The sequence below is a fragment of the Eubalaena glacialis genome, chromosome 5 (genome assembly GCF_028564815.1).
Source record: "Eubalaena glacialis isolate mEubGla1 chromosome 5, mEubGla1.1.hap2.+ XY, whole genome shotgun sequence".
NCBI lineage: Eukaryota > Metazoa > Chordata > Mammalia > Artiodactyla > Balaenidae > Eubalaena > Eubalaena glacialis.
The window spans coordinates 124,407,476-124,895,594 of NC_083720.1; the positions used below are offsets into that span (position 1 = coordinate 124,407,476).

Consider the following 488,119-nt stretch of genomic DNA (forward strand, 5'->3'; position numbering starts at 1 on the left):
TTCATATTTTGGAATGGGTAATCTGATATGGAAAAAGCCATCTTTTGCAACCATCACCTTCATGCTTCTATAGAGAGGAAGTTGATTTGCTAAGAATATTTAGGACTAAGATAGCCCATCCTCATTGCTTGCATTCCCTGAATGTTGAGGACTACCTTGCCGTAGTGCAGATGGGAGATGGGGTGGAGAGATAGCAGGTAGTTTCTTTTCTTATACAACTTTCTGTTTTGTGTGTAATTTAAAACTGCTTAATTTTCAACATCCCTGTTATGTAATTGTTTTTGTGTGTGTGCCTATAATTCTCTTCCTCAATCTTCCAAGAGAAGTGTAAAACTTTTTCTAAGACCGTCTAACAGTATAAACTGGAAATTCCAGCTAAGTCACAGCAAAATACTATGTATGAAATGCCAAAGGGAAGTGTCAAACCAAAATGCAGATTTTTAAAAGAGATACCAGAGAAAAATTCGGGCTGTTCTAAAACCACAGGAGAATATAAAAAGGGTCAAGAGATTGGAGATGATGATATGATTTACGAAGAGATATGCGTGTGTGTGCGTGCATGCTTCAGATGCTAGGCTGTGAATTTCACCTTCTCCAAGGTGACAGGGTGGGATGCTACCCTTTGCCAAAAGGGGTTCACTGGGATAACTTAGGGAGATCAAGCTTTGTTCCTTAGAATCTGACAGCTTTAATGAAAGACAAGAGGGGTAGCTGTTGAGCTGTCTGGGCAACGAAGTAAATTTTTGGTGGAGGAGATGCAGACCTCAGGGAGAGAGCTAGCCTAGAGCCATTTTTAGCCCTGACCAAGAGGACTTTCGGTAAGGGGCAATGAACTTCTAACAGGAAGAGACAGTAGAAAGTGGTTCCCTAAACTCAGGGGTGAGTAGACAAGCTGAAGAGGCATGCCTGCACTGTAGGCGTTGTGCCAGATGAGCCCAGCAGGTGGCACCCCTGCGGAACCGCCAAAGCAGCCTGGAGAGAAAAATTGGCTCCAGACATCTGCCCATTTTACAAGGAATCAGGGCTAGTATGAAATTCTCTGCCCCCTTTCCCCTTCCTCGCATGGAACTCCATTCCCATAACCCACAGCATCAGTAATAACAGCTTGAAAACGGCAGATAAGTGGGCAGAAAGTGTAGCAAAAACACTGGCCCCTCTCTGACCTCTGAAAGCAGCTGGTCTGCCCCAGGTACGGGATGGAGATTGGATGTTAAACCAAATGCAGAGTCTTAGTTATAGTCTGGGAACAAATACTCCAGTTTACATACTGAGAGTATATTTGAAGTTGCAAGTCCCAAATTCAAGGGCTGAAATTTTTGGTCTTTCTCTAATCCCTTTCATTTCTGCTTTCAAATCCCCAATTCTTTCCCGAGTTCATCTCTTTCTAGTAAGACTTTGCTGAAAGCACATGGTGATGCCCATCCTTCTGACGTTTTCCAAACCCTTCCCCAAAGGTATAAGCTAGTAGAAACATGGTCTACCTTGCAAGTCTCCAGAGGACAGTTTTGTTAAATGTTTGGCTATAGCATGACAATGGAAGTTTATTTTTTGATCACTTGAGATATCTGTTCTTGATTGGCAGGTGGCTCTGCTCCAAGTACCAAGCAAAGAGATCCAGTCTCTTTCCACTTTCTGGCTCCACCATCATCAACATGTGGCTTCCTGGGCCACCAGGTTCATTTCTACATGAGTCTGCTAGAAGGGGAAAGAACACAAAGTTTCTTACGTTGGGAATTTTTATGAGCCAGTCCCTAAAGTGTCATGAATCACTTCCTTTTACATTCCTTTGGCCAGAACCCATTCATCTGACCTCTCTGCAAGAGAGGCTGGGACATGAGATCTATCTTTGCGCAAAAAGAAAAGTGGTTCACAGGCTTGGTGAACAACAAACTTGTTACTGCCTCCAGAGCTTTTTATTTTCTTTTTTTTTTTTTGAATTTTTGAATTTTATTTTATTTATTTTTTCATACAGCAGGTTCGTATTAGTTATCCATTTTATACATATTAGTGTATATACATCAATCCCAATCTCCCAATTCATCACACCACCACCCCCCCCCACCAAGCTTTTTATTTTCTAAGAGTGAGCCAATTAGCAATGTGGACTTCTGAGAATTTATCCAGAAGAACGGAGGGAAAACCAACCACTGAAAAAATTGTAAAGGGACAACGGAAGACAAAAATATTATTTTGATTACATCCCTGACTTGCACTTGTTGTAAGCATAATCTTCATCTGTCAAAGGCACAGCTGGTAATATATCAGTTCTGTTTTTACTTTGGAAGCCTACCTCTTGAAGGCCTCTGGGCTAATTTTTTTTCTGAACTTACTGTTCTCATGCTGGGACTTCCTTTCACCATCACCTAGCTGGGCCCTTCATCTCACTTCTGTTTTGTAGCCCTTTTAGTCAGATCCATGGGCTTCCTCCTTTTCTGTTTGACCCCTCTTTTTATTTCTTTCTAATTTATTGAGATATAATTGACACACAGCACTGTACAAGTTTCAGATGCACAGCATAATGATTTGACTTACATACATCATGAAACGATGACCATAATAAGTTTAGTGAACATCCATCCTCTCATATAGATAGAAAGTAAAAGAAATAGAAAAAATTTTTTTCCTTGTGATGAGAACACTTAAGATTAACCACTTTCATATATAACATACTGCTGATTCCTCTTTCTATTGGAGCACGCTCTCTGAGAAGTGTCCTGAGAGACAGTACACATTTTTTGAGATCCCACACACCTAAAACTATTATTCTACATTCACAGCTGATGGATAATTTGGCAGAGTATGGAATTCTAGGTTGCAATTCATTTCTCCGTAGGATTTTGAAGGGACTGCCCCATTGTCTGATGACTGTCTTTCAAGTGTGACCTGTAAGTTCTCTCTGGCTGCTTTTAGGTTCCTCTTTGGAGGCTTCAGGTTCTGAAATGTCATGATGTTATGTGTTGATGTTCATTTTTTTACCATTCATTTCTGAAGACTCATAGGACTCTTTCGACCTAGAAATTCATAGCTTTAAATACTTAGAAATCTTCTCATATTTTTTCTTTAAGGTTTTTCCTCCCTTTCTTTGCTTTTTTTGTTCTCTTTCTCAAAGGCCTAAGAGTTGAATGTTTTGCCTTTGATTGTTCCACTAATTAAAAATTTTTTTTCCTAGTTGCTTTATCTTTCACTTGTTCTAATTTTTTGGAAGAGTCCTCACTTTATCTTTTATACTTCTATTAAACTTTTTACTTCTTCTAAAAATATTTTTACTTCTTATGACTTTCTTATTCTCTGAATTTTTTATAAATTCCTGTTATTGCTTCAAAGATAAAATATATTCCTTGAGTCCCTAAGAATATTAATGATTCTTTATCTTATTTTTTCCATCTGCTTCTACATTGACTTTATTTCTTCTGAGTTCCTTTCATCTTGTTCTCATCTCTAACTTTCATATGAGATACTTTCTTCATCTATCTAGTGGTCCTTGGTTATCTAGTCACATTGATAACTCTGTCTGAGTGGCAGACCATCCCAACTGGTGGGCTTCATTGCTTTTCTGAACCAGAAATGTCAAAAAATGTAGATTTTTTTTCTCTTCAGCCAATCAAGTTCTTCAGAAAGAAATCTGCCAATATATTACCTATTGGATCTAAACCACTACAGCCCACATTCTGCATGTTGAGGTGGGGAGAAGGCCAAAGGGTTTATCATTACATAATATTTAGATGTTCACTTAAGTCCTCTTTTATTGATGTACCATCACATCTTTTATTCTACTGTTTCTGATGTCCCCAAATCCAAACTTTCTAGGTTCAGTTTTTCCAGGAAGCAAACCTCTTCTCTTTTACAGGGGCTGAGGGAAGGAGTAGTTGATAGGCTCACCTGCATTGCGGGCAGTGTCACAAGGAATGAAATGCTGTTTATATAAAACTTTCATCAAGCCTTTTAGCTTTATCTCCACTCCTACTTTTCCTTCAGTGGTCCTTGGTGCCTTCTGGAGCTCTGTGACCTGCTTCTTGCTGCCCCCCATCTGTAGGCAGTTACCTTTTAGCTCCTTCCACTCTGTTCTTCCATCTACCAATATTTTGGTGACTTTTAAAAAATCTCGTGTTCTTCTTGTCTTTTGGATCAAGCACCTTTTTACTGTTTTAATATTGTTTTAATTGGGATTTGGTAGAAAGGGAAGGTAGAGTGTGTGTGTTTAATCCACAACATTTAACTGCAAGTCTAATAACATTTTCAGATACCTTTTTCCCTTCCCAAACACATCACTGTATCCCAGCATGCTTAAATTTCTAAGAGATGTGTGTACACATGTATAATAAAGCAGAGTCATTTCTATATTTTATATCCTTTAAAAAGACGAGTCATAGAATAAAGAAATCTATAGATCTTTTTTTTGTTATTTTAGCTTCAATGGCTATCCTCTAATAAAAACATACGTTGTACTACAAAACCAAAGATTATTAAAATTGTATTATGCAACAGAATTGCCTGCAAGCTAAGTAGAAAAGGCCATCTCCCCAATATAGATGATTTTTTTTGGCTTATAAATATTATGAAGCAGTAATGATGTATCTGCATGCCATCACCTGCATTTTTCTTTCATTAACTTTGTTAAATTCTGTTTTCAAAGAGCCATGTTTGTCCTTAAACTTTAAGGACAAATTCAACTCCTTAAGAAGCCAGCTTCAGGCGATGTCTTTCCCAGTGGCCTGCTGTATTGATTCTGATGAGACATGAAACAGAGACATCTAAAGGAATTTTTAGGAACTGAAACATGGATATATACTATCCTTTCTGATTGAGTCCCTTGGAAATACAGTGTTTAGTTTATTATGAAGCTAGGAAACATCACTTTGTAAAATTAAATCCAAAGCCAAGATAACATGCCTTTTGAGCAAGTCAAGAGATGGTTAAATTCATCAACAGTTTGGAATGAAGAGTTACTGTTACAAAAAATATCAAAATTCACTTATTTGTCCTAAAATTATTGGAAGGAAATTGACTTAAATTAAGCTATTTCTAGTCATATTAAATTTTGCTTTTATTGTATTTGTCTATAGTGCTGTGTATGATATAGATGCCTAAGAAATAAAAGTCAATAAGTAAATTATTGAGTCAGCGTTAATTTATTGAATTATATTCTGAAGAAATATAAATTCATTTATTTTTCAGATTGATTCTTCTTTGAGGAATAATTCCCAGTTCTCAACCTTTGTCTTGATTGGTGGGGGAGGGGGGGGAGCTTACAGAAGGTATGACAGAATTGTTTGTTCAAATTTAAAATAAGATACACAATAATGGCATTTCTCCCATGAACTTTATTTTCCCAAATGGACGAGGAATAATAATAAAATTAAAATCTTATTTTTAAAGCCATTTAGATAATGTCTTCTTGTTTGACAGGCTCTGAATTGTTAAAAGCCTTTCTCTAAGCCATTTAATTGCCATAAAATAGCCCTATCTGAGTTACTTTTTCCTGGAAAGCCAGCACCTAGCTCCAAGGTCACAGGAATGTCAGCTTCTTTAATGTGAAGTTTAAAAATGAATATAAGCAACAATTACAATCCATATAACAGATTTCTTTAAAGCATATGTGCTTCATCTATTTCTGTGAATATATTTTTTCCTTATTCCCTTTAAGTCAATAAGTAGATTCTCTCTTATTTTAAGAAAGAGAAAAAGAAATAAGGGAATAACAAGAACGGAAGGAAGAATGTCCAAGCTCTCTGTGGTGCCCACAATTTTGAGTGATAAAGTCTTAATTATTAGAACACAAGTCAGAGGTCAGAGGTGCTTTGAAAACCAACCAGAGTTTTACCATTCTTTTAAATTAGACTAAGTTTAATTAACTCATGAAGCCATGATATAAATCCAACTGTCACCTGGAAAAAGTAAAGGGAACAAACCCCACATGACTGCCAACGTCTAACTCAGAGCACCTTTGTTGGTCTATACATTTTCATACACCTAACTTTTCAGTTGATTTTAAGAATAAAAATCTATTTGTCTTTATATTTTGAAGACCACTGCTGGAAATCTTTAAATGTTTCAAAATAAAGTTAGGAGGAAAAATACAGGATAGAAACCTGGCTATGCCACATGATCAAAATGTTGCCTTAAAATATCAAAATATAGAGAGAAAGAGAGAGACTCAATCAACTTAGATAACTTATGCAGTAATAACAAAGGAACCCATAGTCTTAGGAGCTTACAACAACAAAAGTTTAATTCTTGATCATGTTACATATCCTTCACAGCTCATGATCCAATCTATTACAGGTCTTTTTGTCCTGGAACATAAACTGATGAAGAAACTATTTTCTGACATGGGGTGGAGAGGGGAGGAAGAACCATGAATAGCTTCCTGTTTCTACTCATATTTCCTTGTCCAAAGCAAGTAACATGACCAAGCCTGATGCCGAAGGAATGGGGAGGCATAGTTCTCTCCCAAAGAGGCAATGAATATTTGAGGACAATAATACAATCAGCCACAGTTCTCCCTTTTGGTCCCAAATGTGTATTTCCTTCCTTCTACATGCAAAACACATTCATCTCCTCTCTCAAGAGAGACAAACCAATATGACATCAAGGTTAAAGTCTAAATCTCGTGAATATCTCCACATGTGTACAGATGTGGGTCCTCTTGATCTAGAAGCCTAGGAACTAAATTATATGTTACCTGACCCACACATAGTCAATGTACAGTGGGTGGAATTCAGACAGAATAATGGCCATAAATGGTCCCATGGGAAAAAAGAGAATAATAGGAAGAAGGCAGCAGACACTGGTTCATAGCAACTTTGAAATCCTTCTAGGTGTATGTTGTGAGGGCTCCATACTCTGGAACTGGTGACTTCTCCTTGGTTGGGTGTCAGTCTAAGCCCTAAGAATAGTGCCTAAGTCCATTGTCCATTGTGTTCCATTGCTCTTGCCTTTACTCTGGGCTGTCCTTCCTTTTCTATTATCTTCTTGATCACATCTGAAGAGACCATTGGGAAAATGCCCTCCTTAGGGTAAGAGCAGATTTCTCAGTGTGCTTCCATCTTGTAAAAGATCAGGGACCCAACAATCATTTCACATCTTGACCAGTTAGAGTTTTGTTTATTGGTCTGCTTGTTTTGTTGTTGTTGTTGTTTGTTTTTTAACATCTTTATTGGAGTATAATTGCTTTACAATGGTGTGTTAGTTTCTGCTGTATAACAAAGTGAATCAGCTATACATATACGTATATCCCCATATCTCCTCCCTCTTGCGTCTCCCTCCCACCCTCCCTATCCCACCCCTCTAGGTGTTCACAAAGCACTGAGTTGATCTCCCTGTGCTATGCGGCTGCTTCCCACTAGCTATCTATTTTACATTTGGTAGTATATATAAGTCCATGTCACTCTCTCACTTCGTCCCAGCTTACCCTTCCCCCTCCCCGTGTCCTCAAGTCCATTCTCTACGTCTGCGTCTTTATTCCTGTCCTGCCCTTAAGTTCTTCAGAACCATTTTTTTCTTTTTTTTTTTAGATTCCATATATATGTGTTAGCATACAGTATTTGTTTTTCTCTTTCTGACTTACTTCACTCTGTATGACAGATTCTAGGTCCATCCACCTCACTACAAATAACTCAATTTTGTTTCATTTTTTTCGTTCGTATTTTTTGTTTTTTAGTCCAGATTTCCAACTCTTTGGAGCCAGAATAGCTGTCTTATCTGTTTGTGATCTTGGAGAGTGCAGGGGACAAGGGCAGAATAATCCAACTTCCTACTAATTATCTTGTCAATTTACCTCAAACATCGAAAGATAATGTATTCTTTGGATGCACACACACACACACACACACACACACACACAATATTATGAGAAGGAAATGTTAACAGTTGTTACCATTAGATGGTATCATTCATCTTTACTTCTTTTATTGTCCTATATTTTTAAATTTTCTACAATGAACATGTATTACTATTCAGAAAAATGCTATTTTATTAGACAAAAATGAATCCTTTAAGTAGCTACCCCACATGGAGGATTAAATCATTCAAGAACAGTTTTCACCCAAGAAGAGCAAAGTTTCTGGATCTGAAAGACAGTAGGTTATGATTGTTTTATATGAACACATTCAGAGCCAATTCAAGACTCATTCATTTTTTCACGTTTCTTTTTCCCCTGCTCAGGTCATAATTTTAAAAGAATTGGTGTGATTATATGCAGTATGGAAGATTTAGAAGATTACATATAGGTGTAGGAAATCCATAACATCTAAGCTTCACCTTATCACTTTTAGTGTAAATCTAAACTGAGATAACTGTGCTATTAGCTGAACTTGAAAATCAGGAAGCGTTGACACTTTGATAAGTAAAATAATTGCCATCAAATGCGCAAACTCTGAAGTTGGCTACATGGTTAGGGAGCCTCTTCTGCCCATGCAGAAGGACATTTTTTTCTCCTTTCAAGGTGTCCTTACCCTTTTCAAGGTAAGTACCCCACACCACTTTTCTACGAATATAAAGTACTTAATATGATTCACAAAAAACTTGTTGAGAGTTTACTGTTACCATCCTATACCTAATCCTACTAGCCTTGGAATATAAGAAATTTAAAGAAATTGCCTCTCATTTTGGAATGGCAAATAGCAACACTTTTGAGTAGGAAAGAACTTTTAGAAAGCATTCTTTCCATTATCCTTAAAAATATACCTTATAGAGGATTGCCATATCTGCCCTTCTTTGAGAGACCTCAAATACCTGATTCAACTTTCAGATTCAATGCCCTGCTTTATCATAGCCCCCATAAAGCAGTTTACATGACTATATAGGAGCCAAGGGCTCAAGCTTATATTTTGCTTCTCCTACTATGGAAGTAACTCCTTGAATTTCTCCTCCTCCAGAATCTCTGCCCAGATGGTTTGGTAGACAATTAAAGTGTTGATATCCTATTGCCACATTCTATATTATTCTCTGTATTTCTAAGTTACCTTACACTTTCATAAAGTATAATTACATATTTCTTAAGGCCCTCTTTAATTCAGATCAAGTTTATCCAAAATTGTCTTTAATGGATTGGACAAATTTAGTGTTTACAAAATTATGATTTTAAAATATTACTTAGAAAAACATTACATATGAAGATTAATATTCATTATAAATAATTTAGCTGTTAATTAAAACAAAACCTCTTCTGTGTAACATTAACCTAGGGCACTTAGTTCTATATAAACTTGAAGGCCATAAAACTTCATTTCTTTTAAAATGTTTTGTAACTCAGAATGTCTACTATTTTAATCTGACTTTTTTCCCAATAATTATTTTTTTTAATCAATGAGATTTTACAACCTTTGTTCAGTGCATATTTATATATGATTTCCTATTTACATTAAGAACTCTTGAAGGATGTGTTTAGGTCTATTTAACTTACTCTTTATATTGACTAATTGAACTGTAGCTTAATATATGTTCTGGATAACAATTAGAGTGAGTATAAGAGATTAAAATGACTTAAGTTACCCACATAGATATGTAATAAATCCTCAATCTTATGAATATTTGTTTTCTTTTTTAAATAAATTTATTTACTTATTTTTGGCTGCGTTGGGTCTTTTTGCTGTGTGCTGGCTTTCTGTAGTTGTGGCGAGCGGGGGCTACTCTTCGTTGTGGTGCACAGGCTTTTCATTGCGGTGGCTTCTCTTGTTGCCTAGGCACACGGGCTTCAGTAGCTGTGGCTCGCAGGCTCTAGAGCGCAGACTCAGTAGTTGTGGTGCACAGGCTTAGTTGCTCTGCGGCATGTGGGATCTTCCCGGACCAGGGCTTGAACCCGTGTCCCCTGCATTGGCAGGCGGTTTCTTAACCACTGTGCCACCAGGGAAGTCCAATATTTGTTTTCTTAATGTCTCTCACATCCATTCCTTGGCATTTCCTCTTTCATGCCCCTGATTAAGGCTCCTGTCAGTTCTGCAGACTTCATACTAGATCCCCTTGTATAAACCTTCCTGCACATCACTCTAGGATCAACCTAAATCTATACTGTATAATTGTCCTTCCACTAATTATTCCACTTTGTCATAATCTTCAGTGGCCCCTCTAACCTACAGGATAAACTCAGGCTCCTGAGTCTGGCATCTGCGGTCTTCAATGATTGATGCCCCAATCTACCTACGTAACTTTATCCTCATACTCACAGTTAAGACTTCCCTAACTCCTCTTTTTCTGGCTGAGTCTGTATATTCCACTATCCCCCAAACAAATCACCAACGTGACTCAGTAGGTTCCTGGGTTACAATACTTTATGGATCAAATAGATCAAGAGCACTGCCTACAAAATGACCGGACATCAGCTCTTCTTCCTACTTGGGTCTTTATGAATGTCTCCGATTTTTTTTTTTGGTTCAAAGAGGAGGAAGAAACGTAGAATTGCCTCACCTGTAACTTGCACTGCTACCTGCATCTCTGTCATCCCCGTGTGCTTAGATGTTGCATTCATTATCTTTCTAGATTGTACTCCACAATCACTCACCTCTTCCATGGTGAAACTTTCCAAACCAGCACACCATGTTGCTGGTCAAGCCCATGGCCAACTTTCTGGGCTGGCTCCCCACACCTGGGACTGAGCTGCTCTTGACCACCAATAATGCTGTGGCATCAGGTCTCCCCTACAGCTTCCTGGAGCTTAATATCCCCTGCATTTGTGTCTCTGATAAGGAGAAAAACCCCTAACCTTCCATGTGCTCCACCCTTTTTTTGGCAAGCAAAGAGGAAGGAACTCCCAGCAGAATTATTTGATGATACATTTTGTTTAGTTTTACATTACTATCCAGAGAACATAGATGCTCCAGGGGTCAGTGTCAGGATAGGATCAAGTACAAACTCATGTTACACCCTGAATAACTGTGCCGGGCTCCTTTCTTACGATGATCATTTTTTCTCTCATAAACCACATAGTTCTTCCCTGCTGTCCAGCTGGCTTCCTCTTGTGTTCACCAGCCCATACAACACTTCCATCATTAATTCAATAAATTGTTAACTCATGCATTTCTAATCTAAAATGGTATGACAATATGCAAAAAGAAAATCAAACACATTCCTCAATCCTATTATATAATAAATTAGAACACCCAACACAGTTCTGTAGATGTTTTCTTTGTTTGCTTTCTTTTCATGTTCTTCAGTTTTATAGATGCAAGGAACAGAAATTCACCCAAACATCAATAAACCAGAACCCAAGAAAAAGTAGGATAAGATGGTTTGGGACTCAAGGTGGCCCTAAGGGCTTCAGCAACGGCTACTCACATGAATCTTCATTAACACTCAGCCCCATGAATATGACTCTGTGCTTCTGCAGGTGGTTCCTTTTTCCTGTACCACGACCCACTGCTTCTAACACAGTGCTTGTCAAACTCTCTGTGGTTAGGAAACGCCTCCCACCCATGACTCCCCAATCCGTCATGGACCAATACTTCAATAAAACACAAAATTGTACATTTGGATGTAGCAGTAATGTTAAATTGCTTTACATTCTAAAAGTTACCTCTCTTTCTCTTTGCTTATCCCAGAGTGGTAAATAACAGCACACAGACTAGTATCGGTGGTCATACCACACTTTCAACAGCATGCATCTGCTTTCTCTTAGTTCCTGATCCACTAATATCATCGGGTTGCAAGAGACCCATCACAATCTCCCCACCTTTTCTTACATTCCAACCTTCAAATTCTGCTCCTCCCCTACCTGTAAACTGCCCTCCCCCAACCCTTAGGTGATGTTCTAGGGAAAGGAAATTGTATTGGCTTGTGTCATCTTTCCTGCTGTGCCTATGGCTGCTCTGGGTTCCCTTGCCAAACCTTACCCTATAACCTCTGAGTGGTTAAGTGGTATCACATGGTATGACACATGGATGATTAAGGAGCACCCCTTCCGAGACCACAGATGTGGTGTGGATAACTCTGATTGCCACATCATTTTCAGAGTTTTCAAAATTAGTTCAGTTTTTTTATAAGAAGACAATAAACAGTGATATAAAAGATCTGCATTACCAGATTGAGTCCTAGTTAAGTAATAAATGGGATTTTCTCTCATTCGAAAGAGCCAACAGTTAGGTGCCTTCCCTGGGCAAACCGGAGGTGCTGGGATGCTGTGGCTAGTGACTGGCTGAGCAATTTCACATGCAATTCCTAGTACTAACCTTAATTGGATGTGCCATTAATCTCTGTTCATTAATACGACCTGAATTCAGGAATGAGTAAACACACTCTTCCCAGTGGGCACAATCATTTTTAATCTACTTTCTCTGTGGTAGGTCATGGTTCCAGAGAGACTGCTTGAGAATTACGTTTCTCTTAAAAGAAAAATAAACAAAACTGGCCTGAAGACTTTTCCTTCTGATCTGTAGAGTCACAGGAAGGAAAGAGAAAGGGTAGCAAGAGAGCTCAGAAAAAGCAGTGGATAATGCCAACTACGGAAAAAACACAGATACCCAGAATTTAGATACTCACTCATAGTCAACTACTGGTTTCAGAATGTAAAAGACATGAGGCCCCATTGGACACAGTGCAGAAGACTTCAAGGAGATGCTAGTCAGTGGTTCACAAGCAAGTGCTCATGGGAATCACCTGGTGAGCTTCTGAAACCCCACCCCCCACCCCAGACCAATCAAGTTAGAATTTCTAGGAATGTGTAGGGAGAAAGTACATGCCAGTTTCCCTGGGGAAAGTCTCATTTGATACCTTTTATAGAACAATTGATGCCTGTTAATTATTTTTAGCTTCCCCTTTTACGCTTTAAGCATCCTACTTTGGATGGATGACAAAAAGGTACAATGTATTAGAATTCAGCAGAACAGCCCATGCTGACCTTAGTAACTTAGATGAAGATGGTGCTTGGCCTACTCTTCATGATGAATGTTGAGTGGCAAAAAAACATCTAACATCACAGAAAGAACTATTGTGAAGAAAATGCAAACCTTAAATTGAGACAGATTAACAGGAGAAAATCAAACAAAAGTTTAGTGACATGCATACTTTTGGGATGACATGCATCCCATTTTTCACGGGAGAAACCCAAGAAAACTGAGTAACTTACTGAAATGGCCCAAATCCTCACCTTAAATACCATCTCCAGCTAAAGACAAAAGAGGATATTGGGGATAGTGGTTTGGGACTTCAACGGGGAGGAAGGCAAATGTTTGGTAAGTAAACATTTGCTGGATCCTGTAGAGACAATTGGAGGCAGAGTGGGCTCTGATTGCTAGGCCCTGCTGAGTTTTCCACACCACACCTAGCACATATTTTTTGCAGATGCGATGGTTCTATTTCAGAACAGGCCCTCTATGTCAATTATTTTAGGCAGTCAAGAGGAAGGTCAAAGTTTCTTCCTAAGTCTTTTAGGCCTTGATTGTTTTCAGCTCAAAATAATCGTCATGCCAAAGAGACATTTTGGGGTGATGAATTTTGTTCCCCTACAAAGATATCAGTCAGGACCTAGTCCATTATTCAGGCTTCAATTATGTAAACACTTCCAATAACAGGCATTGGAGAATCTTAATTTTTTCCTCTCAGGAGACTCCTAGGTCAATGCCAACATGCCTGCTTCTTACCCTGTTACCTTCTCTGCATACCAAGGAGGTCTTGAGAAGTGTGAGTGGCCTCTGACAAGCCACCAAAAATATTCCTGTGAAACTCTGTGCCCAGGATGCTGGGTGTAGCCTCCCTTTTCTTTACATTTGATTATCTAAAGGGGGCCAATCAAACATCACTGTGTAAATATCTAGAGAGAAACTCTGGCAACCTTTCAATGGTAGCTTCCTCCACTAAAGTTTGGACTAGAAAAGGGCTGCCAGATAAATACAGTTAAACTTGAAAAGCAGATAAACAACATTTTTTTTTCTTTTTAGTATATGTATGTCCCAATGCAATATTTGGGACATACTCATACTAAAGGGAGGATTCATTGTTTCTCTGAAATTCACATTGAATCAGATATCATGTATTTTTGTTTGCTAAATCTGGCAATCATAAACTAGCTGATATCTCTAGCACCACATACATTTCTCTGCCCCACCCATTCATTCTGGTTCAAGTCACACCCCAAAGGAGGAATAGAACCGGAATCTGAACACACTCAAGGTCAGAAAACAAAGATGTTTTACTCTGACTTCTGGATTAGTGGATGAAAACTTTTGTTATGAATAATATGATGTTGGGCTGTACCCTGAAGGCCTACAAGGCTTGTCTGTACTTGCCCAGCTTCCAGACCAAAGAAAGAGCCTGGAGTCAGTGACAGAGACATCACTGGTTTAATGGATGGGGGAGCTTACTCATCTGAAGCAAGGTCCTGGAGCGACATCTCACCGTGTGCGGCGGACATGGCAGCAAATTCCCTCCCAAGGGGAGGGGGAGGTTACCAGTTAGTTACAGGGGGAATTGACATCAGGTTGGCTCATCAGTTACCAGGGAAACCAGCAGAGGACCATGCCCCTCACCACCCCTCTGATAAGCTCTCATGGTGGAGATGTTCTGATCTAAAGTTAGAACAGTCACTAGTTGGGGCCAGAGCAAGTATTTAGGAAGATCAGTCATGTGAATAGGGTGTAGGTACAGCAGGCACTTGTCGAGCAGGGGAGGTACAGAGAGCAAGAGAACAGCCATCTTGGGTGGCCTGACCATACATATGAAGAGGACGATGTAGGGGTAAGAAGTGGGTATCACTTAGTTTTGCCTGGGCAAGTCAGCACTCCCCAAATTCATGCTATTTCCGACTCCTACCCTTGGCTTCCCCACATCAAGTTCCCATTGAAATCTTCCCCTCTCTGGGATATCCTCCACTAAAGAATTGCTTTATACAGCAGCCTACTACCAACCTCTATATAGGCAACAGCAACAGCAAAAAAAAAATCAGGCTCAATGAACCTGGTCTTATACTTCATAAACCTCAATTACAAATTTTTTAAGAATGTCTTTTTTAAGAGATGTAAAACCTTCTGAAGGAACATCTGAGATAAATCATTAATAGTTATGACATTTGACAATTTAAGTTAAACAGTGCAGCTTTATGTTATTCTCTGTTCTTGTATGAAGACACACGTGTGCACACCCACATAAACATGTAATTGCTGTTACCGATCTTTGTAGCCCTGAAACCAGATCTTCAGGTGTCACTTGAATGGAGAATCTCACCAAGCCTTGCTCAGTGAGTATAAAGTGGCAAAATCAGGACTTGAATTCATTTAGAGCATGTGCACAGATAGCATATGAAGAGCATAGACTTACTGCCTGCTGTTACTCAGGATTATCCTGGATCACATCCCAGACCCCAGCCTTCTCCTTGATGGATGCTCTGGTTCTCACAGCACAACATCTCCAATCTCTGATCCATTTCACAAACTCATCACATTCATGTGTTCTTAGGTACCTGTTGAATATCAGGTAAGGTATTCAGGCTTGTATTCCTGGAATTTGTTATAACCCAAACCCTTCTAATTAGAGATATAGGACTTGTTAATAAGCACTTCTATATTACATTTATCATTATTTACAAAGTAATACACTATTTTATAATCTTAGTGGAGAGGAGCTCATACACTGAGCAGAATATTGCTCACGTTTTTGAACGTACCAATTCTTCTATGGCATGAGAAGCCTCTCTCTCTCTCCCTATATACATTATGTGTATATATTTCTATTTTATATATGTATAATATAACATTCTATTCTATAATAGAATAATGTTCTATTATTATAATATGAATATGTATATTACACATATTATACGTGTATATATATATTTCTATTATTAAATAACATGGAAGTAGCACTTACCACCTGTGCTAAGCCTTTCAGTTCACCACAGAATACCTGTCGAAAATCTGGGCAAAAATAGGTGTGCAGAAACTCCCAGGATTAGAGGGGCTGAGGACAGAGGACCAATGGCTGGTGATCCATACCTAAAGCTACTGTCTTCTCCTCATTGCACAGGTTTGCTGCGCTGCAAGTGCCTCCCTTCCTATAGCACATACTCCTTCTATAACCTTGACATTCTCACTTCCAGGCAGAAGGAGCTGGGCGTGTAAACGTCACGATTTTCATCAGCTGAGCATCGACTGCACGTTCCCAAAGCATCCAAACAATTTCCGATAATTTCCTGTTCCTGTAAATGTTTCTTAACTGTGACCCGAATGACAACTATCCTCCTTTCATCCTCTTTAAGCTCTTTCTGATCAATGAACCTACTCAATTTCTATGAAATCAATAACCCAGGCAGAGACTCTAGAGTACCAGAGCCTGAGAGCTAGATAAGGGCAAGAACGTGTCTGTTTTGCTGCCACTGTTTCATTAGCATCTAGAATATGTGCTCCAGGCATACTCCAGAGAAAAAGAAGAAATATATGTTTGGACCCTACGCACATACATTCAAGTAAAACCAATGACCTCATCTGTTCAAACAACTGTTACTATACTCTTCATAATCTTCAGTAATTCAGCGGTCTAGGAAGGCATTCTGATATCAATAATTCTGCAAAGTTTATGGTAAGAGTTTGCTTTTTTTCTTCAATCTCTCATTCTCCCTCCTTTACTTTCTATATTCTGTTATATATTTAATATTTATTGAGCGTTTACTATGTGTAAGAAAATCTGTACTAGGTGCTGTAGATGCCTAAAGTTATTAAATTTCCTGAACAATCCAGTAAACGTTCTTTGTTGTTTTTGAGTAAACATATTTATCTACCCCTAAGAAGTAAGTCAATAATATTTACACAGTTTTAAACTTTTCAGCTGCCAAGTGCAAAATATTTCTAAGCTATGAAATTCTTTTTCTACAGTAGAAGATAATTTTTCCCAATTATAAGAAATTTAAGATATTTTAGGGGAGACACTGTAAAGATATACTTTATATCAAGGAAAGCTATGTTTTCCATTTTGGTGGATGTTCTATCTTTTGGCCATATTCTTGGGCAGAATAAAGAAGTGATATGATAATAAGGTTCTAGGACATATTCCCCAAAGAGTCTTACATAGAAGTTCATCGGGTCCTAACTACAACCCTATCAAGTAGGTAGGTGGTATCAATAGATCATTGGGTGTATAGAAACCATGATACAGACATTTTAAATAGTTTCCTCACCATCAACAGACAAGTAATGACACAGCTTTTTTGGAAGGCAGCCCAGTACAATGGAATAAGAATGGATTTGAGGGGACTTCCCTTGTGGCACAGTGGTTAAGAGTCCACCTGCCAATGCAGGAGGGGACACAGGTTCGAGCCCTGGTCCAGGAAGATTCCACATGCCGCAGAGCAACTAAGCCCGTGTGCCACAACTACTGAGCCTGCGCTGTAGAGCCTGCAAGCCACAATTACTGAGCCCACATGCCACAACTACTGAAGCCCGTGAGCCTAGAGCCCGTGCTCTGCAACAAAGAGAAGCCACCGCAATGAGAAGCCCGTGCACTGCAATGAAGAGTAGGCCCCGCTCGCTGCAGCTAGAGAAAGCCTGCGCATAGCAACGAAGACCCAGCACAGCCAAAAATTAATTAATTAATTAATTTTTAAAAAAGAATGGATTTGAGAGTCATAACACCTGGGTTTAAAACTGTATGATTTGGGAAAATTACTTAATGTCTCTGCACATCAGCTTTTTTCCTCCATCAAAAGAAAAATGTTAGGTTGAACCACTTGAAATTGCCAATATGCAATCATTTTTTACCTACAAAAGTGGCGATTTCATTTGGTTAAACCACATAATAATGTTAACTTGAAACTTAAAAGAGTTGTTCTAAGTATTAAATGCTCTATTCTGTTTAAAGTACCAGCATAGAGCCTGGAATGTTAGACAAGTGTTGGTTCTATTTGCCTTTCTAGTGTCAGGCCATCAGAACAATTTTTCACTCACATAACAGCCATTCACTTAATCATATGAATGACTATGATTATTTTTTTTTAATATCTTTATTGGAGTATAATTGCTTTACAATGGTGTGTTAGTTTCTGCTTTATAACAAAGTGAATCAGTTATACATATACATATGTCCCCATATCTCTTCCCTCTTGTGTCTCACTCCCTCCCACCCTCCCTATCCCACCCCCCTAGGTGGTCACAAAGCACCGAGCTGATCTCCCTGTGCTATGCGGCTGCTTCACACGAGCTATCTATTTTACGTTTCGTAGTGTATATGTGTCCATGCCACTCTCTCACTTTGTCCCAGCTTACCCTTCCCCCTCCCCGTATCCTCAAGTCCATTCTCTAGTAGGTCTGCATCTTTATTCCCGTCTTGCCCCTAGGTACTTCATGACCTTTTTTTTTTTTTTTAGATTCCATATATATGTGTTAGCATACAGTATTTGTTTTTCTCTTTCTGACTTACCTCACTCTGTATGAAAGACTCTAGGTCCATCCACCTCACTACAAATAACTCAATTTCATTTCTTTTAGGGCTGAGTAATATTCCACTGTATATATGTGCCATATCTACTTTATCCATTCATCTGTTGATGGACACTTAGGATGCTTCCATGTCCTGGCTATTGTAAATAGAGCTGCAATGAACATTTTGGTACATGACTCTTTTTGAATTATGGTTTTCTCAGGGTATATGCCCAGTAGTGGGGTTGCTGGGTCTTATGGTAGCTCTATTTTTAGTTTTTTAAGGAACCTCCATAATGTTCTCCATAGTGGCTGTATCAATTTACATTCCCACCAACAGTGCAAGAGGGTTCCCTTTTCTCCACACCCTCTCAGCATTTATTGTTTGTAGATTTTTCAAAGATGGCCATTCTGACCGGTGTGAGATGATATCTCATTGTAGTTCTGATTTGCATTTCTCTAATGATTAATGATGTTGAGCATTCTTTCATGTGTTTGTTGGCAATCTGTATATCTTCTTTGGAGAAATGTCTATTTAGGTCTTCTGCCCATTTTTGGATTGGGTTGTTTGTTTTTTTGATATTGAGCTGCATGAGCTGCTTGTAAATTTTGGAGATGAATCCTTTGTCAGTGGCTTCATTTGCAAATATTTTCTCCCATTCTGAGGGTTGTCTTTTCATCTTGTTTATGGTTTCCTTTGCTGTGCAAAAGCCTGTAAGTTTCATTAGGTCCCATTTGTTTATTTTTGTTTTTATTTCCATTTCTCTAGGAGGTGGGTCAAAAAGGATCTTGTTGTGATTTATGTCATAGAGTGTTCTGCCTATGTTTTCCTCTAAGAGTTTGATAGTGTCTGGCCTTACATTTAGGTCTCTAATCCATTTTGAGTTTATTTTTGTGTATGGTGTTAGGAAGTGTTCTAATTTCATTCTTTTACATGTAGCTGTCCAGTTTTCCCAGCACCACTTATTGAAGAGGTTGTCTTCTCCACTGTATATTCTTGCCTCCTTTATCAAAAATGAGGTGACCATATGGGCGTGGGTTTATCTCTGGGCTTTCTATCCTGTTCCATTGATCTATATTTCTGTTTTTGTGCCAGTACCATACTGTCTTGATTAAAGTAGCTTTGTAGTATAGTCTGAAGTCAGTGAGCCTGATTCCTCCAGCTCCGTTTTTCTTTCTCAAGATTGCTTTGGCTATTCGGGGTCTTTTGTGTTTCTATACAAATTGTGAAATTTTTTGTTCTAGTTCTGTGACAAATGCCAGTGGTAGTTTGATAGGGATTGCATTGAATCTGTAGATTGCTTTGGGTAGTAGAGTCATTTTCACAATGTTGATTCTTCCAATCCAAAAACATGCTATATCTCTCCATCTATTTGTATCATCTTTAATTTCTTTCATCAGTGTCATAATTTTCTGCATACAGGTCTTTTGTCTCCTTAGGTAGGTTTGTTCCTGGATATTTTATTCTTTTTGTTGCAATGGTAAACGGGAGTGTTTTCTTAATTTCACTGTCAGATTTTTCATCATTAGTGTATACGAATGCAAGAGATTTCAGTGCATTAATTTTGTATCCTGCTACTTTACCAGATTCATTCATTAGCTCTAGTAGTTTTCTGGTAGCATCTTTAGGATTCTCTATGTATAGTATCATGTCATCTGCAAACTGACAGCTTTACTTCTTCTTTTGCTTCTTTGATTGCTGTGGCTAAAACTTCTAAAACTATGTGGAATAATAGTGGTGAGAGTGTGCAACCTTGTCTTATTCCTGATCTTAGTGGAAAAGGTTTCAGTTTTTCACCATTGAGGATGCTGTTGGCTGTGGGTTTGTCATATATGGCCCTTATTATGTTGAGGAAAGTTTCCTCTATGCCTACTTTCTGGAGGGTATTTATCATAAATGGGTGTTGAATTTTGTCGAAAGCTTTCTCTGCATCTATTGAGATGATCATATGGTTTTTGTTCTTCAATTTTTTAATATGGTGTATCACATTGATTGATTGCGTATATTGAAGAATCCTTGCATCCCTGGGAAATACCCCACTTGATCATGGTGTATGATCCTTTTAATGTGCTGTTGGATTCTGTTTGCTAGTATTTTGTTGACTATTTTTGCATCTATGTTCATCAGTGATATTGACCTGTAGTTTTCGTCCCTTGTGACATCTTTATCTAGTTTTGGTATCAGGGTGATGGTCACCTCATAGATTGAGTTTGGGAGTGTTCCTCCCTCTGCTATATTTTGGAAGAGTTTGAGAAGGATAGGTGTTAGCTCTTCTCTAAATGTTTGATAGAATTCGCCTGTCAAGCCATCTGGTCCTGGGCTTTTGTTTGTTGGAAGATTTTTAATTTTTAAAATTTTTAAATTTTCAATTTCAGTGCTTGTGATTGGTCTGTTTATATTTTCTATTTATTCCTGGTTCAGTCTTGGAAGGTTGTGCTTTTCTAAGAATTTGTCCTTTTCTTCCAGGTTGTCCATTTTATTGGCATATAGTTGCTTGTAGTAATCTCTCAAGATCCTTTGTATTTCTGCAGTGTCAGTTGTTACTTCTCCTTTCTCACTTCTAATTCTACTGATTTGAGTCTTCTCCCTTTTTTTCTTGATGAGTCTGGCTAATAGTTGATCAATTTGTTTATCTTCTCAAAGAACCAGCTTTTAGTTTTATTGATCTTTGCTATCATTTCCTTCATTTCTTTTTCATTTATTTCTGATCTGATCTTTATGATTTCTTTCTTTCTGCTAATTTTGGGGTTTATTTGTTCTTCTTTCTCTAATTGCTTTAGGTGTAAGGTTTGGTTGTTTATTTGAGATGTTTCTTGTTTCTTAAGGTAGGATTATATTGCTATAAACTTCCCTCTTAGAACTGCTTTTGCTGCATCCCATAGGTTTTGGGTCGTTGTGTTTTCATTGTCATTTGTTTCTAGGTATTTTTTGATTTCCTCTTTGATTTCTTCAGTGATCTCTTGGTTATTAAGTAGTGTATTGTTTAGCCTCCATGTGTTTGTATTTTTTTACAGATTTTTCCTGTAATTGATGTCTAGTCTCATAGCGTTGTGGTCAGAAAAGATACTTGATATGATTTCCATTTTCTTAAATTTACCAAGGCTTGATTCGTGACCCAAGATATGGTCTATCCTGGAGAATGTTCCATGAGCACTTGAGAAGAATGTGTATTCTGTTGTTTTTGGATGGAATGTCCTATGAATATCAATTAAGTCCATCTTATTTAATGTATCATTTAAAGCTTATGTTTCCTTATTTATTTTCATTTTGGATGATCTGTCCAGTTGTGAAAGTGGGGTGTTAAAGTCTCCTACTATGATTGTGTTATTGTCGATTTCCCCTTTTATGGCTGTTAGTATTTGCCTTACGTATTGAGGTGCTCCTATGTTGGGTGCATAAATATTTACAATTGTTATATCTTCTTCCTGGATTGATCCCTTGATCATTATGTAGTGTCCTTCTTTGTCTCTTGTAATAGTCTTTGTTTTAAAGTCTATTTTGTCTGATATGAGAATTGCTACTACAGCTTTCTTCTCAAGTGCGCATGGAACATTCTCCAGGATAGATCACATCTTGGGTCACAAATCAAGCCTCAGTAAATTTAAGAAAATTGACATCATATCAAGCATCTTTTCTGAACCACAACGCTATGATATTAGAAATCAATTACAGGGAAAAAAATGTAAAAAACACAAACACATGGAGGCTAAACAATACGTTACTAAATAACCAAGAGATCACTGAGGAAATCAAAGAGGAAATCAAAAAATACCTAGAGACAAATGACAATGAACACACGATGATCCAAAACCTATGGGATGCAGCAAAAGCAGTTCTAAGAGGGAAGTTTATAGCTATACAAGCCTACCTAAAGAAACAAGAAAAATCTCAAGTAAACAATCTAACCTTACACCTAAAGCAACTAGAGAAAGACGAACAAACAAAACCCAAAGTTAGCAGAAGGAAAGAAATCATAAAGATCAGAGCGGAAATAAATGAAATAGAAACAAAGAAAACAATAGCAAAGATCAATAAAACTAAAAGTTGGTTCTTTGAGAAGGTAAACAATATTGATAAGCCATTAGCCAGACTCATCAAGAAAAAGAGGGAGAGGACTCAAATCAATAAAATCAGAAATGAAAAAGGAGAAGTTACAACAGACACCGCAGAAATACAAAGCATCCTAAGAGACTACTACAAGCAACTCTATGCCAATAAAATGGACAACCTGGAAGAAACGGACAAATTCTTAGAAAGGTATAACCTTCCAAGACTGAACCAGGAAGAAACAGAAAATATGAACAGACCAATCACAAGTAATGAAATTGAAACTGTGATTAAAAATCTTCCAACAAACAAAAGTCCAGGACCAGATGGCTTCACAGGTGAATTCTACCAAACATTTAGAGAAGAGCTAACACCCATCCTTCTCAAACTCTTCCAAAATATTGCAGAGAAAGGAACACTCCCAAACTCATTCTATGAGGCCACCATCACCCTGACACCAAAACCAGACAAAGATACTACAAAAAAAGAAAATTACAGACCAATATCACTGATGAATATAGATGCAAAAATGCTCAACAAAATACTAGCAAACAGAATCCAACAACACATTAAAAGCATCATACACCACGGTCAAGTGGGATTTATCCCAGGGATGCAAGGATTCTTCAATATACACAAATCAGTCAATGTGATACACCATATTAACAAATTGAAGAATAAAAACCGTATGATTATCTCAATAGATGCAGAAAAAGCTTTTGACAAAATTCAACACCCATTTATGATAAAAACTCTCCAGAAAGTGGGCATAGAGGGAACTAACCTCAACATAATAAAGGCCATATACGACAAACCCACAGCAAACACCATTCTCAGTGGTGAAAAACTGAAAGCATTTCCTCTAAGATCAGGAACGAGACAAGGATGTCCACTCTCACCACTATTATCCAACATAGTTTTGGAAGTCCTAGCCATGGCAATCAGAGAAGAAAAAGAAATAAAAGGAATACAAATTGGAAAAGAAGAAGTAAAACTGTCACTGTTTGCAGATGCCATGATGCTATACATAGAGAATCCTAAAACTGCCACCAGAAAACTACTAGAGCTAATTAATGAATTTGGTAAAGTTGTAGGATACAAAATTAATGCACAGAAATCTCTTGCATTCCTATACACTACTGATGAAAAATCTAAAAGAGAAATTATGGAAACACTCCTATTTACCATTGCAACAAAAAGAATAAAATACCTAGGAATAAACATACCTAGGGAGACAAAAGACCTGTATGCAGAAAACTATAAGACACTGATGAAAGAAATTAAAGATGATACCAACAGATGGAGAGATATAGCATGTTCTTGGATTGGAAGAATCAACATTGTGAAAATGACTATACTACCCAAAGCAATCTACAGATTCAATGCAATCCCTATCAAATTACCAATGGCATTTTTTACGGAACTAGAACAAATCATCTTAAGATTTGTATGGAGACACAAAAGACCCCGAATAGCCAAAGCAGTCTTCAGGGAAAAAACGGAGCTGGAGGAATCAGACTCCCTGACTTCAGACTATACTACAAAGCTACAGTAATCAAGACAATATGGTACTGGCACAAAAACAGAAACATAGATCAATGGAACAAGATAGAAAGCCCAGAGATAAATCCACAAACCTATGGTCAACTAATCTGTGACAAAGGAGGCAAAGATATACAATGGAGAAAAGACAGTCTCTTCAATAAGTGGTGCTGGGAAAACTGGACAGCTACATGTAAAAGAATGAAATTAGAACACTCCTTAACACCATACACAAAAATAAACTCAAAATGGATTAAAGACCTAAATGTAAGACTGGACACTATAAAGCTCTTAGAGGAAAACATAGGAAGAACACTCTTTGACATAAATCACAGCAAGATCTTTTTTGATCCACCTCCTAGAGTAATGGTAATAAAAACAAAAATAAACAAATGGGACCTAATGAAACTTCAAAGCTTTTGCGCAGCAAAGGAAACCATAAACAAGACGAAAATACAACCCTCAGAATGGGAGAAAATATTTGCAAATGAATCAACGGACAAAGGATTAATCTCCAAAATATATAAACAGCTCATGCAGCTCAATATTTTAAAAAAAACAACCCAATCAAAAAGTGGGCAGAAGACCTAAATAGACGTTTCTCCAAAGAAGACATACAGATGGCCAAGAGGCACATGAAAAGCCGCTCAACATCACTACTTATTAGAGAAATGCAAATCAAAACTTCAATGAGGTATCACCTCACACTGGTCAGAATGGGCATCATCATAAAATCTACAAACAACAAATGCTGGAGAGGGTGTGGAGAAAAGGGAACCCTCTTGCACTGTTGGTGGGAATGTAAATTGATACAGCCACTATGGAGAACAATATGGAGGTTCCTTAAAAAACTAAAAATAGAATTACCATATGATCCAGCAATCCCACTACTGGGCATATAGCCAGAGAAAACCATAATTCAAAAAGATACATGCACCCCAATGTTCATTGCAGCACTATTTACAATAGCCAGGTCATGGAAGCAACCTAAATGCCCATCGACAGACGAATGGATAAAGAAGTTGTGGTACATATATACAATGGAATATTACTCAGCCATAAAAAGGAACGAAATTGAGTCATTTGTTGAGACGTGGATAGATCTAGAGACTGTCATACAGAGTAAAGTAAGTCAGAAAGAGAAAAACAAATATCGTATATTAACGCATGTATGTGGAACCTAGAAAAATGGTACAGATGAACCGGGTTGCAGGGCAGAAGTTGAGACACAGATGTAGAGAACAAATGTATGGACACCAAGGGGGGAAAACTGCGGTGGGGTGGGGATGGTGGTGTGCTGAATTGGGCGATTGGGATTGACATGTATACAGTGATGTGTATAAAATTGAGGACTGATTAAAAAATAAATTAATTAATTAAATAAAGTCTATTTTGTCTGATATGAGAATTGCTACTCCAGCTTTCTTTTGATTTCCACTTGCATGGAATATCTTTTTCCATCCCCTCACTTTAAGTCTGTATGTGTCCCTAGGTCTGAAGTGGGTGTCTTGTAGACAGCATATATATGGGTCTTGTTTTTATATCCATTCAGCCAGTTTATGTCTTTTGGTTGGAGCATTTAATCCATTTACATTTAAGGTAATTATCGATATGTATGTTCCTATTACCATTTTCTTAATTGTTTTGGGTTTGTTATTGTAGGTCTTTTCCTTCTCTTGTGTTTCCTGCCTAGAGAAGTTCCTTTAGCATTTGTTGTAAAGCTGGTTTGGTGGTGCTGAATTCTCTTAGCTTTTGCTTGTCTGTAAAGATTTTAATTTCTCCCTCAAATCTGAATGAGATCCTTGCTGGGTAGAGTAATCTTGGTTGTAGGTTTTTCTCCTTCATCACTTTAAATATGTCCTGCCACTCCCTTCTGGCTTGGAGAGTTTCTGCTGAAAGATCAGCTGTTAATCTTATGGGGATTCCCTTGTGTGTTATTTGTTGTTTTTCCCTTGATGCTTTTGATATATTTTCTTTGTATTTAATTTTTGATAGTTTGATTAATATGTGTCTTGGCGTGTTTCTCCTTGGATTTATCCTGTATGGGACTCTCTGTGCTTCCTGGACTTGACTAACTATTTCCTTTCACATATTAGGGAAGTTTTCAATTATAATCTCTTCAAATATTTTCTCAGTCCCTTTCTTTTTCTCTTCTTCTTCTGGCACCCCTATAATTCGAATGTTGGTGTGTTTAATGTTGTCCCAGAGGTTCTCTGACTGTCCTCAAGTCTTTTCATTCTTTTTTCTTTATTCTGCTCGGCAGTAGTTATTTCCACTAGTTTATCTTCCAGGTCACTTATCCATTCTTCTGCCTCAGTTATTCTGCTATTGATCCCTTCTAGAGAATTTTTAATTTCATGTATTGTGTTGTTCATCTCTGTTTGTTTGCTCCTTAATTCTTCTAGGTCCTTGTTAAACGTTTCTTCTATTTTCTCCATTATATTTCCAAGATTTTGGATCATCTTTACTATCATTATTCTGAATTCTTTTTCAGGTAGACTGCCTATTTCCTCTTCATTTGTTAGGTCTGGTGGGTGTTTGCCTTGCTCCTTCAACTGCTGTGTGTTTCTCTGTCTTCTCATTTTGCTTAACTTACTGTATTTGGGGTCTCCTTTTCACAGGTTGCAGGTTCATAGTTCCCGTTGTTTTTGATGTCTGTCCCTAGTGGCTAAGGTTGGTTCAGTGGGTTGTGTAGGCTTCCTGGTGGAGGGGACTAGTGCCTGTGTTCTGGTGGATGAGGCTGGATCTTGTCTTTCTGGTGGGCACGTCCACGTCTGGTGGTGTCTGTGGCCTTATTATGATTTTAGGCAGCCTCTCTGCTAATGGATGGGGCTGTGTTCCTGTCTTGCTAGTTGTTTGGCATAGGGTGTCCAGCACTGTAGCTTGCTGGTCGTTGAGTGGAGCTGGGTCTTGGCGTTGAGATGGAGATCTCTGAGAGATTTTCGCCATTTGATATTACGTGGAGCTGGGAGGTCTCTTGTGGACCAATGTCCTGAACTTGGCTCTCCCACTTCAGAGGCACAGCCCTGACGCCTGGCTGGAGCACCAAGAGCCTGTCATCCACTCGGCTCAGAATAAAAGGGAGAAACAAAAGAAAGAAGGAAAGAAGAAGATAAAATAAAATAAAATAAAGTAAAATAAAATAAAGTTATTAAAATAAAAAATAATTATTAAGAAAAAAATTTTTTTCTGTAGAACAAAACTTTTTTAAGTAATAAAAATTAAAAAACGGACAGACAGAACCCCAGGACACATGGTAAAAGCAAAGCTATACAGACAAAATCACACACATTAGCATACACATACACACTCACAAAAAGAGAAAAAGGGGAAAATACATATATATCGTTGCTCCCAAAGTCCACCTCCTCAATTTGGGATGATTCGTTGTCTGTTCTGGTATTCCACAGATGCAGGTACATCACGTTGATTGTGGACCTTTAACCCACTGCTTCTGAGGCTGCTGGGAGAAATTTCCCTTTCTCTTCTTTGTTCACACAGCTCCCGGGGTTCAGCTTTGGATTTGGACCCGCCTCTGTGTGTAGGCCGCCTGAGAGCGTCTGTTCTTCGCTCAGACAGGATGGGGTTAAAGGAGCAGCTGCTTCGGGGGCTCTGGCTCAATCAGGCCGGGGGGAGGGAGGGGTACGGATGCGGGGCGAGCCTCCAGCGGCAGAGGCCGGCATGACGTTGCACGAGCCTGAGGTGCGCCGTGCGTTCTGCCGGGGAAGTTGTCCCTGGATCACGGGACCCTGGCCGTGGCGGGCTGCACAGGCTCCTGGGAGGGGCGGTGTAGAGAGTGACCTGTGCTCGCACACAGGCTTCTTGTTGGCGGCAGCAGCAGCCTTAGCGTCTCATGCCCGTCTCCGGGGTCCGCGCTCATAGCCGCAGCTCGCGCCCGTCTCTGGGGCTCCTTTAAGTGGCGCTCTGAATCCCCTCTCCTTGCGCGCCGCGAAACAAAGAGGCAAGAAAAAGTCTCTTGCCTCTTCGGCAGCTGCAGACCTTTTCCCGGACTCCCTCCCGGCTAGCTGTGGCGCACTAGCCCCCTCAGGCTGTGTTCACGCCGCCAACCCCAGTCCTCTCCCTGCGATCCGACCGAAGCCCGCGCCTCAGCTCCCAGCCCCCGCCCGCCCCGGCGGGTGAGCAGACAAGCCTCTCGGGCTGGTGAGTGCTGCTCGGCGCCGATCCTCTGTGTGGGAATCTCTCCGCTTTGCCCTCCGCACCCCTGTTGCTGCGCTCTCCTCCGTGGCTCCGAAGCTTCCCCCCTCCACCCCCCGCAGTCTCCACCCGCGAAGGGGCTCCTAGTGTGTGGAAACCTCTCCTCCTTCACAGCTCCCTCCCACTGGTGCAGGGCCCGTCCCTATTCTTTGTCTCTGTTTTTTCTTTTTTCTTTTGCCCTGCCCAGGTACCTGGGGAGTTTCTTGCCTTTTGGGAGGTCTGAGGTCTTCTGCCAGCATTCAGTAGGTGTTCTGTAGGAGTTGTTCCACATGTAGATGCAGTTCTGATGTATTTGTGGGGAGGAAGGTGATCTCTGCGTCTTACTCTTCCGCCATCTTGAAGCTCCTCTGAATGGCTATGATTAAATGAATGGTTATTATATGAGTTATGTTATAGATATATAGAGCGAGATATGTAGATATGTATAATTTTTCAGATTATTTTCCATTATAGTTTTTTAAAACATATTGAATATAGTACCTATACTATACAGTAGGCCTTTGTTGTTTATCTATTTTATATATAGTAATGTGTATCTGTCAATCCCAAACTCCTAATTTATCCCTCCTTCCCCCTCTTTCCCCTTTGGTAGCCATAAGTTTGTTTTCTATGTCTGTGATTCTGTTTCTGTTTTGTAAATCCCTTTTAGATTTTAGATGATGTAAAATACATTATCTGAATGTATCTTATAATACATTAGCTAAAATGTTAACACATTTTCAAATTTCAAAAGGTGAGATTAAAAACTAACAGGATTGTAATCACCATTGATTTTCCAGTTTAATTCAGCAGCATAAAGGTTGCCCTTTCTGCTTCCAAGAAGATGTTTTATGGTCAGACAGACCTGTCTATGCAGGGCCACAACGGTCTTGAACTTACATGTTCACTCCTGTCAACAATGACATATAAACCAGGAGATCCTAGGTTTGCCTTGGATTACAATTTAATATCATTGTAGATTGATAGCCAAACATTTGTTTGAAATATTTGATAAGAACTAGGCAATATTGACATGGTCTCTGGGTCATCCAATAAACTGACAATTTTAGTCTGGGTCATCCAATAAACTGACAATTTTAGAAAAGCTGCAAAGCGGGACAGGGAATAAGGCAATATAAAGAAGAAAGTGTAAAATCAATCTGATGCAGACATGGACAAACCCAACACTCCTACTTTCTCCCTACCTGCACCCTTAGAGTCTTAAGAGAGACACTCACTAAACGATCCAAAGAAAGAAGGACCCTAGAACAAGGAATGTTCTACTCTGTCTGATAAGAACACATTTTCATCTGTGAGTTCAGCTTCCAGAGGGTATTTAGATCAATGACAAAAAAAAGGGACTATCGAGGGAAATCAACCAAATCAATCCTGATGATCATTAGGGTGACAAACACTCTAGCCATTCATATCCATAAGAGTGATTAGGAGTCCTGAGCATTCGGATATGTCACAGTGTTTTTTAAGGAATGTACAAGAATTTCCATATTAATTCATCTAAAGCAAAGACCTCATTTTTATTTGAATTATTTTCAGTCTTCTTTTAATTTTTATCTTCTTTCTCAATGACCATTCATTTCTATGACTTTCTACAGTGTAGTAATCTCAGAGCCAATCAATCACTGAATAACTTTTTATTGAGTGTTTAACATGTACTCAGCACTATACCAGAGGCCAGATGAACATTAGAGAAAGCTTTTCTAATGCTTCCTGAAGTCTTATTTTTTTTGTTATTTAAAAAAGAATCTCAACACTTTATAATCTTGCAATGTCCTCTAACAACTCTTGCATAATCATCTGTTGCTAAATCAAAGCTCGATGAAACTACAGTCAGGCTGTGATTATCTTTCCCTCAGCAGAGGTTTCATATTGTATCATATTTGAAGAGGAAATAGACAGCAGGATTTTACAGGAAGTCCATGCTCCACTCAAGCTTTGTTCCTAATGCTTAGACTATGTGATCCTCAAGGTCTTCTCGCCTACTGCTACAGTTCACACAGCCAAGGGATGTCTTCTTCTTACATAAGAGTAGCGAGCAGAGCTATCTTTGGAGACTGTGTGAAGCCAATTAATTAGGAAAGGCTCAACTATAGGGAGCCATAGTTTTAAGCCTGCCTCTCAACTATTAGCTGCTCAGGATCTAGAAGAATAAGACTCAAAGTGTGTATTTTTGAATTGCACTAGTCGGAGCTGACTTTGTACCGGTACGTGTTCTGTACTCCGCAGCTGCTCACTTAAGCAGTGGGAAGTGGGGAGCAGAGAGCATATAGAGAGTAAAACCACCTAATTCTGTAAAAGGAGATAGTGGCAAGACCACGCTTTCAAAGAGATCATCAGTGAGTAATGGATTTGTTTTCCCTGCGTACAGTTCCCATCCATGCAAAGGACAGCAGGGTCCTATTGTTTGACAAACCATTTACTCAGGATCATTGGTATAGACTTATAGTGAGTCAACAAGGCTGGAGAACTCACAGGCTTCCCCTTCTCTCAATAGAAAATGCTGTTTCCTTGGCAACTGAAAGTGGTTGGTTGGGCTTTCACTTTTCTTTCCACTTACAAAATACAAACATAGAGGGAGTCTTGCCACCTGGAACTTGGTTTAGAAACAGATTTCTCTACTTCACGTGGCTGAAATAACCCATTTGGTGCCTGAACATCACTCTGTGCTTCATTAGATTTATATTGTATCTTTATGGTCAAGTCTCAGGCAAATAATAAAGGGTAATTGAAATAGAGAATGTAGGGGTTTAAAATTTTTTTTTAATTGAAGTATAGTTGATTTACAATGTTGTGTTAGTTTCTGGTGTACAGCAAAGTGGTTCATATATATTTATGATATATATATTATATATTATTTTTCATATACTTTTCCATTATGGTTTATTACAGGATATTGAATACAATTCCCTGTGCTATACCGTAGGACTTTGTTGTTTATCTCTTTTATATATAGTAATTTGTATCTGCTAATCCCCAACTCCTAACTTATTCCTCCCCCTCCATTTCCCCTTTGGTAACCATAAGTTTGTTTTCTATATCTGTGAGTCTGTTCCTGTTTAATAAATAACTTCATCTGTATTATATTTTTAGATTCCACATATAAGTGATATCATATGATATTTGTTTTTCTTTGTCTGACTTACTTCACTTAGTTCGATAATCTCTAGGTCCATCCATGTTGCCGCAAATGGCATTATTTCAGAAAATGTAGTTTTTAATGCCAGAACTATTATTTCCTCACCAGGAGGCTTCTGAAATTCAAGTGACTAAGAAGTTCTTACTCTTAGCCAGTCAACAATATACTTTATTTTTCAAATAGAATCAACTTATTTCTGTAAAGGAGACAACTGAGTTAATACTTTTTCCCTACTAGGTAGAGTGTTCTCAGCAGCTCTGGAGCTTTGAAAAGAGCTCTAAGCTCAAGCAAGGAGCTTAAAGGAGATTGTAGGATTCAATCTCCTTTTCTACATTGGCATGGGTGATTAGAGGAGGTCAGGATGAGAGGAAAATGACTAAGCTGCCAATCATGAATGTCTACCTTTGTTTTGTTTTGTTTTAAATTATTTATTTATTTATTTATGGCTGTGTTGGGTCTTCGTTTCTGTGCGAGGGCTTTCTCTAGTTGCGGCAAGTGGGGGCCACTCTTCATCGCGGTGCGCGGGCCTCTCACTATCGCGGCCTCCCTTGTTGCGGAGCACAAGCTCCAGACGCGCAGGCTCAGTAATTGTGGCTCACGGGCCTAGTTGCTCCGCGGCATGTGGGATCTTCCCAGACCAGGGCTTGAACCCGTGTCCCCTGCATTGGCAGGCAGATTCTCAACCACTGCGCCACCAGGGAAGCCCCTACCTTTGTTTTTAAGATTTTTTTTTTTTGATGTGGACCATTTTTAAAGTCTTTATTGAATTTGTTACAGTATTGCTTGTGTTGTTTCTATGTTTTGGTTTTTTGGCCGTGAGGCCTGTGGGATCTTAACTCCCTGGGCAGGGATCGAACCAGCACCCCCTGCATTGAAAGGTGAAGTCTTAACCACTGGACCACCAGGGAAGTCCCTGAATGTCTACTTTTTGGAGATAGAATGCCAAGTGCTAGTCTCCACACTCTCCTCACCACTATGTTCTCTCTCACTCCATTACACTACCACCTCCCAATTCAGGTCCATGGGAGAGCTGAAGATGAGGCTTCCTCTCCCAGAAGAAAGACAAATACAGTTCTTGACCTGGGCTATGAATGGAGAGAAGTTGCTTCAACCAGAAGTACTTGGAAAGGCACTATTCAAACCAATATTCCAACCATTTCAGTTTCCTCGTATATTTGGTACAGAGCAGCTCCTACTTTCTAAATCCTCTCCTGCATCAGGACCTAACCTTTCACTTTTATACTCTAAGAAACAAATGGGCTTTTTGTGAGACTGAATGTCCTTTCTTTTGTAGTATGTCTCTTGATCCTTTCCCCATTCATCCCTAATTATAACCCAGATCTGGAGTTATCTCAGAATCAAGCCTTGGAGTTACATTGAGTAGTTGGTTGTACAGAGAGGACAAAGCATGGTTTATAATCTTCTTTCACTGGTACACTCAAAAATACCAAAACTTATATGCTCCTTATTCCTGAGGGGTTCAATCGCTACACACTAACTGCTGCAATCCCTACTGTACTAGGTTGAATAGTGTCCCCTCAAACTCACTTTTACTCAGAATGCCAGAATGTGACCTTATTTGGAAATAGGGTCTTTGAAGATGCAATTAGTTAAGTAAAGATGAGGTTATACTGGGTTAGGGTTGACTAATAAGGACCTTACAAGAGGAGAGGACACACAGAAGAAGACCATGTGAAGACAGAGTTTGAGTGATGAATGCTAAAAAACAGAAATATGTGTATATTCCAGAATAAGGCACATCCCAAGAAATTACAGAGACTTTTACACTTGGCAGTATGACAGAGAATAAAGAAAATGATCTATGAAATAAGATGTCATAGAGGAGATAAAATAATATAATAAAAAATATTAAAGGGAGGGGTTAAAAAAAAAAGCAGAAGACCATAGACAGCTAAGAATTAATAAATAAATCTGAAACAAGAAGAAATGAAATTGATAGAAAAATAACTGTGTGATGTGGGGGACAGTTTTGAGAAAACCATACCAAATACAGGAGAAGCAGAGATAGGAAAGTAATTGGAACAAAAATGGGAACAGAAAGGCAAGTACTTTTTTTTTTTTAAGGAACCTCTATACTGTTCTCCATAGTGTCTGTATCAATTTACATTCCCACCAACAGTGCAAGAGGGTTCCCTTTTCTCCACACCCTCTCCAGCATTTATTGTTTGTAGATTTTTTGATGATGGCCATTCTGACCGGTGTGAGATGATATCTCATTGTAGTTCTGATATGCATTTCTCTAATGATTAATGATGTTGAGCATCCTTTCATGTGTTTGTTGACAATCTGTATATCTTCTTTGGAGAAATGCCTATTTAGGTCTTCTGCCCATTTTGGATTGGGTGGTTTCTTTTTTTTTTTTTTGATATTGAGCTGCTTGTAAATTTTGGAGATGAATCCTTTGTCAGTTGCTTCATTTGCAAATATTTTCTCCCATTCTGAGGGTTTTCTTTTCATCTTATTTATGGTTTCCTTTGCTGTGCAAAAGCTTTTAAGTTTCATTAGGTCCCATTTGTTTATTTTGTTTTTATTTCCATTTCTTTAGGAGGTGGGTCACAAAGGATCTTGCTGTGATTTATGTCATAGAGTGTTCTGCCTATGTTTTCCTCTAAGAGTTTGATAGTGTCTGGCCTTACATTTAGGTCTTTAATCCATTTTGAGTTTATTTTTGTGAATGGTGTTAGGGAATGTTCTAATTTCATTATTTTACATGTAGCTGTCCAGTTTTCCCAGCACCACTTATTGAAGAGGCTGTCTTTTCTCCATTGTATATTCTTGCCTCCTTTATCAAAGATAAGGTGACCATATGTGCATGGGTTTATCTCTGGGCTGTCTATTCTGTTCCATTGATCTATATTTCTGTTTTTGTGCCAGTACCATACTGTCTTGATTACTGTAGCTTTGTAGTATAGTCTGAAGTCAGGGAGCTTGATTCCTCCAGCTCTGTTTTTCTTTCTTAAGATTGTTTTGGCTATTCGGTGTCTTTTGTGTTTCTATACATATTTTGAAATTTTTTGTTCTAGTTCTGTGAAAAATGCCAGTGGTAGTTTGATAGGGATTGCCTGAGAAAACCATAATTCAAAAAGAGTCATGTACCACAATGTTCACTGCAGCTCTATTTACAATAGCCAGGACATGGAAGCAACCTAAGGGTCCATCAACAGATGAATGGGTAAAGAAGATGTGGCACATATATACAATGGAATATTACTCAGCCATAAAAAGAAACGAAATTGAGTTATTTGTAGTGAGGTGGATGGATCTAGAGTCTGTCATACAAAGTGAAGTAAGTCAGAAAGAGAAAAACAAATACCGTATGCTAACACATATATATGGAATCTAAAAAAAAGAAAAAAAATGGCCATGAAGAACCTAGGGGCAAGAACCTAGGGAAGTAAAGACGCAGACCTACTAGAGAATGGACTTGAGGATTCAGGGAGGGGAAGGGTAAGCTGGCACAAAGTGAGAGAGTGGCATGGACATATATATACTACCAAATGTAAAATAGGTAGCTAGTGGGAAGCAGCCGCATAGCACAGGGAGACCAGCTCGGTGCTTTGTGACCACCTAGAGGGGTGGGATAGGAAGGGTGGGAGGGAGGGAGATGCAAGAGGGAAGAGATATGGGGATATATGTATATGTATAGCTGATTCACTTTGTTATAAAGCAGAAACTAACACACCATTGTAAAGCAATTATACTCCAATAAAGATGTTTAAAAAAAAAAAAAAAAGAAAGGCAATTACTGGCAATTCAACCAACAGCTAAACAATGACCCTGAAATATGAAATAGAATAAATAAATGGAAAAGGCATTAAAAAATATTACAGAAGACAACTTTCACCAACTGAAGATAAAACCAAATTTGTGAGTCAAAAAGATGCAATATGTTATAAGAAATATTAATATAAAGCCACATAACTAATGTGCATATCCTGAGAAAGATTTTATATTAAAATTAAAAACTTTTCTCTGAGTATTCAGGAGGGAAAAACAAGCAAACAACAAACAAATAAAAAGTCACCTACGAGCAGCCAGAATATTTTTGTTAAATCATTGTCAGACCTTGTCATTCCTCTGTTCATATCCATCTAGTGTTTTTACATCTCAATCTGATGTAAGCCAAGTTCTTAAAATAATCTACAAGACCCAACTTGATCTTAACCTTAGTTAGTGTTCTGACCTCATCTCTATTCTTTACCTCACTTCCTCTGCTCCAGTGAAACAGGCCTCTTCGCTATTCTTCAAGTATGCCAGACATGCTCACCTCAGGGCCTTTGCACTTGCTGTTCACCCTACCTGGAATATTCTTGACCCAAATACCTGCAATTCTTGTTCATTCATCCTCAAATATCACCTCCTCATGGGCTCTTTTCCTGACTAACCCCATTTAAAGCTAAGTCTCACTCTGGCACTCCATATCCCCCTTTTCTTGTTTTACTTATATTTACTTATTTATCTATATGATAAAGGTAATCATTTACATATTCATTTTGTTTATTGTCTATAGCTGCCCTACAATTTAAGTTCCAGGTCAACAGAAATATTTGTGTGTATGTTTTTTATTTCTATATTCTCCGGACCTGGAACAGTGCCTGTCACATGGTAGAAGCTCCATAAATATGTGTTAAATGAATGAATGAGGAAAAAATACCATCTATCTCAAAGCTCTCTATAGAAATATTCAATTCCAGATGATAGTAGATAAATAAGGGGAAATATGTGACCCAATAATTTATCTTCAGCTTACTCATGTATAAAAGCAAAAAAAAAGGGATTGTTAGATGTCAATGATCTTAGAATATATAAAACTCATGACCATGTCTTGCAAACCTACCTAATAAAATTTCATCCAACTAAGACAGTTCAAAATTACATGCTTAGGAATGTGAAAGCTGCTTTATTAAAAGACTAACTGAAAACATTAATTCCCTTTTAATTATGTCTAAGGTGAAAAAGAACTACTAAAGGTGCTTTAATAAAAGTTATAAAAAAGAATGTAAATGTTATAAATCTCTAAGAAAAAATTATACAGTAGAAAAAACAATAACCATAATGAACCCAGTCAGTGGTCCTAGAACATAATAGCAGAAATCAAAAGGAAGGGGAAAAGTTCATGAAAATAAAATTGTGCTATGCTCCTAATCTTTCAATGTAGGAAACAATTTTGTTGCCAAAATCATCTTTACACCACTCGTAGTGGTGAAAATTAGTTAAATCCTGTGGGAGGGCCACTTGGCAGTATCTGTAAACTTTTTTAATATGTGTGGAAAGTGATTGCAAAAATGATCCCAATTTTTCCTACCTTTGCTAATGCCCTCCCACACATACTCTGGACTCAGCCATGTAGCTTGCTTTGGCCAATGGGATAGTAGCAAACTTGACACAAGAGACTCAAAAACATGTTTTCATGTTTACACTTCTTCTCATTGACTTCTGTCTTGCCATGAAAACCAGCCTAGGCTTCTAGGAGAAGTGCTGAGATTATCTAGACCAGCCAACAGCTAATCAGCCACCAGACATGTTGGAGAACCCCACCAATATCAGCAAGACTGCTTGCCAACCCACAGCTGACTGCAGACACATGACTCAATCTAGCCAAGAAGAACAGCTAAACCAATATGTCATCTTGTGAATAAATGCTAGTCTTAAACTGCTATTCAAAAATAGCTAACTGATACATGGAATTACCCTTTGAAAGCAATTTTTCCTTTAGGAATTTATATTAAAGACACACATACCTTCTCGAAAAAGAATCATAACAATTCTTTTCTTATTGCAAACAATGCCACAGGAATACTTATTGTAGCATGTCTGTTCACAAGAATATTGTAGCACTGTTTACAGTATGAAAGCAATTGGAAACTACATGAACGATCATCAGTGTGGAGGGGAGTAAAAATCTTTTAGGCTAAAAAAAAGTATATGGCAATTAAAAAGCATGGCTTGATTTATATGTTTTATAATACCACAACATGTATTACTAGGTGATAAAAATGAGTTGCAAAATAATATTTAGACCTTTATATCTTATAAATATACATATTTATATATGGAAAGAAAAATGTCTGCAAGTATACACAAATCAATGAGTTTTTACTACCAGGGAGTCAGAAAGAGGGTGATAATGAGAGTGACTTTCATATTTTCTTTTATATACTTGTGTGTGTTCTAAATTTACGATTATATGTAGGGCTTTGGTCCTTTAAAAAATAAGAATGACTTTTTAAACATAAGGAAGGAATTGTCTATGGAACCATAAATTACTCAATATATATGCAACGTGTATGAGTCACCAAGTATAAGACAGATCCATTGACACACTTGCATCTGCATACAACTGTCTACTTAGCGAGTGCTCGCCCTAACGTGAACTCATTTCTCCTACTTTGCTAGGACTGAGGAAACATCATCACGATTTCTATAAAATTGGGCTTATTAAGTGCATCCATATTGTTCGTGAGTCATAGAAAACATGTTCATTTTCCTAGCTGTGTTAAAAGCTGCTTGGGGAACTGATGAAGCATTGCATAGAAAATGTCCTGGAATTCAGATGAAGACGTATTAGGATAAATCATTACTAGTTATTATATACTTATACATACTTAGAGAATAAAGACCAGAAACTGATTAAATGCACAATCTCTTATTTGATGTTTCTGTAGCAGCACCCAGCCCAAAACCTCCTGAGAGCTTGGCAGGGAAACTAAGAGAAGATTTGCTCCTTCTCTTGCTGATGCAATCTTGTGATACAGCAGGGGCTGGCCCAGAAGGTAAGTCTGTTAGCAGCAGTGCTTACAGAGGGACTAAGAAGAACTAGGAGGTACAGACCTTTGTGTTAGGTGCTATGGGAAAGAAGAAAAGACCTGAGCCATAAGAAGTCCTTAACCTAAGGGAATGGCTGTTGGCAATTATGCTGCTCTGTTATAGCCTGTGCTGCCCCAGGTTTACTTCATGGTGCATCCTTGCTTTCTTTGCCATACCTTTCATGAGACTTCCACTTACTACAGGATATTCCCCCCTTTTGGTAAATATAAATTCTGAACAGGGCAGCGAAGACATACAGGGGAACTATCTGCATATTGTGATTGCGCATGCATCATTCCAGAGCTCCATGCTGCTAGCTGAGCTCTGAACAAGGAAACAGAAAAAGGGAGGGGAATTAACCTGTCTGCTCTGCGGTACAAAATACTGCAAATTCTATGTCTCTCTGTGATTGACAGAGCAGTTGTAACATCTGATATGCTACAGTTCTTGGCTTGGTATCCAGAATAAATCTGAACTTTTAATTAAAAACTGTTTCCCTTCTTGTTTCCAAATTTCTAGTTATAGCAGCAAACTTATCAGCTGGAAAGTTGTTTCCCACATTAGCATTTTCAGGTACATCAAGTATATTGTTTTTCAAGTCACTTATTTCTTGGAGTCTCAACTTTGTTTGAAAAATGAATTCTAGAATCATAGAGTTGGCATTAACCTTAAGGGACAACTTGTTCTTTTGTCTTTCTAGAGGTTTTCTACATGATCTCAAATGTTTCTCTAAACTATGGTTTTCTGGAATTCCATTATTCTTAGAAGGAACACAGAGAAGGACACAGAAAGTGGAAGTGACTGAATTCACTCCCCACCTCAACAGCTGGCACTTATCACATCCCTTAGGGACCACTTCGAGCTTCAAGCTGTCCTCAGAGTTCAGGAAGGTGCTGTCAAATCAGTGGCATGTGTCTGTCTCTCCCTCCGTGCCAAGTTCTGACATGAGAGAAGAGAAAGGTGCCAGGCAGAGGACTAGCCGACATCAGGGGTTACCATACTGCTCTACACACAAGTTGCCACTGTTAGATCTTCCTTTCTCCATCTTCCTGTAAGCTCCTCTCTAGCTTCCCAAATCCTGCTGTTTTTATATCAACAGTAGAAAAAAATTGACCAGGATCATCCTTCAAACACCCTTATCAGACTGATTGAATTCACCAAAGCAGGTGCCTAAGGAACTATCCAATTAAGAGACGAAGCCCAATTAAAAGCAGTAGAGGGAGGGGCAAGATGGCGGAAGAGTAAGACGCGGAGATCACCTTCCTCCCCACAGATACATGAGAAATACATCTACACGTGGAACTGCTCCTACAGAACACACACTGAACGCTGGCAGAAGACGTCAGACCTCCCAAAAGGCAAGAAAATCCCCACGAACTTGGGTAGGGCAAAAGAAAAAAGAAAAAAGAAATAACAGAGACAAAAGAATAGGGACAGGACCTGCACCAGTGGGAGGGAGCTGTGAAGGAGGAAAGGTTTCCACACACTAGGAAGCCCCTTCGTGGGCAGAGACTGCGGGTAGCAGAGGGGGGAAGCTTCAGAGCCACGGAGGAGAGCGCAGCCACAGTGGTGCGGAAGGCAAAGCGGAGAGATTCCCGCACAGAGGAGCGGTGCCGACCAGCACTCACCAGCCCGAGAGGCTTGTCTGCTCAGCCGCCGGGGCGGGCGGGGCCTGGGAGCTGGGGCTCGGGCTTCGGTGCTAGCCGGGAGGGAGTCCGGGAAAAAGACTGCAGCTGCCGAAGAGGCAAGAGACTTTTTCTTGCCTCTTTGTTTCGCGGCGCGCAAGGAGAGGGGATTCAGAGCGCCGCCTAAACGAGCTCGAGAGACGGGCGCGAGCCGCGGCTATCAGCGCGGATCCCACAGCAACAGGGACACAGAGGGAAAAACGGAGAGATTCCCGCACAGAGGCTCGGCGCCGAGCAGCACTCACCAGCCTGAGAGGCTTGTCTGCTCACCCGCTGGGGCGGGCGGGGGCTGGGAGCTGAGGCGCGGGCTTCGGTCGGATCCCAGGGAGAGGACTGGGGTTGGCGGCGTGAACACAGCCTGAAGGGGCTAGCGCACCACAACTAGCCGGGAGGGTGCCCGAGAAAAAGTCTGCAGCTGCCGAAGAGGCAGGAGACATTTTCTTGCCTCTTTGTTTCGCGGCGTGCAAGGAGAGGGGATTCAGAACGCCACTTAAACGAACTCCAGAGACGGGCGCGAGCCGCGACTATCAGCGCGGACCCCAGAGACGGGCTTGAGACGCTAAGGCTGCTGCTGCCGCCACCAAAAAGCCTGTGGGCGAGCACAGGTCATTCTCCACACCGCCCCTCCCGGGAGCCTGTGCAGCCCGCCACGGCCAGGCTCCCGTAATCTGGGGACAACTTCCCCGGGAGAACGCACGGCGCGCCTCAGGCTGCTGCAACGTCACGCCGGCTTCTGCCGCCGCAGGCTCGCCCCGCCTCCTCCGTACCGCTCCCTCCCCCCGGCCTGACTGAGCCAGAGCCCCCGAATCAGCTGCTCCTTTAACCCCGTTTTGTCTGGGCGGGGAACAGACGCCCTCAGGGGACCTACATGCAGAGGCGGGTCCAAATCCAAAGCTGAACCCCGGGAGCTGTACGAACAAAGAAGAGAAAGGGAAATCTCTCCCAGCAGCCTCAGAAGCAGCGGATTAAAGCTCCATAAACAACTTGATGTGCCTGCATCTGTTGAATACCTGAATAGACAACGAATCATCCCAAATTTAGGAGGTGGACTTTGGGAGCAGGATATGTTAACTTTTCCCCTTTTCCTTTTTTTGTGAGTGTATATGTGTATGCTTCTTGGTGAGATTTTGTCTGTATAGCTTTGCTCTCACCGTTAGTCTTAGGGTTAGGTCCGTCCGTTTGTTTTTTTTTTTTTTTTTTGCTTAAAAAAAATTTTTTTTTCCCTAATAAATGTTTTCTTAATAATTTTTTCCTTATTTTCTATTTTTAAAAAATTAAAAAAAATTTTTTAATAAGTTTTTTTGTATTTTTTATTTTAAAAAATTAAAAAAAAATTTTTTTTCTTAATAATTTTTTTCTTATTTTTAGTATAAAAAATTAATAAATCTATTTTTAAAAATTAAAAAAAATTTTTTCTTAATAAATTTATTCTTAATAATTTTTTTCTTATTTTTTATTATAATTGCTTTTTTTTATTTTATTTTATCCTCTTTTTTTCTTTCTTTCCATTTTTTCTCCCTTTTATTCTGAGCCGTGTGGATGAAAGGCTCTTGGTGCTCCAGCCAGGCATCAGGGCTGTGCCTCTGAGGTGGGAGAGCCAACTTCAGGACACTGGTCCACAAGAGACCTCCCAGCTCCACGTAATACCAAACGGCGAAAATCTCTCAGAGATCTCCATCTCAACATCAAGACCCAGCTTCACTCAACGACCAGCAAGCTACAGTGCTGGACACCCTATGCCAAACAACTAGCAAGACAGGAACACAGCCCCATCCATTAGCAGAGAGGCTGCCTAAAATCATAATAAGGCCACAGACACCCCAAAACACACCACCAGACGTGGACGAGCCTACCAGAAAGACAACATCCAGCCTCATCCACCAGAACACAGGCACTAGTTCCCTCCACCAGGAAACCTACACAACCCACTGAACCAACCTTAGCCACTGGGGACAGATACCAAAAACAACGGGAACTACGAACCTGCAGCCTGTGAAAAGGAGACCCCAAACACAGTAAGATAAGCAAAATGAGAAGACAGAAAAACACACAGCAGATGAAGGAGCAGGGTCAAAACACACCAGACCTAACAAATGAAGAGGAAATAGGTAGTCTACCTGAAAAAGAATTCAGAATAATGATAGTAAGGATGATCCAAAATCTTGGAAATAGAATAGACAAAATGCAAGAAACATTTAACAAGGACGTAGAAGAACTAAAGAGGAACCAAGCAACGATGAAAAGCACAATAAATGAAATTAAAAATACTCTAGATGGGATCAATAGCAGAATAACTGAGGCAGAAGAACGGATAAGTGACCTGGAAGATAAAATGGTGGAAATAACTACTGCAGAGCAGAATAAAGAAAAAAGAATGAAAAGACTTGAGGACAGTCAGAGAGACCTCTGGGACAACATTAAACGCACCAACATTCGAATTATAGGGGTCCCAGAAGAAGAAGAGAAAAAGAAAGGGACTGAGAAAATATTTGAAGAGATTATAGTTGAAAACTTCCCTAATATGGGAAAGGAAATAGTTAATCAAGTCCTGGAAGCACAGAGAGTCCCATACAGGATAAATCCAAGGAGAAACACACCAAGACACATATTAATCAAACTATCAAAAATTAAATATAAAGAAAACATATTAAAAGCAGCAAGGGAAAAACAACAAATAACACACAAGGGCATCCCCATAAGGTTAACAGCTGATCTTTCAGCAGAAACGCTGCAAGCCAGAAGGGAGTGGCAGGATATACTTAAAGTGATGAAGGAGAAAAACCTACAACCAAGATTACTCTACCCAGCAAGGATCTCATTCAGATTTGATGGAGAAATTAAAACCTTTACAGACAAGCAAAAGCTGAGAGAGTTCAGCACCACCAAACCAGCTTTACAACAAATGCTAAAGGAACTTCTCTAGGCAAGAAACACAAGAGAAGGAAAACACCTACAATAACAAACCCAAAACATTTAAGAAAATGGGAATAGGAACATACATATCGATAATTACCTTAAATGTAAATGGATTAAATGCTCCCACCAAAAGACACAGACTGGCTGAATGGATACAAAAACAAGACCCATATATATGCTGCCTACAAGAGACCCACTTCAGACCTAGAGACACATACAGACTGAAAGTGAGGGGATGGAAAAAGATATTCCATGCAAATGGAAATCAAAAGAAAGCTGGAGTAGCAATTCTCATATCAGACAAAATAGACTTTAAAATAAAGACTATTACAAGAGACAAAGAAGGACACTATATAATGATCAAGGGATCGATCCAAGAGGAAGGTATAACAATTGTAAATATTTATGCACCCAACATAGGAGCACCTCAATACATAAGGCAAATACTAACAGCCATAAAAGGGGAAATCGACTGTAACACAATCATAGTAGGGGACTTTAACACCCCACTTTCACCAATGGACAGATCATCCAAAATGAAAATAAATAAGGAAACACAAGCTTTAAATGATACATTAAACAAGATGGACTTAATTGATATTTATAGGACATTCCACCCAAAAACAACAGAATACACATTTTTCTCAAGTGCTCATGGAACATTCTCCAGGATAGATCATATCTTGGGTCACAAATCAAGCCTTGGTAAATTTAAAAAAATTGAAATCGTATCAAGTATCTTTTCCGACCACAACGCTATGAGACTAGATATCAATTACAGGAAAAGATCTGTAAAAAATACAAACACATGGAGGCTACACAATACACTACTTAATAACGAAGTGATCACTGAAGAAATCAAAGGGGAAATCAAAAAATACCTAGAAACAAATGACAATGGAGACACAACGATCCAAAACCTATGGGATGCAGCAAAAGCAGTTCTAAGAGGGAAGTTTATAGCAATACAAGCCTACCTCAAGAAACAAGAAACATCTCGAATAAACAACCTAACCTTGCACCTAAAGCAATTAGAGAAAGAAGAACAAAAAAACCCCAAAGCTAGCAGAAGGAAAGAAATCATAAAGATCAGATCAGAAATAAATGAAAAAGAAATGAAGGAAACAATAGCAAAAATCAATGAAACTAAAAGCTGGTTCTTTGAGAAGATAAACAAAATTGATAAACCATTAGCCAGACTCATCAAGAGAAAAAGGGAGAAGACTCAAATTAATAGAATTAGAAATGAAAAAGGAGAAGTAACCACTGACAATGCAGAAATACAAACGATCATGAGAGATTACTACAAGCAACTCTATGCCAATAAAATGGACAACCTGGAAGAAATGGACAGATTCTTAGAAATGCACAACCTGCCAAGACTGAACCAGGAAGAAATAGAAAATATGAACAGACCAATCACAAGCACTGAAATTGAAACTGTGATTAAAAATCTTCCAACACACAAAAGCCCAGGACCAGATGGCTTCACAGGCAAATTCTATCAAACATTTAGAGAAGAGCTAACACCTATCCTTCTCAAACTCTTCCAAAATATTGCAGAGGGAGGAACACTCCCAAACTCATTCTACGAGGCCACCATCACCCTGATACCAAAACCAGACAAAGATGTCACAAAGAAAGAAAACTACAGGCCAATATCACTGATGAACATAGATGCAAAAATCCTCAACAAAATACTAGCAAACAGAATCCAACAGCACATTAAAAGGATTATACACCATGATCAAGTGGGGTTTATTCCAGGAATGCAAGGATTCTTCAATATACGCAAATCAATCAACGTGATACATCATATTAACAAATTGAAGGAGAAAAACCATATGATCATCTCAATAGATGCAGAGAAAGCTTTCGACAAAATTCAACACCCATTTTTGATAAAAGTCCTGCAGAAAGTAGGCATAGAGGGAACTTTCCTCAACATAATAAAGGCCGTATATGACAAACCCACAGCCAACATTGTCCTCAATGGTGAAAAACTGAAACCATTTCCACTAAGATCAGGAACAAGACAAGGTTGCCCACTCTCACCACTATTATTCAACATAGTTTTGGAAGTGTTAGCAATCAGAGAAGAAAAAGAAATAAAAGGAATCCAACTCGGAAAAGAAGAAGTAAAGCTGTCACTGTTTGCAGATGACATGATACTATACATAGAGAATCCAAAAGATGCTACCAGAAAACTACTAGAGCTAATCAATGAATTTGGTAAAGTAGCAGGATACAAAATTAATGCACAGAAATCTCTTGCATTTCTATACACTAATGACGAAAAATCTGAAAGTGAAATTAAGAAAACACTCCCGTTTACCATTGCAACAAAAAGAATAAAATATCTAGGAATAAACCTACCTAAGGAGACAAAAGACCTGTATGCAGAAAATTATAGGACACTGATGAAAGAAATTAAAGATGATACAAATAGATGGAGAGATATACCATGTTCTTGGATTGGAAGAATCAACATTGTGAAAATGACTCTGCTACCCAAAGCAATCTACAGATTCAATGCAATCCCTATCAAACTACCACTGGCATTTTTCACAGAACTAGAACAAAAAATTTCACAATTTGTGTGGAAACACAAAAGACCCCGAATAGCCAAAGCAATCTTGAGAACGAAAAATGGAGCTGGAAGAATCAGGCTCCCTGACTTCAGACTATATTACAAAGCTACAGTAATCAAGACAGTTTGGTACTGGCACAAAAACAGAAATATAGATCAATGGAACAGGATAGAAACCCCAGAGATAAGCCCACGCACATATGGTCACCTTATCTTTGATAAAGGAGGCAAACATATACAGTGGAGAAAAGACAGCCTCTTCAATAAGTGGTGCTGGGAAAATTGGACAGGTACATGTAAAAGTATGAAATTAGAACACTCCCTGACACCATACACAAAAATAAACTCAAAATGGATTAAAGACCTAAGTGTAAGGCCAGACACTATCAAACTCTTAGAGGAAAACATAGGCAGAACACTCTATGACATAAATCACAGCAAGATCCTTTTTGACCCAGGTCCTAGAGAAATGGAAATAAAAGCACAAATAAACAAATGGGACCTAATGAAACTTAAAAGCTTTTGCACAGCAAAGGAAACCATAAACAAGACCAAAAGACAACCCTCAGAATGGGAGAAAATATTTGCAAATGAAGCAACGGACAAAGGATTAATCTCCAAGATTTACAAGCAGCTCATGCAGCTCAATAACAAAAAAACAAACAACCCAATCCAAAAATGGGCAGAAGACCTAAATAGACATTTCTCCAAAGAAGATATACAGATTGCCAATAGACACATGAAAGAATGCTCAACATCATTAATCATTAGAGAAATGCAAATCAAAACTACAATGAGGTATCATCTCACACCGGTCAGAATGGCCATCATCAAAAAATCTAGAAACAATAAATGCTGGAGAGGGCGTGGAGAAAAGGGAACCCTCTTGCACTGTTGGTGGGAATGTCAATTGATACAGCCACTATGGAGAACAGTATGGAGGTTCCTTAAAAAACTAAAAATAGAACTACCATACGACCCAGCAATCCCACTACTGGGCATATACCCTGAGAAAACCATAATTCAGAAAGAGTCATGTACCAAAATATTCATTGCAGCTCTATTTACAATAGCCAGGACATGGAAGCAACCTAGGTGTCCATCATCGGATGAATGGATAAAGAAGATGTGGCACATATATACAATGGAATATTACTCAGCCATAAAAAGAAATGAAATGGAGGTGTTTGTAATGAGGTGGATGGAGTTAGAGTCTGTCATACAGAGTGAAGTAAGTCAGAAAGAGAAAAAGAAATACAGTATGCTAACACATATATATGGAATCTAAGGGAAAAAAAAAAAGGTCATGAAGAACCTAGTGGCAAGATGGGAATAAAGACACAGACCTACTAGAGAGTGGACTTGGGGATATGGGGAGGGGGAGGGGTGAGATGTGACAGGGTGAGAGAGTGTCATGGACATATATACACTACCAAATGTAAAATAGATAACTGGTGGGAGGCAGCCGCATAGCACAGGGAGATCAGCTTGGTGCTTTGTGACCACCTAGAGGGGTGGGATGGGGAGGGTGGGAGGGAGGGAGATGCAAGAGGGAAGAGATATGGGAACATATGTGTATGTATAGCTGATTCACTTTGTTGTAGAGCAGGGGCTAACACACCATTGTAAAGCAATTATACTTCAATAAAGATGTTTAAAAAAAAAAAAAAGGCAGTAAAAAGGTTAAGATGATTGATGAGAGTGAACAAAAAGAATGCAGGAAAAAAAAGAGAAAAGCACCTTTAGATAATGAAAACAAACAAAAATAAAATTAGGCTTTGTCTATGTACTACTTCATTCCATCACTTCTGTAAAATAATAAAATCAGACTAGTGTTCAAAATTCTCTCTAACTGAAAACTTCCACTGATGATTAGAATGCAAAGTAATGTGAAAGACCTTCAATCTCATAGTTAACATAGAGGTATATACATTTACCAATACGCATCAAATTATATACTTAGGAAATGTACATTTTACAATATTTTCATATTTTACAATATGAAAATAAAAAATATTTTACAATATTTTCATATTTCATATTTTACAATATGAAAATAAAAAACAGTAGGCATGAAAAAATTGTCTTTAATTTTGTCTTCATCTAAAGTTTCAACTTAAAGAGCTGATTATCTAGTAAAATCTTCTCCAAGGCCAGTTAACCAATCTCCTCAAATAGACATACCTTTAGATAATGCTAATGTAAATCTCAATTTAAGATCATTTTATAAGGCTTAGTTAAGCATGCCCACCGCTGCTTCAGAATAGAAGATGGTAAAACCTTTCAATCATACACAACCTTGGCAATCATTTGTTGTATCACAATCCAGACTTTCTGCATCTGGGCTTCCTTTTATGAGAGGCGATATAGTGTGGACTCTGCCAACACCACTTACTTTCTCCATGATGGTGGACAACTTAGCTGACTTCTCTGTGCCTCAGTTTCTTCCTCTTTAAAATGGGTACTATTATGGGTTGAATAGATGCTGAAGTCTATCCAAATAGATGCTGAAGTCCTAACCTCCAGTACCTGTGAATGTGACCGTATTTAGAAATAAGGCCTCTGCAGATGATCAGTTAAGATGAGATGAGTCCTAACCCAATATGACTAGTGTCCTTATAAAAATGAGAAATTTGGACATGGAGTTAGGCACATACAGAGGGAAGATAGTATGACATAGGGAGAAAGCCATCTACAAGTCAAGGAATGTCTAAGGCTACCAGAAGTTAGGGGAGAGGCCCAGAACAGATTCTCCTTCATAGCCCTCAGAAGGAACCAACCCTACTCACACCTTGATTTTGGACTGCTACCTGCCATACTGTGAGACAATACATTTCTGTTTTTTAAGCCACCCAGTTGGCAGTACTTTTTTATGACAGCCCTAGGAAACTAATACAGGGGCCAATAACAGCATCTTCTTCATGGAATTGTTATGAGGATCAAATGAGTTAATACATGTAAAACACTTAGAACACTGCCTAGGGTATGGTAAGTAGTCAATAAATACTAATATCGGTCCTTCACTGGATCCTATTCACTACAACTGCAATATATATTCATGTCTAATACCAAAGGCCGGACCTATAAAATGGAACAGTTCACTCAAAGAGCTTTTCAATGTTTTCCCAATTGGCATTCCTTGCACCTGATTCTGTAACTGAGAGTTTTCTCAACTTTGTCTTAAACCATATCTTATTCCCAAGTCTGGAAATTTAATAACATACACTTACTTCACATGAAAGTGTCTCCTCTGTTCCCACCACCCTCTCCTCTCACTTACACACCAAGTCTAGGATCCAAACCCTTCAGATCTCTCTCTGTTCCCAAATCAAAACTTCCTCAGAAAGATCTAAAACACTTTTGCCTGAGGTCTTTTTTAATCACCAGTTTTTTAAAGCATTATTATTTTCAAGGAGAGTACAATTTGAACAAGAATCAAAGTCTTAGGCTTAAGAATGGGCTCTACTATTGGAGAATTTTAACCATGAGACCGTGGTTAATAGAATTTTCAAGGGCTGAGGGTAGGGATGGCAGACATCAAGGTTTCCTTAGACCTCTGAAGGCACCCCTTATTTCACAGGTCTAGACCAACGCTGTCTCAATTTTGTGGCTTTGTCAATCAAGGGTGGTAACAATCCAGTCAAAACACAATGATTAAAAAAAAAAAAAAAAAAAAAAAAAAAAAAAAACACAATGATTTGCCTTTACTATAACTTTTACAGAGGAGGGGCAGAACAGTTATCTGTCTCCAAACAGAAATCCACTTGATAGAACTCAGAATCAAAGAATGCAGTTGAGTCACCAATTATTTAAATACCAACTTGAGCAAATTGAATGTAAATTTCTGGTGCCACCATTATTGACTCTGCCATCTTGTTCCTAAAGCAATTCCCTCGTCTATCAATGGCTTAAAAATTGCTAAGTTCTGTCAGCAGAGTTTTGTGAACCTTAAATAAAAATTGATTTACAAAATCTCAAAGGACGTTATAAATCAGGTAAACTGAGAATCTTTCTAGTTATATATCCCTCGTGGTCCCAAGAGAAAACAGATGGCATGCTAAAATTGGGCCATTTAAGGAGAGTTTAATTAAATAACTATTTACAAAGATGTGGGCAGAGTATAGGGAAACCACAAGGGATGATGTAGAACCAGGGGTTAATAACTGTGAAGTGCCTCTACTACCCATAGCCTGGGAAGCAAAAAAGAGGGAATAGTTATTAGAACCCAGAGAGGGAGAATTGTGTGGAGAGGGTTCCTTGACAGTTCAAGGATGCTGCCACCTTGTAGCAAGTCCACAGGGAAGGAACAAGTAGGATAAATACCCTGACGTCACTCTCCTCCCTGCTTTCTGATCTCTGGGCAGTGTTCCCCATAGTCCAATCTCAACCGGAAGCCAGAATACTAGAAATGTTATTGATACAATGTCCCTACAGGTCAGCATCCAAGGATACAGAGCAGAGTGAAGAATGTGGAGAGCGGATCAAAGTGGAGGTTATCTAGCATAACACTTGACCTTGCATACGTCGCTGGGTCTCCCCGAGCTTACATTTCTTTCATGTTTGAATCCCAGCAGCCAGCCCAGTGCTGACATGGAGTCAGTAAGTTCTTATTGATTGGAATTAACTCTATAAAATGATATATATAAGATAGATGAGCTCCATAGCTCCTTCCAATTCTAACATTCTGTAATTACTAATTTGTTCATTGTCCTCAAATATTATTCAATAATTGTGGCCTGGCCATAATGAAGAGGTCACCATTGCTAAAGATGAATTCCACATCCCAATCTGTAACTCTGTATTCTATTATCTCTTCCACATAAAAATACAAAACTGAATTGATCAGATGTTACTCAATGAGGTGTCTGAAGAGAAGAAAGACCAAAATATTTAGGTGGAGACATGAATGCATGATAATAAAGGAGGAAAATCACTTTGATTGAAAAATTAGGTCCAATGAGGATCTGAAGCTTATAAAAGAATAACCTGTGATTTACCATAATAATGGGAGACGGGGCATATTTCTGGAAATATTCCTTAAATTTTCAGTGCTTTATTTCAGTAAATATTTGGAGTACTGCTCTTGGTACTCAAATTAATACTCATAGTAGGTGCTCACAAGTGTTTATCAAATTGCAAATCACTGCCAATATTTTATCAGAAATATGTGATTTTGTGTTTAGGTATAAATTTGAAAAAGTTTGCTACTTATTTTATTTTCCACCAACATTTAACTTAAAATTTTGCAATACCTCCTTTAATAGAGATTTTATTTTTCCAGCAGTAATTTCATTTATCAATAATTGTTACACACATAGGTACAAATTGAATTGCTTAGAGTTGTTAGCAAAAATTAAGCCAAGAAGAGTCCTGTATTTCCTTCCAGATATTTATTTCACAATTACTTTCTATTCCTAAAGCTCCTTTATTGGTAGAAAAAGCAACACAACAATATTTTGTGAGTCATCTGCCTCATTTTCCAATCAGCTCTTCCAACCCTATAACGCCTAAGTAAGGGCTTGCTAATTTGTCCCTAAGGACTTATCCTTGGGACTTCTGTTCCTAAATTAACACACTATAATCTTGTCCTCTTTTCCTCAGTGAGTCCAACCCACCTGCTCTTTTGAGTTGTTTTACCCTTGTTGAGTGTTTGTATTTGGGGGAAAAAATCCTCCCTGAAAATCTCTCCAATTACATCTCTAATTGTGTCTACTTTTCTGCTCTCTTATACCCCTTTCCTACTCCTCATTCCATTCTTTTTCTTATTCTTTATATAAACTTTCTCTCTACAGGTCTTCAGTGATGTACCTGATAATAAAGGGTCATAGAACTAACTGGTAAAGTTGTCAGAATTTAACAAAGTTCTTCCAAAATTGTCTTCCACTGAGCGCTCTTCTCTCCCTCACTGTTTAAACTCTCTTTCCCAAGGACTCTTTTCCAATAGGAAAATAATGTTCCAAGAAACCTAAAATGACTTTATCTGGCTCTCACTGCTATTTCAATGACACAGATGGGACTAGATCCCTGGAGCTCTTATTTGCAATCAGGCAATTTAACTTCTGTTCTAACCCTTGTAATAAATAGCAAACAAGACCTGTATTTCAGTTAAATACTATAATTTGAAAAGAATAACATACCTGATACGCTTTCCTTGCAACACTTGGTTTATAAAGACATGGAAAGGATATTCTATTCTGAGTGAGTATGTCAGCTGCTCAGAGAAGAGAGCTGATAAATTATCCTCTGAAATCATTAAAAATGCTGTCTGAAAAGTATGTTTGACATCTTAATAGGAAGATGACAAAATAAAATGTCAGCATCCCTCCTTCCCTACCTAAGGCTCTCTTAGATGCACTCTAAATGTTGGTGACTAACACCTGCTGTCAGGCATCGTCTTCGCAGGCTATAAAAATAACTCCTCTAAATATCCTAAAGAAAGTTAGAAGTGTGTGTGTCAGCCATCTGTCTGCTTTAATTGGCTTTTCATTAGAATCCTACCAGTTCTTGAGCTATGTTCCAGTTTTGTCTATTTCCTTAAACTGACCTCTAGGTAAGTGGGGAGGACCAGCCACATAAACACGTGTAGGGCACTGGTAGCATTTGAGGCAGGGCCCCTGCCAAACCCAAAGTTAGTGCCCCTTCCGTGCGCATGTGTGGAGTCCCCATGTGCAGCCTCGCACACATCGTCTATGCTTTCCCAGAGTTCTGTGGGAGACCCGGTGAGAGTTAGACTCGACTAGCACCTGTTGGGCTCTAACCAAGCATCAGGTCCTTCCTCTGCATGGTGTTTCCCGTGGGTTGCCATCACCGGCAGCATAAATGGAAAGCGGAAGTCGAGGAGCAGAGCCCTGAGCCACTGTAGCCGGGGGACCATAGTGGCAACTCATAGGAAGCATCACGTGGCTGTGCAAATGTGACCTGGATTTTCCATGTCTATTCCTGGCTTGCCAAAAGTGCTTTCAAAACTCTCTCCTCCTTAGAGTACAAAAAAATCAATAGATACTCTAGTACAAAAGATCCCTGGAAAGTAAAAACAGATGCAAGAGAAAGGATACAGTGAACAATCGGAAACTTAAAACTATCCATGTTCAGTTATAAGGTCCCTAAAGTAAAACCATATCGCATGCGACAAGAACAGTGCGAAACGTCATCAGGGTTCACACCAGCTAAAAAGTAGGTCCTAAGGCACACTGTTGAAGGACATGTTATCACCAGCTAAGACATGCGTAAGAATCAGAAACCGATATCTCAACCTACTGTGTTTCCTTTGTCATTTGTATGTATAAGTGCACAAAATATGCATAGTTCTTTTGAAAAAGTGTGATTCTAACGTGCTCAGTAAATCCTTTAGTGGTCCTTGTAAAGTCCATTAAGAACCAGCCCTCTAGTATCATTGTCTACAGATTCTTGATATTGGTGACTCTTACTGAATATCTGATCTGAGTAGAAGACATGAGTCAGGTGTCGAGCCTGGACCACATCAGATGAGCAGACTACAAACCGTCTAGGCACACCCCATGTTATGGCCCTCTACTCCAGGAGAAACGGGTAGAACCAGGCTCCTCTGTCTTGACAGTGTCTCCTCTCTAGTTCCGAAGGGAGGAAACCATCATCACATCTGTAGTTGCCTGACCACGTCACCGTATTATGTACCTCCCTCCTTCTGACCAAGACCTTATGGTAAGATGGGACAATGATGAAGGGAGAGAAAGGAAAGAGAAAGCTGAAGGGATCTAAAAGTGAGCAGTCTGGTCAATGAGCAACAGCTGAAGATAGTGAAAATGTTCTGTTTATGAAAAGGGAGATGAGAAACATTATAAGCTTTCCAGTGGTTGAAGTTAAAGGAAAGGTATTTGAGAGACACCAGGGGTGGAGGTCCTCCAAGTACATCGCAAACGTAAGAGTCTGTGATGCTCTGGGAGAAATTTCAGACTGGCTAGGAAGATAGAACTCACCCCCATAAAGGAATATTTGAAATACGTTATATTTTAAAGCATCTTATCAAAGCCTACAAACCAAGTATGAAATTGGCATGAGTAGAAAAGTAGCCAGATGAAAAGGAGATAGATTTTGATTTGAGTTTTAATGACAGTGAGGGGTCTTGAAAATGATCTATGCCAATACATCAAATATATTTTTCCTCCTGCATCATAAAAAAGCGGGTAACATTCATCTACTGAAGTGCGGTGGAGGTGTAAAGAGCTAGACAGGGCTGGAGTCAAAAAAGACTTCATCAGCTTTTAGCCATAAGATATTGGACAGGTCACTTATCACCTGTAAATAAAGATATTTACCTTCTGGAGAGGATGAAAGCAAATAATATATATGGTGGCCCATAGCACCATGCCCAGACATGGTATAGTTCAATAAATGTTTGTCCCTTCCTTTAAATCTCAGAAATTCTTGAAAAAACATTGACCAAGGAATGGGTAGTGGCTTACATTTCTGTAAACTTCAATACTCTAAGTATTTACTGAGCTCTCGGGAGATGCCAAGCTAGAAGACTCTGGGACTAAAGAGAAATAAGTATAACAGGTATGACTCTCTTCACCATCTTGGGTTACAAATAAGGTTGGCTTGACCCTATATAACCATATTGGTAGGAAGCCCAGTAACTCCCTCTGGAGAATTCTCCCCAGCCCCATCACAAGTTGTACAAAGATGCTGTAGGCTCACTGATTTCAAAAAGGGTTAGTCCCTCTTCCAAACACCCAGCAGAGAGAGACACTGAGGTGCCTGGTCAGACCACTGCCTTCTGATCACTGACCCTACACAAGCCAGCATGGGCATCTAATGCTTTGATCATGCCATTGTCAGCAAACCCCTGCGGAGCCCATAAGGTTGGTTACCCCACAACTAGACCCCAGGTTATGGTTCTCTCTCATACATGAACACTGGCTAATGTTTCTCAAAGCACAACACCGCTTCCTGTGTGTGGGAATAAGTCCCTCCCCCACCAATGGAACCCTCAGACTATCTTCTATCTTGGGAATCGAGGATTAGAGCAATGGTTGACAAACTACAGCTAGGCCCATTCTGGCCCACTGTCTACATCCACATGACCCACAAGCTAAAAGTGATTTTTACATTTTTAAGTGATTAAAAAATATATATCAAAAAAAAGAATATTTTGTGACACGAGAAGATTATATGAATTTCAAATTTCAGATCCCTAAATAAAGTCAGATTGGAAGATAGCCGTGCAAATTCACTTAAGTATTGTTTATAGCTGCTTTGGCATTACAACAGCAAGGTTGTTTCTTGAGTTACTGTGACAGAGACCATATGGCCTGCAAATCCAAAATACTATCTGGCCCTTTACAGAAAATGTTTGCTGACCTCTAGGTTAAAGATTCAGTCCCTTCCCTTTCAAAAGGCTCCTGGGTCCCTTATCCAAATTAGTCCATCACTCCCTTCCAAAGAGTTCTCCAAACATAGAGAAGACAGAGATTTTGCTAGGCATAAACATTGCAAAGGGAATGTTACACTCTTTGCCCAAGGCAATAGTACCAACCCATCTCGTGTTGTCATGACAAAGAGGGCCAACAAGCCAGTTTGGACTATAGAAGTGCTTCAAGGAGACTTACAGTCTCTGCTTACTTAAAGAAGGAGATGAGTTGCTTAAAAAAAAAAAACATTTTTTAAGTTAAAAAAAAGGTTCCCGTTATATTAGCTCCTTGTCACTTCTCATACCAAAAACATAATAACACATAGATTAATGATACCAGAAAGAGCCCTGAGCCCACCCAAAGAGAAAAGTTGAGCTAGCCAGCAGAAGAACCCTTGAAGATTGTTTCATTTAATATAATCCTAAGTAGAAAAAAAAAAGGTGTATAGGAAAATATATCAGTTATAAAGTTTGTCACTAAGTCCTGTTAGTGAAGCCCTGCTTAGTAAATCTCTGTTGACATTAATAGGACTCAGTCATCATTTCACTCATTTCTCCATTCTTTCATTCATTTCTTCAGCAAATATACTTGAGGAACTACTGTGTGTCAGATACTTTTCTAGATTAGATAGCTGTTAGCAGTTACCCCAACCGACTGAAAAGAAGAAAAAAAATCACTGTCCTCAGAGCTTACATTCAAGTTGAGGAACATAAACAATTTTTCTAAAAAGGTAAAATATAAAGTACGTCGAATGGTGATCAATGCTGAGAGGAACAATAGGGCAAGGAAAGGGATGAGAAGTGAGAAGAATGGATACAGCTGGCGACAAAGCCAGAGCCTCACTGAGAGGGAGGGGACCTAGCAGCCTCGAGAACTGGGGACACTGTTGAATTAAGGAAAGGAGCAGAGCAGCCCCAGAGCTGCTGAAAGGTGTCTTAAAATGTATTCATTACAACTCACAGGAGAGACCCCTGGGTCATCACTCAGGACTTCACTTTTATTTTAAATTCGATTATCAAACTTCGTGACCCCACTTCCAGCATGTGCCTGATCAGAAGTTAGCAGGAGCCTATGAGAAGCACGTACAAGGAGGACAGCTAGAAGCAACTGAGAAAAATGAGTTGGATGTAGGTTAAATAGTGCTGAAGACTAAAGTCTGGACTTCCTAGTGCTTAGCCTGTTTCTCTAACCCATGGATGACCCTCCCACCTTATTGTGCAGGTAGTAAGAATGTGTCATCCCATCTGGGCTAGCCTGAACCATGGGTCTGTTAGGGTTTGTTCAAACTACTATTTTGTTCAACAGGTATTTAGAAGAAGGACTGAGTACTTAGTGGGGAAGGTGCTGGAGAAATGTTCAGCCTCTCCTCAAGGATCCAAGAAGTTCCGCTCCAGCCCCAGGTTTGCACACTCCGCCCAGGACCACTGAAGCTCTGCAGTAAACTCTCTCCCTCTAGAGGTGGTTCAGTGACCACTGAATGTTACTAGAACATGATCGTTAAATAGGATGACAATGTGATTTAGCTTCCAGCCTGGGATACTTTGAGATTGAACTATTACATCACACATCAACTGAGACTGTCTCAGGCAAAGAAAAGTCCATGGTCTCACTCATCCACACCCACACTTCTCCACTCCACTCCCATTCTAGGCAGCTTATGAAAGAACATCTCCCCACCACATAGGATACTCCCTGAGATGACTTCTTGTAACCATGATTTTCCCTTAGAACATTTCCAGAAATATTTTAGCACTGCTTATAGATTTGAGATCCCATGAAACTTACTGAATCAGCCATTCTTTAATCTCTGGCTATGGTTCAGTGAGTATCTGCTGTATCCCAGGAGTCAGGGACATTGATTTATAGAAGGTCCTCAGTACTGGTTGAATGCACACTTAAATGTGTTAATTCACTCAGTCCTCACAAACCCCACAGGGAGTTAACCCTCCTTGATGGATGAATTCACTGATGCTCAGAGAGGTTATGGAACTTGGCTAAATTCACACAGCGAGTAAGTGGCAGCACCAGGATTTTATTTCACAATGTCCTGGCCTCGAAGCCTATTCCTTTTTCCCTGGGCTACTTGGAGGAGGAAGATGATGAAAGAAAAATGATGAAAGATTCATGAAAGACAGGAAGGGAGTTCACACTCCATGAGATGTTGGAGCCCACTCGAGAGACTAAGATTCTTCCTCTTTCTTATTTCCCTAACTAATCATTTCAACATTCAGCCAGATGAAGAAAACTTTGCGAAAATTCTCCATGTGACCACCCCCCACCCTACCCCACTCAAAATACAGAAAGCACCCCCAAAGCCTCCTAAAATGACTTAAAATATTCACTGAGGAATCTTTCAGATGGCTCCGCAGGCAGCTAGCCCTGAGAAAACAGCCCGCAGCCACTAACACTTCTTTTTAACAGCTAGTAGTTTGTTCCCTAATTGAGGACTTCTCTCTCCCCACTGTGGGTTTTATACTTAGTCTAAAGTCTCATTATCAGCTGGCATTTGCCAGTGCTGCCCAAACTGGGCTGGGCATCAGAACTACACAGGAACACTTCTTAACATATTGCTGTCGCCAGAAAGGCTGGTTTTAGAGGTCTAGGGTTAGGCCAAGGAATCGATATTTTTAACAAGCTCCCAAAATGATTCTGATGCAGTCCGTCCAAATGCTTGGTTTTGGGAATCAATAAACACCATAAGGGAGAAGGTTTATATGAAAAAAAAAAAATCACAAGTGAGGCTCTTCCCTTTTCTACTAAGGTGCAATTTTCTCCAAGTTTCTTCCTCTTGGTACTAAAGCAAGACAGCCAAACACAACCAAAACTTTCTGCAGTGTTCCTGAATGCCAGTGGTATCCAAATCAACTGGATCTATATCAGTAAATTAGAGTATATCTCATCATAAATGTCATCGAGAGCTCATCACATTGCGGCATATTTATAAAAATCCTCATGCATTTTTCAACTTTAACAACTTGAAGTCCTTCTCATAACACAACTCAATGTCAGACACAATTTACATTCTTGTTTGTAATAAGCCCTTAACTACCAATTGATGGATCGACTGATTGGTCGATATAAATATTTAAAGAGTATCTTTTCTAGAGTTAGGAAACAGACTGCACAAAAGATTTTAAAAGTTTAAAATTTACTTCTAAATCTGTAATTTGTAAATCAGTTCTTGATGAAGTTCAAGGATGATAAAGGCCCTGAAATTAACACATAAATAGAAGCATTTCTAGTATAAAGGACGGTCTCTTGATTGTGATCAAAATGCACCTTTATTTTCGTCTCTCACTGTTTGGTTGACCATTGAAATCACAGGAGGAACTTTACAGATTCTGGTGCCTGGGCCCCACCCTGAAATATCCTACTTTACTTTGTCTTGGGCAAGCCCTGAGCCTTGGGATTTTTGAAAGCTCCTCTGGTGACCCTACTGTGCCACCAAGATTGGCAGCCATGCTTTCTACACTCTGCAGTGGGAGTCCTCTGCGTCTGAATGAAGGTTTGGGTAAGTCCCTGACTTCTGGCAACTTTCAGATGGTAGAGCCTTTTGCTTACTTTTGTATAAAACACAGTCTCAGTTCGGTAAATTGACTTTCCAATCTCATAGATACCAAGCATCTGAATTTCTCTATTTATCTTACTTAATCTCCTCACTTCTCATAGCTCACGTGGCCGGGGGCGGTAGAAGGGTGGCTGGTGGGTCCAGCCCTCCTGCTCTCTACCCCCTCTGCCTGATTCTGGCATTGGAATGCCTAGAAGAAGGACCTTGGTCCTTGTCTTCTTCGAAGAAAGAATTCAGCAAAGAGACTAAGATTGTAAAATAGTAAGCAGCGTTTACTAGAAGCAAAGTATGTGTGGGCAAACTTGGAGTAGTTGGGCTTAATGGGGGGGGCTTAGCTTACTTACATGGGGGCAGTTTTCTGGGTTGCCTCTGGCCAATCATCTCACTTGTGCACATATTTGGTCTGGCTCAGGGTCCTTCCTGGTGTGCACGCACATCTCTCAGCCAAGATGAACTTCAGCACGCAGTTTTCTGGGAGGTTAGCAGGACATATTATGGGCTGGTGTCTCCTTGGCAGCAGGAAACCAGTTGCAGCTGCTCAGCCTGGAGCCTATCTCTTACCTCATGCCCACCTGCTCCCACACTTCATTCTGCTTGCACAGAGGCTGGGGTGGGAGATAAACAGAAGGGTGAGGTGAGGAGAGATGAGTAGCTAACACAGTTCTGATCTGACTGGGAGGCTTCTTTGGACTTTGTGGGCCTGGAAGATGCTTAAAGTGAAGTCCCTGCTGGGTCAGCAGATGCCGAGCCATCTCTTTCCTAAATGATGTTCTTTCATGGCCTCAGAGATTTCCATGCTGGGACACCTCTCCCCCGAAGTATTCCTGGTTTTGAATTCCTTCCACAGTTACTCTGCAGTCCACCCTGGCCTCTTTCATCAGAGGTTGCCTTGCCTCAGTGTAAGTGCCAAAATGAAATCTCTCCCTTCCAGCCCACTTCTGGTGCAGGGCAATGCCGGCACATTCCCTGAAGTGTGCTCTCCAGGCTTGACCACAGGAGCACTTAGCAGTCCTTTTATTGTTCTTTCAAATTCCTGGCCCCAGTCAGACTCTGTGCAGTGGCTCTTAACTTTATCAGGCCACCCAAGGCAGAGAGCACATTTCAGGGCATCTACTCCTGGGCGTCTACTTGAAGCCCCCCTCAGCTTTGCGTGTTTAGGGCCAGAACGAGGCCAGTGTGAGTGGAGCAGGGAGAACCAAGAGGTAGAGTAGGAGATGAAGTCACAGGGTCAGAAGTCAGAGTATAGAAGGGCTTAATAGGCAGGGGGACCCACTGGAAAGCTTTAAGCAGAGGAGTAACATGATGAAATCTCTGGTTTAACAGAGTGGATGATAGAGGAACAAGAGTAGAAATAGGGGCTGGATCAGTTACAAAGCATCTCTGGGAAGACATGCTCTCCTGTCTTCTCCTTCTCCATGGCCCACCCGAGTGTGTAGAGTGTTCCACACTACCCTGCCTTTTCCTACAGGTCAAGAAGGCACTAAGCTCCTTCCTTTATCCTAATTCTCTGCCCAGACCTGAGAAAAAGACAACAGAGAGCTATTGCAGTGAACAAAGTCTTCATGCCAGCCTCAAGAACCTCATTTAGGAAAGAGTTTATAATGATCTAATTGGAGTGAAGCAAATGCAGCTGTGCAAATCTATCAGCCCACTCAAGTTTTGGCCTACAAAATTCTTTCAAGACTTTTTTCTGCTTAGTTCTGTCAAACAGTCTGAAGACTACACAGATCAATAGCTATAAGTTATATTCTCCCTCATGAAGGGTAATTTGACCACATATAATAAAATTTTAAATGCACATAAACTTTGACCCGGCAATTTTTACATCTAGCATTCATCCTACAGAAACACCTAAGTCTGTGCACAAAGTTATATATACAAGAACATTCACTCTGCATTACTTGTAAGAGTGAAAACTGAAAACATCATACATGTCTCTCACTAGTATAATGGTTAATTAATTCATGATCATTCATATTACAGATTGTTATGCAGAATAATGTAGACCTATCTGGACTCTTAGGGAACCAGTGGTAAGTCTTACAGTTAAGTGAAAAAAGTAACTAGTTTCAGAATGATATGTATGGTAAGAACGCAATTTGGGGGGAAAAAGATAGGTGGGTAATGAACCCATACATGTTCACAAAATCATCAAACTATTATCAGTGGTGGTCTTTGCGGAAGGGAGTGAGTGGAATGAGGAGGCAAAAGGGAACTTTAAGGATTGCTGAGCTCTCTATGTTATGATTTAACCTTTTGCAACAATAACGCATTTGTACATTTCCTATGTGGCTTTTCTAAAGGGGAAAAAAGAGATGCAGAAATATGATTGGCCTGAAAATCTCGGGTAGTGCTTCCTACTTTTCACAAAAATGTCCTTACACTCCCCGTCTCCTTGCTATTTCAGCCTCTTAAATTCCTGGCTTTCGCTGCTCATCAAGCCCTAATTAAGCTCTTGGCTTCCAGGAGTCTTGCAGTGGGGAGGGCTGGTGCCTTTTGGGGGAAACTCACACTCCATCCAGCAAAGACGCCTGCCTGGGTGCCAAGTCCTTGGTGTAGGCAATGTAAATGCCCAAATGGTCTCTATCCAGGCAGCTGGAACTCTAGAGAGTTCAGTAAATAATAGCAGAGTGAATGCTTAACAGATTTCCTTAGGTATGGCTGGAGCTGCGGCCCCAACGCAGAGGTCATCAGTCCCTCACGTGACGGGCCATGGATTTCCCTCCCTAAATGGGTCAGACAGGTTTTTCCGCCTTGGGACGAGCAAACAGCGCCCTCTTCTGCCCAGAAGCTGAACTTCTCTACAAAGCAACTGCCTCGTGAAGTAACTGAAACTTTCCTTCCGTCAGGATGTGTCTTGCAAAATGGGCCGAAAAGACTGAAAAATAACGCTGATGAGCCAGGAAGCCATTTGTAGGAAAGCTGTCCCTCTGACTCTGCCCTAAATTCATGTTCCAGCCCTGAATTCATGTACCAATTTATAAGTACCCTATTTTAACTGCAGAAAATATGATGAAAATATTTAAATAATGGGGTAAGTCCTATCCATTAAACTGGCACACAAAAAAATTAAAGTGCTTAAATTTTATATTGCTATGATGAAGTGGAAACGTTATTCTTGGCATAGCATGGAATACCAGTTCAAGTTTTCTGAGAAATGATCTGGCAATAAGTTACAATTTTTAAAAATCTCTTATTATATGTTAGTCCAGTAATCATTACATTTGGGAACATTTACTAAGAAAATAGCCTCAAAGAAAATAAAGTGATTTATATAAAGATGTTTAGAGCAGTGTCATATTTCATTGTTATGTAGCATAAAACTGGGAAAACTTACATACAAATGGCAAGCTGCAAAGAAATGGTTACATGAACAGCATAGTATAGCAAAGCTTTATTATAAAACCATTAAGAATTGTACTTTCAGAGAGTAACAATATATATACACTGTGGAAAAACACAGAATACAGAATGATGTTCATACTCTGACTGCAATGCAAGTGTGTACAATGGCAAAAGATTTCAGAGTGAATAGTGAGAGTGTAATATTTGTTCTTATCTACAAAAATGATTAAGTATGAGCAGTAAAGAAAGGTAGGAGAGGGGGAGGAAGCAAGATGGAAAAAACTGTTAGCTATAATTTCATGCTTTATTCCTCCCTGCCTCATTTCAAAGCATTATTTTCTGTTTTGGAAGCCAAGGAAATCTATTTTATTACATTAATAGTTTGTTAATAGAGATATTCACTTATTGATATACAAAAAAGCAAAATAGCCTTAGAAAGCTATGCCAAATCTCCTTTCTCATCTCTTAAACATACAGCTTCTCCCAATTCATCCCTTTGTTCTCTACATCTGTGTCTCTATTTCTGCTTTGTAAATAAGATCGTCTATACCAATTTTTTCAGATTCCATATATACGCGTTAATATACGATATTTGTTTTTCTCTTTCTGACTTACTTCACTCTGTATGACAGTCTCTAGGTCCATCCATGTCTCTACAAATGACCCAATTTCGTTCCTTTTTATGGCTGAGTAATATTCCATTGTATATATGTACCACATCTTCTTTATCCATTCCTCCGGTGATGGACATTTAGGTTGCTTCCATGTCCTGGTTATTGTAAGTAGTGCTGCAATGAACATTGTGGAACTTGGGATTGACCTATATACACTATTGATACTATGTATAAAATAGATAACTAATGAGAACCTACTGTATAGCACAGGGAACTCTACTCAATGCTCTGTGGTGACCTAAATGGGAAGGAAATACAAAAAAGAGGGGATATATGTATACATATAGCTGATTCACTTTGCTGTACAGTATAAACTAACACAATATTGTAAAGCAACTATACCCCAATTTAAAAAAAAAATACAGCTTCACACTTTTGGCTCATATAGACACAAGTTTAAGAAAATTCTCGGTCCATCTGTTAGTATTCATAATCTCGAATCTAAGGTTAAGAATCAAGTTTACCCAGAAGGTTCAGGAATATGAAAATCAATCTAAAAATAACAAAGTTTCATGAAACCCCTGATAAGGCTGAAATATGACAGCTTGCTGGAGGCATCCCGTATTGAGCATTCAGGCAAAAACAGTGAGCTTTTACAATTCTTACTCTTAAGCTCACAATGTGTTCTCAATTCTGGCCTGCAGGGATTTAAAGTGTGTGCTCGAAATGCCTAATGAGACACAAGCCTTCGCAAAGCTCAACTGTCTCTTTTTTTGTGACCAGGCCATGGCTCAAAAGCTATCCTGCATGTAAATCACATGAGGAGTTGTTAAAATCTCATATTCCTGGGTCTCCTCTGCCAGAGATTCCATGGAGGTTGGGGGCAAGGCTGGAAAATCTTCTGTTTAACAAAAGCCCCAGGGGTTCCGATGTAGGCTGACCCACATTGCACTTGGATGAATGCTAGAGTAGCAGAGAGTAGGGTTCCTTCAGTTAACCTCCTTGAAAATGTATAAGTCTCCTTGGAGCTGGGATTCCAGACCCTATGTTAGAGAACACAGAATCTAACCAATTCTTAGTATCCCCCATTACCCAAACCCTACTGGAAGCTTCCACCATCTCTCATCTGGGCTTTGGTACTGGCCTCCTCAAGGGTCACCTGCTCCTACACAGCAATCAGAGTGACTCTTTTGAAGCCCAAGTCAGATCATGTTACCCCTCTCCTCAGCGCCCTCCCAGTTCCTGACCATGACCTACAAGGCCCTACATAAACCTGTTCCTAGCTCCCTCCCTAACCTTACCACCTCTTCCCATGCCCCTCTCCCTAATATACAAAGGTGAGCCCACCCTCAGGGCCTTTGTGCTTTCTGGTCCCTTTGGCTGCAATGCTCCTCCACCAAAACCCCTCCTACCTTCACTTTAATTTCATTGTCACCTTAAAGAGAGGCTTCCTTTCTTGATATTGTGCTGAAGAACCTAGGGGCAGGAGAGGAATAAAGACGCAGACCTACTAGAGAATGGACTTGAGGACACAGAGACGGGGAAGGGTAAGCTGGGATGAAGTGAGAGAGTGGCATGGACATATATACACTACCAAATGTAAAATAGATAGCTAGTGGGAAGCAGCCGCCTAGCACAGGGAGATCAGCTCGGTGCTTTGTGACCACCTAGAGGGGTGGGATAGGGAGGGTGGGAGGGAGATGCAAGAGAGAGGGGATATGGGGATATATGTATACGTATAGCTGATTTACTTTGTTATACAGCAGAAACTAACAAAACATTGTAAAGCAATTATACTCCAATAAAGATGTTAAAAAAAAAGAGAGAGGCTTTGCTTGATTCCCCTAGACCCTGTCATCTTTTGTTCTCTATTTTGCCTTTTGGCACTCATCACATGACAGGTAGTAGATTTGTGTCTTGTGGGAGTAATGGCTTTATCCATCCGTTGTCTGCATTACTGCGTCCCAGCACCGGAGAGCAGAGTGTGGCAGATAAAGGATGCCCAATAAATACCAGATGAATGAGTAAATGCGGAGATTTCACATATGGGGTCCATGGGAAATAAGATATTTAGAACCCGTGGGAGTCTATTTGGAGAGTTCAAGTTTATATGTGAAGGGGAAGTTCTACTGCCTGGTGGGCTACATTCCTGGATGCAGAGTGGGATATTCATTTTAAAAAAGGTAAGGCAGTCCAAAAAAGAGGGGATACATGTGTGCATATAGCTGATTCACTTCGCTGTACAGCAGAAATTAGCACAACATTGTAAAGCAACTATAAAATAAAAAATTAATTAAATAAAAATTAATTTAAAAAAAAAAAAAGGAAGGGGTAGGGAATTCCCTGGCATTCCAGTGGTTAAGGCTCTGTGCTTCCACTGCAGGGGGCATGGATTCGATCCCTGGTCGGGGACCTAATATCCCACATGCCGCGAGGTGTGGCCAAAAAAAAAAAAAGGGGGTTATTATTCTTGGCTGTAGTAATCAACATTCCCACACTCCTACTCCTGCCCTGAATCTCCTGAATTGTGCTGGAGACTAGGAGACAGTGAAAGGAAGAAAAGTTGTCCAGTCTCTTCAGTTTACACCTTTACCCTTCAGGTTTAAGACAGACGAATGCAGAAAGAATTCCAAACGTGATGTTTTTTGAATGTTTAGCACATTCCTTGGTGCTTCTGGTGTCTTTTACAGTTTCCTTAATGGCTTTTTAAACCAGGTGGAGGCAGAGGCACCAGGAAGCCAGGGAAGGTGAGACTCCACAGAGCTTCTCATTGCGGGGGGTGGGGGGGGTCGGGGGGTGGCCGTGGGAGCTGGGAATCCCTGGAGCTGTGGAATGTTCCAGATGACGAGGGGAAGCCCGGCTGCACTCAGGAAGCATGTCTAAGCAAGGGATTTTGGTAAATTGCCCAGAAAGTTCTCAGAAGAAATGCACCCCAGTCTCCAAGTTTCCAGTAATTTATCACAATTTTCTTTTCTGGTTGTAAGGACTCAAAGTTTGGTTCCCAGTTCTGCATCTGTAGTCTTTTATTCGTTTTCCTAAAACGCAGACCTGTGTTGTACAGAATCTTTTTGTGTATGTTGGTCTTGACTTCTCAGTTAAGTTGGTAACTCCTTTGGAACTGGGATTGTGTTTTATACTTTCTCTATTTCCCATGCACCTGGGATAGACCAGAGCTCACAGGGGAAGCGGAGCTAGTGCCCTGCCCCTCAGCTTCCTGCCTGGGTCAAACTTGGCTGGGGGGTTTGTAAAGGTTTGAGGGAACTTACTTGTTCCTTTGTGGTACTTCACTCGAGAAGCTAGGGCGTCATTCCTAAATTACAGCTTCAAACCCCAAAGAAGATTCTTTAACAGTCCATATTGACATTATGATATTTATTTTAAAAGATAATACATTTTTACTTCAATTAAAAATTTAAACATTATGGCTCTCTGGTTCCATATGCCTTTGTTTTGAGTGAAAAACATATCTATGAAGTAATTATAGAAAAACATAGGGGAAGATGATTTTTTGTTGTTAAGAATTGAGAAAAAGTTAGAAATATTTTATGAAGATCCAATTCAGACTTAGCTATTTATAATGGGGGCTCACTGACTTGTATTTCTTATTTCATGTAATTTTATTTATCAGTAATGGAACTCAATGACAGAAAATTCTCCACGTGTATAGGAATTTTTGTTTCTTTGTTTTAAAAATTGAATTGCTTTTAGTTAATCAAAAAAAAAAAAAGACTGCTCTCCAATTTTCATATTGGGCAGAAAGAAAAAATTAATCACTAATTACAAGGAATACTTTGACCAGGCCCAATATTAGTACAGAAATACAAGCTCCTGTATTTCTTTCCACAAATATATTCTCTAGAAAAATGAGGAAAATGTAATACAAAACACCCCAAACTAAAATTTTTAAATAAGGGAATTTTTTTTTTAATATACTGCAATTTTATTTCAATCGCACAAATGAAATTAGCATGTAGGAAATTTAAATGAAACAGTACAATAAAAATAGCAGAGAACCAAAAACTCTAATAAGGAAGTACACCTAAAGCATGAAAATTAAACATTCATTAGTGTTTCATCTTTACTTTTGATTGACACTTGATGCTTGCAAATTTTGAAACAAACTTTGAGATCATGATGACTATTCTGAAGAGATTTCAGCACCAGCACTAAGATTTGTACATTCAGTTGGTTTGCAATTGACTTGTTAGCCGTTTACATAGTGTATAGTACAGATTTGTCATAGGTCAGATCACAGTGTTGAAGGAAAAAAGTACCTTCCTGTAATTAGAAAGGATCCCCTAAACTGCACTCAGCTTAAGACATCCAATGTACAAGAGCACAAAAACCATCCTAATATTGTGGCTCCAAGGAACATAGTTTTGATAAGGAAAATAACCTAAGCTTCTGTTCCCCTTTTTAATTACTGAAATCTCTAACAATGACAAAACTGTCATATAGGACAGTAAATGTATACAGTAATTCAATCAAACTTCTTGGAAAGAATGCATTTAGCAATCTGGGATAATGCAGAATGACAGGAAATAAAACGTCAGTCAACACTGGTTCTTTTTGTCATTTTACACAGACATCATGTTAATACTAGACGAAGGCACAAAACGTTTAGTGCATAAACCAGTTTCTTTTTTAAGATCTAGCATTTTTACCATAGTCTTTTATCTTACTTTGGACCACTTGCACCTAGTACTCTATCCTACTATAGACTGTTTAACTTAATCAACAAAATCAAAAGTGATTTCTGACCAGATTTATAGGGGACATAAACATTTGTATCATCAAAGTGTTTGCATAACCAAAAGTACAATAATAAAGATGAAAATGCCTCTTATTTCTTTTAGAAAGTAGTACTTCATAAGCTTGCTGCATTTTTAATGTCTTAACTATTGGATGACAATGAATAGAAAAAAAGGACTGTATACTTGAATTATGATAGCTCATCCATCACAGATCTAAAAATAAAGTTTCTACAGAAACAGGAACTATTTTAACAAGGGAAAAAAATTCCCTCATTCAAACCTCTTTGAAGTGGTAATGGCTGCATACTTGCAGCACTTAGAAAACTATGCTATCAACAAGTTCTGTCTTATGAACTTAGATTAAGAAATCTAGAAAGCAGATGAAAGTGGATTATTTCTTCAAAATTTTAGTAAAACTACTGAAAATCAAAGGTTTCAAAGGAAATACGGCACATAACAACTCAAGCATAAATCAAGATGGAGAGCCTGGAGAATTCTGATTTCCTAAAATTTCAAAAAATTCTATCATTGCAACATACAGGATTTCTCCCCTATTTTAATCTCAGAAGTTTCAAAGAAAAGGGAGTGGATAACATACACACACGTGAGTGCCCACACAAACACGCACGCACGCACGCACACACATGGTGGTAAGTAGAGTATCTAGTTCCTTCTTCCCACCACCTAAGTCTCACTTTATTTATTAAAAGAAAATTAGGCAGGACCCCCCTCATTGTTTTCCTTTTATCTAATGATTTCTGTGACCTTAATTGCTACCATCATTGTTACTTTTCTAGTATTTCAGCATAACAAGATTCAAAGGCAGCTTTGTAGTCAGGAATGTGTACCTGAACACCTGTATAACTGCAGGGCGCCTAGGTAATAACAACTGCCAAAGTCAGGGATGGAAATTTTGAGTTCCACTGTAAGATGTAATTCACGTGAAGCTCAGAATCATGTTTCAGACCATTGAACTTACTCAAGTTAAAATACAAATAGCTGAAGACTTGATGTAAAAGATTAGGTACTTGGTGCTGTAAACATATTTACCAATTAAAGTCACAAAAAATATTCCTCGTTATTATTCATGCAGATAACTGAGAACGAAGATAGTGCAGAAATTAACTTTAAATAAAACATTATTCCTTCCCTTCCTCCCACTCCCCTATACTCTACAAAATGTTTTCCCTGGGACTAGGCCTTGAAAAGGCCACTACATATTAGTCTGACATGCATACTGTCTGCAATTAAAAAAGCTAATTTTGTGGTGGTTATAATTACATTATAAAAATGTCCACATGCATAAATCTAAAAAAGGTTGAAAACCTACAGTAAGTCTACAATATATTGTTTTACATTTGACCACTGGTTTGTGTTATGTAAGAGTCACAGATTTGGTAAAGCATTGTAACAATTTAGGAAGACATCTAAATCTTTAAATTCTGAACGAATTTTATGTTTGAATCTACAAAATTGCATGAAAGCTAAACTCGAGAGACTTCCTATCATTCTAAAATTCCTCACTCCGAACAAACCATTTTTAGGACACTTTCTTATAATATCACCCTTTGAAAGCACATACAATTCCATTTGTTCCACATTTTATGATCTTAACCTACATAGGGCTGAACTCAATTATTCATGGAATATCAAATATGATAGGAAGCCAAACCTGAGAGAAACATTTACAATACAATAGCATAACTTGCTAAATTCCTCATCACCATTCTCTGAAAAAAAACTTCTCAAGCCTTTCTCCTCTTTATTTTAGCACTGGATTGTGGAAAATGTGCGATTTTCTCTTGACATGAAGATACTTCAATGCACAGTGATCTTGCCTGACGGATTCAGTATTTTCTGCATAACTGATACAGGAACTCCTATACGACTCTCTTCCATCCTGTTGTAAAGGTCAGAAAAAAGCAGCAAACTGGGAGGGAAATAGCTTATCGCCATAGTAATGTCTGAAGGCTTTCAAAGTATGTTGGTTTTTCCCTCTATCTGTTTGTCTCCATTTTCTTCTTACAGCTCACAAAATGTAAGGGTTTTGTTGTTGTTAACACAGTTGTTCTTTGTAGGTTTTTTTTTTTTCCTTTCTCCAGATTAAAGTCCTATCTCTCCTTAGTTTGATTCTCTATGCAGTATTTGACTTGCTCAGTTCCTGCTTGATTGCATCAATGAGCTCTTCTTTTAGTTAATTCTTTTCTCATTTGATCTAAAATGTCCTTCTTCAGCCTGTCCTAGCCCAGACCCTCCATCTGGACTCCACTGGCACTGGGCTGTGACGAGGGCGCAGTAAACAAGGGAATTTTAAATAAACTTGTTTATAGCTATTAAGGCAGAAAACTGTGAATAAAATCAGTAATAACACCAACTAGTCAATAACTTAGACCAGTAGCTAATAGCAATAGCCTAATTGCACCCTAATTTTTATATGTGTTTAATAGACCATTACTAAACCAGAATTGATTATCTTTTATCACTTAAATATAGAATTAGAGAAAAATAACCATAATAGTTTAAAATTATGATAATTCAATCCATCAGGACAAAATTTAAAATTTCAATCAAATACTAAACCTGGTTAGTAAATTTTCTCCTGACAGAGAAAGCAATGTGATTGATGGACTTCATAAGCTGGCCAGCAATTCAGGCAATATAAAGCTGATGGATAAAAACAAAGTATATTCTGGACTATATATATTCCAAAAATCATGATTCAAACTCTAAAACAGTTTATGTCAATTGCATTGTTTCCAGACTTTGTAGTGCATTAGAAAGACAGGTTGAATCTTAAGTCCTTTATGGTTGGGGATAAATCAAACCATGCCATCTATATAGAAGACAATAAAATATTTATATTTTAATTCTATATAGCAGGGGACATGAATCCAACTGAACCCAAAGCAAGTCATTTAGAATCAAATTTGGAAGAAAAGGATACTAAACCCATCTCTGATCCATCATGAAAGGTTCGGGCCTGATCTTAACTAGCAGTTAAGATGCAGTTTCTGGAGAAGCAGTAGTAACTCAGGTTCAATTAGAAGTTCATGGAGCTTAGACCGTAATGTCCGCTGCCCACAAAGTCAGTCTCTGTAAATTATCGATAAATGTTGCAATCTTCTGTCACTCTTGCTAGTTTTCTCCCCAAAGTCATAAGGTGCAGAGCAATGGTCAATGATAGTGAAATAACTGTGACTAAAATTCTTTAGACTTATGTAAACTACCAGGCTAAAAAACACATACTTGCAATTTCTCAAGGAAGAAATTAGCATAAATTGTAGGTTGAAAACATAAAAATTAATGAATCGATAAACAGGGATATCTCTTTAAAATCTTGAGATAGATTGCACAGATTCCATCCAGATGGAACCATACATACCACGGTGCTGATGAGAGTAAACACATCTATAAGAATTAGAAAACTCCCATCATCGACGTAATGGCATAAACTGGTTGTATAGTGAGTTTCAGTGCTTTAATCAGCTGTTCCATAGAAGAGCACATTACTAGGAGATAATTTGAGTAGGCTTGGATCAAAAAGTTTGGGGCAGTTGCTGTTGGTTTATTGCATTTTGAAACAAGAACCTCTCTGGGGACCATTAAAATTTGGGTTCATAACCTCAGTATTATGTTCAAGTAATGGTGCTTTTGACCCACAGTTTGCCCTTGTTACTTTTTCTTTTACCAGGACCTCCCATAAGGTTTTATTTTATGGAGGGTTTGGAGAAGCAATAACAAGCTAGAAATACCATTTGTATTTCATAAACTACCTGGTGCCCTCTGTATTTGCACCTGGCATCTACCTCTATAACCTGGCCAAGGCATTTTCACCTAGTTGTCTTTTCAAACAAGGAATTATAAAAGCAGTGCCTGTATTTGTTTAAAACACAGCTGAAAAAATTAGCTTTCACTTGTCAGCTGTCCACTGATATGAGATGAGAAGTGGTGTGTGTGTGTATGTGTGTGTGTACATGCACACTTGTGTTTTAGTATGCACACATGCACGCACACACACACACGCTTCTCAGGAACAAAGTAACTAATGGAATTCGACCACTCCCATTCCATGTCACTCTTTCCAATTACACTAAAACATTAGCCAAGTTATAAAGACAAGAGAGCACTAGAGCAGTTATGTCAAAGATTAAAGCGAAGGTGAAAAATTATTGTTTTACCCAGTTCGAAATATTCTCCCTGAAATTGCTAGTGGGTAGCAGAGGCTAAATGACACAGTATATTATCGTAGAGGTTGCTCTGAATCAAAACTATAACCTGAGAGGCCCTATAACAAAATGAGGGAAGTTGTATTTTTGAGATGAGGAGCTTCCTCAAATTATGCGCTGGAGTGATCCGAGATTGGCTCTTTCTGGCGATCTTCAGCTCACCACTATATGTAACTGGTTATTTCCCTCCACTTTCTCTCATCTTTCTCCTTCTCTCACCTCTCTTCTTTCCCTGACTCACTTTCCGTTCCCCTCCGTCTTAGCGCTCACACTGTCAACCACGCCTCAAACTGGCCTCTAGCGTTCTAGCTTCTGGCCTGGCTGGATAATTCATTTTCAATCTTTTTCTATCCCAAGACACATGAAGGATGGAGCAGGCACTCCCATCAGTATTCATGGTTCTTTTCAGCACTGATTTTAGGAGGTGGAGAAAGGCAAACGAGATTCTTCCTGGAAAAGGAAAACTCGGCCCAATGAACATGTTTCCCCACATTCTCTCCCTACCATATTGGGCATCTCTACTCTGGAGCTTGCTACCCAAAGTGGTAGTCCACAGGCCAGCGATACCGGTGTCACCTGGGAGCTTGTTGGAAATGCAGGGTCTCAAGCTTGTTGGAAATGCAGGATCTAAGACCTCCTGAATCAATCTTCATTTTAACTAGATTCTCATGCTAAAGTCTAAGAAGCACTGCTCTTTCATGATAAGAATATGGTGAAACACAACATACCTAATAGTATAGATGTCATTCAACTATCAGTAACAACTTATGTAATAGAATATTATGATCTTTGGAGGAAAGCAAGCTGTTTTATTTCTAACATTTAATAACTCTAAATCTTTAGCAAATTACTTAACCTTCTGGAACCTCAATTAACTCTTGTATAAAATGGAGATAATAATACCTATCTTGCAGAGATAACACATATGTAATTCTTAGCACAGTGCCAGGCATAGATTAGGTATAAAATAAATGGTTTTTTTTGTATTTAATTGTTAAAATTATTATTGATATCATTATTATTGTCATTATTTAATCCATCCTGGCTTAATATGTTATTAAAAATTATTTAGATCAAGTTACACAGACATGCTGTTCATCTTCCCAAAGCTTCAACAAAAAGTGGGCAATAACTATATGGGCAATTGCACAAAAACAGTAATGCAATGACAAGATAACACATTCAAATCTGTTTATGCTGAGATTTTAGTGAGCATGACCTTGGGTTTATTACTCTGACCCACTGATTAAATAGCATTATCTGAGTCATAAACTATAAAAGCAGGAAACCACTAAGAAATGCTGAAATTAAAACATTCACCAGATTAAAAATATATCAAAGAAGAGTGGAAAATTTAATAACAGAGAAGATTTTATTCTGTTAGATAAACTTTTTTATCATAATGTCAGCAATAATCTCTAATGGAATTTTTAATGATCTATTACAATCTGAACTGACTAAAATAAATAGAAATTCCTTATAAGCTCAAGCCAAACATTTAATTAAATATACCAAACATAAATGGGATACTTTTTAATCCATCCCCCAAGCAAAAAGGCTTCTTACTCTTTGTTAATTGAAAAATAAATAGATCTCCAGGAGAACAGAGCCACCTCTTTTCAACAGTCTACCCACCATGCATTTGTACTATTTACATCTGTTCTAGGTATGAGTGCTTGCCACTGCTGAGCCTGAAATTAGGAGCAGAAATAAATTTTTAAAAACAGTATTTTTAAGTTATTTCAAGCTCTCTCTTTAGTACTTTGCGTTTAACTCCCAATCCCCAATATACCTTCATTATGTTTAAAAATATAATTTTAATAAGAGATTATTTATATTGCTTTCACACAACCAAATGTCCCTTTGTAGTTGCTTTTCCAGTAATTGAGATATAACTGAGTCTTTTCCTAAAGACTACACATTAGTTGAACTTAGATGACTAAATAATCAAAACTCATTTCCAATGGGCTTTTACCAAGACCACGTCTCTGCTTTTCCAAGTTATATTTAAATTACTAACATCATTTACCTCTTTATTAATGTTTGAATATTCATAAATTTTATTAATTTAGCTAAGCCAAAGAACATTCTGATTTATAAAAATTCATTTGAAATGTATATTAGAAAATAATAAATCGTTTGAGACTTAGAACAGATTTCAGCAGAAATTCAGTTGGAAATTCCCAGTACAGTAAGTCCCCTATACACAAGCCTTCAAGTTGTGAACTTTCAAAGATGCACACATGCCCCTGTATGCCAGCTGTTGTACTGTACTACTGTATTTTTCAAGGTACTGTACTGTAAGATTAAAAACATTTTCTTCATTTTTTGTTTTGTTTGTTTTTTATGTATTATTTGCGTGAAAAGTATTATAAACCTATTACAGTACAGTACTACATAGCCGATTGTGTTAGCTGGGTACCTAGGCTAACTTTGTTGGACTTATGAACAAATTGGACTTACGAATGCACTCTTGGAATGGAACTCGTTCGTATGTAGGGGATTTACTTTATATAGAACAGAAAAATGTTAAGCTTTGGAGTTTTCAATACAGACATTCCTTTACCCATTATTCATTTAGGACAGGATTTCCAGACCACAAGTATCTATAGATAACTTGAAAAAACAAGGATTAGCTGGAAACCCAGTCATGGGTAGAACTCCAAGTTTGATTTAATTTATAAAGTAGGATACGATCCATTTTGAGGTATCAAACAAACACCCTTTACTTAGTTTCCTCTTTGCCTGTGTTTTTGCTTTGTTTGGGTTTGTTTTTAACTCAACTTTCAGTCTAGAAATTGGAGGCATGTTCTCAGCCAGCTTAGTAGATTTCAAGAGACTAGAAGTAGAACAGACAATAGAAAGGGCTTCCATTCAGCCATCCTTTCATTCATTCATTCATCAAGGTTAATATGTGTTATTTGCTTCTAATCTCTGGAAACTGGGGGAAAAAAGTCACTGTTCAGCTGTTAAAATGGTTAAGTGAAATATCTTTTCTTTAATAAAAGGAAGAAGATGTTAACCAATGACTATTTAAAATCATGGTCTCCGGGATTTGATTAACAACTATTTATTTAGAAGCCATCATGTGCACTGGCATGTGATGAATAAGAAAGTAGAACCCCTGTCCTCAGAGATCGTAAAGTCTAGTGAAGCAGAAAGAAGTTAAGATGGCAAAAAGAAGGTGGCAATCCAAGTACAGAGTTCTATGAGAAGATACAAGAGGGGGCCAGAATGAAGGGGTCAGAAACTCTTTCCAGGAAAAAGAAAGATATCTAAGTTGAAATCTGCAGAGTATTGACACATATTTATTGCCATTAATGATCAAAGAAATAAAAAATAAAACAATAACATCATACAACTTGTTCATATGTTATTACAGTTGACCTTTGAACAACATGAGTTTGAACTACACAGGTCCACTTATAAGTGGATTTTTTTTTCACTAACCAGGTACCTCAGTACCACACAATCCAAGTTTGGTTGAATTGGGGGATTCAGAACCGTGGATATGGTCAGCCAACTGTAAAGTTATACTTGAACTTTCAACTATGGAGAGGGTTGGTGCCCCTAGCCCCTATGTTGTTCAAGGCCCAACTGTATTTGCAATGATTTTTTTAAAAAAATCATATCTTGTATTAGTGAAGATTTGGGAGTAGAGGAAGCAGCCTGAGAGAGCAGTGATAAGAATGGAAGAATTGGTATTATCACTCTCAGTACAACGTGACAATATAATACACCAAAAATATAAAAACATGTATACTTTTTGACCTAAAATACCAATTCTAGACACTTACTCTAAAGAAACATTAAAGATATGGGAAAAATATTTACAATACCATCTAAATGTCTAAGTATATGGTGATGATTAAATAAACAATAGTGTATTCATATAATGGAAAACGATTAAGTCATTAAAACATTGTTATACATTTCTTTGACCTAAATGTATCTTAAGTAATTGAAATTGATATTTGATAGTTCACAAATATGTGATAGTACATACTTTTGATTGATGCGAGATGCTTATATTTGAAAACATAAAAACATGTTATTAATCATAATTTTATCTTTCACGGCACCTTGCAAATTGTTTTGTACATATAGTTGTGGAATTATTACTCTAGGTATTTACTTAATGGGGTTTTATGGCGTATTCTTATTACTGCATAGCGTTTAGTCTATATCTCATCAATCAAATAAAACCAATGCAGGGTAACATCACTCCCGTGGACTATGTGTGGTCTGGGGCTCTACATAGAGTAATCATTTTTAAGGTTGAGATAAAAATATGGGCTACAAATTTTGATATTCCCATCCTGTTTTCACTTTGGTGTGAAATCCATGTGTGGTATTAGAAAAGTCGCATTCCCTCTCTGGTCTTCCGTTTGCCCAATAATACTTATGTGGAATAAGTTATAGAATAGGTTTTCTCCTCCAGCCTATAACTCATAATTTGTTTACTTTAATGTTTACGTAGAAAGGACAAGTTTTTGAGAAATGCCGTTTCCCTATTCAAGGGTTAGCATGATGAAATTGATTTTAATGATTAAATTTTAACTGTATAATGCATAATGTATCAACATCTTTCATGTAATTGCAAATAAATTGTCACTTACAGTATCTAAAATTATATATTTTGTTATTTAAAATGACTATTGTTTCCACTATATTTTTGAGCAATTTGAGCTAAAATAAATCAAATTAAATCCTTTAAAAAATTGTTATAAAGAAATATTTATTGACATGGATTCAGTCATGATATAATATTAAGTGAAATAAGAAGATTTCAAGTATAAGCTTAGGAGGCACCCAGTTTTTTTTTAAAAGATACACACACACAAAAGTTCTGGAAAGATACAAAAAGTGTGTTAAAGTTATCTCTGGGTGGGAAGATTATGAATTTTTTTTTTTTTTTTTTTTGCTTTTTGTGTGTCTCTATTTTCTAATGTTTTACATTGAAGATATGCTGCTTTTATAATTAGAAAAACAAAAATTATGAGACCAGGACAAAACATATTAAATTCTAAATATTTATAATTCTTCTCCTGCTTCCTAAGGAGAGTAGATACTGAGAAAAATGCTTCGTTTTGCTGCACAAAGGTAGGGGTGAGGACAAATTGAAAAGGTGAGAGAAAGTTGGATTTCTCTATATGGACCCTACATAGTGCCACCCAGAAGAGAAAAATAAAAAACATGTGATCCTGGAAGGAGACACAGGGAGAGAGACTGGAAGACGGAGAGCCAAAGGAAGAGAAATGAGGGAAAAGCAGAAATACAGAGATGAGTACTAAGCAGCTACTATAATTAGAGTTCTAATTACTATAATTAGAACTCTGGAGAAGGAATTTTCAAGAAGTTTTGATATATGTGGCGGCTTCTCCTTTTTGAGGGTTCACAAGAAAATCTTTAGCAAAGGTTTTAGAGGAGACACCGGTGGAAACGGCCACTTTCCTGTTAAAATGAACACACTATCCCAGAAGTCAAAAAATAATTAACTTTTATAATGATGTGACTGAGAACAACAACCAAAAAAGGTTGGAAAGGAGAAGATGACAGAAGATTTTGTTTTTCATGTTCTCAAATCCACAGGCACATGTGTGGGAGTCTCAGAGATGGAGTAGCTATTCTTAGAGCTGGCGATGCCTTGTATGGCTGAAAACAATGTACCACGCGGGAAAAGAACCTAGAGCAGCCCACCCTCAGGAGCAAAGCTAGGAGTCAGACAAGTGGAGGGCCCAGGGCAGAGCAGATCACCAAAGGCTTGGCAAGCCTCGGAATAGGAGGAATCTTGAACTGAGAAGAGTCATAAATACCCCAAGTCTTTGACATCAAGGAAAGCGCTGGTTACAGAGGAGCAACATAACAAAAGAGTGCAAAGAATTATATTCAATATCTTGTAATAACCTATAATGGAAAAGAATCCAAAAGAGAATACGTATTTTACATATATAACTGAATCACTTTGCTGTACACCTAAAAGTAACACAATATTGTAAATCAACTATAGTTCAATAAAAAAAGCTAAGGTGATGAAGCAGAATATATTGACCATTCGTAAAAACAAGACTGTTTAGAAAAGTTTCACGTGGCAACATTTGCATGCGTTAAGTTTGAGAGCGGAGGGATTTCTCCTCTTTTTTTTCTCTCCTTCAACCTCTTTTCTGAAAATAAGTGCTTTCTCTATTGCACAACATGGTAGAGTTCGCAACAGCCCAGTTCCCACCATTATTTTTTTTCTTTTACTGTTACTTTGAAGATGTTGTCTAATCTTAAGTTACGATGGCTTCACACAGCTCAGCAAAAATGGGAAGAGATAGTAAATTCCCAGGTTCAACAGCTTGTAGCACCTTTTAGAATCATTTTAAATTCATTAAAATAAAGCAAAACACGGATCTATAAAGCCAGAATTGTTAGAGGAATTACTGTACAAGAAACTATGATTTTATGAGCAAACCATACATACATAAAATACTCTCTGTATTCCTAAACCAAAGTAACCCCATGTTAAAAAAAAAAAACTGATAAATTTTACATATATTTCATGTTCATCTTCCTCTATCTTTGTCACTCAATCTAAGAAGATAACATTTTTTTCTTACCCTCAGAATTTGAGGAAATATTACATCGTGAAGCATGTGCATTTCAGAGTTACTGCTTGATCAATGAACAATTAAATCTGTTTAATATGTCACAATGATCTTCACATTAATTTGCCTGGAGTAAAAACAAGAGCTCCGCACAAGATTGATCAAATGACTTTTAAGCTCCCAGTTGCTATATGGTTCCAGAATACAAATGGAAGTGCATTATACCCACATGAGCACTCAGTGAATTCCTAATGAGCAGGTGTCATCAGGCTGATTGCAATATATAGTGATATCACTCTCAGATTAAAGGGTGCCCAGCACTCTGCATTTGAGACCTGGCACTGCAACTACATTCTTTGCTGGATCAATTCAAGCCTCATTTAGGCTGTAAATGAATGTTCTCTGGATGAGTGTATTTTCTAAATGGATTAAATGTATTTTATAAATGGATTTTTTTTTCAGAATTCTCAAACATCCCTGATTTTTCCATCAGAAATTATCCTTTCTCTGGCTGGGGAATGGCAGACTAAGATTTCTAAAGACCTGATAAGAATTCAAGTTAAATGAACTATGGTGTTCCCTCCTCCTCCATAAAATATCTTGAATTCTTCCTTCCAGAGGCCACTATTGTACAAAGATTATAATGGCATAAAAGAATTGCCAAGAGAAAAAGAATTTTTAAAAAGTCTCCACCTCAAAATGAGTACTTCTTCACTGGTTTATTCAAGAGCAGGGATTTCTAAAGAAGAGAGAATGTCAAATCTTCAGTCATTTTTATCAAAGTTAGATAAGCATGCTGTTTCCCAATGACTTTCCGTTTTTTCAGCAGTTCCAAAGTCCTTTTCTGCTATCTAGTTGGCGTCTCATTCCCTGTTTTTGTAGTGTACTATGTTCACCCATAAAATCAAACCAATGGGAAAATGTCCTCCTGTGATGCTTGAAAAAATTCTCAAGTTGGAGCCAGCACAAATGGATTAGGAATCATTGTACCCAGACACTATGTCTAATACTTTTCATTTAAGAAGGTACAAGTAAAAAGGCAGAAAAGCTCCAAAGCTTTACACTCCTTAGAAAAAAAGACAATTGGTTATCAAAAATCAGTAAAAGATAGGTATCAGAGGAAAATTTCAGTGACTGCCAGTTAAGGTACAACCTAATTAAAAATAAAAATGGGATCCATGTACATCAGTCAGGACTGGCTAGTTTATGCCGTGGTGACTGAAAACACCGAAATACCAAGGGTTTAGCACAACAAAAGTGTTTCTTACTCACCCAAAGTCCTCTGCTGTCTGTCCTGGAGGCTTAGTCTCGACTTTGCTGGCTGCCTTGGTCTCATTGTTAAGGAGATCATCGAGAGGACTTGACCGTGGGTTGACCCATGAGCTGGACCCTGGCAAACAGAGACTCTTCCCGCCCCGTCCTCAGGATGTGCACTTACCCACCATTCACACAGCGGGAGCCGCGTTCAAGGACACGGCTTTCAGAGAGCAATGTGTCATTGAGACCATCTGGACAGTATACATGACTGAACCCAGCTAAGGCTTCTAACAAACTTTTAAGATTCTGGTGGGCGGGTGTGGAGATCACTCATCTCGCAGCCTATGAGACATGCCTCCTATGTAAGTTTCCTTGTTTATTAACTCTGCCGCCTACCAATCTGGAGTGGTCTGCTTCTTTTTTTTCAGCCGCTCCTTGCCTCCATGTATGGGGGCACCACTTCACTAATAAAATAAAAATACAATAGTAATATTATATACCTATTAAACTAATCATAAAAACTTTTTATTAACTAAGTACTTAATAAGAGCTAGATATCTTGTTTCATTTACTATTTATAATAACCCTACAAGATGTTATCACCATCCCACACTTTACTGATGAGAAAATGGAGGCTCAGAAAGGTTATGTGAAACTTTCTCAGTCATATAACTAGACAACCGCATGGGTAAAAACCTGAACCTACTCGTCCAACTCCAAAGATCTTTTCCTTTTCCTCACCCTATGCTATGAGTAAAACACAAATCACAGAACTATAATAAAGCAATGCTTAAGCCCAAATTTGGTAAAGTCATGGGGGAAATTGTACTCATAAATTGTTATGGGCATTATTAATGTGTTATATCTTTCTAGTGGAAAATCTTATAATATATAAAGAGCTACGAGATAGTCATATTCTGCAGTATAATCATTCCTAGTATACCCCCAAAGAAATAAGCCAAATCGGGGAAAGGGGGGTGGGGCACGTATCCATAAGGAGAAACTGTAATGGAAAAAAACTATAAACAACTGAAATGTCGAATAGAGCCTACTTCAACATTTCAATAAAATAGATTAGTAGAGTATCCCACATCCTCAACATTTTTATTATTGGTCAATAGACGGGAATGTATATGAAATAGTCTTAAATGAAAAAAAGGAATACAACTTACACTGCTTATAACCATTTTAAAAATATACATATACAATGAGAAAAATAAGACAAATTTAAAGTGACATAGCCTATTTTTCTCTAAAGCTACTTAACTTCATAACAAATTATTTTAAGTTTGAGCATATATATGACTATGTCATATAACATTTTAAAATTTATGCTAGTATATTGCATTAATGACCTCATAATTGATGAGACCTTTGTTCCCTGATGTTATGGACTGAACTGTGTGACCCTAAAGTTCGTATGTTGAAGCCCTCGGCCCCAGTGTGACACATTGGGGTGTGGTGAAGGAAAGTGCAGCATTTATTGTAAGGTGCCCGACAAGGAGTCTGGGACAAATAAATGCTCAAAAAAGCCTGAACTCCCCAATGGGTTTCAGAAAAGGATTTTTAAATGCAAGATGAAGGAAGGGAGTCGCAGGGTATGTGATCAGCTCCTGCACAATTCTCTGATTTGTTGATGGTGAGGTAACAGGGCAGTGTCACATTATCAATCCTCAGGCTCTGATGCTCTGGGGGTTATGTGTTCATGGTCATCAAGCAGTTAACTTCTTCCATTTGCTGGGGGTTTTAGCATCTGTAAATCAACTCAGAAATGTGCGTCAGATACTGTTATCTATGTATTTCAGGGAGAAACTAAAGATTCTGTGACTGATATATGGCTGATTTACTGTTTAAATTCTTACCAGTTCTATGAGGTATCACCTCACTCCAGTTAGAATGGGCATCATCAGAAAATCTACAAATGACAAATGCTGGAGAGGGTGTGGAGAAAAGGGAACCCTCTTGCACTGTTGGTGGGAATGTAAATTGATACAGCCACTATGGAGAACAGTATGGAGGTTTCTTAGAAAACTAAAAATAGAATTACCATATGACCCAGCAATCCCACTACTGGGCATGTACCCTGAAAAAACCATAATTCAAAAAGACACATGCACCCCAATGTTCATTGCAGCACTATTTATCATAGCCAGGTCATGGAAACAACCTAAAGGCCCATAGACAGACGAATGGATAAAGAAGAAGTGGTACATATATACAATGGAATATTACTCAGCCATAAAAAGGAACGAAATTGGGTCATTTGTAGAGATGTTGACGAATCTAGAGACTGTCATACAGAGTGAAGTAAGTCAGAAAGAGAAAAACAAATATCGTATATTAACACATATATGTGGAACCTAGAAAAATGGTACAGATGAACCAGTTTGCAGGGCAGAAATTGAGACACAGATGTAGATAACAAACTTATGGACACCAAGGGGGGAAAGCGGCAGGGGAGGGTGGTGGTGTGATGAATTGGGCGACTTGCCAGCCAAATGAGTGAGATATCTTTGATGTAGCTCCTTCAGTCCCAGTCAAGCCTTCAGATGACTGCTGCCTCACCTGATATCTGACTGCAAATTCATGAGGAACACTCAGTTAAAACCACACAAGGGAGTCACTCCTGGATCCCTGACTCACAGAAACTGAGAGATACTAAATGTTTATAGTTTTACGACACTAGTTTGGGGACAATTTGTTATGCAGCAATAGATAACTAATATAGTCATTCTCTCCATTGTAATCCTGTAGCTTCAGAGTTAACTCCTAGGGGCAAGAAAAAAGCTCAGTCAGTACTTAACTTCATACCACTACAGTTGATGATGTCATAACTTTTTTTTTTTTTGGCTGCATTGGGTCTTTGTTGCCGCACCCAGGCTTTCTCTAGTTACAGTGAGTGAGGGCTACTCTTTGTTGTGGTGCACAGGCTTCTCACTGCAGTGGCTTCTCTTGTTGAGGAGCACGGGCTCTAGGCACGTGGACTTCGGTAGTTGTGGCACGTGGGCTCAGTAGTTGTGGCTCACGGGCTCTAGAGCACAGGCTCAGTAGTTGTGGCGCACGGGCTTAGTTGCTCCGCGGTATGTGGGATCTTCCCAGACCAGGGCTCGAACCCGTGTCCCCTGCACTGGCAGGCAGATTCTTAACCACCAGGGAAGTCCCCGCCATAACATTTTTTTAAACTTCTTATTTTAGATAAATTTTAGGTTTACAATAAACCTGAGAGGAAGGTACGGAGATTTCCCATATGCTCCTTGCCCCCTCACTTGCATAGCCTCCCCCATTATCAACAGCACTCACTAGAATGGTATGTTTGTTACCAAGGATGAAACTTCACTGACCCATTATAATCACTCAAAGTCCGTAGGTTACCTAAGGGTTTATGCTTGATGTTGTACATTCAGTGGGTTTAGATAAACATGTTATATAATGATATATCCATCATTATAATATCATACAGAGCATATGGAATATTTTCACTGTCCTAAAACTCATCTGTATTCTGCCTATTTATCTCTCCCCTCCCCTGAGCCCTGTTGGCAACCCCTGACCTTTTTACTATCTCTATAGTTTTGCCTTTTCCAGAATGTCATACAGTTGGAATCATATAGTATGTAGCCTCCTCAGACTAGCTTCTTTTGCTTAGTAATATGGATTTCAATTTCCTCCATAAGCATTTTGATCAACTTTTTATACTGTCTGCTCAGCCACCTCCATCTTTCTAACCAAATAAAAAAGAGCTACTCTGATACATATTCTTTACTCACTCTTTGCTATACTCAGAGGTGAAGAAGCACTGGCCCTTGGAACCAGTGAACTTGTCCCCTTGCCAGTATATAAGCAACTCTATCAGATTTCAGAGGCCTGGAGGGCTTATTTGTTGGAGATTTGCAGGTCTTCACAGCCTGCAAGGTCAAGCAGCCAGTACTCCCTACCATCTTCATACTCTTAAGTGGAGACCCAGGAAATTGGCTTTCTACAGAATGAGAAGATGGGGTAGAAAGACTCAGTGCTATAGCCCTTCCCTTCATCTCTGCAAGTTTGAGGCTGTGTTCTTTCTAATACAGGGGTCAGCTAAGAAGGTCAGTTAAACCATTGATTTATGATTTCTCAAAGCAGGGAAGGGCACTATTGGTATGTGGTGTGGGGTAATTCTTTATTACATGAGACCGCTGTGTTCACTGCAGGATGGTAAACATAGCTGACACTACATCGTAAATATCAGGATCTAAGACACACACACACACGCACACACATTTCCAAACTTGAGAACTATTGATAAAAGATATTTCTTGCTACCCAAGATTCCTAAGCTGAGTGATACATTCATTTATTCAATAAATATTTATTATGTGCCAGGCACTCTGCTAGGCAGACAATAGAAATAATTTGATACGCAAAACAGATAGACCCCTTTTACTGAGTTTATATGTAGAGATGAAGATAGACACTAAATAAGAAATAATCAAGATTGAGAACCAGTATAAATGCGTTGAAGGAGGATATATACGGTTTTATTAGAGGGTTTAATAGGTAGATTTGAACTAATTTTGAAGGTCAAGAAAAGGTAGCTGAGGAAGACACACAAGAGTTAAGGGAAGAACATTTCAGGAAAAGAAAACAGCCTGGGCGGAGGCCCCAGGGTGTAAAGGAACATGGCCTAGATAAGAAATGAAAAACAAGTCATGTAGCTGGAACAGAAAAATCGAAGGAGGACATAGTGCAAGACAAGAAGTATGAGGGCCAAGCCATATCATGGATTTAGGGTGCTGCCCTAAGAGCAAAAATATAGAAGTAAAGCTAGGAGATGTGGGGTCATAAAAAAATAAGAAAGAGAAAGTTCCCTATGGAAGCAGAGTTAATGCATCAGTGCTGCTAAGGAGTCAAGGCAAAAGGTGTGGTGGCCAGTCTCAGTGACTCACTTGCACAGGGGTGCAGTGGAAGTGATGCTGCATGACTTCTAGCAGTCGCTCAGAAAAGAGGATCCAGCTTTTGCCTTGCACTTTCTTGGCCTGCCTGCCCAAGACATCATGCTGTGTGGAAGCCAAGCAACCACGTGGGGAGGCCACGTGTTGGGGTTCCAGCAACAGTCCCACTGAGGTCCCAGCCAGCACCCAGCGCCAGCCTGCAGATGAGTGAGGGAGCGCATCTTTGGGTGAGTCCAGCCCTCAGCCTTGTAGCTACTGCAGCGGATGCTGGGTGGAACAGAGAAAAACTGCATCTATAAATCTCTTTCCAAATTTCAGACCCAAGAACAAAATGAATATTGACATCGTTTTTGTTTTGTTTTGTTTATCTTCAGCTCTTCCCACTATATCCTTTTGACTTTTTAAAAAAATTTTATTTTATATTAGAATATATTTGATTTACAATGTTAGTTTCAGGTGTACAGCAAAGTGAGTTATTTATACATATACATATATCTATTCTTTTTCAGATTCTTTTCCCATATAGGTTAGTATAGAGTACTGAGTGGAGTTTTAAGACACTAAAGTTTTGAGTCATTTCTTCTGCAGCAGTGAATAACTAGAACAGTTACATATTCCATATGGCGTAGCTAGAAGATGGAAGGGGCCAGTCTGATGTACAGCATCAGACTGTACATGATTAAGAAAGCATAACATTTATTATGTTATGCTACTGATGTTAAGGGGTGTATCTGTTGTCCGAGTTTCCAATAACTTTGTTGACTAGTACAGATGGGAATGAAAAACATCAGCAGGGCTTAGCGAGAATGTCGTCATGGGTGATCTCCGGTGGAGAGATGGATGCATGAGAAAGCCAGATACGAGAGAGCTGAGTATGAGGACATTGAGACAGAATTATAGACAACTATTTCCAGTCATTTGGTTCTGAAGAGCAGAGAAGAGGGAAAAAGGGTGGAGCTGGAGAGGGATCGGGAATCCTGTGAAGCTTCCATTTGTATTTGGAATGTGTAAATAGGGAAAGATTGGGCTGCTGGAAGTCAATGGGAAGAATCCACCTGAGAGTGAGGTTGAAAGAAAAAGAGAGAAAAGGGATTTATTTATGTAGGGATTGGGGGTGGAGAGGGGAGGAAATTGGATCTAAAGCAGGGAGAGGAATTAGTCTTAGAAGAGACAACTTTTCTATTTCCATGAGAAAAGGGAGGAGCAGATAGGTACATATATAGGTAGGTTTGTACATTTCACATTAAAATCTAAGACTGCTTGTTCTCTTTAGAGTAGGGGCAAACTTATCTGCTGAGAGGGAAATGGAAGAAAAGAGCCCAAAACTGGAGGAGTAGAGACAAGGAAGAGAGACGGTGCAGGCTCCTACATCGATGATTGTGACAATTTTCCTCCTTGGCACCCCTTTAAAACCAGGGCACCTCTCTGAGCTTTCTCTCTCTGAAAGGCTCATTCCTTCCAATGGGAGAAATGTTGCTCCTTCATTCACACTCCTATCCCAGCCGCAAATTACCTAAGACTCTTCTGTCAAGATCCTTCACAGGCCCCCCATCGTTTCCAAATAAGTACCTGAAGTATCTGACAGCCAGGAAACACCCTTATATTATTTACATATATATCTACCTCTTCATTAGGTAATAATATTTTAGAAGAATGAACATCATGCCTTTTTCATTTCGTATCTCCCACAATGCCCAGTAATTAGTAGATACACAGTTGTCTACCTGATTATGTTTGTTAACTGTTTTAAATTTGAAGTGATTAGCCACTTAGGGTATTAAGATCGATCCCTCTCATAATTCGTTGAAATGTTACAACTATTTTTCATGCTCTTTGTCGCCGAGCACAGTGGTAAGGCCCCGTAAGAATCACGGGATTGGAAATGGACAAAACAGCCAATGTCCAATTCACGAATCACTGGTTTATTGCTCCTAATCAGCACACAGCGCTGGTTAGTTTGAGTAGGGAAAATAGGAAAAGGGGTAATGAACCACTTCAAGAAAAGTCCGGGATGGATGCATCTCAGCAGGAGCAGTGGTCTCCGGGCTGGCAAATGGGTCTCCCAACAGGTGTGAGTAGGAAGTCGCCTTCTGCTCCTACAGAGCCTGGGTCCATCACCGGGAAGGGCTCTCAGCAGCACAGAGTCAGTGCTCCAGCGAAGAGCCCTTAAGTAGCTTGGAACATTGGTCTCACCTTAAGGCGACCGCCAGTAGGGTGTACCGGTGGTGGTTATCCCCCAGGAGGTCTTGTCTCCTTTTGTTCCAATGAAGTCTTTCGCAGATGTTGGCAGATTCCTTATTTAAAGGAACACTCGTAGTTTATCACTCTAAGACACCTGCTGTCTATACCCCAGGTTTCAAAACAACTAATATGGAAGTTCACACTGGCTACTGTGATTCCTTTTTGAACTGCTTAACAGAGCTTAAATCCTATGAGTTTCACACAGATGAAACAGTGGGAATCACAACACAAAAGAAATCACATCATAACGCATTCCCAACAAAAGTACTGAGGAAGTAGAAGAGACATTAATAACAAATTATCTACAAAGACCATTCATGGTCTGCTCATAAACGGAGATGCAATTTCTTTTCTGTCTGTGTAGTCCAAGCCTGGCCAGCTGTGTGCAAAAATAGATAAAAACAAGGACTCTGAAATCAGAGACCCCTAAGTGGAAGTCTCAGATTCAAAATGACTAGCTGTTTCTTCAAATATACCATCCTCCATTTTCTAATCTATAAATGGGAGAAATGACTACATACATTTCAGGGTTACTGTGAGGATAACAGAAAAACAAAACAAAAAACAAAACAAAACATGTACAAAATACCCAGCACTTAGTAGGGACCTAATAATTCATAGCTATTAGTATTCATTCAACAAACATCTAATTGAAAATCAGTATGGCTGGAGGTGATATGCAGACTATTAATAAGGAAATGATTCTCATCTCGGTATTTATATTTGCTTCAAAGACATAACAGCTGTGTAAAAAATGAGAAGTTAAATTTCTTTCACATGAGAAATTTGATTTCTTTAAACCAAATTTATTTCGTAAAAACCATTTGAATGATGAAATAATTGTGGAAAGAATTAATTCTGTCATTTTTGTTTGTATCTACACAGTGATAAATCAAACACTTGCTCTCTTTTGCACTGTATGTGTTTGCTTAGTTCAAATTTATATCAGGTTCTTACTGAGGAAGCATTGCCCTTGAGGCTTCCAGAAAACAATTTGCTCAGGACCACAGCTCTGCAAGTTTTAAGACAGCCTCTGAAATAACACTGGGCTGTTATTCATTAAATTCATTTTGATCTTGATAGCTTCTGACCTGCACAGGTTGATAATGACCATGAAGATAGATGTCTATGGCATGGAGTTACTAAATGCATTCATATTTTAGAAGTAGATAAAAATGAAGTAAAATTTTTCTACCCATTCTTAGTTAACTAAAAAAATTTAGGGTAGAGGAAAATAGTTGATCCCAATTCTCCTAACCCTATCCACTTGGGCTAAAAGAGTGAGTACTCTTAGGACTTGGCTCTTCAAAAAATAGAGGGCTCTTCAGCCAGAATGATCTTTCCAGTAGCAGTGATCATCCCTGGCACCTAAGTTGTGGTTTTCAAATATAATTTCTCATTAGAAGAATGTTTCTTGGAGACCTGGGTATTTTACATGCAGGGCAGGAAATGTACTCAATAAGCCTGGAACATCTTATCATTCCACATAGCAAAAAAAAAAACTACCAAAGAAAACTAGAATCATATCCAAAGGACTCAGGAACCAAGTTGAAGAGGTCCTCCCTGGCCAAAAATAGGTTACTTTGAGCTCCAACAAGAATAAGTAACACAGTAGGCTGAAACCTGTAACATGTTTAAATCCCAAAATTCACAATGATATTCTAAGGAAAAATAATAATTGATGAGTTTCAAAGGACACCAGGGAATCCACTATTTGTTTTGAAAACTAGAAAATAAAAGGAAGGAATCAAGCATTATTATGCATTTCTTACAGGAACCATACCACTGAATAGCCTATTGTAGAGGAGGGAATTGCCTCTTTATGAAAGTATCCCAGTAAATAAAAGAAAAAGAATTGCAGCTTCGAATGAACTCGTGGATCTAGGCTATGTATACACATATCCATATGCAATGGCTGCTGACTTCTCCAAAAGAGAGACAACCAGATGGCATGTGTTACCTGGTGAGAGTACATGAAGCCACCTACAGTCTTGCCACAGAGATCAAACATGAGTCTGATCAAGCCTTTGTATCCAAGTGCCAATTTCAGGAATTATCAAGGACACAAAAATACATGGAGCCTCACCAAAAGTAGAAAATTAGAAAAATCCAGACTGTGTAAGACTCTACCTGTCACATGACCTGAATTCTTCAACAGAGAAGTTACCAGCAAATGCAAAGGATAGAACAGGGGCCTATAGATTAAAAGGCATTTAAGAGATATATCTAAGTTTTTCTTAATTGTCAAAGCTAAAATATAATGCCTAGGTATACATCTTGGGATAATACAATTACTTTTTAAAACAGAAGTGATTACCTAAAAGTGATGACCTACTTTTAAGGGTGGGAGCAAGTCGTGATGAGGCTGGGATACATGGAAGTGTTTTCTGGCATAACTAGAAAAATTCTACTTCTTGACAGTGTTGCTTGGTTTATAATAATTAATCTACATATTTGATTTGTGTGGTTTCTGAATCTAGGTTTTATTTTTAAATAAAAATGTTTTGTTTTTTTTTATAAAGAGGCCTTTTGAACGGATATGAATGATAAAGAAGAAAGTAGTCTCCCAGGCTTAGTCTTTGTGTTAAATACACGGCTTCCATAAGGATGTTGCAGACTACATATTGATGGTTCAAATGAGAGATTTAGACTCAACCCAACACCTTGGCTGAAGATGAAGATGAACTTTTCGAACTATCAAGCTATAAAGATAATCCCTAAGAGTGGCTTGGTGACCAAACACATTCAATCTGAAAGATGGCCATCTTTCATTCACTCATTTAGTTATGTATTTATTAACTCACCTAGTAAAAATAAATTTTAGAATACCTAATTTGTTCTATGCACTGGAGATACAGGGATAAAAATTCAACGAATTTGAAGAGATGGACAACAAAATCATGAATTACAACACTATAATTAATACTAAAATATATAAATTCGTAAGGGTGTATATAAGCATAGAAAAGTTGTAATTAATCCCAAATGAGGAGTCAGGTCACAGAAGACAGCTTAGAGAAAGCGGTGCTTGAGTTAAACTTTGAGAAATGAGTTCAAGGTAGTGCAGTGGCTGAGGAAGGAAAGGAATTCCAGACAGAAGCAAAACTAACACGGTATGAGAGTCATAGAAATTTTGAGGAATGTACATAGATCATTTGTAGGTCATAGGTCATTTGTAGAGGGGGTGATGGAGAGAATAGGGGAGTGGAAAAACTTAAAGATAAATAAGGTTTTACAGATAGAAATAGGAGAGAGATAATGGAATGCCCAGCTGTGAGTAGGAACTATTTGTTTGGTGGATAGAGGATGGAGGGAGAATGAACGGATTATGAATGAATGGATGAGAATGCCATGTTAAGAAGTTTAAACTTAATCCTGGAGGTTACCTACAACCATGAAAAGATTTTATTTTATTTTATTTTTTTATTTTTTTACAGTAGGTCCTTGATGGTCATCTATTTTAGATATAGCAGTGAGTACACGTCAATCCCGAACTCCCAATCTATCTCTACCCCCCACCATTCACCCCTGGTAACCATAAGTTCATTCTCTAAGTCTGTGAGTCTGTTTCTGTTTTGTAAATAAGTTCATTTGTATTGGGTTTTTTTAGATTCCACATATAAGCGATATCATATGATATTTGTCTTTCTCTGTCTGACTTACTTCATTTAGTATGATCATCTCCATGAAAAGATTTAAACAGAATGATATGAGCAGATTTGCATTTAAGAAAAATCACTTTGACAAATGTGTGCAATACCAAGAAGGTTGGATAGTTGTGGAGAAGAACAAGAGTCCAAGTGAGAAAAAAAAAATCACAAAACTAAGGCAATGGCAGTGAGAATGAGAAGGATGGAATGAATTTGAGATCAATGATAGAATCAAGAGAGGTGACAATTTTGATATGGGGAAGGTTGATGAAAAAGGCAGATGTACTGATGTTTTCAGGTTTTAGCCTTGGGGTGATGTCATTAACATGATCTTGAAATTGTAAAAAGAGAGTGAGAAAAATATTTTAAATGATATGCAGAACCCAATCAGATGACAATTAAATACCTTAGAAGGCAAAGAAAGAAAAATCCAATTCACGCAGAGAAAAAAATGAGCTGCAAATCTTGTGAGGGTTTTGCAGATTCATCCGATGTGAGAACTAGGGACTGTGTAACTGGAATCCAATGAACAGACTTCAAGTCCACCCCATCTGCATTTACATCACAGTTTGAAAGCTTGGGCAGACAGGTGGTGGCATAAAAACAAAAAGTTCACCTTGCATATTTGCCCTGTAAGACCTCACTTTCAGCCCAAACTGCTCATGGCTATGCAACCTCAGTCAGATGAAAAGCCAACCCTGCAAATCGCTTGGGGTGGTAACCTCAAAATTGTATGAGATGATAACATGATTACATTCTCAACCCCAGGAAGAGTTGCATTAAGTATCAAAATTATTAAGTAAATAAAATCTATAATAGTAATATTTTGTGGCAAGGAAAAAATCTGCACATATTAGATATTTTAGGTTTAAGAGAATTTTTCTTATTGGATTAATTTTATAATTCTAATCTAAAATGTATAAATGATAGTTGACTTAGACTTGGGGTCTTAAATTGCAATTCTACTAGTTCATAAACAATATTGGAACATTTCAGAGAATGTAAGATTAGGCATAGGTATAAATTTCATTTACTAACAAATATCGTATATTAACGCATATATGTGGAATCTAGAAAAATGGTATAGATGATTTTACTTGCAAAGCAGAAATAGAGACACAGACGTAGAGAACAAATGTATGGATACCAAGGGGGAAAGGTGGGGGTGGGATTAATTTGGAGATTGGGATTGACATATATACACTATTGATATGATGCATAAAACAGATAACTAATGAGAACCTACTGTATAGCACAGGGAACTCTACTCAATGCTCTGTGGTGACCTAAATGGGAAGGAAAGCCAAACAAGAGGGGATATATGTATACATATAGCTGATTCACTTTACTGTACAGTAGAAACTAACATAACATTATAAGGCAACTATACTCCAATAAAATCTTTTTTAAAAAACAAATTAAACAAATAAATTTAGTTTACTAGATTTATAAGAATTGATTATTGATTAAGCACTTGGAAAGGTTTTATTTTTGTTTTTTAGTGACTCAAATGAAGTACTTTTAAAAGAAATCTAATATCGATATTTAAATGTAGTTTAGAATGTTTAGAGAAAAGGAAGTAAATGGTTAAAACAAACATAAGTGATTAAAATTGCCAATTAATAAATATAATAATAATTAAATTTGTAGGTTAGACTAAAAATAAAATATTAAAGAAGATGTAGCTCTGATCTTTTCTGGGCCCCTAAGCCATCCATAAGGGCATCAAAAAAAGTAACATTGACAGGTGATTCAGGGGCTACAGGAGAAAGGGCAATTATGGAGTTAAATGATGTGGTGCCTATGGGATATGCATATGAGATATGGATTATATTCTGAACGTTTATTCTTTTAAAAATATAGGCTGAGTGCCTATCAAATCCCATATGCCCTGGCAATATAGTAATGAACAAAATAAACATGATCTGCATATATTATTGGAGAAGAAAAATGGTGAACATGGACCTGGAGATTATCATGCAAAGTGAAGTAAGTCAGACAGAGAAAGACAAATATATGATATCGCTTATATGTGGACTCTAAAAAAAAAAAAATACAAATGAACTTATTTACAGAACAGAAACAGACTCGCAGACTTAGAGAATGAACTTATGATTACCAAGGGGGAAGGATGGGGGGAGGGATATATTGGGAGTTTGGGATTGACATGTACACACTGCTATATTTAAAATAGATAACTCACAAGGACATACTGTAAAAAAATTAAAAATAAGTTAAAATGTTTTAAAATGTAAGTCTTGATAAGTGCAGTAGACAGAATTAAAATAGTGGAAAATGACAGAGAGTGTCTAAGGGCTACTTTAGATTAGGTGGGCAGGAGGTATTTATCTATGGAAGTAAAATTTACAACAAAATTCTAATTATCCAAAAAGAGTCAATGTTCCTACAATAAGAGGAAATGGATTTCTGTTCAGAGGGGTTGGGGCAAAGGCCCTGTGGCAGAAATAAGTTCAGCAAGTTTAAGGAAAATAGAAGCTCTTCGTCTGGTGTCTAGCAGGTAAGGAAAAGGCTAGGAGATGAGGTCAAAGACTCTGCAAAGGTCCTATTTTGTAAGACAAAGTGAGGAGTTTGGATTTTATTCTAAGGGTGGTAAGAAAATTTTAGAGAATTTCGGGCAGAGGAGAAAGATCTAATTTCAATTTTAACAAAATCACTGCATTAAGAATGGATGATAGGGCTTCCCTGGTGGCGCAGTGGTTAAGAATCCGCCTGCCAATGCAGGGGACACGGGTTCGAGCCCTGGTCCGGGAAGATCCCACAGGTCATGGAGCAACTAAGCCCGTGCGCCACAACTACTGAGCCTGAGCTCTAGAGCCCGCGAGCCACAACTACTGAAGCCCGCGCGCCTAGAGCCCGTGCTCGGCAACAAGAGAAGCCACAGCAACGACAAGCCCGCGCACCGCAACGAAGAGTAACCCCTGCTCGCCACAACTAGAGAAAGCTCCTGCGCAGCAACGAAGACCCAACGCAGCCAGAAATAAATAAATTTATGTATATAAAAAAAAATAATGGATGACAGAGAGACAAGACCAGTTACCAGATATTGAGATCACCCTGTTGAGACATGATGGTGACTTGGATAAGGGTGATTTCGGATCTGCCTTATAGGTGGAGGAAACAGAACTTGATGATGGGGTGGGTGGGGGGGTGGGGGGGTGGGGGGGTGGGGGGGTGGGGGGGTGGGGGGGTGGGAGAAATGGAAAAGTGAAAAAGAGGAGTCAGGAATAACTCGTAAATTTTAGGTCTGAGCATATGGATGAATGTTGGTGCTTTTGTACTGACATAAGAAAGACACAGAGAGGAAGAAATTGAAGATGTGGGGTACAAAATTCAATGGTTTGATTTTGTCCGTGATCGCTTGAGATATTTATTATCATTTAAGTGGAAATGTCTAGTACCTGGTTGGAAATACAACTCTACAATTCAGTAAAGTGATTAGGTTAGACATAGATGGGAGGTTATTTGTATGTACCACAATGTACCTAAATATAACATGGTTTGTTTTCTTCCAAAAAATGATCGCTCAGAAGAGGAGCTCCTATACTTGAATGTCTCACAGGATGGGGCATAATAACAATTATATCAGTAGACTGATCTTATGAGTTGTTATCAGAAGTCAGACAAAGCCATGAGAAATATGTAGAATTCAATTACTAGACATAGCCATAAGAGAGTTTGAGAATTCTGAGACTATCTATAAGAACAAAGGATTAAATCAAATTCAAAGATTTTTAGAATTCAAGAGAAAAGGTATTTCTATTCCTTATGACCCCCAAAAGCCAAAGAAATGAAAAATCCAGACAAGTGACCAGTCTCAGTAGGACATGCTAATTTCTATGGGTACAATAAAGAGTTAGGCAGTATATATACTAAGAATCCAAATAAGAAGTCTATGTGTCTATTTTGATTTATAGAGTCATAGCAACTATAAATAAAGTTCTATGTATTCCACCATAGTGACTGACAGGAATCCAGTGTGTTTCATGCCTAGAATCTCTGGTTGTATGTAAACTTAGTTAACTAGGATGTTAATTCTCTACCTTAATGAGTACGCATCTTTCACCAGTGTGTTTATATTTGTAATTTATTTAAAATTGTTGAATATAACCAGTGGTAAAATTTTATGTTAGTTTGTTCCAGTCTACATCTAAGGAAGGCCAGTTTCCGAAAGCAGGAATTCACATTTCAGGTAGAGATAGCTAGCATTTGATTGGAAAGTTCACATTCTTTGCGTGGCTAATAAATGCACGTCAATTATGTTTAGTTCTTAGCAAAGCTGGGACTTTGATAATTTGCATGACGCATGGCTTCTCATTGACAAAAATTAGTAATGTTCAGTGTTGTTTAAGATATTGTTTAGAATATTATAGAGACATTCCCCCACATTTGGATGAACCAAAATCTAGAGTCCTGTAAACTACACATTTAGGTACAGCACCCAAGGCTGGATCCCTAAATGATCTCACGTTCAGCTGCTGGTTCTGAAGATTTTTGGTTGCCTGTCTCCAATACATGATCAGCCAAATCCTGACACAAGAATATTGCTGAATTTGCCTTCGGTAAGTCTTTCATATAAGAGGCTGTTTATCACCAAAAAGAACAGAGAGCTGTGACTTCAGTAGACTTACAGAACAGGTTACATTACTGTGATGTGACAGTGATTGCTCACTAAAAGGCATTTGTGTGGCAGGCAGAATCTAGGCTGACACTTGTCTGCATAATTTCCAGTTGTGAAGAGGAGCTAACTTTCACCTATTTATTAGTTATAAGTGACAATAAACATTTACCAAAAATAACAAATTGGTTCCAGCCAGTTTACAAACCCAGGTAAGAATGTGTATTAAATAACCTCAGTAGCTGTCTTTCTAAATAAATATGATTTTTCAATCCCAGTAATATCTAAAACTAATTTTAAGAAGATTAGAAAATCAAGACCAGAATATAGCTATCAATAATTTTGTGTTAAGAAGGAATCTGTGCACAACTCTGTAAATCAACTATACTTCAATAAAAATTTTTTAAATAAAAATAATTTTTAAAAAGAAGTAATCTGTGCATATTTGGTGATATATGTCATTGTAATGATTAAGAGAATTTGGCCTATTTAAGTGACAACTTAAAATCCATATCTGAGGGGCTTCCCTGGTGGCGCAGTGGTTGGGAGTCCGCCTGCCAGTGCAGGGGATGTGGGTTTGAGCCCTGGTCTGGGGGGATCCCACATGCCGCGGAGCAGCTGGGCCCGTGTGCCACAGCTGCTGGGCCTGCACTCTAGAGCCCGCGGGCCGCAGCTGCTGAGCCCGCGTGCCACAACTGCTGAAGCCTGCGCGCCTGGAGCCCGTGCCCTGCAGCAAGAGAGGCCACCGCACTGAGAGGCCCGCACACCGCGGTGAGGGGTGGCCCCTGCTCGCCACAACTAGAGGGGGCCTGTGAGCAGCAGTGGAGACCCAACTCAGCCAAAAATGAAATAGGTTAATTTAAAAAAAAAAAAAATCCATATCTGAGTAATTTATGCTTTGGGATTTGGAGTTTACATCTTACTACATTATAGTATTGAAACATTTACAATAACTTGAGTTTCACCATATATATAAGTTTATTTTGTTAGATTTATACAATTTTTTTAGTATTTGGGAATGTTTATCCTTTAAAGCCAGGTAATTGAAGTAGTTCAAAATGAAATCAAATAGGTTAAATTTATAAATGTAGTTTAAAATATTTGAAGATGTTTTATTAACTAAGCTTATAAACAGAAACAAACATTTTTCAAAAGCCCTTTTAAACACATTGTTAACATTTGCTATATTTATAAATAGAATGTAGAGATTTATAACCTCTACTTTAAGGAACAAAAGGCATTATAAGATGATAACTCAATATATTATTACATTTTAAAACCAGAAATCAACTCTATTTCTGTGCAAAAGACAACAAACAAATCTCAAGGGCACCAAAAACTCAGATTAGCAGTTAACTCTATTTGAAAATCAAAGTAATATTTAGGGAAAACTCAGGCACAGAGGACTTCAATTAAGTTGTTTTTTTTAAATTTATTTTATTGAAGTATAGTTGATTTACAATGTTGTGTTAGTTTCTGATGTACAACAAAGTAATTCATATATAATATATATATGAATATATATTTTTTTCATATTCTTTTACATTATGGTTTATTACATGATATTGAATATAGTTCCCTTTGCTATACAATAGGACCTTGTTGTTAATCCACTCTGTATATAATAGTTTGCAGTTAATTCTAGTTTTAGATGCTGATGGAAGCCACCTTTCATAAAATGGAGGCAACTAAATAAAACATAGATTTAACTATCATGGAAGGTACGACCCCACAATTTTAAGTGTTAGGTGTCCTTATAAGCAAATCTACTGAAATTACTTAAAGAAAGAGAGTGATTACTTTGTGGAGATCATAGATGCATCTACAAGACAAATGAAAAAATGGCTGTCCTAATGTTGCACAAATAATGTTGTACAAATACCCCTAATGGGATAAAATGTCCAATGACAATATCATACAAAATTCCTAAAGGGCCAAAATACAACAAACTAGTGAATAAAACAAACAAACAAAAAAAGCAGACTTGGGCGTCCCTGGTGGCGCAGTGGTTGAGAATCTGCCTGCTAATGCAGGGGACACGGGTTCGAGCCCTGGTCTGGGAAGATCCCACATACCGCGGAGCAACTAGGCCCGTGAGCCACAACTACTGAGCCTGCACGTCTGGAGCCTGTGCTCCACAACAAGAGAGGCCACGATAGTGAGAGGCCCCTGCACCGCGATGAAGAGTGGCCCCCGCTTGCTGCAACTAGGGAAAGCCCTAGCACAGAAACGAAGACCCAACATAGCAATCAATCAATCAATCAATCAATCAATCTTTAAAAAAAAAAGCAGACTCACAGATATAGACAAAAAACTGGTGGTTACCAGGGTTGGTGGGAGGGCAAAATAGGGGTGAGGGAGTGGGAGGTAAAACTACCGGGTGTAACATAGGCTCAAGGATTTATTGTACAACATAGGAAATATAGACAGTATTTTGTAATAACTGTAAATGGAGTATATGCTTTAAAAATTATATTAAAATATTTTTAAAATTATATATTTTAAAAATTCCAAAAGGGCTAACACTTAAATGGAAGTGAAGATGAACATATTCTGGAAAACTGTCTTTAATGACTTGAAAGTGGCTCCAATGATGACAGAGACTGATGCCCAAGGCCACAGTGAAGATTCTGCATGTATTTATTTCATGGAATGTAAGAATGGAAAAAGTAATATCTCTACATTAATATATTATTTTATATAATATGTGATTGTTAATATGTGCAATCAAATTAACAAGTAAGCATATATTTAGCTAGTGTCTCTATATCCCTAAAAGTGTATATATTTCAGCTGTTAAAATACAATTTTAAACCCTTTTCTTTTGATCTTCTCACTGGGAAAACTGAAAAACACTTTGTGTTTGAAGTCACCTAATATTCAGAACATAAAATTAAAGCCTTGGGACTGGATGAGATTATGTAGGTAGAATGTGTATGGTTACATGTTTAGTTACAACACTTAGATACAACATTTAAAGCAGAGAAAGAAGGTGAGGCCAGCAAGGGAGAGAAGGAAGGGTCAGTAAGGTAAGAGGAAAACTGGAAGGGCGTGATACAGTGGAAACCAAAGGAAAAATGTTTGAAGGGAAAGATAGCAGCCATCTTTGAAAACCTTGAGGAAAGGCTAAGTAAGATAACAGGGAGGTGACCCCTGGATGTAGGGTATGGAGATTACTGGTGCACTCCATGAAAACAGTCTCTGAAAAATGGCTGGTGGGGTTTGGGTAGAAGCCAGATTGGCATTAAGAAGAATGGATGAGGGGGTGACATTACAGACCAAAATCCTCTTTTTATTATTTGCCCCCCTTCTACCAAAATCTGCATGGGTGGCTGCAGCTCCATCAATCACTTCTTCAAGGTTCACCCAGCAGCCCTCCAACTGGACCAGGGAGCCCTGTGGGGATGCAGGTCTTCCTTTTCTTGTGGGTGGCAGGCCCTTCTCACTCTCTGCCACAGTCATGTTGGTTTTTCTTATTTTCCTGTAACTGTTAAGAACAATACTCTCTTTAGTTATCCTTAAAATAGTGTCTCTATGGCATAGTTTGATAATTTAGCAGTATGCTCGATTGATGCTATCATGTCTATTTCTAGGTTTAGCTCATGGTTGAAATATAAATGAAGGTCATGGCAGTCTTGCAGTCTGGTATTAGAAGACATCCACGTGCTGAGGAGTCAGGAATCCTCTGAAAGCCAGCCAAAAGGAGCGTCTTTTTAAAATGAAAAGTGAGTAAATGACAAATGCCAGAGGGAATAAATATCTGATTTTATCACTGAATGCCTTATTATTTGAGATATAGTGTAAAATTATGCAAATGCATTTATTTGAACTACATATGATTATATTCTTACTTATTAATGGCTCTCTTAGCAGCAAATACATTCTTCCTAATAGTAATGGGCTTTCTGCCACAGCAGAAGCTGATGGATGTTTGATCTAAAATCAGAATATTCTTACTTCCATTTTTTGTCAGCAAAAATTAAGGCAACAGCAGAGGCCTCCTACTGAAGACTAAACACTTGAGTCAGAGAAGATCATTTAGAAAAAGGATTGGGTTACCCTTGTTATTCTATGTAGACTCATGAGACATATTTTGATAAATTATAGTTCTTTCTTGTACTGTTCTCTATTGTGATCTTTTGGTCTCTATTTTGGCTCCTCTTCACCCCCATGTACACACTCTACTTTCATGAAAGAGAGACACAGAGTGGGCATTTCAGGCTGGTAGCACTTAGGGAAGAGTTTTTCATGGGGTTCTGTTTAGGATTAAAGCAAAAGCCCCACCTGACACTAAAGTATAACTTTGCCCTTTTCTCTGCATATTTATTTCATCCAATGAAAGGTAGCTGTTATGGGGCTGGAATCTGGTATTCTTTTGTTACTTGACCAAGTAATGTCCTTGGGCAACAAGTTATGTTTTCTTGTCCCAATAAGAGCATACTTTTTTTTTTGAATCCATGAATCTCTTTTAAGTTTTTTAAATATCAACCACAGAACTTGATCACACTGGCTATGTCAGTTAATCTTTCATTGAACATTAACTATTGCCATGCAGAAGGGCCTCAAGAAATACTTGTTGAATGGAATGAAATGTTACCTTCGAGAATTTTTATTTTTTAAAGCCTCTAAGTGAAGAAGGTAAATCCAACACCTCCTACTATTATTTCCAAACTATAGAATGAATAAGATTTTAATGAGCAATATTTTTGGACTGCAAACCTGGTGTCGTAGATGCTTAGGGAACGTTCGAAGGTTAAGCAAAAAAGACTGGTACCTTACCCCCAAGAGCTTTACATTTCTAAAACACATTGACAAGCACACATAAGACAAAAAGGGGATTTCAAAGAAGAAGGACATTTTGTCAAGTTGAAAGACAAAGAAGATCAAACGTTTTCTTTAGACTCAAGCTCAAAGCTGGGTGGAGAGGCCTGGGTGGCATTCCAGACTGAAATTCAGAGGAAAAATATTTTCTTTAAACTTTCCTTTTATCCAACAAAAAGAGTTTCCAGCCGAATAAAGCTTCAGTGACACTACTCCTTTTTTCCCCATGATTGTCTGGCAGCATTAAGTATATTTCTTTTTAAAAATAGAGATACCATCAGCAAAGGAAGATAATTTGATGAGCTCATCGGGTATATTATACACTCATGGGCTTAGACAGTAGTTTGCACCAGAGACTTAAAGGTCAAAACTATGTAGACTATGGGAACCCTACTTTCATTGTTTTTTTTAAACAGTTTTTTTTTTTTTCTTTTGGAAGCTAAGAAAAACTTGATATCTAAGATTAGATTCAAGTAAATAAAGGATGCTTTGTACTAAACCTACAAAATATGAGGAATATACAAGCTTACAGAGATGTTACACAGGTAGCATGTAAATCTCAAACTTTAAAATAGTGTGTGTGTGTGTGTGTGTACGTGAGCCCTGCATATTTATAACTGTGGTTCTCCTATACAGTCGGTAGTCATTTCCTGGAATTAACCATGTAAAAAATTTTTTGGCTTCACAGTTGCATGAGCTTTCAGAGAGTCTACTGCTATTTGTACTCTGAACTTTATACCTGTGTTTAGCTCATAGATTTTGGACAAAAACAGCTATGACCTCGTAACTGCTTCATCCCATGGACTCGTGGGAGTCCGCAGTTACATTCTCAGGGCTGTGCAAGGTCTCAGATATGAAATTCAGTCACAGACCATTTCTTTTCTCTCTGTACATTTTCTTATATTAACTCCAGTGTGGAATTTTCAACATACATCTAGCCCAGGGAAGTTGTACTGTAGTGAAACCTTGCTTCTCCAATGTTTAGAATGAGTTTGTTTTGAAATTTCATTAATGATTTAGTCCTCATTGGCCTACAAAAACCTCATAGGCAGTACTGAATAAAGAACTCCAGAGACCAAATATGACAGCCATGATGACTGCCAGTATCAATAATTTAGCATCTTTGGTTTTCATTGCAGCCTGGTGACAGTATCCCAAAGAGTATAGTTTCATGAGTCAGTTTTAGATTTCTTCATTAATGTAAACACTACCAGACAATGTGCTGATATTGTGGAAGATGTTTTCTACCCTTTACTTTCTCTTTTTGGGGAATTGTATCACTATAAATTTCTGCACCTCACTTGTAGTTTACCTAATAATCACTTCACAGTAAACTGAGAGCATTTAAATTTTGTTTGGAAATACTAATCACTCTACGTGAAAACATTTGATTCTATAGTTACAGAAACAGTAACAAAGTGTTAACAGGCCAAAGCAGTAACACTTTCATTTAAGGTTTTAGAAATAACTAAGTCTGTTTGTTTCCTATGGCTATCGTAACAAATTACCACAAATTTAGTAGCTTGAAACAATGTGAATGTATTATCTTGCAGTTCTGTAGGTTAGGTGTCTGACACAGGTCTCACTGGACTGAACTGAAGGTGTTAGTGTGGCTGCATTCCTTTTGAAGACTCCAGGGGAGAATCCAATTCCCTTCCTTTTCCATTTCTAGAGGTTTCCCATTCCTTGGCTTGTGGTCTCCTTCCTCAAAGCAATCAAGGGAGACCTGAGGTGTTTTTTTCCCATTATATCGCTGTGACCTTTTCTTCTGCCCCCTCCTCAAGTTTAAGAATCTTTGTGATTACATTAGGCCCATCCAAGTAATCCAAAATAATCTCCCTGTTTTAAAATCAGGGGATTAGCAAACCTAACTCCATCTGTTATTTTAATTCTTCTTTGCAATATAACATAACATATTCACAGTTTCCTGGGATTAAGATGTGGACCTCTTCGGGAAGCCATTATTCTGCCTACTGCACAAAGATAGATTTTTAATGATGTCAAAAATCTATGCATGAGTCAGTATCCCATGATCCTATCTATTTAAGCCTCAGGTACATAAGTTAACAAACTTTATTCTGTATGATAATATTCATTTCCTGTTAAGCTATAGACGCAACTCTATGCAGTTCTTAAATTAAAAAAAAAGAAAAAAGAAAAAAGCACAGTATTGAAATAGTTGGGATAAACTTAGCAATCTTCAGAAGACTCCAGAATAGGGTTGTAGGCTGGGAAACTAAACTAGATGACACTTAGGGTTCTTTCTAACTTTGTAAATCTGCTACAGATCTGCGGAGCACTGCTCTTCTATTTATCCCTTCCTCTCCATCACCATGGAGACATAGATGCTTAACTTTTCAGGGTATAGAAATTAATGACAAAATGTCCCCCCTAGAAACTACAGAATTCTCACCAAGTTAGCCTTAGGACTTTTTTTCTGTGAATATAAAAATGTAACTTAAAAAAATTTTTTTAATAAAAATAACAATCACTGGTTGCCGTGACAAGTAAAAACACATACTTATGTTAAACCTTCAATAAATATAATTTTTAAAACTTATATCGCCTAAATATAATGTTGGTAGTAAGAATTTTTCTTATTTTACTGATAGAAAACCACTGACAAGATTTTTTTTAAGACGAGATTACTAATAGAACTAAGTTAACAGAGTTAGGAGTAGATACGCACAGTGCTGCAAGGAGATTTTTTTCATCCCTTTGTTCTTTGATGGATTAAAAATACTAACAGAATCCTTACAAATGTGGATGGAAAAATATGTCAAAGAAGAGTCAGCTCTGCAGAACTAGTTTCTATGTAGTAAAATATATGTTGATTATGACTGCACTTCAGCCATATTGGAGTAGCAGGGACCAGATTTACTCTCCCATCTGGAACAAGAAGGGACAAAATATATGAAATAACTATTTTCAAGACACAGGACATCAGGTAATGAAGGTGAAAATGATCCCTAAGAGATGAGAAACTAACAAGATGAAACTTACAGTTGCCCCAACTTACTTCCTTAAGAGATTTTGCAAGTTGCCGCACAGGCAAGGTGGAGCCCAGCAGATGCCCTGAGAGGAGGAGAAAGAGGTGAGAGTCTGGATAGGCTTGCACCTAAACCTCTCAAGGTAGTTTGGGAAATTTTAGCAAATTGCACTTAGCACATTCTTTTGCCTTCCTCCAAAGATTCTTTTTCAGAAACCCTCTGACCTTTATATATGTTGTGTTTTAACTGATTCATTATTAAGAACGCTTCAATATGTCTGACTTATCATTGTACTATCTATGTCTGATCCCACAAAATATGATTAAGAATATATTAAGCTGCATCCTTTGAATTGTTGCCATTAGTCAAATAAGTTGCCGGGGTCATTCTGTAAAGCACAGGGGTGCATGCTATATGGTCTATTCACGTCCTGAAATGGATTAATACGTTCTGCATGAGCAGAAGCTCGTAGGTGACTGATAAAAGTCACCCTCACACACATCAATACAATATTCCAGCAAAGAACTTGCCAACCCATGACCAAAATGCAGACGAGGAAATTATATTTACCCCACGTTGTTAAGTGTCAGCTACTAGATTTTGTATAGGGATATTAACTTAATAGCTACTTGTCATGGTTGAGGCATGTTGAGCCAAAATAGCCAAATCAGTCTCTCAGTCACCAGATTTATGCTGTGCCCCGGGAAGGGCTTGACCCAGCTGAGGCAGCTCTGCAGCTGAGGCCGACCCAGAAACAGACTGACTGCTACTTCCTCTGCTGGTTTCAGTGGCTTACCTGGGGCATGACCCAGACCATCATCCTCCAGGGATCTTGTCACCATGCCCTTCACGGGCTGGGGTACTTGGTCATGTCTATTTACCATCACAAGTGGGCCAAGGAACACCCAGAAAATTCAAGTGAATCCCCTGGATTCCACCCAAATTCCTCTCTGTCCCCATCATATAAAAGCAGCCATACCTCCTCCAGATGAAGAGAGTCATTTATCTATACCAAGATGGTGATTTATCTTCTTGCCTCTTGGTCCCTGGACATAAAAAGCCAAGTTGGCAGGCATAGTTTATAGTTCAATGGAGTGTTTATATTGGGTACCCTGAGGAAAGGTGTCCCCCTTGAGGACATAGAATTGTAATGAGCAGATCCCAGAGTCAGTTGCAGAGATGGGAAGCACGATGTTCCCCAGTGAATCTGGGAGAGATGACAACTCCTGCTTCCATGTTTAGTCCCCATGGTGTTTACCCAGGGCTGTCGTAACAAATTACCACAAACTTGGTGGCTTAAAACAACAGAAATGTACTCTCCCACAGTTCAGGAGGCCAGAAGCCTAAAATCAAGTGTTGGCAGAGTATGTTCCTTCTGGAGCCTCTCAGGGAGAATCTGTCCCAAGTTTCTCTCCTAGCTTCTGGTGGTTGCCAGCAATCCTCGGCATTCCTTAGCTTGCAGCTGTATCACCCCAATCTCTGCCTCCGTCTTCACGTGGCCTTCTTCCTTGTGTGTCTGTGTGTGTCCTCTCCTGTCTTATAAGGACACTAGTCTTCAATTTAGGGCCTACCCTAAACCTAGCATGACCTCATCTTAAATTAACTCATTACATCTACCAATGTCCTATTTCCACAAAAGGTCATATTCTGAGGTTCTGGGTAGACATGAATTTGGGGGGCACGGTATTAATTATAGACTGAATTCTGTCCTCTCAAAATTCACATGTTGAAGTCCTGACCCCCCAGTACCTTAGAATGTGACTGTATTTGGAGATAGGGCCTCTAAAGAAGTAACTAAGGTTAAATGAGGTCATATGGATGGGCCTCAATCCAGTATGACTGGTGTCCTTATAAGAAGAGGACGAGGCATTAGGGGTATGTGTATATAGAGAAAAGGCCATGTGAGGTCACAGTGAAAAAGTGGCCATCTGCAAACCAAAGAGAAGGGCCTTAGGAGAAACCAAACCTGCCAATACCTTGACCTTGGACTTCTCGACTCCACAACTGTGAGAAAATAATTTTCTATTGTTTAAGCTACTCAGTCTGTAGTATTTTGTTATGGCAGCCCAAGAAGACAAATACACTGTTTAACTACCACCCCACCTCACACACACACATGGATTCTCTGTTGGGAACACAATGGCATAGAAGTATCTTTGATTGAATGCGTTATCTGTGACTTGAAGGATGAGGTCAAATCCTGGCAGAGTACTGCCTCTGAGGTGCTGCTTGAGTCTTCAGCAACCATTGCAACATATCCTGGGGCAGGAAGTTTCTGGGTGGCATAGAGTGTGATACCAGTGGATCGCATGGTCACAGGCCTATTCCTGCACATTCTTAGCTTTAAAGATGGTCCCCTGAGCTGACACAACGTTATGTGGTTTCTCCTGCCAGTGAATCAAAGCCTTCAGGTGCTGATGCTGGATGAGGCCCTACAAAAAGGAAAGGCAAACCTATTCCACTGAGAACGGACCACCGGCCTTTCTAGGCTGACTGCTCCGACCTGCCTCATAAAGCAGTGATGCCCTATCAGAGGCCCAGCATTCTTTTCTGCCGCTGATAGGTTTGACATTTTGCAGTGGTGGTAACTCTGGTAGCTTTGATCGATAAGTTGGAGGCCATGCTGGCCCAGGAGGTGTCTAAGTCTCTACATGCAGAGGGCGTGGCCCTTTCTCTAGAATCTTAGGTGGCTGCTTTGTGGTTCTCTTACTGCAGCTCGCCACACACTCCACCAAACACCTTTCTCCGCCACTGTGATCTCCAGTACAATAGCACCTATCCTATGGCCCAGAAAGCAGGGCTGCTTCCCCTGCAACCCAGACCCACTGCAGAGCTCCTTCCGGCTGTGGGTCCCATGCAGAACAGGCAGCCTTAGCATCACCTGGTATATGGCCCAGAACATTATCCTAAGGTATGAAATATGCTGCCTCCAGAACCCAGGAGGCTCACCGGGCATCGTGCTGCCTTCCTCATGGCAGGAGGTGTATGTAGCGATTTTTTACTGTGGAGGTGATGCACTAGCCTGTCCCTGACCACTGGGCCCCTAAAAATTTTATGGATGTGGCATATTGTTCATAAGGTTTATCCCCTACTCTGTAATACATCTTACTAAGGCCTCATTGTTTTAGCTACTTTTCTTTTTTTTTTGAATTTTATTTTTTTATACAGCATGTTCTTATTATCTATTTTATACATATTACTGTATATATGTCAATCCCAATCTCCCAATTCATCTCACCACCACCACCCCCCACTCCCCACTCCTCCATCCCCCGTTTTCCCCCCTTGGTGTGCGTACGTTTGTTCTCTACATCTGTGTCTCTATTTCTGCCTTGTGTTCTAGCTACTTCTTGCTCATCCATCCTCAGCATACTATCATTGATGAAGCAGGTGCATATTCTTTAGGATAAAGTGGCAGAGTTAATAAAGCCCTGGGACGAAACTATTGAAGTATAGTGTCCATTCCATGTGAATGCAAACTGTTTCTGATCCCCTTTTTCGATGGAGAGAAATCATTTGCAAAATCCAAGACTACATTCCTTGGACTTGGGCTACATATAACTGCTCCAACAAAGAGGCCACATCCGGCATGGCATTTGCAATCAAGGTGACTACTTGACTGAACTTGAAGTTGCCTATAGGCATCTTCCACGATCCATGCAGTTTCAGCAGGGGAAAGACTGGTGAATTAATACAGATGGGATGGGATTTTCATCTCTGCATTTTTTAGATCCCTAAGGATGCCACTAATTTCTGCCATCATTCCAGGCTATACCATTGGTTTTTTGCTCACTATCTTGGCTGGGGTAAGGAGGAGGTAGGAGGGTAGTTTAGTTTCAGAGGCTTCCACTTAGCCTTCCAAACACCCAGTGAAACCACTGTAACCTTGCACTTGGTCAAGACCCATGTTATTAACCAACCCCTCCCTCACTCTAAGAAGGCAGCAAAAAGGACACTTTGAGTCTCTGGGTAGCAGTATCAATTCAGACTCTGTCCAACAGGCCTTGAAATATCTTATTTTCCTCCTCTCCCCAGAGTAGAATTATGAGTGACTCTCTCTAGGTTTTGGGGAAGCACTGGGGGACTAACTACCTTGTCCAGATGCCATGGTGCTACAGGGGGCTTCCTCCTGGGGACCTCTTTCATCAGTGGGCTATGGGTCTGAAAAGTGACTCAGGTCCAGGAACTGAGCAAGGGATGATAATTTTTTATCCAGACAACCACCCTTTGGCCTCCATGTTATCTATCCTTGATGTTGTCCAGTGGTACAAAAACTAAGTAGTACTCATTGTTACCCATTTATTTTGCCCCTAAGCTTGCTGTATTCTATTAACCTTCTCCCTAACTCTCTGCAGGTTAGCTCCCCTTGACTAACCACTCCCAACTTGGTAGTCATTACCATAATTGTGACCTCACTGACTTTTGGCAAATAGGTACTGCCACTGGCCACTATTATTTCAGGGTCTTATCACCCACTGCCATCAGCAAGCGAAGTTTTACAATAGTTTCTATTGTCAGAAGTAGCCTACAGAGTTACCACTGAACTTCTGGGGGGCCCTCGTGCTCCTTTCATCAGCGCACGTCTTTAGGGCCTTGTTAAATGGTATGTCTGTTGGGCCTTCCTGTGGAACATAATCATCCAAAGATAAATCTATCCATTCTGGCATATCCACTTCCCTCAACCTTTTCATTCTTTCCGCCACCATTTGCCACTCAACTTTGTTTAGAATTGGCCATTGCTTTTTCCATGTTTCTAGAAGCCATCCTGGTAGTGAGTTCACATCTCCTAGGATCCTAGCTGGAATGTTAAATCCTATTAAGAGAGTGCTTATCCTGCAACCCAAGGACCCAGTGTGGGTGCTATTAGCAAACTCTCCCCTAATTTCGTTCTGTCCCTCCTAATCAACAGCTTCAGATTCCAGCCTCAATCATTCTCTTCCTGCTCCTCCCAATACATACAGGCCAATTCTTGCAGCTCCTTTGGGGTACAGTCTGTCTCCTGTCTCATCAGGCCCAGCCCCTCTCTGGCTGAGTTTTACTTAACCCTTATTACAGTTGCTCAACCCTAATTCTAGGTCTAGTGGCATGGAGATAGGGCAAGTCCTCAAGGGGGCACAGGTTGCCTGGGGAAAGAGAGCTCTGCATCATCACCTAGCTTGGGAGTGGGTGAGGCGCCTTTGCCCTTAAGAGACAGAAGTGGGCTGTGACTGCGGGCTCAGAAAGTTCTGGAGTCTAGGGAGTGAAAATCTTCAGCGGCATCCATTGAAATGTCTCCATCTCACTCGTCAGGGTCCTGGATATTCCCAAACAGTCCCTTGACCTTTGCATAATAGACCTGCCGTGACGGGCAACTGTCTTTGAAGTTTATCCATTCAGACTACTAACTCCTGGCTTGGTCCTCAGTTTTCTCAGTTCTCCTGCTGCAAGAGATGAAAGCTTTTTCCAGTGCATCTAGAGGCCCTCTGGCTTTCACACCTGGCTTTCTGTTGCCTGTTACTGCCCTCAGCTGTTCATTATGTTTCTACGGAATAAAAATGGCTCAGCAATACCCATCCGACCTGTTATCCATATGGCTACAATTTTCTCCATACTTTTCAAATGCCAGCCAGTCTGATGATGCATTCCTTTCTACCACACCATCCCAATTCACTGTCAGTGTAAACTGTAACCACTGGAACTTGTGCCAGCAACTGTCTGTTCTCCACCTACCACGAATGATGGGGTTCAGCTGCATCACTTTGTGTCTATCACACACTATTAATCTCTGCTACCTATCTTGCATATTAGACAAAAAAATGAAACAGTTTATACAAAAATATTGGAATGGTTTCCAAAATAGGCTTAAAATACTGAGAATAAGAAATCAAATAAAATATCAAAAGTATATAAGTGAGATACTAGATTTATTCAAAGAGAAATGAAATTTCCTGGGTAAAACATCTGTGTGATAATACTGATTCTGAAAAATGGCTATATAGTCACCTTTGTCTATACATTTAAGCATAAATAATAGGTATTGTTCAGGACACACGCTGTGAAGAAAGAAATGAATGAGCCAATTGCTAAAACACACGTATAACTACTTAAGATAACATGAATATTTAATGAAAATTTAGCATAACATCTGACTTTTATCCTGTGGACAAACAAGAAAAAGTACAATAATTCATTTTACCCATTACATTTTACAAAATCAGAATGATTTTCTAAGCAGTATTAATAAAAACAGCAATTTAATTTCAAACAAATATATTACCATCCTATTCCTTTATCCTGTATATGTATTTAATTGGCAAACCTACTAGATTACTGAAATCAGTAAAATCCAATCCATGATGCTTAATTGCTTGGATCGATAAACATCTTACATTTGAAATTCATTTTTCTTATGCTACAAGCCTGATTATCAGTTCCTATTAAAATGCTATGCCCTACTCCTTGCCCCAGTAAGTGTGACTAGTCTTTCACATAAGGCTAAGTGACAGCACGTACGTCTGAATATCCACACACGATTCATCAAGCACACACATTCCAGCTCCTCAGACAAGGTCACCAATGGGCAAGCAGCTTTCCTAGTTCTCTTGTTCCTCATAGTGAGCATAGCCACTGGCATAGGTCCTTCCTAAATTCAAATTAGTAAACAAATCTGATGACTCCGCATCTGAATCCTTTCCACCTTCATCTTCTTCCTCTTCATCATCCTCTGCTTCGTACTCATCTTCTTCCTCATCATGGTAGCTGGTATCACCATACTTATCAGATGCAAGGTTCTTCCAATAGGCATCATACCCAGAAGCTCCATCTCCCTCTTCACCTCCAGTCTGCCTGCCAAATTTCAGGGAGCGTGCTACGAAAGACAGATATGTATGTGGCACCTGATTAGCTCCAATTCTCTACATCCTCATTTTCCTCTACAATATATGAAGTTACATGAACTTGATTGGCTGCTTCTTACTCTCAAATGAAAAAGTCAGTCACATTTTCCTTATTTCCTCACTTAACATTTAACCGGAAAGAAAGGAGACCTTAGAAACAACAATCAGTTCCATCCTACTTAGAGTCTACATACACATCATATATAAGAAATGAGAAAGATGACAGTGTCATTTCATTAAATCTAGACAAAGTAGGAAAACGAAATAAGAATAATAGCATTCTCCATACATAAGTTAAATAAGGCATGTTAAAAACTAAAATGCCCTTTGTTTGATCAATTAAAAGTGCATTTTCAAATCACCGAACAGGTGATTTCATGTCATTACACTCTTCTCAAGAGAGATACTTTATAATTCGGATGTCCTAGAAGACAAAGTCTGTCATTTCTTATGCCTTAGTAGCAAAACAAAGTTGAGCGTAAAAAATTAGGTCTCACCTCACTGTATAACTATATCTTTGATTAAACAAAGTATTGTCAGGGTCATTTAGAATTATGGTTCCATTATACGTTTGGTAAAGAGTCAAATTCTCTTTAACAAAATTGTGAGCTTCATTACTGCAAGCATGTTTGTAGTAGTTGCATTCCTTCATAGAAAAGTTATATAAAAACCATGAAGCAATTTCCTACAGTAGTGACGTATAACATAATAAGCATCACTGCTCAAATATCACACACATAAGAATAGCTTCAAAATGAATTCCAACTTCCAAGTACTGAAGATTACCACCACTTGAATAGTGAGGATTTATTGCTACTCAATTATTTAAAAGGAAGCCTCAGCAAAAACAGAAAAATCATTCTTTTTGGTCTTAAATTTCAGTATTCACTATGTCATTAACTGAAGCAAATGCCAAATATCAGAGTGAATGATGGTATATTTCTTAAGTTAAATTGAGAAATTTTACCCACAAATGTTCCAAGGCTATAAAATTCCATTTGCATAAGAGAACACATTCATCTTTTCAAATATGAAGAAAAGGCAAAAACAAAAATAGAAAGAGAAAAAAAAGAGATAAATCTTGTCTAAGCAAGAAAGCAAAATCACCCCAGTGGTATTTTAACAAGAGCCTTACTTGACATGCTGAGATCCTTAGTTTCCTGAGTTTCGTGTCCACATTTAGGGCAGGGAGGCCGTTTTCCTTTTTCGTGCTTAAACACCTTGCTCCTTGTATGATCATCACAGAAACAAGCCTATATAGGAGAAATAAAAATGAGCAAGTTAAATAAGTAATTCAAAAAATATACGAAGACATCACTTAGTATTTCAAGGAAATGTAAAGTTACATATATACTTTTGTTAGGGCAGAGATTAAGAGTTTTGTTGGAACTGGTCACGCTCCTGATTTCAATTCCTTAAAGGAAATGGTCTCTGCCAGGACTCTTCTGAACTATGGCCTAAACACAAGACAGAAAATATATGCAGGGTATGATATGTAGACACGTTTCTTCGTAAATATGAGTATTCACAAAGCCTCTGATGACATAATGGTGACCAGCTTATCTACCTGCACAGAGCACACAGTCTAACTGGGGACACAGACAAGTGGAGAGGCAGCTACACACATTACGCATTGCAAGGGAAGGGAAGAGGAGAAGCGCCAAACCAGACCCAGGATTCAGGAAAGGCTGCCTGGGAGATGTGAAGTCTTAGACGAGATCTGAAGGAGAATGGGGGTGCAGCAGGGTAAGCAAAGACGGAAGAGTGATCTAAGGCAGAGGAAAACAGCACAGACAGAACTGGAGAAGAGTTGGGGGAGAATTAAGAGATAGGGTTAGGAGTATTAGTAGGAACCAGAGAAATGACTCTGAGAGGCAGTGAATCAGCTGCATCTGTTTAGTGATCTTTGACAAATGGAAATGCTGGAGACAAGGTCTAAGGAAACAGAACATTATGGAAATCTTCACTGTACTCAAACTCTACCAAACAAGTGCATTTTAACATAAAGTAAAATATACTCCCATCATTTTGGTCAGAATGTTCTCTATAAACATAAGGTATAAAAACACTGAGCTAAGATTTAGGAGACACACACACTGGTGTCAACTCTAAGACAAGCCAACTGGATGACCTCTGAAATGTCTCTAAGCTGTCTCAACTTCATTCACAATCTCTAAAATAAAAGAAGTAAATTACATAATGTTTAAGGACCCTTGTAGATTTATTATAGCTATAAATAATCCAAGAGCTGGTGGATGAGTATGGGGATAAAAAACAAAATCTAAAACTAAAAAATATAAAAGTATACCTTACAACGGAGACAGGAATGCTGACCAAGCCGATTGCATGAAACACCTGTGAGGGAAAGTACATAATATCCATTTTCAAACTTGGAATGAAAACACTATTTTCCACAGATTCATACTTGATGTACTATCTTAGATCAATTATCGTTTTTTTTTCTGTCTCATAACCTAGAGGATACAAAAAAATGAGACGGAATCCCCAGCCAGATGCAAGGAATCCAGCAATTGCACAGACACAGCATTCTTTTATCCTCCAATCTCTTTCTATTGCTCCAAAACTAGGAGATGGCAAACTTCGTTAATGATATTTAGGAAACTGAAATGGTAAAACATTTTTTCAGTGACACTGGCTGGACTCTTCACTTAAGGATATAACAGTTCAGGACTTCCCTGGTTGCGTAGTGGTTAAGAATCCGCCTGCCAATGCAGGGGACACAGGTTCGAGTGCTGGTCTGGGAAGCTCCCACATGCCACAGAGCAACTAAGCCCGTGAGCCACAACTACTGAGCCCGCGAGCCACAACTACTGAAGCCCGCACACCTAGAGCCCGTGCTCCACAACAAGAGAAGCCACCGCAATGAGAAGCCCGTGCACCGCAACGAAGAGTAGCCCCCGCTCGCCGCAACTAGAGAAAGCCCACGTGCAGCAACGAAAAGCCAACACAGCCAAAAAAAAAAGGATATAACTTCAATTTTTAAAAGAATAACCGTTTCCATTAATATATATTCTCTCCTCGTGCTGTAGGCTATGGCCATTTTTTGCAAACTTCTGATATGAGAATAGAATACTTCAGGTGGAAAAGCGTGACTATGAAGAGAAAATAATACTCAAGTGGGCAGGAAAACAGATGGAAAAATCCTAAAATATTTAATCTCTATTTTAGTCAGTAAGCCACATTAATTTTGGTCATTATCTACAATTAATGCAAATATTAATGCAAATAATGCTCCTAAACTTAAGAGCAAATATTTTAGAAAAGCCAATTTGTCTGGCACATATTGAATATGCCAAAAAATGGAAGACAAAAATAATTAAGAGAGGTATAGAAACAAGAAAACAAACTAAGCCTTACCCTGATATAGTCTAAGTATAAACTATTAACTTTCCATTTACTTAGAAGTTTTGAAAAAGTAAAGAAAACAAAAGGAAATCTATCTTTATAATTCAAATATTGCAGATGTTTCTAAGTTGGGGATTCTTTTAAGTTTGCCTGGGTCATGCGGAGCTTTTTCAATCTGAACAGCAAAGTATTTTCTTAAAAACTCAAAGATGATTTCTCAATTATGTGTATTATTATTGCTTCTGTCCAACCATCCTGCTTCCTTCCACAGTGACACTGCTATTTCAGATGGATTTATATTACTTGTCCTACATGCTAATAATAAAAGTAAAAATCAACTGAGTACTTACTATTAGGAATATATAAGTATACCAAATTACTCCAATAATAACTATATTAATTTCAGTCTGTGGAGGAAAAAACCTGAAATCTCAATCATTTCTACTTGAAGATATGCCTAGAGAGCTCTTAGGTTCATTCTTCATTCAGTCAAAAGAGGATATATATCACCAAAATGCTATAAATCCCTTTCAAGTACAGAACCAGAACACAGACTGAAAGTACAAAGTGCCCAACCCAATGTCCCTGTGTACCAGGCATTTCTGATACAGAATCTTCTCCCATCCCCACCACCTGAAGCTTTGACATGCCACAACGACACAATCCCAAGAAACTCGTTGTTGTCTATCACACCCTCACCCTTACGGCCGGGAACCCAAACCGCTAGGATGGGATGCGGCCTTGCCAGGCTTTTTCCCCTAATTACACCTCAAAAACACACTGGCCCTCCACTTCACTGCCCTGTTATTTTTCTCCCCAAGAGTTAAAATCTTGAACTTATATAAAAACTGCATTTCTCCCAGATTCTAAAAAATATTGTGACTTTCCTAGTTTTAGACTGGGGAATGGTTTTCTTTTTAAATCTATTTCTATGTCTTCCGAGTATTTTAAAAGAAAGCAGGTTAGAATACATCAAAGCCTGCTGACAATAAGCCATTTAAATTAGAAGTCCCCGGGCCACTTTCATTATTTTAAAAAATAAAGGCAGAGTACACACACGTGTTTTGTTTTTGTTTTTGTTTTTTCCCCTCGAAACATACTTCCCACTGGTTATACAGGCAAAGAAGTATTTTATAGAATTTCCATATCTTCCAATTCATAGTTGTATGGTCAAATCCAAAAATGATGAGATATGACCAATGAAGGGAGTAGAAACAAACTATCTTTGGGACTTATATGTATGATTTGGACAGTGTTTCAGAGAAAATATTTCAAGTAGTGAATGGCAACTGGCGAAGGAAAAATGGCAAAGAAAAAATAAAGCAATGAAAAAAAAGGAAAGAAAGACGATAAATTACAGTAAACCAAGGAAACCTGTGAATCTGCAATGAGAATGACTTTAATATGAGGTATCAAAGGCATGGTAATAGATTTATCTTAAAATCCTTTCAATTATTCAGTGTCTTTATTTTTCCTTTGTCTTTTACTGAATCACTAAAACTTCTTGATGGAAATATAGCCTTATCACTTACAGTTGCCTGTCTTTGGGGTTTAAATGCTACGAAATACACAAAGTTCCCAAGTCCCAAATAAAATAATTCAATTTTTATATTATACATTCTGCAGAAGCCTAGGAACAGCTCAAAAAGGCTAACTACTCTGAGATGTTCCTTTAATCTTAGGAGATTTTCTTTATAAATATCACAAGAATTACCTATGTGTGTGTATGTGTGTCTTAGACTGATGACTTATCAACTTTAAATTTATAGAAGAGTACAGGGATTAGCATTTCATAGCAGAACAAGAACCAAATTCAAGAAAGTGAATTTGGAATTTCAGTCTTCCCTACAGTGGTATCTACTATTTAATAAGGGCTTTCTAAGTGACAGGTACCATACTTAGGCTTTGTATGGATTCTCACTTCAATGAACTCTTTGAAAAAATTAGCATCTTTCTTTAATACATAACAAAATTCAGTTGTAGAAAGGTTTGGTAATTTGCCCAAAAACATATGGCCAATAAGTAGAATTCAAGTAATGTCTGAATCTAAAACTTGAGCTTTTGAGAATCAACAGAATAGAAATAAAATAAAATGCAATCTATCTCTAAAGATGATACCATGAAACACTGGTTCTCAAACTAGAATATACATGAGAATTATGTGTGCAGGTTAAATACAGATGCCTGGCACCTGCCACCCACTTAAAGATAGAACCTCCAGGGATGAGGCCTTGACACCTGTACTTTTAAATAACCTCCACAGGTGTTTCTGATGCACAGTCCTCTCTAAGAGTCACTGGAACCAACCAGCAGGAACAAACTAGGGGTGTACCACTTATCTGGGGACACCTGAAAACAGGGTGGGGGAGGGTATGTTAGTTGTTACAATAACTTGGAAGTGAAAATGACATTTAGTATTCAGGATCAGGAATGCTACAAGTCCTGCAATGCCTGATCAATCCCACAAAATGAAGAACTGACCCAACCAAAATGTCACTGGCACACTGCTGGACAAAACTGGACTGTATGTGTTCTGAATTTTTTTCCTACAAACAGAAAATAGATATTGAATTAAATTACAGTCCATAAGAGGCCGCATGAAAAACTAGATTCCTTTTTCATTAAGTTTAACACTTATACTATTAAGAATCTTGGGTATAAAGAACATCTAATATATAAAAACTTACATTTAAATGTTTCCGCTTCTAAAACCTGGCAGCTGGCTTGATGTTCAAACTGATCATCTTCACAAAGAAAGTTATGGCAAAAAGAACAACTGAAAATTCTGCCTCCTATTGGATTAAAGAACAAAACCCACAAATGTAAACATGATAAAGTTTAATTTAAAAAACTTATCTGTAAAACTGCTCAGAAAAGATGGCAAGTTATTTCAGATTTATACCAAAATAGCACAGCAGTTTTTGTTCTGGCAAAGGCTCCAAAGAAAACTGACAAATTGAACCATAAAAGAGTGAACTCCCACTGCACCCTGGCTACCCATATATACTCACAACGCTCAGAGACACTTCCTCCCCTGTAACTCCCCTCCCTACCTGCCTAGGTAAAAATCCTGGTATTGCCTGTTACTGCTGGTATAAATCCCTTTTCCAACTAAACTGATAACCAAAACAGTGCCAGTACCTACGGTTGACAGTATCCTAAAAAAAATCATAAAAAAAGAGCATCCAGAACGTGTCAAAGTCAGCCTTCACTTCCAGCAAAGCTCGTCATTTGTATGTAACCACTCACCGTGGTCCCAGACGCCCCGTTCACATTCCACACACTCAGCATCGGTAAGCGGGCAGACACAGGCGTGTGTACTGAGGCACTTCCTACCGTGACAAACCCAAGCTTCACAGAAGTCACATATTGCACCCTGCAACCAAAGAACATGAAAAATTAACCTATGCCACAACTGGCTGCAGCCATGGTTCAAGCAGTGGCAACCACCAAAACTATATACATTTAGCCACTTAACCAACCTTCAGTGATAATGAGTGGCTTCATTAAAGAAAATGTACTGTTTAAGCCAAAATTAAAGAGTGTTTCCTGAAAATCAAACTACTTCACCAATAGCTATTTACAATATACAAATCTATAAATCAAAAGAAAAAGAAGCAAAAGGGGAACTATACACTTACGCTAATATTAATCATTAAAATAAGTCAAAGAGCCGACAGTGTTGCCCCCAAACTGAATTTTACAATAAATCAAATGAAGTCTAGAGCCCATAATTTAGGCGTTCCTGTCTATAGCAATTCTGGTAACGAAATTAAGTGTTTTCAAATACTAACATTCCTGACTTAAGAAAGTTCCTTCTTATCTGTGTCATTTATAAAATAAATATATAGCTTTTCTAGAATAACAGAGAGAAAATATTAAACTTCTGTCAGCATCTTTTTTAAGGCAACTTATGCTTTAAATCATTATTATAGCTCTGTTAAATAAAACTAAAATAAAATATTTGGAACTAAATGACAGGGTAAGACTTTCCAATTCTCTGTCAAGGTTAAGACTGTAAGACTACACACACCTTTAATAACACAATGACGTCTACAGAACATTAAGAGCTAGAAAGAATCTTAAGGAAATGGAACTGGATGGTTTTTCCTTTCCAGGTGAGGAGGGACAGGGGCCTGAGACTGAGTCCAAGTTCTAGAGCTACATTAGAGCTGAGCTGTGATTCAAATCCAGGTCTTCTAAACCTCAAAATTCACTGTTCTACTATTCAAGGCACTGTAACAAAAGTGGAAAAGAGCAAATAGGAAGAATGTTTTGGGACTTGTAAAAATAGATTACCACTGTAGATAGCAAGTCCTCGAATCTATCTCTTGGATTACTCAGGGTTCTAGCAAGAGAAGAATGACACACTAAACTGGGCAATCCAGGACAGTTTAAAGAGATAATTCACAAAGAACAGGGAAGGGCTTCGAAAAAACATCAGGGATGATGCAGATACTACCCCTAGGGCTGAAGGGCCAAGGGCAGGGAAGGGAGGGAGGTTCTACAACCGCAAGAGAGAGCCAGCCGTATGCAGAGGACTACCTGGTCATATGGAGAGGAACTGGTGGCCAATCCATGTCGAAACCAGGATAAGCTGGCAGGGCGTAAGCTGGGAGAATAAACACCCAGATCATAATTTCCTCCTATCGTCAGGTCTCTTGCCAAAGTCCTTTTTGGGCGGCTGAACCCAAAAAGAAGCCCTAAGTAAGACACTGATCCAGTCCACCACACAAGTCAGGCTCCCAGGGCAAATCAGGGGGAAGAGTCGGGGAGAGGGAATCTTAATCAGCAAATAGAAGATGGCCAGAAAATCACTTTTCTAGAATTTAGAGCTAATGATGCATGATTCGACTTTAATGTATTCTTTATACAAGAGATCATTCATACTCATACAACTCAGTGAATTAAAAAAATAATAATTTGATAAATCTAGACATAAGCAAACTACCAAGGAAGATTACAACAGCTTCTGAATAAAGATAACACTGACGATCCTATACTTAAAATAAAGAATTCTCACAAGATGATTATGAATAATTTTAGCTCTTCTATAAGGTATCCACTCATGAAAAATATAAAGGTCTGCCTCATGATGGAAAATTACATGTTCTTGGAAAATTATGAATATTCTACTATAAATATTACTTTCCTCATGGGCTGACATTTGGACCTAAGAATAAATTCACACAACAGAATATAGTAAAACTGGTCGAAAGGATAACATTTTTTTTGAAAAAAAGAGCGAAATGCCTCACACAATGCAACTGTTTCTATTATTTAAAATAATGAATTTTCTTTGAAACGTCTACATGTAACGAAGAGATAACTACATGTAATGAACTACATGTAACTACATGTAGTAAAGAGCATAAATCTGTGTTAACTATGTACTCTTTTTTGAAATGTAAAGCTTTAAGAAAACAATTAATCCTAGGTTCTTTTGGAACTAGGTTGCTTATTTAACCAAAAGACTGAATCTTAGTTTAGCAGGAGTTTCAGTATAGTAAATAATATTTTGTGATGTCTAAGTAAGATATATTAGAAAGGTATCACTAACAAATGAATGTTGTTTAGGTCAACATTAGATGAGTTTCCCTTCCTTATACATTTCCCAATAAGAAAGAAGAAAGCGGTCAAAAACAAGTGGGTAATAAGTGAAAATCATACAAAAACATGCCACAGATAATCCAGATAACTCCAGACTGATTACATTTAGAAAAAAATAACTGCGTATTGGTCAGAATGCCTTCTCCTTATCCTTGGAAACCTACTGGTCTAAAAGATAACTACAAGAAGCTTACCACCATGGCAAGGCCAGTACTGTAGACACCAGCATGTTTTATGACACAGTCAGAAGACTTCATCATGCACTTTGTTTTCCCTAGCAAAGAAACAAATTTTCACTATTAGTCTTGCAAAGTAGTACATACAAATATTCACTAATTCCTCTTTTTATCTAGCCCAAGTTCCTATGGAAATAATTTGAAAATAAAGAGAGACCAGCACTATTTACTGCTTTATATAACTGAAAAAAGAAAATGGATATAACTGAGACCTCATTACCTGAGTCAGATCTTTTGAGATTAGGAATTTATATGATAATTCATGTTTGTACTAAAATCAAAATTTGAAGGTTATGCTTTGTAATCTAATAATCACTAAAGCAGTTTAAAATCTTGTGAATTTTCAGATGAATTCAGGGAGATTTTTAAATGATATGCTTTAAAAGTGAATTTTACATTTTATAATTCACAATAAAGGCAGTCTGATTTGAAGTTACTGCTTCTTTCTTTCCCTAGAACATATCAAACCAAAGCAAATCAAATAATAATCATGCAAATTATCTGGTTCATTTTTTTAATGTTTAACCATAGTTAAAAATTTACAAACTTAGCCCCCGGGTAAACATTCTTCTAAAAGAATTGTCAAATAGTGCCCAAATGAGCACAAAAATCAGGAATATAGTGATAAAGCTAAAAATCACAATACAGCCACAAGAGCTCTTATCTAGCAGCGAATTACCAACCCGAAACACTGTCAGGAAATTCACTTATCACATGCTGTGAGAGGATTAATGGTGACATATTAATCACGCATCTCAGACTCCACAAAGCAGAACACGAAAGAAACAGAAGATGCTCAATTTTCCACTACCTTGATTACCTAAGAAACAAAGCTAGACAACAGGAAATGGGAAGAGAAACAGGAAATGAGGGGCAGCAGCCCCCCAGCTGCTCCCTGTCTAACACTAAGGACAAGAATCAGTGAGTGGGAAGTGTATCCGTGCACAGCACCACAAACGCTGAAAACAGGGGAAGGGCCTAGCGACAGCTTATCTCAATCTTCTCCACAGTCTATTTTCTCACACTACATCCATTTGTCTTTTGTAAATAAGGATATAAAAACTGGCAAATGACTGGTCTATCTAGGCCAGTGTTCTCTTTTCCATTCATTACAGATCTCAAAGCCGTCTCTGAAAGCTAGAACTTCACTAGAAACATTCAAGGGTGTGGCCCTAAGTCTTCCTAACTTTCTGCAATGTTATCATGCGTAACATTTAAATGAGCATATCTCAAACTGTGTTTCACCTGAAACTATTATCCCATAAGCCAAGGGGATATTTGTTCAAATAAAAGTTTGGGGGACAAATCTGGAGTAAAGACAATTAATCAGGTTTCTTTTTTTTTTTTTTTTTTTAATAAATTTATTTATTTATTTTTGGGTGTGTTGGGTCTTCGTTTCTGCGCAAGGGCTTTCTCCAGTTGCGGCGAGCGGGGAGCCACTCTTCATCGCGGTGCGCGGGCCTCTTCACTGTCGCGGCCTCTCTCTGTTGCGGAGCTCAGGCTCCAGACGCGCAGGCTCAGTAGTTGTGGCTCACGGGCCTAGTTGCTCTGCGGTATGTGGGATCTTCCCAGACCAGGGCTCGAACCCGTGTCCCCTGCATTGGCAGGCAGACTCTCAACCACTGCGCCACCAGGGAAGCCCTAATCAGGTTTCTTTACTGGAGGTCTTCAGAACCTTTAACACATACATAGGTAAAAGAACTCTCCCAGGTGGGAATGGGGGAATGAAACACGCAGCGTGTCTCAAATGTATGCTCTGCTTTAAGAAATACCTACTAATATCTCAAGTATTCTGTGGAAGACTATTTGGGAAACATGGATCTTGTTCTATGAACTACTATTTAGTTTTACTCTGAATAATCATTTACTCTGAATAAAAGTTTCCACTTACACTTGGGAACTAGGTAAGTGGCTTAGGAACTCTATTCTACTCACTTGGGAATACATGTGAGGAAATTCAAGAATCATACGCTAAGAACCAAACAGAAAAACAACTGATCACAAAAACTGGCACCAGGTAAATGTGGAATAAAATTATTTTTAACAGCCTAACACACTGCAGGCAGTATCAGCAGAAATCAAAATTTAGGAAAGTAAACAAAGGATATCGACAAGACTAAGACAGTATAGATAAAAATGCAGCATCACCAAATGTTATTAGTCTGCAATCTAATCTTTCCATGTTTAAAACAACACGTGGTACCTTTATCTAAACTGTATCTTAATTATTTTCCAGCATTACATCGAAGAGACAAAACCAAGACTTGACAGTTTTTTGATAGGCCAAATAACATTTTATGTAGTCTTATTAATAGTAAGGCATAACATTACTGTAAATGATAATGATGAACCCACAGGTTCAAACTGATTAAATGCCAAACAAATGTTTGATAAAAAGAAAAGCATGTGTTTTGATCATATACTTACCACACTGTGCACAAATTGGTAACTTCTGTACAGAATTACAAAAATAGCAAAATGCTCTATTCTTCTGCCGTCTTGTCATGTAAAAGAAAATTTTAAAACTTAGTCAATATCAGATAAAAGGTCAGTCTATATTATTACATATAGAAAAAGAAATAAATAAAAATTTACCTCTGACACTTGTCACATTCCTGTAAAATATAAAAACATAACATTAATTTTTCTACTGGCTGAAAACTGCAAAGTTACTTGCATTATAAAGAATACCGTTTTTCATGTTAAAATTTAAGTGACATTTGCCCAAACCCTCCAATTCCACCCATGAATACAAGCATCTATACATACTTTAACAACAAAGGTATGTTTTGGGGCATACCACACTAGAGAAAGAAGTGGCCTTTTCACAAAAGAGGCTAAATACAGTAGTGGTCTGTTTTTTGGATTTTTTTTTTAAGCAATCAGAAAAAATAATACAGAATGAACACAAGAAACAGTAGAGAACACAGTATGTTGAAGCTCACAGAAAATTCAGAATTCTAAACATGGTATTAAAAAGCTCTCCACAATCTGGTCTCTAACCACTTTTCAAACCTCACTGGCCTATTCTCTTTAGATTCAAGTCACTATTTGCCAGCCATTCTCAAAATATGTCTTGTATTTCTTCTTTTCCATGCCTTACTTATTCTAATACTTTTCCCTGAAAAGTCCCTCTTCACTTCTTTACCTACTGGAAGTCCTGGTGATGATCCCGCCTCCTCTGTGAAATGTACCCCATCCCCACACTCACCTTTATCACCTCTTAGTCCTAATGAACCTTAATCTCAATTGTACCTTTTCTGCAGCACTTACCAAAGTCTAGCCCTCACTGTATATATTTATGTATGAGTCATTTCTTTGTCTGTCCTCCTTCTCTTCTCTAGAAATCACCCTGACACGGACAAGGGAGTCCCCACTGTCCTATCTATGCTATGTAATCTCGCTCCCCCTCACCCCCCCACCAGTCCAGTACAAATGCTGGTTAATCCTGGGATGGGCACCCACCCAAGCCCAACCCATCAGAGTTCTTTCCCTCTCTGAGGGCAACAATATGTGATGTGAGACTTGGGAGCTATGAATCCAGTGGCTATGAACCCCCAAAAATGGAATAAAACAATCTGAGAAAATGGAACTAAATAAAAGCAAAAGACAGAACTACAAGTTGTTTCAGGTTCCAGCTGTCCCTGCATCCCAGCTATATCCATGCCCTTCCCAACTACACAAGTTAGCCCATTACTTATTCAATAAACTATTTCTCCCTGAAGTTACTTAGGTTGGATTTCTGTCATTGAAAAACATTAAGTAATACAGAAAACAACTGAGCTATAAGCTTGTGGAAACCAGGACTATGTCATGGTAATGATGACTTCGGATGAAAAGGCTCCAATTAATAGGACAAACTGAGGAAGGCATACTAGGTTAGAGAAGCTGGAGAATGTCACACAGTTCCTAGTATGTATTCCTGTTCAGTACATATCTATTTGTCACCAACAGTAGCCAAGGTAATATGACAGGTTTCAGAAACAACAAAATCAAACAAAATTCACCACTACTCAGTGTTAATGAAAACAACAGACATGCCTTTAACATAGATTTATATAGTTTTTCAACCGATAACCAAAAAAACTGTTACCATTGAAGCATTGCACGGGTGTTTAGCTAAATCAATAGTGCTTCTTGATGCTCTTAGTTGTTTTTCACGTTCCCGGCGATTCTCTGCCTTCTTCCTCGCACCAGTCTTTTTTTTAGGCATCTCCCCTTCTTTCTACACAAGCAAACAGAGAAGATATAATTGCCTTGTTGCATCTGCTATTTTAAAGAAACTAAGCAATAGTAGAATGAAATCTTCTAATTCTCATTAAACTTTAAACTCAACCCTGCTATTTTGATGGTTAAGCACATTTTAAGCCTTTATGCATCATTTAGCACACATCATCCCAAATAGATGGCTTTTAAAATAAGGCACTTATTTGTATTACCAAACAGTTCTAAAAAATGTAAACATCAAAAAGATTTATCCTAACAGCCAAAATGGTTTTCTTTCCCACAGAGCAAAAAAAGTTTCTCTGATATTCAATATTCTTTAAAAATTACTCCGTACCAAGTGAAAAAATATTATTAGGAATATATAATTAACAAGAATCATTTAAAAGTATATTATTTACCCAGTTTATATCACTTTTTTAAGCCATATATTCAGATGACCTGATGCTGCCAAGTCTTCAAGTATGTCTAATTTCTCCCATGTAATACCTAAATAAAACATCTAATAGTCAAGTCAAATGACAACATTAACTACAAAGCCAAACTACCCTCTCCGAAAAGATATTAAAGGCATCAGAGTAGCTTTGACTCCCTGAAAGCTGCCTTTCCCGCTACTTTTACCTGCAGTGAGCATGTAATTTTAACTGGGTTCAAATTTAAGAGTATGTGTTTACCACACATATCACAATAAGGACTTTAAAACTGGCTTTTATCGGGTAGTTGAAAGAACCACCTCATTTAGAAAAACAAGGTTTTCACTAAATAACACATTTTTATTTGGCTTTTCATCCCATCTGAAGACACAAGTTCCCTGAGGATTCCAGCCCTATCTTTCTTGACAATGTTTGCCTCCCAGCCCTGCCTGGCATAAATTAACCCCTTAACAAATGAAGAGATACACGAATGAATGAGTCTATGTGCTTGCTTTGAAACAGAATCTCAAATTTCTTAATATTCTTCAAAATACATGTATTTTTAAAAAAGTCTTTTCTAAGAGTGGTTCTCAAAAATCAACTGTGGAATTCCCTAAAAGCACAGATTTAGACTTCTAGGCTCTATCCAAGATCTACAAATTCCAAACCTCCAAGCACGGTTTTAAGTTTCACTGGTGACTGACACACAACCTTCCTGAAGACAAAAATATTCAAAGAAACCAAAGTCGTGACCATGATACAGGGAGAGAGTTCCATGAAAGCACACCTTGACACTTACATTTCTCATTACAATACAGCAAAATCATACACCAGCTTGTACCTGGAACAATACTAAGGTCACTTTCCGGGTTTCAACTCTAACGTTGGAATGCCCAATCAAAAAACCGCGCGGTGGTTAGTTGCAACTTAAAAATATGAACAAACCAGACGAGGAGGTTTAGTGGGTGGTTACCTGGAGTAACGTCCAAGTCCACTAGGTCACCCTTCCGGTATTTACAATGACAAAACTTACAGGCTGAAAAATTGTGTACTGCCCTCGCCAAAGGAGCTAAAAAAATAACCACAGGGTGATCACCGGTTGAATTTTCTGCGTCCCCCGGGGAGAACCCGCTGGGAAAGCTGAGCCTCATTTTTTCCCCTCTAGTTTGTTTTGTAAACTTAAAGAGTGAATTCTATTTCTTAGCGTTATACGGGTTTAAATTAAGCCCTCCTCCAGGAACGCTCCCACTTCTTCAGGACGCGGCCCGTGCCACGAAATGAGAAAACAGGCCCGGGGCCACTGCGGCTCTGGAGGCAAAGCCTGCAGCCGGAGGACCCAGCGGGGTGCAGGGGGAGCCCAGGGGAGAGTCGGCGGAGGTGCCACGCGACTCGGGGAACCGACGGCCATCCCCGCCCGCGGGGCACCCTCCCTCGCGCGCGCTCCGGGCCGACCTCGCTCACCCTCGCGGGGAGGCCGGGCTCACTCCGGGGGCCGAGGGGCAGGGAATGGCGTGAGGCCGGCCCGCGGCGGCTGCAGATCCAACTCGAGGACCACGATTCCGGGGGAAAAATGCTACTAAGCCCCGAGGAAGGGGGACAGACCTGCTTCCAGGTACTAGGAGCCGGACCGGATGTCCTCTGACGTCAGCACGTCGACGGGGAGGGGGCCCGCCCACTTCTCTTCGCTCCGCCCCGTCACTCCCCCTTCCGCGGGGGGCGGGTCTGGGCGGAGTACCTGACTGAGAGAAGAAGAAAAATGCGGGAACAGAAGGAGGGAAAGGGTGGAAAAGGCACCTCAATTTTATGTTTTCAGAAAAGGAGAAATCTAAGCGAAGAGAAAAATCTAAAAAGAAAAAGGAAATGAACTTACGACCTGGTAGTGGATCAGTTGACTCAAACAGAAAATTCTTGCCTAATTCTTCTGGAAACTTTCTGCTACCCGCATATTTTGTGCCCTCACATCCCACTTTTCGTGTTTGCTCCACAAGTTGTCCCTTTAGTTGTCCAGTGAAGTTCTGTACTACCCTCCTTTGTCTATCTCCACTGGCCTTCTGGAATTCCATTCTTTTGTGAACAAATTCTTCCACATTCTGAGCCTCTAGTGTGTTTGCTGCCTGTCCTTAGCTGAAACGTAACATCACCCCCACCCCCTTGCAGAGTCCGCTTGCTTTAAACTTGAAAGTGAAGGTTGCTCATTTTCCCACACTTCCTTCATGTCTTGGTTAGGGGGATGGGGTGTGTTCCCTTGCTTCCCAGTGCCTCACTCACATAATTCATCCTCTTTTTTATGTAGCAGTGCCACTTTTTATCCTTCCTTGTTGCTATGTTTTACACTCTCCTCACTGATGGAAGACTCTAGAACCTGACTTCCAACTTGTGCCATCACCCAGAATCACATAAATATCTAAATGGGAGACCCATCCTCTTGGGTTCTGGATTTCTTCATCTCCAGTAGCCATCACCTCTGCTCCAAGACAGGCGCCCACTCTCATGACTGTACCCCAGGCCTTGTCATCAGGTGGAACTACTCCACCACTAAAATCCAAAATTCAAACATCTAACCAACCAACTTCCTATATCACCAACTCTCTCAGCTGTCCCTAACGAAGACTTCGAATCTCATGATCCTTCTCTTTTCTCCCTATCAATTATCCCCCTGCTTTCTTCCCTTCGTTTCTTCCGCAGTTAATAAAACACAATTCATCACTTCAGTCACAATTTTCCATGTTTTTGTCCTGAGCAAACCAACTGGAACATTCCCAATTCTGTTAATTCAACAGCTTGCCTTTTCTTTCCTACTCTGGACATCTGAGTGTTATTAAGGAGAAAAAAACTTACACAATCATGATTCTACTCTAAATCCAAAGTCACTGACCTCCACAGGTCTTTCAAAATTGCCCTGCAAGCCTCCTATATTTTCCTAATCAAGCCCATCATTCTCATTTTCCATGAGGGCTTTATCACATCTTCTCCCCTTTCGTCAAACCTCTACCACTTCCTCCATCAATTTTAGCAGATATTATTGCCTCCTTTCTCACAGAGAAAATAGAGTAGTATCAGTAACAGCTAAACAATATCATTGTGTGCTCCTGGCATTCTAATTACATGTGTAGTGTTAACTCGTAATTTTACACATGATGAAACTTGGTCAGAGAGACTGTGCAGCTTATTTCAATATTACCCAGATGGTTTCACTTGCAATGTCATCTATTGTAGGAGTCTTAAACCTTTTGGTCTCAAGACCCCTTAAAACCTCTTAAAAATTGAGAACCCTAGCAAGCTTTTGTTTATGTGGGTTATATTCAATTGATATTTACCATATAAAAAATTAAAACAGATAAATTTTAATGTTTATTTATTACAAATTATCCTGATAAATCTATCACATGTTAGCATAAATAGCATATTTCCATGAAAAACAACTATATTTTCCCAAACAAAAAACATAGAAGAGTGGTAATGATTTACAGTTTTGTAAATCTCTTTAATGTAAAGCTTAATAGCAGGCAGGTGAATTCCTGTATCTGCCATTCCATTGAGAAATGTTTTGATGTTTCCATTTTCCCTACAAATAGTTAGCCAAGGAAATGGCGCAGAACCCTCTGGGGAAGGACTGGGGGAATTATTACAATGTACATCTTTTATGATATTTCAGGGCCTTCTTCCTATGGATCTGGCCTTTTCTCTATTGATGGTTTCCAGATCCAAAAACTGGCTCAGACTTTAAAACTGGGCAAAGAATTGTGACTCATTATTAGAGTATTGTTCTCAGGCTCCTAGTCGTGCACTCTCTTGATTTCTTTTGATTGTACAAACTGAGCAATATCCTTGGTTGCTGCCCATCCCATTTTGTTCCCAGAGTCACCATATTCTGTTATCCATCTCCCTAATTTTCTGAGGATCAGACCCCTCTCCCTCACTATCACTCTGTTCTTGTCACTCATGACAGTATGGACCAGGTTGCATTGTAACTTAAGCCAAGTTATGAACCCAGTGACAGGAGGGAAGCTGGGGGCAGATCCTGAAGGGAGTGCAGGTTATACTACAAAGAGGAAGCCTCTGCATGGTTTTCAAGCCAGGGGAGCACAGGCCATTAATTGGGAAAATTGGACCATGTTCAGACTCAGAGGGTTCAGGGGAATCCAGGGATTCAGGATTTTCAGGTATCACAACCCAGCCCATTGCATCAGGGTTTCTTTCCAATCCAGCACTGTAACCGTGGCATAGCCGACCTAGCTGGGTTGTGTGGTTGTTAATCTTCTTTGGAGCTCTGCCTCACTTATGATTAAGTGCTGGGCCTGTTCCTCAGCTCTTTCTGCCCTCCCACTGCAGGAGATAAAAGCTTCTCTATCCGCTACCAAAGAGGCCTGAATTTTACTCTTAAATTTTTAATAACCTTTAATCATTCTCAGCCCTTTGCTTTTTCCAAAGAATCAATTTTGCTTAACAAAACTAGTTCCCCTGACCTTAAGATTACTATTTCCCTTGTATTTCTTTTTTTTTTTCCCTCATCTTTCTTAAATGCCTGGTACATTGCACCCACTAGTGTGTTACCTTCCATTAGAATACATTCCAGCTCATTACTGATAAAAGTTTAACTATTGCACTGTTACCTTGTGCCAAGGTCCATCTGTCCCTCATCTATCATCAATAAGGAAGTCTGCATTGACAGTCAGTGGCCAATAGTCAAAAGTCCCATATTAGCTCCTGCTTTCTTGGCTCAACCCTGACATCAACCATCTTGGGTTGGCTTCTCTGGAAGCGTACCCTGAGTCAAAGATGAGTATAGGGAGTTTGTTAGGAAATGTTTTGGGAATACCATCTGAGGAAGGGATGGTAGTAGCCATATTGGACAGAGGGAAGAGTTGGCCTGCAATATAGTCTCACTGAAGGCCTTGACTTTGAACCTGGCATGTCCCTTCAGAGTTGAGGCAAGTGGGCCCAGCCTTTGTATACCTGTGACATCAGTCATTGGATGTGGGCTGACAAGGGAAGCGGGTGTGACCTTGGACCAGATTACTCCTTAAGAGGACTGACAGCTGGATTTTGTCAGCTTGCTGCACTCCCAGCAGCTCAGGGAATAAGTCCTTCACTTCTGAAGAGGAATCTGGGTAGTACCTCTCAGTATTCACTACAAAGAGTGATGGCCAAATCAAGAAATATTCAGACAAAGACAAAGAATCTTTATCATTCACAGACCCTCCCTGAAAGAATTCCAGAGAGTGTGCTTCGGGAAGATGAAAACGGAATTCAGAAGGAAGGTGGGGGGGGGGGGGAATGCAAAAAGCAATAGTGTATAATCAATTCATTTGACATATAGGGCAAATCTTAAAACATTATCCGTACAAAACAACAAAACTATAATAAACAAATTGGATACAAAAACTAGGCAGAACTGAAATATTCTCTAAATTCAATGCAATTCAAATCAAATCCTGAGAGGGACTTTAAAGTGGAATTTTACTAGTTAGTCCTAAAATTCATATGGATAAATAAAGAGCCAGGAATATCCCAGACCATTTTAAACACCAGCAGAAGAGAATACCTTTATTTATTATAAAGTTCCAGTAATTAAAACAGATGTCAACAAATAGACAAGTGTGACTGAATAGAAAGCCTAAAGACTCACATACATTTTGCAACTTGGTAAATGGAATAGTCTGCGTTAACATCAGTGAGAAGAGAGGTATTATTCAGTAAATGATGTGGAGACTATTGGTGATCCATATGGAGGAAAATAAAATTAGATCCCTCCCTATTTAACAGCATACATAAAAATAAATTCCAGATGGATTAAAGATCTAAATACACAAAGCAAAAATATAAAACTATTGTAAGAAAATATATGAGAATGCCTTTTTGATCTCAAGTGATTTCTTAAATAAGTCACAGAAAGCAAAAAATTAAAGAAATAAATAATGCATGTAACTGATTTATAAATTTAAATAAATTTAATTTAATAAATTTAATTAAATAATGTATGTAACTGAAAAAAATTTTTAAACTTCAGCATGAATAAAGACACCACAAGAAAAGTGAAAAGGCAAACTAAAAATTAGGGGATTGAATTTGACATGTATATAACTGACAAAAAATTCATATAGAGACTCAGTTATCAACTGATCAGAATTATCAGAAGAATCACCATTCAGTGAGAAAACCACAAACAACTGAAAAGAATTACAGGCAAAAGATATAAACAGAAAATTTTATAGAAGAGGAAATCTAAATAGCATTAAAAATATCCAAATCAATATTACAATGGAGTACTATTTTGCACCCATCAGATTGGCCAAAATTTAAAAGTCTGGCAATTCAAAAAATTGAGAAAGGGTAGAGAAACATATTTTAAGTAATTCTGGTAGGAGCATAAATTGTTAAATCTGTAGCACTGTTTTGTTTTTTGTTTTTAGAAATGACAGCTGTACTTTTTTTAAAGACCCAATTTTATTTTTTATTTATTTATTTTTGGCCGTGTGGCATGTGGGCTCTTAGTTCCCCAACCAGGGATCAAACCCATGCCTCCTGCATTGGAAGTGTGGAATCTTATCCACTGGACCACAGGGAAGTCCCCTGTAGCACTGTTTTTAATAGCAAAAGTTTTTAAACAACCTATCTTAGTTAGGAAAAGGTATAAATTATAGGCAATCTATATAGTAATTAAAATTCATGAACTTAATCTATAAGCATCAACATGGGTAACCCCAAAACATTATGTTAAAGAAAAAATCAAATTGAAATACTGTTTATGTAAAATTGTAATGCAAAAGACCAATTGTATACATAATTTATGGATACATATATATGTAGTAAAAGTACCAAAACATCCATAGAAGTGATATTAACTTCAGTTTTTTTATTATCTCTGGTGAGGGAAAGGAAACAGATAGATGATGTGAGAGGTATTAACTATACTTTTGGATGTCAGAACAATACTAATTTAAAAACATATGTAATACCATGACATCTACCAGAATGACTAAAATTAAAAAGACTGACAATACCAAGTGTTGGTAAAAAAGTGGAGCAACTGGAACTCTCATTCAGTTTAGGGAGTGTAAATTGGGACTACCTTTGAAAATCATTTAGAATTATGTACTAAACACATATTTATGTTTACTAAAGTACCTGTAAAAGAATATTTATACTAGCACTCTTTGCAATATCCCCCAAACTAGATACAACCCAAGTGTCCCTCAACAGAAGAATGGATAAATGAGTTGTGACATATTCATCTAACAAAATATTATACACCAACAAGAATGGAGAAACTACAACCTCATGTAACAGGATGGAATAATCTCACAAAAATAATGCTAAGCAAAAGAAACTAGCAATGAAAAAGAAGTCAGCGATGAAAAAAGCACATTGTAATTCCCTTTACACAAAGCAAAAATAGTCAAAACTCATGGGGTTAGAAGTCAGGACAGTGGTTCCCGTTGGGAGAAGGTAGTAATTAGAAGAGATCACAAGTGGGGTTTCTGGAATACTGGAAATATTCTACCTATGACTGTGTTCAAACTCTAAACATTCCTCAATCTGTAAGTTTGTGATTAGTGTCGTTTATACATGTAATAGTTTGTTACAAGTTTTGTAAAGGAATACCAATTAAAAATAGAAGCAGAAAATCTGGATGAAAGTTTTCAAAGAAGCCATCTACAGCAGTTCTTCCCAAACATTTCCTGGCATCAGTAGAAAATAAAATTTATAGGGCACACAAGGATAAACAGGGTAGGTCTGTTTGTTGCCAGAGGTAACTTTCTCTGTGACTTTTTCCTTTTCTTCTTTTTTGGTGGGAAGGTAAAAATCCTTATTCATTTATCTTCCTGAGAGTAGTGTTCTTTGCATTTTCATAACGGGCACCTCTCAAACTCACTTTTTCTAGAAGCAGAAGGATTTTCCATTTCTGTCCCAACTCAAGGGCCCAGATGGACGCATACTAGCAACTTATCAGCAGCACACAGATGTGCTGGGGTAGACACCTTGGGGACCTCTGAACTATGGGACTCCTTAACCTACCCATTTAAGGGCTTTTCAGTTTGGCTTCCTTTCCTTTTAATTCTGTGAACCAACATTGGTTTCCTGGCTCAGATAATCACTTTCCAAATCCAGACACCTATGTGTCCATCTTTTGTGTATCCCACTATCCTCAAGAATCAGGAAGGAAGTGATTGGGGTTCACAAAATAGCTGCAGGACTGATGCCCCTTCAGTTCTTTTAAGCATCACACTTTTTGGTTAGGCTAATAAGTGACCCTTAACAAATGGTTAGTGTCTTCTGGAAAAGCCTTATCATGTTCATAACCATCTAGCAACTTATTTCTCCTCTTTTCACTGCTTATCACACCCTGTTATCCACTGGCCCAATTTATTGTAAGCAAGGCTCTAAGTACCCTGACCTATTAGCTTTGAAAAGAGAGGCAAGGTTTCTAAGTAGCTAATGCGTGTATAGTCCTTTATTGTTTACTAAGATTTTCACATTCATTATGATATTTAATACCCCTAAAAACTCAGTTTATTGTAAAGTAGATTTTATCTCCATTTTACAAATAGGAGAGCTGAAATTTCATTGTATCAGTCATGACAAACGATACCTGTTCAAAATTGAATTCAGCATCTTTCCCCCAAAATTGATACCCTCCTTTTGGTGTCTTAAGTCAGTGGACAAATGGTGCTGATCCAGCTGTTTAAGCCAGAAACCTGGGAGTCAACCCAGACAATCTCTTAACGATCAAGATAATCATTAAGCCTTTGTAATATGACCTCGAAATGATCTGTCAAGATCATTCCCTCAGTACAGTCCAGAACATCTATTTCTGCCAAGATGTCTGAAGAAAATTTATAAGGACAGAACACACACAATTCTGGATAAAACGAAACAAAATTAAACACATTAAAAAAAACTTTCTCCAGGGCATGAGTAAACTGACAGGGAAGTAATAAAAGTTCGAGGAGACTGGGAAGGATGAGAAAGTGGGAATCCAGACAGTAAGCAAGCTTCAGAGCTGGCATCTGGCTGTGACCATCTGAAAACCCCCAGTGACCTAGAACTTGGATTCTAGTGAATGACATGCACCCCGGAGACAAGGGTCCTGTGGCCAAGAAGAGTAGGATGTTGGGTGGAGACTCTTGCATAAAGCTGGGACCCACAAAGGACAACGCCCTAGTACAAAAGCGAAGTTAAAAAACCATCTCGCCACCTAGAGGAAGATGGGAGGGATAATTCCCTGTGTCACCTTTGTCTCTTAGTAGAGTGGGAAGAAATAAAAAATAAAAGCACCACAAGATAATTCCTAACCACAAGCCCACCTCCAGGCACTTGTTAGTTTGTTTGATTTTAAGGTTTCCCCACCGTATTCTACAGTGACATAAGGGTAGCAAATACAAGAAAGTATTTGGGCTCCAGAACATTCCTAAAGTTTGACATCCCTGGTCTGCCGTTACTAAGCCCCTTCCCCCCAGGCTCACTGGGAGGATTTAGTATGTGTTCCGTGTAAATTCTTAGCACTGTGGCTAGCGCACAGGAGACAATAAGTATGGAGTTCTTTCTTCCATGGCCCCCTGGCTCTAGGGGAGTCGCAGTTCAGCTGTGGTCCAGTCCCTGCTTGCCCATTAGCCCGGCCCCTTCTCCTTGAGGCCTCAGGCCTCCAGTGGTCTTCAGTGGGTCCTCCAGAGTATTCAGTGAGATATTGTCTTGGCAGCACTGGGGACTCTGGGAGCACTGATGGGAAACATTTAAATCAGATTGGGTGGTTACAGGTTATCCTGTGAAGGCTCAACTCAAAATGAGTAAAGCATCCTCTGTTTTCAAGTTTCCTCTCTGATTAATTTCTTCCCTTCGCTTTAGGAATGAACATTATTACAACTCTGCCTGAGTGTGGAGCTTCCGATGAAATGAGTTTTTAAAAATTAATTAAAATATTGACAATAAAGATCATACAGCCAAGTCAAACCACCCTATCTACCAAACCTGAAAAGTCAATTACTCTTAATTTTGAACATAGAATGTGATTTTTATCCAATATAGCCATCTGGATGACAATAGTTACCAGATGTACAAAAAAAATTATGTTAAAATAAATGAAAATAGTTAGAAGGATCATTGATTCTATTACTTTTCCACTTGGGGACTAGTGGGAAAACAATGCATAGATAACCTTCAGTGCCTTTAAAACAGACTCAATATGTTAATTGTCGACATATTAATATGTTAATATGTCGAAGTACATTAATGTTTGTACTTGGAGGAAATAAGACATGATTATAAATGGAATCAGACACTTTTCTAACTAGGAGTATAAAATGTGGTAATCATGATAAATATCTGATATCAGATAATAATTATTGACTTAAATTATAGTTTCATTTCTTTTTGAATAGGATCAAATTATAACTTCAATAAAAATTTCTTGAAATAACAAGGCTAGATGTATCTAATCTCCAGCTGCTTCCGTAATTAACCACGATAAAGCCAAACACTTTAAGTTACCAAATATAAAATAAATGGGATTTGTGACTGTGATTTTTTTCCCTAAAGCCTGCTACTTAGAGATAAGACAACAATTAAAAATTACATCAAAATCAGATATGAAATATATCGGTTGGGAATTGTATTCAGCACATGTAACTGAAACCCCAAATAATAGTGAATTCAACAAGATAGCTTGTTTTTCTCTCGTGTTACAAGAAGTCCAGAACAGGTACAGAACTTTACGGCCAAAGTCTTTGGGGTTCTTTTAGCCAGGCTCTCAAAGAACCTCTTAGGTAGGAAAATTGAGGAAGGGAGAAAGGGCAAAAGGACCCACAACAGCTGAGTCAGCCTCTGTCATCGGGCTTTCCTGAAACCCAAACAATGACTCTGGATTCTGATTATTGATCAGAATTGAATCACATGTGCAAGCCTAGCTGCCATTAAGACTGGCAAATGTAGTTTTTCAGCTGGACACATTGCAACCCTGAATAAAATTGAGGTTCTGTTATTAACGGAGAAATGGATAATGGATATTAAGTAGGAAACTAGCAGTGTCAGCCACATTTTGATTTTTCCACAAGACAGGAAATTTGAAAGTTTTAAGGGTGGATTGAAAAAATAATCTGAGTCAAAATGGGAAACAGTGTTCTTTAAAGATCCCTTCCAGTACAAAACTACTAGATCCTGCATGCAACTTAATTTTTAATGCATTGCTGAGCTCACAGGAAGTAAGGGAAATCTCTAACACCACCACTTCCCTTTCCCTGAAAAAAAAAAAAAAAAGCTAGAACTGCACCAGGGTGTTAAACAGTAAGCTAACATGAAAGAGGCATTTGTCTGATGGTCAAAACCACATCAGGAGGCACATGTGAGACTAAGCCCCTTGTCAGCAACCAGTTCAAGGAGCCCAATCAGAGGCTCAGGTTTTAACCTGGGTCTTTGAAGACAGCGAAAGTGGCCCCAGGTCAGTTGTGTCCTCAACTTCAACAAGAAGCAAATGTAGATACTTGCCGGATGAAAGAATTGCCAAGGTAGGTCTCCAGGTTATCCAAAGCATGGATTAAAATCAACCAAGCATGAGATTACAATAAAAGATGAACAAATACCCACAGAAGTGGCCTAAATACTCAAAAAAAATCTACAAAAGTGATTCATCATATAAACAGCTTAAAGACGAAAAAGTACGTTGTCATCTCATTAGTTGCAGAAAAACATTTCACTCATCACTCGTTTGTGATTCTAAACATAGCCATACAACTTATAAATTCTCTTAGCATTTCTAATAATTTTTTTCTGTGAACAATTTTAGCTTTTCTAAGTAGACAATGATATTATCTGTGATTGATGATTTTTTCTTTGTACCTTTCCTGCTCCTTATATCTTTTTATTTTCTGTTCTTCCCTGAATGAGTTGGGTAGGACTTCTAGTACAATGATGACTAGAAGCCATGATAGAAGCCATCTCTGTCTGGTTTCTGATTTTAAAGAGAATGCTTTTATCATATTTTCATTTAAAAGATGTTTGAAATTATAGGTTTTAATAGATAACTTTTTTTTTTTTTGGCAGCAGTGGCAATGGGGAGGGGTGTGGATTAAAAATATTCCTTTCTATTACTAAAAGATTTGGTTTTAACCAAGAATGAGTGATGAAACCATGAACTTTAAAAAATACATTTAAAAAGAAAAGCAACCCAGTAGAAAAATGAGTTAAGAATATGAACAGATAATTCATAGACATGAAACACAAATTGTACATGAAATATATGAAGTTATTTTAGCTTCATTAATAATCAGGTAATTTCACACCTAGTCAAATACTCTAGAGAAACTTCTGCACAGAGGTACCAGGAAATGTACACAAGAAGATTCATAGTAGCATAATAGCAAAACTACTGCAGACTAGCCCCAATGTCCATCAACAGGAGAATTGATTAATAAACTGTTACATATTCACCCAATGCCATGCTATCTGATAGTGGAAATGAATGAACTATAACAATATGGAGAATTGGTTAAATTTCAGAATTAGAATATTTACATATATTATTTTGCATGTAGCAAATATTAAATGTTTTAAATTATAAGTGGTGGGAGAGGCAATTTGCCTCAGATGCACATCCTTGCAAGTGTGCCAAGAATGCAAAACCCTTTAGCAGGGCTGTTTCTCTGGGTTATATTTGTGGTGAGCAACCCTGAAGGTTGAGGTAACGTGTCTTGTTGGACAAAGATCAAGCTTGTTTCCATTTGCTAAAAAAAAAAAAAAAAAGAAGGCAGTAAATTCCTCAAGCTCAGTGTTCTTTGCCTATGATGCAAACCTACCGTGTGCGTAGCAACCCTCTGCATCACTTCTAGGAGATTTGAGAATCAAGGGGGACAAATACGACCATCTGACACTCTGGCCAGTGCTGTGCTAAAGGACTAAAGTCCTTTATCCTTAACCAGGAGTCTTGTGTCTTCTGCCAGCATCCATAAAGAGTAACAGGCAAACTTGTTAGCCTCTAAATTCAGTAAAATCCCAGACACTTCATAGACCTTGACAGTAAGTTGGGAGACCAGAAGGACTTCATAAGACCTTGACCCTGTTTAGTCATTAACCAGATATCTTGCCTTGAACTATTGAGCACCCTCTACAGATTTTTCATTCCTTTTATGTAAAAGGAGAAAATTGAAGTAGATACTCTCTGATATTCCATAATTCCATACTGTGTGAGTACAGAAAAAACATCTTGAGATATAGCGTGAAGGCACTCATCCAGATAAAATGGGTCTTGCAGGGAAGCTCTTTTACAATTTCACTTTGTGTTTGAATCTTCATTACTGAGTGCTTTGGTGGATGGTGTTCCTTTCCTCTTCCTGCCTTCATTTTTCTTTATTTTTCTACACGTGGGTATTGATGCAATGGCAACAGTGATATACAGCCATGTGCCAGCCACTCAGGGCCGTTTTCTTCCTGTGTTCGTCTCTGTATTGCAGAGGCTGGAAGCCTAGGTTCTGGGTTAAATTCCACCAGTCACATGAAATTCAGAAAGCAGAAGACAGGCAGAAACCATTATTATTCCTCCTGCAGAGCAAGGCAGGCATTCACTTTAGCAAAGAGTAGAAATGAAGCTTTGGCCACTGTAACCAATCATTCTTCTGAGAATAACTCATTTTGGTGCCACAGATAACTGAGATCACCAGTTATAGTTTCTTGTAGTATTTCCATGTTTCATGAGAGGTGGTTTTGCTCACTTTTGTTCCCTCAACCCTTGTTTTTAAAGTGCTTAGTATCTTACATTAAATCTTTCCTGTTCAAAACACCTGCAATCATTTCTCTTTTACTGACTGAAACCTGTCTGACAAAAAAAAATATTAAATTTTGAGGAAAAGCTACTCTAAATTGATTTTATTTTCTCTCCTGTCATTGCCAAAATTTTAACAGTAAAAATAGAGCTAAAGATTCTATTAGAATCTGTACATATCTCTTAGTTTTCCATTGTTTCCATAACATTTCCAAAATTTAGTGATTCGAAACAACATAAAGTTGGGTTTTTGAGTGGTTTTTTGTTTTGTTTTTTTAGTCTTACAACTTCTGTAGGTCAGAAGTCTGGATGGGCTTAAATGAGTATCTGCTTAGGGTTTGGCAAGACCAAAATTAGGGTGTCAGCAGGGCTGAATTCATCGGTGGAGAATGTGGCTCACAGCTCATTCAGCTTGTTGGTTCACTTCAGTTCCATATGGTTGTAGGACTGAGGTCCTCGTGCCTGTGCTGGCCATCACCCAGGGCTGGTCTCTGCTCTTAGAGGCTGCCCACATTTGTTCTCATGTTTTCCACGTGGCCCCCTCCAACAACAGACTCATGTGCAGGGTTGAGTCTCTCCCACATTTGTCATCTCTCTGACTTCTTTTTTTTTTTTTTTTAATCTCTCTGACTTCTTTTGCTGCATCTCTCTGACTCCAGCCAGAGAAGGGTCTCTGCTGTGGCCACACAGATAATCCAGGATAAACTCCTGAGCTCGAATAAAGACGCAGGCGTAGAGAATGGACTTGAGGACATGGGGAGGGGGAAGGGTAAGCTGGGACGAAGTGAGAGAGTGGCATGGACATATATACACTACTAAATGTAAAATAGGTAGCTAGTGGGAAGCAGCCGCATAGCACAGGGAGATCAGCTCGGTGCTTTGTGACCACCTAGAGGGGTGGGGTAGGGAGGGTGGGAGGGAGACGCAAGAGGGAGGGGATATGGGGATATATGTATATGTACAGCTGATTCACTTTGTTATACAGCAGAAACTAACACAACATTGTAAAGCAATTATACTCCAATAAAGATGTTTAAAAAAAAAAAAAACTCCTCAGCTTAATTTATCTTTAATTATACCTGCAAAGTCCCTTATGCCAGGTCACATAACATATTCATAGGTTCCCAGGATTACAGCATGGTCACCTCTGTGGGGGTGGGGGGAGGGGGAAGATTTTGTTTATCACACCATCTAAACATGTCAGTGTTATTTCTTATATCTTCTTCATCTGACACCCTCACTTGAATCCTTATGATCTGCCTTGACTGTGGGAATCTTCTTTAACCTGGTATTCTGGTTTTCAGACATTCCTTTAAGTAGGAATAAGAGAGGGAGAGATGGAAAGACACTGCCAATGTTTGATTTTTGGAGAGCAATGATAACTCAAGGTGACGGGAGAGAGGACAAGTGTTCCAGGAGTGACCATGCACGGACCTGGAAACACAGTGCATCATCTTATAAAGGTATTGCCTTAGTGATTTCATTTTTAAAAATCAAGATGCAAGACCCACTTCTTCCCTTCTCCACAACTGCACATATTTATTATTTTTAATTGAGCAACTTCCCTTCCAACACACACACAAACACACACACACAAGCAACCAAAATTGGGAAACATAGTAATTTCTTAGAATCAGTTTTTGCTCAAAGCCTGATATGAGGTGGATGGGGAATTTGGAATTGTTCCTTGGGACCTAGAAATTAAGAGGCTACTCTGTGGGATGTGAAGACATCATCAATTCTCTTGTCAAATAAACAAAATATGTGTCTAGTTTTATAGTGAAATGAGATATGTTCCCAGCTATTTGGCTCCCAAGAAGAAATGTTTCTCCTTATAATGGATACCCCTTCACACACAAATCCTGAAACATATTCATGTTTTGAACTGGAACAAAAATATTCATTAGAAGAATGATAACCTTTTGTCCTGCCTCTATAAATCCATCATCTATCTCAATAACAGAAACAATTTTTCCTCTCTAATTTTGTCCTCCCAGACCCAATTCTCATTCTTTTTGTTTCCTTTATTACCTATGAAGCATAGTCCAGAAAGGAAAAAATGAAATATGCAGAGATAAATAATAGCTTAAAAGAATCTTCTATTTTATCATCTCAGGTCCTTTGGTTTCTGAGCATTCTAGAAAAAAATGGGATTTGAAGAACATTTTACAAGCATTGTATGTGAATAGCCTGTATACATTTACCAGCCGCTTAGGGTGTGACAGGAGATACAGAAATTCAAAATGATTTCTTAATACTTAAGGTTTATACTCTAAAATAAATGCAGTGAATTTCAATGCCACTTATTGGTTTAAAAAAATGCATCAAATCTAGCCTCCTGCTAACATTCTAGTCTTATATCAAATGACCTTAAAAAGCATGTCAATATTTATTTGATGTAGGATAATTTTAAGAATGTTTATCCTAACTGGGTTAACTATGTTCAGAAAAGGCCTCAAGGCATGCATTTATAAGAATGTATCAGATGGCCTTGCCAAAATTCTACACTTAAAAATACCTCTGGGTTTCGCTTATATGAAAAAAGTCCTTTCAAATAATAAATAGTCTGAGCTTGCGGTCATGCTGAGATTAGAACATTCATATCCCTCACCCTAAAAACATTGATTAATATTCTACCAAAGACCGAGGACCAGCTCAGCAAATGTAAAATGTGCAAAAGAGCATAATCATAATCTTTATATTTATATTACAATTTATAGGTTACTGAGAATTTTACCCTAATTATCTTATTTGGACAAGACGTGTATCAGGGTTGTCCCTGTGAGTCCCAAGAGCTCTTGCCAGTTCTGCCACTGACAGTAACCTCAGTTTATCTCCTTTAAAATCTCTCTCCACCCTCAGGGGAATATCAATTTAAATGGCACATGTTCATAGAACAGGGAGAAGGAGATGAGATGAAGAATATATGTACTTATTGTGTCCACTAGATATTCAGTCCTAGAGATGCAAAGATGACTAGATAAGGAATTTTTTCTTTGTCTGAAAACACTGGGAAGTCAACGAAAGCACTTTAAACCTGGTGAGTGGATCATCGTAATTACTTTTTGCAATGATCTTTCTGGGTGCAGCAGGAAGTATGCCTCCCTTTCAATCCTCACATCCAGTAGATCATAAGTTATCAGTAATAGCTCCTACATGTCTCCTCGCTTTTCCATTCTCACCACCCCTGCATAAGCTCACTTCTTTCATCTATTCTCACATGGAAAATACTGGAGAACCTGATTCTAACCACATCCGCCTGCATCCCTCCTCTAGCTGCAGAAAGACTGATGCTTCCAGACTGCAGCCTGCTCATATCGCTTCTCGATTTGAAATGGACCTCAGATCTCATAAAGTCCAAATTCCTTCACAAACCAGAATGCTTCATGGCCTGAAGGCACTGGTCTTGGTCCACAGTGAACTGTTTCCAGTTCCTGAACATTTTACAGAGCATCACCTTGGCCTGGAGATCTTTTCTCCCCACTCTCCTCTGCCCTCCTGCTGAGCCTTACTCATCCTTCCAAAATTCTTAACAGAAATGTTACTCCTCTGAGGAGATCTAGAGAAGAGCTATTTTTTTCTTCACTGTGCTCAGGAGAGCATATTCCTGTTACTCTCATAATTAGAGGCTGAGAAGGCCTGAGCTGACTTGCTGTGGTACTGGTGCCGCTGGTGGTGGTGGATTGACCCAAAGCCACACCTTTCCTTTGCAATGACCCTTTTCTCTCTCCACCTCAGAACCCAAGCAGCCCTCTTGGAAAAATCAAAAACAAAACGCAACAAAATCTCCCTTGAAGGTGCTCCCAAGCTGATTTGCAAAGATACAAAAACAAGTCCCTGAAAGTTTCAGGAGGGGTGAAAACAACCTTTTCAGACCTGGTGCCTTTAGGTCTCTAGTAAAATAAATAGAAGTGATCCTTGTCTATGCAAAGACTGTAGTGGGATGAAATGGTGACTAGGACATAATTAGTTCTCAGTCAATCACACAGAATGATCAGAGGCCACACTTTTCATTATAATCACATATTTTTGTACTATGATCCTTTATATATACATATATATATGTATATTTATATTTATATATTTATATATATATATATACTGTAGATATGTATATTTACTGCTGAAGATAGATCCAACTGAGTCGTCATATAATCAAAACGTATATTATGAAACAAAACTGGAAATAAATCTTTTGGCAGTTCCAAAGCGACCATGAATTTTATTTTTAAATGCATGCCAAACAGCATACTTTTGTTTTAAGGATTTATTGCCACTGCTTTCTCCACATCCAGCATTCCATTTTATGACTAGTCTGCAGTTGCAGAGTAAAATTTTATTGTTTGTTAATTTGGCAGTGGTCTGACCCCTAAAGACTTCTGAAATTATTTCACTGTCGCTATATACTTAATAACTTTCAGTCTTCTTCTCTTAAGACAAATGTTAATGATAAAACATTTGACTACAGACATTAAAATTTAATATGTTGTTATGAAGTAACGAGAATAATTTTCTTGTGCAATTCACAAACTGATTTTGAAAGCATTTTTATAAAAGATTTCAGAAATCTTTTAAATATTTGCTGAATGCTTTAAAGAAGAGCATAACCTCCTTCAACAAAACTAATTTGAAAAATAATTATTCTATATCAGTGTGATATTTTTAAACAAAAGTCTTACTTTAAACTTATACCTAGGGCTTCCCTGGTGGCGCAGTGGTTGAGAATCTGCCTGCTAATGCAGGGGACACGGGTTCGAGCCCTGGTCTGGGAAGATTCCACATGCCGCGGAGCAACTAGGCCCGTGAGCCACAACTACTGAGCCTGCGCGTCTGGAGCCTGTGCTCCGCAACAAGAGAGGCCGCGATAGTGAGAGGCCCGCGCACCGCGATGAAGAGTGGCCCCCACTTGCCACAACTAGAGAAAGCCCTCGCACAGAAACGAAGACCCAACACAGCCATAAATAAATAAATAAATAAGTTAAAAAAAAATAAATAAAATAAAATAAACTTATACCTAATAAACATAGATAAAAGTATCTTTAAGAATATATTTATTAACAAAATACTAGGATTCTGACTAAACCCTGGTTGTGTCTAAGACAAAGATGATTGACATTTTAGTTAACTCAGGGCCATTATTTTTATCTGCCCAGGAAGTTTTCCCATCTCTCTTCTTAAATAACAGAACTTGCTCCCTGATTCCATTTGATCCACGGCTTGAATTCCCTAACGGTGAGATGGCACATGACCCAAACAGGGATCATCAGTATTTTCCCTAGGATTCTGGGAGTGAAACAAAGAAACAAAAAAATAATAATAGGGCTTCCCCGGTGGCGCAGTGGCCGAGAGTCTGCCTGCCAATGCAGGGGACGCGGGTTCGAGCCCTGGCCTGGGAAGATCCCACATGCCGCGGAGCAACTGGGCCCGTGAGCCACAGCTGCTGAGCCTGCGCGTCTGGAGCCTGTGCTCCGCAACGGGAGAGGCCGCGACAGTGAGAGGCCCGCGCACCGCGATGAAGAGTGGCCCCCGCTCGCCGCAACTAGAGAAAGCCCTCGCACAGAAACGAAGACCCAACACAGCCATAAATAAATAATAAAAAAAATAATAATAATAATAATAATTCTTTCTATTGGGGTTTCTAAGATCAAGCTGTTGGTGGCCATCTTCCAAACTATATGGAAAGAATCTATCTGCAAAATAAAGCCAGGGAAGGGGGGAGGAGAGAAAGAGAGAGGCTTGGTGAGGTTGAGTTTCTGACTTAAGAAGTTCCAAGAAGGAAGAAACAGCACGACTACACCCATTCTTTCATGTGGACATTGGGGAAGTGGCATCCCCAGAGAAGAAATGAGGAAGGGGACCTGGTCAAATGTACTTGTAAACACTTCTGGAAAACACATCAATAATATTTACTAGGAGGAGAATCTTCATCTACGTAATGTCTTTAGAAGGATCTTCCTGGTCTATGTAGGGTCACTTAACAAATCTGGAATCTACAGATTTATGGCTCTCCAGAAAATCTCATGTAAGCTATGTAACTATTTGGGTACAAAATAGAGATGTTTCATAACCAAACAATAGTCTTTTTGTGAGTAATATAGTCTCATACATTATTTACAGAACTCGAATATAATCTGGGCCAGAGTACATCCAAGTGTGATAAAAAAAAAAAAGCTGTGTGGACCTGTGTTGGTGGCCCTGATCATTTCCTTGCTTCATCTGTGCATCACAATTACTTGTATCTTTGAAATTATTGATAAAACTTGAAAGAGTAAGGTGTCAAATTAACTTAAGTTTGATGTGATAAGCTGCTCTTTTGTATTATCTCAGTTTCCTACACCTTTTTCTTTTATCTTCTGAGTTCTGTAGGTCAGTAAACTATCCTGTTTAATCCGGTTGAAGTTGGGTCTCTGTCGTTTGCAGTCCGTTGAGTCCTGAGTACAACCATTAATATACTTGATAGATTTGATTTGTTGGGAATTCCCAATACACATGGTACCTGAACTTTTAAATGCCTACTTTTTTCCAACTTATTTCAGGAGCAGTGGTAAACCAGAACTGAAAACAAAGACAATCCTATAAAACCAAATGCAAAGATTTGCTCTCTCACTATGCATAGATATTTCTTGATAGTACCTTGTATCTGTGTATGGGTTACCCTCACTCTTTATTTTCACAAATTTTTGCCCTAGAGCCTTATCAGAAATTAATGTTTTTAAAATTCACTTCCTCCATTCATCCTTTTATACTTCAAATGGTTGACATAGATTTATGAATTCAGCACTTTGAGTGTCAAGATCTATGTGTACATCTATGTAACTAAATAATCTATACTCTTGCTTGCCCACTATGAATATTGAGGGCTTACACAAAAAATTGAGTTTATTTTTATCTCCTTATTTTATAATTTTGTGCAAGAGACTGGAAAGTAAAAAACCTGCTTTTTTGCATTTTTAAAAAATTTATATACAGTAAAATTCATTCTTCGTGGTGTACAGTTCTATGGTTTTTAACAGAAGCGTAGTTATATTTACTACCACAATCATATTAAAATATTGATGATTAAATTGCCAAAAAGGAGGAAATGGAAACACTCAAAATCAAGAAAATATGTATCTAACAAGTATAAAATTAAATTTATTATTATTATTAATTTTATTTATTTATTTGTTTATGGCTGTGTTGGGTCTTCGTTTCTGTGCGAGGGCTTTCTCTAGTTGTGGCAAGCGGGGGCCACTCTTCATCGCGGTGCGCGGGCCTCTCACTATCGCGGCCTCTCTTGCTGCGGAGCACAGGCTCCAGACGCGAAGGCTCAGCAATTGTGGCTCACGGGCCTAGTTGCTCCGCGGCATGTGGGATCTTCCCAGACCAGGGCTCGAACCCGTGTCCTCTGCATTGGCAGGCAGATTCTCAACCACTGCACCACCAGGGAAGCCCAAATTTATTATTGAATGATTCAAAACAACACTGATATATATTCAAAGTAAATTTTTGACAAAAAAAATAAATGAAGATATTCAAAATTGGGTTGCAATTGTGAATTCACTGATATCTTAAGATGAATAATTTTCAGTAAAATAAAAATTTTATCAGGCATTTGTATAGCAAACAAAAGCTACAACTCAAATAAAAGGAAATGACACCAAAGGGTAAAAGAAAAATCATTTTTAAAACAGTTTGGTTTGGGGACAAAACTTAGTCCAGCTCTTGATATCAGCCACTGATGGGAACAAGATTGGTTCATGCTAATGTTTTGAAAACTGGATATTAATGAAGTAAATCTCATCTTGGGACATACTGAAGATGATACTTCATCATCTTCTAACCGATCAGGAGTTTTGGGGTCAGCTGGCCACCTCTCTGGTCCTCCTCCCTATAAAGCAGATTCTGGGAGAAGGGGAGTGGAAAGAATCAATCACTTGGGCTGATGCAGGGAAAAGAAGGGTCAGTGTGTGAAACTAAAGGAGATGCCAAAATGCATATCTTGGCAAAGAGTCAAGGCCAACTACAGCTGCAATTCATCACCAGTTCCTCAATCCAAAGCCATGTACAGTGTGACGGTGTAAACACTTAGGAGAACTGTTAGTTTTAGGAGTTGGAACCCAAAATGCCAATTCTTCCTAACTTTGTATTTCTACTAAAAGCCTTTCTAAATTGAAGAGGAAGATTCTCAGAAAATCCACGGTAAACCTGAAGCACGAAGCTTGTGAGGGGCAGAACCCAGGGCAACCCATCTAGTTGGCTGGAACTAATGACTTCTAAAACAGATCAATCAGATCCAACAGTTCTTGGTACTTGCATCACTCCTCTCAAGAATCCAAGTCCTAAGAGGGGGGGTCTAACTGGTCTAATCTGGACCTTGTGCCCTCGCTGCTTTGCTATAGGAAGACTCGATCAACAATTTCATCAAGTGTCCTCAAATGGAGAAGATATGATCCCTCTAAAGGGGGCCAGGGTTTCGGTAGCAGAAGAAAGGGTAAAGACACCGCAAGGTAAAAACCCCTGCCAGAGCCATCAGGCCTCTTTATTTTGCATATATCAAATTAATTTCTATTTTGAGCCCCATCCCATCAGACAGGTGGGAAACTGTACGCCATTTCTTAGAGATTCTCCATGCACAGGCATTTGGTTGCTGTTCCAGAGCTTTCTGCATCACCAAAGCCTAGGACAGGGGCACATGGATTCTACTCTACTGTCTACATAGATCACTTGGAGAATCCCATAATCTTTGTTCACGTGTCTGCCTTCTGCCAGGTCTTTGTCACTTCCAACCCGAGCTTTGAGTGTGGAAATCTTTAATGAGGTACCTGTGATTCCAGCTTCCCAGCATACTCTGCAGCCAGTCCTCCTGGAATCACGTCACATGCTGGCATTTTTGTCAGGGAGCAATGTTCAGGTCTCTTTTACTGGTAAAACCTTCAGATTGCAAACCCTGTCACAATCCAATAGAACCTTTCAAAAAACTGCAAGAAATCTTTCTCCCCTTGTGTTTCTTCTAAACCGTTTCACCCGCACACATTCACTTCACCTTTCTAGCCACTTTACAAAACCTCTAATTATCTTGCAGGCTTAGATGTTGAGCAAAGAAAGTCAAGACACTTTGCAGGTTACTAGCGCTTTCCATTCTGACCACACCTCCAACCCTGCCGCCACCCACCCCAGCCACTGAAGCAAGCAGAGCTGAGAGTCTAGGGTCAGCTTGTATGGGGCAGCGGAGGGAGAGAGAGAGAGAGATTGTCATGGGGCATTGTTAAAGAAAAGATGCGGGGCTTCCCTGGTGGCGCAGTGGTTGAGAATCTGCCTGCCAATGCAGGGGACACGGGTTCGAGCCCTGGTCTGGGAGGATCCCACATGCCGCGGAGCAACTGGGCCCTTGAGCCACAATTACTGAGCCTGCGCGTCTGGAGCCTGTGCTCCGCAACAAGAGAGGCCGCGATAGTGAGAGGCCCACACACCACGATGAAGAGTGTCCCCCGCTTGCCGCAACTAGAGAAAGCCCTCGCACAGAAACAAAGACCCAACACAGCCAAAAAGATAAATTAATAAAAAAAAAAAAGATTAGGAGATGGACCACCTGAGACCCTGCACACACCCTAATCTTGTCAGCAACCCCACCCTTGGGAAGTATTGTTATAAAACTCCTCATCAGATTCTCCTGGGTTGGGACACATAGTTTTTTGAGGCAGGAGCCCACTGTGTCCCCCTTTGCCAGGCAAAGTAAAAAAGCTATTCTTTTCTACTTCACCCCAAACTCTGTCTCCAGGCTTCCCTGGTGGTGCAGTGGTTACGAATCCGCCTGCCAATGCAGGGGACACAGGTTCGAGCCCTGGTCTGGAAAGATCCCACATGCCGCGGAGCAACTAAGCCCATGCGCCACAACTACTGAGCCTGTGCTCTAGAACCTGCGAGCCACAACTACTGAGCCCGTGTGCCACAGCTACTGAAGCCCGCATGCCTAGAGCCCGTGCTCCGCGACAAGAGAAGCCACTGCAATGAGAAGCCTGCGCACCGCAACAGAGAGTAGCCCCCACTCACTGCAACTAAAGACCGCGCACAGCAAGGAAGACCCAAACGCAGCCAAAAATAAATAAATTAATTAATTAATTAATTAAAAAAAAAAAAAAAGAAAGAAACTGTGTCTCTGCGATTCCATTAAGCGCCAGTGTACAGAGAAGCTGAGCTTTTGGCATCATTATCTGCATTTCTTAGAACAGGGAACTGAGACTCAAAGTCAAGTAAGAAACAAAGTTGGGATTTGAACCCAGGCTGTCTGGCTCCAGAGTCCACACCTATTGCCACCTTTCATGTGAATTGTGTTTCTCTAAGCCTGCCAGTTTACATGCCAGCTCTTTGGTTAATTCTACCCATACTGCATACCTTCTACCTATGGGGTCTACCTGGTGGTACTTTTACATTGTTTGAGCACAAATAAGATGAATAAAATTTTGTCCCTACCCTGGAGGAGCTTACACTTATAAAACTGTAATAGGCAGTGTGATGGCAGTCAATTTTGTCAAATAGACCTGAAAAAGGTCTGTGATTCTCTATTTATAATTACTCTAAAATTTGATATTATTATTGTAAAACACCTGACATTTATTAGATAAGAATTTTATGTGGTCCAACCTAAACTATCAAAATAATATTAGCTACTAGGATTCAGTTACGTGTTGAAACACTGTACATTCATTAAAATGTAATGGCTGAATAACTATATAATAAAGTTATACTATATAAAATACTATATAAATAAAGTTTCTAATCCTTTTTCATGAGTTATTGTTACCCAAAAACTGGGTTCACCTCTTGGTGGGTGTCAAGCCAATAGACACAACCAAGCCAAAGATTGGGAGAAAGAAGGGTTTATTATTTGCAGCAAGTAAGGAGAACACCTGGGATCTTTCCCAAAGCAGCGTCTCCCTGAACAGCAAAATTGGGGAAGTTTTAAGCTCAGGGTCCATGCATATTCATGAGGGGGCTTGAGCAGAGGAGAATTCAGCATAGAATCAGGGCAAAGGCCCAGAGTGTCCAACCTTTAGTTGATTAAAGTCAGGAGAGTCAACACTATAATTCCATCCTCCACCTGGTTGGGGACCTTAGTTCCTGCAAAACTCAAAGATATGTTATTATGTACATCCCTTGAGGAACCAGAACCCTGCCCCGTTGCTGCCCTATGGTTTCTTGGCTGCTTCTCCCTTGTTTCTGCATTCCCTCCCTTCCCTTAAGATCATTAATTACTGAGACTTGTTCAAGGGCAAGCCTTGTGCCCAGGCTTAGATCACTCAGTGGCTTAGGCCATTCCTAAGCCATTCGTTGTTCTCTTTCTCCAGGAACCTTCTAACTTATCAGCTTACTCTATAGTATGCTAATAAAAATTAATCATCCCTAGATTACTTTCAGCTATCTTTCAATATTTTGAATGTATACAATACTATATCTCCAATTTCATTCATGGGAATTATTGTGATATATAAGGACTCCCCCCGCCCCCCTGATAGAAAGGCATTGGTGCCAGCTAAGGGTACCTGTCAGATTTTTCTGTTAACTTTCTGTTGGCGTTTGCCACACTGGAAGTATGTCATTTAGAGTGTACAATATGTGTGTCTCAAATGGCGTGTCCTGTGAGCAATCAAGTTTTGTAAAACCACGTGCTTATGGGAATTGGGATGGCAATGCTTCATTGCTCTTTATGGTCTACACAGATGTAGCCATTCTTCCTCAGTGGCCATCCTAATTTATCTAAGAACAAATTCAGAATAAGTTATCTTCCTGATCATGTAAAGAGGAAGTGAAACAGCAGTGGGAAATTGGATGACCAGCTTGTGTTTATCTACAACTAGGGACTTCACCTCACCGCCCCCTCACAGCAGAGTAATTCCTTCGGGCGGAGCTGCCCAAGCATCTCTGCCTCTCTCTGCAAGATTTGCACCAGACAGGTTCATCTCTCATTTCTGGCTCCTACATCCTACTCTGTGGTACCACATTTGGTGACTTCAATAGCGAATGCCCAGCCAGGCTGACCACTGCCCTTACAGCTGCCCTATAGCAGGTAGAGGCAGCAGAGAGTCAGGGGTGATGTGTTTGTCACAAAACAGAATCTCTGGGGGAAAAAATCTGGCTTAAAGTCTAAGCTTGTGAAGACGGAGATATTGTCTTCCTCATCATCATGTCCCCAGTGCCCAGAATAGTGGCCTGGTACATAGTAGGTGTGAAGCTGAATCTGGTTTCTGTACCCTGACACTGAATCAATTCTCAGAGACAGAGTTTTAGGTGACGAAGAAAAGAATAGCTTTATTGCTTTGCCAGGCAAATGGGGCCACAGTGGGCTAATGCCCTCAAAACTGCGTGTCCCAACCTGGAGGGAGTAGTGAGAAGTTTTATAGTAATGGTTCAAAGAGGGCGTGAAATGCTCGAGGACATTCTTCTGATTGGTTGGTGGGGAGGTAAGTGGGAGGTTGGTGGCATCATCAACCTTCTGGTTCCAACCAGTCTCGGGTCTACGTGCTTGTGGGCAGCATACCATTAATTTCTCCCACGTGGTGCAGGTTTCCGTATCTGCAAAACTGCTCAAAGATATTTTTATGTGTATCCCTGAGGGGGAACCAGGACTCTGCCCCAAGGCTGCACTATTGTTTCCTGACTGCTCCTCCCTTGTCTCCACATCCCCTCCCTTCCCTGATTAGCATCTATTTGAACTGGCCCTTTGGAACTCAGGGAAGGTCATGGAGGCTGAATGAAGCCTATTTCCTATAATCAAGAAATGGAGGACACAGGAAGGCTTTTGTGCTCAGGAGCCCCACAGCGTCCTGCTCGGTATCAGGTGCCCCACAAATAATCATTAAAGGCGAGAAGGAAGGAACAGAATTTGACTCACCATGTAAAAACCCAGGAGATGTGTCAGATTGTTGGGAAATCGGAAGCAAAGAACCTGAGATGATGCAGAGTGGGTTAAGCCCATAAGAGAGCACTGGGGGACTGAATTAGAGCAAACACCATGAGGCAGGGAAGAAAACAAACCAAGTGCACCAAAAAACAGAGTGTCAACCACTCATTTATTCATTCAACAAACGTGTATTGCATGCTTACTACGTGCCAGGCAATATTCTAATTGCTAAGATACAGTAGCAAATAAAACTGACAAATATTCCTGCCCTCATAGATTACATTATGCGGGGGACAGACAATAAATAAGATACATGAATAAAATATACAGTTCGTTAGGGAATTTCCTGGCAGTCCAGTGGTTAGGACTCTGCGCTTTCACTGCCAAGGGCCCGGGTTTGATCCCTGGTCGGGGAACAAAGATCCCACAAGCCATGCAGCATGGCCAAAATAAATAAGTATATATATAGATATATATATATAGATAGATAGATATATAAAATATATACAGTTCGTTAGATGATGGTGTTAAGAAGAACACTAAAAGCAGGGAAGAGTGACATAAAGTGTAGGAGGAACTGCAGTTTTAGATAAGGTGACCACGGCAGGTGTTATGGAGAGGTTTGTGAGTAAAAACCAGAAGAAAGTGAGACATGATCCCTGCAGCTCCCTGGCAGTAGAACCTTCAGCCAGGGAATGGCAGGTGCAAAGGCCCTGAGGTAGAAACTTGCCTGGCGTGTTTGAGGAATGGGAGGGGACAAATGCGGCTCTTTCAGAGGGGGTAAAGAGGAAGGGAGTAAGGGGTGAGGTCAGAGAAAGAAAAGGACACCATAGCATTAGGTTGGAAAGGTCATGGGGAATTACACATGGCAGAGTGTTGTGGATGAGAGGACGACATGGCCTCTGTCCTGAGTGAGATGGGAAGGAAGCCGCTGCTGGTCTTTTCTCACCCTCTCACCTTAGAACCATCCCACGTGTTCCCTCAGCCTGGAACGCTCTTCCCCTGTGCTGTGCCTGACCAATGTCTGTTCATCCCCAGGCCTTTGTCACTTTCTCAGAGAGGCCTTTCCTGATGCCACTGTCTAACCTGCACTTCCCGCCACTGTCAACCAGTCATTCTCTCTACCAGCTGCTTTCCTTCAAAGCATGAACCACAAACTAGCAGTATACGCATATTTATATAATATCTGTTTCCCTCACCAGGCTATAACCTCCATGAAACAGAGATTGCTCCGTTTTATTCACTACTGAACACTCTGTATACTTAAGTAATTAGCCTTAAAATTATTAATGTATTTTCCTCTCTTGTGTTTCTGCGCACAGGACTTTGTCTCTAGCTGGCCTGAGACGTCCAACCGCCGGCTGGAAGTGGGGAGAAGACATTAAGGTTATTATGTTAGGAACGGAGAGAGAATTAAAGAATTAATTTTCATTTTCTCATATTCAAAATAGGGGTTTTGCAGTCAGGCAATTGGCTTGAAGTAATTTCGTGTTTTCTAAATCCTTCAGCGAACCAAGAACCAAGCATTCAGGATTCAGATCACTGATGCCCCAAGAGAGGAAGCAGTTATTATGTCATGGAAATCTTGACTGGAAATGGAAGAAACAGCCCAGCTCATGCTCCGCCTGGTTCACGGGATCTGATGGGGAGGAGGGGCAGGCAGAGGCAGGATAGTCTACAGAACCAGTGAGGATCAAAAGCAGGAAAGATGGGGAGGTCTGACCAAGCTGAGCAAGAAAACAAACAGGGCTGGGACATACCAGCCTCAGGCTGCAGCAGCAGACACCAGGAGGCCCCCAGAAATGGGACTGTCAGCCCTCGGTGGATGCAAGGCCAGGAAGCATCCCCTGCCAAGACATTCTTTAAGTGCTTTATAAACAACATAAAGCATTGTCTATATGGACGGATGGATGGATGGATGGATGGATGGATGGACAGATGGATGGATAAATGCATAGATCTAGATAGCTAAAGCTATTGTGTATCAATGCATTACATTAAGTATTATGTATGTGTATTATAAGTTTTGTGCTTATTGCTACTACGTTGATTATTTGTAAAGCACCCGATGGATCCAAGCACGCCATCTCCCCTCCCTTGTCAAGCTATATCACCCCACCAGACACACAGCTGCCCTCTTGGACAGGAGCTATGTGGAAATACAAGGAAACGTGCATTTTTATGTTTAGTTTGTTTTAGATATGAGTACTATCTAAAAGGGATGTTTAAATGATTGCATCACACAAAGTTTAGCCTTCTGAGGAAAAGCAGACCAACTAAATAAGCTACATTTTCTTTCCACATCTGAGTGAAAAACTCTGCAAGTTGGCTGCATGATGGCGCCCATTTGGGATCCTTAAGCCCCTGTGGGAATCACATATTTACACTGCTGACAGGTAACAAATACCCAGAGGAGAATTTGAGAGTTGAAGCTTCTTGATGCCAGCACAATGAAGAAAAATTTTGTATACAGGCAACTACAGACAAGTAGCAGATTAAAGAAAGGAAGGGGAAGGGAAGTAAGACCCTTTCTCTTTGAAAGAACTGAACCTCATTTAGGAGAAGGAAGCCTTATTCTAGCAACCTGGGCCCAGGATGTATTTCAAAAATTATGCTTCAATGATTTACAATTGCCAAGATATGGAAGCAACCTAAATGTACATCAACAGATGAATGGATAAAGAAGATGTGTGTGTGTGTGTGTGTATCTACACACACACACACACATACACACAATGGAATACTACTGAAAAAGAATGAAATTGTGCCATTTGCAGCAACTTGGATGGACTTGGAGGGTATTATGCTAAGTGAAGTAAGTCAGACAGAGAAGGACAAATACTGTATGATATCACTTACACAGGGAATCTAAAAACTACAACAAACTAGTGAATATAATGAAAAGAAGTAAACTCTCGCAGATATAGAGAACAAACTAGTGGTTACCAGTGGGGAGAGAAAAGGAGGAGGGACAATATAACTGTAAGAGAGTAAGAGGTATAAACTATTACATATAAAATAAGCTACAAGGATATACTGTACAACATGGGGAATATAGCCAAAATTTTATAATAATTATAAATGGAGTATGACCCTTAAAAATTGTGAATCACTATATTGAACATCTGTAACTTTATAATATTGTATACCAACTATAACTCAATAAAAAAAACAAAGAACAATGAAAAGAAAAAAAAAATTATGCTTCAGAGAAAGAGAGCAGGCTCCATATCTATATTTAAGCCAGTAAGTGTTTCCAGAGCTGATAAATAGGAAGCCAAGGTTGGCTTGAGAAGTGCACAAAGAGAGAGAGTGGAGACATTCTAGTCTCAGGGAGGTTAACTCAGTTATCATTTGTTTCCCTTCTGGGTCACAGAATCAAGGCCAAAGAGACCATGGAGGTAAATTTGGGTTTGGAGATGGCATCCCATATAGCCTGCTGTCTTTGAACTGGGGATACATTGCTTCTCCAGCTAAGCAAGATCCCCTGAGACTCATCTTTGTTCAAGGGAAGCTCTACCTGCCCACATGGCCAGGATCCCTGAAGGGCCAGTATTGGGAAAGCATGGGTTTCCTTGGGTCTAAGATCTGTCCCTAGACATAGGACGTGACCAGTCCCAGATTCACCCAGCCACCCTCGGAGGCTCTGGGGGCTGGGGAAAATCAGAGAGTAGATTCAAGGCAAAGATTTAACTCTTGCATTTTGGGAAAAGGGAGAAGTGACCCCTAAATAAGAGTAAATATCCACTGAAAAATGGGGAAGTTTTATTACAGGGGGATTGTAAGTAGGTAGACCATTTTTTAAAATACCTTCCAGCGTAGACTTATTTACTGGTCAACTCGTCTTTCTCTATCATTCCCCCATCCTCCAGTATGGCTAAGGTATTAGGGATCCCAAAAGCCCTCCTTCCTGGTCCAAGGGTATGCAGGGAGTTCCTGGGAGAATAGAAAAGACAAATAAAAATTAGCTTCTTTGAGCATTAAAGGGATTGTAGCCAAATAAGGGGCTTGAGGAAGGAGAGGCAGGGGATGAGACATGTGTGTGTGTGAATCTGTCTTCAGTCTTTATTCTTGGTTGGGGAAAATGTGATCGATAAACCTATGGGAACACAGAAGGTAGAGAGCTTGGCTCTTTGTCACATGTAGGATTCTAGAAGGAGAGTGCCTTGCATCTTTGCAGCAGTATTGCGGCAGGCGGGGTGGGGGGAGTCGATCTGGCAGAGGGAAGGCTGAATTTTAGCTGTCTCGGGTAAGATGAGACCCAGAAGTTTGCACATGCCCTTTGGATATGGAGGGAGATGTGAACAAAAGCTGAGTTATAACCAGAGGTTCTGCCATTCAATCTACAAGGGCAATGGGTTGAGATGGAACATCAAAACCAGTGTCAAATTGAAGGGGCTCAGGAGGGGAGCCGAGTAAGGCCGCGTCAGCCAGGGGGTACCTGCGGCCCAGACCACGTGAACAGAGACAAGCATGAGCTACAGCAGCTGGAGATGAGCAGCAGACTGACCAGGGATGGGACCAGCCCCCGCTTAGTGGTCACCACCCAGAGAGCAGCCCAGACCAACGACTTCACAGCTGAGACCAGTGAGGGACCAAAGGTCACTGCATAGATTGAAGGACCCATCTCCCTTCCCCCATCATGAACATGCAGAAGGACAATACGTAATTAGGAGATCTACCATCATGATCACCTAGGCTTCTGAAGTGTTTTCCACACTACAGCTGGTAATACATTGCCCTTGCAAGGTAAGAGCACATACTTTCTGACTTTTCCTCACAAGAACACAAATGGCCACTGCTTTTAGGGGTGACATGCCAGGATAATTAAAAGTGGAAAATGTTTTTTTTTTGGTTTTGTTTTGTTTTTTTTCCTACTTGACCTGTTGATAGTTGTTGGACACTTTACTCCTTTAATAGATTTTTCTTTTCAACATGATCAACACAGGAGACCCACATCTAAGTGCTTAAGAAGCTCCAGTGTAGATTGACATGGTGGTCCCTCTAAATCCTGGGGAAATCAATATAGGAAAGACCTTGAGGTGCTAGGTGTCTTTTCTTAAGGCTATGATCGGGAAGAGGCTTTCCACAAACTACCTCCCCATTCTCACTCTTTTCACTTTCAACTTCTTCTCACCACTGATTATAAAAATGCTGGGTCTGTCTCTAATTAGAGCCTCCATTGCTATGATATGAGTAACTTACCACTTATGCCCAATCACCATGCAACACAAAAACAATTATACGCATCTTTAAATATATGCCAGATTAACTTTCTTACATATTTTAATTAACTAATTTATTTTTGGCCACGTTGGGTCTTCGTTGCTGCACGCGGGCTTTCTCTAGCTGTGGCCAGCTGGGGTTACTCTTCGTTGCGGTGCATGGGCTTCTCATTGCGGTGGCTTCTCTTGTTGAGGAGCACGGGCTTTAGGCACATGGGCTTCAGTAATTGTGGCACGCGGGCTCAGTAGTTGTGGCGCACGGGCTTAATTGCTCTACGGCATGTGGGATCTTCCCGGACCAGGGCTCGAACCTGTGTCCCCTGCATTGCCAGGCAGATTCTTAACCACTGCGCCACCAGGGAAGTCCTAACTTTGCTATATATTTTAACACTGAACTCTCTTTGGATGAGCACCGTCTTCATGTTTGTAGATCGTGACACTTGGACATTTGATGACAGCAAAAAAAAAAAAAAAAAAAAATTAGAAAGAACATTTGTATGCAAAAGAGAAAGCATCACTGAGTCAGTAAGAACTTCTGTGCATGAGCAATTGCCAGGGCCCAATCAAAGAAACAAACAAAAAGCAAACACACACAAAAAAATACAGGGTATTTTCAAAGAGGTCAAATCAAGACTATCAAATAAATGAATTTCAAAACAATTGTTCAGCTGGCAGAATTCATTTATTATTAATTATATACAGATGAAAAACTTTAAATAGTTCAGGTCAATCAATTTCAGCACCTAATCACAATTGTAGGAAGATTATGCAGATTCTATTTTCTTTCTTTCATGTGAAAGTTTAGTACATTAGGTGACAGCGTTACATACTGAACTACCAACAATTACCAAAAACATTTGTCCATTTTTCTTTTCATTCTTGGTGAAATGAAATGTGAATCCACTTGCCCTTCAAGGGCACTAGTGACTTAAAATACCACAGGTAGAAATTCAGTGACAGGTCATGCTCTAAGAGTTGATGAATAAACCCAAAATGCTGTGATTGAGTGGTGAGTTACTAGTATATGATAACATCTCTAGCATGAAAAGATTTTGATTAAACTGTGTACTTTAGAAAGGCTGGGTGGGTGAGGGGCACTTCTATCTCATATTACCTTTTCAAAAAATAATAAATATAGACAAGTTCACCATAGCATTCTCTTGAATGTCCCAAATCATGAGGTTACGGATCTTACTTTATTTATATAAATAACAAATTACTGCAAACTGCTATAAACTTCTACATTTACTACTCTAGAAATTATAGTACCATAGCAAAAGGAAAATAACACCCTATTTGGGAAGGGGGAACATTTGAAAATAATGAGAAAAGTATAATCTTTTAAAAATACTATATGCTGTTCTGATACATTTAATCTACCATATAAATGGGTGATTGGCTGATTCTGCGCTGAATGCTTTTTAAGGAAAGTTCAGATGGCAGGTATGGCACCAAGCAGAGGCGACACATACTAAGGTATGAGAGCAGGTCACCACCAAGAATGCAGCTTTAGTCCTGTAATAAAGCAAATTATAAAGGGTTGGACAGAGTCCCCGTTTAGGACCCGTCGTGGGTTCTCCGGTACCTATTCAAAACCCATTTTCGATTCCCTTCTCCATTGTCTGTTACTTACTCTAAGGGCTGGACAACCGATGAATCATTTTTTTTTCCAGCTGCAACAGTCACGTAACCCAATTCTGGTCAGTGAAATGTAAGGGGAGGTAATGGAAGCTCCCTCCTAGCTAAGAGGGTGGGAGTGAGCTCTTATCCCCTGCCACTTGCCCCTGCACCTGTGGGTTAGAGAAGAGGCTGCTGGAAGCCACAGTAGTCCTCTGACAGCCATGTGGGTAGGACCATGACAGTCACAGAGAGCCCCAGCCCCAAAGTCCTGACTTTGTGAGCCACTGAGAGAACGTCGGCGACAACCAACATCCAGATTTCTTGTAACGTGAGAAGACCTCTAAATACCACGTGGTATTTAGAGCCCACTGCGTTTTAAATAGATACCCAATTATTTGAGATACCTGTGAATAAGAGGAAAAAGACAAATTGGATGGTCACCAGAGGTGACAGCACGGCCAAGTCAAAGTTTTTGGCTTTGTTGGCTGAGCTGTGTTTTGTTTCCCAGGAGAGAGTATCAGTGCGTGCATCTGAATCGGGGAACCCCAACTTTCTGATCAGTTGAGCAAACTGGGTAGTGGATTTCATTGTATCTTGTCATACTAACAGGAGATCTTCTGGCTTAAGAATAATTGGTACTGATGAATCTGCCTCCTCTTTCTCCCAGGGCTTCACGTGGCATAAGGGTGGAACAGTAGCTAGAGGGCTCTGGCCTGACAGCGATCGATCGCGCATTTAGAGGTTACAAGGGCAGAGTTACTGCCTGTAGCCATCCACAAGCAAAAAGGAAACAAATCTCCCCAAATCCCATTCAACTGTATCGTGGGAGTGGCAGAAGGTGACAATGTCCTTTACTGAAATACGAGGGGGTTTCAGCAGTTGTGAAAGGACACGGCCCTAGCAGTGAAAAGCCCATAAACAAGGGAATATCTTGAGAAAAGAAATTTAACCTTGAAAAGAGTATGGAATGTTTATACAATCAAATGACCTTTTTCTTTGCAAGACATCTCATTATCGAACTCCTTTCAATATTAAATCCCCTGGGCAATGAAGGAAAACCTACAAAATGCTTAATCTAAACTGATGAGAAATAATGCCGGTCAAAGTTTAATTAGAAATGATGACAAGGAAACTCACAAATTCCAATATGAGAAAAGGAGGCAATATTTACTGAGTTATTCTCTGAGGAAATATGGATTGGCTGTCTACCATCTCGTGCCACTCTTTCCAAATATGGTACCTGCCCTGCTACAGGATATGGTCCCATATGGGAGAGAAACTTTTAACAAGTAAGAGATCTTAATACGTAATTACACATGATATTCCTATACATATACATGGATTTCTATACATATGTTTCTCTGAAGAAAAGGAGCAGGAATTTTACTAAGAGAGGAAAATTTTTTTAAATTCTAATTTAGAGATCAAATAAGGTTTCCTGGAGAAAGTGACATTGAGTCTAGACCTGAAAAATTCCTAGGTGTTAGTCTAGGTAGGAATATTCAACTTTGCAGGAATACTTTAGACTGCAGAAATACATGATTGAACCTGAAAAAATTTAAACTTGACATTAAGAAGCAGTTGCAGAACCTAAGCTCACATCCACGTGAATCCCATCTGCCCTGGTTTTTGTCAGTACAAGTTCAAAGCTTGGTCTGTCCCACCATTCTTTTGCCATCTGTACCCTCCCCGAGCCCGCTCAACCCCAAGAACTCATCTTCTTCAAGCTAAAGACAGTAAGTGAATGATAAATGGGCCTCTCCACTGCTAATTTTGAGTGGTTGAGAAGTGGCCCTGCTCTTTTGCCCTAAAATTCCTCCAGAACTTGTCCTTTCTGACACATTGCTCACACGGAAAAAAATGAAGAACATGTAAGAGAAAATTAACTTCTTTGAATCTGAAGCACGAAGATTGCTCTTTTGTTTCTTATTTAGGAAATTATCATTTTTAACCTTGATACAGCTTTGGACCTCAAATTAGATAGAAAGCCTCCAATATGCTAGCATTGTTCATTCAGCTCTGGAGAAAATAGAATGTGCAGGAGTGCTCTTATGCTCTCTCTCTCTTTCACACACACACACACACACACACACACACACACACACACACACACACACAGAGGTTGCAACAGACATTGAGAAAATATCCTTAGTTTCAGCCCTAATTCTCCTCAAATAAAGAAATCCCATTTCAGACACCTCCATAAAGAGAATTTCTACAACCTTCTTTTTCATTTTACGAATACTCTAGAATTTTTAATAAAACCTAAAGATTTTTAGCTTATTTCCTTCTAATCAAATGACCAGATATGTCAGTTCTATAGATATTTGGGGACAAAATACTGCAGTTTAATTTGAAAGTGTAAAGTTGTCATTTCCCCCTAAAACTTTAGCTATCATATTTACTTTATGTTTATGCCACACCATAACAGTATGAGAGTCTTTATGATAAATAGAACACAAAAGTAAATAAAAACAAACAAAAAACCCTTTGCTCTGAAGGAGTTATCAGCAAACACCTCGGATCTCCCCAAGGTATCAATTCGATTTGCTGAGCAGTTAAGATGATAAAGCACCAAGGCTCTTAATTTATTCTGTTCCATTAATTTTCTTCCATTATGTCAGAGAAAACAGAACAAGAACTGAGTGTGAGAAATAATAGACCCAGGAAAGAAAATGTCAGGGCATGCATCTAGATTGTAGAAATTCTCTTAAAGAAAAATTGGCTTCCTAGGAGAGTTTGACATTCCAGGACAATGCAATGTCCTATGCCAGAGTTTCTGCTCTGATATTAACGTACATTTGAAGCTGTACCATGGATGGGGCAGGGGGCGGGGAGTGGAAATCAAGGTTACATGCCCACAGCAATGTACCTGCTCTGTAAATCTGCCATGTTGCCAGACCCTACTATCCTCAGTAGAAATATGGACCAGGTTTAGGATGTATCAGAATGGAGCAGCAAAGATCTAAGCCTGGATTTTCCCATCTCTAAGGTGGGTTCATTGGAGGGAATTAGAAACACATTTTAAAGAGAACATTGTAATCTTCCTTTTTATAGGATTGTGTACTACGTAACTCCAAGATACTTCCTCTTTTGTGATATTCCTAGTTTCGGAGGTAACTATAGATTGTTACTAAAGATAGTATAGAATTAAACTTTTGAATATGTTGAATTTTTTACTAATCCTTGACTTCACATAAAACCAACCGACATGAGCGTGTTCAGTAGAGATGCTCAAAAAACTAAGAAGCTCCGAGCTAGTGACATAAAATCTTAAGAATACAAGGCACTAAGTGAGCTATTTTGCTTGTTATCAGAATAAAAGATGAGGAAAGAGTTATAAAGTAGATTCCTTGAATATACTAAAAATATAACCATAGTCTTGTGTGGTGAAGGTTCTTTTTCATCAGATTTTTACTTGCTTTGTGCTCTACTGTTCAGTTGAACGTTTAAATTGTAGCTTGTTTGTGAGTAAAAGTAAACAAAGCAGTACTGCCAATGACTGGATGAGAAAGTTAGTCTAATTCTGCGGCGCAGTATTTTGAAGTTCATTTTTGCAATGGACCAAGCCACGTACTTGAATTTAGCTCTTCTCAGTAACATTTTGCGTCAAAGTAAAATGAATATTCTGATTTTCATAAATCCAGATTTTGACCCCAGTATAATTAACGCCCAAGTGAGTATGGTTATCTTGGGCCTAGAAGAAGGAGGCTCCAACCCTGGAAGTTCACCTGGCTGACTTAGCATCATGGGCACATAGCTCACTGGCTGGTAGATGTACAGTTGGGTCACATCTCATCCAGGGGATAGGTTTTAAGGTCAACCGGTGAGTCCGTAATATCTTTAATACCCTTTTAACCACTCACAGAGCATAGCACTCATTGCATGGGGTTGAAGGCGACTTGGGAGATTCAGTTACTGGCCCCAATTTTTCACCTCTATCCTCCCTCACCCACACTGTTGCCACTATCTCAGTGTGGAGAGAGTGTAGTTCTCTGCCCCTTGACTTTTGTGACTTGCTTTGGCAAGTTTGCCAGTTCCAACTCCAGGTCTTAAGAGTTCTCATGAGTTTCCACTTGCTCTCTCACACCTCTGCCATCATTATGAGAAGCACATGGTAGCCCAGCTAGCTTATGGTTCCAGGACAAAATAAGAAATACGTTGAACAGAGCTGATCAGCAAACCCATGAGAGAAGAATAAAAACCTATTGTATGCCACTGAGAATTTGTGGTTCTTTGCTAGAGGACATTATTGTGGCAATAGCTAATTAAAACACTGATCTTATAAATAGGTATAAAATAGTGTATACAGTATTATACAGTATATATGGAGAGCATATGATGAAAATATAATTTAAGTGTTTTAACTCACTCTTATCAAGACTAGATGATCGCAAGAAAAGAGGCACCTGGGTAGGGTAGGCACAATACCCACCAGCGACAAGCTTTTCAGGGGGTATAGAGATCTGTCTGAAACCTAAAGAAAATGATTGGCTACAAAGTATTGGGGGAAAACTTAACACCATTTAATTAAATATCTACAAAATAAAACATGATGTCAACTAGTCAACTGTACTTCAGTTCAGGTTTTTTATAATTACGTGTCAGTTGTATTTAATAGGGGACGTGGATACATTTTTATAAGTTTGATTTAAGGTGGAGTAGAGCCTCAAAAGTCACCATCTACCCCTGTGCTCAGAGAAGGTCTTAAAGCAGCCTTGAGAGGTACGTGGAAACAGATTAATTGAGGGAAGAGAAGTTCTCCCATACCCTGCTCACTCATGCGCAAGCAGTGAGCTTTTCTACTCCCTCCACCCCACCCCACCCTTTTCTTTCTCCAAATACATTTTACGGAATTCACCAATGAGGAGATTCCACTATAAGTGTCAATCTTCACGTAGATCACCGTAGAGAAGGAAATCTCTCCCAACAGACATCTTTGTTAGTGGAAAGGGCACTGGAAAACATGAGAAGATCTATGGTTGAGTCCTGCTTCTACTACTTAGTGGGAACACCCCTCTCCCAGGACCACCCCAGATGGGCTGGAGGGAAGGCAGAGTCTTCCTCTTATAAGCCTCCCTCTCACAAACCAGTCTTTACAGGCTCACGTTGGAAGCTCTTTCTCCTTGTTTCCTACATAGACTGTGTGTGTACTTATCATAACGTTTACACAACTGTATTAAAATTACATTTTTGCTCTTTCGTTTCCTCCAGAAGACTCTTGCTTTCTTGAAGAAGGATTATGTCTTATTCTTGGTATTCTCAGCTTCTAACACAGTGGTTGGTACATAATATCCATTAATAAGTGTTATGGACCAAAAAAATGAACCTTGATGCTTCATATCTTGGACACAAACTTATCCAGCTGGATGGAGAGAGTCAGAGTGGAGACACTGCTATCCCTTTGACAGTCCCACATAGCAATCAGGTTTTAGCAAGAATGAATATTCGATTATTCTCTGGAACACTCTGAAGCCAGCTGACACATGATGTGATTTGCCATTTGCTTACTGTGGCCATTTCCAAAATGAGATTATTTACTGACTGTTCTAGTATGACTGCATGGAACCCTACCCAAGACTCCCACTGTAATGGAGATACAATTTTGGAAATCAAAATAAAAGTTATGACCTTACCTTAGGAAAAAAATGAGTCATTTTTGACTGCTTTAATCATAGACTCTCCTTGGCAAAGACAGAAAAAATCTTTATAGGTTTCACTTTCCTAAGTGAAGAATAGGAGCTATAACACAGTAATAGAAATAACAAGTTTGAATTAAGGGAGTTCCTTTTTTTTTAAATCTGTTGTGTAAAAATGGATTCTGACAGCTCTGATAATCTAGAGGCAACCTTCAGCCATTCAAGCATTATATGGTGATTTATGTCACAATAAAAAATCATCTACAGGTGTCCCAAGACATGGGGTAAATATCATCTATAGGATAAAGTTCCTCAAAATAACTGAGAAATTACAGGCTACTTGGTCCAAAGTACAGTCATCAGTATACTGCATAACATCTGACTTCTAACTGCTGCAGATATTTATAATAATGGAATATATTATTTAACATGATGAAGCCTGAAAAGGCTCATTAACTCTAAATTCGATTCAGTAACTCCACTTCTTTTCATTTGCAGACTCAAGATTCCGAAGTTCTGTAACATTAGCTTAATTATATGAGCTGTGAACCATCCCTAAATCTAGACTAGTGTTTAGTTTAGTGCAAAACAAGTATTAATGTTGGGATTCTTATTTCTAAAATGCTTTTCTGAACAAATTCATTCATCTCCTTTATTTTTCTTCTTGGGATTTCTAGACTACAGCACAAATTAGAAATTGTAGAATCATAGAATTTGAGGGGTTGAGGACATTTGAGGTAACAGAGGTTAGAAAAATGTGTTAAATGACTCGTGACTATGATAAGCTAAATAGTTCTTGTGAAGGTACCAGAACAATAATTACCTTTATAAATGTCAAAAAGAAACGGGTGGCAAATAATGCAACAAAATGAAGGTTAGACCTAAAAGGTGAAAATGGATACAATAATCAACAATTAGAGACTTGAATTTAGTAACTTAAATAAAGTAGATCCAAACCTGAACAGATCACTCGAAGGAAGATGAGAATATTGGAATATAGGAGGACATTTACTTCAGAATGTGTCCATGCTCGCTCTAGCCCTGTCATGAATCCCAGGCGAGACACCCTCCTTTAAAATTAAGCACTAACCTTTTTATTGTGATTCTTGGACCTTTTCCTGATGCTCAACATGTGTTTTGTTTCTCCTTCCTATAAGAATTACTCTGAATCTTTACCAAATTATAACCAGCTAAAAATTACCTAAGAAACATTCATTGAGAAATTAATTTTATTCTATGTTTTCCCATGGGGAGATACATTTTTAGATTATTTGTAAAGCTTTACCAGTATTCTTTTTATTCTTCTTTGCAAAGACGTCTTATACAATTGTATGACACTTGGGATAAGATTCGTTAGGATACCAACCAGCATTTTTCCTGTAATGCAGATTTCTAATTCCTCCAGTCATTTCCTTCCATACCTCTTCTTGTAGCAGTTGATTTTCCTTAGCCAAATAAGCCATGACAGGTTTCAGACTTTTTCTTTCTTTTTCTTATCTTACGGTGTGTTCTGACTAGCGGGTGTAGAACAGCCGTTTTTCAAATTTTAGAAACCATCAGGGTAATCTGGAGGGTTAATGAAAACAGAGATTGCTGGACCAGCTCCATAGGTCTGGGGTGAGCCTGAAAACATGCATTTGTAACAAGGTACCAGGTGATGCCGATGCTGCTGATCTGGAACCCAGCTTCCAGGATCATAGCTGTAGAATATTAGGAAACAAGGGAAATAAGCAACCAAGGATTGTTGCAAAGTTCTCACAATTGTTGCAAATTATAACAGATGAAAGTAGCTTGGGAGTTAAAAACCAACAACTGGTGTTTGACTATGTCTGAAATGTCAAGTAAACGAATCAGAAATAAGAAAGATAGAGTTGGAACAGTTTTCAAAGGCTGAAGACGCAAAAACTTTAAGAGGTCTTAGAATTTCTGAAGCTGCCATCAAAGCTACCCCCAACCAGGGTGTCTGCCACCTTGACACCCCCAAATATAGGCTATCTACTTCTTTCTACTCACTTCTTAGACTTATTTTGATCTGCTTTGAGCTGACATTTCTAGCATGCCATTCTAGAAGGTCAAGTTCTTTTACTGGATTTGTTTCTTTTTTTAATTTCCCAGGTATAGCTCAAAAAATATTAAAATTCTATTCCTGGGATTAATGTTGTTTTCCCTAATGTGCCTCAGCTTTACTGGAATAATTTTTTGGTCAAATCCCTTGTGAGTCTTTCTGCCCTCACATTCTTCTTTCCCTATTCGAAGCTTCTGGAATAATAGATAAACAAATAAAAGTGTGGATTCTGGATAATTTTGTCCTCCCTACTCTCCAGGCCAAATGACTAGATATTTAATTACTATCATTAGCAAACAGAAGATAGAATGTCATCTGTCCAGAAATAAAAGCAAAACCATAGTTTTTCTTGAATTACATGTAGGTGCCTCAATTGTCCCTGTATATGTCCTGGGTTATTTATTGAAGGAAATGATACATCTAAAAAGAGATCTAAGAATACAGCCAATGAGTTACAGCATTGTTTACAATATTAAAAATTAAAAACAAGCAAAACGTCCACCGAGATGGCTTCCAGCTGAAAGCTCCACAGTCCCCTAAATCTTAATAGAATCTTAATAGAAAAATAAAAAGGGTAAGGAGAGAAGGCTTGTGGTCTAAAGCAGGGGATGGCCAAATGTGGTCCACTGCCTGTTTGGGTGTACATCGCAAGCTGTGTACAAAATGTGTATAGCTGCAAGTTTTTCAATTTTTAAATGGTTGGGAAAAAAAACAGTATGTCAGTAATATTTCATGACTTGTGACAATTTTATGAAATTCAAATTTCAGTATCCATAAACAAAGCATTATTGGAACACAGCCCCACTTGTTCATTTACATATTGTCTAGAGCCTCTTTTTCATCACAATGACAGATTTGAGAAGTTCCAAAAAAGAACCAGGATGACCCACCAAGCCTAAAATATTTCCTTATCTGGTCCTTTACAGAAGTTTCAAAGATGCGGAAACAGCTTGTTAAACAAAGTAACACCAACTATTTCTTTGTTGTTGAACTTCCCTCCAGCTCAATGGAGTTTCCCAGCTCCAGTTGGGGGCTATTTTTTGCGGTGGTTCCCAAACTGACTTGACTGAGGAACGCTCCTTTTTATGGAATGTCTCCTACTGTACATATTTTTAAAACGCCATTTTGGGAAATGCTGTTCTGGTGCACAGGCCCTCAAAGTGGGGATGTAAATTTAAGAAAAAAGAATAAAGAGCTAATGGTGAAATTTCAGATATCTGTGAATGCATTGCAAGCATCCCCCAGGGAAAAAGAGGATTTGAGTTCTAAATATCTCTCAAATTATATCCATGGGAAATACAGATGACTCTTCCTTGGGAATATAACAATGAGGGAAAAATCAGCTTTGAGGAAAGAACTTTTTCTGTTGACAAAATCATCGCACCATCTTTATATTATAAAAAAGAAATGGTAATTCTAAATATGCGGAAATGTCACGGAAAAAAATGGCTATGTTGGCTCAGCAGAATGATTGGTAAATGTTAGCTAAAAACACTAGACGTGAGCTATGTATGATTGTAATTCTTAAAGCCTCGGGAAGTCAGTAAATGTTACATAATAAACGCCATCATCATTTCACCAGGGATTTAAACCCAGGATCAGCCTGTTCTTTCTGAAATAACAAATTCTCCTTCTGTAAAATAATAGTGACCTCCAGTGGCTGTCTTGTTATAGTGCTTTACATTTTCTCAAACTCTCCTGGAAAAAAAAAATGACAGAAATGATATGCACTCCTTTCCAGATTGTAAATGTTAATCTTTTGATTTAACAAGTTTGTGTTGAGTGTTTGTTGTGTTGTCCGCGCTGTTCTGAGCATCCGCAGAGAAAAACACTGGGCTAAGAGTCAGAAGACAGAGCCGCAGGGCAAATAAAAGCTGTTTGACTCTGGGCAAGACAGCTTTTGATTTAACCTAAGTCTTGGTCTTCTCACAATGCTGTTTTGAGTAACAGTGAAAGCATATGTAGAAGCCCTCTTTATACTGTAGTGCACATTACAGAGAGGAGGTGGTAATATGTCATGTATGGCTCCTTCCTTAGAATTTTGTAAACATGTCAAGAAAGTCAAGATGCTTGGAGTCGATACAGGAATGGGCAACCGCTCAATTCAGACCCAAGAATAGGAGAAATAGATTGCCTTCTGAAAGCTAAAATATGAAGTCAACTCCAAATAGACCAGGAAAAAGAAATATGAAGTCCTCTGAGACTATGGTGATCTCACTGAGGTGGACACCATTGGTTGTCCCTTCCCCGTTCTCCCTTATTGGGAGAGCCTTAGTTTCATTCTAGGGTTCACCTTCCATGTTCTATGAATCACTAGGGGCTAGGTCAATCATACTTCTATGCTCCTTTCCAGTGACTGGATTTGTTCATGGTTATATGTCCCAACCAGGTCGATAGGATCTGAATTCTTCCTGGGGACAGCAGCATGCATGGCCATGGTAAGTTATTCTTGTTATTTAAAAAGTGTTTACAAGAAGTAACCTCCCTCTGCCCCCCATTTTTGAGGGATTGTTGTCACATTTGCATAGGACACCTGAAGCTTCTGTGGCTATCTATGACTGTGAGAGGAGACATTGATGATGCCCTGAAGGTGGCAGAGCAGAGACATAGAAAGCACCTGAGTCCTTGATAACGTTGCTCTGTGGGCTATGCCAGCCTTAGAACCATCTACCTCTGGACTTTTTGTAACGTGAGAGACAAAGTCCACTGTTTTTCAGCCATTTTTAGTTGAGAATTCTAAACTAAACTTGCAGCTGAAGGCATCCTTACACATTCTACTAGGTGTTGCCACTCTCAAGGCCTCTAGGCTTGGAAATATCTGGACCTTGATGGGTTCCTTTATTTTAATCATCTACTGCATATGCTCAGAGAGTTATAATTAAATATAATGTATACCATAATTTTCACATTAGTGGAACAATTAGAGTTCAGACAAAAGAGGAATCTTTACAAAGGAGAAAGTATCGGTAAAATATCTGTTTGATGATGTGACTGACAAGGGATTAATTTCCAGAATATACAAACAGCTCATACAACTTAATATCAGCTTCATATCAGAACAAACAACTCAATCAAAAAATGGGTAGAAGATCTACAAAGACATTTCTCCAAAGAAAACACACAGGTGGCTAACAGGCGCATGAAAAGATGTTCGACATCACTAATTATTAGAGAAATGCAAATCAAAACTGCAATGAGATATCACCTCACACCAGTCAGAACGGCCATCATCAAAAAGTCTACAAATAATAAATGCTGGCAAGGGTGTGGAGAAATGGGAACCCTCCTACACTTTTGGTGGGAATGTAAATTGGTACAGCCACTATGGAGAACAGTACGGAAGTTCCTTTAAAAACTAAAAATAGAGCTACCATATGATCAGAAATCCCACTCCTGGGCATATATTCAGAAAAGACAAAAACTCTAATTTGAAAAGATACATGCACCCCAATGTTCATAGCAGCACTATTTACAATAGCCAAGACATGGAAGCAACCTAAGTGTCCATCAACAGATGAATGGTAAAGAAGATGTGGTAAATATATATATATATATATATGTGTGTGTGTGTGTGTGTGTGTGTGTGTACATGGAATATTACTCAGCCACAAAAAAAGACTGTAATAATGCCATCTGCAGCAACATGGATGGACCTAGAGATTATCATACTAAGCGAAGTAAGTCAGACAGAGACAAATATCATTTGATATCACTTATATGTGGAATCTAAAGTATCATACAAATGAACTTATTTACAAAGCAGAAATAGACTCACAGATATAGAAAACAAACTAATGGTCACCGAAGGGGAAAGGGGGAGGAAAAATTAGGAGTTTGGGATTAACAGATACACACTACTATATATAAAACAGGTAAAAAACAAAGACCTACTCTATAGCACAGGGAACCATACTCAATATCTTGTTGAATGGGAAAGAATCTGAAAAAGAATATAGATATATAGAGATATAACTGAATCACTTTGCTGTACACCTGAAACTAACACAACATTGTAAATCAACTATACTTCAGTTATATATATATACGTGAAGATGACATCACCCAGCATTTGTTTTTGTGAAAAGGCACACAGTTCCTATCTCCTGTCACTATGCGCCAGGCATAAAGCTAGTTACCTCTATCCACCTTTAGGCTCATTGAGAGGATTAAATGGGTAACTGAATCTGAAACTTAGGTTCTCTGTGAGTAATGGGTTCCATCTTTTCCTCATCTCTACCGTTTTACGTCCTTTTACCCATCAAACCTTATGGAGAGTTCACTTTCTCACACAAGCTCTCCCCAAATTAAACTTGTCTGTTAATTTAGGTCTCCCGTGCACTCAAGACAGTGGTCTGAGTTTAGGTACAACTGCTAAGTTTTCTGCTGCATCTGGGCATATCCTTCTCTCTAATACACACCAGGATTGCAAGGAAGTTAAGCAAGGCAAAGATGTTGGCCTCCACTTATTTGTATGTGTGTTCTATCGTTCTCTGACTCTTCTCAACCCTTTGCCAGTCCCCCAGTATCTAGTTTTCTGACCTAAACATAGTTGTTACCCAATAATTGATGAGAACTGCCTGCCTTAGCAACCCTACTGACGTAAGAGTGCCCTCGCTGTTTAATACGCAAGCTGTGAAGTTCCTTTTTAGCTTTATAAAATCTACTTCCTCTCCCGGAGTGGGGAGGATTGGGTGACTTCTGGCTTCATCTGTTCTGTCTGACACTTATCTCAAGTCTGTCTGTAATTTCCTAATGTTCTCAGGATGTGTTCTGATAAAACCCTCCCCATAACCCCAGTTAATACTAAAAATTTACAAAAGATTATTCAAATACCTGAGGTTTTTTTTAATACTTGTAAAGAGGAGTAAACAGGACCACAAATGTATTAAAATGTAACCCAAAGTAGCCATGATTGGCTGATACCATGTATACTGTGTCTTTTTCTGATTTAATAAAAAATGCATTTACATCTAAAGAAAAGAAAGTTGGAATTTGGCCAAAGAACTGAGAACAGCATCACCGGGACACAGAGTCCTGCTTTATGTCAACAATTAAAGCAGAGCTCCCCCTGTCACATACTTGCTGGACATTCTTGAAATGGCTAATTTAATAGCAAAGACTTAATAAGTACCTTTTATATGCCAGGGACCTTTCTAAGAGCTTTTACTTTGAATAATTTAATCATGATTTTTGCATTCAACAATCACAGCAAACTGAGGAGGTGGGTATAATGATGATGTCTGTTTTCCTCATAAGGAAACAGGCAAGGAGAGATGGAGAAACCTGGAGATGACCAATAAAGTGGCAGATCTGGGATTCAACCTCGGGCCACCTCCCACCAGAGCCTGCTCTCTTATCCGTGCATTACACCATGTGAGTGCTCGGTGCCACCACTCCCCCCATTAGCTACTGATCTGTTCACTAAGCATGCATGAGCGCCTACTGTGTGCAAGGAGCAGAGGGGTTGAAGACACCTTAGACATCATCTCTGCTCTAAGCAACACCACAATCCAGTTGGGAAACAAATAGAAAAATAGGTACAGGAGAGCCTACATCCCTCTGGTCTGTTTTTAACCTACTATGTCATCCCCCCATCCGCCATCTTCTATTTCGATAGGTCAGTGTTCAACTGAAGATTTTTTCGCCACTATTGCCTTGCTCTGTATGTGAGTCTGATAGGGTTGCCATAACAGAGACTGGGTGGCTTTAAAGAACAGAAGTTTATTTTCTCACAGTTCTGGGAGCTAGAAGTTCTAGATTAAGGTGTCAGCAAGATTGGTTTCTTCTGAGGACTCTCTCTTTGGCTTTATAGATGGCTATCCTCGCCTGTGTCTTCACGTGGTCTTCTCTCTATTCCTATCTATGTCTAAACGTCCTCCTGGGTTAGGGTTCATTCTAAAGACCTCATTTTAACTTAATTACCTCTTTAAAGGCCCTTTCTCCAAATACAGTCACATTCTTAGGTGCTAGGAGTTAGGACTCCAATATATGAATTTGGGGGGGCGGGGAGGACACAACTCGGTCCGTTACATGTATTAACTCCGCCTCCCTACCAACTTCTCCAAAAAGTACTTTGACATCTTTAATGACTGTAAACCTCCAGCACTTGGAAGAATTAAAAACTTTTCTCAGCTTGAGGCAGGGAAAGAAGAACATAATTATGTGTACTGCAAGAAAAGTGTATAATTAAGATGTTGTGAATGATTCCTGGGGACAAGCCTTTGGTTATTCAAAAACACTGCCTAGAATTGTTTTCACAGGCTAATTTAACCTTCTTCTCATCACAAGACATTATGTACATGTGCACCATGAAGTGAAGTTTATCCTAATAACAAAAAAATAGGTTGAACTTCCCTTTTATATCTCCCAGAAGTGGTAAGTATATCTCAAACATCTTCTGGGGCAGGACAAAATTAAGAGTTTGCCCTAAGAAGGAGGATAAAGTAAATAGAAGGGTTGGGGAGGTCTTGTTATTACATAATTCATAGTTAGACCCATTATCCACTTTAGTGAAATTAAGGGCAGTGCTTCCTGTGGGTGAATTTCACCTTTTTTAACACAAATAAATAATAAAATTGTAATAAACAATAACAAACATATATTATATAAAATATACTACAATATATAATATAATATAAATAATATATAATATAATTAATAAAATATATAATCTATAGATAATATATAAAATATATAATATAATAAAAAAGAAATAATAAAAAAGAGGTGGATGGCACTTTGTAATTTGCAGTGTGTTATATTAAAGTGACAGTGTCACGTCACAGGCTGAAATAATATTCAGATATTCCATGTTCATTTTTCAAGAGGGTACCCAGCACTAATACTTAGCTATGTTTATCTCAAAACTTAATACCTTTAAAAAGAAATTCTCATGTTTTCTTTTCATATGACTGAAGAAAATTCCACAGTGTGGGTATTTAATCCACTCTCCAGGCAATATAACCAAATTCTTAAGTGAATTTCATCCTAGCATTGTCTTACCCACTGAAGAATCCCTGTGGCATAATTCTCTAATAAAACTTCACAGCTCAGACCTTCATGTATTTCTCATGATTCATAGCAACATTTCCCAAATTGCTTGAGAGGGATTAACAGATTGCTTAAAGGCCATTGTTAGAGAAAATGACAAATTTTATCACTGTGACTAAACTAAATATTTTCTTTGGACATAAATGAAAGGTTTGTAAAAGAATACATGGTAGACTTACATCATGAATTTTTTCCAAGAAATCAGTATTTCCCAGTAATATCCACCTGTTAAATCCATTAGAACAGCTTTTCATTTCTAAATGAAATTTAAAGCTGTTATACTAAAGACATTTTCCATGAAGAATTTTATTTTATCATGGGAACACATTTCCTTCCTGGAGGAATTTCAAATTATTTGTAAATACAAGTGTTATAAAGATTAAGAACATCATTTCCTTGCCCATAAAATCCAGACAACTTGGCAAGCAAGGAGTCACAGAAGAATTTTTTAAAAAATCTCCCATAATGCCAGAATTGTTCTATTTTAAGGTAAAATGTTAGAATAGATAAAATTTAAGTTTCCTCCTAATACTAATAGTCTTGCAGTTTTCGGATTCTTTCAAAGAGTAAAGTGTAATAATTAGGTAAACTTCTTCTAAAGAAAAACATCTCTTCAGCTCCCAGTGTTGACAAATTACTTTTATAACAATTTACTTAAATAGATTCAAACATAAAACTAGGTTTATTCTTACAATTCTTATACAACTATTTAAAACAAAACTTATTAACAAGTCCAATAACACAAAAAATTAATTTAAAATAACTTAAAATTTAAATTAAAAAATTACTTTAAAAGAATAATGATTCATTCATTAATTCCAGAATTGTTTATTGAGTGTGTACTGCATTCCAGGAAGTAATCCAGGAGCTAGACTTCCAGCAGTAAAGATTGTAGATGAAAAGCCTTGTAAATCAGAATTTACATTCTTGTAGGGGAAAGTGAGAGCAAGAAAGACAACAAAGTGAGGAGGTGAAGGGGAGAGTCATGTGGATAGGCTGTTCTCAAAGCTTTGCCTTTTACCCTAAATGAGATGGAGTGCCGCTAGGGGCTTTTGAGGAAAGGAGTGATGCCACTTGCTGTGTTTTACCGGATCACTCAGGCAGCAGTGGAGGTAGGCCAGGCTGAAGAAAGGATCATACTTCCAAGTGGATGATTTTCCTAGAGCAGCGCTCCTGGATTCTCTCTTCCACCTTTCTCTGATTGATGAGATTGGAAGAATCATGAAGGTTCAATCAACACTTTCCTCCCCTCCCTCTTGAATCTATCTGCCCTACAGAGAGGGTACCCTCTGAGCCTCTCTCAGTTGTTCAAAAGCTTAGGGAAGCAGGTTCTACCCTGCAGGGAAGTTCTGTTGTTTTTAGGGGTAAGTCTGCTTCATTCAGGGAGGAAATTGTAGCTGGCCTGAGATTTAGTTACTTTGGCCAAGACGGCTGGGTTTTCACCAAAATCCATTTTCACTATCTTGTGAACGTAGGGCTACATTTCCCTGCTTTTCCAACCTTCCTTAGTGTCAGGTGAGGCCATGTGACTGAGTTCCAGGGGTGGAATGTGAGTTGAACTTCTGTCCGGTACAGGCACATACAAACCTCCTTTGTAACCTTTCACACTCACTCTTCCCAGTCTATTGGCCAGACATAAAGACTTCAGCAGAATACTCTAAAGCCCTTGGGGATGATAGAGCCATATTATGAAAGGTCATTGAATGATCTTATTGAAGCCTGCCTGCCAAGCAGGAACATCCTTACTGGACTTTGAATGAGCAAGAAATAAACTTTTGTTGTGTTAAGCCACTGAGATTTTCGAGTTGGCTTGTTAGCAAAACAGCATTACTTATAACGAATACAAGTCAAATCCTCCAAAGAGCTTTTATCAGTAATAAAAGTAATATATTGCCGCCATCTGTCTGAATCCTTGTCTATATCTCAATTTGTTCTAATCTTGGAAGGGGAAAGAAGGTGTTATTTATCAATTCCTTAAACCTCCAACAGACTGTATAGTTTTCTTGGTATCAGTGATACAGCTGCCTTGCATGGGATATAGGACTTACAATATGGGTGCCAGCAAGGGCATTTGGTGGGTTTCATGTCTAAGAGTTTTCCAAATTTTGGCCAACATTCAATGGCAACTTTGAGTAGGGAGCAGTGTACGGTCTCATCGCAAATGTTGACTTTTTTTTACCCTTGCATTACACCCTCAACAAGGTTTTCTGTGCACTATATTGCAGATAATTCCAGAAACTGTTGCCTATCATTCCAGGGTGCAGCCCAGTTTCATAAATGAGAAGATGGCCTAACCCACACTTTTAGGATAGTTGATTCATATTACATGGTCACGCCTACACGCTGACCCCTTTTCCTAAAGAATGAAATTAAAATTCTATGCAAGATATTGTGAACATTTCTTATGTTAAGCAATTATTTTTTTGTTATAATATAATATTGGGGGTTGGGATAAAAAATGTTGAAGAGGTTTCATATAAGGAGTGTTTCACCTACAGACATTTTTCCTCCAAAAGAAAATAGGGCCAAGTCTCTATCATTTTTATCCATAATGTGACGTGAATTTAAAAATTACTTTGACTTAGTCAACAGGACAAACCTGTTTCTGACTCATTAAATGTGCATCCATAAGTAATACAAAGTAGTCAGTCCCACTGTTGGTTAGATATCTCCTTTTCCTGAATCCTAGAAAGATTTAACCAGCAAACTTAAGTTCTCCCTTCTGATGTATCAGGAAAAGGGACCCATGAGAAGATGATTATGTTCCAATGGGCAGTATATAGAAGGCAATGGGACACTGAAAATCTCTGAACTCCGGCCACCCACTGAGGCAGCTGTGGTTGATGTTACATTCATCCTGACACAGTGATACCCTGAGACACAACTTGACTCCTTAAAAGCTCCACAAGATATGAAAGTGGGGAACCTGAACCATGGTAGAACCTGAGCATTGGATCTCCCATAAGATACAGTCATCCAAGTAGACCCTGACCCAGGAGAGACATCTATCTTGGGTGAATAGATGGTTGGGCAATTGATACAATTTCTGTCTGTTCCTTTTTGTCTAGACACCAGAAAATGAGACTTTCTCTCTCTATTTTTTTTTTTTTGTCAAACTTGGTTTTAAAGATTATTCAATTTAGTGTGGCCATGGCAAAATACAGCAAGAGTTGAAATAGGCTGTAAATCGTCGGCTAGCCCACAGAAGTTACTCTGTAATAAAAGGTCAACTATACTACACACAAGAACACAGGTGTGCATGTGCATACACACATATACATACACACACACTCACTCTTGTTCATTAGAAATGATCCATGTATATTTAGCTATATAGCCAATTTTAAAATTGCCTTCATAATAGCTTTATATTTCTTTGTTGCCTGCCTCATATTAAGGTAAGCTTCATAATATTCTGCATTTTGCAGATTTTTATTAGTTTAGTCTTATTATTCATGTCAAAAGAAAATATTCATAACTCAATTTGTATTTATTTCTTCATAGGCCAGTGGGTTTTTTTTGATCACTCTAATAATGTTTTATAAACTATTTAAATTCTACAAAGTTTTATTTGCCATTAAAAAACTTACATAGCACACCTAATTCAGGCAAAGTTCAGGAAATTATTTAGCTAGTTATAAATATTGCCTAGTGTGAGAATTGAGGTATAACTGCTATTATTTATTAATTTTAAAAAATTCTCACCTTTTTTTCCCATGTTATTCACATTATCTATGTTTCTCAACCCAGCTAAACATTAGAAGCACTTGGGTTGCTTTTTATTTTTTTTCCTTTGACTGCATTGGGTCTTCTTTGTTGTGCACGGGCTTTCTGTAGTTGTGGCAAGCAGGGGCTACTCTTTGTTGTGGTGCGCGGACTTCCCATTGTGGTGTCTTCTCTTGTTGCAGAGCATGGGATCTAGGCGCCCGGGCTCAGTAGTTGTGGCGAGCGGGCTTAGTTGTTCCATGGCATGTGGGATCTTCCCGGATCAGGGCTCGAACCCATGTCCCCTGCATTGGCAGGCGGATTCTTAATCACTGCGCCACCAGGGAAGTCCTGGGTTGCTTTCAAAATTAGCATTGACCCACCCCAAGTCAACTGAATCCAAATCTCAGATATTACACACACAAAAAAACACAACAAAAGACTTCCTAGGTGGTTCTAATAGGAAGCCAGGGTTAAGAATGTTGATTTATTCCAAAGTTTGAGATGGGACCTAAATGAACTGATTTGACTGTCCTCTCTTGCATAACTATCGTCACCAATAAATCTGTGGATGTGAGTCAAGAATTAAGAATTAAGGGTAAAGTGACTTGAAATCTGAAGACTACACCCAGATTTTACACTCTCACTAAATATGATCGAATATCTATATCTGAGTTTGAAATTTTTAAAATCTCCAAAATGACTTCTACAGCTAGTTAGAAAGCTAGATACATATACAAATACACACATATATATGTATATGTGATTATGTATTTCAGTTTTCTCTCTTGTACTGGGTCCTTGCCAACTATTTGCTTTAATAACACAGAAATAGTTTTAGCATAGATCATTACACATTTAGGGTCCTTGTTTGGTGCCTGATAACCAGTTGTGATAGCAGAAGTAATAGTAGTTATAGCACTAAGAGTTAATACTTTTTTAACATATTTATTGGAGTATAATTGCTTTATAATGGTGTGTTAGTTTCTGCTTTATAACAAAGTGAATCCGTTATACATATACATATGTCCCCATATCTCTTCCCTCTTCCATCTCCCTCCCTCCCACCCTCTCTATAAGAGTTAATATTTACTTAGTGTTACTATAAGGAAATTACTATCCTATGTACTTGACATAAGTGAATTTTAGTCTATTTTGTATGCACCCTTATTATCTTCATTTTATATGCTCCATAGAAATGTGCCTGTTGCATTATGCTTTAATGCTTTCCTTTGAATTTTATAAGGGTAGAAATGCCCATATGAACATGATTTTGCTTTTTGCAAAAGTATAGTCAGAGACATTATCGCACTACAATAATAATCACAATGAAAGCGAATATACTGAAATCAGTAATAAGGAAAACATATATCTCTAAAGACAAATTGTCTTCATTCTTTTATCAAACAAACAAAATTTACTTAACCCAATATGTTTCCTATTATGAAATTTATACTAAATTCAGCACAGAAGAACAGTAATATATTCTTATATTAATATATTCTTGTGATGGTCACTTTTTTTTTTTTTTTTTTTTTTGGCCACACCATGGGGCATGTGGAACTTCTGTGACCAGGGATCGAACCTGTACCCCCTGCAGTGGAAGTGCGGAGTCTTAACCACTGGACCACAAGGGAAATCCCACATTTTTCTTTCTACTCCTCTTAATTTAGTTTACTTTTTTACTTCTAATTGGCCTACTTTCTATTATATTTGATTTTGTAAATCAATACCAATTGTTTTTCTAGACTAGGGGCAATACAAATGTGAAATAAATGTCTTTAAATGACCAGGACTGCATTTCAATCTAGACCTTAGAGAAAATTCCATACGTAAAGTTCAGGTCAGAGGATATGTTGCTCTGTCCTATGGATAAAAATATTCTATTATCAAATTTAAATGCTTAGCTGAAGTAGCATTTCTTGTTACTAGGGTTGCACTGATTAATTAGCTTATCTGTTCCTCCTTCCTTCTTTCTTTCCTTCCATATATTTTATTGAGAATCTACTATATGCCAGCTCTTTCTACACTTTAGGAATATAGATAGGGTCTCTGCTTTCATGACACTTATTTCTAGTATTTAGGAAAGAAACACATAGCCCCGTAGAAAATATTGTCCAAGGTAAATAAATAATCTTTTCCTACATTTCCTCTGATGGAAAAAAAAATGTATATATAATTATTTCATCCGTATCTTTTGTCACTGAAGGAAGGAATCATCTCTGTCCTGTTTTCTGGTGTCTAAGCATATTCACGCTCCTAAAAGCATCAGTGAACATCACCTAGAAAATTGAGCTTATCAGCCACAAAGTCCTATAGGGAGACGATCTTCTGCACAGAATTCATCCTCATTCTGAACAAGGGACGGGGCTCCTCCAAAGCAAAGGATCGCTGAGAACCACACTCCAAAGCAACTGTAGAGCACATGACAATTGCCAATTGTAGAGTATTTCAATAAACTCAATCTTTATCACTGTGGCACCGCTGGTGGCAAGGGGATTGGAAAGGCTGGTAAGCTATGCGCTGTGAGGATCAGAATTATGTGTTTGGAATAGTGGCTTTTGAGCAAATGCATGTCACGTTACAGATCACAAAATCTTACCTAGTCAAACAGTGTTTATAGTTCTTCGCAAAAGGATAAGCCCCACATATATGCAATATGGTGAGGATTCATGGTTTCCCTTCTACACATTTTATTTTTCCCCCAAGTGTCGAGAAAGATAATAATTGAAGGGGGATTCTCTTCCAGGAAGGGTGGTCAGGGGAAATATCTCTGAGAAAATGGCGTTTAAAAGTAAAGGACGAGGACTTCCCTGGTGGCGTAGTGGTTTAGAATCCGCCTGCCAATTCAGGGGACACGGGTTCGAGCCCCGGTCCGGGAAGATCCCACATGCTGCGGAGCAACTAAGCCCATGTGCCACAACTACTGAAGCCCACTTGCCTAGAGCCCGTGAGCCACAACTACGGAGCCCATGTGCCACAACTACTGAAGCCTGCACGCCTAGAGCCCGTGCTCCGCAACAAGACAAGCCACCTCAATGAGTAGCCCCCGCTCGCCGCAACGAAGACCCAGCGCAGCCAAAAATAAATGTAAATAAATAAATTTATTTTTTAAAAATTCATTAAAAAACAGAAGTAAAGGAAGAATAGTTTACATATGCTAATCCCACAAGTTCTCTCCCCCAACCCCCTTCCCCTTGGCAACCACAAGTCTGTTCTCTATGTCTGTGATTCTGTTTCTCTTTTATAGGTATATAGGATGTACACACAACAAGGTCCTACTGTATATCACAGGAAACTATATTCAATATCCTGTGATAAACCGTAATGGAAAAGAATATTAAAAAAAAAAAAAGAATGTCTCTATGTGTATAACTGGGTCACTTTGCTGTACAGCAGAGATTGGCACTACATTGTAAACCAACTATACTTCAATTAAAAAAAAAAGTAAAGGAAGAAGCAGTGGCTCTGTGAACAGTGAGGAAAAGAGCATTCTAGACATGTGCAAAAGCACTGGGACTTTTTTTTGCCCCATTTGAGGATCTAAAAGAAAACCAGGGTAATTCCCTGGTGGTCCAGTGGTTAGGACTCCGCACTTTCACTGCCAAGAGCCTGGGTTTGATCCCTGGTCGGGGAACTAAGGTCCAGCAAGCCACGTGGTACGGCCAAAAAGAAAAGAAAACTAGTGCAGCTGAGGTGATGAGAGGAGGGTACCAGCCTGAGGAAAGGGCAGGGATAGCTCACGTAAGTCATGGAATCATTCAATGAGGCGGGGGGTGACCCAATCAGATTTACATTTAAAATTCACTTGAAATGCTGTGTTGACTCCCATGAGGGAGGGAAGCCTTAGTCCAGTTCGGAGACTACTATAGTCATCTTGCTGGGAGGGTCGTAGCCCGGACTAAGGTGGTTACAGGGGAGATGGAGAGGAGAGAGTAGGTTTATGATTTTTTTTGAAGATTGAATTAATGGAACTGGCTGATGGATTAGATATACGGGTGGGTGAAGGGCAGTGGTGAGGAAAAGGGAGGAATCAAGAACAACTTCTGGCTTGAGTACCTGAGTGAGTAAAGGTGTCATTTACTATATGGTGAACACAAGAAGGGGAAGAATTAAGAGCTCAGAGTTTGACATAGTAATTATGTGATGTCCATAAATCATCAACAGGGACATGGAAATTAGGCAACGAGATAAATGAGTTTGAGGCTTCAAAAAACAGGTTTGGGAATCATCAGTTATGAGTAGGTATCAAAGACAAGATAACTAAAACTGGAAACATCACCTATATAGAGAACGAAATGAAAAAAAAAAAAGGGTCACAGCAACCCTTGGGATCTTTAGGAACCTTTAGGTGCAGAGCCCTAGGGAACCCAACAGTTACACATCACACTGAGGGACCAAAAGAGGAGTTCTGAGGAAATCAAGAAAGGGGAGAGCTTCTCAAGCAGAAGGCCGTGGTCGACCTTGTCGAGTGCTGCTGGGAGGTTACATAAACTGAGGACAGAAATGTTTCCGTTGGATTTGGCAAAGCAGTGGTCCCTGGAGACCGGAGATGTTTCAGTGGGTGATCTGGGCAGAAGACAGAATATAGTGGGTGGAGGATGGAATGGGGTGACAGTCACTATAGCCAGTGTTTTTGAAAAGTTTTGCTATAAAAAGAGAGAGGAAAGGAGGTAGCAGCAAGAGGAAAGATCTATTTTAGGTGACACTTGAGCATGTCTGTGTGCTGATTGGATACTCCGGTTAAAAGGAAGTGATTTATTAGATAACTAATAAGAACCTACTGCATAGCACAGGGAACTCTACTCAATACTCTGTAATGGCCTATATGGGAAAAGAATCTAAAAAAAAAAAAAAAAAAGAGTGGATATATGTATATGTATAGCTGATTCACTTTGCTGTATACTTGAAACAACACGACATTGTAAATCAACTATACTCCAATAAAAATTAAAAAAAAAAAGAAGTGATTTATGATGTGGAGAGGGAGACATTAATTCTAAAAGCCAAGTTCTTGGGAAGGCGAAAGGGAACAAGATTCCTAGCAAAAGTGGAAGTGTTGGCCTCGATAGGCGGAAGGGTGTTTTTAGGGAAGATAAAATGAAGCAACGCTGGATGGCTTTGGGATCAGGTGGTGGGAAGATGAGGAATTTGATTCTGAAGGCTTCCTTTTTTCTAAATCAAATTTGAGGTGAGATAGTAAGCTAAGAGTAAGAAACTAAAGAGTGTGTAGAAGGTGTGACAAGAGGAAAGATATGAAAATATTCAAAGGGGAGTGGAAAAGTGAACGTACTGAAGAAACATAGTCTGGAGATGCCAATGTGAGGTTTACATCACCAATTTTTTTTTTTAATTAATTAATTAATTAATTTATTTATTTTTGGCTGTGTTGGGTCTTCGTTTCTGTGTGAGCGCTTTCTCTAGTTGCGGCGAGCGGGGGCCACTCTTCATCGCGGTGCGCGGGCCTCTCACTGTCGTGGCCTCTCTTGTTGCGGAGCACAGGCTCCAGACGCGCAGGCTCAGTAGTTGTGGCTCACGGGCCCAGTTGCTCCGCGGCATGTGGGATCTTCCCAGACCAGGGCTCGAACCCGTGTCCCCTGCACTGGCAGGCAGACTCTCAACCACTGTGCCACCAGGGAAGCCCCTACATCACCAATTTAAAGCAAAATTGATCAGGTCAGTAGTGAGATCGTTGATGATGAGGATGACAATTATAATGGTAATGGTAATAATGATAATAATAATAATGGATATGAATGGGAATTTTCCTTGACTCTTGTCACCCCAATGCTCTCATCCCACGATGAACTGCCTGGGCACGCTTGGTGTCACTTTCCTCCATATTTCATTCTTATTATGTTCAAAGAGGGAAGCATTTCTAGAAAGAGGAAGCCTGTTCTATCAAGTATACTGAGTGACCTGTTTCCCCAACTAGAAATTCCAAGTAAATTCTACAGATCCATTTGGAGACCCTAATAGAATCAAGCCTAACAGCAACAATAACAACAAAAGAAGCATATAATTGTAAGTGACCTGAGTAAGAGAGTTATTAAATCCACAGAACGTTCCAGTTGGAGAGGTTTGTTGAAATCATCAATTCTAACACCCTCATTTTACAGAAGAGGAAGTAGACTCCGAAGGGACTGATCTGAGCTTTCACACTAGTCATTTGCAGCACTGTGGCAAGAACTCAGACCAGAGAGCCCATGTGAAAACCAGCACAGCACCTGGTATATGGGGAAAAAATAAATAGATGTTATTTCCTATCTCTTGTTCCTTCTCAGTGACCTTACCATATGGTGAATGAGTCAATAGAAAAATAGTAATGCAGTCATCTTGCAACAGGTCTGTGTGACTATAGCTCAACGGACATATAGGCATTAGTATCAAAAATAAAGTAAGTCTGTGTTCTCTATCTGCAGGTTGGTTGAATCTACAGATTCAAAACTCGCAGGTATGGAGGACCGACTGTATTCACCATACTACACCACTTTATATAAGGGACTTGAGCATCCGCATATTTGGTATCTGGCAGGGGCTCCTGGAACCAATTCCCCGTGGATACAGAGGGACGACTGTATGCCGAAATGAGTGACGAGTCATCTCGCAGTCTTGACCTAGATAGCAAATTAGGCACAGAGCTGGGATTAAAACCCTGACACCTGTGCCTTTCAGTCCTAAGGCTGTCTCCCTTAATTGTGGTGCTTGCTGTTTACCAGCTCTGTGGGAAGGGGCTTCATGGTAAAAAGGGAAATTGTTCATAAAAACATCCTTCTAAACAGCCAGCTCTAAGAGGGCAGGAAGAGGGCCTGGATTCTCTCCCATCTGGTAATTTTGACAGAGTACAGTTTACAGCTGCTCGTGACCATAGCTGTTATCGTCAGTCAGCATGCAATTCTCTGGATGTCTTCACCCGTAGATACATCCTCTCCCATCCCAGCCTTCTGGTGAAAGAGGACAAGATGGTCTTAAAAAGGACAGAAAAAGAAAAGATGCCAGTTTTTTAAAAAATATACCCAATGAAAAGTAATAGTTTAGAATAAAAACTGAACAACCATGTAAAACAAAAAATAAGAAAAAGAAAAAAAGAGAGGTATAGTGGTGAAAAAGTTTTCTGCTGGTTTTGGCTCAAGTCCCAGGTGAGTTTTTCTAGGCTGACTTTCCATATCTAGTTGGTCAAAAAAATCCATGACATAAAGTTGTTTGGAAGGGGATGTGGTTAATAAGAAAGACAAAGAAGCCCAAATTAACTGTCAAAATCATATCAAAGACTGAAATAAGTAGAACTCACTTGATAATTCAAAGGAGAAAAAAGAAAAAAAAAAGGTTATTTTTTAGCAAAGTATCCTGTTTTGAAATTCGGAGAGTTAGTAAAGGAATAAAGAGCAAAGAAATGAATATCATTAGTTTCATGCACATTCTCCAAAAAAAAAAAAAAAAACAGTCATAAGCTTCCATTTCCATCTGCTGTACTTGCAGCAGAAGATACAGGGACTTTTGGACTATGAAAGTTGTTCTACTTTGCCTGGAGAGCTAGTATGTGGTCTCAGAGAAGCAATACAGCCCACCAGTGTAGCAGGGTAAATTGGCTATGAAAGCACAAATGAGGTAAAAGTGCCTTCACGGGAGCTGAAGTGAACAAAGAAATTAACCAGAGGCACACAAAGTGAAGTTACAAATCAGAGTCAAGTTAACAAACAAGATGGTGAATATCTAAGACAAAGAGAATACCAAGGCGATAGGATAGCCCTTAAGACCGTAGCCTGGGGACTTCCCTGGTGGTCCAGTGATTGAGACTTCGCCTTCCAATGCAGGGGGTGCAGGTTCGATTCCTGGTCAGGGAGCTAAGATCCCGCGTGCCTCGCTGCCAAAAAACCAAAACATAAAACAGAAGCGATATTGTAACAAATTCTTTAAAATGACTTTAAAAATGGTCCACAAAAAAAAAAAAAATCTTTAAAAAAAGACCGTAGCCTGGTCTTCCAGTACTGGTCAGACTTCCAGTACAAAAGCCCCACCCTCTACCCCTTCTGCCCTTGCTAGTTGCATGACTTCAGGCACTTGTGTAATGGGACTAAGCTCATTCTGAGAATTCAATAAGTCAGTCTATGTAAAGTGCTTAGAACACATAGTACCTGCATATATATTAAGTGCTCAAATCTTTGTTACTGTTTATTATTCAACACACTGGTGGATGCTCTTGTGGGCCAGACATGGCAGCCGATGCTTGGAATATGGCAGGCGCTAGAAGTCCTGGAGGGGAAGCTCTGCAAGCCTAGGCCTCTGTAGGTTATCTGCAAACCTGGCTCAATCATCCCTATATTTTGTTATTTCTATGTAGCATTACTTGCACTCACTGAATTCTTCTTATGTGTGTGTTTTTTAAACTACCACCCACTAACTTCACAATTCCCTTGGATGATTCTGTCCATCTCTAAAACTAGACTCTAAACACCTTGAGAGGAGGGCTCCTGTCTGTTCCTCAGCATCCAGCACAGGGCTTAACACAAAGAATGCAACCATACATACAAAAATGAATAGACAGTCTTTCTTTAACATTTTTTTGGACGTTACATTTTCTAGACTTGTTCCCTCCTACTCCTCTTGTGCTGACCTCCCTTGGGGTCTCACTCTTCTTTGTGCCCCTTAGGATCTTCCAACAGTCCTGTAAGGAGGCGTAATCACTCCAGTTTTAAAGAGAAAACTGTGGCGCAGCACTGTGAAAACTGCCCACGTGGCAGGACTGAGATCCTAGTCTGGTTCATCTGCCACCAAAGCCCCATGCCTCCACCCCACACATTGCACCTCCACTCCAAGCAAACGTGGAAGATGGGGAAGACGAAAACGTCGTTGGGACAGCCCATAGGAAACCAAATACCACAGGATATTACTGCACAGGAAATGGATTTTTTTTTTCTGGCCGTGCCTTGTGGCTTGCAGGATCTTAGTTCCCCAACTAGGGATTGAACCTGGGCCACAACAGTGAAAGCACTGAGTCCTAACCACTGGACAGCCAGGGAACTCCCAGGAAATGGATTTTTAAAATAATAACGCCAGCCCTCACATGTAAAGTGAATCACCGATTGTATTTTGAGAATTCTTCCCCCTCTACAAACATATGGAAAATATTTTTAAAGAGTTTTCCCTCTTTTCAGTCATGGAGATAATTATTCAGGAGCTTATTGTGAAGAAAGAACCTACCCTGAAGAATGAACGGGCATCAATTTTTAAAAATTGCAATCAATCAATCAAATCAATGAAAAATACAATATGAATCAAATCTTGTATATTGAAACTTTTCCCCATTAAACTTTTATTAAGCCATTAAACGTGTATACATAGGAGGAATTGTATTTTCCAATGATTTAATTCATTTTTTAAAGTCTACAGTAGAATGCCCTTTGAACATGCGGTGCACATGAATGGCAAGATGCCAAAGCAAAGCAGCATCGAGGCTGAGAGCTTCGTAAAGTCTAATTTGCTGGCATTTGGAGAAATGGGACCCTGCTATTCTCTGCTGGAGCTGCTCTCTATTTCTGACTCGGACACATATAGGTTGCATGCATTTAAGTCAATTCTGCCTCTACCATTTATGAAAACAAGAATACCTCCACACACCAAAGAGACCTGGGGAGACCTACTCAATTCTATCTGGCCTGGGCTGCTTGGCTGGTAGAGAGAGTTCCCCCTCAGGTGGGGACTCCCCATGAAGCTGTGTTCTGGTGATATTTCTTTTTTTTTCTAAAGAAAGTTTAAATGCTTTTAATCATTTTTCAATTTGTCCTCTATTGAAAATGTATGGATAAGGGATTAAATTTATTCAAAATAGGCCCCTACTATAATTCTTCAACTAACTAATTGAGAATACCTGTGGATATATATGAATTTATTACCATTATGAACATGGTAGTGTGTGCTTAGTGTTCATGGGTGATATTGATCAGAATGTTTCCAATGACGTGTCCAGGTCACACTGCCATCTGGCTGTTTGCCTTTGTGCTTACTTGCCGTGTTGCTCTTTGCTGAAGTTTCTGAGGAATGTACCTAGGAGTTGGCCCAGACCTTGTTTTTGTAGAGATCTTTCATCGGGGCTACTTTATTCTGGTGATATTTCAAAAACAAATACTTGAAGGAGCTCATTTTACTCTGGGGCATGGTGTACTAAGTGAAGCCAACCTTTGGAAAAGCAATCTGGCCATCCAAAATATGTGTTAATAACTTGAAAACCGTTCGTGTGCTTTGATCCAATAATCTTCCTTCTGGAATTCTATGCTGAGGCAAATTACATGAAATTGCCATTTGGATATCTCTAGGCACCTTGAACCTAACATATTCAAAACTCTGGATTCTTATCCCAACCAACTCCTCCTGCAATCTCCCTCATCTCAGAAAATGAGCCCTCCATTCTGCCAGTTGCTTAGGCTCCAAATGGTAGAGTCCTTCTGCTATGCTCTCTTTCTTTCACACCCCATTTCAAATGCACCAGAGAATACTGTCTGCCCCATCTTCAAAATACATCAAGGCTCCAATCACTGCTCATGTTCATCGCCACCTTCTTGGCATAAGTCGCCATCCCCTGTTTCTGAATTATGGCTATAGCTCCCATTTGTTCTTCTTGCTTCCATACTGGCTCCAATACAGTCAGAATAAACTTTTAAACATGCATAGTCTGCATGTCAGACTATGTCACTTCCTGGCTTCCAACTCTCCAAAGGTTTTTCCTGTCACTCAGAATAAAATCCAAAGAGTTGATAGGCCTCTCATCTCTCTGATCTCATCTCCTTCACTCTTTCTTTCTCACACTTCTCCATTCTCAGTAGTCTCTCTGCCATTCTCCAAGCGCATCAAATACAATCTCCCTTCAGGGCCATTGTGTTTATGGTGCTCTCTTCCTAATACAACCCGTCCCCCAATACATATATGGATCCCTCACCTCTTTCAGGATTCTGTTCGCAATTCACCTCATCAGAGCAGTTGATCCCGATGTAAAATAGCACCTTATATAAAATAGGTCACCCTCCCTCACTCTGCTGCCTTTTTCTTCATAGAACTGTTATTGCCTGGCATAATCTACAACTTAAAATTTGTCTGTTTCTCCCACCCCAAAATGTAGATTCTATGAAATTTATCTGTTTGAGTCCCTACTGGATACCCAGCTCAGAGGTTCAAGTAGCACTACTGGAAGAAAGGAGCATTGTGCTAGAGGAGAATCACCAGCACAAGACTGGAAACACATTAAGACCCACGCCCCAAATGGACTTTTTAGTTTATCATGAATTGGACTTCAGCTTCTCTGAAATAGTGGCTAGTGGAAATCAAGATCTTACAGATTACCATTATTCTTTTCTGAACCATTTAAGAGCAAGATGCAGACAGAATGCTTCATCCTACTAAATAATCCAGCATACGTGTTCCCCACATAAGGACATTCTTCTACATAGCTACAATATAAACATTCGAATCAGGTAATCAGCGTTTATAGGATACTACCATCCAATCCACAGACCGCATTCAATTTTGCCAACTGTTTGTTTTTCCTATCTGGTCCAGGAGCCAATCCAGACTTGTTCGTTGCATTTAGTTGTCATGCCTCTTAAGTCTCCTTCGATTTGGATCAATTGGTTTTTCTATCTTTCTCTGTCTCTCTTGAGCTCAAAAGCTTTAAAGAATACAAGCCTGTCATTTTTTAAGAAGATGCTTCTCACCCTGGGTCCATCCAACGTCTCTCCATGGTCAGATTCAGGCTGTGCATTCTGAGTAGGACGCAACAGAAAAGAGGCTGTGCTCTACTCAGCACATCACATCAGGAGGCCCATGATGTGACTCGTTCCCTTCCTGATGATGCTCGTCTTGATCACCTGGTCAATTTGGTGTCTTCCAGGTTCTTTCCAATAAATTCCCCCCTTGATCAATAAGTATTTTTCAGAAGATGCTTCAAGACTAAGCTGACATCCTGCTTCATATCAAACACCCACCCACCAGCCCTGGCATCCACTGAGGACTCCTGCCAAGAATCAACCAACGTTGCCAAATGGTGACTTACTATTTCCATCAATCTTATTAGTTGGCATTATTCCATAAGGAATAGCTCTCCTTTTTTTTTCCATTTATTTATTTAGTCCATCATTATTTATCTATTCATTTATATTGGCATGGATTCATGGATTCCTGTTTTATCCAATAGGTTGTAATCAGTTACTATCACAATTTATTTTGATACTCAAATTATCCCAGATTTGGCCAGTGGGAGCTCCTTCCTGCTGGCTCATGTGTCCTTTAAGCATGTTCCCATCATGCTTTGAGCACTTCCTATAAAAGTTTCCAAGCTTACTTTGTACTTTCCCAGCCCAAGTACTAGAATCAGCCCTGGTTCCATTTAACAGAGGATGGTACTTAGAAACCAAGATCTTCTGGCCACTTGATGTGTCCATTGCTCTGGCCTCTGAATGAAAATAGCTATGGTGTATATGTGTGTATATATATAATGATTTCACACTCATTTTGAATCTAATCCAACACCTCAGGGTTCTTTATGAAGCTGAACAGGATACTGTAGGGCCCTCCTGGGTACAAATCCTTTCCGTGTCCCCCCGTTTTTTGTTTAGTAAATAGGCTTCATTCAGCCTCGTCGACCTTCCCTGGGTTCCAAAGGGCAGATTCAAATAGTTGCTTATCAGGGAAGGAGAAAGAAACAAAGGAGGCGCAGTCAAGAAACAACAGTGCAGCAACGGGGCAGGGTCCTGGTTCCTCCTCAAGGAATGTATATAACAATATCTTTGAGTTCTTCTGCAGGAACTAAGGCCCCTACCCAGGTGGAGGATGGCAATTTCAGGCTGAGCACAATATTGCTGGAACTCCACTCACCAGCTCTGTTACCTCACCACCAACCAATCAGAAAAAAGTCTGCACACAGGGGAAGATAATGAAGACTCTGACCCCTTCCCCAAATGATTCTCCCTTTAAAACTTTTCATGGTCAAGCAGAATTTTTGGAATTGGTTTTTGGACACGAGTCTGCCTTCTCCCCAGGTTGCTGGCCTCCTGAATAAAGCAGCCTTTCCTTTCCAACCAACACCTGTCTCTCGGGTATTGGCTTTTGAGTGGCAAGCAGCAGAACCTGAGTTCGGTAACATTTATAGCGTTCTTTCCTTCCATATTCGTAAATTCCTTCTCCCACACTAAGAAACCTGGCTCCCCTTATATTTAATATTTTACTTATTTGCCCAATGTCCCTGTAATTAATCAATCCCTCAGCCAGGATGCTACCTCCTTGATCCTGCCATCTTCTCAGCCTCTAACTTTTCCTCTAGGAAAAAAACGACAGGGGTAGTTGTGCATTCTTAATGACACAGATTCACTAAGTTTTGTGGCTGGAGAAAAACTGCTAAGAGACAGAGAGATATGGGGAACCACTTTGGTTTGTGAGACATCTGTACAAAACCTCGCTGGGGGTTTTTAGGCAAAGGACTCAGATCTCTGGTGGTTCAGGAACCAGCAGCCAGGCATTCTTCACTTTTGCCTTTTTGGCATTAGGCACTATAAAAAGCACTGTCCCGATTGCCTAGAAGCCTCTTTTCTAAAATGAATAAGTTAGGGAAATACACAAACCCAGCACATCCAATACCATAGAAACAAATGCTTCTAAGTAGTCCTTTTTGTGCCTGCTTCTAATTTGGGTATAGCTGGGATTCTTTGCTCTCCCCTAACAGCCACCAGCTGTTCGTACTGCTTCTGGAAAAACAGCAGTTGTACTGGTGGACAGCCATTAACAGATTTCTGTAAACATGCTAACTAAGGTCCTGGGGAAAAGGTGGACTTTTGTTTTCATCATGAATGGGTCCTGAGTTCTCTGAAAGATTGCCAGTTGGGAAGTACAAGGTGGGTGATTAAGGACCATCACACAAATTGCTTTCGAGACGTGACAAGTATCTCAAGCCAAAGAAACTGTTGGTGTGAAAAGATAACCGCTCAAACATTTAACTGGTAAGGAATTGTGCTGTGTCAAAGTTTTAAGAACACGACTCTAGAGGGGCTGTACTCTCCACTAACTAGTTGTAAGCTCTATGCACAACTGGAGAATATCCTATAAACAATAATAACCCAAACAAACCTGCCTTGCCTATTCATGCTCTAAGTCCTCTGTTACCAGTCATGACAACCAGAATAAACACAGTGAAGAGATAGCTCACCCAATTTCTTTTCTTACAGAGTTAGAAAACACTCATTCTATAGGAAAACAAATGTCACATGTTTGCTGCCAGAGGGTAAGAAAGAAGCCCATTTCTATACTCATTCTAATACAGTGCAGCATCAGCATGACCTGGGAACTTGTTAGAAAAGCATATTCTGGAACCCACCTCACATGTACTGAATGAGAAACTCTGCAGCAGGGCCCATCAGTCTGAGTTTTAACACACACACACACACACACACACACACACACACACCGGTGACGGTGACGGTGATGTACATTTAAATTTGATAGTCACTGCCCTAGATATTCGAGGCGTGGTGTTCGAAGGACCCAGCTACCAACTAACCTTACCAGTTGGCTCTAGGATGGGTAATTAGGGAAAGTTGTTTATGAGAGATACACACATTTCTCTACATTTGAGACGCAGGAAGTTATTCCTCTCTTCATAGGTCAAGGGGTCGCTTCCCCTTTTGCCTCCACCTGGACCAAGTCGCAGAGTAGGTTGAATTTGACACCCGGCAGGGGTCGCTGCTGCCCATAGAGAGACCGAGGCGAGCGTGGCAAGAGAAGCCTAGAATCTTTGACATCACATTAAGCTCCTCCTTGCACGCACACATTAGACACACACACAAACGTATACAGACACACACACACACACACGGACCGCGTACTCTTCTCTGCCGGCTCTCTCCCGCTACTCCCGAGCCGGCCCCTCCCGCGGCAAGTGTGTGCCGGGCGCAGCCAGAGAGCAGCCGAGCGCCCGCAGCCCGAGGGACCTGGCGCACAGCAGGGGCGGCCGCCGCGCCCCCAGCCGGACCCGCACGCCCCAGCGCTCGGCGACGGCAGCCGGGACTCCTCGCCGGCACCCCGGGCTCGGAGCAGCCGCGCCCGCCCCCGCCGGGCCGCCACCCCGCACGCTCCCGGGCCCCCTGCCACCCCTATGAGAAAAGGAGAAGCCGGGCGAAGGAGCAGGACGCTCGGCAGCCGGACTCCGCCGCAAGCCCAGAGCGCCCCCTCCGCCCGCGCCCCGCCGGCGCCCGCGAAGCGAGATGCAACCGCCGCGCTCCGGCTGAAAAGGGAAGGGGCCGGCGCCACCCGCTCGCTCGGAAGCCGGTCCCCGCGGCGGCAGCGCGTCCCGGCCGCGGCCGCTCGGGCCTGGGAGTGAGCGGGAGCAGGAGGAGGAGGAGAAGGACCAGCGGCCGGCCCGGCCTTGGCCGGGGCTGGGGAGGAGGGACGGCGCGGGGGGAGCGCGTGGGGGGCGGGGAGGGGGCCCCGGCGGATAAAGATGGCAATGTCTCTCATCCAAGCGTGCCGCAGCCTGGCTCTCTCAACATGGCTGCTTTCCTTTTGTTTCGTGCATCTGCTCTGCCTGGACTTCACCGTGGCCGAGAAGGAAGAATGGTACACCGCCTTCGTGAACATCACCTACGCCGAGCCCGCGCCGGACCCCGGGGCCGGGGCGGCGGGCGGCGGCGGCGGCGGCACCACCGCCGAGCTGCACACCGAGAAGACCGAGTGCGGGCGCTACGGGGAGCACTCGCCCAAGCAGGACGCCCGCGGGGAGGTGGTCATGGCCAGCTCGGCCCACGACCGCCTGGCCTGCGACCCTAACACCAAGTTCGCCGCCCCGGCCCACGGCAAGAACTGGATAGCCCTCATCCCCAAGGGCAACTGCACGTACAGGGATAAGATCCGGAACGCGTTCCTGCAGAACGCCTCCGCCGTGGTCATCTTCAACGTGGGCTCCAACACCAACGAGACCATCACCATGTCCCACGCAGGTAAGCGGCCCCGGCGGACGCGGGGCGGGGGAGGGGAGCCAGAGGAGGATGCAGGCGCCGACAAGGATCCAGCGCCTGCCTCCTAGCTCCTTCGTGCGAAGTCCGTGCTTTGCGAAAGACGCGTCTCTGTTCCTCGGACCTACTAAGTTTTGCTCTGCGTCACTTCGTGGGGTTTACAAAGAAGAGAGGACTAACAGCATTGGGGGCATCAGAGAATGCGTTCCAATTAGCATCGCGGCACTCGGACGAAGGTTGGCCGAGGGGGGCTAACTTTTCCGAGGAGGATCTGGTAGGTGGGGTGTGGGGGGCAGGGTTCGGATGTTGTTCTCGGCTAGTGAGCGGCCCCGCACCTGTTTGGAACCGGGAGATCTGATAACTCAGCTCTGCACTTGGGTGTGTGCATCAGGTATACTCCGGAGGCCGGCGTTTGTGTATCAGGAGGCGGGTAGGGTTACTGGTGCTGGCGCTCGTCACCGCCGACTTGCTCAAGTCGGGTTTCAGCTCTTCGTGGGAGATTGAGTACCGCTCCCCCGCCCCCGCCCCGCGCCGCCCGCTGGGTTGACGCGAGTCATAAATAATACCGAAAATCCTGTGCTCTGCCAAGCTGTCATCCCGAGGAGCTGACAGGCGGGCACGATAGTAAAGAGTAACAATCCTCAAAAAGCCACCAAGAGCATGGTGGCCGTAAAGTTATGCCTGCTTTTACAGTGTTGCATTATCTTTTGCCCGCTTGGGAAGTTAAATATGCTGAAGGTTTCCTTTATGGCGAGAAGGAGATTTCAGGGTAGAAAGAATAAGCTCTTCGTAATGATCGCAGGGTGCCGGGACGAGAAGTCCATGACTGTCCTAAAACTCGCTCTTTCCCCGTATGCCTGACATAACAGTGCTTCCGTGGTAGGAATAACAAAGTCCTCTCCAGGCTTGTCAGCAAAAGCAGCTCGTTTTAGCAGCCTTGCCTCCTTGAGTCCAGGGTTACTTCTTGTTTCTGTGCGTCCGGAGAACCTTGCTCTCCTTCCCCAGAGGGGTTGCTGGGTTTGAGGCTGTGGCATCCGGCAGGAGAAGGAGGGAGTGGAAGTGACAGATGCATTTTCTGACTGGAGTCACCGAATCAAAACATTACCAAAATCTGGCTTTTAAAGAAAATAAACAGTTAATGCTACTGAAATGGAGTACCGAGCTTTGGCCACATGGGGGGTGGTGCATTCTCTGGGGACAAGTTTTCATTCCCAGAGCTCATGTCACCTATTAGGGAAATGTGCAGTGAGTTTGCCTTTGGTAGTCAACACCAGCTGTTTCAGACAAGGAACTTGTCAACCCTAATGCAAACAGGTGGAGTGGGGAAAGGTCAGTGCTTCTAACACAGGGGCCAAAGATAATGCAGTGCACTAATTCATGAAGAGGAGGAAGGGACAGTTAACTTCTCGGAAAAGTTAGGATAGAGCACTGAGGAACATTTGGAATACTTTCTTGAGCTCAACAGTTTTGTAAGTGAAAAGATTGTGCTCTGACCTTGAGTCCTAAGAGCACTACTTAAACTTTATGATAGTCAAGGATTTGAAGGACTATGGAAAGAGCGTTTTAAGTCATGTAAAGTATCTTTAAAAGCGTATTTAATATATAAACCTCGGTGGGGGGAGTGTGAAGGAGGGTTTTTTGTTGTTGTTGTTGTTCTTTCAACTCCCAGAAGATTGTTAGCTGACTTTGCAGGATCCTTTAAATGTTTCTTTTTGCATATGCATGAAATCAAACTCTGCAGCTTCGAGCACAAAGTTAAGAGGCATCATTTGTTCCTGTCTAAAAAGAACTGCCAACACATTGGGTCAATTAATGGCTCGCCTGTTTTTAAAGGAAGCCATAAGCTGATTTGCCACACAAATGATGCTTGATTAAGATGTAGTGAGAATAAATAAAGGGCTTGGTAATAGTTTGAAAGTCAGACTAAAACAACGTCAAGGAAATTCTCTACTATCTAACTGTTCTGTTTCCAAAAGTGTGTTAACGTTGTATCTGCTAATAGCCATGAGGCTTCCATATTATCATTTGATGTATTGCCACATTAGGAGACTGGATTCGCTTTAGTCAGAGATTGCATTGATTTCTGCTAAAGTCTCATTATAAGGAGATCCATGTCAGGGTGGCTTGGCAATCGTTTCACTTTTAACTTTTTCTACCTGAATGTGAACCAGTGCCAGCACTGGTCTGGCTATCGGTATGTTACACTTAGCTCTAGAATGTGAAGGCTTTACTTTTTCTAGTTGAATTTAGAATTCTGACTCAAATTTATCTTAGGAAATGGTGTACATTTTAGATGCTAATCAAATATTCTTATTTTGTGAACATGGGATACAGTATACCAGAGGATCCTTACACTTGTGAACTTTTTACTTCAGTCTCCAAAAAGTGAACATCAGCCTTTGCATTTTTAAAAAATCTCACCTCTCCTCTAGATCCTTTATTTTCAGCACTGATAGCTTTCAGGTGAGGAGAAAGTCTGAATTTAGTGTTATGCACCCCACTGTGTAATATCTATGCATTTGCGGTGATGTGACCCCAACACACCCACTATCTTGAAATTCAGTTAAATAGAAATCATTTCCCCTTCCCCTTTCCATAGAGCCTTTCTTTCTGATTTTTCCTTTTCTGCTTATGATTTTGGGTTTCTGACACTTCTGCAGTTATGGTTTCTCATTCACAAAGACACAGATTATCCTGGGATAGACTAGTAGCTTTAGTTTGTAACCAGTTCTTTTAAATCTCTTTAAAAATATGACCACATTGAGAGAGAGTTCACATAGCATACAGTTCACTCGTTTAAAGTATACAGTTTAATGGCTTTTCCTCTGCCAACAGAGTTGAGGACCCTCACCACTGATTCCAGTAAGAAACCCTGTGTCCATTAATAGTTACTCTTCATTACTCTCCAATATACCAGCCCTAGTTAACCACTAATCTCCTTTCTGTCTCTGTTTGCCTATTCTGGACATTTCATATGGATGGAATCAAGTAATATGTGTTCTTCTGTGACTGGCCTCTTTCACCAGCATAATGTTTTCAAGGTCTGTCAATGCTGTAGCATGTCTCAGTACTACATTCTTTTTTGTTATCAAATAATATTTCCTTCTATGTATATACCACATTTTCAAAATTCATCAATTAATGGACACTTAGGTTCTTTCCACTTTTTGGTTATTATGCATAATGCTGCTGTGAACATTCATGTACAAGTTTGTGTGTGGACATTTCTTTTGGGTACACAGCCAGGTGTGAAATTTCTGGGTCATATGGCAACTGTATGGCTTAACCTTTTGAGGAACTGCATGATTGATTTCCAAGGAAACACACCATTTCACAGTTCCACCAGCAGTGTAGGAGCGTTCCAATTTCTCCACATCCTCATCAACACTTGTTGTTATCGATCTTTGATTTTGGCCTTCCCAGTGGTTGTGAAGTGGTGTCTTCATTGCCGTTTTTGTTTGCGTTTCCCTGATGACTAACAGTTACTTTTTAACATAATCTTAATTCTTCCTCTGCTTTTCCTTTTTCTCCTTTTTCCCTTGCTCGCGGTTATTTGTTTTTTCAGCTCAAACACGTTTTGTCTTAAAGAAGAAAGGAGATTAATAGAGAAAAGAGATCTACCTCTTCCAATTATGAAAGAAAAATAAAGCCCATGGACCAGAGACTTTATATGTCCCCTCTAAAAGGATGTGAGGAACTGCATCTTTCGTGTTTTAGAGAGCTTCTTCCCAGGTTGGCTTTGTGAAAGAGCAACAGGAGGGCTTGAGTAAAAAGCTGTGTAGAAATCCAGCCTCCACCTGAGAGCCCCAGAAATACACTTCCAGGTACAGGTAAAAACAGCCAGATCCAAACGATCTCCTTGGAGCTGGTCAGATGCCTGTGAACCGTGAAGTATACTCTGAGGGAAGTGATATCAGCCATTTCTAGAGGCAGTTTTGGGAAGTGGTAAGGTAGGAGTTTAGCCAGCCCCTTGAGTTTGTGACCCGCTTCTGCTACTTCCTCACTGTGGATCTTTGAGCAAGTTAGCCTCTCAGGACCTCAGTATCCTCATTTGTGCAATGGGGGAGCCTCAGTTGGTTGGTTTGAGAATTAAATGAGTTCACACGTGTACGGTGCTTGCGTCTGTAGCTGGCGCCTGGCCGTCGATACACGCTAATCCTTACAGGCATCGTGCACAGTGGCACACAGGAGCTACTGCCTGGATCACCAGACCCCGGGCGCTCACTGAGGCTCTGGCAGCCTTAGGAAAGAGCTCTGTATTAACCCTCTCCTGCTTTGGACACCAGAGCCATCGTGCCAATTTCTCTTCGTGGTTTCTGTGATTCGAGACAGGGTGTCCCAGCTCCCTCTGATGGCTGGTGAATATTTGAGGATTCTCCTGTGGCATTTGTGCTTTCTCTTGGGTTAAATTGAAATCTCATCAGAGCAATATGAGATGTATCTATATACGGTTTACATATATTTATATGATAAACATGGTAGATCTGTAAGTGTGTGGAGGCGGTTAAGTGTCTGAGTTGTGATGTTGAAGAAATGATGCATTTTCCTTTTTCCTTTTTTGAAGAGTGTGATTGCTGGCTTTTCGTCTTTCACTAGTACAGAGTTAAAGGGAAAGGAGGAAACTAAACATCTTGGAAGAACTTTTGAGAGTCTGGATTCCTAGTAGTAACTTAGAGATGGAGCGAGGGAGGAGACGTTTGCAGTAACTATTCAGAAAATAAGCTCAGCCCTTGGCGAGGAGGAACCCAAGATGGAGTATATCTCATGTATTCTAGGACCTTCTCCAAGGTTGGAGGAGAAAACATAGGAGATGTACTGAGGCTTTTTCCTGTGTAAGCGGGTGCTAAGATTTTAATTCATGGGTTCATGCTACATTTACTTTAACTGATGAAGTCCACCTTTGCCTTAACCTCTGTAAAGGAACTAGCTGCTAGAATTTTTTTTTTTTCAGGACTCATATTTTTTAGAGTATTTTTGTGCAGTTTTGTTTTACATTTTCCTTTAAGTAATATGTTTACCTCTCTTCAGCATATGGCTGCCCTCTGCCTGTGTGGTGCTTACTCTGTCAGGCATGTTGTAAGCACTTTGTGTATTAGGTCATTTAATTCTCACAATAACACTGACCGGTAGGTACTGTTACTGGCGCTGTCCAGGAAACTGAGGCTTAGACAGGGGAAGTGACTTGGTCATGCCGGTAGTAAGTGATGGAGCCAGGCTTGCGAACCTGAACAATGTCTCCTGAGTCTCTGCTTGTAGCTGCTGCTTCATGTACTTTCTCAACTTGAGAGGATACTATACAGACTAGCTGTGGACAGTGGTGACTTCATAATGGAGACAGGAAGTGATCTAAAGCTGATGCTCATTTCAGAATACTTTAGCACATCTATCAACCAAATGCGCTTTGGTTGAAGGGCTTTTTTCTTCCTTCATAACTGGAAGAGGTAGATCGCTCTTCTCTATTAATCTCCTTTCTTCTTTAAGACAAAACATGTTTAAGCTGAAAAAACAAGCCTTGCAGACTGCATTTTTGCGACAGGAGAGATGGGACCTTATGTTTGGGGCTGCTCTCCTCCAGACTGACCTCTGATTAACCACTTGGCTTCGGTCCATCACTTTCTATTCTGGACCTCAGTTTCTTACTTATAAAATGAAAGGTCTGAATTAGTTGAGCTCTAAGAGCTGCTTGAACTCCACAATTTATTCCTTATATATTCAAAACCCAGGATATTTTTACTGAAATTCAAATTTCTGGCTTCTGATGAGAAAATCTGACGACAGGCGCCCATGTCCCTGCAGAGCAGTGGCTGGCGGTTTAGGTGAACAGCGTGCCCATTACCTGGCCCAAAGCCCCTTCACTACTTATGGCCTGGCTCTCGGCCAGCTCTGCTCCTATGTGCCCCTGGCCTCAACCCTGAGGCTTATGTATTTGGAACCTCAGCTTTATGGAGTCAAACTAGGGTTAGTGAGGAGAAGTTATAGAAAGCAGACTTGCATTAATAAAGGGAGAAAAACTCATAAAGTTAGAACTGTTGAGAGATGGAAGAGGTTTTCTTGGGAGGCGAAGCTTTCTCTTGCATTCAGATGGAAACTGATCACAGGATTTATGCCCAGAGTTCTGATGGGTGACGACGGAAGGGTCTTCCCAAGCCTGAGAGCTTATGATTTTCTATCGTTTAGATATTTAAGAAACATTTCTTAACAACAGTCTCGGTTTCCATTCCATTTCCCTCTTAAGGTACATATAGAAAACTTATTTATGCTTGGTCTTAATCTCCCAGGCCAAAACAATCTACCCGCCTCACTTAGTATTTGTTTATTTATTTGGTGCTAAACTGTACCTCTTCACCTGGCTCTCTACTGGCAGGCAGATATCTAATAGCCAAGAACTCCAGACTCTTGTCATTAAAAGCCATAATTCAACATCAGTGTTAAATAACATTATTGGCAATGTAAGTCATTATGGTCTGGGGACTCCCCTGGTGGCGCAGTGGTTAAGAATCTGCCTGCCAATGCAGGGAACACGGGTTCGAGCCCTGGTCCAGGAAGATCCCACATGCCGCAGAGCAACGAAGCCCGTGCGCCACAACTACTGAGCCTGCGCTCTAGAGCCCGTGAGCCACAACTACTGAAGTCCGTGCGCCTAGAGCCCGTGCTCTGCAACAAGAGAAGCCACCGCAATGAGAAGCCCGCGCACCACAACGAAGAGTAGCCCCCGCTCGCTGCAACTAGAGAAAGCCTGCAGGCAGCAATGAAGATCTAACGCAGCCAAAAAAAAAAAAAACAAGATACTGTATGGTTTGTTTACTCATTTCAGATCATAGAAATACGTGTCTGGGGATTTGGAAGGAATCCTACCTTTATCTTCTAATCTTTAGTAAGAATCCCATCCTCATCTCTCCTGATGCCTCTGTTCTTAAAAATCCCCTGGCTTCTCAAAAAGGAAGGAATTTTATGACCATGAAATCAGGAAAGATTCAAAAAGAACCCAGGACTCTGTAACTTATTCTTTTAGTTTTTTAGAAAGGACTGATTATGTTTCTAATGCAATATTAATTTGTTTAGAAACCAGTCTCAACTTTTTAAAAGGAAGACCTTGACCATTATTGTTGCATTTTTGGACATGAAACTTGGTATATAAAGAACTTAATATTTTATTAGCCCCTGAAAGTCTTCAGTTTATCCCCAGAAGAGATACTTCATTTTGTATATACTCAAAGGAGGACCTTCACTTATTACTGAGTGACTGAAGTGATGCTGAAATTCTGTGTATTTGATCATGTGAATTGAGAGAGGCTAAATTTGAGTTAACCTGAATAGGATTTGACTTTCGTTTTATCTCAGCTCTGGAGGATTTTGTGGTAATATAAAACCCAGAGAAATAAGGCTGCCTTGTGCTGTGTGATTGTTCTTCTACAAAGCTGCAATTATGGTGGTTCTATTAAATTGAAACCTTGTCTATAGGTATACTATAATCTTTTATTTTAAACTTTGAGGGGTTAATCACTTGGCAGTTTAACTTGTGATGGGATAAGTGTGCTTTATAGATTGAAGTAAAAATATTAATGACTAGTATTAGATCTAGTTCTTTTATTTTTCTATATGAGAGGAAAATTTTCTTTTACTGCTTCAAAAGCATTGGTTATAAATTGGTTTCTACAAGTATCATGCTTTTTTAAAAATCTCGTCTATTCCATGAAATAGCAGTATTTAGAAAATCTGTTTCGGTAGAAATAAGCATCATTTGTCATAAAATTAAAGCTTATGTATCAGATTGTTAGGCTTTTCCATATTCAATGTATGGACGTATATTTCATGATATAGATTTGAAAAAAAGAAAGTATTTTTGCATTAAATGTATGGCTTATTCATGTTCTTTCCAGGCAAAGATATATAAAGAGCTCATATATTAGGTAAGATCCAGGAAATATTTTCTTTCTTAACCGGTTCAGCCTCTTATCTCTCCATCATAAATGGTTTTTGACACACACAGTCCATGTAAGCACTAGTGAAAAGGCAAACATTTGAGGTTTTTCAGAGGTATTGTCAGTGAACCTATACAAATGCCTTTTTCTACCCATAAGTATTTATTTTCCCTGGTCCCCATTTTCTACAGAAGATGTTCACCTGGCCATTCTGTAACCATGAACTGACTACACCTACATGTAGTTCCAAATGACCCAAAGAATAGCAGAAGAGAAAAGATGTTTTCCCCTTTATTTACCAAGGTGCCTGGAATGTTCTTTCTCCCAGATACGAAGGACTGTGCCTCTCTAAGGTCACTTCTCCGTGACCTCATCACTCAGGCACTCCTAGTTACTCTATTTGGATAGCAGCATCCCTCCCCCTTCCCATCCCCAGCACACCCTGCCCCTCTCCCTGCTTCATTTTACTTATCCTTAGCATGTGTCCTCCCACCAGAATGTAAGGGCTACAAGAAGCAAGGCTTTTAGACAGTTTTTGTTCATGGTAAGGTTCCCAAAGACTAGAGTGGTCCCTGGTGGAAATGGAAAGCGCTCAGTAAATCTTAAGATCTGTTAAGTAAGACTGGAAAGATGGACTACGTTAACATGTTAGTCTCTAATTTCATGAAAAAAAAATTTTATGACACTAAAATTTTTTTTCTTAGCTTTTGACTTATATAAATGAGGTCAGGGAGATTCTAATTTGAGTCTCCTGTTAAAATAATTGAGTCATTGTGTAGAATATGACATGAAGTGGGAGCCTTGTTCATGCCCTTCAACTCAGGAGCAAAAAGACATACCAGTAACAAGCAGAAGTTACAGGGTATCCAAAAATTTTGTAACCAAATACAATTCTGTGCATATGTTTATTGTCCTGTAGCTTTAATACATATGTGTATATGTGAGCATATATTTTAAAATGAAAGACATATGCCTTATAGAAAATTTTGAAAATATGGGACATTTAAAAAGGGAGGAAGATAACCTCAATAACTCAACCACTCACCCACTCAACTCTAGTGTTTTTTTCATTCTGTGGTTACATATTTACTTTTACCAAACTGGGAATATATTGCATAGGTTTTTGTAGCTTTTTAAAATTTAAAGGCACATGTTGGAACTTACTCGATATTTCTGTGATGTTTCTACTTTCCCCCTACATATACACAGCGCTGCTGTAAATGTCTGTATGTGCCTAAAAATCGGTGCATATCCATGATTACTTTCTTAGATCAAGTTCCTGAATATGGCACTAGTAAGTCAAAAGCTATTCATGTGTAGCTATAGAGCAGGGGTTTTTTTGTTTTGTTTTGTTTTGTTTTGTTTTTTAAGCCCATTTAGTGATGTCTTCAGTTATACGCTCACTCCCTAGTATGGCTGTCCTTTGAAGAAGAAAGAATATCTGTCAGCTGACAGTGTTGTTGCAGGGTCCTGGCACAGCTTTCTGCATCACTTTGCTCCAAGCTAGATTAGTCTGGCAGCCGGGGCAGGACACAGAAGGTGGAGAATCAAAAGAGGAAAAAAGCCTCAATGATAGAATCATCAGGATTGCAACTGGTGAAACCCCCGCTGTTCCCTTCGGTTCTTCTGTGTCTTGGGGGTGTTCAGTGCAAATTGAACAGGGAATTAGGAAACTTGGGTTTCAGTTCTGCCTCAAATTGGCTTTACCGTTGGCAAGTCACTTCCCCCCTCTGGGTCTCTTATATTTGGTTTTCTTTCCTTTCAAAATGATAAGTAGGAGGCTCCTGGAGGGGAACTTGGTTTAGATCAGTGCTTCTCCATCCTGGTCGCACATGAGGATCATCTGGGGAGTTTAAAAATTACAGACTCCCAGGTCCCACCTGCAGAGATTCTGATTTGTCCGGTGGTGGGAGGGCACTCTGCAGACGATTCTGATGTGCTGCCGGGATTGACGGCCACCACACTGGGTGAATCCAGAGTCTTCCTGTGGTTCTTCTATCCCCTGGTTCTTTAGTTATTTAAGAAATAGTACTTTTTCCTTTGACGATATCAAAATCCTACATGAAAAAAAAAGACGTTGAAAATGTGTTAATTGTAATGATTAAAACTGATAGTATGTGCAGTTAAGTATTACCTCAAGACGTGAATTACTGACTCACTAATAATCACCAGATTTTGGAGACCAGCACGAAGACAAACAAATGGCAAACACAGCAAGTGGAGGAAAGCACACAAACTTCTGTGAAACAGTCAAAGAGTACAATAATGAGTCAGAAATGACTAGACATTTTAATTACATTTAGTTTGTTGGGTGAAATTTGCACTGATAGGCTAAATGCTCGTTATCTTGATTGTAGGCCTCTGGCAGAAGAGGTAGCAATACCATGGTATTTTTCCCAAGTAGGGAGGACCCCATTTTGCTCATCAAGGTTGTCATTACCCAGTTTGGGGGGCAGTAAAGGGTGGTGGTGAAAAAGGTGATTCTGGTACCCAATTGTCCTGAGTCAATTGCCAGGGAAACATAAAGCCACGTGGGGCTCAAGATAGAAGTTTGACGTCATTGAGTTGGTAAGAGTGAGATTCCACCATTCTAGAATATGAGCACAGTGGTAAAGGAGCTGCCAAAACTGGGGTCGTGCTGGGCAGAGAGGGCCCGGGAGCTCAGGAACCATGTGATTAACCTAAGCCTCCACCTGTGAAATGAGCCTCATGGGTCCCTATCAGAGTTGTCATGAGCTCTTACACTACATGATGCAGCAAAGGGGAAGCTCTGAGCATCGAATATATGTTCACTCTAATTATTGTCAGAAGAAACATATTCAGAATCGGACTACATCTTACCAGCTTTATTATCACCCACTGAGTCCCGGCCATCATCATCTCTGCCCGGACTGCTGCTGTCACCTCCAACCGCTGTCCAGCGCCCATTCCTGCCCCTGCAATCTGTTCCCCGTATAGCAGATAGAACGAACTTAAAAAAAAAAAAAAAATCAAAGGACATCGCTCCTCTGCTTACATCTTCCAGGGGCTTCTCATCATACTTTGGACCGAGTCAGAGTTCTTGCTGTAGCCCCCAGGGTGTGACCTGATTTGGCCCCTGCATTCTGTCCACCTCTTTTCCAACCATACTTCCTCTCACACTCCTACAGACCCTCTTTTCTCCTTGCTGGTCCTCAAATACACCAAACTTGCTGCCACCTCAGGCCCTTTGGAACCCTCTTCCCCCCAACTTTTTGGCTAGAATTATTATTCACACAGCAGATATCTCTTTATGCATCTGAAGTATGTGAGAATGACTCCCAAACAAGACTATCTGGTAGACATTTATCTACTTCTCCCTTATTTAACCAACTCATTTTGAAAATTCAGCTTGCTTCTATGCCTCCTGTACCCTCAGGAAAACATCTTCCAACAAAAGGTAATTATAAAATCATGAGGTTTTATTACTTTTGTGAACAGGGAGAGCTACCAGGCACCACCCTCAATTTTTGCAGATTTCACTGAGATACTCCCCTGGCTCACCCCTCCATAGCGCTGCTGACTCTTCTCAGTCGCCCCTTCGTCAGCGTTTTCCCTGGCCACGTTAAAAACTTCATCTGCTACTTATCCTTTCTCCCCTTACCCGCCCTTATTTTTCTTCATACTATCACTACTTGAAATTGTTATATTACATCTTTCATTAATTTACTTGTTTACTGTCTGTCACCCCTATGAAAATGTAAGCTCCACAAGGACAAGGTTCTTGTCTTGTCAAGAGCTGTATTCTGAGAGCCTGGCACTCGGTAAATATCTATTGAAAGTATGACTGGATTAGTGAATGATAGAATATGAACCCATCCGCAGTTGTCAGGTGCATCACTCACTTGAGGGATGGAGTAATGACTTTATATTCCATACTTTTTATTTGCCTTATGTTGAAGGCAAGATTTAATTCGAGGGATTACAAACTTCATTTCTTCTCCTGTGCACAGCAGAGCGATTCTTGCTGGGCCTGTGCTGAGGGATTCATCTACTTTCTAAGCCAAACTTGACCCTTGATAGTCATTATGTCCTGAGATCTTTTCCTGTTCTCCTACCGGTGTTTCTGAGACCTAGTTGCCTACTCCCCAACACCTACAAGCAAGTGCTTCTCTGTTCTGAGGAGTTTTGCTTTGGAGGTTCTGCAAGGGGACTTTTTACAGATAATAGAATAGAAATGTCCTTTGGAGTCAGCTGTTATCAAACACAGAAAGAAATCTGAAAGAAGTAGCTGGACATACATAGCGCTGCCTGATGTTTTTAGGGAGACGGGCATCTGGTAGACCTGATACTCCAAGGGGACCCAAGTGTTACTTTAGAAGGAAATCTTAGAGGTTGATCATAAAGCTTACCTGTATAGTTTAAGATGAATCTGTCTCTGTAAATAGCAAATGATCAGTGAGATATGCCAAATTGTGACCTTTTGGGCAATGAGAGAACTGTAAGAGAAAGCTCAAGTTTTCTGTGAAGTCAGAATAAGAGGCATTGGTTACAACAGTTGTTTGTTAAAGCAGTTGATGTTTGCTCTGGAATGAATTTAATCTCTTGTATACTTGCATGCCTTTACTTTTTAGCCCTGAAAAAGTACATGCATGGAGAGTTTGAAGCAATTAGGTGATATTATCCTTATCAGTTTGAGCTTATTTCTATGGAAAGTACATCTACTGTATCATTACTTTGTTCTTTCTTCCTTCCCTAAATGCATTTATTATATGAAATGGATTCCACTCCACTGAGATTAATTCCTTACCTGGCTGTCCCTCCTGCTAGACTGTGAGCTTCCTGAGGGAAGGCACTGTCCGCACCCAGCCCCTTACACTGGGAACTAGCACCAGTGTCTTGAATGATTCTCCATCTGTGGTCATGTTAGCTAATTGTTCTGCTTAATCATGACCATCTGGATGTCCTTCACTTGGTGGGAGGTACCTGGAGTTTAGACCAAATGTTTCAAGGAACTAATGAGCATCTCTAAGGCTCACCTTGCAAACACTAGACCCGTGCAGGAGAGGTCAGTGTTCCTCTCAAACAGGGCCATGCTCAGAAAAGTCATGCAGTGATGTTTTATTACAATCCAAGGTCTGCAGATTAAAAAGTCATTAGTCTCTTCTATCTTCTTGACCTCTGGGACTATCTTGAAAAGCCGTTCACCTAATTAAAACTTGATCCTTTAAAATTAGAAAGTCTTACTCTCTTTGGTAAAACTACATGAGTCGTAATTTGGCTTACTGCTGTCTGAAGCTAATCAATGTTCTTTTCTATTGAGGTACTATATTAAATAAATCTTAGTGTCTTACTCATAAAAAGACTTTTGTGTTTCATTAACTTAGAGTGTGAAAAATACATTACATCGTAGGTAAGAGGAGAACAAGCCATTTTCTTTAGTGAAGCTAATTAGAACTCATTTTGAACCGGAACATAACCATGAGCTTTTTTTATTTTTATATTTAAAAATAAATAAAATATATTTATATTTTTATATTTGGTCTTTGAAAAGGTGGCACATAATTACTACAGTACAGTTTGTGTATTCCAGAATAAGTGATATTTTTGGCATTAAAATGAAATTTATGAGTAGGTTAAGATACTGGAACAGCACATGCTGTCACTGGTGTGTTAAAATAATTGCGGTCATTGACTCATGCAAATATATTCTTCTGTGTTTCCTGTTTGCAGTTTGTCACTTTCACCACCAGAACAATTTAAGTAAGAAAACATAAAAACAGCTCAAACTTTGGCCCTTGATTGATTTTTGGTAACTGAGATGGGACACATTTTTTGAAGGAGAAATAATCCCGAAATAGGCCATTACCTTGCCTGGCCTCTTTGGTAACCACCATGTTGCTAAAAAAGATGTGTTTGTCACTTAGGTTGACTGACTGGGGCAGGGGGCGGTGGTCACTGTCACCGAGCATTCATCCCACTGTTCTATGCTTCTGGGTGACTCTCAGCCCAGATTCCTCCCATCTTCTTCAGAGGAGTGGGCATTTCTGGTGAAGCAGATGCACTGCCCTTCTGGAGCCAGCAGCCAGTTTGAATAAGATTATCTCAACACCAAGTAGCGAGCCATCTATAAGCGTACAGTGTTGGCCATTATTTAACACGCTGCCGGCTGAGAAAAACCCAAGGTATGAGAAAAACCTGAGATCATCCAAAACCTAAGTTGTCAGGGTCACGGGGTAGAAGGATTCAAATGCAATGAATGTGACCTGACCCTTTCCACCTGCCAGTGCCTTGGTGTCTAGCAGCTCAGTGATGGACAAAGTCAGACCATGCCTTGGTGTTCATGAGCTTAGGGCCAGACAGCGGTCCTGACACTCGTTCCCCGGGGACCGGGGCCTGTGGAGCTTTGACAGAAGAGCTCCAAGTGAGATGGCTGGACGCTAGCTGGGGAGCCTTCAGCGGCCACTGTGTGAGGGTCACGTGGCTGTTCTAAGTAGCCACTGAACTCGGTGTCTCCCACGCCCTGTCTTCTCCTTCCATAGGAGACCACTGAGGAAAATTCTCTTTTTGAATAAGCCAAGACATCCTTTCTGCAAGTCACCTCTTCTGGTTCCAGGCCCATATGTTAAATTCATCACCTTGTTCATTAGAGGAACTCAGCAAATCTTTGCTGGATTGAATAAATATTAGAAAGAGGAGAATCAACACTCGTTCTGAATACACAAGGCTCTAGGCACTGCGTTAGGTGTCTTTCGTACTTCACTCCTTTTATACACCCTCTGAGTTGGGAACCTGCCCAGAATCACAGATGGACAAAAGCAAAGCTGATATTTTAATCCAGGTCTGTATCACTTTCAACTATATTGGGAGGCGTGTAGGATTTCTTTGACTTTCTACTAATTTTTATGTTTCAATGTATTTTTTTATGAGGGGGGAACAAAAAGAAACTCCTTTAAAGATAATCTGTCTGAAAACATTGTTTCCCATAAATATCAGGTAACTTATTGTTTACCATTGTTATTGAATTGTATATTTGCAGCAATACAATTCTTTCATTGCATGAGAAATATTTCTTATGGACATATAAGGGACAGACTGCTGTGGATTTAATTCACAAGTCAAACCTTGTGCTCTGTGGATATGGTAATGTCTTTGGTTATATGAGAGTCCTTGTCTGAATATTTCGGCTTAAAGATAGTTATAGTTTGCAGACTGACTAATTCCCATTAGTTAAAAATGCTGATGTTCTTAGAGAATTGAGTCAGGTTCCCATCTGCTAATGCTATTGAAGTAAATGGGTCTATGCAAATTTCTACCACTAAATGTTACTTTGAGTTCTATAAATAAATCACTTCCTTTACATTTATCCTACTGTGATTTTTCCTAAATTTGTAATTACTATGAATATTTGCAAACCAATATAAATCCCATTTACCTGAAAGATATTTTAAGGTCAAAATAAAAGGATAACCTTGTGACTGTCACTATGGGAATTTTAAAAATGTGTGTGTATACACGTATATATTGTATATAGTTTAGAATTTTAAGCGGGCTTGGATGATGCTTGATTCACATAATCCCAGAGCAATTTTGCTCATTAAATTGCCACCCCCTTGATTTTAAATAAGATTTTCTTTAATTGCGTTTGTGATTCTTCATGCTTGGTAATTCGTCTATTTTTAGTGTGCCCTTTGGTTGCTTATTTTAACATAAATCCTAGTATTTTCACTTGTACGATTCTTATTAGTAAGTATTCCTTAAAATTTTTTTCTTAACGTACATACACTGTTTTACCATCTGCACAAATCTCCCCAGGCAAGCTGGCCCAGAAGGCCCTTGCAATGTGAACTTATGTCTGCCTGTAGACCAATGGATTTACAATTTTTTCTCTCTGTATTATCAAAATTACCCAGATATTATTGTTTTAATTAACCACAAAATAAAAACAGACTTTTTCTGAAAGATTTTAGAGATCATCAAGTTTAATTATTTTATTTTATTGATTAAAAAGTATGAGTTAGTTATTTTATCAGTGAAAAACACAAAGCCCCAAGAGTTTATGGCCTTACTGGAGACCACACAGCAGGTGATAAGTATGGTTGGGAGGAAAGTTATCTGTGAAAGATTGAAGGACCACTTCCTCTGGATCAGAATTCTCAATCATGGCACTATGGGCATTTTCTGCCCAATAATTCTTTGTTGTCCTGTTGCTATAAATTTATTGAGAATCTTATGAGAATGCATGTAAAGCATATAGCATAGAACCTGGCACATGGTAAATGCTAAAGACATCATTATTAAATATGATATTAAATATTGATAATGCACCAGTACATAATTCAGGAACCCCTGTGTAGCTGACAGTGGAGACACGTGGTATTTATTGAAATAGAAAACAATATTAAACTAGAAAAAAATTTTTAAGAAAACAATTAAAAAGCATGCTGGTACCAACAAAGATATGTATGTAAGAATTAACCCAGTTGGAGGAACTATGAAGAAGTCTGTCTACCCCAGTAGTTGTAAGCAAATGTACTTTTCAGGTCTGAAGCAGGCGCCAGCCAAGAGCACTGCAGAGATGGGAGCTATATTTGTAGAGAGTGTTTCACACTGTTCCTCCCTGAATGATAGGCTAAAGAGGGAACTGCAGCAACATCCCTGTGAGAGGAGAGCTTCCAAGATTATCAGAGAGGAGGGAGAGCTGGAGCAAGTTTACACAGTGCGAACCACGCTGATTGTAATAGACAGCAGCATTGACGCGCTAGGATTTGTCAAAAGACAACAAGAGGGTCTGAAAGAACAAAACTGGAGAACTCTCTACCTTTGCCTCGGCCCTGTGTAATGACATTTTAATGATTCGACAAAAGAAAAAATAGATCTATCTAGCTCCCATTTGAATGGATGAATTAATAGCTAGCTAAAATGGTGTGATTTTTTTTCCAGTTTTCTTGGAAATTCTACTTATATGAGAAGGAGGGTAGTATACCATACAGATAAGATCTCCATTTCACGGAGTCCATATGGCGTGGGAGTGTAGTCAGGAAATGATGGACCTCAGGACCACTTGCCTGTATCATCGTCACCCAAGCATCATTAAGTACAAAAGGAAACCAGTGTTTGTCAAGAATTCACTGTGGGTCAGGCATTGTACTAGCCTGTCACGTCATTATTTAGATCGGCTGCATGGGTTAGTGGTTAGAGCCAGACTAAAACCAGACCACCCAGACTCACATCCCAGCTCTGCCTCATAATAGCTTTGCAACGTGGGACAAGTGAACCAAGCTCCCTGTTTCAGTTTTCTTGTATGTAAAAATGGGAATAACAGGACCTATTTCATGGGGCTCTTGAGAGAATTAATGGGATAATATATGTAAAGTATTTATACATATAATAAGTGCTATAAAAGGCATTTTATAATTAGCATTTTATAATTTTATGATGCTAATAAGAAAGCAAAGTAATACATGGTGCTAGGATTCACACCTATTTTAATCAAAAGCCTATGCTTTTTTTTTTCTATAACATAGTGAATGCTTCTACATGCTAATACTTAATGTGATCTGTACAGCATAATGATATTAAATTGAAGTCACCCTGATTTCTAGGAACACTAAATGCTAAGATATGTAAAGTACCTATTTTTCATTACTTATATTCATCCCCAATTTAGGCATTGGCTATAGAATCTCTTAACCTTTGATATATCTAGGTGAAAGAATAGACATTAAAAGATTATACTCTTGGATTATACTTAATATATTTCTCTGTATTTGAAATACAGAGAAATAGTACTTCCCTCAACTTGATTTCATTTATTCTCGTAATAGTACTTCATAGATAGAAAAGATACTATTATCTCAGCCTACAGATGAAGCTCAAAGTTTGAGTCCTAGCCAAGGTAGGACTGGAATTCACATCTTCTCTTAATTCAAGAGTGTTTTTCACTGTGTTTACATATTTACTTAGCAGTTGTTAATTGAGCACCTACTATGCACAGGTGTATTAAATCCTGGCTATACAAAGAGCAAGGTACCTTTTTTTTTTTTTTTTCCTAAAACAGGTTACCGTCTAGCAGACAAGAAGGATATAGTCCATGTGTGATATTATTAGTGTGAACAAAGTGCTATAGGAACACCCAGGAATGATTAAGTGGGCCTGAAGATTTGAAGAAGGCTTTTTAGAGGAGGTGACATTTTAAAGTAATCAGAGTTGTGAGAAAAGTAGAAGATGGGAACACTGCAAGCAGAGGAAACCGTTTATTTGATTGTTGAGAGAAGGTGAGTGGGCCTGAGTGACAAGCAGATGGGTTGTATGGTGAGACGAGACCAAAAAATATTATAGTTTGAGATGGGAAGGATACTAGGTTGTTGGACATTTTCCTGTAGGTGATAGGAAACCATGAAAGGTTTTTAAGCAAATATTGTCAGAGCTCTCTTTGAGAAAATCATCATCCTAACTCTGATGAGGAATGTATATAGGAGACATTGGCTTGAGAGAATGTAATTATGAAGCTGATAACAATAGTCTGGAGATTTCAGAAACAACTTTGAGAAACTGATGTCTGAATGAGGGTGGACTCAAAAGTGACAGTTTTGGATGGGTGAATGATGAACGACATTATGAAAAAGAATACAAGAAAAAGAAGAGGTTTGGAAGGAAAGCGTGGATTCAGTGTTGGGCATGTTGTGTTTGAGATCCTCGAGGCTGGACACATAGATATTGGCGCCGCTAATATAGCCCTGAGGGTTGAAACTGTGAGGATGGATGGAACCAACACCGGAGGAGGTGTAAGGTGAGGATACAGAACTGAGGGTGACGGTGGGAGGGCAGCATTTGGGGGAATAGTTAGTGGAAAGGCGCTTTTTGGTTAGAAGAAAGCCAAAATAAAACTATGGAAACCTAAGAATGAGAGAATTTCTGTCAAGAGGTACATAATGCCACTTGTTGCCAAGAGGGCAAAAGGCTGAGGCTATGGGATTTGATGTGTGATGATGCACTTGGACCCGATGATGTCAAAAATCCCATCCAGTTAACATGCTAGGCCTTAATTTGGGAGTTTGCTCTGGATTCACTCAAGGGCAAATAATAACTTTAGGTAAATTGGCCAATCTGAAGAAATCCTTTAATTTACAAAACCATTACCAGAAGCCTTTTCCTGCGTATGGGTGTGAATTTGGTACTGCCATTTCTAATCCTGGAACTTCAATCCCCGGAAAGAAATTTGTTAATGGTTGGATTGTATAGAATATATAGAATTCAGAAGACTCTAAATTTAACTTCTAAACAGTAGGCGTACAGGGTTGGGATTATAAAAATGAGGGCAGTGCATAGTCATCATATTAGTGTTTGGATTCCAAATCATGATGGAGATAAATAATGTCTGGAGTAAAGAAGTGTAGGGGTGTGTGTGTGTGTGTGTGTATGTGTGTGTGTGTGTGAAAGAGAGAGAGAGAGAAAATAGATCACTATGATAGTGCTGGCAGTGCCTAGGTTTGCATTTTGGTCTTACTGGAATGATTTCAACTTAGATATCCTTTCCAAACTCACAAACTCATACTTTAGAATCTTCATCATTTGAATGATCATCGTTCATGCCATTGCAAATACTGGCATTTCAGCAACAATTACTTTTTTTTTGCACAAAGAGATTGACAATTTGGGCTCCTCTTGTGTGTGCAACCAGTTTGGATTTGGGACATTGAAGAGAATCATCAAATTATTGTTGTTATTGTGTGGAGTATCATTTGTTGAAGGCTTCAGAGAGGGGGAAGCAGTGTTTTGTCCAAGCTTGAACATACCATTCTTTTTTTTTTTTTTTTTAAATATGTTTAAATTTACTTTAGAGTTTTAAAATTTATTTATTTATTTATTTTTATGGCTGTGTTGGGTCTTCGTTTCTGTGCGAGGGCTTTCTCTAGTTGCGGCAAGCGGGGGCCACTCTTCATCGCGGTCCACGGGCCTCTCACTGTCGCGGCCTCTCTTGTTGCAGATCACAGGCTCCAGACGCGCAGGCTCAGTAATTGTGGCTCACGGGCCCAGCTGCTCCGCGGCATGTGGGATCTTCCCAGACCAGGGCTCGAACCCGTGTCCCCTGCATTGGCAGGCAGATTCTCAACCACTGCGCCACCAGGGAAGCCCAAACATACCATTCTTAATGGATAAAGAGATCTAAAGGCAAAATCTAGTCATTGGAACCTTGCAATCTTTTAATTAACTCTTTCCCCCGCTTTAAGAATGGAAGCATTTCATAGCTCTTCTTTTTTTTTTTTTTTAACATTTCATAGCTCTTCTGCTGCCGAGTTGCTACTCAGCTCTGGCTGCCATTAGCTTTGTTGGAGATGATTCATAACCGATAGAAGACAAAGGTTTCTGCCCTGAGAACTTTGCCGGGTGATGGTGTTGGTGTGAGCAGTCGGGAAGATGGCTTTTGTGGTGATGCTTGCAGCCCATGTAATAAGGATGAACACATCCTTTTTTGGATGTTTATTGGTGACCTCTGACCTGAATTGCAGGAGTCTCTGTTCTCTCTGTGCTCCGAGCAGCAGCTGCCAACATTCTCCACTGGATTCAGAAGTGAGCCAATTAGGTGATGTGCACAGACCAAGAAAACTTGACCTTCACTCCCTTCCTCCTATGCCCCTCAGCCTCATCACCTCTTGCTTCCCTTTACAATCCCTGATCAGAACAAACACAGTGTCTCCATCAAGTATTTCCCTATTGCAGTGTAACCTTGTTAAATTATTACAGGTTTATTCAGAACTGAAGTAAAACACTACTTTTTCTGCCTGCAATCTTACTGCCTTATCCTTTAATAAAAATTAAATGAATGTCCACAGACCTTTGGAATTTTCTATAAAGGGAATCATTCTAGCACCTAAGGGAAAAGAACTTGATATCTAAAACTTCCACATCAGTGTTTCTGAGCTTTCCTATAAATAGATCAATTTAATTATATTTCCACTGTCTCATTAACATTTTATATTCTTTTTCTAGTTCCAGTTTAAAAATAAATTTAGGAGTTTGTATAGCACTCTTAAAAATGAACCAGAAGGGGAAACTATTACACTTCACTGCACGTAGTATGGGTAGCTATTATTTTGCAAAACTTGTGTTTTATTACGTATCCATGTGTGTGTGTGAAAGGGCACAGTGGATTTAAAAGCCACAGTCTTAGATAATATCTCAGCGATTCACCATGGTTTTTCCCCTACTCTATAAAAATGCCTGCCACGTCCAGCCTTATGAACCTGTGTAATGTCCCCTGTACCCGACAGTCCCAGAGCAGGCTGATACCCACTGCTGCCAGGAGGTTTGGTAACAGAAGCTCGCACAGGAGGGCTTCTAGGTAAAGGAGAGTCCTCCCGACTCGGAGGCTAGTCTTTCCTGAACTGAAACCAGGAAGCTCTCTAACACTCTCTCTCAATTGTGCAGAGGTGTTTACGGTTTTCATCAGAGGCAGAGGGCTGTGTGTTCATGCTGGAGAAGGGTCTCCAGCAATTTTGTCTCTTGTGAATGAGCAAATGGGATCCAGAATCTCTAGAGCAACGGGAGTACCGTCGGTGGAGCCTGGAGTCCAGGAGAAAGGCTCTGTGCTTTCATCTCCAAACCATAAAGGATGATGGGATGAAGATTATGTCATTGGTGTCTTCATTCTGAAAGTGTCTGAGAAAATGGAAGTGAATGAGCCTATGACAGAGAATCGGGGGACAAGAGGGAAGGGCTTGTGAACTGGAAATCAGGACCCCTGGTCTCTCTCCAGGCTGTGTTTTTAGTAATACCTTGTAAGGAGGCACTGTTGTAACACCAGAACCGCACTCTAATTACCCACAGTTTTTATTTCTACCTTTATTATTCTATTTGCTTAAGACCACTGCTTAGTAAACAGTGTACAGTTCATCACACGGTCTGAGATAAATTTCTCCACCGTGGCTTGGTAAATTCGGAAGTTAAAAGGCCCTTCCTCATGAATTATCCGCAGGTTTACCTGTTCTTGCATCCCCTGGGTTGATGTCCAGCCGAGCCAGAGAAGCAGGCCCGCTGTAGAGCAGTTTCTGGATCATGTCTGTAAACACTACCACTTAGGTAGGAATTTCCCAACAACGGGGTCAGTGTGACATCACTTCTCCCTGACTAGGAAAACAACAAGCCTCCAAATGCTCCCTGCTGTTGTTTGGGAAGGTAGATGGTGGCTATGTGGCTGAGTATCTTGCTGAAAGCTGGAATGTTCATGGCCTTTAGGAACAGAAAGGATCAGGGAGCAGGTATCTGATGTATGAGTTACTGCTTTTCCTTCTGGTTTCTTACATTCTGTGTCTTTTGGCCATTCTAGGTTTTTTGAGACGGGTCAACTAAGCAGTGAAATCCTAACCATTATTTTTTTCTCCTTGTTAACAGTATTGTTATAGTTAACCGTATGGGTAGAGAAATGGCTTGAAGAAAAGACTAAAGTGTGGTTTTGTTTAGACACCTTCTGTGGATATACTTGAAAGCCTATCATGAATAAATCAATGTTCCTTGCGTGCATACTGGTGCGGTACCCTCAATCAGATGACTCCCAGGTTACCAGCTGAGACTGAAAAATGTCAAAACGGATCAGGGGGCTTCCCTGGTGGCGCAGTGGTTAAGAATCTACCTGCCAATGCAGGGGACATGGGTTCGAGCCCTGGTCCAGGAAAATCCCACGTGCCGCGGAGCCCGTGCACCACAACTACTGAGCCTGCACTCTAGAGCCCACAGGCCACAACTACTGAAGCCCGTGCACCTAGAGCCCGTGCTCCACAAAAAGAGAAGCCACCACAATGAGAATCCCGGGCAACGCAACTAGAGAAAGCCCACGTGCAGCAACGAAGACCCAACGCAGCTGAAAAAAAAAAAAAAAAATGGATCAGGTGCAATAAAATCGTGTGCCTGTGTTGACTGTGTGTTGTATTGGATCAGTTTGCAACAGGCAGGTCGTTACTTAACAGTAGATATACACTATTTGTGATTGTCACTTTGGGTGTTGTAGAAGAAAAAAAGATTACTCCTTTTCATTAGCGGAAAGGTTCCAGAATCCATTCCAGAACTTCATCTCCAATTTGAGATGAAAACCCCTCACCTTGTTCTTCTGAAGGAGAAGAAGGTGTTCATAAATATAAAGACTAGAACATAATTAGAACACCATGGAGTAATGCAAACTGTATTTGCGTAGAGAAGTAAAATCTGGATAGCAACTGGGGACTCCTAGTCCCTTGAGGTCTACGTGATGATTTGAATCATCATTCTTGGTTCTATAAAAGATTAAATCCTTCTCTGGGATATTTTGAGCTTTCCAGGGACCTTATATTTTCATGGTTGTCGTGAGATCTTTACTGATGTCTCTGTTTTCCACCAGGGTGATCCAAACCTAATCAGGTGTCCGACTTTCTCTCTCCCTCCCCCCTCCCTCCCCCCTCCCTCCCCAAGACAAAGACCCTACTAAACATATCCCTCACCCCCACTACACACACAATTACACTCTTGTTTTAGTGCACGGGATTTTCCTGAAAATCTGAGGGATCACGTCACATACTGTATAGTTCAATATTGCCTTTTAGCTATTTTGTTCTTGAAAGATTTTTTTTAACTTTGGTGATGTACATGAGTGACACACCCTGCTGTTTGCCATCATGTCAGTCATTCCCTGGTACCACCCTATGTTCACACCTGCATCTTTGGTCCCTGATTTTTCCATCTCCTCCCCTGAAATAGCTATTGCCTCAGAAGTCAAAACAATCCTTACTAGCCCTCCTATTTTCTCACATGGTTTCTCAACAGACTTTTCAGGAGCCCCATCCCCTTATTTTTGGTGTAAGACACACGGTCGGACTACAGTTCCCACAGTGGCTGGGCAAGAATTTGACCACCGCTCACCGGAAGTTTCTCTGTCTTCAGTTTTCCCCTGGCTCCTCTCCACCCCTCCCCTCCTTTCTTCTAAAGCGGCTGCGCCCGAACAGTGCATTTCTCTCCTAGTTTGTTGCAGGGCGGTTTCACCTCTTCCCTGGAGCTTTGGAAGCAGTGGATGATCTCCTCTTGAGTTCTTTCACCTCCTGCCCCAAGCAAAGACATTTCCCATCTTTAGAGTAATTCCGGTGCCAGCTCTTTGGAAAGTAATATTTTTTCACCCTTTTATACCAGCATTAGTAAGTGTGATCATCATACAAAATTATATTAAAACTATAAATAATAAATCTTAGTATTAATTTTCAGGATAACTGTATAAAGAAAAGGAAACCTAATGGGATGGGGATAGGAGGAAGGGGAGGAATCCCCCAAAGGCTACATTTCAGGAAAAGAAACTCCTATGAGAGTTAGGCCATTGCAGAATAGATGTTTTTAAGGTTATGCTAAAAGAACTCCCATCCTTGTGATTGTTAAAAAAAAAAAAAGCAAATAATTTGACGTGCTTCTAGGGCCAGTCTGTGTTGGCTGAGGGGAGTGGGTCGGAAGTCCAATAAAGCTTTTGGAGGTTTCTAACCTTGACTCTCAAGTCAACCCAGTCCTTTTGAAATGAGAAGGAAAACAGAGATCAAACTGCCCTCCGTTAATATAAAAGTGCAACACTCCTGAATCCCTTTTCAACTTAGGGCATCAACACCCGTGTTTTTCATACCGTTATTATCTGTGCCTTCAAGAGCTCTGAGGATGCAGCATTTCATAAAAGAACTCTGCTTATTCCTCTGGAATTTTTTTTTCTAAGCCACTGAATTTCTGCTAGATTCAATGTTGGTACCTTCTTAATCTTAAAGAAGGTATCATAATGTTTTCAGACGATAGTCAGCACTTACATCCCTTCCTGGAATGGGCTCCATGACGTTTTCTGGCTGAGATGTTGCAGCCTGGTGCAGGCAGTTAACGAGGTCCTGACAGCCAGCTCCCTGACGGTGATCGGAAGATACCACCAATTGTGAGGGATGTGATTTCAGAGATGTTAAAAGGTGAAAACAGTGCATCGATGAAATGTGGGATTTGCTACTGTAATATACATTATTGCAGTCTTTACATCTGACCGTGTGTATTCTAGAAAATCCTTTGCAGCCTGTATACTTTTAACCTAGAAAATAAACTTCTTAGGCATTTACCCTTACGTAGTTATCGTGAATGGACAATTCTTAATAAAGATGTTCATTGTTTTTATCTTTTTCTAAAAATTTATTTATTTTATTTATGGCTGCGTTGGGTCTTCGCTGCTGCACACAGGCTTTCTCTAGTTGCGGCGAGCAGGGGCTACTCTTCGTTGCGGTGCACGGGCTTCTCATTACGGTGGCTTCTCGTTGCGGAGCATGGGCTCTAGGCACGCGGGCTTCAGTAGTTGTGGCTCACGGGCTCTAGAGCACAGGCTCACTAGTTGTGGCGCACGGGCTCAGTTGCTCCGCGGTATGTGGGATCTTCCCGGACCAGGGCTGGAACCTGTGTCCCCTGCATTGGCAGGCGGATTCTCGACCACTGCACCACCAGGGAAGCCCTTCATTGTTTTTAAAAGTGAACATTTTGAAATGGCCCAGATGTCCATAGATGGGGAGTTGGTTAAGCAAAGTCGGCTCCATTCCTTCTGCCTGCAGCCATTATGCCAAAGCACTGTTCCAGAATGCGATGAACTTCAGCGAGAACGACGTGTGCAGACACGAGAAGATGTGTGGTGTTTGAAGAGTCAAGATCAAGCTGTAAGACACGTGTATAGTAAATTATCGGCAATGTTTATTTTTGTTTTGAGTTTTTTGTTACAATGATTATGAGAGCTAAAGAACAATGCTGTTTTCCTTTTAGTGTGCCCAAGCCATCAGTAGAAATGGTTTCAGGCTTATTAACATCGCATTTGGGGGGGGGGTCCCCACAGATTGTGCAGTATATGTTGTGCTGAATTAAAGGACGGATTAAGGAGCACCCAGAAGCACAGGAAGAGGCCAAATGGAGCAGTCATGGAATAGAATGTTATGTGTTTATGGGCTTAAGAACTTTTGAGAACCTAATACATCCAAAGCACTGATAAGTGGTGTGAGTTAAAGATTGTTTCACACTTTAACACAATACTTAGAGTTGAGGAAAGTAAGGGAGATGCGTTATAAGATGCTGTGGCAGTTCCCGAGGAAGGAAACATTCATTCAAGTTTGGGGCTCTGTGGGGACTTAATGCAGGAGGTTAGATGGAGATTGGCAAAGTGTTGAGAATGCTGAGCTGTATGAACCGTAGAGAAATCCACTTAGACTAGCCACACGCTTTTTTAAAGTGTTATTCTTTTGAAAAGTGAACTTAAAGTGTAACATGCATATATAAAAGTTCCCAAACCATAAATGTACTGCTTGATGGATTTTCAAAAACCCACTCACTGGTCCCAGTAGCCCCCTTCAGACCTCCTTTCAGTCACTAAACTCCTCCAGGGTAACGACTATCCCAACTTCAAATTCCATAGATTAGTTTTGCCTGTTTTGACTTGATAGAAACAGAATCATACAGAATGTACTCCTTTGTGTCTAGAATCTTTCAATCAACATTGTGAGTTTTATCCATATTGTTGCTGATAGTTACAATTCCAAACTGTACTTTGGTGTAGACTTAACCTTCTAAAGGCATAAAAGTGTGTTAATTATATTTGTCGTCTCAATATCTGCTCTCATATTGGCTCAGAATTGGCGCTAGATAAAGGTCTGTGAAATACATGGATGGTTGGCTGAAAGAAGTTCGTTTTCTTAGCTGCAAGGCAAACAAATGCACTGAGCAAACAGTTTATCAGTACCTCGGGTGTTCCCGGCACTGAGCTAGGCTCTGGCAATGCTAGGATGCACACACAGGCCCCTTGTTCTATGGGACTCACGCTCTATTTGGGGAGAAGTAAGATTCCCAAACAACACAGTTCTGCAGATTGTGGTCTGCTATGGTAAATAATGCTTTTCAATTCAGTCTGCTTGTCTCTGGGAAAACCACATGAAAGAGAGTCTAATTGCATCACATTTTCTAGTGGCTGAGGACCTAGCTGCGTTTAAAAGAAACCCAAAAGATTTTTCGACCTGGGAAAGAGCATTAGAGAGTATTAACTCCCACATAAAGACCTTCTCACTCTGGTTATTGGTCATTGTTAATCAAAGGAATTTGGAAGTCATTTAGGAAAAAAAGAAATACAACACTGATTCTTGGAGTTTCTTGGAATTTCAGCCAAGCATTCAAAGTACTTTCTCCACTTGGCTATTCAGAACTTCAAGATCTCTTGTCTGTGTAAAAGAATACGCAGTCTTATAATCACCATGTTACCTTGTCCAGAATGAAAATAAAAAGATTATTTGACCACAGTAAACTTAAATACCATCTTTTCTAAAGGGAACAAATACGGCAAAGAAGGCTTTAAAGTATCATTAAATACGGTATCTTTATTTTTTAATGATTACATGTCTTTTTGTAGCTTTGAAAAATGAAAGTTGTATAAACCTCATGTTCATCCTTTTGAGGTAATCTTACTATGTAGCAGAAAGGACTCTTCCTAAAATGAACATAATTCATTGTTTTAGTAGCTAAAAATTACCTTTAGTGTTTTAAAAAAAAGAAGTATAAATGCACACTACTCCTTGTGTTACCAAAAAAACCCAAACAAACCCAGAAACAGAAGCACATTAAACAAGAAGTAAACGTGGCTATTAACCCTCCCCTTCACCCTCCCCATCACAGGGAGATCTACTGTTAACTGTTACATGCACATCTGCACAGAACTTCCATTTTAATTACAAAATATATCATGCATGCCTAAGGGTGCATGTAACATATATGTAAAGTTAAAGAATAATGATAACTGCAAATAAAACATATTCCCAGCGGTCAGTATATTAACTAGATTATTCATAAATAGCACTTTAGAAGTCCCTGGGCGCCCCTCCAGTATTGCATGGTGGATTCAGGACTGTGGCCCAGAGGCAGCCACTTTCTGAAGTTCTTAAATTATCCCCTTGCTTTGTTGTTTATGCAACCCTAAAAGTATATACACACACATTTTTTTATTTTGCTTGTTTTGCACACTATATAAAAATATATATGTATCTATCACCTTACTATAGATAAACTTTACACACAAATTTTATACAACTTTATAAAACAGGTTAGTTTTACATACGTAGAATCATTTTGTATCTGGTTTTTCCCTTAGAATTAGGCTTTTGGGATTCATCCATTTTTTTTCTCATTTTAAGGAGTAAAGCCTGTAGGATATTCCATTGTATGAGTATGCCATGATTTATTTATCCATTTTTATCAGTTCCTTTGTTGACAGCCATTTAGGTCTCTTCTCCTTTGTTTTTAGTTCAGTTTGCTCCATATGACAGAAGGGTATGGATGAGGAGTGGGCTTTGTGCCTTCCTGGGCAAAGTGGCTGCTCCCTCCCTCCATCCCTATACTAAGGAGGGGCCCTCTTTGGCCCTCATCATCAAGCGAGAATGGCACTCTTTCCAGTATTCTAAGTCATCTGCAGAAGCTGAAGCCCACTGTCTAGTATTTAACTCTATACTCTTTTTACTGCACATGTTATCTGTATAATAAAAAACATGTGTAATGTTTACTTGGATTTTCACAGAGTTTTGCTAATACTTGGCTCATGTTTCTTCTTGCATCTCAGACTTTTTGGTGTCATTTTGCATCTTCCTAAAGTATATCATTTTAAAGTTTTCTTAATGAGAGTCGGTGGGCAATGTCTTTATTAAAATTAATATATGAATTTATTAAAATGTCTTTATTTCCTTCCTGACAGAAAACTTTGTTAGCTCTTCTCAGGCTTGGCAAACTGAGGCCACTGGGGCCAAGTCTGACACAAGGTCTGTTTTTGTACAGCCCCGTGCTAGGCGTAGTTTTTACATTTTTAAAGTGGGAATAAAGAACAGAACAACAACAAAAAAGAATATGTGACAGACAGGCTTGCAAAACCTAATGATTTACGATTTGGCACTTTACAGAAAGTTTGCCAACCTCTGGCCATAGTCTCTATTGACAGTTACTTTCTCCTGGTATTTCAAGGATAATATTCTGTTGTCTTTTAGCTTCCATTGCTTCTGTTGAGAAATCAGCACGTAGTTCTGAGTCACTGCTTTGTAGGATTATGTCTTTTCCCTCTGGATACTCTCAGCATCTTCCCTGTGTATCAGGTGTCCTTCAGGTTCACTGTGAGGTGTGTGGGCATGGAGCTCATCATCTAGGAAATCCTTAGTTATTTACTTAGAATAGTGCCTCTCTACTCATCTTTCTTTGTGCTTCTGACCTTCCAAGTAAGCGAATGCTGAGTATTTTTATCTTATCTTGCATGTCTCTGAACGTCTGTTTACATTTTCTCTTCTCTGCATTCTGTGTGATATTTCAGCTCTGCTTCCTCTCTCACTGTCTCTTTTAGCTGTGTCTGTAATCTGCTGAGCCTGGGCATGGATTTCCAGTTATAGTTTTCATTTCTGCAAGTTCTCTTTCTGTTTTCGTTCAAATCTGTTTAGTCAATTTGGATAGTCTCTTGACCTTTCGTCATCTTTTCAGTCTCTTCTTTTACTCCCTTAAAAATAATAAACCCATTAATTTTATATGCTGTTAATACCTGCAGGCTTTGCATGTTGCTTCTGTACTTTGTTTTTTTCTGAGTCTAAGTCCTGGAGGCTTCTGTTTTCATGTGTTAGTGAATTTGATTGTGAGTTTGTGTTCCTTAAAGCTTTTTCCATGAAAGGTGGGTTTCTTTGTTTTGTTTTGTTTGAGGCATGTGTTTATAGAGTTCTCCTTCTAAAAGACTGTGGGTTTTCTTCTACTGAAAGCTCAGTGCTAAGGCCACTTTAAAACAGTTTGGAGAGTAAGGTGTTATGGGTCACCCAGGAGGGCGAATTCAGGTCCTACCTGTGTAGATGTGTGTTTGGGGTGAGAAATAACCCAAGGGAGATTTTCTTTTTCTTTATCACATTCAGCTCCAAGGCTTAAACAGAAACTCTCCTACCAGGCAGGTTTTTTTTTTTCTTTTTCTCTTTTTCTGGTTCATCCTCTTCAGGACTGCCCTTCAGGGGTTCCAGCTTTACACAGGAGTCTTCATTTTCATCCTCCCATTCTGCTAGCCCCCAGGCTTTGTCTTCTTTCTCCCACAGGTGTGGTTTATAAACCCTGGTTCAGGGCCACCAGGAGTGGGAGATGCACTCAGGGCAACAGCCCTTCAGTGCTAGTTCATCTCTGTGGAGTCGTGCCTTCTTACTGTGTCTGGCCTGACTTTTTTTCCAACTCATTTCTTTTACGAGAGATGTTTTTAATATTTTATCCAATATATTCAGGGGTTTGTACTAGAATTACTTTCTTTACACATGTAGGACAAGAATGGATAAACCAGACCTTTTCCATTTACCTATGCATAATATGTATGCTTACACTCTTCCCAAAAAGAAAAAAAGTTATATGGGCCTTTAAAAATACACTACGGCACAATGGTAAGAAGATGGAATTTGGAATTAGAAGACTCTGCATTGCTACTTATTCACTTTATCCCCTCCAGGGCCCAATTTTTGGGTCTGTAAAATGGAAATCTCTGCTTGACCTGCCTCGTGATGTGTTTCAAGAAAAAGAGTAAGATAATGTATCTTTGAATGTGATAAATCTAGGGTCCATAAATGTATGGCATTATTTTTAATGATGTTAAGAATAAACATTTTAGGTACCTGATATCAAGTGCTTTAAAGAAAAAAGCAATGAATACAAATTTCCTTAAGATGTCACACTTGTTTCCCTTTTCCTTGATGCCAGCCAAAATAAAATATTGGATCTGGGAACTTTTATGATCACAATAGCCTTGACTTAAGTCAGTATACCTACTGAGATTGCAGTCAGGTATGTTGGCCTTGAATACTGTATGTTATGTGTGTGTGTTGGCACCATCAGCGGAACTCTTGGTGGCAATTCCTTTCAGGCATATTTTGCTTGTAGTTCCTTTGTATGTTGGTAGCTTCTTCCATAAGAATCAGTTGTATAAAGGACGTCTGAGAAATTGAATGTATTTGCTGCAGTATAAGTACATCACAGAAGTCTTGGGGTTGGAAGGTACCTGAGGGTCATCTAGTTTATCTAATTCATACACCTGCCCTAGTTCAACATTTGAACTCCCTCCTGCTGTATCTGCCCAATAGCTGTCTAATTTAGGTTTAATTTTCTCCAGTGAAAGGAAACTACCATGTTGTCTTTGGAGACATCAGAGTCTGCTTAACTTCTGATTGTTTCTTTGACCGGATCCAAATGCACCTTCCTTTAACATTCACCCATTATTTCTTTCCAGTCCTGCCCTTGTAACCTCATAAATAAGGCTGTCTAAGCCACCCCCATAGTCAAACAGTTAATGACAAGTACTGTGTTGCCGTTTGATCTTTTTCTAATCTGAGGGAACATCTCAAGTTCCCACAGTTCCTTATGAAACAAATGTTCATGTTTTCTCATTTCCTGTTTAGTTTAAAATGTGTGATACATGGGCTTAGCTCTTTGAAGACATTAGCTCATTTACTCCTCACATTTTTCCAACTGGGGTAGGTATTAGGATGCTCCCCCATTTTACAGATGAGAAACACTGGGCCTGCAGAGGCCAAGGAAGTTGCTTGACACTGCATTTCTAGTAAGAAGTGGAGTTGGGCTTCTAACCCTGGTCTCACTGGCTCCAGAAGCCAGACCTCCATTTCCCTCACTGGTTCACCACTCTTCCTTCTTGCTGTTTCTCCTTAAGGTTAGTGCCCAGGAAAACACACGATGCCAAGTGTGGGCTCACCTAAGTTGGATAGAGTGGGACTGTCCTGTCCTGTCATCTGAAAAGGTTGCCTGAAAACAGGCAGGCCTCCCATGAGGGTATGGCTCTTTTTGGACAAATGTAGTTTTATTTAAAAATTTTATATTAAATAACCAGTGTTTAGAAAAAATGGAGATGTCACATAGAAATCCACATGTCTAACTTCTCTGGAAAAATTGGGAACTCTGGTAACCCTGGGCCCTCATTCCTAAAAAGCAACCATTGCCAGGAGCAGAGCAGTGGCTCTGACTAAGGACAGGGTATGTGTTCCCAGTTCAGTGTCTCTTCCTGACTGGCGTCCTTCACCTACACACCTGTAGCCATCTGAGTGTATGAAGCCAGCATCTAGGTATTATGTTTTTATTATGTAACTGAAGGACACATTGGCTCTTTGAGCTGCAGTATTACTATGTCTTGTACATGGGGTCTAAAATTGCTTTCTAAGTGTGCCACTAGGATATGCTTCCCTATCCTATTCTTATGTGATTAGTTTTATATGTCAATAAATGTAGAAATAATTTTTTTCCTGTATACCATTAAATTTTATTTGGTTAGATCAACCCCGTTTTTTGCTAGCTAAAATTTGATGCCTTTTGTTTCCCAAACAGTAGCTGAGAGTTCATCAACCCTAGACCTGCCTTACAAGAAATGTTGAAAGGAGCTCTTTTACCAGAAACAAAAAGGCAAAAGTACACAAAACTTTGAGTAGGGTGATGGATAGAATCAGAAAATTACAATGCTGTATCAGAATAGGTTTTTAAACACTTTGTTATAGAATAAAGGTTAAAGGGGAAAAAAGCAGTAAAAATAACTACAGCTACTTCAATTGGTAACAAACTCACAGCATGAAAAAGGATAATTTGAAACAACAAAAACATAAAAGGGGAGGAGGAAAAGGATGGAACCTGTTTAGATAAGTGAAGATAAGATGCTATCAGCAGAAAAAGGGCTATTTTATTTGAGCCATTTTCTACAAATTTCATGGTAACCACAAAACATAAATCTAGGGCAGAGACACAAAACATAAAAAAGAGGAAACTGAGAGAAACATAATAGAAAACCACCAAACTAAAATGGCAGGCAGAAACACAAGGAAAAAGAATCAATGGAGATGTAGCGAAACCAGAAAACAAAAGGTAAAATGGCAGTACTAAATCCTCATTTATCAATAATCACCCTAAATGTAAATGGACTGTATTCACCAATCAAAAAATAAGAGTGGCTGGATGGATTAAACCACAAGACCCAACTATATGCTGTCCCCAGGAGATTCATCTCAGCTCTAACGACAAACATAGGCTCAAAGTAAAGGGATGGAAGAAGATACTCCAAGCAAATGGCAGCCCTCCCCCCCAAAAAAGCTGATGTAACCATACTCATATGAGACAAAATAGACTTCAAGGCAAAAAAGGTAAGAAGAGACAAATATGGACATCGTGTAATGATAAAGGTGACAATTCATCAAGAAGACATAAGTTATTAATATATATGTACCTAACATAGGAGTGCCAAAATATATAAAGCAATTATTAACAAACCTAAAGGGAGAAATTAACGGCAACACAATAATAGTAGGGGACTTAACACCCTACTTACATTAATGGATAGAACATCCAGACAGAAAGTCAACATGGAAACAGCAGCCTTAAGTGAAACATTAGACCAGATGAAACTGATAGATTTATAAAGAGCATTCCATCCAAGTTCAGAATACACATTCTTAAGTAGGCGTGGAACATTCTCAAGGATAGACCATATGCTGGGACATAAAACAAGTCTCAGTAAATTTAAGAAGATTGAAATCATATCAAGCATCTTTTCTGATCACAATGGTATGAAACTAGAAACCAACTACAAGAAGGAAGCTAAAATAAATATGTGGAAACTGAACAACATGCTACTGAACAACTATTGGGTCAACGAAGAAGTCAGAGGAGAAACCAAAAAATACCTGAAGACAAATGAAAATGAAAATATGACACACCCAAATCTATGGGATGCAGCAAAAGGGGTACTAAGAGGGATGTTTAGAGCAGTACAAGCTTACCTCAAGAAATAAGAAAAATTTCAAATAAACACTCTAATGGAACTAGAAAAAGAAGAACAAGTGAAACCCCAAATCAGTAGAGGGAAGGAAACACAGTTGACCCTTGAACAACATGGGTTTGAACTGCACAGGTCCACTCATATGCAAATTTTTTCAATAAATACATTGGAAAAAATTTAGAGACTAATGACAATTTGAAAAAACTCACAGATGAACCAGGTAGCCTAGAAATATTAAAAAATTAAACACTTAGGAATATCATGAGTACATAAAATATATATAGATACTAGTCTATATCACTTACTACCATAAAATATGCACAGATGTATAAAAAGTTAAAATTTATCAAAACTTGGGACTTCCCTGGTGGCACAGTGGTTAAGAATCTGCCTGCCAATGCAGGTGACACGGGTTCGAGCCCTGGTCTGGGAAGATCCCACATGCCGTGGAACATCTAAGCCCGTGCACCACAACTACTGAGCCTGCGCTCTAGAGCCCATGAGCCACAACTACGGAGCCCACATGCCACAACTACTGAAGCCCGCGTGCCTAGAGCACGTGCTCCACCATAAGAGAAACCACCGCAATGAGAAGCCCGCGCACACGAGGAAGAGTAGCCCCTACTCGCCGCAACTAGAGAAAGCCCGCGTGCAGCAACAAAGACCCAAGACAGCCAAAAATAAATAAATAAATAAATAAATTTGTAAAAAAAAAGAAAAGAAAAACTTAAATACATACAATTACAGACATACATGGCACCATTCAGTGAAGAGAAATGTAAACAAAGATAAAGATGCATATTAAATCATTACTACATAAAATTAAGTGTAGTACATATTATAGTACTGTAATAATTTCCTAGCCACCTCCTTTTGCTATTGAGATGAGCTCAAGCGTTGTGTGTATCTGCTTAAAATGCCATGTGACACTAATCATCTCCAGTAAATTGTGTATCACAGTAAAAATTTCTCTCCCCTGGTTCTTGTGTATTTTTCATCATGTTTAATGCAATGCCATAAACTTTAATAATACCATGGGACCCATATGAAGTGCCAGTAGTGATGCTGGAAGTGCTTCCAAGAAGCAGCGAGAAGTCATGACATTACAAGAAGAAGTTGAATTGCTTGATGCGTGCAGATTGAGGTCTGCAGCTGTGGTTGCCTGCCATCTCAAGAGAAATGAATCCAGCGTAAAGACCATTGTTTAAAAAAAAAGAAGAAGAAAGAAAAGGAAATTTGTGAAGCCATCGCTGAAGCTATGCCCAGAGGAGTGAAAACCTTGCATTTTTTGTGAAATACCTTTTTATCTCATATTGAAAATGCAGCTTTTATGTAAGTGTAGGATTGCTATAAGAAAGGCATACCTATAGACTCTAACCTGATTCAAGAAGAAGCAAAGTCATTAAATGACAACTTAAAGCAAAAGGAAGGTGGACGATCTAAAACTGGAGAATTTAACTGTTTCTTTGCTGTACAAAAGCTTTTTAGTTTGATGTAGTCCCATTTGTTTATTTTTGCTTTTGTTTCCCTTGTCTGAGGAGACATAGCCAGAAAGATATTGCTAAGACCAATGTCAAAGAGTATACTGCCTGTGTTTCCTTCTAGGAGTTTTATGATTTCAGGTCTTACATTCAAGTCTTTAATCCATTTTGAGTTGATTTTTGTATATGGTGTGAGACAGTGGTCTCGTTTCATTTTTTTGTATGTCCCTGTCCGGTTCTCCTAGCACCATTTATTGAAGAGATTTTCCTATCTTTATTGTATGAGTTTTGCTCCTTTGTCATAAATTGTCCATATGTGTGTGGGTTTATTTCTGGGCTTTCAGTTCTCTTGTATTGATCTATAAATCTGTTTTTCTGCCACTACCATACTGTTGTGATTACTATAGCTTACTATACTACCTTAAAATTTTTTTGATGCCTTTTTTTATTCTGATTCACTTATCCATCTTATTAGCTATTAGTCTTTTAAGATTAGGTACAGCTGCAAATAGCAGAAAATCCAAAATAACAGGGCTTAATCCAGGTAGAAGCTTCCCTCTCATGGCGATGAAGTATAGATTTGTATTATCCAGGGTGATTTCAGCAGCTTCATGATCTTTAGGGACCCAGGCTTTTCTTAATATTGTAGCTTCACCATCTTTTAATACATATTCTAGGGCTGCTCAGACCGCCTTCTGGGACCACTCAGAAGTCACCTGTTAACATTGTCACTGACACTTGACTTAGGCCAGTATCAAGCTTCAAAGAAGGCTGAAATATGCTGACTCTATTCACAGTGGCCATGTGCCCAGCTAAAACAAAGAAGATGCAGTTGAATTTCCTATTTAATTGCTTTCCTTTATTTCACTTTTTTTTTTTAATGCAGCTCCTCTCAAGCAAATTTCTCCTAAGGTTTTTATCAGTAATTATAAGGCAAGGAAGAACATTCTTTTAGTTTGTAAGACTACCATTCTAATAAGAACTAGTCATACCGTTCAGATTCTTTCCAGTCAAGTTTCTCCTTCAGGTTGGCGTTAAGCCTCCCTAAATTGTAATCATTCAGATAACGTGATACTTTTGTCCGTTCCTCCCTTTTCCTCTCACGGAATGAGAAGCAGAAATGAAACTTGTTCAGATGAGTTGCAGGGCACAGTGTGTATGCCAGGGCACAGATGGCAGGAACAGCTAATATGCAGTGAATGCGTACTGTGTGTCAACCACTTTACAGACATTAACATTTTGATCCTTACAATCCCGTGAAAAGTGGTTTTTGATATCCCAGTTTATGTATGAGTATATGGAGGCTCCGAAAGTTTAAATAATTTGCCCACAGTTACTCAACTAGTAAGTGGCAAAGCTGATTTGCAAACCTCCTCTGATGGGCCTCCGAGCCCATCCTCCTTCTCTTAAACCACACTGTTGCCCACAGGGAAGTGCGCTGCCCACCACTGCTGAGATTCATTGGGGGAAGCTTTGGATACCAGCCTGAAGAATTCAGAATTAATCCTGTAAGCATCTACGTTTTCTTGTTGATTTAAAAAAAAAAAGGTCTGTGAAGCAGCTGTCATAAAAGATATAACTGCCATTATTACAGAAACATTCTTGTAGTCCAACTAGTAAGTGTGGGATGAGGAACTTTTTCTCTAGGGAAGGTCCCTGACCCACAATAAGAAATTAAGGGATATATGGAAGAAAAAATAGTGCATGGTGCTTTTTTTTTTTAAAAGAAATATATAAAAGCTTGGATGATTTTTAAGTTAAGGGCAGAGACTTTAAAACATCATTTATTAGCTACTGTACAACTAAAATTTCAAAGCAGATGTGATTTCGTGGTGTTGAAAGTTAAAAGGGATGGGGGAAAAGAAAGGGAGATGGAAAGAAGAAATTAATTTTTAGGGTAGAAAGAGATTATTAGCCTCTTAGAATAAGAGGAAGGAAAGAGTAGAAAGATAGGGAGAGGGAAAGGTAGAGGTAAAAAAAAGAGGCAGTAGAAAAAATATGCAATAAAGAGAAAAGAAGAGTAAAGTTTTCCAAAGCACAAACTCCGTAGTCGTGCCCTGTTCAGTTGAGCTGTTGACTTAGTACGATTGTAACAAGGGGGTGGCAGTTTTATTTCAAGTACACAGTGGTAGTATATTTCTACACTTTAGGATAGAGAACAGTGTCAGCTGTGACCACCCACTATAGGTATCTCTCTTTAATACCTGCAGGAGTTATTCTGTGTTTCAGTGGGACATCAAAAGGAGTGCATTGCCATTAACTAAGTACTATACACTGTATACATCTGACTTAAGTAGTTCATTTAAGTATATACTTTTACTTGGTAAACTGAGAAGTATACCTTGCTAAGCTGGTAAGCATATTTGTGTAGAGTTCGTCTACAGTACTCATTAGTTTGATGCTAATATACTGCTTTTGTGTGTGTACACACACATACACACACACACACACCCCTACTAACTGAAAGCAAGCTGACCTTAACAATGATGGTAATATTGAATAAAATAGGAATTAAGGCAAAAGCATTGATAGGGATACAGAGAAATACTGTTTATTACCAACAGGAACAATTAACTAAGAAGACATTACAATCATGAATTTGTGCTGTACCTACACTATAGATTCTAAATAAAGAAAACCTAGTGGCCTCACTATAAAACCTTCAGAAGTCTACACTTATAGGAGATTTCAACATATCTTCATGAAAAATAAGTAGATCAAGCAAAATTAACTAGAAGGGTATCGAAAATGTGACATATTTACTAAGTTTATAGAGAGCACAGACCTACTGGAGAAAACGTATTTGGAAGAGTGGGACGGAGCTGGGGAGAAGTGATGAGACCCAGGTTGGCTGGAGTTTGGGGAAGAAAAAGAGATTTGTGGCAGATAGTTGTAATGAGTAATGGGCCTTTGAAGAGAAAGAGGTAGTATTAGTTTCCTAGGACTGTCAAACTACCATACTGGGTGGCTTAAAACAACAGAAGTGTATTCCCTCTGAGTTATGGAGGCCAGAAGTCTGAAATCAAGGTGTCAGCAGGGCCATGTTCCCTTGGGAAGCTCTAGGGGAGACACCTTCCTTGCCCTTCCAGCTTCTGGTAGTTGCAGGCATTCTTTGACCTGGTCCTAGTCTTTGCGTCTGCCTTCTCCCCTATATGTATGAGTCCCAATGATCTCTCTGCCTTTCTCTTATAAGGATACTTGCATCTCAAGATGATCTTTAATTACATCTGCAAAGACCTTTTTCCAAATAAAGTCACATTCTCAAGTTCCAGGGGATATGACTTGGACCTATCTTCTTCGTAGGAGCCACTATTCAACCCACTAGAAGGTCAAAATAGGATTTTTAAACGTTTTGGGGATTTTATAGTATGGTTGCCTCCCTGATACCTATCAGAGAGAATTCAGTAAAGATTCAGGTTACTTCAAAATTTTTAAAAAATTTGGAGTTATGGCTATCTTTGTTTTTGTTATTTTGCCGATTTTATGCTGGTTGCATTTTATAATGTCAATGTTTCCTACCATGTAATGGGTTTCATGTCACTATGAACTGTGATTGATTCATCTTTTATGCAAACTACTTACAAAAACCTGGTACCTAGTGCTTCTCAGGTCTTGGTTGAATGAATGCACGAACGAACGAGTGCATGAATGAATGAAAGTCTGGAGAGTCATGAGGGAAAAGGTTTCTCCCTCACCCTAACTTTAGCAAGCGTGCTGTAGAATATCGTTAAGAGGAGAGGAGGGTTTAAAAGGTCCTGAGAGATTCTCACCTAAACTGCTTCATCTGTAGACTGGATTATATGACTTCCAAAGCCCCTTCTAGCTCTGAGTCCCCTGGTTCTAGTTCATGTCCCTGGATGTATTGACCACGGCTAGCTGGTATTGGTCTGTTGTTTCCCTAAGGTTTACATTTTTAGTTTTGTTGCCAATGTTCATCTTGCCAAGAGGAGTCAAAAGAGCAAATGCTGTTAGAAGACAACCTTCCCTTCAGGAACCCTGGGTCATACGCCCAGGTGCCCAATGCATATCCTGTTTCTCCACTTAGCACAAGCTCAGTTCCACATATCCCCATTTATACTTCAGTTTTTCTCTGTTCTTTGCAGATATGTTACTTATGTACCTCTACCCAAATAACTTCTGTAAGTACTTTTTTGTGTAAATTAAATTTACATAACTAAAATAAAATGTAAACAGACTTGAAGAATTTACCAAGTAGCATTTTAACAAAAAATAATGGATCATTTCTTACTGTAAATATTTCCATTGTTAATTTAAATTTCTTGGTGACCATCAGGGTATCCCTCCATGTTAGCCATTTTAGGACAACCTTTCATACTGGCCTGGACAAAGCCTACTTGGAGATAGATATAAAAGGCAGATCAGGGAGTGTATCAGTCAGCTCAGGCTGCTATAACCAGACCATTATAACCATAATAACATATACTGGGTAGCTTAAACAACAGAAATTTATTTCTCACAGTTATGGAGGCTAGAAAATCCAAGATCAAGGTGCTGGCAAGGTGGATTTCACTCTAAGCCCTCTTCTCTTGGCTTATAGACAGCTGCCTCCTTGCTCTGTCCTCACATGGTGGAGAAAGAGCTCTGGCACCTCTGCTTCTTCTGTTAAGGACACTGGTCCTATTGGATTAGGGCCCCACCCTTATGACCTCATTTAACCTGTATCACCTCCTCATAGGCTCTAGATAGGAGATCCAAATACAGTTGGGGGTTAGAGCTTCACATATGAATTTTAGGGGGACACAGTGCAGTCCGTAGCAAGGAGGAAATTAAAAAGAGTATGAAATATGATGGGCAAAGGATTTGCATGATGAGGGAAAGGAGGACAGTGCAGAAGGGGAGGCCTGAGATGGAGGGTGGGGTATGAATGGGAGCACTGAATTAGAGGTAGCCAAGGAATTGTGGAAAGAGGCAGATGCTGCGATTGTGAATGAAAAGTGACATAGTGTATACAGATTTTTCTTTGATAGTTTTTTTTATGCCTGGCAACTTATAGATGCCCTGTGAATCTGGAACATTTGGCTCTCTTTTGTTTCTTATAATTCTTTTCACAGAGCAATTCCATTTTGTACTTTACACTACCCCCTTTATACAGATGATGTATAGAGCTTAACCCATCTTTTCCCTTAGGTTTTAGCTCTTTTCTTTCAAGCTGCTTAAAGAGACTGTCCTCCTGGGTGCTCTAGATTGCATCAGATTTTTTGAGTCTATAACACAAGCTATCTGTCTTCTCCCACTTCCTGGTAACTGGCTGTCCTTTCTGTTTGTCCTGCTTGTGAATGGCCCCTGGGAGGCTCCCCTCACTCCTTTATCTTTCAAACTCCGTTAGCATCAAAACTCACTTGGGAATTCCCTGGCGTTCCAGTGGTTAGGACTCTGCACGCTCACTGTTGAGGGCCCGGGTTCAATCCCTGGTCAGGAACTAAGGTCCCACAAGCCACGCGGTGTGGCCAAAAAACAAAAACAACAAACAAAAAAAACTCACTTGACTCTTCCATACTAAACTTATCTTCCCTCTTTCTCTTTCATTCTCTTCTACTGAAATTAAACCAGGCCAATGTTAGAATTTCTTTAATGATTTTTTCTTCTTACTAACTTATCCTCTCTACTGTCTTAAACTCTTAATTACAAAATCACTCTGCTTGAAAATCTCCCATGATTTCCCATTACACCTCTCAGTCTGGTCATATGAGTTCTAATACTTGCCTCACAATAGGTGTCTATTCCAGTTATTGATACTTTTCCTGTTTAACCAACTGTCCCAGCACTTGGGTGGCATAAAACAAGCATTTTTATGCTCACAGATTCTATGGGTCACAAATTCAGACAGAGCACAGAAGCAATGACTTATCTCTGATCCCCAGTGTCTGGGCTGTCAGCTGAAAAGACTTAAAAGTTGGGGTGACTTGATGGCTGGGGCAGACTGGCAGCATCTTTACTCATGTGTCTGGTGGTTGATGCTGGCTTGCTGTGGAGACCTTACCTGGGGTGTCAAACGGAGCACCTATAATACATATGGCTTCTGCATGTAGTCTGTCCATGGACTAGTTTGGAATTCCATGTAGCATGGTGGCAGGCAGGCCTCAAGAGCAAATATCACGAGAGCAAGGCGTTTTCATGATCTAGACTTGAAAGTTGCAGAGCTTCTATAATACTTTGTTGGTGGAGAGAGTCACAAAGGCCTGCCCAGCTAGGTTCAAGGAGAAAGGCCGTAGACAACCCCCTTCTCCATGGGAAGAGTGTCAGGGTCACATTGTGAGGAGAATCTATGGGATGGGAGATATTGCAAAGGTGTATTTGTGAAATATGGTCTGCCACATTGTCCAGCCACGTTCTGCCAAAATTCATCTTTATTTCAACCAGTCAGTCTTTTCACCTCTGTGTTCTTTGGGCTTATTCCTGAGTCTACTCTAGTTCATTCTACGTCTATACTAGAATTGTCCATGACCGTCTTCTCTATTGATCAGAAGCCTAAACATCCTTTAGTACCAACTCAACCTTCAGGCTGCCACGAATCGACTTGGTGGGAAAAGTGAAAGTGCCTCTCTGTTATTTTTAAGGTCCATTTTGTTTCTGTAGTTGGCAAATTTAAGAGAATTATAGTTAAAATAGACACCAGGATTATTTTCAAAATGCCATATCCCTGGTATTTAGCTTTGTGTTTTCTGCAAGTTCCCTCTTTTAAAGGATGAAACTCTTTATTTGGTTTTGTTTCCTGGAGAAAAGTTGTATCTGGATATTCTTTGTCTTTCAGATGCATATTTCAGCATATACAGCATTACTCCAAACTCTGAGGAATGATAATATTCTTTCCAACTCTTTAGGAGAAAGTGATAGTACTTCCGGTCATAGAAGCAATTATCTGCTAAGCTGAAATCGTTAAAATGGTCAACATTAAGGAGTGCTGAGTTGTCTGTCATTGTTTGTCATGTGTTTCTGATTCAGGCCTAGGAATGAATTGGGTGCGTTCTATTTGACTATGCATTCTACATAAATTTAAACATAATTCAAATTTGGGGTAGTTTGACCCATACCACACTATACTACTTACTAAGAGATAGAAATTAGGTATTGTGTGCAGAGGTGGGGATGGGGGACTTATAAAATCTGTTAACTTGATTTCTCACTTCACTTCCAAAAAGCATATCTTTAATCTTTGCTCAGTCTTCATTTATGCATATTTTAGTAATAAAGCTTTAGTCAATTGCCTTTGTAGCTTTCAAACATGCCTAGAAAGATATCAGTCATGTGAGGGATTTGTACTACGCCACTTTGTACATATACACGTGAATTGTGTGCACACATTCTGTCACACAGGCGGAAGGGACTCCACAACTCTCCAAACAGAATTTGTGTCCATTCTCAGGGTCTCTGTGCCTTTGGGCAGAATAGAAGAGGGGCAAATGGAAGTGTATAACAGAACCCTCTTCCCGAGACATAGCTTTCCTATGGATCAGGTCCTCACTGGGCCCTTTATACACTCACACGTCTTTTATGATGCTGTGTCTCAGTTTGGTTCAGCACCTCTTGTAACTTCAGCTTTGTAACTTCCACACAAGGCAGGGCCAAAATTCCTCACTAAAACCAACACTACCAACCTGTAAATCAAACCTGTTTATAGTTCTAAGCCAGAGTAGAAAAGGAAGAGGAGGAAGGCAAGAAAAAAATTTAGGATAAAGACTGTGACCTTGAGCACAAAGCATTTTCAGCAAGTCATTTGATTGGTTTTTTTGAGTATGGTTATTGGTGATCTTTTTCCTACTTATGGTAAAAAGTCAATACCTAAGGATCTCATTTCCTAGTTATACAAATTCAAAAGAATTGGTTATTTCTTTCTGCTTTTCTTGCGTTGTTGAGAAATCACCTTATGGCATAAGGGGGAATCGTGTAGTACCTTTATTGGATTCACCATCCTTCATGAACCATTCTGACAGTTCATTAGGAGTATGCCTTTTACTGAGTGTCTTAAAAGTTAGAAAACATAGGGGAAGCTTATTTTTAGAGCACATGATGAGGGTCTAAAAGATTGTAAACACAAGAAAAAAGGTGTATTGCTGTATTTTTTTCAGACTCACTGTTGTACCCATTGCTTTAATGTAGAGATCCTTCACCTGATTTTGAAGAAAACCATACTGAATGTGATATTTGCAAATGTACCTAACATACTACTTAAAAATAAATTTATCCTATTTCTTGACTTTGCAGACACCCCACTTGATTAGGCTCATTTTTTCCCCTCCTGCACTGAGTTAGGAAGGCAGAGGCGAGGAAGGTAGGAAGTCAGAATCAGGAGCACAAGGAAAGCTGCCCCCAAATCATCTCAGGACATGAAGACCAGAACAATCAGAAAACGCTAGAAAAACCAGTAATGGTGCCTATGACTGTTGAACAGTAATTGAACTGAATCCCTCCATTACCCAGGGCACTGGTTTCAAGGTTATGTTGTTTCCAGAAAACGTGGCCCATAATGTATACAGTGGTGCCACAGTGATTTCGGAAGCACTGTTTAATCCCTCAATTATTAGGCACATTGATTTTAGGCTTAAAAAAAAAAAACCTTCAGGGAATATAGCCAATAATATGTATAACACTCTAGATTATTTTAGTCCCTTTTTTCTGAAGAGTTCAGAACAGAAGAGGGACTTGGAGGTTAAATTATCGTGCTTCAGTGGTGCCTCTGGCCCACGTGTTGAGACTGAGTACTTAACTGAAGCGGCCAAGTTGAAGTGTGCTTTTGAGAAGCAAACGGCATTCAGTTTCTTTGGTACAAACACATAATTATACATTGACAGTGAAACAGCAGTGAATGCAGAGTGACCATAAAGTTCGGAGAACCCTGGGGCGTGAGTGGAACAGTTGACGGTTTTGAAAATTAAGCAGAATTCTCCAAAATCTGAAAGAAAACAAAGTTTTTCAATTCCATTGATATACAGTGGGACCATATGCAAATACTAGTGAAGAAATCAGTTTAAGTGGTTCTCTAAAACTCACATGAAAATTGCCTGTCTCTAAAGGAATGAAAATTGCCTGTCTCTAAAGGAATAATCAGTTTTAGAAAACACTATCAATCTATTCTCTCTGTAAATATAAGGACATACATATTCTCTCTCTCTCTCCCTCCCTCCCTCCCTCTCTCTCTCATACAGACACACACACACACACACACACACACACACACACACAGAAGAAGAATTCAGTTCTTACTTTGTTCTAAAAAGTCCTGAACCTCACAGACCTCTATTTTGTCTTTGCTTATTTTTCTACATGATGCTTCTAGGTGGTATTCGGGTGGTTCTTTCCCAATAAATTTTGGAAGATAAAAATTCAACTCCTTTAGTAGGGAAATCTCATACATCTAAAGTTGCTAAGTATGGAACACACAAAAGCCCTCCCGTGCTAAGATTTGGTTGACAATGCTGTTTTTTCATCTCTCTCCAGTCGGAGCAAAAGGTCTTCAGGTGCTTCCATTCGGGGCAGCGTGCGTTTCCTTTGTCTCATTTGTTTCCTGCTCTCTATCAATAGACGTAAGAAGCCCTCTTCTGCGATGTCTTTGCTTAGAGTGAGTTGCTTGGCAGATGAAGTTAAGAAGGGAGCTCAGAGAAGACACAGGAAGAAAGCAGAGAAAATTTACCCAGCTCAAAATAACGGCTCAGCTAACATCTACATGACACGTATTTTAATGACTGATAGAGCTGTTCATAAAATAAAGTGGAATTCCCCAAATGCTGGCATGTCCTTAGCCCGGGCTGCTTTTCCAGACTTTGAGCGTTAAAGCTGTTCCAGCAGTAATGGCTGCTTGCACTTGACAGTGTGTGTGCCCTCGGGGCTGACAGCCATGAAGGCTGTAGACAAAGCAGCAGGTGATCTGGATGGCTGTTGACTTAGGGCTGTGCTGGGAGTGCTGGGACTCGGGACGGCCCCTTACCCAAGGGTGAGATGTTAGAAATCCTGCTGCTGCTTAACGGTGACAAGCTCAAGTTCAGTGTGGTCGTGGTTATCCCCGTGGAGGTCACTAGATCCACAGTCAGATGAGCAGATCCCATTTGGTCATCAGACCTCTCACCCATAGCCTGGGAACTGTTCCACCCATGGCAACACCCCTGCCCTCTGAGAGATTCCTGGGGACTTCCTGTTCCAGCCTCCCTGTACCTTTTCCTTCCCCTGCTGGGCATGCTCAGCCCTGTATCCCTGTCTCTGCCATCCCTGTCAGCCTGTCTGGAGGACTAATTCTAAAGCCCTTCACAGAGCTAAGCTTAGATTGTACCAGCTGACAGGTTGTTGCCTTGCCCTTTCTCTCACAAATATAATTTGTTTAGCAGAAGAAAAGGGGGGAAAAGATGCGATTTCAGATAACTAGTTGATATTTCACGGAATAGAACTTTTCCTGGGAGATGTTTGTGAAAAGAGGACATATTTGAGATGAGTAAGGAATATCAAATGAAGCTAATTAAGAAATTAAAAGACGTGTTTTAAGCAGTCATAGTGACACATTTTGACAATGAGAAAGGGAAATGTAAATTGATAAGAACAGCTAGTCCTGGATGGGGTGAAGATAGCAAAGTAGCCCACATCCAGATAGGTGATTTCAAACTTGATGATGAACTAGATGTTTTGTTTTATATTTGTCTTTTGCAGCAAAAGCAAAATAGTAGTAAACTGGGGGAGAATTTAGCAATAGAGGAAGAGGGGAGAGGACAGATTTCAGAGATTACTGAAAGAAGAGGCAGTGGGATTTCATGACAGATGTTGGAGGGATTTAATGTGCCGCTGTAGGTTAATCTTCCTGTTATAGCCGACTAATCTGGCTTCACTGGGAAGAGGTGTTTTCCAAGGGAGAAGTGCTTTTTCATTTTTTTTTGTTTAAAAACTTACCCAAATATATCTTTTAAAACTAGAAATATTTGTTTCCAGTTTCCTGTATAATATATGCTGGCTCTTTGAGAGGAGCAGCTATAACTATCTTATAATTTTAAACAATGTGTATTGAGGCCTGACTATGCTTTATGGGTCTTATTTCGTATAATCATCACATCAATGCTATGAACTCAATACTACGTTTATTGCCATTTCCTTAAAAGGGAACCGAACCTCAGGGAGGTTAGCAGTTTCCCCAGAGTCTCACAGGCTTTCTGGTTCCAGAGCCTACAGTTCTGATTACTACCATACAGCAGTAGGATGCTAGCTAAATGCTAGGCATTAAATCTGTATATAACAGTCCTGGTAGGAGGCATTATTAGCCCCATTTACAGATGAGAACACTGAGGCTCAGAGGACATGCAGGTAATACATGGTAGAATTTAAGGTCATGTCTGTCTCACCCCCCAAATCATTCTCTTTCCAATGCTGTATGTGGTGTTCAGCAGATGTTCACCTAATAACAACAATGACAGCTACTTATACTTTTGTAGAACTTACTATATGCCAGGCACTGTTCTAAGCACTTTATATATTTTAACTTATTTTTAAAACAATGATCCTGCATGATAAGTACTCTTATTGACCATTCCTTTTTTTCAAATGAGGAGATTGAAGCTCGGAGAGGTTAAGTAACTTGCCCAAGCTCACATGACTGTTAAGTGGTGGAACTGAAATTTGGGCCGAGGGGGTCTCACTCTAGCAGTTGAGCACTGTATACGCTCCTCAAAGAGTGAAAATAAGAAAGGAAAAAGATCAAAGCAGCCGTTTGGCTTTCTTAGGAGTTTTATTGGCTTAATGTTTTTCCAAAATTAAGCCTTGTTAAAAGCAAGGCTTAATTTTAAGATCATTGAAAACAGGATAGGGTGTGTTGAATGCAAGTAGCTGGGGACTGGGGAGAACAGAAAACCAACATTTTTAGCCAAGTCGACCTCTCCAAACAGTCTCCACACTAAGAATGCATCACAGCAACTAAATACCCTTTATCACATTTTACAATGAATTAGGCACATCCATTAACAAATTGTCTCTATTAGAACCTGACAGAACTGATAGAGATGATGAAACAAGATAACTCTTCATTAAATAGCACTGTCTAACCCTATGCCATCACTGTGAATTGTGCAGAGATATTTTGCAATTGAAATGGAAGAGAGCTTTTAGAACCGATCTTTAATCTTAAACTCCTTTTAAAACTATTTATAGACACAATCTCCTCTGCTTTTGAAAGCAAGCCTAGTAATAGTTAAATATGGGATAAAGCGAAATCGTTTCCCTTGCAAAGCAGCAAAGTTTATAAAATGGAGGCCCTCCCCTCCGAATACACCTTTTCAAAATCCCACAAGGCCTTCTGAGATTTTAACTTCTGAGATTTCAGAGGGGAGAAAATAGATGCCTGTTCCCTTTATTAATTAAAGTCCATGTTGGCTGAGGACAACCCTGTCAGGCTTCACCATTTACCCGCTTGCCCCAGGGAATCGTCAAGTACAGGTATCCTACACTAGCATTGGGTTTCATTTTGGAACAGGATAAATTCTCAGAAAATCGATTTACGCCATTTGTGTGGCCTTCTCAGTTTCAGAGCATGATTGCACTTTATAAAAAAACGAGAGCAGACTATTGTGCTTCCCTTGGGACACTTAGGTTTCAAGGAAAAAAAAGATTCTTTTTTCCCTGACCGAAATCTCAGAGATTGACGCAGGCAACAGCTGCTGGGTTTTTGTTTGTTTTGTTTTAAAGCTGCTGCAAGAAAAATCAAAGCCTCCATCATTTAGATTAGAGAAACAGCTTAACCTCAGTGGTCAGAGAAGCAAGCAGGACAAAGCCCCAAGCAGAGCCCAGCCCTGGCCAGGTCTCTAGCCACAGAGGATGGATTGCTGGCCTGTCTGCAACAGGGCTCAAGGCCAGGGTAAGCAGCACGTCTGCAAGCACAGATCCTGACACGTGGTGAGAACACCAGGCTGGCTGGTCACGCTTCACCAGGGAGGGGAAACTTCAGGAAAAGAAGTTGAGAATCTCCCCCAAGTTGTTAATTAAACAGTGGCGGAATATAATCTTCAGGGTCTCTGTTCTTACTTCTGCAGCCAGAAGGCTCTCCCCTCTCTTGGTTTGATTTTTAAAAGAAGTTTTTGACATTTAGTTTTTTAATTGCATGTAGTAAGTAAAATTCACTTTTTTTTTTTTTACAATCCTATGAGTTTTGACAAGAATCATGTACCACCACCAAAATCAAGATACAGAAGTGTTCCATCACCTCCCAAAATACTCTTGTGCTGCCACTTTGTAGTCACATCCTCCCCCCACCTCCATCACCTGACAACCACAGTGGCGTTCTCCTACCCTATAGTTTTGCCTTTTCCAGGACATAGACTGGCTGAATGGATACAAAAACAAGACCCGTATATATGCTGTCTACAAGAGACCCACTTCAGACCTAGGGACACATACAGACTGAAAGTGAGGGGATGGAAAAAGATATTCCGTGCAAATGGAAATCAAAAGATAGCTGGAGTAGCAATTCTCATATCAGACAAAATAGACTTTAAAATAAAGACTATTACAAGAGACAAAGAAGGACACTACATAATGATCGAGGGATCAATCCAAGAAGAAGATATAACAATTGTAAATATTTATGCACCCAACATGGGAGCACCTCAATACATAAGGCAAATGCTAACAGCCATAAAAGGGGAAATCGACAGTAACACAATCATAGTAGGGGACTTTAACATCCCACTTTCACCAATGGACAGATCATCCAAAATGAAAATAAATAAGGAAACGCAAGCTTTAAATGATACATTAAACAAGATGGACTTAATTGATATTTATAGGACGTTCCATCCAAAAACAACAGAATACACTTTCTTCTCAAGCGCTCATGGAACATTCTCCAGGATAGATCATATCTTGGGTCACAAATCAAGCCTTGGTAAATTTCAGAAAATTGAAATTGTATCAAGTATCTTTTCCGACCACAGGATGCTGTATGAATGGGATCATACGGTCTGTGGCCTTTTACACCTGGCTTCTTCTACTGAACATAATGCATTTGAGATTCATTTCTGTCATTGCATGTCTCAGTAGTTGGCTCCTGGGTAGCAGTTTTGTCTGTGGATGTGCCACAGTGTGTGTGTTCATTCACCACTGAGGACATCTGGGTTGGGGTGATTGTAAATAAGGCTGCTAGAAACGTTTGTGTACAGGTTATTGTGTGGACCTATGTTTTCATTTCTCTTGAGCCCCTCTTGTTTTGAATGGGCATAACTCATTGATTTCCATCGCCTTTTTTGCCTCTTCTGTCCCAATATAGTCAGAAGGAAGTGTAGCAGGTGCAGCTAAAGAGCACACAGCCCTCGGCCAGGCAACTTTTCCAGGGCCTCAGGCTTCTACCCACACACTGTACTCCTTAGACCTACATTTTGGGATTTGGGAGGCAAAAATAGCAATTCTGCTGACCTCAGGTGACTGGCGTGGTGATAGAATTAGCTCTCCTCCTCCACATGGGATCTTTTTGACTGAGGGAAGGAAGTGACACTCACTACCATGTATTAAATATCTAAACATAAGCAGAATTGTCAAGAATTTTGTGTAGTGTTTATCATATGAAATCTTTTTGGGAATGATATTAGTGCTTTATGGGCAATGTGTTTTTCTTTTTCATCAGAGACTTGGAAGTAAAGATCTCAAGAGGGCCAGACAGACAATGCCAGTTTGACAGAAGAAAAGTTTCAAAGTTGATGTGTAAACAAGTCAGGAACAGAGAGTCAGGGTCCACCCACATAAAGGTGCTCATAAATTTTGCAAGAGGAAGAATACGTGAAGAATGGAAGGCCAGTTTGAAACCTTGACAGAAAAACACATACTGTGAAGATAAGGAGTTAAACCCTGAGTGACGGATTAAGTCAAATCAGATTAGCTTGTGTTTTAGAATCTGTGGCCTCATCTTGTGCTCTAGGTCAAAGAAGAGACAGCAAGCATCTATCTTAAGAGAAAATGCAAAGAAAAACTGAATATCACTGGTACAATTTTTATTTTTATTTTTTTAAAAAAACATTTTTCATATAGAAGTGGGAAGTAGGCCTAACTAAAGACTGGTAGAGAGAAATGAATTTGGAGCAAATGGCAAACAGCAAAAGGCATTAGAGCAAAGTTTGCGAAGTCTAGAAAGGACTGGAAATAATTTAACCTATGCATGTCAGCTTATGTCGTGCAATTTTAGAAAACTTCAAAGAAATCTTTAAAAAGTAGTTCCTATTTGCAATTTTATAAAAGATATGTAATCTTTTAATGGATTAAGAATGTATATTCTTATACATTTTTATGAAAACAACTGAGTAGATAGTATCACCCGTTTTCAAACATATCTAGAAAAGTGTTTTTTGAAAGAAAAGTGTTCTTATGCTAGAGATTTTCTCACCAAACTTTACATAAGGGAAAAAAAAAGAAAGGAATGACAGCAGATTGTTTAAGTACTAGGAATGAAAATATTTTGAAAAGCACAATGGAAAATTCTTTAAAGTCCTATTTTAATTAGATGCAACTCAAATTATATAGAAAAGCAGTAAGTCAAAAGTCATATGAATATAAAAATGGTTCTGAGACAAAATAAAACTAAAGAGATTTTCTGAGTGATCTGTAATATAAAGGAGTTCAGGGGAAAATATAGTAAAAATTTGAACCTTTTATTAGATTGAGATTAAAGGGTATAATTCCAATTAGTAAGTAGCAATGGATATCAGCCATACCCAAATTTTTAGCTACTTAGTGCTTCATTTTGGGAGTTACTTCAAGATGGGCTTCCTTTACTTGGTTGACATTGGTCTGGACCAGGGGTCAGCAGACTGTCCCAGCCTGAGAGCCAAATCCGGCCCACCACCCTTTTTTGTCAAGTTTTATTGGGACACAGTCACACACATTTGTGTAGGCATTGTTGAGAGCTGCTTTCTCCCTGTTGTGCAGAGTTGAGCCGTCTACTGAGTACGCAACAGATTATACGGCCCATGAAGCCTAAAATATTTACCTTCTGACTCTCCAGAAAAAGTCTGCCCATCCTTACTGTAGAGTCAGCCCTGGAACCAGGGCTACCCTTAATTGGGCAACTTTGGTCTAGATTCCATTTTTAGGACCAAGATCTTGATTTCTCATTCAGAGAGATTGAATTGCAATAACAAAACTCATGGGAGACGATGTTTAAGCCAGAAGAGTTCCAGTTTGTTAATTTACAGTCAGAAATTTAGCTGCCAAGGGAAGTGGAATACTTAATTTGCTGGTTGGTGAATCGTCTCTGTTCGCTAAACAAATGGTATTTGGCAGGTTGTTGGCTGTGTGTAAGATCAGTGCAAGGGGTTAACTAACTGGATAATCCTATGAGCTGAAGTCTTAGTCTCCGTCCTCTGCCAGTTAACATCCCTTGCCCTTCCCTGTATCCCAGGGAGCATTCCACGTTCCCCTGCCAGCTGGTTTGTGGGAAGGTTTGGCAACGGGAAACACTGATAGAAGCAGAGGCAGGAGAAGCCTGGATATTTCTCTCTCTCATTCTGCCTTGGGTGGCATCTCCAGAGTGTTTAGCCCGTTTCATGGCTCTGCTCCACTGGGCAGCCTTACCTTTGGTTCTAGAACCCACAGGCCAGCCCCAGCCTCTGGGCTTTAGTAACACACTCTTTCTTTTGATTCCTCCGGTCCCAGGAGTGGTAGAATTTCCTGCGGAGGCTAATCTCTAGGTTGCCTCAAACTCCCCTGTTTGCTTTTCAGCTTTCCCTGGCGAACCAGTTTCCTTTGTTTGAAATACTTAGAGTGGTTTCTGTTTTTCAAACATGACCCCGACCGATAGAGGCATCTAGCCCCGCCGTCAGGAATAATCCTGGAGTCACCCGTTCACATCCTGACTGTCACGATTCCCCTTTTTCTGGTTGCTGGACACACCTGCCCTCTCTTGTCAACAGTCTGCGGTCATGCCACACAGCCAGCTAGGCCCGACTTGCGTGCCAGCCATTGTGACTGTGATTTGCATGGTGCCAAAATCCAGTTCTCTGCTGGAAGGATGTTGCTTAATATCAGCCACTGCCTAACAGATTGTATTCACTGGGGATTATTTTTAAAATAATGTATTCTCCAAGTTCAAGGTCAGTAATTACACTGCATTATACCGTGGTCCCTATGTATTGGGTATGTCTTCCTTCACTGCCTTCAAACTACCAGATTCTTCTACTTGCCGCAGAAGTGCAGGATGGGGAGGGTCCCAGGAACAGTCATCCACTTCCAGATCCTTACCCTGCCCGGGTCCCCAGCCTGGTGCTGCAGCCACCTGAGCTGAACACTCCGTCAGGCCTCACCCAGCCTCTAGTTCTTTCCCAGAACCCCTCCCTCACCCTCTCTTAGCCTGGACAACCCTATTCATCCATCGTGTCTTTGCTAAAACTACTATTCTACCTGCAACTCCGGTCTTCCACGGAGTTCGGATTGTAGAGATGCGCACCAGGCCTGGCTGGTCAGACAAACAACAAGAATTACGTGGAATTTAAATTTAAAAACTAGACCTTGCTGCCATTTTCCCCCAGGCTTTTTCACTGAGCACCACGCATCAGTCGGCCCCTTGAATCCATGTAGCGGGACTTCCCTGGTGGTCCAGTGGCTAAGGTTCCTCGCTCCCAGTGCAGGGGGCCTGGTTCGATCCCTGGTCGGGGAACTAGATCCCACATGCGGCAACTAAAGTTCCCGCATACCACGACTAAGACCCGGCACAGACAAATAAATAAATATTAAAAAAAAAAAGGAATCCATGTAGCAATGCAGGTGATACATTTAAGAAACAGAAGTATTGTGAGAAATGATAATAATGATGAATAACATAGTCCTTTCTCTTTCCTGAGTCTTTTTATTCATGTTACCTCATTTTATTCTGCATCCCCCATGATCTGGGAGTGGGGATTATTGCTATGTTATAAAAATTAAGAAACTGAGGCACAAGGATCTCAGAGGGCAGGTAAGGGTTGGTCTTCTGACATTTTACCTTGGGAATGAGGACTGCCTAAGATGTTTGTTTTGGATCAGAGCAGAGGTGGTGCCGTCCCATCAGGTCTCAAGAGTGCCCCCTTGTGTTCGTTCTCTGGCATGGTCACTGCCGCCTTCCGTGGCTCTTCCCAGGAAGCTGAAAGAGACAGGCTGCAGCCTTGGAGGGGCCATTTCCCTCCCTATCCAAGGCTGTTTCCACTTCAGGTGCTTCTTCTTCCTCTTCTATTGGGTCCCATGTCCCTAGCTCTGCCACAGGCCCTGTGAATAACATCACCGCTGAGCAGGCAGCGTGACCAATACAATGTCCTGATGCCTGAGGAATCACAGACAATGGAACCATTGTGGGCTATCCTCTGTGATGCTGGCTTACCTATCAAGCAAGATGGAAGACATTGACAAATATGAAGCATCAGGGAGAAATTTCCAGTGTAGAAGGTGGAATGATTCGAAACAATGTAAATTCATTGTTTTTTAAGTATTGAAGCTCTCTTTGCTTTGGGGCTGTGACTCTTAGAGATGATTCAGCAAGAAGGAGGCAGACTGGCGATGCTATCTTGCTCATGGGTCATGGTGATGCACTGAGTAAAAATCAAATTGAGAATTGATGTTAGCTTGGGGCAGGGATGGTAAATGAGCACTTCTCATATCTGTCTGTTTTATAATTTACGGTTTTCAAATGTTTACACAAAAACTATTTTGAATGCACTTATATTTGTGATTGCCTTTTTTATACACTACTTGGTGGGATACAGACGTTATATCACTTGACGTTACACAGAATGTTCAATGAAAGCAACTTAATAAAGATAAATCTTAAATACGTATGTGACTCTTTCCTTTTTGTCCCACTGAAAACACATGCCCGAACTACGAAACACTAGAGAAGCAGACGTTAGCATCTCCATCATTCTGTACTGTCTCTGTTAACGAATGGCAACGTGAAATGACTCTGAAGAGACCCTCAGCCACAATCGAGGTTTGTGACACGCAGTTTCTGTTTTCCAGAAGTGGTCAGCGGGTAGCAAAAAATTTCATCCTTTCATAATATAAAGCACATTTATCTGTCCCTTTCAACATCTAAAGCACTCTACCCATGGCAACAGTTCCTGTGACACTGTTGCATGGTTGTGGATGATAAGGGTCCTCAGTGCTAAGGCCCTAGACTCTTTCTACTCCCATTGTGTTCATGCCGCAGAAGCGGCCGTGTCATGCAGAGTCTCAGGCCCCAGACCTATTGAATCAGAATCTGCATTTTAACAAGACCCCTAGGTGGTTCAGAGGCACAGTGAAATTTGAATAGCACTGCACTAGAAGTTGCTTGAAAGTATGGTAGAATCTCCCATTTGTATTGATATCTGATTTTTCTTCTCCCATAAAAAGTAACACTAAGTGTTACCCAGAGAGTGTCAACGCTGACACTATAGCTTTCGGTCTTTGGGACTGTACAGATGCAGTGCTGTCAAGATTTCAGTAGTGGCGAATGGCCTTTATTCTGAAAGAACAAGGCTCCCATCCTGATGTCTTTCCATTAAAACGTCTGTACTTCCTAAAAGTGTGTAGGTGACTCTGTTACCCATGAAACTGTCCCTGTGCCTCCTATCACATGTCCTTGCAAGAGGCACAGAGTGCTGTATTTTCATAGAGAATGTTATCACACTCAGAATCCGCATGTTTAGATTTGAACCATATTCTAAATTAATTAAACTCTAGGCCAAATATTGCCTGCTTTTTCCAGCGAGAAATTTCCTTCTCTCCCCTCTTACTTCCTCTCTCACTGTCTTCCTTTATTTTTTTCCTTCCTTTTTCTTTTCCTTTTTTTCTTGTCGATAATGCAAAAGCATTCAAAGTCTTCAACTCTTCAGAATTAAACTGGAAATGCTACACAGTTTTCTTTTTTTAAACTGAAATATAGTTGACATATAGTATAATGTTAGTTTCAGGTGTACTACATCGTGAGTTGACATTTGCACACGTTATGAAATGATCATTGCATTAAGTTTAGTAACCACCTATCCCTATAAAAAGTTATTACAGTATTATTGACCATATTCCACTACCCAGTTTTCTTATTCCATTTTTTAAAAGACAAAATTCACCAGTAGTAACCTGGGAAATACTTTTTCGTTTGTTAGATCTCAGTGCTAAAAGTTGTTATATAAAAAATCAAGTGATAGAAGCCAATTTAGCTCATTTAGAAGAATGTCTCTTGACTCTATCCCAGTGGTAGAAACGTGTCTTATATATGAATTTTGCCATAGAGATCCTTAATTTTTACCTGTATCCCTAGATGATTGTAAAATTCTTTTATTTGGCTTTTTCTCTGGGCTTTTTGAGATGTTTTCCATCTTAGTATAAAAAGGCTTTATGAGAAATTATTCTCTCTGCACTTGAAAACATGAATCAAAAGTGAAAGTTTTAAAAGACCACCTTTTAGTAACTTATAGTCAAGTCGTTTGGTAAATGACCAAATAATTATGTGGTGATATTGATTGATCATGAAAACCAATCTAGATCATTAGGATCAAAGAATTTGTTTCCTCAACAGCAGGGAAATAACATGCCCTGAATTTAATCAACATGTACCCCCTCTCTGGTTTTGACCATGTCTAGACAGGCACTAAATGCTTAGTCTAGATCCTTCTTGTTCTTGCATGTTAGTCAGATTTTTTTTACCATATAAACATACCCAGCCACAGACTTCTGATGAATCCAGTAAATAACCTGTCAACTCATTGCAAGAGCTGCAATAAAGCTGATCTATTTGTGGTACTTCTGATAGGACTGACCTGTTTTGTCTCTGAAAAAAATTTGACTTAGAATGCTAATAGCTTAAGGATGACTTCAAACTTCTACAGAAAAAGATTGACAACTTCAATCACTCTATTACACATTCTTTTACAAATAATAAGCAATTGGTATTCTAACAACAGATTATTTTATGTTATTAAAGCAATTACATGCGAAAACTGAATTAGGAAAGATGATCTATTTGCAAGTAATTAATCTGAAGTTATTTAAAAACATGTTGTATATAGTGGGTATTAACAATTCAACTTTACACTAATTTACATTAGTCAACCAAGTATTCTACATTATTTATGTTTTGTGGTTTTGTATGTCTTTAGTGTTTTGGGGAAAGATCTGCTTTGCAAAAATTTGTAAAAATATTCAGATAGAATTCATATTACAGAGACCATTTAGTTTCACAACCTGTCATAGCACAATGCTAACTAAGGTGCTCTAACCCTTTGCTTAGAAAGCTCTAGAACATATATGGTTGATTTAAAATAAAAAATTTTAATGTGAGTTCTTGACATGGATAACCGCTTTAGTATCAAGATGTTATTTGTATTTGTGTCTAAAACACTTTGGAAGTGTAAACTACAAAGTTCCATAAAGCTGGCATCGGTATCTATTTTTAGATTAGGCTTCAGTGTCTGAATTGCTCTTGGCTCACTTGTTCACAGTTTGAGGGTCGCTTTTGACACCTTCTCCATGGAAAGGAAACCTTGATATTGCTGCAAAGAATCAACCGACCTTGCAGATCACTAGATATCCGCTTCCGAAATGTAAAGTGTAATTTGTAGATTCCTCAGATTACTGAGGAATGGATTAATATTTTTACACACACACTAAACAAATGATAGCCTTTAACAGTTGCACCTTGCTCTAATATTCCTGCATCCAGAGGAGAAGGGTCATAAGGAGAAATAATTTAACAATAGGAGGAGGAAGTTCATGCTGATTCATTCCTTTGCAAATTGAACACGCTTGGATCGGATGAATCAAATAACATTGAGAAGGCTTAGAAGTTAATCACAATGAAAAGATTAGGAAGTTGAAACTACCCATGCAGAGAGAATGCCTGCAAGGTGGAGCAGCTTCAGGAAATCAAGCCTTTTCTGAAGTTACTGTATAAAGATACTGGATTGCAGCCAATTTCGACATCCAGATAGAGATGGATATGCTAGCTGTACACCATCTCTATTGGGAGATCCTTTGTATTGAATAAGTTGCATGACTTTGTGTAGTTAGATGGAGGGCATACGTGTTGAAGGAACTGGAGTTTGATAGACAATTGGAGTGAACGTTGGCCTCATACCCCAGTTGTCTTAAGGATATCAAGGCCAGTTTTTCCAGTGTTTGACCTCTTGAGAAATATTATTAAATTATTATTATCTAGTCTATCTTTAGAGTGAATTATAATGAATTTCTTCTTAGAGCGTATACACGCTAATCCATTGCCCTTTAAAGTTCGCCTTTCATTAGGGGGCATCTCTTAGTAGTTACCTAACAACCACTGGTATAGAAAACTTGAAATACATTACAAACAGCAAGGGTTTTTTCCTATACTTAATTCTAGGAACTGTTTCTGTTTCAATATTTTTAAATAGTATTTTCCTATTTTGAGAGGGGTCAGAAACATTCAGACATAAGATAGTTTCAAGGAATTCCTTTATGTTGTATATTTCTCTCTGGCACTTTCCTTTCTTGCCTCTGCCTCTCACACACTGATCCCAAGCCTGTGGCTGCCACAGTAACCCAAGTGCAAGTGTTCAAAGCTGAAACTAGAGAAGCAGGTTGATCAGGAAACATTGAGCCCTGTGATGTACAGAGAACTTATTTAAGAAATGTCAGGCTATTAAACCTGTAGCTTATAAAGCCACATCGCAGTGTCAGATCCTCTGCCTTGCCTTTAATTCAACAAATAATCCTTGAGTGAGACTATCTACTCCCCACTCCCACCTCCACATTATTACTTTTTGTTTTTGTCTTTTATTTTGTATCATTGGTTTTTTTAATGTGATTATATTGGAAATGTAACTAATTAGTTTTTTAATGGAGGAAAGCCACATTCAAGATACTCTAGACATGACCCTTGACCTCACAGTATTCACAACCTGTGGGTCAAAACAGAAACATACATAGCCAATGATGGTTAAGATTTTCCGAGTGCCTACTTTGTAGTAGGCAGACCTAGTGTGCATTTCTTTATTTGGTCCACAAAGATTTAAATCGCACCTCTGCCACTTACTAGCTAAGTGGCCTTGGTTTTCTTGGATGTAAAGTGAGGGAGTTGATAGTTCTTAACTCATCAGGGTGTTGCCAGCACTAAATTAAAGTATGCTAAGTGCTTAGAATAGCATCTGACACACAGCAAACGTTCGATACATGTTTTATGATTACTAAGTAGAGCTTAAAAAGTAAAAAGGAAGAATAAAAAGAAATGATGAAGTTGTTTGGTTTAATCAAGGGAGTCTGTTTTTTAACCTTGATTAAAATCTGCTTGTGGAGCCACCAATCAGTTGCTTTGGACTTTTTGTCATGTCTTCATTTTTAAATAGTTCTTACAGTTCAATGAGCAAGAAAGGCTAAAGCCAAAACCTTCAACTAAAATAAAGAGTATGACTATTGGTTATTCAATTTCTGTCATTACAAACCCCCCAACCATCACAAACAGTTACATGTGCACACACACAGGGACACGTGCACATTCTAAACTGTCATAGTCTGTAAAATCTGCGAAGGAAAGAGTATTATATTTATTTTTGTGTCCCTGGAGTCTAGCGTAATAGCTTGTCTATAGCATGTTCTAAATAATCAGTTTGTTTTTACTGATAGCCCCAGTTTTGTCAGGTCCTTCTTAAAGAACTAAAAACAATGTCAGCTCCAAACCATCACTTTTCACCTGTGACTGGTGGAAATGTAAGGTGGCACAATCTTTCAGAAAAGCAATTTGCATATTTTTATTAAGAACTTTAAAAATAATTCATATTATTTATCTTACAAATTTAACTTTTGAGACTGTATCATAAGGAAATAACTTTGCTTTATGTACACAGATATTTGCCTGCATTTACTTATTAAAAAATAAAAACTTTGGGCTTCCCTGGTGGCGCAGTGGTTGAGAATCTGCCTGCCAATGCAGAGGACACGGGTTTGAGCCCTGGTCTGGGAAGATCCCACATGCCGCGGAGCAACTGGGCCCGTGAGCCACAATTACTGAGCCTGCGCGTCTGGAGCCTGTGCTCCGCAACAAGAGAGGCCGCGATAGTGAGAGGCCCGCGCACCACGATGAAGAGTGGCCTCCGCTCGCCGCAACTAGAGAAAGCCCTCGCACAGAAACGAAGACCCAACACAGCCATAAATAAATAAAAATAAATTTTAAAAATTAAAATAAATAAATAAATAAAAACTTAGACACACCTACATAACTGTAAGGACAGAAAGGAAGATGATTAAGTAAACCTTGTATGCATGAGTAGAATTTAAAATCCATGTCTTTTTAGGAGGCAATTTCTTCAGTTTTAAAATTTGGTTTCTATCAATTGAGGTAGGATCTATTTAATTCAGATCCTTTTGTGAGTAGGTGGAATATACTATAAACTAATTTGCTAATGACTCATTTAATGCAATGTCTATATGTTTAAATTTATGAATGAATGAGTCATTAAAATTCTTTACAAATATTTTTTTAAAACAACAAATATAACATTATCTGTAAAAAATATATATATACAAAATTGCCTACACAGAGAATCTCAACTATCTAAAGAATGCATAGGCTCAAGGTCAGCTGGCTGGATGCCATGTTGTTCAAAGGTGCTGCTTCTAAGCATAATATTATGAGTGATTTTGCACCCCAAGTGTTTTATACGCATGTATACCGTGTGTGTGTGTGTGTATGTGTGTGTGTGTGTCTGTGTGTCTGTGTCTGTGTATTTCTTTTATAATATGAAGAAACTTAAAACAATAACAATTTTACATAAAAACTCAAAAGGAAAACTCATTATTCCATGCCTTTAAAAAATAGATTTTTACTATAGTTTTTCTTACTTCCCTTTCATATCTCACTTTACCTTGGGCATAATATATTTCATTTTCCTTTTTCACTTTTTAAAAAGCTTATTTTTCTACTCTAGCACATAAATAAGTCTCCCAAATCTTCAAATTTTAAGAAATCAAAAGATAGCTACAGGTGATTTGAGAAAAGTATTTAGTGTGCTTATAACAGTTTTGCAGCTCCTAATTATCTGATTGATTCTCTTTTCTTAAATGCTTCAATAAATTAAAAGATCTATATACTTTGGGGAGGTATTGCCTTTACTTTTGAAATTTGGTTTATTTATATCAGTTGAAGTACAGCCTGCTTAATTCAGATCCTTTCGGGAGTAGGTGGAATATTCTATAATAAGCAGATTTGCCAATGACTCATTTAAAGTATGATAAAATACTTTGTGTTATATTTTTATGAATCTTTTATTTCTTAAATTTTTTCACATGTGGTGGCCACTGTGCTCTCTAGGCAAAGTGAGCCTACATTTGCCTGAGTTCCTTTGAAGCAATGGTAAGAATTTATTGACATTTTTCTTTGATATACTGTAACTAATTTTCTCTAAGGTAAGTCAGATTTCTTTTTTTTTTAATATAAATTTATTTATTTTTTTTTATTTTTGGCTGTATTGGGTCTTCGTTTCTGTGCGAGGGCTTTCTCTAGTTGCGGCAAGCGGGGGCCACTCTTCATCGCAGTGCGCGGGCCTCTCACTATCGCTCTTGTTGCGGAGCACAGGCTCCAGACGCGCAGGCTCAGTAATTGTGGCTCACGGGCCCAGTTGCCCCGCGGCATGTGGGATCTTCCCAGACCAGGGCTCGAACCCGTGTCCCCTGCATTGGCAGACGGATTCTCAACCACTGCACCACCAGGGAAGCCCAAAGTCAGATTTCTTTTATAGTGAGTTCAATGGCATCTTCTCACTAATGTGTATTGTGTTTATGTCTCCCATCTTTTAGAACACGCGTATTGCATTTTGTTTATTGTGGACCATACTGGGCTTCAAATAGTGCATGCCCCTGGTATGATTATTGTAAAGAATCATTTCTTTTGCTACCATATAAAACTAGGAAATATTTAGTGTTAATGAGTTCCTTTTGCCAAGCGTCCTTTAAGAGTGTATTTTATTTATACCCAAGTTGTGAGCAGATAGCTCACTAGCCCAAAATTTATTTTCTGAAATAGCATAGAAAGAATAATGAAGCCTCCATGTAGTCATAAAAGATGGAAATTTAGCCCAGCATATCTCTATAGGATCTTATGTGATCTTATGTGATCTTACAGCTACCCATGCTGTAGCAGCATATGAGAGGTCATATGAAGCATCATTATTTCCCTTTGGATTTCTTATATCTTGATATAATTTACATTAGTAGATAACACAAATGTAAGGCCAACAACCCCACACCCCTGTTACTTGTATTTTACTCTTGATATCTATGTTTATGTTTAGATTTATCTATCACGTATTTGACAGTTATTCATAGTAAGCATATTATGGACAGTTATCTATAGTAATCCATAGAATCTCCTAAGCTAAAATAAACTTTATATAATAGAGTTTTATGGCCAGCTTTCTCAGTCATGAAGATGAATGTGTTTTCAATAAAATGTAGAATTATTGGAATTGAAATATAAGCTATTTAGAAATAATATATGATACAGTGAAAGCTTCAATAAAATTTTATAAGTCTAGATTACTTCTTTTGTCAATTTACAGTCAAATAACTTAACTCAATTGAAGATAGAACTACTTCTTCACGTAGCAAAGCATATATTCAGAGTTTTGTAATATTAAGGAAGTTTTGTTGTGAATTTTAAATTTCATCAAATACTTTTCTTCCTTGAAAACTAAAAGAATCAGCTGAGAATATTAAAAACCAAAAATATGAACACTAAAGATGTTAAAGTTATGTATTTTATTCTAAGGTGTGACTATATAGATAAAAGATGAAGTTTTATTAACTTGTGAACTTTCCCAAAATAGCCAGATTCTTTAAATCTCAGATTTCCAGGTAAATTACCTCAGCTTTTCATCTTACTTTGCTTATACAGGTAAAGCTAAAATTTCAACCTGAAATCTTAATGAAGAGTTGATGATATTCAACAGAAACTTTTACAACATTAGGAAAAAGTTACTGCAAAATGTATGGAAACTGCAACTAGGATGAATTCTAAAGAGAAGTACAGGAAATTGGGCCCTGGGATAAAACCTTTAATCTTCTGATGAAAGCACACATTTTGTTAAATTAAAAAAATATGACTCTATGGTTGAAAACAAATCAGCAAGAGAACAAAAATAAACAAATGGGACCTAATGAAACTTAAAAGCTTTTGCACAGCAAAGGAAGTCATAAACAAGATGAAAAGACAACCCTCAGAATGGGAGAAAATATTTGCAAACGAATCAATGGACAAAGGATTAATCTCCAAAATATATAAACAGCTCATGCACCTCAATATTAAAAAAACAAACAACCCAATCAAAAAATGGGCAGAAGACCTGAATAGACATTTCTCCAAAGAAGAAATACAGATGGCCAGGAGGCACATGAGAAGCTGCTCAGCATCACGAATTATTAGAGAAATGCAAATCAAAACTACAATGAGGTATCACCTCACACCAGTCAGAATGGGCATCATCAGAAAATCTACAAACAGCAAATGCTGGAGAGGGTGTAGAGAAAAGGGAACCCTCTTACACTGTTGGTGGGAATGTAAATTGATACAGCCACTATGGAGAACAGTATGGAGGTTCCTTAAAAAACTGAAAATAGAATTACCATATGACCCAGCAATCCCACTACTGGGCATATACCCAGAGAAAACCATAATTCAAAGACTCATGTACCCCAGTGTTCATTGCAGCATGATTTACAATAGCCGGGTCATGGAAGCAACCTAAATGCCCATTGACAGATGAATGGATAAAGAAGGTGTGGTACATATATAAAATGGAATATTACTCAGCCATAAAAAGGAACAAAATTGAGTCATTTGTTGAGACGTGGATGGATCTAGAGACTGTCCTACAGAGTGAAGTAAGTCAGAAAAAGAAAAATATCGTATATTAACACATATATGAGGAATCTAGAAAAATGGTACAGATGAACCTGTTTGCAAGGCAGAAATAGAGACACAGATGTAGAGAACAAACGTATGGACACCAAGGGGGGAAAGCGGGGTGGGGGTGGTGGTGGTGGGATGAATTGGGAGATTGGGATTGACATGTATACACTAATATGTATAAAATAGATAATAAGAACCTGCTGTATAAAAAATAAAATTCAAAAAACAATTTAAAAAATATGACTCTATGGTTGAAAACAAATCAGCAAGAGAACTCTCCATTTGATGATTTTTAACCTAGTATATTTAGACTTTGTGGAAATGATACAAAACCCAAATCATTGAAGTCTGTATCCGAAAAAGATCAAAGGATCATAGAATACAAGTGAGGAGGCTAAGGAATAAGTTATTTGGCTAAATGTACGGCCCCCTGGCTGGTTTGCTGGTGGCCAAGAAAGCCTCGGTGAGAAAGGGAGCTGCTGAGAAGGAACGGGGCCTGCAGAGCAGACTTTGTAGCCAGAGGAAGATGCTGGGTTTAAAGTGGGGAGAGCAGAACAAACCACTCGATCCAGGATGGGGGCAAATGTTGTCTCCTGTTGCTCTCAGAGCTTTGTAAGGATTATGTACTGACCGAAATATGTTCGCAACCTATCTTGTGGGAAAAGGCAGACTAAAAATCAGAAGGTATATAATAGTCTCAATTTTAAAAAACCACCAAAATATTCACGGTATTATCCCTGGATGGTGAGATTAGGAGTTTTCCTCCTCCTCCTCTTCCCTCTACTTCTTCCCTTTCTCCCTTTCTTCCTCCTTTGTATATTTCTCAAACGATGAATATGTAGTCATTTTATAAGAAGAAACCTGTTTTTTTAAAATTAATTAATTAATTTATTTATTTATTTATTTATTTTTGGCTGTGTTGGGTCTTCGTTTCTGTGCGAGGGCTTTCTCTAGTTGCGGCAAGTGGGGGCCACTCTTCATCGCGGTGCGCGGGCCTCTCACTATCGTGGCCTCTCTTGTTGCGGAGCACAGGCTCCAGACACGCAGGCTCAGTAGTTGTGGCTCACGGGCCTAGTTGCTCCGCGGCATGTGGGATCTTCCCAGACCAGGGCTCGAACCCGTGTCCCCTGCATTAGCAGGCAGATTCCCAACCACTGCGCCACCAGGGCAGCCCCAAGAAACCTGTTATCACAGGTTTCCAATAGGGCCACATCTTCTAGATATACAAAAATAGATGTTCAGTCATCTTGATAGGAATGCATCTATTTGACATATCAAGATCAGAATACAAATCGTGTGTACACAATTTATTGATGCGACGTACCTTTGATTTTGTGCACAGATTTGTTTCATCTGGTAGTTCATGGGATCACTGCCATAGGGCCTTCCTATTGTTGCTTAGAGTTAAGTATTTCAGTCGTATCAAAGGATAAGTGATGTTGGGTTTAATTAGGAGAAATCACTTGGAGTTATCATGTCCTATACAGTGAAGTTGAGTCTGCACACCCACCACTTTCGGAGTAAAAGGATTTTGGTCCTGTTGGCGGGCAGGATGCCCAGAGTGGGGTGTTGGACTCTTGCCAGGTCCAAGAGGAGGGCAGATACCAGAATACTTGGGCTCTGTCGAAGGGGCTGCTGATGCGTGTAGTAGGGGTGAGCGGTTATCAGGACACAGGGAAGTCCCCTGGGATGCAGTGGGGTGGGTCAACAGGAAAAGGTGCATGGGAAGAGTGGGGTGGAGGGTTGCAGTAGCTCAGTGACTGTTCAGCAGGTTTGTATGGGCACTTACTGTGTTTTAAAGAACCAGAGACGTATTCATCAGCAGACTGTTTCTCTGGGTTCTTTTCCAACGTCAAAGCTCATCCAGAGAAAGCAAATAAAAGCATTGTGCTCTTAATTACCTTAGTGTGAATTATTTGCTTTATGGTTTGAAAAAAAGAAATTGAATACTGACCAGTGTCTTTCAATTTCTCTGCATGTGACTGAACTGCTTACTCCCAGAATAATGAGAGCAAATTTGCGAAACGAATCACAACTTCATTCTAAAACCAAATAGAATGATTTTTCAATGATCTGTTTTCAGTCATCCGTTCCCTTGTTACTCTTGATTAGCAACTATAATTAGTTGCTTCTATCACCATTGTCATGTCTGGGTGGCTAGAAACACCCAACTGGAGAATCTGAATGGTTGAGATACCTAATCCCGTATTATTTTCAAATTAAATAACCCACTTTGGCTCTGAGAGCCTCCAATTGGACAATGTATTCCCTTCATCCCTGCTTAATTTTGACACCTACATCAGTGGTTGTGATATGTTGGTTTCTTTCCTGTATGGAATTAAACTACAAATTTCACGTTGGCAAACAAAAAATTTTTTGGTGATGTTCTGATAAAGAGTATAACAGCAACACAATCAAACGTATTGAAACTTAAGGAATATTGTTCAGTTACATTTTCTCTAGAGCCAGTAAGGATTTTGGAAAGTCTTGCATTGATATGAGCAAACACATGTTGGCTAAAGAAATTTTACTGTCTTTTTGTAAGAATAATGTTTTTCAAAAAAGTAATTTTTAAAAGAATATTTCAGAATATTGGGCTATTTATAAAAGCTAAGGTAGTTTAGTCACGTAAGGAAACATAATATTTTTCAACATCTTTATATTTGGGGAAACCAAACTAAAATGATAGCTGTTTTAATTATTCAACTAGTGGTTTTTAATGAAATTTTTTTCTTTTTATAAGTAAAAGGCAAAAGATTTATACAATCTGAAGAGAAACCAGAGTATATTCTTTTTATAAGTGTATTGGTAGTTAATTGCAGACAAATAGAATCAATTCACATAAGTAAAATGGGAAAGAAGGAATCAACCCCTAACCTTCTTTTTCTTTATTTATTTTTTCAACCCCTAACCTTCTTAATCAGAGATAACCGCTACGAACCTTTTTGGTTATATCCTTCCAGACTTTATGTAAATTACTTTACAGTTATACTTATATATAATACAAAATCATACATATAATTTTAATTATGTAAAACATGATTGAGATATAACTTATAATTATATAATTTTTTAAAAGTACAAATAAACATTTATTGAATGCCTGTCATATTCCAGGCACTGGAATATGTAGGTTCTAAGTACTTACTGTTTCAAAATGAAAGTCAGAAGCTAAATTTGGATACAGTGGACCCTAATGGTGTACTAATTTATGCTTCACAAAATCTCTATGAGATGGGTACTGTTTTTATTTCCATTTTATAGATGAGAGAACTGAGACACAGATTAAATAATAACTTGCCCAAGAGCCCACAGCTAGTATTTGGATAGTCGAGGTTTAGCTCAGTCCTTCTTTTTGAAGCAATTTACACTGTTGTGAATCATGCATAATTTTTTTAAAAATCCAGTTATACCTTTTATATAGGTAGATTTTCTTCTTTTGTCAAATTCTGGGCCCTATGTTCTGTGATCTTCAAAGGGATGCAAAGATATATGAGGAGTAGGGAAAGGAAGGAAGGCCAAGAAGTCTTAATGGGCTCTGGTTTTCTACCCCCTTCCTGGGATCTCTGATATGAGGGGGTGGGAGCTGAGGAGAAGAAGAGCCTTTTCTTCCTCCTTCATATCTTTGGCTACTAAGGGAGGAGTTGAGTATTAGGTGCAGGGGAAGAGAGGAATGCAAAGGTTGTTTGTTCCTCCCTCTGTTGCATGTTTTTAAAATGTGCTGCAACAGGCCTCAGGCTGAGGAGAAAGGAGCTGAGGGGCGGCCTAAGACTCTTTCAAGTACAAAAAGACCTTGGGAGATTGTCAGTGCTGACTATTCAACCATGTTTCTCTCACCAGCCCACAGCCTTCTATTTTAAAGGCCTGGGCAGGTGTTTAGGTATTATTTTGAAGTTTATGTTAACAACAACTGTAAAAATAGCTGCTTTCACAGATATGTGTTTACATCTTGTTTCTAGAAAATGTAGTGTGTGGAAAATCACAATTTCTTAATATTTGTTTTATAGAAAGATTCCCCTCTTTATCAAGGGCTATGTAATAGGATATTTTAAAATAGCAATATACTACATTACCTTTAAAATATGATTCAAGAAAAAAAAGTTATGCAGAATTTGGGGTCAACAATTCCATTGTGTAAAGAGAGGAACACCTTAATTATAATGAACTGCTCTGGCAAATTAGTGCCTAGAACAGTTCCTGACTCAGAGGCATTTAGTAAATGCTGACGTAAGATGCACCATGTTTTCTTTAAAATGTGCCTCTGTGCATGGGGTGTATGAGTAAAGCCTTTTTTGAAGTATGAATTCTTGAGTCATTTTTTTGAAAGTGTGCTTCCTGTATCTCTGGATTTTTTAATCACTTTTGGAAAATCCTCAGACATTATACCTTCAAATATTGCCTCTTTTCTATTTAGTTTCTCTTTTTGAAGCTCTCATTAGATACACATTAGACCATCTTATTCTTTGTCCTCCACATCTCCTAACTTCTTTTGCATATTTTCTATCTCCAGGTCTCTGTGCTGCATTCTGAGTAATTTCTTCTGATCCATTATTCTGTTTACTTATTCTGTCTTCAGCTGCGTTTAAATGGTTATTTAATCCTCAGGGCACATTGTACCCAATTTTAACATTTAAACTTCTTTTATGAGGAGTTTGAACTATTTGTAAGTATTAATAGCTTATGACTCTCATTATTTCTTAGAGGTCTTTCGAAAAACAAAGGGAAATCTTACTAATTTTTCATAGAATAAAACTCACTCTCTCTTGGAACTATCAAATGGATTCATTGAATCCTTTTATCACTTTACTCTTCTACAGATTATTAAAATGACTTAAAAATATAAGCAATGAAAGGATACATTGGACTCAGATGGTAAGTGGTGATGAGTATTTTTTCTGGTATATTCAAGATGAAACATCAGCAAAGTATTTTTATTTCAATACTTAATTTTCTTTCCAACAGTTCCATTTTTCAATCCCCTAATGATTTTTTATCTCCTATTGCTTGCTTATTTGGGGGATTCAATTTTTAAAAAAAATTTTTAAGCATTCTATAGTTATTTTTAATTCAAATATATGAAGTACTTGTTGTCTAACTCTGTTATTTGTTATTTCTGCTGACTCTTACTCATGGTGGAATTCAGATTTGGTTGATGTTAACTGTGAAAAACTAGAAGGTCTAAGTTGAGGTTGCTTTTCTCCAGAGACTCTTTGTGTTTGTCATCAGGACTTGCTGACTTAGGGCCACTTTAGCCCCTGCCCAGCATCTCAGGCTTAATCAAGGGCTCTCTGGCTCTCCTCTGCCACCTTGGTCCTGCCTCACATCCTAGTCTCCCACTGTAGCCCTGACAATAGCATTTGCTCTCAGGAAAATACCACTTTTTCAAGCCCTGGCGTATCTTTTATTTTCACCTGAGAAATTTCTCTTACATCCTATGAGTTCAGAGATGCAGTACAGCTTTTTCGTGCTGATTGTTTAGTATTTGAGAAGGCCCTTCACAACATCTAAGCTACCACTCTCTTGCAAGTGGAATCATATAGCGTCACATCACCTTTGACATATAATGTCCCTTGAAAGTAGTTTGAGATAAAACCAAGAAACCGGTGCCCTGAACCAGAGCTGATTGTGTTGCCAGAGGACCAGATGGAGAGAGGCTGCCACCCTCCCTGCTTATAAACTGGCAAATGCAGGGCACCATTAAGTTGAACATTCCTTGGGGATTGCTGCATATCTAAAGAGACTACTTTCTAACCAGTCCACAGAGTGGGTGGCCAAGAGAAGCAGAGCTTATCGTGCTCTCATTCTGTGATCTGCACATTGTCACTATAGAGGCGTGATCTCAGTGTGCCCAGCACCCACCAATGGCATTGGGCACCTGGCAATAAATAGTGTTGTATTACCCCAGCTGGTCAAGTGAAATTAGAAAACTTCCAGAGCTGATTCTTTCATCCTGATGAGATTAACCAAAAAACTAACCAATCTTCATCTCACCTTGCCTGCATGAGGCTAGATTTAGTCATTTTTCCCAAGGCCCTCCATCTTTATTAAAACCTACCACTACTCCTTCCAAAGCATTTTTTATTACCAACTTCTCAACTAAAAGCTGTAGTCAAAGTTGTTTCACTTTCATTGTGCTCTTCAATAATGATAACCTCGACGTTTCTTTTTCACGTGTATTTTAAAGTACTAGTGTTTTATAAAATGTCGCAGGTTCTCTAACCTCGACTTTATTCTTCATTATCACAGTTTCTCTGGTGCTGTGTATGATTTGTAGTTTCAATTTGATGTGTGCATTCACCTCATCCTTTTATTATATTAGTGCCTAATACAGTTCACAGCTAGGCCTCACTCATCTTTCTCAGTAGCAGCTAATTCTTCTCTATTAGATTTCAAGGCTTGCAGACACACTATTATATCTCTCCTGAGGAATTTATCCAAAGAGAGAAGGTGGCTACTTATGTCTTTACTAGCAGCACATTAACTTTGTAGGGGGGAGTTAGGGAGGAAAAAAGGAATGTCCTGACATTCGATTGTACTCTGTTAAATGGCCAATATCTAGTGTGTTCAGACCCTTTTGAGGCCGTGGAGCATTTTGAGAACTGAAGTGTGAGCTGGTATAAATCACACTCCAGGCTAAGTGTCTTCGCTTATGCATTCCAAGTTGCCAGTTACAATCAATCCATACTCATTTTAACATAGGTGAGTTAAAGGGAAATTAAAGTGCTCATACCATTGGGCCCGGTCATCCCACTCCTTTGAACTTATCTTGAGGAAATTGTCCCTCAGAATTTTGAAAAAGCACAAAACTGTGCAAAACAATGGGTATCGTAGCATTTTCTTTGACAGAAAAGAACAGACAGTATTTAAATGCCTGATACTTTAGCAAATTAGGGGGGCATCAACTTGATGAACTCGTATGCAGACATAAGTCATAACGTAGAAACTTGGGGGACACTTGGATACATGGCAAGTGAACAGAATAGATGACGGAATTGAATATACACAATGATTATAACTTGACAAATCTGTAGACGTAACAGACAGAAATTAGACAGGAAAGTATAAAAATGAAAAGAATTATGTTAGCTTTGGGAAATAAAGGTAATTTTATTCACTTGAGATATTTCCCTTAAATGTCATTATGTGGTTTTTACAGCAGATGTGCGATTTTTTAAAAAGGAGTGAAGGAAAAAAGTGTAGATAAATATAGGACATCTCAATTGTCTCACAGACCAGGTGCTTGCAGAGTTTTCCCACTGCCTGGGGAGGGAGGGCTTTCGATGTGCTCTTACAGGGACCACATTTTCAACACAGCTCCCTTTGGAGGGAGAGAGCATTTTGAAGAGGCAGCTTTAGCAGAGGAAAGGATGCTGGGTCATTTTCTTTTTCATTTTTATCACTGTTGACAGATTTAATCTCTTCTCATGCCTACCCCTCATAGCCAAATGCCAAAGACCCTTCTTCCCTTTCCAGAGCTCTGTTCCAGCCAGGGAAGCCTTTCTCATATGCACGCTGACACACTTGTATGACTTCCATGAAATCTTCCTTCACTTCCTCATCACTTTTCTTTTCCATTATATCCACCAATTTAAATATCATCTCTTGTCCTGTTTTGAAACCTGCCTAAACACTCATTTTCCTAAGGAAGCTACTCAGTATGGACTCAGCCCACACCCAGCCCTGCCTTATAATCGACCAACTCACATTGCTCCCTTGTCTTCAGATTCTCAGCTTTACTTATTGTTTTGCTAATATCCATTTCATGAATTTTGGTGCATGTCCTTAAGTTGACTTAATGCTCATTTACTCTGCTTCTTCATTCTAGTTTTATTGGCAAAGGCAGGTACCCTGCTTATTTTCCTTGCCTATTTGCACAGCCCTCAGAAGAGTGATCTCCACTGAGTGTGTATCAGGATATGTTCTCAATTGACCCAGAAGCTTTGGTGATTTCTAGGTGGGCAGATGCCAAGTGTTTATTTTCAGTGGAAAACTGATCATGAGAATAGTAACTTTTTTGAGGACTTACTATAGAACACGCACTAGATGAAACACTTTCCATTTATGATTTAGTTTAGTCCTAACCGCAATCTTATTAGGTGGTGGTGGTATTATCCAAGTTTTACAGTTAAGGAAACTGAGGCATAGAATGGCTAGCAAGTAAGTAAATGACTGAAAGGGTATTATAGGCTCCAAAATCAGATGGCAAAAATTGCCACAGCTAGAGTTGAATGCGATTGTGGGAAGGTTTGATTTCATTTCAATATTTCAAAACTTGGGAGATTTCACATAAACATCTGAATTTTGGCTTTTCTTTGAAAAAGAGAGGAGTCTGGCAACAATTTGCTGGAATTGAATAGAATCTGTTCCTTTAGAGGGGAAATAGGCTCCCTCCCAGCATGCCACAGTTGGGCTCACGTCACTTAGAATTTTATCATACTTCTTAATATTTAAAGGTCTTCCTGTTAATGTGAAATCTTGCTTTATTTAGGGGTTTCTGATGGTTTAATATTTGTAACTTTGAGTATTACGGGGAAAAGTTAATGTGAAGTCCCAAGTGGTTGAAGAATTTGAAGTTCGTCAGTTCCTGTGAAATGGACTCGGTGAACATAACCACTAAAGTATAAGGTTGTCATAGAGTAATGAATAGAAATGGAAGCTATTCGACTAAGGAAGATTTTAGTGTTGCGTGAAATCTCCAATAAAATTCCCTTGATCTCCTTTTTATGCCAGAGTTTGATATTCCCTATGCTTCGTTTAAAAAATCAGCACTACCAAAATAATGACTTTTAAACACAACTATGATGGTATCACATCTCTGCTTAACAGCCTTTGCTTGTTCCTCACCACCTTCCAGGAAAGGTCAAAGCTTTGCTTGGCTCACCAGAGCTCTTGTGATCTGGCCTGTGCATTCTCCTCAAGCCTCGTCAATCCCATTAAAATGCTTTAAACTAGGCGTACTGGAAATGGAATCAAAGTAAATATTACATAAGTGATATAGTCTAGAAAAGTTTAAATTTAGGTAGACGGGCTGGGTAAGACTTCACTAAGGAAGTGACTTTGAGTAATATGAAGAAGCCATCCAGGTGAGTATCTGGAGAATAGCATTCCAGGCAGAAGAACGAAGTGCAAAGGCCCTGAGGCAGCAGCATGTCTGACTTGTCTGAGGCACAGAGGGGAGCCCAGTGTGGTTGGTGGAGCAGTGACAGGTGAGGTCAGACAGATAACAAGGAGCCAGGACAAGATGAGCCTTTAGACTAATGACATCAAGGTGACATGGAAGCCCTGGGATGGTTTCGAGTAAAGGAATGACATGATCTGACTTCAATGTTTTAACAAAAGCATCCTGGCTCTGGTGCTGTTATAAATTGAAAAGAACAAGGAGAGAAGCAGGGAGATCATTTAAGAGGCTTTTGCAATAATACACAGAAGATATAATGCCAGCTCAGGCCAGAATGGTGGAAATGGAGGTGATGAGAAGAGATAAGATTCTGGATATCGTCTGAAAGATGAATCAACACATTTTGTTAACAGACCAGATGTGGGGCATGGGGGAAAGAGTAGTATCAAAGATAAGATTAAGGTTTTTGGTCTGACCAGAAAAATTAATATTAACTGAGCTAGGGAGGATTTAAGAAGAACATGTTTTGTGGGGTGGTAAGCAAGGAGTTCCATTTGAGACAAGTTTGCCATGCCTGTTCGACACCCAGGGGAGATGACAAGCAAGCAGTTGGATAGCTGAGTCTAGAACTCAGGCTGAAGGTAGAAATTTGGGAGTCATCCGCATATAGGTGTTACTTAAAGCTGTGGTTCTTGCTAAGAACACCAAGGACTGAGCCCAGGGGTGCTCCAACCTGTCTTAGAGGTCAGGGAGATGAGAGGATGATTGAGAAGCAGCAGCCAGAAAAAAAAAAAACACAGCAAATTAAACACTCTTGGTGTTCTAGAGCTTAGGGGGGAAGGGGTTCAAAGAAGAAAGGGTGGTCAACTGCTAATGAGAACTCAAAGATGAGAAGTAAGAATTGACCATTGGATTTAGCAAGTGGAGATCACAGGCAACCTTGAGAAGAGCAAGCAAGGTCCCTGCCCTCTTGGAACTTACATAATAGGAGAAGTACAGACAATAGAAAGTTTGACAGATAAATACATAATATACATTGGCAGGTAATGATAAATGCTATAGGGAAAAAAAAGAAGGTAGGGTCACAAGATAATGACTGGTGTGCTCCTTTAGATAGGGCTCTCAGGGAATACCTCTCCAAGAGGTAATATTTGAGCCCAGATCTGAAGGGAGTGAGGGCACGAAGGCTGGCATCCAGTGGGGAGGCGCCTGTATAGCCTTACAGATTTTACACCCAGCATCCTTCTGATTGGCCAGATGTTTGGACTAATTGGTTGTTTCCCAAAAGTATGCCAGTCGTTTAATATTTTTCATATAACTTCTGGCTGGGCCATGTGAATATATGGGGAAAATAGTGTTCTAGATGGGAAGAACAGCAAGGTCAAAGCCCTAAGCCAGTGGCTAGGGCAGGGAGAGCCATGACATGGAGCTCTGATGCTTTCAGGAAAGCTCTCCCGAATATACACTCTATTATCTAACAATGCCTATTTACCTTAAAAGGTTGTCATTCACTGAGTGTGTGTGTGTGAATGTATAGTGCATGTGTATGTATATATGTGGATGTACGTTTGTATGTAATTATTACACACATAAGTTTGCTCATTGCCAGTGAGAAGAATTCTCTCTCTGCAGAGACATCAAATATACCACCATCGAATATTATACTCATCAGTTTTAGAGTCACATATTTCTAGAGAGAAAGGAAAATTGTAAGGGCTGAGTTTTGTCTTGAATATTTTCTCACTGAGAGGGATTCTTATACAAGTCAAATATCAGTGATCTTTCATAACTCCCTTTCTGTGCAGTCTAGGTCTAAAAGCTCATAATTTCTTTTGGGGTTTCTTACAATCTAGAATATGTCGACTGGAAAATGCTTTTCTCTGGGTTCTCTTAAATCTACCTATATAATAAAAAGTAGGGAAAAATTGAATTGTAATTATAAAAATATTTACCCATAATAAACATTCCAGATGCCACAACTAGTTTCATTTCTTTGTGCTCCCTTCTGTTTCAAACTTACAAAAATAAGTATATATAATTGCACTATATTATGTATGTATTTATGTGTGTATGTATGTATCTTTTGACTTTTAATATTTTTGTAAATACTTCTCCATATTTCTTTATATATACATATATATGTATATATATATCTTTTTAATGGCAGCATAATATTTATAAATTTAAAAGTAATTTTGGTAACTTTCTCACTCTATACAAAAATAAACTCAAAATGGTTTAAAGGCTTAAATATAAGACCTGAAACCATAAAGCTCCTAGAAGAAAACATAGGTGGTACGTTCTTTGACATCCGTCTTGGCAATATTTTTTTGCATCTGTCTCCTCGGGCAAGGTAAACAAAAACAAAAATGAGCAAATGGGACTATATCAAACTAAAAAGCTTTTGCACAGCAAAGGAAACTGTCAGTAAAATGAAAAGGCTGCCTACTGAATGGGAGAAGATATTTGCAAACAATATATCTGATAAGGGGTTAACAATGTCAAAAAAAAAACTCGATTAAAAAACGGGCAGAAGTCCTGAATAGTCATTTTTCCAAAGCAGACATACAGATGACCAACAGACACATGAAAAGATGCTCAACATCACTAATCATCAGGGCAATGCAAATCAAAACGACAGTGAAATATCACCTCACACCTGTCAGAATAGCTGTTAACAAAAAGACAACAAAAGACATCTGTTGGCGAGGTTGTGAAGAAAAGGAAACCCTCATGCACTGTTGGTGGAAATGTAAATTGGTGCAGCCACTATGGAAAACACTATGGAAGTTCCTCAAAAAATTAAAACTAGAACTACCATAGGATCCAGCAATTCTACTTCTGGGTATTTATCTGAAGAAAAGGAAAACACTAATTCAGAAAGATAATCATCCTTATCTTCACTGCATCATTAGTTACGATAGCCAAGATATGGAAAGAACCTAAATGACTATCAAAAGATGAAAGGATAAAGAAGATATAGTGTGTGTGTGTGTGTATATATATATGTATATGTGTGTATATATACATATATATGTGTGTGTATATATATATATGTATGTATGTATATATACATATATATGTGTATATATGTATATGTATGTGTGTGTATACACACACACACACACAATGGAATATTACTCAGCCATAAGGAATAATGAACTCTTGCCATTTGCGACAACATGGATGGACCCAGAAGGTATTATGCTACATGAAATAAGTTAGACAGAGAAAGACAAATACCATATGAATTAACTTATATGTGTAATCTAAAAAACAAATGAACAGACAAAACAAAACAGAAACAGAGTCATAGATACAGAGAATAAATAAGTAGTTACTGGAGGGGAGGGGGATGGGGTATAAGAGAAATAGATGAGGGAGATTCAGAGGTACAAACTTCCAGTTACAAAATAGTCACAGGTATGAAATGTACAGTGTGGGGAATATAGTCAATAATAACATAATATCTTTGTATGGTGACAGATGGTAACTAGACCTATCATGGTGATCATTTTGTAATGTATAGAAATATCAAATCACTGTGTTGTGCACCAGGAACTAACATAGTGTTGTAGGTCAATTATACTTCAAAACAAACAAACTCATAGAAAAAGAGATCAAATTTGTGGTTACCAGAGGTGGGAGGTGGGGAGAGGGGGGATTGGATGAAGGTGGTCAAAAGGGTCAAACTTCCAGTTAGTTATAAGTTAAATAAGTAGTAGCATTATAACGTACAACATGGTAAATATAAGCAACGTTGCTGTGTGTTGTACATGAAATTTGTTAAGAGTAAATCCTAAAAGTTCTCATCATGGGGAAAAATTTTTTTCGTTTTACTTTTATTTTGTATCTAGATGAGAGGATGGATGTTCACTAAACTTATCATTTCATGATGTGTGTAAGTCAGATCATTATGCTGTACACCTGAAACTTATCCAGTGCTGTATGTTAGTTATATCTCAATAAAACTTGAAGGGAAAGAAAGTTTAAGTAATTTCTATACAACTTCAGTAGAGGTATGCATACATATATGTATATTTTGCATATATATTTCTACTTTTAATGATTTTGTAAACCTCCACATTTTTAAAAATCGGATTTATCCTCTTAGTGACAGCATAATATTCAGTTATATCAATTACACTCTAATATACATGGCTTTTCCCCCATTAACAAGCTTTGAAGTTGTTTACAGTTAGTTTTCAATGTGTCATACACATTTTTAAAATTATGTCCATAGATAAATAACAACCGGGGAGTCACTGAACATATTTACTGTCTTCTTATTGGCAAATATCTCTCCAGATAAGTGCTATTTATAATGTCATCAGCAATGAATGAGTTTACTTATTTTCTACACGCCGTCCCTGAAGACCCCTTAAAAAAGTTTTGCTGGAATATTTGCTGGTATAATTCCATTTATTTATATTTCTTTAGTCATTAGCAATGGTTTTGTGGGGGTTTTTTGGGGTTTTTTTACTTTCTTTATTTCTTCTTTCATTAAATTTTTGAATCTCTTACCCACTTATCCATTGGGATTTTGATGGTGGTCTTATTTTAAAATTTTTTTAATGTCTTAATTTAAAAAAACATTTCTTAATGTTTTTTTATTTTAATTGAAATGAACCCTTTACTTGTTAAAACCTTTGTAAAATTTTTTCTCTTCCATTAACCTTTTTTTTCCTTAATTCTGTTGTCCTGACAGCTCTTATTTTTACCATTTTCCTCTCAAATGTGCCACTTCTTTTTTTCTCTCTAGATCTATTTCTTAAGATTTTTTTAAACTAATGTCCTTATCCTTGATTTTATTGGCTACACTTTTCAATTGTTATCTCTAGTACTTAATGATAGACTATACTTCCTCTTTCACTATTAGCAAAATATAAACCCTTGAAATACCTAGCTTCTCCTTATTCTCCCCTTTGCTTCATACTTCTAAGGTTTTTGTCATCCCTTAGTTGAGGCACAACTGTTATTGACAATATTTCATAATACCTGTCTCTCAAAATAGGTGCCGACCATGAATAGCTGGCCTGGTGCTGCCTGTGGCTGAATATCAGGCCTGACTGCTTCTTTTATTTTGGAAGTCTGTTACTTCTACCCTGGTTCTTAGATTTTATCAGAAGAGAGAGTGAGAGATGAGAGAAGAATTATGTTGATTTTCGTCATCTTGTTGTAGCTAGGTAGCTTCCACAGAGCTGTATGTGTCAAAGATACTTTCTTCTTCATCTTCACAAAATTACAACAGCCAGTTCTTCGTCACTCACACACAGTTCTGACCCATCCTGGATGGCTGCATGCCAAGATGGGTCTTCTTGTGGGCTCTGTTCCCCAGTGGTCCATGAATATGAAATATTATATCTGTAACATTCCATCAGAACATAGCTGATTGGAGACCTTGCATTTCATTGTATTTCCAGCAGCTTCTTTTAGCTTCCTGGGTAGCAATTGCTATGAATTACCCTGCCGCTCCTTCCCCACACATTCTCAGCCAAGTGATGGTGTATTACAGTAAGTAGATTTCACTTACTGTAAGTAGGTTCCATTTAAGACTTGGTTTTCCATGGAGTATAAGATACAGCTTTATATGACATGGATTAATGAGCCCATGAAAGTGAACATAGGGTGCAGAGTAGATCTTGTTCTTTAAAGACCCTACAGAAAGTGGGTCACAACTCCTTGGTTTGGGTTTTTTCCTGGTCCTCTCTGTGATACCTTGTGTATCTCAGGCATCATCCTCTTATTGTTCTATTTGCTTCTCTTCTGGTTAACTGCTGGTAGGGGCTTCCTGGGTAATTCTGCGTTACAAAAGTGACAGCTTTGACCACCTTTGAGTGACGAGAAAAAATGACATCCTGTGGAAATATAGGATACATTCAATTCATCGATGAAAAAACAATATACAATTTTAACAGAAGGAGTGATGGAAAGAGTCAAAGATTGATGAGGCCCTTTTCAGGGTCAGTCTATCTGTAGCCTTACTTGTCTCTGACTGTGATCCTTGGAAGACATTCTTGTGCATATGATTCAAGAACAAAGTCAATTGTATAAAGAAGTTTCTGGTGTCCATTTTAACTTAATTTGACATGATTTTTTTGTTTGGGGGGCATTTGGGCATTTTAAAAAAATCTTTATTTGGCTCCCATTTTCTCTTTTTTTTTCCCCAAGGTAAAATGACTTATAACCAATATCCATTGATATTTTACTTGAATTTATTTATTTACGATGAAAAGTTTATCCTATGAGTCTCCATCTCTGTGTGTGTCTGTCTTTGATCAGTTCTGGGAATGTGCTCAGAGTTACCAGCCCAGATCCTTGATCAGGACCAGCCTCTGCCTTTCTCTGCTGCAAATAAAAACCCTGTTGACAGTGGAGAGCTGTGGGAGTGCAGGATGGGGTCAAAATTCCTTCAGCAGGAAATGTTGAAGGCATTTGACATGTTCAGAATACTGTCACAGCATTTTAACATAGCTAAAAACTAGCGACTTTAGAAAGCCAATCCCCCATTTATGTTTTTTGAATTTTTTTCAGATGTAGGCAAGTTGTGAAATATTAAAGCACACGCACGCATGCACACACACACAAACACACACGCACTGTGCTCCCATGAGCCTGAGAAACTCTGAACTGGACTTTAAAACTGAGTTTGAGTGTTTTTTTGTGTGCTCTTTTAGTTGCGGGGTAAGGAGGGACCATTTTTTTAAATTGGTGACTAGGGCAAAAGTTAGGATTTAAAAGGCAAAGAAAATGATAGGATCCTACAATGTACTGAAAACCAGGTGAAACAAACAAGATGTCTCCTTTTTTCCTTACATCTGTTTGTAAGGAATAACAAACATACCTCCTCTTACCTAGGCCCAGGAATTATGAGGCCACATGACTGTACTGTCTGGCAGTAATTCCCTTACCAATGGAATAAATGTGGAGAAAACTGAGCATGATGAATTGCCTTTTGATTTGAATTAATCTTCAGCTGGCAAAATACAAAATAAAAGTGGTCATGGGAACAGAGCAACACAGATGTTCAGAAACTGAGGAAGCAGTCAGCAGTTTGAAAAGAATTCTTCATACGCCATGCTTCCAAAGATATGGAACCAATGACTCATCAGGTGGGAACTTCAATTTTGGCCCTGGTGGGTGTCAGTAAAGTACAGTTTTACAAAAGCAAAGTCTACTCTGCAGCTTCCTCCCAGACTTGTGGTTGTCTATTTCCTAGAATGCTTCAATAACAAGTTTATATAACTTGTCCCAAACTTTGGCAACCAAAGAATAGAGTCTAGACCAGCCATAAATGTGAGTAACAGAAAAGAATGCCTTCTATTTAAAGAGGAGTGTTAGTATCTGTTTAGGTAGGAGACAACATTTGAAACCTTTGTAGAAATATAGCTCCCCCCAGCCCCCACCCAAAGTTATAAGAAAGAGAGACAAAACTTTATCAGCTATCAACCAGAACAAGCTGATACTTGATAACCTTTTGCCTGTTGTACTGAATCCCATCTTAGGATCATAATTAATGCCAGCATTTTTGTAATTTTAAAATGTTCCAATTTCTATCCATCTCCTAAATATCTCCTAACCCTTCTCTTTGGCTCTCCTATTAAATCATTTTTCCTTTACATTTGTAATTTATTTCAACTCAACCTTCCATGTGGAGACCTTGACCAAGAAATATGGTGTATCTGAATTTCAATTTCTTATAGAATATATTCTAAAGATATTTATACTTGAGGACTAGGAGAATCCTTTATTGGGATTATTTATCTAAAAGTGATTATAATAATGGATCAGGATATCTGTATAAATAAAAATGGGTCTGTACACTTGATAGGTTACTACATCAGCATAATTGGTTGAAATCAGGCAAATCATTGACTTAGAAATGTTTAGAACCCAGAATCCAAAGCAGAGTGATTTGAATGGAGTCAGGCCCTAGTAAGGGTTCACTGAACTTAATTTAGGGTTCGTTGTATTGAAGAAAATGATTTTGAAGTGCTCATCCCGTTTGTCTGGCATGCACACGTTGGAGAGTGAAAGGGCTGGTGTGACCTTCCATTTGACAAGATGTTGCTGTGAAGTCTCCTATTTTGATTTAACAGTGTTGAATTCTAGTCAAGTACATCAGTGTTGGGAGTTTAAGTAAAGCTTAATGAGTCAGAAAATGGCTTGCATTCCTGGAACCAACACTTTTTAGCCAAACGCCTTTGTACAAGTTTCTTAACCTCTCAAAGCTACTGGTTTTCTTATCCGTAAAATGGGAATTCTATTGGGATGAATTTCATAATCGTTAATAAAGCATTTTGCTGGCATTTTGCTAACATTATATGTTATGTGCACTCCTTCCCCCTTCCAAAAGCCATCCTCTGTGATATGTTTGCTCTATCGCCTTAATTATGCATGCATCCTTTGGAAATATGTAGGGTTACTTTGCATATGTGTGTTTAATTTACATAAAGAAGAGAAGGAAATCTTGATCGATATCAATAGACTATATTGACTTCAAAACTACTACATGCCGCACAAGGATATTATGGGGCTTAAATAAGATAATGTAAAGAACCTAAGTGCTTCTCAAATTTTGGTTGTTTTGGAGTCTCTCTGATCCTTCCAGGTAACCTTAACACTGTTGCATGTGTATTGAGGATGGGGAGATTATTTTATGGGTCTGAAATCAAGGTTGTGGTCCATGAATCTTGAGTAGTATTTTCACTTCTGCACATACTTTCACTTGGAGGATGACCTCTTTTGACTCTCTTTCATAGTACAGAAAGTAATGATTACCAGTCAAACCACTGTGTTCCTTGGAGTCAGAAACTGGCTGATAATTGAGCCACCCAGCCAATGTTCAGCCATTCCTATCAAAGTAGCTTCCCTTCCCCCTATGCCAACCTTCAATTTTCTACCCTCCTAAAATAACTTAATTCTGCGTGAACACCCATAGCTAGTCTGGTTAACAGTACAAAAGAATAGAAGTCCAAACCTGGACTCAGATGCCAAGAATGTATTGATAAGAAGAAAGTGTTTACATACGTTTAGTCTCCCTGTGCAGAACTTCTGTACACAGGATGTTAAACCTCATGTATCAGGCTTCCCTGGTGGCGCAGTGGTTGAGAGTCTGCCTGCCAATGCAGGGGACACGGGTTCGAGCCCTGGTCTGGGAAGATCCCACATGCCGCGGAGCAACTGGGCCCGTGAGCCACAATTACTGAGCCTGCACGTCTGGAGCTTATGCTCTGCAACAAGAGAGGCCATGATAGTGAGAGGCCCGTGCACCGCGATGAAGAGTGGCCCCCGCTTGCCACAACTAGAGAAAGCCCTCACACAGAAACGAGGACCCAACACAGCCATAAATAAAATAAAATTTAAAAAAAAAAAAAAAAAAACCTCATGTATCATGTGAATTTGACAGGGGATGCCTAGAATCGGGCCTCCTCTTTCTAATATTACTGAGCATTTTGGAACAAATGTTTTTGCTTAGCTATTTGTAGGAGTGATGAATACTTGATGAATTCTTGCATAAAAATGTGACCCATTGTCATATTAATAGTAAACTTCTAGAAACACTTCTTTGCTGTCATTTAGGTGGGAACTGGCATCTTGCCTTTATCAGAGAGACTCAGAAGTCAGTTCTCTGTGCGGCTTGCCCCTCTCCTTCACAAACACACCAGGTTTTGTGTGTCCTAAAACCAGCACTCTCTTCTTTGCTAGTTACCTACCTAGATCTTGGGAAGATTTCTAGTTTTCCTTTCCAAATGGGTCTGTGTTATTTATTTGCAGGATCATTGCCCATAAAGGAATTATTTATATATTTGAATGTTTTTTTTCATACTGATAGTCAGATTGTATTTTCCAATAAAAAGTCAAAAAATTTTCCCCAAATGACTTGATCACTGAAACGCATTTTCGGTCTGAGAAGAGATTGTCATACAACTCTACCAAAGTCTTCCCTGAAATGTTTACCCCTCCTTTCGGTTTACCTGGAAGAGTTTGCTGAAGACAAGGTTCAGAGACTTCAAAAACTTTCCTGAGAGTGCTTTATGTGTGTGCCTTTGAGGTGGATGTAAAGAAAGAAGAACAGACGCCACCACCCCTACCAGCCCCCGGCACACACAGAGGAAGGGAGGGAGTGAGGGATGGAGGGAAAGAGAATGAATATATGAATATCAGAAAAGGAAGTTGAACATCTGCGCAGGAGATGAAAATCACTACCTTCAATAGAAATTACCAGTTGCCTCTGATTTTTATTTTTCAGTTTATATATTCTGGTATTGGGTTTTCTGTTTTGTAGTTACTGGTAGCAATTGCTGATATCTTTTGCCATCCTAGAGCTTTTAGGATTTGTTTGCTTTAGGGCATAGTGAAAAATCAAGAATGCAGTCATGGGGCCAAATTGCATTTTTTCAGACTCATCTCATTCTTGCATAGAAAGAGCCTCAAGGGAAGAAAACCAAGTCAGGAAACTAGCTGAACTTTGAGAAAGTACCCAGTTTTTGAAATGCCTCAGAACTTTGGAATAGTTTTGTTCTTTCATAATAATGTCAGGGGCATTTGATGTCGAAGTAGAGAGACCTGGAGGTGTTGAATTGCCCTTTGTTTAATCTGGTTGATTTAAAATTTTGTTTGTCTTGAACAATCTAATTCTTTAGATAAAATGAAGCTCACATTTTATGCAGTGAGACTGACAGTCTCCAAATGCACAATGTTTCCTTCAAGAAGCTGTTAAGTAAATTGAATTTCTCTGATTCACTGGAGGTTGTTGGGTTTTATTGATTTTTTTTCTCACTTTATTATAGGCAGGTGAACTGCAAATGTCAACTGCCAGAACATGTCCAATAAATACCTGTTTAATCTTTACTGATGATTTAATATTCTTGAATCATTAACTTTTCATAGAGAAAGTAGATATCTTTCTAGTATGAGCCCCATTGAGACCTACAATTATATACATAATTCTTTAGTTATCAAGATATACCTTCATGAAACATTCTTTGAAAATAAGTTAGATCTTATATTATCTCTGGGGCCTGTCATTTCCTAAGAATGAAGTGCACTCATCAGAGACTTACTTCTTGAGATATATAGTTCATGGTAGCTCTGCAGATGGTCCAAGGCTTAGTGTCATATATTACTTACAGTTTTCATCTATATAATATACTATAATTCATCTGTATAATATAATCTATACATTTGAAAGCTTTATTCAGTTCTTTTCTATTTTCTTACATTATAGTTGATTTAAAGCAAATATCATCTTATTGGCATCTCCTCAAAAGTAGTGATGTACTTTCCATTAATTCTGTGGTGGTTTTCTTTTTCTTAATTTTCTTCCCAGTGGCAAGCAAAAGTAATCCATGGAACTTTTTTTACGCTAAAACAGCCCACAAAGGAAATATGTTTGAAAAATTCTCCTGGTCAGAGGTTTCGAATTGTATTTTACAGAATCTTGGCATCTGGGGACTTTGGGGCCAGGTGCTGCTCTCTATTTATGTGAGAAGTATAATTTTTTGTAACGTGGGTTTGAGTGAGGGCATTATTTCTGCGTGCAGTTCCTCTGTCGTCCTTTGTTTGCACTTACTCTCCCTTTCTCCCCTGCTGAGCGAATCACCCACTAACTTTAACCAGTGAAACTGGTCTTAGGTTATCTCTTGCTCCATACCAATGTCTAGAATGTTGTGCTCCCAGTTTGGATCTCACCTGCTTTTCACTAAAGAGATTCTTGAGGGATATCTTCCTCCAATACGTGTTCGCAAACCACAAGCAGGAGAAGTGCAGGGAGTTTTTCCAAGCACCTCTATCTACTTTGTTTTCTGAAACTGTTATTCCCACATTTTGTTCCCACCCACTGCACAGATGCAACTTGGGCTTTTGCATCCTTCCTAAGGGTAGACAGTGTCTTGGGTGGGCTTGGGTACCAATTATAGGGGCTCAGCTTCCTGAACTCTGAATCTGTCATCCACATTAGACCTTCAAGCCACCCCCCAGAGCCTCCTCCCTTCTCCCCAAGGGCTTGGCTATTGCCCATGTCTTGCTTCTGGTCATCTTCTCCCTCCTCTGGTTTTGGGGGCCTCACTTGAGGCCCTCAGCCCGTAGTAGGAAAAGGTGGCCCCCATTCCTGTTCATTGTTTCTGCTTCTGTGGCCATGGTCAGTGCTTCTCCAGATTCCTCTTGCCAATCTCGTACTGTTTTAAGTCGTTTCTATGCTCTTACTGCCATCAAATATGAAAGAGATTCTTTTGAAAGCTGTTATTAGGTCCCCAAATGTCAATCCATTCGGGCTCCTATAACAAAATACCACAGAGTGGGTAATTTATAAACAACAGAAATTTAGTTCTCACAGCTCTGGAGGCTGGAAGTCCTAGATCAGGGTGCCAGCATGATAGGATGAGGGCCCTCTTCTGGGTCGCAGACTTCTTGTATCCTTAGTTGGTTAGCAGGGGCTGGGGAGCTCTGCGGGGTCTCTTTTATAAGAGCACAAATCCCATTCATGAGGCTCCACCCGGCCCAGAGGCCCCACCTCCTAACACCATCACGCTGGGCGTTAGTATTCCAGTGTGTGAATTTTGGAACACAAACATTCAGACCTTAGCACCAAAAGAAGCTGCCAGCTCTATCAAGTTTTCAGCCTTCTTTCTTGATTTCTTGGACTAAGTCCTCTGGACAAGGTGGAAGATATTTAACTGGTGCCACCAAATATCACGTTCTAAGGAATATCCCAGTGTATAGCACACACTCCAACTGTCTCCAGTGTGTTTCCCAGAGATGAAGAGAAGTCTTCATCCTCCCTCTTTGGGAATTTTATTCTGGGACCTGAAAATTGGCCAAACATTATCTTCACCTGAAGCACCATGGGGACTAACGCGACATCCCGGATTTCTCAGGGTAGGGGTCCAAAATAGAGTGCCCCTTCTCTGCATGTGTTACAAATAGAATTTAAATTCTGTAAATTCTAAGTACTTTAACTTAACAAATATTCTCAGGGTAGGGGTCCAAAATAGAGCGTCCCTTCTCTGCATGTGTTACAAATAGAATTTAAATTCTATAAACTCTAAGTACTTTAACTTAGCAAATAAACAATTATTTATATTTCAGCTTGTTAGTATATATGCTTGTTTGCGTGTTGGCTGTTTTGAAAGGTAAATCCCTCTAGCATAGATATATCTAGGTGGGAACTTAAATTTTTTTAAGACTGTGGTTAATTCTGTATGTGTACAGGGGGCCCACTAGCATTTGCATTGTTAATCTTCCATTGATGTGTCCTTTCTTAGACGCTACACAAATGGCATTGAATTCCGCTGATACCAGCTTTCCCAGGAAAAATGAAATCAACTTTTACAGCTGGAAGTAATTTAGTCCTTGGCATTGAGCTCCTTAACTTTCTATCTTGGGAAAAATGCTTTTTTGATCTAACAGTCTATTGCAAAAATGGTTCAGGCTTCTGTTTACATGATGAAGAAAGAAAATAAATTATATTATTTTATTGGGAAACTGGGACTAAACGCCTTCAAAGTAATTTGGAAATTCCAAACCTTGAACTATTTCATTTCCTTCAGAGGAAAATGCAGATCTGATATTCTCATCAGACTGTTTATGTTTTCTGTCTTCTTCCAAATTCTCTTAATGAAATTGATTTCTCTTGTTATTAGCTTATCCACACATTAAACTTTTCCCTGTAAACACTCTTCTTGGTCTCTTAGTCTTTATAAATGATGAAGTATTGACGTAAAGTAGGGTAGTTTAATTTATGCTGGCTGTTTGAGTGATCTGCGCTACATTTAGGGGCGCTAGCTTTTATGCTTTCTAAAAAGCTAAGGGATGATTTAGTAGGAAGATGATGAGTAGAAGTGATCTTACTTACAAAAAAGAAAAAACCCCAAAAAACAAAAAACCTTAAGTGGAATATCACTTTAAAAAAAAAATAGGGGATTCCCTGGTGGCGCAGCGGTTAAGAATCTGCCTGCCAATGCAGGGGACACGGGTTTGAGCCCTGGTCCAGGAAGATCCCACATGCCGCAGAGCAACTGAGCCCGTGCACCACAACTACTGAGCCTGCACGCCACAACTACTGAAGCCCGCGTGCCTAGAGCCTGTGCTCTGCAGCAAGGGAAACCACCGCAATGAGAACCCACGCACCGTAAGGAAGAGTAGCCCCCCCTCGCCACAACTAGAGGAAGCTCGCGTGCAGCAACAAAGACCCAACTCAGCCAAAAATTTAAAAAAATTTTAAAAATAGAGTACTGTTAACATGGGAGTAAATAAGGACAACCGGCCAGTCTATAATTTCTTCTACAACCACTGCTATATAGCATTTCTTCTTATGTCATATAAAAAAATTGTATGCAGGAAATAAATGAGATGCTGATTCATCTGTGCTAAATACTGGGTCGAGGCCAAAAGCATGGGAGAGTGAAAGGCTGGGAGTGAGGCTGGTGGAGTGCTTGTTGGAAATACACTCAAATCAGCTGTCCATGACATGCAGCTCTTTTGCACTAAGGGCCTTTTAGGTGAGATGGATAGATAGATAGATAGATAGATATAATTAAGAATATGTTTATTTTGTGCTGTGCTGTTTGATATTAGGATATTCTTTTGAATAATTTCTTTTTTAAAAAATTAAATGTGACATGAGCAAGCATTATCAATATTTTTCAGGTGAAGAATGGATATAGGTATATGTAAAACTGAATCACTTTACCATACACCTGAAACTAACACAACATTGTAAATCAACTATACTCTAATATAAAATAAAAATTAAATTTAAAAGTATTTTTAAAATATTTTTCAGAAAAATGTATATATCAACAATTCTAACAAACATGCTGCACTTGGGATTTTCCTTAACAAAACAGGAATATAAAAATGGCCAGTTCACTATAGAGATTCACAAACCACCTAATGGTTTTCCCTTCATGGAACCAATTGATTCTCTAACACACCTTTAGCCTTACTCACAGGTTACTTCCCAAAATGCAGGAGTCTTTCTCAAAAACTTTCAGAGATACAGTATTGCCAACAGAACAAAACCCAAGTACTCACTGAGGAGTTGTTGTTCGGTGGTACAGTTTCTGTTTCGCACACTGGAAAACTTCTAGAGATTTTAACCCAAAAATGTGAATGTATTTAACACTACTGAATTGTACACTTAAAAATGGTTAAGATAGTAAATTTTATGTTGCATGTTTTTCACCACACACCGAAACATCAAATAATACTAAACCTAGCAGTCAAGGGCAGTCGTGATCTGGCCCCTCCACTGTCTTTTCTAGCTTCATCTTTGTTCATTCATTCAATAGATCTTTTCAAGCACCTATTAAATGCCAGAAACTTATAAAGTACACCAATGAACAAGACAAGCACAGCCCCACATGCAAAATTTAAAATAAAATATTGCCAGAGTGGAAAGGGCAACCATGTTTGTTTTTGTACCTTATGCTTTTGCTATTGATCTTTAGTATTCTTCACACATACTTCACATTTATGTACTTTTACAGCTTTGTTTATGTTACTCTCTTAGTCCTAAATGCCCTCCCAGCTTTTCACCCACCTCTCAATTCTCATTTTTTCTAAACCTTTTATCTTTTAAGACATCATTACACACAACCCAGTGATGAAGCTCTTCCTTTAACTGCCCTATTGCTTTGTGTTATTTAGCTTTGCTTGTTCCCCCAGGCCTGGCCCACGGCTTAGTACAGTGTTTTGCATGTAACAGACATTGAAGAAGCCTTGTTAAATGAAGTGACACTGTTAAAATATCTTGAAAATGATTTTCTTAGTACATACCAAAATACATTGCTTTCATTGTTTTAATATTTTTATATCTAATTTACATTTAATTTTAAATTAAATTTATATATAAATTTGTGTTTATATTTAATATTTATTTCTATTTAATATTTATTTATTTATAATATCTATTATCTTTCCTTTTTGACTCAAGGGTTCAGTTGCATACCACCGAATGCCATCCATACTTCATTATGAGTATCACATGTACTTGGACTTAGACTCCGATGAATCAGTGTGGGGATGTAGCCTTGAGCAGAGTAATTAATGAGGGTCACTGCCTTGTTATGCCATGTTCTGATAACTAGTATCATCTCCTGAAGCAACAGTGCCATTTTATGGGATTTAGATTTCTCTTACCACTTGGGGCTTAGGAATATATGCACTTTCCCGTGTTGATATTAAATGCATAATTAACTTCTGTGTGTCCTCATCTCCATTCATCTACTAAGCATTCCAGGGCATTCTTCGTAGAGTAAACTGTACTGAGGACTCGGGTGTTTCTGACCTTGAAGGCTGTGAAGGTGAACAGTTAGCCGCAGCAGAAAGGACCTCTGATTTGGAGCCTTTTGTGTTCTGACTCACACTAAGAGGACTCGTAAGATGGGCCAGGGCCAGGTCCTCCGTTCCCCAGAGCCGGAGCGGACATCTAATTCGAAGTAAACATTTTCAGTTATGTCCCTTTTTTCTTTTAAACTTTCAGCTCCATTGAGGTATAATTGACATATAAAATAGTAAGATATTTAAAGTGTGCATCTTGGTGATTTGATATACATTGTGAAAGGATTCTCCCCATCTAGCTAATGAGCATCCATCACCTTCCTAACTTATTCACCCATTTATTCATTCATCTGTTTCTTGGTGAGAACATTTAAGTTCCACTCTCAGCAAATTTCAGTTTTGTCCCTTTATTGTTCACTCAGCTTTAGAAGGAAAAGTGCCTGACAACCTCAGAGTTATTAAAACATATTGGAGCTATGGCTTTTTGAGTTAAATGGTGGAGAGTTGTTGAAAGTAAAAGATAACTTTCATTACCTTAAAGTTGCTTTGATCAGATGAAGAGCAACTAGCCCTGCCTTTGGGAGCCATAGGGTTCTAAGGGACTTTTCATAACTGTGGTTTCCTAGACTGGCCAAAAGGACTGTGTTTTCTTTTGTTTTGTTTATAATTTTTTTAAAGTTTTTAATTGTAAAAAAACACATAACATAAATTTTACCAACTGAACAATTTTTAAGTGTACAATTGAGTAACATTAAGTATATCTACATTGTTGTGCAACTGATCTCTAGAACTTTTTCGTCTTGCAAAACTGTAATTCTGTACCCATTAAATCATAACTCTTATTTTCCCCTCCCCACCCCGCTCCTACAAACCACCATTCTGCTTTCTGTTCCTATGAATTTGATTACTTTAGATACCTCATACAAATGGAATCATAGAGTATTTGTCTTTTTGTGACTGCCTTATTCAACTTAGCATAATGTCATCAAGGTTCATCCACGTTGTAGCATGTGACAGGATTTTCTTCCTCTTTAAGACTGAATAGTATTCCATTTTACGTGTGAGTGTCAGTGTGTGTGTGTGTGTGTGTGTACACCACATTGTATGTATTCATTCGTCCATCAATGGACACTTGGGTTTCTTCCACCTCTTGGCTATTGTGAATAATACTGCCATTGTCATGGGTGTGCAAATATCTCATCAAGATCCTGCTTTCAATTCTTTGGAGTATATACCCAGAATTGGGATTGTTGGATCATATGATAGTTCTATTTTTAATTTTTGAGACTCTGCCATACTGTTTTCCAAAGTGGCTGCACCATTTTCCATTCCCATCGTTGGTGCACAAGAATTCCAATTTCTTAGAGTCTGTCATACAGAGTGAAGTAAGTCAGAAAGAGAAAAAGAAATACAGTATGCTAACACATATATATGGAATCTAAGGGAAAAAAAAAAAAAAGGTCATGAAGAACCTAGTGGCAAGATGGGAATAAAGACACAGACCTACTAGAGAATGGACTTGAGGATATGGGGAGGGGGAGGGGTGAGATGTGACAGGGTGAGAGAGTGTCATGGACATATATACACTACCAAATGTAAAATAGATAGCTAGTGGGAAGCAGCCGCATAGCACAGGGAGATCAGCTCGGTGCTTTGTGACCACCTAGAGGGGTGGGATAGGGAGGGTGGGAGGGAGGGAGATGCAAGAGGGAAGAGATATGGGAACATATGTATATGTATAACTGATTCACTTTGTTATAAAGCAGAAGCTAACACACCATTGTAAAGCAATTATACTTCAATAAAGATGTTTAAAAAAAAAAAAAAAGAATTCCAATTTCTCCACATCCTCGCCAACACTTGTTATTTTCTGGTTTGTTTTGTTTTGTTTTGTTGATAGTAGCCATCCTAGTGGATGTGAGGTGAAAATGTGGTTTTGATTTTCACTTCTCTAATGATTAGTAAAGTTGAGCATCTTTTCATATGTTTGTTGGACATTTCTGTATCATCCTTGGAGGAATGTCTATTCAAGTTCTTTGTCCGTTTTTCAGTTGAGTCACGTGGTTTTTTGTTATTGTAGTTCTTTATATATTCTGGCTATTAACTCATCTGATATTTGATTTGTAAATATTTTCTACCATTCTGTAGTTTGCCTTTTCACTCCGTTGATTGATAGGACTAGCTTTAACATTTGATGCCATTATTTGTGAAGGAATTATCTTTGACTGATCTGCTGATGTATGACCAGTCATTTTTCCTGCCCAAATAAGTACTAACTGTGAAGTCCAGTTCTATGTCATGTTAAGGTTATCCAACTTCCATAAAACCAGTAACAACAGTAAGAGCAATGTTTTTAAACTTTTCTGTACACTAAAATTTTAATTTAAAAAACTTATCAAGAATGAAATATTGCCATTAGCAGCAACATGGATGGACCTAGAGATTATCATACTAAGTGAAGTAAGTCAGACAAAGACAAATATTGTATGATAGCACTTTGTGTGGAATCTAAAAAAAAATGATACAAATGAATCTATATATTGTACAAAACAGAAACAGACTCACAGACACAGAAAACAAACTTATGGTTACCAAAGGGGAAAGGGGAGGGGTAAGGATAAATTAGGAGTATGGGAGTAACAGATACAAACTACTATACATGAAAAAGAAGAACTTAGCATCTTCCTTGTTGTAACTACTAATGTGAAAAGAGTTAAAGGGTACTCTGATTTAAAGCTTTTCATAAATTGAACAAGAGCTGAAGAAGGAGGTGCAGTGAGGCTGTTTTGCCATATGTCTTGTATGCCTGACCCTGAGTCTGTGAAGGAGGATGTCTGGTGTGTATTGTATAGCCTCTCCAATGGTATTTGAGAAAATATAAGCTATATCAGTAGAGACGATCTGGAAGATACTTGGAATTGCAAGGGGATAGAGCTTGTTTCTATAAATCATCAAGGAAATGACATACTAGGTAACCAGGATAGAATCCAGGGAAAATGTTTGCCTTTTTTTTTCAAGGAAATATGTGCATTCTATGGTTTCTGAAGAACCTTTTATCTAAGGGGATATCAATGTGTTCACAAGTTATATATAGTCAGCTTCTCCATTAAAATGCAGCTAGCTCTTGGGTGACTGCAAGAATAACTATGACAATATCTAGGCCACCCATTCTTAGAATCAAATGCTTCCTAATTACTTGTGGAGAAAGCAAGTAATTGTTAATGATTATGGCATATTTTAATATCGATGAATGATATTGGTTTTGGTAAATCTTAATGTTATTTTTGATTGCTGATTTCTGAATCTTTCCTAAATTAATGTCATTGTATCAGAGAAAGTCCAATAAATAATTGGTTACCTTTTAGGGTATGCGCTCTACTGGCAAGGATTTTTTATTTGAAATGATACTTTCACTGTTAAAAAACATGAAATAAAGTGAAGTGTCAAGATTACCTTTGGGAATTTTATAGTGTTTTAAATTTAAGAAGCATTCATTTTCACCATAATCCCAGCACCAACCCTAAGGTCCAGAGGCTCAAATACTCAACAGTTCTTGCTTGAAAATAAATTGCAAAATCATAATCGATATTTAATTTTAAAGAAGGATATTAAAGAGCATGGTACTGCATTATTGCTTTCTTTTATTACTTTGTTTTTTAGTGCTCTCTCCTGACAGTAAAATTCACACTCCATTTATCTAAAGAGCCATAAAACTGGAATTTCCTAAGAGCACGGTATGTAATGATAATGGCAAAATTCCAGAAACTTCCAGTGAGGAACAGGCTTTTATTCTTTTTTGAACTGTCAGGCTGTTGGCAAAAGCAAGCACTCTAGTTAAATGACTAAGCAAATGGTTTCTGAGACATGCCCCAGTCCTTCAGAAGGATCCATAAAAAACATCTGGCTGAGTGACCGAGCACCATTTGTGGCCATGCATATCACAGATTAATCATCAAGAATTCTAACTAATTCCAGCCACTACCTCTTAATGAATGCCAAATGTGAACCCATCAGGCTTTTTTTCACATGACATCAGTGACATTTGAATGGAGCAATTGTCTAGTGCTCTACGCAGTAATATGATTAATTCCACAGAGGGGCTTTGGGGTTCCAGCTGGTCCCAACACTGTGTACTCAGTATGCAAAGTGAGATTTCAACAGGGTGTCTATCAGTAGCAAAGTATTCTCAGCCTCGTCACCATCATCTGTTCTATTCTAGCTTTATGTTCCTGTCAGATTGACTGCACTAGATGTACATCTTGATCAAGCAGGAGTGGACCAAAAAATATTCTAAGCTCATTAACTATCTAATGATCTTTAAGAATGCTAGTGCAGGGAAGATTAAAAAGCTGTGTCTAGTCTAGTGTCCATGAATGAGAGACTGGTTAAAGCAATGGGAATATATCCATACAATCCAAACAACGGGGGCAGGGCGGAGTGCTCTGCTCCATTCAGTCATTCAGGGACCAAGGCTGATAGAGACCTCACCTTCCTAATGACATGGCTTCCAAGGTTGCTCTAGGTGTCGACATTCAGCCAGCAGTTGGGAAAAGAGAGGGAGGATGAATGTGGGAGTTTGTTGTGGACCAGGCAAGGAAGTGACTCATATTCTCCTGACCAGGACTTAATCACATGGCCGTATCCAGTTGCAAGGGAGACTGGGAATTGTAGTCTGTATGCCAAGACGAAGAAGAAGCAGGTTTAGACACTAGCTACCCAGCCTCTGATGTAAAAGTGATGGGAGCTATGTAGAGGAAGAGCAGAGCTGAGGCATTTCTATGTATAACAGTATGTGTGCACGTGTGTGTGTGTAATTTGAACAATGTGAATATATGACCTATTCAAAAAATAAAAGACATTTTTCAGAAAAAGTAAAGTCATTGTCTGTAGAACACTTAGGGCCCTTATCCTCAATTGTACATCATGTATTCCAGAGGATTTTGTCATTTATCATGGCTTATGAGCATGCTCTAATTCCTTTTGAACCAAACTGTTTCCAGAATCAGGGGGAAACCTCTCCATGACCTGGGTCCCTCAATTTGGGAATTTTGTTTTCCTCTCGTCTCAGCTGGGTCGCCCACTAAGGAGGAATGATTGCATGATTAGCTGATAAGAGAGAAGTTAGCCTTGTCTGTGTTTAACTAGGGGAAAGCATCCAACCCTGACCCTAGAAAGTCACTGTGAGGACTCCCCCAAATCTGGCCTAGGGAGCGGCAGCCATAGTGCATCATAGCTTTAGAGGCCACCTTTGAGACCCAGAGCCATTACATCTCACACCCCTGCTCAGATGTCTTCAAGGCTTCATACTCCTTATTATTGCGAGACCCAAACTTCTTAGCCTAACGGATAAGATTCTGATCTGATGTTTGCCTGTGTTTCCAACTTTCCATCTTGCCAAGTCCTTCGAGTTTTCCCTATGACTGAAACCAGAGTTCCTCACACTGATATTCCACAGCAGATTTTTCTGGGAGGCATTATCAGGTGTGGGGTAGACAGAAAGTAGTACATGAGCAAATACATTTGTGAAGGATTATATACTACATCCCCTCTTGGGAGTATGTATGTATTGAAAACTTTGAGAAGCTCTGCAGCTTAGACACTTGTTTAATTTTGTTCACCCTAGGATTTACAAAACTCAACTGAATGCAGAAAATATATCACATACCCCACCTAAATGTCCCTGGGCACTGATACACAGAACATCAAGTTGGAAGCTACCGCTCTCGACCCGTGTGGTCCAGTGTGTCACCGCTAATCACGTGGAACTGTTGTGCACTTGACATGTGTCTCGTATATTTCTTTGCTGCTCTAGGATTCCTTGTTGATTCTTCCCTGAACGTTCTATGCAGAATAAATCATTCCTTCCAGCATACTCTCACTTTGTGTCTTTTCTCCATGTATCATAAATATTTGCCTATGTTTCTTATTCATCAACTATATGGTTTTTTCCTTGATGATTGGTTTGTTCATTCTAGGGATTGCAGGGTCTAGTATGGTGCCTGACACATAATGTTACGATTGGGTTTACTTTGTACACTCTTTCTTCTCTACATATTTTAAAGATAAAAAAGTATTTCAGGGACTTCCCTGGTGGCACAGTGGTTGGGAGTCCGCCTGACAATGCAGAGGGCACGGGTTCAAGCCCTGGTCCGGGAAGATCCAACATGCCACGGAACAACTAAGCCTGTGTGCCACAACTGCTGAGCCTGCGTGCCACAACTACTGAGGCCCACACACCTGGAGCCCGTACTCTGCAACGAGAGAAGCCACCACAATGAGAGGCCCACGCACCACAACGAAGAGCGGCCCCCGCTCGCCACAACTAGAGAAAGCCCACACACAGCAATGAAGACCCAACGCAGCCAAAAATAAATGTAAATAAATAAATTTATTTTAAAAAAAGTATTTCAGTTTTTTTTTATTTTGCTCTTAAAAATTTTAATGCATATATGACTTATAAAGCTAATAAGCATCCTGTTCTCAGAAGAAACTTGGAACATTTTAACTCCAGTCATTTCCATCCCCTATTCTTGTTTCTTTAGGTCTGTTTTTTCTTATATTATCAAATAAATTGTCATAATTATTATTATACCTGTTTTAAACAGTTGATGTTTGTTTATATATAAACCCATTTTTACCAATTTCTTTATTCATCATTCCTTCTCTTATCTCTTTTTTTTTCTTCTGGGTTCAGTTTTCTTCTTCCTAAACAATATGTTTTTGTACTATTTTTAACAGGATGTTTTAGTGGTAAACTCTAAATCTTTGCCTAAAAATGCCCTGAATTCAACATAATTTTTAAATGATAGTTTATCTAGTTATGAGATTATAGATCATTTTCTTCCAGTTTACTAACATTTTCTTCAAACTGGGTCTAAGTAATTATTTAACCCAATTATTGAGGGGTTTTTTTTTAATTGAATGACTACTTATCATTTCAAGTACAATTTGGTTATTTGTCTTAATCTGCCTGATTTTTTTCATGATCTTTGTTCTTTTCTCATGTTTTTGCTGCCTTCTTTTATGACTTTAATATGTTGGGTGTATTTATTTTACAAGCTCTCTTTTGATATTTCTTTTATGAGAATTTCTTGAGGAAGTCTAATCCTGCTATTTGTTCTGTCACCTAACTCTTGCCCCAGATGTACTGTTTTCTCATTTGGTTTATAATTTACAATTGGGAACTCATCTTTGATGATGTGCCCTGGGATAAGGGTGTACCCCCCCCCATGAGATATTTTGTGCTTACTTCTGCACCCAGTTGCATTTCTGGGTTTTACTGGAACATACATGTTAGTTTAAATTTGAACTGTAAGCCTAAGTGGGGAGAGACCCACAGATATGAATTTTTTTCCAAAATTATCATGATTTATTAATGTTATTTTAAATCCATATGTGCTTCTAAATTAATTTAAATTCCATAAGTTAAGCATTTGGCTGTTTTATCTATATCCCTAGAAGTTTCTATTCAAGTTGGCCGGAAAACATTGTTTTCTATATTCTTTTTTTATTGAGATATAGTTGATTTACAATATTATATTAGTTTCAGGTGTACGACATAGTGATTAAGAGTTTTTGTAGATTATATTCCATTTATAGTTATTATAAAATATTGACTATATTCCCAGTACTGTACAGTATATCCTTGTAGCTTATTTATTTTATACATAGTAGTTTGTATCTCTTAATCCTCTACCTCTATCTTGCCCATCGTACCTTCCCTCTCCCCACTGGTAACCACTAGTTTGTTCTCAATAAGCATAGATATGACTTTTAAGAGGACATTCTTTTCCCTATTTATCCTTCTTCTCCTATGATTAAGGGAGAATTTTTTTCCAGATTCAGTGTTTTACTGTGGGAATACCATTCTCTAGTCCTATTACTAGAGATGAATCTCAGCTCCAACTCATGTCTTGAGCATCTCTGCCAAGCCTCTTTTTTTGTTACGTAGAAGCCAAACTTTTCAGTTGCCTAGGACCAACCCATTGGCAGTTCAGGCACCACCACCTCCACCCTGTCTGCTTTTGGGTTCTGGAAATTTTCCTTATGGTCTTACAATACTAGCTATGCGTTTCAAAGAGTAGCTGTTATGTTTTAGCAAGCGTTTCTTAGGATTTCATAAGAGATACGTTTACCAGCTAACTATTCTGCCACATTGGCATAAACTGAGGTCTGATGCATGTTAAGTCTGATGTATGGACAAAGTATGAGAACTTTCCGGCAGAAAGAACAAGCAAACGAGTAAGCAAGGCAGGAAGGCGCAGAGGTGGTTTGTTATTGTTCGGTTTGTCTAGAGAGATGCTGTCCAACGTGTTAGCCACTAGCTCTGTACGGCTGTGGAGCACTTGAAATGTGGATGGTGAACAGAGACAAGCTGAAAGTGTAAAATGCAAACTAGATTTTGAGGACTCAGTATAAAAAAGAATAAATAAATAAAATGTTTACATTGATAATCTATTGAAATAATATTTTGGATATATTGGGTAAAACATATTAAACTAAATGTCACATTTTTTAATGCAGCTACATTTACATTTTATTTGACTCCCCTGTTTCTCTTGGCCAGCTCTAGAGTACATTGTAGGTACACAATAAATATGGATGGAACAAAAGAAAATACTTAGTACACTCACATTATCTCTCCTTATTCCCAAACTTGCTGCATGATGGGTCCCACAATATCTACAAACACTTCCCATACTTCATTTACTGTGGATCAGATTCCTGCATCCCAGGAAAGTACAAGGTGAGAGGATAGAATTTAGTTCTCTCCAGGTGGCAAATTTAGATGGAAACTAGTTGAGGGAAATGAGTTTAGATAAATGCTTTTGACAATCACTTGAGTAGAACAACATACCCATCTTTGGTGATAGTCTTCCACATTTTTGTCATGCTTTGTTTTGGTGATGTAGAAGTTTGGGCATAATATATCATGAAAAGCACTTAAGGAATCTCAAGAATGCAATAAAAACTTTCTCAACTTGATACTGTTTTCTTCTCTGACATTTTAGCCAATCTGCTTCCCTGAATCAGCTCTCATTCATCAGTTGTGTGTACAGAATGAAAAAGAGGGCGCTGGGATGTAGAAAACACCATATGTCCAAAGTATTTATTCCATACCAGGATGTTAAAACTTGCTTGGTCGTGGAATAGTATTTTGCCTTTAGGATGAAAGATGAGCTGTAACTGGCAACGTCAGACAACCGAACAAAAAGTTTACAAAGGCACCACCTCACTCCCATTCCCATCTACATAGCCATGTGACATTTTTAAGGGTGCTTTGCCTTATTTTGCCTTTGTCACTCTATACATTGCATAATAGCCCCTCCAACAAAACCCATATGTTCTTTTTCTAAGGGGAGGGGTAGTGAAATCATGAAAGAGGATCATAATCGAAAAGATCCGAGGTCTAGAGAGCTATTGTTCCACCAGCCTGTAGGATAAACCCAGCTGCCAGGAGATCATGAGCCTTGGTTCCAAATTGTGTACCAGCTGGCTGTCCCCAGAAGAGACCTTCCTTTCTTGTCGCCCCTTGTTCTCTTAAATTGGCACCAATGCCTGAGGACATTTGCTGGGCCTCCAGGTGTTGTCAGTCACTGCAGCTGCTGTCCCAGCGTTCTGCTTAGATCAGGAATGCAGCATGAGTTCCAGTGCAAACTCTCCTCTGTTCACTGGTTGCAAGAGCAGTTAGCAAGCTGTGTGGCTCAGCTAAGTCTCATGTTTTCCCTTTTGAATCCAACTGCCAGAAAAGTCTATTTCGTTCACAGTTTCTCCCGTGCATGGGGTATGGGTGTGGGGCACCAGAGACAGATGGCCTTTGGCATGGGGTGTTACTGATGGCCTGATTCCCACGTGTTGGGCCTTTACCGGTAACAGTGGGACACATCTGTTCCCCCCTCAAGGGCCTATGGTGGGGAGACAGGCGTATGGACCAATTGATTAAAGCATTTGGAAATGGAAAGCACAGTTATCTTTGAAGTGGAATTATCTGTAACTTTTATCAGATGTCTCCCTGACTTCACCCATATGTTTAGTGTTCCAGTTTGCAGGCAAGGAATTGCCCAGTTACCTCCGTTATTAGCCAGAGGAAAAAATAGTCCCAAAAGTCAAGTAGAGAGCCAGATTTTGTGATTGTGCCTCTCTTCTTCCATTACCTCTTGACCCTTTAGATTGCTGATGCTACTCAGTAATGTTTGTGGGCAAGTTGCTTTGCTTTGCTGGAGTGTGCAGCCAAAAAAAAAAAAAGGATGAGAAAATGTCTTATCTGTTCAATGCAGCTTAACCACAGTGTTTATTTTCATGGCCAGCGTGAAGGGTCCAGTCTAGCCAGGATCTACTCCTCAAACCTGCATGGATCTTATTTGATAATTTAATCAAAGGAAACAACTTAGATCATGAAGAGCTTCTGGGAAAAAAAAAAAAAAAAAAAAACACACATCATGAAATGACTCTAATTGGCCAGCTGAGCTGAGTAGTTAGGTAGGAACTATATAGTTGGCCATGGTTTATAGCGTTTGCCCTATTCTCCTGTTTAGAAAGAATAGGGTGAAGATGCCCACAAACTCTTGGTCCCCTGGGCAGTAGAAAGAGGTATTACAAACAAGACAAACAAAGGAAGGGTATTTCCTAGAGCCAGGGCACTTGGGAAGTTGCCTCTGGGAAAATTCGAAGGACTCCATGGGCACAAGGCTTGGATCACAGAGATTAGGCTGGATTCCAGCCCATTTGCTCCTCAGCCTAAAGCCCTTGCCCAACACACACTGCCTTTTACAGTGGCTTTACCTTAGAACGTGGAATTGCATCACATGTGCATATAAGTTACCCACATGAAACTCTTTCTTAAAGGAAAGTGGAGGAGTGGGGAGATGAGAAAAATCTCTCTCAATATTCTCACTGAACAGAGTCAGCCAAGGTCCCAGAGGCCACGGAGCAGTCAACACAGTTAGACAAACCTACAAAATGTCTGTATGAAAGAGTTGGAGGACTTTTCTTGCCATTGACCAATAAAACAAAGTAAAATGAAAACAAAGCGACATGCCAAAAAAAAAAATCTCCAGTGGCCGAGGAACTGGGAAGAGACTGCTTTGTGGATGAAGCAGCTGAATGCTAGGGCGTCTAGAGAAGCAGTGACTATCAAAAAGTTAAAGGAGGTGATAAAATCACCAAGCAGGTAGTGCAGTGTATACAAGCCAATGTTTATATCGTAATTTATGGGTGATTCGAGGCATTTGCCAGGCTAATTTTGACTTACAAGCTGAATTTAGAGTCTAACCATAAACTGCTAAACTAGTCAGTTTATGCATTTAAAGCTCTCTTCTCTATTACCTTGAGAGAGTTTATCGGAGGACCAAGGAAATAATCTTGCTGCTGGGACCTTCTGTACTTTAAATACCTGCTGTTCAGAAACCCATTGGAATTGGTTAGTATTAAAGACACATGAAAGAGGCATTGCTCTTACCAGACTTGGAAATATGGAAAGGTTTTCATATGCATTTCCAGATGGCATATACTTAAATCTCAGTTGAGTTCCTAAACATATGCTGGGGAGTTTGCCGGGGGTGGGGGGGGGGGGTGGATTGGGAGAGGTGATGGTAATGATTATGAAAATTTAGCACACATTTCTAATCCCGAGCACAGCTCACTTGAGAAATCACTTTAAAACACTGTATCTCATTCTGAGAGTTATTTACAGTAAAATTCCCACTAAAATGAAAACGATCTGATTGTTGATTTTCTTCATCTAATAAGAACTAAATATAGTCTTTCAAAGACTCCTACCAAGCCTGACAGCGATACTTCAAAAAATCCCTTTTCATGCCTAGAGACAGGAATTGTAAATCAATTACATAGAACTAAAGAGGCACCAGCCACAAATACCTAAAATTATTTTCTTGATGATTTTAACGTATTTTACATTTGACATGAATCTTTTCATTCTAGACCCTTGATTTTATTTACATTCTGAGATCCAAGAGTTTGAGTCTTTTGGTAAACAAGATTAACATGTTGATGTGGTCTGTACAGAACCAGAAATTACATTTCAGGAAATCCTGAACTCATTTTATTTATTGCAGTGCATTTCTTCTAACATTCTTTGGGTAAAATTCCTTTTTTTTGATATACATTTCTTTGCTGTCAGGTTGCTTTCAAAGGATTTTTTTGGTAACTCTACAGATAAATAGGAAAAAAACCCGGCAGTGTCATAGAACCGGGACAACCCCCAGGAAAAAGTCCTGTGCCGTATTTCAGTGAAGTTACTGCCCTTTCCACCTTTATTTCTTTCAGTCAAAAAATAGGCGGTCAGTAGTTTTGGTGGCAATTTTATTTTTCCTTTAAAAAAAAATTTATATGTCAATACAACTGCAGAATGCTGGGGAAGTGACTTGTTTCATTTTCACTGCCAATCCTTTTTGTGATTACACTGGCAGGCAGTTGACAGCTGTGAACCATTCCTGGCCACTCTTCTCTCTGTGCTGCCTGTCTCTGGAAGCCATGTGCTGAAACCAGCCAGCGAAGGTGACAGGGAGGGTGTGCAAGGCAGAGGGCTTACTTGAGTGGCAAATACTTAGAGGAAAGCACATAAGGCCAGGGATATTGCTGTGCCTGTTAATGTATAGAAAATGTACAGGGGCCAGAGGGAGGCACAGGGCTCCAGCCTGGGTGCCTATGAGAGTACCACAGTGAGACGTTTGGACTTTATTCAGCAGGCAGCGAAGAGACCCCAAAGTCTCACAAGCAGGGAGGAGATGGTACAGTATATTAAGACACTGGATGATGTGGGCAAGGTGGTGAAGTGGAGAGGGGTTCTGGTGGACCAGGAGAAGTGTAACCTGATAGGAGAGCACTGTGAGAGTCCCTGCAAAGGATGAAGAGGTCCTTTCTGGACCCCACCAGTGACAGCGGATATGAAAAGGAAAGGGGGCACTCAAGATGCAGAATATTAGGACTTGGCAGCTTAGAGGGACTAGACTTAACTTTAAAGGAGAAAAAGCCTGCGCTCAAGTTCATGCACTTTCACCTTCATGCTGTGTGACCTTGGATGAGTGCTTCTCATCTGCCCCCCATCTTGTGTTGGTAGTTAGGAAAGTATAATATCTGCATCAAACAAAATGGTATATTTTATGTGTTTGCAAACCCTAAGCAGTATACAATGTTTTATTCTTGGAGGTTTATTATTAAAGGTTATTTATTATTTTTTAATTGAAGTATCATCGATTTATTGTACATGGTTGTGTTAGTTTCAGGTGTACAGCAGAGTTATTCCGTTATATATATATATATACAAATTCTTTTTCAGATTCTTTTCCATAGTAGCTTATTACAAGGTTTTGAATATAGTTCCCTGTGCTATTCAGTAGGACCTTGTTGTTTATCTATTTTATATAGAGTGGTGTATATATGTTAATCCCAAACTCCTAGTTTATCCATCTCCCCTGTTCCCCTTTGGTAACCATAAGTTTGTTTTCTATGTCTGTGAGTCTATTTGTTTTGTAAATAAGTTCATTCATACTATTTTTTAGATTCCACCTGTAAGTGATATCATATAATATTTGTCTTTCTCTGTCTGACTTACTTCACTTAGTATGATAATCTCTAGGTCCATCCATGTTGCCACAGATGACATTATTTCATTCTTTTTTATGGCCGAGTAATATTCCATTGCATATATGTGGCACGTCTACTTTATCCACTCCTCTGTCAATGGACATTTAGGTTGCTTCCATGTCTTGGTTATTGTATATTTATTATTATATTGGATTTATTATTGGAGGTTTACAGGGGAGTAAAACAAAGAATCTAAAACCTGCACACATGTTTATAGCAGCTTTATTCATAATAAAGCTTGGAAGCAACCGTGACATCCTTCAGTCAGTGAATGGACAAATCAACTGTGGTAATCCAGACAATGCAGTATTATTCAGCACTAACAGGAAATGAACTACCAAGCCAGGAAAAGGCATGGAGGAATCTTAAATGCATATTACTAAGTGAAAGAAGTCAATCCGAAAAGGCTACAGACTGTATGATTCCAACTATATGACATTCTGGAAAAGACAAAACTATGGCGACAGTAAAAAGATCAGAGGTTGCCAAGGGTTTGGGGGAGGGAGGGATGAATAGGTGAACACAAAGGATTTTTAGTAGCTGTATGATACTATAATGGTCGATGCATGTCATTATACGTGTGTCAAAACCCATAGAATGTGTAACACAAAGAGTGAATCCTGATGTAAACCGTGGACTTTGAGTTATAATGATGTTTCAGTGTAAGTTCATCGATCGATCGTAACAAACGTACCACTACGATGAGGGATGCTGGTGGTGGAGGAGGTTGGATGGGGTGGACAGAGGGATATGGGGACACTCTGTACATGCTGCTGTGATTTGCTGTGAACTTAACACTGCTCTGAAAAATAAATTCTTTAGTTGAAAAAAAAAAAGGTCTAAGATGACCCCAAGATCTTAAGCCTGTAACAAAAATAATAGCAATAAAAATGCTCCTCACAGGAGTAAGAATGTTAGGAAAAGAAGCTGATTTCTGAGAAAGATGATAAATTCTCGGGACATTTGGAGTCCAGGGGACTTGAAAAACAATCGTGTGGAGACATCCAGCAAGTAATTGGAAAGCAGGACCAGGTCATATTATACTTGACATTCTTATGGCACTTTACAAAGTGTGTCTGCATGTGTTGACTTTTTTACTTTGTATCCCGCACATGGGATGAGGAGATCAATTAGATGATTTCTGAAGATTTCTTTCACCCGTGAGATTTTGTGAGCTTCAGGAAAAAACTGGAAGTGGGGTAGAGATGCGAGAGTGACCTCAAGGCGATGTTGAGGCATTGAAGGTGGAGGAGCTCGTCAAAGGGAACAGATCTGGGCTCCAAATAGACTCTGGAGCAGGGTACTGGGTGCAGGAGGAGATTCAGGGGAGCTGTCAGAGCTGGGGAGGAGAACCCACACAGCCTAGGGGCACCACGAAGAGAGTTTCATGCAGAAATAGATGGTCAGCCAGCCGCAGAGATATTAACGAAGCAGGATGGAAACTGAGAAGTCTCCAGAAGGTTTGGAAATTAGGTGTGTTTTTACCTTTGAGAAACCTGTTGTTTTCAGTGATGGGGACAGACATTGTCAAGAGCTGGGCAAACAGCAGGTGTCAGGGATATTGTCAGGTAAGCAGAAGGCAATGGGCTGAAGGGATGAGAGCATCGTCAGAAGGTGGTTTTGTAATGGCAAGACCTTGAAAGAAGGTGGAGAGGTCACGTCAACAGTGCTGGAGGTAAGAAGAGTAGAAGTAAGAATTCAGGTGTTTCTCTCCAGGCTGAGGACTGGGGAGAGGTTGCACTGGAAAAAGGAAAACTTGCTCAGAGACTAGAGTGAAGAAAGAGCAAGTGCTTGTCGATACGGAAATTCTGATGTAAAAAGAAGGACGGCAAAGAAAGCTTAGAAGAAGAGCCACTCTTAGGAGTGAAATTGGCATTAACTCAAGAGAACTTTGAATACTGGCTCTGTGACCTTAGGCAAGTTACTCAACCTCTCAGGGCCTCAGTTTCCTCATTTGTAAATGAGATACCTGCATTTAAAAAACTTATGATATTACTCAGCCATGAAAGAGAATGAAATAATGCCATTTGTAGCAACAGGGATGGACCTAGAGATTATCATACTAAGTGATGTAATTCAGGCAGAGAAAGACAAATATTATATGATATCACTTACATGTGGAATCTAAAAAATAGTACAAATGCATTTATTTACAAAACGGAAGCAGACTCATAGACATAGAAAACAAACTTATGGTTATCAAAGGGGAACGCGGGGTGGGGAAGGGATAAATTGGGAGTATGGGATTAATGGATGCACACTACCATATATAAAATAAACAACAAAGACCTACTGTATGGCACAGGGAACTGTATTCAATACCTTGTAATAATTACAAGGTATTGAATATATATATATATATATATATATATATATATATATATATATATAAAACCGAATCACTTTGCTGTACACTTAAAACTAACACAATACTGCAAATCAACTATATGTCAATTTAAAAAAACCTCAAAAAATTTAAATGCTGGAAAAACACTTCTTATCAAAGTTTTCAAACATACTATAAATAACGAAAAAAAAAATATCGAAAGAATAGTACTCCATGTTCCCATCACACAGCTTCAAAAATTATCCAGATGGTACCAATATTGAATCATCTGTCCACTGTGTACTTTTGTGGGGTGGAATATTTTATAGCCCATCCCAGCCATCATGTCATTACTCCAGTATGGAGTTCTGACTGCTAAGTGCATTTTAAGACTCATGCAACCACCGTGCCGTTATCGTTAACTTAAGAAAATTAAAAAACATTCCTTAGTAGCTTCTGACACTGTACTCTGGAAAATTTCTACTCTAATTTCCCTAATTGTCTCAAAGATGTCTTTTTACAGGTGATTTGTTTTCAATCAAAGTTCAGAGAAGGGCCAGTGGTTGCACTTGGGTTCCTAGGACTCTTATGGAAATCACATGAGGTGAGGAGTATGAATGTACCTAGTTCAGTTTGGGCACATGACAGGCACCCCATTAATATCACCTCCCTTCCCACGGGGAGTTTGGGATTAGCAGATACAAACTGTTACATATAGAATGGATAAACAACAAGGTCCTACTGTATAGCACAGGCAACTATATTCAATATCCTGTGATACACCATAATGGAAAAGAATATAAAAGAGAATGTATACATATGCATACCTGAGTCACTTTGCTGGACAGCAGAAATTAACACAACATTGTAAATCAACTATACTTCAATAAAATTTTTAAAAATATCATCTCCCTTCCCATCCTTACCTCTCCAGCTTCTGGGCAGTATATTGGCAATTGAAGGTGGGAGTCAGGGGCACAAGATCCCCCTGTGGTGGTGGAGATGGTAAGATATCAGGGGCTGGACCAGCCAGCAAAAGTTTAGAGGCAGAAGATGGTGGACAAAACGCCTCATATTCGAAGATCCTGTTGATGCCAAGATAATAGCTAATAACTATTCAGTGTTTACTCGCTGGCTGGTGCCGTTCTAGTACTTTATATTTATTAACTCATTTATTCCTCACAACAGCCCTTTGAGTTAGGTGATGTTATTCTCCCTGTTACAATGAGGAAACTGAGGCACAGAGAAGTTAAGTAACTTGCCTAATGTTACACAGCTCATGAAAATGTTGGAGCTAAGACTCAGATCCCAAAAGTCCATCATCAGAGACCAAGCGCTTAAGCATTCCTCCAAATCAAATTAAAATTTTAAATCTAAGGACCTTGCATAGCCTAGAGTCAAGGGAGGTCATGGGAGTTCAAATGATATCAAGTGTCAAAGCAGGGAGTTTGATCAAGTCCCCCAGGAAAGCAGGAGGTGCAGAAGCAGGTTTTCCAAGAGTTATAAAGTGGACTTACAAGGACTAGGAGGAGAAAAGTGGGAGCAACACACACTCTGAGTGTGTCCCTGGAATGAGGGGGAAGCCAAGCTCGGCAGGGAGGAACTGGGCTAAGAAAGCAAGAAGGCGATGAACAGGGGGCATTCACAAGGGATGTCTTTAGGAGGAAGAAGGGCAGAGATTAAGCGAGTGTTGTAAATTCCTCTTCTTTCTACCATATTCTTGCTTCTAGAAACCATTTTCACCAGGTTTGTGTTTGAAGCATCATTTTCTCCTTCTGAAATGATATCTTTTTCTTAAATGTTTTTTGTTGTTGTTGTTTAGCTCACCAGAGCATTTACATCATCAGAAGCTCTCACTTCTTTTTTTTTTTTTTAATTTATTTTTTTTGGCTGCGTTGGGTCTTCGTTGCTGCGCACGGGCTTTCTCTAGTTGCAGTGAGCGGGGGCTACTCTTCGTTGCAGTGTGCGGAGTTCTCATTGCAGTGGCTTCTCTTGTCGTGGAGCACGGGCTCTAGGCGCACGAGCTTCAGTAGTTGTGGCTCGAGGGCTCTAGAGTGCAGGCTCGGTAGTTGTGGTGCACAGGCTTAGTTGCTCCGTGGCATGTGGGATCTTCCCGGACCAGGGCTCGAACCCATGTTCCCTGCATTGGCAGGTGGATTCTTAACCACTGCGCCACCAGGGAAGCCCAGAAGCTCTCACTTCTTAACATCCTTAAATTTACTGGGAAAATACAAGCTTTTCTCCCAATTGGAAGGCCCATCCGGCTCTCTCTTGTCCTGGTTGTTTGCTTCTGTATGTGTGTGATTGACAGCTCTGTGGATTGCCAATAGCTGCTACGGCTCAGAGGTAGCTTAGACTCTTCAGGATTCACAGCGAATGAAAAAGAACCCAGAAACTCTGGTGACATTGTGATATTTTTCATACCTTCTTAGAACTGTTTTAAATGTGACTGTAGCATACTCCTAATGGCAAGAACTTCTTTACCTCTTAAAAGACAATTATTTTTCCTGAAGCTTCCATTCCTCTGCTTCACGGGGAGTAGTGCCTCAATCAGACATCGCCATGAGTTGTTTGCAGACAAAAACACCAGAAATTTACATGTCCCCACACAATTTCCTTTAAATATAACATCAGTGTGTCTGTCACCAGTAGCTTTGAGTTGTTTTTTATTTTTAGTGAAGAAGTTAGAGCATCTTTTACATATAAAAAGAAACAACACACACATATATGTATACATATTTCCCATTTTTCATGTGAATATTTGCATTTTGCTGAGGTGGCACACACACGCACACAAACTCAAAATACCGTAATATTACAAAGCAAAAGGAGAGAGGGAAGGAAAGCCAATTTGTTTACCTGTGAATAACCAACGATTACATTTCAGGTCAGGGAAAGTGAATTCCCGTGGCTTCTGCCAGGTTCCTGCAGCAGCCCAGCCAGCTCAGCGTCAGCACCGGCACCCCGTCGTGGCCCCCCAAGACAGGTGGGCCTCTGAGCTTGTTTGTAGGCAGCTTCCCGGCACATCTCCAGGAGGAGCAGCTGCCTTGGGAGCTTTCCTAGCTCTTTGTAGGGCCACATGTTATGATTTGAATTGTGGCTTTTTGAAAGAAAAGATCCTTTATTTTGCAATAACTTTAATGGGATTGGCAGTGATTAGTGAAAAAGTAACTTCTAGAAAGTGTAGCTGCAACCTCTTTCAACAAAAGAGTGAGGTTAACTGGAGTGCAACTACAACCTTAGAATGAGAAGTCTTGGAGCTCAATTTAACATCAAGCACGTTCTTTGTCCTTCAGAACCACCAGGTACCTCGCTTGATGAGCTTCCAAAATTCCTTTCGCTCTAAGAAGATTTCTGTGCCTGTGAATCTGACTTTGGATTTTATATGTTCTAATACAGAATTTATAATCATTGAGTGAACGAAATTCATTTATGTTCTAATTTGTCATTGTGGATCTACTTTTGTGATGATTTAAAAATTTGAGTTGAATACAGTGGAGAGAAATAGAGAAGACAGGAGAAGATAAAGAATGTTCGTTGAATGTCTCAGCACTGTGCCAGGTAAATGATTTCATTTAATCCTCACATATTGTGGACTTTGTGGTGTTACCCACGTTCATGTCACACGGTGATAAAATAGCAGAGCTAAAATGGGAATCAAATCTATTTGACTTCGAAGCTTATTTTTGTGTTATTCAGGCATGCTGTCTGGACGAGGAGGTGTCTAGGATAATATATGACAGCTCTTGTTTTTCTCAGAATGAGTAAGCAAGTAAATCTGAAGTTCTAACGTCTGTGTTTCTGAGAGGAGGGTAGACCCCCCTGAGAAACTGGAGTGGAGTTAGACCACTCAATTCAAATTACCAGGGAAGAGGGTTTCGGATGAGCCTTTTCCAATAACAACCCATCCTCCAATTGGCTGTGATGGCCCATTATGGCACACTTTTATAGAAAATCTCACGGAGTTTTCTCTTTTTCTTTTGAATTAGTTCGAATGTTGTAGAAATGGCACTAAGACCATGGCTTTCAAAATTATGGTGGGAACAAAGCTCAAGTAGAATTGCTTGCTTTCTGGTAACTACTTATATTTCAGTTTATGACAAATTTTTTAAAGTTGAAGGCTTTTCATTGTTGAGGAGAAGAGAGTGACACCGGAATTTTGTTTAGTGTTATAATACTGGCGATTAGGAATGACAGGAGGGCCTATAAATAAAGGTCTAAGAATACCCCGAGATATGTTATCATTATGCATATTATTTAAGTAGCTTCAGTGCTGTTCTTAGACCCAAGCAACATGGCCGACAGGTTAGAAAACCTTGTCTGGATCTTCTTCAAGCCAAACACAATGCAAGGGAGTGAAACACAGAGCTTTCCTTCCCCTCAGTGTCACACTAGAGTTCCCAGACCCCAGAACTCCCTCTTCCAAGGCCCCTGCAGCCCTTTTCCCTAAGTCCATCTTCGGGAAGGCAGACGGTGCTGTCTCCGTGCACTCCCCTGGGCCCAAAGGCCGGCTCTTTGTGGCAAGTGTGGCTGGAACTTGGACATATGGGCTGGGCTATCCACACCTGCTCAGGAAGCCCCCCAAGATCAGGGACAGCAGGGGCCGGAACAGAGGGAAGCCCTGTGCCACCATGTTTGATCATGGCTTCCAGGTCTTATGAAGGTGGGAGGATAGAATATATTTTGGTTAGCAGTTCATTACCTTAATGTACACCTTGTACATATTTACACATGTGGTATGAGGTCCCTATGTGTACTCCTGCCCGGGGACCTGCACGGTCGGTGGCCTGAGAAATATAACCTCTTTCACTGAAGCACTTCAGAGATTTTTGTAAATAAGACTCAATGTGAAATAAATTAAAGTCTTTAGCACAGATTGACCTTTAGAGTCAACCTGAGTAAATAAAAACTCTAGGACTAAAAACCCAACGCTTTCTAGCCAAAAACTCAAGACTGAACCCGGTTTATGAAAAATCCAGTTCTCTTTTAAAAATGCAAGTATTCTGGGGCTTCTCTGGTGGCGCAGTGGTTGAGAATCTGCCTGCCAATGCAGGGGACACGGGTTCGAGCCCTGGTCTGGGAAGATCCCACATGCCGCGGAGCAACTGGGCCCGTGAGCCACGATTACTGAGCCTGCGCGTCTGGAGCCTGTGCTCCGCAACAAGAGAGGCCGCGATAATGAGAGACCCGCGCACCGCGATGAAGAGTGGCCCCCACTTGCCGCAACTAAAGAAAGCCCTCGCACAGAAACGAAGACCCAACACAGCCAAAAATAAATAAATTAATTAATTAAAAAAAAAAAAAATGCAAGTATCCTTACAGTATCCTGTAAGGCAGTTACTGCTTTTGAGATCATATTTGGAGAAATTTCCACCAACTTTACATTTTCATAACAGAGACAGATTTTACCACAACCAGTGTTTTCATGCCATTGTTCAAGCCACTTTCCTGGATCTTAGCACAAGTGCTCATTGTCAAGCTCTTAGATCACTAAGAAACTGTCTGTCCATTGAGCTCAACCATTTGTTTACGGGAAATTCCAAATGACAAACTTCTTGGAAAGCAAACACATCCAGTAACATTATTACTCAAAGGTACCTAGAAATCTCCCTTCCTTGATTCAATTTGATGCAATGTAACAAACATCTATTGGACATTTAAGTGTAAGAGCACCAAGCAGAGGTCTAGAGAGACACTCAGGTTAACAGAGACTTCCACCTTCAGGGTGCTCTCAGTCTGGAGGGGCAAATGCCAACAGAACAATTCACAATCAAAGCCAAATGTGAGAATGAAAAAACGAAGATTTAAAGTGTAAGGAGAGAGGAAGAAGGACTAAATGTCAGAATTAATATTTCCTTCCTCTTTGTCTGAAAAAAAAATTCATGGAGGAGGTGCAATTTGAACTAGATAAGCATTGAAAAATAATAGGTTTACAACCAGTAGAAAATAATAATAATAGCTAACATTTATTGAACCCTTACTAGTGGCTAGGCACTGTGTCCTATGGGGATTATATCATTTAGTCCTCCATTCACAGCAGTCCTATGGGTAAGTATTATCCACTCCCTCCCCCAACTTGGAGATGAAAATAATAAACGATGTGCAAATACTCTAACCATTTTGTCCACATGAGATACATGAAGTTAGGTAACTCACCCAGAGTCATACAGCCAGGAAGGTGGAGCTGGAATATGAAGGCAAGCAGTCTGACTCTAGAACTTGTGCTATAAACCACACACTGTAGAGGGAAAGGTATTTCACACATAGTAGAAGGAAGGGTGTAGCAGACATGGAACAGCATGAAGGGTTGGAGTGAAATCACTGGGTGAAGTACAAACATATGTTTAGTTTTGGCAGGGATTGTCAAATATTTTTCCAAGTGATTGGATCAATTTGTATCACACGAGCCGCATAAGAGAGTTCCAGTTGCTCCACATCCTTGACAGTATTTGGCATTATTGGGGTTTTTTTTCTTTTATAAATTTCAGCCATTTTCCTGGATATGGAGTGGTATCCTATTGTGATTTTCACTTCTCTCTGATTAATTATGATAATTCTCTCAAAATGGGTCTATAGATAGCGTAAAACCCAATTAAAACCCAAAGCAGGCCATGCATGTATATATATGTGTCTGTAAATTGACAAACTGATGTTACATTTATATGAAAATGCAAAGGGATTAGAGATACCCAAGGCAATACTGAAGAAGATGAGCAAAGTAGGAGAACTTATAGTAGCAGATATCAGACTTATAATAAAGTCACAGTAAATAAGACAGTGTGGTATTGGTGCAGGGATAAACAAGTCAGACAGTGGCATAGCAAAGGAAGTCCAGAATCAGACCAAAATATATAGGATCACTTAATTTAAACAGTCTCCTTTGCACTGTAGAGAAGAGAGGAAGGTCTTTAAAATAAATGGTCCTAGATCAATTAGAACTATGTGAAAGAAAAGGCTCTTTTAACCCTACTACATGCTATTTAAAAAATTAAGATAGATAGCAGATCTAAGTGTGATAGCTAAAACAATTTCCTCCTTTTAGAAGAAAGCATAAGTGAATATTTTCATAACAGTGGGATAAACAAAGATTCCCTAAATAGGAAATAAAAAGCACTAACCATAAAAAGATGGATAAACTGGACTTAATTATATTAAGAATGTGTATTCATTAAAAGGCTCCATTAAGAGAGTGAAAAGATAACCACACAGTAGAAAACATTGCATTACATATATGCAAAAAAAAAAAAAAAATATTTAGAATAAAAAAATCCTACCAATCAGTAAGGAAAAGACAGCCAACCCAATTAAAAATTAGCAAATGACTTAGACACCATACGAAGGAGGATAACAAATTATCAAAAAAAAATTGAAATGATGCTAATAAAGTTTTCAAATATATATTGCAATTCACTTCTTTTAATTCTGTACTAATCTGAGGATCTGAATCGCCAAAGCAGATAGCTATAGAGAGAGTATATTTATCTTTTAATAGGAGTGCCTGCCCAGGGGGTAGAGTGCACCTGGAATCCAGCCACGATTGCTGAGCGCTGCTGGAATTTGTGTTGCGGATTGGAGCTGCATGTCTCCCTATTGTTATTCACAGGCTTTCTTGCTCAAGGTCTTTTACTTCACTTAAAGCCTTCACTCACTTCCCTTGGTCAATTGAAAATATACTTGTGCTCACAAAAATTTGAAGAATCCCTCTTGCGGGGGTGCCTACTGTTTGGAGGTAGGAATGGAGCTGGTGATTATATATCTCACTGGGATCAGCCAGATGTGTGCGTACACACACGCATCTGCGTGCCTGTGTGCGCACACACGCACACACCACAAAAATCCTGAAGGCTCTGCAACTGAAATACCCAGAATCAGAACGTCAAACATTCTAAATACCAAAATGTAGTCATTTTGGTCCACATGTACAAAGACCTCTATTAATAAAAGAAGAGCTGTAATTGACCCAGTACACCAGTCCACAAGTTAAATGACATAAGCCCAGGACTTTTTTTTTTTAATTTAATTTAATTTTATTTTTTTATACAGCAGGTTCTTATTAGTTATCTATTTTATACATATTAGTGTATACATGTCAATCCCAATCACCCAGTTCATCCCACCACCACCCCACCACCCTGCTTTCCCCCCTTGGTGTCCATACGTTTGTTCTCTATGCTAGGACTTTAACAATGGAAATTTTTTACCCCCCAGTCTTCCCATATTAATCATTGAGCACCTACTATCAACACAAAGCAAGGCTTTGTGTTAAGAAATGGGGATATGTAGGTAATAGAATGCCTTTTTCCCTTTAATAATTCAAGGAATTTCCAGTCTTTAACTGGCTTTCCTGGAGGCAAAGTGATACAATAGAAAGAAGATGGGGTTTGGAATTAGCCAAGGCTGAGTTTGTACCAAACCTACTAAAACCTGTGAAGCCAGTCCTCTGGCAGCTAAATGGAAATGGTGTCCTCACATTCCCACCTGAGTTTTAGCTCACATTATTCTTTCTAAGCCCCAGATGGAAATAGAGGTTTGTAAACAAAAAGTCCACTTCTATTCATCCTGTTACTCACACCAAGGAGTGGAAACCAGATCAACTTTTGAATCTACTTTTGGTCAGATAAAACCTTTAGATCTTTATTTTGGTGAAATATTGGGGAATTGTAATTCAACATCCAGTTTCATTTTTAAAAAGAAGCAAATTTAAATACACGAAGAACAAATCAGACTGTCTTTCAAGTACCCAAGAAGATTGGGAGCACTCAGGGTGCCCAAAATCAACTGAAACATAAGAAAAATATGATTATAGATCTAGCAGAAATTTTAAAGGCTATGTGTGCAGTCCACTCACCGTATGTTAGAGAGGAAGAAGGTGTGTTTCAGAGACATCTACTCAATAGGCCAAAGTCACATGTTTAATAAGGACAGAACCAAGACATGAACCTAAGTCCCCCAAATCTCTGCTAGTGGTCTTTCACTTTCCAGGAGTATTTTCAGAGAGTCCTTACAGAAGACTGTCACTGCCACTACCCCATTCCCAAGTGTAGGTCAGCTTAATGTTCAGTACATATGTCTCTGTTATGTTGAAACAAGGATGAGCCCAGGTTGCCTTCCGGCTCTTCTGTATTTTGGGTGTGTAGGTATAAATCAATGGGCTATTCAGGGGACAGACTATAGAAGCAGAGGTGGGGATTGATTAGTGCCTCAGTTCTTTTCTAACCTTTGGAAATGAATATGTATTTTATTTTAAAAATCAAAAGGGAGTATAATGAGTAACCAGCAAAGGTTGGAAACTTCGGAATGCCTATTAGGAGCTAGCCTCATACACAGAACTCTTTGTTTCCCACTGAGAATTAACTTTCTCAGACATCTGTAGTCTTCTTACAAATGTCTATATTTTAGACCAGATGTATTCTCAGTACAGTATAAACTCAAGTATATATGCATTTTGCTTTAAAGGAAGAAATAACTAAATCTGGTTGGTTCTTCCATGTTTTATACTCTCAAAAGTTATTCTGAAACTTACATATATAGGTTAAGAACTGCAAAAAAAAAAGATTTATTAATCTCTAAAGTACTTCTTGGTATTTAGGAATAACATGCTATTTTAAAAAGACTGTTGGGTGTGAATGAACGTCACAGCTGGGAATCCAGAACTTGTGCTTTATCAATGTACCTCCCTGTCCCTGGGAAGCTGATAAGGATTTTAGTAGAGCCACAGCCTCAAATTTCCAAATGTCAACTAAAACGAACAAGCATCTTTTGCCTTATCAACCATGTCCAGTTCAATCATGTTTTACTGAGAGGATGAAATATAAAGGAACTTGACACTTGTCTCTGGTTTTAGCTGTGTTCCCTTCTACAGCTCCTGGTTGCCAGACTACACTTTACCAAGGATCCTCTTAGTCAGTTCTTTCTGCTGCCACACAGAAGGCAGAGTTTAATTAGTTTATAGGAAACTATAGAACTAGCGCTAAACTGGTCATTCAGAGACAAAAGAGAAATGTACAAAGAATGGAGAAATGTACATATGTCTCATTTCATTCTAGTTCTTAAAATTAGAAATTCAAATTACAGCAAATTGCAGCAATAAAGTGCTATTTTTAAAAATTCTATTCACTTAAAATATTTAAGATATAGCTAAAGTAAAATGTGTCCCTCTATCATAGTACATGATGTACTCAAGTTACAAATGGGTTGTGTTCCAACACTTAACATGTAAGGTGAGTTGGTTAACACCCATTTTGGTGTAGCCACTTTTCTCATAGGCTTCACCTGCAATTCAGGATAAATTTTCCAGTAAAAGTATTTTGCACAGTGCTTAGAGCCTCATACATTTTTTTTTAATAAATTTATTTTATTTTATCTTTGGCTGCGTTGGGTCTTCATTGCTGCACGCAGGCTTTCTCTAGTTGCAGCGAGCAGGGGCTACTCTTCGTTGTGGTGCATGGGCTTCTCATTGTGGTGGCTTCTCTTTGCTGCAGAGCACAGGCTCTAGACATGCGGGCTCAGTAGTTGTGGCTCGCGGGCTTAGTTGCTCCATGGCATGTGGGATCTTCCCAGACCAGTTCTCGAAGCCGTGTCCCCTGCATTGGCAGGCGGATTCTTAACCACTGTGCCACCAGGGAAGTCCCTTCATACCATTTTAAAGAAGCCTACTGATCCTAGGATTCTAGTTCCTGAAAAAATACTTCCTCTCTTACCAGGTGTGGTTGCAGCGTTGGTCATGCCTGGTTCCCCTCCTGTCTCTGGGTGCTTCTTCCCTGATTCTTTTACAGGCTCCTTCTCTTATGCTCAGCACTAAATGTGGAATTCTCAATGCTTGATCTTGGATTTCTTCCACGTGTCCCCAACTCAAAGAATGGCTGGCTCCCCCAGCTGTCCAGGTGTGTAGATCAGAAATCTTGGGGTCATTCTTGGCACCAACCCCTCCCTCTGCGCTCATGTCCCTACAAGCCCTGTAGATTATACCTCCTCACCTATCCGTTTCTCTCCAATACTCTTTGAACATTCTGTGCCATTTGTTGCCACAGGGCCTTTGCTTGTGCTGTTTGTTGGAACAAAACCCCCTCACTTGAGCTTTTATTTTTTTTTAAAGAAGGAAGTCATCTGCTGTAGTCGCTGATTTATGGATTCATTCAGGCCTGGAGGGAAGAAGAGTAGAGAGTAGAATTTTGAAGCTCTTCTGTAAAATACGAGGTAGAGAGCAATTTCTTGTGACAACCAGGATTAATTGTTATATTACAAAGGCAAACACTTTTGAAGTCCATGTGTCTCAAAGACAACTTCTTAAAAAAATAATCCAGCAAGGACAATTAAGTAGTTTCAAAATACAAAAACAGGGTGATTACAAGACATAGAATTGATGACACAAGAGCCACTAATTAGAATCCTGTCTCCATACTCACCTGGGTCTGTAACCTCTTACCTTATGAGTATTCTCACGAACAACTGTCTTTTAGAAAATTTTCAGACATGATTCTACTAGCCATATCTACATAAAATAATGTAGAAAATTATAGACTAGACTTTAAAGTTCAAGGAGGAGGGCTTCCCTGGTGGCACAGTGTTTATGAATCCACCTGCCAATGCAGGGGACACGGGTTCGAGACCTGGTCTGGGAAGATCCCACATGCCGCAGAGCAGCTAAGCCCGTGCACCACAACTACTGAGCCTGTGCTCTAGAGCCTGTAAGCCACAACTACTGAAGCCCGTGTGCCTAGAGCCCATACTCCACAACAAGAGAAGCCACAACTAGAGAAAGCCTGTGCACAGCAACAAAGACCCAATGCAGCCAAAAATTAAAAAATAAAATAAATAAATTTATTTTTTAAAAAAAGCTCAAGGAGGTTATAATTTCCTACCTCCTCATTTTTCTTCTCCCACCCCGACCTGTGCTGAGAAATTTCCTACTCATTATTCAGAGTTCAACTGTAATGTCAGTCCTCCAGAAAGCCTGTCCTGACTCCTACCCGTATATCAGGCTCCTTTGTAGAACATTCCCAGAGAATCTCATTCTTTTTCTTCTTGAAAGTAACCTCAGTTTGTAATTGAACATTTATGGCTAGAGATTTTTAAAAATTAATATCTGTCTCTTCCACTAAACTGTAAGCCCCACGAAAGTAGGGAACGTGTATTTTTTTGTGTTCCCCATCGTTATAGCCTCAGAGCTTAGCATGGCACATTGTAAATGCTCATAGATGTTCATTGAATGCTGTGCAAGGAATGGCCTGAAAACAGTACAGAACCACTGTAGGTATAATGAGTTTGAGAAACTGAGTTCAGAATCCTAATTGGTTTCTGGTACACAACTCCATTCTTTCCACTCCCTTTAAGAACCTCCCTACCTGCCCTGACCTTGGTGGGCCTCCCCTGTCTGCAAGCTATTCTGAGATTTAAGCAGCTACTGGTATTCTGATGGCCTAAATCAAGGGCTCACTCAAAGCTGGGCTGGGGAAGAAGAAAGGTGAGAACGAGGAAAGACCTGGAAGGGAAACAGAATGGAAATAGAGTGCTGGACAAAAGTGGGGCGAACATCCTCAGTTGTGGAGGGTGTATGATCGCACAGAGAATCTCGTAGGGCTGCTCCCCTTCTTCCCAAAGGCTCTAGTGGTTGAACTGCCCCCTCTACTTCCATCCCCTGTGGTCCTCACCAGGACTCCCCTCTCTGCAGAATAGAAGAAAATGCAACCTTTGCAGTGCCTCTGTTTTGCGCATGTGGTCAGCAGATGCACCCATGACCTTCCTCCCCTTCCCTGGGATTTCAGGGGTTGTGGTGAGACCAGGCAGGGAGTGCGTGCACACTGGGGATTGCATGCATGTAGGTGATTGGAATGTGGCAAATGTTCCTGAAGTAGAGAAAAGCAATGACGAAGGTGACGGAATACGAGAGGACAAGCCTTTCTCTCACTTCCTACACCCTCAGTCCCCTCAGCAGACTTCAGCAAAGTTTGTCCCGGTGGTTTGCAAAGGTTGTATTGATAGTTCAGTCCAGTATCAACATATGTGTGTGGTGGGGTGAGGAGCACTGCCTAGCTCCCTCTGCAGCGTCTCCTGAGAGAGTTATACCATGTGGTACGTGTCCTTTTCTATGGGATGAACTACTCTTGAAGCTAGCACCCATTGCAGTACCGTTTTGTATGGTGTGTTTACTCCCTAAAAATATTCCCATGGCCCTTTCTCTTCTCAAAATTCAGTCCTTTGCTAACTGTTTATTTTTACCTCTCATACTTGGCCCAATAAGTAATAAGTAATTTTGTGTCTGCTCAAGAGATAGAGCTCTCCCAGGGCAGAAAGAGAATCTGAGTCTCCTAAATTAATGGCAGTCACTTTAGAGTCCGGGGGGGGTGGGGAGGTGGGCAGGTTAGTTCATTCTTACTGCAAAGAGCTATTAAGCACCTACTATGTGTCAGGCAGTGTTGCAGACATTAGGCATACAGTGGTGAATAGTACAGGTCACGTTCTTTCCCTTTTGGAATTGAGAGAGCGCTCCTTGAAGAGCTTAAACGTCACAACCGGAAGAGACCTTGGAAATGATGAAAGCTGACCTCCTCATTGAGAAAATGGTGGCTGGGTAGGGAAGGAGTGCTCCCAGGAACCCAGGTCTCTTTGCCCTGCCTTCCCTCTGCAGTTCTTCACACTGTACCACATCTGGCTTGGTTCTAAGCTGCCAGCCCTGTTCGAATCTTAGTTATGTCACTTGGTGCATGCATAGTCCTCCTTAAAAGGTCAGTGGGATTAAGCTAAGCAGTATTATTTTCAATGCAAGCCCAGGGAGGAGAGGCATTCTCTGAGCTGAGAAACCTATTGAGTAACTCACAGGGGAAGCATTTCCCTAAGGCAGAAATAGTGAGTGTTTATGTAACCACATCATCTTGACCCAAGCTCTTAATCATTCAGTGTGGCGTAGTTGAAGATAGTGAGGAGAGGAAGGAGGTGGGGAGGGAGGAGGATTAAGGGCTGACATCATAGATCCGTTCTTAGAATGAGAGGCTGTTGACAGAACTATGATAGGAGTCAGACAACCTGTCCTTAATCAAACACAATAAAGGCTGTGTTGTGCATGTGACTTTCACAATAAAAAGTTCAAGAAACACTCCGGTGAAAAGCATTACTAATAATCAGAATTGTAACTCTTCAATTACTGCTGCTTTGACTGTATAATAATCTGTAATAAAATTATTTGCTCTTTCTAAGCAGACCTGAGGTAATCCCCAAACTAAAGTAGGAACTTACACCATGAAATGATTTCAGGTGATGTGTGGGTCAGTAGTACAGATAGACATATACACACACATCAACCACATCAGGTCCATTATTTCACAAATGTTATTCATTCGTATGAAAGCAAAAGTTCAAGTGAGTGAATTTAAATAAAAATGAAGTGAGTTTTTATTGTAAACTGCTTAAAATTCTTTCTGACAATAAGCACGTGTAAATCATTGAACAAACTTTAAAGAGATTTCAGTTATTGATACTATCTTTAGAATTTTGGACCATGCCTTTAAAACATCCTAATTTTTCAAGAAAGTCTTTTCTAATTAAAAAAAAAGAGTACTCTCATTCCTGTAACTCTCCTTCATTAAATGTATTTACTCTTTTGCTTACATTTAATACAAAAATCTATTGAGTTATTTTGGATATTGTTTTAAACCAAAATTAGGAAAATAAGTTCTGTAAAGAACAGAAAACAAATTGAAAGATTATAAAAAGGAAACTAAAAAAAAAAAAAAAAATCCATCATTAAATTTGGTTTTATCTTTAATCCTCCTAGGAGATTATATAAACTACTCCTTCCGTCTTCTTTTACAATTAAGAGTAGAAAACAGAAATCTCTATTGAATAATCATTGAAACTGAAAAAACAGGAGAGAAAGGAGTAGAGAAGACAAACGAAGAGGGAGCAAGAATTGGGGAAATAGGAGAAAGAAGATGGTGAAAGAGAGAAGTATAAATAGAATAATATCTTTAGAGAAGAGGCAGAGGAAGATACTCCGAGAGATAGGCTTTGGTGGAATAACACAGAGTTCAATTCATTTTGAAGGATTTCTGATTAAACTTTTAAAGATAGGTTACATTTGTACAACCATAGGCATAGTGGGAATATGATCTCTTGAACGTGTTCCATAAACCTGATCAAATGGAAATTTTCTAGCCTGTATCTTAAGTCTGTGCATCTCAAACATTTTCCCAACATAATTATTCAATTATAAGTAAAGTCAGACTAATTTATTTAATTCCTTTTCTGTGTGGCAGTTTTCAAAAGGCCACGGATAAATTAGTACTGAATGAGTCATTCTGGTAGTTATTATGCCGTAAGACTTGAAAAACTCAACTGAGAAGCTTCCATCTTGTTATACTTATTTATATTCAGTGCCATTTGTAATTGTAGCAAGTTGAAATAAGTTTTGAATAAGGATGACTATCTTGAGGGTTTAACATTTGTGAAGCCTCCCAAACAAAATCCATGTTGAAATATAACATTTTAGGCAACATCTCATTTGGGTTGTGAGGCAGCAGATTTTTAACAAATCCCATTACCTTTGTCTTGACCTACGTGTGTGCCAAGAGCAAAGTCAAAAATTTTAAATCAACGTTGGCAGTTGTATTTATCCTGAAGTTGATATACTTTGAACATCCTTTGATTTGTGCATGAAAATTTAATTGCATTTACTTTTAATATCCTGCAAGTTATTAGTCTAATACCTGCCTGGCAAGTTGATGTTGCTCAAAATTGGATATATTTGTTGATAAACCAATATATCTTGCGTACTTACAGTTTGTAATAACGATTCAAGGGGTAAACCTCTCTTGCATCCAGAGTTCTAAAGATTTTCCAGGATTAAAAACTATAACCAGGATTCTTCCTTATATATACTGACCCGAGGAATCAAGAAAGTATTTATGAAATTTGTGCTTAAATAGCTTATCCTTCTAGTTTTTGAACTACTTAAGTGAATAAAATTTGGACTACTTAAGTGAATTTATTCACTTAACTACTTAAGTGGATAAATTCAGGACTATCTACTAGGAGAGATTTGGAGACAGAATTTCTCTGTACTGGTTTCCTTGAAGAGGCTTACTTGCCTTCCAAAACCAGTTTTCAAGTCCATTTCAACTCCTGATCTGATAAAGCTCTTTCTTCAGCTTTGCTAGGAATGAATATAATGGAAATGATTTCTTTCCACAGTTCAGGATGAGTTCAGTAATCTGAAATTGTTGCCTGCAATCCTGAGTTATATTTTCTCTTGAAACCACATGCCTGAGTGTTTGTAACAAACAACATAGCCATTCCCCTAACTTCACTGTCATAAAGCAGTTATTCCACGCCCAGACCATAAGGATATCCATTCGTAGATGTTGCTACATCATGTATACCCTTGATAATAAGAATTAAAACCTTAAACTGAGAAAAAAAAGCTATCAGCACTTCAGTTAGACTTTCCAATATTACCGTTTCACTGTGGTGTATGTTTCAACCACAGGAGTATTTTTGGGTCTTTCTCTTTCAAGTGTGGGATCAGCCCATCAACAGAGTCTATTCCTTATTTGGTATGAATGATACCCGGACCATGTGAGTTTCAGTCAATACCACATCTCACACTTTGATAACAACAGGAATTGTCAGAGTCTTGTCTGTTTGTGAGGTGGAATGACCTCTTCGCTGCCCTTTTTTGGAGTGTCAGGGTTTCTGAAAGGTGGATTTCCAGAGTAGTGAATTCTCAGAGTAGAACATGTTCTGCCTTCCCTACCTTGAGAATGCCCGCAAAACTCAGGGCGGGGTGGGGGGTAGATTCTGGGTCTGCAGCCTCAGCAGCTACAGTCAGCTTTGAGAGGCTTTGCCATCTAGAGTAGATCTGCCCTCACTGATTGGGAACTCCTAGGTTACAGGCTGCTATCTGTCTTTCACAAATATGAAACTGCACTATTTTTGGAAGCGAACTTGGCAGCGGCATGTTTTTGCTGTGTGTCACAGATCTTGGAACCCACGGGTTGCAAGGAACTTAGAGATTCTTGAGACGAATCCTGCAGAAGCTGATAGTTCAAGCTCACAGTGCAGGGGGAGGAGGAGGTGGCGTCCAGAAACCGGGACCCTGGGCTGCTGCACGCATTCTTTCAGTGTTACCTAGCACCGCACTATCGCAGTTTCAGAGGTGCTCCTCTGCAGGCCAGGCATTGCAGCGAGCACGCGAGCTCAGCTCGCCCCTGGCTGGAGGATGTGAGCGCTGGCTTAAAGGCCTGAGCGCCGTCCCCCACCCCAAGAGTCCACGATGGTCCCTGTCTTAGTCAGCTGAGGCCACCATATCAAAATACTACAGACTAAGAGGCTTAAACAACTGAATTTTATTTTCTTACAGTTCTGGAGGCTGGGAGTCCAAGATCAAGATGCCAGGAGGGTTGGTTTCTGGTTAGAACTCTCTCCCTGGCTGGTAGATGGCTGCCTTTTTGCAATGTCCTCACAAGGTGGAGAGAGAGAGAAAGCTCTGGCGTCTCTTCCTATAAGGACAGCAGTCCTATAGGATCAGGGCCCCACCCTTATGACCTTGGGTAACCTGAATTACCTCCTTAAAAGCTCTGTTTCCAAATACAGTCACTTTGGGGGTGAGGGCCTTAACATCTGAATTGGGCCTTTTAAATAAAGTCCACAGGGAACTGGATTGGAATCTATGTTGGATAAATTTATTTTGCCCCATTATCTACCTGGATTTCAAATAGAGGCTCTTTAGGGAGCATTGATTATCTGGGCTTCCTAAATTAAAGTCAGAGTACAAACTTATCTGGAGTCTCTGACAGCACTGGGCCACTGAACCATACTTTGACAGTAATATTTGAACAGGTGATACATAGTATGGTATGGAATTCAAAGGGTATATAGTGAAAAGTATGTCTCTCTCGCTCCTCTGCCCTAATCTGTTAATAGTGAATTCTTTACTTTTATACAGGTGGTCTGTGCATTGACAAGCAATCTGTATGTGGTTTTTCTTTTTACACAAATGGTAGCATATTGTACTCACAGTTCTAGACTTTCCTTTTTTCACTTAACAATAAATTATGACAATTATTCAACAGCAGTGCGTGTGGAGCTAATACGTTTATATACTTTGCATTTTATAAAATCTGTGAAATACTTCATTGTGGATATACCACAGTTTTCTAACCAATCTCCTCCTATTGATGACCTCTTAGATTATATTTCTAGATTTTAAATTATCTCTCTCAAATATATAAACTGGGCTGCAGTGAATATCTTTATAAATATTCACATATGTAAATACACGTACATCTGTAGGATAAGTTTCTAAAAGTGGAACTGCTGTGTCAAAAGGTATGTACAGTTTATGGTTTGCTGGAGATGACCATATTGCGCCCCATCATGGTTTGTAGAAGAGGGTTTTAAGTGGGTCTGAAATGTGACAGAGTTTCATGGGAGCAGAGAAACTACACAGATTTGCTTTGCACTATCTGTTTGTATTGGCTCACAGATCTCATATTCTGGAATGTTCTCCCAGGTCCTTTCTGCCTCGTGATCCCTAGCTCAAACTCTTCTCTTCCATGAAGTTCTCCTTGATGACGGTTTTCTCACTTTTATTCTTGATTCGTTCCACACGATGAACCTTCTGTACATGGAATCAGGAAATCTAATTCCCTATAGACATGACTCTCTAACACTTTGCTAAATACAGTTTTTCTCTTTAAATATTTCTTGTGTGTATATTATTTCCCTAACTAGATTCCATAATGAAAAACCAACATTTACTTTGCTTCTATAATAGTAGTATATAATTTTTATAATGCTTAATAGTATAAAAAAGAACTTTTGCATTCATATTTTATTGTTTCATCAATGTTTTGAAGTAGCCATAGCAATAATAATGACAAAACATTCTCATATTTACATAAATTATTAATAATGTATAATATATAATTAATATATAATAATTATTATTGTTATTATTATTTCATCATGGAGGTGAAGAGTTTGAGACACAGTAAGATTAAGTGCCCAAGTCACACAGCTATGAAATGGTAAAGGCAGAACTTTAAACCAGTGTTAACTATTCCAAATCACGTTTCCTTTCCACTGGCTCACGCTTTCTTTTACATTTAGTAGTGCTGAGCACTCAGTAAAGAGCTGTAGATTGATTGAACATAAACTTGCATCCAGATGATCCAGGTGATAACCAGGTGGGTGACAGCCTTGAGTGGAAATATACCCTGCGCTCTGCTGCAGGGAACCTAGCAAATGGATCGTTTTGCCCTTCAGGGCTGCCTGTCTTCAGGGAATACCTTTTTTCATTTTTGCAGAGCCTGGATTTCCTCGCTGGCAGGCCTTGCTTTGGTCTTGATGCCTTTTAAATGTGGTTTTTGTAGTGTGGCCAGCACCACAATGACGTCACTCACTGTTCAATATTAGCCTCTGGCTTGGGTTTGTGAGGGCTGGTTACAGAGGCAGTGGGGTAAGTGTGTGAGCATGAGCTCCACACCCAATACCGGTATTCATGATAAGTAAACCTGCGGAGGAGTCCTCTTCTTGCCTCCCGCTTGCGCCCTTGGTCTCATACGCGCGCAGATCAGCTGCGTTCTAGAGTAGCCTCTCCCGACAGATCCTCCGGGCCTTTGTCTTCGAGACAACTTGGTAACTCCTCTTGGGGGGGGTTGGCGGGGGGGGGGGGGGCGGGATGTTAATCTGGCTGCAGCTTTCAACACTTTACCCTCTTTAAAATCTTTCCGGGTTTGGCTGGGCTGCTTGGAAGCAGGCATGACCTTGCATTTCCACTCCAAACATGGTTACTCTGCCGGCTCTTGTTTTGATGCTTTCCACGAGCCATTCTCTTGGAGGAACTAGAGGCATGCGTGTCTCCATGTGGCTTGCAGAGGTCTGGAGGGAGCTGAGGTGGAGTGGGTAATTATTTAGAAAGCTCTTACGTTCGCAGATGCTGGCGGCAGCTATATTTAGACCCTAGGAGGCAAATTACCACTGTTATGCCAACAACACTCACGCAGGCAACATTTTTTCATTTTTTCGTGCCAGGCCTGTCATTCCTCCCGGCCAGTGTTTTATGATGAGTGATTGTCACTGCCTTCCTTACAGTTCTCTCCCCAGATTCTTGCTCATGGCTGCATGCCTGCCAGTGTGCTGGGATTTGGGTTTGGGGGAGGAGGGTGGTAGGAGCTAGTAGGGAGAGAGAGGAGAGAAAGGAGACAGGGAATAATTATCCTTCTCAACTCAGAAATAATGGCTTTAACATTTATTGAAATCAGTGCCTGGTTGAAGTCAGTCTATTCAAGCAGGATAAAGACCTTAGAGAAATCATAAACGATCTTATTTCTCCAGGCCACATAAACACCTAGGAAGATCAGGGGCACTCACTATGATCAAGGAAGTTCTGGCTCCCATTGCATGGCCCTGGGAGGCCTACTCTAAAACTATGTCCTATTGCCACCTTCACTATGGTAGGCAGCATGGTGCCCCCTCCCCCCAAAGAGGTCCACATCCTAGTCTTCAGAACCTGTGAATGTGTTGTCTTATATGGCACAAGGAACTATGCAGATGTAATTAAGTTAAGGATCTCGAGATAGGGAAATTATCCTGGCTTATCCAATGTAATTATAAGCATCTTATAAAAGGGAGGCATGAGGATCAGAGAAAGAGGAAGAGATGTGATAAGGAAAACAAAGGTTGGGGTGATGTGACCACAAGCCAAGGAATTCAGGCAGCCTCTAGGAGCTGGAAAAGCCAAGGAAACAGGTTCTCCCTAGAGCCTCCAGAAGGAGCCCAGCCCTGCGGACACCTTGACGTTAGCCCAGTGACACCCATTTCAGACTTCTGATGTCTAAAACTGTAAGTTAATGAATTAGTATTGTTTTAAGCCACCAAGTTTGTGGTAATGTGTCACAGCAGCAATAGGAAACGAATATACCCACCAAGACGGATTTTGACACCTGTAGGGAAGATGCGTCACTCCCGAGGGCGTCACCGCCCCATCCTCTCTGCCTCTCATGGATCCTGGGGAGGACAGTGGATCCCACTGTTCCTGGTCACCTGCTGCTCTGTTCCAAAGGTCATCCCTCCACTCCTGTGTGGGAGGACACAGCGCATGGAATCCCGGCTCTTTTCCCCAACAAGAAGCAGAGCCCTTTCCATGTAGCACTGACACCAACTTCCAGAGTTGCCCCTGGGGAAGTGGTGGGGGAGGATTGCTAGTTAATATGCCCAGCTCACCCTATGAAATAGGTGTTTCTGAGTGCCTCCACCCCACCAGGGAGGACCAGGGTCAGAGAGCCTTGTCATGCCCAGGAAAGCTTCCCTCACCCAGTTCAAGGTGGAGCATACCATGGTCTTCCCTGGGCTGCTCTGGAACAGACCGTGAACCCCTCTCCTGCTACAGCGCAGGTGCAAGACCCAGGCCAGCTGACCATGCTGCAGCCTCCTTTTCCTCTCTCAAGCCTGCCCCAGAGATACAGCTCTACTGCCCAGCCTTCTGCTTTATCTTCCTTCTCTTCCCAATCCCGTGTTAACTCTTTATCTCCTGATCCCTAGCAAGTTTGTCTGACAGTTCCTGTGCATGCAGATGGAAATTCTGAGGCTGAGAAAAAGGTACATTAAAATGCACCCAAGTATACTAAAATTTTAAATAAAGAGAACTCAAGTTGGAATCATTACCACACATTCTTTTTTCTTTTAAGTAGAATGGATCAATTTAATTTTATTAATTTATTTATTTTTAATCAAAGTATAGTTGAGTTACAATATTATATTCATTTCAGGTGTACAATATAGTGATTCAGTGTTTTTATAGATTATACTTCATTTAAAGTTATTACAAATCAATGGCTATATTTCTCTGTGCTGTACAATATCCTTATTGCTTATTTATTTTATGCACATTCATTTGTAGCAAGGAATCTAAGAACTTGAAGAATTTTTCATATTATCAATAAAATCCCTTCCTCCTGGGAAGAAGCCAGGTTTACTATATTGTATATATTTTCAGAAGACATTTTGATTTTGACTTTTTGTTTTTTTAAATATATACAATTTTTATTTGTTAATTATACTCCAATAAAACTGGAAAAAGTAACAACACCAGCCCCCAAAAAAAAATATCACCTTCTATATTTTGTTTGTGAAATTCATCTTTTGTTGAAAAACATCTGTAGTTCATATATTTTTGTTACTGTTTGTATTTCATGATATGGATATTCCACAAATGATTTATCCATCCTTTTGTTGTTAAGCATTTCAGTTGCTTCCAGTTTTTAACCTTTATAAATTTTTCTCCAATGAGCATCTTTGTCATGTCTTTTTAAATTTTTTATTGAACCATAGTTGATTTTACAATATTATATTAGTTTTAGGTGTACAGCACAGTGATTCCATGTTTTTATAGATTATACTCCATTTAAAGTTATTACAAAATAATGGCTGTATTTCCCTGTGCTGTACAATATATCTTTATTGCTTATTTATTTTGTACATAGTAGTTTGTGTCTCTTAATCCCATACACATATTTTGCCCCTTCTCCCTTCTCTCTCCACAGAAGACATTTTGCATTATTTTAAGAATTTTAGTTCTCGAATTGACTCCATTAAGATTTGGACTCTCTGAAGATGATTAACATGATTCCAGTCTTTCCACATTTGGTGTAATTATTCTATCATTACACTGGGGAAAAAAATCAAACATGCTTTTCTTTGCTCTCTAAATTTATCCTTTCGTTAATATTATTCCCTTATGACTTATCGTTCTTAAATTTCACTTAGAATATATTAATTTGTTTCAGATTTTGAAAGATGCTTTATCAGTTGCCAGCGACTCAAATATGTAACTATCTTTTGCCTTAGTTAGAATCTTATTTAAGGCTGAAGCCTTGACTTTCAGAGTGGTGTTTTCTAGTGAGGAAACGAAGTTTTACGGTTGTAATGTTAGAGTGGATCTGAGGCTTCAGAAACTAATATTTGCAAATGATTTTCCAAAGGAAAGTTGTTAGTGGAGTGAAGAAAGCTATCATTTTGTTTCACTTCAGAGTTGTCTACAAAAGAGAAAGCAAGTAGCAATTTCTAGAATAAGCAAAGGGAAACGATTAGCTTCAGATAATGAACACTCTGCATTGTCTGTGGAGGCATCATATGGAGAGCCTGTGATGGGTGTCTGAAGAAGCCTTTGGTTCCTTGATGTTTATGGTGCAGTCTGTGGGCATGTGTCAGCCAGTGAATATAAATGCCAAAATTGCCATGCATTAGCAGGGTTGTCTAGAAGAACCTAGCTATAATTTGGAAAATTCAAATAAAAAACAGATCCAAAAGAAAGGAAAAACAATTCTTTTTCATTTTGTTCATTTGTTCTTGATTTTTTTTTTCTTTCTTTTTTGGTTACTGGCCACTGTCTCTTTGTACAAGTAAGTCAGTGAATTTGCTCCCGTGTCTAAGGATTTTGGCAAAGCTCTCTCTGAACAAGAAGTGAAAGGCTCTTAATTTCTCTGGTTGGTAACCTATGACTGGCTGGGTCTTTCCAAAATCAGCCTGTCAGCATTCACCTGTAACTTGCTTCAACTATTGCCTCCAAAGCCAGATGATAAATAATTAATAAGTCCTCAAGATTTGTGTTTCATGTGGTTTAGGAAAAAAAACAAGAAGATAGAAAGATTGTTATTCGATGCTTCAGTTTACACAGTTAGTTGTTAATATTACAGGGTAAATGCCCAAGAGTTAGAATTATTGATATGAATATTTAAATGATTTTGCTTCTTCCAGGAAGATTAGCTTCTACAAAATGACAACATCCATCTGTAAGATAATAATTTATCTGTTACCAGTCTGTTACTTTCATCTTTCTGAATGTTTTTAAAGCCTACTTAGAAGCTGCCACCGGCTTCCTTTTTGTCTTGGGTAAACTTCCTAGGCCTCAGTTTTCTCTTTTGCAAAATATGGAGTTTGGACTTGTCAGGTGGTCTCTGGGTGGCTCCCTGAAGTAGAGCTCTGTGGTTCCACAAGAGTTCTCCATAGCTCTGCCCACATCAGGAATCTCCTCCGTGGACTTTCTGTGGATGAGATTAGGTAATCAGGAACCAGATCCCACCACCACCATCACGATAATAAAGCCTGTCTTGAAATTCCAACTGGATCCACATTACCTTAGCTTAAAAGCCTCTTGATGCTATTTTCCAAAAGTGATGTGATACATAGTTAGTAACCCTGGAAACCTCGCTGACACCAGCACCTGTGCGCCCCAGACCTTAGGGCCACTTTGGAAGCAGCCAGGGTCTGGGCAGCAATGGGGCTAAACCTCTATGGCTTGTGATAGCCTTTGCTGGAGGGGCAACCAAAATGCTTAGAATAAGGGCTCTCTTTTCCATTGTACGTATTCATGAGAACTACCAATCAGCGTTTTCAGTGTGTGGGGTGCTGGGTTGTTTGTGATGGTGGTGGTACTGTTTTGCTGTTATTTAATATATGTCTGCAAAATACAAATCAGAGACAGTTTTACAGTTGACTTTAAAAGTGAAAAGTCAAGTAAAATTTTCCCATTATTAGATTGCCGTGTAAGATAAGCCCCTGATAATTGCTGTATATTGAGCTTCAAAGAATTCAGGTCATATTGGAGCAGGAGGGCAGAGGGTTCCACGAGGGAATTGTTCCCGTATAAAAGACAAGTGGAACTAATGTGTTTGAGGATTATAGAAAATGTTATTTGTAAGCACGTGCAGAGAGAGTAGCATTGGGGGTGGAGGGAACAATGGAAATATGGAAAACCAGGCAAATGGAAGAATGATGCAATCATTAACTTCAGGAAGAATGAAGAAAAGGTGTATAATTGTAATATACTACCTGGCTCTACAATGAACAGTATTTGCATTGAATATTATTGATTCATCCAATGAGGGCCTAGTTGGGGATGTAGGGATGGAAGAGTGAATGTGAGTTAAGTCATCTACGATGACAGGATGTCAATAGAAAATGTCCAAAATTGATAATCCAAGAAATATTAGTATAAACATATTTGGAAATATGGAAGGAAATATGAGGGGAAGTATCAAGAAGAGTTGGTCCATCTGAGAAACACCAGTTTAAATGTATGAGCTTTGCAATGACAGAAAGTGTTTTACTAATAGAACATAAATTATATTTAAGAATGAATGTTTTTTGTCTCCTTTGAGAAAGAACAAAATCATTTCTTTTTTTTAATTTTTATTGGAATATAGTTGATTTACAGCATTGTGTTAGTTTCAGGTGTACAGCAAAGTGAATCAGTTATACATATACATATATCCACTCTTTTTTTAGATTCTTTTCCCATATAGGTCATTACAGAGTATTGAGTAGAATTCCCTGTACTATGCAGTAGGTTCTTATTAGTTATCTATTTTTTATGTAGCAGTGTGTATATGTCAATCCCAGTCTCCCAATTTATCCCTTCCCCCCTTATCCCCTGGTAACCACAATGGGGCATCACCTCACACCAGTCAGAATGGCCATCATCAAAAAATCTACAAACAATAAATGCTGAGAGGGTGTGGAGAAAAGGGAACCCTCTTGCACTGTTGGTGGGAATGTAAATTGGTACAGCCACTATGGAAAACAGCATGGAGGTTCCTTAAAAAACTAAAAATAGAGCTACCATATGGCCCAGCAATCCCACTCCTAGGCATATATTCAGAGAAAACCATAATTCGAAAAGATACATGCACCCCAATGTTCATTGCAGCTCTGTTTACAATAGCCAGGGCATGGAAGCAACCTAAATGTCCAGCAACAGAAGAATGGATAAAGATGTGGGATATATATACGATGGAATATTACTCAGCCATAAAAAAGAACAAAATAACGCCATTTGCAGCAACATGGATGGACCTAGAGATTGTCATACTGAGCGAAGTAAGTCAGAAAGACAGATGATATCGCTCATATGTGGAATCTAAAAAAGGGTACAAATGAACTTATTTACAAAATCATTTCTAACCTTTAAAAAGTCACCTAACCTGGTTAGTCCATATTTCCCTCATCTGTAAAATGAAGGAGAAGATGATGTCAGGGTGGATGATGAGGCCTCTTCTAGGACCTTATTGCCTGATTATTTTATCCCATTCAAGTCTAGAAAGCTGACATCGGCAGAGCATTTACTTCAATGTTCAGGCAGAGCAAGCTTTGTAGGCTTTTAAAGAGGATAACATTGTTTCTTAAATCACTTTCTGTAATTAACTTTAATATCAGTAATCTATTCATGTAAGAAAACAGCTACTTTCCATGAGAAAGTTTTTTATGCCTTTACTTTTTATTTTGCTCTTAAGTTTGGCTTCAATATTACTACCAAACTTGTGACATTCCTTTTGAAATGTCAACCCCTTAAGAAAAGAGAGTGTTATTTCTTCGTCTTAATCTTTTTATATAGCCATGATTTTACCCATAGGCTAGCAAATGTAAGCTGTGGGTAACGTGACTGAGCAGCGCCATCCAATAGAAAAATAATGTGAGCCACATATGTAATTTAACTTTCTAGTAGACACATTTTTAAAATAAAAAGGAAAGAGAAACAGGAAAAATTAAATTTAGTATATTTAATGTAACCCAATTATCAAAAATGTTATCATTTCAATATCTTATCAGTGTTAAATATCTCATTATTGTCAAATATTAATAATTTCTAATGATATTTTTCATGCTAGTCTTCAGATTCCAGTGTGTACTCTACACTTCAGCACATCTCAATTTGGATGCTACATTTTCATCAGACATACTTGATCTGTATTTAGATTTTATAAAACTGACACTTGAAAAAAGTAGATTCTCCTACACAAGTTGTCTCAGACATACTTAGAAGTTTTCCAGTAATTGAGCTGAGTAATGGTTTTAAATTAAAATTTAAATTAACTAACATTAAAAATTCAATACCGCAGCCATACTAGCTACATTTCAAGTACTCAAGGGCAGCATGTGGCTAGTGGCTACCACGTTGGACAGCAGGCCTTATAGAATGACTGATGTGTTCAGTGATTTCAGTGGATGCTCAATATCCAAAGAATATCCTTCTCCCTTAAGGGTAGAGATGGGAGAGAAGGATGGTTGACTCTCCCTTCAGATAGGTGGTTTGAATGGTAGTTTTCAGTAGCTATATGTGACTACAACTATATGAGGACAAGTGGGCATGAGAAAGTATGAAAGAGCTACTTCTGCTAAATGATTTTTTTTTTTTAGTTAAAAAATAGGTGGGGAAGAGTTCATGTTTTTGCTTTTGGTTTTTTTTCTGTGTGTAAACCTCTTGAAGAGTGATATTTATGAAGCAGTATATGTCACTAAAGTACAAGCCAGTAGAGCAAATATTTAGGATATCAGAACACTGTAAAGAAAGAAAAGAAGAAAAGTAGTACTTTTGGCACAGCTTGGGTTTACCCAGAAGCAGACCTAAGGCAAGGATTCAAGTACAAACCATTTATGTGAGAGGTGATTCCAGGAAACACCAGTTGGGGAATGGAGAAATGTGGCAGGGAAGGAAAGAAGCCAATAAAGTGTGTGTTATTAAGCAAGTTACTACCATGAGCCACTGAAATTTAATCCCACTGGGGAGCTCTGGGAAATGGCTTGGAAATGTGCCACAAAGTTCTACCAGCACAGGGAGGAGGGAGCTGAGGTATTTATGCGCCAGCTTCCTCAGTCACTAGCTCAAGACTGCTCTCCAGTGGTGGTAATTCCTCCTTACCCACACACAGTCCTGATTCTAGTGGTCAAGGAAAACCATTTACTCAAAGAAATCCAGGTGCTGGCAATTGAAAGTCAGGACAGTGTATACTAAAATGATATGGGCTAGCAGGTATGGGTGGGTAATGGACAGTATCTGCTGCAGACACTCTTTGACTTACAGTGTAGAATGTATTGAACAAAGGACAAGAGAGGTATATTTCATATCTGTGAAGCTTTTTCAAAATGCATACTCAATTTCCCAACCTTCTCCCCTTCCTAGACCTGAGATCCTGATAAAGTGGACCCACTTCTCCCTGTCCTGAGATCTACTGATAGAGGCATAAAGACCAAGGAGCCTTATAAACTTAATTCACTTACCTGTTCGTCTAAAAGCATTTCACACCAATGTCTATCACAACCAGTTGCTAGAATTTATGGGTCCAGCCAAAGGACATGCAGTGTTTTCCATTTTGGAGTTTGGGCTCTGAGAAGCCGTTTACTATCCACCAAGGTATATCATCAAGTTCTGTCATCTTTGATATGTTTTCTCAATATATTAACAGTTGGTCTTTTAACTGACCTTAATATTATTTGTTGAATTCATAATCCATGTCATCTTACCACAGGGAAAACTATGTGGGAACTCCCAGCTTCTAGAAACCAAAACAAATAATTTCTCTTAAGAAAGGGATTTTCCAATCTGAACTTTTAATAAAGGGAATTTTCACTTCTAGTTTTCAAAGACTACTGAAAACAACTTTGGAGAATACTAAAAAGAAACTAGAGATGAATCAAGTAAGGTAATGAAGCATTTAATAATTATGCAATGAATTGAGAATTCTGGGCCATTTCTACCAAACAAATAAGAAAAATTATGAAAAGATATGATTCATATATATTTCTCTATTCTATGCAGTGGTACATAAAATAAATATCTAAAAGTTCACTAGATCCAAGATAATATGATTGTTTTTAAATTGTAATTATAAGTTCTGGCCATGCAATGTTAAAAATAGTCCAGTGGGGAATAATTGATGTGATTTTTTCCCAGTAGTTCAAAGCAGAACAAAACACAAATCCATGTTTGTGTTGATTATGTGACTGTTTCAAACTAAAAATTATCCAATTTTTATTTTTCACTACCTTAAGAGAGCAACATGAGATGGGCCATTAATTGCTGACCCAGTTATGTTCACTTTTCCTTTGAAGATTAATTTTTGATTTAAATGCTACAGAGTTTCCTTTCATTGACCAACGTGAGGTCATGTTGTAGAAACGGGAATTTGCTCAGCATAAGCCTTGTGGCCCCAAGCTATTTCGAGCTGTCCCTGTAGTATTCAGGTGCTCTAGGTTGTCCAGAAGCTCATCCTTTGTTTCTGGGCCCCAGTGGAAGCCAAGGTTGGTGTGCTCCTTCCCACCCCTACCTACCTCCTCTGGTCTAAATGCAAGTTTTACACTGTCTGGAATGTTTTAAGTAATTATTTGATAGATGAAATACATGATATAATAACTATAAATATTTATTGACTACTTACTATGCTCTGGGTTCTTTATATGCATTATCTCATTTAATCCTCACTCAACCCTTTGGATTAGGTACACTTACTATTAGAGTTTTGGAGATAATGAACCTGAAGCTTAAAGATTTAGTAAATCTTCCAGGGTCACCAAGCTAGAAGTTATCGTAAATGAATCTGCTATTTAATTTCATTTATTAGATTACTAGGAAGAGAAAATGCTGGGGAGTTTTAATCTCTTGTAATCGCCTATCCTGCAATTCCATTATTCTGCTCCTTAATGAGACTTACATGTATATTGGTTTTTGTACAAACGAAAACTAGAACTTAAAACATTTTATATGTAAGCAGAAGGTTCTCTAAGCATGATTATTTGCTCCAATAAAAACTGAATTATTGTAAAAGTCAATTTAGTGTTCTGTGATTTGTCTTATGTCAGCCTGAACTCTGTATCATTTTTAACCATTCAGAATTCTCACAAAAACTAGAAGTAAGTTATTTATGATTCTGATTTACTGAATATGTTCCAAGAAAATGCTTACAGGTCAGGCTATAAATAAAATACGTTATTTTATATTCATCACTCCCCCTACAGTTATCACAAATTCACAGAAAATTCTGCACACTTGTAAATTAGGAAAAAATATAAAATTTTTTAAAAGCCTGAGTCATTGATCATCTCAAGTGTGGCTGAGGAACCAACATCAGTGAGTTAATTAAGTTACTAGAGCTTTTCCAAGGAAAATAAAGTTAGCTATTGTGAGCATCTCCTTTAAAAAATTTTTGACCTCATGAAAGTTAGTTGTTATTGAGTGTCTGCCTCTAAGTATAGTAACAAATCTCCACTTAAGGGATCTGGTGCATAATTAAAGTGCGCTTTAGAATGAAACAAAAAATAGCAGACTCACAGATACAGAGAACAAACTAGTGGCTACCCATGGGGAGAGGGAAGGGGGGGCAATACAGGGGTAGGGGGAAAAAAGGTTATTATAGGATTATATGGAATAGTGTGTGAAACTTTCAAAAATTGTGAACACTGTAGAATTAAAGAATCTTTCATTCAGGGGCTTCCCTGGTGGTGCAGTGGTTAGGAATCCACCTGCCAGTGCAGGGGACGTGGGTTCGAGCCCTGGTCCAGGAAGATCCCACATGCCAAGGAGCAACTGGGCCCATGCGCCACAACTACTGAGCCTGCGCTCTAGAGCCCGTGAGCCACAACTACTGAGCCCGCGTGCCACAACTACTGAAGCCCGCATGCCTAGAGCCTGTGTTCCACAACAAGAGAAGCCACCGCAATGAGAAGCCTGCGCACTGCAACAAAGAGTAACCCCTGCTCGCCACAACTAGAGAAAGCCCGCGCGCAGCAACGAAGACCCAATGCAGCCAAAAATAAATAAAATAAATTTATTAAAAATAAATAATAATAATAAAAAGAATCTTTCATTCAAAAAAGAAAAAGTACCTAGTCCATATGGCTGACATATATTAAGTAATAAGTTATGATTTTGGCTTCATTTAAAAAAATAAAGTGCACTTTAGTAACACCCGGAGTTTGATATATTTCAAGTGGTCAGCAAAGCATTGAGGGAGCACAGATGACCAGTTTTTACCCAACAACTCAGATGAACCTTTAATATTTTGAACTTAGAGGTCTTCTGGAGAAAAAATGTCAGTTGGTTTGCACTGCGGGTTATCAGTTTGGTTCCTGAATGATCAATTTCTACACTCCTGAAGTCATCCTACTGTGAATTTGTTTTTATCCCCTGAAAACTATTTTTATTGTCCAGACTAAGACTGTGTCCCAGACAACATCTTTCCCATCCCCAACAAGTATAGTAGTACATGGGTTTCAGGATACATCTGGCAGTGGTAAGACAATAATACCAATAAAACTTAACATCTGTATTGTGGTTTTTATATGGCAGGCTCTGTGCTAAGTTCTTCACTGTGAATTACCTCATTTAATAATAAGACAGGATATTTCCCTCTGATGGGTATTTTTTCTCAGTGACTCCTGCAGTAAGATAGCTAATAGAGAATGTGGGTGGGAAGGGGTGTACAGGAGGTTTGAGGAGAGATATAAAGATATGAGGTCATCACTTGGACAAAGGGAAAGCAGGTCCAGAATAGAGTAGAACAGGTGTTCTACATTATGCTGAGTGAAAAAAAGCCAAAGGCCAATCTCAAAGGATTGCATACTGCATGATTCCATTTATATAACATTCTAGAAATGACAGAATTATAGAGATGGAGAACAGATAAGTGGACATCAGGGGCTAGCTAGGGAAGGGGAAGGAGAGGGGAAGGGGTTCATTCGAGGAAAGGGATCATAAATTCAAAGTGAAAACAGCTGACTTGTGCGATTTTTCTCTTAGCCATGTTCCCATGATGAAGTGGAGGCATAGGAAAAGAAAATTTTGTAGGGCACATTCTATGGAGAAATGGAAGAGCAAGGGAGCTACGAGTATTTTTAGAGGAGTTCTTATAATTTTGGACCATGTGATCTAGGCTGGGTGAGGACAGAAGTGAAGCCCGGAGGGGGTTGATGGGTAGTAAGAAAGTGACATCTTTGAGATCAGAGGTGGTGCAATTTCTAGGAGTGACAAGGGCCAGAGTAAGACAGTGGGAATGTGTGTCTAAGAAGGACAGGAGGCAAAGGAGGGTCAATGGAGAAGAGGGGAAAAAACAGCCAACAGGCCGGAGGTTTGGGTGGATTATCCTTGTGAATACTAAAATTCCAGTCCATGAACAGATATTTGTACACTCATGTTCATAGCAGCATTATTCACAGTAGCCAAAATGTAGAAGCAACCCAAGTGTCCACTGATGGGTGAATAGATCAGTAAAATATAGTTAAGTACATACAATGGAACAGTATTCATTAATGTAACAGAAAGAAAATCTAACACATGCTGCGACATGAATGAACCTTGAGGACTTCATGTTAAATGAAAGTAGCCAGTCACAAAAAGACAAATGCTCTATGATTCTAGTTAAATGAGGTATCTATAGGAGTCAAATTCATAGAGACAGAAAGTAGAATCATGGATGCCAGGGCCTCAGAGGAGGGGAGAATATTGTATAATGGGTACTCAGCTTCAGTTCTGCAAGATGAAAAGAATCCTGGAGATGGATGGGGATGGTGGTTGCACGACAATGTGAATGTACTTAATGCCACTGAACTGTATACTTCCAATGGTTAAGATGGTGAATTTTATGTTATGTGTATTTTACCACAATTTTAAAAACCCTGTACATGAAAAAAATAAAATTCCAGTCCAAGGAAGATGACTGTTAGAAGCTAGGGGAGCTGAAGAGGGTGATAAAAGAGATGAACAGGAGGTTGGCAGGTGAGGCCAGGAGAGGGGAGAGAGAGTTATCCATCCAGGTGGAGAGAATCTCAAAAGTTAAGTGGTTTTTGAAGGTGAATAGGATGAGGTTAGGAGTAAAGGTTGGGAAGTAGCAAGATGGAGTATGGACACGCAACCATCTTCTGGCCCTGAGGTATGTGGGTTTAATAAAAATGTAAAAAAAAGACTTGCCCCTTGATCACAGTTCAGAGAAAGTAGTGTCCTCATAGGGCAGCCAGCTCAATCAAAGCAAAACGGTGGAGGATCAAAAGAGTGAAAGCATCATTCCCAGAAGAGATGGAAGCTACTAGAGAATTTGATTTAAATTTCCGAGACTTAAATTTCTGAGAGTCATAGAGGAAGGGTTTGAGGAGCAGGACATGGGTAGGAAGTTGGGTTGGACTAGATGATGGACAGAGCAGTGTAGCTATAAGGATCTGGGAGATAACTCATGACTTAGGAGGCCTAAACTTCAGCAGCGCGTCAGGTTGGGGATGGGGCCAGGTGACAGTAGGTTAGGCAATCCGTGATATTGAAGGGCCTGCCTGAATGGGAGGAGTCGCTGGCTCTCCTGTGGTGCTTGGGGCCATCTGAGCTTATTCATATTTCTCCTTAATCTTCTGGAAGAACAAAACTAGGGCCCCTGCCTTGCTTATTCCCAAGAAAACATGAGCAGGCAGAGTAGCTGATTCCACGAGGGACACATGAGCTCACGAGACAACTGAGGAGTATCACCATTATTAAAGAAGGTATGAGTAGATACCAACTGAGAAAGAGTGATTGAAAAGATGGACCACAAATATTAAGGGAAGAGTCTATGCAGCAGGAGCTAAATGCTGTTTAAAAAAATAAGAACCAATGGGAAACATTTAGTATGAAAAATACAATAGTTTAAATATTAAAGAACACAATAAATGAGATAAAATACAGAATGGATACAGCTAAAGACAAATTCATGAGCTGGAAGATCAGCTTGAGAAACTCTTCCATATGTCCGCCAGAATGGACAAAAGACACAATGAAATATCACTATATATCTATTATGATGGCTAAAGTTAAAATAGTGAGCATTCCAAATGCTGACAAGGGTGCTGAGAAACTGAATCACTCATATATTGCTGATGGGAATGTAAAATAATACAGCCACTCTGGAAAACAGTTTGGCAATTTCTTTTTAAAACCAAATATGCAGTTATCATACAACCTAACAATTGTATTACTTCTTGGCATTCATCCCAGAAAAAGGAAAACTTGTATTCATACAAAAACTTGTACACTAATGTTCATAGAAGCTTTTTAATAGCCAAAAACTGGAAATAACCCTTATGTCCATCAATGGGTGAATAGTTAAACTCTGGTGTACCATATTCCATACCATAGAATACTACTCAACAATGAGAGGGAATGAATTACTGATACATTCAACCTTACAACCTAGATGGATGTTAAGGACATTATCCTGAGTGAAAAAAAGCCAATCTCAAAAGGTATGATTCCATTTATATAACATTCTAGAAAAGACAAAATTAAAGAGATGGAGATACATAAGTGGACATCAGGGGTTAGAGAAGGGGAAAGAGAGGGAGAGGAAATTCCTTTATGGTGATGGAATATTTCAATATTTTAATTGTGGGTAGTAGTTATATGACTGTATATGTGTGATAAAATAGAGTTGTTTTTTTTTAAAGAGACAATAAAAGGAGGGTTTTTTATTCAAAGGTATAACGGGATAAGTAGATTTGTTTACAACCATTCTTGTGAAATACTTTTTAAAAAAATACAACCAACTTCTTTGCAAATAGCAGAAACAGACCTCAACTATGATGACCTAATTTTTGGTGGATAATGTACATGATTAGGCAGAAATAGGCAAGCTCACACTGGTAGATCAACTATCTCAGTCAAAACTCCATTTGTGGCCCCCGCTTCTTGATTGATTTCTGTCCCCACTTCGTCTTCTACCATCTTGTCGACTTCCTGACCGACTCCCCTGTGGACTCTGTCTACCTGACCGGCCATCAGATCAACCACCTGACCGGCCCGACCGGCCTGACCGGCCACTTGATGAGCCACTCCTCTGTCTGGAATTAGAAGATGTGTTTCCATCATAATATTCTTCAATTTCAGGCAACTTGGCTGGCACTGAGAGTATCCAGTCTGAATCATGCCACTCTGCCTGTAACCTTTCTGACTCAGTTGTGGGAACATCAAAGCAAATGCCCATATTTCCTTTTAGGAGGCACATTCTGGTAGTTTGGGACACAGCACTACTACTCAGCTTTCTGTTAAGTTCTTTCCAAGCACAGCTAACATCCTGTATTTCTTCTGGGCTTTCCAGAGTCATGGTCACAAACCCCTTATCAGAGGTGATTAAAGAACATGGTTCAAAACTTGATGTGCCAGAGATGTGGGCTAATGCTGCAGCCAGTGCATCCACTGCCCCTTTCTCTTCTATCAGTCTCTGAGCTGATGGACGGAAAAAATCAACAGCAGCATAAGAAACGGAAGCCAGAGACCTGATGGCATCCATGCTTTTAGATTTAACTAACTCCATTGTAGAAGGAACACCTACATGTTTAAAAGTAATTCCTGCTTTTTGTTCCACATATCTGAATTGACCTCTTTCTCTTGGTTGATAAAAACATACGCAAATCCCTGTCTGGCCAGCTCTATCTTTGCATCCAGAGCGATGAATATAGGACTCAACATCCTGTGAGGGTGGACTCTGAATCAGCAGGTCAACCTCAGGAATGTCCAAACCACGGGCAGCCACGTTGGTTGCCACCAAAACTTTAAAACTACCCTCTCTGAAGCCTTTCAGTGTAATTTCTCTTTGTGACTGTGTGATGTTGCCATGTAAACACTGGGCATTCTCTTTGATGTGTGGATTCATGGCCATTTCCGTTACATTCTTTTTGGTCTCACAGAAGATAATAGCCCTCTCCCTTCAGACCCGCTGTAGACTTGAAGGACATCTCCAATAACTGCTGGCCTCTGAGACCAATGGCACTGGATGGCCAGATGTTCCACAGTAGTTGCAGCCTTTTGAGTCATTTTCCCAACAAGGTCAACCTGTTCATATCTGGATTTCATGTATTTTTTTGCAACTTTGTATACCCACTGTGGGCAAGTTGCAGAAAAAAGTAAAGTCTGAGGATTGTCTTCAGAATCAGTTTTGTAGGATCTGTGGATAATATCTTCAACTTGTTCAGCAAAACCTAAATCTAACTTTTGATCCACTTCATCAAGCACAACGCGGTGCAGTTTAGAAAGATCTAATCAGCCGCCCTGCAGATGATCTTTGATATGACCAGGGGTCCCAACAAAGATGTCAGTACCATTTTGAATATGATTAACTTGGCTTTGATATGATGTTCCACCATAAAAACACGCCACGCTGAGTTTCCTACTTATATATTTGAAGTCTTTGGCTACTTGGTTTGCCAGTTCCCTTGTAGGAGCCAAAACAAGTACCTTTGGTGAGCGGCTTTTTTTAATTGTCTCTTGATTTCTTTGGAGTCTTTCAATCAAGGGGATGGCAAAAAAAGAATGTCTTTCCTGTTCCTGTCTGCGCTTGAGCAATTAAATCTTTTCCTTCATATACAGAACCAAAAGTCTGAACTTGAATAGGAGAGAGATATGTTACCCCTCGACCTTTCAGAAGCTTTATAGTCTCTTCAGAAATAGGGAAATTGGAGAAGGCTCCTTCTTTCTGTTCATGTGTTAGGGTCTCTTCTAGTTTATTATCACTTGATTTATGAGTAGAGCTATCTAAGGATGACACTCGCTTTGATTTTTTTTCATATTCATCAATATCTCCATTTGACAGATCTTTTCTTCTCGACTTATGAGATTTAGAAAATTCATCTGAAAGTCTGTTACATCCTTCCTCAGTGTCACCATTTAGCTTCTCTTTCATTTTAGCTCTTTTGGGTTTGGGAACATCCCGGTCATCTGCAACACCATTTCCTCTTGTTTCTGATTTCTCATCTGAGTCATAATGGTGCCTTGACTTCCTTCTATCACTCCAGCATTGTGTAATATGTTTTTGGCTTATCTTGTTTAAATCTTCATAACAGCCCTATAAGGGAAGTACAGGTCCATAATCCCTTATCCGAATTCCGACATCCATAGAGCTCTTTTGCCTCTCCTTCCTCTGGCTCTCGGTCTCCTCCAAAGGTGCCTCCGGCTCCATAATGTCCCCCCAGAGGAGTTTCCCAGGCATCATTCACCACCGCTGCCGCCACCTCCCTCTGGGTACGGTGGCCACAACCACCTACGGGCAGCCACCTGTCACAGAGTTTTATACAAAGACATTTTGGGTGTACTTTTGCCAAAACTAATGAAGTCTAAGTCCTATAATCTAGTTGATTGTATTGTGCCAATCAATTTCTTGTTTTGATAATGCACTATAATATGTAAGATGCCACCATTGGAGGGGGCTGGGAGATGGGTGCATGGGACCTCTGTGTATTATTTTTGCCACTTATTAGTTTATAATTATTTCAAAATAAAATTTTTTTAAATGAGAGGGTAAAGTATTAAAAAAATATGGTGACTAGAAAAATAAGTGCCACCAACAGGATAATAGGAATCACAGAGAAAAAATATAGGAGGAAATATTTCAATAAAGTATGAAGATAAATGTTTTAGAATTAAAGAAAGAATGAAATAGCTTGAATTGAAAGTGTTCATGTACTACCAAACTAATGGATGAATACTCATAAATAGACCTAGTGACATTTAAGAATATCAAAGACTATTCTCAAATGTAACTCCAAAAGGTTACAAAGAGGAAGAGCAGATCACTTCCAAACAACAAGCATCATGATGGCATCAGACTTCTCTACAGCAACAGTAGTGTAAGTGGATATAACCGTCATGAACACACATGCAGTTAACTACACAAACTCAAAGTACAGCAGCAACTGACAGAATTTCAGAGAGAAAACATATAGAGCAATAGTTGTATGAGACATTTTGACACTCCCCTTTGAGACAATCAAGCAGGTGAAAATAAACAGATACGGAAGATCTAAATATAATTAATAAGCTTAATCAATGAGATATGTATACACAGCAAATAATGTTTTCGAATACACTGTTTCTGAATACAAATGGAACATTTACCCCCAAAAAATATATTAGATGATTAAGGATCAATATCAAGAGACTGTGTTCCTTTGACCATAATGCAACAATAGCAAAATAATAATGATTGCAAGTGGATAACTTTAAAAATCACATATGTTTAGAAACTAAATACATAATACTGAAAAACCCTTTGGCTGAAATAAAATCTGCTTCTTCAGAAATTTTTGATGTCTTACAAAGAAACTTTATTGTATAGTTTTCTTCATATAAGGCTAGTATTTATTAGGTTTATCCTTAGATATTTTATGACTTCTGCTGCTATATGTATAGATCACTTTTTCCATTACATATTCTGGTTAGGTATTACTGGTGTATAGGAACCTCCTAATTTTTGTATGTTGATCTTGAATCTTATATTTTACTGAGCATTCTCCTAATTTTAATAGCTGAGTTATCTTGGCTTTTTTAGGTGGTCATGTGATCTGTCAAATAATGACAGTTTATACTCTTCCTTTCCAAGATTTACCACTTTAATTCCTATGTTTCTTTGCACCAAATATTACTTCTACTTTAAATATTGGCTCATCCTTGTCTTATTCATGATTTGAATTGAAAACTTCTAATGTTTCTTCCATTTAGTGTACTATTTCTGGAAGATACTTTATATCATATTAAGTAAGTTTCCATATATTTCTCTTAATAAGAATCAGAATGGGTACCATTCCCAACATATGGCTTAGGTCTCTAAGAAGCTGGCTGCTGTACATCTCTCCATGTTAAGTCAGAGAAAAGGAGAGAGGATCTGGGGTGCACATACTCAGCCCTTTTATGGATAAGACCTTGGAGTAGCAAACGTCATCTCCACTCAACATCTCAATGGCCAGATGTTCATCACATAGCCATATCTAGCTGCAAGGGAGGCTACTGACGATTAATGCTTTTCACTCAACAACCCGTGCCCATCTGAGACACTAATATCATAGAAGTGCAAGAGAGCAGATGTTGGAGGACAGCTAGCTACACCAGATAATCATATGTTGTATTCCTTTGTTAATGTACTGAAACGCATTAACACATTTGTTTTAATTCCCCCCAAAAAGGAATTTTAATGTTTTATTCTCTGGAACAAACCTGGAATCTTTAGTAGATACTCAATATCAGATTTTATTTGTTTTACTGATGTGATGAAGGAAAGACACAGTGTTCTAAATGTTTATCTAAATCTTTTTTCAGATGTATAATGTACCTTGTTTACAGTAATGCCCTTATTTTCAATGTACATACCTGATTCTCTTGTCAAAAATGTATTTGACCTCTTTACTGTTACTCTTCCTGTTTTCACACTAGGTACTCAAACCACTTCTCAAATGAATATTTTACCATTTTGAAATTTATTTACTTTTGAGGCTCCCTCCCCTGTTGGTCCAGGAATAATTCCTGGAAAGCTGTGGAATGGAGAGAATTGTGGGATGTGCTTATGCATAAAATATAGCACTCACAGTGATGTGTTAAGGTTTGGGGTGAGACATTCACCGGCAGTCTGATAGTTGCTACCCTTGTTTCTCCCTGCGTGCAAACTTTCATTTACACAGAAAAACTGTATTTGAAAATATTCTAGGCCTATGGTCTTATTTCCAAAGTTCATTGAACATTAGCTCTTTACTCCATAGGGCTTCTGTCATAAAGTCTGGTCTACTTTTCCATCTGATGCTGGGCTAGACAGACACCTCAAAATCCTTTTACTCTTCCCTCTTAAACTCTTGAACCTATCATGGATTGAAAACTAGTGGCCCAAAGACTAACTCCAGGTGCTTTCCAGTTAAAAAAAAAAAACAAACCAACCTTTAGATGGATGTGTGTTATTTTCTTCTCAAATCATCTCATTTCCTGTTGTCTTTTCACCGGGCTTATATTTAGATTCCTGGCCTGTCACCTGTAGGATTTGCATTTATGATTCTCTGCCAGGAATAGCCCAAGGCAGCCATCTCTCTGCATTCTAAGCCCTGGACTCTTTTTTTTTTTTTTTTTTAACATCTTTATTGGAGTATAATTGCTTTACAATGGTGTGTTAGTTTCTGCTTTATAACAAAGTGAATCAGTTATACATATACATATGTCCCCATATCTCTTCCCTCTTGCATCTGCCTCCCTATCCCATTTAACACACAACTCATCTCCTCTTTGGGGAAGCTTTCTCTGCCCGCCTCTCTTCCTCTGTGGTTGGTTTGCCATGTGGCTCTCCAGAGTCAAGATAACCCAAACACAAGGCACTCTCCTCCTAAATACACCTCCTCACTTGGTTGTCTCAGTTAAGATGCATCCAGAGAGGTAGACCAAATAACCTCTAATTAGACTCTTAATCTATTACCAAACAATAAGTATAAAAAAACCTATGAATAAGTTTTAAACTTTTTTGGAAATATTTTCAGACTTACAGAAAAGTTGTAAAACAAAACCTTCTTGTACATCCTTTACTGAGCTTCCCCTAATCATTAACACATTTTCTAATGTTAAATCACCCTCACCTTCCTAGGATAAATCCCCTGGGTCATGAAGAGTTTTTACTATATGGTTGGAATCTATTTGTGAGTGCTTTATTTTTGCATCTGTGTTTGTTAAAAATAATTTTTAAATTAATGCAGAAAGTGATAATACTTTACATTTCTGTGGTACTTTGCAGGCTTTGTAAATCATTTCACATACATTATCTCACTTGAGAATAGATAATAATCTATTAAAAGAGCTGACTCTTTTAAAAAAAAAGTAGATATTAAGTGTATAAATAAAAAATATCTACAAATGGAAACTGCAGGTTTCTCTTAGTATTGACTAAATTCTAAAGGGCCATCCACGGAACTAAAGTAAGGATTAAGGGAGAGAGGATGCAGAGAATTGAAAAAGGATTTTTGCTCACATGAACTTAGGAGGGATTTTATCACCCTCCAAGATGCACAGGAAGGAATGAGGCTGCCAGCTCTGTAAAATATCTAGCCCTTTGGTGGTTTTCTAAACATTCTATTAACACAGTGTTTAAACAACCTGGTTTTGAATTCATAAGTAAAGGATTTCCTGGTTATTCAACATTCTTTGGCTTTTTGAACTTTTGTTTTGATTCCTTACTTATCTGCATGTACCAAATTAGATGATGGCAATTGAGCCCTCTCCCGGGAAAAGGAAGCACTAAAACTACAGGCTACTCCTGCTGTTTAACTGGCAGCAGGGTCCTGTGTGTCCTGGCCACACGTTCTCTCGCAGGGCTGAAGAGTTTTTCCAGGATACACGATAATTACACAGCAGCGATCACTCAGAAGTAGAAAGTGCCTTTGGGAGGAAAATAGATGGTAGGCTGACATCATTTTGCAAAAAGAGACACTCTATATTACAGTGACTAGGAGTCAGAGTATACATAGAATTGCCCAAATGGCAGGACCTCTTTGTAGATTTTACCCATACAAAATATGCTTTTTTTTTTTTATGAATGGCTGTTATATGTTTAATTTTTTCATTTAACATATGAAGTGGACATTTTTCCAAGTATGTTTGGATAGCATGAGTTTTTTTTGTTTTGTTTTGTTTTAACATCTTTATTAGAGTATAATTGCTTTACAATGGTATGTCAGTTTCTGCTTTATAACAAAGTGAATCAGTTATACATATACATATATCCCCATATCTCCTCCCTCTTGCGTCTCCCTCCCACCCTCTCTATCCCACCCCTCTAGGTGGTCACAAAGCACCGAGCTGATCTCCCTGTGCTATGCGGCTGCTTCCCACTAGCTATCTATTTTACATTTGGTAGTGTATATAATCTATGACACACAAGAGGCTCGGGGAAGAGAAGTTAACAAAAAGCATATTTTGATATACACTACCAAAATATGCTTTTTGTTAACTTCTCTTCCCTGAGCCTCAGAGCCTCCTGTGTGTCATAGATTAGATGCTTAAGGCAGCACTTAACTCTGAGGAGATCTCTCAGCTGGGCTTTCAGCGCTGTCTCCCCCATCACCCCCACTTCTCCCCTCGCTCCCTCCTCACGTACACCCTCAGAAGCAATTACACTACAACCTACCTGGGGAGAATCTGCTGGCTTCTCTGGGACGCTAGCTGCATCTTCAAAATGAAGCAAAGATCTGGGAATTGTCTGAAAACTCACATTGGTTCACATGTCTTATTTGAACAGATTAGATCCTATAGCAGCTTTTGGTCCTAGATTTTGTGCATTGATCAGACTGCTCAGATAATTCATCAGGTCCACTTTGTACCATTTTTGGACACCCTAAATACCTAAATTCTTAATGACTATTTCTATTGGGATAAATGGATACCCTCAGTATCTCTTTTTATCACGCACAGTAATAGCCTAAAGTGCATGGAGAAATATCCCAGAATCCCATCTATTTTTTACCATCATCAGCCCTAGAAATTCATTATGAATAATGAAGATGAATAAGGTTGAGGTCCAGATGAAAAGAACCACCCCATTTCCATTTTCACTGTCTTTTCAAGCGGATGTCGTATATCATGAAATCACAACAGTGGGATGAACAACACAGGTAGTGTAACTAAGCACTTAAGTTTAAAATAAATGTGTTAAAGTAGCTAATTATACTTTATAGGAAGAGAAAATGTTTTCTCTTGTCCTGAAAAATGGGTGATGGGTAATTTAAAACTTTGTGGCTATCCAAAATTTGGTTGCCTGTTTGTTTTTTTTTTTGAATTTTAGAATTTTATTTATTTTTTTATACAGCAGGTTCTTATTAGTTATCTATTTTATGCATATTAGTGTATACATGTCAATCCCAATCTCCCAGTTCATACCACCACCACCACCCCCCGCCACTTTCCCCCCTTGGTGTCCATACGTTTGTCCTCTACATCTGTGTCTCTATTTCTGCCCTGCAGACCGGTTCATCTGTACCATTTTTCTAGGTTCCATATATATGCGTTAATATACGATATTTGTTTTTCTCTTTCTGACTTACTTCACTCTGTATGACAGTCTCTAGATCCATCCACGTCTCTACAAATGACCCAATTTCGTTCCTTTTTATGGCTGAGTAATATTCCATTGTCTATAAGTACCACATCTTCTTTATCCATTCGTCTGTCGATGGACATTTAGGTAGCTTCCATAACCTGGCTATTGTAAATAGTGCTGCTGTGAACATTGGGGTGCATGTGTCTTTTTGAATTATGGTTTTCTCTGGGTATACACCCAGTAGTGGGATTGCTGGGTCATATGGTAATCCTATTTTTAGTTTTTTAAGGAACCTCCATACTGTTCTCCATAGTGTCTGTATCAATTTACATTCCCACCAGCAGGGCAAGAGGTTCCCTTTTCTCCACACCCTCTCCAGCATTTGTTGTTTGTAGATTTTCTGATGATGCCCAGTCTAACTGGTGTGAGGCGATACCTCATTGTAGTTTTGATTTGCATTTCTGGTTGCCTATTTTAAACATGCTGAGCTGAAGTTTGAAAAAGCTGTCCAGTTCCAGAGCCCAATTCTTCACTGTTACTCTCTATGGTCTCTTAATATAATTAAGGAGATAATAGGAGCATTGTTGTGCAGGGAGGGGCGGAAATTGGTGAAGAAACGGTTAGGTTACTGAATAGTAAATATGTTAACAGCTCCACAACCCAAAGAGCCTGGTATTGGTCAGCGAAAGATAAGACTCATCTTACAATTAAAAAAAAAAAAATCCAAAAGTAGGCAACAATATATGTCTGAGAATTTAGGGGAAAAATAAATTGCATCCTGTCTCCTTTCTGCCCAGCACATTATAGGAGCTCAATAAATGTGTTGTTATTGAATCACATTCAGATTGTTCAAGATTTAAATGGAAAAATAAAACTACATTTAAGGTTTCAAAAAGCAATTTTAGATGAGTATTTCTATCATCTTTGGTGGAGAAGAGCTTCCTAAGCAGAGTATCAAAACGATGCCATAGAGGAATATATTGATAAGTTGACTACTAAAAAGTATAAAACTTGTCCAAGTCTGAGCATACAGAGTCTTATATAAATAACCCCAAGATCTCATCCTCAAAAAAAAAAAAAAAAATCTCATTCTGGAGCCTTGAATAGACAAGCTTAAAAAATATAAATAAAAAAATAAAATGAAAACTTAGGATTCTGTCACTGATTAAATATCTACAAAGTGCCTACAACACTGGGATGAGCTTCATCAGGCCAGATTAGTCCAGTATGCAAAGAGGATCATATTTCTGTAGAGACAAAACCTTCCAGCAGCTTTAATTCCTCACAAAACCTCAGACCACATGCAACCATTAGCTGAAGTAAACATGATGAGAGAACAAGCATCAGAATTGTCAGTAAATTCTGCGAAGTTGAAATCTAAGCCATCAGTTTCAGTAATTCCCAGAAATAACAGCCAAATCTAAACACTGTGTAGTTTTGTGATTTTACAGTTGAGCCAGTGCAAAGGTTTTAGGAATTTAAAAAATCATATAATTGATGTCTCATACACAGACACCATTGTATCTAGTTAGCTTTTAAAAGTATTCATTCAGCCTAAGTGAAATACCATCAAAGAATTTAGGATGGAAAAACTGCATAGAAATCAAGGTCAAGTGAAAGCCCTAAATAACTTCTAAGAGACTTGCAACACCCTGAACAAATATAATCTGGTCGTTCCGTCTCGCTGACTGACCTCAGCACATGAATAAGGCCAGCTTTAAACAGCTGAAGTGGTGTTTAATTTTGTCCAGAATCTATACCCTAATTGTAAATTTGCGCTTTAATTTGTAGTAACCCCAAGTAATAGGATATTTCCACGTCGAAGTGGGGCCCATAAAGAACGTTGCGGGCATGGGTTTGAATGGGGGTGATCCCTGAGAACTATCCTAGCGAAATTGATGTTCTAATCTGTGCATCAGCCACAGTGGCATGTCGAGTCAGCTCATTTGGAGCTGATATCAAATCCTTACTAAAGACCCCTTACGGAGGCCCCTGCACTCCTCACCAAGAGGCTGTGCCTCAGAGTGTCATGAAGAACAGGGACAATGAACCAGGTAACTCAGACTGAAGAAAGGTACCACTTCTGCTTCAAAGTGTCCAGTAAGACACTTGGAGGTGAGAGTATTTGAGAGCGGAGGTAAAACCATCCTGGAACAATCCATACAGCCTCTATCCTCCCTTTGCTTGGCGTGAGAATACACAAACTGTTTATATTGAATTAGGTAAAATAAGCAGAAGATAATTCTGAGACCATTATTTTATGTTGGCGGGTCATATTAGAGCTTGTTAAGAAGACTCCTTTGGCAGAAACAGACTCACAGATATAGAAAACAAACTTGTGGTTACCAAAGAGGAGATGGAAGGCGGCAGGGACAAATTAGGGGTATGGGATTAACAGATACAAACTACTTACTATGTATACAGTAGATAAGCAACAAGGACGTATAGTATAGCACAGGGAATTATAGTCACTATCTTGTAATAACTCATAATAGAGAATAATCTATAAAAATGCTGAATCACTATGCTGTATGCCTGAAACTAATATAATGTAAATCAACTATATTTTAATACACTTTGGGGTTGCTTTGGGTACTCACTGTAGGAGAAAACTGCCTTGGGAATGATTAGTAGAAATCTGTAATTGAGTACCCCTAGTGTCCATGGGAAAGAGAGAACTCACAGACAGATGACATAAAACTGGGCATTTTATCCTTTGCCATGGGGTACAAAGTGCCTTTGCCCCTCCTCGGGGGGATCTGTGAAATGCAGCATAGAACTGTAACCTAGGCTGGTTGGGAAGGGTCTACCCTTTACTAAACCAGGGTCAACCCCACCTTAGGGAGCTAGAAAGTAGCACCATCATGACCTCGCTGGTACCAAAATCACGAGTTTGTTTTAGGTTCTTTTCTCATATACAAGATAGCAGCATCCCAAGGTAGCTGAAGAAAGAGAAGATTCAACTCCATTTCTGGCTATTAGATCTGAGAATTAGACCTGGCTATTTGATCTGGCATAGAATCATTGAAAGAAGTGTCATTATTTGGTGCCTGTTCCTTTGTCCCGACATTTCACTGTGATTTTCTCTTTCTCTCATCCCCTTACCCTGTTGTCCCTCTCACAACAGGTGTAGAAGACATCGTGGCAATAATGATTCCTGAGCCCAAAGGGAAGGAGATAGTAAGCCTGCTGGAGAGAAACATCACCGTGACGATGTACATCACCATCGGAACCCGGAACTTGCAGAAATACGTGAGCCGCACCTCGGTTGTGTTTGTCTCCATCTCCTTCATCGTCCTGATGATCATTTCCCTCGCCTGGCTGGTCTTCTATTATATCCAGAGGTTTCGATATGCAAATGCCAGGGACAGGAACCAGGTGAGTAGCAGAAAGTTAAAAAAAGAAAAAAGTTAAAAATTATTACCAGAATAAGACATATTATTGTGTAAACTTTGGAAATCACAGAAAATACCAAGACCAAAACCAAAATTACCTATGATGCCCCCACTCAGGATAAACACTGTTAACATTTACTCTATAGTTTTTCAGATCTTTTCCAAATACACATATTTTGATGTTTTGCTAGCATTGTTCTGTAACATGGAAGTGCTTTGTCCCACATTCTTATTGCTCATTTGGGGGACAATTATTTACTTATTTAGGCACAAAATAAAGGGAGAAAGAGGAAGGGAGCTGAGATTATGCTAATTGTATCAACATAATGTGGAAAGAGCCAGGATGTCCTCCTTGTGAACAGAAGGAGACAAAAAATAAAAGGTATTTTAAAAAACAATTAATTTTGGAACAGACAGTGCCTACACATAGTATAAAATGCAAAAGGTACAAAATGGTATACAGTGAAAAGTAATTGCTTTCCCATGTTTGTCCCTCAATTAAGCAGTTCTTCTCCTTGGAATATCTTCTCTTCCAGGGATATTTTATGTGCTTACAAACGTGTGTGTGTGTGTGTATGTGTGTTTTTAACCAAATGATAGCACACTTAACTTTGTACCAGTATTTCTCACTTCATCTTGGAGATGAATTCTTATCAACACTCAATCCAAGCTGCCTTCTCATTTCTAATAACTGTACAGGCAGACCTTGGAGATATTGCGGGTTTCATTCCAGACCACTGCAGTAAAGCAAATATCTCAATAAAGCGAGTCAACAGGAATTTTTTGGTTTCCCAGTGCACATAAAAGTTACGTTTACCCTATACTATAGTCTATTAAGTGTGCGATAACATTATGTCTAAAAAAAAAATGTACGTACCTTAATTTTAAAATATTGCTAAAAAATGCTAACCATCATCTGAACCTTCAACTCATCGTAATCTTGTTGCAATAGTAACATCAGAGATCACTGATCACAGATCACCATGACAAATATAGTAATAATGAAAAAGTTTGAAGTATTGTGAGAATTACCAAAATGTGACACAGAGACACAAAGAGCAAATGCTGCCAGAAAAAATGGCGCCGATAGACTTGCTCACTGCAGGGTTGCCACAAACCTTCAATTTGTAAAATACACAGTATCTGTGAAGGGCAATAAAACGAGGTATGCTATATAATGTTTTATTTTCTGCATATGCTGCATTTATTTAACCAGCTCCTATTAATGGACATGTTTTCTCTTACCAAAAAACAAAACAAAACACACACACACACAAACATGTACACGTGACACAGTACATTTGTGAGTATATCTGTATGGTAAATTCTGGAAGTTTTATAGCTAGGGCAATAGTATGTGTACTTTAAACTCTAATAGATACTGCCAAACTGTCTGCCAGAAAGGTTGAACCAATTTATACATTAACCAACAATATAGTAATACTGTTTATACTAATAAAAACGACATTCGTGCAGTAGTGTATTAATTTAATACTGCTTATACTAACATATACAACAATATACTAATAACAAACACTATTTACGCATATCCTCACCAAATGAATGTTACAGCTTTTTTGTTGTATGCAATTTAATAAGTTAAAAATGGTATCACATTTTTCTTATCACAAATAACATAAAATAGAAAAAGGTGATTTTTTTTTTTCTATGAAGTATCTGCTTACATTATTAGACCACTTTTCAATTGAGCTGTTGGTCACATCATACTGATGTGTATAAGCTCTTTACTGGTCAGAGCAGTTAACCCTTTTTTGGGGAATCCTACAGATTCCATTTTTTTCCTCCCAAGTTGTCACTGTCTTTGATTTATCTTTGGAGCTTTTTACCATGCAGAAATTTGGGGGTATTACATAACTGAATTTATCAATTTTTTATAGCTCCTGAGTTTTATATAATAAGATCTTCTATAGCCCAAGACTATAGAAAAACAGTATCTCATGGTTTCATCCACTGCTTTTTTTATTTCACTTTTATGATTAAAACTTTAATCTACAGAGAACTTATTTCAGTGTAAGGAATCAAGTACAGAGCCAACATTATTTTTGTTTCAGATTGCCTACCAGTTTTTGTAACTGGTATTTATTGAATAATTAATCTTTTCCTTCTCGTATGCAGAACCCTCCCCCATCTAGCATATATTAAAGCCCCATATGTATTCGGTTCTATTTCTATGCTCTATAAAATGTAGCTTTAATCTGTCTATTCACATTCCAATATCATACTATTTTGAATATTTTAGCACCATAATATGTCTCATATCTGTTCATGCTAATCTCCTTTTATTGCTCTTTCACTTTTTTCATGTTTACCTTTATATGATTTTAGAATCACTTTTAGCTAGGTTTTTAATTTATAGAATAATTTAGAAGGAGTTTATAACCTACTGATGTTGAATCTTCCTATCGAAGTGTAGTATGTGTTTTCCCTTTATTCAACTATTCTTTTTATTCCCTAATAGCATTCAAAATATCCTCATTTAATCTTGCACATTCTTCTTATGTTTATTCCTAGGTCATTGTGTTGCAATATAAATGAAATCCCCTTTCTCATATGGGAAGTCTTTTGATTTTTTATGTTTATTTTGTACATTATTATAGTTTAGTAATTTATGTATTTTATAATTTATTATCATTTTAAATTATTATTATTACCATAATAATAGTGATATTATATAGTATATATTAAATGCAGGCATGTTGTAAGAGCTCTCTATATATTTACATACTTAATCTTCTTAATAACCTTATAGCAGATAATTCTGTTTTCTTCATTTTACAGAGAAGGAAACAGAGGTTAAATGAGTTGCCCAAGGTCACACAGCTAGTTACTAATAGAGACAGCAACTGAACCAACAGCAAGGCTTCAGAGTGTATGCTCTTAAGCACTACATTGTAGTACTTGTGATTGTTTGTATTAGTTTATCAGGATTATACTAATAATATGCAATCAATGATAATTTACTTCTTTCAAATTTTAAAACTCCTTTTTTTCTCTATTATCTAACTTCACTGACTTGTGCCTCCAGAATCAACTAAAGTAATAGTAGTAATAGTGAACATATTACTCTTCATTCAGTATTTAATGGGAACATTCTGAGTTTAATGGATCGTTTTTATCATTTCTCAATTTTATTGTTTCCCCATGCAGTCTTCTAGGTTAAGATCTATATTTAACATGTTATATAAATGTCAACATAGTCCTGTTTTATTCAGAGTTTTAATCAAGAATGTACTTTTAATTTTAACAAATGCCTTTTCAAGAGCTGTGGTCTGGGTTTTCTCTTTTGATCTATTAATAGGAGTGGTTTAAATTAATGGATTTCCTAATATTGAGCCATCCTGAATTTCCAGTACATGCTAATCCTCTAATGTATGCTAGATTGTTTTGATCATATCTTATGTGGTACATTATTTATTTTTTACCTTGATATTCACATGTGAAATTTGTCCATAGTTTACATTTTTATCATGTTTAGGGAATGGCTATACTGGTTTTATAAGAAGAATTTGCAAATTTTCCTCCATTTTCTGTAGTCCAGAGTTGCAGTGTCCAACATGGTAGTCACTAGCCATGCGTGACTATTTAAATTTAAATTAATTGTAATAAAATAAAATGTAAAATTATGCTCCTCAGTCATACTAGCTACATTTCTAGTGGCTACTAGAATAGATACAGCATAGATAGGACACTTTCATCATCATAGAAAGCCCCATCGGACAGCCCAGTTCTAGAGCGTTTTAAACAGCCCTGGAATTAGCTGATCCTTAAAGTATTATAGAACTTTTTATAAGCCAATGAATTCTAAGTTGTTTTAGGAGGACAGCTCTTGGACTTTCTATTTATTTTATGGAAATTTGTCTGTTTAAATTTTCTATAGCTTCTGGAACAATTTTTTTAAACATTTTTATTGCTTTTTTCTGACTCTCAAAATGATGCATGTTTATTCTAATAAATTTTGGCAATCATAGAAAAATACTAAAAGAGAAGGCAAAATCACCCATCACCTTACTGAATTGTTAACAATTGAGTACATTATCTTTCAGACTTTTAACCCCATATATATATATATTCAGTAAAATGTCATCGTATATGTGTCTCTGTATGCATGAGATACAGACACACATGTAAGACATGTAAGTTTGTGTTCTCTTTTTTTTATTAAATGGTGAGCATTTCCCCCATCATTAAATAATCTTTGAAACATGATTTTTGGTGGCTACCTAGTAGTCGGGTTCCACCACTTACCACAAGTGGACAAGATAATTTATGCTTTAGTTTTCTAAACTAAATGGGAATATACCTTCTTTTTATAGTTATAGTGAGGATTAAATGGCTTAATGTATCTTATATATTTTTTTTAATTTTATTTATTTATTTATTTATGGCTGTGTTGGGTCTTTGTTTCTGTGCGAGGGCTTTCTCTAGTTGCAGCAAGTGGGGGCCACTCTTCATCGCGGTGCGCGGGCCTCTCACTATCGCAGCCTCTCTTGTTGCGGAGCACAGGCTCCAGACGCACAGGCTCAGCAATTGTGGCTCACGGGCCTAGTTGCTCTGCGGCATGTGGGATCTTCCCAGACCAGGGCTCGAACCCGTGTCCCCTGCATTGGCAGGCAGATTCTCAACCACTGCGCCACCAGGGAAGCCCAATGTATCTTATATTTTAAAGTCCCTGAACATGATCAATCACTTACAAAGGTCTCAATGAATGGTGTCGTTATTACTATCATATAGATTCCATAACAATTACATACAATTCCAACTTTGCCACTTTTACTGAATATTCTGGAATTTAAGTGGACAGTTATTACCAGTTAGACACAAGGCAGTGAAACTAGATATAGAACAAATACGTTCAGTTCCACTGGTTCCTAAGGGTTACATTTGAAGAAACCGTACAAATATAAATCAGTTATTGCAAAGACACTTACCAGCTGATCCAACAATGATAAATAGAAATGGTACCCCTATCTTTTTGAGTCTATAGATAATCCAAGCAATCATTGGGAAATTGAGGTAAGGATGAAATTTTAGGCTTGACTTAGTTGAGTAACTATTTCAATTGCTATTTCACTTTGTACAGGTAGATAGAGATTGCATTTCTGTCTTGGCCTATGCATACTCTGTGATGTATGTGAAAAGCAAATTAGAAGTGGATGGCATGAAGTGGATAGGGTTTAAGTGTTTACTCTGCTCCCTTCCTTGAATTACAGGATGTTACCTTCAGGTTACTCAGTGAATTTGGATCATGCTGAAAGTTAGCACTATTTCTTGATCAAAATAGACACCATACTTCAACCCTTTTATGAGTGGAATAAGAATATATAATTTCCCTTAGAAAAATATTTTTTCTTTTGATGGGCAGTGCTTCATTCCTTTCAGCAGAAAGTTACAGCTGTATAAGCTATAGCTGTACTAACCATCAGGTGAACTGAAGTCATTTATTTTTATTGAAGCACTATTGGCCCTTCAGAAAGAATAACTCTCGGGTTAGATGTAGGCTCACAGTCTGAAATGGAATATCAAAGGCATTAATGTTACGTTGGTGAAGTATCTAACCCTTCAGGTGTGTGATAGAGAGACTGAACTTGAATTAGCCTGAAGCATACCTCAGTCTCTGCTTGGCTTGGTGGAGATCACACTTAGAGGAAAGTCACCATCATCTTACACAATCATTAGCCTTTTCAGATCATTTCAATGCAGTTTCTCACAGAGTAAGATTTGCTAGATGTTCTTTATGTTAGTAACCTCACAGCGAGGTAGATGATGACATGGAGAATAAGGGCCACAATTTAAAGTGGAGAAGGAGATTTGGCTGGAGTGCCATGTTTCCTAAAGCAACTATACCAAGGTAGTGCCAGTGCAAGGTAATAATTAAACACACAGCTTTGGAGTCAGGTCTGGATTCAAATCTTTACTCTGGCAGTTTCTAGTGGTATGATCTTATGTGGGTATTCACCTTTCTGTGCCTAGATTTCCTCACATATAAAGTGGGAATGGAGACTTCCCTGGTGGTCCAGTGGTTAAGACTGTGTGCTCCCAATGCAGGGGGTATGGGTTTGATCCCTGGTCGGGGAACAAAGGGCTCGCATGCTGCACAGTGCAGCCAAAAAAATAAATAAACAATAAAAAAATAAAGTGGGAATGACCACGGGTCATCCCCACAGGCTTGATGCAAGGATCCAATGAGAAAATATGTGTGATTGGTTATCCGAGAGTTGTTAACTGGATCGTTCTTATTTTATTTTATTTTATTTTTTGGAGCAGAGAAAGGTTTATTGCAGGGCCAAGCAAGGAAAATGGGTGGCTCATGCTAAAAAAAACTCCAACCTGGATTGTCTTTTTAAAGATAAAGCCATTCTTAGAAAATAGTATTTTTCCCCCAAATTTAAATAGCCCAATTTTTTTATAACTCACATGTAGTTAAGTCTAGATAGGGGCTTTATGTCCCAGGTGACACAGTTTGAAACAAAATGGGATTGTTTTTTCAGAGTTATGGGAAAAGGAGGGCATATCAATAGACTACAGAGAAAGAATCTGGCATTCTTGGAGAAAAACTTCCCATGAAGCAGTGCGTTTTGATTAACAATAACAGTGTATGCACACTGTAAAAAAACAGGCAAAATAAAAGAACATCCACTTAAAAGTAAGCATTCTCCCCCCCTCAGACTCTCTTTGTCAATTTCCCTTCCTCTAGGTCTCCCAAGAGGCAACAAGTCTTAGCACTTCCCTTTCTATGCTTCCAGAAATTTCTGTGTCTATAAATAAGAAAAGTTCCTTTCCACATTTATTACATGCACGAGGACTCTGCCTTCACATAGCATATATTGTAGTAGCATCAACAGGCAATACACATAAAAACAGATACGAACCCACGTGGAGGGCTGTACGGGAGTCAAGATGACAGGTGATGGGTTTGGATTAGAGGGAGCAAGGTGGAGAAGCCAGATGGGCATCAGATTAGGGCAATATTTTAAAGTCCTGTGGATTAGATGTAGAATATAAAAGACATATCCTAGTTTATACCTGTTGTACCAGCCTAATTATTAATAACCCCCATTTTACTCTCCCAAGTGTTCCGGTTTAGATAATAATCACATGGTTATCATACGTGTGAGGGAAGGAGAAGAATCAAGGGTGCAATTAGGTCAGTTCTTACCGCATTAACTGAAATAGGAAAAACAGAAGAGATCCTGAGGGGCTGGGGAATCTGGAATTTGGGTATGGAGATGTGAAATTTTAGAAGCCAACACAACAGTGTAAATCAACTATACTTCAATTTTTAAAAAAAAGACACAGATACTAAATAAACATTGGGGGGGAAAAAAAGAAGCCTATTAGATAGAGATGCCAGGTAGGTATTTCTTATACAAGCCGAGAGGTTAGGGGAGAAGAGCTGGAGGTGGAAATATAAGAGTCATCGGTATAGAGATCCCATTTAAATGGTCAGGACAGGGTGAGCGCCCCCTGGAAGTGGGCATCCAGAGAAGAGGCCTGAAGACAGCCTGATGTACGCTCGTGCTCCGGTCTCTCTCCCTCCATCATATTATTTTATGCATTTGTTTTCTTTTCTTCCCAATTCGTGTCACTATTTGAAACCATTCCCTCCTCGCCTTGTACCTTCCCCTGCCTGCAGGCCCTCTGAGGCAGGTGCAGCAAGGATGCTGGTTTGCAGAGACCAGGCACAGCCTCACGCTCCCTCTAGATGCACTGCCCCTTGGCTCAGGGTCACTGCCCTGCCGTGACCTTCAGTCGCGATGCTTGTCTTTCTTGGAGCCCTGTCATCTTTTCTCCAGGGCCAGGCTGCTTTGGGGACCCTGCTGTCAGCCAGCCTGTGGATGCCTGAGTCCAGTGCCTGACTGTTTCAAGTTCCCTCTCCACAGAGTTCAAAGAGGTAGCTGGACTCCTGTCCCCCATTCCCAAACAAGCCCTGGGGCCTGGAAGAGCCCGTGGAAGCATCCTGCGTGGGTTAGGATACAGGTTGGCCCAGAGCACACATGGAACCAGTAGGGGGGCTGCTTTTCATAATGTCACATTCCGACCAACCGGGTCTCAGCTCCGACCAGGCCCAGAGTTCTCTGTTACATAATCAAACATAGACCCAAACACAAATGGGACCCTCCCAGGCAGCTAGGTGAGGATCTAGAATACTGTCAAGGCTGAAGTGTCAGGAGCTGGGACCACTTAAAGGCGAGTAGAGTGTTTGTATCTAACGCCTGTTTTGGAGCAAAGTGGAATCAGAGACTTGGGCCGGGCGGGGTCATGAGGCAGGAGGACAGTCCAGTGCAGGAAGCGCTTAGAGCTTTTGGAGTCAGGAACCGGATCTGAATCACAGAGGTAGGAACAGTGGTCCAGCCAGCCCGGCAGAGCAAGGCGCGAGGAAGCGAGGAAATCGTGCTCAGGCACAAGAAGCCTTTTCTATCACACTCACACCTGTGAAGTGTGCAAGGACACACGAGTAAAAGCACGAAGGCGGTATGGGAAGAGAAGCTGCAGGTCACAGCCCACTTCTCAGAGATGGAAAGGTCCTATGATGATTAGGAAGAACGCTGTGCTGGCCATTTAACACATGCCAAGGTGGCTTTTAAGTGCTAGGCCATGTCTCTCTGTCTCTCCTCACAAGTCTCATGATGGCCCTGGATCAGTACTTTAAGGAAATAGCCCACGGATGTCACCAGGGTGGACCTCTACCCTGCATCACCCAGACAGCTCTCAGATCAGCCCTGAGAACCCCAGTTCTCAGAAGGGCTGCAGATGGGAAACCACAGCTGTAAGGATTTGGGAGGCAGTAGATACGTGGCCATTTTACTCATCTATTTGAGAATGCTGACTGCCTGATATGAGAATCATAGTTTTTTTTAATTTTTATTTTATATTGGAGTCTAGTTGATTAACAGTGTTGTGTAAGTTTCAGGTGTACAGCAAAGTGATTCAGTTATACATATACATGTATCTATTCTTTTTCAAGTTCTTTTCCCACTTAGGCTATTACAGAATACTGAGCTGAGTTCCCTGTGCTATACAGTAGGTCCTTGTTGGTTATCCATTTTAAATATAACAGCGTGTACATGTCAATACCAAACTCCCAATCATAGTTTTTAGAATTTAAAAGGACACGAGACGTAATGAATTTGAGAGAGAGAAATGTTAACTGATTTTTTTTTCAAGGGCACACAACCAGGTTTTTGATTTCAAGGTAGAGTGATGGCCAACGGACAAAGCTCCCTTCACAGTACTGAGGTACTGAGGAGACCTGGCCCACCAAGAGGGCCGCCAGCCCCACTTCAGTCACAGCAGGAAACGTGAGCAACTCCCTACCATTCTACCGTTTGAAGATTGGCCCTTTTTGGCTTTAGAAGTAAGGATTGATTGCTAAGCCCTTTCTAGTATCTGATTTAAGATTCTCCACCTCATGGGGCTTCAGAGAGGATGCTAAAGGTTACTCCTCATTCTACCAACGAATGACCTCTCATCTGGGGACCTCTTCTTTTTTTTTTTTTAGACACCAATTGTACTTGAACATGTGTTATTTTTTTTTAATTAATTTATTTATTTTTGGCTGTGTTGGGTCTTCGTTTCTGTGCAAGGGCTTTCTCTAGTTGTGGCAAGTGGGGGCCACTCTTCATCGCGGTGCGCGGGCCTCTCACTGTCGCGACCTCTCTTGTTGCGGAGCACAGGCTCCAGACGCGCAGGCTCAGTAGTTGTGGCTCACGGGCCTAGTTGCTCCGCGGCACGTGGGATCTTCCCAGACCAGGGCTCGAACCCGTGTCCCCTGCATTAGCAGGCAGATTCTCAACCACTGCGCCACCAGGGAAGCCCAGGGGACCTCTTCTTGAACCTTGAGGCGGAGAGCCAGATCCGAGACTGACTCTTGATCCTAAACACCAGTGTGCACCCTGGGCAGCCCTCCGCTCCCCACCAGGAGGTTAAGAATCCCTGTGTCCCCCATTTCCCAGGTGTGCCACTTTGGCTGCTGTTCACTAATTCTTATCCTGCTTATAGAAACCCTACAGGACAGGGGCTTCCTGGTGGTGCAGTGGTTGAGAATCTGCCTGCCAATGCAGGGGACACGGGTTCGAGCCCTGGTCCGGGAAGATCCCATATGCCGCGGAGCAACTAAGCCCGTGCGCCACAACTACTGAGCCTGCGCTCTAGTGCCCGTGAGCCACAACTGCTGAGCCCACATGCCACAACTACTGAAGCCCATGCACCTAAAGCCCACACACCGCAACGAAGAGTAGCCCCCGCTCGCCGCAACTAGAGAAAGCCCGTGCGCAGCAGCAGAGACCCAAAGCAGCCAAAAATAAAAACAAATAAAAGAAACCCTACAGGACAAAGCCAGCCAGCAGCATTCCTGCCATGACCATGCCTGTGGCCTGTGAGCCTGTCTTCTGGTGATGCTCTGGGACATTGTCTCACTGTCTCCTAGGACATCCCACCTCAGACACAACGACTGGGTCTGCATTCTGAAAACCACAGGACTCCTAGTAGATGGCAGCTCTTTCGAATATGAGCAGATCAGATAAACTAAATCAGGTTCTTTTTTGTTTTTCATAAACAATATTGCCTTTGAGGCTAACCCACAGAAACTAGACCTGTTTTGTATTGTTTCATGTAAGGTCTGGTAATGACATTCAACAAAGCTTTCTTGAAAGAGTTACCTCTCCCTGAGAATACCTTTTCCTATTATTTGCATGTACATGTTCCGTGTCCCTTTGATTTCTTTTGCACATCTTGGTGCTGAAGTGATGTTGGAATAAAAGAAGTAATGGAATGTAAAACAAACTTGAACTTCACAGGAAAAGAGAAAGGGAGGGGATAGGAGTAGGCCAAGTGTCTGCCATCCAGGGTGGGTCTGTAAGTGGAGATGCTTCTGTGGTCCCTGATTGATGCTGCACTGTCCTCAGGGGTTAGAGGGCAAGTATGCAGTGAGGTCATTAGCCATTGATTTACTGTGTTTCGATAATTCAGGTCTCAAAGGATCTTTGCCTCCCAGTTCTGTTCTGCGCGGCTGACAATGATGAGCTGGTAAAGCTGGAAATGACATGGCTTTACATACCTAAGCTTACTAATAAAAGAAACTAAGGTCCAGAATATTTAAGTGACTTGGCCAAAGTCACACAGTCAGTGAGTACCAGCAAGAGGACTAAAAGCTGGATTTTCTTACTCCCAAGCCATTGCCTTCTCCTCTACAACACCTCCCCCCAGAAATAATCCTGATGTTTTTACCTCATGCCCTGTGTGCACAAACAGCTTTAATTCCTTACCCTGTGGAGTCACCATGGCCGCCAAAGGAGTCTAATTCTTTTATCCATATTTCTAAATGGATGGAGGGGTGATTTGCATCATAGAAATTGATTGGACTTGCTGTGCAATGGTTTCTGTCCCATCAAGCAGGCCCACGAGAATCATTATTATGTATTAGAGCAAGTGCAGGAAGTGGCTGAGTCACCCGTGGCCACATGAGCATCCAGATGACTGGGACCAACTCTGTTTATGTCTATAATGTCCTCTCTTCACCTAGAACATAAGGACACTTAGTTATTTTTCCACTTGGTCGTGTTGGTGATGACAGTAATCATGATTAGAAAATATAGCTGTCAGAAAAAAAAAGAGGCAAAGATGATACAGAATTATTCAACCAAATGAGATAGGAGGAACATAAACTCGATTTTGATGCTGTGTTTTGGCATCCTTATTCCTAGTTTTTTCTCACCTTGACTGCATTTCTGTTTATAACACAGAGGGGAACAAGAGGGAAATGTCTTATTTTTCTCAGTTTCTTAAGTATTTAGGAGATAACTGAATTTTATCTCCTAAATTATACATCTTGGGTTGGAGTCTGTCATTGTTTACTATCCTTGTTGGTGTTTATTTCAGACTTTATTCTTCTAATAAATGGCTCTGTGTGTATTTTCCATAAAGCTGTTTATCTTCATTCTTGTCAAGGAACCAGTAACCCTGGTAAATATTTTCTTATACCTGTTTCAATCAAATTGATGAGTAAATCTAATTACCAAGATGGCTCAACTCCTGACAATTTTTAGTGAAAAGTATAATACGATTTGGATCTGGTTGGGTTAGAGAAAATCTATAGGAGCATCCTGGAGAAGGGATAGGAACCCCTGCCTGAAAAAAACAGGTCTGTACAAACCTGAGGTGGTCCCTATCTCTGCCCAAGGTGGTCCCTACATCTACCTGAGGTGGTCCCTAAGTCTTCCATTGGCATCACATCACTCTGCATTTCTAAGGCGCACGAAGGAAAGAGTCTGTTTTGTGATGACCTTCTGCTCCAGTCCCTAGATTCTCTGCTCAACTACATACAAGACTTGGTTTGAGCAAGGTCGGCAGCTTTCCCTCTCATTTACACTCAGTACAGTTAAAATCCCGAAGACAGAAGAGACCAACTACAAGAGCAACAACTTCCTTGTTTGGGCCATTTTATTAAGAATGTTTATGGGCTTCTGTCATTAGTTTGCATTTTGCAAATCCAATACTACTAGTGTGAAAATAGTTGAAAGTGGGACAATCGTCTTTATTCAGAAGTCAGTATTTCTGATTTTCATGTCACTTAAGAAGAAATAGAGACACGCCTATATTGACAAAATTTGGCTACATGCAAATGGTCATAGCATGTTTTTAAACTTTACAGTGCTTTTCCCTGGTCCCATAGTTATCATCTATATCTCAGAAGCTGGTTTTTCCATATTTTCCAGGTATCTAGATCATCTGTTTTTCCCCTGGCAGGGCAGACTTTCATATGCTTCATTAGTCCCTACCAAAATGCAATCCTTTTCCTCCTCAAAAGAGGTATAGGTAAGCTTTGCTTACCTTATCACATATATTACTTATAGTTTTCCATAAATTTTCCCATTAACTGGCTGAATTTCTCAGGTTGTATTTCATGCTTTTAAAAAATCTCTGGATTTAAGATTTTATTCACTAATCAACCCTTTATGGAGTTTCCATTAGATAGTAAGCTGCAGAGAGCAGGAAAGTGTATATATTTTTTCACTACCATTGTTTCAAAACCCAGAGCTAGGCCTGGAACAAAATAAGTGATCCGAGATATGTGTGGAATGATCACGGGTCACTGATTGAAGGCAGCTTTATTCTAGGTGCTGGGGACACAAGGGGAAGCAAAAATAAACCCAGTCGTGCACTCAGGGAGCTCACTTGAGCGAAATGGAACAGGAACTGATCATCAAAATAAACATCAACTTGCAAATGTTGTGACAGTGCCGTGAAGCAAAGGTACAGGGAGCTGTGAGGATCTGGACTCGAGGGGTCCTCTCTCCTGGAAGAAGAGGGCGGAGCTTCCTGAGGAAGTGGCTTGAGTTAAGACCAAAGGATGGTTAGGCACCAGCTAGAGGAAGAGGAAAGGAAAGAGAGTTGCATCCTGTTTAGTATCATCTCAGTTCTTTTCTTTTCCTCTCACTCTACGTGCCCCCTTGGTATTTATCATTATAGCCTCTTCCTATTTTTCCCACCACCTTAGTTTGCTCAATACTCATGGATTTCCTTATAGGTCTCAAGGGTATGTTGGTCTCCTTTTAGGAAACAACCAAAGCTTACTTTTCTGTTAAAAATGCCAGTAATTATTTTAGAAACTAAGGACAGAATATCAAAGAGAAAAATGAATTAACAAGGGGAGCATGTCTTCTTCTACCTATTTACTCTAATTGGGGTATGCCTAGGGACATGCCGTATGACAGGTACTTAATAGATTTTGATTGGTTGGTCAGCTGATTGGTTAGTTGCTTGGCTGGTTGACTGAATAGCTGGTTGGCTGGCTGGCTGGCTGGCTAGATGTTGGTTGGTTAGCTAGCTGATTAGTAGGTTGGCTGGCTGGCTAGCTGCTGGCTGACTGGGTAGGTGTTTGGTGATTGGCTGACTGCCTGGTCGGTGGACTGGGTCATTGGTGAAAAAATGAGAGGGGTAATTTAGCTTTGGTTTTAAATTCAGACTTAATTTTACTCAGATTCTGACTGACCTGTCACTGACTCTATGATATTAGACAATTTACTTAAGCTCTTTAAGTCTCAATTCATTCTATAAAATGGTATTTTTCTCATAGAGCTGTTGTAAGGATAATAGTGATATAGCTTACAAAGCTTTAGCATGGTACTTAGGCTAAATGAACTCTTCATTAGTATATGCTCACTATTTTAAAGAAAAGAAAGAAGCTAGAGTTTTATTTCCAAAAGAAACAAAATTAGTGAAAGCAGATGATTATTCTTTTTAAATGTTTGCCCTATTTATCTTAGTCCTTCAAATATGTTTCAGTGCTGCAAATACACTTCTGTTACAGACTAGAAATACACAAACCTGAGAAGATTACAGTATGTGGAAAACTCATAAGCGCACAAGCAAACCATTTTTTTCCTCGACAGATTAAAATGTAATTCTCTCCCCACCCTCTTCCTCTCCCATTCTTCCTCATGGCCCTATTATTGTATTATTGTAGGGTGCATTAGGATACTAACTTCCTCTATTAAAAAAAGGAGTGCATAATATATTATTTATTAACGTGGGTGATGATGGTTACCCGGGTGTTTTGCTTTATAACTATTTGCTAAACTGAATATGTATGATTTATGTATTTTCCTATGTGCACACTCACACTTAAACACACACAAAAGAGGTGAAATTGGCACGTAACAAGGTGATGGGATAGGATAGTACAGACCAAATATAAACCTAAGTTGGGTCTAGATAAGCAAAGGAAATTGCTTAAAAATTCCAAATTGAAAGGAATACACAAACAATAAACCCTGTGAACAAGAGATGAAGATTATTCCAACTACTCCAAATTGGCTATCTCCATGTCACAAATTGAGTGGCTAGAGTGACAAATTAGGGAACTTTTTGTTTGTTTGTTTGTTTTGCTAATCTGCATGGATGTGACCTGCGCTGGAGTCACTGTGGGGCGGGATCTTTCCATGTCATATTCCACTTGCTTAACCTCAGGCATGAAGAGCTTCTCTCGATGACAGAGCTCTTTAGGAGGCCGCGATGAGTCAAGTCCCTTTGCACAGGTATCACTGCCCCATCTCTTCCAGCCGTCTTCATTAACATTCCTTCCACTTGTGCATGATTTCAGATACAGCTGCCCTGGTTTACTGAATGCTATCAGACACAAAGTTAAGAATTACAAGTCTTTATTACTAACAAGCAGCTTTTGGTTTTTCAGCGCCGACTGGGAGATGCAGCAAAGAAAGCAATCAGCAAGCTCCAGGTCAGGACCATCAAGAAGGGTGACAAGGTAACAGCCTCTTTTCTTTTTGGCGAGGAGCTATTCAGAGAAGCTCCCGAGTTTCCTAGCAGCCAGTGTGGAAAAGAAGATGAGAAAGGGAAATACGTGCTAATAGTTCTCCTGTGAACATCTGTTATTATACCCATCATTATTTAACATAATTTAAAGCAGTTTATAAAATGCATACTAAAGGACAACAAAGTAGTTGGAGGAAGAATTGAAAAGTAGGTATAGGAAAAGTAGATGCAACCAGGATGAATTCAGTATACACACACATTACCTGAAACATATAGCAGAAATGGGTCCCAAAATTTAAGTTGGGGCTCTCCAGCAAGCCAATGCAAAGAAGGAAACAATATTCAATATTCAAACAAATCTAATTACCTTATTCCAGTGTCCCACAAGATAAAAACAAAATGGCTGTTGCTGGTATTACAGCTTGAGAAAGTTTTTCCATGAATCCTTGCAAGGAAGATTGTTATATGCTGAGTGATGTCCTCCACTTGAGTCTGCAGCAAATGCAAGAAGCATATTTAGTCCCTCTGAAATTGAGTTTCTAGAACCCCAACGTCAAGGCAACAGTCTCCCTAGCTGTAGAATGATGACATAAAGCCAAAAGCAGAAGCATATCTTAAGGAAGGACCGCAAAGTAGGCCAGTCTAGGCCCACAAGCCTCTCAAGGCCTCTGTTCTCCCCAGGAGAATTTTTCCCCCAGGAGAAATTTTAGAGCAGTGAATTGCAGTACATGGGTTTGGGGCTCCTTGGGGCATCGTAAGAGATTCACAGCTCTACTTGTATATGAGGTGTTGTCTCTAGTATGAATAATTGATTAGTCTCACTAATTATGTGCTGTTTTTCAACTATATAAAAATACTGTTGAGCTTAACAGGATAAAATTCATTTAAAAGCATCACTAAATTTAAAGTATATTTTTTCATTACTTTTTTATCCTCAAACAGGATAATAAAAGAACAAGGACTATTACATAAGTAATGTATTATGGGGTGTTGAAAGAGATTTATGTACTTGAAAAGAAAGCTGGAACCACTATTTAAGAGTTGTATACATTAGATTCCCGAGGAATGGATAGATTAAATATCATTTTGACAATTCTCCGTGAATAGTATTTCTCATCCTCGAGACTTTGCTATGTCACCTCTGATTATAATAAGTAGCATTATTAGCAATGGTACATTAAAAAACTGTTTCCTCACCAAAGGTCTTGCAGTGGAACCCGGAAACAGAAAGTGGAGATTGGAAGGAATAGAAACTAAACCAGTGTACAATAAATTATGGATTAAGAAAACTGGCACCGAGACAGTTGAAAGCCTTGCTCCAGGCCAGCTCTCCTTTGGCTTGTTATTTGTGTGTTTACAGGAGTTGAAGGTAGGAAAGCAGGTTCATCTGTGCTGTCTCTCTTGCAGGAAACCGAGCCTGATTTTGACAACTGTGCAGTTTGTATTGAAGGGTACAAGCCCAACGATGTGGTCCGGATCTTGCCCTGCCGGTGAGTGGCTAGGCTGCCTGCTTTTGACTGGGGCGTGTGTGGAGAGTGTCTGCTAGCCTCACTGGCTCCGACCTGCTCGGCCTGGCCCTGCAAGGTCAGTCTGCCCCAACGGTGCCGTATTCGAATAAGAAACCACCACCAAGCTCATTCTTTTTGTATAACCTTTCTCCTTGAAAACATTTTGTCTTGTGACATCAGAAATATTTTTCCGATCCTCTTCGCACCAAAGGGAGGAGACTACTGCTGTGACCTAGGACCTCATGTACACAGTTTGATGATGTAGCTCCAAGTTCAAGTTTTTTTTAACAACAGGTCTATAATATTCAGAATCATACGCGCTTTTACAAGTGCTATTTTAATTAAAATAATAAACTCTTAAAAATGTTTCCTGAATGATCATGAAGGGATCAGCAACCAGAATATAGTCAGGAGGGAGTAGGAAGCCAAAGGCAGATTTCATTCCCCTTTATTTTTAATTGACAAGAAGAGAACGTGACAATCACCCCCAAACTTCTAGAATCTAGGGGCGGATGCCAGCATGTGTAGTTGGAAAAACTGCCAACTGGTGATTCTCATAGAACCCTAATCCCTCTCCCTCAAGTGAAATTCACCGTTAAGGTGTCTAGATTCTTTTTATACAGTTAACATTAAATAAATTTAAATATTTCCATAAAATAAAATATTTTAAAGTTGCCTAAAGCTTTTTTAGTGTTTTTGCATCTGTGCAGGTGTCCTAAAAATAAAAATTAAATACTGCCTTAAACAAAGAGTCTTCACTTAGAAATACTGGCTTTAAAAATTCTAACAGTATTTAAGGAAATAAAGTAGAACACAGTCACCACCAAGATATAAAACAATCCATTCAGTCATAAAACAATGTGATGTTAAGAACTATTTATTAGAAACACAAAAGAAATAGGATATGCCTTAGAGGAATTAGTTTAATAATCTCAAAGTGACAAAATCTCAAAGTGACAAAAAGGAACAAGATACTCAAATAGATGCAGACACTCCAAGGGGAATGGATTGTGCTTGAAATGCTCTCAGGCAAATAGATCAGTAGGAAAACCAGCCTGAGGAAAGTGCACACTGGTGGCCCCAGCTGAAGCCTTCAGGTGGGATTCCCTTTCCTTAGTTTATAGATTGTTGACTGTCTCTAAGAACAAATCATAAATTGGGACACATAAAGACTCGGCAGCATCCTTCATATGAGGGTACTATAGATAAATTCCCTCTCTAGACATTATACTTGGTATTTGCTTGGTGGCTTCTAAAAATGCTGGCCAAGAGAGCCTCTCCCGCTAGCATCTTTCCTCTCTGCAGCATTTTATTAAGAGTTTTATAAAGCCTCATAGCTATGCACAAGGAAAGTGCTTGATTTTACTTTCCTTTGGAGCTGGCTTAGAGCCCTGTGAGGATCCTACTAATAAAAAATATCCAAAGCTAAAATTAAAGGTAAATAGCATCTTTTCCCTGAGAATCCAAAGAACTTTACAAAAGTAATTAAGAAAAAAAACACTAAAAATAGAACTGCTGTATGATTCAGCAATCCCACTACTGGGCATATACCCTGAGAAAACCATAATTCAAAAGGACACATGTACCCCAATGTTCATTGCAGCACTATTTACAATAGCCAGGACATGGAAGCAGCCTAAGTGTCCACCGATAGGTGAATGGATAAAGAAGATGTGGCACAGATATACAATGGAATATTACTCAGCCCTAAAAAGGAACAAAATTGGGTCATTTATAGAGATGTGGATGGACCTAGGGTCTGTCATACAGAGTGAAGTAAGCCAGAAAAAGAAAAAACAAATATTGTACAATAGCGCATATATGTGGAATCTAGAAAAGTGGTACAGATGAACCTATTTGTAGAGCAGGAATAGAGACGTAGATGTAGAGACCAGATATGTGGACACAGTGGGGGGAAGGGGAGGGTGGAACGAATTGGGAGATTAGGTTTGACATAAATACACTACCATGTGTAAAATAGTTAGCTAAGGGAACCTGCTGTATAGCACAGGGAGTGCAGCTCAGTGCTCTGTGACAACCTAGATGGGTGGGATGGGGGGTGGTGGGAGGGAGGTCCAAGAGGGAGGGGATATAGGTATACATATAGCTGATTCACTTCATTGTACAGCAGAAACTAACACAACATTGTAAATCAATTTTACTCCAGTAAAAGAAAAAAAAACTATATATAGGCTTACTTTAGCTCCGTCATTCACAGTGTATAAAATAGCTTGTTCAATTAGAGCTCTTTCATGAGTATATCTCATGTTACTACATATAACTGCTGGAGGCTGCATAATATCTAAGTCACAGATGTACCACAATGTAATTTACCATGCCCCTGTTGTGGACCATTTGGCTGATTTCAGTTTTTAATTATGACAAATTACATTGCTTTAGCAGTATTTAAATTGTCATGATATATTATTCCAGATCTGCTTTTATAGTATATTTTTTAGAAATTTTAACGAAGACAAAAATAGCACGTTAGTACTTGTCACAAAAAAAAAAAAATAAAAAAACCTTTAGGAAGTTTAATCTTATTTATGCTAACACTTGCCCTAGGCCAATTTAGTTTGGCCTCAGGCTCCTCCTTTTTACATCATCATTTGCTTCTCAGCTCATTTCTTGATTCTTTTTGCTTCAAGTTCCTCACTGTACATCTGCTTTTACTTCCTTCCTGTGGGCCCTGCTTTAAATAACAAATACATCAAACATTACCAAACGCAGGTTGTAGTTGCTGTTTGACCTTAGACTAGCCACACAGGTCTACTTTTTGAAGAGCTCATCCAATTTTTCCATGTGGCTTTTAAAATCAAGATATTTATGCCTGTTGCTGGTTTCTGCCAGACAGTTTGCACTAATGGATGTTATCAAACAAATGCACTGGCATTTGCTTTTTTGCTAGATAATTTCCCCTGGGGTATTATTAAGCCTTTGCTCCTATGAACTTCATAGTCTCTCTTACCAATTATTTCCAGGCTGACTCATCCACAGAATTCTTTGCATCTCCTTGGAGTAAAAACTGTTTCAAATAATGTTCCAGCATATTGTCTTTCTTCTCTCACACTCTTTTCGGTGGCCTCCTAACTCCTGACATGCTGGGTGCCTCTCTTCTCTATGGTTGCCATTTAGGGTGTCTTTCCAAATCACGCAGTCTCGTACCATGACTTTTTCAGAATCATTCTCTTGATTGTGTCCCTTTTAAAGACACTTGCACAAATTAGGATGAATTAATAAGTGATTCTTCCTCTTTATTTGTAGTCATGGTGATGAATAAAGTTAAACTGTGCGCATATTCATGTGCCATTTCTCCCCCATTGTTCTTTCTTTGTCAGGGTCCTTCTCTAGCCCTTGGAGGCAAGCTTCCCCATTGGGTGAGCCTGGACACCCACATTTCATGTGAGGGAGGGACCACAACAGCACACAAAACACCTCAGGTCTAACTTTTGTGGTTTGGATTTGATCCTAATACACCACTAAGATATTTTCCAAGGAACTGTGGTTTTGCCATAGCATACCTATGCCAAAACATGCAACGCGCTGCATTTTAGGGCTGTTTTTTGTGACTAGGATCTGTACTTGCGATTATGACTTTTAGCCACAAAAGATATCTTATTGAAGTTCTGTTGTCTTCTCTTGTCCAGAGAAGAAGTTGGGCTCTCTGATTCTTCTTTGGCTTTTACGCTATGGTGTCCCCACTGTCCTTCAATGGTTATTCATCTCAAACTATTGACCCAATTTCAAACGCCGTATCTCAGAAAGAGCGTGATCTCCTTGGGCAGAGCAAACGTCCTTGTTTGTCATTTTTTAAAAACAAAGCAGTGTATGCATCCTTTCTCTACATGTTTGTCATTTTTTAAAAACAAAGCAATGTATACATCCTTTCTCTATGTGCCTATACAGTTCTTTCCTATCTCTAATTTATTACTAAAGCGTTATCACTAATTTGGTAAGATATTAGTTTCTACTACTGTCTTTTCCTTTGTTTGCAAACACAATTTAGGAAAAAGTATGAAATCTCCTTGGCAACAAGCAGGCCCTTGCCATAACCTTTTTAGTAACTAAATGCTTTATTCAAAAAAACAAACATTTCTTTTGTAGCAACTGTATACCAGGAATAGTGTGAAGTACCAGAAATGAAAAGATAAATGGCATGTTCCCTGCTGTAAAGGAAATCAGGCTAGTGAGGGAGAGATAGGAATTCAAATAAGTAATCACAATACAGAGTGACATATATGCAGCAATCATAGCAAAATGAATTAAAATTTTGGAGGAACTAATACCAGGTGCAAGGAAGTTAAGAAAGGCCCCACAAAAAAAAAAAAAAAAGCAATGTCTTCATATTTTCAAACAATGGTTGTTTTTCCCATTATATCCTCATTATAGAAAATTTGTAAAGAGGATAAATATTTAATCATCTGTGTAACTCCCTCATATAGGGAACAACTGCTAACATTTTTATGATTTCCTTATATTTCCTATGCCTATTTTCTGCAAGTTTGAGATACTGCTGTCAACATCAATTAATATCCTGCTCTCTTTTAATATCCTGCTCTTTTCACTTAACATTAAAAGAATTTGCTAGAAATAGGACTAAGTTATTTGTGGCTCATTATGACGTTCCTTTGGCCTCTGACTCTGTAGGCAGAAGCTGATCAAAGTCTAGGTTGAATAAATCAACCAAAGACCCTGGGATGTTGGCTCTTAGTCCTCAAGAATCAGGGTCCTGTGCTCGCTTCGGCAGCACATATACTAAAGTTGGAACGATACAGAGAAGATTAGCATGGCCCCTGCGCAAGGATGACACGCAAATTTGTGAAGCGTTCCTTGTTTCATGGGGTACAGAGCTCTAGTTTGGGGTGATGAAAGAATTCTGAGGATGAATAGTGGTGATGATTGTACAACAACGTGAATGTACTTAATGCCACTGAATTGTACACTTATAAATGGTTAAGATGGTAAATTTTATATTGTGTATATTTTACTTTACCACAATAAAAAATTAAAGGAAAAAAAAACCCAACACAGCCAAAAATTAATTAATTAATTTTTTAAAAAAAGAATCGGGGTCTTTTCATGGGCCAGTCAGAATTGTCCTCTGGGGTAAAACCGGAATGTGTCCTAACTCCCCTTAGCTCATTCCATAGCAACCCATCGATGAGCTATTCAAATTGCATCATCCCCAGCCCCCTAGAGAGACAGAAAAGCAGTTTCTGACAGACGACAGAATTTGGCTGGGTACTCACGGCCCCATGGAGGCAGCATGTCCTGCTGGCTTGTTATTGTCACAGCTGGATCACAGATAACATCCTCTAATGTTCAAGTCATTGTCTTTGGTAGCCGTGCCTCCAACTTTTCTCCAGTTCCTACACAAAATTCTCATGATTACAAATGAGCTCCTGTAGTTACGTTTTGTAAATAGTGCTTCTTGGGGGGAACCTATAGGAGGCAAGTGCTGTGGACACTGCCTGCACTTTTAATCAGGACTTGGTGCGTATTTCGGAGCCGGGAATCCAGGTCAGTGAGCGGCTCTGCAGGGCCATGGCTTGTTGGGCTCCTCCCTCTTCACAACAGGATTCAGTTTTGTCCTGAGCAAGCTTACCTGGTAGAGAATTCTGGAAGGTGGGGGGGTGCGTGTGGTAAATATATATACGGCATAAAGTTGATTATTTTTAACTGTTTTTACATTTATATTTCAGTGGCATAAAGTATCTTCAAATTATTGTGCAACCATGAGGACTATCCATTCATCTCCAAACTGAAACTCCGTAGCCATTAAACAATAACTCTCCATTCCCCCAGCCTGGAGTTTTGTGTGTGTGTGTGTTTTAATTTAGGCTTGATTTTTATTAACAGAAGAAAATATCAGTGAAGGAACTTAGTTTTGATTCAAGAATCTAATTTAAGTTAGCTAGCTAAAAATTGATTTTTACGTATTCAATTCGAAACCTGATAGTGAATGATATTTCTGTATATATCTGGTATTATTATTATTGCTATTATTACAATACTAATATGATGTTACTCTTACCATTATTACTAGAACTGTTACTATTCCTATTACTATTACTAACATCATTACCACCATCCATTCTTTCCCGGCTTTCTGAAGTAGCCTTCTCACTGATCTCCCTGTTTCTACTCCTGCCCCTTAATCATTCATTCTGATAAGTCTGTGTTTAATTATCCAGCTAGATTGGCTGGACTCCGGGTACTTTTTTAGCGAGTACAAATTTAAACTCATTAAGTGTATCAGAAGTATGACTAAAAAACCTGTTTCTTTATGAAGATTAATTGAAATTTACTTCAGTCCTTCTGTTTCTCTAAAATGTGTTTCTGTAGCAAGGTAGATTCACAGAAAATTAAGAACATGCACTATTTCATATTCGCTCCTTACAGGAAAATTGAGTTGGCTGGTGCAATTGCCACTGATTTTATCAGGAATTACTGTAAGAGGCAATCTTAGGAAACTTGCCATTGTGGCTCTTGTTAGGATTTCATCATGAGAACTCACCAGAGCAGTTCACATATGGAATACCTGCATTTCTCCTGAGCAAAGGAATGTTTTTATATTGTGGATACGAAACTGTGCTATTTTCCAGATTTTTTTTTTTCTATGTTTGTTGATAGAAAGCCAACAGCCAAATCTGGAGCCCATCCCATAGCCAAAAGGGATTTTTTTTTTAGCTTCATCCCTGACTCTGTTTTATGTCTCTATTCTTATTTTTCTTTCTTCTTTTGCTTTTATAGCATCTTTTTGGATATCTGCATCTCTTAAGGTCACCTTAAGTCGTTTCTAGAATAAACATTTTCCATGTGTTTAAAACTTTCTCAATATCATTTTTAATTGGTATATAATATTCCCTAAGTCATAATTTATTTGACTCTTTTTGGACATTTAAGTTGTTCCCCCTTCCATACCCACATACTTTTTTTTGCTGTTATAAATAGGGCTGTGATAAATTAGCTATGTGTGTGTAGACCTTAGTTACATTTTGGATCATTTCTTTGTTTCTAAGGCTACACATTCAAATTGCCTAGTTACTTTCCAGAAAGTGGTACTGAAGGAGTTTTCCAGTCAGTCAGAGCTAAGAAGAATATTCCAAGCAAAGATAACTAGCGGTAACCTGGAATTGTCAGAATATAACGCACGTGTCAAGATAATGGTAGAGAGGTAGGATCAGATCACTTAGGACCTGAATGCCCAGCTGAGGAGCTGAGGTTATAGCCAAGTCCTGGGAGACCAGCTGACGGGTTCAGCTTGTGCTATACACAGCACACTGGCACATGTGGAACGTGGCTTAAAGTGATGTGAACGGAGTCAAGGGGACCAGTTAGGAGACTGTGGCAAAGTCAAGGCAAGAAATGCTGGCAGCCTGACTTGGAGTGCTGGCATTGGGCATATAGGGAGAAGGATCTAGTCAGGAGAGATTCAGGAGGTAAACCTAGCATGAGTCAGCCATTTGGAATACTTGAAAATAGCTGCCCCTGTCAGATGGTGACTGATAGATACATCTATATTTGTTTGCAATTAAAACATTCTCATATCTTTCCATTCGGTTTCTAAACAATAGAAAAAATCCAGCGGTTAGCACGCTGTTATTCAAAAACTGTAACAGAAGAAACAGATTTCAAACGCTGAAACAGATTTTCTTTCTCACTCAAAAAAAAAAAAAAAAAGAAAAAGAAAAAAACTTGAAGACCAGCTTTGGCTTATCTTTTTAAAACTTTCTTCTGAGTTATTCATCCCAAAACAATCCCATAACTGGGTCATTTAGTCAGAGTTCCATTTTGGATAGACAACTGTTGGATTCTATGTGTAAATGCTATGCTACCCTTCCTCTTTCTCATCTCTCTGTTTTAGAAATGAGGCTAAATTTCAATTGTATCTGTGTAAGAGATCTCTTTAGTAATTCAAGGCATAGAATATATCATACTGTTTCTTTTTTCTTTCTTCTTTGAAACTTGAGTCTACATTTTTACAAAGATCAGAACATGACTCACCACACTGGTGTTGAAAGAGATGAAATGGAGATTTAACACAATAATATGCCAGACTGAAAAGAGAAAACAGAATAAATAGTTACTGTTAAAGTACAGAACAAATTAATAGAGAAGGACAAATAAAGCTTGTATGTGCAAATCGGGGCAATACAAACCCTAATTTGCAAAGGAATTTCTAATGACATTCCAGTTAGAGAGATATTAAAAGGGATAGGCCTGGAGATTTGGAAAAGGAATTTTTTGAAGGCTGTTGAAAAGTCAAAGCCTAGATTTGGTCTTCTAATTCAATGAATTCAGTGGAGGTCTGTTACATACCACGTATCTACAGTTGACAAGAGGCTTATACGTCATCTTTGTCCATCTACCCAAATAACCAGCTACTTTCCTTTCTCAGTTGATGTGACTGATGTATGTATACTTTTAACATGGACCTACTTATTGACTCCTCAGCTCCATTAACAATGGATCCATTAACAATCCATTAACTCCTGTCCATAAGGACAGGTGACATTTTCCTCTACAAGAGAAGCAGCTCTGGGAGAGATCTAGTAAAAAGGTACATGACAAACAGAAGAGGGATCCATTTGTAAAGCTTTCTGAGCAAACACGAATCCTAAGCCTTCCAGAGTGACTTGCCTGCCAAGGACCAGCCTCCTTAAAATCAAATTAGTAAGATTTACGGAGCTAATGTAGGTGAGAGCACCGTGCCTACGTGACAAGTGCGTTACTACTGGTGGCTTGCATCCGATGGGCCTCTCTCTCTGCTTATTCACTCTGTGCCAGAGAGTTTCCTTGTTCCCATTGGATGCTTCCAACCAAACCCACCGGGGCAGTTCATAGCCTCCCCTGCTTCTCCTGAAACTTTGATGTGGGATCCAGGTCTTGGGTCCTTTAATGACAACTGAAGGCAACATCACAGTTGGACTCTGATATTCGTCTGTGAACTTAGGGGCTCTCATTCACTCTCCCTACCAGACACAACATGATCATAATAAAGAACATAACATAAAGAAGAATTATAACCTGATGTAGAAATGAACGTCATTTTAATATTTGAAAACTTCAAAAATCACGAGTTTTATGGAAAGCCCAATAAAAGACACTAGCCCCTTAAGGTTTCTAACCCCAGGACCCATCTAATTTTAAGATGAGTCAAATGAACTGAATGTCTGTGTGAACAGAAGATTCCAACCTCTTTACGGGTAAAAAAAATTTACAAAACACTCTAATGTGATCAGGATTCCGACTCTGAGCCTTATAACTTGTGAAGTGGAAAACAAAGGGATGCTTTCTAGCCAGGCAGAAATGGTCTGTCCTAACTTTACCCTGTTGTGCCTGTTACATATGCTTGATTAGGAACAGATTTTTTTCCAAGTTCCTTTCTTTAAAGTGGTGAATGCTGGCTGATTTTCATAAGATTTGACTTACTCTTTCATGCCCATGTTACGCAAATTAGATTATTGGTCATTCTTTTCTCTGCCGTTTTATATTTTTAAAATAACTATGAATGTTTCATTGCTAATTGTAAGAAATTTTGAAAATGGTGAAAAGTATAAAGAAGTAAGGAAGAATAATAATCTCACCACCCAGAAATAATCATTATTAATATTAGTATATTTAATTTTTATGATATATGTATATAATAAGCATCCCATGTATGTTGTTAACCATTGTAGAGTCAGGCCATTAATATAATTTTTATTCTACTTTCTCATCTAATATTAAAAAGTAAGCATTTTCCAGTAACTTTAGAAATTATCTTAAAATATTTTAGTGGTTGCATAATGGCCCATTATTGAAGTTTCTTTAACTGTCCCCCCTATTGTACAGCATTTAAATTGCATCCAGTTTTCATCATTATAAAATCATGATGTCAATTGTTTATTTTTTTTTCTGTGTTTATCGCTTAGGATATATTCCTAAAAGTGAACTTCCTGGGTCAAAAGTGCTTTCCAAAGGATCTTGATAAGTTTTGTCTAACTGCTTTCCTGAAAGGTGGTAACGATTTACACCCCATACTAGCAGGATGTGCTTGCATTAGTGTTTTTTTGGAACCAAGAAGTAGTACCATTTTTAACCATCTTTCTCATCTAGTAGCCAAATACAAAGGTAGCACTTAGCTTTAATTCCCATGTCTTTGATTTCTCTGAGATTTTATTCTTGACTAACCAAAGCTCTTCACATATCGCATCTGTCAACGAAAAATTTTCACAAAGTGAGAGTTGTGAGTTCAGTTTTATTTGGGGCTTAATGAGGACTATAGCCCGGGAGACAGCCTCAGATACCTCTAGGGAACTGTTCCGAAGAAGTGGAAAGGGGAGGTTGGAATATATGTGATTTTGGTGAAGGGGGATACGTGCAGTCAAGCACACATTTTGGCAGAAGGTTGCTGCTGGTCACAAGAAGGTGGCTGCTAGCCACAAGGAGCAGATGTCTCCATTAATGATTTTAGTGCTTGTCTAGATATGAGAAGATGCAAGGAATTGGGCTCATAAAATCTTCTCCTGAAAATATCTGACTGTCTGAAGGCCTGTTCTGCCAGTTTTTCCCAGAGCACAGAGTGCCTCATTCCTGGTCTCCACCCCAAACTCCTTTCAGGGTGTGTTGAATGTCAGCAAGTAGCTAGTGACTTCATTCTTTCAGAACCAGATGGCAAGCAACAATTTTTAGTTGGCATATCTACTGTAAATGTAAATCGTCATCGATGGTAAGATGCTTCCTGATTTCAGAGATGTTAAAATGGGGGAGGAAAATGATACGGCATAGAACTGATAAAATGTGGTATTAACTATTTTTAACATTTTGTTTTCATGTTTTGGTAAATAGTGTTTTTTCTCATTTAAATATTTTGGTTTTTATGATGCTTTTGGATTAATAGAAAAAAGTTATAAAATTTATGAATTTTTATCTTTATTTTTATCTCCTCTTCTTTCATCTTTCTTTACCCCCAAAAAATAATAATAATAAAACAACTGAGCAATTAACTGCATTTTTCAAATTTCTCTGAAATTTATGTTGGTATAGGCATCCCACTCAATAGTCATTATTTATGAAAACTGTTATTTTAAAAACTCATTTTTTCAGGAACATAATTTTACATACTCTGCCAGATTAAAAGTTATATAGTATGGTGGGAGTTTAAAGTGGCACAACTGCTTTGGAAATTTGTCAGTTTCTACTGAAGTTAAACATACTATCCTCTAACCTAGCAATTTCACTCTTGGATATATACCCAAGAGAAATGAATGCATACATTCACAGAAAGACTTGTACAAGAATGGTCATCATAGCACATTTATTCATAATAGCCAAAAAATAACCCCAAGGTCTAACAACAGAAAAATCTGTAAATCAGTTGGGGTACAGTCATACAGTGGAATACTACCCAGCAATAAAAAGCAACCAGCGATCGATGTACATCAAAGCGCAGATGAATCTGAAAAAATTACGTTGAACCAAAGAAGCCAGGCAAAAAGAATAGATACTTTATGATTCCATTTATATGAAATTCTATCACAGGCAAAGCTAATCTTTGGTGACAGAAGTCCTAATGACGGATTCATAGCAGGGAGTGGATATTGTCTGGACAGGAGCAGGAGAGAGGTCTCTGGGGTGACGGAAACAATGTATATCTTCATCTGGGTAGTGTGTACATAAATGTATACCTACTTCGAAATCATCCAGCTTACTTAAGATACAGTATACGCATTTAAAATAATGAAAGAAAATTTTACAGTACCAAAGAAACTACATTGTGGACTTAAAAAAAAAAAGTTCACTTTGTACATTAGTCAAAATTATATAAAATATAAGTTCAGAGTTTGTTGATGGTGCATTCTAATTCTTTTTCTTTGATTACTTTGGATTTTTGTGTATGAACTGCCAAAAATTAGCTATTACTTCATCTAGGGGATTAAAGGAAGGAAACATGAAAGGAGATGTGGCAGCATTGATAAATGTCTGATGTGTTATTTTCTGTTACATTTTCAACAGAGCAAATGCCGCCTTCAAAAAGATGTCTTGAACTCTAATAACCTTGTTAAATATGACATTCTGACTTCAAATGTCCTGATCCCCATTTATATTCATCAACTAGACACTTGGGACAAATGCCAACCAGCTCTGCTACCCCAGCCAAACAATATAATTAGACCAGGGTCAAGTTTTAAGCACAGAACTTCCCTCTGCCAGAACCCAAAGGAATGAGACACTCTATAAGAAGACAATTCCGCAATTCCCTCGGAACTTGCATTCCGAAAGGATCGATTTCTTCCAGTTGCTAAAAAAGAAACTGAGTTCCATAGCAAGAGGATCTGATGCAGCTTCTTAGTTCTTTAAGTTTTGTTGGTTTTTCTTTAATGCTACTTAAACCCAATACTTTGGACAAATGGCTGAAATAACTGGCCATTTATTACAATACTTTGAAAAGCATTCTACTGTTTACAAAGCTCTTTTACATATACTGTCTAATTTGCATCTCACAGTAGCCTATAATAGAATTAGGGCAGGGACCATTAACACCTCTTTATTTAACTAAAAGAAAACCTTAACTCATAGGGTCATAGGGTCCAAAGCACAGCGAGGTTTCTGACTTCTAGACCAGTACTCTTTCCAAGGTCTTGGTACCACTGCTAGGCTATTGACACCTTAGCCCCACCCTTCCCCTGCCCCATGAGGGTGCTCTGCCATACACTCAACTCTCTGGGGCTCTAGTTTTGGCTAAAAGTCTGCCTCAGAAACCCCTATCTCACTCTAAGCCAATGTCTAAGAACCCCAAGGAATCCAGATCAACTCTAGCCCAGCTTTAAGGGATTTGCTTTCTCCACAGTGATTCCAATCTTGTTATCCTGGGCCTGAAAACAGACCAGCCTTTTTCACAGAAGGGCAGTGTTTGTGCTACTGAAGTGAGCCATAATTTACTTCATTGCGTTCTTTTATTTTCCCCTTCATCAGGTAAAACTGCTAGCATAGCAGATTAGCTTGCCAAAACAAAGCAATTGTATTTATAACAACAGCCATGATATGGTTACAACTGGTTCTGTGTGACAGCTCTTTTTTTCCCTTTCCTTGTCCTCTTTCTCCTTTTTTTAAAAATGATGTTTACATAACCTAAATAGGGAGCATCAGGGATAAATGCAGCTTCTCAAAATTGGTCCAAACATTTCAGACCAAACCCAATAGCAGAGTCAGCCCTACAGAGAGGCACTGGGCTGGTTGGGCAGAGTTTCTGGTAGGGAGAGGCTGGTGTCTGCTTAACTGACCTCACAACGCTGCATGACCACTGCATGGCCACTCCTGCAAGGACTTTCTGTATAGGAGACATAGGAAGGTGAGACACCATGGAAGGAAGTAACTTGATGGTGAGGGAAAGTCTGGCCCAGGTCCATGTGTTTTTCAAAGTTCTCATTGAATTGACCTGATTTTAGCAGCAAGGGTGGAGTGAAATCCTACTTAAAATCAATGAGGGCACTTTAGATTTCCTTCCTCTGGGTAGGAATGGAGTACATTTCTCCTAAGCAATATTCATGACACTGCCTGGGCTCCGTTGACATTCTGTAAGTGTCATCACGAATGCCATTTTGGTCATTCTAACCAAGTAATGCCTGTGCCCAGATCCATAAATCGATATTCTCAAAATGAGATTTGCATGGAAGGAATGGCCCGGTGTGATGTCTACCAGACAGTCTGGGCAGAGCATGGGCTCACCAACCCCATAATGTCCTCATTAGGCCCCCAGAAGAAAGCAGAATTCTTTCATATTTTAGAGTCCATAAAAGTTAAGGAAAGTGCTTCCAGAGTAACCTCTACCATAGAAAACTCACTTGCAAGGAATAGGAGCTAAATTACTGTTAATTAAATAATGACACTTTAGCTTCTTATTTACCAGGTAATTTTTTTTGTCGTTTGTTTTCTTAACAACCTAAATTTATTCTCACTTTGAAGACATAAATCTAAAGTGAAATCTTTTTTTTTAACTGGATCAAATGAGTTATGCATTTCAAAATTGATTCCACTCTGCCATATTGCCTAACCAGATCAATTTACATTCCCACCAAAAGTATATAAGACTGTTTACACCATTGCCAACATGAGCAATTATCGAATTTAAAAATAAATGCCAATTATGAACAAGAATGATCTTCTTTAATTTCCATTTTTCAGATTTTAGCTAGGAAATATTTTTACAAATGTTTCGACACGTTTATCTGAAATCTTAAAATGAGTTTGGGCAAAAAATTAGCAAGAAATATTTTTTACCAACAGTATAATTGTCTATTATTGAAAATGTATTAGAACAGACAAAATAATTTTTAAGTTGTCTGGACATAAGATCAACAATCAATGGTTATCAATTCATTGGAATGACATTAGCTAAGCAGTAACAAACCTTTGTCCCTTTCTTTCTTTTTTTCTTTTCTTTCTTTTTCTTTTTACCTTTGTACCCCCTTCACCCATTTCTCCCACTCCTCATCCCACACCTCTGGCAACCACCAATCTGTTCTCTGTATCTATGAGCTCGTATATGTTTGTTTCTTCATTTTTAGATTTCACATATAAGAGAGATCATATGGTATTTGTCTTTCCCTGTCTGGCTTATCCACTTAACATGATGTCCTCAAGATCCATTCATGTTGTCACAAATGGCAAGATTTCATCCTTTTTTATGGCTGAATAATATTTCATTGTGTATATATACCACAATTTCTTTATCCATACTGTTCTAATTACTATAGCTTTGTAATATAATTTGAAATCAGGGCATATGATGCCTCCAGCTTTGTTCTTCTTTCTCAAGGTTTCTTTGGCTATTTGGGAGGGGAGGGTTGGTGATTTCATACAAATTTTAGGATTATTTGTTCCATTTCTTTGAAAAATGCCATTGGAATTTTGATAGGGATTGCATTGAATCTGTAAATTGCTCTGGGTAATATGGACACTTGAACAATACTGATTCTTCCAATCCATGAGCATGGACTATCTCTCCATTTATTTGTGTTTTCTTCAGTTTCTTTCAGTAATGTCTTATAGTTTTCAATATGCAGTCTTTCACCTCCTTGGTTAAATTTATTCCTAGGTATTTTATTCTCTTTAATGCAGTTGTAAATGGGATCATTTTCTTAATTTCTCTAATAGTTTGTTATTCATGTATAGAAATGCAACAGATTTTTGAGTATTGATTTTGTATCCTGCAACTTTACTGAATTCATGTATTCTAACAGTTTTTTGAAGGAGTCTTTAGGGTTTTCTATATATAATATGTCATCTGCAAATAGTGACAGTTTTACTTCTTCCCTTCCAATTTGGAGGCCTTTTATTTATTTTTCTTGTCTAAGTGCTCTGGTTAGTACTTCCAATACTATGTTGAATAAAAGTGGCTAAAGTGGACATCCTTTCAGCTTTTCACCATTGAATATGATATTAGCTGTGAGTTTGTCATATCTGGCCTTCATTATGTTGAGATACTTTCCCCTCATACCTGCTTTGTTGAGAGTTTTTATCATAAATGTTGAATTTTGTCAAATGCTTTTTCTGCATCTATTGAGACGATTATTTGACTTTTATCCTTCATTTTGTTAATATGGTGTAATTGTGGATGTTGAGCCATACTTGCATCCCTGGAGTAAATCCCACTTGATCATGATGTGTGATCTCTATAATGTATTGTTGAATTCACTTTGCTAATATTTTGTTGAGGGTTTTTGCACCTATGTTTATCAGGGATACTGGCCGGTATTTCCTTTTCTTATGAGGTACTTGTCTAGTTTGGGTATCAGGGTAATGCTGGACTTATAAAGTGAGTTTGGAAGAGTTCCCTCCTCTTTTATCTTTTGGAAGAATTTGAGAAGAATTGGTATTAGTTCTTCTTTGAATGTTTGGTAGAATGCACCGGTGAAGGTATCTGGTCCTGAACTTTTACTTGTTGAAGGTTTTTGATTACTGATTCAATCTCCTTACTAGTATTTGGTCTGTTCAGATTTTCTATTTCATCATGATTTAGTCTTGGTAGATTGTACGTTTCTAGAAATTTATCCATTTCTTCTAGGTTGTCCAACTTGTTGGCATATAATTGTTTATAATAGTCTCTTATGGTCATTTGTACTTCTGTGTTTATCAATGATAACATCTCCTCTTGCATTTCTGATTTCATTTATTTGGGTCCTCTCTCTTTTTTTCTTCGTGAGTCTAGCTAAGGACTTGTAAATTTAGTTTATCTTTTCAAAGAACCAGCTCTTAGTTTCATTGATCGTCTCTGTTGTCTTTTTAGCATCTATTTCATTTATTTCTGCTCTAATCTTGTTATTTCTCTCCTTCTACTAACTTTGGGCTCCATTTGTTCTTCTTTGTGTCCTTTGTCCTTTAACTGTGATAAAAACCCTCTGTTGGGTTATCACAGACTATTACTTCAGAGGGTTGTCAGTTGAAGGACATTGTCATAAAACATAGAAGAGAAAACTGAGCCACAGGTAACTTAAATTACTTGCCAAAGATCACAGAACTAAGGAGGGGTCTTGAAACGCTGAAAGCAGAGCACATACTCAGCTGCTGTGACATATGTGAGAAAACAAAATAGGAAGAAAAAGAAAAGAAACCGACTCTCCTTGGCAGTTTGGAGAAAAGGGGTGGGATGTTCAGGGAAGAGAAGGGACATCTGAGCTGTGACTTGAATTATGAGCAAGATTTGCCACACCAAAAAAAATTTTTTTTAATTGAGAAGGACACTCCAGAGTTATGGTGAGAATGTGAGGTAAACATGGGGGTGGAGCAGAAGATGTGACAAGGCCCAGATTGGGTGAGCCTTCTTTGTGTGCTGTGACTTTGTGTTGTAGGCAGTGGGAAGCAGCTGAAGCATTTCACATTTGGGGAGTGATATCATATTTGTATTTTAGAAAGCTAAGGCAGGAAAGAGAAACCAGACCAGGTTGGGAAGATCCTTGAAAAAAAGTGGATATTTCTTTCTGTGATACTTCATGATACAGATTTGAAAACTTGTGCAAAGGTAATGGAGCTGCCAACTAACATTTACCAGATTTATTGGGCAGTGGAGAGCGGGGGAGGACAAAGCATTTCAAGGCCAGTGTTACCATCTTCCCAAATAAAGCAAGCAGACTGATGGCTAAGTGTAGGCCTGATGAGGCCAATATTTGACAGCTTTTCCTTCTGTAGCCAAATGAATACACTTAAGCCAGGTGACTTTTCCTCTGGTTTTGCTCAATTCCCAACCTCTGTAACTAAGGTACTGCCCCCTTGAAGCTGGAGCACAAAAATACATTGGGGTGCTTCCCTGGTGGCGCAGTGGTTGAGAATCCGCCTGCCAACGCAGGGGACACGGGTTCGAGCCCTGGTCCGGGAAGATCCCACATGCCGCTGAGCAACTAAGCCCGTGCGCCACGACTACTGAGCCTGCGCTCTACAGCCCGTGAGCCACAATGAAGACCCAACACAGCCAAAAATAAATAAATAAATAAATAAATAAATAAATAAATAAATAAATAAACAAACAAACAAAGTTACCACAACTCCCCCTGTCTTGCTCATGACAGTTCAGTGTGGGAAGGAAGGACGTGGAGTGTAGATTTGGGTACAAACACCGACAGCAGGACTGGGTTTGAGTCCCAGCTCTGCAGTTTACTAGCTCTTTGGATAATTTAATTTACTTTAACCAGCTTCAGCTTCCTCCTCCATAAAATGGGAATAATAATTTCTACCTCATAGGGCTGTCGTGAATGAATAATGTATGTAACGTGCTTGGTACATAGCAGGCATTTGATAACCAGTAGATATTGTTTATTAATTAAATTCTGTTTATTCATTAAACACTGACTCTTAAATCATTGACAACTTTGCAAATAAGATTCAGAAGCTCTGAAGAAACATTTTGACTCCCCATAGAAGCACTGGATAGATCTTATCTAAACATGTTGCCTAGGAGAATGGGATTCTTTGGTCCCTGAGTGACTCACGATCTTTGAGCACTATTTCATCAAGGGGAATGAAACAGCTTGCATTGGTGCCAAAAGGAAAGCCCCAGGATCCTAATCTCCGTGGGAGGGTAGCAGGGTCTAAGAAAGCCTGCAAAAGTAAATGAGATAGAAAGGCCAGAACAGTCCCCTTCTGCCTCCCGGTGGGGAAAACCTGTCATTTAATTGAGGGGGGAGTCACACATATAGGCGAAAGGACAATAGAAAACAAGAATGATATTGCTTATATGTGGAATCTAAAAAATAGGTACCAATGAACTTATTTACAAAACAGAAGTAGAGTCACAGATGTAGAAAACAAACTTATGTTTACCAGGGGGGAAGGAGGAAAGGGATAAATTGGGAGAGTGGGATTGACATATACACACTACTATATATAAAATAGATAACTAATAAGGACTTACTGTATAGCACAGGGAACTCTACTCAATACTCTGTAATGACCTATACGGGAAAAAGAGTCTGAAAAAAGAATGGATATATGTATATGTATAACTGATTCACTTTGCTGTACACCTGAAACTAACACAACGTTGTAAATCAACTATACTTCAATAAAAAATTTTTTTTAATTTAAAAATAAATAAATAAATAAAAAAGAATCCAAAGATGTGGAAACAAGTTTAGCAGGGGTTTGTCATTCCTGGCCCCCAAATGGGAACTTATTATACTATTCATAATCATCTCAGCATTATGATGCAGTTGTTGGCATCATCTTTTGTCAGGGGTTTGAAGAACTCTTTGTAAAATGTATGCTTCCCTTTGGTGAATAAGAACGAGTTTTGGTCAACCTTTGGTTGTATTTCCAGCTTGTCAGGATCGTTAGGAGATAGACTATCTCATCCCGTTGTTCCTCTGTATGTACTTTCTCATGCAGCCTTTGTTACAACATGGGAAGGGACAGTGGCCTGCTGCGAATCGTACAAATAGAATGAGTGAGATAGACTTGGCCCTAGAGATGTTTGTTGAACTGTTGGTGCATTTCACTAAACTCCAGATTCTTTCCCTGTTCCTTTATTTATTTAGTCTAGTGACTTTTATTTTTCTTTCCATATGGGAGGGAAAAAATTGTTTGCAATCCCAATTGTAAGGAAGTAGTCTTCCTATTTGGTCAACACAAGAAATATGGTATTAGGAATAAATGAATGTTAGTTAATAGCCAACACGATCACCCTGTGTATCATTTTAGCACTGTTTTTGTTGTCCTTAGTTCTCCCTTTGATTTTTTTTTAAATTTACAGTTACTTGCTTTCAGCACTAGAAAGTTTAGAGTAGAAATCAGAGTGATAACCTAATATCTAAAAACAAGATGTAATAGTGGTATTAATAAGACGAATGATAGTTTACAATTAAGGATGATCAGGACTTATAGTTTAAGCTTCATGGACATTATTTATTCCCTCTCTCTCATACACAAACACACACACACACACACACACACACACACACATACACACACACACAGACTCAATCACTGGCAAACTCCATACCATATAAGACAAAATTTCCATATAAAACAAAATTTCACAGATGAGGAATGAAGTCTTGGAGAGCTAATCCTTGCCTAAGATCAAACAGCCAGAAAACGATGGATCCAGAAGGGTGGCTCTTCAATGGCCTTTTCTATTGTAGTTCCCAGGGAACCACTGAAGCACTGTGATACCGCCTTGAAGGAAGGGACCTTGTCTTATTCATCTTGGTGCCCAGCTCCTAGTGCAGAACAGAATGGAACAAGGGGGTGACGTAACTAGCACTTTTCTGGGGGAAGATAAATCTGGCAAGGATGAGTGGGATGAAGAGAACAGGGAAAGATTGGTGGCATGGAGGGCAGTTTAGATGTTAGTACAACAATACAGAAAAAGAGTTAATGAGATCATGAATGAGGGAGTGGCATGGCAAAAAGAAAATAGGCAATGAAGGTAGAAGAGATTTAGGAAGAATGAGTCCGTGGGACTTGATGGCCATGTGTAGGCAGTGAGGAGTTCCAGGCCTTTTGAGAAATATCCATTCATGTAGCAAATATTTCTGGAGCATCCTCTGTGTGCCAAGATCTAGTCTAGTTGCTGGGGATCTAACAGTGAATTAGATAAATGAAGATTTTGCTCTCATAGAGCTTATATTCTCATTGGAGGATGTAGCAGTCAGAGTTCTCCAGACAGCCACTGTATCCCACTATATATTCTTAAGGAATTAGCTTATGTGATGATAGGGGCTGGCAAGCCTGAAATCTGTAGGGCAGGTCTACAGGCTGGAAACGCTGAGCAGGGGCTGATGCTGCCATCTTGAGGCAGAGTTTTTTCTTCCTCAGGGAAACCAGTTTTGCTGTTAAGGCTCTTCAACTGATTGGATCAGGCCCACCCAGATTATTTAGAATAATCTCCTTTATTTAAAGTCAACAGACTGTAGATATGAACCACATCTGCAGACTACCCTAAATTAGTGTTTGATTGAATAACTGGTACTATAGTCTAGCCAAGTTGCCACATGAAACTAACCATCACAGAGGAGATGTAAGAATGACCAGTGCAGACAGAGAAGTCACTCAGGGTGTAAGAGTAAGTACCAGCTTCTGTGTGTGGGAGACTCAGGGAAGCCTCCTCTGCAGGAATAGATGTACCTTCATCTTACACATGAGGCAGAGGAGACGTGGGAATGTTAAGTGACTTATTTAGGCTAAAACAGCTAATGATTGACCCTGCTGTCTTTCTGACTTCCAGCACATGTGCAGGAAACACAACAGAGCCTGCCTCCCAGGAATGGTCAAAGGGACCAGAATGTCTGACTTTCTTTTCCCCAGAAGGAACACCAGTGGGTGAGCAAATTTAGATCAGGCACTTGTTTTCTGAACGTAGAGCCTGAACACAGAGAGGTCGATTATTGCTTTGGGGTAGGGGTGCAGGGGGACACTTCACCCCGCATCAGCCCCTCCCTCCTGCTGCTGCCCTGGGACTGGCCTTCTTCCTGTGCCCAGGTCAGGGCTTTTGTACAAGCCAGTCATTCTGCCTAGAAGACTCTTCTTCCTCTCCTCCCCTTCCTGTGGACAACGTCTGTGTAGCCCTCCGGGGTCTGAGCTTTGGCACCTCGTCAGGGAAACTTTCTCTGTGTACCCAAACTAGGATACGTCTCCCAGTTACAAGCCCCCTACCAACTCTGTGTTCTGCTAATGTGTACTTAGCGCTATTGTCGTGAAGTAGTTGATCTCTGTTTTATTAGTGTCTGCCTCTCCGATTATCCTCCCAAAGAGGAGGAGCCAAATCACTATCGTGCTGATTCCCAGTGAGGAGCACAGTTTTTGGCAGATATTGCTTGTCATGTGGATGCACGGATAAAGGAATGAATGAATGGGATATATTTACTTGTGAGCAGTAAATCTGTAGGGCATTCTAAATAATGACCTGGAAACACACGACACATTCAGGTTGCTCCTCTCCTTTTCCTAATCCCCAATCCGATCATGTCCTGTACACAGCTAATGCTGTCCTTGGGACATGGGTTCTTCTCCATGTCAGTTTCAGAAGGGGCACTTCTTGAACTCTTCTCTGATTTGAGGCGTCCTTGGTATGCATTGGAGCCTCAAGCCTTCTAATGCAAAGACAGCTGTTCGAACTGTTAGCACAATAAAAGATGAGAGTGAGGGAAGAGAGTGCAAGGGTTCCAGGAATAGTGCAGCATGGCTGGCGTGTCCTAAGGATGCCCTCATACTTGACAGATGGTTCTCTCTCTTCTTGCCCCAGGCAGGAAATTCTGACTGCTTCTGCCTGTGGTCTGGAGTCGTGTGCGTGAGAAGACAAGCTTCTGATTCGAGCAGCCCCTAATATCTCTGAGTGGGCTCTTGTGGGCCACGTTGAGAGGAAGTTTAGTCAGGACTCCCCACCCCCGCACCTACTAAATGCCCCCCTTATCCTGTCACTCAGAGGAAGGCTCCAGAGGGCTGGCGCATGAGGCTGGTGATGGAGTTGAGCGCATCAGCTGTACAAACAGGAAAGCTTACGGTACCTCTCACTCTGGCTTCTGATGTGAGAGGCACCAGCCATATCAACTTAAAACATCACTTGTGCTGTGAAATGCTTGCAGGAGCTCTTCTGCCCTTTTGTGTGAGACCCCAAATATCTACAGAAATGAGGCTTTATTTTGCAGTTTTCTTCTGACTGTAGGAAAAGAAATTTTGGATTGATTTAAAAGTAGCAACTCTCAGGTTATCCTGCAAGGTCTGTGCAAATTTCCCCACTTGCCTTCTTTCCATTCAAGATTCTTCCTGTCGAGAAAGAGAGAAATTTCTCTGTTTCTACATTCTCTGCATTTTCTGAAACTTGGAAGGCTCAGCTGCAAATCATAGAGGACCCTCCTGGGAGCCAGACAGATGTTGACTGTATCACCGCAGGGTGTAACAGGAAGCATTACTGGCCCAGGTGTTCGGAGATGGAGGTCCGAGTCTTGGCTCTGCCACTGAGCAGTGCGTGACCTTGGACAAGTCTCTGGGCTGGAGTGGACTAGGTGCTCTCCGCAGTTACCGCCTCGCTAAGATGTATGGTTCTCATTGCAGGCATCTTTTCCACAAGTCCTGTGTTGACCCCTGGCTCCTAGACCATCGCACCTGTCCCATGTGCAAGATGAACATTCTTAAAGCCCTAGGGATCCCGGTAAGCACAGCACAGCCTACAGCATCTTCATGTCTGTCTTTCTGCCTTTCCCACAAAGCAGGGCGAAAACAGCATCCCTGGATTTTCTGTGTCCCCTCAATCCCATAGCAGTGGCGTCACCTGATGAGGCCCTCAGAGCACTCCCGTGTCTGGATATATTTCTCCTCTCACTTTTTCTCAATCTGAGGACATCGTGACCCTCTCAGCATGTCCATTGTATTTGTCTGTGAGTTGAGATGCTGCCTGCATAGGCTCCTCTTCTGGGCTGCAGTGGGTGACAGCAGGTGGGACACCCACAGAGGCCTCTTGGGCCAGTTGTACACCGATGACACTCTTGTGTCATTTACCTGCGCTGTCATCAAGCAGACCCGCACGCCACACTTTCTGATGTTTCCCCACCATCGCCTAGCTTCCAGAGGAAACAAGCTCTTCCCAACGATGGGAGGGGAGGCCAGCCAATGGGAATCTGGCTCAGGGGGCTCTGCTGAACTCATATCTCCATGGCGAGCTTGAGTGAGGAGGAAACCAGAGCCAGAACCACTGAATTCTAGTGCTACCCTCAAGCTGGCGCCCTCAGTTATATGTTTTATCAAACTTAGTCATTCCCCCTGTGCAAAGAGAATCCCCCCAGCTGGCTGGCTTGATGCTCCAGGGAAAGACTTTCCAGGGACCCTATCGAGTGACGACCATGGGCTGGTGAGACACCATCTGCTGTGGTGAGGGTAGGAAGCTAGCCAGGCCACCAGACCCGAGGGCTGCGCAGAGATGTGGGAACGACGTAGGCGCCGTCTGAAAGAAGCTAGACAAACAGCATACAGAGACCGGCCTCCCCCTTCCCCCTCTGCTTTGCTATCTCCTCCTCTTGTCATTCCTCACTACTAATGGCAGAGAATAAATAGAATTTTAAAAGTCCCAAGATGTCACTGAAGAAGAAAGGATCAGATCAGATATCAAAGGCTTCCTTTAATGCCAAAGGGCTAATTATCCCAGGAAGATCAGAGTGACTCTGTTTGAGAGGGCATACCTGAAGCATCATGAGGTCATGGATTGGCTGAATTTTCTACCCTGCCTCCCTGCCAACTGTATGCTGATTTTTTTTTTTTTTTTAACAGTCGATACACCAAACACAAATCAATTTGTGTGACTATAGCTTTGAGCTAGATTTTGAAAGGCAATGCATTAAATTTTCAGACCAGAGTTGTGAAGGCATAATACCTTCAAGGTGAAAATCACTGACAGTGAACATGAAACATGAGTAAAAACCCAGCATCTCTCTCAGATACTAGGGACTTAGAAAATTAAACTCGCTGTTTGCATGTTCCACATTTCTGGCTCTAACTGGTTCTTACCGGTGTCTGATTTTAGTCTTTGTTTTGTTGTTGTTAACTGAGTAGCCTTGTGCCTGCCCGTGCTGTAAGGCAAGTAAATATAAGTGGAAAGCTAAGAGCTGGGGACATTTTCATTTTGTAAGTGGATTTCTCTAAAATGAACTAAAGAATGAGAGCACGGCTCACGGATGGTGAAATTCCTATTACAGTGGTATCTTCCTCCATTATATTTTGCCAAGAGAAATAAAAGACTGAACCTGACAGGGGCAGATCCTTTATTGTCAGAGTGTTTTCAACCCCCTTATCTACATTCAAGTGCTTCATCCTCCTTTCTCTCCAGTCAGGTCTAGGGGGTGTCTTTGCAGGATGACAGATCACATCCGTGAGTGCTCCTGTAAGGTACCATATAACACGGGCCTTTTTTATCCCAGCACACACCGTCTCCTATCACTATTATCCTGGTATAAATAAGATGATTGTAAATGAATAGAAAATCCTGTGCAGCTGGTATATTCACTAGTCCCTAACTATTTCGCATCTGGTTTATTTGAGGAGTTCTCCCTGCTCACCTGAATTTGAAAACCTATACGTTGTTCACTTACAGATGGTATTTGACATCTCTTACTAAACATTATGCCTCTTAGAGGCATATAAATTGGGTTTCTATTCAAAATATTATTCTATTTGATGAGCCATTTCGAGTGGATATAAACTGTGAGGTTCTGTAAGGTGGGTCTGTTAAATATTGTATCTAAGCCACATTATTCGTTCGTGCTCTCATTAACAGTCTCACTGAGCTAATTCGCTCTTTCTCTTTTCCTCTCCTCACCTCTGTTAGAGACATAACACTATTCCTCCTAGCCCACGAAGTAAAAGCGAACACCCTGCATCAAAACTAATAAAATAATGCTATAAACAGAAAAAAGAGAGAAAACAGGAACTTGATCAACAAGCAGAGTCAACATTGTGAAAAATATGTCAGTTGTTCTTGCATCTGTGGTCACATTCAGATGCTCACAGCTGAAAGAACAGCCAGCACATGGATCTTCACTTGGAACTCTTTTCCTCCCTGATACCCGCACACAATTTGGATCTGCATCTTTACATAGCATAGTGGAGGGAAAGAAGTTATTTTTTCTTCTACCCTCCTCGGTTCTCCAGCTGGGCCCTGTAAATTAGACTTGTAAAAGACAGATTGAGAAGAGAAAATCAAACAGAAGTTTATGAACACATGCATCATGTGTGCACATAGGAACACTTGGTGATGAGTGACTCAGAGGGGTGGTTAGAACTTCGGCTTCTATAGCATCTTCAAAAAAGAGCAATAAATTTTTAGAGAAGTGACAAGACAAAGGGAAAGGACTTTGAGTTTCTAGGACAGCAAATTGTGGGGAGGTAAATATATGGGGGAAACCAATGGCAGATAAGGGCATGTCAGTTAGGTTTGTTGTATGTTCCTTTTTGGCGTCAACTCCCAGTCACTGGTGATAAGAATGTTCTTCTCTTTCTGGTACAGAGAGGGGGACCCCCTTACAAATTTATGTCTTGCTTTTAGGCAAATAGGGGGAAGGCAGAGAGCATTTATTTACCCAGTTCTCAATTGTTTCAGCTAAAAACAATTTTTATGCCAACATAGCATATTTTAACAGTGGCATACTCTGCTACCTTTCAAAGGCGTACTTTACCTTTGCCCAGAAATTGAATTTTTTAAAGTATTTTCTCAAATCTTCCCTTCACTGATCTCGGATCTGGGCAGATACTAACATTCCCAAGTTTTCAGAGCAGTAAACTGAGACTTAGATAAAATTTCCAAATCAACATTTACTGAGCACTTAATAATTGTCAGGCACTATGTGAGGGCTTGGAACTCAAGGTCAATATAGTGTAATTGCTTCACTTTAAAAAGCTTGCGTCTCACTTGTGTGTGGAATCTGAGTGGCATAGAAACAGAGAACAGATTTGTGGTTGCCAGGGGCAGGAAGTGGGGAGGGTGAAATGGGTGAGGGGGTCAGAAGGTACAAACTTCCGGTTACGAAATAAGTAAGTCCCGGGGATGTAATGAACCGCATGGTGACTCTAATACAATACACAATACTGTATTGTATATTTGAAAGTTGCTAAGAGAGTAGATCTTAAAAGTTCTCATCACAAGAATAAAAATTTTGTAACCACGTGAGGTGATGGATATCAACTAAACTTATTGTGGTGATCGTTTTGCAACATACACACGTATCAAATCATCATGTTGTACAACTTAAACTAATACAATATGCCATGCCAATTATATCTCAGTAAAACTGGAATTTCAAAAAAAGCTTGTGGGCTAGTAGAGTGAGACTAACACAGTAACAAATGACTGTAACAGTGGGAGAAGTGTGAAAAGAGTTACAGTGTCAAAGATGACTACCTGGGAGGGAGCACTGCTTAGAAAAGAGACATTTGGCCTGGGAATTGAGGGATGATTAGGAGTTCACCAGGGTTAGTTTGAGACCTTGGGATGGGAGAGGGGAAGGAGATGATGATTTGGGCAACTGTCATCCCGAGTGGAAGAGCAGCACATGCTAAGGCGCTGAAATAGGGAATACATAGTTTATTCTGTGTGTTTCCAAAGGCTGAAGGTAGGGCCAGAAGAGAAGGCTTGGGCCAGACTGTACGGTGCCTGTTTTGCTATACTAAGGAGCTTGTCATTCATTCTTTAGGAGGAAAAAAAGAAAAAGAATCATATCTGTGCTTTTTTTTAAAAAAAAAAGAGTGCTCTGGTGAAAAAGTGGAGAATGAAGTATACTGGGGAAGAAACTAGAGGGAGATTGGGAACTGGTAATGGGGTAAGAAGCGTTCAGAACATACCCGCTCATGTCCAATAATCTCAATCAGTAAATTTGGCGGATCAGTCATTCAATGAGTTGACTTTCAACAACGCGAATTTCAAGGAGTTGGCCCACTGCCAATAGAGATGGAGACGGCAGAACACAAAGAGAATATGAAGGAAAGGGAATGAGCTGAATTTGAAGTTTTTGTGGGATGATGGAGATTTCCAGCTGACTGTTGGAAACACAGGTGTGGGGCTTGGGAGACTTGGTTTGAGAGTGGAAATCCAGGACAAGAGTCCTGCAGTTTGAATTTCTTGCTTTGTGCTCCCAATGAGCCTGTGAGTGGTAGGTTTTCTCTTTCAATGAACTTTGCACACAATCTAGTCATTGTGGTGTTAATTCAGACAGTGTCAACCTAGGATTCTCCTCACCCACGCCTGCCCACCCTGACCTGCATCCTTGGACGGGGTGCAAAACCGTGTCATTGTCGTCGCTCAAGACAATGTCACTATCCAGAGTGGAGCAAAAAGTGTGATTAACAGCCGTTCTTAGTGCTTCTCAAGACCGTATCTCTCCTCCACCACCTTTAAAAAATCATTTTTATGAGCTTGGTCAGAGGCAGAACAACTGAAAATCATTTTTTCAAAGCTGTTTGTGGAAGAGATATCAATATATTCAACACCACTTCAGCCAGCAGAACTGAGACCATAGAGTAAAACTGCCCCGCTGCCCGGTAAGAGAAGCTGGCCGACAGAGGCTGCCTTGCGAGGCACAGAGACCCCCGTCTCTACATTTTTCAAGTGGAGCTGTGAGGAATATTGGGAGAGAGAGTCCTGTAGTGAGTGGGTAATTAAAGTAGATGGTCTCCCGCTAGTTTTATGATTCTAAGATTTTAACTTAGAGGATTTGACAAATGTACGATCAATTGCATGTTATGTAAATAGGGCTTTGCTCTGCAGCTGGTTTTTTGGCTTATGTTTAACAACACCTCACCCTGTGCTCTTGTGTTTGTGTGTGCGTTTGTTTATGTATATGTGTGTATCTCTGATGCACAATTCACGAGTCAGATTCTGTCTTCCCTCTCATGCCATCAGTCTGTTTGCAAACAACACAGGGGTCTTTGGGGCTAATTATCAGGCTGTCAGCTACTTCCTATACAAGAAGTAAACACTATAGATAAGGAAGAGCTATCGTTATAAATAAGTATCATATTATTCTCCCTATGTAATTATATTAATGTATGGCTAGTGCTACTCCTGGAATTAAGACCTTGTCTGTAGATCTAAATGGAACCTTTGGAAAGAAAATTTTGGAAGATGTTTTCATGTTAATTACAGGAACTATATGTGGAATGTCTTTCAATAAAGTGGTTCAGGAAGAAAACAGTAAAGAACTTGGTTTTCCATCAGGACAAAATATTTAGGCTGTAGACATCTCATCTCTAACTTGATGATATACACTAAGATAGGTCCTTTTCTGCTCCTGTCAGCCCAATGCCGATTGCATGGACGACTTGCCCACTGACTTCGAGGGATCTCTGGGAGGTCCGTCAACCAACCAGATCACCGGCGCAAGCGACACAACCGTAAATGAAAGCTCAGTCACTTTGGACCCTGCTGTCCGGACCGTGGGAGCCTTGCAGGTGGTCCAGGACACAGATCCCACTCCTCAGGAGGGAGAAATCATCTTCACCACCAACAGTAAGTTCTGCTGTGCCACATGCCAATGCCATATTCCAAAAGGCTGTTGCCTCGTGGGAATTGGAAAAAGGCACTTTTCCTCAAGAAGAAAGAAAAATTAAATGAATAGAACGTTGCTAGGCTAAACAATCGTACCTGACGGGCCTTGAGAAGCCCAGCTTACTCCAGAGCCAGCAGGGCAGACAGCAGTGCTAGCTGTGTGTGTCACCCACCTACACGCGCCGACGCCACAGCACTGCACACGCCCCGCGGTACCCAAACACCAGGCCAGGTGGTGGTGCTGGCCTCTGAAGGTGGAAGGCAGGTGAGAAGAGCCACTGCCGGCGATGTTCAGTGGGACTGGGATAGGGGACAACCCACTCACTCATGTGCGTGTGTGTGTGCGTGTGTGTGTGTGTACACGGGCTTGAGCCCTCCCGAGTGTGCAGGTGGCTGTCTGAGCTGGTCTGGACAGCATGCAGGAGGGTTCTCCCCCGCCGTTGCTGCAGGACTCAGAGGCAAGTGGAACCCCTTTAGATGGGCATTCTTGCAGTACAACCTAAACCCCTATGCATAGTGACGTATTAAAATATCTTTAGGGTTTCTTCCGCATCTCCTGCATACACTCAAAGTAAATGCTGTTCTGGTTGAGGGTAGTTATAAAAATATTAAAATAGCTATGTTAACATACGGTTGAAGCTCAAACCTAAAGTATTTACTCTACCGTCTAATACAGCAGAGATAAAAGGAGTTCTAAGAAAATCAGCATGCAAATTAACTTAGGTTTAAGGTTAAAAGGGTGGATGAATATTGCAGGTTTTAAAGGAGGTGTGTTTTTTCCCTTGATGGAAGTAACCTATTCACTATAGAAAATCTGGAAATGGAGCAGAGCAGATGAAAGCACGTTGGGATATTTCCTTTTAAGTTGGCCTCTTTTTTACTTATTCGTGATGTTTATGCAGTTCAAAAAATCATTCACGCTGAAATTTAAAGACGCATTTTTCTGATGAAGAAACATAACAGTCCTCGTCGTTGAAAGACTGAAAAATGAAGAAGAGAATAAAAAAAGAATGCAAAAATCACTCAGTACCCCACTACCCAGAAATAATCACTCTTAACATTGTGGTGTATTTGCTGATAATCTTTTTTTTTTTTTTAACATTTTTATTGGTGTATAATTGCTTTACAGTGGTGTGATAGTTTCTGCTTTATAACAAAATGAATCAGCTATATGTATACATATATCCCCATATCTCCTCCCTCTTGCGTCTCCCTCCCACCCTCCCTATCCCACCCCTCTAGGTGGTCACAAAGCACCGAGCTGACCTCCCTGTGCTATGCGGCTGCTTCTCACTAGCTATCTATTTTACATCTGGTAGTGTATATATGTCCATGCCACTCTCTCACTTTGTCCCAGCTTACCCTTCCCCCTCCCCTTGTCCTCAAGTCCATTCTCTACGTCTGTGTCTTTATTCCTGTCCTGCCCCTGGGTTCGTCAGAACCTTTTTTTTTTTTTTTAGATTCCACATATATGTGTTAGCGTACGGTATTTGTTTTTCTCTTTCTGCCTGACTTCATTCTGTATGACAGACTCTAGGTCCATCCACCTCACTACAAATAACTCAATTTTGTTTCTTTTTATGGCTGAGTAATATTCCATTGTATATATGTGCCACATCTTCTTTATCCATTCATTTGTCGATGGGCACTTAAGTTGCTTCCATGTCCTGGCTATTGTAAATAGTGCTGCAGTGAACATTGTGGTACATGACTCTTTTTGAATTATGGTTTCCTCAGGGTATATGCCCAGTAGTGGGACTGCTGGGTCATATGGTAGTTCTATTTTTAGTTTTTTTAAGGAACCTCCATACTGTTCTCCATAGTGGCTGTATCAATTTACATTCCCACCAACAGTGCAAGAGGGTTCCCTTTTCTCCACACCCTCTCCAGCATTTATTGTTTGTAGATTTTTTGCTGATGGCCATTCTGACTGGTGTGAGGTGATACCTCATTGTAGTTTTGATTTGCATTTCTCTAATGATTAGTGATGTTGAGCATCCTTTCATGTGTTTGTTGGCAATCTGTATATCTTCTTTGGAGAAATGTCTATTTAGGTCTTCTGCCCATTTTTGGATTGGGTTGTTTGTTTTTTGATATTGAGCTGCATGAGCTGCTTGTAAATTTTGGAGATTAATCCTTTGTCAATTGCTTCATTTGCAAATATTTTTTCCCATTCTGAGGGTTGTCTTTTCGTCTTGTTTATGTTTTCCTTTGCTGTGCAAAAGCTTTTAAGTTTCATTAGGTCCCATTTGTTTATTTTTGTTTTTATTTCCATTTCTCTAGGAGGTGAGTCAAAAAGGATCTTGCTGTGATTCATGTCATAGAGTGTTCTGCCTATGTTTTCCTCTAAGAGTTTGATAGTGTCTGGCCTTACATTTAGGTCTTTAATCCATTTTGAGTTTATTTTTGTGTATGGTATTAGGGAGTGTTCTAATTTCATTCTTTTACATGTAGCTGTCCAGTTTTCCCAGCACCACTTATTGAAGAGGCTGTCTTTCCTCCATTGTATATTCTTGCCTCCTTTGCTGATAATCTTTTGATATAGTTGAGACAGTAACCATGGGGGTGGACATTCAGTATTGTAACCATAGAACTTTCACAGGACCTCGACAGAGAGTAATTTCGAGAGGAACTTGGTGGTAAATATCCACCCATGTAGGGTTTATTAGTTTTTGGTAGATATGAGTTTTAACTTGACTTTTAGAGGCATAAGGACCTCAGTATTGAAACATTGGCCATTAAACATTAAAAAGTCCTTAAAGAGAGATTTTGATCCATTTGTTTTGAAGGTCTAGAGTGGTACTGTCTAGTATTAATATAATGCAAGCCACAAAAGCAATTTTAAATTCTCAGTAGCCACAGTAAAATAAAAATAATAAGTTGGTCAAATTCATTTTAATAATATTTTTATTTAACCCAATATATCCAAAATATTTTATTCCTTTTTTATACTAACTCTTCAAAACCTGGTGTGTATTTTATGCTTAGAGCACATCTCAGTTTAGACTAGCCCCATTTCAAGTACTCAGAAGCACGTGTGGCCAGTGGCTACCATATTGGAGAACACAGATTTAGAATCCTAGTAATTTAGGGATATAAGAACCTTAAAAAAAAAAAAAAAAACCCTTAAAGCTCATTTAATCGTTACCATGATAAACTTTTGATTTTCACCATATGAAAATTGTGACCCAGAGGAATAAGTGGCTGACTCAGATCTGACAGTAAGTTCTCTTTTCAGAATACAAGATTGCCCCATAATTGTTCCATTTATTAGACATCGTCAGTTACCATCAGGCATATCACCATTAGTGGTCTAAGTGAAGTATATTGGAAGGCCTCATAAAATTTTGCTAGCAGTTCAGAAACATTTAAGGCATGAGCCTTTTTTGAGCCCATAAAAAGAACCAAATCAAAAATGGATCCTATTTCTTGCAATGAAATGATTGTTTGATTTTCATTTAGATTCCTTATTTTGAAAAGTGGCTATGTACTTCATCCATCTTAGTAAAGCCCAGATGACAAATGAAAAGGCGTAGTTTATGGGTTAAAACACAACCAAAAATGAAATAGGAAATTAAAGTCTGTATCCATATAATTCATAATCCCAGACAGTTTTGGCTAAAATAGACTCAGAGTGTTTAGGTTCATAGCAGGCATTCAGTAGATATTGACTTGAGATAAAAGTGTTTGAGCTAAGCTTCAACAGGGAGCTTCTGTTCACAACAGAAGGAAAAATGCCAGGTAATTTCAAAGGAAGGTCTTGGTAAAGATGAAGAGACGAGGCGTGAGACCACATCTATAGTTTGAAGACTGATACTATATATCAATATGGCTAAAGATATCAGTCTCTTAGTACAGAAACTGACTTTTTCTCACAAAATACTTTTCCTAGACCATTTATTTAATTTTTAATGAAGTATAGTTGATTTACAACATCTCAGGTGTACGGCAAAGCGATTCAGTTTTATATATATGTATAAGCATATACATATATATATACATATATATATTCTTCAGATTCTTTTCCATTAGAGGTTATTACAAGGTATTGAATATAGTTCCCTGTGCTTTACAGTAGGTCCTCGTTGTTTGTCTATTTTATATATAGTAGTGTGTATATGTTAATCCCAAATTCCCAGTTTATCCCTCCTCCCCTTCCCCTTCTGTAACCATAAGTTTGTTTTCTATGTCTGTGAGTCTATTTCTGTTTTGTAAATAAGTTCACTTGTGTCGTTTTTTCTAGATTCCACATAAAAGTGATATTATATGATATTTTATTTCTGATTAGTTTTATTTATTGGGATTTCACAGAATATTCCAAGCACAATCATTCTGATTAGATGTTAATGGTTTATACCACTAACTAAATGGCTGTAAATCCCTTAAGGGGAAAATTCTTTCCTCTGTACAGGTTTGTACATTGCCTAGTGCCCTAACTCAAATAAATAATAAATGAACAAACACGGATGCATGAATAAATGAGCGAAAAGATTCAAGTTCTTATCAATGTTATTGTAACCATTTCTCCAATGCTATAGAAAAAAATGCAGATGGTGAAAGAAGTATAGTTGGGATACGATATTGCTACAAATCACAAATAACCCACTGGAGGTTGGACCTGACGTTTTTCTACCTTATCCTTTCCTACCTCACATCTCTGCAGATCCAGGAAATTACTAGAAAATGAAGAAGTAACAGTAGGTAACAAATACATAACACCAACTCTGTACCAGGCACCCTTTTATGTTGTTTACGTGTATTAGCTCACAACAACCCTATGAGGTAAATGTTATTTTTAACCTCATTTTCCTGATGCAGAAACAGCAGCACTGAGAGATTAAAGTCACTGACCTGAGGTCATAAGCTAGTGACAGGTGGAGCTGGAATTTGAAGGAGCAGCTAGTTGGCTCTACGACGCCATGCATAGCTATGCTCAGAAGATGAAAAAGGGGAGAAAACGCACACAGTTCTCATTTCATTTTTTTCCTCTTTTCCTCCACGTTTCTAAATCTCTGAAAGGCCAAAAATGTGTTTAGTTTCAGCTTGCATTCTCATCCCTACCTCCGTTCTTCCTTTCCTGGCAAACAGTCTTGCTGTATAGTCGATCAAATGCACGTAAAAGTCATTTCAGCGCTCAAGGGGAAACAGCATAGAACAGATTGCCCTTAGAGTAAAGATGGAAAAATCTGGCATTAAAGGATCATCTTCAGCTCCCAAGAAAAGAAAAAAAAAAAACATTTACAAAGGAAAGGAAATGCAAACTGGTAGGCAGTCTGACATTTGGGAGAAAGACATTCTTGTATGCATATCTTTAATGTTTCTGACATTTCAGCTTTTATAACCTCACATGGCAGCCCCGAATCACAATGTTTCTCCTCCACGTTGGTGCAAGGGGTCATTTGTATGCATGCCCTGATGTCACTCACCCAACTTCATCTGCCCACCCAATTGCACCAAAACCATACTCTGCCTTCTGACTCCCCAAGCCCAGGCTGCAGCTGGTTGGATTGGCTTCAGCAGGGAAAGAAGTTTCTTAGGACCAAAGGAAAACACAGCTGAACAAACAGCCTGGTGTGTTTGGAAACTCCAGACAGGAGCTAGAGAAAGACACAAAAGGAGAAGACTCTATCAGTCCTTCCCCAAAACACCCCGCGCCACTCCACACCTTCTCAAGAGGGTCTGAAACCTTCCCTTTGTTTTCCAAGGGAAGTCACTGACCCCACCATCCGTTTCCTTTATTGAGTCACCACACAAGTCCTCTAGTGCTGCGTCTAGATTGTTACCCCCTTGCCACTCCTTCCACCTCAAACTGGAAGGAACCAGCAGTCAGCCCATGGGGTGGAGGGTGGAGGGAACTAGAAGCTAGAAAGGGAGGAGATGGGCAGAGTCAAGCCCTCCCAGATCTGCCCCAATACGTTCTGAGGAGCACATGGCATAATGTGTTTGGCCAGGAGACCTGGTCTTCAGACGTCACAGAAGGAAGCAAGACCCATGAACTGTTATGCAGGCTAATAGGCTCAAACTCGGCCGGTTGAATTGAAACGCGGTGTAGGTTTCCCATGGGAAACTTCCTATCCACTCTGAACCTTTCGGGGAGTATCATGTATTTAATGTGTTGAGCCAACATGATTTGTGATGTGTGTAAAACGCATCTTGCTTTTTGCTGCTCTGCCTGAACCGTCTGGAGTGGGCGTAGCAGCCCCCTGCCCGGGGGTGACAAGTCCAGCAGGAATTTTCTGCTCGCTCTTAGATAACGGACAGTTCCAAGAGTCCCTTTAGCTTCCAAACACAGACAAAAGGATTTTTTTTTTTCTCTGCAGAGCCCTTCTCCCTTGTAATCCCCATCACTCAGGACAGATGGGCCTCCCTGGCTGACTCACGAGGCCTCCTGCAGCCTTCACGCTCTCCGCCGAGGTGGTCTTACGGCTCCAGGAGGTCTTTTTGGATCGGGCCCTAGTTGAGCCCGGTCCTGCTCGCTCCCCACCTGGCCACCTCTGGGACCCTCACACATCACCTGCCCTGACACCCGTCTCCGGTACAGCAGCTGTTTCCAGCCTCTGACCCCACGCAGGCCGTCAGCCTCCTCCCTTCAGACTCCAGGCAGGCAGGAGACCTGAGTCCACAGCCTGCTTTAGCTTTTCTAAGGCCTGAGTCTGCTCTCTCTGAGTCCCACCTACAGGAGGCGTAGTTCAGAATCTCCTTGGTGATGGAGGGGGAGGGGTTTCCCTTGCAGGAACCCCTCCCTGGGCTTGGGTTTGGGAGATAGCCCTTCCCCACCCCTTCTTCTAGAGGAATGGGATTCAGCGTGACAATACTCTCTCCACAGACAAGCTCCTTTCCAATTTCCCCACCTTTCTCTCCCTCTCTCCCCTTGTTATTGTCATGAACTGGGTGATGGGGTCCAGAATCATAGAACAGGTACCCTTCACATCCGCTCTACCCAGCAGTGGGGTGTCGGGCACAGGGTTGGGGGGAGATGGGAGAGGCCGTCTCATACTTCTTTGCTGCCCATAGCTCTTCAGTAGAAACTGAGGCAGGAAGAGTCCCATGAATGCAAAAGAATTAGTTCATGAATGCCTTGATGGGCTTCACCAGAGGACACCTTCCTAGCTGATATGGTGACTAAACTACAGTCCCTTTTCAGAGACCCTAGAGACAAGTCAACCTTTTTGGAAAAAAAAATATGTATATGCTCTCACTCTTCAAAATGCACTCATGAGACAAAAGTCATTGTTAAAGCACAGCTGAAACTGCAGCCCAGCAAAAAAAAAAAGGAAAAGTCATTTTCAGCAAAAAGTCATTCCCTGCAATCACCAGGAGCTCTCCAGGGACACAGACTAGACACTAATTACGGAAAAAACTTCCAGTGAGTTCATTCAGAGACTTGTGTATAGCAGTTTCTGGAGTGACCCGCTTTCTCTTCTTTGAGGAACTCAATAGGAACATCTCTGGCGAGTCTTCATTCCTAAAAAAAACACAGTCTCTTAAAATTAGGCCAGAAATGACATCCGTTCTTTTCTTTTTTAAGTTCTGTGTTTATTCGTTAGGGAGCCATTGAGGAAGCATTCAGCGTATCTATATTCAAAGGTTTTAAATGCCTCTAGGCTTGCTCCAGTCGCAAGCTGAATATGAACACGAGAGAGAGTGTGTGTGTGTATTCAGGGCTTTTCCAGGGAACCTGAGTTTGAACCTCTGGGTCAAAGCAACTGAGAGAAAAAGGGAGGGTTGGCATGAACATCCCATTTCTGTTCCAAATGTTCCTTTACATTTGCAAAGCAGCAATCTCCAGGTTTTAATGTGACTGCAAAATATACCGGTGCCTCCAGAAATAAACACCTCTACAGAAAGCATTCCAGCGTGTATGAGAAAGGACAAGAGTAAGTAGCCACATCTGCTTTTTCGACTTGCATCAAAGCCTGAACTGGCAAAGTTACTCCCCTTTGGATAAATATGCTGGCTGGAAGTAGCAACAAGAATGATCTCCCTTGGTGCCCATAAGATTCACATTAGCTCTGGAAAGATGATTGCTTTGATTTGTGAGCCTCTTCCATTGTGGCAGACAACAGAATCGGCCAACCAGTTAAGATTTTAGATCCCACTGTCGTGCGTCCTTCAGGAAATATTTCAGCCACGGTGAATTACTTCTATACAAAATGAAGCATTTGAAGATGGTGATACTGCGCCCCCCAATCGTCTCCATAGCTCGTAATGTGCCAGGTCCCTACAGTCACATCCTCGCCTTGTTTCTGAGCCTTCCAGCTCACCAGCTCGATGATGGCTTCAGGAGAGGAACAGCTGTTCTGAAGAGCAAAGATCTTTGTGATAAGCACTTGCCTTTATCATCAACTGTCCCAGATGGCAACCAGTCAATCCACAAGCCACTGGATTTTTTTGCGATAACATTCCTCCTCAGTTAAAAACACTCACCAATCTCAGAAAGCTCACTCGGGGCCAGACTCCCAGGGTTTTCCTGTCCTGTGTGTCTGGTGCCTTTGACAAGGGAGTGTTGAGCATCTGCAGATGCACAGACTGCCTGTGAGAGAGCTCATCAGTTTAGACCACAGATATATTGCCGCTGGGAGCACTCAGCCTGGGCATGACACCACGCCATCCACTCGGAAGAAACTTGTCCTCCTGAAATGAAGTGGCCCAGCCAAGCAGACAAAATCCATCCATCGTGGGAGATTGTCTCAGATGTCCTGAGTTACGCACTGATAGCACCATCTCCAGTTTGACTGATTCTTCCCAATGCTGTCTCGCTTTTGGTAAGCATTCCAAAAGTGGGCTAGGGAAAGGCTGTTGAGCAGACCTGCATTTTACCAGATATTGACACACTGAGCATGGATCTCAGCAGGGAGGTGGCAGCTGATGGCGAGAAACATAACTGGCAGGTCAGCCCTTTTTCAGTGTTGGAACAGCATCCATTCTAAAGCACATGGGGTGAGGAGGCGGGGGAAGGTCCATCATTTGGAGATTAAGATAGCAGGGAACAGCTGAAAATGTCCTTTGGCTGACATAAGAATTGGCTCTGAAAATTCAGAGTCAGGGTTCCATAAGTCAAAATATTTCAGAAATGAAATTCAGTGGTTCAGAATAAAAAAAAAAAAAAAGTGTAACTATCAGAACATCACTGGAGCTACATGAGGTAAGATGGTATACTGGAAACACCACTAGCCAGAAACAAAAAAGTGGCGCCTTAGGTGTGATTTGGCCTCCAGTTAGCTGTGTGACCTTGGGCAAGTCACTCACCCTCTCTGTACTTTCATTTCGTCAGTTATCGAATGAGACTCTTGTACCAGCAGTTGATTTCTAAGATCCTTTCCAGTTCCATAATTAGACTCCCTCTCTTGGTGTCCTTCCAAGTTTCACCAGGAAAGGCTCAATTAAGACCTTGCATCCTGGGGGCTTCCCTGGTGGTGCACTGGTTGGGAGTCCGCCTGCCAATGCAGGGAACACGGGTTCGAGCCCTGGTCCGGGAAGATCCCACATGCTGTAGAGCGGCTGAGCCACAACTGCTGATCCTGTGCTCTGGAGCCTGTGAGCCACAACTGCTGAGCCTGCGTGCCGCAACTGCTGGGGCCCACGTGCCTGGAGCCTGTGCTCTGCAGCGGGAGAGGGCATCGCAATGAGAAGCCCGCTTACCACGGCGAGGAGTGGCCCCCGCTCGCTGCAACTAGAGAAAGCCCACACACAGCGGCGAAGACCCAACGCAAGCAAATAAATAAATAAATAAAACAAATATTAAAAAAAAAAAAAAAGACCTGCATCCTCACTTAAAGCCCTTCCTGATACCCCTCTCCTTCCAGCACCACGAAGCCACCCTAGCAAGGAGCTGTGTCCTCGGCTCTCTTGCCACTGCCGTGTCCTCTGAGACTCTAGAGGGTCACTATGAGACTGCAGCGTCTGCCCAGTCTCTTATCTTACAGATCAGATTTTATGTACATCTTCATCTAAAATGAATGGGAGAGAAGACAAGAGGGTGTAGCCGGCTGGAAGAATAGCACAACTCTAGCCCGGAATCCTCCTAGGATTCCCATGTGCAGTGGACCCTGTACTCAGACTATCACAGCCTCCTGCTCGCAGGAGGCTCTTAAGCAGTACTTACCTGGGCTGCCTAGGTGCTGGCTATGCCCAGACTCAGACCTATTCATTTCCTTTGTTCTTAAAAACAGTATTAATAACAGTTACCATTCACTGAGTGCAAACTTTGTGCTCAGCACCATATATGTACCCTACATAGAGTGTCTTATTTGACCATATTAACAACCTCATGAGATTGTCATCTGCATTTTATAGATAAGGAAATAGATTCCAAAGGTAAAATAACATGCCCTAGATCAGTTGTTTTTCAAACTGTGGGTCGTTGAATGAATCTAGCGAGTCCTGACCAGTATTTTTCAAATGACACAAAATAAAATACATCTGAAATCCAAATACACACACACACACACATATATACAGTCTTTAATGTTGATTTTAACAATAATAGTTATTGTTGATGCCATCAAGGAAGAAATGTGTCATGTAAACCAAAATATAATGCAGGGCAACTCTCCTTTATTCTGTTTTAATATTGAACCTAGACAATTGGCAAGCAATACTTAGAAAAAAACATTGTATTTCTTCAGTAGATAGTGGTGTAGGTGCTTATGTGTCTGTGTTTATGTATTCATATGGATGTGAATACACAGTTTGATATTTAGTCCCAAATCTACACATAGGATTTTTTTTGGCATGTTTATAATGCTTTTTTTTTTTTTTTTTACAGTAAATACCACATTTGTTGTCTCATTTTCTCTTCTCAGGGAGTTAGTATTTTAAAAAAAAAGACATCATTTGGAATAGACATTATCTCCATTTTACAGATGAGGGTATTGAGGCACAAGTACCACATTCAGAGTTGTTGCTCTGATATTTAGGAAGAAAACCCCTCTCACTGGACTCCATTTCCAGGGTAGCCTACACTGTATGTGAATCCATTCATGTATCTGTCCCATCGTTTTAAAGGAAATTAGTAGTCATCTAAGAATAACTCCAGTTCATCTAAATATTTTAGAACTTAGCTCTGTTTTACACGTCACTAAAATATTTAGGCTCCAGATGCTTTATTAAGGATTTAGTTGAACTGTTTAACAAGTTGAATACTAAAAAGTGAATTTCTCTCTTTCTTAACGACTCTGAAATTACGATGCAGAAACATGTTGTGTAAAGAACATTTAATAATTCATGTCCATCCATCATTAAAGCAGCAGGAATAAGAAATCTTAATGTCATCTTTCAAGGATTTGAGGCTTGCTCTCTTCTGGCAGAAAGAAATACCTTAAATGCATTGATTGATCATTCTTCCCAAGATCTCAAAGTGTACTTCACCCATAATATCTTGTTCTGTCTTCCTAACATTCCTGCGCAGTAGAAACAAACAGTAACCTCTATCCCAAAAGGAAAAACTGAAGCAGAGGGGCTAAATCAAGTTCTTGCCCCAGCCCAATTGTCTTTTCAGTATTCCACCACGTGCTTAAACTGGTTCCCTATAAAGAAATGCCAGAAAAGCTCACTTGTTCCCAGTTAATAGTACAGAGTCAGAAATTGAATCAAAGCATGCCCATATGAGAATGATTTTTAAATCGAGGGCATCAGGACTGGTCTTCTTGGTATCATCTAGAATCAGCTCAAGATTTCTGGCTCTACCTGGCAGATTGAGTCCACAGGTTTATCTCTGCTTCCCCCACAAAGTCCCACCAAAGGGTTCATGGAAGGTATAAACCTACATGAACACTAAGAATAGGGAAAAGATTACAGCAGACAATACGTCAACAAATTTTGGAAGACAAATGAGTGGAAGTTCATTTAGTGAAGTGGGGAAAGCTGAAATCTGAGTGCCTTCTTAGTGAGGAGCCAATGAGAATCTAGCAGTTTTGCAGCTAGCTCAGAGTATAGGGCACCAGATACGTAGGAAGTCTGTAGCATGCAGTGGTGCTCAAAAGATCAGGTACTGATAGCATACTGTATTTGTTTTTCTCTTTCTGACTTACTTCACTCTGTATGACAGACTCTAACTCCATCCACCTCACTACAAATAACTCCATTTCGTTTCTTTTTATGGCTGAGTAATATTCCATTGTCTATATGTGCCACATCTTCTTTATCCATTCATCCGATGTTGGACATTTAGGTTGCTTCCATGTCCTGGCTATTGTAAATAGAGCTGCAATGTGCTAACACATATATATGGAATCTAAGGGAAAAAAAAAAAGGTCATGAAGAACCTAGTGGCAAGACGGGAATAAAGACACAGACCTGCTAGAGAATGGACTTGAGGATATGGGGAGGGGGAAGGGTAAGATGTGACAAAGTGAGAGAGTGGCATGGACATATATACACTACCAAACGTAAAATAGATAGCTAGTGGGAAGCAACCGCATAGCACAGGGAGATCAGCTCTGTGCTTTGTGACCACCTAGAGGGGTGGGATAGGGAGGGTGGGAGGGAGGGAGATGCAAGAGAGAAGAGATATGGGAACATATGTATATGTATATCTGATTCACTTTGTTATAAAGCAGAAACTAACACACCATTGTAAAGCAATTATACTCCAATAAAGATGTTTAAAAAAAAAAAAAAAGATCAGGCGAAAGACTATGTAAAGAGCATTTAGCTCCCCCATCCTGAGCCACCTGTAGCTGCCTCAGGCCCTTACTGAGGTCCCTTTCCTCGATCGCAAGCCAACTTAGGCATGCACGCTTAATCATAATGTCTCATTGCAAATATGAATGGAGGGTAAGGATGGCTAGAGAACTGCAAGAAGCCACAAAATCAAGAGAGAGAAAGAACATAACAGATAAAAATAAACTCCAAGGAAACAAGATAATTCAGATCACAGAATTCTATAAACTACCATTTGTATCCTGATGGAAATATGTGATAATATTGCATCCATGGAAAAGAAACAGATGATAGCAATTTTCTGAGAATGAGAAAGAGCTCTTGGAAATTAAAAAATAGAGCAGAGTGAAAATTCCCATATTGAAAGATACAATAGCATTTGTTGTTAAACTATGTTCTTGCTGTGAAATAAAAAATGGAAAAAAATTAATTTGATTTAAAAATTAAGTTTAAAAATAAGGAAAAACAAAAAGTGTCAATTTACATGCCATTGAAGAATTAATCTACTTATTTAACACACACTTTGCATTAACATCCCTCCCCCAAAATGTCTCCTTACTATGGTGAAGAATTACGGCCTCGCATGGCATACTTGGCTTCAGAAAATGTTTGGTACCAAACTTGTAAGAGCATTTCCTTTTTGCATGCTACATTTGTGTTATATTTTCAATATATCAGTTCATAGGTTTATTTTATAAATTAGTGACTTCAGTCTTTATAGTGAAGTCATTCTCCAGTGTTCAAGCTAACAAACTTGGGGTTATCTCTATTCTTTTCACTCTATTGCCCTTCATAGTCAAATAATCACCAACCCATGTTCATTCTGCCTTTTAAATCTTTCTCCATGTGCCATTTCCCTCTGCATGGCTATAGTACAAGACCTTAGCGCCTCTGACCTTGGTTTTTGCCATGCCTGCCATTTCACTCTCCCTGTTTCTAGTCTTACCATCCTCCAGTCTGTCCTTATCCTGCTGCCTAGATAATCATCTGTAGAAGTCCTGTTGCTGTTTTGCTCAAAACATTTTTATCCCCTATGGGTTAAAATCTCAAGCTGGCTAATCTAAACAAATCATTAAGCATTTGGCCTCTGCATAGCTCTCCATGATTTTTCGCCACGCCCAGCTGGCAAGCTTTGTAGGGAAGCATTTCTAAACCACTACTGGTTCCAGACACAGCCCCCAACCCTTCTCCCTTCTTCTGCCAAGTCTTTCACATCCTTCAAGCACATCTCATCTGTGGTATTCTCTGAGATGCCTTCTCTGCTACTCTGAGCAGAACTGGTGATCCTTCTAGAATTATCTCCTTTCAAACAATTCTCTCTCATTATTTCTTGAGAAAGCATCCGTCGCCCCACTAAGCTTGTAGGTCCTTAAAGGGTTTGGACTGTGGCTTTTCACTTTCATGTTCTGAAGCACAGCACAGGTTATGGCTACAGTTAGACTCAGTAACATTAGTAGAATAAATGAATGAATAGGCTGAATTTTAAAGGAAACCAACAATAGCAGTGGTTCGAAGTAGAAGAGACTGTGTTCCAATATGTATCTGTGTTTGGTCTGCTAATGAAAAGAATAGGTATATATTCTCCCAAAGACCCTCAAGCTGGAACAAGGCACCAGCAGACGGGCCTGCCTATAGCCAGTTCCTCTGGGACAGCACTGTGACCCTTGCCCCTTGTGACAGGAGCACAAATGCTGAACTGGTCCCCCATCACAAGGAAGGAGGGAGACTAATGCCTTGTAGAAATGGGTTGATGATTTATTATTTATCATTATTATTTTTTTTTTTAAACATCTTTATTGAAGTATAATTGCTTTACAATGGTGTGCTAGCTTCTGCTTTACAACAAAGTGAATCAGTTACACATATACATATGTTGCCATATCTCTTCCCTCTTGCATCTCCCTCCCTCCCACCCTCCCTATCCCACCCCTCTAGGTGGTCACAAAGCACCGAGCTGATCTCCCTGTGCTATGCGGCTGCTTCCCACTAGTTATCTATTTTACATTTGGTAGTGTATATATGTCCATGACACTCTCTCACCCTGTCACATCTCACCCCTCCCCCTCCCCATATCCTCAAGTCCATTCTCTAGTAGGTCTGTGTCTTTATTCCCATCTTGCCACTAGGTTCTTCATGACCTCTTTTTTTTTTTTTTTCTCCCTTAGATTCCATATATATGTGTTAGCATACTGTATTTGTTTTTCTCTTTCTGACTTACTTCACTCTGTATGACAGACTCTAACTCCATCCACCTCATTACAAACACCTCCAATTCATTTCTTTTTATGGCTGAGTAATATTCCATTGTATATATGTGCCACATCTTCTTTATCCATTCATCCGATGATGGACACCTAGGTTGCTTCCATGTCCTGGCTATTGTAAACAGAGCTGCAATGAATATTTTGGTACATGACTCTTTCTGAATTATGGTTTTCTCAGGGTATATGCCCAGTAGTGGGATTGCTGGGTCATATGGTAGTTCTATTTTTAGTTTTTTAAGGAACCTCCATACTGTTCTCCATAGTGGCTGTATCAATTGACATTCCCACCAACAGTGCAAGAGTGTTCCCTTTTCTCCACACCCTCTCCAGCATTTATTGTTTCTAGATTTTTTGATGATGGCCATTCTGACCGGTGTGAGATGATACCTCATTGTAGTTTTGATTTGCATTTCTCTAATGATTAATGATGTTGAGCATTCTTTCATGTGTCTGTTGGCAATCTGTATCTCTTCTTTGGAGAAATGTCTATTTAGGTCTTCTGCCCATTTTTGGATTGGGTTGTTTGTTTTTTTGTTATTGAGCTGCATGAGCTGCTTGTAAATCTTGGAGATTAATCCTTTGTCCGTTGCTTCATTTGCAAATATTTTCTCCCATTCTGAGGGTTGTCTTTTGGTCTTGTTTATGGTTTCCTTTGCTGTGCAAAAGCTTTTAAGTTTCATTAGGTCCCATTTGTTTATTTGTGTTTTTATTTCCATTTCTCTAGGACCTGGGTCAAAAAGGATCTTGCTGTGACTTATGTCATACAGTGTTCTGCCTATGTTTTCCTCTAAGAGTTTGATAGTGTCTGGCCTTACACTTAGGTCTTTAATCCATTTTGAGTTTATTTTTGTGTATGGTGTTAGGGAGTGTTCTAATTTCATACTTTTACATGTACCTGTCCAATTTTCCCAGCACCACTTATTGAAGAGGCTGTCTTTTCTCCACTGTATATGCTTGCCTCCTTTATCAAAGATAAGGTGACCATATGTGCGTGGGCTTATCTCTGGGCTTTCTATCCTGTTCCATTGATCTATATTTCTGTTTTTGTGCCAGTACCAAACTGTCTTGATTACTGTAGCTTTGTAATATAGTCTGAAGTCAGGGAGCCTGATTCCTCCGCTCCATTTTTCGTTCTCAAGATTGCTTTGGCTATTCGGGGTCTTTTGTGTTTCCATACAAATTGTGAAATTTTTTGTTCTAGTTCTGTGAAAAATGCCAGTGGTAGTTTGATAGGGATTGCATTGAATCTGTAGATTGCTTTGGGTAGCAGAGTCATTTTCACAATGTTTATTCTTCCAATCCAAGAACATGGTATATCTCTCCATCTGTTTGTATCATCTTTAATTTCTTTCATCAGTGTCCTATAATTTTCTGCATACAGGTCTTTTGTCTCCTTAGGTAGGTATCATTATTGATATGGGACTACACAGCCCAAATGAGGGATTAAAAGCAGCATAGAGAGATGAAGTGACAGAAATTGCAGCAAAGGGAAATATGATGGGGAAAGGTTCTACTGCCTGACTGTACATCCATTTCTGCAAATGCCCTGGGAACATCATCAAACCAAGTGCTCAGAAGCCAGTGCAGCTCCAATGAAGCTCTTCATTTTTTGTTTTACATCATCAGCACTCCTCTTCTTACTTTATATTAACCCATGATGAGTGAAGATGACCCTCCTGAGAGGAAATCTAGACTTGGGGAAACCAGTTGTCTTTGGCATCGGGCAGATCTGGGCTCAAATCCTGGCTGGCCACTGACTGAGTAGCTGTGGTCAATGAATAACATCCCTGGGCCTCAATTTCCTTAACTTTAAAATTGTCCACGGACTTCCCTGGTGGTCCAGTGGTTAAGATTCCACTTCTACTGGTTGGGGAACTAAGATACTGCATGCTGCACGGCGTGGCCAAAAAAAAAAATTGTCCAAATAAAATCTACCTTGCAGGTTTGTTGCAAGCATAAAATGAATCAATGTGTAGACTGACTCAGAGCCTGGCACTCAATCATAAACGTTACCTCTCTCCCCACCTTGCACACCATCTCTGCATGAGAACACACATTGGACGGACACATCACAATTACCTATTAGCTCAATGGAAGTGTCCTGATAAAAATATCTATAAACCTTTCTCAGATAGATTCCAAGGCCCGATAGCTCTAGGTTGTATCCTTAATCATTTGCCCGTGGAGATGAAAGCCAACGTGACCTTGCTCTTCTTCAATTACCAGAATTACTTTACTTCCTGAGCCAGAACTGCATGCTCGCTTTTAGTTATTTATCTTTTCCACTAATTGATCACTTGAGGACTACTGAGTTATAAACACCAATCTTTATTACCATGATCTCATATAAAATAATGACTGTCCTTATAATACCATTTACAGAGAAACCTCTCAAGTTATCAGCATAATCATTAGGCAGCCCATCAATCAATCAACAACCGATTGCTGTCAGTTCCTAGAAAGCCATAATTAGGTCTTTCTACGCATGGTTCTGTATTGGTTATATTCAACAGGCAGCAGCCCTCCCACTAATCTTAGAGAGTGCTTTGAGCATACAGACCAACAGATGAATGACCTGTGGATAAACTAGTAATTTCAGATCTGCCAAGTCTTGATGTTCTTTTTGTGTTCATAAGTCAAACCTCAGGGAATGACTCAGAGCAAAACTATTCGAAGTAAAAGGCAAAAGAGTCATTCGGTCATGAAGAGAAGCACGAGTATAGATTGGGATTGACACATATACACTGATGTGTATAAAATGGATAACTAATAAGAACCTGCTGTATAAAAAAATAAATAAAATAAAATTCAAAAAGAAAAAATATTGGAAGTATCCATTGATATAAGCCTCCAAGTTTTCAGCACATGTGTCTCACACCCCCCGCCAAGAAAGTCCAGTAGGAGATCTTTTAAAATACAGAAGTAGCTAACTCATCGGCTTCAGCGGGGGTGGTCGTTACTGCACTTCCTCCATTTGGGGGAAAAATTGGCAGGGAAACTTCTGAAGAAAAGAAAATATATTGTGGTTAAGTGGTTGAGCCGAAGTCTCCTGGCCGGCTCCGTCCAGGACACAGGTGTGGTGATCAGTTAGGTCTGGATAAGTCAGAATGCCAGGATGGTGGGGAACTGTTCTTCCCCCTCACCCCAGAGGCTTTCTGTGGAGCACGCACCAGGATGCCAGGGTGAGAATCAAGCCAGGTTCCCTGTGCGCTCATGTGCACACGTACATATACACACATATCTGCACATGCGCTCACACGGTATGCATGCATGCCCACATACACACCACCACCACCAATCCTCAGGGCCTTCTCTCATCATCTCAATCCACTAGGAAATAGATCTCCAGGGATTCCCGGAAATTTTTGTAGGCAGAGAGGGCAAAGCGATGTCACACGTGACTCCTTCTGCCTGCAGATGGGCTGGGTTTAACCCTGAGAATTTCTGATAATGTTCAGTGAGTAGCCAGCATTTAAATATGGCAGAGTTTTTCATACAGGTCTGAATTTCCAACTTGAAAATGTTGGAAGCAACAGCAATTCTGGGCCTCATTCTCTGATGGCATCAATTGGCTGGATCTGAGTTGGGGCAGCCCCAAGACAAGGCATGTGCTCTGCAGTCACCACAGCTCTATAACCCCAAATTTAGGGACAGTCTCAGGGCAAAAACACTTCCTTCATATGCAGTGATTTCTCAGGGACAATCACTGTTTTGAACTGTCCTATTAGGTCTCATTAAAATAATACCTATTGGTAAAGTCACGCGCAGGGCAACTGTGTGTGTCTCTTAAGCAACCACATACACAGTTAAAACTCTCACTGGCAACTAATGTTCCCAGCAGAGAGGAATGATTAGTAGATTTATAGACTCAAGTGCCATTGAATTTCTTTTTTTGTCAAACCAATCATTCATTTATCTAAATACTTATGCCTTAATCAGAGCTGTCAGCATGAGAAAGTATTGGCTGCCCTTAAACTCCTGCTGTGCAGCAGGAACAGTGGAATGAATTTTTTCAGAAAAAAATAATACCATAATAGTACCGCAACTGTTATTTAAATGGGGAGTTAATTAGAAAATTGGATCTGGAAGTCAAAGTTTAAGCATGAACACAACGGATTCAAAGGCACATCTTCTCTGTCATGGAGATGAAGAAAATGTGTGCAGTGGAATAAATAAGCACTCGTATGCACGGACGCACACGTGTCATATGTAGACACATGCGCGTGTAGGCACGTATGTATGCCAAGAACACGCCTGCACCTACCTGTACACACACTCACACGCGTATACACACGTTCATACCTGCATATCAGATGTAGCGTGCAGAGTGCCTAAACAGTGGTTACGCACACGTACACATCTCTGTGTTTAGATGGCATACATGTGCACATATATCCAACTCAGTACCGGCAGCTTTGTGTCACAGTAGTTAACCACGTCTCAGCAGAGGTAATGGGAGTTTCTGGTCATGACTCAATTTATTCCTCCTGGAAATGAAACCATGCTTCCAACTTAGCTCGTCAGAAAGGGAGCAGCTCCCCAAATTTATATAGGTTTTTGTTTCTTTAATAGACCTAAAGGCTGTCTAATATCTGGGAAAAGGAAACGCACCCCTACAAATAAGCCAGTTCCTAGTTTGAGGTACAGTGATTCCCAGCACCTGTGCCCTACAATAGAACGACACACTTTACAGCTAAATCACAATTGTGGGTGCCTGTGTCCACGCTGAGCGTGTCATCTTCAGCTGACGAGGCATCAGGAACATGGCCGGATGGTAAAGCTCCTGGGAAGTGAAGGGTGGGTCTTCATGAGACAGCAGAGAGAGGCTTTGAAATTTCCCATCCCTAATTTATACCCCTGAAAATAACGTAAGGTCTCAGCGGTAGAGCTAAGTCAAGGCTGGCCCTGCCACCTGCTGCCTGGGTAACCGTGGGCCAGTCGCTCAACCTCTCTGGTCTCTATTTCTCACCCGTAAAATGGAGTAATAAGAACACCTACCTCATGGGATTAGATGTAATGAAAATGCCTTAGAAAAGCCTCTGGTTCATTAAAAGCATTCGAAAAATGTTCTTTCTCATTATCTATGGGGCAGAGGAAGAGGCAGAGGGAACTCAGACACTATTAAGCATATACCATGTGCCAAGGATCTTGCAGAGAACTCCCTTTACATATTTTATTTAACCTTTACAATTACTATCACTCCTTTACGTATAGGAAACTGAAGTGGAGAGCGGTCCGGGAACCTCATCAAAAGTCTTACGTGGAGTAGATGGCAGGCTGGAGTGAGAGCTCTTGCCCCTCTACAAAGCCCAGGCTCCTTCCCACACGCTGAAGCTTCTCAGGTGTGGTCTGATCCCCTACCTGGGCTATAATAATTACAATGCAGACCCCAGGCCCCACCCCAGATCTGCTAAATGACAATTTCCAGGGGTGAGCCGAGAACTGTCATTCTCACCAGGCTTCCTACCCGATTCTTTCTAAAACCAGAGTTTGAAAACATGTGCCACTATCCCAGAATGTCCGCCCAAGCAGGACAGAACTTGGACGACTCACACATCTGAAGTGTTGTTGTACCCCTACAGTCCATTTAAATGTGGTCTGTATCTACCCTGATATTAATTTCATTCAGGGGCACTGCAGTTGGAACATTCTCTTCAACCCAACTAACTTCACCTCTTTCTTGTTGATTCAGCTTTGTGAATTTCCCAGCTGAACATAATAGTGCGGTTTTGTGTGATTGGTCCTCGATTGGATCCTTCTTCAGAGAGCCCATGCTGTCTATCCCTGCCTGTGATAAAGATGATCACTGGCCCCTGTCACATTGATCCCAAGGCCAAAAGAAACTCCGTAGAAAATACAAGTACATTTTTTTTTCAGTCCTGCCTTGTTTGTGATCTTGATGGAGGTTTAATCCTAGCAGCCAACATTGCTATAGGTGGCAGAGGCCATGGTCTTGTTGTTGTTATAATAATTGCTCCTTTGCTCATGAAACATTGTGTACCTGATGTGTGACCTACAGGCTGTGATGGGGGCATTCATTTACATTATGAGCATAAGAATCGCCTACTGGTAAAAGGAATTGTTTTCTGTAGAGAAAATGCTTTAACAATTTGAGATGCTAAAGCAAGTCCTTGATCCAATAGAGCAAAAGATGAATCTGAAAAGAATCACAATTGGTTTTCTCAGATATGTAATTTTACTGAGGAAAGAGGTCTTTAGTGTCATAAAATTACTGCTAAATGGAAAAGGATAAGGCAACAAGGTTACATTTTATAGTTCCTTTGGGTTCTTGGCAGCTAAGATCTGCAAAATTGTTCTAATTAGCTGGTAGCTGCTGAGCGGCATTAATTTCCACCAAAGATACAGTGTCGAAAATATATTTGGGGAGCTTAACACTTGGAAGGAGGTAATAGTGGTAGGAACTCTATCTTTCTTTGCTTTTATTTTTCTGTCTTGATGAACAATGGCAATTATGGAATGTATGGAACCGTGACTTAATCCTCATGATGTATATAGCTAATTTCTTAGAGTTTTTATCCTCCGAGACATATTGGTGGGACTTTGCCCTTACAGCGATGCATGTCTGTACTTAGGATCTGCTCATCTTCCACCTCCAGGGTTCTCTCAGTGCCTACATATGCATCCTTCCTCCTAGAGAAACCCTGTCTCTAAAAATGCAGCTATAAAAAGGACAAATGCGTCCACCCCGATACTGACATTACAGTCAACGATGTTTTGAGGGGAAAATGTTCAAAGAGTCTCAGAAATCCCAACCAGCTCTCACTCTGTCCACATCCCCTGGTCCCTCTCCAGGAGATTTTTTCTTAGGGGGAGTGGAAGAAACCAAAGGCAGCCTGGGACTTAGTGGGTTAAGGAACAAGATCAGCAAAGAAAAAGTTCTCAAGGACCCTCTCTGCTTTTGGCCAGGCTTGCAGATCCCAGGGGTGAGAGTCTGCTCTCCCTGGGACCTCCCTGGAATTGAAGATGCTCCCTTGGTATCCATGGAGACTTAGCTCAGCATCAGATGAGTGAGTTATATGAGATTTGGGGATTTATGAATTTTTTAACCACTCTGTACCATGTGTTTTTTGGGGAAATAGGTGGTCAGAATGGTCAGAAACAATAACTATGTTAAAAACCTTAAATCGATTGTGATAGTAGAACAGGTTGATGTCAGATGATGCCTGCATACAGGACTCCAGTGTGCTTATGGCAGTGTTGTGCCTCTAGTTTAGCACTGAGCTGTTTATTTACCTTATAATTGTAAAATGTCAACTTTATTGACAAAGCACCCCACATTACAGGAGACTTTAGAAATAGTCTCAGGCAGCTATTCTTCTGGCAAAGTAATATAAAATATTTGCAAGCAGGAAAAGCAGGAAAAAAAATGAACATGGTAAGACCTTTCCAGCAATAGAGCACCTCCTATTTGGGATGTGGGCTATTCTTGTGGCTGCAGAGTCTTTAAAAATACAAGTTCAAAATGTTCATTGGCCGTGTGCTACTGGGAAACATTAGCAAAATGATAAACGCATTGATTGCCTGTAGCAATCAAAGGGAGTTAGGCAGGAGCTCTGTCCCAGACAAATGTGTAAACCAACCATGGAGTAAAAAAAAAAAAAAAAAAGGTGGGGGGAGATATATTATAGACATCAATAATCATTCCAAAAAGCAGCAGCATGATTCTTTTAAAAAAATTCAAAATTCAGAACCTACATGGGCCACATGTTGAAATGACTTTCTATTGTGCAAAATCACAAAACGTATTAAGAATAATTAGGGGGAAGAGACATTGTAAAATACTTTTAAACTATCTAGAAGACCTCACCAGAGGTTCATCTCAAAGTCTGTCTTATTAATTAAACGAAACCATTTGCCAATGATGTTAGCAATTTAGTGTAATATTTATTAATGCCTATTTTGAGCTAGGATAAAATTGCCCCTCCTCTGAAGAAATTTAGATTCTAACAGATGTAAAACAGATGTGTACAAAGTAGAAGTCACTTTGCCAAGTGCTCTTTTATAAAAATAGGTCTCATTTGCCAGATCTGCTAAAGGCTTTGTCTGCATAAGGGATTTGTATAGCTTTCATTAGTTTACAAAAGAGAGGAAGGAATGATCCGTGTCAGGCTGGTGTGGGGAAATACTAAGACCTTAACCCCCATGTTAAATTCCAGAAACTCCCGACAAGTTTGTTCAGGGCATTTGGCCTTTGAACACATATTTAAGAATATTAGGATGAAATACCCCTGTCTTAGTTTTTTCATCCTTCACACTAGAAAACTGCTGGGTTTTCAATCATTTTCCTGATTCTGTGTTTATGGTAAATACGTTTACGCAGTCACAATCGTCCAACTATAAATGGTACCTTTTCAGCTCTCATTTTCAAGGTTAACAAGCTGCTGGCAAAACAGCCGGCTTGGCCACACCCCTACCTATGCCAGCCACGGGGACAGAAATCTACACAGGGGGCCTTTCTTCTCAGGGAGGTGCTGAGTATAATTCGAAACCATTAAAGAGAAATAAGAAACCAGAAAATACCGACTAAGGTGGAAGAGTTGGGGAGAGCAAGAATAAGATTCCTGGCCCATATAAACAAATGAATCACTTGGTTTACTTGCTGTGAGGTCTAGATCTTGTTTTCCTTAGCCTATTCTATGGGCTCGCCTGATGCCTTAGTGGAATGTATTCCACGCAGCATTGAAATCAGAAGAGCAGGAATCTCCCTCCCCAATGTTTTTAGCCTTTAAAAAACCAACATGAGGGAATTCCCTGGTTAGGACGCTGAACTTTCACTGCCCGAGGGTGTGGGTTTGATCCCTGGTCGGGGAACTAAGATCCCACAAGCTGTGCAGCCAAAATAAATAAATAAATAAATATAAATAAAATAAAAATGAAATTATTTTTAAGAAAACATGATTTCTTCAGATCTTCCCATTCATTTATTTGATACATTTAGGTGATAACCATTATATTTCTTTTATTTGCATAGCGTGGAGGATAGAGGTTTGGTAGTATCTAGCAAAACAAGTCCCTGCCCTCTTAGAGCTAACAATCTGCTCTAGGTAAAGAGAAAATCATCCATGGGTGGATATTTATTTAAATAATGATGTAAGGCAGTGCTGTTAATCAGGTATCAGGAATATTCTGGATTACAGGTGCTCTTCAGAGAAGGGGGGATTGTGGTGGGCAACAGTACCCACCAACCTGTGGCTGCACCCCTCCGCAACGGGAAGAAACCCTCAGGGGCCAGGAGGAGGGTCACCCAGAGCCCCTACCCCACTTACTAGAGACCAAGTTAGGATGCAAACTGCCATCGTGGGGAGGGCCGAACTTGGCCACACCCTTCTTTTTATTTGGGATTTTAGTAGCCAAACCCTTTTGTGTGTACAGTTCAATACGGGTGTACATTTCAGATGCAGTGAAGATGTACGTTTAAACTCTTTGGTTTTTTGAGCAAATAAGTGAAAAGTGCCCAGCACAGAATCTAGCGAAGTTCAGGTACTTCCCCCTCACTCGTTGGATCACCTTAAGAAGATGCATTTGGTGAGGTTAATTATAGCTACCAGATTTTTGTTCTGTTTTGTTTCGGCTTTCCGGAAAATAGAGATCAGAGGAGCAAAGGAAATGAAGATCAGATTAATGAAGTCAATGAGAGGGTTTAACAAATGATTTCAGTAAAGATTCATTGCACTATTCATTAGTCATCTGCCTTTTTGAATATTGCTACACTGAATGCTAGGGGAGTGGTGGGGGGTAGACGGGTTTGGGAAGAACTGCTTCAGCTGTCCGTGTGCTAGTGACTGTCGTCAACTTCACCATCATCACCCTCGTCACCCACCGCTGCTCTGCCTCCCTGATTCCTCCCACCGCAGAACCCTAGGGCTTCGTGGAGCACCATAAAAACCACCAGAGCAGGAACGGGAGAGCTGTGTTCAAGTCCCAGGTCGGCCACTTCCTGGCTCTTCAGGAGACCCTGAGAGAGCGACTTAGCCTTTCTGAGATTCAGGCAGCCTGCGGTAAGACACACTCAAAGGTGGGACAGACATTATAAACTAAAAGCAAACGTAATGGATGATGATGGTGGTGGTGATAAAATAATAAGAGCTGTGAAAAAGTGTGTTGAAGTATTTCCAACCCAAACCTACCATTTTCTACCAGCACTGGTACCCACCCACACCTCCCTCCTTCATTGCCCCCCTGCCATATCAATGCCCGGCCAGCTTAATGTCCCCCCTTATTCCCTCTGCCCTTTTACGTCCCTTGTTGAACAGCTTACCTCATTTGGATCTCCTTTCTTCTCACCCTAAACTCATGCCAAAGGATTCCCATTGCATGGCCAAATATTGATGAAAATTCTGGGTTTTGTTCTAAACACAAAGAGCTAGAAATTGCATCCTGTGAGCCAGAGGAATGGGTTAGGTTATGATTAGATAGCATGCATGACGGGCCCACGGCTTGTGCTATTATAAGCTGCAGAGAGAATCCATTAGGTTTTCCAGGAAGGCATATAAACACATCCATCTAGGTGAATTACAGTAAGTTATCGCTGTGATACCTACTCGTGCTCTGGGTCAAAACATCAGGCCTCTTTTCTTTAGCTAAGAGTGTGTCTGTCAGTTCTCGAGGGCTTATTAGTGTCACCACTTTGAATCCACCCCTCCCGCCCCAAAACACCAGGTGGTGACCTGTCCTCAAAACAGCCAGAAGTGAATTATGCAGTATTTATTGGAGGAGTTGGAAGCAGTCTGGGGTTCTTCTAAACAAATGACTTGCAGTCGACGTTTTTTAAACAGGCTTCTCCATGTGTTTTATGGGGAAGTAGGTGGTCAGAATGGTCAGAAACAATAACAATGTTAAAAACCTTAAATCGATTGTGGTAGTAGAACAGGTTGATGTAAAATGATGCCTGCATACAGGACTCCAGTGTGCTCATGGCAGTGTTGTGTCTCTAGTTCAGTGCTGGGCTGTTTATTTACCTTATAATTTGCTTAAGCTCTTCTTGAGGACTTGTATTTCAGCAGTTTCACTGTTTAAAATGCTTCTTTCTTTTTAAAAAACATATGTGTGAGAAACTGTGTTCCTGCTTCTGTCCTCCCCTCCCCAGCCCCTTCCGGAGTGATGTAAAGTATCCCCTACTTTGCTATATGTTCTGCAGCTTGACCTTTAAACTAGACCTTGGGTTTCCATCAGAGCCTGTTCTCTAGTTTCTTCTTGCTCTTATGTTGGACTATCTTGTAACAGGGCGACACTTGTACCGGCAGGAGGGATAAGGCTGTCACATGGCAAATGAGCTCTTTATGAAATGTTGATGCATCAGCCTACATCGAATCACACTGAAGAAATAGAACATTACAGAAACAGTGAGGTAGTGGCCAGGGAAAGAAAGGACACCCTTTATCCATCAGGACCTTGATAGGCAAAGAAGGAAGTCAAGAGGCTTAATGGGATAGAAATAAAGCAGTTCTCAGTAAATGTACTAAATACAATAATAGCTGCCTGTTATCTGGCACACCATGTGCCAAACACACTGTGAAGTGAAGCACTATGTGGGTGTGTGTACATACACACACACCAGGTCTCGTTACAGCTACAAAAATATTATTATCACTATTTTACTGATAAGGAAACTGAGGTTGTTTATTTTCACCAGTTTATTTAAGCAAGTACTTTTTATGCACAAACATAATATAATCCAGGTACGTTAAGGTCATGACACTTCAGCCTGGCATTCAAATCACTCTTCAATTTTAGTACAGCCTACCTCTCCAACCCCATGCCTGACAGTGAGACCAGTCAGGAAAGTGGAAATCTCTCTAAGTATTTCAAAATAGGAGAATGTAATGCAAGAAATTGATTACAAAAATATCAGGAGAAAATAAACACCAGCCTTTATCTTGCACCATACATAAAATTAACTCGAGGAACTTCCCTGGTGGAACAGTGGTTAAGAATCTGCCTGCCGATGCAGGGGACACGGGTTCAATCCCTGGTCTGGGAAGATCCCACATGCCGCGGAGCAACTAAGCCCATGCGCCACAATTACTGAGCCTGTGCTCCAGAGCCCATGAGCCACAACTACTGAGCCCAAATGGCACAACTACTGAATCCCGCGTGCCTAGAGCCCATGCTCTGCAACAAGAGAAGCCACCGCAGTGAGAAGCCCATGCACCGCAAGAAAGTGTAACCCCCACTCGCCGCAACTAGAGAAAGCCCACGCCCAGCAACGAAGACTCAACACAGCCAAAAATAAATAAATAAAAAATAAATAAATTTTAAAAATAATAAGAATAATAAAAAATAAAATTAACTCAAAACGGGTCATAAATCTCAGCATGTGATACACCACTTTAGTAGAACAAAGGATGAAAATAACAATATCATCTCAATTGATGCAGAAAAAGCATTTGACAGAACACACAGAAACCAGTTGATTTTCCAAAGACTAACAATGAACAACCTAAAAAGGAGATTAAGAAAACAATCTCATTTACAATAACATCAAAAATAATAAAGTATTTAGGAGTAAACTTAACTGAGGAGATGGAAGACTTGTACACTAAAAACGACAAAACATTGCTGAAAGAAATTTAAAAGACACAAATAAATAGAAAGCCATCCCGTATTTGTGGATTGGAAGACTTAATATTGTTAAATGTTCCTACTACCCAGAGCAATCTATAGATTCAATCCAATCCCTATCAAAAATCCCAATGGCATTTTTTGCAGAAGTAAAAAAAAAAAAAAAAAAAAAAAAATCCTAAAATTCATATGGAATCTCAGAAGACCCTGAATAGCCAAAACAATCCTGAGAAAGAAGAACAAAGTTAGAGAGCTCACACTTCCTGATTTCAAAATATATTACAAAGGTACCATAATCAAAACAGGGTAGAAATGGCACAAAGACACATAGACCAATGAAACAGAATAGCGAGCCCAGAAATAAACCCTCACATATATGGTCAAATGCTCTGTGACAAGGGTGCCAAGACCACACAATGGGGAAGGATAGTCTTCTCGACAAATGGTGTTGGGAAAACTGGAAATCCACGAAAGCAGTTGGACCCTTATCTTGCAGGAATCATGCAGGATGGTGGTGTCCTGGGCATCTGTGGCACAACAGTGTGCGTGTGGTCAACAATATTGTACTGTATACTTGGAAGTTGTTTTGAGAGTGAATTTAATGTGCTGTGGTTTTTTGCCACCAAAAAAAAAAAAAAAATTGACTGTTTCTTATATAGTTACATATACCCACCATATGGACCCAGCAGTGCACTTCTAGGTATTTACCCAAGAGAAATGAAAATATATGCCCTCAAAAAGACTTGCACACAAATGTTCATAGCAGCTTTATTTACATTAGCCAATCACTGGAAATAACTCAAATGTTCATCAGCTTATGAATGGATAAGCAAAATGTGGTATATACACACAGCAGATCACTGTTCAGCAATAAAAAGGAGTGAGCTATTGATATCGGCAACATCATGGATAGATTTCACAATGAGTATACTGAGTGAAGGAAACCAGACACAAAAGAGTACATACTGTAAAACTGTATGTGTATAAAATTATAGAAAATTCATCTTACTCTAGAGCCGTAATTCTCCACTGGGGGTGATTTTGTCCCTCCGGGGGGCATTTGGCAACATCTGGAGACTTTCTGATTGTCATAGCTGGGGAGGGGGTGGCACTAGTGGCATTCAATGGATAGAGACCAAGAATACTACGAATCATCCTGCAATTCCCAGGACATCCCCCCTACGAGGAAGAATTCTCCAACCCCAAATATCAATTATACCAATGTTGAAAAACACTGATAAAGAGTTATAAAAAGAAAAGCAGATCAGGTGTTAGCTGGGGCCAGGGACAGGGGGAGGGAATGACTATAAAAGGACATGAGAAAGCTTTGGGGGGGAAATAGAAATGTTTAACATTTCAAATAAACACCATCAGGATAGTAAAGGTGGTTGCAAGAGTACATCCATGCATTACATCCCTCAAAGCTCATCAAAACTATGATTCAATAAAGTTGACTTAAAAAACCAGTTTGGAAGCCTGGAGGAGCAAGAGGGTGTTACCCAGAGCTCCTGAGCACGCTTCCACTATTCTGATGTTGCCGGAGCTGTCTTGCTTCTCCTGGGGAGACCGCCAGCACTGAGTAGGTAATCAGGATACTCCTCCCCTGATTCTACTGAAAGTACTGTCAACGCTTCTGAACCCCACAGGGACCTGCCTGAACCAGAGCATAAGAGCTTCCCTCTTCCTCCCACCTTCCAATCTCCTTGGCAGGACCTAGGAGAAAGCCAGCTGGCAAAGGAGTGTGGGAAATGCAGTTCCCAGCCTTCTAGCTCCCTAGGAAACAAGAGAGCACAGAGGGCAGAAAGGGGGCACAGTACCTATGGATGAGATCTGGCAGTTTGCTGTGGTTCTCCATATCCTCAGCTACAGCCAAATCAAACCATCCACCTGCCTTGTAATGTGCTCTGGTGATAACTCGTCAAGTTGGTTCTCCTGAAAGAAATGCCATCTCCCCTCATCTCCATACTTCAGTGCTAATCAGATCTCACCGCTGGTTTACATGTAACCTACTTCATGAACCCTCTGGGTTACCCAGTTGGTGGTGAAATTTACCTCACCTTTCTGTTTCTTTTGCATTTTATCTATACCTCTCTTTTAGCATATATCATCCTGTATTAAACTTATGTAGACACAAGTCTGATTTCTTTTACTAGATCAAATTCAATTTAAAAGCAGAGACTGTGTTTAGTTCATCTATTTTTTCCTCCAAAGGTCATCAACAGTGCTGTGTACCTAATAAATGTTCAATAAATTCCTATTGAATACATAAGTGGTAAATAAGTTGATGAATGAATAAATGAAGTCTATAGATAATTTTATACAATTGCAGAAATGGATATCTGCAGGGTATCTGCCTATCTCTCTAAATCCATCTGGTAGATGGATTTCTTTTTTGGATTTCTTTCCCTTTTTTATTCTTTTTTCATTCCAATCATATTCACATTTATCAAGAGCCTTCCATATACCAGATACTAGGCTTAATGCTTAAGGTTTTATGTGGGTAGTACTAATTAGGAATTGTAAAATAGCTATTAACAACATAAATGTTCACTAGATTTTGCCTTCATTCCTGCAAAAACTAATGTAAAACTAATGCAAAAATCACATTATCGCTTCTTTTCGCTCTTGGTAAGGAATTACTCAATGAATGAATTGTTAATGAAATCATAAGGAGTTTGAGCAATTGGAGAAAATCTTTCTCCTGCTGAGTGAAGTGTCACAGGGAAAGAAAACCAATGATGAAGAGATAAAAGCAGAGAGTGAAATCCTAACTTATGATCTTATTTAATATCCACATTTCCAGGGAGTTCTCCTTTACCAAGTCAGAATAAGAACAATGCTTTAAATGTCCCCAGGTGAAAAAGAATTTTCCTGATTTGAGCTCACCATGTCTATAATTAAGGAGCAAGCATTTAAAAAGGCAAAAGTGCCAGTTATATCTGAACAATTCTAGGAGTCACTTGGCCAAGTGGATGAATTTATATTGTAAGCCTGGAATGCTTGGTTCTCTAAGGTGACCAAGCATTGTCTTTGGGAACAACCTAGCAGCCAAATAGAAATCTAGCAGCTGTGCCATTGCAGAATAGCATAGCTGTCAACAGCACTGGCTGTTGCGTTAGGATTCCATTTCTGCCTCTTTCTATGTTTTTGACCGCGGACAAGTTGACTTCACCTGCAAAATGGGAAGCAGTCGTTGGGGTAATCATCCACCTACTCCAGAGCATCCTTGTAAGGATGACATACATAACATGTAATTGCTTAGAACAATGCCTGGAACATAGGAAGCAATCCTACACTCCAGCTATTATTATTAACATTATTGCACAGCCTCTGAAGAAAGTGACACAAAGGCCTACCATTCTCACAGCAGAAGCCACTCATAAGAGGGAAAATTTAAACGAAACTGGAAGTTTATCTCCCCAGAAATTCTTGTTAAGCAAAAGAGAGAAAAGCAAGGAACATATGTGAAAGGAATACATTTCCTTACTGGAAACACTCTGCATTTGAAATCAAACTAACTTTCCCGCTTAGATTACGACAGGGAGTATATAAGCAGTGCTCCAACCCTAAGACACCTTAATTCTGAAAAGAAATGAAAAGACAGCAATACTGTAAGGCAGCCAGTCCGGTTGTGTGTCTCCCCTATGGTGCTTTTGTATAATACAGGGTGATCGGAAATGTCCTATTTTCAAAAAGATAAACATCAGTAGCAATGGACAGAAGGATGCTGTTTTTCCTTGAAAACTTATTTTTCAAGTACATGGGGAAAAATAAGCTTTTATGTGATGTGTTTGTTAATTCCTAACCGAACAGGACTTATTCCAGCCTGCTACAGCTCTATGCCTCCTTTCATATGTCAGGCAGTAGAGTAAATATCAAGCCTCATTCTGGGATGGATAATTTTCTGCTTTAGCTGTGAATAACCATCATATAGAAACAATTAAGTAAGAAAGCAGTGACTTCAGATGAAAAGTGTCCTGTCAAGTTAATAAAACACATGGTCAGTGAAATGTAAACCAAAAGATTCATTTTTTTATAAAAAGCCAAGCCACTCTTGTTGCAGGCAGCAATGTGTTCTTCAACTTACCCAGGATGGAAAACCTCTTAAGTGAATGCTTCTCAGCCTTTTGTGGTTTCTGTAAGAATCTGGTAAAAGCAAACCCTCTCACCAGAAAAATGCATAAATGCACATAACCACAGAAGTGTGTACGTAATTTTGAGTACCTGGACACCCCCAAAATTCCACTAATCCTCAGGCTAAGAATCTCAACTCTGAAGTATGCATATGGTCAAGTTTGTGGACGCTGGTGTCAGACAGGCCTTGGTGTAAATTCTGGATCCAACTCCTACTGCCATGTACCTTTCTGAGCCTTAGTTTTATCACCTGAAAATAGAAATAATAATTCTTCCTATGTCATAGGTTAATTGTGAATATTCAGTCAACTTAAAGTATTTAGCATAGTCCCTGGCATATACTAACAATAAGCGCTAATATTGTTATTAGTTAATAAAATATAAAACTTGACACCCTATGTGTCCACAGAGGGACTTATTCAATTTCACTGCTACAAACGTTTACCAAGTGCCTCCTACTTCTGAAAGAGTGCGGTGGGATTCTGAAATGGGAATGTTGACAATGGGTGGCCCTGAGCCAGCGAAGTAAGATAGGCCCGATGTGCCCAAGACGGGACAGGCCAGATCTCAGGTTGGAAGGAACTTTAAGTCATCCAGCCCCACCGTTACAGACAGTTATATCAAACCCCCAGCAAAACTACAACTGCAGTGTCCATTTCACAAAGGGAAACCTGTGGCTCTTTAGGTAACACTTTATGTATCAAAGAGGAAAGGAATAAACCAAAGATATTAATCACTTATGGACTAAATGGAATTAATAAAAACAAATCCCGCCACTAAGAATTTTTTGGTTAACCACAGTTAGCCTACTGATGGATTTTACTTAGAATTAAATGTGGAAATATGTGAAAGCAGTAGTTATGGATCAACAAAATCGGTCACAAAGCTCCATTTAAAACAGTGTTTTCTGCTCACCGTCTAATCAGGTGCTCCTTAACGCTGTGATAAAGAGATTCAAGACTGAGCCTTAGATGACTTGGGATCAGTCTTTAAATCCACCAAAACACCTTCTCTATGCTGAAGTGAATAAAACATAAAAGAAGCAGACTCATAGAGAACAAACTAGTGTTTACCAGTGGGGATGGGGTAAGGGGCAATTTAGGGGTGGGGGACTGAGGCACTATTACAGCAAGCCACCACCATGTTTCATCTGTTTTGCTGCAGTGGTTTCTTCTGGATTATCTCCACCCATGACCTACCAATCTATTCTTCACTTAACAGCAAGAGTGCTCTTTTAAAATATTAAGCAGATCATATTACTCCCTGTTTAAATTCTCTCAATGTCCTTACAATGCATGAAACCAAGAGAAGAAAGTGTGTCAAGTAGGTATTATACTACTGTGTCAAAGGGACTAAGGCTTTTATTTTGTTTGTGAAATAGGAATAATAATACCCACATCAAAGGGTTATTGTGAGAATTCAGTAAAGGCCAATGTTATTTTTGCATTCATTTTATATTAGCTTTTGCAGGGAAGAAGATAAAATTCAGTGAACATTTATATTGTTAATTGTTACTTTACACTCCTCAATTAGTACCACCTACAGAGAACCTTCTAAATGTTTTGGTGTCAACATTTTTATTTGTATTATTTTGGCCTCGAAGTAAGACATCTGCCTTGATTAAAAGATAAAACCCTGCTTTTAAAAATTATGGAGCAAACCAAGTTCAATTAAAAACACAGGACAGACTAAAGAATAATTTCAGATGTCTTCAGATCATTTTTTTAAGTTTTGGCATGGAAAATGATTAGATATTGTGGTTGATGCAATGTCGCATCATGAAAATTGCACCATTTTTGGCAAATCTCTATTTTTATTGGTTTGAATTCATCTTTGCCTAGAGCAGTGCAGGACAATTTCCAAAATAGCGTCATGAATTCAACAGCCCATAGTTATAGCAGTCCCCACAGCCCTTTTCTCTTTCAATTCACACATTCCGATTTAGAAAACACCACGCTGAGAATGAATCCTTGAAATCTGCTGAGGCTGGTGGCTGAGAAGATAGGAGTGTAGGTGAAAAGCTGCAGGTACAGTAAGCTATCTCTACACAAGTCAACTCTTATCTGTGCTTCCTTTTGTACTAGCTCCATATGAAAGCTATAAGATCACTCCATGGTGAGCTCTTCGGTTGACTTATAGTTTACTTGTGAGCTGTCATTTTTGGCTTCTTGTGAACTAAATTGGTTCATGGACTATTGCCCAAAAGAACAAGAACAAGAAGAAGGAGAATGAGAAGGAGGGGCAGGTGAAGGGGGAAGAGAAGGGAGACAATATATCTCTACAATACAGCCCTCATTTTTAAAATTTTTAAAATTTTTTATATAATTTTTAAAGGTTACACTCCATTTACAGGTATTGCAAAATATTGGCCATATTCCCTTGTGTCGTACAATACATCCATGTAGCCTGTCTTACACCCAGTAGTTTGTGCCTCCCACTCCCCCCCCATCATGACCCTCCCCCTCCCCCCACTGGTAACCACTAGTTTGTTCCCTCTATCTGTGAGTCTGCTTCCTTTTTTGTTGTATTCACTAGTTTGTTGTATTTTTTAGATTCCACATATAAGTGATATCATACAGTATTTGTCTTTCTCTGTCTGACTTATTTCACTTAGCATAACACCCTCCCAGCCCATCCATGTTGCTGCAAGTGGCAAAATTTCATTCTTTTTTATAGCTGAGTAGTATTCCATTGTACATATATATGTATATATATCACATCTTCTTTATCCATTCAGCTGTCGATGGACACTTAGGTTGCTTCCATATCTTTGGCCCTCATTTTTTATCTCCAGGAATAAGAATATTTCAGCTTTCTTTACACCTCAGAGTAGTGATTTCTCCCATTTAGTACGTACTTGTACTTAATATACACTAGCAAACCTTCTTTTTGATTAAGAAAAAAAATTTTTTTAATAGAAAGCAACATGTTGAAGGGTTACGACAAAAGAAAGACAACTCTTTCTCACTGGTAATTCTGTTAAATAATTATTTATTGAGCACCTGCCATGTGTGAGGCACTGTGCTAGACTGGCATCAGCATATACGTGAATAAACTGTAACAACTGGAAAGGACTCTAAGGTATCTAGTCCAAACTCTCATTTTATAGACATTTAAACTCTAGTCCTAAAGGAGAAAGTGACTTATACAAAGTAACATGTGTAGTTACTTATAGCCGAGACTAGAATACAGTGTCCTAAAGTAAGATAGGGTCCCAGTTCTCATAAATATAATTTTCAGTATATAATTTTCTCATTGTAAAAGTGATGCTTACAGAGAGCACTGAGTAAAAAGAGTGGATTGAACACATGAAATTACTTCCAGCCACTCCTAAAACCCCACAAAAACAAAGGGATTTTTGTAAGGCATAGACCAACATGGACAGGGAAAATGTAAAAAGAGACAAAGGCAAAATTTGGGCAACTGGGGAAAAAATAAGGGGTCATTGACCTAGTGGACCTAAAAATCAGAGCGAGGTCCTGTCTCTGGCTGTGCAGGTTGTGTCCTGCTGAAATTCAGTGCCCACTACTCACTCAGCCTCCAGAGTGAAAGCTTCCTCCAGGTGGTGCTGAGTGCAGCCTACACAACAGCAAGCCACAGCCCTGCAGAGAAAACAAGTGCGAAGCAGGAAGGGGAGGACCATCCTAGTTTGCATCAAAGAATTCCCCAAAGGTCAGGGATGGAAGGTACCAGATGGCTCTGGAGAGGAGGATAAATGGGAAGGAAGTACACACACACAAAATAAAGATGGGCTATACGTACAGGTATAGATACAGATACAGATATGGATGTGGATACAGATATAGATATAGCTATTTAGCCAGCCTAGAATGTATACGGTACGAGGCAGGAATCCAGTTTCACCTTTTTCTAAATGACTAGTTTTATTGAATTTTTGTTGAATGTCACCATTTTCAAAGACTAAATACTGTACTTCTATCTACCAAGATCTGCTTCCAAAGTTTTATTCTACCCATTGATCTGTCTACATTTCTACAAACCTCATGCACTTTTGGGTCTGGGAAACATTTTAGATCTCAGTCTTTAGGTATATCCCTGTGAAACACCTCATTTCTCTAAAACTGATTCTAAGACCATAACTCTTTGTTAGTTCTCTGTTTGTCTCCTTTTAAACATCTGAAGAATTCACTACGCTTCATGAAACTCATATATTTTTCTTAACTACACTTCAACATGAAATAAATTATATCAATGATTATGAGAGCAAAAGTGTATTACAACCATCCGCATTCTTTAGCACTTAGATGTTTTGTTGGTCTTTTAATTGCGTATTTCTTCTGCGGGGTAATGGAACATACAAGATCTTCTGGTTTTAAAGCTGCCTTATAGGCAGCTGAGCTCCCCAGCCTCCCCTGTTCGTACTCCCTAGCTTGCCTCTGAATCCCAGTCATATTTAAATACAGTCTGATGTCCGTCTGCACAAGGCTCCCTATCACCTACAGCCATCTGTGCATGCTATTGCTAGTGCTTAAAAGATTCATCCTTCTCATTCATCTGGCTAAAATACAAGTTATCCTATAGGACTCAGTTTAGATATCGCAGCCTGTGGGAAGCCTTCTTTGATTCACTAAATGGTTATGTAGCCCCGTTACCTGCTCCTATAAAACCGGTACATCTTCCAGCAAAGTGCTTATCCTGTTGGGTGGTAATTGACAAGTAAATGGTCTGCCTGTCTACTGGACAGTAAGCTCCTTGAGGTCTGGAACTGCCTCGCTCTCACCTATATCCCTACAGTTAGCATAAGCCTTAGCATGTAGTAGGGACTCAATAATTATGTCTTGAGTGAATGAATGATATCTGTTCATTGAAGAATGGTTAGGAGTAACACTAAATTTTTTTTAAAGAAAAGAAAATAATTATAAACCCTAAAACTTGAGACAACTCTTATTAACATTTTTGGTTTTCCTGCTTCTAGTTAACTTTCTCTGTCGATTTCACTGCACTACAAACTCTCTGGAAACGTCACTTTAGTGATTAAGATTGTCCTTTAGAAGAAATATAGTTTACTGAGATATTTTTTATTGTTGGACTTCTTGCAATGTTTTGCTGCTATAAATAATGCTTAAATGAATAGTTCTGCATCTCTGATTATTTCTCTATAATGCATTCTGGAAATGAAATTACTGAGTGAAAATTTCACAGTTCTGAGTGCAGTTGATCAAAATACCTACCTCAGTGTACCCTTAACTGTAATACAGTCTTTTTTAAAGAGTGAAGATTTCATTAAAAAAAGCAATAACTTCTTTTTACCTGATATTTATTGGCCATTTATATTACATTTTTTGTGAACTGTATAACAGTAACCTTTACCCATTTTTCTGTTGGACTCAGTTTTTCTTATTTATTTAAAAGCTCTCTGTTAAGAATACAGTCCTCAAAGATTGGTTCAAGATGGTGGAGTAGAAGGACGTGCTCTCACTCCCTCTTGCAAGAGCACCAGAATCACAACTAACTGCTGAACAATCATCGACAGGAAGACACTGGAACACACCCAAAAAGATACCCCACAACCAAAGACAAAGGAGAAGCCACAGTGAGATGGTAGGAGGGGCGCAATCACAATAAAATCAAATCCCATAACTGCTGGGTGGTGACGCACAAACTGGAGAACACTTAAACCACAGAAGTCCATCCACTGGAGTGAAGGCTCTGAACCCCACATCAGGCTTCCCAACCTGGGGGTCTGGCAACGGGAGGTGGAATTCCTAAAGAATCAGACTTTGAAGGTTAGCGGGATTTGATTACAGGACTTCGACAGGACTGGGGGAAACAGAGACTCCACTCTTGGAGGGCACACACAAAGTAGTGTGTGCATCGGGACCCAGGGGAAGGAGCAGTGACCCCATAGGAGACTGAAACAGACCTACCTGCTAGTGTTGGAGGGTCTCCTGCAGAGGCGGGAGGTGGCTGTGTCTCACCATGAGGACAAGGACACTGGCAGCAGAAGTTCTGGGAAGTACTCCTTGGCATGAGCCCTCCCAGAGTCCACCATTAGCCCCACCAAAGAGCCCAGGCAGGCCCCAGTGTGGGGTCGCCTCAGGCCAAACAACGAATAGGGAGGGAACCCAGCCCCACCCATCAGCAGACAAGCAGATTAAAGTTTTACTGAGCTCTGCCTTCCAGAGCAACAGTCAGCTCTACCCACCACCAGTCCCTCCCATCAAGAAACTTGCACAAGCCTCTTAGATACCCTCATCCACCAGAGGGCAGACAGCAGAAGCAACAAGAACTACAATCCTGCAGCCTGTGGAACAAAAACCACATTCACAGAAAGATAGACAAGATGAAAAGGCAGAGGGCTATGTACCAGATGAAGGAACAAGGTAAAACCCCAGAAAAACAACTACATGAAGTGGAGATAGGCAACCTTCCAGAAAAAGAATTCAGAATAATGATAGTGAAGATGATCCAGGACCTCGGAAAAACAATGGAGGCAAAGATCGAGAAGACGCAAAAATATTTAACAAAGACCTAGAAGAATTAAAGAACAAACAAACAGAGATGAACAATACAATAACTGAAAGGAAAAATACACTAGAAGGAATCAATAGCAGAATAACTGAGGCAGAAGAACGGATAAGTGACCTGGAAGACAGAATGGTGGAATTCACTGCTGCAGAACAGAATAAAGAAAAAAGAATGAAAAAAAATGAAGACAGCCTAAGAGACCTCTGGGACAACATTAAACGCAACAACATTCGCATTATAGGGGTCCCAGAAGGAGACGAGAGAGAGAAAGGACCCGAGAAAATATTTGAAGAGATTATAGTCAAAAACTTACCTAACATGGGAAAGGAAATAGCCACCCAAGTCCAGGAAGCACAGAGAGTCCCATACAGGATAAACCCAAGGAGAAACACGCCAAGACACATAGTAATCAACTTGGCAAAAATTAAAGACAAAGAAAAACTATTGAAAGCAGCAAGGGAAAAACGACAAATAACATACAAGGGAACTCCCATAAGGTTAACAGCTGATTTCTCAGCAGAAACTCTACAAGCCAGAAGGCAGTGGCATGACATATTTAAAGTGATGAAAGGGAAGAACCTACAACCAAGATTACTCTACCCAGCAAGGATCTCATTCAGATTCGATGGAGAAATCGAAAGCTTTACAGACAAGCAAAAGCTAAGAGAATTAAGCACCACCAAACCAGCTCTACAACAAATGCTAAAGGAACTTCTCTAAGTGGGAAACACAAGAGAAGAAAAGACCTACAAAAACAAACCCAAAACAATTAAGAAAATGGTCATAGAAACATACATATCAATAATTACCTTAAACGTGAATGTATTAAATACTCCAACCAAAAGACACAGGCTTGCTGAATGGATACAAAAACAAGACCCATATATATGCTGTCTACAAGAGACCCACTTCAGACCTAGGGACACATACAGACTGAAAGTGAGGGGATGGAAAAAGATATTCCATGCAAATGGAAATCAAAAGAAAGCTGGAGTAGCAATACTCATATCAGATAAAATAAACTTTAAAATAAAGAATGTTACAAGAGACAAGGAAGGACACTACGTAATGATCAAGGGATCAATCCAAGAAGAAGATATAACGATTATATATGCACCCAACATAGGAGCACCTCAGTACATAAGGCAACTGCTAACAGCTATAAAATAGGAAATCGACAGTAACACAATAATAGTGGGGGACTTTAACACCTCATTTACACCACTGGACAGATCATCCAAATAGAAAATTAATAAGGAAACACAAGCTTTAAATGACACAATAGACCAGAGACATTTAATTGTTATTTATAGGACATTCCATCCAAAAACAGCAGATTACACTTTCTTCTCAAGTGCACATGGAACATTCTCCAGGATAGATCACATCTTGGGTCACAAATCAAGCCTCAGTAAATTTTTAAAAATTGAAATCATATCAAGCATCTTTTCTGACCACAACGCTATGAGATTAGAAATCAATTACAGGGAAAAAAACATAAAAAACACAAACACATGGAGGCTAAACAATATGTTACTAAATAACCAAGAGATCACTAAAGAAATCAAAGAGGAAATCAAAAAATACCTGGAGACAAATGACGATGAAAACACGACGATCCAAAACCTATGGGATGCAGCAAAAGCAGTTCTAAGAGGGAAGTTTATAGCAATACAGTCCTACCTCAAGAAACAACAAACATCTGAAATGAACAATCTAACCTTACACCTAAAAGAACTAGAGAAAGAAGAACAAACAAAACCCAAAGTTAATAGAAGGAAAGAAATCATAAAGATCAGAGCAGAAATAAGTGAAATAGAAACAAAGAAAACAATAGCAAAGATCAATAAAACTAAAAGCTGGTTCTTTGAGAAGATAAACAAAATTGATAAACCATTAGCCAGACTCATCAAGAAAAAGAAGGAGAGGATACAAATCATTAAAATTAGAAATGAAAAAGAAGTTACAACAGACACCGCAGAAATACAAAGCATCCTAAGAGACTACTACAAGTAACTCTATGCCAATAAAATGGACAACCTGGAAGAAATGGACAAACTCTTAGAAAGGTATAACCTTCCAAGACTGAACCAGGAAGAAATAGAAAATAGGAACAGACCAATCACAAGTAATGAAATTGAAACTGTGATTAAAAATCTTCAAGCAAACAAACGTCCAGGACCAGATGGCTTCACAGGTGAATTCTATCAAACATTTAGAGAAGAACTAACACCCATCTTTCTCAAACTATTCCAAAAAACTGCAGAGGAAGGAACACTCCCAAACTCATTCTGTGAGGCCACCGTCACCCTGATACCAAAACCAGACAAAGATACTACAAAAAAAGAAAATTACAGACCAATATCACTGATGAATATAGATGCAAAAATCCTCAACAAAATAGTAGCAAACAGAATCCAGCAACACATTAAAAGGATCATACACCATGATCAAGTGGGATTTATCCCAGGGATGCAAGGATTCTTCAATACATGCAAATCAATCAATGTGATACACCATATTAACAAATTGAAGAAGAAAAACCATATGATCATCTCAATAGATGCAGAAAAAGCTTTTGACAAAATTCAACACCCATTTATGATAAAAACTCTCCAGAAAGTGGACAAAGAGGGAGCCTACCTCAGCATAATAAAGGCCATATATGACAAACCCACAGCCAACATCATTCTCAATGGTGAAAAACTGAAAGCATTTCCTCTAAGATCAGGAACAAGACAAGGATGTCCACTCTCACCACTATTATTCAACATAGTTTTGGAAGTCCTAGCCACAGCAATCAGAGAAGAAAAAGAAATAAAAGGAATACAAACTGGAAAAGAAGAAGTAAAACTGTCACTGTTTGCAGATGACATGATACTATACATAGAGAATCCTAAAGATGCCACCAGAAAACTACTAGAGCTAATCAATGAATTTGGTCAAGTTGCAGGATACAAAATTAATGCACAGAAATCTCTTGCACTGCTATACACTAATGATGAAAAATCTGAAAGAGAAATTAAAGAGACACTCCCATTTACCATTGCAACAAAAAGAATAAAATACCTAGGAATAAACCTACCGAGGGAGACAAAAGACCTGTATGCAGAAAACTATAAGACACTGATGAAAGAAATTAAAGATGATACAAACAGATGGAGAGATATACCATGTTCTTGGATTGGAAGAATCAATATTGTGAAAATGACTATAGTACCCAAAGCAATCTACAGATTTAATGCAATCCGTTTCAAATTACCAATGGCACTTTTTACGGAACTGGAACAAAAAATCTTAAAATTTGTATGGAGACACAAAAGACCCCGAATAGCCAAAGCAGTCTTGAGGGAAAAAAATGGAGCTGGAGGAATCAGACTCCCTGACTTCAGACTATACTACAAAGCTACAGTAATCAAGACAATATAGTACTGGCACAAAAACAGAAATATAGATCAATGGAACAAGATAGAAAGCCCAGAGATAAACCCACACACCTATGGTCAACTCATCTATGACAAAGGAGGCAAGGATATACAATGGAGAAAAGAGAGTCTCTTCAATAAGTGGTGCTGGGGAGACTGGACAGCTACATGTAAAAGAATGAAATTAGAACACTCCCTAACACCATACACAAAAATAAACTCAAAATGGATTAGAGACCTAAATGTAAGACTGGACACTATAAAACTCTTAGAGGAAAACTTAGGAAGAACACTCTTTGACATAAATCACAGCAAGATCTTTTTTGATCCACCTCCTAGAGTAATGGAAATAAAAAGAAAAATAAACAAATGGGACCTAATGAAACGTAGAAGCTTTTGCACAGCAAAGGAAACCATAAACAAGACGAAAAGACAACCCTCAAAATGGGAGAAAATATTTGCAAACGAATCAACGGACAAAGGATTAATCTCCAAAATATATAAACAGCTCATGCAGCTCAATATTAAAAAAACAAACAACCCAATCCAAAAATGGGCAGAAGCCCCAAGTAGACATTTCTCCAAAGAAGATATACAGATGGCCAAGAAGCACATGAAAAGCTGCTCAACATCACTGATTATTAGAGAAATGCAAATCAAAACTACAATGAGGTATCACCTCATACCAGTTAGAATGGGCATCATCAGAAAATCTACAAAGAACAAATGCTGGAGAGGGTGTGGAGAAAAGGGAACTCTCTTGCACTGTTGGTGGGAATGTAAATTGATACAGCCACTATGGAGAACAGTATGGAGGTTCCTTAAAAAACTAAAAATAGAATTACCATATGACCCAGCAATCCCACTACTGGTCATATACCCAGAGAAAACCATAATTCAAAAAGACACATGCACCCGAATGTTCATTGCAGCACTATTTACAATAGCCAGGTCATGGAAGCAACCTAAATGCCCATCGACAGACAAATGGATAAAGAAGATGTGGTACATATATACAATGGAATATTACTCAGCCATAAAAAGGAACGAAATTGGGTCATTTGTAGAGACATGGATGGATCTAGAGACTACCATGCAGAGTGAAGTAAGTCAGAAAGAGAGAAACAAATATCATATATTAACGCATATATGTGGAGCTAGAAAAATGGTACAGATGAACTGGCTTGCAGGGCAGAAATTGAGACACAGATGTAGAGAACAAATGTATGGACACCAAGAGGGGAAAGTGGCGGGGGTGGGGGGGATGGTGGTGTGATGAATTGGGAGATTGGGATTGACATATATACACTAATATGTATAAAATGGATAACTAATAAGAACCTGCTGTATAAAAAATAAAATAAAATAAAGTTCAAAAAAAAGAAAACAAAAAAAAATGAATACAATCCTCTGTGAAATTTTTGCAGATATTCCCAGTGTGACATATACCTTTAATCTTATTTTTCATGTTTTTAATATTTTTAGAATTTTATACACATTTATCAATCTTTTCATCTGTGAATTGCTCAATTTCTTTTCCATGTAGAACTTCTTGCCTTACTTAGAGATGTTAGATATATTTTCTTCCTACTTAGATATATACTTATAAGATATATTTTCTTCTGGCTTCATTAGTTTCTTTTGTTTCCATTTAACTTCTTGACCCATTTAGAATTTATTTGGGGATGTAGTGTGAGAAAAGTCTCTAACTAGACTTTTTTTCTTTTTTTTTTTTTTTTACAAAGTAGCCTAATACCTTCTCTTGGGCTTCAATGAAATGTTATTAAGGGCAATTGTATTGAAATAATCAGCATCTGAAGACATAGCTCAGTGTTCACTGTGAACTTTGTTTCCTCCCACCAGGTGAGCAGGAGCCAGCTATAAGCAGTGATTCTGACATCTCGCTGATCATGGCAATGGAGGTTGGACTGTCTGATGTAGAACTTTCCACCGACCAAGACTGCGAAGAGGTGAAATCTTGAAATGGCGAATATAGAAAAAGGGGATGATAGGACCCAAGGGGAAGGAAGGGAGGAGTGCCCCAAGACTGGACCAGGCACACGCACCTCCAGAACACCTTGGCAACTCCAGGGCACTCCACACAAGAATGGTACCGAAAAGCAATATCCAAAGTCACGTTCATCAGGATGCAGTTTCTCCGTCTCTACAACAGCTCATGGCCTTGGCACCTTGGAAGTTGAAAGCTGATCTTCTCTCCCATGTCCTTGGAGACACACACTTCCGAAGTTCCTCAAACAGACTGAAAAGACTCTTTTAGGGCTTCTTAGTTTCATTTCAGTTTCTTGTTTTCCTATTTGGGGAATGTTGTTGATTTCTTTGGCGCTTTCTTTTTAAGGACTATGTGTAGTTTATGTTCACGCTTTTGTTTTGCCTTTGATTCACTGCAGCTTTTGTACAGAGTTCTGTTTAGAAGCATCAGTTCCTGCTATGACCAGTTTGTATTCCATCTCTGAGATTAATGTCCTTGACCTCTCAGCATGAAGTGTGCATGGCTTTAGGAAGTGCCTCAGCGCCTTGCAACAGTCTAAGGCCAGCTTTCGTTTAGAATCTGAATTCTTTTAAGTGGATCTTGGAAATGCCAGCTGCCAGAGACCCCAACGCCAAGCTCTGAATCTGCTGAGGCCACTGCTCATTTTTTTCAGCTACACACGCTGGCTTCCACTTGCCAGGCTCTGTTAAGGACCGACGTGACTTGAGAAGGAAGCTCTAGGGAGGCACTTCAATCCATCTAATTCTTAACAGTCTTTGGCTGAAATTCTGAACTCACAAGTTCCCACTAGGGCATTAGCGCTGTTCTCTGTGGCTGTAGGACTTGTCCGTCACTGGGACTGCACGCCTAGTTTTCAAGCCAGATACCATATACTCTTCCTGAAAGCAAAATGCCTGTTTCCCCAAGGCTACAGCAGTCTTTTGTTACCTCCACAAATGGGTTCTGCAGGAGATGGAAACTTTAGAAAAGATCCAATCATCTTTGGATCCAACACAGTGAGGGCTGCAGTAGCATCTAGGTCTTACCTTAATTCCAATATTCTGTTCAACCTCGCCAGACCCCGAGGGAGGATTTAGGTAAATCCTTAAGAAATTGCTTCCCAGGGCTCCCCTGAGTGCGTCTAGATACCAAGTGAGATGGGAGGTGTGATTTGATAAACCATTTGATCTAAAAAGTACAGCATGGGAATTGTTGACGTCAAGTTTCTCCTGACTGAGAGAGACGAAGAGGGAAAGGAAACGAGGTATCAAAGTGAATTCTAAAAACCCACCGGTGTTCTTAAACTGTTTGTTTTTATTCTTTTTTTGACAGAGGTGTGCTATTTTTTTCAGTGGGCAATTTTGTAATACATTGAGACTCTCCAGATGCAGGGATGACTAAGGCAGTGTGAATAGCTTCCCTGGACCATTAGATGGATCACCTCGACATCCGTGAAAGGCCATGCTACTGCGTGGGTTACCTGGGAGAGAAAGCTTCTCTCCCTGAGTTATTTATGTATGTGATGAGGCCCTTCTGTCTCGCTACATGCACACTCATGCAAAAACAGAGTTTGGTTCTGCTGTAAGAGCTTGCTGCCTGCTGGAACACGGTGTATGTGTCAAGGGAGACCCCTGGCTGCTCTTTTTTCACCACCTTGAACAATTTCCTATTTGACGCTTTCTAAGTAGGCAGCAAGGCAAGGAAAATGATCACCACCTTCACAAATGTCACATCTCTCTAGGAGTCCAACACTTGCAGTAATGAAATCCAGGGTCTCCAGGCAGGGAGACATGAAGGCAGTGCCAAATCAGGAGTCAGGAGGCGTAGATGAGCAGCGTGCTTGCTGGGCCTCGGCTTCTCCATCTGTAAGTGAATGAGATTAACAAGATGATGCCCAAGCCTCCTTCTGGTCTCAGGACCACTAATGAGCATTTTGCTGGGGGATCCATTTTTGACAGAGAGCTATGACATATAGCAGACTTTCTACCTTGGGGAGGCACAGTTACTTGACATGTAACGTATAACAGCTTTTGAGATCTGGCACTCCTGCGTGGCTGAGACTATCTAAATGACTGAATTTTAAGTGCAAGTAGGAGTTGGTTTGTTTTGCCTTGTTTTAAAAACCACACTTAGGGCTTCCCTGGTGGCTCAGTGGTTAAGAATCCACCTGCCAATGCAGGGGACACGGGTTCGAGCCCTGGTCTGGGAAGATCCCACATGCCGCGGAGCAACTAAGCCCGTGCGCCACAACTACAGAAGTCCGCACGCCTAGAGCCCGTGCTCCGCAACAAGAGAAGCCACTGCAATGAGAAGCCCGCGCACTGCAACGAAGAGTAGCCCCTGCTCGCCGCAACTAGAGAGAAGCCCGCGTGCAGCAACGAAGACCCAGCGCAGCCAAAAAAAATAAAAACAAAAACCACACTTAGTCACAGAGTTTGCAGTCTCTGGATACTTTCAAATCCTCGTTCTCGGTGTAGAATTCTTCGTCTCCCGGTATTTCTTTTTCCTGGTCAGCGAAGGCCTGCACTGCCGACCTCTCCTTCAGTCGGCTTTGCCCAAAACAAATTTTGGTATTAAGTCAAGGGGAATTAGAAGGACAATTCAACAGCAAAGGAAATATAAATTGTATTCCATGCCCAGAGAGAAAATGCCTTTTGGATTGATGGGTGTTCTCTCTTCCTGCCAGCGACCAGGTAGATCAGGAATTGGTAGCTGATGTGCTCTGTGGCCCAGCAGCCCCTATAAGATGCTGCATAGGGGATGAGGGGCCCGGCCGGCCAATCTGAGGCCTGTGGACCTGACCCCAAGGAGGTTCTGCTGCAAACTCGCTGAGCCTAGAAGTTTCTCCTTTACCGAAGGTTTGTTTCTGAAGAATTTTCCTATGGCTTTGGTAGTTTTAAACAAAAAGCAAAAAGGTTAACTGGCATGGGACGTGTTCCAAAAAAAAAAAAAAAATGGAAACAATCCTTCCTCCACAGCCTTCTTCACCTCCTCCCCAACGAAGAAGAAACTCTGACCTGGGGCCCCGGTAGCTCAAAGAGTATCAAAGGGTGTGGGAACCTTCTAGAGGTGTATGCAGACTTGATGTGTATTTTTCTTTAGTGTCTAGACCAGCACTGTTCAGCAGAAATATAGTACAAGTCCCACATGTAATTTTCAATTTTCTACTGGCCACATTTTAAAAAAGCAAAAGGAAACAGGTAAAAGTAATTTTAATAATATCCTTCTTTAAGCCAATATTATTGTTTCGACACGTAATTAGTGTAAAAAGTATTCATGAAATACTTGACGTTCTTTTTCCGTACTAAATCTTCTAAGGGCAGCGTATGCTTTACACTCACACACCTATTCGTTCGGACTGGCCATTTCTCCAGCTGTCAGCCGTGTCACATGGCTCGTGGCCACCTTGGACTGCGCGGGGCTAGAGCTTCTCGAACATTCTCACAAGATTCCCTGACCCTCACAGAGTAAAAAGGTTAAAACCTAATTACCTCCAGAAAGAACTAGACTCCACCCAGGCCACCTAATGAGAGGCCCAGAGATCCATTTGTTTTATAATGAGTAAATATGCAGACCATCCTTTTTGAAATTTTTGCTGGATCTTTCTAACCACACCAATGACGTCCATGACCGTTTTCTGTTGCTTCCTTGACCAGTTGTTTTTTTAAAAGTCACACAAAGCATGTTGATTTGGTGCTGAGACAAAACTTTATCCTTCACTTCCACCCTTGGACTGATGTGTGGCACTCAGGAGCCAAAGAGAAATCCAGACTCTACTCATCCAACTTTACCTCAACCCCTGGTCTGCCTTCTTCCTGATTGGCAGAAGGTCTTTTCCTGGTCCCAGTGCCCCGTAGTCCCACCACTATAGCTAAAATGCCTGGATTTGGGAGGAAAAAGTGGGAAGGTACATATTGACTCCAAATACAAGACTTTGTGTGGCTGTGGCCTTCTCAATAGAGAAGAAGTCTTTGGGGCTTGTGACCATCTGGCCCCAAGTTGGTGAATTATGACCACCTGCAACTCAGAAGCCAGCTCTCAACTTGGAAGTAAGCATCCCCCTTAGACCCCAAGGCTGTGGGCAAGAAAAGGAGCATCTCCATTCCCTCAGAATAATTTAGAGTCCCCCCTAGGAATTGCTATGTCCTGTGTGGCCAGTCCCTTTGGGAAGAACTGAGCCCTGATCATGCATAGAGCATAGGAATATTGATGATTTCATCTCTAGGGTTTGGTCACCCCTAAAATGTCAACTCCATCATCTAGGCAGAGAGTGGTGGAGAGTTTGGAGAAGTTAGAAAGTTAGAAGTAGCAAAGGCACCTACCTTTTCTGACATCACTTAGTAATGATCATGACCATGGCATCAAATCTTTGTCCAAAGAGGTTTTGTTTGTTTGTTTTGTTTTGTTTTGAGCATTTTCCTCATTCTGATGGAAACATCCTGGATGTTCTTGGGTCTGGATTTGGTCATATCAAACCATGGTACCCAGTGGCTAGTGCAGTTGCTGCTCTGACATCCCTGAAGCTGCCATCCTTTCAGAACCAAAAATGATGACAGATAGCCTACCGTGGGACTCTTTTACTCCCATCATGTTGGTCATGTTTAGATGAAAATTCTTGCAGAGCATACAAAATAAATGGCATTTAGTTGTCCGTTGAATGAATCACCTTGACCAAAAACAAAGAAACCTCATTAAATCAAAACCCTTTCAGAAAACCTGAGATAGAGTCACAGCCTCTGAGGAGGGAGGACCCAGCCCCCCACCCCCCCGTGATTCTAGATAGAGCCCCTGAGTCCATTTCTGGTAGCGTTTTTTTAATAGACTCCCACTTAGATTTCTTGCCCTTTTTTGTCTGGGTGTGTCTCTATCTCTGGATCTCTCTGACTGCCTGTCTCTTTCTTTGTACACACACCCACACACACATCCTTTTCCCATCTTTCAGGACCAAAAAAAAAAACCTTAGCGGCTCTGGATCTATAGGGTTGTCACTATTGTGATTACCATTGTTCCTGTTGGCGTTTTTTTACTGTGCAGCAGTATCTATCTTTTCACTTCTGATGAGGAAAACCAGTTGACTATAAAGGCAAATTAACTTCCTCTGTAATGGGGCTTGCCTCATTTTCACGTCTCATATCACTAATTTTATCACAAATCACCTCTAGCTATTGCCTTTTTTTTTTTTAAAGGGTTCCTTGCCAGAAAAGTCTCTGAGGTAAATAATGGCAAGGTAACAATTCCAGAATGCTGTCTAATCTCTTATCTTCCACCTCTAGCATTTGTGACCTTCTTAGTTCACCACAGGCCCTCCCCACCACAGGGTTAGGATTTCTTGGAAAAAGATGTGGGCTGTACCGTATCCGATGTCCACTCCTGCTTCTTAACATCTTGGCACGAGAGTTTGCTCTTTGTAAGTGATCTGAGAGGCCACTTCTTCCTTAAGACTGAAAAAGAGGCAAAAAAAAAAAAAAAAAAAACTCATTCCCCTAAAGTGACAGACACACGGATTCTTGTGCAGTGCGCTGCTGTCACAGAAGTCCCTCCTCTGTGCTATTTGCATGGCCGGGACTGAAAAGTACATTTGATAATGGCAATTAAAAGGTGGTGGGGATACTTACCCGCAGGAAGTCAGAAAAGAGGATGGCAGGGTATGAACATGGATGCTCTTCCCGAATCCACGAGCATCCCCTAGCTTTAGAGATGACCTGTTTGGGGAAACGCGTACGTCTTAAGGAGTTTAACGCTCATGAGTTAAACACTCCTGATTGCAAAGAAAGTTGGGATTACCTGAAAAATAAATTAATTCGGAGAAGCAGGTGTGAGTTTCTCATCACTTACCTCTTCCCTTCCCCTGCTCCCCTCCCCATCTCACAACTCCAGGCCCTTTGTAATAGGAACAATAATTTATAAAGACCCATAGATCAGTAGCCGTGCTCTCCCCTTTGAGCCTTTCGATGGCACTAAATTAATCATCCCAAAACTCAAGCAGTGATTCCAGATCCTGGATGTAGACCCTTAATTATCAAGCCCTGTAACTGCAAAACCTGATCACTCTACAAAGAAGCTGCTGAGGTCATTTACATCTCTCTTTACATACTCTGAATGTTGCCTGCCTTGCATGCTTCATGATCAAGTGGCTTCTTCAGGAACCTCTGTGATCAAAGACCTTCTCATCCTTGTGCTACTGTTAACATTTGTACTTACTACCGAGCTATTCTCTCTCTGGCCACCTGATAAATATTTGTTAAGGATAATGGTAAGACAAGAATATACATCTCTTCAGAGGTTCTGCCGATCTGAAACAGTGAGGGAGAAAACTCTGTGGAGAAGGTAGCTCAACCTGTTACCTAAAGTCATTGCTTGACAGAATGTCTGTGGTCTTGTCATCCTTACTGAAGTGAAGGGCTTGGAGAAGCAGGAAAAATGTGGGGACCATGTGTACTGTAAAAACCAAAGACCGATCACCATCCAAATGGACACATGTTTCTTCCAGGGACGAGTTTAATTTTCTCACAATGTGCTCATAAATAAAAGTGAAGGTGGTTTGCTTGGTCGAATGAAACTGTGAAACAGGGGGTTTTCTCTTGCAGGCTGGTGATTGACCTTACTAAATCCAGAAATCTAAAAAAAATGTATCATGGCCTTAGTACCACACCATCTTGAAAGTCTAGTGCTTAGTCCCCTTTTCCCTCAAAAGTTTCAGACAAGTCGAGCGCTTTATTGAACTCAGAATATTGTTCTCTTTGAGAATGTGAAGATTTTAAATAGCCAAAGAATTTTCATGGATAAGAGCTCATTAATTACAGCATATCCTGCTCTTTTGAAGAAAATACCAGACTATTGCCTGTAGTAATAGATAGTGGAGAAATGGAAGAAGGACTGTTCAGGACTTTTCAGTCTGTGTTTGTGTTGGCGTCTGTGGTACTTCGTGTTAAGTGGGATGTTATTGCAAAGGGGCAGGGTGCCCTCTGCTGGAATTCTCGCCACTATTCTTTCAGCCAGCTAATTTGACTAGGGTCACCATTTCCTCAGCAACTAGTAGTGATTTGCCTTTCATCGTACAGTTTCCTCAGTAGTTGAGAATTTGGTCCACATTTGTCAAAAGAGGAAGGAATGTCACAAACTCTGAAAAGTTGGAGGAGGATCCCGTGGAAGATCTGTCAGCAGCCCCTTTCTTCTGCAGAATGTTGAAAGAGTATTGTTTGCTCTGTTTGCAAAGAAGATGCCTCTGGCTGGAATGTTTGTGCAGAGTTATAAGGCAAGGGCCTAATTGTTTTGTAACGTTATCTCAACTTTTTTCTTGTCAGATTGCAAAGGAAGATCAATAAACAGACTTCTTTCATATGAATGTAAATGGTGTGAAATACTCACGTGTTTTGTACATGTACATAATAATATATTTACTTCCTGCTTTCACATTAGTAATCTGAAATGGTTGTACCATTTTATAATTAGAGATGTAGGGTTGGGGGAGGGAAGGGAGGGTTGTTATTTTTATAGTGGGATGTCCCTTATATTTAGAAAACGAAGTAATTTTGTACTTGTGAAAAGTTACATTCCATTCATTTCCTGAAAAAATAATGGGTGTTTTTCTTTAAAATGTTCATGAGCTGGGAGTAGGATTATTCTAGTTTCCAGGGGAGCCTCCCAAGCAGTATATATGTGACACTGATTTTGTGGACTGCAGATCATGACCAGCAATTGCCAGCTCACTAATGTGAAAAAAAAAAAACAAAACCACCCAACTTATTTAAACCTCTTTGTATAGAGCACATTATTATTTCCACTGGGGGAAAAAATGTGTCTCCTACAAAGAATGAATCTACCATTCAGAAATAGTCCAGACATGGCATCATAAATCAATCTCTAGTCCCTCCCTACTAGCAAGAAAAAAATCCAGTGGATTTATTTTTCCCCTCCTGAACACAAATTATGTGCTTCCGTCGTAAAACGAATGATGTCACTGGTAGAATTTTACTTAGCGTCCCCTCGAGGTCTTTCTGGCCAGTCTGCAGCTCCCACGCATAATGATCCCTGACCCATCCTCTCCATATTCAGATAATGAGACTGAGCTTCCTTGATTTTTTTGCCACATGACTCAAAATCACCGAAGTTATTCCTCATGGCATTTGCATGAGTAACTTTTTTTTTTGGACTTTGGTTAGCTCTTAATTGCTAAAAAAATGTAGTAGTGAATTAGGTAGCTGTTTTACCCAAACATCTTCTATACAAAGTCACAGGCGTATTTAAATGATTAGTTAAGGCAGTGTAGTTATTAATTTTTGTTTTGTTTTCTGTATAATCTGTTTCTCTTTCCCTCTTCCCCACCTCAGGCACCTACCTTACTCCTTCTAAAGCACTTTATATATCTCTTGAAATACACGGAAGTTTTACAAAACTGTCTTTAAAGGGATTTGTCTTCTATTAGGAGACACGACTTTTATCTTGCTTTATTGTATTCTCTATGTGCTTGGAAAGCATAAGCCGTTTGTCTCATGTGGGCTAGTGATGAAATATTAAGGATAATAATTGGAAACATTCAATCATACAACATGGCTATTTTTGTTATATAGAAGACTATCGTGTAAATAAGTGCAATCGTGTTCTTATGTACTGGTTCAAAAAAAATGCAACTATGAAGATTTGAAAAGGATTGTGAATTCCAGGAAATTTCATTGCAAAATTTCGTTTGGTTTTGTTTTTTAATAAATTGGAACCAGATGTATGTGTTTGTGTCATCCATATTTCCTAACTGTGTTGCCTCATCTGGAGTTCTAGAGGTGGCACTGTGGATTGTAAAACATTGACATTTAGGGACTTCCCTCGTGGTCCAGGGGTTAAGACTCTGTGCTTCCACTGCAGGGGACATGGGTTCGATCCCTGGCCAGGGAACTAAGATCCTGCATGCTGCACAGCACAGCCAAAAAATAAAAAATCTGTATTTATCGTCAAATCATGATTATGTTAAAAGAGCGAGAGGTTTTTAATAACTTCTTTATTTCTCTCAGGTAAGTCAAATGCCAGGTACAAAGACCTCTGCTTAGGTCTGTCCCCCTAAGTGAAGTAATTAAAAGATTTTGAGCAACTCAGCAGAAGAATGGCTGCTGAATTCACTTGAAGTGCTCTTGGGTAGGAACTGAGCCCTTGATCTGAGCCACTGTGGGCAGGTCACCCTAAGGAGGGTTACACCGTGGAGCCCACCAGATGGGCTGGGGCAGCCAGGTCCTTCTTTATATTTACTTGTCTACCTCTAAAGGATTTTAAATAGCAATTCCTTCACATTAGCAAGAAAATGCTACAAAAATTTAAAAGATGGGAAATGCCAACCTGGGAAGGTAGGAAAGGAAGATGAAAAAGGGGAGAGGTGCCCCTATTCATTATTATCACCCACTTCAAACTGACAGGTCCTGGTGCGGCTTAGAGCCTCTAGGTCTCACCCATCCAAGGTGCTAGCGCATCCCCTGGAGGAGCAGGCAGGGTGGGACATGCCAAGTGCACTTTGGCCTATGACCGAAGCCTTCCCCCTGGCCGGGCACCCCTCTAGGGGCTGTAGATGGCGCACTATCTGCTGGTAAAAGCCAAGCCATGTTGAGTGCCCTGGCCTCCCAGAGCTTCCTGCCCAGGTGATGAATGTGGATGGCTGCAAAGCATCACTGCCCTGGAGGCTTGGCCTCCAGTCCAGTCCATGCTTAATTCCTAGATCGGCAGATATTCTAAGGGGATCGTTGGTAACGATAATAATTGTGCCACATTACGAGGCCTTCAAATTTTGTTTATGCTTCCATGATCACAACTTTTATCTGCCCAGACAACTGTTGTCACCAGTGAAGCTGCCATCTCGGGTAGGAAGCTATTACCAGGATCTAGAAACGATCCCTCTTGACTCCTTCCTCCACAATCCTTCCTCCAGACCAGGGACTCCCAAATTGGGAAACGTGTTCAGTGGGACACATTCCAGGATATGTTAGAAACTTCAGCTGCAGAGTCCCAAGGTCAACTCAGCTGGAATAAGGCTTTGTACAATACATATCAGCTATTAAAAAACTTCCAAGCAGGTCTTCACTAAGTCACCACTTTTCCTGAAGCTGAGTGATGACAGAATCCTCTCTCTCTCATATTTTTCAACACTACACTGGACGAGACCGCTTGCATGGAACATGGAAGTTTTCAAGCTAGAATAAAGCTGCTGGACCTTGTTTCCCACTTCAGACCATTGTCCCTGCTCCAACTTTTCCCGGAAAAAGTATGTGTGCACACCCTGCACCGCCAGCCTGGTGCCTGCTTCCCCTGGAAGCGGAGATGGCCCGGGAGACAGGTCACCAGGGGCCCTCAGAGTCACATGTGCGGCAGGGAACAGGCCGACCACGTTGCTTATTTACCATTCATTCAGGAGTGGAGGCCCTGCCCTCCTTGACACTCCACTTCCTGGGCTTTTGAGAAGCCTTGCAGCATACTCGGCCTTTGGAAAATGGAAAAGGTAAAACTCCCCAGCACTTTGGATGTAATAAGCCAGCTGGGCCAGCTTGAGGACCCAATTCTTAATCTATTAATGCTCATGTTTGGGGTAATAGGAGCTAAACCACTATTCAAAAAGAACAAAAATGTTCTTTTCTAAATCTCATAATCCCTTCTAAACCAATGTCAGTATCCCCGCTCATCTCCTTGCCTTGGTGGAGTGATACATTGTACCAGATTGGGGAAACGGGGCTGATGGGGGAGGAGGTGGATTATTCTTGCTCTGTGATAATTACTATACACAGAAGAGTGAGGGTACCAACTGATGAGAAATTCAGGGACGGAGAGAGGTTTCATTATTTCTGAGATGTTTTAGAATAATGATTCCATCATCCTCTGTGATCCAACAACAGAAATTAGTTGGCACGTTATTTCATCCCACTCTTTGGTAGGGTCTCCCTCAGATCTCACGGTGACTCTTTGTTCATGGCTGTAAGAATAAAGGACAATGAGCTTTTGGCTGTGCCATCAAAGACCAAGGGAACCCTCTGCTCTCCGTGCTCAGATCTCCCTTCATCGAGGCATGGCATAGGTAGGATGCCACCAAAGTCTCCAACTGGCGGGAACCTGTATTTGCTGGCACCCTAGAAGGCAACAGTCAAACTCCCCAAAGCCCTCAGACCTTTCTGTTGTGGAAGACGTTCCCGCCCTGTCCCCATGGGAACATCCAGAAGCTCTGATCGTAGTCATGACACGCCCCCCCCCCCAAAGCTAGGCTCCCTCTCTGTGCCTCCTTCTAAAGTTCCCGCCTTCTTTGTTCTTAAGGATCATTTACTAAATAGTCAGGGGAGAAACCAGAGCCAGTTTTCATTGGCGGGCATAGCCCTTGGTTGCTATGAGAGCTGTATACACAACACAGCTGTCATTGGTATTGTAGATCTAATGGGAGCCAAGGGTCTCAAATCTCGAAGAAAAATAATAATAATTCAGAGCTTTGGAATAACTTCAATATCTATAAATAAATATGAGCGCAGGGAAGTTAATTACAGAATGTAAGAACACAGTAGAGTTAGACCTGGGAATAAGATTGGGTCCGGACCTGACGTAACACAAGCAAAACCCCTATCCATCTAATAACACACAGTGCCTCCCAAAAGATAAAGTTAGAAGTGGTCCATTTGCCTCGCATCACTTTCTTTTTCTCTCTTTTTTATTCTCTTTATTTGAAATGAGGAGGAGGAGAAAAGGGAGGACGTTATTCAGGGCCAGAGTTAGGGCTGGAACTTGGGCTTCCCGACCCCCTTGCCAGAGATCCTGGGGCTGCACTGCACTGCTTCCATAAATGGGCAGGCATCTCCAGACAGCTCAAAAATCTCAGGAACGGAAAGCTAGAAAAGCTGAAAGTTGGATTTTATTAGATTGATAGGAAGATTGTTGTATAGTCAGGAAACACTCCCTGAACAGGAAAAATTCTAATCTGGAAACAGAAATAGGATGGATGCGACCACGGTCTCCAAGCAGGGACACGTGCGCACACATACACACCATCCACAAGGTGGGTCCCAGTGAACACTGTCTCATTTTAGCCGTGCGAGAAAGCTCCTTGCCTTAAGATCCCAATGTGAGTTATTAGTCTCTGTGCTCACTCCTTCAAAATAAAATTAGTTACGATGTTGTGCTTTCCAAAACTGGCTCACTGTCAATGGCCTGCCCTTCTTCTAGCCCCTGCTATGACACTGAGACTTACTTGACGGAAGGTATAGGGGTGGACTTCTTTTTCATATATTAGGGGGAACCAGATGTCCAGAGAAAACCCCCAAACTATAGAATACTTAAAAACATTGGACAAAATATTTTAAAATCTTCTTTAAGATGAGTAGCTAAATTGGTGGGAAAGTAAGAAAATTTCTTGGAAGCCAGAAGGGATAAGAAAGTACTACCTACCCAGAGGGGAAAATGAACACCAGTCATAGTGTTTTCCCTGGGTGTATATGCCGATCCCTGAAGGTCTAGGGATCCATAAATTTTTTCTGTAAAGGGCCAGGTAAATATTTTACGCTTTGTGAGCCATATATGATTTCTGTCACTTTCTTTCATTGTTGTCCTTTTTAACAACCCTTTTAAAATGTAAAAACTGTCCTTAGCTCAGGGGCTACACAAAATTAGCCCACAGGAAGGGTTTGTGCTTCTGCAGGGGACAGGGACAAAGTCCAGGGTCAGAATCAGAGACCCCAGCCCCAAAGCAGCGCCCACAGTGGCGAATAAACTAGGAAAACCTCAGTGGATAAACTAGAAAACACACGTCTGCTGGAAGGAGTAGGGACAGATGTTTATCAGTGGTGGCCTTGGTTCTAGATAAAGAGGGAAATGCTAAAGTACCCTTCCCCCCACCCCACTTCTCATCCCAGATGCCCTAACCACGGACAACCCTTCTCATGCACTCTGGACCAGAATCCAGCCACCCGTGTGAGCTGAATACCTAAGGCACAGATTTACAGTGGGCCCAGACTGTTTCTGTTTTGTATATAATTCATTTATGTTATTTTTTAGATTACAAATATAGGTGATATTTGTCTTCTGTCTGACTTCTTTCACTAAGCATAATATTCTCTAGGTCTGTCCACGTTGCTGCAAGTGGCAATATTTCATTCTTTTTTATGGCTGAGTAATATTCCATTTTATATATATATATATCACATTTTCTTTATCCATTTATCTGTTGATAGACACTTGGGTTGTTTCCATGTCTTAGCTATTGTAAATAGTGCTGCTATGAACATTGCAATGCATGTATCTTTTCAAATGAGTGTTTTCATCTTTTCTGGATATATATATAAATAAATGTATATACCAAACAGAAACAGACTCACAAATGTAGAAAACAAACTCTTGGTTACCAAAGCAGGGAGGGAAGGCGAGGAGGGACAAATTAGGAGTACGGGATTAACAAGCAAACTACTACTACAAACTAGTATACATAAAATAGATACTAGATACAAACTACTATATATAAAATAGATAAGCAACAAGGGTGTATTGTATAGTAAGGGAATTATACCCATTATCTTGTAATAACCTATAGTGGAATATAATCTGCAAAAATACAGAATCACTATGCGTACACCTGAAACTAACACAATATTGTAAATCAACTATACTTCAATTTTAAAATATTAATGATAATACAATTAGAATAAAATAAATTGGGCCCAGACTGATAGTTGCCCTAAATGTTTGGTAGAATCAAACTCATATCTTCCCTGGAGGAATACTCTTAAAACCCAGGCTGCAAATAAATCCTTACAAACCAAGTTCCAAAGGAATATGAACTCATAATCAAAAATCTCAAAACACATGAGGACTCAAGCCACAGTGAGGCAGAGAGTCCAAAGTCAGACTCAGAAAGATTGACAAGATAGGAAATATCAGGAAAAGCACACAAAATGTGTGTGTAAAGGGCCCTCTGGGTGATTCTAATGCGCCCTAAAGTTTGAAAACCACCATCCTAGTTGTTTCAGGGCCCAAGAGCAGAGCCTCCAAAAATAAAGTGGGAAGAGGAGAACAGGTGAAATCATTACTCAGTTGGGCTGCTTTGATTTTAGGATGATGGATTTGGAGGAGACTGAATTTCATCCAGAAAATGTTTTATCACTTGGGACTACGTGACTTGCAGAGGGGAGGAGTAATCAAGGCTATCCACATACTTTACCCGCAGGGCCCAGTATGATCTAACCCTGCCTGCAACTCCTCTTTCTCTGTATCAGATCAATCTTCACCTGACTAGCAAGGCCACAGCCACTCTGCATCTGTTGTTGGCTCAGCAATGTATCCTCAGGGCCCAGGGGGCGCTCAGGGAACAGTCAACTCATGACCGGTCGGTAAGGGCGTCACCACAGGGAAAGACCCAAAGGAGGAGTACCACGTCTCACCACCAGGGGGCGCTGTTCCCACAGAGCACAGCCTATGAGCCCAAAGGCCCCAGTCCCGGCTGGCATTGCTAAGGCAAAGCATTGCATGCTGAGAAATTGCTGCTACTGACAATGCAAAACAAACTCCACAGTGACTTTAAAGAAATACATAATGTTAATATGATCGCTGCTATCATATTAACATCAGTAATCACGGCAAGGACTTGAGTGTCAGAGTGAGTTGCATGTTTGTGCGCCAGGTCTTCGGTGAGTGATTTTCTTGCATCATGTCATTTGGCCCTCACCATCACCCAGCAAGTGAGGAAAGTGCTGTCATTAGGCCCATTTTACAAATTCTAATAGTGAAGCTTAGGAAGTAACGTGTCCAAGATCACACAGGTAGTAAGTGGCAGACTGCTCATATACCCAAGTCTTTCTGGCTCCTAAAAGCTGTTCTCTTCTGAAGGGAAAGCTGACAAGTTTCTCTAGCTCTGTAAAATAAGAGGGAAGAGTTTTAAATTTAAAATGACAACAGCAAAGTGTCTTTGTTTTTCAGTGGAGAACTCTGACACTACCTCAGCCAGGAGATCAAAACCAGCCTCCCCAGTGATATCATGTTGCTAGTGTGTCCCTGTGTATGATGTAATAGAAGTGTTACTTTCCATTGTGATCTTCCTCCCAAAACCCTTCTTCCAAATCAATGACCGATACTATCAAAACTGTCAAGATCATCAAAAAGTAAATCACAAAAACTCTCAGAGATCAGCGAAGCCTAAGAAGACAAGACAATGAAATGTAATGTGGTATCCAGGATGGGATCCTGGGACAAAAAAGGGCATTAGGGAAAAACTAATGAAATCCGAAAACAGGCTGGAGTTTAGTCCATAGTAATATACTGGTGTGGACTCTTATTTGTGACAAATGTACCAGGGTGATGTCAGATCTTAACAGGGAAAACTAGGTGAGGGACAACAGGAACTCTTTATACTATCTGTATAACTTTTCTGTAAGTCTAAAACTATTCTAAAATAAGTTTATTTTAAAAGAGGTATTTTTATCAAATATATGAACCCAGTGGATTGCTAGAAACACAGAAATTGGTTTTTGATGCTATTGTGGTGTGTCCTTCTCCGGAAATTTTTGGAATAGAACAGAGAACTCAGTATCTTGAAGAGGTTAGATGCTCTTGAAGCAGCAGACTGGACCAAATTATTTCTCAACATCAATTCCAGATTTTTCCAGACTATAAATCTGTGATTTGTATTAATTGTTACAATGACTCTTCAATCCAGAGTCATTGGAAAATGCACGGAATGAGAAGCTAATCATTTGTAATTATATGTCAGAGTGATTACAAGTGTAATGAGTAGTTTTCTTAGCTGGTCACAGTAATTACATTTAACATTGAATAGTAAACCACACACACAGATGCAACAAACGTTAGAGACACTTGCCCTTTGTGTTGGCATTTGTGTCGTTGAGCTGTTTCTCCCAGTAGGGGGCTCTGTTGACCATCGAATGGGAAAGGAGACCTGGCGATGGAGAATAGAGGTGTGTGGATTCCACTTGGAACAGAGTTTGCAGGGTAATTTTGAGAAAGAATAACTATTCAGAAATCTTGTCCAGTAACACTTGTACAGTTGGAATGGGGAACTAGATACCACCAACCAACATGGTTGAGGTAGTGAGTGTTTCAGAGAAGGAAGAAAGTGTGTTGGACTAAACCAGAAAACAGAACCCTTAGGCCTATGTATTACTGAAACCATATATCCCCCGATGAAAAGCAGGCTAGAAGTGACGAAACTAGAAATGTCTTGGACTTCTCTGGTGGCACAGTGGTTAAGAATCCGCCTGCCAATGCAGGGAACACGGGTTTGAGCCCTGGTCCAGGAATATCCCACATGCCACGAAGCAACAAAGCCTGTGCGCCACAACTACTGAGCCTGTATGCCACAACTACTGAAGCCCACGTGCCTAGAGCCCAGGCTCCGCAACAAGAGAAGCCACCGCAATGAGAAGCCCATGCACCGCAAGGAAGAGTAGCCCCGCTCGCCACAACTAGAGAAAGCCTGCGCACAGCAATGAAGAGCAAACGCAGCCAAAAATTAATTAATTAATTAATTAATTTTAAAAAGTAAATAAAAGTATACCTTTAAAAAAAAAAAAAACCAGAAATGCCTTCTCCGCAGCCAGACCTGTGTTCCTGAAAAGTCATGTGGAAGGAATGTTCTTAGAGTAGCATCTTTTCACTGATTGGCCACAAATAATCTTATTCCATATAGCATTTCACAAGATAGCTCATGCATTTAATTCTTTACCTTAAACATAGTTGCAAGAGCAGCCCCTACACACACACACACACACACACACACACACACACACGCACACTTAAAATCCTTTAATGCCCTCCCATTTCTATTAAGTCCAAGTACAGTACATAATCCTTAACATGACCTCCTAAATCCTGCATGATCTGGCCCCTGACACCTTCAGAATTATCTCATACCTCTCTCCCCTCACTCCAGGGGCTCCGACCCCACCCCACTCCCCTTCTTCTAGTTCACGTCCATTCATCCTTTGGATCTCAGCTCAGCCGCTTTCCCTTGGAGGAAGCTTCTCTCACTCCTAGGTCAGGTAGCCCTATTAAATGCTTACATCACACCTTGTACTTTGCCTTCATAGCTCTAATGACAGGTCAACCGAGTGTGCTAAACATAGCACTAAACAGTGTTCAGCATTAATAATTCACTTATATGATTGTTAGATTGGTATTGATTTTCCCCTCTAGATTGCACATTCCTTAAGATTAAGGTTCATGTTTTTATTCTCCGTGTATCCCAGTGCCCAGCACAGGACCTGGCTCAGAGTAGGTTTTCTATATGTATTTGTGCAATAAATGACTGAAGGATCGACAAGGTACCTGCCAGCTGTCCAGCTCCCAACTACCTGTTTTACTCTTTTCATCCAAAAAGAAAAAAAAAATTTTACGCAGGAATTAGAATTAGTAATATTTGAGTATTATATATCAGCTATTTGGGAGATTGGGGGAATATAATGTAAGCAAAGCACTTCAGTGTTAGCTGCAAAATATGGGAGAAAATAATAGAAAAGAATAAGAGATTAGATGACATAGGCAAAAATTTTGTCATATTTGAGACAGGTCATCAGAGGGGCATATTTTCTAGAGAAATATCTCCCAGGATGCCAGTGTTGATGAGGAGGAGATGAAATATTAATTCAGGTGAGGCAGGGGATTATTATTAAACCGGGGACTTGGAAAACTCAGCTCCAGACTCAACTCAGCATCCCCCTAGCAAAGCAAGGTCCCAAAGAGAGAGAAATCTATTGTATAAGGGATGCCAGGGAAAGCCATGCCCTGTGTAGGACTCTGCTAAGCTGCTAAGTATCCTCTACACCAATAAGGATACTCCTTTAGCTTAGACTTTGCTGTGAGAAGCTCAAGTTGTCCTATCTTTACCCAATGGGAGTCTCTTTGAGTTGACTCCTACGTCCTTCTTCGATGATATTACTAGTCTTCGAGAGCTTTCCCACTCTCTGGTATAATGAAATGTTCCAGAATCATCTTGTACATTTCCTGCCCCAAAGATGGAATTTGTCACAGCTCTAAGAAATAATATGTCATTGGACACTAATAATCCTCATTGCTACTGGCTTGGTTATTGTTTCTATGCCTCTTCAGAGTTATACACAATTTTTAAAAGAAAAAGAAAAAAAATACCTCCTGAGTTTATATCGACACTTCCATTCCAAGTTTTGTACTACAAAGCTTTTAACCACTTCTCTATTACATCTGTATGCATATTTTTTATTCTATAATGAGAGTTCTGAATCTCAAGGACACAAGTAATGATAGAATGACAATATCTATTAATTATTCATTTATCCTATACCACACACACAGTCTCAGGAAAACAGCACTTGGATTTCAGAATTTACTACTTCTGATGAGGTAAAAACCCATTCCTGCTGGCCTCAGAGGAAGTGAAGCCAGAGAGATAAATAATAAAAGAGAGTATCTTTGCCCACAGTGTGTAGGTTCTATGACATATACTCTCTTAATAAAACCCATCCCATTTTCTGAAATGCTGAGTTAAGTTATTCAGACCAATACTCCTGGTAAAAACTTATTTTTAAAATGGGATAAAGTAGGGAATTCGCTGGTGGTCCAGTGTTTAGGACTCCGTGCTTTCACTGCTGAGGGCCCAGGTTCAATCCCTGGTCGGGGAACTAAGATCCCGAGAGCCGTGCAGCACAGCCATATAAATAAATAAATAAAATGGGATAAAATATAAATAAATATAGATTATATGTATATCATACATCTTAAAAGAATCAAAGGACTGACAAGATAGTAAGGAATTACCAGGCCTGCAATGAAGGGAAATCAGGATCCCAGAGGTACAAATAAAGACAGAAGCTTCTTTCGATCTGGGAGTAGTTATTCACCGTAAAAATATTGGATTTTCATTTCGGTGACCTTCTGGAGAGAGGAAGAGAGAAGTCAAAGCCCCCAAAGACCACATAAAATAGGAAGTCTAATAGGAGATTCACCCTGTAATCATCTAGGCTGCAAAGGGCTATACCCCACATAGACCAGTCCTGGCACAGAGTTGCCTGCCTCCTGGTTAAACTCTGCTGTGTCTGCTTTATCTTCCCGTAAATTTCAAGTCTTGAATTTGGTTTGGAGTTGTCTTAAACTGGTAGTACCTTCAAGTGTCTGGCAGAATCAAATGTAAATCCTTTCTGAGAAAACCCAATTTCCTGTTAGGCCTCTGATAATTTATCCAATAAATTTTTCAAATCCAAGATTAAGTCAAAGATAACCAGATGCATAATGAAAATAAATGCCATAAGTGATATCCAGTGGAAACTATAGAATACAGGAACAGAATTGCAAAGGCTTCAAATCTTGGAATTATATAATCTAGTATATAATGTATATTAAATAACCATGTTTAAATTTTTGTTTAAAAATTAGTCTCTGAAGAGAAAGAGAAACTATAAACAGATTTATGGTTTTATAGTTAAAGTATAAGACAGATTTTCAAAAGAATCAAATGTAACTTTTAGAAATAAGAAATAAAATAACCAAAATTAGGGTTTCCCTGGTGGTCCAGTGGTTAAGAATCTGCCTTCCAATGCAGGGGACATGGGTTCGATCCCTGGTTGGGGAACCAAGATCCCACATGCCACAGGGCAACTAAGCCCGCGCACCGCAACTAAGGAGCCCGCGCTCTTGAGCCCACGTGCCACAACTAGAGAGTCCGTGCGCCTCAACTAAGACCCAACATGGCCAAATTAGTTAATTAATTAATTTATTTAAAAACAAAAGAAATAAAATAACCAAAATGTAAAATTTAACAAATACTTTTAACACCAGGTTAGACAGATATATGAACAGGAAAAATTTAAATAACTATCCATAACAAAGGATGGTGTGACAAAAAGATTGCTGATAAAGAAGTAAAGTAAGAGACATAAAGAATGTTGCATGTGTTTAATCAGAGTCTCAGAGGGTAACAAGGGAAAGAATTATAGACTTTATACCAAAATCATGATCCACAAGAGAAAAAAATTGATAAATTGGACTTCATCAAAATTAAAAACTTTTGTTTTATAGAAGACCGTATAAAAAGATGAAAAGACAAGCTGCAGAGTGGGAGAAAATACTTGCAAACCATGTATCCAACAAAGGATTAGTATAGATAAACTCTCAAAACTCAACAATAAAGAAACAAACATTCCGATTATACATGGGCAAAAGGCATGAAGAGACATTTTGCTGAAGAAAATACATAGATGGCAAATAAGCACATGAAAAGATGTTCAACATCATTAATCATTAAGGAAACACAAATTAAAATCAAAACAGGATACTCTTAAAAGCCTATTAGAATATATCAGAACTAAAATTTTTACAATAGTGATAACAACAAATGCTGGTGAGGATGTAGAGAAACTGAACCACTCATACATTGTTAGTGGGAATATAAAATGATACATCCACTCTGGAGAAGAGTTTGGCAGTTTCTTAAAAACTTAAGCGTACGTCTGCAACTGCCATACAACCCAGCAATTATACTCCTGAGCATTTATCCCAGAGAAATAAAGACTTACGTTCATGCAAAAACTTGTACATAAATGTTCATGGAAGCTGTATTCACGATCGCCAAAAACTGGAAACAACTCAGATGTCCTTCAATAGATGAATGGCTGAGGAAACTGGTATATCCCTACCATGGAATAGTGCTCAGCAATAAAAAGGAATGAACTATTGGTACACACAACCTGGATAAATCTCTAGAAAATTATGCTGAGTTTAAAAAGCCAATCCTAACAGATTACATATTGAATGATTCCATTTATATAATGTTCTTGACATGACAAAATTATAAACATGGATAACAAGTTAGTGGTTTCCAGGGATTCATGAGGGGACAGGCGCAGGAGGAGAAATGGGTGTTGCTATAAAAAGGCAACATGAGTGACCCTCACGGTGATGAAAATGGTTATGTCTTGAATATATCAATGCCAATTTCCTGGTTATAATATTGTGCTGTAGTTTTGCAAGATGTTACCCTTAGGGAAAACAGGGTATAGGATACACAGGGTCTATCTGTATAGTCACCTGTGAATCTACAATTATCTCAAAGTAAAAAGTTTAAATCTAAATAAATAAATAAGCAAATAAACTGGTAAAACTTGCTGCCTGAAAAAAGTGCTAATTTTATAAAAAGTTTTAAATAAAATCTGGAACTAAAATTCCAGGTGATATAAACAATGGTGTGGGAGGGTGTCCTGGTTATCTATTGTTGTGTAATTAACTTCCTCAAAATTTGGAGCTTTGAAAACATTCATTCTGTTTCACTTTAGATTTTGTGGGCCGGAGATTCATGGAGGGCTCAGCTGGGTGCTTTGTCTGATCCACGTGGCATCGTCTGGAGTGGCTAGGACTGCAGCATCCGCTTCCAGATGGCTCCTCCCCTCACTTTTTGGTGCCTTGATGCTCGGTTGCCTCTTGCTCTATGTGTTGTCTCATCCTCGGACCTCTCCACACATCTAGGGCTTCTCACAGAATGATAGTCTTGGGTAGCTGCACTTCTTACATGGTAATTGACGTTGAGGAGGCAGAGGGCAGCTGTCAGAACAGTTAAGGGCTACTTGCAATAAGTACGCATGTCACTTCTGCCATATTCTATTGGTCAAAGTTACAGAGCCTTCCCAGATTCAAAGCGGTGGAGAAACAGACTCCAACTCTTGATGTAATGGGAAATAGCATCGTGGCGGTCCTTAGGAAATAAAATTTTCCCCAAGGGGGAGTGGGGCAAGTGGAATAGACACTAAGCTTCTTGTTTGAGAGAGGGTTCTTATTGTTTATATGTAGAATTATTAGGGGAAAAAAAAAGTTGATATATGCATTAATAATTCAAGGATAACGCCTAGAAGAATAGAATGAAAATTGTATAACTTTAACACTGATACAGAAAAAAAAAATTCAACAAGAAAACTTGGCTCAATGGAAGGCAGAAAACAGAAGAATTAGAAACAAAGAGAGAACATGGTAAATAGGATAGCAAAAATAAATCTATATATCAATAATCACAATAAACACAAATAAAAGGTGAAGATCCTCAAATCCAGTGCTATGCTATTTACAAGAGATATACAAATTTAATACAGAAGTGTTGATAACCAAGAGCAGAAAAAGATTTATCAGGCAAAGATTACTGAAAGAAAATGATATACTGACTAATACCATAAAAGATAGAAATTTGTATGAAGACTACTAAAAAAAAAGTGGAACATTTCATATGAGAAAGAACAAAGAAACAGAAATTATAAGATATAAACTTGTATACCCTCATTTCAGTCAGGATAGGCTAGTCTATGTTGACAAACAACACTAAAATTTCAATGGCTCAACACAACAGAAGTTTACCTCTCATTCATATTACATGTCCAATGTGAGTTTGTGAGGACCTCTGCTCCATCAATCACTCCAGCTGATGGAGGCTCGCCATCTTGTAGCTCCTCTTTCTATAACACACCTTCAATCTCCGGCAAAGAATTGCTGGTAGGGAGGGGTCACGTACCAACTCGAAAATGCTTCATCCCAGAAGTGACACACATCACCTGACTCATAGCCCATTGGTTAGAACTTGTAATAAGAACTTACCGAATTGCAAGGGGGCCAGGAAAATGTGGACAAAAGAATATTTGGTTAGTGGAAATGGCTGTGCCACAACTCCTAACGACAGGGTCTACAAGAAAACAAAAAATTGCAAAGGATTACAAAGAAAAAAATGAAACTCCACTAACAGTGAAGATTTCAGCACACTTTTCTCAGTGACCAAGCTAAAAACAATGTTGTGTCTGAAGTTCCTTCACTAGAAGTTAACTCTTTGAGTCTTGAAACCCTAGATTTCCAGTAGTTTCCTATTAAAATCCATTTGGATCACCTAGGGTGGGAGAAGGGAAGGGGGAGACGTGGTTATCAGATCCCTACCTTCTGAAAGTAAGACCCAGTGGGACTAGGTCATAGGATGGGGAGGTGTAGGTGGCAGAGAGGGGACTAGGGAGAGGGGGGAGGGTTGTGCAACAGACAGGCCAGGGCAAAGAAAGAGGGAAAAGCACATTTTGTACTTTTTGCCAAAGTCACCCAGCAGGAGATGGAGGGAACACAAAAAAGCAAAAGGAGGGGATTGGCGCAGAAGCATCAAGCAGCATGATTAAGACGTAGTTTTACTTAACTGTTATCAGCAGTTGTAACCTTGGCAACTACAGTCAATAAGAATCATTACCCTGTGACCATCTTAATTTAGGTGGATGGTTGTGAAGGAATGAATTGCCAGCGAAGGGACGGTTTCCCAAAATGTTTGCTTTTTGCTGGAATGGAAGCAGAAAGCTCACATATAATTAAAACCACTAATATTTTTAATTATAAAAAATACATAATTTTACCAAATACTGCAGCAAGCTGATACCAGAATAGGTTATCTCTTATGAGTGCCTGCCCCCCAGCTTACATGAAACTTCTGTTTTCATTATCTCACCTGATCCTCATAACAGGTTGGAGAGTCATGTTTGTTAGTTTGTTCATTTACTTATGTATAGTATGTGTTGTTTCAGAAAGGACTTAAGAGCACTTAAAGAGATTCATAAACTACAGCAAGATATCAGAAAAGAAGTGGAAAAGAGATGGGATATTGCTAAATAAGAGGCACAAATTATAAAACACCATGACACAGTTTATACCGGCACATCCAAATCTTAATGTTATGATTAGTGAAATTATGGGTGGTTTTCATTTTTTCTTTATGCTTTTTCATTTCTCAATTTTCAATAAGTAAATGACTTATTTTGTAATGAAAGAAAAAGTTATATTTAATGAAATGACAATATAAGTGAGAAAGAAGAAAAATAAGGATGGAGAAAAAATACTCCTTCATAGTTTTTCCAAGGATTAAAAAAATGGAGTTAGGGATGAAACAAATTTAAAGTATACTGAACACCGTGGGAGGAGGGCATAAATTGGGAATTTGGGATTAATAGATACACACTACTATATAAAAATAGATAAACAACAAGGACCTACTGTAAAGCACAGGGAATTATATTCAATATCTTGTAATAACCTATAATAGAAAAGAATCCTGAGAAGAATGTATATATACATATATATATATATATACGTATATATGTATATAACTGAATGAAGAAAAATATATATATATATATATAACTGAATCATTTTGCTGTATACCTGAAATATTATAAATCAACTATACTCCAATTTTTTTTAAAAAGTGTTCCAAACACATGCATATACAGGCTAACAGAGATCACAAAGGAAGTTTTAACCTATAAAGAAAGGGAAACCCGGTCAGTTATGCAATTCACATTGTCCATACATAAATCCTAATCAATTGCTCAGAAGTACAACTGTTTTCAATGTTAAGGATGGGCAGAAATAGCTCTCAAGAGGGGCAAGATAGGGATAGGGGATTAAGAGATACAAACTATTATGTATAAGATAAATAAGCTACAAGGATATATTGCACAACACAGGGAATATAGCCAGTATTTTTTAGTAACTATAAATGGAATGTAACTTTTAAAAGTTGTGAATCACTATGTTGTACCCCTGTAACTTATGTAATATTGTACATCAACTATACTTCAATTTTAAAAAATGAAAAAAAAAGAAATATTATAAACAGTATTCTCGCAAAGGAAAGACTAAGATGAAGTAACATGCCCCAGGTGAAGCAGGCTCCACACGTAGCAGTGTCCTTTCTCCGCCCTTGAAGTCCAGGAACGAGTGGCACTAGCTTCCTCTGCTTTCAAGTGATAGTGTTGACCATCCAGACGAGTGAAAAAGGAAGACAAGGAGGGAGAAATTACCTGGGGTCTCACAAACTGATTACAAGCCCCCAACTAGCTGATTTGATGGTATGTAATGCACAGCAATGTCTTTCTTGAACATTCAGGGCTGAGGAAGCAAGCCTCCATAAAGCTACATCTGAGCCCTCCATTTAAAACCTCCTTTAGGGCTTCCCTGGTGGCGCAGTGGTTGAGAATCTGCCTGCCAATGCAGGGGACACGGGTTCGAGCCCTGGTCCTGGGAAGATCCCACATGCCGCGGAGCAACTGGGCCCGTGAGCCACAGCTACTGAGCCTGCGCGTCTGGAGCCAGTGCTCTGCAACAAGAAAGGCCGCAATAGTGAGAGGCCCGCGCACGGCGATGAAGAGTGGCCTCCGCTTGCCGCAACTGGAGGAAGCCCTCGCACAGAAACGAAGACCCAACACAGCCATAAATAAATAAATAAAAAGAAATTTTATAAAATAAATAAAACCTCCTTTAATGACTGACCTCCCTGCCCATCTTTTCTTTGGTGGCAATTTATGAAGGCTACATTTCAAACTTTAGTAGTAGAAGTACTATTGCATGTTTTTTTTGTAGAAGTAACTGCTTCTAACCTGTTCCACTCTTTGGTATACATACGGATCCTTTTTTGTTTGTTTGTTTGCCAGGCCACACGGCATGCGGGATCTTAGTTCCCCGACCAGGGATTGAACCCGGGCCTTCAGGAATGAAAGCACAGAGTCCTAACCACTGGACCACCAGGGAATTCCCAGGGATGCGTTAAAATTTAAAAAAAAAAAAGAAAAATTAAAATGCTGGCCATTCCATGAACCTACCTTGATTTTTATAGCAGAGTATATTTTCCAAAGACGGCCACAACAATGTATATCCAATCCCATAGTTCTACTTACAATGTGACCTTCGACACTTTGGGACCTCTGGAATTGCTTCAACCAGTTGGATGCATAAGAAGCGATGTTACGTGATTTCCAAGATTAAGTCGTAAAAGGCAATACAGCCTCTGCTGGGATTTCCCTTTGGGGACATGCAACTTGGAAGCCTTGAGCTGATATGTATGAAGGTGGGCTATCTTGAAGCCACCGTGTAGAAAGACTGAATAGAGATAGAGAGGGCGATGCCTGGGGAGCCCCAGATGACCTAGCCCCAGCTGTTCTTATCTTCCCAGCCCAGGCACCAGACATCTGTGAGCAAGATTTCAGACAAATTCAGCTCATAGTCTTCAAGCTGCCTAGTAAAGATGACTTGTTCTTGCCAAACCTTGCGAGATCACAGATTTGTGAGCAAAACAATGTTATTCATTTAAGCCACTATGTTTGGGGATGATTTGTTATGCAGGAGTTGACAACTAACACAACCTTGTACTTACTTAAAGGAATACCTTTGGGAAGCAGAGTAGGTGGAGAACAGGAGTATGGGGTGGAATCCAGAGCAGGTGTTTGGGGTAGGAATAAATTAATTATGACAGGTTAAAAACTGACAGATATGATAGGTGACTTAAACTTGGTAAACGTCAATGCAGACCCTGCTGGAGCTCCCATGACAAGAGAGCAGAGGACAACGTCTGCAGGCTGGGATTGCTCACTGGCCAGAAAGTTTGCGCAGGACACCAGATCTAGGGCAGGAGACATGCAGGCAAACCTGTCAATGTCTCTGATGGGGAGCCAAGCTACTTTCATAGTCACTGTTGCAACAGGGACTCATCCTCTGCAGTCCACGAACTTGGATTCATGTCCTACCATACTTATCACTGCCTCCTGCTTCGAGTAGATGGAAGTTTCCACCTCTCTTGGATTTTTCTGCCTCTTGACCTCTTGCCTGGATTCTACTACTCACTCCATTCTCCACCTGATTTTATTCTGAATTATGTTCATACTCTTCTTGTCTGTCTAGGCTATTCATATTGTTAAGAATCGGCTATTCTAGGCAATTCTTACTGATAGTTAACATCTATGATTGGACTCTATATACCTCTTAACCTGCGCCAGGTCTCAGGTCTTAGGTTAGGATAAATGTACTTTTAGAGACTGTGACAGTTTTCTAAGCTGAGGTAGAGATGCTTAGAGGCAGATGTGATGACTTTCATCAAAGTGGAAAGCAATCTCTTCTTCCTAGATTTGTTATTTTCTGAACACAGGTCAATGTCAGGCTTTTCAAGCTCTTGTCCTTCCCACAAACTCTGTTCAACTGACACATGGATTGTCTCATATACACATCAAAGCACAGATAGTAAACTGTTTACTAGAATAAGGAAATTGAAGTTTTCCAGAACTTGCTTGCAGAGAATCTTCAGTAGGATGGAACCAGACCAAGATTGGCCATATTCCCAAGACATCGGGGAATGCCAGCTACCCCAAATGGTGAAATGGGAGAAGTCAACTGGATTAGGAGAGGGCAGCTACTGCTCAACCAGGCCAGGTTTCAAGATTTCAAAAGGCACAAGCTCTTTTTTTAATGCAGATGACCTTTTTTGGTCAGCTTCTCATTCGTTACACGCTGATGTCTTTTCAGTGATTTTCCCCAATTTTAGAAGGCAGTGCTACACACAGAGAGAACTCTGTATCAACTCCACATTTTTCTGGCAGGAGGAGGACCTAAGTTCTTCTTGAAACTAAATTGTTGCCATACTGCTAATTAATTTCTTACCCCCAGCCAGCTTTGCAGGGTGCAAAAAACGTGCTGCAGCAACCTAAATATACATGGACAGAGGAATGGATAAAGAAGATGTGATACACACACACACACACATACTCACACACTGGAGTATTACTCAGCCATGAAAAAGAATGAAATAATGCCATGTGCAGCAACATGGATGAACCTAGAGATTATCATACTAAGGGAAAAAAGTCAGAGAAAGACAAATATCATATGATATCACGTGCATGTGGAATCTTAAAAAAGGATAAAAACAAACTTATTTACAAAACAGAAATAGACTCACAGACGTAGAAAACAAACTTATGGTTACCAAAGGGGATATCAGGAGGGGGTGGGGAGATAAATTAGGAGTTTGGGGTTAACATATACACACTATTATATATAAAATAGATAAACAACAGGACCTACTGTATAGCACTGGGAACTATACTCAGTATCTTGTAATAACCTATAATGGAAAAGAATCTGAAAAAGAATATATATATGTGTGTGTGTTTAACTGAATCACTTGGCTGTACACTTGAAACTAACACAACATTGTAAATTAACTATACTACAATTAAAGAAAAAACAAAAACCTGCTTTAGCCATTAAAAAGAAAAAATGTGCTGCTTATTGCAGATTCTCTCAGAGCAGGGAAAATAAGAAACAGAGGGACTTCCCTGCTGGCACAGTGGTTAAGAATCCGCCTGCCAATGCAGGGGACACGGGTTCAAGCCCTGGTCCGGGAGGATCCCATATGCTGTGGAGCAACTAAGCCCATGCGCCACAACTACTGAACCTGCGTTCTAGAGCCCACGAGCCACAACTACTGAGCCTGTGTGCCACAACTACTGAAGCCTGCGCACCTAGACCCCGTGCTCCACAACAAGAGAAGCCACCACAATGAGAAGCCCGCGCACCGCAACAAAGAGTAGCCCCCGCTCGCCGCAACTATAGAAGCCCGTGCGCAGCAACGAAGACCCAACACAGCCAAAAATAAATATAAATTAAAAAAAAAGAAAAGAAACAGAAAGTTTTTCTATGGCAGAGAGAGATTTGACACACACAAAAGAGGAGGTAATACAAGGATAGAGCAGAGAGAGATTCGAAGATGCTGCCCTTGAAGAACAGAGTGATGTGGCCATAAGCTAAGGAAGGCCGAGAGCCACCAGAAACTGGAAGAGGCTCTCTTAAAGCTTCTGGAGAGAATGTGGCTCTGATGATGCCTTAATTTCAACCTAATGATAGTGATTTTGGACTTCCGGCCTCCAGAACTGTGAGAGAATATATCTCTACTGTTTTAGGCCATTAAATTTGTGCTAATTTGTTATAGTAGCCACAGGAAACTAATACAGAGATGAAGGGGGAAAATAATAAGATTAAATAAAATAAAGAAAATGCCTTACATGGATGAATGAGTATAGATGGCTGTTAACTGAGGCATATAGACCCCTAAATTCTGTACACCTACAGTCCTAAAAGGACAACAAAACAAACAAAAAATCAGTAATGGCCACATAAAATGCAATTGTTAATTATATACCAAGATTTATTTAAACATTCCTCTGAAGATGTCCTTAGGTGGTTTCAAATGTCTCCTTTAAAACTTATCAGACATGCCACAACAGAAGAAATGCAACAGATTAGCAAACGTGGAAAAACGCTCAGCCTCCAAGAAATGCGGTTTAAAACAATAATAAAATTTCACTTTTTTGCCCATCAAAATGACAAAGATGTTTTTATTCATGATCCATTTTTAATTTTTGTCATCACACTTTATTTTTAGCCTGTTTTTTTTTCCCCCACTTGGCAATTTATCTTCCAAAACATGACTTTGTCTTTTCCAAGCACTTCTAGATACCTAAAGAAAGCTCTTACCCACTAGAATTAAAGAATTAATTTCATTCAGATTTATCTGGCAGGAGAGGATTTTCTCCCCTTTCACCCTCTTCTTGTGAGAGGATATATGTCTGCCTCATTTCTGGGTCCTGCCTCATTCTGAAATATATATATATGTGTGTGTATATATGTATATATATATATATATATATACATATATATAAAAGAAGGGAATTCTTGATAAGGCAAAGAAAAAAGATGCACATAGTGTTCTGCTACCATGTGGTGAGTCTTACCAGGAGCAAGTCTGGACCTCAAAGATCCTTTCCCTTCATTCCTTTATTATCTGCTTGTGACTTTGAAACCATGCCCCATAGGGTGAACAGAAACTCATGACTAATACAAATTCTTGAGCTTGCCTTAAAGCTTGTTAAAAACCCCTCTGCGGTCTTCCCTGGTGGCGCAGTGGTTAAGAATCCGCCTGCCAATGCAGGGGACACGGGTTCGAGCCCTGGTCTGGGAAGATCCCACATGCCGTGGAGCAACTAGACCCGTAAGCCACAACTACTGAGCCTGCGCTCTAGAGCCCACGAGCCACAACTACTGAAACCGATGCGCCTAGAGCCCGTGCTAAGCAACAATAGAAGCCACCGCAGTGAGAAGCCCGCGCACCGCAATGAAGAGTAGCCCCCTCTCGCCGCAGCTAGAGAGAGCCCGCGCGCGGCAACGAAGACCCAACGCAGCCAAAAATAAATAAATAAATAAATTTATATTTTTTAAAAAAACCCCTCTGCTTGTAGTCTGCCTTCACTGAGCAAGCCCGCTTTCAATATTTTGTTGCAAATTGCATACCCTCCAAGCTTCTCATAGCCTAAACAATAAGATGTTTGCCCAGGTTGTTTTCCAGGATCTTGGAGTCAGCTGTGTCTAGTGAGCTGGAGCTGGTTAACACTGGTTGGGACCACTGACCATAAAACTGGACCTGCTCAGGTGTCCAATGAATGACCTTTTGACATCAGAGGGTCAAAAACTCCACCCTCAGATCATGCTAAGCACCCCCATTTATGAGCATCCATCCCACAAAGAAGCACGTAATTCAGATACGCCTGCATAGCACACCAATTGCCTCAATTTCCCCCTACCTTTCCCCATGCTTAAGACCACCCCTGCTTCTTTATTCCATAAATATCACAAGCCCCTCGCCTTCGGGGAGGTGGATCTGAGACTTGTTCCACCATCTCCTCTCTTGGCAGCCTTGTGAATAAACCCTTTCTCTGCCGCAAATCTCAGCGTCTCAGCATTTTGGTTTGTTGCACGTTGGGCAAACCAATTTGGTTTGATAACAAGTGGACACTACTTCCGAGGGAAAACAAGATGAATTGAAAGAAAACAAAATGAATGGCCACCCAGGCCAGAGAGGAAGAAGCAGAAGTGAGACTCTGAGGGTAGACGGAGAGGAGAGAAGATAGGGAAACAAAAGTGAATGATTCTTTACTTCCTTCTGAAGTGGACTCTGTGTAGACTAAAGCTGCCACAGGAGAGAAGCAGAGATCTGTTTTTTTGGTTTGTTTTTTGTTTTTCCATCATCCTCTGGATGTGTTTGTGTGTGAACTTAGTTCAGTCATGAAGTAAAGCTTTTGCAACAGGCTCTCCGCCCATTAAAATGGTAAGGGCTTAGCTAAAGAATTATGTTTAATTCAAAGCCATTGAGCATTAAGTGAATAAGACAAGTGAGAACAAATTTAAACCAAAAAGGTGAGGTCAGCCAGAGTAACTTCACTTCCCATAACCACTTCCTATTATCTGCAAGGCCTGGAAAAAAATAGCAGCCTTAAACTTTCTGAACTGCTTGGGGAATGAAACTGTTGCTTCCCAGCATCTCCTCGTTCTTTGCGGGATAAAGGGTAAGGGCTGCTGATTCTGTTCTAATTAGACACAACTCAATCCAAATCACCAGGCAACCCCAGGCTCTCATTACCCGGCCTGCTCAGCCTGCAAAGGCTCGAGAAGACAGAGTGAAAACAAGGCAGCTGTGGGACTGACTACATGGAAGGAAGAATGAGGAGGAGAAAATGATGGCCACACGTCCATCATTGCCCAATTTTCCATTTACTAATCACATCTCATTTCTTAGCCCTATGAGCAAATTTAACCTAATTCCCTTTGGGAGAACCAATAGTCACAGCTAAGAGCTTCACCGCTTTTCTCTGCATCTCTGTTCCTTCATGAAAATTGTCCCAAACGACAAAGTGAAGCCTAAAAAGGAAGCCTGGACCTGAAGGGGCTCAGTTCAATCATTCAACAAATATTTATTGAGCGCCAACTTTGTGCCAGGCACTAGTCTAGGCTTTAGGGACACAGCAGAGAAGAAAATTAAGATCCCCACCCTGTGGAATTTAGATTTAAGCAGAGGGGAGATAGACAGGGAAGAGTGAAGAGAATAAGTAAATTATAAGTACAGTCTGCCCTCTGTGTCTGCTGGTTCCACATCTGCAGATTCAGCCAACCATGTTTCTCCATTTGTGGACTCTGGAAATAGTAATCCTTGCTGTTAACATGATTCTTATGGAGATCAAACAGGTTTCACAGCTCGAAAGTGCTTTTTAACATATATTTCAGATACAACTGTAAAGACATTATTAATATAAGGCAAGTGTTAAAAGGGTCCTGGGACCCCTGCTTCCTACATCTAAATGTGGCTCTCCATAACGCTAGCTTCCTGTGAGGGGACCGCACCTTTTAACAAGTGGGTGGCAGCTTCGGGGTGAAGACGAGGCCAGGTCTCGCCATGCAGCCAAGGCCATGTGGGGGGCCCTGCAAGGTCAGGGCCTCCCACTCACTGTGAAGCATGGTCTGCACAAACGGAACCAAATTAGGGGAACTGAGCCAACCACGGTCAGAAAAACAAAAAGTGCTCTAACTGGTAAACAAGTGTGCACTTTCCATACATTGCCCCTGCTTTTGTGTGTTAGAAACTGAAACAGCTGATACTGAAATGAAGTGTGTAGGAAGATGGCGCCTGGCCTTGCTTAGCAAGTGTCTTGAATTATTCTTGGTAACCACCCAACTGGTAGGAAATTCTGCTCTGCCCTGTGCCTGTGGTTGGCCCTTAAGCAGTTCTCCTGTGTTACTGAACTGACAGTGAGTCTTTGCTCCAAAAATAGCAAAGGGAGAAGTTAGCTTGCCGATGTCCACATATCATCGGTAACCAGGCGCCATGGTTTCAAGCTCTTTTACCCACACCAATCCTATGAGCTTTTCACCTTAAGATGACATGGAAGTCAAGTGGGTTTTTTTAAGACCATAGATTCCTGGAGGAATATGCAAAATCTGTCATCCAACAAGAGAAAAGGTAGTTGTTAAGTATCTGAATGGGGCAAATGAAATCATGGGGCTGCCTCTAGTGTTTTCAAAGGAGGACCATCGAGTTCAAGTGAACACCAAAATGGTGTTGAAGGGGAAAAGAAATCAGAAAAGGCAGACTTTTGGGGGTGACCTAAGGGGAGGGTTGGGCCATGCCCACTCTGCCTTGTGGTGTTTTAAGAGTGATGGCTGGTAGGTTTCACAGCTTCAGGAGTGCTGTTGTTTTAGCAACAGGGAAGCTGGACTTCCTTGCACCATGCCTTCAGATGAGGAAGACAGACAGCAAAGAAGACAGCTAGTTCATGGAAAGAGAGAGCCAGCCCTCTGCCATGTACTCTACATGGGTACCAGGGCACTAAGAAAGAGTAGTACCTCACATGGCCAAGAGCATATCAGCAAACTTCTATCTGAGAAATATACATCAACATTAAAACCTAATGATTTTTTTTCTTCTTGCTGGCTGTATGTGGGTCTGTTTTCTCAATTATATCAAAGAGAGGGAAGTCTATCCCTTTTTCTAGCTCTACTTGGTTGATAAATTCTGGATAAAATGACATTTTAGAAATGACCCATGAATAACACTCACTGGTAGTACCATATTCCTCTGCAGAGAAGAGAGAATACAGGTTTAATGCCAGGCAGGAGACCTGGGTTTGGACAGCATCTGTCTCATTAACAACAGCTGGTCCCTGAAGACGATATTGAAGTCTTAGTTCCTTCATTGACAGAAAGCGGCCCATACCTTCTTGTGAGAAGGGAATCCATTAAGGAGTTAGGTCAATGTGCTCACAAGTTAGGTCAAGAGCATCATGAAAATGTACAATTATTAGTAATAGCAGGAAAGGATGCTTAGGAACTGTGGGCAGTGATCCTTGAGAAGTTCACACAATAGGAGATACACAGATAACATACATCTAGCTGATTCAAGGTGTGAAAACATCTTTCCTAATAAGACCAAGTATATATAGTGGAACCCTAAAAATATGATGTTCATCTGTTAATAACTTTATCTTTGGAAGAACATCCAGGAGATAAACAAGACACATCTTCACAGTCAGAGCAAGTTTACAGAGGCATGTGGAAGCTTTGTTGATATCTAACAAGAATGTCATATGAAATGTCCAAGCCTCCAAATTAAATTGGGAAAAGAACAGTAAACAGTCTCTTTAGTGATGTCATGGCTTGAGATTGGGCATAAGTTGATAGGTATTTGGGACACTTTATTTTGGTGATTTAACACATTTATCTGGTTCACTCCCATCCACCAGGGTGGGGCTTCCTGCTGCCTTCCCTCAAGCCTTCCTAGGGCAGAGGGAGAACCCCCCAAACAAATACTTTACGCCACTCCTGGACTTCTGTGCTTTCTTTTCTTCTGCTCTGGCTCTCTTCCACAATTTGCCTCTCCTCTACCACTGGGGTTGTCCATAAAAGTCACACTGAGCCTGCAAAGATGTGCTTTAAAACAGCACTATTGAAGTGGGGACCATGCCTTCCTCTGCCACCCTCTGTCACCCTGATCCTAGAGGAGATTTGCCCTGGGTTCCCAACGCCCTCTGACCACCTGTGTGTGAAAACCATTCTTCGAATTTCCACTCATCATCCCTTCCGTCTGGCACAAGTCATGTGACTACCAGGAGAAAGAAACTCTCAGAATAGAGCCAATACTCTCCTCCAAATTCTCATCCCCCTGTTTTGATCCTGATTGCTTTCTCATACCTTCTGACCCACTACGCCAAGGTCTTGCTTCCACCATTGCTCCACGATCAGCTCACTCTAATGCAGTTTTGTGTTTCACTATGAAACTTTCATTAAGTGATAGTCGTAAACATTTAGTCACTCTTTAATCAAGAGCATCCTGTATCTGGTACTTTCAGGAAGCAGCCTGATGGCAGAGGATGAGCTACCAGAGCCAGCAGTGAGCAGTAGGGGAAGTGCCAGCTTGAGTTCTAGCAAAAACTGGGACAATCCCAGCACAGATGTAAGATTTCCATTATTTGTACGGTTTTCTTCTAAATTTTCTTCTCCTGGTGCCCATGAGCGCCAGAAACCATGCCCATGAGCCTCAGTTCACTGATGTTCTGAAAACAGTTCTTTGCATGCACTTAGCCAGAGCTGATTCCAATTCCCTCTCTTTCCCCAATCAAAAATACTAAGTTCTGTAAACCAAAATGCCAGGCTGGTGAAATACCCCTGGCAGTAGAATAATGCTCTGAACGATGTAAGCAAATTCTTTCATGACAATTCAAGCACACATTTCATTATGACCAAATTACCAGGTAAGCGTTAACAAGATGAGTGCATGTGCGGAAACATCCCATTGACCCTATAGCCCATTCCATCACTTCCAGATGTCTGAAGGGTACTGCGTATTCAACAGAAGCTGCGTTCATCATTCGCTGGATATTTGCCAAGCACCCCATCATCGTGTCGTATGTGGCTCATCACCAGCAGGGAGTCTCTGTGGGAACCATCCCCGCCCAGGGAAATGCTGACTCTGCCACTTTCCAAAAGTACTAGTTACTGTCAAGAAGATGGGAGATATACCCAGGGGATGAATTAGCATAAATGACTCACTAGGTTCCCCCTTCCTCATCGGCTTGCCCCTTGTAACCCTCAGCGTGCTCAGCACCAGTTCTGCCTGCTTCCAACGCTGATTTGGATAACAAATCTCCTCAGTGGTAGGGTCAAGGGTCTTACTCGATTTTGTGCTCTGTTGTTTTCCATTTAGTATCAACCTCCAGAGAGCCTAACACAGTATCTATTCTAGAGGGGTATTATTATTCTTAGCTGAAATGGTGCTCTCTGTTCCCCTGTTTTAGTTGGTGAAACTGAGGTTCTGTGAGATAAAGGAGTTGGCCCAAAGTTAAAAGATCCAAAATAGAATGGTAAAGAATAGATTTGCAAACTCCCCCTGATATGTAGTATCTTCTATATCTCTCCCCACCATGAACATCCAACATTAAATGCCACATTATCCCCCGATGCAGATCCATCCCTTCAAGGAAATGTTCTCCTGATGATACCAGACAATGGTGATCACTCCTGTTTCCTTATTCCTTACGGCACTTACAGGTTTTCTATATATTACAGGTAGAGGGAGCAGCGTGAACAAAGACATAGAGATAAGACTATATAAAGAACTTTGGGAAAATGCCAAATAGGCAAACGGTCAGACTGTGGGTTGCATAATAGGTAATATAGGAGATAAAACTGCAAAGGACTAGCCAGAGTGCAATGACTATTGAATCTCTTGCCAATCTACACAGTCCCCTCATGGCCATGGAAAGCCATTAAAAAAAAAAAAATGTTAAAGGAAGTAGCAAGTTCAGCTGTGTATTTTAGAAAGCAGTTGGTTTGGACTTCCCGGGTGGCACAGTGGTTAAGAATCCACCTGCCAATGCAGGGGATACGGGTTCGAGCCCTGGTCCGGGAAGATCCCACATGCCGCAGAGCAACTAAGCCCTCGCGCCACAACTACTGAGCCCACATGCCACAGCTACTGAAGCCCACGTGCCTAGAGCTCATGCTCCACAACAAGAGAAGCCACCGCAGTGAGAAGCCTGTGCACCACAACGAAGAGTAGCCCCCACTCGCCGCAACTAGAGAAAGCCCATGCAGCAATGAAAAAAAAAAAAATGAAAGTAGTTGGTTAAAGACTAGAACCAATAACGTGATACTGTCTGAGATGATTTTTTTAAATAGGGAAAAAGTGATAGAAAAGACAGGTAGAAAAGGAAAAAAAGAAAACAAGAAGGAAGGAATTCAAACGACATTGCAAATTTAGAAATGGTAGACTTTCGTAACAATTAGACTCTAGGGAGGGGCTTAGGAGGAGGGCAAAGGGTAGGGATGAGTAAACATAAGTCCAGACTTTCCAGCTTGAAGTCTAGCATGGATGGTAATGTTCTTAACTGAAGTCGATAATACAGTAGAAGGAGCAGATTGACAGCTCAGATAACAAGCTCGAGTTGAGGCATGTTGTGTCAGGGCCAGCTGTGGGACGTTCACATGCAGATGTCTGATAGGCACTTGGAAATTTTAAGCTGGAATTCAATTCAAAACGTGAGTCTGGGTGCAGAAAATGTATGAGAATGAATAAGATCACCTGAAAAGAGTAGAGTAAGAAAAGGAAAGAATGAATGGTAAGATTTGGGGGACTACGGAAAAATTTTGGTGGAAGATTATAGAAAAATAAGAGTTAAAGGAATTGTGGGAATTCCCTGGCTGTCCAGTGGCTAGGCCTCTGCGCTTCCACTGCACGGGCACAGGTTTGATCCCTGGTCTGGGAACTAAGAACCCTCAAGTGATGCAACCCCCCCCCTCCAAAAAAAATAAATAAAATCATTGATGGCTATATGGAAAAAAAAAAAGAGTTAAAGGAACTGACAAATTGCAGTCAGAGACATAGATGGACACAAGAGGCTCATAAACCAAAGGAAAATACCAGCACTGTGAAAGGAGCAGAGGGGAATACTTGTTAAATTTTATTGTTGAACTATTTTTACATAGTTTTATGTAAAATATCAGTTTTTAAGTTCTTACCTATTCTCAACCGAGGGATTTATAGTTGTCACACTGCATTCTTTTCCAAAGAGTTTCACAGGCTTAGTTTTTCTTTACTAATCAGATTGGTTTATTCTCTCAGGAACACCTCTAAGTGTTTGTGATGGAAGTAAACTAGAAAAAATGTTATTTACTTTATAGACAGCATAGTTAGAAGATTTTCTTTTTTTAATTTTATTTTTTTATTTTTTTATACAGCAGGTTCTTATTAGTTATCTATTTCATACATATTAGTGTATATATGTCAATCCCAATCTCCCAATTCATCCCACCACCCCACCACTTTCCCCCCTAGAAGGCATCATTTTCAACAATTAAGGGATACCTGATTTTGAGCTACAACTATGTTAGAGCTATGCTGTTTGATGCACACAACCAAGTCCAAGTATTTATTAAAACCACTAGCAGCGATGCGTCAGAGGAGGATCTGCTTGGGTGGAGGAGGGAAGACCAGGACTGCCTCTCAGTGACAGGGGTGAGACAGCTGGGGCTCTGCAGGGCGCGAGGCACTCTCGGCCCAAGCCTGCTTCTCTAAGGGGACTGCTAGGGGGCAGATGCAGGCTGCAGAAGAGGCCACTAGCTGGGTCTGGGGTCACTGGAGTCTGGAAAGAGCCTCCAGTCAGGCTGAGGCTCTGAGGCTCCTACAAAAGCTGTCTCCAGCTCCCCAAAGAGAGGTGCCTTACGTTCTCACCAGGAAGTCTTCCCATCTGTTCATCTCCCTGTAAAAATCAGCAGCCTGGATCTGAATGGCATCTCTTCCTTTTGACCTTCTCCCATTTAGAGAGCTCAGTTTATTTGTTTTCTAGTCTCACAAGAAAATATTTCTAAGAAGCCTGTTCATTAAAGCCTCTATTTGTTACTCAATCCAGCAGGGGGTGAAGCTCCCTGTTTGAAAGGAAACGTCATACCTTCTCCTCTCTTTCTCCCATTGTGATGGTTAATTTTATGTGTCAATTTTGTTGGGCCATGGTGCCCAGATATTTGGTCAAACGTTATTCTGGATATTCCTGTGAGGGTGTTTTTTTGTTTGTTTGGTGAGATTAACATTTAAATCCATGGAGTCTGAATAAAGCAGATTATCTGTGTCTGGTGGGCCTCATCCAATCATTTGAAGGCCTTAATAGAACAAAGACTGATCTCCCCAGAGCAAGAAGGAATTCTGCTAGCAGACTGCCTTTGAACTTAGACTGCAACTCTTCCCTGAGATTCCAACCTGCCAGCCTCCTCTGCAGATTTTGGTCTTTCCAAGCCTCCAGAACTGTGGGAGCCAATTCCTCAAAATCAATCTCTCTCTCTCTCCCTCTCTCATATATAGATATAGATATATAAAAACATATCCTGGGCTTCCCTGGTGGCGCAGTGGTTGAGAATCTGCTTGCCAGTGCAGGGGACACGGGTTCGAGCCCTGGTCTGGGAAGATCCCACATGCCGCAGAGCTAGGCCCGTGAGCCACAATTACTGAGCCTGCGCGTCTGGAGCCTGTGCTCCGCAACAAGAGAGGCCACGATAGTGAGAGGCCCGCGCACCGCGATGAAGAGTGGCTCCCAGGGCTTCCCTGGTGGCGCAGTGGTTGAGAATCTGCCTGCCAATGCAGGGGACACGGGTTCGAGCCCTGGTCTGGGAAGATCCCACATGCCGCGGAGCAACTGGGCCCGTGAGCCACAATTACTGAGCCTGCGCGTCTGGAGCCTGTGCTCCGCAACAAGAGAGGTCGCGATAGTGAGAGGCCCGCGCACCGCGATGAGGAGTGGCCCCCGCTCGCCGCCAACTAGAGAAAGCCCTCGCACAGAAACGAAGACCCAACACAGCCATAAATAAATAAATAAATAAATAAATAAAATTTAAAGAAAACAAAAAAAACAAAAAAAAAAACCATATCCTGTTAGTTCTGTTTCTCTGTAAAACGTTGACTAATCACCCATCTTCCCCTGTTCCAAACATTCCCCTTCTGGTTATGAGGTTTAGAAAAACATCATTCATGTTCAGTTTAGGGCAAAAAAAACCCATTAAAATAGGAAAAAAAAAAATGTAGGATGCTTTGTAAGATAAAGGTGAAATTCTTAACAAAATCCAACAATTATGATAATCTACGTGCTAAATAATATAGCATTAAATCTCATAAGAAAAATAGCAGAAGAAAAAATAAAGAAAAATTTTAAAAAGAAAAATAACAGAGGGTAAAATAAGAAAAAGAAAACAAACCAAAAACACCACCAAAAAAACAAAACAAAAGAAAATCACCATGGGGGGACCTAATTGAAAGCTTAAACAAGGTCTGCTGAGCTAGCCTGGTGTCCTACCTCCGAATGGCTCCTCATCACCGAGGCACGGAGGTGTGACGGGAGAGGAAAGGCACCCTCCCAAGTCAACAAGTCATTTCCAAGAACCAGTTTTGGGCCCAGCACTGGCCTGGACCTGCCCATGGAGAACACAGAGCAAGGAACCTGTTCACTCAAGTCTTCTCAAGGACGAGGCTCACCACCTGAGGTGATGGGTCTAAGACAGGTTACGAGGGTGTGTGATGTGGGAGAGACCCCAAGTCCCACAGGAGAGTAGAGAAAGGAGGGGAGAAGCCCCTGGCCCAGGGCAGCAGAGGCCGCTTTCTTAGAAGAGTCGGCACCCAGCTGCGCCTTGAACAATGGGTTGGGTTCGAATGTGAGAAGATCCACTTTCCTGTGCAGCAGAAATTCACACAACGTTGTAAATCAACTCTACTATACTTCAACAAATTAAAAAATAATACTAGCCACCTCACCATGTTATTCTAAGGGTACATAGCACAATGTATATAAAACACCAAGCCCAGCACTCGGCGCAGGGAACTGGTCAACAAGTGTTGATTGTTATTAGCTGTTATCTGCAGAGGAAAAGAACTGAAACCTCTAAGAGGAACTGAACAGAGCCGGGTTGCAATGCTCTTCTGATGAAGTGTTCATGACCTCACGACTAAGTAGAGGAGTTTGAGAAATAACCTCCTCAGTTATGCAAATGTTCCTTCACAAACATCCGAGTTATTCCAGGAAGCAGGGGAAAACAACTCCCAATCAGCAAGGACTGGACACTTGAGCAGGAAACTAAACAAAGGGAAAAAGCAAATATATCTTAAAATGCAAATAAACTGTATCTGCGATAATGCAAAATGAATTTATAACCATCTCCATGAAATGGGGGAGAAATCCTGGAAAATGTCTAGCAAGCAGGAGGTTCTACAGGCAATTAATTGTCCTGTGCCCTTTAATTTAGGCCACGTTTAATGTCAGCGGTGGACTATTTAGTAAGGGTGCCCTCCACTGTTTGAGTTTAGAAAATGTGACATTTATAAGTTCCCACAAGGTCAGTTCCTCTGTCCTATTTTTCCCCTAAGGCCTTTAAGTTACCCAATCATAGAAATTCTTTCTATATCATTTTTAGGCTAAGTTTCAGGAAATTAACTTTTAAGTTTTGGGGAGGAAATTCTGTTCTATTATTGGTTACTACCTAAGTGATTGTTTATTCCCAGTGCATTTAGCTGCCACCAGTTACACTTAAGTAATAGGGAACCCTGTTTCTATCTACAATCTTCCCTTTGGCAATATCAATGTCTGGCCTTTGGCCTTTGCACTATGCTAATAGCTCTCAGTTTCACCTTTGGTCTTAAATAAGCAGTAGCCCCCATTTTCACTTACCAGCTATACCTGCAGGTAGGTGGATATTCTACTACCACTCAGACACACCATGACCCAAACTGAACCTCCCAGCCTCTTTGCTCACCAGCCCGCCTCCTAGGCCGCCTAAGTCTCCAGTCTCCAGGTGGGAAATCAGGACTGCCACATACGACTGTTGACTGGACAGAAGCACTTGTCCTATGGGGGCTGCAAGCCAGCCTGGTGCCCAGAGGGGTGGCTTTATCCAGTCCTCATAAAAGCACTGCCCAGGTTGTAATGGGCCTGCAGGACAATTACAAATATCTTTATCGATGGAGCCTCCCTTTTTTGTGTGTCGCATCCAATTGGTTGCCGAGTCCTGGAAATTATACTTTCTTGTTAATTCCCACATCAGTACTCTCTGAAAAGCCCTGTTCAGGCCCTCAGTACTTCCCACCCTAGACACAAAATTCTTAATCAAAGGGTATCAAAAGCACCTCTGAAACGAATATAATATTGTGAATCAACTATACTTCATTAAAAAAAAAAAAAAAAAAACCTATAGAGAGTGTGAGTCAGTAGACCTGGGATGGAACCCTGGGCTCTACAGGTGATTTGGATGCACGGCTCTGGTTGAAAACTACCATGTTCAGCCCTCAGTCACCCCCCCAACCCACAGCTGACAGTTCATCTTCACTGTGGAGGTGATGCTGCTCCCTTGATCTTAAGGATGAAGTTTAGAATCAGAAGAATACTAAGCCTTATACTCTTTTCTCCCAAAGATCACAGAAAGCAAGAATAATGAGGCAGTTGGAGAAAGTCTTGCTCTAATACTTTAATTAGGAGCTTGGTTGACCTTCTCGGTTGCCTAGGCATTTGCTTCTGAAGCTCCCCTCCATCCTTGCCATCACCATGCTCCATCACCTGGACCACCTGGACCTCTGCGATAACTTCTAACTGGTCTCCCTGCCTTCCATTTTGCTTCTTACAAGCCATTCTCTGCACGGCAGCAAGTGAAATCATTTTGGATGTAAATCCTATCAAGACGCTAACCTTGTTTAATAACCCCCAGTGCTTTCCTAGTGTCTTGGGATAAAGTCCTACTCTTAACACATGTCCCTCTCAAAGCTGGCCCTTCCCTAATCCCCCAGCCTCTCCGTGGCCTTTCTCACTCTTGTGCTGAAGCTGAAGAACTTGATGAAGTTGTATTAGTTTTGTGCTTCTTACGTCTGCACCTTCAACACACTGTCTCCCACCTAGGACACTCTCTCTAACCTCTCCACCACTCCATCCCTCTTCCCTCTGACTTCATCACCACTCAGCTTTCAGCGTTCAACCATAAACACTTCCCCACAAGTCCCTCTTGACCTTTCTTTAGAATCATCCCCTTTACCGTATGCTTAGATGGCATCTCTACTTTTCTTATCACTGTATCATAGGCTCCTTCAATGTCTGTCTCCCCCACTAGATGCAAATTCGTTGAGGGCAGGCATCGTGTGTAAGTTTACCAGCACTCTGTCACCATGCCTGAGGGTGACACATGGCTAGAGGGTTGAATACATATTTACTAAAATAAAATGTTGTGATCAGCAGAGAAGTAAAACATAGTGGTCAGCTCTACTATGTGAAACAATTAAAGGAAGAGTGTGACATGTATTGAGCCATTACTCTGTGCGAGACCTTTTGCAAGGGCCTTAGAAAACAAGAAGAACAAGATGAGTTCTCTGATCTCCAGGAGCTGACAATTTAATGGAGGAAATCTATGAGTAAATGAGTCATTATAATCCAACTCTAAAATCGCTTGAGTAGAGGTCAGAAAAAGTGCTTATGGTTTTAATTTCAACTCTGGAAGAAGCAGTGGTCTAAATGTCGAAAACAACGATTCTCGAAGATTGTTCCAAATTGTTCCATAGCCTTCCATTTTTATGCTTAAGGGCTGCCTGCGTTCCTTTACCAGTTCCACTATTTTTCAGCTGTGTAACTTGAAGTAAGTTACTTAACTTCGCTGTGCTTCAGATTCATAATTCCTATTAATGCACTGTGGTATTTAACACAGTGCTTGCCACATAGTAAGGGCTCAAAATTGTGAGTTTTCATCAGCATTATTATCAAGACTTCCTAGTTACAGTAAGCCTCCAAGTATTAATAAAATCAGTGTTTGTCGTGAAAATTAGCATAGTCTACAGTGTACTAAGGACTGTAATTCAGTAGACTGCTTGCTACGTAACACTTGTTAACGTATCAAATTTCCTCTTGCCCATGCACCCCCATAAGTGTGGGTTGTAATTCCTGATGCTTTCAGGAAGCGCGTCTTATCATCAGTGTTATTCTGAGATGGCTGTATTTTCTATTATGACACTTTTTTGTTCATGTAGCTACCAAGTCCCATTAGTTTAGTTTCATTGCTATCCACATAGTTTATTGTCGGTTATCTAATTAACTGAGGTTTGTTAAACAGTTGCATCAACTTTTTTTTTTTTTTGGCTTATAACTTCCCTGTAAATATACTTTAAGATAGGTAGACAGGGCGTTTCAAATTTACTTACAGGGCGTTACAATTCTACTTCTATTGTAAACACAAATGGACAGACAATCCTTCCACCTCTCCTTTCCCTCGCAGTTGCTCTAATAATAATATTTCACTGCTATTACTGGAATAACTAAATTCTTTTACTAGTAGAAAATTGAAGTGGGTGATGTAGGTGGGCCAAAGGGCCTCTTGCACTGCGATGAGCTGGGGCTACTCTGTTGCAGTGCGTGGGCTTCTCATTGCAGTGGCTTCTCTTGTTGCAGAGCGTGGGCCTAGGTACGCGGGCTTCAGTAGTTGTGGCTCTCGGGCTCTAGAGCGCAGGCTCAGTAGTTGTGGTGCATGGGCTTTGTTAGTAGCCCCTGCTCACCGCAACTAGAGAAAAGCCTGCATGCAGCAACAAAGACCCAACACAGCAAAAAAAAAAAGAACTGAGTCAAAAATCTTTAAGGTGAGAAACAAATGGTTACACACACACACACACACTTAAACATGTCCAGCACATAGAATGCACTATATATGTATTACTGTTACTATTATTATTTAGCACAGAATTTTTTGAACTTTTTAAAAAAATTGAAGTATGGTTGATTTACAAAATTTTGTAGTTGATTTAAAAGTTCTGGACTTAAAAAAAAAAAAAGGCATCCTTTCTGTGGTAGGCTGAATAATGACCCCAAAGATAATCCAGGTCATAATCCCTGTATCCTGTGAATATTATCTTATAGAGGAAGGGGGGTTTCTAGATGTGATTAAATTAAATATCTTGTGATGGAGAGATTATCCTGGAACATTCAGGTGGGCTGTAAATGCAATCACAAGTGTCCTGAGAGGGAGGCAGAGGAAGATTTGACAGAGAAGAGAAAGTAGGAGATGTGATGATGACAAAAGTAAGATTTGAAGATGTTAAATTGCTGGCTTTGAAGAACAAGGAAGAGGCCATGGACCAAGAAATGCCAGCAGCCACCAAAAGCTGCAAAAGGCAAGGAAACATTCTCTCCCTTAGAGACTCCAGAGGGAGCACAGCCCTGTGGTATCTTCACTTTAGCCCAGAGAAACTGCTATTGAACTTCTGGCCCCCAGAACTATCAGAACTGTCACACTAAATGTGTGACATGTTAAGCCACCAAGTTTGTGATGATTTGTTACAGCAGCCATAGGAAACTAATACATGTTATTTTCTTTCTTTAAATGAAATCTTTTTATTAAAGTGGGATGAATATCAGGAGTCCCACTTTTTTTTTTTTTAATTAATTAATTTATTTATGGCTGTGTTGGGTCTTTGTTTCTGTGCGAGGGCTTTCTCTAGTTGTGGCAAGTGGAGGCCACTCTTCATCGCGGTGCACAGGCCTTTCACTGTCACAGCCTCTCTTGTTGCGGAGCACAGGCTCCAGACGCGCAAGCTCAGTAATTGTGGCTGACGGGCCCAGCTGCTCTGTGGCATGTGGGATCTTCCCAGACCAGGGCTCGAACCCGTGTCCCCTGCATTAGCAGGCAGATTCTCAACTACTGCGCCACCAGGGAAGCCCTAAATGAAATCTTTTAAAAATATTTTATTATGTCTTACTGGTAACAACCACAAAACTTTTAAAAATTAATGGAAGCAAGATTGAGATGTGAGAAGAAAATTCAGAACAGGCCTCAAATTGGAAAAAATTCTACTCTTTTCTCTTTCTCTATAAAGGTCCTAGAAATATTTGGGGGAAAAGTCTCAGATTACAGTAAATGCTCTTTGGAGGGCTCAAGGTGGAGGAAGCAATGCAACTTTTTACTCCAAGAGGCATATACTTGTGTTTCTTTTTTTTTTTTTTTAATCTCATAGTTTATTTCTTTCTTTTTTTTAAAATTTTATTTATTTATTTTTGGCTGCACTGCGTCTTTGCTGCGCGTGGGCTTTCTCTAGTTGCGGCGAGCGGGGGCTACTCTTCATTGTGGGGCACGGGCTTCTCATTGCGGTGGCTTCTCTTTCTTGCAGAGCACGGGCTCTAGGTGCGCGGGCTTCAGTAGTTGTGGCACGGGGGCTCAGTAGTCGTGGCTCACGGGGTCTAGAGCTCAGGCTCAGTAGTTGTGGCTCATGGGCTTACTTTCTCTGCGACATGTGGGATCTTCCCGGACCAGGACTCGAACTTGTGTCCCCTGCATTGACAGGCAGATTCTTAACAACTGTGCCACCAGGGAAGCCCCTGTACTTGTGTTTCTGAGGTAAGACTAGTTTACACACTATAGAAGAATTTCATAGACTATAAGGGCTACACTTTCTTATTTTATTATGTTTTAAATTTCAGCTTTATTGAGATATAACTGACATATAAAATTGTAAGATAGTCCAAGTGTACATTGTGGTGATTTGATATATATATACATTATGAAAGAATACCTCCATCTAGTTAACAAACATATCCATCACCTCACATATTTGTCTTTTTTCTTTTCTTTTCTTTTCTTTTTCCCCTTTGGTGAGAGCATTTAAGTTCTGCCCCCTTAGCAAATTTCAATTATACAATAGAGTTTTATGAACTATAGTCACCATGCTTTATATGACAGTCTGAGACCTTATTCACCTGATAGCTGAAGGTTTGTACCCTTCTACCAACTTCTCCCTATTTCCCCCACTCCCAACCCCTGGCAACCACTTTTCTGTTTTCTCATATAATACTTCTATTTCAATATAAATAAAAAGTGTATACGCCTAATATCTTTAAAGTACTATGGCATCCTATTATATAATTTGAACCTCACAACATAGACAGAGCAAATAGTGTACTCGTTCTACAGATGAAGAACTGATTTTTACCAAAAGGAAGAAAGTGATGTGACTTGCATCACGGAGCTAGCGGGAGGTGGCTGGAAGTTTGCTTCTGCTGAAACACTCAAGAACATGCCCAAAAGACGTGTGTGTGCCTCCTGTCCGGGGAGGAAGAGCACCTAATCTTACAGCGAAGAGGAAGGAAGTAGGAGTGCCTAAGGGGGGGCAGGGTGGCCAGAGACAGATTTTTCACTTCCACATTCTGCAGGTTGATGCAAGTGAGGCGAAGCCTACAGGGCAGGCATAAAATAAAATGGAGATGTTCTGCTGGCCGAAGAGCCAGCCCACTCCTGGTTCCCCTCCTCCCCCATCTGCACCCCAGCGTAAAGCGGAACCGATGTGCACCTTTTCTGTGTCCCAAGAAAGGAACGGGAACTAACCTTGATTGGCTGCACACTGTGTGCTGGCACGTGGCAAGAGCTTCTTTACTTTGTTCTCAAGGACCAGGCTTCATCACAGCAGCTGTTTGAAAATTCAGGTCTGGAAGCTGAAATTCTGAGTTTGGTAACCATTAGCATAGAAGGAAAACTTAACACCGTGAAATCTCTTTTAAGAGAGGAAAGCAGGGGAATATAGTGTCAAATTGCTGGGGACAAGTGAAAAATGATGATGCGGGTAAGGTTCGGAATGTATCATAAACCAGAGAGCCCCGAAGTCCAGCTGTTTTACGATGTGGTGTACAGTGGGGTAAGCGGATGGCTTCATAGTCAGACAGTCTGAGTTCACCTAGATGTTCATTCATCTTATCAATATTTATTGGGTACCTACTACGTGCCAAGTCTCTACATTCATGATGTTTACATTCAGGTGGAGAAAGACAGATTACAAACAGATGAATGAGCAGATCTTGCTGTGAATTCATTCATTCTTCCAACAGATATTGCAGTTATTTATTCCAGTTATCTCGGAGGTCAGAAAGGTAAGGAAGCACAGAGAGTGCAGAGATACTGGCCCACTGGGAGGGCTCTGGCTCTTACAAAGTGAGATAGAAGCCTATTGGTGGGTTTTGAGCAGACGAGTGATGTGATCTGACTCATATTTTAAGAAGATCACTTTGGCTGCTCTGTGGGGAGCAAAGAGACTTGGGCCAGAAGCAGGGAGATCAGTTAGGAGATTCTTGCAATAATTCAGGTGAGAAGCAAAGGTGGGTAGGACAGGAGGCAGGGGTTGAGGCGGTGAGAAGTGGTTGAAGCCAGGATATCTGTTGCAGGCAGAGAATACGATTTGCTGACAGTTTGGGTAGGAAGTGTGAGAAAAGGAAAGACATGAAAAGTGACTCTTAAGGTTTTTCTTCGAGGGATCGGAAGAAGAGGGTCGTCATTAACTGAAATGAGGAAGATTGCAGGAACAGCAGGTTGGGGTAAGGCAGGATCTGAGGGATCTGAGCTCCCTTTGGGGTAGAACTTCAGGGAGTTTGAGGAAGCTGACTGACAGCCAAGTGCAGACATTAAGTTGCCAGTCACAGGGTGGAGTTGGGGGCAGAAGTCCTGGCTAAAAAAATTATTGCTAAAAGGAACCATAAGGCAGGGTATGGGAGATAAAAATTGGCAAGTGTTGGGGATGCCGTTATAGATAGGAGAATTAAAGAAGGCCTTACCGAAAAGCTGATATTTGAACTGAGACCTGGGTGAAGGGAGGGAGAAATCCACGTGTTATCTGAGGGAAGATGAGTCCAGGCCGAGGGACCAGCATGTGCTCAGGTCTTAGAAGAGAGTGTACTTGGCTAGAAGAGAGTGTACTTGGCTAGAAGAGAGTGTACTTGGCTAGAAGAGAGTGTACTTGGCTTTAGGAGCAAGAGCCAGAAGCTCAGTGGGGTGACCAAGAGACCACCTGGGCTCTGAAAAAGAGAGAGAGAGAGGGCCCACCTGGTAAGGGTATAAAATCAGAGAGGTGGGAAGGGATCACACCATGAGTTCAAGTCCTTGCTCTGCCACTTGGGCAAATTACTTACCTTCTCCCAGGTCCGTCTTCTTTATAAATAAGGGTAGTAACAGAACCTACCCACACAGGATCTTGAGAGGATTAAATGAGATAATGTTTCTAAAGTGTTTAACACAGTGCCTGTAACATAGTTAACACCTACCAAGTGTTTACTATACACTTTTTTAAATGTCCTACAGTATTTCTTGGAGGTACTTAGAGTTTCTGATTGAAGAATGTTGTCCCACGTGGAAGTTTGGATTTTGTCATTGGTGTTACACTCCTCAGTCTCTGTTTTGCTGGTCTGGTTGGTGGAGATGCCCATCTTGTAGCTTACCCTTTTTTTTTTTTTTTATAGCCAGTTTTTTGGGTTTTTTTAAATTTTTACTTATTTATTTGTTTTTGGGCTGCGTTGGGTCTTCACTGATTCGCACAGGCTTTCTCTAGTAGCTGCGAGCGGGGGCTACTCTTTGTTGCGGTGCGCGGGCTTCTCATTGCGATGGGTTCTCTTGTTGTGGAGCACGGGCTCTAGGTGCGCAGGCTTCAGTAGTTGTGGCACGCAGGCTCAGTAGTTGTGGCTCATGGGCTTAGTTGCTCGGCGGCATGTGGGATCTTCCTGGACCAGGGCTCGAACCCGTGTCCCCTGCATTGGAAGGCGGATTCTTAACCACTGCACCACCAGAGAAGTCCCTGGTAGCTTATCCTTGACAACCACAGCGGTGCATGGGCATGTTGGTATAGACAGGGAAATTTGGGAGATCCACAATCACTGAACTGAGTTGCAGATGGGTGACAGGATACTCAACCAACCCCTCCAGCTTCTCAGGGATAACTCTGGGGTTTCCCTTCTGCAAGGGGCCACACTAGGGCAGGCAAGACGTCCAGTCAAGTCATCCCACCCCCATTCTGGTTCTCACTAAGTCACTTCTGGCCTCAGTTGACAATATCAGCCGTCACACAGACGCTCAAGTGGAGCAGTGACCTTGGAATATCCTACCCTGGGCCTTCCTTCAGTTCTCCTGAACTGGCATGGAAAGGGGATGGTTAGAGCTCAGAAGGTTTACTCTAGTTAAGTAGAGCTGTAAGCAGATAGGGTAGGGGGTCCTGGAGAAAGAGAACCAGGCATGGCTTTCTTGACAGAAGAGAAGCCATTTTTGGCCTAAGCCATTTTGTGATCTCAGCCTGGTCACAAGGCTTGCCCTTGAAAAGGTCTCAGTAATTAACGATCTTAAGGGAACAAAAGAATGCAGAAACAAAGGACTGTTATCAGGCAAGACAAGTAACAATAGTAAAGATAATATATCAGTTGTAAAGACTCCCAGTTCTGTTTCAATGGTAAATATTAGCCTGAAGCGCTCAACCACCAGGACAGCTGGAACCTAAGGGATGATGACATTGACATTTCCTTTTTTTTTTTAATTTATTTATTTTAATTTATTATTTTTGGCTGTGTTGGGTCTTCGTTGCTGTGCGCGGGCTTTGTCTAGTTGCGGCGAGCGGGGGCTACTCTTTGTTGCGGTGCGTGGGCTTCTCATTGCGGTGGCTTCTCTTGTTGCTGAGCACAGGCTCTAGAGCACGCAGGCTTCAGTAGATGCAGCACGTGGGCTCAGTAGTTGTGGCCCGTGGGCTCTAGAGCGCAGGCTCAGTAGTTGTGGTGCACGGGCTTAGTTGCTCCACGGCATGTGGGATCTTCCCAGAGCAGGGCTCGAACCCTCGTCCCCTGCATTAGCAGGCAGATTCTTAACCACTGCACCACTAGGGAAGCCCGACATTGACCTTTTCTGACCCTCATAACTTCAGTCAACAAATGTCTGGACTCTGTCAACTGACAAGCCCCTTCATTAATATGCATGTACCCTTAGCTTAAAACTTCCTGAATTTTGCTATTCGGAGAGACACTGATTTGGAAAATATCCCTGGGGTTCTTCTCACCTGCTGCAAGTAGTAAATCCTTCCTTCTCCTGATCTTTGGCTTGGTTGTGTCACCAAAACATAAATGCAGTTTTTTAGATAACAGAGCTATGTCGGGAAAATGCATTTCATTTCATACATCAAATATAATTTAAGACCTCCAGTGTAATATTTTGGTTACACCCTGTTACAAAAAGGATAAGCAGGAAGAACAGAAAAGGTTGAGGAAAGGAGAAAAGAAACAGCAAAGAGAAAATGAATTTTTAGTGTCTTACCCAACATTTGAGTCAATCATTCAGAAAAAAATCAGATAATATGCTAATGATTATAATCTAGCCAAGGTCTATCACACACCCTCTATTATGCTTCAGATTTATCCTCTGAACCAGATTTATCCTCTGCCAGGAGAATCTGACCATTGCTCTTCCAATATTCAGTGAGAAAGAAAGATGAAAACCTGGGAGGAATGATAACAAGTCAAGGGCACATGGAGGTCAGGAGAAGCTGAATGGCATCAACAACCTGACTGTCAAGGATAAACAAAGCTGGAATCTAGTTAGAGCAGTAAGGATAGATTTTATTCAATAGTAACTACTGCAATAGGGAAAAGAGTCCAGTGTGACCTGACTTCAACTTGGCTGAAACAAAAGGCTGGAGACCTTTCCAGACTGAGGTGTGCTCAGGAAATGCACTGGGGGCTGGGAAGGGGGTTGGTCCATGTGACTAGGCCATCTGGGGCTGTCTATTGGTGCTTACCAGAGGAGAAACAGACTTCTCCAGGAGGCCGTGATATCAGTTAGGAAAGATACCCAGGAGCCTGGGAGCAGACAGTGACCTTATCTCCTTGAATGTTTGCATCTCAAAGAGACAGCCCTCAGGTCCTTGAAAAGTCAGTTCTGGGTGGTAGAAGATTCATGTCTCAAAGGGGCAGAGAAAGCATTTATAATTGCAAGCTTTCTAAAGTAACTGCTCAGTGGGAGGGTTTAGCAGCCTACCTGCCTATTCCCAGTTTGGGCTGGAACAGACAGTAAATTCTCCTGGCAACACTGAGCTTTTTCAAGCAGCAATTTTAAGGGAGAGCTGGAGTTACCCTCAGGATGTGGCCTTGAGCTGTTGGAAACTAAGCCAGTGTCTGTTCAAGTCTCATAGTGTGTGTGGGCCAGGGGGCAGGGTGGGGTGTGGGTTTGAGGGGGAGTCTGCATTTTTAGAGACCAAGTTTGGGGTTTAGTCGAGAAGCTGTCTCAGAGGAGCCTGACTAGGGTTTGATCAAGGAGAGTCTTTGTTGCGACCCAGCCACAGAGTTTCCAAAGCTTTGATTTCCTCTCTTTAAGCCTATAATTTTATTCAGTGGTCTTGTGAGGAAAATATAAATAGATATTAAGCGGAAGGAAGGGATTAATCCAAAAAAAAATGAGAATAAGAGGAACTAGGAAAAACACCTTTGAATACATGTCCTGCCCTGTGGTGAATGTGAATTCGGTTCTAAGTCAGGAATCTTTGACTGCTCCCTGCAGCCCTTCCAGCTCTGAGACTCCCTGGCAGCTTTCAGTCTTTCATTCTACGAGTGTACAGAGTGTATTTCAGAAGATAGGGTGGCTCCAGTGCCCTCAAGTTGACCCAAACTGTGATCCACAGACCCAGTGGACCTATCTGGATGTTCAGCAATGTTTCTCCGAGATAGCTTTAGTTCCTTCTGTTACCGCTTCCTTCCTTCCACAGCTCAGAGACCTCGGTGAATCTCAAATTCCCTCCATAAACTTAAAGAAGATGGTGGCACTGCCCAAGCTGGGCACCAGAAGCCAGAGCAGAGTGCCACAGTGGATTGGAATTGGCCTGAGGCCGAGATAATGAAACAGGAGGGAAGGGGGCAGGGCACAACCTTTAAAAGAAAGACATAGCCTATGACAAAAACTGGTTAGAACCAACTAGGTCCAAGATGGCGGAAGATTCGACTTCCAGTAGACCTTGAGCCTCATTATACACTCATTGTAATACATTAGCATATGCGAAATGACACACCTACCAGTGCCATGACAGTTCTGAGGCTGACCATAAAAGGCCAAAAAAAAGTGGGCAGTGGCCCAATTCCTGGAAATCCCCACACCTTCCCCAATAGAGTTGGAATAATCTTCCCACTTGTTAGCTTATGAAATTACCCCGCCTGTAAAATCTAACCACCCCATGTTTCAGGGCCTCTCGTCTTCTGAGATGGCCCACACTCTGTCTGTGGAGTGTGTTTCTCTCTAAATAAATCCACTTCCTACTTTGTCTCTCACTGAATTCTTTCTGCGACAAGATGTAAAGAACCTGAGGTTCATTAAGTCCTGAGACCAGGTGTGTGATCACAGTTAAAAGACAGTGGGTTCAATAGAGACACAGATGTAGAGAACAAACATATGGACACCAAGGGGGGAAAAAAATAAGGAAAAAGCCAGCCAAAAAAAAAAAAAAAGTCCTAAAATATAAAGTTTAAAAAAAAAAAAAATTCAACAACAACAAAAAAAGACAGTGGGTTCAAGTCCCAATCTGGGTTGCATGGTTTCAGTAACACGTAAGAAAGAATGAGCGAGAACCCGTTCAAAACAAACTCTGGGTAAAGAAAGCAAGAAAGAAGGAACAGGCAACTTGAAAAATGGGAAAATCCCCCTGGGGCTGCTGAGTTAGAGGAAGAGGCATCTAACCAGCAGGAGAGCCCAGAGGCTGGGAAAGAAGCCTTTCAAGGTACCTAGCACGTTCTTAAAGTAATCACAATAAAACTCAGATAAAAAAGCAAAGAGCTATTAAAAGGAAAAGCAGAGTATCATCCAGCAAATCTTCTAAGTAACGCAATTTAGTCCTGCAGAGATTTTTTTTTTTTTTCTGACTCTGGTTACAGATTCTGGTTTTCAATTCACTCAAATATATTCAATGTCAACACAAACCTGTCTAGTCCCTCCTGGATCAGACAGTTTCCCAAAGTGAGTTCAATGGGACTTCTAGTTGAGAAGAATACCTCTGGTTACTGCAGAATTATAAAAGGTTTGTGTGTGGGACTTCCCCAGTGGTCCAGTGGGTAAGACTGTGTGCTCCCAATGCAGGGGGCCCGGGTTCGATCCCTGGTCGGGGAACTAGATCCTGCATGCATGCCGCAACTAAGTGTCCACAGGCCGCAACTAAGAGCCAGCATGCCCCAGCTAAAGATCCCGCATGCCACAACGAAGATCCAGCGTGCCGCAACTAAGACCCTTCACAAGCAAAATAAATAAATATTTTAAAAAAAGGAAAAAGTTCATGTGCGTTGCAAATCTCTGGATAGAAGATGGGCATTGTCTACCGTTTTTCCCAAACTCCGTCTGAAGTATACTAAGAACTAAGTGCTAAGTGCATAGAATTACTATTCCAAGCATCACAGCTGAAGAAGGTTGTCATCCATATGCACCCATGATCCCATGTACCTATCCTGTATTTTATTTCCTCCTTTCATTTAAGGCAATGTCCTAATTCATTGCAGTGTGGAGAAATAGCCTCCTTAGAGAAAGATTGTAAAACATATGTGGAATCCAAAAAAATACAAACAAATGCATATGCAGAACAGAAATAGAATCACAGATATAGAAAATAAATAGTGGTTACCAGTGAGGAGAGGGAAGAGGGGAGGGACAACATAGGGACATGGGATTAAGAGACACAAACTACTATATATAAAATAGGTAAGCAACAAGGATGTATTGTACAGCACAGGGAAATATAGCCATTATTTTGTAATAACTTTTAATGGAATATAATCTGTAAATCAGACAGAGAAAGACAAATATCCTCTCATGTTTGACTTGTTTATTTCCTCCCAACCCCCTCCTCCTTCCTAGATTTTCCTTCTTGTGCTTTCTCCTAGGGAGAGGGCTCTATCCTCTACCTTGGTTCCTTCAGTGTGGCACCTCCACTCAGTATTCCCAAAGCCTGGTAGCCAAGGAACAAGCAAAGAATCTTCAGGAGGATAGAGGGGAGGTGAGGGGAATGTTGTAAACGCGCTTAGATTTCTTTTTGCACTTTGACACACATAATCTCGTTGTCTTTTCTGAGAGTGGATGGCCAAAGGTACCAGAGCTATTAATGGAGCTTCTGCGAATGCCTGAGGCAGCAACAGAGGTAAGCTTTTTCCAGGTCCTACCAACCTGCTGGTTGAGGCCCCTGCAGTGCACAGAGAAGTGTGGGGAAAGGGCCACGGTCCCCCTCCCCCCTCTCCCTACTCCCTCGTCCCCAGCTGCACACAGACCACAGCCTCCTCCCAGGGAGGGAAAGGCCACTCCCCACCTATCATCTCTCTTGAGTCTCCATCAGCCTGGTGGGAGGAGAAGGGGCACCAGGGATGTCTCCTCTGCAGCTGCTGTTCACACAGAACAGGAGAGTCCCTCTCCCGTCTCACCCTGGGTCTCCAGCTAAGGTGATGCTCTGCAAACCCATCCTGTCTGTTGCAGGAGGAGTAGGGGAGAGAGGGTGGGAAGCAGGAACACTGAGATGAGATGGGGAAGAGCCAGTTCTAGACCCTCCTTTACGTTCCATCCCTTCCAGGGCACCCATATACTAGAAACGAACTAGTCATTGTCAACAGTGTCCAGAAGCCATTTAGTTTCATCCTTTATTTATATTTTTTCTGACCTTTAGGGAATAATCTCACCCTATTTTTCATAATTTTATTTTACTATTTTTATATTTATAGGATCCTTTAAAGTAATCTTTAACATTAGAAAATACAGTGAAGGTAATCTTAAGTATCATTTAACTCTCTGGGGAATAGTCATTCTTTAACTTTTCAATACACTCTTTGATTATCCTTATCAGGTCATTTAAAATTTGTTCTGCCCCTAGAGACGTTGCAGATGTGGCTGCCGTGTCACATTTGTGTCATTAGGTGGTGGAGAGAAGAGAGACTTGTCTACACTCAGTGTTCTGGCCTGTGGACGTCTGGATGATTGATAGTCTGACACTTGACAGAAAAGGACTTCCCTGGTGGTGCAGTGGTTAAGAATCCGCCTGCCAACGCAGGGGACACGGGTTCGAGCCCTGGTCCGCGAAGATGCCATATGCCACAGAGCAACTAAGCCCGTGCGCCACAACTACTGAAGCCCGCGCGCCCTAGATCCTGTGCTCCACAACAAGAGAAGCCACCACATTGAAAAGGCTGCACCGCAACGAAGAGTAACCCCTGCTCGCCACAACTAGAGAAAGCCCGTGCGCAGCAACAAAGACCCAACGCAGCCAAAAATAAATTAAATAAATAAATAAATAAAATTTGTTTATCTATTTTCACTTTGGAAACAGAAAGTGTTGTCTTTAGAAAGGACCAGATACCAGTCTATGTGCCAAACCTGGGGACGTGCCTTCTCTTTATTAGCTGGCCTTAAACAGGCCCTTTTCATACTTCAAAACAGATTGCCATGGTGATCTCGATAAAGACCTAACCCTAGTCAGATAGGAAATACTGAGCTCTGCGTTTTGAACCATTCAGGTGGCTTAGGAGATGCTCAATCAACTATCTCCAAAGAAGATCCATGGAAACCGCTCAAATGATGTTGCCATTTTGTTTCCAAGATTATTGTCTCCATCTGAAGATTCTTCTATGTTCTCGGGCCAAACCTAAGTCACAATAGGCTGAGGGTCAGACCCAGAGAAGAGGTGGGCTGAGGAAAAGAAAAAAGTAGCAAAGTCAAACAGAAATGGGGAAGTGCATTCCTGATCGTGGGTCTCTAGCAGCTCATTGGCTTTAGGGGTTGCCAAGCCAAGGACCTCACTCTTCAGATTTGTCAAAGTGGCAGGGGACCTGGGCTGGTCCTGGAAGAAGTCTCTTCATCCACAGCCATCATAGCTGACAGCTCCTTCAAAATTAAAGAGTCTTAGGAAGAGTAGCAATTCATAAGGAGAAGCATGAATGAATTTCTTTATGTTCTACTAAAAAAAAAAAAAAGAAAGATAACTGCCCTTATATTGACTGTCTTCTCTTATGAGTCTTCATTGGTTTGATAATTAAAGGTAACTTTTTAAAATTTTAGAACTAGTATTGAAAATGAGCTTAAACACAAACCCTGTTCATCACTTTATTGTGATCAATAAATATTCATGAATTTGTCATTACAAGAATGAGAGTTTCCATCTTTCTAAACCAATCTTTTTGCCATGTTCACAAATCTTGAGTTAAAGGATCCTCTAAGTATTATAAGATAGAGATGTCTTTATTTATTTTATGGCCCCTACCATTGGGCTTCAAAGTTTTTATCACAAATAAAGAGGACCCTAAACAAAATTCTGAGTTAATGAGGTTTCTTTCCACTGGGTGTGCTACACATTGCAGACACTCCTGTTGTCACGATGCTGGTGGCCTTGGACTTGGGCACGACCAACCACACGCTCAATGACACTCCTTACTGCAGCCCTGGTTTGCTCTTCAGACACATCACAAAGGCCTGGTACCCTCCCCTTCGCACTCATCCCCACCTTAACCCAAAAGAGGAACCAAAAGAGTTCCTGGTGGAATAGAGACAGATCAGGGAGAGGATGCACAGCCCTGAATACCCTCATACACATACCTGTGTGTGCTGTACAGTGACTGGCCTCAAATCACAGTCCTAAAGACAAGATGTCTGTTCCAACTCTTGGATACTCAAAACCAAGCAGTAAATATATCTTGCAAACAGGGATACCTGCCATTTCACCGAACTACAATAAGAGCTGACATTCACTAAGCTTTTCCTATGTGCCCAGCACTGTTCAAAGTATGCTCTATGTGTCTCCAGAGAGGTTAAATAATTTGCCTAAACTGACACAACTAATAAGTGGTCTAGCTGGGATGGGAACATGAGCAGTGTTGCTCTAGAACCAGATGATTTTAATCTTTACACCAGTCTCCCTCCCTTAACTTCTCTTTACCTTGAATGTCTTCAAAATAACGATAATACCACCTTATGATAAGGATGTTGTGAGGATCCAAATAAATAAATAAGAAAAACACTTGATACAGTGTCTAGTACAGGGGAAAAACTCAATGAGTGTGAGTTGGTAGGAATAGTGGATAACTTGCCCAAAGTCACAGGAGTAAATGGCTGAACTAGGACTCCAATCAGGGACCCTGCTCCCAGGGTCCACCCTTAACACTACTGGTCCTGCCGTTTTGAGGCAGTGATGTCACAGGTAAAGTACCCAGAACCAGGGCTGGCACAGAACAAACACTCAGGAAATGCCAGTCACACTCCTGTCTCACGTCTCCCTCCTTCTTGCTGAGGGATGAACCAAGGCACAGAAACACTCTTGTTTAAGGTAATGACCAACGTTGAAAAGAGAAGCTGATTCAAATTCCACCTCATACTTCCTTTCTCACGCTTACATATGAGACCAAAAGTACAGTCCGTAAAACAGAAGGCACAATTTTTTTAAAATATATTGTGTATTTGGCTTCCTCTTTTACTTCCCTATTATCATCTTGCCCCGTTGTATTAAAACTACCAGAAGGAATGGATCCCTCGTTAGTCATGATGTATCACCTGCCTCGTGTCAAAGAGGATGCTGAGATTAATCACATGCTCACAGTCTGCTTATGTGAGGCACACGGCACATTTCATTGTGCAATGAACAACATTCATTCATGCTGTAAGCATGAACACTCAAGTTTCAGTTTTGAAGGAAGTTAGCAACCACCCAATATGTCTTTAGCAATATAATAGTGCACTTCTAGATTTTTCTCCTTAAGAAATCTTGTACTCTAGATATTATAGAAGACAATCTTCCAACTTTGTCCTCTGATTTTTTCCCTGTGATGGAGCCATCTTTAAAATCACGAGGCGATCACTCTGGGCTTCTTGGCTTATCTAGACTGCAAATCAAACCTTAAATATAGTAGTTGTGACTACTAAATAGCAAAAGAAGTCAGTTTGGCTAAATACTTTAAGCAATCAGTCAACTCAATCAAAAACATCAATTAAGCCATATATTTATTTGAATCTATTTGTTGTTAGATTAACAAGAATGAGT

At 39.8% G+C, this 488,119-nt stretch overlaps 3 protein-coding genes and 2 non-coding genes across 9 annotated transcripts; 3 read left to right on the top strand and 2 right to left on the bottom strand.

Moving 5' to 3' along the window:
- Positions 1–108,374: 108,374 nt before the first annotated feature.
- Positions 108,375–124,656, bottom strand: ZNF330 (zinc finger protein 330). 5 transcript variants are annotated; one of them, XM_061191648.1, is made up of 11 exons: positions 124,484–124,656; positions 123,996–124,091; positions 122,479–122,610; positions 120,981–121,000; positions 120,813–120,883; positions 118,344–118,423; positions 115,789–115,915; positions 115,227–115,331; positions 111,482–111,528; positions 110,309–110,426; positions 108,375–109,145 (listed from the first exon to the last, which is right to left on the bottom strand). In XM_061191648.1, exons 3-11 carry the CDS (start codon positions 122,596–122,598, stop codon positions 108,871–108,873), a joined length of 963 nt encoding a protein of 320 aa, XP_061047631.1. In that variant the 5' UTR covers positions 122,599–122,610; positions 123,996–124,091; positions 124,484–124,656; the 3' UTR covers positions 108,375–108,870. The 5 variants fall into 5 exon arrangements, with proteins under 5 accessions (XP_061047631.1, XP_061047630.1, XP_061047633.1 ...); XM_061191647.1 differs by lacking the exon at positions 123,996–124,091; XM_061191650.1 differs by lacking the exon at positions 123,996–124,091 and having other exon boundaries at positions 124,475–124,656.
- A 65,763-nt stretch (positions 124,657–190,419) lies between these two features.
- Positions 190,420–430,485, top strand: RNF150 (ring finger protein 150). Its single transcript, XM_061191653.1, has 7 exons — positions 190,420–190,930; positions 341,044–341,294; positions 356,523–356,594; positions 358,010–358,092; positions 380,641–380,737; positions 386,365–386,575; positions 430,035–430,485. The coding sequence occupies exons 1-7, from the start codon at positions 190,435–190,437 to the stop codon at positions 430,151–430,153; spliced, it is 1,329 nt and encodes a 442-aa protein (XP_061047636.1). The 5' UTR covers positions 190,420–190,434; the 3' UTR covers positions 430,154–430,485.
- On the bottom strand, positions 329,742–332,069 carry LOC133092367 (ATP-dependent RNA helicase DDX50-like). The gene is given in 4 exon segments (XM_061191652.1): positions 329,742–330,785; positions 330,788–331,390; positions 331,392–331,872; positions 331,984–332,069. Coding segments are annotated over 4 exon segments (2,214 nt in total).
- Positions 362,842–362,948, top strand: LOC133092841 (U6 spliceosomal RNA). The gene has a single exon (XR_009701192.1). It is a non-coding gene; the product is annotated as a U6 spliceosomal RNA (small nuclear RNA).
- Positions 430,486–484,955: 54,470 nt separating the features above from the next.
- Positions 484,956–485,086, top strand: LOC133092823 (small nucleolar RNA SNORA17). The gene has a single exon (XR_009701178.1). It is a non-coding gene; the product is annotated as a small nucleolar RNA SNORA17 (small nucleolar RNA).
- Positions 485,087–488,119: the final 3,033 nt, after the last annotated feature.

Coding starts and splice junctions, on each gene's coding strand:
- ZNF330 (XM_061191646.1), bottom strand. Junction 118,424..120,812: donor ACCAATTTGTGCACAGTGTG/GTAAGTATATGA, acceptor TTTCTTTGCTAG/GGAAAACAAAGTGCATGATG. Junction 109,146..110,308: donor TAAGGATCTCAGCATGTCAA/GTAAGGCTCTTG, acceptor TGTCTTTCGTAG/CACGCTCCCTGAAATTTGGC.
- RNF150 (XM_061191653.1), top strand. CDS start 190,435: ATGGCAATGTCTCTCATCCAAGCGTGCCGCAGCCTGGCTCTCTCAACA. Junction 190,931..341,043: donor CATCACCATGTCCCACGCAG/GTAAGCGGCCCC, acceptor CTCTCACAACAG/GTGTAGAAGACATCGTGGCA. Junction 358,093..380,640: donor GTCCGGATCTTGCCCTGCCG/GTGAGTGGCTAG, acceptor TTCTCATTGCAG/GCATCTTTTCCACAAGTCCT.